Source organism: Tauraco erythrolophus, chromosome 5 (assembly GCF_009769465.1).
Source record: "Tauraco erythrolophus isolate bTauEry1 chromosome 5, bTauEry1.pri, whole genome shotgun sequence".
Lineage (NCBI taxonomy): Eukaryota > Metazoa > Chordata > Aves > Musophagiformes > Musophagidae > Tauraco > Tauraco erythrolophus.
Genome location: NC_141469.1, coordinates 13368376 through 13930531, shown reverse-complemented (window position 1 = coordinate 13930531; position 562156 = coordinate 13368376). Strand labels below are relative to the sequence as shown.

The window sequence follows — 562156 nt, the reverse complement described above, 5'->3', positions numbered from 1 at the left end:
CTTCCAGTAAAAAGAAGGGCTGAGTGAAACTGAGACCAGTGGATCGTTAAAAAGCAGTGGCTAAGTCTGCCATTAGGGGAAGGAGGGAAATAAGGTGGCTCTGCATCGAGCTGCTTGGCAGGAGAATGGCAGGGCTGCCTCCCTCTGACCCTGCTCAGAATATCCTTTCCGATCATCTTTTTCTCTGCTGATACAGGAGTCTGAGACGTTTCGTCACGAAGACTTATGCTAGGGAATAAAGCATATTAAGGGAAGACAAAATTGAGTTCTCTGAAGTCATTCCCTCTTATAACCTGGAGTGCTTTAGCATCTTTGCAGTACCATGGTACTGTGGTTACCATTTCTCAAAAGTACATTAAATAAGGATTTGAATTAAGGCATAACAGATCTTTCTGATCGGTGTTGGAATCATAGAATCATATGATTGAGAAATGGTACCATAGTCCTACAGAAACATCAGTCTTTAGACATCTCTAGCTAAGCCTTAACAACAGAAGAAATTGTGCTGCTTTTCTACGACATAAATACACACTGTGTTTAAGTTGTGAAGTTTACATTGGTCTTTGAAGCTTGTAATCTATGGCAATCTTAGATTTTGATGACACTATCAAAAGAGAAATATAATCAAGTTTTTGCATTAGTTTACAATGACCTTATACTGCCTGAAAGGCAGAATATCACAAAAGTAAAGGTGAGCATTTGGATTTACAATTCATATTACACATTCTAACGGTAACTCTTTTAGAGTCAACAAACTAGCGTGTGGTAGATATAAACCACATGGAGAAATCTGTAAAAATTGTCTGAAGCTGTAAGTTATTTTAGGAGGGGGGGAGCTTAGTTTGATGGTGTCTAGGCCATAACTGTTAGGTCCAAAAGACAGTTTCCTCAATATGGTAAGAATCAAGTAACATAAAACAGATTCTTGTGGCCTGAGCGCTGGCTTAAAGAGGCTTAGAGTTATGAGAAAAAGGTCCCAGTTTTTCTTACGGCTGTCAACATTTCTGGTGTTTCCTTCCTTCTTTTCTTTCACAGACTCACAGTTTCATAGGCAGTAGAAAGAAAAGCTCTGTGTACGTGCCTTAATAAGAATTTCTTGGGCAGTTACATCTGCCTGCCTTTGAGGGGGTGGCGGACGCTGCAGTGGCACGTGCCCTTGGCTGCATACGGGAGTAGTTTTCCAAAGCAGTCTTCAGCGAAGACCTGCAGGTGCACCCTTCAGAGAGATTCAACAGGAAGAACAAAAAGCAGTGGCTGTAGGTATATGGTTCATCTCACAAACACGGGCAGGGATGGTTGGTGCCCAGAACAAACGTTGAGCTTGAAATGAGGCCCGCAGTCCTTGCGGCCTTTGGCTGGGCGGACGGCTTTGATGATGTGAGTCGTCAAGTGACGCAGTGTCACATGTGAACATGCCAAACCCTGACCCTGTTTGTCAGCAGCTGGGCAGCCAGAACAATCCCAGTGTTGCTTGTGATCCCTCAGGGAGTGGCTTTTGTCTTGGCCCTCTCCTGCACGTTTCACATAATGGTGCTGTGGATAATGTTTTAAACACTCATAAATTATACGCTGCCCAGAGCCTAAAGATACACCTTGAGCCAAGCCAGAGGGCTCCTCAGGGCGACGGCCCTGCACCTGCTGCATTCCGCAGGCCTGGGGGAGGCTTTCGGAACATCAGTCAGGAATTATGGCAGCAGCTCCACTGAGTGACCCCTCAAACATTGACTGGATCGCGAGGTGAGTCTCCAACTGTAATGAAGGGCTTTGTTACTCTGAGCCACATTGCTCCGGTTTGCGATGGAGAAGCTGCTGCGCCTTTATCCGTCCTCATCCCTGGCCACAGGCGCGTGGAGCAAGATGGTCCCACTGTGTGCAAACCCACGGTCCCACTGACTGCGGCCATGGCGGCCACGCCGATCTAAAAACTCCACGCTGGAGCGCACACGGAGGCACATCAAACCCAACTGGATTTGCCGTCCCTCCGGGCAGCTTTTCCTCGCGGTGGGGGCAGAGCCCGCGGCGCCGCGGCCGAAGGAAAGGCAGCGCCTCAGGGCGGGAAGGCGGCGGCGAAGCCGAGGGGCAGCCTGGGTAGGGGCTGCCGGGCGATTGGCTGGGGCACCACGTGCGGGGAGGCAGCCGTGCGCGGGCCGCGCCGCGATTGGCGCACGCCGCGCGGAGGGCGCCCGCGATTGGCGCGGCTGCCTGCCCGCCGGCCACGCCCACGCACGCTGCGCGGCGGTTGGCTGAGGTGGCGGTTCGCGCGCGGATTGGGCAGGGCCGCGGCCGCTGCGCCGTGATTGGCTCGGGCGGAGCGGCGGCACCTGCATCCCCGGGAGCAGCGGCGGCGGCGGAGGCGGTGCGCATGCGCGGCCGGGGATGCGCTGGGAAAAGCGGACGGTTCGGCTAGCGGGGTGCGGAGGGGATCTCGTTGTCGGTAAATCCGCCCAGTCGCGGGGAGGGAGGTGTGTACCGGGCCCGCCGCCGCCACTGCCTCCCGCCCCGCGCGGGGGCTGGCCGTAGGCGCCGGCCGAACGCTCTCTGCGTTGCGGTGTTCGATAACCGGGGCGGGGGCGAGCAGCGGCCGCCCGGGCCCACGCGAGGGTGCGAGTCGGTCCCCTGCGGCGCTCGTCCTGCGGGTGCGAGGGTGGGTCTCCGCCGGCGCTCTGTGTGTGGCGGGGGCGAGGAGGTCAGCGGCTTTCTTGCGGAGCAGCCGCGGGCGGGGGATTCGGGGATGAGGAATCCCACCTCGCCGGAGGAGCGCGGCCCCCGGTGGTGCGGCGGGCGCTGCTCCTGCGGCCGCCGCCCCCCCGCCCCCTTCGTGCTCTTCCGAAAAGCGGTTTTCGTGTAAAATGCGGGAAGGCGGTTCGTTCTGGGAGCTGCCTGAACCACCGGGTGGCCGCTTAGCTTAAGCTCTTTTTTTTTTTTTTTTTTTTTCCCATTGGAAAATAGTCTCTTTCTGGAGGCTTTACTCAAGCGACCTGCAGCAACAAAAGAGCTCGAAAAGGCACCTGCACGAGTGCAGCGTTGCGGCTTGAATAATTGATAAATTGCGCCTTTATTAGTCATTTCAGTGCGGTGTTTTTAACGCTTCAGTAACGATGAGAAAGTATGATTTTTTTGCACAAAATAAAGGGAAAAGAAAAAGTTCTGTAAGAACTCCTGAGTGCTTTTCATGGGGTGGTTTCAGCTGGATGCTGTCTTTGGTCCGGTTGATGCTGATGCACAAATATGGGGGAAGGAATAGGGCAGCACATGGTTATGGATGGAGGAAGGAGTAGGGGGAAAAATGCCACTTTCCGTTGCCCTGGATGGAATTGGTATTTGGCTCGAGGAAAAGCCCATATGTTGGTACTGGATGCAGGAGCTGAAGACCTCAGAGTGAGAAAGGCTGTTAATGGCAGTCTTATTCCCTTTCTGCTTCAGAATGCAGAACTCTTGAGAGTTTCATGAAAAAGACATAACCCTCTTCAAAGTCCAAGGAAAAGTTAGTAATAATCTAAAAGATCCTGACCTCTGCTTAGTTCTGCATCAAATGGAATAACAATGCCATTAATTTAATGGCGTGTGTAGAATATGCCAGAGACCATGGTGCTGAGGTTTGAAGTTTGGCAAACTTGTACTGTGCAACCGTCTGTAGAAGTCAAATCGTGCAGGTGGGAAGGGACCCCAGGAAGTCTCTACTCCAACCTGCCACTCACGGCCAGATCAGCTCTGAGGCTGGTTCAGATTACTCAGAGCTTTATTCCACTGGTCTGGGAAAACCCCCTGGACTGAGTGAGACTAGGCAGCCTGTACCACTGCTCGCCTACCCTCATGGAAGGGGAAAAAAATTCTAATATCCAGTCAGAATATTCTTTTAGTTTATGTCTGTTGTCTTTCCTAAATACTAGACACACGTGTCTCAAAACCAGCAGCTCGTTACTTCAGGTGCAATGTTCTGCTGATGTTGCAGCACTGTTGCTGGTCCCAAGAGCGTGCTTTACAATAGTGCTGCTGGCTCGGAGGTCTCTTCTGATGTGTAGATATGCTGTAATTACCCATATTCCCATGGTAAAGAGCGACCAAGCTATGCAAAAACTTAACGTTTAAAATTACAGGTCTGAAGTTATATACATTGACAGAATTGTCAATATGTTTATCTAGAGAAGGATGAATATAGGCTGCCCATCTCAAAGGGAACAATTGGGAGTCCTGTTTTGGAGGTGTAATTGTTATTGGATAAACTTCTGTGGCTCATTTTCTATGGTTACAGCCTTTCAAACTGAAGAACGGCTATCCAGTTCTCTCCTGGGTTATGCTATAGCTATATCACATTCTTAATTGAAACTACTGTCCAGATGTATGGTTTTGCAATTACCTCTTTGCTGTAGCTCCCTGAAAGATGGTTTGGAAGTCACTGGTCCTTGGCATTTAGGCCAAGACTGGTAGTGTTCAGTGTTAGTGCGAGTGCCATAGACACGGATTTTTTGTTCTGCTGAGGAACTCGTAACAGTGGGGGATCCTTTTGGCTTGTTTTTATGGCCACCTCGAGGAATGAATAAGAAACGGTTTTCATAGGTCTTCATGTGTTAATTAGGAAAGCTCAGTAGGTTTTAAAGACAATTTAATGCGTAGTGTGAAGTTTTATGTTGAGACCAGAAACTTTTTGAGTTAGTTGAAAGATTTATTTTACATTCTAAGACTGTAGTGCTGGCAGAGTCCACAAAAGTAAATGATATAGTTGTCTTGTTTGAAACCATCTTTGCCTGGCAATTGAGTGATAACTGCTGGTTCTTGATAACGTATTTCAGTGTTTCTGGGATTATTTTATAAGTGTGTCAAAAGGTCAAAAAAGTGTGCCCTCTCTTCTTGAAGGGAAAATTAAGAAATAAAGTTGAAGACTGAATGAAATTAGGAATGTCCGAAGGTAGGATCGGAGAGTAGCAATAATACTTGGCATGAATGAAGTGAAAGCATCAGGAGTTTTGAAAGGGAACTGTGTGGAAAGATGAGTACTAGTCTGATTTCTTGGATGCCCTTGCTAGTTTGTATATGGAACAAAAGTGGATGGGGCTAATTACAGTAAATTACAGCTGTGTGAGTGGAAGGTATTTTGGATCCTGCACAAAGTACACTTCAAATGTATTGACACAGAAAGATGTGTCTTTTCATCTGCTTTAGGAGAGGAGGAGGAGGACACCATCTGCATGACAAACTAGCTAAAGTAAGGTAGGCAAGTTTTATGCTAAAACAGCAAGTCTAATACCTGATTAATATATGCCAAAAGCAAGTCTAATACCCGATTAATATATGCCACTTTAGCTAAGGAGTCCCAGAAGGTATTGATATGAAATTCTTCAACTGTTTGTCTTAATATGATAATTAAGAACAAGAAGATGAGGTGGTAAAGCTAAGTGTGATAGCCTCCAGACAAAGGTGTTCAAAAGTACACAATAAGATTGAATGTTCATGTGTGATAAACTGAATGCCTTTAAATCTTCAGGGCAAGATTGTTTTAAGTTCTAGAATTGGCCACGGAGGTCTGTGAATTAACGATATCTGTAGGTTTTAACTGAAATTTAAAAAAAAATAAAATGCAAAAATCTGAGCAAAATTTGCAGATAACTTTTGAGATAGAGTAGACTTGCCATTCTCAAGCAAAATACACAGCAGGGTGAAAAGTCCCTCAAAGAATGGCACGGATTGTGGATAATAGTGGAGGAGAAAAAAAGAATGGTAACATAATTAATGTGGTCTTGTGGATAATAGATTTTTGTCCCAAGAAGGGAGGCTTTTGATGATTTCTTAATATTAACATAGTACTAGTATTTGAAACACTTCACTGCTTTATGATGCTTCTAGGTTTTGGCTCTAAATATAATCAGTGCAGTTAATATTAAATTAATAGGTCTTAAAAGGAATAAGGAGAAAATCGTTTTCTTTTTGGACATTTGTAGCACAGTCGTATTGACGTGGGGTTTTTTTAGCCGTGATACTGTTTGATCTCCGTATGTGTTGCTTGATAGAACTTGCAGATGTTATAAATTGAGTGATAAGTAATTATCAGCACAATTGTAGTGTTTGAATTGCTTAGCAAATCTGATAAAGCCAGGAAGAGAGACTCACACTTCTACTATAGGGTGGTATTTTGAATTGCTGGGAAGTTTGGGGTTGTAGTGGTAAACAATTAAAGAAGCAGTGACATAACTAAGAGCGTGACTGCTTTCTCAGGTGCAGAAAGCACCTCAGTAGCAGAATATTTAGTATGACTCGTAGTAGCTGAAAACAATGCAAGATTTGAAAATGTCTTAAAGTAGCAAACTAAATATCAGTATTTGTCTTTCTCTTCAAACTTTCCGTGGATAGAAATTAATAAGAACCAAAGGATAAATACCTGTGCAGTGGTATCTAGAATCTGTCTTCCTTCTATTTCCAAATTCAGACAAGAACAAATTCATAAAGACGCATATTTAGCAAGACCATTGAGGAAACTTGCGTAGGCGTGTGCTTGATACTACACTGCTCCAAACCCCTGGATACTTTACTATAAAACTGGATTTGTATGTGTTCAGATGTGAAGCAAAAACTTCTGGGCAACAATCTTTTGCAGCAGATTAGATTGAGAGGCTGGGGTAGTTACCTGCTATTGACATTCATAGTTATGCAGATTAAAGATTTTCAGGTTTCCCGGCAATTAGAAAGATATTTGCATTTAAGCTTAAACTTTTGCGCTTGTTGGATAGTTTTGAAATAGATGATGTTTCTGAAACAATCTTGTACTTTCTTGTGACACTTAGAGCTGGAGCTGATACAAACTCTGCACTCATCTAAATGTAGACAGTGGAAGAAGAGCCAAATAAAAATGGGTAATTCTGGCAGTGGATAATAATACATCCTAAATCTATCAATTTTGTTCTCCCTAATGAAAGGGATGTTACTTTTTGCTACACTGTAGAGACTGATTCAATTTGATCACTTGTTCAGATTGTTAAGGAATAAGAAAAATAAAAGCAGTATTAGTTCTTAAATATGCATGTATACTTCAGTCAAATTCTCGCTGGATTTGTGGACTGGCAAGATAAGGGAACAGGCTACAAGCACTTCCACAGGGACAAAAGGAAGGGAAAGAGTGTGAGTTAGGGCTGTGTAGAAAGAAATTTTTCAAGTTAAGATACAGCGCTTTACTAAAATACTATAATGACAATAATTTATGATCTTTATTTCTTATTTTGATGTGTTTTTTCTCTTGTAGATTAAAGTCTGGGGTAAAATTGAAATAGTATTGATAATATCATTGTAACGATACTTAAAATTTAAAACTTTCCGTTCTTCAGATAGCCAGGATGCACTTCCAGTGGGACTGGCTGTGCTTGAGTGTCCTGATAATTAGCTCAGTGACTGCAGAAATTGAAAACGAAGAAACTCTGGATGCAGATGTTGAAGTGGAGGATTTTGACAAGCAGTCTCAAGATGCTGATGTTGACAGAGAGAAATCTTCCTTAGAGGTAAGATTACAGAAGTCTTTAGCTAAAGCTTGTTTAACTATAAGATAGGTAGTAACAACTAGTAGAGAAATTGGTAGACAAATGCATTTTAAAAAGAGCAAGTTAACACACAGTTGACAACTGAGTGAGTGTCAAACCCACCAGTCTGAGTGAGTTTTTCCGGTACTGTATGTGACATGTAGGACAAGCTTACCGAATGATTCTAGTATGCCAAAGGGTAAAATCATCTCTCCTGCCTGTGGTGGGTTGTCATGAGGATGATTTTGCTAGTCTGTGCTTCAGTCTAGATACAGAAACTTTTGTTTTAAGTCCTAACATGCCATTTTTGGAGAAGAAAGCAGAAAGCATCTTGGTCTTACTGAGATTTTGACTTTAGACCAGTTTCTTGATTTCATCAGTCACAGCTGCTTTTTGATGCTGTCTTTATTCCCAGAAAAGTTTTCTGCATTTGTTATGCTATACTTCATAATAGACATGGGCAATGTTCATAAATTACTTTTTCAACTTTTTATTGTGTAGCCTCACTGTAATGTGCCAAGTAAATAGGAAAACAGAAGAATGGAAAACACATATAGATAGAAATAGGGAGGAAGCAGAGAACTGGAGCAAGTTCAGTAAATTTTCTGGGTTTTTGTTACACATAAGATGTGTAACAGTACTCTAGTTATGAGCTTTGAACACAGGAAGCAGTTTTTTAAATTCACAGATGGGAAACTGCTCACTGTTAGAGGGATGTGCTCAAATTGTAGAAATGCGGGGGTGTGGGGAAAGGTGTTTTATGGTGCTAGATGTTTCTAATGAACAAAATCTGGTGGTCTGTCTGAGTGGACTACTTCTGGAGGTATGATAGTGTGTTTCAAATCAAAAATTGTAATTTATGTTAGAGTGTGTATCTGTACATGTCTTTCAGGTAGTGTACCAGACTCCAAAGCCAACTGGGGAAGTGTATTTTACAGAAACCTTTGATAGAGTGTTGGCTGGGTAAGTTTATGCCTTAAAATTGTAATCTTTCACTTCCAGCAGCTAAATTTGTAGTGGGAGGACTGATTTTATATTCATTTTTCTGCTACTATCTTTATAAAAATTAATTTTTACAGAAGTTAGAATTGGGAAGGCTGGTAATGCTTGCTCCAAATACTCCATCATGTTAAGTCAGTTAACATTTCGGGTACATTGCTATTTTTTGTGTTTTAAGGAAGCTTCTAATAAACTCTGGCTTCATGAACATTAAGAAAAATAAAATAATGTAAAGATTTAACCAGTTGAGTTTAACTAGCTGCAAGGTGAAGTGCATAGCCATTACGCTACAGTAGCAAACTTTCTTCCTTTTTACATGCACTTAGGTGTGTGTAAGAAGGAAATGCCTTCAGCATCAGAGATAAAGCCTCTCTTGGGCAAGACTTTTTTTAGCTGATTTTTTTTTAATTAATTTAGTGTATTGTTTCCAGTACTCAATAAGAATTCAATATTTATGAGACTACTGAAGTGTTCCTAGGTAGTTTGACCTTACTGCATTGAAATTTTAGAATAATCTTCAGGTTTATCTCAATTTTTAAGACAGAAATTTTTGTCTTGTCTGTATCCTGTAAGTTTTCTTCCAACAGTATGGCAATGTAAGGTGTGACTGTGACTGGGTGACTTGTTTTGCTCAATGAAAAGCTGTGTATTGTGAGCTATAGTCAGTTGCCACCAATGCAGTGTCAATAAGACTCAATATAATGTATTACTTTTTATTTCTGCAATAGATTTACTATTTTTAGTTGGAAAACAACTTGGCTTCCAGTCTTCTTTCTAGCTCACACATAAAGGGTGTAGAATATCAAGGAAAAACAAATGAGTGCCTTGTAAATGTGGTCTGTGAAAGTAAGTCTGGTTTTCAATGACGAATCAGGTCTTGTTATTGGTTTTTTTTTTTCCTATACACTTTGATGCTGTTGAACAAAAGAACTGTCTCTTGATTTGTGAAGAACCATGAAAAAAGGTGTTTTCATATGTTACTAAAATTGATGGAACAAAAACTAACTTTCCTGTGAAGAGCCAGACAGAGGTGAAGGGAGATGCAATATGATACATACATTATGGTTGAACTTAAAGCTGCCAATTTTTTACTTACTATGAGAAGACTGGGGTCTAACTACTGTAAGAATGAGGTTATACCATAATAAAACGTATGTTGAGGATGCATGATTTAAACTGTAAACAAAATAACGTGGTAGCAGGCACCAGTAACTTTTGTACGATTGGATCTTACTCCCTTGTGGTTTTACCCAGCCGGCAACTAAACGCTGTGCAGCCGCTTGCTCACCCTCTCCCACCCCTGGGGGAATGGGAAGAGAATCAAAGGTGGAAAGGGAAGTAGACTCATGGGCTGAGATAAGAACAACTTAATTTTTACTTTTGATTTTGATAAATACATATATAATGATCATAATATACATAAGCAAGTGATGCACAGTGTAGTTGCTCACCATCCAGTGACAAACGCCTGTCACAGCCCAGCAAGCGATCCTGAAGCAGGTAAGTCCCAACGCTGCAATCCTGGCCCTAAAAGAGTGTGAGAGAGAGAACTCCCAAGAGTCTGAGAGAGTCCTGCCACAAGAGAGAATTCCCAACTTCTCAGTCAGCCCTCATACTGGACATGGTGTTACATGATATGGAACGCTCCATTGGCCACTTTGGCCCTCAATCCTAAATCTAAGTTCAAATCATAAGAGCAGTTGTGGGCCCTTTGTCCTGGCCTTGCTGCCTCCCAGCCCGTTGTGCTTCCGCACTGACGAAACATGAGAAGGTGAAAAGTCCTTGATGTCTCAGCATCAACTATAAACCTCAGTGTGCTATCAGCTTTGTTCTCATAACAAATCCTATACTAAATCCAAAACACAGAGCTCTTCTAAATTCTGAAAAGAAAAACTCACTCTGTCCCAGTCAAAAGCAGGACATCCCTCTTTCCAGTTGTTTCTAAACTGTTGTCTTCTGTCGAGTTACAGAGAACTTCGGGCCACTGAACATTATTCTGTTATTACTCATATTATGTTCTTTCATATTTTCTTATTTTTGTTACATGTTTAGACCAAACGTAGAAGGAAAATAAGTTAGCATGCTCCCATCTTCAGTGTATTAATGATGTGTCACTTCTAAATGTTAAGAACTGCAATACAAAAGCAGTACCAATGATAACTAGAAAAATTATTAAGTATAAGAGGTGATAATGGTTGTTAAAAAAACAGAACAAACAACTGAAAACCTTGATTAACAAATGCAAAAACATAACTGGGATACTTGAATGGTATCATTCATCCCAATTTCTAGCTTCATGAGATCTGTTCAAAGATTAGTTTGTCTTTCTACTAAATCTAGTATTTGAAGCTTTAGCTACAATGCTTGGGATTTTTTGGTCTAGCTGTACTAATTTACATAAGAATAACAAGTATGGAACTAAGATGTATGAGAAAGTAAGCAGCACGTTGCCTTTTTTCCCTAAAATGGGGTGAAAGAGTACATATAAATTGACAATGTAAAACACTAAAATAGAGTGGCTTTTTCGAGAACAAGCCTTGAAAATCTTCTGCATGATTTGTAGAGATGTTTTATGTCCTCATCGGTCATTCTTCTGGTAGACCAAGGATCCAGTTTGCCAGTTATACTGTGAAGCTTTTCCAGCATCTCTGTTAACAGAGTACAGATGTGACTGAAGTTCAAGCAGAAAAGATATTCATCCCTGAAATAATACATGCAGAGGATAGTTCAGAATGAATGAAAATAGTTCTTTACAGCATTAATCATGAGAATGTAGTATTGTAGTTGATACAATGAAGAGTTCAGCGACACTGCTGACTTAAAATGTTCCTGTGCATGGCTCAGGATAGAACCACCATATGACCAGATGAGGATGGACTGCCCTTTTTTTTTCTCTCCCTCCTCCAAATGAACAATTTGTGTCTAGGGTATGTGCGCATCTTTTTTGCCAAACTCAATTTGTTAAGCTGAGTTTGCCTTGTTCCTAGGAGATGGGGAGTTTGTTTGCCCTGTTGGAATCCCCTGTGTGCCATACGATTGGAATCTGCTCAGTGCATAATTGCATTTGTCATTTGGACACTTCTACCTTTTCCTTTCGTCCTCTCTTGTGCATGTGTACTGTTACTGTCAGAGAGTATTAAGGTTTCTGTGGGTGGGTTTTTTTTTTTCTTTCCTTATCATATTGAAGATTTTACACTTGAACCTTGCTATTTTCCATGTATTTTTGACATTATATGTTTACATAATATTCTTACATTCTGCCAAACTCAGCTTGTATGTAAAACTGAAGTTTATTCGGAATAATTGAATTACTTTGGCGTTATAATTGTATATTCATTTACCTTCTTAGAAAGTATTTTGAAATGCCATATTAGACTGATCTATTTTAATTTTTCATTTCATGCTCTTTGAACTACACAAAGTTCCGTGATGTTCACTGTCAAAATCGTTATCACAGGTTTGCAGACCAGAAGCAAAAGCTCATTTTCCTGTGCTTGTTAAATAATACAGCTTTGCATAGCTAGTTCAATGACTAGTACACCTTTTGTTTCAGGTGGGTGTTGTCTAAAACCAAGAAAGAAGACACAGATGATAACATTTCTAAATATGATGGTAAGTGATTTTAATGTTTGCTTCCACTACATAGTTTCTGCTGTTCTGTTACTCTTTGAGAAACAAGTTCAGTGTAAGGGGTAGTTATCTTTGAAAACCTAGATGGCGTAGGTCAAAAATGTTAGTTTGTGTAATGACTGTTATCCTGAAACTGAGGTGAAATGTTGCTCGTTGGGGTTACTTAGCGTGAAGATGATTTTTTTTTTTTTTTTTTTTTGTCATCCCGACAATTTCTTGCAATGGCTGATACTAGAATACCCTCTGGCATCTGAATATTCAGTATTGATTGTTTATGAATAGTGCTTCTTGAGAACTACCTTCTCTGGAATTATGTCAGAGATTTACCACTTCAATTTCAGTTGTTAAACACGTTTCTACAGCAGCATGTTTTGTGCTGCTGTGTCACTCCTACTGATTCCTGGATTGTTCTCCCAGTCTAGCCTCTGAAACAAAAAAGTTAAACTGAATGATGTTTTTCTTTAAACTACTTTTTCAGATTCTCTGTGCTTGAATGTAGGGTGCTCCAGTGGTTCTTGTACAGTTTATTCTTACAGTAGTCAAAAAAAAAATTTGGAAAGTAATAATGAAAAAGTTGTTTTGATGTTTATCATTGGGTTTTGCACTTGACTTACAAATTCCTAGGCTATAATTGCCTGCTTGAATGTAACTTTAAACTGTTTGACAGATGTGTGATCTGTGGCAATAATTTTGCAACCTGAATTTATTTCATTCCAGCAAAAGTGGGGAGAACAGAAGTTGTTTCTGCTGCAAAAGAAAAGCATTTGCTACTGCTCTTATGTCAAATGAAATCAATTAATAGAAAGTGATAAGCGCAGACTTCAGTGTGCAAAACAGTACAGAACAGATGGGTTTAGGTTTAGCAGTTACCAGAAATAACTGGTAACAATAAAGACATTGCAGAGGAGATACCCATACAGATGAGATGCTTACAAGAACTAATGTCTCTCTGATTACTTGACCTCGTATTAGATAAAAATTGTCTCTAATATTAAACCAATCATATTTGCTTAAAGTCACCCAGACAGTTCAACATTAACAAACTCTGTCATGAAAAGACTTTTTTGAACTATTCTCCAATTTAAATTTTAATCTTTTTTTTTTTCTTCTGATCTTTTTTTTTGTCTGGCATAATTGCTGGGTCTTAGTTTCCAGGAAGGAACTCTGTTAAAGAAGAGGGAATTTTCCTCCCTTCTGTTTAGCAAACTAGAAGAAACTAGGGATTTGTTGTTGACATACATATCTGCTCTTCCTTAATAACCTTTCACAAATCCCACTTCAGTTGAATAAAAGTAAATAGCTGTTTCGTTTGGATTTTGCAGTTTGTGAATCTTGTCTAAAACACATGCTGAAGAACTCATTACGTTTTCTTCTTTTTGTTCACTTTGACACCGGCTTTTTTCAAGATTACAGTGAATTGTAAAAGTAGTCTTTCTTTTGTGCTGTGTTCATTCCTGAAAAAAAAAAATAATCAGTGAATCTCGTGCTCCTAATATCTGATAAAATGTAACAGCCGTCTTAGAATTGTCGTCTTGTTCTTTGGATATTGCCCACATGTGTAATCAACTGTATTTTTCCCAACTTGGAGACTTTATAATTTGTAATTATATAATCTTTTATTTTTAAAGCTGTAGGCTTGTTTGTCTGTCTTTAAGATCAAATCTGATAATGCTTGGAAAGACTTCGGGAGGGGGGAAGCTTCATCTTCCATGTGATTAGATTTGACCTGAAAGATTCTAATTCTATATAAGCAGGAGGGGAAGAACCATGCAGGTGTCTCGCTTACCCAGTGCCTTATGACTAATGGTTTTTATGTGATGATGGTAGGAATAAATCTGAAATCTGGAGAAACATTTTATGTTCCTCTAGGAATTGTGGGAACAATTTAAAGATACCACAGCAGAAACCACAATTTAAAGATACAGATCTACAATATTGAAATTTTCTTGTAGATTTCAGTATATTTGAGAAGAGTAAGGTATAATGTAAACTTTACACATGTGCCATCTTTAGCATATTGAAAGCTAGTATTGTCTTAATTAGCTAGCACTAATACCTTTTTGGTGAAGTGGAAGAGTGGGCTTTCTGTGTAGAGTCATGCATACCTAAAGTGTAGGCACCTCTTTAATTATCTGCCAATTTCTTAAGGCTGAAATAGTTTTTTTACAATAAAACTCATTAAATATGAACCAGAGCTCTGAAACAGTTATTTTCTCTATTATTAGCAATGCGAGCATAGGGCTTGAATAAAATGACATATCTAAAATATATTGATTCTTTCATACAATACTGCAATTGACCAGAAATCCAGTGTATATTCACACAGTCTACACATTTGTGCAATAAACTTAATTAAACTTTGTGATGTAAAAACATTTATGTTCAATATGTATGTTTTTTATTTGGTTTCATTGGTTTATGATGGATTGTGGTGAGGATGTGGTTCTTTCCTACTTTGGAGTCCATGGCTGGCTTCTTTTTAGGTGAAAAATTCTAGTTTACACATAGAACTAAGATTTTGGTAATTTTCTTTCTTTTGGCTGTAACAGTTACGAAACGGAGATCTTTACTGCTGTAGAAAGAGCTACTTGGGGAAAGAAAAAAGAAAAAGCTTGTCACTTCTTGTTACAACTACTTGCATTCTTTTTCCCTAAGCTTTCTTTCCTCCTTCCTGTCTGAGCCAGAACATTGGATTACATGGATGTTTAGCATGACACAGTTTTAATTTTATTTAATTGTGCAGCTGGAATTCTAGTGCCTTCTAATTCTTGAAAAGTGCTGGTTGAAACATTGTCACTGATTTGGTAGAAAGATGTGAGCAGCCAACTTGCATATCATGGATGTTTTATCTGCTTGAGTACTGTAGAGCAGTTATTTTGGGGAGGTGTAAGCTGGACTCGAATTATGTTTTGTATCCATGGTAGAATTATCAGTAATGAATTGGATGATTATTGTTTTAACTGCGTTGACATCAGATGTCAAGATTTCTTCCCTACTTTGGCATCTGCTCTTTATTTGCTGTTAACTCTTTGCTTTCAACAAGCCTATGATTTCTTTACTCCAACCTAATGTTTTTTTTTTCAAAGAGACTGTGTTTGTCTGTCTGTTTTAGGAAGATGGGAAGTAGAAGAGCTGAAAGAAAACACAGTGCCTGGAGATAGAGGATTAGTGTTAAAATCAGTGGCAAAGCACCATGCAATATCCACTATGCTAACAAAGGCATTTGTTTTCGATAATAAACCTTTGATTGTTCAGTAAGTAATCTCTCAGATTTTTTACTTAATATTTATTATTATTAAAATCTTTAAGTCAAGAAAGTAATGTGAATCCCTGTAGAAAAATACTGACTTCCATATAGCATTGACCTGTCGTATCCAGAGCTATCCAAACCGTAAGTATGAATGATGTAATAATCAAGTAAGATTGTAGTACAAGTCTGAAAGATCTAAGTCATATGTAGTTTGAGTACAGTGGTTTTCCACTTACAAAATACTTCTGTGTAGCGCGGTAAAAGCAACTTGAATCTCGACAGTGTTATAGTGCTACTAGTGACGACGAGCACCATGGCAATGTGACTTTTTTCTGATGCTCAGGCTTGCTTTGCTGTGCTTACAGACATATCCAGCTAACTCCTCTGGCGAAATTCAGTGTGTCAGACAGGTGGTTTCAAAGATGACACAAATTTCTAGAGTTCTTACCCGTTTCTACTTCACTTTGATGTTTGCATGTTGGTTGATACCACCCTGGAACTTTTCTTACTGATGATGCCAACTGTAGCACTTGCTACCATGGCTTTCTTTGACTGACGTTGCTGCTGTATTAGCTTGTGTGGCAGTTAAAACCTTTTGGTCATGTAGAAGTGTTTTGACACTGATGACTCATGCACAGTCTTAATGTATTCATAATTAGAACTGCAGATTAGAAATTAATTTTTTTTGGTCTGATACTTGGAATTTTTTTTTTTAACTTTGTCCAGATACGAAGTGAATTTTCAAGAAGGCATTGACTGTGGTGGTGCATATATTAAACTTATCTCCAGTAGTGATGACTTGAATCTGGTATGTCATCTTACTTCACATTTGCTATCAGTTGTTCATTTGAGGAATGCATAATTGTTCTTGCAAAATGTCAATAAGAAATTAATTCCTAATGCATTCTAAATTCTTGAAAGTGTCCCAAATGTTTAAGCAGAATAATGGGCAAGATGATAATATACATATAGTTTATTATATATACACAAAACCTTAGGAGCTGTGCATTTTTCTGAATATTTGATAATTTTATTCTTGTTATAATTTCCGCTTATTTTAATGAAACTTGTAGGTAGTCTAAAATTCAAAGTAAGCTATGAAGATCTATATTCACACAAGAAATCTCAAAATGTGGATTTTAGAAGGTTAGAATGATGAGTTTCCTGTGATTAACATACTCCGCTTAGTTCTTCATGAGTGGTGTCTTATATCCAGGACAAAGGACTTGTGTATCTGTGTAGTCTGACTTTCCGCAATAATAGAAGCGATAGAATCGCAAGTCGTGAACTTGTGAAATAATTTTTTTTTACTGCGTGGCACACAACATGGCATCTTAGAGGGGGGCATGACTTGGATTTAGAAACTGGAAGTGATGGAGAATCTCTATTCCCAGGAAAAGGTCTGAATGACCAGGTGTGAAAAATTAAGTGCCTTAGTATGCTGGACTGTTTTGTAGGTTGTTTTTCAATATATTGATGTGAACTTGTCCACCCTCACCAAACTTGTCTGCAAAACTCTTTATTGCTATGCCAATGCAATCATGTGTTTGTTGCTTAAAATGCTGCCTGTGCTAGCCAAGTCTCAGTTCCAGCATGTGCAAACTGGTTGTTTCCGCACTTAATATTTCTGCCACTATACTGGGGTGTAGATATAAGCTGCCTAGCCTCTGATGGAGGATATTTTAGCAACTTTTTTTTTTTACATTCAGAACTGGCAGTGAATTGTATCCTAGGAGCTCGTGCGACGCAAATGTTGAGTTGGCAGAGTAGCAATGGCTGATATATACAACAGTTGCTGCAGCTGTTTTGACGGGGGCTGATGCTTTTGGTACATAGCAGCAGTTACAGAATAGGATTATGCATTTGGACAGTCTTGGAACGGCCAGTGTGGATTCAAAATGTTACATCATGAGCTAGGAGAAACTTGTGTTGATTCAGCAGTACAAACAGGAACTGGTAAGAGTACTTCCAATCCTGAAGCAGGAAGCTGTGGCCACTTAAAAGCTGACTACCCTAACTGCTGCAGGTTTGTGGCTAACTGATGATGTTGAGCCAACATTCAGTAGTGTAGTGACAGAAGTTTGCAAGGCAATCACAGTTACCACCTGTATGGGCTGTAGAAGTTGTTGGATTTTGGGTGCATCAGGCCATACCATTTGCTCACCAAGATTTGGTAAAATAAAAAAGCGAACTCATGGAAAAAAACCAAAAGGGAATAGTCTGGAAAAACACTTGTAACAGAAGTGCCAGCAGAATTCATCATTTCCTCTCTGGGTAAGTTTTTCATCTGTGCTTTTATCCCTGGGACATCTGTGCCTGCTCCTGCCGCCTTGACCCACGAGACCATAACCTTGACTTTGAAGTACTGAGGGAACAGCAGTGAAGTGTGATGCACTGCGTATGTGCAAAATGACGAGGAGATTGCTCAGGACAGGCTCAAGACATTGCTTGACCTGACCTGCAAACCAGGAGTCAGGAAGAGCCACTTAACGGTGGGACCCTTCTTGAGATGTAAGGGATAATATGTACCCCTGCAAGAGTCTAGGAGATGGTGACATGCAGAAGAAGTTGCTTGTAAGCATTTTTAAGATGTATTAATAAAAGCTTTAATGCAAATTAAGGCCCTTCCTTTTTTCTAAAATTTACATGCCAGTGTGTGTTTTATGCTCAAGTAACTTGAGTACTAATAGATAAGTATTAAAAATACAGACTGTAGGAAAGCAAGTAGAGGCATGACATCTTTCACAGCGGAAAGATGTGTAAGTGGTAGTAAAACTAAAAAGTTTTACATTTTAAAAGAAGATATGAGCCTGAGACACTTGGCTCAATTACACATGAAACTGTAATTCACAAGTATCTGTCATCTTACTAGAAGGTAGACCAGAAGATAGCAAATGCAAAATTTGCCTGTTTATGGCCTGGCTCACAATTTATCCTGTACTGGTTTTGAGGTTTCACTGGCTGTGCAATGAGGTAACTTAAGAGTCAGTGTTCTCTCTGTCTTGTGTTTTTGGGGTTTTTTTAACTTCAAAATGGGACATGTCTCAATGCTGCATATATGCTTATAGCTACTAGAATGGTCAGTTATTGATTGTAAATTCTTAGCAGTGACATTTTCCTAAGACTGCTGAATGTTGTAAAAGGGACCAGACTTAAAATACGTGCATTTCTGAAGTGCATAAAGTGAAAATTATTTACTTTGCATTCAAAAAATTCAAAAATAGAGACTCCTTTCAAACAATACATTTATGTCAGAATGTATCTTTCAAGAAGAAAACTTCCAGGAATCTAGTGGTGGTCTTTCTTCAAGCAATTGCTTAAGAATATAAGGCAGCATGTTACTGCATATTCCAAATAGAAAAATCATTTAAATAGTTGGAAAGTACTGACATACCTAACTAGCATACTGCAACATATTCTGAAGGAGAATAGCTATATCTGAGATTTTCAGGGTTGTTTGTGGTGCTTATTTAATGTGGAGCAAGAGGACTGATAAAACATTGGATAATAATATCCTGGGGTTTATCTTTATTGAAAAATACAATTGATACGAGGAACAGTAACTAGTTCCCTTCCATCTTTTAGGGTAATGTTTGTAGAAGGTTACAGATATTTGAGTGTTTTGATTTGTGACAGGCATTTCCACTTAACATGAGGGTAAGGTCTAAATAAATATATTTGTCTTTCTTGAAGAGGCTTAAGTGATCTCTGCAGTTAGCATGTTCCCTGAGAACAGAGAGCACCCAGCAACTCAAGAGGACTGTTTAATTCCTTTCATGATTTACCCTACCAGTTTTCAGTTACCTTTTCTAAAAACGTAACTGTGCTGTATGCCACAGCATCAAGGAAAAGTACTACTCAAAATGACTTCTTGAAACGTACAGTATAACACATGCTCAGCTTTCTTGCTTCTACAGGAATACTTTTTTGACAAAACACCTTATACTATTATGTTTGGACCAGATAAATGTGGAGAAGATTACAAACTACACTTTATCTTCAGACATAGGAATCCTAAAACTGGAGAATATGATGAAAAACATGCGAAACGTCCTGACGTAGACCTAAAAAAATTCTATTTGGACAAGAAGACGCATCTATATACTCTTGGTATTGTTTAATTCTTTTAAGCTTAAATTGGAAAGGAGAGATTAAAAATGTGCTTCTGTCTACTGCAGCTTTGTATCTGAGTCTGCTTTTTGTGTTTGTAATAGTCTGTTAATTCTGAGGGGTGGTTCCTTAATGATTTGGGCTTAAACGATTTAATGACTGAGCTTAAATGATTTAATAACTGAGCTTAACTGCAGGACATAAAAGTGGCATTGAAATGCTGCTGTTTAATATTCAATTATAGGAAAAAACATATCAGCCCTGGCCAGCCTTTAGCGTGAAGAATTGATTAATACTTTCAGTACTCATTATGATAAAAATAGTTTTGTTAGGAAAGATATTAAAAGCCCACAGCCACCCAGTAGTCTAGAAAGGCTTCAGAGTTCACAGGAATTCAGTTAAATCTGCAGCACGCTGCACGCAGCTGTCCTGCACACGTTACGAGTTCTCACTAACCCCTGCATCTGCAGCAGACACGTTACTGCAGCCTCTGAAGAGGAATGAATATGGGCTGGTTTTAATTCATGTGACTTCTCTTTCTGTACCAATGAAAGATATATCAGAGATGAAAGTTTACTTTCTTAGATTTTTTTTTCCCCCCTCTTTTTGTAATTTCTGAGGAAGAATAATCGGAGAAGAATGGGCCAATTGGTGGCATAATGCAAATCCAGCAAAATTGACTGCACTTTTGAACTTCCATTGAATAATTATGGAAGACATAGAATCATAGAATGGTTAGGGTTGGAAGGGACCTCAAAGATCATCTAGTTCCAACCCCCCTGCCATGGGCAGGGAAACTCTCAACTACACCAGGTTGCCCAAAGCCTCATCCAACCTGGCCTTGAACACTTCCAGGGATGGGGCATCTACAACTTCTCTGGGCAACTGCTATGCCATGGGCAAGCTTACTGTTCTTTAACATAAATTACCATAGTGTGCCATAGCAAACTTTCACTTTTGGGCAATAGGAACAAGTGAAACAAAATACTGTTCTTGTGGTAAAGAACTGCATGCGTTTCTGTATTTGGGCTGTTCGTTAGAACAGGCCTGATACTGGTTCCACATTTCAGTTGCTACTGTGGGGATGTTTGGTGTCCAGATCCAGTACCTGAGCGGGGACTCTGTCTCCTGCTCTGTTAGTGAGGATCCTGTTTGCCATTATTTGTCTAAGTCTGTGCTTATCATATAGGTTTTGGTTGAAGATATTTGTAAAATGAATGCTTCTCTTACTTCTTTAATACAAATTTCTTCAATTTAGTGCTAAAACCAGATGATACATTTGAAATGCTGATTGACCAATCGGTTGTCAGTAAAGGAAGTCTCCTTGAGGATATGGTTCCTCCAGTAAACCCTCCCAAAGAAATAGAGGATCCTAGTGATAAGAAGCCTGATGATTGGGATGAGAGACCAAAAATACCTGATCCAAATGCTGTCAAACCAGATGACTGGTAAGGAGAACATTTTTAGTTGTACAGTACCTTCTACATGCAGGTTATTCATTTGAAAGATTTGACTGGCTTTATTTTGTTTTCTGCTAATGACAATTGGGATATGTTTTGCTGCAAAAAAACCACTAAAATTTGAAAAAAATAATCAAGGTGGGTACGAGGACCATCTTCTAAGGAAAAAAATAATTGTGCTTTTTGCTGATTTGTACCTTCCATGGCTGCAACTAGTAACTAAGATTACTATACCTGAAAGATTAGGAAGAGATATTTTTTCTCATATAGCCTTAATTTACATTTAATGATTTCTCCTTCCTTCTGTGTAAGCTATTGTTCATATGGCAACTGAGGAAGCAGAGGGAAAAATTTAATTGGAAGACCTGACTGACACCTGCCAGTTTATGGCAGCAATTTCTGGGCTAAGTAGTTCTTTCAAACAATGTAAATATAATTCAAAGATTTATAAACAGATAATTGGATGCCTAATTTTCATGATCAGTGTGTCTAATTCTGTTGTGCCTTTGAAAATCATCCCTTTTGTGCCAGTTACATGCCTCTGTGTTTTCTAACATAAGTCTGTAATTGAAGGGATGAAGATGAGCCTTCCAAAATAGAAGATCCTGATGCTGTTAAGCCTGAGGGGTGGCTTGATGATGAACCACAGTATGTTCCAGACCCTAATGCAAAAAAAACCAAAGGACTGGTAAGAACTCAATCAACAGGTGCAGGTTGTTAATGTGTCTTGTAGATAAGCCTGCCTATTACATGTGGCAAATTCTGAGTTGTGGATCAGAAGTCAATTCAAATCTCATTGTCTTTTGAGGTAGTAAGTGGGAATGTGTAAGGTATGGCCAAATATTTGTTGGTTTGGGGGGACTATTGTTAGAAAAACACAAACCTGTAAATTGCTTTTTGTTTTCTGAAGATACATAAAGAAAAACAGAATACGAAGGACCCTTTACAAAGAATTTGCTACAGTGTTAAACCATGAAACAGTTTAAGTTGATAACTTGAAATCATCATATAATAGTCTCAAAGGCATCTCTCAGCATCTCATGGAGAGGTGTTTCAAGCTGCCTGCAGATGCAGGAATATAATTGCATTCGATCATGTTGTGGTAATTATGAACATATGACCTTTAAAAAAAAAAAAGTGTTTAGCTCTGTGAGCTGGTCAAAACTCTGAAGCTGTTAGAGGAAAATGTGTATGGACCTTAACTTCAGACTGACTGCTAGTGTTCAGACCCGTCTGATCTCAAATCATAGAACAGTTCAGGTTGGAAGGGACCTCAAAGATCATCTAATTCCAATCTCCCTGCCATAGGCAGGGACACCTTCCACCAGACCAGACTGCTCAAAGCCTCATCTAGCCTGGCCTTGAACACCTCCAGGGATGGGGCATCTACATCAGTTGTTTGTAAATTTTTTTTTTTCTGTAGGGATGAAGAAATGGATGGGGAGTGGGAAGCCCCTCAGATCCCTAATCCAAAGTGTGAGACTGCACCTGGTTGTGGACGCTGGGTGCGTCCCATGAAGAATAACCCAAATTATAAAGGAAAATGGAAAGCACCTATGATAGACAATCCTAACTATCAGGTAATAGCAATATTGTACGTCGTTGTTAAAAGGGACAGAGTTCAACAAAGCAGGCAAGTCAAAGTGGTGCATTTATCTAGGCTCTTTTACAGTATATGTATATTTTAGGATGAGTCTGAATACCCACAATAAACATTTTGAGCTTTTTTGTATTTAATTTGCCTTTCTTTTTCTTTTATGTATACTGGAAAATAGAAATGTTTCTTATATTAAAACAATTGCTCTGTTAAAAGTTGCTTTTGCACCAATTTGCACTGGTGCCACTTACTTAATATGCTCTGTAGAATTGTATTCTGAATTACATTATCGTTTAATGAAATATTTCTCTTTTTTGTTGAGGTTCTAAGTGTGTTTTTTTTTAAATGAACATTTTTTTTTTTATTTAAAAAATTAAACCTTTCAGTAAGCAGATTGACTTACTAGTTCCATTTTAGTGGAAGCATCAATTTTGGATAATTAAATTCCACTCCTCCCCTCCAGATATAAGAGGTAATCAGATGGATATTAAAGAGAGTTACTTTGTATTGATTATAGCTAGGGAGTACATGAATCTGGTTTCTTTGAGCTTGAGATCCTAAGCACATTTGTAAACAAAATTTGGCTCTAATTTGCGCAGGTATCATAAGGCTGAATTTTCCTTCCCTAAATTTTTCCCGAACACTTCTGGTTACAGTAGCTGTCAGTTATATATATAAACTGGAAGGGACTGTGTGGACCACGGGATGTAGTTGCCCTGCAGTCTTTAGGCCACCAGACAAGAGATGCTTACCTCCGAAGATTCCATCACTGGCCACAAAATATTGACCAGTGCCCTTTACAACAATGCATCTGCTGTACTGATGAACAAAAGCCAAAACCTTATATTAGATAAGGAGAGACTAGAGGAAGAAGTAATAACAATGTCTTATTTTCCTGCAGTAGTAGGAAACTTGTTTCCTAGACTTACTCTAGGAAGTTTACAAAGACTGTGCTTGGAATTACCAGTACCAGGAAGAACAGAGATACTTTGTAAAATACAGTTATTACTGTAACCCTGAATGGACAGAAAAAAAAAATAATTTTTAAGAGGTCCACCCTAAGACAGAAAACTGAGACCCATCTGCCAAAAATCCTGTAGGCTATTTCCAATTCTGTTTTTATGTAGGTTCACCGCTACTGCTTGTCCTTTTAAACAATGCATTTAAAATAGTCGGGAAGTTCTAATTATTTTAAAATTTGTTTCACAGTTTGTTTTCTAGTGAGGTTATAGGTAATGTGATTGCATTTCTTTTTTTCCTTAAAAGGGCATCTGGAGCCCTCGGAAAATTCCTAACCCGGACTATTTTGAAGATCTTCACCCGTTCAAGATGACCACTGTCAGTGCTGTTGGTTTAGAACTCTGGTCTATGACATCTGATATCTACTTCGATAACTTCATTATATGTTCAGAAAAAGAAGTAGCAGACCGTTGGGCAGCAGATGGCTGGGGCTTGAAGAAATTAGTAGCAAGTGCTAATGAGGTATAAAATTTGCTGTGTTCTTGGTAGCCAAAAGCAGTGAGGAAGATGTGCTGTTGGAAGAATTTTCTGTCGATTAATGCTGACAGATTATTAATTTGTCTGCAGTTAATAATCTTGCTGAGTAACTATGATAGGGTTTTTTTCCCCCTTGTAGTTTGGGTTTTTACCCTTCCCAGATCAAGATCCTCTTGAAATTAAAAGGGTACAACGTTTTACTTAAAGACCTAGCGACAAATTTGCTGCCTTACAGTTAACCTGTCTTCTGCTGTTCAGTGATACTAGAAATTCAGAACCTGTCAGCAAATGGAAGTTGAGTTAGTTACACTCAAGGACGTGTTGTGTTGGTTTTTTCTTTTGTTTTTTCGCTTGTGGCTACTCTATTGCAGATGTTCTTCAGATGTTTCCGTCTCATGAGGAATGGATAAATAGTCATGTGTTTTTTCTGTTTAATAACTTTAGGCCTTTGGCTGCTTAGATGTATGTTATGCAGCTCTGAAAATAGTGCAAGAATGTTCATGGAGCTGCATCTTTTCTGTTTCTATGTGCTCATCCACATTTTGTTTGCATACTGCACTTGGCCAGCCACCGCAGTTTCTTCTAGATCCTTTCCTCTGCTGTAGGATGAACGTATCCTGACACACGGGATGGTGAGCCCCTCTAGTGGCTGCCTTTACTGACTGCAATTTCTTTCTAGCAGTCCCGTATTTTCTTTGATTGAGTGGCAAGAGCAGGCCTGCAGCTGTGGGAAAGGCACCAGGGCTTGGTGGCAAATGTGGCCAATTCCGGACGGCTGCTGTTTGTCACAGGATAAGCAAGTAGCATCAGCCTGTCTGCCCATGCAATTAGGAAAGGCACCTCCTTCCCGTAACCTTGCCCTTTTCTGAAATGTTTGGGTTTATGTCTGGACATGCATCTATACCTTTACACACAGTAGCAAAAAATACTTCCTTGAGTCTCCTCGCTCCATTGTGCCTCTCGAGCTTCCTACCTTACTTGCTGATGTTCCCTTTCCAGATGTCTAATTGAACCAGGTGCTTGCCTACCTACCTGTACTGTATAGGTCAGAACTGGGCTGGGAGGGCAATTTACTCCCTGAATAATTGGCTATCAGAGGAGAGAACATGGCAGTACAGATGGAACAAGACATTGCTCTCCAGGAGGCTGGCTGCAGCTCTGTGGTTCTGGATGCTTTGGGAGCTTTCAACTGAGTTAGCACAGCACCGGGAGGGGGGGGAAACAGAGTAGCTGGGAAGGGTGTGAAGTGTGAGGTTGCCAAGACTCCACATATAGCTTTACAGAATTAAGTAGTGACCAGTCAAGTATGTTTGGAGTACCAGCTTTGTTCCTTCTTAGCACCTGCTATTTATTTGCAGTCTGTCAAGTTGTTACTTTACTAGTATTGAAATACAATATTGTTTTAGTCATTAGAAAGCAAAGGTAAAGAAAGGTTTTCTTTGGGCAGCATAAAGCTTAAAATATATACAGTACCCTTTATAAACTTGAAGTCTTGAGAAGGGTGTAAATGCAAAATCTTTTTTTTTTTTACTTGTTTTCAATATAGCCTGGTATGTTTAGTCAACTGGTGACTGCTGCAGAAGACCACCCATGGCTCTGGGTTCTTTACATCTTGACTTTGGCTCTCCCTGTTGGTCTAGGTGTGTTGTTCTGCTGGCCAGCAAAGGTTAGAGAAATTTACTGTATTTTTATTTGGTTTTATTCTTAACACTTTATTTGAAAACTCTTAGCATCAGTGCAACAATATGCACTTTTAGTGTGTCATTGATATTACTTAGCTTACAGTGGCTGTTGTGTTTAATTCTTACTTTGATTTAAATGTAAATTGATTTTTAATTTGTTGTAGAAAACAGATGAAGATACTAAGCCAATTGCAAAGAGAGAACTAAAACAAGAGAGACAGGAGTTAGAAGATGATGAAATAGAATTAGAAGAAGAAAAAGAAAACGAAGATATTGCAGAAGACGGTAAGATGAGCGAGCCAGCTTGCAGTTTGATTGAATATAAAGACATGAATAGGACTAGTTCATGGATTGCTTTGCCAATAATTACAACCAGTTATCTTAGAATATGCAAGCCTGCCTTGCTCTGAGTCGTCTTTTTCTCTTCAACAACCTCCAGCAAGTGGCATTCTATGGCTAAGAGCTCTTTGATAAATACAAGCAGAAAGTAAGACTCTTCTCAGTAGTTCTTCACTTTCAAGAAATTAATGTGCTCGTGACGGTCTTTTTGTTTGTAGACAGTGATGCATATTTTCTCCCTTCCAAATATTTCATATATTGAACACATTTGAACAGTTCGGATACACGTACCTGAAGTGGTTAAAGTCACACTTATCTTTAAAATGTGTCCGCAGTAACTTTAAGTCCCTTAACATAAGTCTTTCTGCCTGATCCTCTGTGGGAGCGTTGTACCTTGAACTGTTCTGTTGGTCACTGATTTTAGTAACTCCAGGACTTGAAAGTGGTCTCTATTTTCTGGGTTTTTTTCCCCCTCTGTTTCCTTGTTGATGGTTAAACTTCAAGCTGGTGGATGCCAGCTTCAATCAGATACGGATGCCAGTTTTCTCTAAGATTTCTCAGTATGGTATCTGTAGTCATAAATCATAGAATCATAGAATGGTTTGGGTTGGAAGGGACCTCAAAGATCATCTAGTTCCAACCCCCCTGCCATGGGCAGGGAAATCCTCAACTACACCAGGTTGCCCAAAGCCTCGTCCAACCTGGCCTTGAACACTGCCAGGGATGGGGCATCCACAACTTCTCTGGGCAACCTGTTCCAGTACCTCACCACCCTCAATGTAAAGAATTTCTTTCTTATATCTAACCTAAATCTCCCCTCTTTGAGTTTAAATCCGTTGTCCCTTGTCCTATCACTACACACCCTTGTAAAAAGTCCCTCTCCAGCTTTCCTGTAGGCTGGAGAGGGACTTTAAATATTTTTTACTAGTCTCTTTGAATCCTAATAATTTTTATAATTCCTTTATAAACATTATCTGTTTCTTTATTTTCTGGAGTTGAAGGTAATGGCGTGTGAGCTGTGGAATACTGACCAGCGTGAGATCCCCATTTACATTTTATTATAGGGGCATTAAAAAAAAAAAGAAAAAGCGTAGCACAATTGCACATTTCAGAAACATTTGTGGATTTCTTTGGCTTCTTGAAGGGCACTGTCCTTGGGATTTACTGTTTTATTTTGTTCTACGTTAATTTTTGTGGCATTGCTAAAGGATGATGTAGATAGAGACATGCAGATATGTATCACGAATACTTAAAGATAGGAAAACTAATTTCTTAGAGCATCACTAATCGTTGTGAACTGTTTGGTTCAATTTATAACTATAAAGTAGGCAAAGTTTTTTGGTATTCCTACAGAAGTCTCAAATATTTTAATAAATTAGGGCTTTCTAGATTTTCGCTGCCAAGAATCAGCGGAGTCACATCTTAGGTGACTACCATCTGAATTTATATGGTTACTTTTGTTTGAGCTGAAACAGTAAGAATTGGGGGGTGGTGGTGAGTGGGGTTTTTTGGGTGGTGGGGTTTTTTTTGGTTGGTTCATTTATTTTTTTTAACACTGAAGTAATGCTTATGAGATGTAGACATGACCTGACAAGGATGGAATGGAGCAGTGCTTCATTACTGTTTTTAATTGAGCCACGGCAGACTGTGAAGCTGTAAAATGCCATCTTACATCCTTTCTATCAGATTTAGGTATGGTTTCTTGTTTACTTCTGATAGAAAGTATTGCAAAGGATACTGAATTTCTAGAAATTCTCACTTCAAGACCTCAGTTTGAAGTAAAGGAAGAGACTTGCCAAACCCCAATATCTTTTATTTGAATCATGCTGTGGTTACTGAAGTTTAGTTCTTACAATGAGCATAGATACCTAAAATGCAGGCATGGGAGTGCCAGCTTTATAAATACTGAAGCCCAGAGTGGAAATCAAAATAGTTGGGTGCCTGGCCTCCTTCAAAAAATATGCAGAATATAGAGAGTTGGCTACCCTAGAAGGGCAACCTATGTGCTGATCAGAGAGCAGCCCAGAATTTGCAGTATTTGTTGCATGCACTGCTTTTCAGTGCAGTGACATGGCCTCAGTAAGAAAGTAGAAGCTACCTCTGTGTTGCTTAGCCTTGTTCAGGGAGTTCTGAAGACTGAGGTGGTACTTTTACTTTCTTTTTTCTTTTTCCTCTCCAGTCCCTGTCAGTTCAAAGGTCTAACTGACACCAGATCTCACAGAAAGCTTACTGCTTTTTGTGAATAGTTTTATCCTAGTAGTGCAAGCTGGACATGCTTCGAGTGAGCTGAGGGGAGTACAGTGCTTTTCTGACTAGTTTCTGCATTGCAATAATGCATAAGAAGCAGGTAAGCACAGAGCTGGTTATCCCTCAACCAAAACAGTATGCTAAAAGAATCCCCTGCTAAAAACGGGAGTTTCCTTAGGATGTAGGCATCTCCCATGGTGAATGACTGATAACTGCAATATTGTACTTTGCTATCTAAGTCAGAGTTTGGTCAGATTTGGGATGCCTGAGTTGTCTGATTTTGGACTCCCGTCTCAAAACTGTTTAATACAATAGTTGGATTTAAGGACTTCCCTAAAGAAAGCCAACTTAAGGTCGTAATTTTAGTCAGTCACAAATCTGAAGAGGGTATGTGCTATGGTGAAAAGAGGCTAGGCTGAAGTTGTTAAAATTGGTTATTAAATCTGCCAGTGATCAATTTTTACTAATTCATGAGAATTCTACTGTCTGTATCACAGAGATGTTTTTATGGGCAGTAAACAAGCAGTTCGTTCTAAGACTGAAATTAGTCTTTTCCTTACTAGTGTGTCTGGATGTTGTGCAATTTTAATATCGTTCTATTTACAAAGTAAAATTAATTTATTCTGCAGAGGATGAGGGTGAAGGTGGTGAAGATATTGATGATGATGAAGAAGAAGAAGAAAATGAAGTTGCAGATGGAAGTCAAGAAGAAGGTGATAAGTCAAATAAATCTGGTTCAGAAGATGAGGTAAGTTTGGGGTTTTTCCCCCCCTGTTTTCTCCTTGCCCTTGTCCAGCATTGATCTTCTAACTAAGCCCAGTTACTTACAAGGAGAGTTTTTCTTCCATTGAGCCATAAAACAATCATGAGGTAGGAGTGTGTCTATTTGAGTTTGACATCTCAAATGCTCTATATAGGTTTGTGAAACATGTCTCTTTCTGTGTAATTTTGGCTAGGAGGTGATATTTATTGTAAAATATAGGTATAGTATAGAAGTGATCATACAGGTCTCCAAACATGAAGCGTTTTTACTGGAGTATAGTTTTTAACGGGTGATTAAATGAGTTGCAAGTCTTGAAAATTTGGATGCTGTGTTAGATGTCAATCTGGTTTTGTCATGCTGCTTAATGAACACGTGCTTCTAACTGAATAGCCTTTCAGTGAGACCTAGAAAAACCTTCAGTTTTCAGTTGGTTTTTTTTTATTCCAAAATAAAGTTTTAAGCAAAATGACCATATTGGTTTTGATTCAGCACCTGCAGTTTCATTTTTCTTGAGCAGATGAATCCAGTCACCAGATAATCTAGACAATGTTTTTCAGAAAACATTGTAGAATGGAATTTGTGTGTGCTTTTTTTGCTTGTCAACTACTCACTATCCTTTCATTTAGAAACTCTGGTTTGTCTGAAATGCTTTAGATCCACCCACAGTATTTCTGTTGGTCATCTTGTGCTTGTCACTCCCTAAATGTGTCCCTTCTCAGAGGAAGAGGAGTAGGTTAATGTGACGTGAACTCTTTTTCATATAAAACTCCTCTAGGAAACCATGACTTGCATGAGGTTGCATTATTTCAGCTCTGAAATTCATCATTAATTACCCCTAATTCAGTACTTCCTCTTGTTCCTGTAAGAAGTTGTGGGGATTTTTTCCCTTGTACGTTTACCTAGGAATACAGTATCTGGTGAACTCCATTAATTTCAGGATGTACAAGTTTGTCCTGAGTTAGCTGGTGACCTACTTGAGAGATGTCATGCACACCATGTCCTCACTCAGGTTCTGCCACATTCTGTGAGCTGTTCCTTCGGAATGAGGTGCTTGCCATTAGGTGATGCAGGAAAGTGAGGAAGCAATACAATGTCTGAGAATGGAGTTCATGTTGGAAAGGCTTTTCATGCACCTCTGTAAGCTAATTGCTTTTCAACTGAGAACACCACATCTGATTTAAGAACAGTTTGTTCTCTTTGTAGCTCTCCAAAGGCAGCAGTTGAATGTTTTAAGTGTTTCTTGCTTAAGATGTAGAAATCAAAATTACCATAAGATGCACTTTAAGGACGTTGCTAAATTCATTGAAAAGTCACTGCTTTTAAACCAGTGAGTAAATGGGCAAAACCAAATTTCTGACATCAGTTTAGATTTAGATGTACTATTCTTTTCCTTCTGAATATAGAAAGGAAAAGTCTTCTACCTTCTTTATTTATTGTTAGATTAGTGTTGTGGAAAAAACATGTCCTATCACGTAAGTGTTGCATTTAGTGGTAATATGATTGGAGGGGTCAGGAGGAGGAATAAAATAACATGCAAGTTTCAATAATTAAATGGAAATTTTAATGCCGAATTTTATTTTTTTTTTCAGATGAAAGAAGCTGACGAAAGCACAAGTTCTGGAGATGCTGCATTGAAATCAGTGCGCAAAAGAAAAGTACGGAAGGACTGAGTTACCTCCAGCTAGTATTTGTAGGTCTAGATAACAGAAACTTTTCATATGCTGTTTCAGTGGGCCTGAGAGCATGCAAATTCTTGAGATTTGAAGGAAAAGGGAGACTCGTTGCTACTTAACCTCCTATTTTAATTCTCTAACCTCTAACCTTTTTTAACTTTCCCAGACTTGCTTGATTCCCTTTTTTTAAGGAGAAATACTACCTGTGAGGAGTCAGCTGATGTTTCGAATTCAGAACAGAAGGGGAATTACAAGTTGGCCAACTGATTTTTAAGGTGAAGATTCTTAAGATTTGAAGATGCCTAGAAATTACTATTAGCTGGAGAGAAATTTACTCTAAATATTTTTAAAAAACATGAATAAATGATAATATTTTTGAAGCTCTAGCACAAAATCAGCTGTTTACACTTTTCAGCTAGAAAAGGATGGATAGTATAGATGCAGCATCTATAGCAGTTCACGTTGCTATGAGAAAAGGTACTTTTTTCTGTGCAGAGCTAAATGCAATAATTGTTTTTGTATGATGATTTAGTGCTAGCAAAAATTTTTATTGTAAATTATTTATTTTAGTTGATCTTGTTACATGGGTGGTCACCTGTTCACTTTAGACATTGGTTACAGTAATTTATTTTTGAGAGATATTTTAAAATAGAATACTCATAGAACAAGTGGTAATTGATGTGACTTGTTTTACTTTTGAATACGGATATCAAATCTGCGGCAGTGATATACAGATGACTTTTTCAAACTTTTATAGTTCTCCTGTTCCAAGCCAGAGTGATATAACCTCTGTTTATAGAATACTTGCTAAGTGTACATTGCCTCCTAAAAATATTTAATAATTCTTGCTTAACATGAAATTTTATTAATATAAGAATTTTTGATGGATTAAGTTTTTTACAGATGTGAGTAACTGGGCATTCTCATAATATAGTTTAAATAAACTGCATATTGTAAAAGAAACTTTGTTTTGTTGAAGTTCAGCTGTATGTTAAAAGAAACAATAAAACTGCAGTCACCATAAACCTCTTGCTGCTTGGCAGCTGCCTATAATATTAGAAGGATGCAAAACGCTAGCAAAAGCAGCCATACATTAAAAACAAGTAGAAATACATTAATTCATAAGGAACCTAACAGGTTTCCTTGTGCGTGGCAAGAAGTTAGTTCACTTGAAAAGAGAAATATTTTCACAGCAAATTGAGTCAGCAAAGATTCCATGGAAGTCTCTAACAAATGAATGCTTAATTAACCCTAATGAAGAAGCCAGTGTCTTCAAGTGCTTGTGTCAAAATGTTCAAAAGTTGGTTATCTTGAACTCTGGTTTGTGTGAACTACATGGAAAAGCCTCTGGTTTTTTGTTTGGTTTTTGAAGTTTCAGGTTTTGTTTAGGGTTTTTTTGAAGTTAAATGCAAGTTCCCTCCTCTTTATTTAGGGTCTACATGCAAAAGGTAGGAAGTGAAGATTCCAGATTCCTCCTCCTGCCTGTGACTTTTCAGTGATAGAATTTGTTACTAATGTGGTATCCTGCTAGTAACAGCTACTGTGAGCTGTCAGGGAGCATTTCAGCACTCTTAATCCATCTTGTCTGAGCCTGGTAAAAGTCCTTTGGACAGGGTTTGGCTGTGGTTTTGGGGTTGGTTGGTTGTTTTGAGTTTGTGGGTGGGGTGTTATGTTGGTTTTTGGTGGGTTTTTTTGTTTGTTTTGGCATGATGCATTTCCTCTAAGGACTGGTCACCCCACAGAGGATGCTAGTCTTCCCTTAGGGTTTTGAACTTAAGGTTCCTATAAAGTCTTGATAAATGCCCTGTCAAGATCACTTCAGTAAATGAGGAGCAATTTATTATGGGTATAATGGTCTTCTGAGGCCATGACTCAAGGGTGCTGTTTGCAATAAGACTGACTCTGTAAGGCTCATCTCACTCTATTACTGGCTTAATGACTTCGATTACCTGGAACCTGGAGGTAGAAGACATCCTTCTACACATCAGCTTACTTGGCTCTAGTCTTATGCTAGCAACTAGGGGAGAAGTATCAGACCTTTGGGGATTTGAAGCTCTAGATCTAGGAACCCAGGCAAAAGGAGAACGCCCTTCCATTGACACTTGCGACACTGAGATTTCCCGCAGGTCCTGCGTGTATTCCATTTATATCTGAACAGGTATTTCAGGAAAAACACTTGATCTTTTCATGATGGCTGCTCGGAAGTGCTTTGAAATTAACAAACTAATGATAATCCAGTTCCAGGATGCCTTGCTGTCAAGGCAAAACTGTCAGAGTCATCTTTGGAACTCTGAATATTGGACCTCCGCAGCTTGCACTCTTACCAGCTTACATCGTAAGTCTTAGAGAGCACATCAAATCCCAGACTGAGCATCAGGGAAGGCTAAGTAGGACTTCAGGCCTTTTTGTTTATTGCTGAAGCTACTCCTCAGTTAGCTTCTCCCTTCATGAAGGTAATGATGAAGTAGTAATTCTGGTTTGTGTCTAACGTAGAGCTCATTATATATGTAGCGAAAGGTAAAATCTCTTCTCTTCTAACTTGGCTTAAAGCTCTCCCACATGGAGAGGTACAAGTTTCAGCTTTGACAACACGGGATGCAGGCTACCAATCCTTTTCCTTTAGCCAGAACAGAAAAGTATACAGAAATTGAAGATTCAGGGGTGAAAATACCAAGGGAGTTAGCAACTGGAAGCTTGCTGAAAATAGATTAATTAACCCAGGTTTAATCTTAATACTTGCTAATTACATCTAGTCTTTAAGACACCTCAGCTATGTAGAAACAATTAAGATGATGGGAAACCCTACTACTTTTCCACCTTTTGACTACATATAGTTATGAGAAGTTTTAGGGTTTACAGATGTTAGACCAAACTAATCGAGACAAATACAAAGTTTTTATTTAGTGTAAAGTCAGAAATACAACATCTTTAAAATGTTCATAAGTTAAATGAAGGCCACAGTAGTGGGATGTAAAATGGTATATAGATGAAATGACTACTATATACACACCGATGGATAAAATATCACTATCCAGTCTTACAATACAAAACCATGATTTCAAGGTTACTTGATCTTGGGAAATTGCTGGAGTCTAACAAGCGCATGCTCTGTTACCACGTGATCTCCTACAGTGCAGATGGAGATGTGCAGTGACATGCCTTTAAAGCTAGGATGGCTGGAATGCGATGCAATCTTCAGAAGTCAAGTGCTTAGTGTAGTTGTTCTCTTTGTTTAATGCTCAAACCTTGGATTAACCATGTGATCTATTCTACCTGCCAGCAGTTCCTGAATTTAGAGTTCTAGATAGGCAGTAAAGTGAGAGAGTAGTCCGTAGAAGATGAAAAATAATTTGGGATGTTTATAGGACCCTATGACACAAATAGTATCAGCCATTTGTGACTTGGTGGGTAAAACTTTTTTCATCATCAGGTTTCTTGACTCAGATTTGTAAACAGCTCTCAGACTGAACCGTTAGTGCTTTGTTTGCAATCATTTGACTTGGCTGACACTCCAGTGAGTGCCATACAGTCATCTCATATGGAGAGAAATGGGAGACCTCCCCTTTGGGACAGGGGAGCTTCACAGTGTGAGCTTACACTTGAGACACAGCAGTGCCCAGCTGCCAAGAAAGCTGGGGTTTGAGAGGGATTTGTTTTACTGTTCCATCCACTCATTCAGTCTCTGCAGCTTTATTTTATAGAATTCATCACAGCAAGGTTGAAGGAGATCTGTGAACTAGTGGTTTCCTTTCATTAAAAGGTCAAGTACAGTGGCTTCATTGCTGAAGAGACAGACCTCAGTGTTAGGTAACATCCATAAGTAAGTCTGCAGTGCTGCTGTATGGCAAGATGAAACAGATGCAACTGAGTACTGCTAAAACTTACATCCTCGTTTGTATTTCAGCTTCTGCTCCCCCTTAGTACTGATTATGCTAGACATGCTGCCTCTATGCGAATTGCTCAGACCCTTAATTTGGGCCCAGCTCCTTTACAGAACCTGCTAACAAACAGCCAAGCCAGTAAAAAAAAGACTGGGCATCTTGACACTAGGTGTTGCTCAGAGCAGCACAGATTTGAGAGGCAAAAGCCACTTTGTTTCCACTGCAGTTGTCCACCTTAGATGTTTTTGTGCAGTACCTCAGGAGGTACTTCACAAGCTCAGGCTCTGGGGCAGGAAAACAGTTGCTCTAAGGCCTGAAGCAAAGACAAGTTTGGCACTTCAGAAGGAAAGAAAACAGTGGCAAGGAAAGACTTAGTCTCAGTTCCTCACTGCTGATTGTTCACAAGGAGCATGAGGAACGTTGTTGACCTTCTATTTCTGTAAAGCTTATTACTCAGGTTTTTATTTAACTCTTCATCACACAACTGAAAAACTTGAGGAAGATCATACATTGTGATGCTGTGTCTGATCATTCTTTGAGGAAACAGGAAAGTGGGAACAGTTTCAAGTGTACATCTTAAACTACACTCTGATGCTGCATCAGTTTGGCATTTCCCTGATGTAAGTTGCTTATCCTTGTTTCTCTTCCCTTACTCTCCCCCTTCCCAAAAAATCTTCTAAGTGTTTTTCTGTATGCAAGCCCTGCAAATAATGTCATACTGTTATTACTTCATAGACATTCTTAACTGGTTTACAGGTTTTTGTTTGAAGTTGCTTTGCAGAGCTATGGACAGTACTATATTATCATCTAAACATATTTGAAGTGAAAAAGGCGATGCAATTAGATTCTGGATATTTTTAACAAATGACGCTTCAACACAATATTATAACGGTATTATTTTGCTAGTCAAGAACGCTACCCTAAGACTTCAAAGAGTGCCAACAGACTTCCATTTAACCTGACAAACTGAATCCAATTTTTAACAAGATATGCTCATTTTAAAACAAATATGAAAGTTTAGTAAGTTTCTACACTACATTTGCACATTGCTTAATCTTAACAATACACAAACTTATGTCTCCTGTTCACGATCATGTTCTTAATTCTGTTCATCACCAAAAGTTTATCATCTTCAGGTATCCAGTAAAGCCACAAACTAAGGTATTTTAGCTCATGTAGCCTATGCCAATTAAAACAAAAAAAAGACAGCAGCAATACAATGACATCTGTGAGTCAACCCTTACTTCCTTTTGCTTTTTGTGTCAGTTGTTTGAAAAACACTAGAGGCTGACATCAGATTTTCTATATACTGTCCAAGAACTTGGTTTTCTGATTTCAGTTTCAAGTTTTCTTCCTTAACAGCATCTACTCGTGCTGAGAGATCTGCGAAGGTGATATTATAAGAAAAATATTAGACACTATTGCATACAATAATGAATATGTTCTATGTGCCTACATCAAACTTTTCACACTTTTAATGCTGGAAACATTTCCAGAAGGTATTATCTTATAAAACACTGTGCTACTCACAAGTTTTATCTACAGCACGTTCTTCCTACATTATTCTGTAGTACAGTATTTTTGACAAACTTGGTACATCAACTTACTGTTAGTCTCTTTCTTTATTCTTTGTTTTGCTGGTTTTTTAATTAAGCTATTGCAAACTAAACTATCTGGTAACAAAAGTTCAGTGATGAGCAGACTCAAAGATGTATGTCAACTAAAGAGCCTGAGAAAGTTAGCCCTATGGCTCCTTCTGCTTGACATGTATTATGAGAATCGAGCAAACATGTTGCATAAAGAGGGGGAGGGGGGAAAAAACCTGCATAACTGACATTTCTGGATGCTTTGACTAAGGTAGGGAAGAACATTACAGTTCTCTTGGTTATTACTGTGTGCTTGTAAAAAAAAGAAAATCTGATGTGTCAAACTGCTAACCTTCAAGTGTGTGCTGCAGTTCCAAAACTTGATTAATAAGCCGTGTTTTCTCTTCTAATTCCACCTGATTCTCAGCCTCAACAGCTGCAATAAATCATAAGAGTTTTAATGTGACCTCTGCAACAGCTGGAAGTTAAAGTAAGAACAAAAACATTAAGAACTTATACCATCCATGTCGGCATTCATCATTGTAGAACGGGCTCTTTCCACTTTTGAAGGGGGTATTCCTGAGATATGGTCTGCTTAAAAAAAGAGAATAATAAGGCAACTGTTAATGTAACTGGCCTTGATATTTGGATTTTAGATGCGCTTTTTTAATTGGTGGTGAAAACCCAGCACTTAGGCTTAAGGCAGAACAACATTTTTTTAACATTCTTATTTTTCCTAGAGCCTTATGTGGTATGGAAATATGATTCTTCAAGCAACTACGCTTCCGTTTGCAAAAACAACTGATCTAGATTACTCCCTAACGCATGACATAGCCCTGCGTTTCAATGATGCAACTGCCGCCTTCCCTGCCCCGATCTTTCTGGAATTGGCTATTAAAGAAACACTCAAGCAGACGAGGCCCCCTTCCTTATGCCCCCCCCCCTCCTCGGTTCGCTGTTCTCACGGGCATCCGTGTCCCGGCCGCCGGGCCTGCCAGGCGCAGGGACGTGTGCGCCTGCCGGCGCATCCCCCGCCACCCCACCGCCGCATCTCTGCCCTTCGCTGTAGGACAGAACGGGAACGGTTAACGGCAGCGCTCGGGCGCCGGACCCGCTGCCGGGAAGCGGCGGCGCCGCAGAGGGCTTCCGCGCAGGACCCTCTGGGATGCGCCGGCAGCTCCGTGGCCCTGCCGGCGCAACACCTTCCCCCCCTCGCCGGGCCGGGCTCGCTCCGCGGCCCAGAGCATCCTCCCTACGGCCGCCGAGGCCGCGCCGCCCCCTCACCTGGCCCCGCCGCCGCCTCCCCGCGGGCCGCCCCGCGCCCCGGCCCGGCCGCCGCTCTGCGCCTCCCGGCCCCGCCGCGCCTGCGCCTGCGCCACCGCCCCGCCAGCCGGCCTGCGCGCGCGCAGCGCCGCGCCCGCGCTGGCCAATGGGCGCGGCGGGGCGTGGCGGGGGGGCGTGGCCTCGGTGCCCGGCGAGGGCTGCTGCCGGGCCGGGGGTGCCCAGCTGCCTCCCTGCTGCCCTCGGCCCCGCTGGCACGGCCGGCACCGGAGGGGGCCCCACACACACACGCGACGCCCCCGCCCTAAGGCCGGTGCGCGCGGCGAGCGGGTGCGGAGCGCTTGTCGCGCCGCCGCCTTCCGCACAGGGCTTTAATCGTGCGCCGTCCCTTCCCTTTAAGTCCCACTGAGCTGCGGATAAAGTAATGGAAGTAACTAGTAAGTGCGCGATTTAAAGTGTCACCAGCGTTTTTCCGACAGATTCGTTTCGTGCTCGTGTACTAGCCCGGGTGTTTGGAGCGGTGGTGGTCCTCAACCAGCCGCTCTGAGTTGGCTTCAGAAGACATTAAGAACAGGCAGGTGTTCTCCAGTGTGTAGCTCCTTCAGGCTTAGGTAGGTTGGCAAAGCCTGAGGAACGTTAGAGAAAACCGAGCGTGTGTGTGTGTGGTCACAGGTAACTCTCAGGTGCTCATACATGGAGCTCTTGGAGAGGAGACTCCAAGCCCGAGTCCATCAGGGTTTACCTGCTGTGGGTCAGCACCTTATGCGCTTGCCCAAACTGCTCCAGTCCGGCAGATCGATAACCCACCAGCACAGCAGCGTCCAGACTAAGAAACCTGTGATTGAGCTCCTTACTTCTGGAACTTACAGCATTAGGGATCACGTCACGCAGAAACCTAAGGGACTTCGCACAGTTGCCCTCGTGTAGTAGCTCCAAACCAACGCTCCCGTGATCATTCCCTGATTCCCTGGAGGGAATAACCCTTGCAGAAAGAACTTACTGCACAGGGTGCACCCTTTGGACCTCGTAGGACAGTCCATGAGGCACAGTAAGGACAACGTGCAGGACCTGAGCTAATTTTAGTGGCTTCACTGAAGGCACTGCATAACCTGTAGTGTCTTGATAGGTACTCTGTAGCTTGAACTATATGTTGCAGGACTATATCCTGTTATAAATAAATAATCTGATGCTGTGTGGATACTCAGGAAAATAAAAGCATTTGGGAAGTGTGCTTTCTACTGTATTTTTAAATATGCTTCAGAAAGTATGTCTTTCTAATATCCTACATCTTCTGGGTGCCTCCACCTATTATTAACATTGTGTTAATTAAATAACTTTTTTTAACCTCACAATCAGATAAATTCAGATTAGACTGAATGATGTTCAAGTTACGAAAACATATTTTAATTAGATTCCTGCAGTCTGTTTGTACTGGACAATGGGTCTGTTGTTTTCAGTTCCGTTAGCTGGTATAACTATACTGGTAAAAGTATATCACCTTCTCTGCAAAAGGCATTCTTAACCAGTAATCTCCCTTAATCCCTGCAAATAGTCCTCTCAGATGGTGGCTGGGCTTTAGGAGCTTGTTAGTCACTCTCCTTGGTGGCTGTTTTTAAAATGACAGGTGCTTCTCACCCTGTTACGGTCTTGCTCGCTGCACTGGCTATGTGCCAAGCCTGGCAATCAACAGGTTCTCGTAATTCTAGCAAGACAGTCTCCAACACTTTGAATAATGGGGGAAAAATATATGGCCAGAGTCTGCAGGTAGATACAGATGGATGGCGAGCTTGCTTACCTGGTGAAGAACTTGCTGTGTTTTATACTACCAGAGGAAAAAAAAAAAAAAGATTGCAGGCTAATCTGGAGGAAATGCATCTTTCTGCTGCAGAAATTCCACTTTGCTTGCGGCATTACATTTGCAGTTTATCGTCTAAACTGTCTCAAAATGAGCAAAGTTGGAAAATCCTTGACATTAAATTATGGGACAGAATGGAAACCAAACATGTTGGTTCCTGTGCCATTGTAGCCAAAACAGTAGTAATTCCAAGAGTTGCTGGTGTACCTACTGTTTCCATTTCGGGTACATATACTGTTAAGGGTTCATTCTACTTTGCATGGCTGTGGTTTCTGACTGTAGTATTTTCTTTTGATTCTTAACTCTGATTTTGACCTCGAGCACCAGGCTGAAACTCCTTTTCAGAAGTTAACCTGTGTGAGAGGTTTTTTGGTTTTCCTTTAGAGAAAATTGTTTTTATCTGAGCCTCCACTGTTAGCATTGGAGAGGGGCTGTCAGCAGAGAAGAGATGGTGTCTTTTGCCTGTGCAGTGCTGTGTGTCACCAGGCTAGTGTTAAACAGTTGCAAAGATACGTCCTTAGGTTTGTACCGCTGGATGCTCAGGCATATTGGATCTCACACAAAGCATCTTCCTACAGTAAATGCTTAATATGAATCCCTTTACCTTAGTATTTGAGACTGTGCCCATGGGCCCCAGCATTTATAAACTTTCTGTGTGACCTGGCTGCAACCCAACTCCTTATCATGGCAGAAATCCATGCATGTTACTTTTTTTCTTTCCCTGTCCTTCATCCCCTGATCTCCAAGGAAGTATACCTAAGCGCTGAGGGAGCAGGGAGCAACCCTGCTGTGCACAGCCCTGCTCTGCACAGGCCACGGGCCAAGACTGCTGGATTGATGCTGCTGGGTGTGAAGTCCACAGAGAGAACACCAAGCTCATCTTGCTTTCTCTTCAAAAGTTTTGCCTTCCTAACCCTCCCTCTATTTTCCAGAGCAAAGTCAGCCCCACGATCTAAATATCTGATGCATTACCAGATTTCAACAAACAAACAAAAAAATCAAACCCAACACATCACAAAAAAGCCTACAGCCCAAAGTATTTTTTATGAGAAATCAACCAAAACAACAGAAGCTTAGCATACCACCTGCCTTACCTATGGGTTTTTCAAATTGCTTCCCTCACCTGTCCTGCATCAGGTAATATATCATCAATGAAATTTGTTGTGCACTTTAAATTTGAAGCTTTAGGGATTTAGAGTATATCCCAAACAGTATGATTCCTTGTATAACGCCAGGTGTGTCCCAGGGAAGGCATACCTATGGATGTGTGCAGAGTAACCAAATAGTACTTTGCATTTTAGGGGTGTGCTTGGTGTCCCCTTTGACTGGAGGAGGCTAATTCAAGCCCTTCTAGAACAATTCTTGCTTTTATCAGCCTGTATTATTTTGTTAACCCCTGTGTTAGAAAGTGTCATTTCTTTGTTCTTTTAAGTTGTTAGCAGGGTGATCCTTGTCTGGGGACTGTTCCCAGGAGAACCCAAAACAATCCTTCTAAAGACTGGCTTCTGTTTAACAGGGTTCTGGTACCATTTACTTCTCTGTGGTTTCCCCACTCACTGGGAGGGGCAACATTAATGAGTTAAATACTAATTACATGTAAGTGTGAGCAAATGGGTTGACTTTGCTTTGTGGCTGTTTACTTTGAGTCTTCGGAATAGGCAGCACAAGGCTGAGAGACGGGGCACAACCTCTGTTCACAGAGTTTGTTTTTTTTTAGTTTTGTTTACAAACTTACTGCTTCTTACTTTCGAGAATGTATACCTTATCAAGAAAATGAAATAATATTTACAAATGCTGGAAATTAATTGTTTTCTTCTGTGGAGCAGCGTAACAGCTGTGCAGTTTAAAAGAAGAAATGTAAGAGGATTTTCTTTATTACTGGAAATACTTGAGCACTGCCCCAAGTAATGTTCCGCCGTTTGGTTTATTAAACTGTTTTTACACTACACACTAGATCACCGGCTTCAGGTAAGTGGATTTTCTGACTGAAGAGTTATAAAGAGAGCTTGTCATTTTTAGCAATGTGTGATGTAATTTTTAGCTGCTGAAATCAAAACTGATTTGGATGTAACTAAGAACAGGTGCTAATCCTTTTCTTCCTTAGTAATTGATTTTGTATTTTCTAAGGCATTTGGTTAAAGCAGGGGAAGCATTCATAATATTGTCATCTATATTGAATTTATAGGAACAAGAAGTTTCACTTTACAAATGCAATTATCTATACTTACTTGTATCCTAAGTTGCAATTAAGCTTTCCTAAAACTAGCTGACATTACTGGCAAAAGCAATTAATTCATTCGGTTTCACGAAAAGAGCATTTTTTGCTTGAAATAGCAACAATCTCCCTAGGATATAAAACATCATTAATAGTTTACCTGAATGCATGTCTGTGTACAGTTACAAAACTACAGGAGATCATTTTATTGCTCTGGACTCAGGTTTTAAGTCGTTGCTGCTAATGACAAACGTTTTCAGATGTTTTATTTCTAAAACCCTGGTGTACATCCTGTTTTTTCCATGGTACACAGTGCAAACCAACAAGCCTTTCACTTCCTTTTTGGCAATGTTACAGAGGCCAGAGGCTGTAAAACAACCGATGACAGAGGCTTCACTGTTCACCACTAGAATAGAAATGTATTCTCCTTTTCCTTAACAGAAGAAGGTATTGTACGTATTTCTGAGATGAGTTTGGTATTTGAACTGTACTGTTTTCTCCTTCAACTAATTATTGCCACAAAGAAAAAGATTAAAAGGACTACAGATAGCTTCTCTTTTCCTTGCATTACTAACTTGCAAGACCCTTTACATCCAATCTTCATCATTTTGTTTCTCTGCAGAAATGACAGACTACAAGAAGTTTTTTTTTTCAAGTAATGTTGCTTTACACCAGAATTCTTTGCAATTCTTCTTACTCTTCCCAAGTAACCTCAAAAGGCTTCTGTAACCTTGTGCAAATTTACAGTTACAGACTTCTGTCAAGTGCAGAATTTCAGTAGTTCTTAGTTTGCACTTTTTCCAACCAAATCAAATTATACAACATGAGCAGCTCTTCTGGCTTCCATTGGTCTAACTATTGTCTGTCCCCTTACTTGTCGTGCTTGTTTTGGTACCACCTTAGGTCCTGAATGAGAATGAGACCTTGTCAGATGACGTAACCTGTGAGCATACAGTTGGGGAAAAAAAATCCAGTCTCTTTAGAAAAAAGTCTACAAAAAGAAAACCTTAGGAAGTGGTATTTTCTCTTTAACCCTGAAGAGGCCTGTCTTCTAACCTAACTGTGTCCTATCTTTTGCAAGATCGTGCACGAGTGCAAGTGTTCTCATTTCTACTCTGACTCCACAAAAATGCATTTTTAAATAGACTGAGCAACTGAACTCTTTGCAGCTTTAGGCTGTGACCACCAACATATATAACAATGTTGGCCTGTTAATGGTTTGATCCTCCCCGTAATCATCAGCTGTAGGTTTGCCACTAAATTTTGTGGAAGGACATTTAGTGAAGTTCCGTAAAGCTTTACTGGTAACTTAGTGAGATGAAAAACTGTTTTGCCTTTCTGTAAGTTAGGCCTAAATATTTAGGAGTTTCTATCTGCTTTTTAAAAGGAGGGTTTTACATGAGAAATGTAATCCTTAATGTTTGCTTTCTGTAAAGTGCATTTGAATAAAAAGTTGAGAGTTTCTAGGTTCTTTACAAGGAAGAAAGAGAGCCTTGATTTACTTACATAGCATTGATCAGAAGAACAACAAAGAAATTTTGCAGCTGTTGGGCATCATCTCACTGTTTTGTTTTAGTTTCATTTCCTCTGTGCTTTTGGTTGAGTAGGTCACTTTTTGAGGAAACTTTGTCCAGTGCTATGAGTTTCGAAATGAAAAGGTATTTCTTTCATTAAAGGTGAAAATATTTTCACAAATGCTGTTAATGAATGCTTTCCTTGATTTCATGTGCTTTTGATATTGCTATTAAAATACTTATTGAGAAGTTTATATCTTGCTACCATTTTGTGTTCATCTTGATTTACATGGAAGTGATTTATTTTTAATACCTGTGTATTTAACAAATAGAGAAACGCTGCTGTTTTGAAAGAGCGATACCTATTAAATATTCATTGCACTTCGTTAATCAGGCTCAGTAACCCCTGTTGCTTTGCCACAATGGCTTTTCACTGTACTAAAGAAACTTCGATTTGGAGACTGTGTTCTGATTATGCTTTAGATTGTACATATATAGCACGTTGTTCTATTTGTCTGTTTAGTATCTTTTCCAGTACATTTTAAGAAATGGGGGGAAAGGCTTATGCAATTACAAACGTGCTAGAGTACGAGCGCGTCTTAGTGATCTTACTTAATATTTAATTATGGAATACCTGCTTCTGAAACATCACGTCATTCTCAGGCAAAGTCCACTTATGAGCTACATAGTGCGAGTCTAGTTTCCTTATTCCTTGCTTGAACTTGCTGTTGTCAATCCTAAGGAATCTTTTTCTCTCTCACCGTGTAAAACTTACAGCTGTAGGGCCCATTCTGTTTGTTGGCTCCTGTGCTCCAGAGTTACTGTAATTAGGCTTAACTTCAACTGGGAGAGATAAGGAAGACTATTTCCAACAACGTATATGATAGTCTCTGCCTATTATAGGTTAGGAATTTTCTCATACCTTTTTCTCTAGCCTCCGAGTGTTGCCTTCTGGCAGAAGAAATGGACTGAGGTTATCCCTTTCACCATGAATATTACTGTATTCTCCCTCTATGCCTTCAAGCTGAAAGCTTGCCTAAAAATGTCACTTATTTTCAGTTACTCTGAATTTCTCTCTCTTCTTTCGAGTGACTGTCCCCACCTCTTCACTACTAGGGGAGAAGCTCGGACATTGGTAGCAGATCTTGCATAAAGAAGCCTTATTTATGGTCCTCTTTGCATTGTGAACACGAGCTTTCTCTGATCCTTGGGTGTGTTACTACAGTCAAGAATCTAGTCAATTTGAAGTGCTCAGTTTCTGAGGTGCAGTAGAGTCTTACTTGCACTGTTGCTGAGCAGCTGTTTTTATGTCAGTGACATCTGTCAGGGCTTGATGTTGGTGAGCATACTTCAGTATCTAGTGTCAGCTGGTGCTTGAATGAGAGTGTTTTTACCTTTGAGCCTCTGTTTTCTCATGTGTGTTAACGTTTTCCAGGCTGCAAGGGTGCTGAGGTTAGAGTAGAGGAGGAGGTGGCTAGTGAGCGTTTGCCTTCTAAAGAAAGCAACTTGACATCTTCCAGAAGACTAAGCAAGCAATATGGCAAAAACACCCATCCAGTGTTGTGGAGTCATCCCTAACTCGGCTGCTTCTGGGTGCCTCGCAAAGACTAGGCAATCTTGCCACTGAATGCTGCCCCTCATCTGTTCTTGCCATGTTATACCAGCTGTGCAGCGAGTGATGAAACGGTGTCATAGGATATCTACACCTTGCTACAGGGAAAAAGTGAGATTCACCGTCAGGAGAACCCTTCATTACTGCAGAACTTGGACCAAGATCTGCCAGTTTATCTGATTGTGAGTGGTTCCGGTCAACCACATCTTGATGTCGTTAGGCTACGTGCTGTGTAAATGAAGTGCATTCAAACATCCAGTTCAGCACCATCACACTAATATGAAATTGCAAGAAAATTTTGTTCTAAAAATAAGGTCAACTCCTTGGATTTTTTTCGTATAGGAGATAAAGATAGCAGGTACAATAACATTCTTTACACTTAAAAAAAAACATAGAGGTAAATAGGACTTGTATTATTCATTAATAAACAATCCAGATTCCTAGCTAGTGTAAATTAGCACAGCTCTATGGCAGCCATGCTGACATGATCAAGTTGATACTCTGGCCACACTTTTCTAAATAATTTATTACTAATTCATATTAACTCACTTTATTTTTCCAGTATATAGAAGTATCCTACTTCCCGTTCCAAGTATTTTTGTTCCATAACCTAGAGGGGCGGGGAGCAGTCTTTGCTTTTGTAGTTTCTTTTAAAACAAAAAATGCTTAATCTGGGGATTTAAATGGATCAGCTTATTTCCATTACCAATTAATTTCCATCCCTTCTTGTGAGCTCTCACTAGAGTATGTCAAAGAGATTGTCATTCCATATTCAGGAGGAAAGGCCAGCATTATCTGCATTTTCTGTGATAGTAGTAACTACTGAGTTAACATTTCTATAACTCTTTCTTTCTGAAGAGCGAAAGGCTGTTATGTGCTCAGATTACAAACTTATTTTGCCATATGCTATGATGTGAAAACTGTGGTTGCCTCCATACCCCCAAAATCTCAATTTCTACCTAATCACAAGACTTATTCAACTACACAACTATAAAAGCTTACTTGAGGGCATTTGCTAAAAATATATCATACCTGGTAATCAGGATCTACAGATTGGTGTGATCACCCTGTACTATTACTCAGCCCATGGAATTTGTATTGTATCAGTAGATTACTGTAGTTTCTTACCTGAATCATCTGCCAAAGAAATGTTGGTGAAAGTGCCGTCCTCCTCATCCAAAGGTAACTCCATTTTGCTTCCTTTTTTCAAAGTTTTTGAGACGTGCGCATTAAGCGTGGCAGTTGTCAGCCATTTTTCAGGATGCACGTGACTTCTCTGGTTAAATCTTTAATGAGTCCAACACACAGGTGTTATCGGATACTGTTGGCAACTACACACGTCTTACTCTGCGTGGTATCTCATCTGAACCTTGAGCTCTTTTCCGGAAGTTGTTAAGCGAGAAGGTTTCTGTGTTGTAACTGCTGTGTCAGATACGTGCTGAGCAGACACTGTTATTGCTGGCTCCTTCTGTGAAAGAACTGTTTATTCACCCTAGTTGTGTTGTTTGTTGTTGATTTTCTCTAGGACTGGGTACAATTTTGTATGTTGGAGGTTTTTTTGGCAGAGAAAAGAGGGAAAGGAACTTAGTGTTCAAAAAATGTTACTTGCAGTCCAAGCAAGTACAATGGAAAGGTTTGGGAGCAGCAAATTTAAAGTGTAATCTTTAAATAGTTAGGAGTGTGAGTAATTTTACTTACATGAGCAGTTGCATCTAAACCAATCAAGTAATGTGAAGAGTGAAGTTGTGTAAGTGAGCGTGTGATGTTCTGTGATAGTAGACAGAAGGAAGGAAGAGAAATCAAGTTCAAAGAAAACCCCATTTTAGGCGTCTTGTTTTGCTTCTTAAAGAATATTAGACATAGTTGGAACATATAAACTAGAAGTTCACCTCAAACTACTTACCTCTTTAGAAATAGCTTTCTTTTGTACTCCTGGAATAGAATGTTTTCTTGCAATTAATTTAAAAGTATAAATGGTCCTGGTCTTGATTAAAGACAGTATAGTGAATAGACTTCATTTTCAGGGGGTTGCATGTTCAGAATCTACTGTCTTTTAATTTTTTAATTTGTATTCAGAAAAAGGCTGTAAGTTGAGGATATTGACAAATAATTTTTTTCTTAAGTGTAATTAGGAACCTCTCTGAAGTTTCACTAAAAATTGAATCTTAGTTTTGTGAAGCACTGTCTGATTATGGAATGAGATAGTTCTTAGAATTTACAGTTTGCCTTTCACACTTTGAGACATAATCTTGATTTGGATTCCTGAGACAGCTTCTGTGTACAAAGGTAAACACATGTAACTTTGCAGGACAAAGAGCCTAAGACGTTAAGCGTTGAAATTGGTGCAGCTTACAGGAATGATAAATGTAATGCTGCTATTTAGTTTTTTCTTCTGATTTTTTAACTGCTTAGCTTGATTTTAACTTTTCTGTTGGTGTCAGTGAAGTGACTGGCAGCTGCCTTCAGAGAAAGCCAAGCACATCTTGCATTTTCAGAATTATGTTGAGAGTTACTCACTTTTGCTTCACATTGATCAGAACCAGTTCAAAATTTACTTTATTTTGAGTAGTCTGTGTAAAGAAACCTACTGGTTACATTCCAAATCCTTGAGTATCACAAGGCGGGTCTGGATCAGGTGTTTTGGGTTTTTTAGTTCTTTCAGTGAGGGAACAACATGCTTCAAAGCTCTCACAATGATAACAATAAAGCTAGAAAACATTTTTATCTTTTGTCTTTACTATGTCATTTGTTGTTCTCAGATACATTATGTACAGTAGAAGCATTTCAACAACTCAGTTTGGAAGGGCAGATCCTAAAACCACATGCGATTATATAATCTGTTACCTCTGAATTTTATAAAATCATATGCGTGTGGGACTAAGGAATTTATCTTGTCTGAACTGCGTAGCCCTCATCTAAAAGGTTTAATTAACTTTTCTTGCCTGTGTCATTCTTGTTCTATTATATTGGCCATACACTTTGGTAGATACAATTTCCATGTAAATTATTATCTGGTTTTAGACAGACTCTCACAGTAGCCCAGTGAATATAGATGTTGTGCAGTTGTTACTTATGTCTAGATCAAAGCCGTCAGTGAAAGTGCTGCAGAGTAAAAGCAGTATTTTAATAAGAGCTGGTAAGAAAGATTCCTCCGGGTGAAGGAGAATATGATTGAGGGAGGAGTTTGGCTGCCTTCTGCGAGATGTACTGATCCCTGCAACTTCTGGAGTCAGGCTCTTGCCTTTGTGCCAAGTGCATTCCACTCCAGTGTTTCAGAGCTCGTTAAACCTCCCTGTGAAAGAAAGGCCTTTGGACAGATGGCTTGCTGTGTTTCCTCTATCAGTGCCTTCGAAGAACGAGAGAGCAGAAAGTATAGATTCGTGTGTTTGGGTGCATGTATCTGGTTGTATGCATGTGTATAGAAACAGGGACCAATACGGGACTCTGGAGCTGCACTGTTTTACAGAGGGTTTTGCTTTTCATGAGGGCGTGGGAATCAGTTAGGTTTGTGGGAGACCTACACAGCTTTTTTGTGGAAACGGAGCCTCATCTACCAACAGAGAAAGGGATGGGGTTTAACTAAGAGGGCTCCACAGATGTCATCTTGTTTCTTTCTTGCCTGAAAGATTTTTTCATATTTAATCATACACCTGAGTTCTATAATTTTAAAGGCACTGTAGAATTATATCTGTAGCATGTTTGGTTTTGTGAGTGCTGTAGTGAGAAACGTTTTCTTTGGTGGTGGCCTGATGTTTTCTTAGTGAAATAAGGTCTTTGGATAAGAGATGCCATGTAAATGTAAAGTAGAAGTACTCATTTCTTGCTGTCATCATGTTTGTTTTATAAGGAAGAACACAAAGGAGCAGCAGCAGGCAGAGGAGCTCTGACCAGCTTAAAAGAAAGCTGTGTAATAGAATTAACTGTCAGAGCACAATGAGTTTAGCTATTTCCATGTGTGAGTTATTTTCACTGGAGTAATGGACGTTAATGAAAAAGTTAATTTGGTTATAAAATAACAGTTCATCTTTCTGAGAGTTTCATTACTGAGTTGAACAAAGGTTGTGGAGTACCTAGCAGCTGTCTGGCTGCCTTTTAAAATAGATGGTATAAACTGTCAGAGGAGGTTGCGGGCAGGGAAAGTGTGGGGACAGCCTCTCTCCTACAGCCGCTCCTGTGAGCCTTTTGTTTGACTTGATAGCAACAGCATCAGTTGATGTAGCCATGTGCTAGCCCGGTTTTGAAGAGTGTCGATAACAAGCACTTTTGCAGATCACTGCCTGGACAGGATGTTCGTGAAAGCAGTAGACAAATACCCAAGAAAGTCTTCAGTTTTGGTACCAAAACGATTCTCCAAGCTCAGGATTTTGTAGTTGGTCAGGCAACTTTGTGTCAAGATCACAATTACAGGAGGGTTTAGGCCCTTAGCTTTAAAAGGGGGAAGCTAAACCTGCCTGGTAGTGGGTTCACATTTTTATTACTGTAAGTACCACGTAACTATTTCCTAACTAAAATGATTTAATAGTGACCTGGAAAGGAAGTTGTCTCAGAGTTAAGTACAGATGCATGGAACGTTTCAGCTAAACCACAGCATGTGCTGCGACTCCTATTTATACGGACGGTGTCACTGCGCTTACAGCGCGGCCGAGGCAGACTTCAATACCGCTTATTTTTTGTAGGGTTCAACCTCACACTTATGAACTGCGCTGCAACATCAACACATTCAACAGCCCTTGTCACCTGTGTCCCTTGTTTCCTGTCACAGTGCTAATTTGTTATCTCTGGGGGTCTGCGGCCGCTGTGCCTCTTGGAAACGCTTTTCAGTGGCTCTATTGCAATTATTTTTCTGACTCGGATAGGCAAGAGGGAAGAGCGGGGTCGGAGACAGGAGGTTAGTCAGTTGGGAGATGTTTTTGCTGCCTGCACTGGCTGGCAAAACCTCACTGACCCCTCGTTCCAAAGGTGTAATTGTTTAGAGGTGCCTGCAGTTGCTCTGATACTTTCTGAGTATCAATAACAGAAAAGATTATTTTTTTTTAAGTCAGAAAAGCACTCTAGTAAAAGAAGGTTTCTGCTGATTTCAGGGAATACTGGGGCAAAGTCAGAGTACTCTGAGTAGGTTAGATATTTGTTGCAACACAAGTTAATGGCTGATCTTCCATCAGGTTGCACTGTACAATCATAATGCATTCATCTGCTTTTGTTATGCAGTGGTTTGATCAAGAGTCCAGTTTGAAGACAAGTTTTGCAAATGTGGATGTATGTGATGTAAGAAACACAGAGGCTTTGGGCAACCTGGTGTAGTGGAGGGTTTCCCTGCCCATGGCAGGGGGGTTGGAACTAGATGATCTTTAAGGTCCTTTCCAACCCAAACCATTCTATGATTCTATGTTAGGTGAGCTGCTAAAGGACTCTGGAATAGGAAAACTGTGTTTTGCATTCTTAGGAGATACTGTATCTTTCTGCTTTTAGTCAGCACGTTTAAAAACAACACCAAAAATATTCCTTTTGATTTGTATTTTTTTCAAGTAAGACAGTAAGCTCTAAGCAAAGAATAGAATCCAGCTCTGACTGTACAATTGGGTAATGTACATTAGTAGAAATTTGCCAGTACTTTCTAACATATGAGAAAAGGTTTGGAATTTCTTACACAAAACGTTATAAAAATGAATCCAATGCATCAGTTTCACCCTGTATTTAAAACACAGCATTTTAAAATTATATGCCTTGTTAGGAAATGACAGCTGTCGGTACCTTTCTGTTTTAATGAACTTTGACAGAAAGGAACTGTGGCACATGTTTAGTGTGTGCTAACAAACCAGTAATTGTACAAGTGAATTCACAGGACATTCAAAGCTAATCTGACTGGCACTGTATCACAGTAACTTACTTGCAGAACAACAGTTTACTCAGGTGGTGACAGAAGTGTCATTCGCAGATTTAACCTGCAAATTGAGATATATTTATACTTGTCAGGAAGTCTCCTAGGTGTATTTCTCTTCCCCCTGCTTCCCTCCTCACTCACCAGTTACCAGTTTAAGATACTTACAAGCCATGTTGTGGCTGAGATAGTCTTGCAAATTTTGAGATACGCTTCAAGGCCATGTTATGCAAATGAGCATCATTATTTGCAAATGCTGCTTCTGAAGCTGCATCCAAAATCGGCCACATGGAAACCATCCACAACAACTGCCCACTTACGTTTGTATCCACTCACTTATTACATTTCATTTTGATAAATGCATGCATATTGTTCTTTTCTGCACGAGTAATTTTTTTAAAATTTGGATCTAAACCTCTGCTGTCTGAAAATGAATGACTTGTTCATAACATCTGGTATGTATGTCTTAAATTAGACCCACTTTCCTTCACACTTGTCCATTCTACTCTCAGATTTCCTGTCATGCATCTGTCTAGACGTGGAGAACATTTACCTGCTAAATTAAGAAAAAAAAAAAAAACAAAAAAAAACCCCAACAACCAAACTACTGCTTCAGACTGCTTCAAATACTCCTTAAAGTTTAATTCTATTATGATTCCTGTAAAGCCAGACAGTGACTGGGGAATGAGTGAGCCTCTCCGTATTTTAGTGTGTCCTCTTCCGTTTCCCGCTCCTTTCTCTTTCATCTGATACATCTTCTCACAATTCTTAACTAGGGGACTCGATGTGTGCAGCAGGACTCTTCACTGGACTTTGCAATGATCAATCTGCTTTTCCCTTTGAATGAAAGCCCATTCTGCTTCACTCCATTGATCTATATATAATTCTAGAGATGGCAGTAATTCAGGAACAGGGTTGGCTCAAGTAATTTCTACATTGCTAATGATTTTTCATTGTGTTCATTAAAGATACTAGGGAATTATTGGTTAGCTCACTGGAGAGTACCAGTGTAGAAACTGATGAGACACTGTTTTTCCTTTCATCACTCTATAGTCATACTAATGTTTCCTCCACCTCTGTAAACAGAGATGGAGAGAGTTTGGCAGTGCCTACCCTGTCCCAGGGTACGTGTTCATTATGCTTTTGACAGCGTGTCTGACCCCTAGCATCCTTCTAAAGTGAGTGTGACCAGTGAGAACATAGGAACTTTTCTTTCTTCTTGGTCCTTCCTAGAGCCCTCCAGGTCCATAACCAGCTAACCTGTGTGTTTCTTCTGCTCCACAGTTGGGTTAAATGCAAAACACTTCAGATTTTAAATGTGTAGTCATTAAAATTGTCATCGTTAAATGGATGGGGGAGATTTAATCTCATCAAAGTTTGCTGATTAACTAACAATTAAATTCATACAATACTAATAGATTTTACTTTGCAAGAGGATTGCAAAACCAGGTGGATCTCAACGCAGCCATGGAAGCTTCCTGCATGACAGTTCAGGTGCTGAGAGAGCTAGTCTGAGTACTTATGCAGTCTAGCTCTAGCAACACAGATTTCAGTGCCGGCTTCGGAACTACTGCTAGCTTCAGGAGCAAAGTTGGCTTTCATGAGCCCTGTGCTGCAGTGGCAAGGCAGGTACTGGAACACAGCCCAACGGTGCGTCAGCCCACCAACTCTTCTGTATCTTCTCTCTTAATCTTAACACCGAACAGGGGAAAAAACCAGGGGAGATATTTTGCAGTATTTTGTCATTTCAAACCTTTTTTGAAAAATCAAATGTGATCTCTTCGCGATCTGAGTTCTGCCTGCCTTGGGCTTGATCAGCTTCATTGCAAGTTCTCTGGCTGGGATGCCCGCTGTTGCTGCAGGCTTTGAAAGAGAGGGCTAAGCAGAACTGCGTATGCTGGTCTTGCATCCTTTGTGAACCAAGGGAGTTTTTCTTTACCAGGGTATTTTGGCTTGTTCGCAGCTCTGTAACGCGCAACTGGTGAAGAGGACTGGGTCCAGAGCACCAGGCAGAATTCCAAAACCCCAACGATTTATTAGCTAAAACGAATTTGGCCTTTGTCACTTTCTCTGCTGCTGCTGCCTCGTGGTCTCTCACGTATGTGAAACACTCGCCAAAGCACGTAAACAGGCTGCTGAGCTGCCAGTGGAGCGCTCTGCAGAATAAGATGCCAGTCCATCAGCAGTCAGATACTAAAAGGCTGACCATGAGAAGGACAAAATCTATGCAAGTGTATGTGTTGTTGTTTTTTTTTCAAAGTCCCATATTATTGACATTTGGAAACGGCCGCCCCATTCGAAGATTGTGTGTTTCCTGTTGTCACATACCTGGTTTCTTTCTAGAACTCTGAGATTATTATATGCCACTCTCAGAAATCTCTAGTGGAATGTAATCGTCTGACATGTTTGCTCAAGCGTTTGTGTCTTCCTTATTCTTGGACATTGTCTGCTTAAGCTGCAGCCACGCTGGCTTTTCTGTAGTACAAGTCTCCTGGAAGGTTATTGCTGATGGCATCTGTGGCCGAACCTAGTCTGGAGAGATGAATTATTTAAGATGACTAATGCTTTTAATGGACTTGATGATCAATAATGCTTATAATAATACAATAGCAGAGAAATCTTGAGAGACAACTCAGGTATGAAAAAAACAATTTCTGGAGGAGGAAGGGATCTTTGGGCACATTTTTGCCCCTATAAAATGAGCTATTTCCCAATGACTTTAATAGAACTGTGCTCAGATCTTAGTTTTATCATGAGTCTTAGAATAGTTGGTGTTTTCTTAAGAAAATAATCAGAAATTATGTGAGAATCTTTTTTTTTAATTTTTAAAATGCAAGACTTGTGATAAGGAGTGAAAGTTTAAAAGAATGATACCTGTGAACACTGGCAGAAGCTGAACACTAATGAGAAGTAGCTGAACGTATTAAGGAAAAATTCTATTACTTTAAATCTAATTCCTTGAGTCATAACACTTAAATGGTGGATGACTGACTTTGTTCCTGGATCTCACTTTATAAAATTTTTTTATCAAGGATGGCTTTTTTTTTTTAATTTAGGAGTTTCAAAAGTTTTTTGAGACTGTGGAAACGCTTGTTAGAAAGTATTATCTCTTACATTTGTGTTTAAGGAGCTTCCCTTGCCAACTTTCCTGGGTGGGAATCGCATCACACTGGAGTGAAGGTTTCCAGTTTTGATTTGGGAAAATCGAAAGTAGAAGGGGAAAAGGGAAAACAGTATATGTGTAGCAAACAAACTCAATTTCCAAGCCAAGTAAACTATTTAAGGAGGAAAGAATGAAGCTGTGACAGTAATGCCAAACCCAAAGATTAAAAAATGCTACTCTGTGAATAGTTCAGCCTCAAAAAATAATAAATATTGGGATCGTTTTATTAGCCTTTGCGTTCTTTAGCCATGAGCACTAATGCTTCTAACATCTCTTCAGACCCAACCAAATCTAAGCTAAGATGTTATGAAAGTATATCAGTTCAAGAGCTGAAACTGGAGGAAATACACCATTATGTTAACACAGTCCAGGATAAAATTGCAAGAGTTGTAACGATATCTCGTTTAGTGAGAATCAGCTGCAAGGCCCATGCAACAGTAACTGCACGTATTGTATGTGAATGTCTGTTATCAAAATTCACCAAAAGCCAAGAAACAGAAAAGTTGCCCTCAGAGCATTGCAAGTCTAGGGGTGGAATTATCTGGCATGGGCCAAAACATGGATCGGGTGAAGCAGCAGGAAGAAGTCTTCCTCTGTCAGTGCCCCAGTTGAGGTTTCTGTATAACAAGGGGCTGGACCTGAAAGCTGTTCTCTCGTAGTGGGACCTCTCTGTTTCACTTGAGGAGATGCAATTTTAGCCACTGAGGGGAACCTGACCTGTAATGCAGTTTCACAGGAGTAATCACAGAAGAGCTTTGTATCTACCCAATTACAAGGCAGCTCGGATCGCTCCTGCTTTTATGTGTCTTGGGGAAGAATAATTTCTGTGGACTAAAGCAAAGCTCTGACATCTGTTTCTCCCCTCCTTGCCTCATTTTACTGCATGCTTTTCTCCTCAGTATGCCAGCTTCACCTTTCCTCCCCCACGCCTTCTCCTGCTCCATCCCTGTCTCTGTGTACCTTTACCTTTTCTTGCCCTCTCAGCCCTCCTTACTTCACCCTGTTTCTGTCATAAGTCACTTAGTGCAAGTCCTGACTCCTGCCGAGTTCTGGCAGGCCCAGGATATTCAGCTGCTTCCTGCAAGGGTAAATTATTGTTTCATGATGGGCAGTAGCTTGCCTCTGTGCTGTGGTTCACAGCTCCCTGCTCTCTGGTCATAAACATAAGGCAAGAGCCTCGTACCTCCTCCAGGAGGTGAAGAATAGATGGGAAATCTGGCCTTATTTTTAGGAAAATTACACATATATACATAGTTAGAGGAATATATAAACACACACATATATACACATGCATATATATAGGAAAATCAACTTAACATGAAATGATGCCTTCATAGTGAAAAATGAAAAATTGGTTTATAATTATTAGCATGAGTTTTGTCCTTTGGAAATGAAATGCAGTAACTTCAGAGGTGGAATCCATCGGAACGACTTCAGACACATAGTGAAGATTGAGTCTGCATGTGCAAGATTAATGGATAAAAAGCTTTCCTAAGCTCCACAGATTCTTCGTAAAAAAGGCTTATTAGTTCTCTACATCCAGCTAGTGTATGAGGAGTCAGATCCTAAGACGCCTACCCAGTTTTTCCTTTTAAAAACTCTGAGGAAAAATTGTGGTCAGAAAAAAAAGCAAACAAAAGACCCCCCCCAAACATAAAACCACCTAAGCAATCTCTCAGAATGTGACTCTAAACAGTACTTTTCTCATTAGTCGGATCAAACTGTCAGAGGGTGTATTTGTCTTACAAAGGGAAAAAGAAACATGTTTTTTCTTAATATTCTTTTCACAGAGAGTCCCCTTCATCTTTGACTTTCCCAATAGACTTCAGTCCCTTTCCTTGTATTAGTTCCCAGCGGAGTGGTAGTTCCACACTCCAGCAGTGTTCTGAATCAACAGCCAGTATTCAGTGATGAGTTTGACATTCATTAATGCTAATTATTCATGCTCTGTGTGTTGTATACTTTGCATGTGTAGGGAAACCAGTCTCTACAGCTATTTTGTTTGATTAGCTGAGCGCTACCTACATGTTTCCTAAAATCCATGGCTTTGTGTGCAAATTATCCTCTCTACTGAAAGCAGGGAAGACATTGCCAAGCCGTTTTGTAATGTCTCTAAATAAATGTCTAGAAGTGTGCCCGTTGTCATTCAGATCGGGGCTGCATAAAATGTTAAATTTAATAAATATTCCCATCTCAAGGTCCCCAGCAAACATGGCACAAGATGTGTGGGTTTTGAGGGTCGTTATCTTTTAGATAAGTTATTAAACCATGATTTTTTTTTTTGCTAAATTTTGATCGCTGATACTTGCTCTGATTTCTAATTTGATTAATTATGGTTTATCTAGCATCCATCTTTCACCTGATTTTTATTTACTTCACAGAAGCTGTATTTATTTACATCTAGAAATAGAAGGCAAAAATTCTGTTTTGCTATGCCACTTACTTTTCTCTCCAGGTATGTCTACGACTTTGTAAAAATTAATAAAAGTGTTCTCAGCCTCTTACAAAAGCAAAGCAGCAAGCTCTCACCTTTTGCTTTAAACTACAGTGCGATCGTACTCTGGTGTTTTAGAACAAAACGTGGCCCCTGGTTCGCAAGGTCTCTTCCAAGACGGACCTTACATAGGAATCAGCTAAAACATGCGATACCAGAATTCACTCCTCCAGAGAAGATTTTCTTACTATATTCTAAACTGAAGAGCGTTGATGTCTGATCCAAAGGAGGGCACTGTTTTCTGTTTTTTAAAGGGAAGTGTTTCTTTCCGTTTGTTTGAACAATAAGTCTGATTGAGAGACTTGTCGACTCTTTTTTTTAAATGAAATTGCTCTGACAGTTGTTGCTCAGGTCAGCAGAGAGCATGGTCAGCTTCCAATCACCAGCAGCTAATAGAGAAATACATTTTACCAAATCATCGCCCTGATACAGTGTTATCGATTTTAAATTATGGATGAGGCAGTCAGTATTTTCATGTGCTCACAGAGCAGCTCGCAAAGGTGAGTTAAGCTAACACATTGTGCAACGTAGTTGTGGTAATACTAGGAATGCATCTATCATCTACATGGTCGCTACAGACTAGTTTGGAAGGTCCAAGGGTAGTTCAGTTGCATTTAGTTCTGCTAAAAACACCTCGTATTTATGTAAAGTTTTTCTAAGTATTGTTAAATTATTTATTTTTTATTACAGAACGTATTTCTGAGTAGAATAGAAAGTGGAACTAAATAAATCTATAAAAGTTCCTGGTTTCGGAGTGAATGTTTGCTTGATTCTAGAAGTGCCAGAGTAATAAAACTCATCAACGAATTCTTACACGTGCAGACCAAGGAAGTCAAACCTCAGCATTTCTAGTTCTGATTTTGTTGTTGTTCACCCCTAATTTTAGCACTTTTATGCTGTGAATCTAATATCCACAGCACACATATCCCTAATTTAAATGAGATTTGTGTGAGGAGGCTCAAGTCAGCAATGCAGTCGTCGTCTGTGCACACAGATTTGAAATAAGCGTAGCAACCAAGAAGGTGTTACTCTAGTGATGACAGGACACAAAAAGCTGAGTTTCTGTGTAAAGCCGTGATCGTTTCCTTGCTGAAGTGCGGTAGTGTCACCGAGTCACATCCCGGGCATGGATTACTCGCAAGAAGTAATTTAGTGGATTCGCACATGTTTGCTTTCTCCCTCTTTCCATCTCAGTGTGTATATTGAGGGAAAACATTTGACATCCAACAACTCGTTGTCTTATATCCATACTCACTGTAAGATTGTTACAGTTGCACACAGGTCATCACTGTTTGGTCCTGTCAGATCACTATGTACAGGACTGCACTGTGGTGCAAGCTTGAAGCAATCTTGCAGCTATTTTCCTCAAGTGTGTGGCCACTTGTTAAATGGGGATAAATAATTTATGAATCTCTTAAATGCCATGGTTTTAACATAGTTTTCCTGTGACCTCTTTTAGGGGGGCATGCAGTTTCTTCTCTATAGGCTGACAGTTGTACCATATGGAGTTTCACTAAATAGGTGTTACATGTAATGTGGCGATAGGACTTGTCTTTCAGAAATAATTTTAGTGATGTTTGGAGTCTCATGTCAAGTTATTTCGGACAGTATAATTAAAAGGGAGGGTGCTTTCAATTTTCTTCCTTTTCTGAAAAAGCAGTAGTATGATAAATTTAATATTATAGATGATAATTGCATATAGCCATTGCATATAGTGATAGAACAAGGGGCAATGGATTTAAACTGAAAGAGGGGAGATTTAGATTAGATCTAAGGAAGAAATTTTTCACTCAGAGGGTGGTGAGGCACTGGAACAGGTTGCCCAGAGAAGTTGCAGATGCCCCATCCCTGGAAGTGTTCAAGGCCAGGTTGGATGAGGCTTTGGGCAACCTGGTGTAGTGGAGGGTGTCCCTGCCCACGGCAGGGGGATTGGAACTAGATGATCTTTGAGGTCCCTTCCAACCCAAACCATTCTATGATTCTATGATAAGAGTGTGTTTAGAACATGTTGCGGTTTAACGCAGCTGGCAGCCAAACACCACACAGCCACTCCCTCACACTCCTCTGCCCCCGGTGGGATGGGGGAGAGAATCGGAGGGGTAAAGAGAAGGAGACTCGTGGGTTGAGATAAGATTAATTTAATAATTGAAATAAAGTCAGATAAAAAAAATAGTGATAATAATAATAATAGAATATACTAACAAGTGATGCACAGTACCGTTGTTCACCACTCGCTGACCGATGCCCAGCCTGTCCTTGGCAAGCGATCCCAGAAGGGAGAAATCCTGAAACCACAATCCCAGAATAGAGTGAGCTAACTTCTCAACCATCCCTCATCTGTATACTGAGCATGGTGTTGCATGATATGGAATATCCCGTTGCCCAATTCAGGTCTGTCACTCTGGCTGTGCTCCATCCCAGCTTCTTGTGCACCTGCACACTAGCAAAGTATGGGAAGTGGAAAAGTCCTTGACGTCTTCGCAACAACTAAAACCATCAGTATATTACCAACGTTCTTCTCATACCATATCCCATACAAAATCAAAAACACAGCATTATTCTAGCTACTAAGAAGAAAATTAACTCTATCCCAGCCGATGCCGGGACAGAATAGAGCTCAGTAACCTGACTGGTTATGTTAGAGAGCCACCACTTCTAACTCAGCACAGTAGCTGGGTAAGAGAAAGGCATGTTGAAGAATACTGGATACTTCTGCTTGTTCTCTGTCGCATGAGAATAGACAATGGCAAGGGAAGACTACTGAGAGGTAGGGAGAACAGTCACGATATGTCTTGGAAAGCCACACAGCATTTCATATAAGAAAAGAAAGAATGGTGACGTTAGCCAAGGATTTGAAAAGAACTCGTGTAGAAATTTGGAACAATTTCTGTGATGGGAGACATTTGATTTGTAGGTCTTTCAAAGCTTGTTGGGAAATGTTTCAGTTGACTTGGAATTGATTCCTGAACTAATACACCTTAGTAGATAAGATGTGAAGTCATGGACAAAGGGATATGCTTAGTAGCTGGCTAGTTTCTTCCTGTAGCAAAAGATAAAACTGATGAAGAAAGAACACTGGCAATATTTAAAAGCTGCATAAACTTTGAAGAGCATTGTAAACATGCAAGAAGATGTAGTCGTTCAGCATGCTTTCTTTTGAGCATAAATAGTCAAGAGACAGTTATTAATTCTCTCTGTATAATAGAGCTCTTCCAGACTGCGCTTTTGAGTGGAATTGTGGAAATAATATTGAGAAGCAAATTCAATGTGAGTGTTTAAAAACTAGTTTGGACATTTTGTCTATATCTTTTATTTTTATATTTTTCTGAATGTACCCAAACTAGATAGTTAAAAATCACTAAAAGAAGAAGCTGTATTGGTATCACTGATGATTTCCCATACCTCAAATTCTACTGGTTTTATCACATTTCATCGTTTTTGTACAAGATGCTTTACAAAACAACCTGATACCGTGATCTCTGTTTAACAGAAAGGGATATAGAGAATGCCTCCCTAAGTTGAGACGGCAGCAGAACTGGGAACTTATCGTGAGTTTCTCATGTCCTAGATCCATTATGAAACACATCCTCAGAAGAAATGCTATTTATGAGGAGAGATTAGAGGAATTTTATGGCTTTACCTTAGCAAAGCCACATGCTTCTGGATATTTGGACTCAGTAAGCAGCAAGGATGGAGGAGAGTTCTATGGAGTGGTATGCTAGAAGTAAAGGGATGAAATTTAAAGGGGTAAACTTTAATCTAGATCAGGCTGATTTGACTACAGAACAACTGTAGTCAGGTTATAACAAGTGCCCAAACCCGCTCAATCACGAGAAACTCTGAGAACCAGGCTGGATAAAATGATAGGAAACGTGCTTTTGGGGAGAGCTGGACTGGGTTGCGTAACTGGGTGTATTAAATTCATTCATGTGGAACAAAGAATAAAGAAAATCTCTGCAGATGGACAGGTGAGATGCTTACCTCAAATAGTTGAACTCATGAGACACAGAAGATAGAAAAAAAGGGTTTGTAATGCTGAGTTTCCCTGTACCATAGTTGCCTTCATAGTAAAACTTACCTCTGGATTTAATCTAGAGGTAATCTAGCAGTAATTTGTGGGGTTCTTGCTTACAACTGTGCCAACAACCCTGATAGAATGTTTTTTTCCTAATTTTTTAACTCTAAAATATTTTTTTGTTTCTGCCAAAATACATTTTTAAATAACATTTCGCCAGAAATGCTGCCTAGAAATATTATTATGTACTTTAGAAATGAGAGAGTGTGCCAGCATAATTTACATAAATGTAATCCTCCTTACAAATACGACTCAGGCTCTGCCCTGCAGTATTTTCTCAAAGAAACTGTGAGCCTCTTTAGTTTCATCATTGTGTACGTTTATGTTGTGTGCCTGATTCTTAGCTGCAAATGGAGATTTCACTGTGTTTGATGCTGTACGAATACAGAAGAAAAAGATCACTGCTCCGAAGAGGTTGCAATCACGCTGAACTAAAGAGAGGAAGAAACACGAGGAAATAGATGATAAGAGAGCTGGAGCACCTTTCCTATGAGGACAGGCTGAAAGAGTTGGGGCTGGTCAGCCTGGAGAAGAGGAGGCTCTGGGGTGACCTTATAGCGGTCTTCCAGTACCTCAAGGGGGCCTACAAGAAAGATGGGGAGAGGCTGTTCAGGAGCGCCAGTTGTGATAGGACAAGGGGTAATGGTTTTAAAATAGAGGGAGGTAGATTCAGTTTGGATATTAGGAAAAAATTTTTTACCATAAGAGTTGTAGAACACTGGAACAGGTTGCCCAGAGAGGTGGTGGATGCTCCATCCCTGGAGACGTTCAAGGCCAGGTTGGATGAGGCCCTGAGCAACCTGATCTAGTTGGAGATATCCCTGTTCCTTGCAGGGGGTTTGGACTAGATGACCTTTGAAGGTCCCTTCCAGCCCTAACCATTCTGTGATTCTGTGATTCTATGAAATGGTGGGATAACATTGGCAATATGCTAGGGGGTGTTTTCCACACACAGTCTGACTATTGTCAAAGCTTTTTGTTAGGGCATCAAGGGAAAGAGGGTTCTGAAGGGAATCTCAGAGAAAGATAATAGGGCAATATTGCCAATTATGTTGCAACTATCTTTAGGGATCTCCTAATCACCGGGGGGAGCATGGCAGAAAGCTTGGGAATCTAACGATTAGGCATGCAAGCTTGCAGCGCCATGTGATTGGAATGGAGCATCTTGGTAAGGCACGAGAAGTAGGGGAGGAAGAGAACTGGGAAGCCTTAGGGATCAACATGAGTGAGTTGAGTTTGTAGTAAAGAAGCAGCTGCTATTTGAAAACTACAAGATGAGAGATGGCCTGGTCAAAAGGATGAGCTAAGAGAAATCATCTTTGGAGGAGTGTTTTGAATGAAATAAGACAGACAAGATTGCATCTGTCAAGGCCAAAGAGAAGGATGTTGTGGTAATCAAGATTGGAATCAGAGTTTCAACTGTGTGGATGGATAAGAAAAGTCATGGCTTAGATATGTTGTACAGCAAGGATGTACAAGATACACAAGCAGTCTGCTTGTGCTGAACAAATTAACTTCTGATGGAAAGTGCAGGTCATCTGTCTCAAGCAGGTGTTTAGTGAAACAGTTATCAAACTGTTCATTTGAGAGGAAGTGGGAGGAAGGGTGGAAAGACAGATGAAAGAGGTAACAGTAAACTGTAACAAGGTTTTTCAAAGCACTGCTTTCATACGGCAGCATACTGCAGCTCGAGCCTGTCTGCATAAATCTGATGATAAGGTCAAAGTTGGGTCTTTTTCTTCACCGTTTCAGCGTTTCTCAAATCGGCAGCCTCGGCGCTGTAACCTTGCGCAAGTGTTGTGTGTCCACCCTGAGCGGTGATGACTCTCATAAGCTAAACTGAAAGACAAGGGCCTGCAGGACTCAATAAATACGCCACTGTCTCAAACACCAGCAGAGCAACTGACTGGGCTTAAATTATTAACCAAGCCCTGTTCAGTGATTTATGGGCTTTCACTGGCCCTGTGTTGCACTGACAGTAACCACTTACTAGTCAATTCTCTTGATTGTCTTTCCTTCCTTGATAACAACGTTTGGGTCTTTAAGTGTTATTTACTGAAAGATGCCATTGGCTTGGCTGGGGTAACAAATTCATAGTTTTCTTCCAGTTCATGTACAAGTAAACCAGTTTGTTTGTTAGAGATGAGACGACAGACAGAATCTGGCACACAAATGACCACAGAATTTACTACTCTGGAAATTCTAAGGATGATAATTGGACCTTTTCCTCTTCTGATGTTCAGCCCCTGGAATAAAGCTTTATTGTAAATTGATTTATATGGTTAAAAAGATACATAATTCTGTCTCAGTACTGTACTTCACAGATAAAAAAATTAAATCCTAGCTGTGTCATTACCATGTTCTGTTACCGGAGATCTTTCTCGTCTGTTCCCCAAACAATCTTTTCTATGTAATAAAATGTTAGATCGTGTGAAAGCTAGCTTGTAGCCCAGAGAACTTCCTGAATACTTCCCTATGAAATCTTGTTTGGAGTTAATGTGAGGGAAGGATGCTGGCTGCTCCAAACAAGACAATGTTTTGATAGCTACTCCTTTTACTTGGCTGGGTGCTGAAAATATGTCCATAATTCACAAAAATTGCAGTTGTGTGTAGCAAGGTTTTAGAAATACAAGAGAATGATGCGGAGACCTGGGAACCTTTTGGGTAGAGTGACTTAGCTACTTAAAAAATAAGGCGGCTGCCTTGTTGCACAGGGAAGTAAGACTCGTGGTTCTGAAGAAATGCGTGGTTCCTTCTGTTCCTGAAGAGCACTAGGTGATGTTGGGAGAAGGAGGAGTACACAGAGAGCTGCATGGTGAGACCTGGGGAGTTAGGGGTGGAAAATAGTGATGTCAGTCGTGTTCTGCTGTGAGTTATTTCTGTCTGGGTCAGTCACTTCAGCCCAGTCTTTCAGCTGCAATGTTTTCCTAACAGTGAGATCCCTGCTGTTGCTTCTAACTTCTGTGGCATGCTGGCTTCGGACCTGGCATCTTACCATCCTTTTTTTCATGAAACAGTTTGACAACTGGGCCTATCACTAAGACTATTAGTCCTGTGTCCTCTTATAGGAAGTTTATAATTTTCCCAGGACATGTTCAATTTTTCTGGCTGTTAGCATTTCTAGCATCTGCTGCTAAAACGAATTAGCTTAGGGAAATAAAGAGTAGAGGTCTTGAAAACTAATTCTAATAAATGCCCACGACTGCCTCATGAAACTTAAAGACGTTTTCTCACCCTTGTGCTGCCTTTATGAGGAGTCCTGTAAATACACACTGCTCCCCAAATGTAGATGGATAATTTTCAAAGGAGATAGATGAGAGTCATTCAGGCTGACTTAACGGAGTAAAATAATGGCGTTTGATTCTCTTATTCTCACAGCTGTAGGGACAAACAGCCTTTTGCCTCATGTTATTTCTTCTGTTGTTCATGGCAGTCAGGGAAAGCCATAATCCATGTGATTTCATGGGAGGAAAGACTTTGCCCTAGAAGGCCTACTCAGTCACTGTCTTCTTTCGCTGGCTTTCAAAATTTATATGTGCTGCAATAACGTGGTGTCCTGCTTAAAGGTTTATAACTTTTTTTCTCTTCAGGATGCTCAGAAATCACCTAACCTGCCATGCAAGGCTATAAATAACATGATGCCTCTTTTCTGTTAACACTATCTGGTTAAGAATTCACAATCCAAGGAGGCAGACAAGGTCTTCTGCAATCATTAGAGAAATTAAAATTCCTTTCCTGTCAGTTGTGTTACAGCAGAAGAATGTGCTGTTCTGAGCTATCTTCAAGAATCTCAGGATCTTATATTTTGCCTAAGTATCTTATGGAAGAAAAAAAAAGGTAAGCATCCATCAGGTGAAATAATGTTTGGTTAATACAATCTATTGGTTCTTGAGTGGCACATTAAGTTCACCCATAGTTCCAACACTAGTTGAGAGACTTGAATAACATTTAACTCTTATGTTATCTTGGGGTCATTTTATACCTGGGTCTCATATTTCAATAAAAAAAATCAATAAGAATATCAATTACAAATGTACTTGAATTATAGCTTCCCCTTTGTGAAGTTACTGCAACAGGCATCTACATCAGGAGCAAGGATTTGCCATTTGTTATTCATTACTAGAGAGCTGTTCCTCTTTTACTTAAAGAAATTCAAAACTTTCCCACACATATATTGTAAATATGTGTTGGTTTATTTCCAGTTAAAATACTTGGTGTATATTGTTACAGCACAAATATTTGCCTACAGAAATATAGTACAAAAATGTGATTGTCGTTATTGACTATATAGCAAAGTCTGTGTGTCAAAACATAGGCTGGAACAATGTTGAGCACTTTTGAAAATCCAGTTTGAACTTGATTATTCTTTCTTATGTCTATAGTACTTGTTCTTTTGCCAGGAAGAGTCAAAACAGGTCCAGGAGTCTCCTTTCCACTGCCTGATCTATGCTCTAAAAATATGGTTTGATTACAAAATAACTCCTTTCTCTTCTCTGAGATGACAGGCCAGCTGAAAGTCTCTTTCCTGAGATGAACAATCTCTTGCACTGAATGACATTTAACCCATTGAAAAATGACTTTTTTTTATGGTCAATATTGACCTGTGATTAAAAAATAAATAATAAAAAAAAATAAGTAGTGCATCAGTTGTTGTTCTGTTTGTTTTTTTCCCGTACTGATCATAGGATAGAGTAACACTGATACTCACAAAATGGTGATTTGGGTGCAGCTTTTCAATAGATGCCACAATATGGATCTCTGGATTTGTTATATACATCTTCTTTTGGTGTCATGGCTGGAAAGATGGAATATTCTACATGCATGGAATATTCTTGAGAGCTAGTACAAATAAGAAACAAAAACATCAGTGTGCTGCTTTGTTGAAATATTCCCGAAGTTTTTTTAAGTGTTCCTGTGTTTGAGGAGACATTGTCACAGCTGATAACTGTCTGCAAACATGAGTATGCCAGATGAATTATTATTATTTTTTTATGTATTGCTCTGTTTGGCATAACAGTGATAAAACTAATCATGTAATAATATAAGGATTTGCTTTAAGACCTGTTTAAGGCAGGGGGGAACACTTAGGACATTCTATGCTTCCCTTCAAAGCCTGTGTATATAAGCCTGTCTTTAAGTAGCTTAGTTCCAATTAGTTCTATTAATTTCAGAAGGACCTGGTGAGGTGACCCAGTCTCTTCAATCTTCTGTGGCAAAGAAGTTTTGGGAGAGGAGCAGCACCCCTTCTCTTCCAAGGTGGTGAATGTTCATTTGTGAACGATAGTTCTGGTTCACATGGCAGTGTGTGGAGTTATTTCTTCCTCTTCAGTTTTCATGCTTAAATTTATGTTGGCAACAGAATGAGAGGAGCTTGATGACCATGCTGTTGAGTGGAGATGAATGAAGAGAGCAGAAAGACCTGGATCCTGGGCAAGTAGCAAACTTCCCAAGGGTTCAGTTCTTCTCTCCTTTCCTTTGAATTGTATCCCACTTGACTTAGGGGCAGTAATTGTGCCGGAAAATACAGAGTACACCCTGAAGCCTCAGCATTATTTCCTTTACTGTCAAGCTGTTCAAAGCAAGAGCAGTTGTTCTTCAGTCTGATTGTGGTTCAGCATAAAATGAGAAAAGTAGTTTCTGCTTTTCTCTTCCCACTTCCATCCTGGCAGATAAGAAATAGCCCAAGATTATTTTTTTTTTTTTTCCCCTCAGTCTGCAGTTTGCCAGCCCCTGGCGTGCTCTTTAAACCCACCTTAGAGTCATGATCTTGTTAGATCGAAGCTCATGAGATCAGAAAATAGGCAGGTAGAATGAGACCTGCTACTCCGCGCAAAGATGTTTGGTGTCTATTTTAGCAGCAGTACCTCTGCGGGTGTAAACGGTGGTGTTAGCCTACTGCTGATGGCGTGACAGGTCTTTGTTGTCTTGTTATGTTAGAGTCGTGGTGGAAGATGTTTTCGTTTCTTTTCTTTTATCTGTGCTGCTGTGGAGGCAGGAAAAGACGAACGCTTCCTAGAGATTGAGAGACTAGGGAATCAGACGACAAAAATTCAAACTGTAGAACTGATAAAAAGTTTGGGCAAGGTCATTAATAAGTCTCGTTTGCTTTCCCTTTTCTCTAATCTGGCAATATCCTTTTCTCCTGTCATGTCTCTGGCTCTTCTGTTTAAACTGTTAGTCCTTCTCTGGAGAACTGTTTGTTATTCTGTATTTGTACAATACCAGTTTTACTTGGGGTTAATCTATCCCTTACTCATCTCTGTTCTCATATAATATTTGGTTGCTTTTCCTGTTTCAATACTTACTAAATAATCACTTGCATTTGCTTTTTTTTTTTAACTCTTTAAATTTTCAAGAGAACATCTAAGTTTTTATTATCATATATTTACAAAGTTTGAGTATATTTTTCTTCAGCATCTCATTTTCTTGATAATAGATAACAGACTTCGTTTTAAAAGACAGATGTCTATTATAATTTTCCGGGCTATAGAACAATACTGTAAATAAGACTTCTCCTGAAAAGGCTCTGTCCATTATTGTGTGACTGTCAGGATTTTCAGATCTCCAGATTTTCAAATCTCCAGATTTTCAAGAAATGTAGAAAAAGCCACCTACTTGCCCATATTTTCCATTTGCTTATCTTTAGTTATAACATTTTCTGGTGCTTTAAAATTAATTTGAACTGTGTGGTTATTATTTTTGAGAATAGACTGTAAATTTGCAGGCTCCTGATCTTTTGATTTAATATTTCAAAGTACAAAATATAAACCTATCTAGCTGCTCTTCCAAAGACATGGGTCAGCTGCCTGCATCTTGAATCTAATGCTGGCGATGACTTTCCTAATTATCTTCTGCGTTCCCTCCCGAGTAAGACACAATGCTCATCAGCATGTTTTCACCATCCATAATTTGTGTTCTTCCTCATTCTGTGTCATAGTCTTTTTTTCTTTCTCAGTATGATCTCTTTTAGAACGGACGTTTCTCTGTTTTCTAAAATCCCAATCTTGCAATCATGCAACCCAGCTAGCTGCATTGTTCTCAACACGGTGATTCTAACTTGTTTTCAACCTACCTCTGGAGACTAGTTTGGAAAACAAGTAGTGGTATCTTGATTTCTTTTCGATAGTCGTATTCTAAGCAGAAGAGTTTAGGAATTTTACCTCAAGGTGATGTTTCACAAAACTGGAAAGGTTACAGATCGACATAAGTGGATGATTGTGTGTACCAATCTAACAGAATATTTAAAGTAATTATATTGAAGGTGATCTTATTATAGCTTGGTATTACAAAGAACAGGAGGGGAATGTGTCTCTTGTCAGCTGTGGGCTGCAGTAGGTTATGGTGACTTCTGTTTTTTGTTGAACTATATAAATCAGGTCTTCATCCCCTGGTAGCATCAAGAAAGTTCTTAAGTGTAATTGTTTACCTTGGAAAAAAACAAAACAAAAGTAATTAAAATCTACATTCTATAGAGGCAGACAAGCAAGAAGAGCAGTGCACAAGTTTCTGTTGAAGTGTCTGAGAGCCTGCTGAGGAGAAAAGCTATTTAAACCGTAAGATTTTATTGATGCAGAAGAAAGGGGTGAGAATTGGGAATGCAGTTATCATTAGTTTGAGCAGAGAATTTTGGTTTGACGGCATTTTTGTGCTCACTTGCCCAAAGAGAAACCTGCTGTAGAGAGTATAATGCAAAGCATCTGAGTGAAGAACATTTGCTTTACAGAAAATTTATCTTAGGTCCTGTGGCTCTTTTCCTGCCTCTTCTTCTTCCAGAGACAAATGTGTATGACTTTTGCTCTAGATTTGTTTGTTTACCAATTATTAATGCTTCAGTAGTCCATAGCCCTGGTACTAGCCGTTGATCACTTCACCTTTGGCCGCTGGAAAGCATAACCACTCAAATCAAAGCAGAGAGTTCATTCACTGCTATGACAGTGAAATACTTTGGCTTATTTTCTCTGTATTACATTCCTCTTCTTTCCTTGGAAATAATGACAGGTGGGGTACATAATCTGCTACCCTCTATTAAACAAACAATTTTCTTTTCAAAGAAATTATGAGAATTGTTTAAACGTGTGTGGAACATGCATTACTTTTATTTCATTTATTTTTATTCCTAACGTTTACTCAAATATATTTTGATCAGACTTAAGTTATTTATACTCATGCCCATGGCAGGGGGGTTGGAACTAGATGATCTTTGAGGTCCCTTCCAACCCTAACCATTCTATGATTCTGTGTTGGTAATAAAAGAAAACTTGCATGTTTACAAAGGAAATGTGATGGCTTGGTACCTTTACAATTTGCTTTTGTTATTTTATTTGCCTGCCTGTGACTTTCACATGAGCAGCGTGCTTCTAAAACGCTTATTTGCAGATGTCACTTTAAATATTATTTTCCAAGAGTTTATTTTTCTTAGAAAACAGATGTCTGTAATTATCTTTTGACCTTCGGGACTTATCAAAGTCAAATAGGTAATCATCCAATCAGACGGGCTATCATTATCAGAAGAAAAGTAATTATAATCTGAATATGTTTGAACATGATTATTACAAGCCTTAAACAGTTACACTTCTGATTGGGGCAGAACTAAAGACATTATCACTTCATAATTCACATGATGTAACTTCACTTATCCTTGTAATTTTGCGATACGAAGAGCTAAATTTACTGAACAGTGTAGTTCTTTAAACTTGAAAAAAAAATATGTAATATCCTCTAAAGCCAGAAGGAGGATTCTCAAAATCTTTATGCTGAAATTAAGGAAAACTGTATTTAAGAACATGAGAACTAAACAACAATATTAGAGAAATCTCTAAAAATGCTAAGGAGTACAGCACGTATTTGTGTATGAAAATGCACTTGGAATGAAATGTTTTCCTACTCTGGATTCAATTTAACAAAGCCTTGAGAGTCTCCTTGGCTCTAAGCATTTCTGTGATCAGCTCTGTGTCTCCTGGGATTAGGCTCAAAGCTCGTATGTCTCCCTCAGTGCATATCTTCTCATACTTGGGGGAGTGGGAGGTAAAGTATCCTTTGCTGAGCACGTCTTGAATGGCAGAGTACTTGAGCTGTCCTTGGCTCAGGTCTCTGATGGGGTGGCCACATCACTCCAGAGGGGCTGGAAAGTTCACCATGGGCTGGGACCAGCTGAGGAGGGAGCTGCTGCCATGGGAGAGGGAATTACGCTGCTGTGACCCCTGTAAGTACAGTTGTAGGGAAAGATGGAAACAGGTTTTAGTCTCGTTCAGGGCAGCTTTGCAAATCGTGCAGATAGGGAAATTTGTTCTCTGAAATGGGAAATTGTGGTAATATGCAAAAAATGCAGCAAAGCAGAAAAAATGTTGGCAATTGGAGGACGGAGGAAAGAAGGAGAGAAAGAAAATTCTTAAATATATAGGTTGCCCATGGTAGATGTTTTGATTGTTAGGGTGGGATGCTTTAACCTGATCCGACAGGTGAAAGCTCAAACCTCAGCAGTTACGCTTACTTCATAGTGAGAGAAAGATTTATTTTAAAAGAAAAAATCCTGAAGGGATTGTACCTGCTGAACTTTGTGTGGATCTGAACAACAACATGATCATGTTGAGTTGCTGAATATTCCTGCCCTGCAAGAAATAACTGCGATGGCTGACTTCACAAAGCGTGAGCTCTCAGGGCTTGTACCAGCTGACAGAAAAATGCTCATCAGGGGACAGTCAAGATTCTGTTCAGTGTATTTCAGCACGAAGCTGTATGTTCAGATGAAGTGGAACAGAACGGTCTGAGACCTTCTGCCTAGGAATCGGAATGCTTTTCCCCAACGTAACAAAGGCACGGCTATTATACTGATCCTGCACGAAATGAGGGTGTGGAGTAGGGGCTGGCTAACAGAGCGGTTTCAAAGAGGGCAGAAGCTTTTCAGATCACTGGGGAAATCTGTCAGAATAATCTAATTGCACTGCTGGCCATTTCTTGGGTCTTGCGTATACTTGCGAAAAACTGTTGACATTAGATTCTCTGTGGCCCATTTGAAAATTCAATAATTTCCAAAGATGAGGAAGTAGATTTTTTTTCACAGCAGGATATGGCCTGTGGCAGTGTGAATAGGTTGCGGTTTTTCGCTTGGTACGTGCTTCATGGCTTCACGGAGACTCAGGAGGAGTCTTTTTGCACGTAGAAGACACCTTGGTGCTTACCACACCTCTGAAGAGGAATCAATACTCTCACAGATGATTAAGGATAACCTGAAAGCTACCAATCAGTAATTAAAGCAAAAGAAATGGAATGGCAATTATTCTGTAAAGAGAGAAACTACCTTATATGTAGCCAGCAAGACAAGAATTTGCTTGGAGGAAGGGGGAGGTCAGGAGGGTGGAAATTCTGCAGAACTGTCTAACTCCCCCAAAACTCACAGGTCTGCAGATTTTTAAAGGGCTCCATTCCCATTACAGAAGGTTTATCTGTAAGCTTACCCATATTTCAAAACCACTGCATAGGCTGGGTGAAAAAGGGAAACCATTCCAAGAGTCAGCAGCATGATTTACCATTTTTCAGAACTGAAAAAGGGAGTTTGTGGCTCTTTCAGCTCACCCATGTTTCAGAGTCCTTTTGATGTTGGACTCCACTTTTAGAACTTACTGGCTGACAGAGGACACAAATGATGTTGCTGGCTTGTTACAGGAGAGATCTAAACTCCCCATGGAGAAATTACTTGCACTATCTGAAATTTACAGCAGTGATTAAACCTACAGAACTTTTCTACCAGTAGCTGTGTTAAAGAAAGTTTGTAGGGAGGAGATGAAGTGTGTCACTGTGATGACAGTGGGGACTTTGGATTCAGGAATTCTCAGGATGTGCCGTTGCATGACTGGAAGATTAGTGTTGGGATGTTGCTGCTGCGTTTAAGTTCAGGCATAAGCAAAATAATGCTGCTGATGTCTGTAGACAGTGTCGCGAGTGGTTTCTTGCCTTTCCATGCAGGAGAGCAGACAATTGGCTGTTTGGTGAAAATGTGGCTGCTGATAAAAGCACAGTTGGAATTTTTTCCCTCCTTGCTTGTCAGAAGTGGAAATATCATAGTCCTCTGGAAGGAGAAACACAGAGACCAGAATTAGTCTCTAGTGCAGTTAAAAGCTTCCATGATACTAGAATAATGTAAGATTTGCAATTTCGGTTTCTAGTAATGAATTAGAATAAAATGTTCATATTCTAGTCCAGCCACTCCATGTCCAGGATGAACTAGAAACACTCTCTCCTGATTTGCTAAAAGAATATTGGGAGAAAAGAAGAAAAAAGCTCTAGAGTGACTTGGACAAGATGAAAATCAATTTGAGTTTTTGTCCTGAAAATGTTCTGATAAAAATTAGGTATATCATTCCTTAAGTCAGTTGCTGAATTCCTCAATTTTTCTAATTGCTGGGCTAAGTCACTCTCAGAACTGCCATTTGGGACTCAGCTGGGGAGTGTGATATCCCATCCAGACACAGATTAAATTTTTGGGCATGGAAAATCATGTTTTGCTTGGGCCTCACAGAGTTAGTTCCTCCTAGCAGTAAGAGAAGTGGAATACTAGAAGCTGTTACCTGTGGCAGCATGGTCTTCATGGTGAAAAACTGGAAAAGCCAACACAGGAGAGGAGAGGTTTCCCTCTTGCTGATTGCTAACATAGAGTCTAAGGCACAGAACTAGAGACATGAGTCTCTGCTTTTATGTCAGAAGCAGAAAGTGAGGAAACCAATGAAGTGTAGGTTATTTGAGAGACAGCTCGTTAGAGCACAGGATTGATTAAAAGGTAGCCTAGGAGTTCTGAACGACTGCTTTTTGTTCCGAGGACGTTCAGAGAATCACAGTTTGCTGTATATATTTGTAGCAGAGAAATCTGTCTTGCCAAAGAAATATTCAACTTGTGTCATCATGTTGCTCTTGCAGTGGCCTCACAGAGAAATATATATTGCAGTTTGGCCCAGGGTAAAGGAGCAAAATGTGTTTAATCAACCAGCTTTCCTCTGGTTTATTGTTCTGAATTTGCAGTAATCTTGAGTTTGTTTTACTAATGCTGTCACTTCACAAGTGCGACCTGGTATAAGCTTGGAGAATGAGGTATTTTCAGGATTTATCCCAGGATTGCTGAAAGATTCAATCAATAAAGTTTGGCAGTTCCTTCTAACTTCTTTCTTATCTATACATCAGGTTTTTTTTAAAGACAGTCTGTAAAATTCTTGGGTGATAAGGAGGTATCCCCAGACATTCCACTCTTCACAAATAACTAAAATCCATGTTAACAATTTATTATATAATGAAAAAATCCCTTCTGCACTGTCCATTTTCCAGTCACTTAACTCCTTGATCAAGACAGAAAGTCAAAACCAGATGAGCCATCTCCTTTCAAAAACATATTAATAAATTCTTCTTACATCATCTTTACAGAGTTTCTTGAGCTAAAAAAAAAAAAAAATCTATTTTACAGCTTTATTGCCCTTCAACAATTAAAACAGTGCTGTGTACATGAAGGCAACTTTCTAATTGTTGGTTATTTAACTTTTGTCTTATTTAGAGCTTTTTCATGTTTCCTTCAAGGCATAAATATTTAGACTAAGGAAGAAAACATTTGGGTTATGATTGAGTGGATGGAAATTATTTTAATGACAGTTCTTTAAATCTTTTTTTTTTTTCTCTTTTGTTAACAAGCTCAATACCTGTTCCTATCTTTCAGGCATTTTAAATTTCCTTCATGTACAATTTCTTCCCTTCCCTCTCACTTTTTCTTTATCGAATTAAATCATTGGAGTCTTTTTACAAAGACTCACCTTGACAACTCAGTGCAGCCTGTGGCTTTTGTTACTCTTCTGCCTCACTACATGCCCATAAATTCATTTACCTGAACTGAGCTTCATCTTGTTGGAGGACTCAGTCTTTTCTTTCCTTTCCTTCTTTTTCGTTGTCTCACATGATGGGTTACAGCAGCTTACCAAGGATTTTTTTCCACAAAAAGATACTTTTATCTGGTCTGAAAGATTCCACTTTTTTTTTATTGTCTTCCCTGCTCCTTCTTGCCCCCAGAGCCACCTGTGGCCACGCGCTTCCTTTCTGAACAGGGAGTCCTTAGGAAAGTAACTTTAGAGATTTACTAGAAACAGTGCTGTAATTCGAAGTGACTCCTGGTTTGAATATATTATACTACAGACGCCTGTTGAGCTTCTCTGTATGGTCCATTCTCTAAACTACTTACATTACAAGTTATGCAAATTAAATAACTGATATCCACCTTTTTTTTTAAATGTTAACAGATTGGAGCCCTGAGCTGTGACAGTGCATTGCTGTTTGTAGACAGCCAAGTGTCTTCATGGAGCTCAGTTAATTGAATAATAAAACTAATGTGTGTCTTCCAGTTCAAAAGCATTCATCCTTTGGAGCCAGTGGCATCTGCCTCAGAGAGCCAAACCTTAGGTAGGACTTGAAATGTCTGGAGTAGTGCACATGCTGTCCCTTAACTTAAAATAATGTAATGTCTTTAACTTAAAATAATCTGAAATTCGAACTGAATTTTAGATCAGCAACAATGGGACTCCTACAGCATTATTTAATCACTAAGAGAACTGTATGCCATGCTCAAAATTTTCAGCAGCTAAAAGCAGCAGAAATTTTGTGAGCTAACTTCTCTGGAGAAAATTACCTGGAGAACATTGGGAAGACAGGTTTCCAGGGAAGCTGCATGTATGTATGATTATATGTTGGTGTAAGTTTAAAACAGAGTTTATCCTACAGTTTTTTTAATACAACTCTTACACAAAACAATTGGTGTTCTCTGAGAAAGTTACTTTCTAGTCCTTCTTTATCATGTTTATTTCCTTTCAGTGTTTTCTTATGAACTACATAACCTAATCTTGAAACATGACTTTCAAAAAATGAAGACCCTTTTCCCTTTCATTCCTCTATTCTCTCTCCTATTTTCCCTTTCTTCCTCAGAACTCAGTCTATGATACTTGTGCATAAAACAGATAGTCTACTTGATAATCCTAAATTAGGGGTGCATTTACATTTGTGTTGGTCAGATCATGAATGCAGTGATCACCCCCATGCTACTAGGTAATGCAGGCAATAGCCTCGATGTATTAAAAAAGAAACTATAGTTCTCATTTCTGGTTTTGTACAGACATCGTAGAATCATGCATCCTAAAAACTTCCTTGTCTTGTCTAACACCAGTAATTTCTCTTGGGGTGGGTGGTGGGAGTTACAGTAGTTTTGTTTACATTGGTTGCCTCTAGCTTCCTCAGAAGTAAGAGAGCTGATTTCACTTTTTTTTTTAATCTATTTTCTATCCAAAGTTATTGACCTTTCCATCATTTGTTGAAATTAATCATACTTTCCTAATTCTGGATGGATTTTTCTGTTATCGTAAGAGAGAGAATCTTTTTCACCTTTCCTTCTCAGTCCAGCATTGACTTGACAATGTGCATGTCTACTCCTACTATTGCAGAATTCTTTCCTCAGTTTCAAACAACCTCAGTAGCTTTCCTAAGCAATCTGAACTCAGTTAATTAAGCATCTTATCTAATCCTGCTTCGAAAGTTCATCTGTTCTGCCTCACAGCTAATCTTGAAACTTGGCATGAAACTATGCACAATTTATTTTGCATTATCATGCTGCATGCTTCAGAAAGTATTTCGGGAAGGTTAGTGTTCACGTAAAAGTGACTGGACGCGTTTTCAAAGCACAAAAGACTGAGACCTAGTGAGCCTCTAATCTTGGCTCAGGAAAGTCCCTGAGCTACAAAGAGTTTACGAACATGGCAAATATATAGTAATACTCTTCCTATATGTGCTTTATTGCACAAATACAGACTGGGCGGAGAATGGATTGAGACCAGCCCTGAGGAGAAGGACTTGGGAGTACTGGTGGACGAGAAGCTCAATATGAGCCGGCAATGTGCTCTTGCGGCCCAGAAGGCCAACCGCGTCCTGGGCTGCATCAAGAGGAGTGTGGCCAGCAGGTCGAGGGAGGTGATTCTCCCCCTCTACTCTGCCCTCGTGAGACCTCACTTGGAGTACTGCGTCCAGTTCTGGAGTCCCCAGCATAAGAAGGACATGGACCAGTTGGAGAGGGTCCAGAGGAGGGCCACGAAGATGATAAGAGGGCTGGAGCACCTTTCCTATGAGGACAGGCTGAAAGCGTTGGGGCTGTTCAGCCTGGAGAAGAGGAGGCTCCGGGGTGACCTTATAGCGGTCTTCCAGTACCTCAAGGGGGCCTACAAGAAAGATGGGGAGAGGCTGTTCAGGAGGACCTGTTGTGATAGGACAAGGGGTAATGGTTTTAAAATAGAGGGAGGTAGATTCAGGTTGGATATTAGGAAAAAATTTTTTACCATGAGAGTTGTAGAACACTGGAACAGGTTGCCCAGAGAGGTGGTGGATGCTCCATCCCTGGAGACGTTCAAGGCCCGGTTGGATGAGGCCCTGAGCAACCTGATCTAGTTGAAGATATCCCTGTTCCTTACAGGGGGGTTGGACTAGATGACCTTTGAAGGTCCCTTCCAGCCCTAATGATTCTATGATTCTATGATTCTATGATACAGCACACTGGGCTGGATGGGCTTTTTGTTAACTTCTCTGTAGTCTTTCTAATGTATTTTATCCAAAAAAAAAATTATCCAAATTTGAAAAGAAGTTATTCATAGCATGCTATTAATAGCATCACTTATGCTACCGCTGAAGTTATAGCAAGCAGATGAAAAGACTGTTAATTTTCTTAAATGATGATATCTGGGTGTGTTGGAACAACGGCTTCTGTTAGTTCATTAGATATCCTGTAGCTTCCATCGGTTCTCTTTAACTTCATTGGATCTGAGTGTTTGTAGCATCGTAAGCACAGACAGCATCTCTAAAAGAGGAATTCAGCTGAACCAGGATTGATACACGTGTATCTTGGCTGAAGTCCCACAGTCTCACTTCAAACATGGATCCTGTTATGAAGCATGCTTATATCATTGCATCCTCATGCTTCCAGATGTCTTCGTCTTTCACTAATCAGACAGAATACTTTCTCTCCTGACCAAGTTTGGGACAAAAGGATTTGAACCTCTGTTACATATTCCAATATCAATAAGCCTTGTCTTTCACATGATATTTACTGACAGCTCTTTAACTTAATGAGGATTAAGAACCTGTTTCAAGGAGGCTCCTGTTGCCCTAATACGTGTAGCTGACAAATAAAACAGTTGCTTTGGAATAATTTTCAGCTTTGATGAATATTTAGTAAATAGTTAGCATTAATAAATCCAACATTTAACTGTGCAAAATAAAAGTATTTTTTCATAATAATATTTGATGATGTAAGGACACTGACTAATTAATTTATTGTTTAAAAATATTCTTTAAAATCGTTACATTGAGCATGCTGTCTCTACTGACACTCATTTATGAGAAAAATTTTATGTACATATCTCTCCATACTCTAGCCACACACAACTATTTTGGAGTAGCACTATTATGACTGCAAAGTCAAGTATTCAAAATTAAGGAGTGTCGTAGTTAACACCTGCTATTTGACCTATTTAATTTTCTCCTTTTTGCGTTTTCCACTGTGGCATACAATTGGAATCTCATTCTATTCTGTTGGTTTGGGATTTTGTCCCTGTTTGTCTGTCTTGGTGTCTAGCATGAACAGTGTTAAAATGGAAATAAGTCTGTGTATGAAATCACAGGTCTGTAAGCTGGAAGGTGCAGGTAACACTGACAATGGTGTAGGTGTTCCAGTTTGAGTATAGCATGACGTAAAGGTGTGCCCAGCCTCGCTGGAGGATTCGTACAATCTAGAGCTGAACCCCCTGCCACGTTTCCACAGCTGTTCAACCTATTCAACCAGGTCATGGAAGTGCTTATTTGTGATACAGCCACATGCTCCTCTTGCTATAAAGACTTACTGAGGTTGTTATTTGTGTGGGTTTTTCTAATGTTTTGCCTATTTATTTGTTCAGCCTGTGACCTGAGACCTTCCTTACAGATGTGCATCCATAATATCCCTAAGTGTTTTATAAGCATAGGAGTTTATTTTAGAGAACATTAGGGAGGCTGCTTGTCAGGGACAGTTACTGTACAAGGTTCCCATGTGTGAAGGAAAGGAGGCCTTAATACTGGTTTATGGAGGACAAAATCAGATGCGAAGATATTAGAAGTATCCGTTAATTACAAGCATCTGATTTAATGCACGTAAGATCTGAGTTTTTAGAGTATATAGCACTTTAGTAAGCTGAATGCAGAAGTCCCACTGGCTACACCAAAATGGTGAATACATGGCGTGTCTGCAGAATTGATCACAGGCAACTGGAACTAGAATTACATGGAAAACTGGGAGCAGGAATAAAAGTAGCATGCATTTTACCAGGGTATTCTTCAGATATCCTAACTGTGACATATTCCTTTCTCTTCCTGAAGGTGTCTACTTCACTTACTATTTTCCATTTCCAGCAACAAATGAAGCAGAAACGAAATGGAGAATAGCTGCTCTATTTCAGCAAAGGGATTGTGAAAAAATTAGCACATGATCGTACAATCAGTGTGATAACACACAAGAAAGGCTGCATGGTTTTGGCATTTGCTAATATTTGAGTACACAGTTTGGCAAAACTTCTTGTTGTCTTTGGGAGATGCTATTCTGGCGTCTATGGGTTCCACAGCTGGGATTCAGGCATGGTGGGGGCTGCTTCAGGCATTGCAATGATAGCTTCTGTCAAAAGGACAACTGTCACCCTTTATACCCTGTTTTCTCTGTCTGTCCTGGTTTTGGCTGGGATAGAGTTAGTTTTCTTCTTAGTAGCCAGAATAGTGCTGTGTTTTGGAATTAGTATGGGATTTGTTATGAGAACAATGTTGATAATGTACTGATGTTTATAGTTGTTGCTAAGACATCAAGGACTTTGCAGCTTCCCATGTTTTTCCAGTGTGCAGGTGCACAATGAGCTGGGAGGGAGCATGGCCAGAGCAAAGGACCCACAACTCCTAGTTTAGGATATGATCTTAGGTTTAGGATTGAGGCCCAAATCGGTCAACGGAATATTTGGTATCATGCAATGTCATGCTCAATGTATAGACGAGGGTTGGCCAGGAAGCTCTCTCTTCTTTGGATCTTTCTTTGGGACTTTCACTCTTCCGGGATTGCATTTTCGGGACTTCTTTGTTTGAGCATCGCTAGCTGGGATGGGTCAGGTGTTGGTCAGTGGGTGGTGAGCAATCACACTGTGCATCACTTGTTTGTATATATTATCATCATTTTTATATATTATCATATATTATTATCATTTATTACTATTTTTATCACTATTGCTTTTACTTTTATTTTATTTCAATTATTAAATTTTTCTTATCTCAACCCATGAGTCTCCTTCCCTTTCCTCCTTCGATTCTCTTCCTCATCCCCCAGGGTGGAGGAGGCTGGGCGAGCAGCTGCGTGGTGTTTAGTGGCTGGCTGGGTTAAACTATGACATTGTCCTTCTCCTAGTCCTCCTTTTCTTCTCTGCCCGCATTCAGAGCTGCTTCTCTTCACCTACTCAGTTTTTCTTCCTAGTGATTCCTTATTTAATCCCTCAAGGCTCCCTACTCCAATCCTTGACCAATCCCTGGTTCCCATCTTCCTGACTCCTCACTTCTCTGGCCTTTTTCGCGGTGACTGATTCTACGCTTGCCCATTGCCCACTTCCTAATACTTACTGCTCTTGGATGCCGTCTCCTTTCTTTAGACATTTTGTGCAATTTTGGTCTGTCCCTCCCCTTCTATCGGTTCTTGGTCCTAGTACATCAGACAAGCTCTCATAGCTATTTTACCATCTCATCGTGCCTAAACTCATCTCTGCTCTCTGGTTTGCAGGTCCACTGTTTCTTCATCTACTGCAGTTACCTTAATGAATCAGTTCCTTGCTCATCTTCAGTTTCCCTCCTTGATTCATACTCCTACACTATTTGTCAGGATAGTTCGTGTCTGTTTCCTTCCCTACTCCAGTTTTTAGACTGACTCTATCCCCAAACAAGGTCCTTTTTCATAGAATCATAGAATGGCATAGGCTGGAAGGGACCTTAGAGATCATCTAATCCAACCTCCCTGTCATGGGCAGAGACACCTCTCAACTAGACCAGGCTACTCAAGGCACCGTCCAACTTAGCCTTGAACACCTCCAGGGAGGAGGCATCCACAACGTCTCTGGGCAATTTATTCCAAAGTTTTACCACCCTCGTACTGAAGAATTTCTTCCTGAGATCTAATCTAAATCTGTTCTCCTTCAACTTAAACCCATTTCCCCTTGTCCTGTCAGTGGACACTCTTGTAAAAAGTCCCTCCCCAGCCTTCCTGTAGGTTCCCTTCAGGTATTGGAAGGCAGCTATTAGGTCCCCTGAAGTCTTCTCTTTTCAAGGCTGAACAATCCCAGCTCCCGCAACCTGTCCTCGTAGCAGAGGTGGTCCAGCCCCTGGATCATCTTTGTGGCCCTCCTCTGAACACGCTCCAACAGGTCTATGTCTCTCTTATGGCGGGGACACGAGAACTGGACGCAGTACTTGAGGTGAGGTCTCACAAGAGCAGAGTAGAGGGGGAGAATCACTTCTCTTGACCTACTGACCACGCTTCTCTTGATACATCCCAGGATGCGGTTGGCCTTCTGGGCCACATGAGCGCACTGCCGGCTCATGTTGAGCTTCTCATCTATAAACACCCCCAAATCCTTCTCTTCAGGGCTACTCTCAACCCAGTCTGTGCCCAGTTTGTATTTTTCAAAAACTGCACTCATTCTTGCGTTACTCTTGACCTCTCTTGCTGATTCAAGAATCTGTATTGGCTAACTCCAGTTTGTGTGTTTGTAATTTGAAGACTTTGATTCAGTACAACTTATAAGTTTTGGTAGAACTTATAAATTTGCTTTATTGCTGAATTGTACTGTTATGTGGTGTCAGCTAGCCAGAGAGTATCACAATCTCTGACTGTGACCAGAGACAAACTGTCGATGCAAATGGTTTTGCACATCAAAAGAATATTACTGAACAGTAAGTTGACAGAAGTCAAGGAGAACTGACACTCACAAATTTTCCCGCTGAAAGGTTTTGAAGAAGGTTGAAGCATTTCCCTAGGTATGGAAGAGAGATGGCAGTGATAGTGCTACCACTTGAAATCTTAGAGGGTTGCAGAAAATAAAGGTTGAAAATAATGTATAGTAGTAAATATCGAGCAACCCCATTATTAATACAATATTAATATCTTTGATCACCTCTCTCTTCTCAACTTCTGCCCATCGTTGTGATTTTATTTATTTCTTTAATAGCAAAGGCCCTATATGATACATCTTGCAGAGGAGGCTCTGCTGATAAGCACAAGTGAAGGTTAAGTGTTTGACTTTCCTTGACATCCTATGTGGTAGAAGCGTTTGATTGCTGATACCATCTGTGCAAAACTTTTCCCTGCATCTTCAAATATACTGGTACAGAACAAAGTAATCCAACTCCTGTGCAGAACTCGAGTTATTAAAATAACACAAATATGCTTTTAAATGTAGTTTGTAAAACTTATCTTCTGTTTTAATAAATGAGAAGCAATCAGTTTAAAAGCAGTGCTGAAAAAAAAAGCAATGGAATGTAGCAGCAGTTCTGATGCGATGTCTTTGTAATAATAATTTTTTTAAGAGAGGGAGTTGATTGCAATGCGTTTTGGCTTAAGCTAGACAGAAATTAGGGATTTTGCACTTCTACAAGTAATACCAAATGCAAGAGGTCTCTTGAGAGCTGGAGAACTTACAAAGTATTAGTGACTTAATCATCTCAGCAGCTGCTATGCTAAAAGGAAATTATTTTTCAAATTACTTTTCCAGGATTGCGTTCTTAAACATTTAAACATAGATGCAGACATGAGGAACAAGGTATGTGTAAATAATCCCAGTCACTTTAGTAAGTGATACGTGTATGCACGTGCTCGGAAAAAAAATATATGTCAGAACTGGACTTGAAAATGCTGTCTTGTGCAAACAGGAGGAGTGAGCATTAAGTTCCTGCTGAGGGCCAAGGAGGGCTTTCCAACGTTGTTGGATACGCCTCACATTGCTGTGTGTCATGGCCGTGTTTCTATCTCCAGCACTGGCCCTCCTGCTTTCCTCATGCACGGTTTCTGTCCTAGGCTCTGCCACACCACCATCACAGCCACCATCCTGGTACCACAGAGAAAATTTGGGCTCTGGGAGCCCGTTATCGGTTACGGAGAGGAACGGCTGCCAGGCTGATCAGAGAGCAGGACACAGGCATGGCAAAAAGGGGCAGGGTTTGTTCTGGATCTTGTTGCAGAAATCTGCAGAAAGGAAGTGTTTGTAATAAGGTGATTAGAAAGAAGTGTCTGAATAAGGCTTTTAAAAATTGTTTTAATTTGGGATCAATGTTTTTAGCAGCTCTGAACTGCAGTTCTCTCTTTGGACTATACAGTATGCCGTGTTTACCTGAGTTGTTTTTCTTTAAATATAAACCTTATTAACAACAAAGAATGTTTTATAGTTTTAGTGAATATAAGCCATTGTTGCCTTTTGGAAGGGAAGTAATAATGAGGCACTGCAGCTCTGCTTTAGTTGGACAGGTCTTCTAAACATTCACTGCTAGTGTTGGCTGCGCGTGTTCACTAATTGTTTCGAAGAGGTAGATTTTTTTTTTTTTAGCAGCCCTTTCAACGTGCCTAAGTGAGCCGAAAAGATCACTGTTTCCGAATTAGAAATTTCTTCTGGTGAAATTTACATGATAAAAGAAACTTGCAGTAATATGAAATGCAACGGTTAGAGTTTGGGGGTTTTTTTTTTGAACCTAGAGGCATTTCTCAACTTCATTGTTCCATTAAGCTACATGAACTGTGTTTTGTTCCTCTTTGGGAAGAGCTATACTTCTGTCACTAGTAGAGATCACAGTGTACTTGCCCTATAAACTCTTTGAGAAGAAAAGAAAACAAATTACAGTATTTAAAGCAGTGCAAGTATGAAAAAGAAACCAAGGGTCTGAAAATATTTTACATTTGTATACAGCCTCCTTTCCCAGCATCCACAAGGTTACAATAATGCATTATGGACTCGTGGTGTCCTCATAAATTGTGTATTACTACCTGTTTCGTTACTGGGGAGCTGAGATACGGAAATACTTGCGGTTTCTTAATTCATGCAGGAAGCCAGAAAAAAAAAAAAAAGAAATAGTATCCCTTTTTTTGAATCCTAATTGTGTTTGAAGCAAAAAAGCATTTTTTTTCCCCTCATCAAATAATAGCGAAGAATGGAAGGGATCTCTGGCTGTCCTAAAGTTCATCCCCATCAAGAGTTCCGCTCTGTTTACGTCAGTCTTGTAATATGTTTAACTTGTTCTCTAGTGACAAATATACTGCTGTTCAAGGAGAAGCCGCTGCCTGAGTGTTCTCACACCTTTCAAGGAGTCGCACACACACCACCTGGGACTGTAACTGCTGGGACCAGAGTCTCTTCGCAGCGGGCCACTCCAGTGAGCCAACCGGTGCCCCTTTCGACTCCTCACTTGCACACACAGTCATCCTCAGATGCTTCCTCTTCCTTTGGACTCAACCCTAGGTTTTCCATAGCAGAGTCTAAGGATTAAAATCTTGGGAAAAAAAAAAAAAATTTGTTCAGATGGTGCAGCCGGGGCCAAAAAAAACCAGCTCAAGCTGGGTGCCTTCAGAAAGGGACTCCAGCTGAAGAAATCCCTGGACAATTATACCCTTACCGCCTGTGCACCCGCCCCGATGCGCTCTTCATGCACCCTTCTGTCCAATGGTGATTTCTAGTTTGGGGTCTTCTGACTTCTTATTGGATTCTTTCTCTGTCTTCAGGCAGGTCGGCCATCAACTGTTCTTATCTTGCCAAGTTGCAGCTTCTACTTGACAGCCTCCTTATCTTCTGGTATGCACTTCTTGCACACCTGCTCGCTGGCGGAACACGGGAATCTGAGAAAGTCCTAGACTTAGGATAAACACTATTTAGCAACAGCCAAAACATCAGTGTGTTATCAACATTATTCTCATACTAAATCCAAAACACAGCACTCTACCAGCTACTAAAGAGGAAAATTAAATCAGTTAATGCCGAAGACATATCTAGGAGAAAGTTCACAGCTTGCTGCCTGAGGCTTTGGCAAATCTAGCTACTCATGCCAAGTTAGTAATGCTAAACACACAGTATATGCTGTAACCCTTGCGTCCTAATGCTAAACGATTGACTCCAAGCGATTCATTCTATTTAAAACTTACAGATTTAAGCTAAACAACTAGTATTTCTTAACAACCACAACCTCTCCAGGCAGTATGTTTCAGCATCTCACTGTGTTTATCATTAAAAAACTTTGCTGCAATTTAAATCTATTACTTCTTGTTCATGACAGCCATGGAGAACAAATTACTCCTTTCCTTTGAAAACTGTGACCATACTCCTCCTCAGTCTTCCCATCTGGAGATTAAGCAATTGCAGTTCTTTTGATCTTTCGTTGTAGGTCGTGTTTTCTAACCTTCTGATCATTCTCATTGCACTCTGCTGCTCTCTCCAGTTATCGACATCGTTCTTGAAATGTGGTGCCAAAAGCAAGGCACTGCGCTCATGGCTGATGCCCCAAAAGTACGGAATAAAGCAGGAGGATTACTCCACTACTCTGTCAGAGTAATTTCCTGCTACACACCAAATATGATGTTTGCCTTTTCCCCCACAGAACGACACTGTTGATTCATTTTGCTTGTCCTGCGTTGGAGGTCTGTTTTACTGCAGAAAGGGTACCTGACCGCTTGGGCCCCAGCCTGCTCTCTGTGTGCCCACCTCGCATCTGTCATACGTGTGAGTAGGGGCTCTCCCCGTCTTATTTCTGAATTGTGGCTCTTCGTCAGTGGAGAGCGCTCAAAAGGCATTTGATTTGCTGATTTAGAATTGGACTATCTCATCCTTTCTAGATCTGATATGTAGAGATGTCATGGTTTAACCCCAGCCGAAACTAAGCACCACGCAGCCGTTTGATCGCTCCCCTCCCTGCAATGGGATGGGGAGGAGAATCAGAAAAAAAACTCGTAGGTTGAGATAAAGACAGTTTAATAGGACGGGAGGGGAGGCGGGAATAATAACAGTGATAATAAAAGAATATACAAAACAAGTAATGCACAATGCAATTGCTCATCACTGGCTGACTGATTCCCAGCCCATTCCTGAGCAGCGATCCTGCTGACCCTGGCCAATGCTCCCAATTTATACAGTGAGCATGGCGTTATATGGTATGGAATATCCCACTGATCAGTTTGGGCCAGCTGCCCTGGCTATGCTCTCTCCCATCCTCTTGTGCACCTGGTAGAGCATGGGAAGCCGAAAATCCTTGACTGCTTAGCAACAACTAAAAGTATCTGTGTAGTATCAGAATTGTTCTCATACTAAATCAAAAAAAACATAGCACTATACCAGTTACTAAGAAAATTAGCTCTGTCCCAGCCGAAACCAGGATAACAGGAACGTAAAACTGAGAGGCCATCCAAGCCCTTACTACTGCAGACACCACCATAAAATAATTCCTTTAATAAATTCTTCAGATGTAATTTCTCCTTCTTGCTTACACTGTGTTGACTGGAAGATCATTCCAGGACCTCAGTCACCACTAGAGGGTGGTTCAAATATTTGCTCTAATGTCCAGTTTAACTGTATTCACTTGTTTTCATAGCAGAAGGTTCTCTGTGGTGTTGATACCTGTGCAAAGAGCAACCTTGTCTCTTTCTTTTGCTAGGACCTGTAAGCCAAGACGTTTCAATCTCCTTTAACTTGACAAGTGCCGTGATTGTCAGGGTCATCTTTGGCAGCGCTGCGTGTTTGACTTCCATTTTCCTGGGCTGCGGAGACTGCAAGAAAGAGAAAAAGCACAATCTGCAGCAGCTGGTGGGTGATAAAAACAGGTGTTGCGTTTTACCTGATTTTTCTACTTATCATCCTCGTTTTCATTTGTTCTCTTCAAAACATTTTAAATGAAACTTCACTCAAAGGAGAGCTAATCCTCATCTAATCCTGCGCTTCCCCCCCGCGCCCCCCGCCGCCGGGCGGCTGATGGGGCCCGGGGAGGCGGGAGAGCGGCCCGGGAGGAGGCGGCGGCCGCCGGGCCAGCCCTCCGCAGGCGGCTCTCCGCACCGCCTGCCCTGCCGGTGACAGCTCCCGCCTGGCAGGAGGAGCCTGCCCCGCTCCTCCTCCTGCTGCGGGCGGCGGTGGTGCCGGGGGCGGGCGCAGGGCGCAGGCCCCGCGGTAGCCGGAGCCATGTGCAGGCGGGAGGCGAGCGGCGCTGAAAGGGGGGCGAGCGTAGCTTGTTTGGGGCCCGCGGGTGTCGTTGGAGCCCGGGAAGCGGGGCTGGGGTCTGGCGGGAGCGGAGGGTTGGCGGGGATGGGGAGCGAGGAGCGTTTCGCAGCTCTTAGCCAGGCCGCTGTTTCAGGTACCGTGAGCCTCTCGCAGGCTGAAGCTGCAGGAAATTTTAGGCGGTGACTGTCCGCGTCTGGTACTTGGGTTCCCATGCCTGGTCCTGCCCTGCAAAGAAAATACGGGCTGTGACAGAGAGTTTTCCTGGCGTTACCGGCGCGCTGCTTCCTGTAGTGGGCATCATGGCTTTAATGCCCCAGCAGTGTACCTCAAAAGCTTGCTGTAGAAAGATGAGAGTTTCCACCATGCGTTGTAGCAGGCCGGTGATAGCTGTAGCTGCCAACGCTCTGCAGTTCACTGATCCCAGTATAAGCTTAGGCGTTTCCAAAGCTGGGCTGTGACATACGGACACCTTTACAGGCACCTTTCTCTCAAACCCCCCTACAGCTGTAGGCCGGTGGCACTGTGTGTTAGGTTAAACGGTAAAACGACTCGTTCTCCGTCCCAGCCGGGCACACGCTCCCTGGTGCTGCCGTGCCGCCGGGCACGGGGGGCGCACCCCGATCCCGGGCGCTCCGCTCCTCAGATTAGCTGCGGCTCTTGCCGTGCGTGCGCGCTCTCAAGTTTTATTCCTTCTTGCGTTTGGCGGGGTGGTGGTTAAATCCGTCTGGCAGCGGCACGCGGTGTGTTTAAAGGGTGCTCGGATTTTAGGCAACGGCGTAGGCGTTTTCCTCGGCGGGGAGCGGGGCGAGGCGCGCAGCTCCGGGCGGCTGCCCCCGCTGCCGGCGCCCCGGGCTGGGGTCGGGGGGAGCGGCGCTCGGCTGGCTGGCGGAAGCCTTGGAGCTGTCTGGCAGCAGCTCCCGTCCCGCGGAGGCGGGCAGCCTGCCCCTGGCGAGCGCTCGGTCCCGCCCTGCGCTTCCCTCCCGCCGCCCGGCCGCGGTTCGTCGATCTGCCGGTCCTCTCACGGTCGGCGGCAACAAGGAGCGCGGAGCTGGCTGGAGGGGCCGGTGCGAGGCCGGGTGTCCCGGTGGAGGCGGCGCGTTGGGCCGGCATGGGCCTGCTGGTGATGGAGGGGTGGGAAGGCTGGAAGCGTGTGTTTCTTTCCCCTGGTGCCCTGACGGGGTGTGCGGGCATCCTACAGGATTTTGGCTTGAGTTAATGCAAATTTCGGCTTGAGTTAATGCAAGTGCTGACAAAATCAAAAGAACCCGGTTTAGGAAGGAGATAGAAGAAGTCACTGCTGAGCCAGACTTGTCGTGCGCATGGTATTGCTCCAGGTTCTCCGTTAATTTCCTAACCGTCTTGTTAGACCATCAGTTTTGGGAAGGGGCTGTTAGAGAGGTTGTGGCTACATCTGCATTAGCAAGTAGTGTCACGCAGTGGCAGTGGATCTGGATTTCAGGATGCTTTGCTTTGTACTAGCCCGAGTCTGGAGCGGTGGGCAGCGTGTCCGGTAATGATAGGGACATATCTGCCAGTTTAGCTTCACTTAAAAGTAATCCAGCTTCAAACTGCTCCATGGCACGAACCAGCCAGGATGAAACAATCAGGAGAAATCTCTTCAAAAGCATATAAACTGAGATGGTAATGCAGATGCACTCTCTGCAAGTTTTTTGTTAATGCATCTTCACTCCTACAACCCTTAGTCGCTTTTCGTACCATTTATGTAATTCACCTGTTCCATGAAGTTTAGAGGGACTGCTGGCCCAGTCCTCGCTACTCGCCTGTGATCAACTGTGATAGAACAAGAGCTTTTGAAGAACAGTGTGTGTCTTTGTGGATTTCAGAAGGGCAGATAACTGCAGCTCTTTCCAAACCTGAGATCAAGACCAGGTAGTGGTTATTTTAAGTGAGAAGAGTTAAGATTTTGAGAGGATTACATGTAAAATATACCACATCTTTTTTTTTTTTTTTTTCTTTATTCCCTCAGTGTCAGCTTGGAAAAAAAAAAAAGCAGAATGTAAGAAAAGTGTAAGCCTGCCTTTGAAAGTTCACAGCATCTCATTCTATGACTCTTCCTCGTGCTGAGCAGCATTGTAACAGTACCTACAGAATCTACCTCAATTAGACAGTATCTGTACAATTTCCATTCAAAATTTGGAAATTTTAATGTGAGCACCCAGGTTGAGCACATCTGATCCCTGCTGTAAGCACAAACACAATGACTATTCACCTTTTTAATGTGTTTTCTTCTCATCATAATGTAGACATATTCAAATAAAAGTAACTTAAAACATGGGATCCGTTTCCATTTCTTAAGAGCATTTGCATTCTGTGCTGGGGTGAAGAGGTAAGTTATTCTACTTACCTCTTCAACAGGGGATGCTTAAAGTTGATGTCGGATTTTTGTACTTGAAACTAGAACTGGCCAGTGGAATTACCACTGAATCACAGAAAGCAGAGATGGAAAAGCCAAGTTAGATCATCTAGCCTTTCTCCTTCCTGGTGTAGGATTATTGTGTACCAGATGCTTCAGTGCTTTTTCCAGTGTGGTTTTAAAAGCCTCCGGGGATATGCCTTGTGTCTCTTCCTTCAGGCAAATATTCCATAACCTTCTCTGCTTCACCGTTAGAAATCTTTTCCTGAGATTTGACCTAAATTTCTCCTTTCTTAAGTACATTCCATTTGCTGCAGATTTATTACCTTGCACCATTCTAATTCCAGTCACTCTTTGATATTGACATCTCTAACAAGCTGTGTTCTTTCTTAATGCTTTGTCCCTTAATCAGGACAGCTGTCCATGCCTAGCCTGTGTCTTTATGGTCTTACACCACCTCTACTTTGGCCTGTAGGCTAATAAGGATTTTTGCTGTATTCATTGCACTTCCATCTTATGTTCATTTTCTTGAGAGTGACTTTTATGAGAGTGACTTTTTCATGATTAACGTGCTTGAAATTGCAGTTTTTCTCTGAAGGAAAATTCTAAAAATGCTGTCATTGGGCACTACGGTTATTATCTTTCAAAGATGTACAGCTAGAAATAAAATATTATCTCTAATTACCAGGCCTGCAAATTTAGCCAGAAACTGTCTCCCACACCACACTAATACATTCTTATTTCAGGGCAAGTTAATAACTGCTCATGGTGCAAATGGAGTGTTAAAAAAAAAAATTAAAAAAAATCTTTCCTACTCTGCTGTGCCAAAACTGTAATAGTTGTTTTACTCTGTTAAGAGTAAGATCTAACAGAGGAAAACAGTTAGCCAAGACCAAATTTTCAGTCAATGTGCAGTGAACAGTTCTGTAGAATTTGAAGGTAACAGAGAAAAATCATGCTTTCAAGCAGAATTCCTTGTCCTGATCACCACTGGGATATTTTCTCCAGAAATGACTTGGGGGAAGGGAACATGGGGATATTGGAGATAAGAGGTGTTTTGAAATTTGTAAACTTTGGGTTTTAAAACTCCATCAGCTTTTACAAGCTTTTAACTGTCAGCTTTTGGAGGGAATGGGTAAGAGTCTCCAAACCTGCAACTGCATTTCTCTTGGATGAAGGTTGGATTTAGTGATCAAATCACATCTGTTGAAATAAGATCCTTATTTTTCTGAAGTCTGACAACACTGTTGACAATTTTTCCTAGACTGTCTGGAAAGACTTGCTGGTACATGTATAAATCTTGATAGAAATTTACCTTCTGTTCCTTTGCTAAGAATGAGAAACTACCTGGTTTGTATCACACTTTAAAAAGTAAGATTAAAGGATTTTGTTGCTCTCACCACGTGCTGAAAAAAAATTAGTTTGCTGGCTGATAGGTTGCTGGCTGGTCAGAGTTTTGCAGCTTGTCTTTAGTCAGGGTTGGACTCTGGTTTCACACACACAAATAAAATGGGGGAAGTTTTTAACTGGAACCAAGTTGGTATATTTGTAAACATAAAGTAACTTAGTTGCTGTCAAATTATCCCAGTGATTACTGAACAGGCAGAGGAACATAGAGGATATACAAGTAAAGCAGATAAACAGAATTCTCACTGAAACAGCTGGATGATGAATTTGCAACTTCAGTTATATTGATAGCAAAATGAGAGTGGGGCGTATTTTTATGAGTCAAGACCGGAATGAAGACTTTTTGTGTTTTAGGCTTGTGTTTGTAGACCTTTTCCTACAGCATGATTTCTCCTACATATATTATCTAAACATCTGATGGAAGGATATAAAGAAGATGAAGCCAGACTCTTGTCAGTAGCATCCAGTGACAGGACAAGAGGCAGTGGGCTCAAATTGAAATACAAGAAGTTTCATTTAAACATAAAAAAAGGCTTTTTCACTGTGAGGGTGACAAAACACTGACACAGGTTGCCCAGAAAGGTTGTAGAGTCTCTGTCCGTGGAGATATTCAAAACCCAGCTGAGCACACTTCTGAGCCACTGGCTTTGGAGCAGGGGTCTTGGAGTGAGTAATCTCCAGAGGTACCTCCTGACCTCAAATATTCTCTGATTTGATTGGAAAAGTACTGATCTGGCACCAACCGAGAGGTAATTACATGACAACATCATCTGAGTTTGCATGCTGAATTGATAGTGCTTTATAACATTACGTGTATGAGAGCCTAAACATTTTTGTTCATATATTAAGCTTGTCCATCGTTAGGAGCCTAAGAATTTTCCTTCAGCAAATCCTATAGCTAAGTCACTGGGAGCTGCAAATGGCCCAAAACAAGAAGGCCAGCTGAGCTCACTCTTGCTCAAGAAAACATTCAGAATGAGCAGTCAAGATAAGTATTTTATTTTATATGTGTGAGCCTATCCTTGAAGGTGGAAAAATGCAAATCTGGATTAATCTTAAAGATAACTAATAAGGAATTAATTTCAGAGGGCTAACAGAAATTGAAAAGGCAGAACAAAGAAGTAGGCGCTCCAGCTGTGTATGTTTATGCCTATATGGCCTCTCCTGCTACTTCACCACTTTGCTGACTCATCGCTCACACCAGGTGACAGTGAGTGTGAAATGCCGCCAAAGGGGCACTGTTCATGCGTGCGCTTCTCCCTGCGCTGCCTGTGCGACTTTCATAAATGACGACCACCTTTGCAGCAGTCAGAATTGGGCTCTTGGGTTGGGCAGAGCACGTCTTCCTCCAGTTCTCCTCCAAGTATGTTTCTTTGTGTACACCTTTGTGTACCTCGGGCACTTGGGTTTGTATTCTTTTCTTTTTTCTCCGTTGCTATAAAATGTGTATGCACCCTTCTTATCCTTGTGCTCTACTGTGGTGTGCATTCCTCATGCCTCCCTTCTGCTTTCCTCTCCCGGTTGCCTTAGCTTAAAGTGAAACTTAAGCAGTCTATGTAAGGCTCTGAGATCCCACTCCAAGTGTTCTGGTTGTCACTTTGAAATCGTGCAAAGTGGGATATGTGTAGCAGAGAGCAGCATTCGAAGGAGGAAAGTTGATTTACCAATAACCAACCTCATTGAGAACATTTTTTTCCTTGTACGTTCTCCAACAGCAAAGAGGGTTTAATGTTTACCGCTTTCCTCTCCATCCATCTGCTCATTGCTCATTCATCCCTCTTTTTACCACAATTTGCCACCCCTTGCTTCTCTCTTTTGCCAGTGTCAATGGGATCAGCTGGAATGAGATCAATGAAATGAATCAGGATAAACAGAGTGGGCAAGGCAAACAGCGGAGGGCAATTTCTTAAGCCTACTTTAGTGCCAAGCCAATATAATGCAAAACTGTAGCCGGAGGAGCGAGGAGGATGCAATGCCTCCCTTGGGGTGCAATAAGAGGCAGAGAAAGGCCAATGTGTTTGGTGGACAGGCAATGCTAGTGCAAAAGAAAAGTGCAGTGTGAAAGCTGGAGTGTTTGAGGCACGTTTACGCCCATAGGGAAAGTGCAAACAGTGAACCTGACAAGATTCCCATACGGCTACATATTATGACACAAAAAAACATCATGACTTTGGAATGACGATTTCATTTGCTGTTCTGACTGTGCTTCTCCACCCAGGAAGGAAGGAAGAAAAAAAAAAAAAAAAGAGATAAACACCAAACTGTATTATCAAGTTTTTGTATTCCCAGAATGTAAAATCCATCCTCATAATACATGCTGTGCTCTTAAATCACTTGGGCACTTCTGATACTTTCATTTACTATTATTGCTAACCATTTCACATGGATGCAGCCTATACTGATGCTCTACTCAAGAGCCTTTATTGTATATGCCGTGGGTTTATGGGGCACTTTGTATTCTCCTCCTCTCACAGATATTTCTGTTTGTGAAGCCTCGTGAGAGGTCCCTCCCATACCCCTGTGAAGCTCAGCATCCTGTAAGAGAAAACCCAGAGTGATTTCATTTGGCATAGGATTCTTTCACTTCAGCTGTATCTACCTGTCCATACACATTGAGCCTACAGTTCCATATATAATACAGTTTTACTATCTGAATGCTAGAATTCTGTAATCCCAACATCATGTAAGAGTAAGAACGCAAGTTTTGTTATCCCCAACTCCCATCACAGGTTTTTCTGTTGTTTCGAGCAAAACGTTCAATGTGTCTAGCGTGGCTTTCTATAGGTGTAAATTTGATTTGAAGAGATAAGAGTTCATCAGCACGTAAGTGTTCTGTGATCTTAGTGCTATGTAACTGCAAAACATTGTTTGGCAATCTGCACCATCTCTATACATCTGATGTCGCTGAGTCTCAAACACCTCAGGATACCGTTTAGGTTTAACCGTGAACTTTGATGAGTGGCAGCAAGGATTCCGCCTTTTCAAAGATAAAATCCTGCGCTGCGGGTGAAGCTCACAGGAGCCAGCAAGCAGAATTCGAAAAAGAGTCTTCACCGCCCGGTTGCCGTCGCTATCGGTTGCACAGCTTCATCGCGCAGCTTGAGGCGGCTTGTGCCGTGCCTCCTGCCAGGCAGGGGGAAAGGAGCTGTGTGCCTGGCAGATGGCCGCGGAGCAGCGGGGGCCGTGGAAGGAGGCTGCCTACCCTTTCAACAAATAGGCTTAGGGGAAGGAAGGCGGCTGAAATACCCTGTCCTTTTAGTATCGGTACAGGGAAAAGCGAGGGGATTGTTGCTCTCTCTTAGCTCTTACTACGAGCGTGCGGGAGCCCGATTGGGGGTGTCCGCCTCGCAAAACCTGGAAGTTACTGCCTGGGCAGGAAGGTGCTGCTTGTCCTGCTCTCAGCAGCACTTAGCAGCTGGTTGTGATTATGCACTGCAGCTTCAGAGGAAGTTGCTGGCTGCGGGGAGTGTGCGATGCTTGGCTGCGGATCCGCTGCTTTTAAGGGTGCGATGGGGATGGAGAGAGTAAAAACAGTGGCATGGAGGGGAGGGTGAAAGCCTAATTATCCCCCACTTGAACTAACTGCCTTGTTGAATCATTACATATTTCTGAAAGTCCCTTGATAGATGTGTATCTAAATGAAGTCAGATGAGGGAAAGGCTGTATTCAGATGCCAGGAGCTCCTGCCACAAAGGACTAAAACTTCAGTAACAAAAAACTCTCTCTGGAAAACTATTTATTATTTATTTTACTACTCTCTACCAAAAAAAAAAAAAAAAGGGATTGGACTGATTTCTGTCTCTTGGAAAGAAAAATTACATTGAGCTGACATATATTGCAATGACTATTTTTGGTCTTGCAATTTAAAATTATAGAGTTATAAATAGAGCAGTGTAAAATGCAGCTATTTTGATTCACACTGGGGTTCACACAAACATTTTCTTTGGTTTCAATTGTTGGATTCAGCCCTCCGCTCAATGCTGATTCTGCTTTGAATGCAGAGGATTCCTTATTTTTGATTTTTAAACAGCCAAATCAATTCAGAATTGAAGCGTTTTTACTGACTCTTGACCTTAAGCTATGTATTGTTCTAGTATCACTGAGTAATTGCCTCAAGCTTGCCAAAAGAATTGCAAAAATTTCTGTGAAGGTGGCTATAGTCCTGGTTTTGCAGTGAAACTCAAAATGAGGCAAGTTTTGTTTGGCATTGGACATTGTAACAAAAGCTCTGGTTATAAATCTCAGGAAAAGACCATTTGTAATGGAAGCGGCCAGTGAATCCTAAATAGCAACAGAATGTGTTGCTATGAAATGTGTATACCTAGAGGGAAAAAAAATGATCCCACTCTTGATAGAAAAGCAGCAGCTTACTCAGAGCTGTTCTCAGATGTCAGAGTCAGTCATCAGCACCCTAGTCTGTGGTTGCATCCTTCTAAATTTTGGCCCCTCCAGGCAACCGTGATTTATGTCTTTAGCAGATGAAGCAGCCAAGGTGCATAGTAGAGAAAAGATGTAAAGGTGGGCAGGCTTATCTGCTGTGCCAGATTAAATTTGGGAGTACGGCAGAACTGTGACTTGGCTGTGGTTGGTTTGGTGTGGTTTTTTTTTCTTTTACTCTGTTTCTCAGACGTAGACAGTTCTTGGGGCCATCCAGACAAGTTACGTTATGTCATGAAATGTCTGATTAATTCAGGTGTTGCCTAATCACATCAGCAGTTCTTTCTAACAATTTCTGTGTTTCATACCTAATGCTTTAGTGCTGTATGGGGGTACTACGTGTAGCTAGGCAGCTACAGCTGACTTGAGTCTCAGGGACAACGTTATGGCTGCTTTACTACCAGAGGATAGTAGAGTATATTAAAACTAGGATGCTTTGGACAAGCTTCTCAGATGCACTTTCCTGTTTAAAAGATGAGGTTTCTTCATTCAACAGCATCTAACACCATGATTCATAATATGAATTAGAGTATGCCTCAGTGACAATCATAGCTTTTGGGTAGTTTTTCTTTTTTATTGCCTAATTTACTTACAATTTCTCACTGATATTTTCCCCAAGCAGAATTAGGAGGATAAAGAAAATAGCTTTTATTTTCTTTAAAGCTTTTTCCTAGTTTTCAAAGAGCTTGAAATTTTAACGTAAATAATGATTACCGTTGAATGAAGACTGTTTTACTGAAGCCTGAAAATCTGGTGACTTGGCTAAAACCAATGACTTGCGGTGTAGTTATGACCCTGAGCTGGTGACCCTTCAGCCACAAAGCTAAGGTGCTGCTTGTGTGGAACCACCTGTATCTATACAGGCTTCCTGGAGAGGTGGTGGTGCCCTGTGCCAGTCAGTGATTAAGAGGCATTTGGGCAACGCCCTTAATACCATGCTTTAACTTTTGATCAGCCCTCAAGTGATCAGGCAGTTGGACTAGACGATCATTGTAGGTCCCTTCCAACTGAAATATCCTGTTTTATAAAACAAACTCAATCGCTTCCGTTTCATCCTACAACCCTTAACGATTGCCTTAGACTGTTCTTTTCAATGGCTGTAAGAGAGCCCACTGCTGGAAAAAGTTATGATGCTAAAGGTATGGTGAACTGCTCTGTAAAGATTTGCACAGCAAACAGTGACCAACCTTTTAAAGCACCTGTATTACATGAGCAATTCATGCAGCGCTTGATCAGATTTAGAGCCATGATGCTCTCCAAAGCCAGTAAAAGTGTCTTCAGACCTTTAAGGCAAAGTACTAAGAATTTCTGGACATGCTTTCAGGCATCTTTTTGTATTCCAACATCAAGGAAATACACAAAACTATGCATCAGTGGGATTTCTAGTTCAAAGTCATTTCATGCCTCAGTGTTTAATGTATTTAGCCTTATAAGACCCTCCTTGAGTTCAAGTATAGAGTTATGAGATGAGCATTTAGAAGTCTGTGATGAGGGGGTGGATTTAATGAAAGTAGTACCTAACTGTTATGCCATTGTTTCTCTCTTTCTCTCACTAATACAATAAATATGTGTTATGTACTGCTGATGGACTAAAGTAGACTAGGGTCTACTTTAATTTACTTAGTTTAAAAATACATATTTTTATACATGTAAAAAAATATGTAAGATTAACTTCACTGCTTTCAGTAGAATTACTCCAGAGAATCCTAACTCCAAAGCCCATTGTGTCTTCAGATGTTTCTTAAGGTTGTCCTACATCCTGTCTCCTATTTATCCAGACTGAGAACTTGCTGCTGTTCCTGTCTGATCATGCATTAGGTTTCTATGGAAATCAGGCTGTAGAGGGAGAAGGCTGATACCAATATGAAGACAAGATTTGGTGGAGACCTGGGAACTCAGAAGTACTCAGACATCTCCCACTTTATATATAGTCAGGTTACCTGTGCAGAGGGGAGGGAAAGAGAGGAGAACTGTAGCTCATAACTCTGTACTTACGTAGGTGAATAAATAGCCTAATTGTTGGAGATGGAGAACTGTATGTTTACATCAGAGAAACAAGGCTTGTTTTATGGCAGGAGCATAAGTGTGGCTTCATGTATTTATCCCAGGCACGTAGTATTATTGACAGTTTGACCCAGAGACATCACCTGTGGTCAGTTTTTGCCATGAAAAAATTATTACATTTAATAACATTTCCCAAACAGTAAAAATGCAAAGGTAGGTATTTATTAGCTGAAACGTTGCAAGAAATTAACTCAAAAGTGATATTATTTTTGAGTTATGAAAGCTCAGAAAATTACCTGACGCTACAAAACCTCTTTGGCACCCAAAAGCTTAAAAAGAAGATGGATGTTTTTCCCAACTTAAAAAAAATAGATACTTACAGGCTGAAAGTTTTCTACTAGAACACATTCTTAAGGCCAGCTTTTAAACCTGTAAAAATAGTGGGTTACTGTAAATGGAAGCAGTGACAGTTTTTTTAAATATAGGAAAAGTACTGATGCTGACAGAGGTTTATAGTATCTGGAGATGATTTTTTGTTTGTTTGCATTAGGCATAAATGTAATAATTTGAAGATACAGGAGAAATTCTGCTCTTAATGGTGGGAGTAAGTAATACTGAAGAAATGGTCTGAATTTATTTTATGTAATACTTTTTCTAATAACAATGTCTATTAAAGACATCTGCTGAAAGTCTGTAGTGCTGATTTAATAGGGAGAAAAAATAACAAAGTTCTTTAGCAATCCTGTCTTCAGTTTAATGTTATGGACTGTTAAAAGAGGGTTTATGTGTGCAACATTATTAACTGATATTCTGCTCAAATTGAAATCAGGCCACAAAACTTGCTTTTCTTCAGTACGTGCTAGGTTTTTAAAACAAGTATTTAAAAGTATGCAAGAAAATGAATACATTTTTACTTGCTTTAGGATTTTTAAAGGCAATCAGGCCAGGCAAATGAATATTTCTAAACACCTATACTCTCGCTTACAGTATGTGACCTCTCTGAAGCACAACAAAAAATTATCAACTTCCTACACTAAGTCGTTACTATAACTAGAGGAAGAAAATCCACTTCCAAAGTGACTGAATTACAATTTGTAATAAACCACCCAATATTTTATACTGGCTTTGTCAGGGCTGAAAGATACGTGCTTAGTTATGAGAGAGATTGCAGGCAAAGGGAGGTGAGAACAGAATCCCGAAGATGATGGTCTGGAAGAAAGCTTCCTTACAGGAATTAAATTCTGAGTTTAAATTAATCACTTTGTTACCTAACTATGGTTGACATTGTTGTAATTTTTTTCAAAGCTTAAATTATAAAGATTAAAGCAATAAAACACATTGTGTTTTTATCGCTCGAATTTGGAGAGGCCTCGTGTTTTCCATGCCTGTAGCCTTGATGATTCTTTTGGCAGCTCTGCCAGTGATAAAAGGAATAACTCACCACTGTCAGGGAATTTGGCTGTTTCATCACTGACATGAGAGGCCAACATAACTCCATGGTGACTGCTGTCTAAATGACTTATGTAGTTTCTTCATATACTTTTTGATTGAAGAGTGATAACTCAGGCAATGAGTTATTTGGCATCAGCCACTGAGACAATCTGTTTTCTTTTTATAAATCCTAAGGCACCTTTCAGCCACTCAGTTTTAAACAAGACTCTGGTGGATTAGGTTCCAATGTGCCTGGTGGATTTAGCCAAAGGATGGTTAAATTAGATTTTGCTGATATTCTTCTGGTTTGTTTATTTTTTGTTGTTAAATGATAGTTCTTGAAGTAGTATTGAGAAAATGAGAGGTGGGCTAAAAGACTGGCACTGTCTGTTCCCAAAAGCAGACTCCATTGTCAAAGAACCCATAAAGGGAAAATACACTAGCACCAGCCTAACTCTATAGTCTCGGATGCAGAAGACACATCCAAGAGGAGGGAAAAGAATAATCAAAAGATTTCTACAATTGAAAAATTTTCTACCACAAATCACAGTTCAGAATGTCTTTATTAGAGATTTAAATACAGACTACCATTGTGCAAGGTAGAAAGTTGTTGTACATTAAAGTTGGCATTCAACAGGTTGAATTACGCTGTGAATCTGACAGGATTTCATGCAAGCCTTTGGATGGAAACAGAAGCAGTTTCCTTGCTGAGTAACAAAGATGGTTTTAGTTGCAGGGTTCCCCACATAACATGATGACTGACTAGATATAATCTGAAGAGCTGCAGAGGTGATGGGTGCTTTAGACATCCACTTTGTTAATGTCTGCTGTACGCACGCTGTTACTGCTTTTGGTAAAGTAAACCAGTTAAATCTTTCAGAAAGAGTTGCAGCTAATATTTATGTTAAGCCAGTCAACCTCTTGTGTTTCTCTATCTTTTTCTTCACCTTGACTCTTTTTTTTTTTTTAGACAGAGCAGTGAGTGAAAGGTATAGGTGAGTTTTACAGTATTTATACTGTACTTTCTACTCTGCTCTTGTGAGACCCCACCTGCAATACTGCGTTCAGCTCTGGAGTCCCCAACACAAGAAGGACATGGAGCTACTGGAGCAAGTCCAGAGGAGGGCCACGAAGATGATCTGAGGGCTGGAACACCTCTGCTATGAGGACAGGCTGAGAGAGTTGGGTCTGTTCAGCCTGGAGAAGAGAAGGCTCCGGGGTGATCTTATTGCAGCCTTCCAGTACCTAAAGGGGGCCTACAGGAAAGCTGGAGAGGGACTTTTTACAAGGGCATGTAGTGATAGGACAAGGGGCAATGGATTTAAATTGAAAGAGGGGAGATTTAGATTAGATCTAAGGAAGAAATTTTTCACTCAGAGGGTGGTGAGGCACTGGAACAGGTTGCCCAGAGAAGTTGCAGATGCCCCATCCCTGAAAGTGTTCAAGGTCAGGTTGGATGAGGCTTTGGGCAACCTGGTGTAGTGGAGGGTTTCCCTGCCCATGGCAGGGGGGCTGGAACTAGATGATCTTCAAGGTCCCTTCCAACCCTAACCATTCTATGATTCTGTACCACAGTAATGCGCAGGACTCCAGTCAGAATCCATATCCTTCAGAGGCAGATGTTGTGTAAACAAATATAAGGACATCGTTCCTTCTTGAAAGTGTATATAGTGTAAGAACCATCTGCATCAGGCATGTGTCTTGATTTGGGTCGCCAGAGAAAAGATACTATCTTTTTTCAGTTCCAGTTAAACTTTGAAATGACAGTGCATCATTGTGTGGTTACTTTCAAAGAATTGTAACTCTGCAAAGTTTAATATTTGTCAAAGGGAAAAAAAACCCTGTACATAAGGAGAAAAAGTTAATTGCAGAGCAGTTGTATGTACAGCCTCAGTCAAAAGACTGTCCACCATCGTTACTGAGGTAGTTCAGTGATTGTCACCTGGGTTCATTTCATTAGGGAGGCTCAAGTTTGGATCAAACAGTCAGTCATCCAAAGCAAGTGAGAAGAGGATTATAACAGATGAAGAGTTGCCATTCTACAGTTCTCTCTCACTATTTTTTTACCCTTTTCTGATTTTTTTTTCTCTTTTTTTAATGTATTTATAGGTTTTAATTTGTATTTCTTTGTTGTTCGAGAAGTGCTCCTTCACGTAAAAGAGGGACTCACAGTCTTCTGCACTGGCTAGAAACAGACTGTTAACTTTTTAACTCTAAGCAGCATCCTGGAATTCACAGTGACAGGTGAAGCAGGGCTGCTGGCCTTCCCAAAATATAGAGCATGTCTGAGACCCAATGCTGCCTGCTACAGTGGAGTGGGCAGTCCTGAGAGCACCTCCTATGGATAAGAAGACACCAGGCATTCAGGAGTGGTCTGTTGGTGTGCAACCATCCTACTTATGGTACTGTTTCAGTGGCTGCTCCATTGATGCGGGAATGGCTGCGACATTGTGCTTACAGTAGCTCCTGCCTTCTGTTCCATTTATTATTCTGTCCGTGTGAGAGTTGCACGAAGGTCCAGTCTTTCAGATCTGAATTTTCTGTCTGTGATTCTGACATTCGGATTTATTGATGTTTGATTTTTCAACCTGACAAAACCTCGCTTTTATTTTCTAATTCATATTCACTCTTTCTCCTCAGTAAAATCTGCCAATCATGGCAAATTACATGAATGATTCCATGGAGGCTAAACCAAGATTACTGAACTCATTTTCATGCATGGCTAAACACAGAATTGAACCTCCTGCTCCAGAAGTGAAAGGTTAGTGATTTTTAGATCATTTTTAAACGATTGTATAGGAGTTGATACAGCTACTGTCAGTCTACCCTAATCCTGTTCTTTGTTGACTCTGCCCTTGCAGGGGCACTCCTTTCTGCCAGTGATTAAGGGGAGACGTTGCTTTCAGTGATGCTGAGTCAGCAGAGCTAAGAATTGGTAAATTAGCAATGACCGTAAGGGAATTTTGAATATTGGTGGAGTACCAAGCTTCTATTGTTACTGTGTCTTGGAGATGAAATTCCAGTCAAGCTACTGTACCAGGCAGTGTGGGAGAGATGACAGTCCTCTTTCTGAATCACAAGGCAGAAAAATGGGGAAACCCTGTATCCAGTTTGTGGCTTCTGTGTCACTGCTATAAAATTACATCAAAGAACCATCTACAAATAAATAAGTCTGTAGATGTAGAATACATTCTAATGGACTGTTCATTTAGTAACAAAGTGACCTGGACAGCTGAAGAATAATTAACTCTGCCAGTTCGGTATCTTTGCTATTTATGGAATGATACTCTACACTCTTCAGGTCTCTTCTTGTTTTTTTTTGTCCTATCTACACAAAGTTAGATGCTTTCATAAGTACAATATTCAAATGGATTAATTTTCCTGGATCGTGAGATGCCTTTATGCACATAAAGGTACCTAATCCATACAGCAACTGAATGCTGTGACACTGACATAGAAATTGAAGATGAAACATGCTATCAAACACCAAAGAAAGCCTTATTTTTATTTTTTTTTTTTTACAGCTGACAACATGCATAACTATACGTGGGACAAAACTGGTAAGATGAGGTTAAAGGGAGTAACTTTTGAGTATTCCAGCTTGAGACGATATGTGACACAAAGCTTGACTTAGCATCAAAGCATTACTAAATAAAACTACATCTAGTGTGTGAGAGTACTAGAAAGGCTAATAAATATTACCCACTAGGTAGCGTACAACTCAGCTTTTTCTTCTCCATGGAAGTAAAGTCTGTGACCGTGTTTCAACTGGAAAGTAACAAGGCTAACAGCAGTCAATTCAGAGAAAAAAGCACCAAGCTTCTGGTGCCATACTAGCTGAGACAGCATATGTTTCCTTTTCCAGAAAGGAAATGTAGATTCAAAGAAAACCCCACCAAACCTGTAATGAAAAGGTACCACCTTCCTATATTCTATCATTTGCAGGTCTTGACATGACAAATTGCTTGGCTAGTAAAGCAAGTAACTCTACCCCCAAAATTAAACTGTGGTCAGCGTACTGACCTACAACTCAAAATACCAATATGCAAGTTACTGTGAAAAGATGGTGGAGACCCTAGATCAGTACAGACCAATATGCAAAATTATTGTGCTAATAGGTTGTCTCCTTGTGAATGAGACGTGCAAAACTAAGACACTTTTTTGCTGAGTTCTGGTTGAGTGACATAGATTAATAGAAGAAATGGGAGTCAGAAAGGTGAAGTGGGAAGGGAATGACAGTACATCTCATAGGACAAGAATTAGGCAAAAAAAAATCTATACACATAGATTTTGATGCTAAACCATGGGAAAGTTAGAAATGCTGTTATTTATTTCCTGGTTTATGGGGTATTGTTTATAGACTGGGTACTTATGCAAAGATGGTGCTTTGGTATTTTTGGTCTATAGGGCTAGATCTCTCTAGAATATGTACCACATGAATAGTGGGAACATCGATGAGCTCGAAGCCCCAACAACATGGGCTTTGTGTCTGTGTCAGAATGCCTCATTGAGCTATGAAATGCAAAACAAGCTTAAGAAACTAACAAGTTACCTTAATATACCTATTGCATGAAGATCATGCTATGGTACATTATTACAACACAAATATTTGTTACATGCAGACAAAAGAGGGACTGAAATAAGGATGTAAACACCTCATCTGGGTACTTCTACTACATAAAATCGACTATAATTATAATAGCATGAAAGCAATGCCCCCAGTAGTTTGCAAAGTTAGTGCTTCCTAATAAATAAAGGAGATGCCAATATAGGTAGCAGAGTGAAATGAAGAATCATAGGTACTGTCTTTTGTCACTTCACTGTTCTGTGGCTCATAATTGCTCTGCAAAGAGGAATAATGATGCTTAGAAGACTGGCAACTACATGCAATAAATGCTAATTATTATTGGTGTATATTTCAGGCAAACTCAGAAATGAGATCAGCTCCAAGTGAACTCTCACTCATGCCTGGTTATATCCGGGAGGAACCAGAAGTCTTTTCACAGTTGCTTCCCAGTTTACCGGCCACATCTGCCCTATATTGCAATTTGCACAATTATATATAATAAATACATATATACACACATACATATATGCTTATATATATCTATATATGCTTATATATATCTATATATGCTTATATATCTTGCTGAACATTAAGACTGATCTTTAAGAATGACATAACACTCTTGGATTCAATATCTTTGGGGAGCAAGAGAGGCCAAAACGCCCACCACTGTTGTGTACCTTTCAACATGGGGAACGATGGAAAAATGAGAAAGTTTATCAAGAATAAACTGAGTGGCACCCAAGCCAATTAAATCCACAAAGGAGCATGAAGACTGCAGAAGGACACCAAACTGGGAGCACGATGCCAACGCATATGATTTACTGGACATGCCTGAGAAAGTGAAAAGAAGTGGTCATGGCCAAACAGCAAAGAGAGGCTATTAGAAAGAAGACAATGTCCTTCCAAAAGCTAAAGACATATCCAAATGAAAAAACCCAAAAGTATCGTAAACACTGACAGATATACTATTAAAATTAAAATCAGGCAGACTAAAGATGAGTCTGAGACCTAACCAGCTACGAGACTCAAAAATAATTCAATAGCCTTCTTCCAACACATCAGAAGGGAAAAAACACATTGTCAGCGAGTCTGAATATGACAAGGGTATAAAGTGAACTCTCAGGGAGGACAAAGTCACTGGACAGAAGCTGAAGCATTTGCATCCTTGTTCATTATGGAAGAAATTGGGGAATTTGCTCTTCTGGAGCCCTTTTGAGGCTTTCAAGGAACTCGGCAGATAATGTCTCTGAAACTGAAGTATCTGGAAGAGATAACTGTACAAAAGGCAGATGAATCTCCAGGATCTGAAGGATTCACCCAAGAATTCGAAGAGAACTCAGGAATTAAATATCCACTAATAGCAGCATGTGACCTGTCTCTTCAATATTCCTGAGTACATGAAAATCGGAAGGGGTCAAATGTGTTGTCAGTCATTAAGAAAAGTTCCAAGGATATCCAGCAAACTAAAATTTGACATCTGTTCCAGGTCAATGAGTAGATATTGTAATAAGAGAGAGAATTAGTATCTACCTGAATAAATATATCTTGCACTGAGAGTTAACAAAGTTCTCAGACTTCTTTAAAGGGATCAGTGATATGTGGATGAGGATCATCTGACTGATACAGTCAACTTGGGTTTCCAAATGACTTTTGACAGAACTTTTTATCAAAGTGTTTTAGGAAGACCGAGCAACACAAGAATGTCGTTGGCATCAGAAGGAAGGTGCTGGAATGGAAGAGAATACAATTTAAAAGATTTGAACCGAGGGTAGACCGTCATTGGATGGAAGTAAATGGTCAGTTCTTGCACAGGAAGGAGATCACTAGTGAAGTTCCATGCAGTGTCTATCTTGGGACCTGTACTGTTCAATATATTCTTAAAAGACCTGGAGAAGGGAAATGATCAGTGAGGTGACAAAGCTTTGCCGGTGACAGAAAGTTGTGCAAAGTGGTAAAGACAAGAGAGACGGCGTAGCTTGCAGAAAGATTGACTGTACGGTAAAACAACGGGTGCAATTCAGTGCAGATAATTGTATAGTGTCATGTTTAGGGAAGAATAATCCTGTCTTCGTGTCTTGGATCATTTCTAAGCTGGCCCAAAGGTCTTCAGGAACAAGACCTGTGGGTTATGGTAGACAGTTACAGGAAAATATCAATTAATAGTAGTCGAAGAAAAAATAATAATTGGTTAGGAATTATTAAGAAGCAAATAGAGAACAAAACAGAAAGGATCATTCTGCTTACGGTCCAAGTCCATATGCTACTGTAAAAATCAAAGGTTTACACCCTTGAATACTGCTTGCAGTTCTGGTCCATTCATCTCAGGACATACTAGGACTGAAAGGTATTGAGAGGTGATAGGGTGATCAGAGGTATACTGTGACTTTCATTACAACATGCAAGGAACTCAATCCATTGAATAGCCAAGAATCTTCATTTGGAAAAGAAACGTGACATAGGGGGAATGTAAGAAGAGATCTGCAGAACCAAGAGGTCTGGAGAGAATTGGAGTCAGATTGGCTTTTCACTGTCTCTTCTAGTACAGGCGTGAGGGATATCAGAAGAAGTTATAGAATCATAGAATAGTTTGGATTGGAAGGGATCTCTACAGGTCATCTAGTCCAACCCCTCTGCAGTGAGCAGGGACATCTTCCACTATATGAGGTTGCTCAGAGCCCTGTCCAACCTGACCCTGAATGTTTCCAGGGATGGGGTATCTACCACCTCTCTGGGCAACCTGTTCCAGTGCTTCACCACCGTCATTGTAAAAAAAAATTCTCCCTTTTATCTAGGCTGAATCTACCCTCTTTTAGTTTAAAACGTTACCCCTTGTCCTATCGCAACAGGCCCTACTAAAATGTTTGTCCCCAGCTTTCTCATAGGCCCCCTTTAAGTACTGGAAGGCTGCTAGAAGAGGTCGCCAGAGCCTTCTCTTCTCCAGGCTGATCAACCCCAGCTGTCAGCCTGTCTTAATAAGAGAGGTGCTCCAGCCCTCAGATCACTTTTGTGGCCTTAAGTTAGTAAGAACTTCATTCAGAACAAACCAGAGGAGCTAGTTCTTCAGACAACCTATGTGGACCTGTGGTCTGGATCAAGTTTATAGAGATAGGATAGACTGGAAGGAGAGACTGGAAAAAAACTTGGAAGAGATACTGTAGAATCTACTAACTAGATAAATCACATAGCCTAACTTGAAAATGTTTGAAGGCTGGGAGGCAGTATGTGCTTACCTTGTTTTTATTTTTCCTGAGTGTCCACTCCCGTGGCCACTGTGGGAGACAGAGCTCTGTGCTAGATGGACCTGTGGTCTGAACCAACGTGTATGTTCACATGTAACCTTCTCATTATACACCCAAGTCAGAATTAAATAAGTGAAGTTATTAACAGCTTAAATTTATGTATAACTTTCGAGCTCCCTAAATGACTGTAATGTTATGAAAAGTTAGGAGCAGAAGGAACCTTAAGAAGTTACCTAATCCACTGCCCTGTTCCGCGGAAAAATCAATTACATTTGGTCCTTACTGAGAAATTTGGCTAAATTCCTGTTCCTAAAGCTTTCAATGATGGAGACTTAACAGCCTGCATGAGGAATCTATTTAAAGTCTCACTATCCATACTATGAGAAGGATTTTTTTTCCTGTCTAACTGGAATCTAATCAGCTGTTGTTTGCTGTAAACCATTAGTTAACTGCAAGCCTGAGCTAAGATGGGAGGTGTCCCAGGCTTCTGATGAATGTTGTCTAGTAACTTTAGTGACTCTGGAAATAGCCTGAACACAGGCTTGGTTTTTAGTGTAGCAAGTAGTTACTGGTTTTTGTATTTTGGTTAATACGACCAGGCATGAGCAGGGATCTTTTCTGTGTCCTTTTAGGGATTTTCATGTTATTTTAATGTCTTATCTCTTTAGCATTTTCTGGCTTCAGGTAAACTTTCCCTAAGCAGTACATTCTAAACCCAGCATATTTTGAGCTTGTTTCAGCATAAGGCAATTATTTGAAAAGGTGTGTCTACAGAAAAAGTGGGACAAAAAGATTTCTTTTAAAATATTACTGAAAAACAGTGTGTAGTATTTTCTTCCTTTCCTATAAGGTCTAATTTCTGGTTTTGCTTGTAATATACTGAACTCTATGTGTTTGAGATTAAACATTTGAATTCTCTTAAATGAACCGAGTAGTATCACTTAAACTCTGCTTCTTGCAGTTGATCACTAATTGCATTCCTTTTTTCCAGGTACCTGACTTGGAAAGGGGGTTCTGTCAAGCGGGAATGCTAAGCACGTAGAGGTTCAGCTGAAGTTGATGTGGGCTGCTCTCATAAAGCACAGTGTACTTTAAGTTGTAAGTACAACAACTTTAAGTTGTTTATCTTTTTAAAAATCAGCTCAAATGAGGCATTTTAGCAAAACCTTTTAAGCTTAATTTCTTTGTTTCAGTTGCCAGTCTCTAACATGAGTAAGAGCACTGTCCTCTCACTTGCAATGTATTGTGAAAATCGGTTTATTGGTACATGTGAATCACTCAGGAGCAGTAGTGGTGGCCATTCTGAGGGAATGAATGTCTGTGAACAGGGTTTGAATTAGTAAATAGACACGAAGTGATATGTGGAACAAAAAAAGGCAAAAATGTACTAAATAGCTGTTCGCTGGTGAGCACTGACAATTCTGTGTACAGAATGAAGCAAACATCCTGTGGAAAAATAGTGTGTTAGGGTGCATTTGAAGACTTCATCACACTGTGGATTGCGCAAGGAAACCAAATAAAGATTGCGCAAGTGCTTTGATTTTGGTGGTTTTAAACTCATTGACTGCAAGACTGCAACATCAGTGATGTACTTTTCATACAGGTTCTTAAATGTATGCTATATACATATATATGCATTTGCAGATTGTAAACTATAGCAGTTTCAGTGAAACAATGGTGGTGTCAGTCAGCACGTTGGCACGGGGAGGAAAATACAGTCTGTCTTGGAGAGTGAATTTATGTGTATAAAAAATTACTTACAAAAAATTACTACTGTGGAAAATGACCTTTCATTTCTGTTTCCCTGTAATCTAAGAACTCACAAAAACATTCTTGTTTGAATAATAAGCTTGATTGGTTATGCCAAGGATTGCAGAACAATCATCAGTCTCCCATATGAAGGAGGACGAACAGTAGTTTTCAATAAGTTCAGGCTCTCTTCTGGCTCAGGAAGTTCAAAGTGATCATGTTCACTCTGAAGTTCTTATAAACAGCCGACATCTAAACAGCAATTGTCTTAGAGAGAAAAAGAATAATTCCCCCAGCTGCTTCCTCATCACCAAAGTTGGCATTTGCTTTTATTGATGAGGGATTTTTTGTTTGTTGCCCTGTTAATTCAAGCTAAATGGAAATGGAGCAGTCTTCACTGAGCAGCAGTGGGCTACTCAGTATAAGAATGGCTAAAGGAATTGAAGTTCCTTCATTTATCTTTCTAACGTAAGCTGCAAGGAGCCCCCAGAAGTATGTCTCTGGGATTTTTCCTCATGTCCTTTCTTCTCTCGCTCTCTCCCCGCCTTCCACCCCCCTGGCTCCTCCATTCCAGCCCCGTTATTCTCTTGAGATCAGTATGACAGATCAAAGGCTTAGATGGGGCCTGTGCCCGAGCAACGATTTTCCTTTCCCCCCCTTCAAGCTCTCTGCTCTCTCTCTCCATGGGTATCTCCTACAGCTGTTAGCTCCAGAACCAGGTTTTCAAAATAACAGAAAGACATACTGTGGTATATCAGGACTAATTATCTTAATTCTGCTTCCTAAACTAGGGTGTATTTCAATAACATTAGTCTGACAGGATAGCACATGGGTAACACTGCCAATTCATGGCATTCACTTTTTTTTTTTAGTGGTCTTATTGTGTCCAATCTGTAATCAGGACAAGAGAGACCGAGTACACATTTTGCGTCCCTTCTCCATGTTTTTCCAGCCCTGATTCAGCAGAGTACTTAGATATGTGCACGTCCCAATCCATGTGCCTGTCCTGCCATGATACCTTGCTGAATTGGAGCCTGCAGTGTTGTTGACAACTGGGAAGATTTTGTAAAAATTCCAACGTGAATTCCAGATGTTCTACAACTTGAAACGTATAGGCTGGAAAGCGTGTAGTTTTGAGCGTGTTCTGGTTTTCTTTGTATTTACACACAGTTATCGCTCCACTTCCTGCAATGACTTAAAGCTCTGACTTTTGCAATGTTAACTCACTTTCTGATTTTCTTTGCTGCTTCCCCTTCCTACCTTCATTGTTTTGTTCTTCTGTTCCTTTGCAGCCTTGATGACTTTTTCCTTAACTATTTAGAGCAACTTTGTTTGCTCCAGACTCGATTCGTCCCTTGAAGAATTCCTGCAGCTCTGGATGTTCTGACAGCCGTAGCTCGTGGCCACCCCAGCTGTCAGGAGAATTTTTGCCATGCTGTAGTTGGATTTCACAGATACATTCATGGAAGTTGTGGGGTTTTTTGTTTTCAGTCAACCCTCAGCTATATGGCTGTGCTTTAACTACTCTCCAAATGACATTGTTATTCTTTTTTGGCTGTAGATGTATTGGGCAACTTGCACTTAAATAGCTTCTGGTGTTGATTGAAGTACATCTGATTTGCTCAGTTAGATAGCACTGTATCTGAGAGAACCTTCCACAGAAATCTTCCGAAACTTTTTTCTCTGTGTCAGAAAGCTGCTTCTTGCAGACCCAAAAAGCTGATTTTCAAAGTTACATTCAGTGAACACCCTGCGTGGTTGACTCTAGGTTCGCCTTCCAGCAGATGCCTGTGTCACCATGTCATCTATCGATTTAGACGTAAACCATTTAATTATAGTAGGAGCTTTCAGAAACGTTTCTACCCTGACGGCCACTCGGAAGGTTAATCTGTTGCCCGAGATGGTTTGAAACTTGGTGCCACGACAATTGCCCTTTCTAACCCAACCGGCAGCGCCGGCAACTAAAGTGTGGTTTCTAGTAGAGTGGGATTCACGTTTATCCTCTTGGTGGTACTTTTAATGTTGCCCATCTACTGGATAACCCCTAGCTCTGCTGACAAAAGGAAAGTGGTTCCAGTGTGCTGCTCTGCAAAGGCATCTTTTATTTATGGAGCTCCTCCCACTAATATGACTAGCTAGATTATCTGTGAGGCTGTACTTGTTCTGAAATCACTATTGATTAAATGCTGAGATGAAATTTTTTTTTAGAAGCTGTCATTGGAACATGCTTAGGCTGCACTTGCTGTCAGCTTCACAGTCATGTTTCTGTGTCTTCCTCTAAATTCCTCTCCCAGCTGGGCTCTTTCATATCTCAGCATTAAAATAGATTCTTCCTAATTAGACAGATCTCTGTCATGATAATCATCTTGAGAACGTATGCTGTATTTTCATCCTGCGTATCTTTTCACACATCAGGCCTGTGCTTTATAATTTTTCAAAATCGTAATTCACTGAATAGATCCTTTACCAAGCGGTCGTCTCCTGTAACTAGTAATTAGTGTCCTGTCAGCTGATATCGGTAGGCATTAGTGTTCAACTGCTGGCATCAGCAAGTTCATCTTACATCACTTAGAATTCAGATCTATTTGATTCTTTTGAAATTCCAGTCGTGAAGATGATTTTCTAAAGCTGATGTGCAAGGGGAGGAAAAAAAAAAGGTATAGGGCAAATACACACATCTGTGCATGAAAAGTAAATTACTACGTAAGAGGTGAGTGTGTGTAAGTCCACGGTTATAAACATAAGTGCACACATAAATCAGGAGTGACTCTGTGCTTGTGTCTGATTACAGAACAGAGTTGTTTGGTCGAGGTTGTGAAGAACATCTGTTTTAATGACAATAATCAGTAAAGAAACAACGCTGAGATCTCTCTATTTCTCACATTGCCCAGGTTATAATCTGAGGGGTTTCCGCCTGTTTTTATTTATTCAGACTCAGTGGCTTAGCAGAAGTGGTGTCCTTCACAAAAATTGCATTTAAATAGTTCCCTAAATAGCGTATTTTGGCCTTAGTTTTTCAGAAGCTGGTAATTGTGTAAGTATCCTTAAACTAAAAGTGATGTAAAAATGAACTGTGAAATCTTACCTCTATTGTGCTGTTTTACAACAGCTATTCAATACTTAGCTTCAAAAGAAAACTCTCCTGTCGGATGAAAATTTTTAGTTATCTCTTAGGTACTGGATGACAACTGTAAAATAATACAGCATGACTGAATTTTTTTTTGAAATGCTGATTCTGTTGATTATTTTTAGATAGAAGGATAGTGCTTCATCTCACAAAAGAATAATGCAAGTATCACCACTGTTGCTGTTAAAATGAGTGGGGAAATAGACAGATACATACCTGCTCAGATTTGTTTTAACCTCAGCCAATGAAAAAATATCTTTTGATGAGAATCGACCACTTTTAGAATGTATTCCGAGGATGTTTTGTTTTGTTTTGTTTTCACAAAAGCCGTGATTGATCTGTTTGCAAAACTTGTTAACACTAAGCACAGGATACTACAAAACTTTGTTAGTCAAATCCTCACCTCTGGGCCGTGCAGCCTGGCAGAACCAAGGTACGTAGCTGAGAGATGAAAAATTCCTAAATATTTAATAGGCTGGGATTTAATTCTAGGACAATCCAGCATGCACTTAAAAAATACCATGTTTGCTGCCGAAGTGATGTACTGAAAGTTAAGGCACGTTCCTGTGACTCCATACAGATTGAAAAACGGTATTTTTCCCAGTCGTAGGAGAAGACGACAACTTCTGTGAAATGCACCAAAAAAAGCAGTAGTCCTGTAAACAAAACAAAACAAAGCAAAACACTGCTTTTACATGCATTTCTGACTCTGCGGGTGTAAGCACCGTTTCGATCTCTTCGCGGACTTGCGCGCTGTCTGGGTGCGCGGCCGGTTGTGCGCGGGGCTGCGGGCGGGCTGCAGGGGGCACTGCCGAGGAACCCAAAAAGGACTTTCTTCAAAGTTAAAACCTTGATTCACAACTGTCTCCGTTTCTGGCCTGCTGACACTTTCCATTTCAATTAAAGCCCAAATAATCAATAAAAAACAAAACAAAACAAGCAAACTCACTGAAAGCCTTCTCCTCCCTTTTTCCCCCTCTCAGTTCTTACATTCAATCTTTTCGTATACATTCCTGTACAACCAAATAATACTGTTGTCTTGTCGAGTCAGACGGAGAGGAATAGTTGCTGAGGGGCTTACAACACACCCCCCGGCTCCAAATTAACAGATCTGCTTTGTAAATGATGCGGGATATGAAGTTTCCCTTTGCTCTTAGGGGGCTTTTGAGAAGAGCTATAATTTTTCACTTTTTGTTTTGTGATAATGTAGTAATTGGTGATCACAAAGAACAGTAAGTAGCTTCACTTCGGTTCCCAAACTGATCTTAAAGAAAAGTTTTAAGGGGAAGGGATGGGGATGGGACATGTTCCTTAGTCCCAACACAGGGAAGCTGCTAATTTTATTTGTCCACTATTATTTTCCATCTCAACATAGTCAGGAACTGTTGCAAGAGGAATAAAATTAAAACCAAATTTCATATTGCCGAGTACTTAAAGAAGACAAAGACAGCTCTTTGCCACTGTCAGTAGCTTAGAAATAGTATCCTATGCTAATCCGCAATGGCAGAAATGAAGATGGTTTAAATCAGATCTCATGACTAATGTATGAGTTCCCAATTTTCTTTATTTCCAGCTGCACGTTAGAGAACAAGGGCGTCTCTCGGAGATAATTCTGTTTTATATAAGTATATTAAAAATAAATAAATTAGAACTGCATAGCTCACAGTGCTAGTTAGAAAATAACAATCAATTAAAATGGTGCGTGCAATAGCTTTGTCTGCAAAACGGTTTCAAACTAGGTTCCCGGGATGTTATTCTTGATGCATTAATCACCCGCGCTCTGTATGGAGGCAGCCACTGTTCGCTTGGAGGGGAAAAAAAAAAAAAAAAAAAAAAAATGTTCCTGCCCAACGTGTCATGTTTCTTCTGTTGTTTAAAATAGAAAGTTCAGCCCAGTGTCTGGGAGGCACAGGGCTCCGCGCTCTGTTTGCGTTCATTATGCAACAGTTTACACAGAAGGGAAACGGGGCACACGCCGCTCCGGCGCGGGGCGCACCTCCCGGCGGGGCCGGGACCCTTCGGGCTGCGCCCGCCGCTGCCCGCCCGCGGGCCCTCCGCCGCCGCCGGTACCGACCCGAGCGCCGGGGCTCAGGGCAGGCGCTGCCCGCCGCGCCGCGCCGCGCCCCGCCGCAGCGCCGAGCTCCGTCACGGCGCGCAGCAGCCGCCGCCGTTCGCGTGAGGCGGCCGCCTGCCCCCGCGCCGCCGGGGAGGCGGCGGAGCGCCCCGGGGGGCGGCAGGTGGCGGCCCCCCGCCCCGCCGTGCCGTGCCGTGCCGTGCCGTGCCCACCGCCCCGCCGTGCCGTGCCCACCGCCCCGCGCCCGCGGGCAGCCCGCGCCGCTGCCGGGCGGGAGCGCGGCGGCCAGCGCTGGAGGCGGGGAAGGCGCGGTGGGGGGGGCGGTGTGTGTGTGTGTGTGTGTGGGAAGCGCCATGTCCGCTCCTGCTGGGCGACGTCCGTGCCGGGTTTTGCACCTTGTCCCCGGGTCTGCCTCACGGCCTGGAGGAGCCGCCGCCGCCGCTGCTGCTGCTGCGGTGTTTACTGAGCGCTCCTGTCCTGATATCACTCCGCTGGCATGGAGGAGGAGGAGGTGGAGGAGGAGAGCATTTGATCATTGTGATGGTGGCAGGAGGAGCAGCAGCAAGCAAAGCGGAGCAAAGCGTTAGGCTGTATCAGCTCGGCGTTTTGCAAAGACTTCTGAGCTCTACTTTTTTTTTTTTTTTCCTTTTTTTTCTTTTTTTTTTTTTTTTTGCCCTCCAGCTCGGCCCGGATTGTTCATGTGTTTACTTCCCCCAGCCCGAGGATTTGCTATTTAGGTTCCTGTTGAAATGCAACTGAGCAGCCAAAGTACTTTGCGAACGCGGTGCGGCATAAACACCAAAACTTTTTTCTAGAAGGAAAATACAATAAGCAAGCGGCTGTGCCTGTCTTTTGATGCCGGGAAGTGCGAGTGAGTGTGGCGTGTGTGCCCGGCGGGTGCTTGTGCTTGGATGCGTGTGCGCGAACGTGCGTGTGAACGGGTGTGGATGCGTGTGCGTGTGTGTGTGTGTGCATGTGGAGGGGCGCGCGTGTTTCTCTTTATACATGGAGGGAGAAGGCTTTTGGGAAAATCTCCGGAAATCTCATGGAATCTATTTTGAGATAATGGATTATAAAAAAGAAAAAGGAGGAAAGGAACTGGTCTGATATCTCCTGGAGTTTGCTACCCGAATTGCTGCTGCTTAGTTTGTTGTGCTTTTTTTTGTGTGTGTGTGTGTGTGTTTGTTGGTTGTGTTGCTGGTGATAACCTTTTAGCATCTTCTCTCTTTATTTCCCTCCACCCCCCTACCCCCCCCCCCCCCCCCTCTTTTTAATGTTTTGGAGCTTCTCGAGAGGGATTGGCTGGGGGGAAAGAGAAACATTTGCTTGGGATCGCTCTTTCCCTGATACATGGTGGTGCCCCCTCCCCCCCCACCCCCCTCCCGGTTCTCTAAAAAGTATCCCATCAGGACCCCGGAGGAGACCGTGTGTGTGTGAAGGGTAGGATAAAAAGTTCTTCCAAAATAGTGTGCACGGGCAAGAGGATGGGGGATTTTGCAGCCCCCGCTGCCGCCGCGAATGGCAGCAGTATCTGCATCAACAATAACCTGAACAGCAGCCTCAGCGGGGCCGGCGGTGCCGGTATCGGGGTTAACAGCACTCCCCACGGTCCTCCTGCCGCCGCTCCCGGTAACAATAACGCTAACAGCGGCGGCGTTCCCAAGCACAGCACGGTGGTGGAGCGGCTGAGGCAGCGCATCGAGGGCTGCCGGCGGCACCATGTCAACTGCGAGAGCAGGTACCAGCAAGCCCAGGCGGAGCAGCTGGAGCTGGAGCGCAGGGACACGGTGAGCCTCTACCAGCGGACCCTGGAGCAGAGGGCCAAGAAAACGGGCACCGGCGGCGGCAAGCAGCAGCATCAGAGCAAACAGCAGCAAGATGCCGAGCCTGCCGCGGCGGAGCAGAGGAACCACACTCTGATCATGGTAAGGGGCAGGGGGGGATGCGGGCCCGGGGGGAGGGTCGCTGTCCGCTCCCGGTCTCTTCGCCGGGATGAGCTGGAGGTCGCCCCGTTGTTTTCCGGAGGGGGAACGGGGCTCGGCTCAACTTTGGCGGTGGCAGGGCCGCGGGCGGGCTGAGCAGGGGGCTACCGGGCGCCTTCCGCAACTTCTCACGGGCAGGGCCGGAGTCGGGGGGAGGGCGGACAAACTTTTTTCCCCGTCTCTTTCAGAGGGGGAGAGCTGCGCCGCGGGAAAGAGGGGAAGGAGCGGTGCCGGGTGCGCGCCGTGGGCTGCCGAAAGCCAGAGGAGGGTTTTGTGTGCGGGCGTGTTCTGCGACGGCTTTTCCGCGCTATTTTTTTTTTTTTTTTTTTTTTTTGGGGAGGGGGGCGTGCGGCTACGCGGCCGTGCGCCTTCGCTGGCTGCCGTCTTAAATCCCGCCGCGGAGGAAGGTGGAAGTTGGCTCCGCAGGCCGGGTTGACGGCAGGAGGAAAAGTTGGGCAGGTTTCTCGCCTGGGTTTCCCCGGCGTGCGGGAGCCCGGCTATCCGTGCCAGCTGAAACGCTTCCTAAACTTTCCTTGGGTTTTAAGGAGCTTAGCGAGGAGCGGAGGTGGGGGGGGAAGGGGGCGGGGGCTAAGCCGGTAGGAGCGTAGCGGCGAGTAGGAAGCGGAGTTTCCCACTCCCAGGCTGCACCGATGATGAATAATAAAAAAGGTGCGGGGGGAGCCGGGCCCCGCGCTCCGTCGGAGCCTTATTTGTAGCAGGTCGCGGCCGCCCGCCGTTGCGGTGGGGTGCGGTGGCGGCAGCTCGGCGCGTTTGTCTCGGCCGGCGGGGGCAAGGGGGCGACTGCCGCGGGAGAAAGGCGTGCGTGTGTCCCGACGTGTCCCCCCGCCCCGAGGCCGCGCCGTGCCGTGCCGGGGAGGGGCGGGGGTGCCCGGCGCTCGGGGGCGGGCACGGGGCCGCTGGGTCTTCGCCGTCTGCCGGGCGCACAATGGGCGGCGGAGAGCGGCGGGGAGGAGGGAGGGGAGGTGCGATGGCAGCGTGTGGTTTTACAAGCCTCGCACGTCCCTCCCTCCCTCTCGCCCTCCCCTGCTGCGCGGGAGGGCCCGGCCGGGCGGCAGCTGCCGCCGGCCCCCGCCTCGGTGGGGAGGGGGGGGGTGTCTCCGTGACAAAGCGGCGGGGAGGCGGCCGTCCCGGTGGCGGCGGCTCTTCCCCTCGTGTTCCCCCCCGGCATGCGAAAGGAGGGAGCGATATGTTTATCTTGGGCCGCGCCGAGCCCGTCCTCCCCTGGCCGTGATACCGGGGCGAGTCCCGCGGGCAGCACCCTGCCCCTCCGCCGTCCCACCGGGCGCTTTGTCTGCCCCCCAGCCCCGCTCCGTCCCGGAGGGCGAGGAAGTGGGGATGGCTTCGCCAGCGGCAAACAAAAGCCCAGCGCCCAGCTCGGCCCCCACTCCCGCCCCGCCGCTAAGGAGCGGAGCGCGGCTCCCGCCTCCCTCCAGCCGGAGAGCAGCCCCCGCCGCCCGGCGCATCTCCCGGCGACGCCAGCCGGGGGGAAAGGGTTGGTTGCCGGGGGCCGGGACGCCTCCCTCGGCGGCGGGGAGGCGCGCAGGCCCCGCGGCAGCGGGGAGAGGAGGGAGCGGCGGCAGGAGCCACACAAAGCGGCGGAGGAGGCGGGGGGGGGGGGGGGGGGGGGTTGCTTCGCAAACAGGAAGCAGAAAAACCTCCCTGATATCTTGTTGCTTTCCTGATGTTACCAGCGAGGCACAACCACATTCCTCTTCCTCCTCGCGCCTTCCCGCAGGACTGAGGGTTTTTAGGTAGGCGCTGAGGTGCTCCCGGCCCCGCCGTGCTGTGCCTCGGCTCACATCTGCTCCCAGGGCAGGAACCGAGCGGCTAATCCAGCTCCCCGAGCAAGGGGCTGGCTTTCGGCAGCCAAACCGTCATCAAATCCCTTTTTCGCATCCCGTGTCGTTTGTACGAGATCCAGGAAAGGGGATGGAGAGGATCAGGAGAGCTGAGAATTCACTTCGCTCCAGGGAAGCGCTGCGGACACATCCAGCTCCAGAACAGCTCCTCTGCTCCTAGGGCCTTGCTCCTGGGGGTCTATCCTCTTCCCCTTCTTCCCAAACCCCACGCTAAAGCATTGAAGACCAGGGTTTTTATTTAAGTAGCTCGGTTGTCGGCCTTCCCTTGAAGATCTAGGACAGATACACAAAGCCCAGCTATAATGTGAAAGTTGTGGAAACAAAGTAACAAAAGGAGGAAACGCAGTTACAGCTCTCACTGTTATTAATTTGTTTCGGGTTGGGATACTTCAAGATCTAGGAGCAGCCTAATTAAAGGGTAGTTTGCTACAAAATCCATTGTAACCGAATTTTTGTGCCACAGTCTTCATGCTGTTTAAATAGACTCGGTGTGCGTTATGCTTTTCATCTTAAAAAGAGAAATTATAATACTTTATAAAAAAAGACCCATAAAAAGACCCATTTCCATCAACCATTTTTTTTAAAGACTATGTAGACAAATGTTGCCAAAAAATTTAGAAACATTATCTGCTTTATTTCACTTGTAAAGTGTTAATTATGATTTTTGTCTAATGTCTGTTAGGGAACATTCATGGTTACATGAAGGTAATACTTAAAACTTGAGAAATTGCTCCTTTTAAAGCAATTGAAAAGTATTTTATTTGAGACATTTAGGCTTTTTATAGTAAAAAAGAAAAGAAAAGAAACTTCTTCATTTCTAGCAATCATAGCAGTTTGGCAAGTTTCACTGTTTATGTTTATCATGATTTTTATTTACCAAAACAGTTCAACTTTATTTAATGTTTTCTTTTGGCAAGAGAAAGCAGTAAATTACATTTTGGGGTTTTCTCCCTTTCTTTATTCTCTGGTAAACTCCAGCTGAGACCTTTACAGTGGAACAATCGTATGGATCTGCTACTGCTTTACTCTTCACACACATTCATTCTTAAATTCTTCCCTCAGTTTATTAAACAGCACAATTTGGGAATGAAGCAGTCAGGATTAAATGACGAGTAGTGCAATGAGGGTAGCAAGAAATACTGTTTCTGATTCTTTTTTATCAAGGCAAATCAAAGGAAAGTATTGTCAGAGTGTGTGTGCGTCCCCCCGAATTGAGAGATGCTGAGAAGGGAGGGGAGACGTGCGCTGGGTCAGGGCAGCAGCCCCCCAACAAACCCTCCCAGAAGCTAGTGCTGACCCTCATGCTGAGGTGCCCTTCAGCAAGGTGGGTAAAACCCCAGGTCTTTAGAAGATGTTGGGCATTTGAAGACGTGTGCCCTGATTTTCTTCGTTTGATGGAGTACAAACTCTCCAGTCGGTACAGTGCTCCTTGTCGCCACCCCCACAGTTTACACCCTCACTCCTGGAGTTCATGAAAGGGATTATGCAGTTTCCACTGTTTCGGACTCTGTGTCAACTCACAAGCAGTTATCAATGGGAGCCTTTTTTCCACAAAGGGATGTAGGAGCATAGGCTTGGCTGTATTTCGTGAATTGCTGATCTGCTCTGAATTTGTGTCTTGTTACAGACCAAGTTTTCACTTGCTGAATTTTGAAATATTCAAATTTATAACTGTTTCAACCTCTTCTACTTGAGGAGAACAGTGGGTTTCAGGACTTGTTTGCTCGCACACAGGCATTGATTGGGATAAGCACAAAAATTGAAATTGTTTCTAAATGTCTGGGAGGATCTTTTTTTTTTTTTCTCCTCCAGTTCAACCTGGCAAAAGCCAAAGTTGTTTTCCGTGCCTTGGAGTTGGATTATTAGAATGCTGTACCAGCTTGGTTTTCAAAGGAAGTACTGGGAAAATTTGCAGTTCATCCAAAACACTGCTGCTCATCTTCGGACTGGTTCCAGGAAATATCAACACATTATTTCAGTTCTTTGGTCCTTTGTGAGCTAATCTGCCTTGTTTCCTCCTTTAAGTGCAGGAGTCTTCTGGCTCTGCATCCATGTTATCGTGTGTGGGTCAGAGATATTGTGTATGTATGTATATGTATACACATACACACATCATATATAAAATAAACAATAAATAATATATATTTAGTAGATAATAAATAGCCAACGATATAATAAATAGGCAAACATATAATAAATATGGCACATTATGTCACCTCTGTTTCTTATCTGCTGTTCTTATTGTGCTTTTTTGGTCGTTTTTTTCCCTAATGAAACACTGCATCTGTAATTACCAAGTTGACCTTCTAGTGCACGTTTAATTGCATCTGAGCTCTACTGTGAAGTATAAAGGGGCTGGAGCTACTTTTTCCTATTTTAAAAGCTCTTCAAGACTTTTCTTACTTAGCAGCATTATGGGTTTGATAGCTACTGTCATTCTGACCATTTCTAACTCTAAAACTGGTCCTTAGGAGATTGAGTTTGGAACACCATAAAAACAAAATGTTATTTAGATCACAGAAATTAGAGATGGAAGTCAAATGACCTATTAGATCATCTTTTCTCTTCCCCTGCCAAAGCATACTATGCCAATGCAGAATTACTTTAAAGTCAGAGAAAACACGGCTGGCAAATACAGTGTTTTCCAATACTGCTTTTTACCCATTCTGGGCTAATGCGCTGCCTCATGGAAGTTCATGATCATATTGTCCTACCTGAGGGAAGGGAGACGGGCCGGCCAATCCTTTCGGCTTGCTTTGTGTAGGGACAGAATGACATGTTCAGATTTACAGAAATCTGGTTCTCTCTCTCCCTTGTTGGCAGGTAGTCCACCTCAGAAAAGTAGTTTCCCCCCTACCCCCATCTCTCTTTTCTGTTGAGAAAGGTATCTGGAGCGAAAAGTGTAACTTCTTCATTTGTTTTAGTGATTCATGGATCATGTCATTAATGAAATCGAGTGCCGAAGAATGCTGTCAGTCTTGTGAGTAGTTTTTTAAAGCTTACACCTGCTGTATTTAATATAGTACCTGTGTGTATGTTCATAAACCTGTGCATGTTTCCCAGGTTCTTTCTCGTGTAATATTGCTGTTTAACCTACTGTAGAGGTGCTCAGGAGTTCATCAGTTACACCACCGTAGGAAACGTCTCTTTCTCTAGTGTTGCGAAGATGAAAAAGCAAGATGATTTTTCAGATGTTTCTTTTTATTTCCCACAAGAGGTCAAATACTGTAGCCCTTATTCACACCTGATGACTAAGTAGGATTTAGCATCTCTTCAGTTAATAAGCCATGTCTGGTCTTGCTCACACTGGGGTAAAGTCCGTAGTAAATGCAATAGTGGGATGATACCAGAATTAAATCCCAGGCCAGCAATGCTGCTTCTCTTTCATATGCATCATAGAAGGAGTCATCGTGTAACCTTTTTTATTTCGCTCTTATTCTAAGGGTGTATCTCTGTGTCTGCCTTATGCCACAGCCTCTCCCATTTTTCTTCTCCTTTTTGTCCCAACTCACGCTTGGTGCTCCCATGCGATTACTGTCCTTAGGACACGGAGTTTTTGCGTTGACCTCCTTTTGCAGCTAGTCAGCACAATAGGTTTCAGCGTAGCAAACTGAAAGGAACGGAGTCTCCTCACTTCAAGCACTGCTAGCCTCTAATGACCTTTGTATGCCCTGATAGAAAGTGTGTCCCTTTAAAAGACAGTGGGTTGGGTTATTATGGGCCATAGGTGGAGCAGGGCGAGTTGTATTTTGACATACGGTAGCCAGTCATAGTGAAATCCAAGCTTCAGATTGACCACATAGCAGGTGTTGAAAGTCCTGCAGCGAAGTTCTAGGCATCGTCAAGTTCAGGAGGAACAACTTTAGCTGGGACACGTCCAAAACTCATTCTACTAACGCAAAGCCAAAAACATTAATGTGTAATTGTGTTAGGACAATTGGTTGCATTTAGGTTAACCTAAATTTACAGTAACTTGACCTGATGCTTGAGGCTTCACAAGTGGCTTAGGCTGGTGTAAACCTGAGCTGCTGCCACTGAAGAAGTCCTGTCTTTCCTGCTCTTGTCAGTGGCCATATTTTCTTGCTGCCTCCCTTTGCTAATGCTCGCCCTTGCCCGTGTACCTCCACCGTCAGCTGGTTCCCCGAGCAGGTGAGGAAGAACTGACACGTTTCTTCCTTTTCTTCTGGGTTAGTTTTCAGCTGGATCAGCTCCGTGATTTTTTGACTGTCCCTCCCATGGGCAGCACAGTCTTACGACACCCTAATCCTCTTGTGAAACTTCACCCTTATCCCAGGGCAAACATCTGGGACCTCTTAGTTAAAACACGCTCAGCTGGTAACATACGTTTTACCTGAGCTAAGTAACACCTGGTGTCAGTGCTCATGGTTCTGTTCCCGAATACAGACACTGAAACAGGGAAGGAAGGCTGTGAGGAGCAAAGGAGTTTGAGTCATTTTGACTTAAACACTCGTGTGTATATGACGTTTGGTTGCATATTCCCGCAACATGTATAATTCATGTGAGAGATGTGCTTGGATTAGCAGAGGTTTAAGGACAGGTCTGACAGCTGGGAATGCTGACTGGAAGCCTTCGTGCGCGTGGTTTTGTGAATTGAAATGTGAGGAACCATTTCGGACTGAAGTTACAAACCTGTAATCAGTTTTCCAGTCTGGGATCTCACAGGCTGTTCCGATAAGTGACGTACTTGTACGTTCAGTGGGAATTTGGGAGTCTATGCAATTTGAAGTATTTATTTTTCTAGTTTGTCTAAGATGGTGAACCACAAAATTATATAACCTTGATTACTCTTTTGTTCCCCTCTCACACACTTCAGTTTCACAATGTTTGTAGCTCAAAAGTCATCACAGGCTGCTCCTGTTTGCTTTCTGAATGCTTGAAACCCAGTTTCATAGGGGTTAGGAGAAAATGTCTTTTTTAAACTTGCCGTAGTTAATAAGATAGCAGTGGCTGAGATTTTGTGCTTAGAGGAAGGGGCTGAGCTGCCCTCTTTCAAAACTTCCCTCTTTCGTATTGATTTTGTTTGCTGCTGCATACAGTTAAAATTAGCGAGGAGGTAAGAATACTTCAGTCTTTGGTTGGCCTGAGAGAAGGAGGTCCGCCTGTAGGAACTTTGCATTTTCCGTACATTTGTGTGACCGCCAAGGCTGATGCTGCAGCGCTGTCGGTAGCACGGATGATCTATTGCTGTCAGTTCTGCACAACCACAGCAAGCAGCGAGTAGAAAAGAAGTTTGAATTTATGACTTTCAGAACAACTAAGCTGATAAACAGAAAGACTGACAGCTCAAGGATTTTCTTTCCACTATTTATGGGGTTTTTTTTTTTGTTTCATCAGGGTTGCTTTCTGTAAGGTTTTCATATAGGGCTCTATAGTGTTCCATAAGGTTCTCAGCTCTCCACAATTGCAGCTTGGTGGAGTTGCATTTTAACTGATGGAAGGTGGGGCTGTTGGGCTGTGCCTCTTCCCTTCCTCCCTTCTTCGCACTTCAGTCCCTTCCCTGCGTTGCTTTAACTACGTGCCATACAGGAGCGTTTCAGGTTTAATAAAAGAAAATTCAACTTCATTTTCTTCTGCTCTTTAGATTCAGAAAAACAGCTGTTAAGTGCTGTAGTGAAGATGTAGCATCTTTGTGCTGCTTGTGGAAATCTCAGGCCTCTTCAGAAAGTCCTTGGATATTGTGTACATAGGTAAAGAGCAGAGAATCGGTCCTTAACTTTACCCTAACCGTGGGCGTTATCGCAACAAGAAGCTGATATGCCTATGTATGTGTGTTTATATAAACCAGTACACCTACATACACACTGGCTTTTAAACAGCACTGCAAGACAAAGTGAAAGGATTTATGATCAGTGATCAGCTTTAACAGTGAAAGGGGATGTCCTAGACCGATAAGTTTAAGAACTCTTGATAGGCACCCATTTTCTATATTTTCAGCCTCTTTCTCTTTCCTTTAGCTCATATCTAATCTGCTGTGATGTTTTGGCAGTTCTTCATTGTCTTTAATCTAAAGGAGGAAGGGAGGTGGTTACGGCAGATGAGACGCTGGAGGAGTTCTGGAAAGTATGGGAGTTTTTTGATCCTTTAAGATATTTCCTTACATTAAGGAGGATAGACCAGCACTTAGCCAAAAGAGAAGTTGTGGCATTCCCTACGACTTCTGTTTATGCAGAATATTCCAGTTTCTCTAGTATTTGAGAAAATGACTTTAAAAATGACTGCCTTAGCTGGCAGTGGTTGTCTTTAGACTGCTGAAAAGATTGTTACATTTCAGATGCGATTTTTGCTGTTGTTCTGATTTCTCTGGATTGCATTCCAGTGCATAACTGAGGCAGCATAGGGAAAACTGCTACTGACGTTAAAGAGCCGATTTTTAATGACGTTTTTGGCAAGCAGTGTCTCTATTCATTACACATATTTTTAGTTGTCATTGGAGCAGGTAATGTGTCTTTGAAGACTTTAGCGGACTCATACAGAAGACTGCAGGCTTCTGTAGCTGAACGGCCGCCACGTTGTTTGAGCTCCAAATTGGCTGAAGCGTTCTGGCGTGTAATCCATGGCTGGATATGAAGTAATGGTTCAAAATAATCTGTAGGTCCTTCTATTACAGCACATTTCTGGGCTGAGCTTGCAGTCTTTGCATTCCAGAAAAAGCAGAGATACTGTGCTGAGGTTGCAGTGCTATCTTTTTTTTTTCTAATTTTTGCTAACTAGTTTGTAGGCTGGAAGATTATGTAAAGGCTGGATGGCTGCAGTTTTGAAAATTCACCTGGGAGAATTTGGCTTTACGTTTTTTTCACCCCAGGGGAGTCGACTGGTGCTTCTTTTTCTAACCCATTTTAATACATGTTCTACAGCATGCAAAACAAAACCAAAAAAAAAAAAATCTGTTTTATTTTCTCTCCTCCCTTTCATTTACAACAAAACAAACAAAAAACCTTTATGTTGGCACTAGAGTTTACTGTCCTTCTCAGTAACGTTTTCGTTGTGGGAAACACCAGCAGTGGGTAGGGATAATAGAGATTTGTGAACGTAGAATAGCAAAACCAAGACTGATTTGGACTAGTGGTGTTAAAAGCTTCACCCTTCCTTCACCTATTGCTGTGATAAAGCATATGGCAGTCTAGTTACAGCCATGTAGCTCTGGGAAGTTGGCATAGACCATCTTTTTTTACAGTTGCTATTGATATTTGAATACAAGAAACACAGTATTTTGTGATTTTCACGTTGTGTCAAAATACTAAGTATCTTGAAAAAGTGATTCCTCAGGGATGGCAAATTTGTCTCCTACTCTCTTTTTACTGTAAAATTTCACACAGCTTAAAGCCAGTAGTAAGAACACAATATGTTTACATGTCTTTTAAGTAGTTTATCCAAATGAAATACCTGTGTTCTCATGGCACACTGCATACAATGTAGGCACTTTATGATGCAGGTACTGAAGGTGTTACGGTCTCTGGAAACCCTCCCTCATTATTATAAGACCTCTTTATGGTCTCTTCACATGTTACTACTTTAGAGTTAGTTAGATGAGGCAGCTGAAGCAAGTTAGCAGTTTGCTGCCTTTAAATGAGGTGGTCTCCTCTTCTCTCTGTCTTGTAGTTCTGTACTTAACGCTGGCCTGGTGAGCCCATCTGTGGTTCTAAGCTATTGGGAAAATTAATAATCTAGGAGAAAAATGGTGGTTTTTGTTTGCTGGAAGGTGAAACTGCACAGTGTGGTATAGGGGAAGAGGGACCAGAAGAAAGGAGAGGCAGCAAAGCTATGAAATAAGCTTTACCCGTCCCTTGTGTCCATGGCCTTAGCCTCAACAGCTTCTCTGGTTGTCTCCCAGTTAAAAGCCTGGGAGTCATGGTGTGTTGTTGTAGTGAATTTGGGAGCGAAATATGTAAGCGATTTATGGAATGCTAGGCAGAGCATTACTGGAAGTGTCTTGGGGAATACCAGTGTGGTTACTCGCAAGGACAAGGTGATGATCCAAAGTGGAAGAAAGGCTGAGGAGAGTATCTTCTCACTTCAGTCTAATCCAAAGAAGACATGGTGCTGGCTGCAGTGTGGGCTTGCATCAGGTAGGTGACCACTGTTCTCTCTGTGAGGGGTGGGGGGGAAAGTGCTTGTTTTCATATTTGTTTTGTTTCCTAGTTGCCTTCTGAAAATTGATGAACTTTCTTTATGTCTCTTTGATAAAGCAAGGGAAAACCATTATTTTTCTTGATCTTTACAGTAGGGTAATTGCATATTTTTTTTTTTTTCAGGCTACTCAGTTTATTATTCTATATGGAATTAAAATTAGTATGAACATATCTAAGTAAAATAATTATGAAAGGCTCACGTAAAAGGTATTGCCATTCATAGAATGTGATACCTTGACTTACATACAGGACTTGAGGAAATAACTGAAGTGAGCTGCTGCGTCCGAGGTAAAGACACTTGCATGTAGTTTTACTTTCCTTCGATCTGAATCCAACTCTGGGCAATATGATAATAATTTTTATTTAAGTAGTCCAGGAAAAAAAATCACATGTGGAGAGACTTCTGCCAACTTTGCTTTGTAATATGAGAATTAGTGGAGATAATATAAATGATAATTCTCTGAATGGATTTTTCATGAAACTAATTTGAATGCTGATTAGCACAGGTGATTTAAGTAATTTTCAAATAAGTTACTGATGAGAGAGTCAGTGTGGGGTTTTTTTTTGTTTGTTTGGAGTTTGTTTGTTTTTCCTCCTTTCTCAGATGTTATATTTCAGAATTAGCTCACTTACTAGAATCCAACCTGTTAGCACAACAGGTAAACAGCAGCATTAGCAATTTTGGTATTTCTAATGCAGTGTGTTCCGGATGTCAAATTTCGCTAGTGGTTACCTGAGGAGACATTGTTTCTGGTTTCAAAATTATTAACTTCCTAAATCTGTGGCTTATCTGTTGTGGATACTGAACACATGGTGAACATATGTTGTAAAGTCACATAAAGAGTTTATCAGAAGAGATTTGGACTGGCTAGCTTGCCCATAAAGGTAACGGCAGGAGAAAATTGTGCATCTCAAAGAACAGTAGAATACGTAACCAATTTTAACCCAAGTACTTCACCTCATTTTTTTTCCCCATTTTTATACATGCTGCCTTTCTGCCTTTTTTTTTTTTTGAATGAGAGCAGCTTTTCTGAGCTTTTCATCTACAAATGTAGATGTTTGTAAATGTAGGTAGATAACTGAGGCCAGTAAGTGAAAAGCAATAATTAAGTCATGTACACAGGTCTCTGAAGAGGAACAAACAGCATAAACATACAAATATAAAATATTTCATGTTACTCAGAGATGCTTTTTTTTTTACAAATATACAGTTCTTACCTGTTTTAAGATTCAATATTTAAACTGAGCATCATATGTCTTTCCTGTTATGAAAGGAGACTAAATGCCTACAGTTGTATAAAACTTCTGTCACTGTAATATCAAATATAATTTTTTTTACTAGACAAGATCCATATACTATTAATTTTATAATGCACATTGACAGAATTTTTGCAAGAATTCACTTTAGGTAGGATATTTTTCTTGCTTTTGCCCTTGGTTTAATTGGTTGAGGGTTTTGTGGGGTGGGAGGTTTTCTTGCTGTTCTTGTTAGGGTTTTTTTTGGTTGGTTGGTTTTGCCTGTTTCTGCTTAAAAATGTAGAATGTCAAGTATAGTTGTCTCTACAGTTGAGTGCAGATGAGAAAGTGAAATGTATATATTATTGCAGTTTATTACAAAGTTTTGTAACTATCTATCTGAATACTACCTTCTGAGATTGTGTGTTGTGCTCACATGTAGATCATAATGCTGCCTTCCTAAGGCCCTGTAGTACTTAATTAAAAAAAAAAAATACTGTGTTCAGTTGCTTATGTTTTCAAAGCTGGTTTTCCTTAGTTGGAAACTTGGGGAGAAATTTGCCTAAAGTATTTTTTTTTGTTTAATCTGAGAATCAGATTAGGAGAAAATACACTGTGTTCCCTGCTCTTTTAGGAAGTTCTTGAAGCCATTACAATGAGAAACTGTAGTACAGCTGAGTTTCATATTGTGGTCCCTCTAGCAGTGGTGGGAATAGAGGGAAGAGGGAGATTATCTGCTTTATTACCTGGGTGTGGTAGAAATACTTTCAATGTGCTTAGTATTTGTTTGCTAACATGTGCTGAAGATTTAGTCTCCTACCTTGTAGCCCTGACAGACCAGCTGGAAGATGCCCATGTGAGCCCAGAGCATGTTCCCACCTATACCAGTAGGACCTTGGTAGGTCTTTCCCCCAGTGTCTCCTCCCAGCTTTTGAGGACCGCTATCCCATTCATCCTAGGAGTGGAAGATAAAAAAGCTTGCTTTCTCTGCACTGCCAGCTCTTTCCAGTTTGGAAGGAGAAATGAGGAGGTGCTGCATCAGAAATGGAGACACCTGAGGAAATGGATGGGAGGACGGGAAGAAAGTGTGGGTCAGGAGATGGACAGAACCCAGACTGAGGTAGGCAGAGTGGAGCAAAGCAGACATCAATGGTAACAGAGGGACAGAAATACGTATGACAATGTTGGACTTGTTGAATCAGGATGAAGTGTAGAAATTTGCCTCCACTCATGCACTTGGGTTTCACCAAGTGCTGGCCACAGCTGGTCAATGAGCCTACAGGTGCTTGTAATGAACTCAGCTTTTGCTAGCTTGAGTAGCCACAGCTTGGTGCTGGGGCTTTTAACAGGTTGGCTGCAAATATCAGGCAAATCAGTTGGTTTTGAGTTGGATTTTCTTGCTTTTTGAGAACTTAAGTCCATCAAAGCATTACAGTGTATTACGCTATTTCATTTTTCTGTACTGTTGTTAAATTAGGTGGTGACTTTTTTTGGTTTTGTTCAAATTTGAGGAATTCTAAACACTTTCCAGTGGCATAGATGATGAATTTGTGATGATGGTTCAGCAAATGTAAGCCTGCAGGCAGCAGGCTTGCCTTTCTGAGTTACCTGTTGCATGTTCCTTGGAAGTCACCAACAGACCACAGCAGTTCCCATGAAAGCTGTTGTTCAAGTGACCTGTTACATGTTAATAACAGGCAGATGTGTATGTTTATGTTCAAATCCTATTTACGCATTTCTGAAGTTGGTTGAATAAGTGGTGTGGGTTTTTCTCCCAGTGGATTAGCTATGTTTTGGTAAAATAAGCTACATTTTGATACTTTTTTCCCCCTCTCTCTGTGCATATGCTCACTGGTGATACAAACCAGTTTAGAAACTCTATTGCAGGTGAAAGGCAGTATCTATTTCTCAAACCAGTGGAACAAGTGGAAGTATTTTTGGGTTTTTAGGTACACTGGTTTAGTGGCTGGCTGTATTCCTGTTTTCTGATGGATATAGAGAGAAATGCTGAGGAGTGCACTGGAGGCCTTGTGTTACTAAACAGCTATGAGATTTCCTTTCCTTTGGTAGTCCGTCATGTTTTTGGAAGGGAGGGAATGAGCTTCAGTCCCTGAGGCCAAACTATGCCACCAAATAGCCGGAATTTTCAGGAAGACTTACAGACTTGTTAATGCAATAAACCATAGTTGTAATCATGCCCTCTTGTTGGCTGAGTAGCCCCCTCTGTGCCCTGGTGTGTGAAGCAGGTCGTTAGCGCTTCATATCCTTGAGGTGGTTAATTGAGTTGCCTACTGTTAAACAGGAGAGCTTGGAAATTAATGCTGTTTCATCAGAGCTACTTGGACCTGCACATCTTGGGCAGTTACTGTCTCAGGCCAAAGAACTTTTTTCTCTGTTCCCAGATGTTCCAGAAACATTTCCATAAGAATGTCTTAAAAATATCTTCAGAGTGCGTTATAATAGGATTTGTGTGATCCAAAAGCATGCCTTTTGCAGACTTAGATTGTTTGGGTAGTTGATAGAACTAAGTGTTATCTTCAGTATTTGGTGTTTCAGTCATAACACAGAGATGGCAACATTCCTCCATTAGTAAACATTCATAATCCTTGTGTCACAGAGCTGTCCCGTTTCATCTGAGGGAGGTGACAGAAGGACATGAGTAGCTGACTATGTATTTTCAGTACAACATTTTATCTGTCCAAGAAGTATCTGTACTCATTTTAGGTGACTAGGCTTGCTGTCATCACAAGAAGCTTTGAGTTTGGCCTTGAGGTAAAGACAAGGAATGATGTATGGCAAGAGCACGGGGAAATCCATTGAGTTTCACGTGTAGGATGTAAGATGCACCAGACTGTGAGAGATCCCCTCTTCTTCCTCCCAGAACTGTAGAACTGAAAGGAAGGTCTCATGTATTTTGGTAATATTAAGTAATGGTGTGTTTATTTTCCTCTTGTTATTGACAGCTGTGTTTTTATGTATTGCTTCTGTCCTTTTGTTGTTCTGTAAATATCAATATAAATCAATCTCCTATTCTTCGTTATGTTGTGAAGAGATTGTTTGTATAATGAAGTATTAGAGGAGTTATTTAACTTCATTTAGTTCATCTTTGAGACACAGAACAGAAACAAAGTAAAACATACCTGTGGAGACAGAAGGGGAAGCATTATCTGTGTTTCTGCTGGGAAACCCCCCCTTCTTCCCTGAAAGCTGAGGGCCCATGAGTTGTAATTTATTAAAAACTAATACAGGCATTAAAAGTCACATGTCAAATGCAAGCTATTATTGCAAGTTTAGGAGAGATTCGATTCAAATGATTGTTGAGGTGTGTGGGCTGGGCTCTTGACTGAAGGAAAGAGGATAAAGGATTTAGGAGTGCAAACCAGACCACTTCTCTTGCTTGCAGTGTCTGCCCGTCAAGGGTAAGGGACCCACATCTTCAGAATTCTCAGTGTTTTGTGTGGATGTTATTTGTCTGGGTGGTATAAGTGACATAAAAGCACATAAATACTGTATTTCTAATTCCTCACAGTAAATCTGTACATACATTTTGTGTGTGTGTGCATATTTATGAGGAGTCATTATATGATTGGTTTAATTCAGCACAGATGATGTCGGCTGATGGTTCAGTTTTTGTTAAGAAAACATACTTTCACAAGTGCTTTATAATAATAAGTGTCACCACTGCTCAAAGGCTATCATTCTTTGTAGCAGAGGATGTTGCATTAGGTTTTTAAGTATCGGGGAAGAGACCTACAGCTAATCTTTACAGTTCAGTAGCCTCACGCCTAAATTGCTCATAAGACAGTATAATTCATATAGAGGGAACCTTGCAGTGATGAATGGATTTATTTATGGTGAATGTGTGTTTTGACAACTGGGACCATACTTTTAATTTCCGTTTGTAAGGTGGAAGTTTGAAGAATTGGAGGGCTCTGACACTTCAAGAAAATTATGTGATTAGAAAAAGCCTTCATTTCCTCCAAAATCATTTTTCTACTAAGGCCTTTCATCCTGACTGCTAAGTTAGTTTAATTCCTCCAAAGAAAGTGTGTGTGGGGGGGAACCCCACAACACAACTCTCTGTTTCCGCAGAAGGTTTTTACTGGCTGCTTCAATTCAGTACCCCCTGTTACTGGCGTATGGATTTATCTCAATAATGGCTCAGTCACATATGGGAGATGAAGTTTCAGAACTAGGCTATATAAAAAAATTTGCTTTGTGTGTTGGCTTTATTCTTTCTGGCTGAAACTTCTGTGAGGTAGACCATTGCTTTTTTTGAAAACTGGATTGTAATCCAGTGCACTAGTTTCAGCTGTGATATTTATTTTTCTTCGTAGTAGCTAGTATGGGGCTGTATTTTGGATTTGTGCTGGAAAGAGTGTTGATAACACAGGGAGGTTTTCACTACTGCTGAGCAGTGCTTGCACAGGATCAAGGCCTTTTTGGTTCCTCACTCCACCAGCGAGGAGGCTAGGGGTGCACAAGAAGCTGGGAGGGGACACAGCTGGTACAGGGACTGACCAAAGGGATATTCCAGACCATACGGCCTCATGCTCAGCATATAGAGCTGTGGGACGAAGAAGGAAGGGGAGGATGTTTGTAGTGATGTGTTTGTCTTCCCAAGTGACCATTACACATGATGGAGCCCTGCTTTCCTGGAGATGGCTGAACACCTGCCTGCCCATGGGAAGTAGGGAATGAATTCCTTGTTTTGCTTTGCTTGTGTGTGCAGTTTTTGCTTTACCTTTTATACTGTCTTTATCTCAGCCCATGAGTTTTTTCATTTTACTCTTCTGATTCTCTTCCCATCCCACCAGGGGGGAGTGAGCGAGTGGCTGGTGGGACTGAGTTGCTTGCTGGATGGGGTTAAACTGTGACATCTACTCATCTCATTGAGCAGAACGTGTGGGAATGGAGAAGTAGCAATGTCTTTCACAGTGGTGGTATGTGAAGCTATTTTCATTTGGTGTGATATTAGGAGAAATATATTCTGACTCGCACAGTAATGAAGGCTGCAGGTTTTCTTCAGGACAACCTGAAAAACACACATCTTGAATTTTTGTAGCAAATAGCTAGTGACTTGAAAGGGCTAATTCCACACAGCCTGTCATGGGCTGGAGACCCTGATGGGCAAAAATAGCAGACTTGTTCATTTGACTGCCTTTTCTCAAGGTGATGCCAGCTCTGTGTGTGTGTTTTTTTTTTTTAAGCAGTAACACCTGTCTGTGTTAGTCTAGTGAGTGAGGAAGCACTGGGCAAAGGGCAGTGATCTGCCCCTTCATGCCACCGGCAGCACGAGGTAACAAGGAACAAGAAGGCTGTACTGTTGGCTCATTGTTCCCTGTTGTCCTGTCAGATCCATCCGAGCACCTCAGTTTGCTTGTCAACCTGGAGAAGGATAACAGAGAGGCAGAATCCCGCTGGTCCTCAATCAGCATGTGCTGAGCTCTAGGTTGATCCACTCACTTGTATGATGCCAGGGTTTTGTGTTTTTTTTTTTCTAGAGGACAAATAAAAACATCAAAAAGCTGTTTTCTTTCATGTTTAATATTAAAAGCACTTACTAGTTCAATACATCTGTATGAGCAAGTACATTAGGTACTTTAAAGAATTAACCGGAAGAGTTATAAATGCTGAAATGAAGTCTATTCTTCAAATACAAGCTAAGGGAAGTAAATAAGTTACTTAAATCTCTCACAAAACATGTGATATTATAGTTGGATAATATCTGGACCCCATTCCCACAATTTAAAAAAAAAAAAATTATCCTTGAGATTACTACTGTGTGCAGGGGAAAACCTTGGTAATAAGCCCTGATCTCACATGCCATCCTGGACATCAAACTAAGCAGCTGTCCAGGCTATGGTGGGACTGTGAGGAGGTTTGGAAGGCAGGAGGAGAGCTGCGCTCTTTGTTTATTGCTGGATGTGCTGGTCAGGCCTGCAAGCAAGAGATAGGTTTTATGTAAAAGTAAGTGTTCAAGGCCAGGTTGGATGAGGCTTTGAGCAACCTGGTGTAGTGGAGGATGTCCCTGCCTGCAGTAGGGGGGTTGGAACTAGATGATCTTTGAGATCCCTTCCAACCCTAACCATTCTATGACTCTATGATTCTAAATAATTTTAATTTGAAGGAAGGTTTTAGGTTATCTCTTTGTTCTTTAGCTTGGCTATTTATTTAATCTTTACCCCTTGCTGGAAATTGAGTCAGACAAGAGAGAGGGTATGAACTTCTCTGAAAGGTGAACTTGAGTCTGGACTTCTTCTCTCAGTGCTGATGCAGTTGTCTGAGGGGAGCCTGAGCGCAGCTCCGGTGTGGTGCGTGGGTGAGCTGCCGCTCTGACCGACAGGAGACGTGCTGGAGGTTTCCTGCCAGAACCTGCTGGCCCTCGGCCATGAAGTGACTTCTGATGTTACCTTCAAGCAAAGAGCGTGGTGGTTTTAATTCAAATTGCCTTGCTTTGGTGTGTTTCAAGAGAGCTTAAGGTGGCTGGTAATGCATAACTTTTTCAACTGAGGGTTGAAGTTTGAAATACCATCTTTTTAAAAATCATTTTGTAAAATAGTATGTACTGTTGGTGACCATCCAACTGAGATCTGCTCCAGGTGTTAAAATGTAATTTATTAAATCAAAGTAATGGCTAAAGTACTAGAATTTCCTACTGGGGCTAAAATTCAGCTGTTCAGTGAACAGTTTTTTGGTAGGGGAGCAAATGCTTTAACAAATATACTGTACGAAACGTGCATCCCTTTCATATTCCACCTGGCATATTCTGATTTCACTTTATTTTTTTCATTTAGTAATTTTCTGTAGTGTTTTCTTTCAACGCACTTTGCGCAGTCTCTACCACTTGCTTTGTGTGATGGGAGGAAGACTTCACAACAGCTTTAAAACAAACATAATATAGTATTTCTGCATTTGTTTTTCTTGTTTTGGCATGGACTGATACGTGAGAAAGGCTTGTATATTCACTATATGCTGTAGCCTTGGATCACTTTTGTATGTATGTGTTACTGACCACCCTGTACTGTGCCCTGTTTTCTCAGCTTGTACCCCGGAAAGTAGACAGAGGCAGCGAGTGAAGAAGTCACTAAGACAGAAGAAGAAACACGAGGTAGATTATGCTGGTAATAGTAGCAATTACTCTGTGTCTTTTTCTGAAGAACTGCTACCATACTTAGTAAATTAGACTAGAAAGAAAAATCTGCCGCCTCTTTTTCTGCAGACATGAGTGATCTTGCTCCTTGCAAGCTGAAGAAGGACACAGGAGACTAAAATTAAGCCATATCTGTTGATCGCTAGAGTTGTCTGAAGGGTTCCTTTCACGTTTCCAGTAGCATAGTCTCTGTCTGTCATGGTGAAGAAACACTAATAGTAGCATCACAACCCCTCATGTGCACTTTGTCTGGATTCTCATACAACCCACCTACTTAGAAGGAATTATGACAGTAAAACAAGAAATTTTGAAATGATCTTCAGATTCACAATATCTTATCCTAATGCTCCTTTTCCTCAGGTCTGTAAAACAGTCTTCCTCCCTGAATTTTTGAGGTTATGCTCTTGTCCCTCTGGTTGCTTGCAGCCTACATTCCAAAAGGATAAATCAAAACTGACCAGAATAAACTGATAGTTGAGGGGGTTTTGTTTCATATGTCAGCTGCAGTTATTCTTTCATGAGTTGTTTGTCATAGGGATTCATTTCCGTGTCTCTACTCAGGCCCTTGTTTGGTGTGTGATTATTTTTTTAAACACTCCTCCAAATGAGGGTAGATAAACATCACTAATCTGAAACACTTAGTTTTAGCCAGTTTTTAATAATTCAGATTTGTGAACTCAATTTGTAAATTTTAAATTAATTTTTTTAAGCACAATGTAGATGTGAAACTAGGATAGTTTATGCCTCAACTTATTGTCACCTGTTAAAATAATCCAACTATAAAAAAGCAACTGAGTGCCATATTTATACTGAAGTTTTAAAGGAAATCAAACCAGCAAAGGTTAACATATAGAAAATAAACTGGAACAAGAGGATCCTAAAAGTCTAACCAAGACAATCAGAGCCTTCTGTGCTGGTACTGACATGGTGTCTTCATCAGTTTATTGCGTTCACTTAGAACCATAGAATGGTTTGGGTTCGAAGGGACCTTAAAGAGCATCTAGTTCCAAACCCCCCTGCCATGGGCAGGGAAACCTTCCCCTAGATCAGGTTGCTCAAAGCCTCATCTAACCTGGCCTTGAACACCTCCAGGGATTGGGGCATCCACAACTTCTCTGGGCAACCTGTTTCAGTGCTTCACCACCCTCATTGTAAAAAAAATTCTTCCTTAGATCTAATCTAAATCTGTCCTCTTTCAGTTTAAAGCCATTGCCCCTTGTCCTATCACTACGTTTCCTTGTCAAAAGCCACTCTCCAGCTTTCTTGTAGGTCCCTTTAGGTACTGGAAGGCTGCTAGAAGGTCTTCGCAGAGCCTTCTCTTCTCCAGGCTGAACAACCCCAGCTGTCAGCCTGTCCTCATAGGAGAGGTGCTCCAGACCTCAGATCATCTTTGTGGCCCTCCTCTGGGTCCACTCCAACAGCTCCATGTCCTTCTTATGTTGGGGGCCCCAGAGCTGAAGGCAGTGTTGCAGGTGTGGTCTTATGAGAGCAGAGTAGAGGGGCAGAATCACCTCCCTTGACCTGCTGGCCATGCTTCTTTTGATGCAGCCCAGGATATGGGTTCATCATTTAGTTCATTTAAGGCTGAAAGTTGGTTGTTGAGAGAGCAGAAGTCTTCTTCTGCTTCTCATAAGGCAAATGACAAGGTATCTACTAGTTTTAAAATCTTTTTAAATACAGAGAAAACCTGGTTTGATAAAGTTTTATTCTTATGTAACAGATCCACTGAAAATATTTTTAAAATTAGTTTTATAAAATAGTGGTTTCTTGTGCTTTATTAGAATTTCACTTTGCATCTAAATGTGGCTTTGTAGCAATAACAAACAGAAAATTTGAAAGAGAAAAAAACTGCGTTGCGAGAAATGCAGCCTTTGTACAACGGCATAGTCCTTCCATATAAAAAGTACCAGATTTCATGCAAAGGACATGTGGGGTTGCCAAGTAATATGTCTTAATAGTTACCAAGCAGTCGGAACTGACCCTTCCCTTGAAAAAGAATTACAAAACAAAAAATGCCCCTAAACTGATGTATTCAGAGTTTCCTGCCTGATAATTTAAATCCTGATTAAAATCAGCAATTTAAATCACTTAGATTTATATCAGCCATTCTGCCTTCCAACTCGGTGGGAAGAGGCTGGGGCTCTAGACCTTCTGCCATTTAGCGCTATGCTTATGCCATCCTATTTTAAGTCGTTTACACAGTTTGTCTGATATCTATCTCTACTTCCTTTGCTGTACTCATCAGTTCAAACATCTTCCTTTGTAGTTTTTTTTAACATGAATCTTGTATCAGAGTAAGGAAGGGGTTGAGTAGTTTACCAGTATAATTTAGATGATAATGCAGCGCAAATATGTCATTTCCACAGATGTTCATGACCAGTAAATATTTTGTATCATAATGAAACTTGGTTATATACAGTTAATTTCTTTAATTTTTAATTTTAAAATTTAAAGTTTACCATTTTCAGGTCTGCCCTTTTCATTTTTATTGGGCTAAAATTCAGTGAGACCTTGATGAGATTTTTTTTTTTCCTTACCTAAGGATATCAAGCCTCTAGCCCTCCCTGTCTCTCTTCCTTTAGCTTGAAATTGTAGGAAACAGCAATGCTTTTTCCACTCCAGCCCCCAGATCAGATGGGCTTTGTCCATGCTCAGCTGCCAGGTGGTGAAGGTGTGTTGTGGTCTTCAGAGCAAACAGACCTAATGAATGTGCTGTTCTGCCAAGTAGGGTAAATTGATTTTCTTTTATTTACCCAAGTTAACCTTGTTTTATGAAATATCATACTGGGAAGTTTTCTTACTTGCCAACTGCAATTTCAGCATCATTGTCATTTTAAGTGTCAAAAACAATGAAGAAAGAAAAAACGTTTAAGTAAAACACAGTAGTTGTTTTTGTACAAATTGAATTGTAAACTAGTGGTCTACTATTCTAGTAGTAGGTGTTAGAAATGCGAAGTTGCTTTGGTGGAGGATTCTGAAAAGCACTTTTTTCTCCTGTTGAATAACTAGTCTGCAGATGTTATGACAAAAGAAATATTTGTGTTTAAATTCAAGAGTAATGCCTCAGACTTCATTCCACAATGTTAGTTTACAGTTAATTAGCACATGGGCTTGAGGGTTGTGAAACGCCGATATCATTTCCAGAGTCTTAGCTTCAGTGCCTAGCATGTTAGATGGCTAATTTTCATGTCTTTAAAGGGAAAAAAAAATCAAAAGTAATCAAAGCTTAAAGTAGTGGTAGAGGTAAGTTCAAGTTTCCAAGTTGCATTGTTCAGCTGCTGTTCAGTACTTGTTAGCCTGTCTTGCTGGAATGCATCTTTTTTAGTCTCCTCTTCCTCATTATTTAGTTGTATGGATCACAATAAAATCAATACAGAATAAGACATGTTCCCATCACCAGTGAGTTGTAAGTCTGTGTTGCGTTTGCTGGAGACCTGATTGTGATAGCTCTTCATCCTTAGAAGGACATGGGCGGGAAATATGAGTATGCTTGATAGTAAAATTCCTTGAGGAAATGAGTAAACGTGGGGCTTAAAGGAAATAAATTGTTTGGCAGATGGTTTACTTTTCTGCTCGTGCAGATTTTGCTGCAGTAGAAAGCAAAGGGGATGTTAGGAAGTTTCAACCTTTCCCAGTAATTCCTGGAACAAGGAGCCTGTGACTATATTTGGGAAGTACCTTACACACCTGGGATGGAACGTTGATCCGAGTGAATAAGAAGCGTGGTTCACCGTGGTTTTGAGTAATAAGTTTGCTTCATTGCAGTGCAGGGAGATGCACAGAGAGAAAGGCAAGGAACAAAATTTGAGGCTGTGTTTATTAGGAGTGACTGAAACGGTTAATTTAAAGATTACGTGATAAAAAGTCGCATGACTTGTAGTTTTGCCAAAAATGCTAATAGAAGTCTATGTTTACCTAATGAAAATATAATTGACACTTGCCAATTTGGCAGTCCATAGAGATCTTCCAGCAAATGCAAAATGCCACTTTCTGTAGAAAAAGACAACCTTTGTGTCTTGGGAATAATCTAAGTGTAGTTTGCTAACTGTAACCTGGTGGACTGTATTGGAAAGTGCTTAGCTGGAGATTGCTCAAATATCATAGTCATTTTTAATTTGTAGATATGTATGTGAGAGAGAACGCTTTTCTCTTTTGCTCTTTGGAGTTGGATGTTGAGTGCAGAGTAATAAAATACATTTACATACATTTTTTTTCTCCTCTCAGATTCTGTGATTAGGAAAACATTAGCAAATCTCAGCTGTGACCAACCTTTCCTTTCTGACCATGGAAAAAGATCAAATTCTGATAGACTAAATATAGAATTTCTAAAATTGGACTGTGGGAAAAATGGGAAAACGATCACAGGCAACAGATTAACGTAGAAACATTTATGTGCCTTTGTCTCCTTTCCCCAGTTACGTTTGTGTTAGAACACGGATAGATACACCTGGACTGTTTCTTTGCAGACCCACATGGCATGAAACTTCTGTCTATAATGAAGTCTTGAAAGATGAGTCAGCCTTGGTTATTTTGTAGGAACAAAAATGAATAGCTAATGGAGTAGTACAAGAGTAGAAATTGGTCTTCCATGCATCACAGTCGTTAATAAATAAATACTCATAGAGTTTATTTCTGTATTTAATGATATCTGGAATGCTCGGCCTGAATCCAGCTGGTGTTCACAATTGTTTCAAAGATCTTACCTGTCTATGAAATTCAGACCAGATTCCTGCTCTCCCCTGCCCCTTAGTTATGCTGGAGTAAATAAACTATAATCTTAATTACTTTTCCTTAGTTGCTGGGAAACAGCCCTGGAAAAAACCTAAACCATTCCCCTCTTCTCTATGAACCCCCCCACCTTCAGTGGGAAATGATTGCAATATTTGCTTTAGAAAACACTTCTCCTGTAGTATGAGACTTCAGTTAAACATGACTTTTTCTCTAGGTAGTGGATACAATAACTCACAGATAATCTGGTCTGAGGACCTGATCCAGCATGAGCCTGGAACAGACTACAGATAGCTACAATCCATTCCAGACAGAGATTAGATTCAGTTCTCTCACACCTGTAGGCAGGTTTAGGGTTTAATATAGTAAATGTTAATGAGAAATATGAAAATTCATTAAAAGGGCAATCTATTACGAGAAGGAAAGGAGAAGGAGGTGATAACGGCTCTGATGTCAATAGTGTCTAACTGTTCATTAAACCAGGGAGGAAAGAGAAATTAAACAGATTTATTTATGAAAAACTGTCGCCGTAGCTTTACAAATTGTGGCTCACTAAGTAAGAATAAAAACGCAGCATATATTTCTAGATGAGTTTGGAGTATTACTGAGTGATAGAGAGGGTTTTGTTGGTTTCTCCATAGCTAGTAGCTTGTTGCATAAGTCTTCACCTTCCCGAAAAGCTGGGCTTCTTCAGGGGACGTGCCTGTGGCAGCCTGTAATTTAATACCTCTCATTACTCATTAGCAAAGGCATCCAGGTTTGCATTGTAGGTGTTTCCCTTTAGTCAGGCTTCGCTTTAGAAGTCGCAGTTGATTGTGATTTGTGACTTTCTTTACAACTAATACTAGCTTATTTGTTGACGCGCAGGGTCGGTCGCTGCTGAGAATTTTTTATTGTGACATAGGTCTTGTTTTCATCTGGCAAATCTGTTAATTGTTGCATTTCAGAAAAGTAAATATTTTTATTAATCCTTCTCTGCTGCATCTATTCTTTAGGATTAGTCTGATGTCTGCTGTCAGGAGCTAGGGAAACAATGCTGGGGAAGAAATGCTGTGGCTTGCCTTTGAGGAAGGGGATTTCTCTTGTTTATTCCTGAGGAAAGACTGAACATAACTTTAAAACTATGCGGGTTGGGTGCTCACCAGACTGCGTGCAAGTAGTAGAGCTCCAAAACAGCAGTTTAATGGATACACTTTTTTCTCTTACTATTGGCAAAGCCATCCTTCTTACACACTTGAGAGAAGTAGTGAAAGGGGATTTCACTCCTGTAAGTCTGTATCTACCTAGTCAGCTACAAATGAAGCCGTATTACAACAGTTCTTGTTGAGGTAGCTAAGTTTCTTAGCTTCAGCTGGTCAGCACTGTGAAAAGCATATGCTTGTTGTGAAATCAAGTAGGAAAGTCTTGGTGGGACAGTCCCTGCTGCTGTAAAGCTTCCGTTCTATGTACTGCATCCAACCAGCAAGCCCACACCACCCTTGGACTTCAGGTGAAATGTTGAAACAGGAACCTGCAGGGTAAGAGTTTAAACTTAGGACGTTTTGGGTTTGTGGTGGTTTGTTTGGTTTGGGTTTTTTTGTTTTGTTTTGTGGGATTTTGTTGTTTTGTGTGTTTTTTTTTTTTACAATAGTTCTTGGGCAACACAACTTAGGCATGTCTTTGGGTTAATGTAAAGCCTAGCAGACAAGTGTTGTTGTGAGCACAGGATCATGCATCTGTATGAAAGTAACTCTGAATAAATTAAGCCTGAGAGGATAAATAAATAATACCAGAACAAAAATGCAGTTAGGTACTTATTAACACGTGCGCTGCAATGAAGCTGGAGATGTCTAACTGACATGTCCAGTTGAACACGAATGTCCAGTTGAACATATGACTTGTTGTTTGTGAACATGGTGGCTCATTAGCATACAAGCAGACACTGTATGCAAGTGCTAAATGTGCAGATACATCCATGTCTGGCGTGTCTGTCTGAAAACACCTCGTTTGGCAAGGCAGGTATCAGGTATTCTATCTCTCCTCTTCAGCGTGCTACCAGCTACAGCAGTGGCCTGCAGCTTCAGCTGCTTTGAACTGCCCGCTGGAGACACCTGTACTTGGGGAGAAGATGCATGATAGATGCAGAAGCACGTGATGCATAGGTACGCAGTCTCTGGTCACTGTTTTTGGTGTTTCTCGAATGCTTCCCCTTACTTCTGAGTGTGATACATATTTCTGTCTTTTTTTTTTTTGACTCCTGCCTGCTGTGCTCATCATGTTTTGGCTTCCAGTAGCCTTCATTTAGATATAAATAGCTATAAATATATAAATCAATATAAATATATAAATTTTATATAAATCCAGATAGATGAGACCTTATCTAAGAGTTTTTGACCCATGTCACTTTGAGAAAGAGTAAAATCCTACTACTGAAGGCTGAAGACTACTTTCATCATAGCGGTTTCCATGTAGGCTTAAAGTCTTTGATGGCCCTTAGCCACAGGAGTAAGACTATTAACAGACCGAACATCTCAGAACAGCGCGAGAGGAGCAGAACAGCAAAGTCCTGATATCAGGTGTGCATTTGTTTTTTTCTGCCCTCATGCTTCTGCACTGGCTTGATATTGTCAGGCCACTGGACTTGCTTCTCCATCTGGTCCTTTCCAGCTGGCCTGTTGCCAGCAAGCCGCAGTGTAAAGTCTTCAATGATCCTCTGTGTGCATGAGATCACATCAAAAGCAATGTGTCCTGCTGTTGTCCTCCTCCTCCCACCCTGTGCCACACTTGGTAAGGAGCTACAGAAGATCCCTGCAGCAATTATAGATGTGAGTCAGACTCAGGGAGCAAAGCCCCACCACTGTACAGAAGCCTGGTGTTTGGGCAGTGGGTATGTAGAAGGCAGGGAAGCTGGTGAAGGACCTTCCCAGCTGCTGTTCCTCTCAGTAGCTGAACTGTGTCGGAGACACAGAGCACCAAAATAGCTGGATTAGTGCAAAGGTAGGCTTGTGACTTTTCCCTAGCCTGTTTCCAGTGTGCATGGTGGTGGTCTGTGGCTGTCCTCCTGCGGCTCCTTCCTAGCCTGTCCCCAAACACAGGTCTCTGGACATGGAGGTGCGCTGCCTGGTGCATCAGCAGCGGATTTCGCCTCACAGTATTCAGAATTTGCCAGACGAGCTGCTTTCTGATCACATCAAGCTTCAGTGAAGCATTCTGTTGTGGCCTTTGGCTCACTGGGGTCATTCTGAAAGTCCCTCCAAGCAGGGAGACCACTCAGGTAGTTATGAATGAAACAGTCTATCCTTTAGAGCTATTAAACAGTGATTAATTCTGATTTTTTTCCAGTTTTCTGACTTCGTAGTCTCAACACTGTGACCAGAGCTTGCTTTTCATTGCAAATTTGTAATAACTGGAAAAACTCTTGCATAATAAAAACCGGAGTGTGAAGAAAAGAGGAGAACCAAATCTTCATGTTCAGCTAAACTGTTGTTCTGGTTTACTGGATTATGGTTTTAGTTTTTGCAGTGACTATGGATGCGTATTCATTCACTGATTGTTTCATCAACAATGGCAGGTGGGTTCTGTCAGACTAATTCAACTTCTTTGTCTTCCTTCTGGACAGTGTGTGTGTGTCATGTATTCAGCACAGGGATATTTATCTCAGATTAGCATTGACGGATGGAGCTGGCACGCTTCCGTAAGAGTGAGAACTGGTTTTCAGACTCTACGTATTGGTTATGCATCTCCTGTATGAATTAATAGTGGTTTAGTAAGATTAAATACAGGAAGTGGCACCTCACTTCTAATACCTTTACAGAGGTCAGGCTTTGCATGCACAGGGGCTCTAGAAGATGCGGCTCATACAAGACTGAAAATGTTATTTGAATTGATCTTTCCCACGGAAAGGAGAGAAAAAGGAATTAAGGGCATAAGCGTGAGAGGCAGGGACCAAACCTTCTTTGAAGAATTTCTAAAGTAAAGCATGTTCGACGCTCTCTAAGATAACTTCTACATTTTTTTTAAGCTAGTGCAGTGGTTTAGATAGTACTGACATGCAAGTATAGTAGAAGAGAAAAAACTCGCTGCAACAGTAAGATGCTAAGGAAATAAAGGCAAGGAATCTATCTGAGAGACCGTACTTCTGCCCTCGTAGAGCAAAAATACCCCAGTTTGAGGATGTCGTCTACCTCTGTCATGGAAGAATCGCCAAGCTTCCATTTAAGGTAGCTGGACCTGATTAATTCTTCACTGGGAGACGTCCAAGAAAAGCCATGGTGCTGGAGGAAGAGTTGTTCGCAGTGCTGTAGGTGGCACCCTTCCCTTTGAGATGGTGCTGAACCGGTGCCAGAAGGAAGGGGCAGGGGCTCTCCGCAGAGAGGAGACCCGTACCAGGTGCTGGGCTGGTGTAAAACCTCCCAGGTTTGCTGAGGTGCCTGATTTACCCCAGCTGGGGGGGGGGGAAATGATCTGTCCTTCAGCCTTAAAAATGCCAGGTGAAAGTGAAGCTTTGCCTCCTTGTCATCGGTAGAGATTCTGCGACTCATCCTCCATGGGATGCGCTGTGTAGGCTGAGCCCTGTGCTGGGTCACTTGCGCTGCCTCTTCAGAAAGTGTCCCTATAGCTTCCATAGGCAGCGTTGGCTGTCTCTGATGCTCAGCCACGGAGATGGCCGCATTTCTGAGGTGGGCAGCGACATGTGTGCAAGCACAGGGTTTCTATCATGTGTTGGGAGGGAGGCGCAGCTCTTCAGAGGCTTAAAGACACTGTTACCTTGGTTGGTTACAACATTTTATTTGGCTAATATGTTATAAAGATAGTCGTTAAATCACAGCGTTGCTTCTCTTCAATTTTGCCATGGATGCTGGAGGTAACGCGAGTGTTCAGATGCATGCTTGAGCTACGCCAGGGCAGAGGGTCCTCAGACCTGTTTGTGTTCCTGTAAGTACAGACCAAAAATTATTTACCTTGTGGTTTGGGAGTTGAGAGTCAGGATTCTGGGGCCCAAGCGTACAGTCGAGTTACTGTGTGTCAGCTGATCCATGGTAACAGCGTATGGCAAATGCAAGCCATGTGCTGTGAATGAAGCATTCAGTTCCCGGTGCTGACGCCGTGGCCTAAAGCATCCAACTAAAAATATGTCTCTAAAATGGGCAGTCATATGACATTTTTATTTACTAGTGTGGTTTGGACACGGGTGGATGAAACATTCTAATCAATTACTGTATCTTTTTGTCTGTCTGTTTCTGATTTATGATATTTTACTAATTCGAGAGGTATTAACGTGCCTAATGAATTGGAGCTTTGACATTCTGACTGATTTGCGTTAAGGTGCATGGAGGAGAAGGAATGGTTGGGACAGGGTGTATCAAGCAGAAAGCGAACCTCCTCATGGATTGTGGCTGAGACCTGATCCTTTGGCACTAAAATTCTGTGCCAGAACTTATTGCATTTGTATCTCCTGCAGGATGAGGGTCCAGGGCACTTGCTGTCCAACAGTTGCCATGGTTTAAAATAGGAGCTGCTGGTCTTTGTTGTTGTATGCCTCTGTAGTGTGGCTGTCCTCTCAGTTAACAATAAGGCAGGGAAGTCATGTCCCTGTTCTACAGGTGCAAACGGAGTCTAGTTTTCCCCTGACCTCCCTGTGCTGGGGCAAAGCGCTTAGTCAATCCATCCTCATTATGGCTGTGGCCATGGACAAAGGAACAGTGTTTCGGCATTTTCTGCTGGAAACAGAGAAGACAACTGTCATTTAGGGACGGTGATCAGAAAGGATACGGTTCTGAAGCTCTTCCCTGCATCTCTGCTTTGCAAATGAAAACTCAAGGAGTAGCCTGGGACTTTGTTAAAGGGGGCGAAACGGAGAGGAGGAGCTGCTGCTGGGCTGTCTTGGGTACGAGGGGATTCCCTCTGTGTTTATAGCGACATGATCATCTGAAGAGCCATGCTGCTCTGTGAAGCTGTTGCTGCTGCTCAGTGCAGTATGGTGCTTGTTCATTTCGATAGGAAGAAGTTTTCCAGGAAGGGGAGGGGAAACGAGGGCAGCTGATATCCTCTCTTCACCTTTAGTGCGAAGCTGAAAGAATCTCAAGTGATGCTCTACGAATTGAAGAGAAATTTTCATTTATCCCTCTTAGTGGTTGGTACATTCCCCTGCTTCTGATTAGTCCTTCAATGCTGCAAAGAGACAGTTTGCTCACACTGCTACATTTTTGTATCAGTTACAGCCTTGCTTTTCTCTTTCTCTTCCCCTCCCAAACCTACTTAACGTTTCTTTTGGGTTTTTTTTGTTGTTTGTTGTTTTTTCTTTTTTTTTTTTTGCAAAGCAGCCATGTGAGAGGAATAAAATAATTTTGAAGAGCATTATATGGTGAGAATTTTGACAATGAGGGGAAGATTGTAATTACTCTCTTCCATTAGACTCAGTAGCTTTGGACAGATAAGCTGTATTGAAACGTGTGACCAGGGCATGGGATCATGGATTGTCTTTCACTGTTGTCATGGCGACAGTGATGCAGGTGGCCTATAACTGCCTGGCTGTCAGATCTTATACATCAAACTGGTGCTAAGTGAAAATATGTTAGAGGCATGGGGGAAGAATTGCCAGCAGTGTTTATAGGATCAGGGGGAAGAGAGCTAGGCAGGTTTAAAAGCAGCTTTTTGTGAAAGCCGTAGATGGCTTGGGGATGGTTCTTGAGAGTGTTTATAGCTTCATATGAACAAAAACGCTTTTAAAGGGGACAAGATATACAAATATACGTCTTTATTATGTCGTTGCTGCGATCTCAAAGTCAAGAAGATGATGGCATTAGGCTGAGATGGAAAAGAAATAGGAAGAAAGGCAAATACTTGTAGCTGACAGCTGGAGCAGACCCCGGAACCTCAGTACTGACTGAGGAAAACACTATGTATTTGCTACTGTATCTCGGGATTTAATTGCTAATAGACAGTTGACCAGATGTGGAGATGTTAAAGGGATATCAAAACTTAAACTGTGAAATAGCATCTGAAAGTCAAGATACCTTACAGAAAAATGTCCGTTAGGCTTGCTACAAAGTAATTTCTTTTTCAGAGCAGTTATCTATCTTAATAGTTTTGTAGTCTCTATTCAATGATGTTCCAGATAGATTCTGACTCTCATCCCCTTCCCTTTCCAGCTGACAGCACCTTTCAAACTACTGAGATTTGCAGTAATTCCTGACACTAAAATTAGTTAATCTGTGTAATTTTGCTAAGTATCACTGCCTCGTACTAGCTGTTGACCTACCTTCATTTTCTAATGGAGACGAACTTGTTGCAAAGAGAATAATGAAAATGATGGTAAAAAATTCAACTTTTATTCTAGCCAAATGTTAAGTATTTGTTTCCTGCAACGTTTCGTCCATGGGAATTTAGTCAGGTAGCTTTGGGGTGATTTTGGTCTTGGTAGTTTACTCTGATCTGAAGTGGAAATGCTACTTTGCTTAGTTATGGGAGATCCTATGGAAGATTTGCCTTCCTCTTTCTGCTCTTTGTTGAAATATGCAATTAGTTCAGCTATGCCGTTGGTTGTCTGTCCAAAGTATAAATTCATGTCCTCCATGCCCTTTTGACTAAACTGTACTTAGAGAAGTCAACATTGCTTCTGAGTGCACACAGAATAGTTTGGTTTTCAACTTCCTATCCCATATTTCATTTGCTCTGTTGGACTGTTAGTTGGCAACTGTGAGGGGGGGGAAGTGACTTCATCTCACAGGGGTAGCCAACATTTGACAAGTCCCGCTCTTCTCCTCCTGCCTCTGAAAAGTAGGTCTTGCTATTTCAAATGCAGAGGCAGGCACGGGAAGCACTTATGAGGGGGGAAAAAAACAAACCTCTCTGATATGGTGAGTGTCAAAGACTAAAACTGCTAGAAAAAGAGATGAAAGTATGGCAGACAGTTGAAAGAATGCTTCTAATCTTGGACTTGGCTGGGCATTGTGTGTTTTTGTATCATCACCTTTGGAATCACGGCACCTTTTGCAAGACCATAAACAGAAAAGCAGTAAAAATGAAGTGTTATCAAGAAAAACAGTTCTTAGCATAAGTCTAGCAGTCAACAGTGTGGCTGGAATTGCTTGGAATTGTGAATTGGAAAACATCAGCCAAGCAATGTAAATGTTTTGTTTTATCAATTGAAAGGTATGGTCAATCTGAAGTGGGTACAATTTTCAAATATTTAAATAAATAAATAAATAAAATTATTATGCTTAGTGCTTTCTGATCTAGTATTTGGCTTCTCCATGCTCCAGAACCCAGGATTATATGTTTTGGTTTGATGTATCTCTAGGTCTTTAGATGATACAAATGTTTTTATTTAACCAAAGGTCCCTATAGAGGGTTTAACTAGAATCAAATACTGACTTATGAATCTATCAAGGATACTGTTGATGTGGGGAGTTATTTACAATGAATTAGCAAGAGTAAAAACAAGATCTGGTGAAGACACACTGTATAAAGAGAAGTTCTGATCTAGGTGAGAGTGAAGGACCTTCTGGGTTCTTTCCTTTTTTTGGTAACTGATTTTTTTTTTTTTTTGCCATGCACTTGACGGAGGTTAAGTCTTTGCCCCTGTTCTAAACGTTTCAGTGTTGTAGATGAAGGCGAAGGACAGGGTGGGAAAGGAAGGTCCTGCAGTTTAACAGCTGGCTCTGGGCAAGCAATCTGTTCTTCCTTCTCTCTAATGGCCAGTATGTTTGCAAGAATTTTGGGGGTTTTGCTTACTTTTTCGCTCTATTGATGGAAGGCATTAGGTAGGTTAAACATTGTGCACAAACACAAGATAGGAATAAAAAGGTTTGATAAGGTATTGAGGGCGTAGAGTCTGATGGCTTGAACGCATGAAGAGAAATCGAGCACTGAGGTTTCTATTGCGAGCTTTGCAGTTGGTGAACAGCGTGCCATGGCAAATGAAATCAGCCCTTCAAGCTTTGGTTTTCTATACTTCAAAACAGATTGAACAACTGTAAAGATGAATTAGTGTTACTAAAACTTTGCGATCCTTGCCTCAGAAGTGTTGTGACAATACATCCTCACCACTTTGGACTGAAAACATATGTAAAGTAGTGATGTTCTTTGCCAAGTGCTGAATGTTAGATAATGGTACGTGAGTAACTCAATAGGCATCCCAATAATCCATGAGGTTGCCCTCAGTGTGTGTTTACCAATAGAAAAAAAAAAAAACTTAACTGAGATTTGGGCTTTATCTGTAGTTCTCTTCAAAAGTCCTATGGTGTCTTCAGCTTTTGTTCAGACCCAAAATGCATTAGATTATCTTATATAAAGGCTTGCATCTTTAACATAGCTTTGAGATCATTGAGAGGGGAAAAAAAGAGACCCAGATGTGTATATATAAGGGGTTTCTAGCTTAAGATGAAAAGAGTGTGTTTTAAGATGATGCCTTAATTCATGTGCTTGAGGTGCTTCATTGTTTTTTTAATCATAGGTTGTTGGTACCAAATTAGCATTTGTAATAGTTTTAGCATTAGTATTCAGGAAAAGTCCGGGTAGGAGGGGGTTGTTTTTGTTTTTTTTCCCCAGTGTTTTTTGTTGTTGTTCGTTTTTCTCTTGAAGCTGGAACATAGAGATGGTTTGATGTGTATGTTTACAGTAGCTGTACACAACTCTAAAGAGCAAAAATAGGTGCAGAAATGGAGCTGCTATAACTGTTTCCTGACTACGGAGATGGGTCTGGCTGGTGAACTAGACTCTTGTTTCTGGTGGTGTGAACCTGCTAATGCAATTTGGATGTTGATTTGGAAGTAACCACAGAGGCTGTAGGCTGGGCAGCGTTATTACCTCGTTATCCATCACTCAGGGTTAGCTGTAAGGTTTTGACCGTCTGTGTGCATGCAGAGAGGAGGAGGGAAGTGGCCAATACACATTACATATTTCAAACCGATATGGATCCTGATTAAAATTTGCTGTTTGTTGCGGCAGGACAGATCTCTCTGGTTTTGTCTCATTTTTTTCATCTCGCCAGTGACCGCCAGCCATCACTTGGTGTAAACTCGTGTCTTTTGAGAGGTGTTTTCTTCAGTTGCCGATGTAGCGCTTTCTGGTTTGAAAGTAAGCAGTGTTTTCACATCCCAGTTCTTCTGAAAAATTGGCTCTTGAAAACAATTTACTCATACTCTAGGTCAAAAATAACCAAATAAAAATACTGTTGTTCCATCTTCAGATTTTTGGATACACTGCTAGACTTAAGTAACGAATAAGAAACCGCTTGAACATTAATCCCAGCACAAACAAGCGGTACCAAGTGTGGTGGTCATTGCAGTTACAACAGTACGTATTGTTTTGCGTTAGTGAAAATGCAGAAGCCGTATCGTAAGCTTTGTACCATCTTGTTTGGTGGTTGAACCCACAGGAACTATTTTTTTTTTTTTTGGTAAGACTTTGTTTGCTGTCAGATCTTTTGAATTAAAGGTGGTATTTGTGGAATGGGTCGAAAGATACGTTTCTTGTTGCAGCTGATCTGTAGCGGGTTCCAGCGGCTCCCAGCTGATCGCAGCCCCAGCTAGGGGAGCGGGACAGGAAAGTGGTGGGGCCAGGCTCCCCCCAGATCATCCCAGGCTGGGAGGGGGGTTTCCTGCCACAACAAAGCTGACCGCGATGGTCAGTATGCCCGTCTGCTGTGGTGGAGTGTCCTTGCTTGGGTGTGAGCTGTGTTTCCTGCCTCTCTGAATCGCGATTCATTTATTTTGGATCTCTGAAGGTTTCTTTCCCGCCCCCACCCACCCTGTTTAAAGCCTCTCTCCCCTTTCCTCCCTCCCCCTCCTTCCTGTCGTGTCTCCCCCCTCTCCAACATATTTCTCAGTGGGCAGGCTTTATGTAGCGAAATCCTATGTCAAAGAACAATGGTATTTGCGAAAGTCACTGGCAGCTGATGGAAGATGTCTTTTGCCATACTACCACTCAAATAAACACAGCAATATATCTCTTTTTAAGTGGGTGGATAGAAGTAAGTTTTAGCTGTGATGCCGTGCAAAGGGAGAGACCCAAGTGGCACATCAGTCCTCTCTGTGTATCCTTGGTTTGGGAGCTGCTTGGGATGGAGATATAGCCTCTTGTCTCCCTGGAAATGCCTCATGCAGGTTGGTTAGATAGCACTGGAAATAAGTGCAGATCAGGGTATGTTTGAAGATAAGGCTATAAAAAGGCTGTTCTGGGCACTCTTGAGTTGGAGATGAGGGGGGAAGAACATCAGAAGGTTAGTTCCCCATATGCATTTTTAGCCTCTGAGATCGAGTACGTTGCCGTATTGGAGCATACGCAATTTCCTGCCTTAAACTCGGTGCCGCGTGTAGCGTGCCTGCCACATCCATTTGTAACTGCTTAGCATGAGCCTTAATACTAAGACACGTGCCACTTAAACCAAGTGACTGCATCTCGTGCCAAGAGCCTTAAATCCACTTGTGGTTAGTGTACTTTCCTGCGCACTCGGCCCAGCCTAGTTTAGCTTGTTTACAAAGAGATAAGGCAACGCATGCGTTCCCGGGGCGGTAGTGGCGTAGGAAATGAGCCTCTGGATCTGCCTCCATTCACCAAATCCATGCTTTCTTGCACAAAACTGTAAGGAAAGGGTGGGTTTTGTGAATGGTGGAAGTTCAATTCCCCAGAAGCCAGGTATACAGAGCTTCCTTTAAAAATTGCTTCTAGTCCAGGTGCATCCTTCGTAAAGTTTGATTTATTTTTGAAAAAATTACTTTTTTAATTTTTTTTATTTTTTAACATTGCTGCTTCCAGAGCCCAGCAAAGTCTCCCTCTTCTATGTCAGCCTTTGTCTCCTTTGTTCTGCCAGTGATGCCAACGCTGACACGCTGTCAGTTTGAGTGCAGCTGTGCCACAAAACAAAGGGGGATCACAGCATGTGCTTTTGCATGCACATGATCCCACTGATCCACATGTACCCTGGACCAGCCAGAGGAAAGCCAAAACTATTCACAGCTTAACAAGAAGCTGTAGTTGTGGTATAGGCTAGTGTGACTTATCTTGGCTTTAATATAGCTAGTACAGGTAAAAATTGCAACGAAGATGGAGTAGTTACATAGTCCATTCCCAGGACTGACAGACACTTTATATCTCAGAGTTTCTGTTCTCTTTGAAAACATGTACCAAAGCTTGGGCTTTAGTAGCCATCACTGTTACGCTAACTTGATGGGTCCTCTGTATACCTTTAGATTATCATCTCCTAGGGAGAGCAACTCTTCCTTTCTATCTCTTTGGAAATACCCTTGTACAGTAGAAGAAATAATAAATAAGCTGAAGAAGAAAACACACCTGTCCTTAGGGACCTGGGTAAAGATTTCCAGCAGCAGAGTTTTTTCTATTCCTTCTAGCAGTAATGGAAATAAGGTAAAAAGGCCACTGCCCAAGTGGTAGAGGAGGTGGTGATGGTAGTGATGATTTCTGAAGCTTTTGTGCAACTATTTTTGATGAAGGCTGGCACAGGTGATGGGGACTGGTATGTGCTCCCATGGGTTAGTGTTGTAAGTGATCAAATCAATTAAACCTTCCTACAGTCTCCCTGTTACTGCTGCTCTTAACTTTCTTGTGCTACCAGAGTATCAAGAGCTTAGCCAAAGACCAAGGCTCCCTCCTTTTAGGTGCTGTACAAAAAGACAGTTGTGTTCCAGGTACAAAAAGAGACAACAGACGGGGAGCAGGCAGAAAGCAAAGTGGCAGTGACAGGATGTTGAACAAAGTGATAGCAATGGTCTCGGTATGTTCTCCTTCCCAACACTGAAGGAATTTGAGGAATTCTGAGAGTTTATGGAGAGACTCTGACAGGCGTGAAGGAGAGCACATGAAAGAGCTTGAAGAGATTTGTTTGACAGTTTAACAAGTGGAGGGGGGTCAATGTCTGCCACGGGCTGATCAGAAGTAAGTCTGAATGTGACTTGGGAGGAAGAGATAAGCTGTGAAGAGAAATAGCTTCCTAGAGAAGTAAACGTGATCTGCGATGCAGTAAAAAAAACGATCCAGAACCTAATGCCACCCCTTTGCAATGCATTTGGGATGGGTGTAGTGAGACCAGACTGTTTGTCAAGGTAGGAGAAAAGAACGCTGCGCTTACCTCTCATTGCTCCAAAAGTGGAGGATACTTTTTCCAGGCAAATAGCTTCATTTGAGTGCCTGAGTACACTTCTGGGATCTTCTGGACGCCTAACTTCAGGCACCCAGACTTGAAAATTACTGAATGAAGTATTTTAGAGTAGAATATCAGTGCTGGGATTGTTATTCAGAATGGAAGCAAGTTGTTGTACCATATATGGTTGATTTGGAAATTCTTATGGACTTCTGCTTGCTATGAAAAAGTAATTTTCCTGAGTTCCCTTGAGACTGGGAACTAAATAGGAGGGAGGAGAAGCAGGAGCATTCTCTGCTGAACTATATGTTTGGGGGGAAACAAAAAAAAAAAAGCAGCTTTAAAAAGGTGTACTTAGCGCCCTGGCTACTTCACAAATTTGGTAGCCAAGTATTGTATGTGCAGGTGAAAAATTTTTTTCCAGCCTTTCCCAGGGAAAATTTCTTTTAATAGAGTTTACATTGTACGGTGTAGTGCTTCTTTGCTTATGGGATTTGGAGTTATTAAGGCATCTCTTCTTCATTTATGAGTATGCATTAAGTATTGGGATTGAAGAAATGTTTCGTCTACTATGTGTAATAAGTATTGCTTGAACTGAACACACTGGCAGTGAGGGAGTTGAAGCGTGTAGTAGAGACTTGTGTTTAGTGCCTCTTTTGCCTCCACACCCTCTGTATACTCCATAAGCATCAACATCTTCCACCTCCATCTAATCCTATTTCTGCAGAACTGGAATAACGTGTAAAAGAAGGGTTTAATTACCGAGGTCAATATTCAAACTGTGTCTTCGCTGCAGCAGAGGTCACGATACCTATATTCAAAGTTGCTAATTCCTCCAAGGGTGGCCTAATTCTTGCCAGAATAAAATATTATTGCTCAGTTGAAGTGTTTAGAGTAATAGCACTAAATGACTAGATCTTCGTATGGCATGTTCAGTCACGTTTCAAACAGGCACACTTCACGCTGCAGCTTTGGTCCAGATAGTTTGGCTAAAGACAACATGCAGCTCAAGCCAGGGTCCTACATCCATCGTATACCATAAAGCTATATTAGTTACAGCATGAGCTACACCACAGTGAAGATTAGCTGTTAAGGGTCTCAACAGTAGATGCAGGAAGGGGGAAATGAACTGTAGAAGTAGAAGAGCAGAAAATGGCAGGGGAAGGAACTTAAAGCAAAAGAAGGAGCTGACGACCCACAAAATAAAGTGACTGATGGGTGGGAAGGGATAGGAAATTCTGGAAAACAGGCCAAGTCTGAAATTGGAATATAAGCCAGTAGGTGCCAAGCACCTAAACTTCAATTAGGTTCTGAGATGGGTGAGTGCTGTCTGCCTCTGGAAATCTGGCCAATTACTTACTGTCAAGATGTAAATTATAGTCAGGTTACTTCTGCCTGCTGTAACAATTAATGATTGCTGTTAATTAAATTGGCTGGCCAGTGGGAGGGAAACTGAAATGTGTATGTTCTCAGCTGTTACAGATGATGTGTGCACATGCATGTGTGAAAAGAGCTCTGCCTCTGTGATGGAAGGCTAAATCACAGTCCCAAAAGAACCATGTTTTGGTTTGTGTGGGTTAAAAAAAAAAGTGGCTATTTGTTGTGATTCTGCCTGTACTTTTCTTATCACAGACTTCTAGAAGACAATATGCAATATTAATTTTTCATACTGTCTGACTCATTTTATTTGTTTGGGGGTGTGGGGCAGGCAGAAAGGAAACCGGCTGTATTGTGCGTCCTACTTCAAAGTGGTCCAGGATTTCAGTGGAGCTTGTCTTGCTTTTTATAGTTTAACATTCAAATAATTACTGCCACTCAGCCAAGGCCATAGCCCATGTCAGTTGGGAGGAACCAAAACCCAGCTCTCATAACCTAACCAGTCAAGCTGTTTTGTTTGTTGTTCATGCTGTCAGGTGTTCAGATAGCATAATTCTCTGAGAATTCAGTATGAAGGGGTATTGTGCGTGTGAAGATGGTAGTGATGGATACTAAAACAATCAGACTGATCTAGAGAAGACCTAACATCTTTTTTTCTAGAAAACTACATGTGGAGTGTGTTTCATACCTGCTGATACATGGAGGATAGATACTGTGTGTTCTTAAGGGAGCACTCATCTCTGGGTAGGATGGGAGCATGTACATCCTGCAGTTTGTATGGTAAGGACATCGAAATGGGGAGCAGCAGCAGGTTTTAGCCAAAGCTCCATCAGAGGTTGACAAAAGCTGCCACAAATGTGCAGCTGCTCTGCTGATGAGAAGCTGAGCCCCCCATGGCTCAGATCTTTTAGCTATTGGAGAACTGACTGGACTGGTCACTGAAGGCAAGGTTGACAGGGTAAGCCTGCAGTGGAGCATTTGGGCAGTGTCATCTGCAGCCAGCCTTGGTCTTTAGCTGTTCTCCAGGCTGTCTTGCTGGGTTGCTGTGAGAAGCAGTGGCAGTCAGTGAATTCATCCCAGATGATTCCAGCAAACTCTTCTTCCCGAGCTGTCATTCAACTTGTCTTAAGAAATTCCCTCTGTGGAACAACTTCCCCACCTAACAGATTTGAAGCCTGGATCAGGCCACTCTTCTGTTTTTAAGAGTGCAGGGGAAATGCCTGCTTTGCAAATGCAGATTTCGAGTTGGGCAGAACCAGACTGGTAAATCAAGAGACAAAAGGCTGCGTTATGTTTTGTAGCAGAATAAACCATACTTTAATAACACAGAATTGCAGGAGAACACAAGGTCAGCCAAGCCAGTATGAGCCAAAACCCAAGGACAGCACTATCTGTGCAGTCGCGGTGTTCGGAGACAGAGCGCCTGAGTCAGGAGTTGTGCGGGCTGCGGTGGTGGGAGGTTTTGTTCCAGAGACCCTGTTTCTAACCCTTATCTGCTGTCTGGCTTCACGGTTTTTGTTCTTGGTGATAAATGGAAGGTTTCCAAATCACCATTGTGTTGTGACTCAGTGCAGGGGGAGGGAGAGAACTTATTCCTCATAAAAGTTTCTTTTGGCTCGGAAACAAAAGAGAAAAGAGCAGTTTGTTGGCTCAGTTTAGCAGATAGAGAGCCAGTGACTGATCAGCTTATTAATACAGAGGGTTTCAAATATACAGTCAGCCAAAAAAAAAGCGTTTAAAACACTTAGAAACAAAAGAAAGGCAAATTACTTTTGTGTTGGCCTTCAATTAACCATAGTTCACACTCTGGCTACTTACTTTTTAGAAGCTGCTTTGGCTTATTTATTTAAATATCCTTTCCTTTTTTTCCAAGGAGAGAGATCTTAATGGCAGGGGAAAATAAGCTCTGTGTGTGCGAGCTTTACACACACGTGCTTTTCTTAATTAGGAGCAGCAATCTAGGTGTCACAGCAAATCTTAGTCTTCCGTTGCTTTTCTTGTGGCTAGCTAAGAAGAAAAGACATGCAGCGTACTTTTATTTTGGTTTGTTTTTTTTATTTCTGACTTTCTTTAGCATGGAGCAAAATGCTTCTCAGATACGCTATGGATAGTTTATAGCCCCATGATTGCAGCTCATCAGTGACAAACAACCTTTCCTTAACACACTCTCAAGTAGGAGGTAGCATTTGTTCTGCACTCGCTGGCTATTTGTATCCCACTCCATTTGTGCAGTGGGTGGACAGTCTGAGTTTGCCCACAGAATTTTTTTTTAATTCTCTCGCCCATGGGAAAACCCATGGAAATGCATCTTGTCAGCAAATAAAGCCGATGGTTCTGTACGTCTGATTCTTTTTGGCTGCAGAAATCAGAAGAAATCCTATTTCAGTTACAGGGGCCATGTTGAATGAGATCTAGGTTAGAGTGGTTCTTCCCTCTCCTGAGGGGTATCTGCTGCACCTTGTGCGGTGATGAGATGTCATGGAGCGGGCTGACAAATGGAGACAGCGCTGACTTTTCTGTCAGCTAGGAAGACTGATCCCTGAGCTCCAAATACTATTAAGTACATGGATTGTTTAAAGAGCTGAAACACCTCTAAAACTGGGTGATAAATTGCAGTTGTGATACTCTGCAAACAGGCAGGCTTCAACTTTTAGGGAAGGGAATCCATGAAGCGTTGATGAACTTAGGTGATATTGTCTTAAGCTGCACTGTCTAGGAAGCAAAGCAACAGGTGTGAACAGCTGCGAGTGCTGTGTTTTCATCTCTCCACTAAGTATGCAGTCAGCAGCTGCCCTCTGGGTTTCCAGCCTCCTCAGACTCATCCTAGACCCTCTCACATCCACTCCCAGCTCTGTGCAGTCAAGTTAACAGCACACCACCAAAGTGTACAGTGACTGTTCCCTAGCTGAGAAGCTGAGAACCCTTGTTCCAGCCTCTTTCGTCCTTGGCCAGTCCAGTACCTTCAACCTGCTCAAGTATGCTTTCCGTTCCCTGGTAGAGATTCTGTTATCCTCTGTCCACTCATGGTTCTTCCTCTTCCTCATTCTGTGACTGATTGTTTGAATTTGTGCTTTAGAGAAACCTCTTCGTTCCACTCAAGCTTTCTGTGCAGCCATCCTTTATCTCCTTCTGTACCTCATCTCAGGGCAGTTGCACGGGCGGGGGAAAAAAAGTCTGAGCCACTGTCCATAGCACGTGACCTTCATGTCTGCTCCTTTGTGATACACCGCCTCCTTTTCTTCCAAGTTAAGACTTTAGCATTTAATTCTGGCATCTTTCATAGAAGTGGCTTAGCCACAGTCTGTAGTTACCCTCACCCCCCCGACCCTAACAGCTGAGCTGATATACTTTTCTCTTGCTGAAGATACTAGTTTCATTTCTGAACATCTCAACAAGCTCTTGTTGAGGCTCTCCTAATGTCACTTCTAAATTACTGTGACATACTTTCCCTGCCTTTGCCTCTTCTCATGCAGAATGCAGCAGCAGAGATCTCTCTCTCTCGATTCTCCCTTTCTGTCCTGTTTCTTTGAACCTGACCCATGTTTGAATACCCTCCCTGGGTGCTCCCTTTGCTATTTGATCAGGCACATAATTGCTTTTATGGTTAAAGCCCTTCTCAGCCTTGTTCTCCTGTCATTTTCCTTAGTCTCCTACATCTACTGGACCCGTATTGTGGGCTCCATTTCTCACTTGTTGATGTTTTCAAGGAAGGACCTTTCATTGCCATCCTCCAAGGTGGATCTCCTTCACTGTGACAAAGCCAACCTGTCGCTCTCCTTTATGGAGAGCATTTTCTGACCCTTACCTGTGTTCCTCCCTTGTTGTTCCTATATGGAGGACATGCAACACAGGCTACTTCTGTTACAGCACTGAGCATCGTGGGTCTTAATGCGTAGCCAGTCCTTGTAGGTGCTCCAAGAGTACTAAAGTACTGAAGAACAACAGCAGTGAAGCACACACGTCTTGCCTGCCATGCAGCTGTGTGGCACCAATGCATTTTCAGTTGAAAACGCCAAAAACCATCATCAGGAGCTGGATCAGAAAGCAGGTTTGTGTGGTTTGTACCCAGCCAAGTCTTTCCTTTTGTCTTTCCTCTTCCTGAAAACCTCCTGTGCAGCTTCTTGCAGGCTCTTGGTTTTCCTTGGGGTGGCTTTTACCGTCGGGCCGGGGTTGTCGGGGCAGGACACCAGCCGCCTGCCCGGGCACCTGGAGCGAAGGATGCTGTCAGGAGCAAAGGATGCTACCTGGAGCTCCTGTAGCCCTGTTTCACAGGGTCGAGGCATCATCCTGCTCTCCAGAAACTGCCGGCTTCTGCCGTGTTCGCTGCGGCTGGTGCCTCTGCCCCGGCTGCCGCTGGCCCCTATTGAAATGCAAATGCCAGCGGTAACTGGCGAGAGCTGGAGCGGGGAGCCCGGGTGACGGTCCCTGCTCCGCATCCTCCGGCATCCCGAGCCGCAGCCCCCTCTGCTCTCTCGGCTTTAAAGGAGCTGTAAGGCGTTAATTGGAGTGCTCCGCTGTTAACTGGTCTCACTTAGTTTCTTGTCTGATTGTGCTTTAGTGGGGAGGTGGGGGAAGGCTTCTCTTTGTCGAGGTGGCTGTTTATTGTTAAACCCTATTGAAACGTGTGTCGTTTGTCATGTCGGCTCCTAAGATTGACTACCAGCCTTTTTTCTTTTTTTTTTTTTTTTTCTTTAGAGGTAGGAGCTGTTAGGAAAGAAATAATACAAGGTAGATGTAGTGTTAGCTCCAAGTCAGAAATAGGTTTTAATATTCCTGGTAAGGTGTAGATCTTGATGCTGACAAATTTTAAAATGTGCATTTCACAGTGACCAGTTTAGGGGATGACTTATTTCCTTTGCATCTGAAGAAAAGCTCCGGCAGCAGTAACTTAAATGAATAGAAGATCTACACGTTTATTTTACTGAGTAGTTTGGTTTTCAGTACATATTCTTATACTACATATATAATATAATATATAGCATCTATTATAATATACTAATATAATATATTGTATAATATATAATATGTAGCATATATTATAATGTAATATATCATATTGTATATTATATGTATAATATGTAAGATCCAGTGTATTATCCTTCATTTGGAAATTATTTTTTACAGCTTGAGATTCAGCACTAGTCATAGTGTGGAAGACTGACTGGGTATCCTCAGTGTCTTTCTATTCTGCCTTGCAGTATAAACAAGTGAAAACGGTTCATTCACTAATGTTCATAAGCGACAACCAAAACTTCCTTCACTAGATTTTTAGAGACTGAGTAGAAGAGAGTCTGGGAGCAAGAGACTCTGATGCTCTCTGATGTCTGAGACACAGTGTGGGCAGTGAACATTAAAATACTGGCACATGACAAACTCTGTAGAAAATGCAGGTTGGTTTTACCCATGGAAGGATGTAACACCTTGCATAAAGTAAGACATTGCATAAAATACATTGTAATACATTGCATAAGATTCCAGGGGTGCTTCAGCACGGAGGACTACAAAGCGGGGAAGCGGCAGGGATAAAAATTCCAGGACAGACAGTAAAGCTGCAGCAGTAAGTAATGTGCTGTCAGTCTCCGGATCAAAGCGGTGACAGCAAGTGCAGCATCTCAAGAAGAGTTTAAAGAGCCAGCAAAATCAGCCAGAAGGGCAATAACGGCTCCATCTGCCTACTCATGTAAACAGGTTGTAAATGATACAGGACAGAGCTTGTAGGAGTGGGTAAGGAATCTGTGAGGACCCTAAACAATAACATTTTGGAATGGGGTTGGCTTTAGTTTTCTGAAGTATTCAAGAAAGGCTGTCTTGAGTTTTAACACCAGATTTCATTGTAGAAGTAGATGTGGCTGGCCTGTTTCGATGGCTTGTTTTAAGTCTTCCAGTAGCTGTCTTCAGAAAGGGATGTGGTTACACTGTACTGTGAAGTGCTGTCTCGTCTCATTTTTAAATTGTTAGCCTGGGCAGGTCACTGCTTGGTGGAGTGACCACTTGCAATATGACTAATTGCAGGGAGAGAGGGAAAAGTGGTAATTTTAATGAAAAAAAACATGACATTCTTACGAAGCATAACGCTCAGGTTCCTACAGCTTAAATGCCTTGAGTCCATGTCCAGGTGTTGTAGTGTTAACTTCATGATGAAGAGAAAAGGAATAGGATAGCTTACATAGAATGTCTTTTTAAGCAATGTACAGGACGGGGCAGAATAAAACTGCTCTTGCATGCTCCTGATCTTGTGCTGACCTGCAGCTTGAAGCAACTTCAACATTATTTACACAGCCTGCTGGTCTGACACACAAGTAGAGGTGACTTACATTAGAATAACTAGCCAAGGTATCACCCTGAGCTATTCCCTGCATTTCTGCTGTATGGGTGGCAGAGCTGCTATGGGGAGTTTCTGAATCTCAATGGTTTACTGAATCTAGTGTCTGCCTACCTAAAAATGGGGTGGTTATTACAAGTCAGAATTGGCTGCAAGATACACAGCTGTCCATGTAGGAAGTAACTTGATAAGCTGTCCCAGGTAAGCCACCATATGCTCATGAGTGCCCGTATTCCCTGGGATCCTTTGTGTTGGCAACAGGACCACCGCACTAACAGAAGGTCTTCAATCCTGTATGGTAGGGGCCTGCTGAAATGCATTTCTTTGGATGCTTGCTTTATATCACAGCTTGAAAGCTCCTCTAAGGAGGACCACGAAATGAGCTGTAAATCTGGCTTTTACTGTTGCCATGTCATAGGGACTTTCATGCAGGAGACCCTCCCTTCTCTTTTCCCCTCGTACATGAGCACTGGAGCAAGAGCTGAAATTCACCTTGAGTATTTCGTATGAAACGCTTATTCAAGAATTTGAAAAACATTGTAAGTAGTAGCTATCCTGTCGCAGACCGCTGGTCTCACGTTCTTCAGGAATCACAACCCAGAAGGTTGTTGTGATTCCCCTCGTATATCAGAAGGTCTTATTTCGCTCCAAAGGTCTATACCGCAATCAAAGGCTTCTAACAGAGAGCTTCAAGACACTGCTCTCCAGGGGCTCCTACCACTCCAGTCTCCAGGAGGGAACTGCCCCACTCCCTCTTGGGAGTGCCCTGCCTGTAACCATCCATGAGTCACGTGGTCTCCGGCTGACCAATGTGACTCACAGCACCTGTCCTGATGAGGCACAGGTGCTTTCTATTGTAGTAGCCCATGTAGCAGCCAGAAAACTTCTGCAACACTATCCTATGACCTTTTTCTTAGAAAAAGTGTGTTAACAATGTCCAACCCAGTTCCAGGTACAATAATTATATTTTGTTCACCTAGCTTTTGACTTTGTTATCAATTTGCAACTCCCATCCTATTGTGCATTATGTTTCCCTGTGCTGATAAAGAACTGCTGTATATTCTACTGTTCATGGATGAGTCACTTTCATGAATTAAACTATTACATGGTTTCCAGAGCTCTTTGGGATCCTTCTAGAGAAAAGGTGCTATGTGCACTGAGGTTATTGATGTTAATGTGATGCCTAGCATCAAGAAGGGTTTCTTCAGGAAAGAGAAATGAAAGAATATCAGGTTGCCATTACCTGAATAGAAGACTGAGGAAACTAATAGAAAAGAGCCTGAAATAAGACGTTAAGATGGAGTAATACATTGACTTTAATACAAGGAAGACCAGCTTCTCTTACAGTCTTTGGCTGGGCTGAACAGCTCTGTTTTATCCCATTTTGAGGATCTGGCCCAAGGGGGGAAAAAAACCCCAAACTTAATTGCTTACTCTGTGAAACTAGTGGCTGGAGGGTATCTCTGTATCCATCAGCATGATACTAGTAAATGTGATTAGATGTTTATATGAATAAAAACGTCACACGGAAGGATGACACTTACCTTTATAGTGAAATGGGAGAGAAAGGAGCAGAAGGAGAGAAAACTAAAAATGTTGAAATGATAAGGCACAAACACTTATGCAGGCTGGAGGAATAGTTTAGCAAAGTGGAGACAACCTCAGCACGAGTCATGCAAGTGAGTGAAGCATATGCATTTGTAGGAAAGCTAGAGACCAAGATGGATGAAAGGCAGTTAAAAGGACGAATGTATTAAAAAAGAATAGGAAGAAAAAAAAAGGTAGTTTCTTCCAGAATTATATTAGGAAATCCACTGGAGATGATGAGCCTGAATAGCTCAGGAGGCTCAAGGGACAATTAAGAAGAGAAAATTAGAATGTAAAATACTTTTTATATTGGTCTTCTATACAGATGGATGCCTCTTGAGCTTAGCATTACTTTTGGTAAAGAGTTGGTGGGATTAGAGATACTTTTATTTTTAATAAGACCTCATTGACTCATATGGCTTAGCAGACAATGATACAAGTCTGAGACTTGGACTCGGCATGTAGCTTTGCCCGTAGTGCCCTGGTCTATGCTTCATTCTCTTTGTCTTCAAAGTGAAGACAAAATACCAGCTTTGTTTTTAAAGCTGTTTGACTGATATGTGCATGTAGATATATTAATATTTTTAATATTTGGACTACATTAATCTATGAAGTCAGTAGTTAATTTCTTTAGTATTAGTTGCATTACCTCCCAGGGGAAAAAAAAAAAAAAACAACAAATAAATGTGATTTAATTTATCATTACAGCTACAATCGGAAGAATCTGGAACATTGCCAATCTTCTTCATATAGAGGTGGGAAAAATAAGGGTGATCCAGGGAATTATAAACTTGTGACCCTCATTTAAGTACCTAAGAAAATTGTTGAGAAAGTCATTACAGATGTCATTATAAAGTACCTGAGGCACAAACCAGCATAGTTTTCTGTAAGTGTAAGCTTTGTTCAATACATTAGCATTCTTTGAAGTAATTAAAATAGTGAATAATGGGAGAAATGTTACATATACTGTAACTTATTTACGCTTCTAAAAGATTTTTGTTAAACTTTCTCAGAAGAGGCTATTAGGGAAAGCTGGTAATCACTGGCGTGAGTCTCATAGTCATACTACAGGTTTAAAAACTATTTTAGATAGGAAGTAAAGAAATTTGAATTCTTACTAGGGGAAAAGGCTGGTTTGTCATCCTGGGAAAATGTTAACAGCAGAGCACGTTGGGAGTCATACTACGGTACTAAACGGTAACAGCACTAATGATTTGGAAGAGGGGTTAAGCAGCCTGATTACCAACCCTTAAAAGAGATACAATATTGGTGTTGTCAATCAATCCTCTATAGAAGAACTGGGAAACCTTCCAAGAGGAGTTTCTGAAGCACTTAGACCGGCTGAACCGTCAGTGCAGGGAAGCATCCACTGAAGTGTAAGGACTTCGGTGGTGGTGCCCAAAGAGAAAGCAAAACCAGGCATATAATAAATATTTGACAATGTGTTCGAGTATTTGTGGCATAGTCATGTGAAAGCCTTTTCAAGAGGCTCAACGGTGAAACAGTCACCTCTGCATGAACAAGTCAGCAGTGGTTATGTCTAGCTCTGATCCGTGCTTGGAAAATAGTCTTGCTCCAGAAACAGCTTCAGCTGGCTAATGCAGGTTTGCTGGCCTTTCAGGGTGAGACACAAGTAGTTGAAATCAGGGTCTTCCAGGGTGCTTTTGTGCCAAGTTGTATTTAGCCCAGCCCTCTGATTTTGGTTGGTAGCTGTTAGCAGATCCTAAGTGGGCAGAGTGTGATCCTCCTTATATCCTGCCTTATATCCTTCCAGTTGCTGATAATTGGTGGTCAAGAGATTCCCTCAACCAAAGACCTTCTTGTTTACCAAGAGCTGATGGATCTATGATCTAGTAACTTGTTTTAATCCTTGGTTGAACCCATTCCTAGTTTTGGTCTGCACCTACAATTGCCCAGTTTTCCAGTTGCACAGCAAGCAGCTTTTTTTCTGTTGATTTCAAACCTTCTCTGAAAGGCTCAAAATTTCAGACTTGCTGAAAAACCTGGCAAGAAAATAAATGTTTTCTGTGTATGAGTTTCTCTTTCCACTGTTCCCAACTTCTGCTGGTCTTGTCAATTGTTAGGCCACCTCAGGAGTTTGGTTTTTTTTGTTATTGTTATTAACTCCGTAAACCACTGGAAATCTATGTATCTTTACCCTCTCAACTTTCTACCCTTTTAACAAGTTAAAAAGGCTCATTGACAGATATGACGACAATCAGTGCTATGCAGGGCCAGCTTTACAAGCTGTGGCTGGGAGGAGTGAGAGACAGGAGATGGTAAGATAAGGTGGGAGCTCCTCTTTTCAGTAGCTGTGAGCTGGTAAGGGGATTTGCACCCTAAATGTGACTTAAAATCTCCTAAATATTCTTCCATACTTCTCTATGGTTGTACATTCTCACGCTCTTTAAAAGAATTTTTCCGAAAACTAGAAGTTTTTTACAGCTTGTGTGCATTTTGCAAGAAAACAGGAGAGATGCTGAAAACCTGTTGCAAGATTCCAAACAGATAGAAGTAAAAGTGCGTTATTGTCCCTGGCTGTTACTGCAGGGTTTCTCTGGATACCTGCTCATCTATGGATACGCTTTTTTCTTTAGGGAAGAAATGGAGACGTATAGGCTAACGCACGATTGAACCTGCGTCTCCAGATGTGAAAAGCTAATGCATTCAGAAACTGTTTTAGTGAACACCCTTGAATATAAAGGAGACACATTGGGGGAAACACAGCAGGAATTCTTTATGTTCTGCAGCTTCCCAGCCTGTTCCTTATGCTCACACAGCAAACCTCATTGGACAGCTACTCTCAGGCTACTTTTTTTTGCCTATGGGAGCAGTCACTTCAGTTTATCCCTTTGTTGCTATGGCTTCTGCTTTCACTTTACTGCCCCTCTAGATTTCTTCGAGCGGGCCTTCAAAGCCAAACATCCCATTCCGCAGAAAGGCACCTGGCAATCAGCTAGGTGAAGGGAGAGTGTGGGAAATGTAAATCTGATAGAAGGAGCAATAGTTTAAACAACTTCAGCCCCATTCCAGAAGGGCCTTTGATGATGATCTGCCTTGTTTCTGAAGGTGGGAAGGGTGCACACTGCCTGCCTCTGGAACTACAGAATAGACATTCTGTACACTAGGTTTCTGTCTAGGTGAAATGGTAACTACAGGCCCTGTTCACTAGAGCAGCGATGAAATCTGCTCTGCCAGAATTCGGTGTGTACTTCTACCAAGCAGACGCGTTACGAACGTAATCCCCTTCCTGCTCTCTGGCTTCAGTGGCTTTCCCCTCCCGGGGAACGCGCGCTGGTGTGGAGCTGTTTCCTCCCTGCCCAGTACTGCCGTGGATAACAGCACCAGCAGAAGTTGGTGTATGTGCGTGTCTTTATCTGCTTCAGCCCAAATAGCCAAATGTGTCTTCAGAGTGAGGAGCCACCTGTTTGGATTATAGTGGAGGGTGATGGTTAGCCCAGGGCATTTGGCTGCTGTGCTTTTTCTGTTACTGCCTCACCTCCTGTGGTCTCAGTTTTCATCTTGATTCCTACAGAGATCGCTTTTTCATGTGAGTTTGTACATGCGTATGTTTTCTCATAGTGGAAGGGAATAATATTACATAGCCCTGAAAAGAAACTTAAATGACGTGGAAAAAAGTTTTCAGAAGTGATTTTTATTTCACCATCGTTTCCTAAAATCTTAATAGCTATTATCTTGTGTATTTCAAGTGTGTTCATTATCTCGCTGTGCGTCAGCCAGAATTAAAAAAAAAAAGTTGAAAGTGGTGGTGGGGCACCTTTTGACTCTCAGTTGAGCAGTTCTTTTGAAGTCTGTAAATATTTTTGAGTGGTCTTGGGTGTTTTTGTTTTGTTTTGCTTTTGTTTGGTTGTTTTGGATTTGTTTGTCTTGGGTTTTTTTTTTAAACATATGCCTCAATATGATATCCTCTCACAACTGGGAAGAAAAATCAGTTCTAATGCTTAAAGCTTATTTAAATTTTTGCTGTTCTGGTAACATAGTAAACTCCAGCTACGTAAGGGGTCACTATGGAAAACACGAAGGCAGAGCATCTAAAATAAGACAAAAGGAGAAGACAAACAAGCTGGCAAGCATGGTCTTTAAGAGGACACAGTTGACACAATCTTATGAACTGTGTTTTGAGAAAGAAAGAGTAATAATAAGTAGTAAAAGTTGTTTTGGAAACAGCACTTGCCCAAACTTGCCTGCCAGTTAGTGTTTTGTAACCACGGTGTCACTATGTTATAGTTGGCTGTTTCTGCGCAATGAATCTGCAGTTACAGTAGAAGTTGACTGTAGTACCCCACTGAAGCTGCAATGCCCAAACAGTCAAAAAAGGGTTCTGAAAAAGATCTTTTTTTCATCTTTAATGTATTTCCATTACAGTGCTTATAAATGTTAATTGTAAGAACAGTAAGCATGAAACAGAAAAGAAACAGGTAACGGGGGTCTTAGGAAAGGGCAGAAAAACCCTACATCTAATTGGGTACAACTCATGTTGGAGTTTTGCCTGATTAAAGCCAGATAGATGAGATGCATTGTTTTTCAAGTTACTTAGCTCTATTCTAGCTCATTCTTCAGTTTCATAATTTATATCCAGATTTACCTGAGAAAGAAATGAAGCATGATTTTTGAAGCACTAGGCTAAATTCATCCTGATTTAATCAATCCAGGTGGAATTACGCCAAGGAAGAATTTGGCCCAGCCTTTCTAAACTTACTGAGAGACAAATCACAAGCTAACCTGGAAGGGAAGCATAGTAAAAAATCTTTATCTGAAATAGGCTGTTGGTAGTGGTGTACTTTGTAAAGCACTTTAATTTGTCTTCCCTTCCCATCATTTTATGCTGATTATACAAGTTCCCCCCTTCTTTCCTGCAGATTAACCATTGCAAGGGAAGTGTATTTGAACTCAAATATACTTAAAATATAAAAACTTCTATTATAGTCCTGTTTAATGAAGAAGCTAACCATTGCTTACAACTACAGATATACACTATTTAACCAGATCTTTAACATTTGTAAATTGAAAGAAAAAAACATTTGAATGACTAGATTTTCTTTCCAGATTGAGAAGAACTAAAATAATATGAATAATTTGGTGGGTTTGTTTGGCTTTTTTATATGGAATATGCATAGAATTGACAGTATAGAGTTCAGCGAACTTCTCCATAAAACAGTATTCCTTACCTTCTCTCTACTGACTTTTATAGGTTTGGGCATGTTGTTTAGATTCTTGGCATATCAAGTTGTATCATCAATGGGATCTATAGAATGAGTATAAATTTATCTTCCTAGAGGGTGTTTTAAACATCTGGACCAAGTTGAAAGTCGTTAGTACCAGTGTAAGTCCATATCTGCAGGGGCCTGTTGCACAGGGATGTTCCAGAGTTTCTCTGGTATGACTGAGAAGAAAAACCATTCCACTGGGCTCTAAGAACTGCTGGATTTGGTTTGCCTTGCACTTTCTCTATTACAGAACAATATTACATCTGTGGGAGTTAGTCAAGTAATAGCAATATAAAACCAGGAGCTCCATGCCGTAAGAGACTGATCATTGGCAATACGGACATTCGCTTTGGCCTGGCCAACAAGTGCTGAGGTTAGATGTCCCAGAACACAACTGTGGATGTCAGCTGCTGTCCTTGAACAATGGTCCCAACCCTGACCAAACTCACTAACAACTGTACCCTCTTAGCAGGTCAAACTGCACTAACAAGTGTAAGCAGCTCTTCAGCCAAAAAAATCCTCACCATGCACAAAAAAAAAACCTCCAACAAAGTAAATCTGGACTTCTACAGTAAAGTGTTAAAGGAGTAAAACCTCCTTTTTCTTCACCACTTCCATAAAAAAAAATAATCCTACTTACATACTAACTGTATGTAATAGAAATTACTTCTGTTAATAAGAATTTAGCCATGCAAGGAATTGATGGTTTCGGGGACTTCTCAGAAGTGGCTTACACTGTCATCCAGTTTAGCTAAGCCAAACCAAACCGGATCAAGATATTCTTGTTCTGCAGGGAGATACCGCAGTTGCAGTTCTTCAGGACCAACAGTTGGGCTTTAGTTTCACATCCTACTTAAATCTGAATAATGTTCAAGTTCAGGCAAGTACTTTCTTTGGAGGAAACAGTATCTCTTAAAGTAGACAGAAAACCAAGTATTTGCTGTATGTGATGAAGCTCAAGTTAATTTCAACATAAATACACCCACACACTCATCTTCCTGTTATACAAAGTTCATAAGACCAATCATTAGAAAGTGGAAACGTTGCTCTCCTGGCCCTGCTGATTGAGGGACACAGCTTCATGTCTCAGCCTGATCCCAGCCCTACCCAAGCTCCTCCATGACCACAGCCTTGGCAACGATTTGAGATGCAGCAGTGACAGAAACAAAACGCCTGCCCTTCTGCTTTCCATAGCTGGTCCCTCCCTTTTTCTGCTGCAGACTCCCCCAGAACTCGCCCTGCTCCTCGTGGTCACCGAGGGTGCGAGTGGTGGCCCTGCAGCAGCTGCTTGCCTCTCCAGCTGAAACTCTCCCCCCCTCTCCCCCTCCGATGCGGCGTCAGAGCAAGCTGCGACGCTGATCTGAACTTGTTCTATCCAGTTTATGCAGCCAGCCTGTTCCTAGAGATACATTCCTGTGGCTGCCCGAAGCTTCACGGGAGGAAAAACCTTCTTGAGCTTCCCCCCCACCCCTCCCAAGCTGTTTACAGGCAAAGGTCAGATCGTCTTTGCTGCTGCTGCCTGTTCCCCAGTCTCTCACTCTCTCTCGTGGCATGGCTCAGGAAAAAGAAAAAACAACCACCTTTTATTTAAGTGTGTGTTTATAGGGGAAGCTGTGGAATGAGAAAGGGCAGAATTCATCTAATTTTTAAAAATATTTTCTTTCCTCTCTCTCCTCCCCCCCCCAAAAATATGTATTGTTTTTACATAACAAAAACAAATGGTCCCAGGAAGGAGCTGAAGATTTTACAACTGTCTGTAACTTCATTTAAGAATGCAGAATTTCTTTGGAGTTCCATGCTGTGGGGAACTTTTGTGAACTGAGGTTGCTGATGAAATCCAAAGTGTATTTATAGCAGCTGATCCAGGATAAGCAGATGACAGCACCATTAACTAGCAGCACAAAAATGGCCCAGGACACCGGTAACCAACAAGGGGTGATCTTCCCCATTAGCTTCCCTGAAGGAGAACTGGTGGAAGGAGTAAGGCTGACCAGGTTAGCCAGTGTGCAGGGCTGGGGCAAGATGGTCTCATCCTCAACTCCTCATTGTTTTTTAGGCATTCAGACCATGATGATAAAGCAACCCTTCTTCCTTCATGTTCAGGTTATTCTTTTGGTCTGTGCTGCTGTGGAACTGCTTACACTGTGCTCAAAAATTGATGCCTACAGAAAAATTAAGATGGTGACTCAGCAGGCCATGCTCGGTGCAGATTATCGGCAAGATCATGTCTCGTATTCGCAGCTCCATGTGAATTAAACGGTTCAAGAGGGATCTGCATCCCAGAATTAGGCTGCTGGGTGTTGGAAGTCAACCACAGACAGGTAGCAGGAAATACTTGCTCAGGGAGATTGCGAATGAAGGTCGGTCAGGGTTGATGAAGGAGTATTGTTAAAGCAGCGACAGCTGTGTTCTCCAGTAAGAAAGCTGCTGTGAATCGTGATTGTGGAAATGATATACAGATGTGCAACGCTGGGGCACAATCAGGCTCAGAAGCCTGCAGAATTCAGGTTCTGCTCCCAGGCATGCTCCTGCTGCTGGCTAATTTTCTCTGTAACAAGTACCTCATTGAGCGACCAAATCCTATCCCCTCTTGCTAGCAGAGCTGGCAGAATCCTTGCAATGAGGGGAGGTGGAGGGAGAGCTCTGGGAGTCACTGCCCTGCAGGGAGCAGAGTTGGAAGTACAGGGGCCAGATGTGATGTAGTTCAGCTGGCAGTTTCATCTTCCAGGTGTGGAAGAATTTGGGCTCCAGACCAGCATTACAGGACTGGAACAGGCTCTGGTCTGTGGCAAGGGGAGAGGAGCTGTGTGAGCACCCCGGCACCCCCTTGCCCAGCTGTCTGGGACGTGCTTTGGTCTCTGGTGCAATGCTCTAGAGGGAGGTGTCAAGATGTGATCTTGCCTGAGGCTACTCCAGTAGAGTGGATGTTCCCAGGTACCTGATTCCTTTCCAAATCACCCACAGGAATTCCAGTCCCACAAGAGGGGTTATTTGGTGATTAACTGTGAACACTTGCCCATCCAGGCATAAGCTTGGCAGCATCTGGCTCAGAAACCTTCATCGTAAAGTGTCTTTAGTGTTTTGGCTGAAAGAGTGTGAATCTGGGAATGTAAGAGGCATTCTCTTTCTGGGTGATCACCACCTTGCTGCCTGGGTGTGGATGCCCCCTCTACAACAGAGCCTTGGCCACTAGCTCCTATCTCAGGGAGACTTCAGCCCGCGTTTTGCTTAACAGCTCTTCTGAAACGACTGCACCCCAAGTAACAGCAAGCAGGGTACCAAAAAGCAAACCCGTGCCCTGCGATTCAGAAGCAGAGACTGCCTAGCAACCGGGCTCCTCGCAGCAAGGCAAGACGTGTCGTGCAAGCCCGCGGCCCCTGCTCTTTCAAGGAACGAAACCCAGATGTCAAAGGGAGTTACCCTCTCAGTATCAATCACACACCCAGGGTCTCGCCTTGACGGAGGGTCTGTAGTCAGCGGAGCAGCGTAACGTACCGCTCAGTTGTACCTTTGCCCTTTTGCAGCGTGCGTGCCGTCCTCCTGCGTGCAGTTGCAGTGTAAAAAACGGGTCAAGTAGTTTTATCCTGAGGCTGAGGCATACCAGTCCTGCTGGAAACAACTCAACCACAATGACTAAAAGTTTCCCTGGGAAATAGTTTGGCTCCTTAACAAGCAGGTGTTTTATGGGCTGATAAAAATGATCTCAAAGGCCAAGAACCAACCTCACAAGTGGAGAGAGCAGAAATGATCAGTGGCTGTTTCTCCTGCTGTTACAAGTCAAAAATCAAACTGAGGGTTTAGTGCAAAGAGGGTTAAAACACTAGTAATTCAGTGCCTACCAGCTGGGAAGAATAATAAAGCCTGCATTTCTGTGTTGGTACAGGGAGAATGCTGCAGAAACAGGAATTTTATTACATAATTATGCCTCCTACATAAAGCTTCAGAGGGGGGGACGCTGGCAGGGCTGTGCATCATTAAAATGACACAACACATGCCACCACCATCGGAGTCCTGTGTGTGCTTAAGACTGCGTGATATGCACGTATTCTTCACGGCCCTGCCGCATCCATGAATTTCAGTTCACTGGGCTCACGACTGGGAGGGAGGCTGCCTAATCAAATGTCTGCTGTACTTTGTGCCATGGATGTGGAAGATAGGAGGGCAGGGGTGCTTTGCTGTTTGTTATTGTTTTACCAAAAATTTAATGAAATGATTGAAAGGAAGAGGAGGGGACAACAATTCCTAGCTCAAAAATAGCTGACTTGAGCACACTTGTTTTTAAGGGCAGAGAGGCTTGGGAGTATTGCAGGGTCCACAAAGCTTTTCTGGATCATCTGTGGTTGCTTGGTGGTGGCCCCTTTGCCTTCTGTAGAAGTGCTGCTCAAGGGCCTTGATAGAAATTGCACTCAGGTGTTGTCAGGAGGAGGTAGTCCATGGGGTAGTAGGAGGCCGCGAACAACACTTGGGGAAAAAAGAGGGTTCTGGTAATTATAGTACTGGCATAAAGAGGACTCTCTATCTCAAAGCGCTGGGCAAGCAACAAATCATATTAATGTCTGTCTTGATGGATTGAGCAGCGCTTTTCCTGTTGTACAAGTGAAGACTCTGACGTTGAATGATTGTAATTCTGTTCTAGAAATGGCAGCTCCATGGATTTTCTCTGAGCATATGCTTAGTGGTCTGTCTGATGAGATTTGTAAGTGTTTTTCTGTTGTCTGCTCCTTCTTTTAACATCCAAAGCACAAAGTCGAGAGGAAGCAAGAAGATATTTCCTTTTTTGTGTCTGCTGTCAGCAAGCCACCCATGCAGCATGCAGAGCATTCTTCTATCTGATTTTCCAATTCTGTATAAGCCAAAACGAAGACATTCTTTCTGTCCTGAAGAGCTACTAGTTCAAGAGTTTCATTCAGAAAAGTATTTAAACCATCTGTATTAATGACAGCATTTAAGTAGGCATTTAAGTACTTGCTTGGATTGTGTCCGAATAAGGATGCTTTGTTCAATGGGGCTGAAAGAGGGAAAAAATGAAGGCAAGGTGTGGAGTATATTAGTGACATGCCTGGTGATGCCTGGCCAGCATCTTGCCACTTCCATTTCACTTCATCTTCTGCTTTGTTTTAATTGATTCCGTTTTTATTTAGTGGGTTGGACAGGGTTAGAGGGAGGCACGCAGGGAAGAGACAGGAAGCAAAAGGGTGACATACTCAGGACCATTCTCCAGGAGAATGGCAGAGATGTAAGTGAAAAGCAGTGTTTCCTGGCTTCTTTTTTTACGTATGAAGTAAAGATGACAACTATGTTACCTCCCATATAGATGGCAGGCATGAAAATCTGGCTCACCTTTAATATTGGGTTCCTTTGGGTGTTCGCTTGGCTGTTGGTACCCTGTGGGATAATCACGTGTGACTTTTGGCAGTGCTGGAAAAAGAAAGCCAACTTGGAAATAGTGGGTTAAATTCTGACCCTTACCTGTCCAAGCAAAGTTAATGAGCTTGCATTACTCTAATGAGGAATGCAGAGGTTTAGAGGTTGCTTAGTTACTGGGCCTGCAGAGATTCCAGACAGTAGGACATAACTCATACGTCCCCCAGATATATTTTTATCACCACAGTCATGATAACACGATATGTCATGTTGCCAGTCTGCCACTGCAGATGGAACATTTCAACTGGTGGTGTGCCTGTGGCACTAGACCCCATAACATGCTTCTGTGTGGCCTCCTACTTTTAGAGGATGTGGAACAACTCCTCCCATATTTGCTGTGTTGAAAGCTGACCTGTGTTGTGCTATCTCTTTGTTTAAGGATCTTCTTCTTCTCCTGTGTGTGTGCAAGGCCCCACAGATGAGTACATCAGAGCATCAGTACAACATGCAAGGTTTCCAGACTGGAATACAGTTGTTCCCGAGGTGAAACCACCTAGTTGATTCCCTCTGTTTCAGCAGATCTTTCCCCAGCACATCCAACAAGTTGTAACTATTCATTTCTATGACACAACCAAGATTTTACTCCTGTTAGCATCGCTATGTTGGAGGAGCAGCAATGTTGGGTCTCTTTTTGCCTGAACGAAATTGGCAGATGGTTCCAGGCACTGCAAAGTCCTTGGTAACAGCTGTAACATAAGAGGCAGAGAAAGGCAAACTTCAGGGTGGATCGGTGCTGAGCTGACAATAGCAGAGGTTGGAATCGATTAGAAGTCATTGAGAGGGAACAGAAAGGCTGACTTAGTTTTAACCCCATTCTTCAAGCGCACGCTCTGCCTGACTCAACACGCGAAATCCCAACAGCCCAACTAAGGTCAGGGAACGGGAGTGAATACAACTGTTTCGTCTGCCTTGTCCACAGAAAACATTTTGTGCTTGACCAATTTGGGTGAGCCATGAGCCAGCTATTCGATTATAAACTGAACATGTTAGAAGCAGTGATGTTTTACAAATCTCCCTGTAAGTCTGCAGTTAACTTAAACCAGAGGTCAGCAAAGTTTCTTAACAGCTGAACAGTTTGCCCGAGTGTAAGCTGCTTTTACAAAGTCTCTGCCGACATGAGGTGGGCACAGGAGGCCTGTTCTCTGTTCATAACTTTCACTGAGCCTTTCTAATATGATGTTAAATATTGAAACTAGCTTGCAGCGTTGTAAAGCTGTAGTTAAAACTGGCAGGACTGGGATGATGTAAACGCCTGGATAAAGCCAACTCAAAACGCACATGGGTGACATTCTAGTGCCACTGAAGAAAGCGGCGGGTCTTGTGGCGACTGCAGGGAAAGGCAATTTCACCTGTCATGTTCAGCAAGTTGAGGGTCAGGCCTGGCTCTTTCATTGTTTCCCATCACCTTCATTGTAAGGAGACAGATGCAGCTTTATTTTTGTTGCAATTACTGCAAGCTGAGAGGAACAGCAAAGGGCTGAGGATACATGAAAAGAGCCTCTGAACAGTCTGTGCAGTTACATGTGGAAATAGGATGTAACACACAAAATACCCATGACAGACACATGATTTACACATTAAACCATGACTTATGATGGGCTACTGGCTATTTGAAACTAAACACGCACCTTTAATTACTCTTTGCTAAAGCTTGTAATGCAGAACACAGATTTTCCCTGAAGACCCTTACAGATGAAAGGCTAGAGGAAAAAATAATAGAGATGAAGATGAAGCTGAAGCAGTCCCAAACCCCAATGCATTTGCCATCAAGCTTTACACGATTCCAGTCAAGTGTACCTTTATCACAGACAGACTGTGTCCTGCGCTCTATCGGATAGAGATGGTACACACGACGCAGTGCTCTTGGGTACAGCCCAGCAGCATATGACCTGTTCTCAAGCCTTTACTTCCCTTTCAGTGAGTAATAAACTTGGAGGCTCTAGTCTTTCAAGTGACTGACTTTCCTAATAGCGAACTTGTTCCCTTCCCCTGAATTATGAAATGAGAGCAAAATCGATGCTGCAGATACTAACCAGTGGGGGAGGCTGGGCAGTTCTGTGTTTTGTAAGGCACCCTCAGCTCTGAGGCAGTGTCCCAGGATTTCTAGGAGTCATAGCAGAGTTCAGAGACCTTGAATAACTTTGAACACCTTGCCCAGCACTGCCTGTTTTCTGTTGCGCTTACTGGTATGAGAACACAAAGTGTGAAGGAGTCCATTCCCATTCCTCCTCCTCCAATTTTCTGAGGACCAGAACACAGCAGCCAAACTCCTGAAGTGCAATTGAGGGGACAAGTCAGATAATAAATCCCTAAGATAGGGTTATGTTAGATGATTTGAATAATTCTACTGGCAGAAAAAGGAGATTCAAGTTCACAGTTTTCATAGACCAGAGATGCCGGTAAAGTTGAAAAGTGGATTCTGTTTGCATTATCACCACCTACTTTTTCCAAAGATGTTCTACTTTTCTCAGCGGCCTCCCTATTGCTGTAGCTATAAATAAGCATATATCTTTATGCCTGTGAGAGACTTAGATTTAAACTTACATTTAAGCTGCAAGGTAATATATAACAGGGCTGTGTTAAAGATGACAAAATCCTCATTTTTTTTGTTCATTTTTAGCTTGGTGTAATGTGGATGTTGCTGGGTATGTGTGCATACAGATATATGTTAACATATGTAGACAGGCATAGGACAAAAAAACCAATCCAGATTCTCTACTCCATTTCTGTAGTTGGGTGTTGGGGTAATTAACTTTCACAATGTAAAGGGAATAATTCCGTTACAAAGCTGGAGCAACAGCATGGCAAAGCCTTATCTGTTTGCACAAAGACTAAGATTGAGGTATGTACATTCTGTGGTAAAATACGTAATCACTAAATTTGGTCATTCTAGATTCACTGTGAGAATATCACTTTCTAGTTTCTAGACCTTGCCAAAACATTTCTGAAGCTGATTTCCTCTTAGTGTTTAGAAAGTAACCATATTTTATTCTTCTAGCAAGCTTCATAATGCTTTTTTTATTGATTAGAATTTTTTACTTTGATGATTGTATAGAGTGGCTATGCTTTTCTGGGCATGGAAACATCAAGTTTGTATAGAACAAGGAACAGCTAGCTTTGAGGAACAAGAGGGGGGTTACTGACACGATCGCTGGCAAATATTTAGGTAGTATGGATCACTTGACCAAAAGAGCATGAATCTGGGATGCCCATCCTTTGCTCAGAGGAGGCTCTTTGGCAACTTACCAGGGATGCTCGTAATTTGCCAACTGCGGAGCAGGTTAATGATATAAGTCTGTAGGAGACAGTAGTACCTGTAGTTCATTTTGCTGTTTATAAAGAGCTCAGCACGCAGGTTTTGGACTGTAGTTTCTTCATTGCTCTTGTTCTCTGCAGGCTGGTGAGGGAGCAAACTAAACCAGCTAGAAACTGGACCTTCACCTCTGCGGAATTGTTGGAGGACATCCTCCTACCCCCAGTGTGAACTCAGTCTGTGTTCAAGACTGCTCCAACCAACTTGGCTGTCAAAGGCTCAGAGCGCTTCTGGTAGGCGAAACGGGGAGGGGGTTCAAACTACGGAAACAAAGTTGGCTGGCGTGGAGCTGCGCAGGAGCCGTCGCTCCTGTGCCACGCTGCACGGCCGTGACTACTGATATGGGATTTCCATGTGGAGGATGCTTTTGCCTGTGAACGTGGGGTTAGTTCTTAGCACTCAGCTTGGGGGGTCCTGCACCTGAGGGAAATTCGTGGCTTCGTAAGATACCCAGCCTGAGCCAGACAGTTACGTGACTACGTCCAAGCTCTTAGAAAACACCAGGTACAATGTGTTAGTTTATACCTCAGTGGGAAAGTTGCAAGTTAATGAGCCTTTACCTCATGTTTGCTCTGATCTAGGAGCGCACAAACAATTATTTACTGTGGCTCATCTGAGTCCTGGTAATTTGTTACGCTTGTAAACTTGGCTACTTCTGTGAACTCAGAGGCACTAGTGAAATCCACAGCCTGCCTTATTTGGTGTTGTGGTTTGGGTTTTTGGTTTGTTATTTGGTTTCTGTTTTTTAATTTTAGCCTATTTGACATCTGCCTGTTAGTCAAATGTATATGTTTTTTAGTTTAATAAGAAGGCTTTACAGTTGGGTCAGCCTTTTTCAAAGAAAATTATTTTTCTTAGATGCTCACTGAATGTAGGGAAGGAGTCTTATTTCACTTTTCTCTAAAGTTATAGGTAGCTAAATGCTTTTTCTGCTGGGCATAAATAGCTGGTTTCACTACTGCTTACACGATGGAGTGGCGTTTTGTGGGGAGTATTGGTGTTTCTGGAGCCCAAACAGCAAAGAGAGAGGTCTTGGTCCCTGTGTATTTGCACAACGCTGGATTTCCAAGGGCGTTTCTTTTTGTTAGCACCGTTTGCTTGTTCTTTTCAACTGAACAAGAATGGAAGTATTAGCAGCTGAAATCCAGCATAGAATTCATCAGCAGCCACTTGATAGCGGGAAGCAGAGGAGCAATAAGGAAGTTTTCCTCCCAAGCATGCCGGGGGGATCAGCTGAAGGATGACAGGCTTTCAATATTCCGCCTGAGTGTCAAGTCTGCAAATGGGATTACAAACCAGTGACAACTGTGATGGCTGGTATTATGTGGACACCTGTTTACCCACTGCCGGTCGCAGGCTAGTGTCCACGTAGGATGTTGAACAGTCACCAGATGGTAATGGCTTTCAGTTACTCTGCGTTTTTTTTGGATTTGATCCAGCGATTTAGACGAGATGCTCTTTGCTAGCAAAACAGCACTAAAAGGGGCATGTATCTCTCAAAGAGACTCAAATAAAAAGGTTTGTTAATGAACCACAAAACTCCATGTGGAATGAGTTTAGATTATTATTGCTGAAGTTTAACCAAGAGCCAGGGTCTAAAGTAGCCGCTTAATAACAAATGGTTCCCATCATCCAGTCATTAATGAGAGCTGCTGAATAACACAGAAACTCACATCAGTGAAAGAAGGACCAGAACGTTGCGAACGCCTGAACAACTTATGATGGGTCAGTGTGCCTGGTTGAAGGTCTCAGCTTGGCTATGCAGGCGTGCTGTGGGGGACACCTTGTGTGTTGTGGAGCATGTCTCATCCATTCTTTTCGTTAAATTGGGTAAGAGCATACGTCATTGTTTTAACTGCTACTTTTGTTGGTGTGTTTTACGAGTTTTCTTTCAAGTCTAACGGGAATTATTTTTCTTGCCGGAAGCCTGTGTTTATTTCACTGGACAAAATTTGAACCCTGATGGGGACTTGCCCAGGCAGGGAGGGAGGAGATCATTTTGAGTATGAAAAGAAGAGTCTGACTTTCTTCTTCCACTAAGTAATCTGTCTGTACGGCCTCTCACTGGACAGTGTTCAGAAGTCCCAGGGTCCAAACCTGCCAATTAAGTCAGGAGGGTGGAGAGGGGAGGGAGCCCCTCGAGCCGCCTAGACTTAACAGACCTCCTCCAAAGTCACTGGAGCATGCCCTTTGCTGGCATAAACTGCTCTCGCTTCATCAGCATCATATGCCATTATCTTCAGAGGTGTAAATCAGCATAGGTCCCTCTGGCCCTAAGAGTGTTTCAGATCACTGTGAAATCTGGAATGGTTGTTAAATGGTGAAGGGGCAGTGATTGATAATAGCCAAAACATACTTCCACTGATGTCTGTGCTGCCCATAAATCTCTGCTGCTTAGGTATAGTGGTAACACTTTTGTTATGTCTCTCTGTTTGTTAAATTGTTCCATTTGGTGCTTGGTTCACAATAATTTGCTTGAAGATGTTACTGTTTCTTGTGACACCATAAATCCTCTTAATTTTGGCTGTTTTTTTCCCCTCTCAGTCCCATTTCAGGTTTTCTTTCAGATTTCTCATGGTTGTGTCATAGATTTGCTGCTGTGATGTCTCTTTCTTGGCATCGCGTGATTAGCACTTTAAGGTGGTGTCTGTTGTGATTCACTTCCACACTGTACTAAGGATTCGTTATACAGGGAAACTTTTTATATTCCCTCTTTCAAACGTTTTACAAGCTTTCTTCTGTTTACTTTGTGGGCTTTTTTCCTTAATTGCTGCATTCTTTTCTTCACTTGGACTTCCTTGCATGTAGAGGACATCTTAAACTCTTACATTGCATCATCTGCTTGATGCAGAAGGATCAGTCAAACTTGATAAGAAAACGTTGGATTGTTGGAATGTCACACACAAGATCCTACTGCAGTTATAGTTATCCTTTATTCTTAGCATTTTATCCCTGTTTTAGAGAAAGGGTTAGCAGCTGTACTTGGATGGCTAAAGAGAATTACTAGCCTGGCTGCTAATTGTCTTTTCTGGAGGGTCAGCCTTTCCAAGAATCAGGTTATTAAAATGAGAACTGACTGTCTCTCTCATCTTTCTCTTCCCTCTCTCTCCCTTGTTTTTTTCCCCTTAGAAAAAAAAAAATGCACAGGGCATGAAAAACCTGATATATTGCTTGAAGTAGAGGGATAGTTTTTGAATTATAGGTAAAAAAATATTATATGAATTTCTCTTTGGGGTTTATTAACAGAAGTTTTTATCCGTGTAGCTAAAATGGATATATGACTGTTGCCTGGATGGTTGTTCCTCTTGCTTCATTGTATTTCTTCTGGAAAGTGAAATCCTTCCCCCTTCATACCTGGGATAGTTTTCAGCTAAGGATATATACGTGAGGTCTTTGAGCCCATCACTAGTTCCTGTGTCCCTAGTCTGTGTGGATTTCTTGTTCATGCTTCTGTTATCTCTATCTGAATAGTAAATGGTGGAGAGGGAGTCATCGTCTTCAGTGACTGTGATGCTGTTAGGTAGTGACGGGTGGGATGTTTCAAGTTCAGTTCTTTTTTTTTTGTAATGTAGAATATGGCTGTTCGTGCACACGTTGCCATCTATCAGTTGTTTTAGATTTTCCAGTGTCAATTACTGCTCAGTCATGTTAGACTAGTGAAACGTCTAATTGTAAATGCTACTTGGGTGCCTTTGTCCATTCTTGCCTTCCCAAACTTAAAAAGGTTGACTATTGAATTGTTGCAGTCATCACTAGAATCACATTTTGGGCTTGCGGGAAGATAGCATATTTGTCTCCTTGTAAGACTGAAATTTTTTAGTAGCTTTTTGCAGGTGTCGTTTTGCTCCATTTGAGGTTGGGGTGTTCCTTTTGTCCGCACACTGCTGCTGTGGATGACAGAATCCCAAGCAGGGCTGCCTGGGATACCTGCATCTGTGGCCAGATGTTCCTCCTCAGTTTGTCACCAAAGGGTGGGACCCTGGCAGTGAGGTCCAACCTCAGGTGGGCAAAACTGACTTTCAGGCAGTAGAGGACGTCACGCTTGTCTAGTGCCCTGATTTATTGTTTTGGTTGCTCTGCAGTACTTAGGCTGTTTCACATCCTGACTTTTATTATCTGAGGAATATTATCAGCAGCAGATAATTTTCCTCAGTCATGGAGACAGATTTTAATTCATGCTTTCTTGAGTTTGAGACTGGGTTATTTGATTCTATCTGCTTCCACTCTTTAACTCTTGTAAGCAAAAATCCAAAAGCTGCAGGAAGGCAGATGCCAAAAATCAGCTTTTCGGAACGGGGGAGGTCTTTAGTGTTCTCTGTTCAGTGGTGTGTCAGTTGTAAACTCTTCATTCTGATTTATAAAGCTTTGCTTGGCCTTCAACTGCCTGATGAAACTGTCTTGATAACCACCTACTGTTGCTGCCTTCCTGGCTGTCTATGGGACTGGATTTTACTCTGCCAGTCACAGAGCATTTCTCCATTATTCTTCTGCCTTGTGAATTTCTCTTTTCATGATAAGAGCCATCATTCTACTGAGGCTTTGAAAAAGAAGTCTGGTTTTTGGTGGAACCACTTGACACCAGCAGCGAGATTCTCAGCTGGCATTCTGTTGCCAGTGATGCGAGTGACATAAAGCAGCAGTTTTACCAAATGGTTCACGATTGCTTGTAAATGTATTTTTATGATAATTTTGTAAGACTTTTTTCTTTAAAGAGGTAACTAATGATGAAAAATACTTTTTTTTTTTTTAAATAAAAGAGGTAATTAATGATGTAACCAGAATAAGTTTAAGGCCAGGAGTCAACTAGTTGAGCTTTTCATTGTCATACTGCCATTTACACATAATCTGATTTAGCAGAGTCATGTCAGCTGCCTTGGTTCTCATTTGTAGCAGAAATCTAGACCCTCTGCCCTAGATGTGCCATAAATGTGCTGTGGGAGTTGGTCAAACAGTAAAATGCGTTGGACTGTATAGGGTCTGGTGAGCCACCCTGTGAAAGAAGGATGTGAGCTCTCTGAAATGTCTAGAGTCACTCTGATAAAATAAGGCAGAGGAAAGGCCGCCTGTGAAGAAGTAAAAGTCCATTACAAAAGCAAAAAGCCAGAGTGTGGTGGATTAGTGCCAGGTCATGTTTACTGAGAAAGCCTCAGTGATACATACAGGGTGTGCCAGTTAGATCACATTGTGGTGACAGACAGCAAAACACCATCATTCTGTGTTACTGGCTTAATTTCTGTTATAGAATCATAGATGGTTTGGGTTGGAAGCAACCTTAAAGTTCTAGTTCCAACCCCCCTGCTATGGGCAGGGACACCTTCCACCAGACCAGGTTGCTCACAGCCGCCTCATCCAACATGGCCTTGAACATTTCCAGGGATGGGGCATCCACAAATTCTCAGGGCAACCCTCACTGTAAAAAATTTCTTTCTTGTATCTAATCTTATCAAAACCAGTATGGACATTTTAAAAGCAGACTGTTGCTTAAAGAGAATGGCTTTAAACTGAAAGAGAGCAGATTTAGATTAGATACAAGGAAGAAATTTTTCACTCAGAGGGTGGTGAGGCACTGGAACAGGTTGCACTGAGAAGTTGTAGATGCCCCATCCCTGGAAGTGTTGAAGGCCAGGTTGGATGAGGCTTTGGGCAACCCGGTGTAGTGGAGGGTTTCCCTGCCCATGGCAGGGGGGTTGGAACTAGATGATCTTTGAGGTCCCTTCCAACCCAAACCATTCTATGATTCCATATAAAATATAGGTAAACCTCAGTTTTAGAAGTCATGGGGAATTCCTTTGGCTGCTAGGAATTCTAGATTGTTTATGCCTAAGAAAACCTTTCCGTAAACCTTTGTTTAGTTTACAAACACACTTATGCTAAAATGAGTGGTGTGAAAAGGTGGGAGCTTAGAGCTAGTTGTCTTGTTCATCACAGACAGAAAGATCGCATTGGCAACCTGGTACCGGCATGAACAGGACTAGGGACTGAGTGAAGACTGATACTCCCACTCCTCAAAAAAACCCACCTCCCAAACCACAACTGAAGCTGAATCACATGTGGAGAAAGCAAGGACGTGTACTTGGGTTGTTGCTTTATTGTGGTGTTCTTGTTGCCCTGAGTTCATGGCCGCTCGGGAAGGACAGAGGTATCTGGGTTTTGAGAGAGAAATGCAGGCTGTTTCTAAAATGTTTTTGTCCTGTAGGCTTTTTCTTGTTTTCAGCATACATTTCTGCTTTTCCTTTGGTGTGTTGAAAGCAGCAAGTTTGTTTATGAAAACCTTGTCTGTAAAGAAAAACGCTTCCCTCTAGTGTGCTCTAGTTTTTATCAACAAAACAGAAACTAGACAAAAGAAAGGTGTTTTTTTTCCTTCTAAAGAAGTGCATATTGTTTTCGTTAAGGCAAATCCCTTATTCTCCCTTACCAAATGAGAATCTTTAATTCCAAAGAGAAGAGTATTGATTTGTCTCCTACAGTGAAATTGCTGGAGCATATAGGAAATGCGATGTTTGTGTTGTGTGTGTGTGTTTGTTTTTTTTTAAATGGCTGAAGGACTCCCTTCCCCCCCAGTTATTCCGGTAACTTAAAGTACAAATTAAAAGATGGGCTGTTAGAAGACACAGTTCTTCCTCGGGTCATGCCAATTCAGAGCTAGGCATACAACTCAATCCTTAAAGTGTGAGCTTTTAAACTGTATGTGTAACGTGGGAATCGTGGGACAGCCCTGAGCCTGCGCAGACACCGTGGGATGCGGTCGGCATCTCTGCAGCTTCCTTTGCGGGTGGGAGAGCGAGTGCCTGCTGCACCCTTGCTCGGATTCGTTCTGGCTGTCTTAATGCTGTCTCGAGGTCCAGCAAATGGGCTCTGCCTCTTCTCGGGGCTTGGTGCCTCTGTGAGCACAGCTGTGTGACTTCGGTCAGGTCAGAGAGGGGACAAAATCTGCAGGTTGTTCAGCCGGACTGTCTCAGTGCATTCGAGGGTGTTGGAGTAGAGGAAGGGTTGGGGTGATGCTGCTCGTCATAGGTGCCAAACAAATGAAACTGCTCCTCACGGTATGAGCAAAATGGAGGAACGTTGTAGTCTGGTCCTTCTGGCATTGCTTCACCTGTGGGCACAAGACTCTGTGCTGGGAAAAGCAACCTGAGGAGTGAAACGGAAGATACCTTAGTATGCAGTGATTCATAGAATCATAGAATGGTTTGGGTTGGAAGGGACCTTCAAGATCATCTAGTTCCAAACCCCCTGCCATGGGCAGGGACACCTTTCACCAGACCAGGTTGCTCAAAGCCTCATCCAACCTGGCTTTGAACACTTCCAGGGATGGGGCATCCACAACTTCTCTGGCAACCTGTTCCAGTGTTTCATGACCTGCAGAGTAAAAAATTTTTTCCTTATATCTAATCTAAATCTGCCCTCTTTCAGTTTAAATCCATTACCCCTTGTCACCACATGCCCTTAGAAAAGTCCTCCTCCATCTTTCTGGTAGGCCCCTTTAGGTGCTGGAAGGCTGCTAGAAGGTCTCCTCAGAGCCTTCTCTTCTCCAGGCTGAACACAACTCCTACTCTCTCATTCCCTCTGATACACTAGGCCTCACACTTTTTATTTTGAAAATTGGAGCACTGCCACTGCCAGGGGATGAGGAGGGGCTAGAGGCCAGCGAGAAAGTGACCCACTACATTTGAAATACGTTCAGTACCGTTATTCCTGCACACGTGGTGCAGCAGGCTGCATCGAGAGATGCTGTGTCTTGCAAGGCAGGGTACTACTCTTGGCTCCCGGTTCTTCCTGAGTTCAGAGCTCAGCAACACACAGGAGCTGATGCCTTCAGCAGAACAGAGTCCTTGCCTTCCTTCTGCAGGGCTGTTGCTGTTGGCTCCCAGGGCCTCAGCGTTCCACGTGGGGTGGGCACTGGGTCTCTGACAGAAGTGGTTTCTTCCAAGTCCTTGCTGCTGCAAAGAGATGAGGAAAAGGCCTCAGATGTACGGAGAGGCAGAGGGTCCCAGTGCTGCTGAGCTTGGAGCCCCAGTATCACAGCTCTTTGTTTTTTTTTCTCCACTTAAAGTACTATCTGAAGGCAGATGAGAATGGGATTTTGGAAGCCTAAATGTGTTATTGAGTCTGTCCTTTTATCTTGGCTAACTGCATTGATATCACAAACAGATTTAACGTTGATGAGTTTAAAACAATGACCATGACTTAATTTACAGTTATGAATGTATCCCATTAGGAATCCTTGAAGCCATCTAATAACTAAGTTTACATTTTCATTTGGTTCTTTAGGTACTAGAAGAAGATGACTTTGAATTCAAATGCCTTGAGTAATCTCCCTGCCAAAAAGTGTCAAAAGGCACCTTCTTAAAAAGTCCATCTAACTCCCAAATAGACTTTTTGCAGTCCTAAAATCCCTGCTCCTTTCCCTGGAGCTTGGTGGCTTTGTCCTTGGTGCCACACATTTGTGCATTTCCAGAGCAGTTCTGCAGAGGGCAAGCCAGGCAGACCCCTGGGGAAATCACTGGCTGCCAAGGTGGTTGGTGAGATGATGGCAGGCTGCAGCCCTAGTTGTAGGTGATGTTGAATAACTGAGGCCCCGGGGGAGTTTAAGGAAACAGGATACGCCTCTTGGTACCCCTTGAATGCAGGTGATCAGATCCATGTGATGGCAGTCCAACAGGATGTGAATTTTAGATGCACAGAGCCAACTTCTGGTTGGTATCTAAACTACTTGCAACGTGTTTGTGTATTTTCCTCTATTTCATCCATATCTAGGCTTAGCATTTATGAGACTGACTTCTACATTGTGCCTTTTATATTACTGGTGAAGATGATCAGTATTTCTTTTGTTCAAATTACAAAACATGAACAACAAAGCAGTTTTCAGAAAGGGAGCATTCCCATTCCTGCTGGCTTTTGGTAACCAGAGTTTGAGGCACAGGAAAGGTGACTATGCCAGGGTCTCACTTCTGTTAGTCTCCTTCAGTCATAAAGAGCTGTGAAAAGGAGGATTAATCTAATGTAAGCAAATGCATAATTTTTAGGAACAGCAGGAAGCAAAACGAGAGGATCACTGATGTTCGCATCTTCAAGATGAATGTTCATACCTCTTCCTATAGTGCCTTTAATTTATTAGTGTGTATTAGCAATGATTCAAAAACTAATAAAGGTTAAAACCCATTGTTAAAGAGTTAAGGAAAAGATGTGAGGAAAGCTGTGGGTGAGAGCCCAGGAGACCTACTTCCTATTTGTTGTTTGGATTCTTTTTCATCTTTGAGTTGTTGGATTTTTACAGTGCTCTTTGGTCCTGCTCAGGCAGGTAAACCTCTCAGTGCTTTGGTATTTTTTTTTTCTTTTCTTTTATTTACATCAGACTTCTTCTCATAGTACCAACAGGCTCCTCTTGATAGCCAACTTGTTCCACTCCTGCCCAGTTCACAGAAGCTGCAAGTTTTGCTGGCAAGGTGAAGTCCTTCCACAGAGGAAGTAAAAGGAGAACTAAGCCTGCAACCTATGCTATAGTATATAGGTTCCTCTTTAACAATTACATATACATTTTGGATGTATTGAATCTAAGGAAGTACCGTTTCCTTTCCTTTATTACATATCCATTGTATTGTTGAATATAAGGAAAACGTAATAGAATTGTCACACAAAAGAGGTGAAAAGGATAAAACAACACACTTGGTTGCTTTTAAGTCCTCCATTCTAAATAGCGAGAGGGTCTTGGTTGGGTGTGGGGTTTTTTTACCTCGTCTGTTTAGAGCTGTGAAGAACTGAGGTAGCTGTTCAGCTACTGTATTTCAGTAGGCTTTGGCAGTTTGCAAAGTGGATTTGATTTGAGCGGCTAGATATTCAAAGTTGGAAAGGCTAGCAGTGAAACACTCCACACGAAGTCACATTCCGTTTAAAATTAAAGTTGAACAGAAATGCAGAGCAGTTGGGGAAAAGAATGAGTCGGTTACATTGGCTCCACAATTAATTTATTTGGGGATGAGCTGGGGAGGAGGGAGACATGCCTTACATATAAGAAAATGATGCTTTCCCTGGTGTGTGCTCAGAGCTCTTCCATAGTGGTGGCAGAAAGGAAAAATATCTGATGCCAGTCACATGGGAGGGTTGCCGACTGTATGTTCCCTGTGGAATGATCTGCATGAAATCTCTCATGTCACTCTGAATAGCAGCATGAAATAATCTCTCTGCTCAGTAATCTCTGAACACAAGTCTCTTGTGCTTCATGAAGGAACTAAGATCTGCGAAATATGTATTTCTCCTGTCTATACCTTTCTCTGCTATTTCTTTCTCTTCTCAGTAAGAAACTTGTTTAGAAGCAGCTGGGATACAAGCTCATCCTTCTGGGGGCTGAATAACACTACAGACAGCATCTTACTAAAGTTCGTTAAATTTTGATTTTTTTTTTTAGCTTAACAGACAGTGGGAGAAAAGGTAGATGAAAGTAAACAACTCATTTGTCCTTTAAGTGTACCCTTACCTCTGGCTTTGTTCCTTTCTCATCTTTTTGTCTTGTAACACATCTCATTTGATACCCTTTTTGTTTCAGGCGCAGAAGACGCTCTTTACGACTCGCGTTAAATACAGGCTTTATAGAGATTGTCTGTTGTCGTTGTTAGTAGGCTCTAATTAAGCTCCTATATTAAAAAACGCCAAATGCTGAGCACTCAAGCTGCGTTCTGTGGGTGGGAGCCAGTGGGATGCAGAGCACCGGCACCTGTTGCTGCCATCCCCGGAGGTGCACAGCCCTTCTGTAGAGGGGACCCTCCACACGCAGCAGTGGAGTACATCGCCTTCACCATCCTTTTTCTCTTTCTCTCTTCCTGCTCTCTCTCCCAGGCGCACACACACGTAGCTAGAGAGTTTTGCTGTCTGCCGCTTCTGCTTTCTGTTGCTAAGTGAACAGCTCTAGCTCGCACACAGAGCGGAGCCAATAGCATCCTGACCTCTGAAGGCTGGTAAAAGCTGAAGAAAGGGAATCCAGCGGTGCTGTCTTTTCTTTGCTCTCCTCCCACCCCTCTTTTCAACAGGGAAGTGGGGAGGGGAGAGGGAGAACACAGGATGGTGGAGATAATTCATAATAGCCATTCATGTTCTGGAGATAAACGCAGTAATACCTGGGGAAAGAGAGAGAATGTGATGCTCCTTTGTATTTATACGCATACATGGGCAGAAATGTTTTTCCTTGTGCTGTGAGCTCCAAGCTGTGATTAGGAAATGAGTTAACACTGAAGTTATTTTGCTGTGGTCTTCATAGCTGTTAATCTTCTACTAATCGCTGATATGGGAATGAATATATTGTGAGGCTCATCTTTCCCTCAACAAGAGAAACACTGAGTGGGGCTTCAGCCTTCTGCTCGCTAATTATGACACATTTATTACCTTATAACTATTGTTTCCCGGGTCTACTTTGTGAGTATTTGGGGAGGGAGAGGTTTCTCAGCATGCTGCAGGCACCTATGTAATTGTTGCAGTCCCAAGGAGGAAACAGCCACATTGATCAGTAGCTATAGGAATTGGCCATCTTGTAGACGTATTTTGTAAAAAGAAATAGGTTATGGCTCACTTCTCACAAATAGAGCACAGGATTTTTGTGATTCAAGTGACAAGCTAAAGCATGTGCTTGGTAGCTTAATGTTCAGTGTTAACCTACTGTGAAGTCTTCTTGTAGGTTATTTTTCTTGTGTTTGAAGTTATCCCTGTTTAAATATGTTTGCATCTGGATCAAAGCTTTCTAGGCGAGGCAAAGAAGTGAGTGGATTTTATCTGCAAACCATCAGTGCCAGTGACAGAGTGCCAGTGTAAAGTACTTGTGTTTGCCCTATGGCTGGCTTGAGTCTGCTCCTGTATGTCAGGAATACAACACTCGCTTCTAAGAAGCAATATGGATGATTGCAATTCTGGATCTGAAAGGAAAAAACATAACCACCTTGTTAAGTGTAAACGAGAGAATATTCAGCAATTATTGTTGGGTGCCATAGCCACCAAGTTTCCCCCACTGCAAATCTGAAGACAATTGTTGAGTAGATAAATGGTATCTCTGAAGGGACAGTGGTTGAGTGGGGTGAATTGCCCCTCAGAACTGGTGGTTGGACCTCATAAGCAGAGTAGGCCTGTGAAACTCAAATATACCGTTAAAGAAATGAGGTTTTTTTTACGAAGATTGTACCCATAAATGACAATTGATCCACTTAAGCCACATTATGATCGTTAACAGACAGTTTATTGATGGCTCTAAGCAGTAGCAGGGAAGGGTTTCCTGATAACCTAAGAGGATCAGCATAGACCTCTCTTTTCTTCAGCTTTCACCAGAGATGATGAGCAAACAGTGAAGCCCACGGTATAGCACAGTGCATAATGTAACCTACAGGTTGTAGGTAATGTAATAAAACATGTAGATTGGACTGAAGGAGAGTTGAGCTTTCCCCATGGTGTCAGCATCTCTGCCTGTGGTGGGAAACTGAAGGCAGGGTGGTGTTTGGTGAGGATGTCCATGCCCCCAAATCCTTGCCATGACAAAGTCTGTTCTCCTGTCTGCTAAGGAAGAGAAGCCTGAAATTTGAATGACTCCTTGTGATGCAATAGTTTAAGATAGGGTCAGTAGTGCTTCGCTGGATGTTCCTTTAAACCAAAGGTTGCTCTGCTTACAGTCAGGTACCATGTGAATCACTCATGTCTTTTGCCTTGACATGTCACAGCTGCTGCTGTGCCACCGAGCATCGTCATGACACTGGCCCTTTCAAGCCAACAGAAACCATCTGTTAGTAAGTATCTGGCAAATTTGTTTAGTGCTTTGCAGAGCTAATACCACGCTTGCCTCTTTAACCCTGCTGACTACTGAAAAAGAGCGATAAAACTTCGAAGAGCTTGCCACAGTCAATAATTTTGCACTGTGCAATGAAATACAATGTTACAGCTGTCACCTTTAATTAACAGATGACACGTTGTCAATCCACAATTGTCAATCCAATTTTAATTTCAAGTTTTGAACAACTCCCTTTGCAATATTACCAGATTAACTGCCTTTACATAGAAAAATAATTTACATAAAAGCACAGAAGTGTACTTGATAAAAAAGTAGTTCTGATCCATAGGTTTCAAGAAAACAAACACCACAACTCGGGAGTGAAGTCTCATTTGTGACTCTGCTCTCAGAAGCGTCTGTCTTCCCTCGTGCAAAGCCTCAGAAATTACAAAGGTCTAACAGGTACCTGAGCCTGTGGCCAACGCTGGGTGAGCCTTGTGCCATGGAGGAGGTCTCTCCCTCAAGTGGCTTGGCAGCAAGGCCACTGGCGCTGAGCTCGTCTGGACCTGGGCAACTTGCAGCTGTCTCTCTCCTCTGGCTGCTCCTGCCTGTTGCTTGCTGCTCTGCAAGTGCTGGGGCAGCCGGTGCAGAGCAGCCACCTGGCACCTATCACCTTCTGGCTAAGACTTGGTCCCTGTCCTGCCCCAAGCACCTTCACTATTCCCCTGCCCCAGAACGAGCACCACTGTAGCACGTAGGGCTTGCATGGGAAAGTCCACAGGCTTCTGAAAGGTTATTTTTGCTTGCTTTAAGGTGTTGAGATGTCTACAGAATGCTGCATGAGAGTATTTCTTACTACCTTTGGCTTGTGCACTCACCTAAGGTGTGAGTTTGCATGATAGACCTGTTATGTTTTACTGCCTCTGTAAAATTCCCATGAAGACTGGTGTGTTTTTTCCCCACTTTTGCAGATGGATTTTAATTCTCTTGTACAAAATTCCCTGTGTGCTTACCCATGTGTCTATCTCAGCTGTTGTGTTGTGTGGCTTTTCCAATGTGCCTATCGCCATGGTATCTAAGCGCTTTTTAATACATTCCATCTGAAATTTGCCACGTGTTTCAGGCTTAACAAATCTTCAATAAGAGGAAGGACTAAGGAAGAAATAACAGTTTGGAAGAGTAGTTAGAGAAGGAAAAATAGGTTCAGATCATTCTAGTGGTTATATTAGTCCTTCCTTATCCACAGAGGATTTATACAAGTGAAATTTTGGTGTGCAAACTAAGGCCAACTTTGGTCAGTTCAGTTTGCCCTCTGAACCTGGAGTTTATTGATTGCCCTGTCACTTCCCATAACCGCACCGCTTGCTAATGTCTTCTGCCTTTCCCCTCTTTTTCTGCCCAACGCAGCTCGCTCAGGCTTTGTTTGCGTTAAGCAAGTCTGCAGTGTAAATAAATGGGTGTATCAATAGCTGCCCCATTGTAGACTTCTCTTACCAGCACCCTTCTGGCACAACAGGAAACTCACATCATTTAAGTTGGTTTGGCGATTAACTCCAATTAGGCTAATCTGGAATATAGCCTTGCAGTGTGCCAATTTAAAGATTTTTTTTTTTTTTTTTCCACTGATGTGACTAAATCAAATCAGGTGCTGTTATAGTTTTTTTCTTTTTGTAACGCAGATGAGCTGTTGCACAATTGAGCGATAGAGATGTGGGGTTTGAAACTTAGCATCGGATCGCTTGGTCCGTCAGCTCAGGGTGCTGGCGTTTGGCAGTGGCCTCCCGGTCTTTTAAAGACAACTCACAGGGCAGGGGTGCCCGTGGCTGGTGGTACAGTTGTGGGTGCGATGGTCCTCAAATTCCCTCCTCACAGGTGCTACAGTCCGGCTGAGGGTACACAGTTCCCCTTGCTTTACGGTCGATAGGAAGGACTTTGGGGTGTGATCCCATTGAGATCAAAGCACATTTGAATGTACCTTTGCATCAGTGCACGTGCGTTCACACAGAAAGTACTCTCTGTCCCAAAAATCTTTCTGGGAAAAACAAATATTGACTTCTCCTTGCCTTGCACGTTACACAGGTGGTTGTTTCTGACCTGCCAGATTGGAAATTAAGCCACTTTCTATAGAGTCAAAAGAATATACTTAAGGTGAAAGTGGAGGAACAGGCTTAGTTTTGCCCTCCTGGTGTTCAAACCCACCCTGTATAAAGAGGAATCTATCATTCTGTAACTGCTGCTCCCAATTACTTGAATTTATATAACTCCTCTTGTCCAGAGAACTCCAAATGCTTTAAAAACTGTTCTTGGTGCAGGAGAGTTAATTTCAAGACACAAAATAAGTGTATGTATTAGAATGTAATGTAAAATAATCTGTGCCTCTTAAAATATTTAACAGCATAAAGTGGATCATTCCTCCCTGATTTTACACAACTGTGTAGAATTCCTATAGTGTCATACGCTCGCTATTAATCATACAGATAGAACTGTCATCTTTGTGGGCTCTGCTGGAATTGCTAAGGTGCCCTCTGCAGAAGATACTGTGGCTAATGTTCTCATTACCAACTAATTGGCTAAAGAGACTTCTCTCACATTGCATTTAGTCTGATTGATAGTTTTCTATCACCTGATGGGTGGAATGGACAGCCAAACCAATTATCACAGCAAAGAGTGCTATATACCCAAAGAGTTCAGGCAGAGACAAAAGACCCTTATAAGATTACGTCTAGTCAGTGCCAGCTGAGATTTTGTTCAACTATTAAATGCGTTTGGGTTTGGTTGTTGCAGGTGGTTTTTTTGTTCATTTTTTTTTTTTGGTGTTGTTTTGGTTTTTTGTTTTGTTTTGTGTGGGTGGTTTTTTTGTAGAAGCGCAATTCTGTAAGTCAGGCAACGCCTCTACTGATTTTTTGGGTTGTAGTGTTAGTGCTTTGACATTAAATGACCTTAAGCGGGTATGAAGGGTTAAAAACAAATGGAGGCATCATGAGGTGTTAAGAGACAACAGTATTCTGGAGAGATTTATACCTGAATGAGCCTTGTGATTTATAAGTGCTGGGGTATGTGCTATTTAGATAGTAACCCTTAGACTCAGGCATTATTCAAATTCTTGTTGTGCTTATTTTCCTTTCATGTAGCTCTAACAGTTTTGAAGGAATGTTTGTGCAGTAATTGAGACGGAAAGGTTTGTGTTTTGTGGGTGTTTTTTTTCTTTTGTAGTTAGCACTTTAATTTTTCAAAATCTTTGCTTGAAACGAAAGGGCAGTGTTCTGGAGAAAGGAAGAGCGTGTTGTACAATTTTCTCCCAGGCCTAGTTTCCAGCGCTTTGGGAATGTTCACTATTTTTCCAGCATCAATGGCAGAGCTAAAATTCCCTCTCTCTCTGCCCAAGAAACCAGGGTGGGCTCTGGAACGTGAATGGCCCACAAAGCATGGCTCCTGCCTCCAGCCCACTCTGGATGGAGCCACACCGGGAGCTGCACAACTCTTTCTCTGGGAATCCTTGCGTTAATGGCAACATCCCGAACGGACAAGAGAAAGGAGAGGTGCATCACACACTTGAATTTTGGCCACCTCAGTAGGAATTCTGATGAAGGCTGAAGAGAACATGAGGACTAGTAAGGCTCAATGACTAGGACAAGAGATGCCAAGAAGGCCAGTGGCCCTGTGTGGGCTTCTTCCTGCAATTTTGCGAGGAGCAGCCGTGCAGGGCTACTCTTCTCCTGCTGTCTTTTCCTGCCCCAGCACTGCAGCCCTTGGGCTGGCACCATGCAGAGCTGTGCTCCTCTTCCTCCAGCACAGCCAAAGTGAGGGAATCCTGGAAGGCCCTCTGTGCTGTTCAGGTGTCTTCTGGAAGCAGAGATCTGCCTCCCCAGTACTGTGCTCTCCATGGATTCCGTAAAAATTTGCTCTTAGAGAGTTGGTTAGGAAGCTCACCTCTAGTAATGCATTCTGGTTTTTTAATTATTTTTTTTTAAATCAGCTCATTTGTAGCAGAATGGTTTTAAATAAGCTTTCCTTGCTTCATTAAAACTATAATGAGAACCAGAAAAAAAGAAATTTCTCAAATAAGGGCAGGTGACACAGGAGGATGTGAATTCCTTTTCATATACAGAATGGAAAGCATGTGCATGCTGTATTGCTTTTTTTCTCTTAGCTTTACTGCATTTTCTTGCTCCTTCACAGGGAGAACCACAGAGGATGTCAGGTAGACAGTTTGGCTCTGTCCCATGGAGTCTGTAGTCTGAATGTGTGGGGAGAAAAGGGAAATGGGAGAAAAGGCAGAGGAAAAGAAAGGAGAGGGTTATGGTGAGAAAAATCACGTGGCTGCGTGCATGCAAGTGCATGGATTGCAGTTCCTTTAAGTGTTTGGTTATTGAGAGCATGTAACCCAATGCTCTTAAAGAGCACTGTGAGAGGGCTGAGTGGAGCTAAGGGAAAATGCGTTGGAGCGTTGAATCTTCTTTAAATCTCGTCATGTACTTTGGCTCTGCATGGCCGGCCCACTAATTATATCTTTGGGCCGTTGCAGTAGTGAAGTAGAAGCAGCACTGGGCACTGCTGATCTACAGCTATTTTGAGAAAGACAAGTTTTAAGCTAAGCATTTCTTTCATCCTTGGTCGTTACTGACTGACAAGGACGGTGGAAGCTGGAAGCATTCTCGCCCTGTTTTTTGGGTAGCGGTAGCTTTGTAGAGAGTCTGCACCCTCCCACGCGCTGGGAAAAGCCAGAGAACATGTAACTCAACGTGACACAGGGCTTGTTTGTATTGCAGAATGTGTCCTCTTGCATTAGTATGTAGATTAATCGAGAGCCAGTCTAGGAAACATCACAAATGGTTCATGCTAAGTGTTGATGCTTTGTTATTTAATGAATACACCAAATAAAGCGGACCAAAGGGGTAAGTGCAGTTAGTAGCCCCAAGAACAACAAAATACAGCTGTATTACAGTGACAAACCACTGAGAAATGTGGTAAAGCCTCATCTCTTAATTCCTTATGCCGTTTGCTCCCTTGCATAGACAGCCTTTGTTTCTTGTTTCAAAGTTCATTTCAGTTCATTCTTGAATATAATGCAGCTCCTTATAGGCTCCTTGATAATAAATACATCGGAATAAAACTTCAATGAAAAAATAGACAGTGTTCTGATTGGAATTAGACCAAAGCATTTGCTTGCAAACTCAAATGGGGGAAATTCGGTGTTAAACTTTATTGTTCTATTAGCATTTTAATGAAAAGACTTCCCAGGCATTCCCTAAAGGTAAAGAAATGAGCTGTCTCTTAAAAGCTGTATTTTATTAAGAGATGCAACCCAAGATGTAATAATTGCACTCCTGGGTAAGGAAAAGGACGTTTTGGGCCAAGGCTGAAATTATGGTCAGCAAAGAAGTGCATGTTTGCTTCTTTCACGTATTAATAATGTGCGACTTTCCACATGCTAGCCATAGCCAGCCAAAGTGGGGCTTTATCTGATGTGAACTTCTCCTTGTTCTGTGTGAGCCGTCCCAACTCTTTTCTGTATTTTGAATTTTATTTTCCTAATTTTCTTGTAAGTTTCTGTCCAGCCTGCCTTGATTCTGGCATATGTAGCCCTTCACTGCAGATAGGATTATGCTGCATGTGAAGAATTATTCAAGGTTTCACAACAAAACCTTTGGGGAGGTCTCAAAAGCACCAACTGCCCAAACGTCAGGGCGATGATGCTCCCTTCAGACAAAATGGCATGTCTCTTCAGCCCCAGTGCAGCGCTGGAGCCCTGGCCTGTGGAGCAGCCCCAGACTGCTGCTGCAGCGTGCTGGCAAATGTCTCACCTGCCTGGCACGGAGAGAGCTGCTGCCTGACACCTCCCAAGGCAGAATTAAGAGAGGTAATGCTGAGGCTGAGTTACCTTTTGCTACATACTCTCTGCTTGCCCTAATGCGAATATAATAGTTTTTACTTCGAGTGTGTCTCTTGTAATTGCTAATTATGTGTATTTTCTGTCACAATTAATTAAAAATTGTAGTTAGTGGAACAGATAATGATGACCTCTTTGAGACGTTTGGGCTCTGAATCAGACCTGTGAACTCTGCCATTTATTTCATTGTGCCCAGCTTGTACTGGATCAAGCTTTGGTTTTAAAAGTTTGTTGATGGCTTGATTTTTGATATAGTTACATAAATTCAACATCTAAAGGGCATGCTAGTGCCATAGGATGGGGTTCTGTGCTCTCGGCACCTGTGTCATATATTGCATGTTCCTGGAATAATGTGAAAACGCCTGTCTTTGGGATGCGCAACTCACGTCTTCAGTAATCTGAGAGTGAGCAAATACTATCCTTGATTATTTAGTCAAATCAGGTGATTTAGGTGAAAAAAAAGACCCAGCAGAAGTAGGCGTGCAGAGAGCTAGAACATACTAGCACTGAAAATGACTTGAAAATAATTCTGTCTTTCAAAATGTTTATGTAAGAATCAGATTATCCTCCCTTCACGTTTGCAGTCAGACTTTGCTGTCCTCTCTCTCCTTCAGTACAAATTTACAACAGCATCCTTAACTACAAGGCAAGTTCCTTGGGCTTTTGGCCCACAGCTGCAGTTGCTGTTTTGCTATCACCTAGTATGAATCTGCACTGCTGCCAATAGTGGAGGTCCCACTTTTGGACACTTGTTCCTGCTGCTTTCTCATGCCAGCACCAAATATCCTACAGCCGCGTAGTAAACTGGCTGGAAGGACTGATCCAGCAGAAAATAAACTGATAAAAACAAAGTCCGGACTCTTGCAGTACTTGTAATGACATGGTCTTATGATGAGTTAAAGTGGTTGTATAAAGGCACCTGTCCACTGTGGAAATGTAGATCTATATCTGGGTCCTGGTCTCTGCTTGTGAAAACTTAATAGTACTTCAAGGATTGACATTGCATTCTCAAAGTAAACCACAGATGGCAAGTTCCCTTCCCCACAAAGTTGGCGATCTGAATTACAAAGTCAGTTAAAAAGTGTGGGTGGTTGGATATCATCAAAGACCATGCAAATATGTAGATAATGCTTGTGTAAACACAGGACATCGTTATTGTGCTTTCTCTTTAATTTTAGTAATACCTTGTTTTGAGCTGCAGTCTGTGTTTCCTTGTAGGCAAGAGGTGAGAAGAGAATGGATAGCTGTGGAAGACTAATCAAGAAAACAGAGTATTAGTGTGCAGGGCAGGGGTGACCAGGTGTCTTAATTTGCAAAGACTTTTCCAGTCGTAAGACTCCAAGTGAAATGTTGTGCTGTCATGACTTGAAGGATGTTTTATTGAACAGGCAGAAACGGCAGTAGGTAAATACAGAATGAGGACAGAGTTGTAGGACAGGCATCCCTCCAGCAATAGAGCCTGGTAGCTCAGCGGAGTTAAAGCAATACTTACAGCACAAAGCCGATGCAAGAGGCCTGTTAAAAATGTTTGTGGTTGCAATGGAACAAACTTTAGAATTCAGAAAAGATCCTGAAGGTCAGATTAGGGTGAGGAGGATTTGAGTGTGACCTCGGCAATAGCACAAAAAGCACAGGTAGATCTTCAGAAATGTTTTGAAGTAGAAGACAAGGGATGGAGGTGGAAAGGAAGGCAGGACTTGGGCTGTAACCAAATACACAACTTTGGGGTGGAAGATAGAGCATTTATCCATGGATGGATTAAATTATAATTTTTCAGTAGAAGACAACTCCTGTTCTTGGCATATGTAGAAGGTTTCTCATTTTTGTGTTCAGATGCTTAGTTTTCAATACCTAACTACACTACCTCAGATGTCACCCATGTTTGCTCACCAGGGTGCATCCCTTCTAGAGGAATCCCAGAATCAAGAACTGGTTAATTCTCTGTTTCAGAGTGGCGTTGAGAATGAAATATTGTTTGGTGATTGCTAAACACGAGGTCAAATCCCTCATCCTCCTCCAGAGGGGGATCTGAGCAGGAGGCTCCTGCCAGAAGTCTGGCTAGCTGAGCTGGAGGAGCTTGGGACTCCTCTCTCCTCGCCTCTGTGCTTTGCCGTGCCTAATCCCCTGCAGCAGAACAAAAAGCACGGATGGTGGCTGGGACGCAGCTTGCTGGTGCTTTGTAGGGTTCAGCATGCCGTAAAGGGGTACAGAGGAGCCGAGGCTCCTGGCTGATCTTGTGGGATGGCAAGAGAAGCAGTTGCGAGGGGCACAGTGTGTCTCCTCTGAGCTTATTACAAAGTGTCTGGGGCTCGCTGCTTTGAGCTGCTTGGTTCTCCTGACTCTTCCGAGAGGGTTGCAGTGAGCTGCGAGGCAGGAGCCAACTTGAAGGTGGATCTTTGTTTTCTTGTCTCCGGATGGTGCACCTCCAACACGAGGGCTGGGTAAGCCAAGAGGTTGGCAATGGGCCGTAGGCTGTGGGCAGCGGTGAAAGCTTGCAGTAGCCTTACCACGGGGTAGTTACTCGTTTTTCTGTACTTCTCTGTGACTTAAGCCAGTGCCGTGTGTTAAAAGACAAGTGAATTACAGTGGCATTGCAGCTCAAATACAGATTTTTAGTCTTCGTTTTGGCTGATTAAAATTTTTGTCAACTTCTATGCTTAGTTTTAATACAGTTTTTGGTAAAAAAAGTTGTCTTCTGATAGAGGGATTTGTTGCTGCTCTTTGTGTGGAGGGTGATGGGAAAGAGAAGTGTTTGAGAGCGAGAAGTGTCTGCGGGGGCTTCTGCACAACCATTTTAAACAACTTCTGTTGCTGTAACAGTTTAATTTGGAAAAAACAGTTTGTCCTAGAATAGATTATACTTTGCATGTGGCTTAAACCTTCAAAAGCGCAGGCAGGAAGACTATATGCGGTGAGAGAGAATATTTAGACCACAGTTACGTCTCTAGCAAATTAAAATGTGCGGTAGCAAATCAGCACCTCTAAGGATCTGTGTTCAGGCCTGCTCAGCATGGAATGTTTGACTTCGGAAAAGGTATCTCACCCCTTCGTGCCTCCATTTGCTTCTCCACAAAGTCTGAAGACAAACTCTCTGGTTTGTAAAGCCCTCCAGTGCTTTTGTGGGAATGGAAAAGTGTTTCTAGCAGTGATGAGAACAGAAAAGGAGGCCTGGAAAGAAAGTTGGTCTTACCAGCAAGGGAGGGAAAGAGTAAGCAGGATAGCAAATACCTGGGCATAAGGGATGTGTAGATGGCGGAGAATAGGTGGGACACGAGAACAATACGGGTGGTCCCCAGACCACGGTACGCACTGACTTAGGGTGAACCTGCAAACATGTGGCATGGCCAGGTTCAGCTGCTGGGCTGGCGGGGTACAGGGGCTGGCCAACCTCTGATCCTGTTCTCTCCAAACAAAGGAAGCGCATCCCTGAGCTGCAAACATCACCTCCAGTGTTTCTCACAGCTAAGGGAGCAAGAAGCAAAGGGTCATGTGACAGAAAAGAGGAGAATAGTATTAAGGGGCTGTGAGAAGACGCTTCACAAGAGGACAAACGGAAGAAAAGAGGGGAAGAGGAGTAAAGACCAACAGTGTCTTATCAAGCAAGTTAAACAAGCCTTTTTAATGTCGCTTCTCCCTCTGAGCATCCTTGGACTGAACAGAATGGGAGAGGAAAAGCTCTCTAAAAGAGGAGATAGAAGGGAAATGTATGCTTTCTGCAGCTTGTGCTGTTCGAAGGAAATGGGAATTCTGGGTTAAAAAGCAAATCTACTGCAAAGAGGTATTTAGATTGATTTATCTGTAATTTACGGAAAATAATAAATTGGCGGTTTGCTTATTGCATTTTGTGAAGGCGCACAACTGTTGGGCTAATGTAAAAATGGCATTTCAATAATAATTATGGATATCTTGCTTCAGCCTCATTTAGAAACATGTAATTGAAGTGATAGATAGATAGATGTAGTGCTTATAAATAGTTTAGGTTTGCTAATGTAATAATGAGCAGTTCTCTCATTCTCTCTTTCTCTTAGTTTTTCCCTTTCCTACATGTTTTCACTTCTGAAGCGTGTTTTGTTGGGGTTTTTTTTCCTCGTTTACTCTTCCCTGCTGCTGACCAAGAGCACTCCCAGGGCATGCTCTACTACACTTCTACGATTTTATGCCCTGGGAGTACGGTCCCTTGCTGCTGGGTGGGCGTAACGAGCGCGTAGAGGCTAAATGGAGCAGATGTACCGAAACAATACAGAGTTGTAAGGGGCTGGGGAAGACGTGCGCGGAGGCGCGCTGCCTGCCGGGTGGGTGGGTGGGTGGAAGCGCAGCTGGTTGAGGGGCTGCTTGCCCATGGTGAACCGGTGGGAGGGGATGAAGGCCATGGAGGAGGAGGGGTAGAGGAGGTGATGCAGTGTGTCATGGATAAGTAAAATCAATGTGGCAAATCTCAATCGTGAAGAGTAGCGACAAACGGTGCAAGAGATGAGGAATAAAAGGATAATCTGCGTCATGTACGCTTAAGTACTAACAAAGTCCTGGGAAGGAGGAGGGACTAGGGATGGGAAACTATGGGTACAGCAGTGCTGTACTCCTCTGGAACAAACCTCTTCAGACATATGACCTTCCATGTGTAAGTTTTGCCCCTCAGATCTCCCTAGATATTAGAAAACTCCAAGCTCAGTAGTTTTTGCACTTGCAAAGTAACGGTAGATGAATAGAGGCCTGCCAGCTCTAGGTACCGAAAGAATGTGTTGAGACCAGCTGAAGAAAGAAGTCGTGATACAGGCTGGGGAGCTGCTGGAAAGGGCTGTTTTACAGACTGTCTGCAGCATCGCCTTAAGGGCTGTCTGGGCCTGTAACATCAGAAGGCTTAGTGTTTTCCTGGTGGTTTTGGGGTAGCTGATGTCTTTTTTTTATATGCTTTAAGGTCTATGAAGGAAGGTCTTAGCTTCTAACTTCTTGCTGCTTTTAACATCTGTCAGGCAATGACCAGTAGTAAGGTAGCCATAACCTGTAGTATCGATACTGCATAAACATTCCTGAAAAATTTCTAGGGCCTTCTGTCCAAAAAAGCATTCCTTTGCTCTCATCAAATTCTGATGGAGGAGTGCATTACCACTTGGTGATCTTTTATCTTACAAAAACTTTCTCCTTCCAGCATCTTTCATTCTATTTTCTTGTGCATAGACAGGTTAAGGTCTGAGTGGTGGTTATGTGATTTTGTTTTAACTGAACAAATGTAAACAGCATCCAAATATTAAACCGAAGGACAGAATGGGGCTGAGTAAGCTTATAATGGCTGGAAACTTAACACTTGTCTTCATGTATTAGTAGTGAAAGGGTTGCAGGTGGAATCTACACGTGACGATGCGCTCTTTGTAGCAATGGCTTCCCCCGTTATGTCTGCGAGGAGGATGAAAAATCTTCTTCAGAAGTAGGGACAAAAGACAAGGAACAGAGCAGCACAGTGCTTTCATTTTTGATGTTCAAAGTGTTTGTCATTGTGACTTTTGCTCTTTCCCTGTCATTGGTGGGGAATGTTTTCAAACATTGGCAGTGTCTTAGATGCTTTGTTTTAAAATGCAAAACTAGTAACCTCTTGGACCTGCTTGTGTCAAGCACTGGCTTAGAGGTCTGTTAGTGAAATCTTGAACATGGACTAACACAGAAAACAAGGCAGTCTCAGGGAACTTAGTAAAAGTAGTGTTTCAAGTGTAGTAAATCTTATGAGGAAAAAAAAAAGGAAGTTCTAAAGTATTTCTTCTTAATTACAAAATTGTTAAGGAAAAAACTAGAGTCAATAGGATTTGTGGTGTTTTCTGTGATGTCTTTTTTTTTGTTTGGATTGGTTTCACCTACAGGCTTATTGCTTAATAACTCTGTCTGTAGACAAGCCAGGATCAGGCCTCTGGTGTAACCTCTTTTTACTCTCTCTGAAGTAAACAGCAAGGAGATTTCCACTGACGTCCCTGAGAGTGTGATTGAACCTGAATTGCCTTTTGAAAGCAGTGGCAAAAAAAGGTGGTGGAAAGAGAGGTCACTGTAGATTTTCTTAATGGGTAGATAAGAAATGTATGTGGGGTGGAACAAATAAAGCTGGGAGACAGGTCAGCGTTTGAGATCCAAGTAATCAAGTACAGTAAGTGTTGAAAGTATGACCGAGTTTCCTCAAGCTGTGGAGAATATCCCCTTCTCTTTTTGCTTCAGAGCAAGCTGAATAGTTTTCCTAATGCATCAGTTTCCCAGACCAAAATTATCAATGAGAGGTTTTAGGTAGGAAAGGAGGGTAAAATAGAGCATTTAAAAGGGGCGGAGACCAAAAATGTAAATTCCAAGGGTAGATGTCTGTCCGTAAGGATATTGTAGTGTTGTGGGAGGGAAGGTACCTTAGTGCTGCTGTGTGACTTGCCCGCTTGCGACTGTGGCTTTGTATACCCCGATGAAGTACGTGTGCATGAAAATGATGGCTCTGTGATGTGTGTGTTTTGGGGTTTTTGGCTTGTTTGATTTTGGGGTGTGTGTTGGTTTTTTGGTTGTTGTTGTGGGTTTTTTAAACACTCAAGAAGGTGAATAGCTGTCCGTCGCATCCCTCTTGCCTGGGTTATGTCCAAGGCCCTCTGTAACATAATGACAGACCTTTTATGTATAGTGTTATAGTTTCTTTCATTCTGTGAGCAGAGCTGGTTATTCAATTTCAGTGTCCACTAAAGCAATCTCCAACAGCAGTTAAAATAAAACTCATTATAGAGTGTATGTGATACGGTATGTTTAGAATCCTGAGAATGCGCTGCAATAAACTTTCACTGGCTTTGCCTCTCCGCAGCAGCAGATAACAAAATTTACATTTCCACTGTGTATGAGAAACTAAAAAGATGAATCTCTACAGACTAGAGTCTGAGGACCATTGTTTCTTTGTCTACGAAGAAGTAGTTTATTTGTTTGTGAGAGAAATCCAGAAGTCACCTCCAAAGGTGAAATCTTCTATATTTCTTGAAGATGGAAATAAGCATTCTGTGACTGACAAACAGCTGAATTCTCTACAAACACAGATTTCTCCCTGCCTCCCTCGGCTTTATTTTACCACTTAGTTCTTCTAAGCAGCATGAAAATACCTTTGGCCTCTTTTCCCTGTTCCTGGATGCATTATCCTTCCCAGAGGCTGGGCTGGTGTTTGTACAAAGCCACTTATGCAGGTGGATCTTGCCTAGTGAAATATGGCCATGGCTGAGATAGCACAGGTCTTGTTAATAGTTAACGTTGAGTAAACATGGCAGGTTATAGCCATTGTTATTACTTACATTCAAATGTAGTGCAGCATCTTCAGCTGACAAAGGTCAGGTGAAAAACAGGTCTGCTCTCTGCAAGAGGGATTTTTTTTTTTTTTCCTCCTGTAAAAGACACAGAGATGCTAGATTCCTGAACTCCTGAGGGCTGGCTTTGCCTAAGCAAGGCATAGTGCCTAATAGAGAGGCTATACGTACTAATTACCGGTTAACGTGAGAACCCTGGGTGCCACAGTTCATTCTGAAGGCTGGCAACCAGAGGAACCAGGTATTTGGAAGGGCAGAAGAGGAAAGGGGATGGCCTGGTTTGAACTGGTTGAGATCTTGCTTGGTTTATTTTTACAGTGCAGTTGCTTCTTTATGGGCCATCTATTTTCCCAGTGCACGATAATCTTCTCCTTTGTTTTGTTACCTCATGGATAAGGTTGCTGCACTTTGACATCACTTGCCTCCTAGAAATGTCAGCTTTCGTTGTCGAACTTGCAGAGTTTGTGACAGCTGTTTGAGAGAGAACTTTGCAGAATAAATTAAGCCACAGGAACTTAAAGTATCTGTAGTGAAGCACCTTGGATTGGTTTTAGTTTTTTATTACTTGTTTCAGCACATTGAAAAATGTGCGTCTCTGATGCTGCTGTGCGTATCTTGGCATTCTATTAGAAATCCAGTCTGGCTCAGTAGAATCCATTAAAAAATACAAAGCAGCTGAACTTTATTCTGGCCATGGGGCAGACCAGCAAGTGTCGTACCAACAGAGACCCATCCCCAAGGCCCCTTACAGAAATTACTCCTCTGTTGTAGACCTCTGCCTTCGTAGAGTCGAAGTTTGATGCATGCAAAAGTATGATGCTTGTGTTAGGGTGGTTGGGGTTTATAAATTAAAGTGTAGTAACCTGAGATCTGCTCTCAGGACCATAGATCAGAAATAGCAATGACTCCGCTTGCACATCCTTTCTGAGCTGCAACACCTCACAGCATTTGCAGTCTCGACAGTAGTGTAGGACACGTCTTGCCAAGTGTGTTTCATTAATCTCAAAATGGCCTGAAGATGGATTGTGTTGATGGTGTTGTATCTGAATGAAAGCTGTATAGCCACCAGACGTGAGTAGGAAAGTGCCCTTGTTGCTTATGTGTCGAAATACACCTCCAAAACAACTCGCATCCTCACTAGATTTCTCAAGTTGTAGACTTTTCTAACAAATGAAGTGATGAGCAGGCTCCAGTCGGTCAGCTAACACAGCCTGCACGTAACTCTGTATAACTCCAATCCTCCTGTATAACTCCTGTAACTACATACAACTCCAGTCCCCTCTATCTAGTGCAGAGTGGGTATCACTCACCTCACTTTCACCAGGACTTCAGTTTTGCCCAGTGCTGAAATGTTGCCATGTGTTGTCAGATGCTGACTATGTATCAGAGGTGGGGAAAAAAAAATCATCCTCATGTAAGTGTTTCGGACCTACATTTGCAGGTACCTGGCTTCTTCAAACTTGTAGATCTATCAAGGGGAGAAGTTAGGGGTAATAAATGTGCGCAGGATCCAGCCTCAGCCTAGCAGCACTCCAGGATCCTTTGAGATAAAGGATGCTACGTGTGATTGTCATAAATGATTTGTTTGAGTTCTGCATAAATACAGCTAAATCAACAGCGTAATCAGGAGGTGATCTAGGCTGGTTTGCAGGTTTTTCGGAGAGCTGCTTTCTGTGCTTCCCGGCATCGTTTAAAAAGTGTTCTGTAGCTCGCAGTTATGAACATAATCTTCCAAATGTGAACGGAATCTAAATTGTTGCAGAGCAACTTGTCAGAATCGGCACCCAGTCTGCAGCAGGAGCTCAGGGAGGGATGTGAACTGCCTTTGTTCTTTGCAGTGGGGGTGTTAATGCTAAAGTTTATGATAATGTACTTGCCAGCATTGTTAATTATTCCACTGGAAGGAAGGAGCTGGAGAGCCTGCACAATTTGCTATCAGTAAGGGGATTGTTTTGGCATTCCAGTTCGGCATCTCAAATAGGTGGTATTTTGGAGAGTCCTGCTTTCTTGGGGGGTATGTGGGGTGCAGGAGGGGCTCTCTTCAGTCCCTAATTTGTGTCCTTCTCATTCCCCTTTGATACAAATAGGATTCTTCTGGAAACCTGGCTGAGCAAGCTCTCAATGCTTATGATGTTAAAGAAATGATTTTTTTTTTTTTTCCAGTGGATCCTCACAATTGTGGAGCTCATTAACCTGAATGGCTCAATTAGCTAAATGCTAACCTGCTGCCAATGCTGCTGCTGCTGTCACTGTTGCCACTTCAAAAACATTGTGTTTCACGCATATGCTTTAAAAGGCGCCACTTCTTCTGTTTATCTCTGGGGAAAGAGATCAGGCATATACATAGGAGATATAAATATATATCCTTACAGTGATCCTGAGTAGTACCTGCCATAATACGAGCTGTCGATAGCTTGAACAGTTGTATGTTCCCGAGGTATTTGAAGTAAGAAACTTTGTAGGGTGAGAGTTACTGCAATTAGCAGAACAAAACTCATGTACTTCTCTTTGTCATGGTGTTAATGAACATTTTAATTTTATTTGACTATTTTGAAGCGCCTTTTGAAATAGCCATGTAGAGGTCTGGATTAAAACTTGCTGGTTTCATCATTTTATCAGTGTCATGTGTTCCCATTCAGATCCTCAGCTGAGATGCTACATCTTGTTTGTGTTTCGGTGCCCATGCTCAGGACAGCCTAGTTGTGTCTTGGTTCAGAGGAACGGGCAGTGATAAGGAGCAGCCCTGAGCTTGGGCATAGTGCGTGACTCTGCAGGCTGACCAGGAGCGTCACGTTTATGTGGGGTCTGGTCGAAGTAGGGCTTTCTTTTTATCTGGTTTCACAACATGATTTTAATTATGGGGGTCTTGACAATTATCAATGTTGGGTAACTGCCTGAAGCATTAATTTCTTTAGTTTATCCAGTGTAGCTGTAAAATGAACACATTCAGACAAACTAGACTGTGTTTCAGGTTTCGTAAGGCAAACTGTATAATTCGGATGTTTGACATGTGATTTCCCCATAACTGACCAACGAGGCAGAATGCATATGGCTTGTTTGGATTAGCTTTTCCTCTCTTTTTCTTAGAAAAATAAATAAAGCTACCCCCTTTTTGTACCTCAGGACTGTTCTGTCACCAGCCTCTCTCCCAAACATTCCAGGATCTCTTTCAGTTCAAGCTTTTGGTTTAGAAAGTAAAATAAAGACAGGAAAAAAGTTTATATTCCTTTGGTTATGAAAATAAGAATCCAAGTGTCAGTGGGTACGCTAACTGATTTTCCTAAATATTGAGATGTGCCTTCACAATCAGAAGTCATATTGTCTACAGCACCATACTGTATAAAATTAAGCTTTTGAGGACAGAAGTTGTGGTCTGTTTACGTTCATCCACTTCTAGACATCAGGTGGTGGATGAGTCTCTGATTTTGCTTGCCTCTACTGTGTTGAAGCTTCACCAACTCTACTGAAGCCTGAGTCTGAGCGTGTTGTTTCCCATGGGGAAAGTTGAAGCATGAAGGTGTTTGATGTGGCCAGCAAACACTCATTTTTTCAGATAGGCAAAACTGAGTATCTGAGAGACTTACCCAGGAAACGTACTGCCACTTAGTTTGAGAAGTAATCAGAATTGAGACAATTTTGCTCTGGGAAGTTGTACTGACACAGAAAAATAAATTAAAAAATCAAGGAAGGAAGCGATGCTCTGTGCACATGATGGACTGAGCTTTTAGCCAGGTGGAAGCCCAAGAGAAGAAAGCCTTCGCTTCCCATTGCCCTGTGTTCTGGGGAGGCTGGAGGTATCTTAGTGGGCCTAGTTCCATCTCCTGTCCTCTGCATAAGCCAGCAAGCCACCTCAGGTAATCCAGGAACTTTGAAACGGAAAGAGAAACGTCTCGCTCCTTGCCTGCAAAGCCTGGACCCCACTTGTGGCAGTGGAGCCAGCAGCTGCCTGTGCCACGCAGCTGGGGACATCAGCCCGGAGTGAGAATCCGAAGGATGTTTGTCTTGATACCAGCTGAGCATGTAGGCAAACCCCGTGGGCTGGAAAGGTCTGTGTGCGTTAAACCTACTGCAGTACATGCCATAGCAACCACTGGGTGCAGCCAGCCAAGCGTCTGACGTGGTACCAGCCACCAGTGGAAGGGCCTGACCCTGCAAGCTGAGGCGAAGTAGCAAGGGAAAGGCAAAGCTACCTTTGTCCTTTGGATTTCCATCTCTGCTGTATCTGGTCTCAGTTGCAAAAAATATTTTTACTTTTGAGTTGCGTCCCTTTCTCTTGACCTTAATTTAGTTGGCAAGCGGATTGCGGAAACGACAGCGCGTTAGGGGTTAAAGCTTTCTGTTTGTTTCTCACTCCAACCATGCCACTATGCAGAACAGCCTGTTGGCTGCTAATCTCCGTTTGTTCTTTTTTACAAGGCATGTCATTTAATTTTACCTCCATCCCACACAAACCAGGTCCTAGTATTATCGCACTGCGTTATTATTGAAAATTATTTGCGTTAGCAGCGCTTTATCTTAAACAAAAGGTAAAAAAGACTTCTATGATGTGTCAAAGCGTGGCACTTCATGTCAGCCTTCCTTGTCTACTTCTTTTATGAGGGATCTCTTGCTTGGGTTCTTTATCGCATGTATAAAGGGCAGCAGCAGCAGGATGGACTCCTGTGTGCTCAGCAGTGACTCAGACCTTTGTGCAAGCTGCTGCAGTCGCAGTGGCGAGTAAGGATGGAGTGAAACCTTGTTTCTGACTCGACTTGGTCCTGCGTTTTGTTTTCCAGTCTCAATCTGTTTCGTGGGGCAGGATGGAGTATAACAGTTTAATTACAGTGAAACTATTACTGTCGCACTGTCTTACTTTCCCTTCAGCTGTGCTCATAGTTGATATAGGATACAGATCTCATTTATTTTCTCCACATTTATAAGTTGAAAGAAATGAGATGGGGGTTTCTTGCTATGTACTTATCTTGAGTTTGCTGGCTTCAAGTCCAGAGGATACGCTGACCCCTGAAACACTCTGTGTATCGCGTGCCCCTGGAGAATGGAAGGACAAAGCTGGCAGTGCTTGGATGCAGCACTGCTCTCTGTGCAGGGCGTAGCTCCCGTTACCTGCTGGAACTGCTGCGGAAGGCCACCGGCTGCCAGCTCGGACACAAGAAGCTGCTCAGGGCAGGTAGTCCTCTCTCTGAAACTAGCTGAAATCCTGAAGAAGGTTGTCTGTGACGTTTTGCTTGGGTTCTTGCCCTGCACCCATCCCTTTTGTGATCGTGTTGCTTCTGAAATGATCCTGTTTGGTGCCAGAGCTCTGCCACATGCCTTGGGGGTGCCCTCAGCACTGGGCACAGCTGGGGTCTTGCGGAGGGTTTCAGTGAAGAGAGCTGGGATGCTGGTCACCTGCAGGATCCCAGACCCGGTCAGTCAAACACAGTTTGTTTCTATATATTTTTCAGTGCACCTCTGCTCGTTCACACCCCACCTTTCCTTGCGCTTTATCTCACCTCGCCCTGGTAGAGTTATTCATCTAACCAGTTTAGAAATGAGTAGAGACGATGCAGTGCTTTGTGTTTTCCGAACAAAGATGGAGAGAGATGCCTATAGCAGAGCTCAGAATATTGTATACAGCAAAGTAAAATAAAGGCAGGCAAATGTCCACCTCTCCCCTCAAACTTTGTATTATGAATTGAGCTAAAGAAAATGAGTTAATTCTCTGTCTGGTGGGCAGCTCTGATTTGTTGTACGGCTGTGCACAGAAACACTGTAGCTAAGAGCGTGCCAGGCTTTATTTGCTGGTTGGTTGGATATTTATGTCAGGTTGCCAGGCAAATTCATACACTGCTATGCTGCAGGCAAGGTCTTGGGGGTGGGGAGATGGGTAAACATCTTGGGTCTAGAGGTGTAGGAAGAGGTTTGGAGGAAAACAATGAGCAGGTGGCTTTGCAAGTTGTAAAACTTGAATCTATTTTTGCCCCTGTGTGGTTGAAGCAGCAGTGTCTAGGGCTCTGCAGCACTGCCGGGTTAGCAGCTGTGCAGTTCCGTACCCTTGTGCCGTGAGCAGGTAACATCTAAGGGAAAACTTCACAAACTAGTCGGTCCCTGCGATGCGTTTGTGTCACTGCTTGGACGTTTGCATGTTTATGGAGTCCTGCATACTCAAAACCTATAATAATTTCAGCTACAGTCTCTTCTGCCAGTGCAAGCCACAAAAAGTAATTAAATAGACAGTAAATCTATCTGCGCTCTGTGCAACAGTTCCCTTTCTCACCCTCAGCTGCCTCCTTTCTACAGCCTGTGTGTCACTCATCAGGTTCAGACCTGCAGTTTATGATACAGGACGATTGTCTAATCACCATTTGAGTGCCTGGGAAGAGCTGGAGACTCCCTCTGTTCGTGAGTGCATGCTGTGATTTACTGGAAGACAAAGCGTGTAAGCCAGAGCAGTAATGTTCTGAAACAAAAGTTAAATCAGGAAACAGAAATAAAGGCCCATATCAATCTTTTATGTATTTAGTTACCAAACAGCATCTCCTTTGTCAGCAGCACATGTAACAACCACAAAATAGAGCTGTCCCTTGCTTTCAGTTACTGTATATGCCAGGGCATTCCGTTCTTGTGTACGCTTTCAGAAATAGCTGAAATGATTATAAATGTGTTTCAGCAAACAGCGGCTTTTTTTGTAGCAAATGTAATTGCTAGATAAACTTGAGGGTTGCAAAATGCTGAGGTTTAGCACTTCACTGGACAAGCCATGCGCGTTTTTGAGACAACCAGCATATGGGAGGCTGTCAGCAAACCACTATCAAAGACATTTGTGACTCACAGGAATGGAGAGTTTTGAAAGGGAAATCATCTTAGGTAATCACAGCCTTAGCACATCAGCGAAAGCATGTTTTTCAGTTATTGCTGTTTCGTCTTTTCTCAGACTTGGTTGGAAATCGGTTTGGTTTCATTCTCTTTTGATTAAGAAATGAGGTATTTGTATTTTCAATCTATCATTGCTTTTATTTCTCTTTTGGAGAAAGACAATAGGAGTTCATTTGAAGGGTGAGTTATGGCAGATTCACGTTTCTCTAAGTATGTGAGAAACAATCTTTCTCTAAGTATGTGAGAAACAAATACATTTGTTTAAAGTTGTGAAATGCAAGAAAGCTGTATCTCTATAGCTACTGAACAGATCCTCCCAGGCAGGTAGGGCAGGTGTATAGAGGTAGTTTACTTTCAGCAGAAATAAAGCAGTTGTTTCTTGTGTGGAAAGTTTAGAAGGGCAGGAATTTTTACTGAAACAAATTCTGTAAATAGCCAGCCCAGGAGAGAGGTAGCTCCCAGTTTATTTATGGAAGCTCATAATGAAATGGTAGATGACAAGCTAGCATGATGTACAATCTGGAGGGATGAACCTGTACTTGAGATTTGACAACACTACTCTTAAAAATATTTACTGCTGCAATTTAAGTAGAGAGTACCAAGAGAAGCAATGTTTTATTTCTGTCAGTTGGCCTTCACTATAACATAAAAACAAGTAATTTAAATAGTAAAGGTTCCAGTAACTATCATGCACATTAATATTCAACTTAGTGTGCAGCCAGACAGTGCCGAAGTGTTCTTCCTTTGCCTTGAGTTGAGAGGCTGGGTACATGTAGCCCCTGTACTGCCATCGTATTTTCCTTTCCTGCAATTCCAAGCAGTAAACCACCTCTCGGATATCTGGGGACGATATCACTGCTTATGTTCATTAACAAACCAGACAGGTTAGAGGCAGGATTGTTCTGTACCTGGACAAGATGCTTTCTGTTATCTTCATTCTGAAATATATGCAAATACCCAGATGTATTTCTGAGAAGGAGCAGGTCTGTCCTGGGGCAGTAATTGGATTGCAATTAATCAAATAACTGTTACGTGCCTTTCTTCATATGAAAGGCAAAGTTTATATGCACCAAAGACAGTATGAACTACATCTTGTACTCAGACTCTGGTAATTGGAGCATCCACTGAGGCCTGAATGTCCTGATGCAATTTGTACCCAAGTATTGTTCAGCAGCTCTAAATACCATCAATGCAGTAAATGATCTGCATGTTAAAGGGAAAAAAAATGTCTTGGAAGACCTTTTTTCTTGTCTCTTTTTTCTTCCTGTTGAAGATAGTGGTAAGTTCTTCATTGGAAATAGTGTCTGCTTCATTTTAAGCTGCTAATAAAATAAAATGGTATTTTTCTTGTGACCTGGAAGTTGGCGTTGGCAAAATTGTGTGTATTGGTGGCTTTTAATGAGTCTTGATACTTTCTGACATTCTTTCTTTCCTTTTCCTCATGCTTTCTCATTACTAATTGCTAAACAAAATATCTGCTTTACTTATAGAGTTTCTGATCCTGAAGTTTTCTTTTTGCAAGGAGACTTGCTTTGTAGCTGCTTCATGTAAGATTGCATTAGTAAATCACAAATAAGTTTGCTTCACTTGGATCCATTTGAGCCCAGAACAAAAAGCAAGCAGTCAGTGTGCGCCAAGTTCAAGAACTGGAGAAATCCAAAGGTGTGCTGTTCCCCAAATCCAGGTGAGAGCATGGTCAGAGACTAAGGAAAAGTACAGGGCAAGGTATTATTTGATGATATATCAAAGCACCAGGAAGCCAGGGAGTCCACATGGGGAGGAGATAGTCAGGGACAGGCGACAGGGAGTACTGGAGTGCTGCTGCAGCATGAACAAGGCAGTCCCTTCCCTTGGACACAGCATCTGCCAAGATGGTTTGTTATCAGATAGCTGCCAGCAACACTGTGATCTGAGTGCAGCCTGGCAGAGGCTAAAAGACTGACAGTAAGTTTCTGGTGTAAAACCTCTGTTTTGAAACAACTGTGTGCGTGGCAAAACTCAAGAGTATTCTATAGTCTTAGTCCTATAGATGTAAATACAGAGTTTAGGGTTGCTTCCTAAAATTATGTGAGATTTTAAATAATTTTTTTTCTTTTTTACTATTATTTTTTGAAATGCTTTTCAGGAAGAGCCATTAGAAACCAAGAGCTGACTACTTAAATTTTAGAATACAAAGCTATGTCTTTCCACGTGGTTTCCCAGAAGTAGCCCAGTAACATACCAGGGTCTAATTTCTAAGCAACTGCCTCAGTTTTACGTGCTGAGATCAGTGCTCTCTCACCCTCCCACTTCCCAGATCAGGATTTATTAAAACTATAGCTTCCTCCTTGGCTTCTTCGAGTTTGTTCTTGTCACAGTTCTGCTTAGTATGTTGGCATTATTAAAAATCTAATCAAGCTTGCTACTCAGTGTGACTGCAGTTACCTCAGTCTGGTTTACAGCTTTTGCTATCTGTCCTCTCTCACAAGCGTGAGCTTAGCAATCATAAACAACAAAATTCTCACAGAAGAGTGTACTGGAAAAAATGCATTGAAATGAGCTCTTTTTGATGTACCATCAGGTGAAAATGCCTTGGAGTTTCAGCAAGGGTGTGACACTGTAACAACAGAAACAAGGATGAGGTGAACTGATCTTAATTTATTTGGGGGTGGGGGGAAAGACCAATTCTTTTCTGGGTTCTCTTTTTTTCAAATCAGTAAGACGTTTTGTCAGGCTGCATCCCTTTGTTTCTACCTGCACAAGCAAAGAAATTGCTAAGAATCTCCCTGAACGAAATGCTGCATCCTCTTCTGAAAGCACTGGTATTGGAGAGGGATGCCTGGTATTTATTTAATTAAAATGGGAGTTGGAGCAAATTCCATCGTAGTTTAGGTGAAGGACAGATCCATCATGTGCGGAGGAGGAAACCTAGCAAAACATTCCAAAACAAATAACCCTGCAGGCACGCTTAGTTATGGGCCTCGTTTTGGATCCCACCTCCTAGTCCCTTCTAGCACAGCTTTCCAAGGGACAGAAATGGAAGGAGCTTCCCACCACAGGAGGAAGAGGAGGAGGAGACTGCCAGGCAGCTGTGCCAGGCAGCTGTATGAAGTTACTAAAAATCCATTGCAGAAACAACTTGCTAAATAAAAAACACAGTAAAGGCATGCAGCTCGTGTCGCTTTACAGCTCAAGTATCAGGAGGTGCAGGTTTACGTTCAGAGGTCGGCGCAGGACAAACGGAAACTATCTCGAGGGCAAAGCCACCTTTTAGGCAGATGTATCTGGGGAGTTATGTAAAAGACCTCAGTTAAGCCTGGAGTTCAAATTGTTCTTTGCAGATATTTTAAGCAATGGCTGAAGGTTAGGTGTGAATTCAGCCTTTCTTAGCATTAAGGCAGGCAGATTTACTGCATTTTGAATCTGTCTCCATCCCAGGACTCTGGTGATGCCTATTCCCTCATCCTCGTCCTTTCCAGTGTCAGAGAGGTCAAGGAAATACTTGTTGCTTTGTCATTTATCCTGCCATAGAGAAAAGCTCAAAGGGAGCTTCTTGTTTGGAGTCACTGGCTGTCAACAAATGCTGTACTGTTCCTTGGGGTACCTGGCTCACGGTGGGAAAAGTTCTTGCGGGATGGAAAAGCAATTTTAAGATGAACTGTTAGGAGTTAATTCCTCAAGTAAAGCTCTGTTACAGAAAAACGGATAGGAAAATCGACCACTCCTGGGTTGCAGGTTTTGTCACCTCTGTAGCTCTCAGAGACGAACGTAGTCGTCATTCTTTTTGGTTTGACCGGTTTGGACTTTTCAGACGACAGGTGAGCTGGACAATGTTTGGAAGTGAGTGCTGAGGAAAGAGGGCAGCAGGGAAGAATCCTTTGGGCTTTCCCTAGCGATCGGCAGGTAGCGGCTGCGCGTGCGACAGGAACGCTGCCTGTGCTGGGCACTGCTGTTTGAAGTTTGAAGGCATGTCTTACGGCGGCCTTTTGCCAGCCAGAGAAAGCGATGCGATAGATCTGTCTGATTTGCCTTGGTTGTTGTTGATAATTGAATTTTAGTTAGAGCAACGCTGCATCTCTGCTGCAAAGTTAAGAAATAGCTTCTGTTTTAATCCCATGGCACCGGCATCCATCTCTCAGCCATCATTGTTCCCTTGTGAGTACCGGGTGTTCTTTGTCTGCGGTTGCTTTCTTGTCTTGCAGGCCTACTATTTTCATTCACTTTCTAATTTCTTTCTCTTCCTTTCTTCTGTCTCCCTTCCTCCCTCCCTCCCTCCAAATCTGTGTTAGGTGATGCATATGTGCAGAAGGGGCTGTTTCTAATGAGCTCCTAGGCAGGGAGAAGGCAAGATAGATCGCTTTTAAAATTGAAAGAGAAGGGTGGGGGTGGGAGTTTACGCTGAGGGGCACTGTATTTTTTAATAGATTCTTATTTAATTAAGAACACTTCTGGAGGGATGAGGGATGATGGTGTCTTTAGTAACAGATTAGAGAACAGCAGAATAGTTGTTTAGATATTTTTCCCAAAGCATTCTGGGATTTTTCTCTTTGAGAACTGCCTTTGTGCTTTTACTTTACGTGCTATGGTTAATAAAGAAAAGAACACAACCATAAACCCATTGTGAAGTACCTGTGTTGTCTGAAATGCATTGAAATGAGCTCTTTTTGATGCATGTGTGAATTCTGATGCCTGTCTGAATAGTCTAAAAACAGGGAGGAGGTTCCAGGCTTCTACTGACCTTGATTGGATCAGATTGACTCCTTTTAATAAAGAAAAAGTATTTTGAATTAAAAATTCAGAAATTGAAAAGAAACATCACCTGAAATGAAGAATTGTCACTGTAATAGATGCAACCAAAATGCCAGTTTGACATAGTAAGTCTTTTAGTACAGATGACAATTTAAGAAAGAAGGAAAGAAACTGATCAAACTCAGGGGAGGACTCTGATCCCACCTAAGTTAGTTGTGGGACTGGTATGACTTCGTTAGTGCCAGGAGTTCATCCTCAGTGTCTAGCATGATTTTGCAGGGAGGGTAGTTAGAAGAGGTCCTTTTATCTGTGTGCCACCCAAAAGTCAGTAAGATGAAATGAGACTTTATTTCATGTAGAAAATGATTTAAATAGTGCTTGCAACTTCAGATGCGTTGCGTAGCCTTAGTGATGGAGGCAAAGTGCTTGTCAGAGTAAAGGATCAGCAAAGGCCTGGAAAGGAACTGCTTAAATTTCCAGAAGAATGAGCTAAACACTCTTGTTTTATGCCATGGGTGTGCGATATACTGAGATAGAACAAGCAGGCTGCTTGTATGCTATCTTGTGCTTCATAAACACAATTCTGGATATCTATAGCATAAATTTGGGTATGGTAAAGAGAAAGAGGGTTGGCTTATGTTTCACGTCATCTTTATCCAAAATACCCCATTCCCAAACATTTTCCAATCCATATGACAGCAGAGGGACTTCTCTTTCCAGCCTTTGCAAACACAAGAAATTCTGAGCCATATTCAGAGCCAGCAAATGCAAGCTCGTGGTTGGGGTAGGATCTTCAGAGAGTTTTAATGAGTTATAAAGAGTTTAACCCTTGCAGGAGATGACTGCCCCTGCCAATCTGTGTTGGCACTGCTTGTGTGAGTGCTCCAGTATCTGCTTCAGTCAAAAATCAGCTGGCTTCAGTTAACTGAGTTAAGTGTCCGGTATTTACAAAGCACGTGTGGTTTTAACTCAAAAAGGTTAGGAAGCTCTCAAACAAGAGGTAGTTTGCAGATCTGGTGGTGCCAGAGGAGACGTCAGACAGCTGGTACCTTGCTGAGCCCATCCATGCTTGGATGCTGTGTTATCCAGAACTCAGCAATGAAGTTTGAGGTTAAGAGTTTCTGTGGCATCACATCAGTTTGGAAGGTAGACACAGTGGTTAAACCTACTGCCCCGTGTCCTTGCTATCAATTGTGATTTTGCTATCTATGCTGCCTTGTTTTCTCTTATTCATAGATTTTCTAAGTTGGAAAAGACCTTAGAGATCATCCAGTCCAACTGTCCCTAATCTCCCATTAAACCATATCCCTAAGTAGTTCATCCACCCTTTTCTTAAGCACATCCAGGGATGGGGACTCAACCACCTCCCTGGGCAGCCTATTCCAGTGGCTGACAACCCTTTCAGAGAAGAAATTCTTTTGTTCAAAACAAGAACAAAATCTTTCAACTCTCTCTGCTGTGTTAAATGTCAATGTACACCGAGAGAGAGCATTTGAAAGCGAGAATGTCTGTTGCAAAATACTGTCTGATCCTTTCCCACCATCATGACGCAAAACGGGCCAGTTACTTGTGATGTCGCCTCAAACAGGATGGTTAAACAGATGCAGTTCATCGAAAATATATGGGAGTTCCTCATAATCACTTTAGAAAAACAGGAGTTTGTTTATTTTTGAAGCAATGTTATTAGCTACAGGTCCCATTGTATCCTAGCAATTTAGCTGTGTCAAAGATATGATTAAGCTGCAGCTATGGGATTCAAGTAAAACTGCCAGATCACATTAGTAATATAATTTGTGTTTGTACAGCAGCCATTTCCAGTTTTTGCTACATAAGGGTCTGCTGCAGATTTGGTTTTCATTCCTCAGTTCTTTTCGTTGTAGGGACGCAAGGGATTGTAAACTGGTAGTTAAAATTCATATTAGTTGGAATTTAGGAATTAAGAAGCAATTTTGACTCATTGCATTAATGTTTGGACTATGGTTGATGGCAAACCTGAGTTGGGGCCAGATGTGTTCTGACTTCCTATGAGCCTCAGTTTTCAGGGCCTTGGCTGCGCATGCAACTGAGTTGGCATATATAGTATCTGCACTTCATATAAACCTTTTGCATGAAAAGCTGTCTTTTAAGACTTGGTCTCCACTGAATGTATTTATATGTAGTTCAAGGGAAGATTTTTCAGGACATAAGGTAGGAGAGGCCTTTTTCCCCCCTTTTTTTTTTTTCTTTTCCCAGTGAAAGCGAGGTCCTAACCTGTGTGTATTCCATATATCTCAAAAGGATCCTAGTCCTGTCTGGGACCCAAATGTTCTCTCTGTCTAATATTTAACCGACTTTTAAATTTTTACTACTTTTGTTATTTTTTTTTCTTGTGGATTCTAGCTCATTTAAATACACCAGTCCAGATCGACTAAGCACAGCAGAGACTAGATTCAAGGACAAGAGCAGTCCATTCAGACCATTTTTCTAGAACAAGTAATATTTTTTAGCTTATATCCCTTTAAGCCTCGAAGCTTTACACTTGCTGCCTTATCAAGAAGTTGGTTTTATGATTTGCATTCTTGACCGTGAAGAATTGTGTGATTTTTATTTAGCAGATTGAGAGATGTCATAAAGAAAAAAGTGTGAGCAGGCATGTTTCATTTCCTTCAGTCCTGCAAGTGCTAAATTCTGGTTTTAATTTCATTATTGAAATTACAGGACCTTGTAAAGATCTGGCTGGGTCCCAAAACGGCCTCTTGAAAAATACCTCTTAAGTTGCAGCCATGCAAAGTAACCTGCTGCAGACAAAAGTCTCGAGGTGTCATCAGTAGCAAACAGTAATTGCTCATTTGCAAGGACAGCTTAGTATCTCTCTGACAGATTCCCTGGGAAATGCAGACAGGCACATATATGTGTGCTGTCTACGTTCTCTTAGCTAGACCTACTGAAGTGAGGCGGACAAAGCATCTGGTCAGACTTGTGACTTGGGCAACACCTCAGAGGAACCGAGCCTGGAACTGGCCTGGATCTTGGCTGATCTCATCTTAATAACGACCAATGCAGATGTTGCATGATGAACTGGCCATTTTGGCCACCTGCACAGATTGAGGGTGTACAGGACCACCCTGGTGTGTGCCTTAGCTACTGTGGGGATCCTGAGTCTTGGAGCAGCTAGAGACCAGCCTGAGCAGGGCAATGTGTGGTTCAGGAACGCTAGGCCTTATCTAAAACACACTTCAAAGTGCTCCTGGCCGTATAAGAAGAGAAATGACATCTTAATTTAGGTTTTTGATTGCTTTGGTGTTTCTGCTTATTGGGTATGAGAGAAGGCTGTGTATTCTGGCAGGGTGTACCTCACCGCGGGTAGCGTACTACTCCGTTTGAGATGAACCTCAGCAAAGGTTATAAATTTTAGATGTTGGAAGTTTTCATCTTGAGTTCAGAAGTGCCACCCAGTTATTCCAAAACTTGCAGGTGCATTGCAAGCAAGAGCTTGCAAGTGTTCACATGAATGCTTTTACTCTTTGTACAGATATATCGTAAAATCACAGCTGAAATGTAAGATGGGGGACTTGGAGACGCAAATACTGATGCCAAAAGATTTCCATTGATGGAATACTGTGAAGAGCTGAGCCCTGTTTAACTTGGGTAAGAGTAAGCTGAAGAGGTGTGAGAGCTGTGCTGAAATCCCAAATGGGTGCAAAAGGCCAATGTAGAACCTGCAGGAATCCTGGGCGGTCTGCCCAAACAAGGGAAGCAGGGCAGGTGGGGAAGCTGTGAAACTTCACCACAGGCTGCAATAACAGCTGAAAGTCTAAATGAGATCTAAAGAGAAGTTGGGCAAATTCTTCGAAGGGAGGGCCATGGCAAGCTATGATGGTCTGGATGCCCTTTTCAGGCTCAAGGGTGCCCAAGCCACGGACTGATTGTGGGAGGGTGGGTAGGGTGTACAAGGGGAATGCATCCTCTGTATTTGCCTTGCTTCTTGCTGTCTTTATGCACCAATTGCTGGGAACTGTCAACGAAAGGATACCAGGCTAAGTGGATCTCTGATCTAGTATAATAGAGCAGTTCTTGTAAAAAGCCTAAAAAAGAGATATTTTGAATCATTTTGTTTTAATTCCTTTAAAAATAAAAGGTTGGTGTGAGAGTGTCTTGGGAGAACGCACAAGCGAAATGTACTGCTGTCAGTCAGTACGCCGTTCACAATGGCTCAGGTTTGACATGAGCATTGTATTTATCTTCACTGGAAAGAAGGCACTGGATAATTCTCAAGTGCCGTAGCCACTTGATCTTCTCACTTGTGAAGATAAAATGTTGTAGCAAGGCTTAGCTACTCCGCATTGTGTGCGTGCGTGCAGACACGCGGGGTTTGGCGGCTGGTAAGAGCTAAACAGCTCGTACTGATCTGTACAAACTCTGACCCAAAGTGCTGCCTTCCTTTTATGGATGTAAGAATTTAAAATAAATTGGCTTATTACACTTTTACCAGATGGTGCTCACATGGGCAGCACACCCAAGCACAGGACACTGCCTACCATCGCATCCCTTGACCACCATCAGCTCCTGCCACCCAGCTGAGAGCCTGACACTAAACCACGAAGGTCAATATGCTTCAGGTCTGGAGCATCAGTGAAGGAACTGCTTTCTAGAGAGCTCACTATCAAGCTATGCTATTTCTCTCAGATACTTGTAGTAGCCTGCGTTGAGAAGAACGGTCTTTTTTTCTGTAAAAGCCCTTTTGAAGTTAAAACATGATTCTGTCATCGTTGTCTGGAAACAGTTAGCTCCTCTGCTCCCTTGGGTCCTGTTGGAAGCCCAGAGAGGGGAGTCTGAAGCCAAGGAGCTGCTTTGAAAGCTTCTTGACACCACTTCTCTGGCAGCAGGAATGTGTGCGTTAACCGGCGCAGCGGCTAACAGGGAGGAGAGGTTGGTCTGGATTTAGGGCCTCCTGAAGGCAATCACCATCTCTTCCCAGTATAGGTGGAGGGAAGGGGAGGAGAGACAGCCGCCTGCTGCTGCATATGCTCTTACTGGCTCAGGGGTTGCACCCTGTGCCTGCTGGCACTTGTGGGGTCTATCTAGTTTCTTCTGCTAATCCTTCTCAGCTAGTACGTCCTCCATTTAGCTTTGAAAAATGAACATTAGCTTCCGGAGTCACATTTGGATGCCAGCAAAAACAGTCACTACGGAAGCCCCAAACCATTACAGGATTCTAGCTTAAGTTTAAATTAAGCTCATTTAGTTTATTTCCTTTATGCTTCAAAAAGTTTCTAGACACAAATACCTGCAGAATCGTAAGAGGAAAAAGCAATCTCACTTTCAGAAATACTGAAGTCATATCACTGCTTCTTTCTGACTTGTTTTTCAAATGAGTAATTCCCATGGCGACCAGGAGAAATGGAAAAGCAAGAAGGGATTGGGTGCTAGTGGACCTACCCAAAGCTACCCTGTATCAATTGTATTTTCAAAACTATCAATTGTAATTTTCAGATCCCTTAGACCATGTGAGTTATTTTTGACGGATTCCGCCGACTGCATCCTTTGACATCTGAGAACGAGGGCAGTCTGGCAGTAGCTTTTGAAAGAACATTTATCCTCATCAGTAAGATAAAGCTGTCAAAGGAAGCTAGAGATGTCTATGGAAATAAATAATGATTCAATATGCAAAACTAGTTTTCTAGTCCCAGAGAAAGGTAAGAGAGGCACGTGTCTGAGAGCAGCATTTGAGCATTCAGATGAATGAGGGAAGGGAGAATTGGAATGACACGGTGAATTAAATATTCTAGAGGGCTTAAATGATAGAAATTATTTTATTTCTGAAACGCTTGCTCAAAATACCAGTTTGTAATCTCTTTGTGGCATTTCAAGCACTTATGTATGCATCTTAGGTTTCTAATGCCTGATACAGTGGAGAAAACGCTGATGTTTCTGATACCGTATTTTAGCTGGGTATGTGCAGTAGCCAGGAGGATGAGTAAACTGTGTGTGTTACAGGAAATAACTAGTTTACTGCGGTTTTTTGAGACTAGAATTGTATAATGGAATGCAGGAACAAGTTACTATTAATTGCCTCCAAGAAGGCCTTAGATGGAACAGACGGTAAGAACAAGGATAATCTAATGCATGGCATTAGCAAGTTGCATTAAAGTAGCGACCTCTCTGGTGTGTTCTCGCACATTTGTGGCCAACAGGCTCGCTGGGAAATCATTCCAGCTTGCAGAATACAAACCTCATTGGTTTAATATCTGCTCTCAAGGAGGATGGGATTTGCTTTCCTGTTGTCTGCCTTTTAATGTACTTTAATTGAGCAGAGGGTGTTGGTTTGTTTTGTTGGTGTTTTTTTTTTCTTGAATGTGTGTTTTTGACAGCATATGTTAGAGCATGTTCCATGCTAGTAAAGAGCACCTGACTAACATCCTTCAAGCTGGTGACAAGCTCACACTTGTTGTGGAAGTGCTTGTAAGCCCCAGCCACCTATCAGAATCCATTGTAATGGCTGAAGGTATCCACAAATGGGCAGCACAGATATAGCAGAAAAAAGATACCGTGTGCCTTCAGTATTCACAACTGAAAGAATTAATTGAATATCAATAATGAGTGTCTGTTCCTCCGTTCTCACCTTCCAGTGCTCTTCTATTCCATTGTATTCCAGGGCTAAATAACAGGAGGGGAGAAGAAACCCCCAGAGCTATATAGGTCCTTCTCCTAAAACTGGCATTGTGGAATAAGGATAATGTAGTCGAAGCTCTGGAGGTCATCCAGCCCCTGCTCAAAGCAGGGTCAGCTGCATCAGGACCGTGCTGAGGACTGTGTTCAGTTGAGCTTTGAATACCTTCAAGGATGGAGAACCAACAGTTTCTCTGGGCAACCTGCTCCAGTGTTTGGCTCCACTCAGATTGAAAATTTTTTTTCTTAGTATGTAGTTGCAGTGTCCTGTGTTGAAGTTTGTGTTTTGCCCCTCTATCTACCTCTATGCAGTCCACTAAGAGACTGGCTACTCCTCCCATCCGTTGAACACAGCAAGAAAACCTCCCCTTTGCCATTTTTAGGGATTAACAAACCCAGTTTGCTGTCATTCTTGTAGGCAGTAACGGGGGAGGAGGATGTAACAGGTTTGATTGTAGGCACCTGTGTCAGACCTGATGCTGCACGAGGTCATTTTGTGCAGACCCGGTTGTGTTTGGCCCCAGCAGCCTTGCTTTGTGTGATGGACTTGTCAGCCTCAGTCAGTGCTTACCAGAAGGCTGGTACATCTGGAGATACAAGAAGCTGTTGTCCTTCTGGGGTGGGGTATCTTGAGCCCTAGAACTGAAATTTTGAAAACCAGCAGTTGTGAAGGATTCCTGTGGCACTATCTGCAGGAATAAATGAGGGAAAGAAGGGATTAACCGTCATTGCTGGCGTACTTAGAGCTAGCTCGCTCAGTAATGAATAATTACTAACTACGCAGGGCTCTTAGTACCAGCTTCTTTCTTAACAGTTTAATGAATCGCCACTGTGCATTGTGGTGAGGGTTCATCTTTTCATTCTACACAATGAGCAAATTTTAGCTAAAAATCCAAATAGTTATTGCATTCTGCCTGTTGAAACTCCTCCCTGTTGTTCAAGCAGGTATAGCACACATTGCCTCGTGTCCTAGGCTGATGCTTGCTGATGAGGTAACCCCAGAACAGATGAGACATGATCTTGGCACATGGTTTGCAAAAACATCTTGGTGGTACAGATCTGCAATATGTTCATTTGCCAGTTTATTATTATTTGAAAAGTAAAACATTTTCTGCTGTTAATTTCCTGCGTTCAGAGAAAGGGCTGCCAGGGAACATAGTTATCTGCAGGACTAACTGTTACAAACTCTCCTCAGACAGTTCTGTTTGGTAATTTCTTCAGAATTTATTTTTCTTGTGGTGATTAAACGCAGTGTGCTTGTAAAGACATTTTTGAGTATGTTCCATCTTGCTGACTGATCCCTGTGGTCAGTCTAAGTGTTGCAATGGGACTGTCTGCCGTACAGCAGAAGGAAGGGTGGTTCCCAAGGGATGAAAAGTTGGTTTCGGATGCCCAGAATCTCAGTTCTGGGAGCTGAAGAGCAAAGAACTGGTCAGGACGTTAGGTCTAGTCTAACTTACTGCTTTTCTTACAAATTAGAGAAGTGATTTCCTCTGTCAGTTGGAGAAATACTTTTTTTAACCCCTTAAAGGAAGGGCATAATCCCCTAAAATGAAGTGTATCTTCTCAGTTATGTATAACACTGCCTTATATCACTGTGGAATGAATCTCTTTTCTGTATAGGAATTAGGGAATAAATAACCTGTACAGTTAAAGCAGTGGAATTTTTTGTTCATGAACAAGGCCTTAGTTATTTAAAAAAAAAAACCACACAACAACAAAACAAACAAAAACCAAACCACCAACCCCCTGTCCCAACCCTTAAAAGAGGCAGTTGTGGTTTAGGATGCCTGAGACTAATAAATCTTTGCCCTGAATTTGCGCTCTCTGAAACCAGTGGCAAATTTTTTTACTTTCCCTGGTTGTAAAATCTGGAAAGAGATCAGCATCTTGAGCTGACAGTAATGACGACGAGTCCAAATCACCCTGGATCATAGGTCAAGCTTGAGAAGTAATGTCAGGAGTCAGGCAGCTTATTACACAGACCTCTGGAAGCCAGTACGTGTGGTGGCAATAGACTTTTTGTTTCCTGTAACAAGTCATTCTTCAGGCGGCGGTGGGCTCCCTCCATGGGAACTACTGGCCCCAACCTTTCACAGATGGCCATAGCATCTCTAAATTGTATGGTCTTATGGGAAAGATTGTCCTTACTCCTAAGCAAATATTTTTTTATCATTTCAGGCAGGGGGGTAAAGAAGGAATAAGCTGTTTTTCTTGTTGACTTTGAGGATTTTGCTGGTACCAGCTTCTTACTTCATCTTGCCCGTGGGTAGCTTGTGTATTTTCCAAGTGTCAGGATGGTAGCCCTCAAGCTGCTGAGTGCTAAGTGCGTTTGATCAGTATCGTTAGCAGCCCCAAGTAATTGATTATTGTCCATAGCTGAGTCTTCAGAGCAAGCAACCAGCCAATGGCAGTCACTTAATCTGTCATGCCTGCATGTTCTTGTCCTCCCGAGATCTATCAGCTGTGTAGCATCTGACCCCATCAGGAAAATCATTGATGGCTGCTTCGTATTTCCCGTGTACCCATTATGTTGCCTGTATTAACCACCCGAACTGGTTGCAGTATACATGGGGAAAGGATGTATTGTGGGGATGACAGAGTTTGTAGATCTTATTTTAGTCTTCCTTTTCATGCAAATCTAACCCTGGATTTTTTGTGGGAAGAGAGGGTGGTCTTTAAATGTAAACTGTTCAATCATTTTTCTGGTGTTAGTATTAATTGCAAGACTCAAAATAGGTTGATTAGAATAAGACCTCACAGAGGTGTTTATAATTCAGATTTTAGAGATGTGACTAATGAATAACAACCACAGCTAATCAGTTCTTAAAACTGATGGTAATGAGCAGAAAAGGGGGAGGAAGCCAACCTATATCTCTGCTAATGCATTTTTTCAACACTGCAATGGAGGGCAGCAAGATCTCTTGCCAAGTGTTTGACTTGTATGGAGTTCTTGATTTTTCACAGGAAAAGCCATTTTTTGTTAAAGCAGTGCTTAAAGATTAATTTTAAATAACCAGTTGCCAATTGCACCCTTCAAAGTTAGGGTGGTATTTAATTGTTGCAACTGTTTGGAGGCTGCAAGCTTGTTTTACGGCATCTTTGGGCTTTTATTTATACGTTGGGTTTTTCTGCATTCATAACAGCTACAAAAATGACAGCAGTGAACACTGGAGTCTTTATTCACAGAACTGGCACCACAGGGGCATTGGCAGTGTGGGTTATTTCTCTGCGTTTGCAATATTTTTGACCTTGATCAAGGTCATTTCTTAAAGATGAGAGGATGTAGTAACTCTTCTGCTATGAGCCGGTCAGTCTTTTGCCTCTGTGCAGGCATTTGTTTAACTGTGTGTGGAATTTGCTGTCCTGAATAGGAAAGCACCTGAAGCATACCAGGTGCTCCTGAACTGAAACCTCAGTCAGGAATGATCCTGATCCACGTGGGAATCAGAGTAGTGTCAGCTTTGGAAAAAATGCCTCTCAAATCAGGGGCAGACATCTTCATGTCAACTCTCTCGTGTTTCTGCTGTATGCCAGAGCCTTGTAAGGAGAGAGAGTATTTCCTACCAGCCCTTCACGTTATGGGTTTTAGTTTGGGTTGTTTTTGACACTGAAGGACACATTTGTTATCAAAGTGTGTTCCCTGCGGTTGAACAAATAATTCCACTGACACCAGTGAGACTGCTTGTGGAAGGAAGGCAAGAAAAGAAACTGGCCCTGGCTGCTGAGGCCCTTGTACACATTTCAATACACTCGGGTCGGCTCTGTGGATGCCTATTGCCTATTTAAAATAAAAATAATAATTCAGGAACCCAGTTTTGTCATTTGACATACAGCTGAGCTGCCAGTTTGTACTTTTTGTCTTTAAATAATACCACAGAACACAAGTCAGTTTGGGCATGATGATGAGGTTCCTCTTTCAGCAGCGAACAGTGTGGTTTCTAAATAAAGCTGATGGTGAAAATGAGTTGTGTTTAGTACTTCAAGTACTGGGGCAAAGAGTACCCTAAGGCCAAGGTTATTCCAGTCACTTATGTCCAGCATGAGTCTTTGGTGGAGCAAGCGGCAGCTCTACATGTCTCTTGCCCTTCGCTTCGTGTTCCCAGTGCTTATGGTGTGCCAGCAGTCGTGTTGGTGAGAGCTGGCTGAGGTTCAGCTGAAAACTTTTTTTGGGTGACAGCGGGTTCAAATGGAACTCTTTCGGGGGAGCACTCTGGTGCAGTCCGTTGAGCAGCTACGTGAACGTTACTGCTGATACAGGGAAAAGTGGAGAGCACACATAAAGCAGCCATGGTAACCCTCACCACAGAAACAGGTCTAGTATATTGATGTGTGGACATATGGGTGCTGATGCTCGGGAGAGAGCAGTCAGCTTAGAAAATTTTCTATCAGCAATGAAGTTTTCCACTTCAGAAGTGTTTTAATGGAAAATTTGTTTTCTGCAGAAAGTTGAGCCTTTTCTTGAACAACTTTCTGTAAAGTAACTCTGAAACATTTCACACGCATAAACATACATATATTATCAGTGAGTATATAATAGAGGTGCTGAGTATTCTTAAGTTGTGAGCAGTTTTGTAGAAGCCTATGTTTTTTCTGTAGTTTCCTGAACTTAATAACAATTACAGCTACTTTGGATGACACTAGCCATTGCAAGATCTCAGTTTTTACCCAGTGTCAATGATTTCATGTGGCCATTGAGTCCTGCAGGGACAGTTCATGACACCTGATGGAAATTGCATCAGTCTTACAGGTCTTTTGAGTAACTTTCTTAGAGTTCTTTCAGTCTTCTGCGTTATTACACTTTACTAGGGTTCAGAGGCCCTGATGCCTCTTACCGCATTGGTGTCTATTGCAGCTGAACTTCCTTTGGGTGGGACTGCCTTCCATGGCCTCAGCTTTAGAGTTTGCAGAGGCAGCAGCATGACTACGTGAGCAGAGATCCAGCAGCACTGGTTTCTTCACTAGCTGAAATTTTTCATGAGAAACAAAATCATTGCTTGAAGGACTCTTGTTAGTGCATGTCACTTAAGTCCATATCAGTTCCTGGGCCAGTGCCTGCCATGAAGACATGTCCATGACCTTTGTTAATAGAATGTGAGCATCACTTCTTGTGAATCGTAGGGAAAGGGAGGTATGTGTTGGGAGAGAGGAGGAAGCAGGGAGCCTTAAGCAGTTTTTCTTCCTTTGCTTTAGCTGCAGGGCTCTGAAAAGGCCTTTCTACATTCTTTCAACCTCTCTTTTAATTTATTTGCTGCCAGCCCTGGCAGAATAATCCCGCTGAACAGTTAAAAATCATATATTTTTATATCGCAGCTGTGATATTCATGAGAACAGAGATCAGTGGGGCAGAGCAAACGCATGCAGGGAGCACCTTTATAATGCACAGGGTTTTAATTTCTTAGTGGTGTAAATATCTGAATATTGTCTCAAAAGGGAGCAGTGCAGCCAGCATTGCCCTGTATGCAGGAGGAAGGAGGAGAGACAGGTGCAGACCATTAGTCATTTATCTGCTCAGCAAGCTGCTGCTTCTGCCCAGACAGGCCGCTAGTACGGACTGGGGAAAGCTACTGAGCCTCCGTAGCTTTGAAAGCATTTTTACATTTCTATTTTACTTGAGTTTTCCTTCCCAGAAGTAATGCCTGTTCAGTTTGCATTTAAAACTGCTGATTTTTTTTTTTTTTTTTTTCCTAAAATTATCTGTTGTCAGATGTCCGGGTCCATCATATAAACCCAGGGGTCTTCCAAGAAAAAACAGTTTAATAAAGGTAGAGAAGATATCGGTTGACTTTGTCCAAAGTAGTTACAGTTAAAACTGGGGGAAATCAGAGAGATGCAGAGTTTTGCGTAGAACATTTTGGCATGTAACTCCAATCAGTACGGTCTATCAGCATATGTTTGAGTCCTTGCAATCACCACCTTCTTTTAAACCAGGAGAAGATGGAAAGAGAAGGATGTTTTTCACATGTTTTTAACGTGCCTGCAGTTTAGCATTGAAATTTGTACCTTAGCACCCATGTAAGAGGCTGGATGTTTGTACGATACATGTAAATGAGCAATAAATGGTGACATTAAAGACAGTTTATGTGCCTACAAATAGTCTTCGGCTTGAGTCTAGTAACAAAATAGAGCTCCTCTTATCTCAGGCTCATTCAAGGCCCATGTAGTAAAGCCGTGTTGGCAGCGGTGTGTCAGTTTGTAACACTTACTTGGCCTGCTAGTATTGTGTGAGAGGGGCTAAAATGCGTCTATATTGGCACTAAAGTGGGATAATCAATCGAGTTAAGGCAGTTCACTGGAAACAACATTTTTTTCCTAGTCTGAACAGTCCCGGGGGAGTTCTTCTGAAGTTCAGCGTCTGACACTATGCTCTCGAAATGGAGGCAGCACAATCCTGTCTTATTTTTGCTCCTTTTCCGAGCACGCAATGGAAGTAGGTTAAATTTGGCCATGCAGGCTGGCCAAGTGAACAGGCTGCAAATAAAGCCGGGGTGCAGAGGGCTTCCTGATGGCCGGGGCCATCTTCGCTGAGCAGCGCTGGGATGGAAGGTGGTGGCAGAGCGCCCGGCGTGGACGTTCGCAAGACCCTGGCCAGCTGAACTGGCAGCCTCGGAGAGACGTGGGCCACTCTCCTGCTGGCGTGTCGCTTCCGTCTGGGGCGTCGCTCTGGGCGATGCTGTGAAACCGGCAGAAAGCTGCCGTGTACTTGTAGCTGTGCCAGCCAGGAAGTCCTTTTCCGGGGTTTGCGTCTTGGTTTGAGGAAATGCTCCGTAAGCTGCGCTTTTAAAATAGTCCTGGGCTGGTGCCTGCGCTAGCTCTGCTGGCAGATGCTTTTGTGTGAGCGTGTGGATCTGCTTATAGGGAATCTATTACAGACTGTGTTTAGGCGGTAGCTTTGCTGTCTGCATTCTCTTTTCCATGCCACTAGCAACAGAGAGTCCACGCTTGTTTTGTGCTTAAATCCTCTTTATTTTCTTTATTCTCTGAAGAAGTTGGATAAAACAATCTTTTGATGGTAGTTAACCACTGAAGCAGATTTTTATTTTGTCCGATTCTGTTTAGGTAGCAGGATAGGTAATCAGATGGCAGGAGTGTAGAAATCCCCAAATGGAACAGAGGGGTTTTCTTTTTTAAATTAAAAACTGCATTTCAGATTCTAAAAGCATTTTAGGCCTTTGGAATTTGACTACACCTGGCTTACAGTTGATACTCGTGCATAACTGGAGGCAAAGGAAAGTCACAGGTCTCTGAAGTAGTAATTTACTGCGTTTCAGCTCTGAAAGAGTTTTATCTGTCTATAAACAGGAAGGCACAGAAAGCTGAGGAACCTCTCAGAAATATTTTTGTTTTACAGCATGACAGGGAAAGAAATGCCAGTGTTAGGACGGATTTTACTGGGAATGATGAATTCGTTGATGTAAATCGTGAGCTCACCTTTTAAAGTTCCTACTGAACTACAATGATCTCCATGAATTCCGAATGCACCCAGAAAATAGAGAAGCGAGAACATAGCCTTTTGTTTTTCTTTGATAGTGGTTCCATTTTTTTCTTTTTGTTTTATTTCTAGCAGAACAGCAGATAAAATCAAGGTATGCTAAGAAACCTTAGTGGGCTGACCAATGCTATCCCATTACATGTCCTTGGTATAAGCTTGCTTTTCCTAAATAGGAAACATCAGCAGACTTTAGTTGGGATTTACACCAGTATGGCTGAGACAAAAACTGGGGACTTTCACTGTTATGCAAAAAGACAATTCTATATGAATATGAACAAATGCATTTAAATACTTGTTATATATTCCTGGCATTCAGAGCACCAAAACTACTGTGGAAGGCAATACCGCTGCGGGAAGATTTATTTGTCAGCCTTTTAGTAGGACACTTATAATGAAAAATCTATTTATTTCGCTTGTCCGTCAAAATGTGACTTGCCTTGAGTGGATGAGTAAAATTTTGCAACTCTGCATTAAAGTAATGCAATTCCCGACGCAGCCCCAGCGTGAGTCAGTTTCCTGCCTTAATGTAACTTGTGCTGGGGGAGGCGTCTTGTTTGTGCTTCGGTTTATTGCTTTTAGCTGGTGCGAGTAGCAAAAAGACGCCTGCGATCTCGTGATTTACAGAGTATTGCTCGTGTTAATCCCCATTACTTTGCCAGGTATTTTTCACACGTCTCTTCACCTCCCACCCCTCAAACTGCAACTTTCTTTGCTGTGAGTCACGCTGGAGCGGAGCGTAATGAGCAGGTGTGGCTGGCAGTGCAGATGTGCTCCCCTGGCTTGGTGCAACCGCCCGGGATAAACGTAAAGGAGGAGAGGACGGCTGCTCCGTGCGTGCACATGCGAGTGGGAGGGAGGGGGGGAGGGAGGGAGGGAAAGAGGAGGGCGCACATGATTTTCTGGCATGTAAATCCCTGAGAACAATGAGCGCTGTGGTCTGCTCTCACTCCCAGCACAAAGGCGAGGAAAAATACAGTGACCGCAGTCACACGGGGCAGAATACTGTCAGGCTCTAGAGGAGCGGAGCTGCTGCTTCGTGCCACCGCCTGTGTCCAGAGTAACAGAAGCTTCTGTCCTCACAGCACGGTCTTGGGTTTCAAAGAGAATTTGGGAAGCGCTGGCTGGCAGCATCACCCGTCCTCCTCCCCAAAGAACCTGCACAAATCCTTTCACGCTTCCCTTTGGACTATAGTTAGAGAGTTGCTCCTGTATGCTTCTGAAACACCCTCAGCGTGCGTGGCGAGGGTCACGCTCTGGGCAGCTTGGGTGCTCGTGATGAGGCAAATGTCACACAAAGGGACGTGAGATGAGTTTCCTTTCTTATACATGCTTGGGCACTGAAAGCAGAAAGCCCAAGCCTGTTATCCTTTTTACAGGGCCAGTTGCCTTTCTGTCTACAGGGGGAGGGTAAGTTGACTGCTTTCCCTAGAGATTTGCATTTTGACTGCTGTCTTTCTGGAATCCTTTATGAAATGAGTGTTGGTTGACTAGAGGAGGGCCACAAAGATGATCCGAGGGCTGGAGCACCTCTCCTACAAAGACAGGCTGAGAGGGGTTGTTCAGCCTGGAGAAGAGAAGACTCTGGGGAGACCTTATTGCAGCCTTCTAGTACTTAAAGGGGGCCTACAGGAAAGCTGGAGAGGGGCTTTTTAGAAAGGCATGTAGTGATAGGACAAGGGGCAATGGCTCTAAACTGAAAGAGGGGAGATTTCGATCAGGTATAAAGAAGAAATTCTTTACAATGAGGGCAGTGAAACACTGGCACAGGTTGCCCAGAGAAGTTGTGGCCACCCCATCCCTGGAGGTGTTCAAGGCCAGGTTGGACGAGACTTTGAGCAGCCTGATCTAGGGGAAGGTATCCCTGCCCATGGCAGGGGAGTTGGAACTAGATGATCTTGAAGGTCCCTTCCAACCCAACCTATTCTATGACTGTAAAAGGCAAGCTGGGAGGGCAGGCCTGCAATGTGCTGGGCTTGGCCGTAGCAGCCTGGACTGCTGCAGAAACAGTTGCTGCGGACTCCAGATTCTGGCTGTGCTGGGCACTTTGCAGGATGAGACCCTCCTGCGTCACTGTTCAAGGCCAGATTGGATGAGGCTTTGAGCAACCTGATCTAGGGGAAAATGTCCCTGCCCATGGCAGGGGAGTTGGAACTAGATGATCTTTGAGGTCCCTTCCAACCCAAACCATTCTATGATTCTATGAAAGTGATGAAGTCAGACAGAGGGGAACTGGTGAACTATGACAAGGAATAATTGGGCAAAGGAGAAAGGATTTGTGGTGAGAAGCGATCAGTAACATTAAAAGCAAACAAACAAGCAAGTATCATAGTGTTTTGGATTGTGTTATGAGAAATTCCTTAGTCCTGTTTCTACATTTAAAAAGCAGCTCCGTTTATACATTCTTGCTGTAATTGCACAAACCACAAGACTGTAATTTAAAAACTAAAAACAAAACAAAAAGCGAGCGGGGGGGTTCCTTTACTTCTCTGGAAAGAGGAGTCAGTTCTAAACTTTTGTTCCTTTGCAACAATGCATAGAGGCTTTGCAGTGCTGAGCCGCCTCGCCTGAATATTAAATTATGGCACTTGTTTTACTCTTTATTTCTGTGTCTTGCATGATGCAGTTTGTACCAGCAACATCTGAATGCTTTGGCTTACTTTGAAAGAGTAGGAGAGTTAAGGGTCTTTCATGAAATGAAAGAAAATCCTCAAAATAGCCTCTGTAATTTCTGAATTGTATTCTTAGCTGCATTAGCATATAGCTGGAGTTAATTCATTTGCATTAGTGAAAAAGTCAAAGTGAGAGCAGAATTAGGCCTGTTTGAAAATCAAGCCAGAATCATATCTGATGCAACTCAATCTCAGCTTTGAACAAGAAGCCTGTCACATTGCTTGTGAACCTGGGGACGTGGATGTCTCGGACTCATCCTGAACAGCAGCTGTGTGATATACTGAAGGAGGAGGTTGTCCTCAGGGTTGGACTGGGGCCCTTGGTTTTCCAGACACTCCAGCAGTGGCCGGAACAAGGGCACAGCATTTGCAGAGGCAATCCAGGCAAGTGTGCACTGTACAGTGGCTCGGGGCAGAGACTTGTCCCCCCTGCCCTGCCACAGCACTGCACAGAGGCACCGGCCCTGCAGGTCCTGCCAGCCGCCAACGCCGTCCACAGAGCCCACGCTGAGCTGAGATCTACTTCCAGAGCTAGTCTGGTCCCGCCAGGCTCGGGTGTTGCTTGCACCATGTGGGCATAGCTTAAGATGTTTGAAGATGTATGTTTGTGTCTTTGGGAGGATGAAGGAGCGGTCAATGGCACTCTGGGATCCGAGCACCCAACTGCTATGGATTTCAGAAGGAGCCGGGTGCTCAGCTTGAGTAGGTGCTTTGGAAGTCCTGAGAGATGATATAGTGGGGTCTGCAAGGAGGAATTTTTTCCCCTACCTGGTTACAACAGTTATGTTTTGGCTGAAGCAAGAGGGGTCATTAACCATACAAACTTGTAGCAAAACTATAAATCTCTTTAGTGATGAACACGTATTATTTTTTTAATTGGAGACCTTTGTTTCAACAAGGTATTGAGTGTTATTTTTAAACATGCTTCCCCTTAAATATATTTTCCATTAAATGATTGAGTCCTCATTTTTCCTATGTATAAGGAAAAAATAAGAAAAAGGGAGCTAGACACACTTCTGGGAACTTTCTTTAAAGCATATATTAACATACTTTTTGTCATGTCAGCCCTGACCTGAGTTCTCTCTAAACTTAATAGTTCTAATCTTTTAAATCCTTTCTTAGATGGGAACTTCTCTGTAGCTGTAGTAAGTTTTGTTCTCCTGTATCCTTTTTGAAATGAGGCAGCGAGTACTTGAGCTTGAGTATGCATGAAGGCTTTACATATGGCTTTACATTTTTTTCTTTCCCTGTATTAACACATTCTTCCACCCTGTTGTCTTGTTTCTTTGCCACTTCTTTGTCCTTCTGTACAGAGCAGGTGTTTTCACTCCACTGCCTACAGCGATGCTGAAGAATTTTCCAGAGCAGTTGGAGTTAAGATAACATCCATCAGCGTGTGTGAGGAAACTGCCGCTTTTTATGTGCATTACCTTGCATTTGTCTACGCTAAATTTCAGCTGATCAGGGAATATTTCCTCAACATCTTTGGAAATTATATAGTCATTGACTGAGAAGGAGAGAGAAGATAGAAATTAAATGGTCACAACACTTGCTGAATATTTACTAGTGGAGAGGGAGGGCTCCTTTGAAATGAGACCAGTTTCTCACAGTCTCATTTCTCTGTGCTGTTCTCTCTCTCCCCCCTCCCCACATATCAAGCAACAGGATTAGGGAAGGCATGAAAGAAATTTCCTTTCGTTCTCTTCGTTTTGGGAAGACAGGGCAGCGTGAAGTTGGTGCTGCAGGAGTTGTGTGTGAGGACTGTTTCAGGGCTTCCGTTAGCTCGGGAAAGGGAAGGTGGGTCTGGGCGCCTGGTCAGGGTTGGGGAAGGCAAAGGGAGCTGGTGGCACATGCTTACCCCAAAATTTGTAAGACCTGTAAGGGTAGAGTGCACAGCAGGCTTTTCAGCGTGCAAGAAAGCTTCCACGGTTAGGAGGCTGCTTCGTGTTCCTCATGCATATGGACTGATTTTTCACCAGACAGGATTTTGGGAAAACCTTTTCTTCCTTGAAAGAAAAGCAGATAAAAATAATACGCAAGTTCTCAGTTCTAATGCAGAAAAAAAATATATTGTTCCCTTCTGCAGACATGTGCTTGCCTTATGTTAGGAGAGGCACTGCTCTACCACTCCATATAAAAACAGTTGGTGCAGGGGCACCCATCCGGGGCAAAAGCTGCATTTGCTGCCACTGTGGACTTCTTGAATCACGTTAAATAAAGAGGAGGGGAACTGTAACCCCCATTGGGTGTGGTCATCTCTAGTTGTGAACACCCAAGTTTCTAAGTCTTAACCTGATTTTTACAAACAGAAAAGCACTTCCCAGAAAGTTCAATTCCATTTTCAATTGTTCTAGCCAAAATTCAGGTCTGTTTTCCTTCCCAAGTATCAGGAGCTTCACAGTTGTCACTGCTGTTTCCTCTCTGTACCGTGGTACATTTTGTTAAAATATTGACCGGGAAACTCTAGGGCATGTGAAAGTTCCTTTCCTAAGAAGATTTACACATAACCATGTTGAAACTCGGTTGATGTTGTGGATTGATATAAGTAAGTACATATGTATTTAGGATATGTGTTTGTAAACTTTCTAGACAGTCTGTGGCAAATGAAAACAGAATGTTTCAAATGTGTTTCTGTCTTTAAAGACGAAATACACCAGCTTGAGCCATCCTATAGCTCCTGTCACTATCCAAGCCCTGAACTCTGCATGCCAAAGTAATTGGGGTGAACCGGTTTTGAGCACCACCTTTAGCTGAAGGTTTGGCATATGAAGTATAATTTATGTTGCGTGGGCTACTTTTAAGCAAAACTCTAAGCGTTCTTCAAAGAAAGTTTCTCTCGTTTCATACCGGCTGTTCTTGTGTTTGATATGACACCAGAAGGTAGTAAAGCACATTTTTAAAAGCATCTTTCTTGAATCTGTGGTTTTGTTCATGCTTGTGCTTCTCCCTGTTCACCCATCTGCTTTTGGGCTTGTAAATGGCACACATCACTTTGCAGGCAAGTAGCAACCATGGAAAAGTGCCCGTGGCTGCTGGCAAGATCAGGGCTATGCGTGCAGAGAGGAAGGTTGAACTTGGCCTCTCTCCATGGAGAAGACCAGTTTGTCAGAGACCCACGGATTTCGACTGTGGCCTTGACTCTGACACTGAGCTTCTGAGGCTTTGGTGGAAATGTAAACACCTTTAATATCTTTGTGTGTGTTTGTCAGAGCACCTGCTACCTCACCATTTCACTGCGGCATATACTGGGCTGAGCGAGCTTTGGAAGGCAGAGCAGTGATGAAAATGGTGCAGTGTAAGGTATTCATTAAGTACGTGGTCCACTTTTCCTTTCTTCCCTTCTGATTTAATATTTCTCCCCTTTCCTCCCTTTTCTTCTCCATAAAGCACACACCCCACCTCCTCTCTTACACTACTTTGTTGTCTTGTTTACCTTTCTAAACTGTTCTCTGAGCATATACAGCCAAGGACCTCTCTGCACGGTATTAAAATAGTTGGCTGCTTATAAAGTTCTACCGTCCAAGTTCCTGCCTTTGGCCTGTTGCAAAATGGGTGTTCAGAATGCAATGGAAAGATGAAACATGTTCATTGCTAGATTGCTGTTTAAAGAGAAACCACTCAGGTGCTATAATTGGAATACTCAAATCGAGGGCTGAGTTCCTCGTCCTGTGGTCCTGATGGAACTTTGATACACAGACTTTGCCAAAAGGTTCTGAAGACAGAAAGCCTGCTGGGAAGAGCAGTAGCAGAAAGGGAGGAGGGGGAAGATCAAGATATCAAAGGGGATGGTACAAATGGAGGAGAAGTCTGCAGTGATGAGGCTCCTATGGATCTTTTCCTTTCTCCTTCCCAGGATTCAAGAGCTCTCTCCCCCCAGTAGCAATCCAAAGGGGAAGCAGTGGGCATTAAGACTTCCTGCTCGTCAAGGAAGTATTAATGTGAGGAGCCCACCAGAGCCCAGGGAGGAGGGAAGAGAGAGGGAGGTGTAAGGTACTTCTTTTCTTGCTGGCTTCAGTGAACTTGGCTTACCATGGGTCCCTCTCTTGCTCTTGTAAAATATATCTGAATTCAGCAGCAGTATAAACGTGATGAATTTCTGGTCTGTGAAGGGCACAGAGTGGTGCTGTCTTGCTCTTGGGCTTGCTCAGATATACATTTCATGTATCACTTACCTACCACGCAGGGTGATTATGAGGATTAATTAGTTAATGTTTGTACAGTACTTTGAAGATGTAATGCACTATTAGGCTCTAGTCTCTGCTTGATGCATGAGTAGAACACCCATTAATGCTAATGGAGGTTGCATGCATTTCTCAAGCAGGGAATACATAAATGCTAAATATAATTGTAGTTGTTATTGTATTTCACAATACTACTTGATCAGGCTTTTGTAATTTAGCTTAATTCTTTTAATATATAACTTGCAGAAATAAAAAATGTTCTTAATTTTGAATCTGGCTTTCAAGAACAAACTCCTTCAGCCTGAAATAAGCAATCATCCGTCGTTCCTCGTGTTTCATTGTTTTCTTCTCCTCTTTGTATCTTGTGTATCGTCTGACCAGAGGTAGATTTGTGTTCTGCAATCGGTAGAGGTATCTTGCTAGCTAAAGAAGCAAGCTCACGACACCTAGCACAAATAGTATTTGATTACTGCTAATTACAGTGCTGTCACATAGACAGGGGGAAAGAAAGACGGCTGGCTTTGTCAAATAGCAATGAAATAACCTGCTGTCTGTCTACTGACTTAATGGCTTTAATTGCCAGCGCATAATCAAGATCTGGTGAATTTGTTTGAACATATCAGCAGGCACCAAATATTTCAATTAAGATCAAGTTGTATAACTAGTGTTGCTCTAGCTAGAGCAGAATTCTGGTAAATTCAGATTTTTGAGGCTCAAGAAAGGGTATCCGTTGGCAAGAGCCAGCAAGCAAACTGACAGCTCTTTGGTTGGTTGGTTTGGGGTTTTTTCCAGACTTTCAGTAACCTTCTTCTCTGATGCAACTGTACCCTTGTAGGCGATTCCCTTTTATTTTCTTTCAGTTTGATTTCTTTGTCAGGATGGTGTCCTCCAGCAGAGTCGGTGCACTGTAGACTTTCTGCTGTGAACCCTTCTCCCCAGTCCAACCCAGCACAAGGTGTGAGTGAGGCCTGGGCTGTGGTGTGCCACCGAGACAATGGCTTTGTCCCAGAGGAACGTCCTCCCAAGCTTCAGGAGGAGTCTTGCTGCACAGCACTAAGTGCAAGGCAGTCTCCAGCCTTGTGCTCACAGAAACCAAACCTCGCAAAGACCAAAGGTGGCCTTTTTTCTTCCATAGAAACGATAGAGCTTTTTTCTTCCTTTTGTCCCTCATCCTCTTGCCAGAACAGTCTTTTTCAAGAAATTGGTCCCTTTCTGTAGCCAGTGAATGTTACAAGAGTAATGTTACAAGAGTTTGGGATGAATGCTTGAATTATGTTCAGCTTTGAGGGCTGAATTTGTCCCAAGCCACTTTATTTAATTCAAAGCCTCAATCAAAGATTTTTGCTCTATCTTTGAAGGATCCTTCCTTCAGGGATTCACGCCCATTCAACCAGATCATTAGCAGCTTCTTAGGCACAGAACAGGTGCTTGTGATAAAATCTGCAAGGCCATGACCCGAACTTGCCTTTGCTCTTTCATTAACTGCTGAAAGAGAATCTTGCACTTCTCTGAGGCTGCTGTGAGCACTGGATCCTGTAGACTACCCTTCCCTGTCCTGTTATTATTTAATCACGACGTTTGAAAAGACCCATCTGTAGAGTTATGCCTGTTTACCTCATCAGTTTTCTTTTAGCTACTATCTGAATTTTTTGAGTTGTTCCTATGGCTAGATGCATGGCAGGCATTAGTCTGGATTGGCGGGTGGATGTTCTTGGCACTAAGGACTCTATGTCACTTAAATTGATCTTCTTAGCTTTGGTGGTTATAATTCTTGCCTTGACAGCAGGAGAAGTGACCTACGCTTGTCTGGATGTTATCTTATCTGTGATCCTCTCTTAGCTTCATCCACATACTGTTCAGTGCAGCTTTGCTTGGCCCCAAGACATAGCTAGGACATATCTTCTCCCTGCCCTCAGGAGTCCTGTGATTTTAGGGATCGTGCTCAGCAGGCATGAGCTCAAAAGCTGGCATGCAGAAAATCGCGAGTTCTTTCTGTTTGTTCTGAAGGACCTTTAGAAAGTTGTACCCGACCCCTGCTTAGTTCTGGCAAAGCTGGAGTCATTCGTGCGTGTGTTTAGTGGGAGCTGTCAGTGCTCTATAACTCTCTAGATCAGACCTGGAGTCTCGGAGCTAAAAACAACCCCAAAATGCAGAAATGATGTATGATAGACAGACTTACGTTTGCAGAAATGCAGAAAATGAAGCCAGGGCTTTCTTCCTCCATTTTTTTTTTTTTAACTTGAAGAGGAGAAGCCTAGACCACTAAACATTCTGGTAAATTTAAATGGGTAAATTAAAACTCTAAATTTAGCTGAATTCAGGAAACTTGAATCACAAAAGAACCTGCACTTTTTTTAAAATCATATTTTCCTTAAATTTCTTTCTTTCTGTTTTATTTCCCAGCTACTCTATTTTATTGTTCAACTGAAATAACTTGGGTATCAGTCACAAAGGTGTATTGCTCTCCGTGATATCACGCAGAACTAAATTACATACTGTGGTTATGGACTGTCTCTACCCATGCAGAAGATGCTGGGACAGCAGCTGCCAAACCATTGCACGTAAAAGCCACCACTTTGATGTACAGGGAACAGTCAGTGTTCCCTATTTCTTAAGAAAGGAAAAAATAACAGAAGAAAATGGAGGTTTTACAGTTTGTTCTTTTGCTAGTGTGCTTTCCATTTTCTTTCTCTTACTAGTTCTGCCACATATAGGTAGCCCAATAAGAACTTCCATGTTACGAAGTTCACCTCCATTCTCTACTAGATAAATACTCACCCTTTGGAGGATGCTGTTTTCTGTTTCACTGGTTGACTGTAGGCATTGGTGTTCTTGAAAGTACAGGCCAGATGCTTGGAAAGGGCAAATCAGCATAGCAAAGCAGCTGCTTCCACTTATGCCACCTGAGAACCTCCTTTTTATCTTTATCTACCCTTTGTGCGTTTTGTAGCTCCAAGCAAACTTTGCTAATATCGTTACTGGCAATTATATCTTCATTAGTTTCTGTCTTGCCTATCATTTTTCCCACATTCCTGTCTTGTTTACTTCTGCTCAAGAGCTGTGAGCTTTGGTAATTTTCCAAGTTGTCTCCTCACACTTACAAAATCACCAGATTTCTTTCATTTGCAAAAGTACAGTCTTTGAAGTGTCTTGTGCTTCCTGGCAGAAAGGTTACATCCAGCTTTTTTAAAAACTTAGAACTCCTATTTCCTTCTAATTATTTACCCCAGTAAGAATCAGTCTGTGCTGGTGCAAGATGTGTGTCTTGAGGAGCTCTGCTGGGTAGAGATGTAGTTAAAAGTTCTGCTCTCAGTCGTCTTTAATATTAATGAGGTGTAGGGGTTGCTTGCATAGCAGATGTGTGAAATCCGGAAGGTTTTTCCATTGCCTTTTAAATTCAGTCAAAGATAGTGCTCCTGAAATGCCCCTACCGTAAAGAATTGTTGGGAATGTGCCTGCATCGGTGTGGAGAGAGATGGTGAGAGAGGTAGCAGAGTTTGCAACGAGTGATGTGGAACAGAGCAGTGATAGGCGCTACTGAGGTCAGGTTCTTTACTGTTCACTCTCGTATTATTTTTGTAATTCTTGTTTTATTTTTGCTGACAAAATTTCTCGTTGGATGCCCTTCCACAGAAAACTTAGTAATTTTCCTATGTAGTTAATATTCAGATATAAAAAAAACTATTACAGTTTAAATGATGAATAGATGCTAATTTATACGTATATACTTATACTCAGAATGCCTAATTAATCATCTTCTGTGTCAGTCACAGATATGCAAATGACTATATTTTGTGACTCTTCTCATAATCGTGTTGCCCCGTCTGGCTTCAGTTTGGGGGAATGTTTTTACCGCAGTTTAGGAAGGGATATGGAAGAGATCAAGCAACAAGCCAGCCCACAGTTAGTGAATGTCTCACCATTGCAGCTGATGTGGCGTTTTGATCGCGCTTTTAGTTTTGGAAGTTGAAATGGGAATGGCAGCAGTAGAGAACATAACTGCTATGCTGATCAATCAAAACCAGGATGTTTTTATGTGTGCCACTAGCAGATGTGCAAAAGAAAACACCTTATCTCCTCGAGATCTCTAGTGAAAAGGACCTCAGGTTTACCATTATGAGCCATTTTTGACAGACTAGATAAAAACGTCCACCTGATTGCAGGGTGCGTGCCATGCTTTGCTGCTGCCATGTTGGCCTGCGCTCACGGGTCCTGGGAGCTCTGTCAAGCAAGTGCTGGGCTGTCCCTGTGCTAGAACTTTACAAGCTCGTTATTTCCATGGCGAGTGAACTCAGTTCCCATGAAGACCACTAGCATAAGCCTCTTCTGTTGGGCAGAGGCAAATTTTGGATTCTGTAAAGAAAGGCGGATATTTGCACTGCGTCTGAGGTGACAAAGGTAAAAGGAGCTGTTCTTCCAGAGGCATGTTTGGAGGAGAAACCAAGTTTTCCTTCTGGAGAGCTTACCTGTCGTTGTCCACTGTACGGGGAGCTATATTCACTATACCTTGCAGTACCAGTGACTAAATTTAAGTGGTGTTGAGAGCAAAGCCACAATTTCTCATCTTTCTTTCTCTTTAAAAAAATGTCTGCACCCATGGCAAAGTAAAAGATTCCCAAGGTATTTTATTAGGGCTTGTGGGTACATTTTGCTATATAAATAATTCTGTCTTCCGTAATTGCAGAGAACATTAATAAAAATTATGATTTTCAGCTGTGATATGTACTTGCATTGAAGCTGGTCCAAATTTGCAGTTCTTGGGATTTGGACAAAGGAAAAATGGCAGGGTCAGTTATTTTTGTGGCTGTCTTTCTGGTATCTTGGACTGAAAACAGCTGGGGGGGAGGGGTGGTGGAATCTAAACCTGACAAATTTCATGGAATTACTGGCATTGAAAAACATGTTAATAAATTAATTAAGGGAATGAGGGTGCTGTATGGGCCGAGGGTTTCCTGAGGCCGGGCTGGGACATGGGCCCACGGGTGGCCAGATAAGGCTGTGGGGAGCTGGAGACCAGCCCTGCTGCAGTGTCCCTGGGGCAGGGCTGGTGGCCCCGGGGGGGACATGGGGTCCTGGGGCCCAGGTAGGGCTGGTCAGGGCCATTGAAGGCCATTAGTGTCCTGACAGTTACTTCTGCATTAAACTAAAAAGAGGCTTTTGACAATATTTTCAACAGGACATGTAAGGAAGTTCTTAAGGAATCAGAAATTCATATTGTGGGGGACAGTGGGGATCTTATTTGGGTTACAGAGAAAGAAGTGCCTATAGAACAACCTTGGCTTTTCTCCCTCCAAACGCTGCGGGGGGGACAGAGCTGGCCCAGCCCGGCGGTTGGGTCTGCTCGATGTGGGGTGGCCACGCTTGCCTTTTTTCGCCCTGAGTCTGGTGTTTGTAAGCAGATGATGATGGTTGTGCAGAGCCCAGGAAAAGATCTGGACTGAATGTCGCTCCGGGAAACTCAGATCTTGCCTCTCAGTCAGAGGAGAGTTCATGGCTCTGCTCTTAGCACGGCTCTTAAATCACCGCCGGGATTTGCAAGGAGTTCACAGCAGCGTAACTATCAAATCATGCTTCCGAATTGATCCTGTAGGCTGGGACGGCGGACCCTGGCCGGGGAAGCTATTGATTCTCGACGAACAGCCTCGCAGGACAGGGAGGTGGTGTGATCTATGCTGTTGTGCTCTTTCCTCACTCGTGCAAGTTATGACCATCGCGACACCGGCATCCAGCAGCTCCATGACATCAAGTGCTTCATCGTAGCTGGATGTGTTATTCTGCCAGTGAGCTTTGGATGAGAACCCAGTCAGTAAACACAGAAGAGATTGAGTGCTCTCGGTGAAAGCACCAGCATACAGAGGAATGCACTTCCCGTGCCGTCCTCTTCCTTACTCTCTTTTCTTCTTGCAAAGGGCAGGATCTCTCTTGCAAAAATGCTGACACTGAAGCATTCGTCGCCATTATTTATAGATTAAATCTGTAATTGGTTGCAGCTCTTGAGAGACACGTCCAGGTGCCAGTGCTTTTCAGTGCTTATTATTTGATGCCATGTGGTATGTGCATTAATCTTAGATATGGCGAGCCCAGGACTTTCACTTGTAATGTGTATATGCCTATTAGCATTGGAAATACTATCTAAACATGGAAAATGAGGGAAGTTTATTTAATTCCAAGCAAGGTTTCGAAGTATCATCAATGACTTGTTTCGTAGGTTTTCTTTGACTTTGTGGTACTTAGCATTTGTTACCTGTATTATAACTGAAATGTAAAACTGGAGAAATACTAAACTTAAGGAGAAATGGAAACTTCTACATGAGCAGCTTTTCATGTGTATTGTTACAAGTTACTAGAGTAAAGCTTTTCCACAGAGATGGGCTTTTTTCCAGTGGAGCGGTAAGAAAATCTTCGTTTGGTTCTTCCTGTTTTCTAGAAAATAGCTCTGCATCAGCTTGGGAGTTACAGGAAACGACGACCTGTGTGGCTTCGTTCTGCTTGTTTCAGCTGCTTATTGTAGACAGAAGAGCAATCCAGAGAGGAGAGCTTGACAAGCTTTCCTTGTAAAACCAAGAGCGAGTTGTTATTTCGCGATCTCAGGTTAAGAGGTGCTCTTTATGCCTGTCCTGGTTCATTAATATTTTTGGTTTTTTTGCACAGAGCATTATGAAACTCAGGTATAGATATTTAAAATCTGCATGTATTAGTTTACATTCCTGTACCTTAAAGGTATGGCAGGCTGAGGACCTCAACTTTGTGGTGATGTTTCTAAAGTCTCTATTAATCATTCCCGGGATGTTTTCAGGCCCTGCATTGTTCCTCTAGCTTTCAAAAGCTGCTCAGAAATAAGCAAATACAAACAAAAAATTGCTCTTGGAGTTAAACTGCGGAGGAGAAGTCCATGAAGCTGCTGGAAAAACAACCCAGCCACCCTGAATGAGCCAATATCAGGGGAAGAAATATAACACGCATAGTGTGAAAGGCGCTCTCCTTCGCTCTTTGCATGCGTCAGCCACAAAAATAGCAACATCGGGAACAAAGCTCTACTGGTTAATGAAAGAGGAGGAAAAGGTGAGGCTGCTCCAAGTTGTGCTAATCACGTTCTTTCCCGTGATAGCCAGGTTACCTCGGTAGTTATTGCTGCAGAAGTGCAAAGTTTGTACCTCCTGCCGTTTCTACTTCTGTTTCTTTGCCTGCTTGCATTGGCTTTGCGGTCACTTTTAGCCATGTCAGCACGTTGGAAATTGCTGACAGTAAACACCGAAGGCATGCATGCACGCTGCTGAAAAAAACCACAAGGAAAACAGCCTTGGGTAAATGGTGGATTTGCTCACTTACATGTTCACAGCTTCCAGGCACAGTCTGGAGCCTCTTACAAAATACAGGGTTTGGAATTTTGTTTTTAGAGGGAATTGATACAGGCTATGACATTGCTCACTTCTCCATGTGAGTTTTGGTATGTGCAGTAGGAGAGAGGTTTATTGTGCATCATACTGTACAGAACAGGAGAAATACTACGACTTCCAAGCAGAGCAGCAGCCACAGGCAAGAAGGATCCTGGGGGTTTTGAGTCAGGTAATTCGGCCATCCCTAAGAAAGCCCGGGGATTGAAGAGGAACTCACAGGTCTGATGTTCTGTGTCATTATTGCCATGCCCACCTTTAGGAAGGCAAATGATGTAGAAACTGCACAGTGTGCTGATCAGTATTACATACGGAGTGCTGCAGCAGGTTTGTGTTTTACGCAGATAAAACGCTGGGCAGGAGAGGGCAGAAAAAGGTACAGTGTTGGGCTCATCTGGGCCAGCGTAGACTGGAGAACAAGCCTTCTCTTTTAAGTACCCGAGTGTACCGGCACTTGTTAGTATCACCAGCGTATCCTCGTGTTCCTGTCGCTTTCCAGTAGGTCAGCCTGCAGGCATGGAGCTGAGGAGCCGGATTCTGCTGCTACCAAGCTTGCATAGGTGCTGCCCCAGTCAATGAAATTGGATACAATCCCCAGAGCCTGGTTTTGAGGTGCATGTTGCCAGCAGCTGGGCTCAGTTTACAGAGTGCAAGGAGAGGGGAGTAGGCTGGGCTCAATCAAAAATGGATTTTGCTGGGAGCCTGGTGCTATTTTTATAGGAGTTTGCCCAGCTGCTTTGGAGCCATTGCAGCTGTCTGAAGCAGTTGTAGTGCACACCTTGTTGGAAACGCTTGTCCTACCTGGTGTCGTGCTACCTCAGAGCCAAGTCCACCTCTCTAGAGGCTCTCACCAGGCCACTTACCCACCCAAAAGAAGCCCCTTCACCATGGGCACTGCAATGGAGGGTGACCCAGGGGCTTCCTTGCTCTTCCCTTTCCACTGCGAAGGTGGTGCAGGATGCAGATGAGGTCTGCAACCTGAACCAGAAACGCAAAGACAAAGCACAGGCCAGAGTCTCATTTCTCTGGAGTTACAGGACAGTTTCTTTGTGGAAATTATTAATTATTCTGCCTTCAACTGATGCAGTTAGGATCAGGATTTGGACCTGATCTATTTTAAGAATATCTATTTAAGAACATGGTTTCCAAACTCAGTTTAAACTTGGTGTGCTCTCACTGATGCCAGACTGCCATGCTGCGTTTTAGTATGAACTGCCCTGAGCTGGCTTAAATCTCTGCTTTAGACTGAATTAAACAAAGACAACCCAAAGCTGATGGAGTCTTTACTGCCTTGCCAGCCGAAGGTAAAATGCCATGAGGAAACAGGTGCTGAAAGCTGGGAAGAGAGATCGATGCCAGGGGAAAACGCAAGGGATTTGTCTGCTGTTTGTGCTCTGTCTGTGCTGCTGCCTGCTCGAGCCTGACGGAGGCTGCACCTCCCTGCTCGTGTGCAGTGCCCACCCTGTGCCCAGCGCTGGGCAGGCAATAAGTAAACAAACCAAAATTATTTGTTTCTTGACACTAGAGATTACAATGAATCCCTGCTGCAAAGCTCCCTGCACTAGAACCCAAAATATTTTTTTAAAGAATTCCTAGGAGGATGCTGGCATATAATGACTAATTTTGTAAATCTTGCATTAAAAAAGGGGTTGTATATTGGAAAGACTTCAGCTATATTTAGAATAAAACTTCATGCTCCTGCTGTCAGGATGTGAGCTTAATTACAGCATGCTGCAAAGTTTGCTTTTGTGAAGGATATTTTTCTGCACTGCTTGCTTCAGAAAGCACAGTTTTGCTGCTATTTTTATGATGCTTTTGTAACAGCAGCGGGAGTTGAAATGGGTTCTGTGAAACTTGAGAAGGATTCTCTGACAAAACCAGTGATAGTAGTTGTGTGGTTCCCAGCTCGTAACTACGCACCAGCTGAAATGAATCAATGTCAGGAGGACGGTGTAACTGGTTCCTGTTCCTTTTTCTTTTTTTTTTGTGTGGGTTTTTTTTCGCCTCCTGTAACTTGCAATTCACTTTTCCATTACACTCCAAAATATCTGTTAAGATTTTAATATGGATCTGCTTTTGCTGCTGTGTTTGTGATTGGGTACCTGCTAAAAGCTTGCAATAGAAAAATAAAACTGGTAAGTCAACAAGTTTTACATCCAAAACCTGTGACAAAAGTACACACGATTTGGCCTCCGTGCTTCAAAAGATAACTGCAAGCTCCTCACAATAGTTGCCAAGCTGTAAGGGAGACTTTTCTCCTTATCGTGGAATCAGGATGTGGTTTGCAGAGGCTGGCACACTCCGCTCCAGAGAATAGCAGAGCTGTTGCACATGAGATGTGGTGGTAGAGAGCTTGTGATGTGTGTGTGTGTTGTACCTGAACACCAAAGGATCTTAAGACTGCAGAGGAAAATGTTTAGATATTGGGGAAACGTGGAAGATCTGGGGGGAGTAGGGGCTGGGTGGCGTGTGTTTGTTTTTTTCTTTTTTGACGTTGTAAAACGTCACCTCTCCCCAAGCTGTGCTGCATGGAAGGTTGCATGTTTCTTACTCAGGTGGTGCAACTTGCATATCCTGAATGTTGCTGAGGGTGAGGATTACAGTCTAAATTCCATCCATAGCTGCGAAGGCCAGCTGGCACCTTTCAGGAAGTTCTCAAATGCAATGCAGGACTGAGTCCCTGTTAAAGTTGCTCTGAGAAAACTGCGTTGCTGTAAACATTCTGCTGCAGGAGAAGGCTTCAGTGTTTTGCACCAGCCATATGTAGGATGCTTCTCTCGGTCACTAAGTCCTGAAGAACTGAGCCAATTTGTACCTCCTTGTAGCTAGCTGTCTGTGAAGTCCTTAAGCTTAGAGCACCTAGAAAGATGCGTGAGATGGAAGCATTGCCTTCTGAAAGCATCTCACTTGGATTTCAAGGGTCGTTCCATGCTGGAGCAGCAAGACCTGCAGAAGCCAAGCACATGAACCTCATAGAAGCTCTGGTGTGGGGAGGCATGTGGCTGGGCGTGGAAGGTCAGATTTCAGAGAGGTTTCTTTGAAACTAGAGAAGTGTGCACGTTTCTCCTGCTTAGCACACTGGGGAGACATTTGAAGCAATAAGAGGAAAGTTCCCAGGCAGTACTGCGGAGTGTGCTGTGACCGAGGGTGCTGGGCAGACAGGCAGCAAGGAGCATTTTGCTGCGCAAAGTTGCAGTGGCACAGAGAACCAGGAGAGGTTTGGGCTAGGAGAAGTAAAGCAGAGCCAAGATACGCTTTGCTGTCTGGTCAAACAAGGGAATTTGAAAGTCCAGATTCAGTCTGCACCTAGGAAAAGATTCCTTTAAAGAAACAAAAAGTAATACAAAGTGAGCAGCATCTGCCCTTTTTTTTAATATTGATTGGAGCTGTCATAAACTGGGGGAAAAAACCTACATTTTTTTTAATGGTAGCAGAGAATTTTTCTGCAAAATATTTGTCAACATGTTACACTAAAAAGTAAATATGACATAACTTGCTGGAAGAAATATTATTTTCACTCTCTCAAGTAGTAATGTAAATGTTAAATTTGCTTTTATTTCCCCCTCCTTGGTTTTTAAAAGGAAAATAAAATAATTGGCCAGATGTCTTTGAGATTTGATGACAGATTACGCAGCACAGAAGCTTGACACCTGGTAGAAATTCTCCTTTCTGCAAAGCTTTTATAATGTAACAATATAAATTCATGTATCTAAGGTAAACTCTTTTCCTACCCCCATGGGACTCGCACGAATTTCTCCTGTTAGGATGGTGCAAGGATTCTGTTGAGACTGCTCACCTGATGAGCAGAAGTCTACACAGGTGGCATCTGCAAAAATCCCAAAAGAGAGAGACTCTAGTTGGAAACAGTAATAATTGAAAACGTTTTTAATTTAGATGGGAGCATGCTCAAAGACGTTCCAGCATCTTACTAGAAAATTAGTGTTACAATAATAAATGACCCCGATGGCTGAGGGTGGGTAAAATAACTCAAGATCATGAGGTGGTATTTTGCTTATGTGCTGTGTTTCTTGGCTTTGTTTTAACAGCATCATGGCAGCCCTCCCCTGAGAAGGGTGCTCATTTCCTAGATACAGGATGAAAAACTCCCTCAGTTTCTGAAACACTGCAGGTCCCCCTGTTTCCAGAAACTTGCTTGAGTAGAACTGCTATCTGAGAGTCAAATAAATAAACCTCTCTTGGCCCTCCTTTCCCTGGTATTTTGGACTGTTGGCTCAAACAATACTTCTCACAATGAAGGAAAGAATTTTTTTAGCTGAATTTATCAATTATGGGCCAAAATTGACGTTCCGATTTTGCACTTACCTATTCTAAGAAAATGTAAAAACAGAGCTGAGACCTTTATAACTCTGGTTTTGCTTTATTGACAGTGTGTCAGAACAAAAGCAGCAGCATCTGGGAAAGTATAATGAATATTTTGCCTACTAGAAGTACTTTGGCGTGTTTGTGTTTCTTTAAACATAATCTAAGACATTAAAAAAACAATTCCTTTCTGTCAGTGAAATCTAAGCATTAGTCTCTAGACAATTCTTGCTGCAACTAAGAATTACATAACAATCTGATTGTTAGGAGTCAAAATGATAAACTAGTAAGGATTAATAGATTATTTGGCTAGCAAAAAAGGAGACTGTGCGTCGTGTCTTTCTGTGGGCTGCTTAGAGAAAAGCTCTTCCGCAGAGGACAAAAAACTTATGGAAGAGAAGTGACTGAAATGGATGATTTAATATACCTTCATAGAACAAATCTTTTGACTAATACCTTGCCCAGGACATTAAGTCAAAGGCAAAGCAGAGAATTTCTTTGCTAAACGCTGTTATATTTGCATGACGGTACTTCCTCTATGAATTGGGCTGGTCGATGCTGAGGAATGTCGACTGAGACAGACTGGGCAGAGGGTTTCATAAACAGAAAATTTTTACCTACTGGTGGTCTCTCTCCATCCCTTCTCTGCTCTTTAAAGGCTTCTGTAGCATCTCTGCATAAGAGAGAATGCTGCTTTTCATGAAATAACTCCCTACTCCTAGTCCCAGTGTCAGTATACTGCTTTACTGCTTCAAGGAGAGCTATGTTAATGCTATTAATTGTCTCTTTAATGTATTGCTACTCCGTAGCAAGGTTACTGCTGGCACCTGAGAGCCTGATCTGACAGGAATGGTCAAATGGAAAATAAGCACCTTGAGACCTTCTGTCCTCAGGATCTCTAGAGAAGTGTAAGTGGGTGGAAACGGAGGAGCAGGAAAGCACTGGAGAGAGTGATGGTCCATCTGCCTCCTTCCTCCTGTAAGTGGTAGTGCTGGAAACTTCAGTCTGTTTAGGGTGTAAATCTATCAGAGACCAAAGTCATGACAGGTCTGAGTTGAAAGTCACTTCTGTCATCTTCTCTCCCCTGACCCTAATGCAGTAACAGCAAAGCTCTGGTTTCACAACACACCCAGGATGGACCTTGGGAAGCAGAGAGGCACGAAGGGTCAAGAGCCACCTGTTACTATAACCCATTTTATCAGACCCCAAGTTTGATTGGGCAAATTAGATCAGGTAATTACTTAGCTGGCACTGGCTGCCTGGCCTGCAAACATCAAGGAGCATATGATATATGGCAGGGTGACCCACCAATAGCTGGCCAAAGGCCCAGCAAATGCAAGCCCACCAGTGCAGGGCATTCCCTCCTCTGATCTGGGGCACGGCCTCCTTGGCAGAGCCCCAGCTGCAGAAGAGCCAGCGTGCAAAGGGCAGCCAGGCTGGGCAGGGGGCTGGCCTTGCAAACTAAACAGGGGAAAGAAGAGAAGAAAAGAACATTCTCCTTGCTTTCCCTTCTTAAAATCAAGGCAGGGTGATGTTTCTGTTATTTCTGACACGTTTCAGAAGTAAATGTCAATAGAAGCTAGAGAAGCAGAGCTAGCACTGTCACAGTCTTTGTGTACTTTTGCTCCATGGGGTTTCTTCTTCCCTCCTGTCACTTATTCTTCCAAGGAGGCTTTTCTGACTAAGACAATAGTGGGCTCCTTTTCTACTGGCTCTCTTTGTGTCAGCCCACTGGCAGGAGATGCTTTGTAAGCCAGAACGATGATAAAGTCCCGGAAGACCAAGTAATCAAAATGAGGTGGGGGGGGCTACCCACAAAGTTACAACTCAAGTTTTCTCTGATTTTGTGGCATTCACAGCTGGGTTGTGGTCACAGCTGACACAAGACCACTGGTTCCTGGTGAATCTGAGTCTTCACCGCTGCATGTTACTTGCAAAATCTGCCAACTTCCTGAGGTTGTTCTGGCCAGCCAAGGAGTGGGTAGGCAGGAGCTGCTGTACGAATTAGTTGCCCAAATTAGGCAGCCCAAAAGGCTGCCTGCTTGGCCTGCCCATGGTGTCTGTCTTGGTTTTGATTTGCAGCTGTTACCTAGGCAGGGGATTTATGTGAAGTGTAGATCAGAATCTGGAATTATATTCAGCACAGGAATATTTCAATTCTGGGAGTTCTGGTTCAGAGTGATCACTTGTTCAAATTGAAAAAAAAAAAAAAATCCCTCAACTTTTATTGGAAGGGCTTCCAGGGAAGGCCTTGAACAGATTTATACTGTTTCTTTCAATCTGTACAACACTGCTGCTGCTAGAGTCTGTGTGCTTGCTTCCAAAGGAGAATGGCAGACAACACAACACATACGTACAATGCAAAACTTGTCACTTCCATACGCAGAGCTATCAACCTGGCTACTAATATAGAAGTGCTAAGGGAAGCATTATATTTGGATTATTTTTTTCATTCCTGAAGCTTTCTACAATATCTCCTCGTGCAGAACAGGTGCAAGGAGAAAGTACAGTTGAGCAGATGCAGATCGGATAACTAGCAGAGATGTGAAACGTGACTGAACTTTCTCACGCATCCATATGCTTCACTGTGCACTGAGAGAGAGGGAGGAGGCTGTTACGAGCAAAGAGGTACATCGTGGTGCTTCCTATATAAAAAGAACACCCCAGCAGCGTGTCCGAGGAAGCATAAGCTGGAGTTCTCTGGGATACCATGGGCCTGAGGGGGTTGGGTACCTGTATCAAAGCTGGGCGAGGTTTCCTGTGAGCATCCGAGTTGATTGTCTGTGAATAGCACGGCCTCTGAAAAACGGTTTCGAGATCTGAGTTCCAGGATGGCATCTGAGTTTTGATCCCTAAGAAGTTACTGTTGCCAGCTACTGAAATTGCATTGCTCTGAGCAGTTCAGCACTGTTGATACCAGATTCAACATTAATAACCATTTCTCTGATGGTCTCAACATGCAATACAGAAAAGAGAAAGTACTTGCTACTAAACGACCTTAAATCTGTGTTGTAGGATTGATAAGTCCTGGTGTCTCAGGCTGAAGAGGACAGTCATTCCATTTAGTTGGATTTAGTTGAAACCGAACTGGCCTCCCTTACGTGTCAGCATCCTGAAGCCCCTCAATCCCTTATGTGCGAAAACAAATGTAGGCAGCACCTTCTGATGTGAGTTTATTAATGTGTGGGCATATAACAACATTCCTGTTAGATACCTTCTTTGAAATCAAGCGCAACTGATGATCATACTGCCATTTTTGTCCACTGTTATGTGGTAGACTTGTGTGGTTAGTGATGGTAAATGTCATTCTAACGTTGCTGATTTCAAGGCAGTGACTATTGATGTGAACTGGAAGGAACAGCAAACATTTCCAGAAATGTCTTTCAATTTTGAGGTACCTGTATGTGCAAAGGTCTGATGTTTAGATATCTGATACTCAGCATTTTTCAAAACCTGACTCCTTTGTATGTGTAATTGAGGCACCCTTTAGTATTTGAACTGTTCTGGAAATGAAAAGGTAGGTGCTTGGGTTTTGTTGGGTATGTTTTTTTTTTTCCTCTACTGTTCCTGTAACTGACAACCTGAAATTCACTGCCCCAAGCCAGTAACCTTGTCTTCTGTAGCGGAGCCCGTGCTTGCCCTACTCAGGGCCTGGAAACCAAGATTGGAGGTGACAACCACCACACCTTACTCTTCGCATGACCAGTTTCTCTTGCCCCTCTTCCGCTTTTTGCCACTCCTTCCCAGAGGCAGAGCTAACCCACTGCTGCTTGTAGCAGGGTACTTCCCTTGGAGGCCTGGGACTGCAAACCAAACATTTCAACTACATGTAGTTGTTTGGATTTCTAATCTGATGAAACCTTGCTCCAGGTCCTCCCTGGAGGAAATGAAGTAGGAAATGGCATTTTCTCCATTTCCTTTACCTCAGCGTCACCCTGTGCATAATCTGATAAGATGATACTAAGTTTGAGAAACACTTAGGGTTTTTTTTTTTCCCTCCCCACCCTGGGTTTTTCTCCTGACAAATGTAGGCTTCCATTTATTTCCCTTGAAAGTGTGAATTATAAGAATGTTGAGGTTTTTTTATCTAAGCAGATTATAGACATTGGATGTACAGACATCAATTTATTACACTTTTCTTCCATGATATTGATTAATAGGAAACCGTCTCCAATTGTGTAGGTCGAGGTTCTGGAAAAGGCTATTTTATTCTCAGGAACAATCCACTCAAACTGTAAATGTATAGCTATGCTGTCACAGTGCATTTTATTCAAAGGGGATGGGGAAGGAGGAAATTCTTGCTGCTTTAAACCTTACTGTGCTTTTTGTGTGTCTCCTTGAGACAGATCTCAAAGATGGAAACCAATCAGTTCCTTCAGAGGTGCCATTTTAAATCAAACAGTGAAATATGTTTTAAACAAGCAACAAGTGTGCAATGTATGCCTTCAAGTAACTGAATCTTAAAAAATAGTAATAATTTCATCTTGAAATGTAAATCTCCATGGGATTTCGTCTTCAGTGACTCTGTCTACACATCTGTTTTGTCACTCATGCTGGTTCATGTCAGAGAGCATGAGTGGTGGGGTCCAGGGCTGGCTTGGTGCCCAAGGAGGTTCTAGTCTGAAGGGTATAAGTGAAAACTGAAAGTCTCTGAAGTGGGCAGAGAGCTGGGAGGAGGCAGACCGTGAAGAAGCTGAAGGGACCATTGCGTCCCTTCCTTGAGTCCCAAAATATCTCCTTACTGGTCCACCACTGACAGATGGGAAGACAATGGGTGGCCAATCCTCTAGTCACAGTGCCAGAGTTAAGAGAGCAAAAATAACATCTAGCACACCTTGTGTTATTTGAAAGCCTAGTCTGTCTTTCCTGGTATAGCTCTCCGTGCATCTCAAAGCTGAGGGTATGGCTTGTGTCAGGACTTGAAGCTTACCGGCTCACCGGGATCAGGAGGCAGGGAAAGCCTGTTGTGGTGTTCAGGGATGAGCAGTATATCAGGATGCAAAAGAAGAAAAGAGCCACATCCCATATATAGGTGATTGGGAGAGTGCAGAGCCCTTCTCTGGCTGGAGCAGATGCTGATGCTCCTTGTGGGATGCTGCGGCTGGACCTTCCCGCAGGACTCTGTCTACAACTTCCTCTCACTACTGAGTGTGAGCAAGTGGGAAATCTACCTTTCCTGTCAATCAGAGCTTCCCCAAGTAACAGCAGAAGGACAAAATTGGTAGGGTTCTTGTCAGTTTTGCTGCTGCCCATAGGGTACTGATTATCATTAATGAGTCTTATTGATTTCACTATGCGGCTTCTTGGGAACAACAGGAGAAGCCTGTCTGCAGACTCGGAAGCACAGCACGGCAGTGGGTCATATTTGGAAAGTTATCTATGCCATCACAGGGGCTGGATTTTTTTTTTTGCTGTTTTGTTCAAATTAAAGGCTAGATTCTGCAGAAGCTGATGATTTCGAGAGCCACATCCTTCCCCAGTCTCATCAGGAAATCATTCCACTTACCGCTGGTGAGTAGGTGAGTGGGTTTCTCGAGCCCTCACAGAAGCTGTATTCTCAGCTTCAAGAGAGGAAAGGAGTTGTAATGTGACAAGAGTCTCTCGGGGTTCTCTGGGTGTGATGCTTTCCAGACAGGCTGGTTTTTGTTTGGTTTTGGTATTGGTTGGCTCTGGCTGCTGCATCGCTCCACCCCTGAGGACGGTGCTCTTTGCTCTGTCTCCTTAGTAGCGATCCTCGTTGTAAGGTGTGGAAATTAAATCTCCAAATTCAAAGCCCTAACTGAAGGGCAGCATGTGGAAAGATTCTCCCTTTACCTAGACATTATGTCTCCAGCTCATCCTCCCCCCACCCTCCAGCCCTGGCAAGGAATGCCAGCAAAAAACAAGTGCTGTTTGTTTGTTTGCTTGTGTTTTGCTATAGAACTGAAAATAGGAAAGTTACTGTGCTTTTTATTTATTTTTCTTTCTTTTTATTTTTTTTTTAACAAAACAGATGTTTCCCAACAATTTTTCCCTCTTGGTTGAAAGCCCCTAATTTCTGTCAAAACACCCATCAGGCAGTCACTCTTTAACTAGCTGTACTCAGGCCACCACTGGCATCCTGTTGCCTGCACTGAGTTTTGAGTCCACAGGGGGTTTGCAGCTTGCAGAGTAACTCCAGAGCACGGAAGGTGAGATCTTGGGATTAACTCCATCCTCTCCCCACAAGTTGTTCTCTTAAATTGGAAAAAACAAATAAGGAAACAATCTCCCTCTGCAGATATCCCTTTTTAAAACCAGCCAGTCCTTTCTCTCCCTGTCCTGCTCGTTTCAAGTGTTGGGAACGGCAGTGTCTCCAGACAGGAGCGATGGCAGCACGGTGACGTTTATCCTTCAGTAATCAGTTAATTGGCACAGCCCTCTACCTTTCAGCCTGCACTTCTTAGGATCACACTGGATTTCTGACCTGTGAGAACTTTACTTTGAAGGGATAGCTCGATCCTTAAGCCCATTAGCCAGATGCCAGTCCTGGGCAATGACAGGTAGGTCTGGGCACAGGCAGGTACCAGTTGTGCACTGCTGGCCACGTCCTTCCATGGGATGAACCCAGCCTGCAGGATTGGGGACTGGGCTCTGAGGAGGGCAGGTTCCTCCTCAAAGATACCTCCCCTGATTCCCAGCCATACGCACAATTCCTTCCCTGCACTGTGGAAGGGGACAGTAAGGTTTCAGCCCCCTCGGCAGCCCGAGGTGTGGGACACAGCCAGGGCCACACTGCTGGCTGGATCTGAGGTGGCAAATCCCCTTTTCCTAGGTTCCTGAGGGTAGCTGTGGCCATGGCAAGTGCTTGGAAGACTTTCCATGTCATTTGCAAAGCTGTGCTTGGAGCGAGGCCATCTTATAGAGTCTGTTTAAATTTAAAAAAAAAAAAAAAGTATAAAATGGAAATATTCCATTTCTCCCCCATCTCCTTATCTCACACTTAAAAGTAAAGGAAGTAGAACATTTTGAAGCAGCTTTGTTTCTATAGATTAAATGAATTGAAATACAGCTTCTTCCTCCCTTGATTTTCTGCCCTCGGCCAGGTAAAGAGCTGGTCCATTGAAATATTGACTGTCATTAGCCTGAGATTTGGATTTTTTTCATCTTTCGATGAAGCACAGATCTTTTTTTGGTTACCATCAACCCTCTATCATAGCTGCTCCTGTGTAATGCTTCCCTTTTGATATGACAATGACTTTGCAGAGGGGAAGGACCCTTACCAGACGAAGAATTGTTTCAAGAATTGATGAAGGGCGAAAAGAAATCGGTAGTGTATCATTAAAAATAAAAAAAAAAGGGAAGGCAGCCCACCTTGGCATACAGAGGAAGGGGCAGGAGGCAGCTCTGTGAAGGCAGGAGAGAAGATTGCTAACAGGCCAGCTCCTAGCCCTGCTAACGGCGGGCAGTTGCTCTCCCCAGCTCTTCCATTGATTTCCTCCTGCCCTCCGTAGGCCTGGCTGCAGTTAAACCTCGTGTCCTCTACGTGATGCCGAACCGAATCAGCTTTTGCTTTTAGTTGTTCGATCAAATTTTCCTTCCTTGAGCTTAGAAGGCACACTTGGGACTTTATAGTAATTGCCTCCCCACGCTGAACTGCTGATACCTTTATTGGATTGGCGTAGGGTTTCAGAGGACTGTGTTTAACATGCAGTGAGCCGCAGCAATGCAAACAGCTCCAGTGTTTAAACAAGCATCCATTAGGCCAGGAAACAAGACAGTGCCAGCCCATTTGGTGCTCTTTAGAGCTGGCAGCTTAAGGGGAACAGTGCAGCAGGGCTTGCTTGGAGGGGGGGCAGGATGGGAGAGACACAAATGCAGTGTCAGGAAAACAAGCAAAGTATCTCTGTGGGTTTGTGAGAAATGAGCCGAGGGGTGTGTTGGGGGGGAACTGTTGCGACTGGGGACATGTGCAAAGCTCATTAATATCTCATTATGTTCGAATTGCAGTCTCCCAGCAGATTGGCATTAACATGTGATGTGCTGGAGGAAGGAGCTACAGGAGAGCGGCAGGGATATTTTAAGCAAGTTTTTTTTTTTTTTCTTTTTTCCTTTACATTGAAGAAGCGGAAAAAATAGGGTGTGCAGGGCAAGGTGCCAGCAAACCATGATGTTTTGTGCATCGGCCCGATACGGTACACTTCAAACAAGAACAGTGCTCGGCTGGGCTTATCCTAGTACCCACTAGCATCTTTCAGTATTTTTAATAAACCTCCTTTATTTTCAGGAGTGCTTAACTCAGCTGTAAAATTTGGCTCAGTGTGAAACTTCCAGCATTCAGGATCTCAGCCCAGGATTAATTCCTCCCCAGCCTCAACTGGACAGATTGGGGAGTGTGGGGGGTACTTCGACATTTTGCTCCCTTCTGTAAGTTTGTAGATAGAATGATGTCTGAAACACTTTTTCTCATGCTCCTATATTGAAATAGCTTTTGTTCTATCCTTAACTGGAGCATTGCAGTCATTAACTTATCAGCTGATAAGCTGCAGTCATTAGCTTATCAGCTGACATCAGTGCCCCTACTGGCTTCTGCAGGACCACATACATTTTTCTGATAAAATCTTGGCTGCCATGTTACTGGGGAAATACCCATTAGTTTTAGGGCTAGTTATTCCTTGACTTTCTATGCCTGAACATATAAATCCTCTTAGAAAAGAAAAGGCAACTCCCAACAACGGCTTATCCAAAAAAGAACAGACAATCAAGGACTTTCTGTAGCAGGCTCTGCTCCCAGTTGCCGAGTTGCATGATTTATCTTGGCAAACTTTGATTGAGAAGACTGGAGTCACGAGAGGGACAGAGAATGTGCTTCTGTTGCACTCTGCAGCACTGGGCTTTTGTGCAGAAGTGTTTACTGACATGTACCAATGAAACCTACGGGTTTTGCTTTTCTGCAGACACCTCATCGTTCCACTATTGCATACAAAAATCATTTTAATAGGTGCTGTGTTTGAGAAGATGTTTATAGCCAAACTGTAGGTAAATCATTCTTCTTCAACTCCTTTTGTGCTACAGGAGCAAAACAACGGTTAAATTAGCTCCGACTCTTATGAAATGCTTGCAAGACCATAGATCTTGGTTCAGACTGCATATTATGTTTGAACTTTATTGCCCAGGCTATTTGTTACGTGTTTATCCTTCCTAGTAAACTTTCTTTTGCTTTTATGGAACAATATTGGAGCCCTCCAGTGGCCAAACTAATCATTCTGAGGAATGGAGTTCAAGTTCTGTCAAGGAGGTTGATTTTTCTTCCTATTAAAAAATTAATTTTGCTATCTTTTTATATCCAGAATTTATGTAGAGTTTATTTGAGCCACAGCATCATATATGAATAGTAAGGAAAGCTAGGAAAAAGAATAAGTAGTCCCTTTGCATATCTAGAATCTCCATATACTTATTCTTCTACATTTTCAAGAATTTAATGAGTTGATTGTTTAAATAAATGCAGTTAGATTACATTTTCTGAGAAGATCCCATTATGTATATGAAACAGAGAAGATACATTTGGAGTATCATGACAACTCAGATTTCCTTAAGTGACTCTATTAGTGCTTTGGCATGACTGGTCTGTTCTCTAGCAAAGCCCATTTTTTTGGTACATGATGTTGTCATTCATATTAGGGGCCCCAAGGCTCCCTTGTCTGTTTCTCCCGCTGGTGTCTTTCACTTTCCATGGCCTTTCACTGAGATACCCACTCTGTGTATGAAATAATAGCTTTTATTTATATTGCACACTCTGGATATTAGTAAGAAGAGTCCTACTGACAAAGAATGTTGAGTTCCTCTAGAAATTGCTCGTTTATGCCTCCTTATATTTGGTATGATGGTTATCACATATCCTTTTAGATACTGAACTGCAATAAATTAGTCTTTAGGAACCCAAAATCAGATACGTAAGTCACAGTTTTGTTGGAACTTGGAGTTTTGGGAGGAGGTGGAAGATAACCAGGGGAAAAAGAGAAAGTGTGGTCATTTGTTTCTCTTTAAATAGTAAGTCGACCACAGTCTGGCATTCAGTCCATGTTCAAAAAGCAGTTAAACAAGTGCTTAAGGTTGTTATTCCTGCACCGACTCGACTCCTTTTTATTTAGGGGTCACTGGAGATGAGTTTGTATCGCTTTGCATTGAACAGCTGCAGCTTTATAAAATCATGTATTATCATCAAAGTGCTTCAGAACTAGAACATTCAAAAACTGGTAGAGAGAGGGTTCTGTTTGTTTTATTTTAGTAAAAAGCTTCTAAGTAGCTTTTCTTCTTCAGGCACTGTGGGTATAAGAACAATGGCACTGGGTCATCTCAAAGGTGCTTTTAGCTCAAGTGTCCTCGCTGCAACAGAAATCAGTAAAGGACAGTGTAAGAAAGAGCAAGCATGGAGTCAGCCTTCCCTGGCATATCTTCCCATCTTCCAGCCATTGCCGGTGTAAGAACCACTTGCCGAGCCCATCTGTAAGCAGTTTGCTTTTGCAGCCCCCTGCGTATGTGAAGAAGGTTTCTTCTTGTTCTTGCAGGGTGGGGTGAAAATGAGGAAAGCCAAGAAACAGTTTCAGCAGAAACTCGTTGCTTACACTGCAGATGGGGGCAAGTTATGCAAATTCCTCTCAGCATCCTGGAGCAACTCTCGGCATCATTTCCATTTGTTTTGTATGCGAGTTTTGAGAAGAGCTGGAGGAGATGGATGCCCAGCTCCAACTGACTTTTGAGAAAACTGCTAAAGAGGTCAGTTTTTCTTGTGGCTTTTCCCAAGACCTGTAAGCACCAGCAGAGCTGGGAAGAAAGCAGTCAGATGGGGAGAGGCTGATCGCAGAATATGAACATACACTGAGGCTGGGAGCAAGAAGAGGCCTTGTAACTGTCAGAAGGAGGACTAATGCTCTAGAGCCACTTCGCCTTCTGCAACCACGTAACTTATGTGTGAGGCTGAGATCTGAACTGTGAAAACATGGGAAACAGTGATAGGAGAGGGAAAAAAGATGGGACTATGTAAGGAGGGGAGCAAATGTTCCCCACCTGCCTGATGCATGTTTCATACCCAGCTCCCTGAAGCCTCCCATCACTGTGTAGAGATGCTGACACCATTGCTGGCTTGCCACTTGTTTGTCATAGCTTTCTCTGATGGCTACTTCCACCCACATGAGAGCTTCAGGGGTCCAGCAGAGCTATGGGAAGGCAGAGGAAGCACGGACCAGTTGTAGCTCTTAGCCCCTCATAGGGCAGCAGCACGAGAGCAGCTTTATCCCCAGGGTCTGGGGACCCCCCGAAGCCTGCATGCCTTTACTAGGAGATGTTGGAGCATGAGCCGGGAATGCCAGAGCACGCAGGCTGTCTGCAGCCCTGCTGCGCTGGGACCGAGAGGAGAATCTATATGGTTGTGTGGTTTAGTCTGAATCCTTGTGGTCTGAACCCCTGCTAGACAGTGGTTGCGTGGAGAGACGGCGTTCCCAAGAAGGGCGCTCTGCCCTTCGGTGTTCCCCCTGCAGCTCCTTAGGGAGCCTTTCACCCAGTAGCCATTTAGTAGCTCGCTGTCTGCTAACATTTCCAGGCCCTGTACAGAGAGAACATCCTTGGGTAGTTCATGCTGCTGTACAGAGGCAGGGGAACACTTGAGGGGAAAAACAACTGCTCTACCTTCAGGCATTGCAGTCCTTTCTCATCAGCACGGAGAGGAGAAGGCTGGCACTACTTTACTGATGAGTCAGGAAAATCCTCTGTGTTTGCAGTGTCAAATGCTTCTAATACGATTATTGCAGGTCTGAATTTGGAGTTTGGCAATACCAGACAGCTTTGGTTTTGGCAAATACAAAAAAAAAAAAAAAAAAATAATAGTAATGACTTATGTCTCCAGACATACTGAGACCGTGGTCTTCTGCAGATCCTACAGCCACCAGCACCCACCATGTTCAAGGTTGGTTCTTGGCCTCGTGTCTTCCACCTGGCATTGAAAAAAAAGTCAGTCTCGGGCAGCTGTGCATTTTAAAGCTGGGCCCTTAATGTAATGCTGAAATATGCTAATTGCCAGTCTTTTGTTTTCATTTGACAGTTTTGAAAAGCTTAGAAGAAAGGAGAAAAAATAAGAGAGTATTGTAAACAGCCCTAGGAAAAACCTCAACCTGCTGCCCATGTAATTTCCTCTAAAAACAAGCTTCCTTACTGTGGGAAGCTTTATCACACAGCAGATTTGCACACAATCCTATATGCCTGATATCTACATGATTTTCCATCATTGCTTAAGCATGCTTGCTCATAGTTAAAGTTGTTGCTAAGGTTACTACAACAGTTATTTAAGAAGGAAGAAGTGCTTGCTTATCCCAAAGCTTGTCTATATTTCCCTGCTATCTGTGCATCTAATTAAAAATACTTTTTTTTTTTTTGCCTCTCTACAGCCTTTGCTTACACTGTCGTGGTTATAGCACTACTTTTTATCTGGAACTTAAACTCACAGCCCCTTCTGCTACCTCTCCCCTTATCCTTGTCTCTTTAAAATAATGCAGAAGTGATTAAGCCTGTAAGTAACTGAGTAAGAACTTGGAACTGCACAACCTTCTTTACCTTGGCGCTACAAGAAAGTAAGACTCTTTCCAAGAGCAAATGTAGTATCATAATTATAGGCCAAACTATGAAGATTTCAAGCTTTTTTTCTTAGAGTTTAGTGGGACAATACTGAAGCCTCTGAAAATGAAAACTGGGGGAAGGACCTGATCCAGGCAAACAGAAATCTTTATTAAACACAGATGTCAATAGCAGTAGCATGTAATTAGTGCCCTAATTGAGACTGGCAAATAATGTTGGTGGCTTGGGGAGGGTCCAGATGCAGGCATCTGACTGTGGATGCCTCTCACTGAGCTAGTTACCAAGGCTCCTTTTAAGGTCAGTGAAAAGAAAAAGACGCTTCTAGAGCATGATTTATCTCATTCCTATCTCAGCCTGCCATAGGGGATATGAATCGCATCCTTAAGACTGGAATGAATCGACTTGTTTTTGCCTGCAACTTTCTTATGGTGCCTACAGGAGTTCTCAGGCTCTTTCTGTCCTGTTCATAACTTCCCACTACCTCCCCTTTCTTCTTCCTGAACAAGAAAAGAAAGAGAAGCAAAAGCACCTATTGATCTGAGAAGATACAAGGTATTTTATATTCCCATTGGTTGGGCACAGGATTTGGGAGATTTGAGTCCAATTCTAACCCTGCCACTGACTTCATATACAGCTTTAGGCAAGCTTCTTGCTCTGTTTTCTTAAGAGAAATGCAGAGGTTTAATATATTTTTGCATCTGAATGGCAGACACCATTTAAGTGCTAAGTGATGGCTTGTGGTGGGACTTTCTGACACACAAATTGGGTTTTTTTTCTTTTTAGGTTCAGCCCACCTCTGTTATTCTCTGAGACCCAAATCCACATAATTCTGGTAGTAGCCCAAAAGTACTTTATCTCCAGACTGACAAATTAAAAGTGCCTTAGTACTAGGTGGCTCATCACTCCTAGAACAGAAGAAAAAGGTGGGAATGAGATGTCTTTTAAGAAGGAAAATAAGATTAGTGGAAGCCCATTGTATGAATGCACAGCTGGCTTATGGTGCATTTCTGTGGCTTATCTAACAGCAAACTGTAGTGTCTTGTGCTTCATACCTTCAAGGGGTTTAGGAAAGAACTGTAGTGTTCTCAGGGACTTGGTCTTACCTACAGCATCTAACGATACCAAATGCTCTTTTATCTTCATGTGATTATTTGACACTGTTAAAGGCACAAACTCTCAGTGGTGAGTAGGACTTGCAGTCTAAATTTAATTAGGATTAGCTGCTAATATATGCTTAATATGTGTAGATAGCTGAGATGAAAATCTATGTAAGTATCATGGGCAGCGATGACATGTGCATGTGTGCACATGTGTGAAAAATGCAGGGAATTTTTTTTTCACCAGCAAAAGGAAAAAGTAAAAAAAAACCCCGTGTTGTGCACAATGGGCGTGCACAGGCACATGTAGCATTGTGAGTTGCAGTTCTTTCCTTTGGACGGCTGTCTTCAAAACACAAATAGATGAAAGTGCCTGATAGTATTTTGATGCATGGCTGCAGCTAACTGGGAATTTGACCTGTTTAGCAGAGCACTGACCACCTTCCTCCTGGTCATCTTTTCGGTTTGTATAGAGACATGTTGAAGCCTTACACGCTTATGGGATTTTTAGCAAACTTTTCCTGTCATTGCTACGATGAGTTCAACCCCTCAACAGCTTAGCAACTGGAGGAAAACCTCAATGGCAGGGGGGTTGGAACTAGATGATCTTCAAGGTCCCTTACAACCCAAACCATTCTATGATTGTATGATGATTCTGTGAATTTGCCTGCAGACAGGCTGCTGCTGCTGTACTCTGGGACACTATGTTTCTTTAGGCAAGCTCCAAGGAGAACTGAACACCTTTATAAATGGATGGCTTAGGAAGGTAGAGATGTGGTTTCCCCTTAACACCAGCTAACGCTTTTCCAAAAGCATTCAACGGTAAGATACTCTGGTGATAAGGTATCTGCAAATTTCATGTAACAGCTTTAGAAGAAGGGCAGAGCAGGCGAGTCTATTCCCAAGACTCTGGTTACTGCTGATGTGGGCCCTTCCCCACCTATGAGTGTAGTTTGTTCAGGCTGAGTACAGGCACCTTTTTTTCTCGATGTCACTCAGACATCAGCAGAAGAAAGGCTCTAGGCCAGATGATTTTACAGTTACTGCTGGTGTTTGCTCCTGGCAACTGTCTTTTCTAGGTGCCTCGCACCCCATTCCCCAACACTGGACGCATACTGCACCTATGCCCACGTTGGGCATCATTATCACACGACAAGCAAATGTGTGTTCACGCTGTTGAGGAAGGTACTGGGGACACTGGGAGAAACAGTCCACGCTGCTCACTGGAAGGGCATGTAAACCAGAAGCAAACAGTATGAATTGCTTGGGCAGGTTTCCCATGGCTGCTCTCTTCCCTGCGTGCTCCAGGTATCTGCAGGGAGTGAAGAGATTCACCAGATTGCAACAAAGCACATCCTTTTTAGGATCTGTCCTTTGGGGAAGCATGTACGTATATTCAGACTAGCGATGGGAGAGAGAAAGAGGTTTATCCCGGGTTGGAGGCAGCAGCTGTAGATGCAATAAGGAAGGTAAGACCCGAGCAAAGGACTCGGTCTGATGTTGTTCGTCTCATAAACCATTCCTTTGTATTTTAGGTTGCTCAGGGTACTTAAGGTGTGAAGCGTGTGCTTAAATATTGTGCTGAATCAGGACCTTGATTTTCTTAAAATCTCTTTTCTTCTTTATATTTCATCAGTAGACTTCAGAACATTTGCAGTTCACCCCACACAGCAGGTCCAGCCTTGGGACTCTGGCTGATAATTGCTGGGATCTGGAAGATCAGACACGTGCTTTTCCATTAGTTGTTGTTGCGTGCCTTTGTGGGACCCAAGGTCAGCTTGAGGTGAAGGTACTGAGGCAACAAAGAAGTAAAGTTTGTATGGTTTGCTTGGCCATATTTAAGGCAAAACTGCTATTCAGTGCTGTCTGGCCTTTAGCCTGTGGCAAATAACTCTCAAACTGTGCTCAGAATAATGCACAACATGTCTGGGGCATCCTGTACAGTCCTTTGACTCCTTGAGTCTTCTTAGACTTTCAACAATCCTGCATTGTTTTGTTTTTAACAGTGCTGGCTATAACTGGTATCAAAAGCAAAAAAGGGATGTAAAGAAGAGTTGTTCCATCAGACCTAGTGTCCATCTCTGAAGAGATTTTGGTGCAGTAGAAGTGATCGTATCAATGGACCTCTAACGCCTAGTGAACTTAACAGGAGCTGAGGGCTTCAGCACCTCCCACGACTGTGCTATGGTTTTGTACAGCAGTCTTGCAAAACTGCTGCTGCATGCATTCCTTCAAATAGATATGTGAAGGCAAGGCAAACGAGCAGTTCTAGCATTGCTGCTCTTTCCTAGATGTGGATCAAGCTGATTGTGCTGATCAGGCAACTGTTTGGATGAAGGAAAAAGCCAGATCCATTTTGGATGTTTCTGACATCTTTCCCCTTTCAGAATTTTTAGTTAGTTGTTTGGCTTTTTTTATGGCTTGTAGTCTAGCACAATACTACTTCCAAACTCATCTGGCCCGTGTTTATTTTTTTTTCTCCTTTCCTCAAAAGACATGGCTCAGGAGCATAGTGAGAATTAGGACTTTGGAAAAAATATGAATATTGCTTCATTAGCATGCGAAAGATTAATTTCCCTCCCCCTTTCCCCCATGCTTGGGTCTCCTTTGCAATGCCTACTGCACTCTGAATTGTTTAACCTGTATTTAGACTCCTTAACTACACTCCTTTAAAACTAGTTGTCCTTGCAAAGAAATCTTCAGGTTACCTACATCCTCTGATAAGCTGCACAGTCAGGCACAGGGGACAGCTGAGAAGAGGAGGCAGGCTGATGGAGACAAGCTCTGGGATAAATTCACTGTTTTGTTTGCAGTGCAGTATAACTTGTCCTGTAGTTGATTCACAAGATGTTTCTTCTTTTTTTGTGTTAGTTGTGGAAATGTGTTAATTCTGACCTGTAAATTATTTTCAAATGGAAACTTCATTTATTATGGTGTTACCCCAAGAGGATGACTAAAATGTGTGGGCTTGAACAGATACTGTGTGGCTCTGCTTTCCTTCCTTTTCTGATTTTATCAAACACTTTGCTTTGAAAAGCATGAACTTGGACTTATTTGTGTGGAAGAATCCCTGAAATTGCTTACCCCACATTGATTTCAGGAACTGGAAGGTGCTGCTTCGTGCAACTGTGGAATATGACATGAGGTTGTGTTTACTGGGAGTTAACACCAGTGGGATGAATGGGAGACAACCATACCGTTTCTGAGGTCAGCCTTCTGACAGCTTGCTATCGGTCTGTTAGAGATCATACACTAGACAGGCTTGGTAATAAAAGAGGTTGAAGAAATCTCATAGTCCATGGAAACCAACAGTGTCACTGAGGGAGCACCATCACGCCTCCGCCATCCCTTGTCTCTTCCAGTTTCTCCTTCGGATATTCTCCAAGAATATTCTGGAGTATTTTATTATGCATGTAGATAGCACTATGCCAGTACTTTGTGTGCAACTGGAAGGTATTTGCTTGCTCTAAGCATAGGAAGGGCTTTTCCCTTACAGCAATTAGGCAAGATTTTAGTCTGTTGGTTCTGAAGTAACGAACAGCTCATGTCCTACCAGTGCCTTCATGATGAAGGAAAGCAGAGGCTGTGTTGGAGAGCTGCTGCTCCTCTGCAGAGCAGGAGAACGCTTTCCTGTCCCAAATGCCCCTTCGCTCCGCAGGCAGGATGCCACCAGCGCACTTCACTAGCTTGCTACGACTTGTGCCCACCCAAGGATGAGTCGGGGCAAGGTTTTCCCCGGGAGACGGCTTCTAGTGTCGCATACGCGGTTTAAAGAGCTAGTGAGTAGTGAATGAGTAGCTATGGTGCATGTGCAACAACACTGGATATGTTGCTTTGCCGCTTCTTAGTTTAAAACACAAGAGGTTCCTGCGTTTCTTTTTTGCCCTGATTTGCAGGCGTTCTTCAGGAGGTACAGCTTTAATAATCCGCAGCGTCTGCTTTTTATCATGAGCCTTCTCTCCTGCCCAGATACAAAGCAGATTGGGAATGTTTTCAAAGGGTGAAGATTTATCAGCACAACTCCCAGACAAGTCAATTAGAGGCTGCCTGACTAAATCCTCATAACGCGCTTTGAAAATGTAGCTCCTGCTGTCTGCGAGGACAGTTGCAGGGAGAGCATAGCTCGGCTCTTGGGTGTGAGAGACAGGAGTAGGCACTGCCAGCTAAGTAGTTTTCACTCTCAGGCTCTTAGCACCTTCATTAAGACTTTTACACAAACAGAGGAATGCTGGCACTCCCTAAGTCATGAGGTTACTGCTTTGCCAGTGTTTACTCTATTGGGCTAAAACGGGATTAAATTGGATGGACCTGGAGAGGAGGAAGCCGTGTAGATGATACACTCGGGCAGGAAGGCTGTTTGACAATGATGACAGCGTTTCATCCATGAAATAATTTGTGCTCTAAAGTCCAGTTAAATTTGCCAGTAATTTTGTGTTGAGAAAATTAATTGCATCCATTGCCTGTGTTTTACTCAACAACTTCCCCAGGGACCCTGCGTGCCCAATCTGCTCAGAAGTGTGTCATTTAGTGTCTTTGTATTCAAATTTAAGTTGGAGTTGTGTAGAGGGAGAGACAGAAATTATTATGGAAGAAAAATATTTTAAAGGCAAGCTGGAACTGATATATGATACATATATATCATATATATGGTATTTCTACTTCAGAAGGATCACACTTTTTTTTTTCCCCAGGTTGTTCTAGAAACGTAAAATTTGAGCCGCGTAGGTGGCGTATTTCGTATTTATTTTTCCATTAATTTTTATACGGATTTTTTCACTCCTGCATCCCTCACTAGCTAGGCGTTCTCCACAGCGTTCATTCCTACAGCAGAGAATGTCTTTCTGGCAGCAATGCAATCGGGTGGTTTAAAAGACTGCAATAAACATCAGTAAAGATATACATGCCTATCTTTTTTATTTTGATGACATTAATACGCACAGAGCTGGAAGTCATCTTACCACACTAGCTGAGCAATGGAAGTAGAAAACTCCTTCAGTCTGCAGTGAAAATACATGTGATCAGGCAGAGTCAAGCCGTGGGAGAAGCTACCTCTCTCTCTATCTCTGCCCCCCGCCCCCGGCCTCTACAGAAACATGTCTCCTTCCTTTCTCTTGCTCATCCCTCTCAAAGCTCTGATGAATGCTCGCTGGTTCTTGCTTTCACTCGAGCTGTTTTATGCACACATCATCAGCATCCTTACCTGGCTGACTGAGGGCGAGCAGAGTCACGGCATTCACCCGGTTTGACTTCGCCAGTGCTGTCACTGACTCTCACCCAGTGCCTTTTTTGTTACCCTTCTTCCCTGTCCTCCACTTGACCTCCCAGTGTGATCCAGTTCCCACTGGTGGCTGGGATCCTGACAGCTGGCTGGGGCAGGTGGCTCTGGCGAGGACTCTGCTTTGCATCCAGACAGCCAGTACTCACCGTACTCTACTCTTGTTGCTTGAGAGAGCAACTCTTCCTGTCTGACCAGCCCGGTTGAAACACGAGGAGGAAGCGGATCGTTTTCTTCACCGTTAGCTCTTTCAGGTGTAACCAGTGCCCTGTGCGTCTTTTTCTTCTTATCGGTAACGGGAGTCGGTTTGTTCTGATGTTCTTCTGGTTATTTTTTAAGCAGTGGTATGTGACCCACCTCCGCTTTGCTTGGCCACTTGTCTCAATTTGACTCTGACTGGGCTTTTGAAAGGCTGTCCTGTGCTCCCCACCATCTCTGTGTGACACCTGCAGCAAGCGTCATTAAGAGGCCACTGTGGAGCTGATGGACTTCAGACACTGGTCACAAGATGTGGTTGTACCTCAGGCAGTGGTGCCTTTTGGCGCTGTTGACTTTTTAATGGCAGTCTCAGAGAGGCGGTATAGTGAGGAAGGATGTGCAAGAAATGAATCCTTTGAAATGTTGAAGCTGAATCGTGGTCACACAGACGGCAATACTGATTATTCCTTAATGATCTCTGATGAGGTGGTTATGGTCATTACATCTTTGCTTAGAAGAGCTGTCAAATCCAGTTCCTTAGTGTCATTTCACAACCACCTCTGGATCACTTGCTAAGTTGTTGATAGGAGTTGAGTGCAGCACAAGAAGTTAAGGAGCAAACTTGACTCAGCCTTCAGGATGCAGGCTGGAGATGGCTGAATTGGGGTGGTGTTTGGCAGAGCTCATGATGAACAATCCCTGTCAGAGGCAAAGGGGTCAAGGTCTGTCTGGAGAAGTTCTGGCAGAAGAAGGGAGAAGAAAGGTGAGGCAAGCTCAGGAACACCTGGAAGACGAGGTGCTAAGTCAGGCAGACGGATGGGAGGGAGAGTAGAAGTCCCGCAGGAAGGGCCAAGACTGAGTCATTGCTATGGAAGGGAACCGAAGCCCATTTGAGCATGGCTGGCTGGTGGGCCAGACCGTGATTCAACATGAGGAGTGGAAAAGATCAGTTGTTATTTTTAACAGAGGGAGTCACAGAAGAGCAGTGTGGAGAACGTGATAACTGTTATTTTTTATAAACATGTATTCTTTGAGGAAGATGGACTTTGGGCTTTGGCTGGTTTCTCTGCTTTCCCACAGGGAGCAAAGATAGCTGTGGAGCAAGGTGCTTCACAGCACAGCTGGGGAACGAGTGTGCCAGACCTCTTGCAGTTGTTGCCCTTGCCCCGTATCGAAGTGGCTGGAGATGCCTTAACAAGAGGAAAGTCAGCAGCAACGTGTCCCTATGTAGCTTGGAGCATGAAAGCGTCAAGTGACCCCAACCTCCTTGTCTGTGGGCTCACAGATCAGATTATCTGGCCACCGAGTGGAAGTGGACCTGCGTTAGACCCTGTGAATTGTGCTTAGCCTCTACAGGGAAAAAGATGATTTATCCTCTCAGCTTCAAACCACCCTCCCCATTTTTGTTTTGTTTTGGGTTATTTTAAAGAGCAAGGAAAGGACTCAGCCGTTGCCACAGCCCTGGTCACACTCCCCGTGGATGTCTGGAACAGCTGCCCAGTGAAGGCATGGTGATGGTGGAGGATGGGCCAGCGAGTGGCTCGGCTGTTGCTATAACAACAGCACCTCGGTCTCATTTCTTTTGAAAAATGAATTGCTGTTGGTGGGATGAAGCAGAGCAGCTTCTCCCCGTGGATGAAAGCCATGCTGACAGCCTCGACACTCTCTTGTTTATATGTTGGGTCTGTCACGGCATGTCCAAGCAGCTCTGCTGAAAATTTTGGGATGGTTTGGATTTAGACCATTTGGGTCCACATGTGTCTGTGTGTTTGCCTGCACAGCCTCTTTCCCCCTCGCCTCTCCCTCAATCAAGAGTCATTGAAAAAGTCAACCCGCCAAAGTTTGACCTTTTCTTGCTCTGCAACTGGAGTTTCTCCAAAGGCATAGAAAGTATAGCAAGTCCTGCTTCACTCTTCTTCGGGGTAGGAACTTGCTGTGAAATGCAGATCCAGCAGCCAAATATTTTGTGTAAATAAAGCAAAGGTCTATGAAGCTGGCAAGGTTTTTATTTTATTTCAATATTTTTGTTTTGATTTAATATTTTCCTTTTATTTTTATTTTCTGTACCAAGTCTTCTGCTTCTAGACATAAATCTCTAAGCTGCTGCTAATGCCTTCATGATGCATACTGTAAATCACATGCACACAAGCTGTATACTACTACTTAGAAGGAGAAGGAAGATACTTTACAGGAGAATATGTTACTTCAGGCATTGTTTTTACAGAGGGAAGGGGAAGTGCTGGGATTTTAGTCTAAGACACTGTGGTGTCCTGGTGGTGGTAAACTTTGCCAGTATGTGGTCAGTGTATGATATTCAAGCCATCCAATAGTTGACATGGTAATTGGGAATGAACTCAAGATATAAAAATGAACGTTTGCATTGAAATAGTTTGATAAGACTATTTCTGCATTGTACCCCAAAAAGAAGAGATGCAGCTATTGTTGTGGCTCCCAATCCCTCTAAAATGCTAGAGCCAAGGTACTTCCCCACCTGCAAAGGTTGTATCCAGCATGTTGCCTTCAAATAAACCTTTCATGTTATGTTTCTGTCTACCTATAGTTTTTCAATGAGCAAACAAAGAAAATAAAAAGATCAGGTTTTTTTCTCGTGCCTGGTAACCCCTCAAATCCTAAAACCTCAGAAGGAGAATAATTTGGAGCTACAAACTTCCAATAGGTTTCATTTTGGGTTTTTTTTTTGCAACAAGGCATAATTGCTGCACATTTGATATTTGATGGAAAATAGTTTCCATATTAAAACTGCTTTTTGTTGTAATGCATGATAAACAGGATTCTTAATATTTACATACTGGGCCTGCTTTTACTTTCACTAAAGCCACCGTGTATTTGTACAGGGGAACATCCAAGTTTCAGCACATAGTGAAATTTTAGGAGCTGATATTTTTAGGGCTGGTTATTTACCACTAGATAGTTTTGATTCTTTTGGTAAACATTCATGTACAAATAAGGTGATGGATTTAAAATAAATTAGTAAATTATGTGAAACCTGAAAGTGTGGAACAATGTGGAAGTGTATCCCTCTTACCAATACTCTGTAAGGGATACCTTCGAACTGTTGTGAAACGTATGGAGGCAGTTCCCTTGTATTTATCAGGAGATAATCACTCTCACTGATCTCTGACTTGTCATTAAGACAAATAATGAAGTTTTTTCCCATCTCTTCCTTATATGAACTTTTCTTCATGACTAGAAGTCTGTCACGAGGTCCTTTGGTATGACTGTTCTGACTTTAGCCCAGCATTTGGCCAACACCAACTCAGGGCAAAAAACCATTGCTAGTTTTGGACATATCTTTGAAGCCCGTTTTTGTGTGTGTGTGCCCATTGAACTCGGTCTTGAGTCATTTGCCATTAGGTGACTGGTTTTTTTTTTTTTGATGTGGAAGGCAAACAGGGATGGTGATTTTGTAGTGAGTGGGCTTAGGAGCTGAAACGGGTGATTTCAGCTGTAAATTGTGTGAGTGGCTCATTAGGGGCAACACTCAAACATGCTGGTTTAAGCCGTTATATCACCTGTGTGACTGACCACCCACACTTGAGGCTGGATTGTGCTCGTTCTTTCACTGCCTGCTCTGAAAAAGGCGCCTTGGAAGCGACTGCGCGGCCGTCCTTGTGAAGCAGTGCCACTGCCACATCTGTACCGTCCTTTCCTCGTCTCCAGGGTCTGAACCGGGGCTATACAAAGATCAGTGAAACAAGCTCAGTGGCTCAGCTGTAGTCTTCTGCCACTTGCCAGTTACACCGGTCAAAAAGCAGCAGGGAGCTGTAACGCCGTACGGTGGTGTTCAGCCTAACATAGGTTTTTAGGGGAGGGAAGCAGCAGAGGTGAGCGCCATATCGTAAGCCTCCTTGTGGGATCTCATTTTTCTCATTTGCACTGGTCCTGGGTGTTGACTTACCTTTCACTTCGCTGTTAACTGGCACAGATGAGGCAATTACCACCCCTGGGCAAGCACCTTTTGCTAGAGCTTGCTGCTGCTGTGACACGGAGCGATGGAAAGGTGATGCCTCTGCTGCAGACTGCAGCTGATGAACATGACTCTGCAGGGCTTTAATCCAAAGAGTGCCAGTGCAGCGTGCGCTCCCACCTGCATCCGCTGCCATGTGCGGGACCCCGTCCCCCGGGCACCTGCGGAGCTCATGGGGGCAAGAGCTGCTGCAGTCAGGTAAGGGCAGAGAAGCGGGAGCTCGGTGATGGGGACTCCACACACGCAGTCCTGCGGCACAAGGAGAGGAATTTCTCAGCGCAAACCACTGGCCTTGGTGTCCCCTGACCCCCAGAAACCAGGTGTGGGGAAAGACTCAGGGTATGGAGAGCTCCTGCGGAGCTGCACAGGCACCTTGCACTGGAGGAAGAACCTGGCTGATCAACAGTCTACATGGAGAACTTGGCTGATCAGCAGGCTGTGGTCGCAGAGCAGCTGGTCTCTGCGCAGCACCACAGAAGCCAAGAGGAGAAGGAATTTCAGCCTGTGGGAGGCTTGGCACACGCTGGCTTTGTGCAGGGGGAACAGGCAGCAAAGTCTTAGGCACACAGGCCAACAAGGACCTGCTGATGACTCTTAGCCATGTGTTACCCATTTCCCCCCATAAAAAAGTTGTTCTGTTCCAATAAAAATCAAGGAGTTGATGGTCTGCTTAAGGACTCATAGACTTGCTTTTCTGCTTTGTTATAAAGGTCACATGTCTCTGCACATAGCTTAGTGTCCCACGCGTGTTCAGCTGGGACTGCAGCAACGAGCGCGTTGGCCATGGCCTTCTGCCTCCCATGTTCAAGAGGCCATGCCGGCCTGAAGGGCACAGCCTTCTCGGAACCGCTACCTTGAAAACGGGAATAAGATATGGATTTGCTGGCCTGTCTTACACACAGGATGAAAGGGGAACCGGCCTTCTGAGATGGGAGAAATAAATGAGATCTGGGTTGTGGGAAGAAAAGAAGGTTGAGGACCTCTAGGTTAGGGAAGGGGTGGGAGCTGCACGTCTGGGTTTTTCATACCAGTAAAAATACTTTGAAAATTGATAAAATCTTTCAGTATTTTGTCTTCTATTGTTCTAGTATCAAGGATGCAAGTGTGTCCTGAAGGCGTTCGCTAGAGCTGTGACCTCTTTGCTTCCTCCCCTCCCCACTATTGTTTTTTTGCCTTAGCCGAAGAGGGATGCTTTTTTTAGCCTGGTACATAAGCAGAGGACTTAAGGTTTGGTGTGACAGGAGAGGACTGTAGGTTGTTCAAGTGCTTTGCTATGCTTCTTTTAACCTGAATTAAAGCTTATATTCATACACTATTTTTTTAATAACATTCTTATGTTCTAATTTAATTGCTTTCACAGAGACTCGTCTTGCTATTATTTCTGTTAGTTATTTATCTTTTACATTAGCTCCTAGCACACAGGTTATTTCTTTTTTTTTCATTACTTGATTGAGTTAACATCATGCAAAGTGCCTTCTATATTTTAGGGTGGATATATTTTTTTCCTCACTTAAAACTGATTCTCAATGTGTTTTGTAGCCAAGAACAGAAGGCTAATCAAATGAAACTATGTTAATGAATTTTCTCAAAAAATCTTAGTGTCAACAGCACGTTTCAATACAAGTAGTCAATCAATTGTATTGCAGGTATATTTCAAGAAGCTTCTAGAAACTTCCAACAAAAAGATTTTCAGAATAAATAGTAAATTTTAGTGATTCCATTTTTTTTGGTCCAATTTAAGTCTCCTCATTGTGTTAGGCACTATTTAAGTCTCATGACTGTGTTAGGCACCAAAAAGTTGAATTAGTCAACTTGCTTGATCATATTCTGGTAGTTTGGAGAGCACAGACATATTTTACAGTTCTGCTCTCCTATTCAGGGGCAGGTTTGGTTGTGGTTTTTTTGCTTTGAGTGTAGGGGGTTTTTTGTTTGTTTGTTTTTCTCAAATTGATCAAGGCATAAGAATGAAATCAAAGAAACTTCCTAATCAGAGCTTTTTAAACTTATTGTCACTAGTGGGCTTGATGAGAAGTATCTGTCACAAGGCTCATCAGTACTGTTTTTGTCTCTGCAATTGGCTAATGTGTTGTGGTTTTTTCTCTTGTTGTTTTTTTAAGCTTCAAGAGACAGTCAAAAGGAAGTTGGAAGGCGCACGTTCACCTCTCAATGGAGAACAGCAGAATGGAGTTTGTGACGGGAGCTTTTCTCCAACCAGCAAACGGATACGGAAGGACGTACCAGGCATTGAGGCAATCAACAGCTTGCCCAATAATTTGCCTTTGCCCGCTGTTTCTCCCCTTCACCAGCTTGACATGAAAGCTCCCCTGCCCCTGCAAAACAGTGGAACTCATGGTGGTGGTCTAGAAGACTTGGGTAAAAATGGTGGGCTTTCTGAGATAAAGCTCCCCATTAATGGTTGCAACGAGCTCGACGATAGTTTTAACATCCTGCAGAGCAAGGAGCTAAAGCAAGAGCCTTTGGACGACCCCAGCTGCATAGACACTTCTGAAACATCTCTTTCAAATCAAAACAAGCTTTTCTCAGACATTAACCTGAATGATCAAGAGTGGCAGGAACTAATAGATGAACTAGCAAACACCGTTCCAGAAGATGATATACAAGACTTGTTCAACGAAGACTTTGAAGAGAAGAAGGAGCCGGAATTCCCCAGGCCTGCCACAGAGACGCAGGAGAGTGCAAGCGTGAAAAGCGATCCATCTCATTCTCCATTTGCTCATGTCCCATTAGGATCTCCTCAGGTGAGACCTTCTTCTTCTGGTCCTCCGTTTTCAAATGTCTCTACAGCCTCTAGCATAGCTTCCGTGTCCAGCGCCCCGCCAGCCCCAGTCGGCTCACCAGCAAACTGTGCTGTTCAGTCACCTCCAACTCCCAGCCAGGTCCACGCTCCAGGCCAGGCGCAGACGCGGTCTGGAAATGGCTATCTTATGAATCCAGCAGCAGTGGCAACTGTGGCGGGATCAGGGCCAGGGCCAGTGAACATGCCAAGCGCCGACTTGTCTCCAGCTGAGCAGCTCAAGCAAATGGCAGCCCAGCAGCAGCAAAGAGCTAAGCTCATGCAGCAGAAGCAGCAGCATCCAAATCAAGCCTCAAGCTGGTCACCTGTGGGCCCTCCATCTAGTCCATATGGAGGACCCTTCAGTGCAGACAAACCAAATAGTCCAATGATGTATCCCCAAGCCTTTAACAACCAAAACCCAATAGTGCCTCCTATGGCAAGCAATCCGCAGAAGACCACGATTAATAACTACCTCCCTCAAAATCACATGAATATGATCAGTCAGCAGCCAAATAACCTGGGCACAAACTCTTTAACCAAACAGCCCAATATGCTTTCTTACGGCAACACCAAACCTCTGACCCACTTCAACGCTGAGCTGAGTCAGAGGCTGACCCCACCGATGGCAAATTCTAGCAAGAACCCCATGATGCCGTACATCCAGCAGCAGCAGTCCCAGCAGCCGCAGATGCAAGCTCAGATGACGCACCTGAGCGAGGAACAGAAACGCATGCTCATCATGAAGCAGAAAGGAATGATGAACCAGCCCATGGCATATGCAACACTTCCTTCCCTTGGTCAGGTAAGCGCGAGCGCACGATATGCGGGCAACCAAAAGGAGGCTGTTGCAAAGGCTTAGTAACTCTTTGTAAGGTCTTCTCCTCCCTCTTCCTCTTTGTCTTGGAAACTATGGAATGTCATTGCTGACTCTTCTTGGACTTTTCAAGTGGTATTGGAGCTTGATTATTCTAAGAAAGGACTGAAATGATGTTGTGTTGTACTTTAGAAATGTTGTTAAATGGCTGCTTTTCTGGACTAGTGCTCTTTACCTGTGGTTCTGCTGATGAGTGCTTGGGGCCGCTCTGGGAAGTTTTGGGGCAGAAGTCACTCCTCCTTGAAGGATTCGTTTCTTTTTTTCATAATGTAAGACTCGATGCTTTTGGATCCCAAACCACTGCATGGCTTAGTTTTCACAGTGTAGTTTTAGCATTGTAACAAAAGACAGAGTGGTCGACCCCTTCTTCTTGGGGCAGGGATCCAAATGGCTCGAAGCACCATATTTGGCATTTTGGCGCAGGGAACAAAAGAAGGATGTTTTGGGTGCTGAGTGCCTTTGGTTTCCACTGGAGCAAGTAAGCATAACTGAATGCTTTTAGTGGTGCTTGAACCATGCCTGAAATGAGATGGTTTATTCCAGGACTTTCAGCAATCTTTAGCAACCTCAAGTATTTTATTGTTACAAATCTGCAGAGACTTTTGGCAAGATGCTAAAGCCATGTTGGCTTGAGTGACCTGGCATCGCTGTCTCACAGGTATTCCATGCTGGCCTCTGGAGCGGCAGCTGCCAGGCTTGGGGAATGTTTTGGAATGAATTCATGACTGATTTGAATAGTGGCTATAGTAATGCCCTATGGCCTCCTAGGTCAGCTGGGTATTCTTGGTTGCGCAGCCCCTGTAAAGATCTGCACACTGGTGTATGGAAAGACTTGAAAGTAAGTTTTCTGAATGTTGTTTTAAGGGTTTTGAAAAGAGTTAATACTCAGTTCACAAAGTAGGTGATGCCTTCACAGAAGTTATGTGCCACCAAAACATGTCAGAATTCTGATACAATAGTACACTAATAGAATTGTTGGTCGATAGATTTAGCGTAATAGCTTTTTACCAAATTAGCTATTTCCACACCACCTACAAGGAGTACTTCCTTCTGAGCATGGTTTAACTGTGACTCACGCGGTAATGCATGTAGAAATACAGCAAAATTTGTCATTTCTTCAGCCTGTGGAGTCTGGAGATCTACCAATAGGAGGAGTAGGAGCTTTACCAGGTCAGATCCCATCACATTACTTAAAATTAATTGCGAAACAAAAAGAAATGTTCATCTGCCTCCTGCTTTTGGTTCAGGATGTATGGTGACAGCTCAAAGGTTCGTATCTCTATTTTAATTCTCCTTGCCTATTGCATTAGAAATAGCTGGTCTAAAACCTCTTCTTTTTGTGAAGACTTATCTAGAGAAATACTGCGATAATAGCTCAGACTGTAATTTGAGGTACAGAATTTGTCAGGTTGTAACTGAGAGGCAGAGGATGTTTGGTCAGGCTGCCTAATGCTTATCATCTCTTTTCTTTGTTTTTGTTAAATCTGTTGAACTCGAAGACTCATCAAACAGTTGAAAGGACAAACTGCATGTGTGAAAAGAGTTAATGTCATCTCCATTTCATAAATGAGAAATTCACATTAATATCTCACTGCAGTTCTCCAGTGTGAACAGGAAGTCAAAGATTTCATATATCTTATCTCATTCAGTTCCTTTTTTTTTTAACGTAGGAAAAAGTAGATATTTGGATACAACTAGACATTCTTCCAAAACAAGTCCAGATATAGTCATTTCTATGTCTCATACAGAAGAAACTTAAGGCAAAGCCATGCTTTGTTACATAATATGTGCAGTTCACATTTATCAACCCAGTCAGGATGAGGGACTTGTTACTTATGTGTAGATGTAGAAAGGTCCCTTCACTACTTGTGAAGCCCACTTGCCTACACTGAAGGGATTTTGTTTGGTGAGGAAGATTGAAATCATAGATTTCTAACTGTAATATATTTCTTCATTCTTTCCCTTCCTGCTTCCCTGAAAAGCATTTTTCTGTGGAAAATTGGAAAGCTTATTATTGCGAGATGTGCTTGGTGGAAACAGATTGTTTTTGCAAAGGTGGTAAAAACGATATGTTGATATTGTTGAGTTAAATCCAGGCTGATGCAGATTATCTAATTCTGCTACTCACTGCAGGATGCAGACGGTCAGATTTGCCAGATCATCTATGGAAAATAGGGAGATTGCACTCTTCAGTTTGAAATGTGTTTCTGAATGTAAAGTGAATGTGTCTTTCTGTCAGGTTATAGTTTCTACTTTCATTGTAGTGTGTGTGTGTTAAATAATCATGAGGATTTAACAAATGGCATTTAAGAAGGGGGAAAAAAAAATCTAGCTATTGCATCTCATGATTAGCACTAACCATATATTTCTGTCGGATGACTATTACAAGGGCATATTCAAGAACCAAAAGATGATTTGGGGAACTTGAGGCATGTACAAAACCACCTGGTCTTATTTTCTGTGTACTACTGTAAAATTCAAGTATGACTGGTTGTGTGCATGTGTCCATATGTGCACTATGTGTGCTAATTAAACCTATGTCCATGTGGGCCTAAGGTAGTTCTGTTGTTGACAAGCAGAATTTCGACATGCGCTCGTCGCTTCAGCCGTTGAGCGTATTTTAGAGAGACACACCAGTTTTTCCGTCCAGCTGAGACCTTGCAAACCCTCTGCGGAGGTCAGTTGCCCGTGACTGCCCTATTAATGTGTCAGCGCTGGTGCTCCGGGCTCGTGTCCTGGGCTTGCTGAGCATCACTGCGCGCTCTTGTAAGGAGAGGTGAGCAGCAAGAGAGGAGGCCGTGCAGTTCAATATCCACGTGAGTGGTGGGACAGGCAGAGTGCTAAATTAGCTGCTTAGCTAGCGAAGCTAGCATCCGACAAAAGTAGGATTTCTCTAAAGGCTTTCTGCACTGTCGGTGTTGAAACTCTTCCTGTCAGATGTGTTAGTGCTTTGCTTTGCTGTGCAGATCTGGGACTGGGACTGGCATCGCGGCTGTAACCTCCGTCATGCTAATGCGGAATGACCCGTATGCCCCGAACCACCATGTCCTCTGTTTTATACTATAGCTTGGTTTTTCCAAAGGAGCACTGGATGGGATATTTGTTTTTCCATAAGGCAGATACTGGTTTGGATTTTTGAGTCAGGGGTTAGCCTGAAGGTAATTCAGACCACATGTTGTGGAGTTGACTGTTAAAACCATGGTCAGATCCTGACCCATCTATATTGAGCAAGGCTCTGACCTGCTACTAGCGTTCCCTCGTGCCCAACTGTTCTCCACTTGGTCAGGCTTGTACTTAGAAATCCCTGCTCTTTGCCTTGCCCCACGTACCCTGATCTGCCCTAAACCCACTTGTTTGTACGTGGCAGGTATTGCCCTTTAGCTTCTTGCTTTTCATGGGTGGTTCTTTCATTCCTGCTTATCTGCAGCTATAGGCTAAACCAGCAAGCGCAGATTTTCACTGAGGCTGGTGACTCGTTAGGTGTTTGAGGGCTAGAGGTCCTCTGCTATTCTGGTTCCTGTGTGATAATAAAAGAAATTGGTTTCACACCAAGATGCAACAGGGATGTAGTTTAGGCTTTTATGTGATTTAGGAAATAAAAGCAAGCAAGCCTAAAGCAACCTCCTCTCAAAAATTAGAGCTTTGTTCAACCTAAAATGTTCCATTTAGTTTTTGAGGTGTATACAAGATTTTATGGGAGGCACTTTTATCCTTTTTTTTTTTCTTTAAACTAAAAAGTAATTTCAAATTGGGGATAAGTGAAAACATTTTCTTTGGAAAATTTCAGAATCATTAATTGTGCCTTTTCTTAGTTCCAACTGTTCAATATGTATGTGTAATGGTAAGAGGAAAAAAGGAGCCCAACGGAATAGATGTTGAATGGCTGAAATGGAATTTGATGTTTGGAGCTGAGTGAGGGAGAGTAATGAGAGGTCGAAACAAAACAGAATTCTCGGTGGGTGTAAGAAAAATAAAACTAGACTGCAGCTCTTTGCCTGCATGGGACTGTGAGGATGCTGCAATTATAGTTTCTATTGAAACCACTAGTTACGGTTGAAATTGGAGGCATGTGAAGGAAGAGGAGAAATGAGACCATACGGGAAGAATATCTTCAAATTCTCTTTTCTGTCTTTTGTTTTAATCTTATAAATTCAGGATGCGTCATCTGCTCAGTCTGGTTTTGCATGTGAAGGATAAAGGGAGATCTGTGTCCAGAGAACGTTTCCAAAACGTAATTGTCTTTGTCATTTCTAAGTGAAAAGGTGTGTTTCTCACTGGAATTGTAAAAGAGATTTTATACTTTTTTGAAGGTTATCTTTGGGATAGCAAGAAAAAGAAATTGTTGATGTTCTGGGATTTGGCCTTTTTTTAAAGCCTGAATGTAAAGAAGAAAGCCTACAGATTTGCATTCACTGCATAAAAGTGTGGCAGAAACACAACTGTCTTACCAGATTTTAGGGTAGACAAGCTGGAATGGAAATAATGACTGAGACTGTGAGGATCACTTGCTGAACAGCCTCCAGAGATGTAGTGAATGCCCCTCTATGCTGCGTTTGATTCGTAACCACTGTTTCCCAAAAAAGTTTTGCCCTGGAGTTCATGTGCAGTGCCTGCCTTTACAAATGCTGAAATTTGCTCCCCAGAAATCAGCCTCCCATAGACTCTTAGGGACATACGGGTAATCAAAATTTACCCAGATGGGTTCTGATCATCTCACCAGGCAATTTGTAAACAGTAGCCCGGCTGCCTTACTGTTCCTGCTGTCATCTGCCCGTTGGGCTGGGAAGGAGGTCATGTTAGCATAAATCACTAGAAACAAATGTTGCTCAGCACTTGGCTAAGGTCAGATCTCCTTGACATAACTCTAAACCCCAAATTTTGGCTTGTTGGTATTTCCTCATTTTATGGGGGTGTACTTTTTAACCTAATAGATACTTTGTTCATCCCATATGGTGTTTTTCTGTAATACTAAGTTTTTTCTCTAGTCTAAGCCTTGCAAAACTGAATTATAACAGCACTGCTCCCATGCCTCAACTGAACCAATCATCTTATCGTAAGAAAACCACAGATGTCTTGGTGAAACCTGCCTTCCTGAAACCATGCTGACTGATACTCCTGTGTTATCCTCTGAGTCATCGCTGGTAGACAACTGAAACCAATTGTTCCATTGTTTTGCTGGCGAGTGTGTCAGAAGAACCTGTCTTTTCCTCTTTTTAAATATCACAGCAGTAGTGGTAAATCTTTGGTTCTTAGAAGCTTCTCCACTTGTCCAAGGTTTGTTGAAATACATTGTTGTGTGATTTGCTTCTTGTCTAGTTTCTTTGAAGACTCAGAGTGTGAGTTATCCTCATCTGTAAAGAAATTGTCCTGCATTACTTTCAGAAGCAGAAAATCTGTATTACTGACTGGACAAAGTGTATATTAAACATTTTGCAGTCATCATAATAGCATACTTTTTCTTCCTATATGATCTAGTTGCTATGTAAAGAGCAGTTTGTCCTGTTATTTAGCAAGGCCTGTTAGTCTGATGATATAACATGCCAACAAACTGTCCTTTAGTTTTATTAGTTACAACTGAAATCGCGAAGCACTGTGATTTTGAAAAGTCTATAGCCAGTAGCAGCATATTTTTGCATAAAGTGCTACCCTTTCCTGGGGTGTTTTTTTTTGCCATTTTCTCCTTAAAGTGCAAGTTATCATCATCAATTTTAGTTTTCCAATCTCATGACCCGCTCTGCCTGCTTTCAGCAATGCCAGCTATAATCCATTTCTTATTGTTCATGAGCCTCTTTAACTCTTCTTGTTTATTGTATACACTCTTAATGTTAATATACAGATGGTGTAAAACTGTTCTTTCCACCTGCTTTTATGGTTGGATCTATCATAAGCTGGTGGCACAGCACTGCAGAGCATACTGGGGTGTTGATAGCATACTCTCCCCAATACCGTGCTCTTCCACAGGCTAGTTTGCTGCCCTCCGTGCATCAGCGTAACTAATTTAGCACAGAAAGGCCAATACTTTTAATGCTAGATGGTGACTGAAAGATCCACGTGGCCTTTTCTTTGCATAACAGTGTTCTGATGTTCTCTGGAAAATCAAAAGCCCTCCTTCCTGTTCTGCTTCCACCACCCGGGCGGTCGCCTCCAAGGGCCAGCGTGTTCACTGCGGCAGAACCACAGGCGTAAACCTGGTCATCCACTGACACCTTTACTCTTTGTCAATCAGGAAAAATGTTTATTGCAAAATGGTACCATCATGTTTTGGTGTAGACAGTAGATTCAGCTCATGAGCTGGATTCTGTTATTCTCCGTTTTTATTTGAGAGAAGACTTAATCCAAAGGCTAAGAGTAAGGTTGCCATCCTTGGCAGCGTGCTTTGCCTCTTTACCTTTTAGTGCCTCGCAGCTGGGTGTCCGAGCTTGCAGAGAGCTTGTCTGAGCATTTCGGCGTGACTTGGTCTGATCTCTTTCTGTCCAGTCTGTCATCTTGCATGGCCCAAGCAAGGATGCAGATTTGATCACAGCTTGCACTTAGATAATATTTTGGAGTTTTAAATTTGTCCTTGTGCGGTTTCTTTAAGACCATGACTGTCCTCAATGTTACCTTTTTGGGAGTTTAGACATTTAGTGTACTTCTTGACCCTATATTTTCATTTTCCTTCCATAATTCCCAAGTTTGTCAGTTTGCCTCTCAACATCTCAGAAGTATTAATTAGACCTTAATTTTAGAAGAATCTGTATTCCTATGTCTAAATTCATGCATACATAAGTCTGAATGTCAGCCCATGCCCCATAACACTGCAGGACATAAATATTCAGAAATTCTAAAACTGCTTTAAAATTATGAGCTCGTAAAAATAATATATCATAAAATCATAGAACGGTTTGTGTTGGAAAGGACCTTAAAGATCTCTATTTCCATCCCCTCTAGATCCAGGGATACCTTCCCCCTAGATCAGGCTGCTCAAAGCCTCATCCAATGTGGCTTCTAGGGACGGGGCATCCACAACTCCTCTGGGCAACCTGTTATGTATTGTTTCCTAGTTGTTCTTTATCCATACTGGACAGAAGTTTACTTTTTTTAAAGTGAAGCTTTGATTCTCCCCTTCCTCTTTGACTCTAGAATATGAAAGTGAAAGGAAAGCATGTCAAATTATAAATCTTACAATAGAATTGCAAGGTAATGCAATACTGGGGATTTCCTTACCTCCATTTCAGTGTCATGTGCTACCCAGCTGGACAACTAAGGTTACGGCGCAAGTCCAGACCTCTTTCTTGGAAGCTTCTGTTTGGTCGCGTTTGTATTTCTAAGGTGTCACATAGTCCTTTTAGAAAAGACACTTCACAGAAACAAATGACATTGTTTCCAAGTTACTGCCCGTACTGAGGACACAGCTGAAGTAATTGCTCAGTGTGTATCGAAATTGCTTCATTTGTCATCAACAAGGAGGCTGCATGTGCATTTTCTGTGTGGAGTGGCTTTACTAGACCTTGCAGCTAACAACAGGAATAAAATCAGCAGCAGCTTCTGGCTAGATTTAACAGAAAAGATCCAGGTCTAGGGAGACCTCTATTTCATCTCTATTTTGGAAGCACAAGGAAGATCTCTTCTTCCTTCTCCACACGACTTTCCAGGTCTCACGCTAACCCACGCTGAGGTCGGTGGTTGGCTTTCCCTTGCTATTAAAGGGAGTCAAGCAAGCCTTGTAACTAATTTTGGAAGAGAAGAGGCTTTGCTGGAAAGGCCAGGGAAGGCTTTGCAGCTGTCCACCCGTTTCCTGCGCTGCGGGCAGTTCTGCAGGAGACACCTTCCAAGTCAGCCGACCGTAAGAAACAGCAGACGTGCGCTGTACAGAGCGTGTCTCTGCTGTGAGCAAGGGGGAGGGGGGCATTTCACAGTGGCCTTCTGATAGCACTTACCCTTGTGTTGGGATCTGAAGATACTCAGACCTACCATGTTTCCCCAGAAGATCCATTTAAAGTGTCTTTTTTTCCCATCGTTTCTAAGTTCCGTTAATAAATAAATCAGGGATTAGTCTTCGTCAGGCATAGAACAATGTGCTTTAGATTAATGAGAGCTGGACCTTTACAACTTGCAGTACTGATTGTAAAAGATGAACCAGGCTGCCTCCTTTCAGGCTGCGTTTCCACCCTTGGCAGTGCTTCTAAACCTGAGCGTCCTTTTGTGTATCTCCGCTGACATCAGATTAAAATTGCCTTTTGACTCTTCTGTTCTGCGAGGAACAAACTGTTAGCAAATCCCTTTGCTAGCAAAGCCTCTTCCAGGTAGTCTGGGAGTTTATTCTCCAATTTAAGTGTATTCTCATTGTCTTTCCCAAGCTTTGTAAAGAAAACTGGAGACTGGATTAAAAATTAACTCTCTCTCTGCCTCTTTTTTCCTTCTCCCTTAGGAGATGGAAAAAGATGTAGGGGCTTATACAAACTCAGATTTAATTCCAAACAAACCTGTCCATTTTTTTATTAGTATTTGAAGAAAGGATTCATTTGATAGATAGAAATATTCTTGCAACCAGAATTATTCTTGAATAAGCAGTACCCTTCCCCACGCTCCCTTCGCCGCAGGAGGGATGCAATGACTCTGCTGCTTAACTGGGTTAAGTACGTTTCGTGCAGATTCTGCTCCCACCACAGGCTGTGGTGATCACCCAGCCTGCTCTGTCAAGGACCGCCTTTCCTCTCCTGCATTCCCACTACTCTGATTCTGTCTATTTATATTTGTGTGTATATATGTGTGTGTATATATATATATATAAAATGTGTATATATATAAGCAAGCAAAACTGCTTATCAAGTAGTCAATAAGGGTAAAGGTTATAGGGTATCCTGTAATTAAAAAGCCTATTTTGAGCTATCAATAGATTGTGGTTACTTTAAAAGCAAGCTCCATCCTGGTTTTTTTTTTCCTCCTCAGTCATCTTTTTTTTTTTCCCCGTGACATGTAGGTGATCCTTCCCTTCCCTGCCCATAGCTCTACGCTCAGGTAAACAGAAGAAGAGACACTACTGGGGGGTGTGTGTAAATTATGGGAAGTCAGCGTGGGGTCTGCCTTCCCCCTGGAAGAGCTGTTTGCCAGGGGCGGGAGCGTGGGCAGCACCCCACGCTGTATACATCCTCCTTTGCTGTCTCCTGCACCAGCTCCTCTTCCCTGTTTGCAGGCTAACTGGGAAAGGCACTGGCTTTTTGGGGGGCCAAGCCAGAAGGGCTGCCACGTTTCTGAGGCTGAGCTTTGGTGGGAGCCGGGCAAATTGCTGGGTTCTTCTCCCACTGTACCCATTGCCAGAGTTACCAGTGTAACAGGGAAACTGGTTCCTTTGCCAGAGAGAGGGAGGTGAGGTAGGGAAATAAGTGTTAGTCCTTTCCAACTGCTCCTGAAGGCAGTCACATCTGTCTGATCAAGCTTACAAAAAAAAAAAAAAAGCCTTGCAAGGGAAGTAAATCTTAGTACTTCTGCCACAGTGGTGCTCAGCCTGGACCTTTGTGCGAAGTGTGGTAGCCGCATGTCAGAAGAGAGGTAGTGCCCATCTCAGAGATCTTGCAGCTAATTAAAGATCGCACATGGTGACAGCTTCATTTCAGGTGGCACCATGAAGAGCTCAAAAAATCAGAAATGCTGCAACTGAAGTTGTCCACAACTGTCTGTGCTACTCGGCAAAGCGCAAGAAAAGGAAGAAGGACACAGGGAAAGACGCTAAAGCGTACAAATATATTACAGGAGGCTGAGGACTGCCAGAAAGAAAATCCCCAGCTCTGTGGTAATCCCTGTATTTCTTAAATTTGTCTTCCCCCACTCAGTAGCATTTCAGTGACACTGAAAGAGGCTGCTTGTTCATCCCAAGAGCATGAACGCAGCTCAGCTCTTTTGCTTGAGGAGACATCAGTAAGTACCGATTAATGTTCCAACTAGGAACTTAGGGCCAAATAAGACTCTCATCTTTTCAAAGGAAACGTGATAGTCCCATCTGCAGTGGTTCATTCTCACTCACCTTTGCTTGCTGTTAGTTCATGGCTTGTAGCTCAGGAGTATTCTGAACTTGTGAGCAGACATCGCTGTATTTTGTGGAGTTACATGTGGAGCTCAGCAGCTCTTTGAAAACTTGTGTGGCTAACATACCTTTTTGGACATATATCACCAGGAGCTTTTCCATCCTCCTCTAAAGCAATGTAACTTCTAGCCTGCTTCTGAGCCATCAGCAGAGGGCTTGGCCACTCGGTCCTGGATAAGTGCAACACTGCTGTGCCAGGACCGGTGCCGGCGTGTGTTCAAAGCCTCGAGCTGAACTGCTGCTCTCCGTGTCTCTGCCTAGTACGTGTCTGTGTGAAGGAGTGCTCTGATGAGCAGCTTGGTGTACCTTGCACGTCTGAATTCCTATTTTGGTCTTTTATTATCTGTGTGAATCCTTGTTCTGGTGCTTTCCACAGCATTTTGGGATATTCAAGCAGTGTGCTACTTAGAAACATTACACTATGCCTCCAGAAAGACTTCCTAACGTCTGCGATGTGCATGTATCCATAGTAGGAATGCTTAATACTTCTTGAAAGACTGTCCCAGTAAGTGGTTAAGTGCAGATTTGGAGTCCTGCATTCAGGAGGTTCTGCCAAATCCCAGCTGATGCATCTAATTTGCTAAAGAATGTGGCTTCTGCTCTCTCAGCAAAGATTTCATTCCTCATGGGCAGTGGGAAACTTGTCCTTTTTATGTTTTTGTTCAGCAGCTTAGTATTAAGTCTGAGACAGCCAACTTTGTTACTAAGGAGAGAAACCAGTCTGTTGATCCCCACATTCTTCGTTTTCATGTAGTGAGTGCATATGTGTATTCTTGAGTCCTCCCACCCTTATTTAGCCCCTTTCGTGTGTGTGAAGAACATTTGCATGCGTTAGCCTGCAAGCATATCTTAGGCATTGGGAGGAAACCACCCATTCTGTGTCAACACATCTTCCAAACAGGTGGCTTCCTCATTTACACCCGGTGGGAGCTTGTTAGCAGTTCTTGCTCTACTTTAAGAGTGGGAGCTGTCTAGACAAGGTCAAGTATCTCATAAGAAAGCAAGCCCAAGTCCAGCAGCACTGTCACAAAATCATGTTTTAATGTTTTCCCTGTCTCTTTTTCACTTCTGTTTCACACTTGTGCAATATTAAAGTCTATTCATCACTCCAGAAGCTCAGTCTTTGGCTGCTCATTCTAGCATCCTTCTGTAAAATCTGTTCTGCTGGGTTCCTTGCTGCTAGCCAAAATCTCCTTTTTTGAAAAGCAGAGATATACCTGTATGCTATCTTTGTTTCTTTACGCTATTTGGAGAAACTGAGGAGAAGATGATGTCTTTACAAAACAAGAAGAAAAATAGTCTGAAAGGGTCAGCCTAGAAGGAGTTTAAGGTCTGCCCTGAAAAGACAGCTCTTTCTTTTCTGACATGATGTTCCTTACAAGCTTGAGAGTTACATCCTCAAAAGAATCTGCATTTTAGATTATTTTTTGTACATGCTATTGCCTAGAGAAGGCAAAGTTCCTGAGATTGCCCAACATGCACTTTCCAGGGAGTCATTTTTCCGGTGTGTACTTCTTTCCTTCTGAGTCCAGCAGGTTAGGGGTTTTATTTTTAAAAAACTCTGCCCCATATTATTTCTCTGTTCCTTTTTCTCCTCCGCTACTCCACAAGCATTTTTCTTTTTTTCCCTCTAAGCTCCCTGCTCAAGTTTACCCTCTGTTTTCCCCTCATCCAGCTTTTATTTCTCTGCCTCCCCTTCTTAGCCAATTAATAGTGCAGGACTGTTTTTTGGTATTGTCACTGCGTGCAGGAAATCACTGTAGACACCACGGCTTTCTGCGGTCTGTATATCTCCGGCAGATGGAAATAGTATGAAATATTTGTTGTCAGATTAAATGTTTTTTTAACCAGTCATGAGACAGATGAAGGGCTGGGGGAATCTTAGCTATAATCTCACTAATGTGGTGGCACCATCCATGTGATAAATTTGGCCGCTCCACTTCCAGTCTGCCACTAATCCATCCCAACCAGGACTTTACTGTTCCGAACTATGGAGCAGCTTCACTGGATCAAGATTGTTTGTAGATACCCTTATACACAGATGGCTTAAAACAACAACAAACAAAAATTATTTAGGAGTTTTCTTATTGTGTCAATGGCCAGTGGCATGTAGTTTCCCACACCTTGAGGATTTGTCTCTGGCAGTAGAAGGCAGTCAATTAGTCTTACAAGCCCTTGCATTCTTACAGACGGAAAAGAAATTGTAAGTGATTTTTTGGGGGGTGACTTTTAAGCTGTATTAATGATACCTACTCTTGCCCTCACGTTGTGTGAAACTGGTCTCGGCATTTGAAGACAGCTTCACTGTTCCCACAGAGACGTGCATAGAACAAAAATACTTAAAGGCTTTTAAGATATTTCTGGAAAGTCACTACATACATCTGTGCACATTGTGTAGCTTGTGATGTATAGTAAAATTTAATGTATGTGGTTGCTCTGAGGCAGTATTTACCTCGTTCATCTTGCGACATGGGGGTTGCAGGTCCAGGATCGAGAAGAAACATTTCCGTGTTTCTGGGAGGTACCAGTAGCTTCACCAAGCGCCTGCTCACATCCACCAGCTTACCCTGTGCAGTAAAAGAGCGCGCCATGGGGCAAATGTATGGGACAGTACCAAAAAGCTCGTGTGTCAGAAGCGAACAGGGCTCGGAGTTTCAGTTGGAGACGTCGGAGATTTTGCACCGTGACACAAGAAAAGTCACCGGCTGTGCTGCGGCGGAAGTTTCCGTTTGCACTTGCCCGGTTCCTGCACCTGTTTGCAGACAGCACAGGGATTACATCCTCTGTCCTTCCCAGGCCGCAGATAAGAGCGAAAACCGCTACCAAAAAAATAATCCTTGACTCCGGTTACATAAAGGCTGGGCTGTTTTCCAAGGGCCCTGCTGAAAGGGACCCAGGTGTCACCTGCAGGCGCACTCACAGCTTGAGGGAGGCTGTTTTGGCTGGGGATGGCCGGCACGCCAGGTGCACTGCCAGCAAAGGATTTTAATGCTAATGAGCATGGAAAAGGGTCCAGATAGTCACCGTACATGTGGTGGTGATGACTGGGGGTTGGGGAGGGTTAAAAACTGCCGTCCAGCATAAGGGTATGAGTACAGCCCTTGGGGAGAAAGGAGCTGGTGGAAAGAGCCAGACCCTGGAGCTCTACTTACTTGGAGTAAAAGCTGCATCACTCGCACCCCTGCCCCTCTCTCCTGCGTCTGTCACCGTGGGCATGTGGCTGCGCACACGTGTGTACGCATTGCTCTGAGCAGGATGCTTCCTGCTGCAGCTGGGCAAGGGAATCCAAATGAAGACCGGCTGAACTCAAACCTCTTATGGCTTGTTGTCCACTCACCTGTCCTGGGCATCCCAGCCACTCCACAAAGCCTCATGTCACAGAGGGTTCACGCATGCTTTGGCCCCATGCAGCGTAGGTGGACACAGAGTGGAAATGTCCGGCTGTAACCTCAGCAGAGCTCCTGGCATCACAACTGCTGTGGCCCAGTAGCTGGGGGGTGGCCAGCAGCAGCTGTGGGGTGGTCCAGCGCAGACTGGGCGCTCCCTGGGTGCATCCCAGTGTTGCTGCTTTCAGCAAAGGTGGCTTAGGTGGCTGCTTTCCTCAGCTCTAGGGTCCGCGTACTGTGCCAAAAAAAAAAATCCAAACGTTAATGTAGGTAAATAAGCTGTTTTACTCATGCTCCTGAGGCACATTCCTCTGGAAAAAGCATGGACTTCTGGAAAATCCTCATGAGTTAAGTCTGAAATCTGTGTACTGCTGAGGACACTGAAGAGCAAAGCAGTGTTTTGGTTTTGAGGTGGTCTTTTGTCACTTCTCAGATTTTTCAAAGAGAAAAAAAAGTGGGCTATTGTGATTGATTTTCAATTAATTGAGAATCATGTGGTCTCTCTCTCCTCCATTTTCCTTACCTATTCCACTACTTTTATTTTCCCATTAACAGACTGTGCTTTGCCTTTTCAGCTTAGCGAGTGCTTTCTCACCTCCACAGCCCTAGTCAATGGGAGCACTTATGTGAGGATTGCAGAGTCTGGCCCCTCTGGGTCTTAATGAAACTGGAGAAATGAGGGTGGTTTTCTAGTTCTTTAGGATTAGGTTCTTCTTTCTCAAAGGCTTTCTTTGGCCTCACAAGATTAGATCACCACTATGCAAAAAACAACCTACTGTGATCACAGCTTAATCACACAATGCCTGTGCTTTCTTGAATGTTGTTCCCATCTCTTCGAGATTAAGTAAGATCCAGTGGGTTGGACCTTTGATCTGCATAATAAAGGCCAAGGAGGCAGTTTGTAAATCCTTCCTTTCCATCTTTATTCTTTGCAGTCTGGGACCTGAAGGCTTGAAATAATTTTTGCTTGCTAAGAGGAAACTATGTAATAGATGTGGAGATGCCATTATGCTAATTAGTGTTGTTAGGAAAAATCAATGTATGTATGTCATCCAACAGCAAGCAATGATCTTCTCACAATCAGCAATTTATCATGCATTGCCAATGCAGTAGGGCTAGGACTATTTTATTCAGATAAATTTCTCATTCATTTAGTCAGTAAATCATGGTGCACTTCATGATAGTCATTTTTAATGTGATTGCGTTTTGTTAAGTTTTAATCATGCATAATGGATTTGATCTGGCAGTGAGGTCAACCTGAAGTCTCTTTCTCTGTCACTTATACCTTACCTTCCCAGCATGGACAAGCTCATAGCCATAGCCAGATGCCCCAGACTGGGAGGGGATAGGGAGATATAGGAGGCACAGGAAGATGAGCTGTTAAGATTAGTTTCAAGCACCTGATGCTTAGTTGAAGATTTACTCTAGGTGGGATTATACTTGCTGTATCTTTGCTTCCATGTGTAACAATTTTGTTGAAAACTGTGTTTGCACAAGCTCTCCAATGACACTTTTGAGCTGACCGGTTTGAGGCACCTTTACTCCACTGGATACCCTGGTAGGGATGCATCCCATGCTGCTCTTTTATCCACAGGACGTGCTGAACTTTTTCATTGGGAAAGCAGTGGAAGATGAAGTGTGGAAGAGACATAAGGAATCATGGTGGTTTCCATTGAGAGATGGATTCTTTTCTTTGATGTCTTTATCTTGAGTCCAAACTCTGCTGTGACTTGCTCGTTCTTAAGCTGGTAGAAAAAGTCCTGTTGTCTTCATCTATGACAGGAATGTGCCCTGCATCTCTCTTGCAACTTCAATACAATTCTGCTGTTCTTGCTTACATTTCTGGAAGGCTGTGGAGTGTTTCCGTTTCCTTCTTATATACATGGTTTGACTTGATGTTTTCCCCTGCTGAAGCAAGCCCTAACTGTCTTGTCTCTTTGCTTTTCTGGTGGCTTCCCTATGTTTTGGTCGTCTCCTTCCTCCCCGCACCCCCTTGCAATCTTTATCCATTTTCCTTTCATTCTTGTCCTCGTGTTTTTTTTTCTTTCTTCCTTTTTGTCAACCAAAAGACTCTTTCTCTGCATTCACCTCTCCCTATAAAACATAGTAAGTTCTCTCAGCGTTATGGCCACTGAAAGGGGAAACAAGAATACAGGGAGGAGCGTGATAGAGCACTGGAGATGCTGTTCTGCTTCAGATTCTAGCGCTGTGCCATAGATGTCGGGGTTGAGCAGCCTCTGATGACCTGCTTGGGCTGGATGGCTTGTCCAGGTATGGAGGGAAACACAATCAGTCCTCACTGACTGCTTCAACAGTCCTCCATGACAGAGAAGTCATCACATCTCTCTTCTCCTGGGATTCACAAGCCTGTGGCTTGTTAAACCCTGAGACAGAGACCCGAATCTCCCATAGGTGCTCTTCTGCGCTCCTTGCAGCACTGTGCTGCCCCTCGCCATCACGTTGTCACCTGCATGGACATGGTTTTCTCTGCTTCCTTTCAATGGATGTTTGGCTGGCTGTTGATCTTGAAACAGCCATTTCACTTCTCCCTCCAGATTCCCTGATTTCTTTCTTTTGTTGTTCTACTGAGAGAGTGACAATCTGGAGACTGATGACTCTTTCTCTTACCACAGTACTGAAGGGGGAGAGGGAGAATTAATCGTCCATGAATTTTGTGGGAGGTTTCTCCTGCTGTATCAAATGATTAGGATACCTTGTGTGTACTGATGCTGTGACTCCCCACCCTGCTATGGCTTCCACACAGGGACCTGACCTGCTCTTTCTAGGTTGGATTCTCTTTAGTTACACTGGTGCAAGTCAGGAATATTCATTGAAGTTAACTAAGTTATGCAGAAGCCATTTTAGAAAAGACTAGGTCTTTTGTTTGGTAATTGAGTAAACCTTCCCTGTTTTTTTGTTAATATTTAAGCAAAGAGTACCCTGAAGACATTTTGTATCTTAACAGGGTTTTAGTATCTTTCTCTGTCTTTCTCTGTAATGCAACTTTGCCCACAGCCCCGTGCATTAGCAATGCAAAGCAGATTTTGAAAGCCAAGGGAATCCAGGCTCTTCCAGATGAACACTGTGATTTAAAAAAAAAAAAAAAATCTAGAAAGAATAAAGGTTGTCCAAGTGGCATATGGCATGACAGTGACCCTGCTGTAAGGACAGACGTACAGAGCTAATGGTAATCCTATACTGGAGCCAAATAACATCCTGAGGTTAGGAAATCAAAGCCCCATGCTTTGGCTTAGCAGAGAATTAGCATGCGGAGCTTGCGTTAGCTCTGGAAACAGCAGCTCGGTCCTAAGTCTGTTGCATTTGGGGCTCCAGCCTTGGTGGCAGCAAGATCCTACCTCATCCTGTGCAGGAAAATCAGACCCGCGTAGTTTGACCAGGGAAAAGAGTATGTTTAGTAAAGCTTCAGTGTTTAGGTGGATTTGTGGAGGTGGTGTATACTGTTTCTGAGAATTGGTTCAGAGAAGTTAATGTCTGCTGCTGCAGGAACAGGTCACATGCTGCTTAAAAGCTGTGTGAAGTTGAGGAATAAGTGCCAATACTCAGAGCAGAGTGCAATAAATGGCTGGGGCAGAGGTTGCAGTATTGGTACCCAAGGGATGTTGTCAGGGCTGTTTCACATGGAGCCCCCAAGAAGTAACCTGCAGCAAACTAAGCCTCAGGCTTGTATGAGAGCCACCTCTGCACGTGGGAGTTGAATATCCTTTAATGACGCACCCAAGCCCCAGCGCTTGTTAGTGGAGCCGTAGTTCCCGCACGTCCCGGCACAGGGATCCTCTGGCCAGTGGAGCCGGTGCCCTGAGCCATGCCCCTGGCACCTGCGCCACCGCGGCTCCATTGGGGGGTTTTGTGGGGCGATTTCAGGTGGTCAAGCGCTGCGCAAAGACGCGTTTTTCTTCCAGAGAGCAAGGGGAGTGCGTGTGATGTAATTATTTCACTTCCCAGGGGTACACAGGCACGGCTTGGCATCGAATGAGCGAGTCCCTTGTTACATATATGCTGTGCCCTTGTTAAAGAGAAGTTGCAGTCAGACAGTAATGAAAACCAAGAAATTTTTCATTCTCTACCGTGTGATTTCCCTCTCTTTCTTCTGGTTTTTAAATATATTTAGCAATGAGATCTTCCTTATGGATATTTTTCTGAAAGAACAAAGGTCATGTCTTCCAACACACGATATCAATAGCAATTTTTGGAAAACAGAAACAGAAATGAATAGGGTAGGACCATCATTTCTGGGGGCAGTTTTGGATGTCTTAGCGGCGTTCAATTAGGCTTGATTTTTAAAATGGCAAAATGATCCCTATTGACAGGGATACCTGTCAAGCCCAAAATTCCTTCAAAAAGTGCCAACAGAAAAGATGGTCAGCACTAAGACTTTTTGACCATACTCATTACTTTTCTTTTGTATTTACTTTTATTTTCCCTCAAAGGAAGAATTTGGGTAGAGGAGAAAAGCACAAATCTTAGTCTAAAAGCAGCATATGATTGAGGGTTGGGGGTGGGAAGAAAGAAGTGCTGTCTTCAGACTTATTTTGGAAGGAAATCTCCTGACTTAGTTGCAGAAGGTAGACAAGGATTTGAAGAATTCGTCATTGTTGTTCTTAAAAGAATATACATATGTTTTGTATTGGATCATTATTGGTCAGGAATGGGGATCTGTCCTATTTTTTCCTATTTCCTATCAAATTATTTCTAATGAGCTTGTCACCGCAGTATCTGGATCCAAGTACAAAATTAAGGTTATGACAAAGTCGAAGTATCTCAGTCACTCCAAAGTTGAACTGCTTTATCTATTTAAAAGGCACACATCAGATTTTTAAAAAAAGCTTTTTGTGAAGGAATTTTGGGCTTATTCCCTCCTTTAGAAACAAGCTTGGCTAGCTATTGTTATTTCTCTTTGCACTTGGCATTCAAATGGTTGTGTTATTAAAAATACCTTTTTTTAATTTACCTCTGAGCATATCTATCTTTGCTTTCCTGTTGCATCATCTGCTGCTTTTTTCTCCCCCTGCAAATAGTTACATTCTCTTGCTTAGAATAATGCATGATGGGGGAAAAGATGAAACTCATTAAAATACTTAACCAAGAAATAGTCCACTTATCCAATCCTCTCTTGGTTGTGACGTGTCCCTGGAAGTGGGGGCACAGAGTGTTAGTAATTTCTGCACACACAAGCAAACAGCCATGTGAATATTTGAAGTCCGATCTGTTAACAGAGTAGCTACGTTGGTTTTGTTGCAAGTGATGGATCACTAATAGTTTAAAACTCAGGGACTGGGAACTTCTTTTGTAAATTGAAGAGGATTATTTCATGCTGTTGAGCATCCCTGTCAGAATACAGAAGTCTGTTGGCAGAGTGGGATTGCACGCCCAGGGGTTGCTTGCAGTGTAATCTACTAAACACACACGTAGCAAAAATCGACCCAACAGCCAAGATTTTAGCTACTTTTGGATCAAGCACATGAGCAGAAAACACTACAAAACACTCACCTTGCAACTGTGGTCTCTGATCAGCTTTTGCCTTGTGAAATATGGTTCAGCTCTGTGCCTGATAAAGTTGTTTGTAATACAAATGGCTTGCTCTGCAACAGCACTGTGAAAACTCTTCTAATTGTTATACATAATTGTTTATCCATGTTCATGTCAAAGAAGGTATTTCTGCATGGAGTGCTAAAAAATGAATTTAGTAGTAGTAAGAACTGAGCCAGTACATCTGTCCTTGTTCTATGCTTTTGACTGCAGTAGGTGAAGTATCTTGGTTCACACAACTGTGTTCTTCAAATGAAAGGGAAGTTTTCAAAAGGGTAGTCATGCCCCCAGATCGCACAGAAAGTGTGACTGGATTGGAAAGTGCAGGTTAGATCTCTGATTTTCAGTTCTTTTTTTAAAAATGTCTATCTGCACCTTTATTATTTTGCTCTGACAAGATTGCCCATACATCTTCCCAGAGTTGGTCAATCTCATCAGAAACGGACTCATAAATATAATCCCTGCTACCCTTCCCATGTTCCTGTTCCCATAGACATCAGCTGTTTAGCCCCTAAGATTATCAGACCTAAATTCAGGATATGAAAAGAAAACATAATCTTTCATTTCACCTGTTTGTCACCTTGTTTCTATCAGAGTTGTGCTAAAGGGGCTTTTATTCGCCACGTTGACTCTCCATAGCCTGTGTCAGGACTTGATGTAGCACTGGCATATTGGGAAAGCCCTGTAGTTCTGTGGACTTAAAGACTGGGCCTAGGAATTGTAGCACTTTTGCTTAATCAGTGGTCTTACTAGAGAAACCTAGGTACTCTTGGAAATGAGGGTGTAACTTTTTAGGGAAAGAGGGGCAGCCGGCTGCAGAACAGAAGTTTTTTCCCTAGAACAGATGAGCACTTACAGGTCACCAGAGTAGGGCACGAAGGCTCCTGGGTGACAATGCTGGCTTGGCAAACGCATTGTCCGTCACAGAGCAGAACAGCTCAGGATCTTCCCGAAATAAGTCAAGTGTTTCAGCAACTCAATCTTTGACATACTCAAATCTTATTCTACTTTTGTGCATATGCATTCCTCTTTCTTTAAACATCTCACTGTTTCTCTGAAACCTTGAAAGGGTGAATCTGCTGCTAAATGTTACTTTTTGCTGAATGATGCCCTTGAACGTCTTGTGAGAGGGACCAAGTGTTTTCAGGCACATCTCCTTTGCACTTTGGGAGGCTCTTTTGTTCCCCTCTAGTTAGTCAGAGATATCAATGTCCTTGGGCTTCTTGCCTCAGCCCCAGATAAGCCTGTGCTTTTCCACTGTCTGATAAAAGCCCAGTGAAGGGAGGAGACTGAGGCGTGCACAGCTGACAGAGAAACCTTATGAAATATTGAAGCTTCCTTGAATATGGAGCTGCTGGGCTCTCCACAGTTCTCACGCAGATGAAGAGTGGGAGTCAGTTCCCCTCTTGTTGAGCAGACAGATGATTACTGAGAAGCGTGCCTTGCTACAGTCCCTTTTCAGCCCTCATTCCTCACAGCTGCTTTGGACCGTTCTTAAACCACAGAAAGATTTCTTCCCCTGCACATGCTAGGTAACTTTTGCAAAACAGAGATGAGAGAGATAAATGAGCTGAGGACCATACATCGTCGTCTTCTGAGGTGACCAATATTGCAGTACTCATCAAACCCCAGCTGAGGAAGAAGATGCCATTTCCAGCCTCATCTGTGGATGTCCAAGGCCTCATGCCTCCAGCCTCCTTGACCTTACCTGTGATGACTGCACATCTTTTTCATTTCCAGAATCTTCTCGCTTTAGGAAGGAGGAACTTTGGTCCTGACTAGCTGGGAGACTGGTAAATAGAAGAGAGCATATAAGGGGTATAGACACAGAGAACTTCTGAGCTTTCTTGTTTGTGAGCTAGGATAACGCGTAGCATTAATGACAACTTCCTATCAAAATGTATCGAAATACAGAGCATCCTGTTGGGCTTCCATTGATCCCCACACACTCCCAAAAACAGCCACCCACAAACAAGGCATCAACAGCTTCAGCAGGACACTTTTAAACTTAGCAAAAGCTTTTGAGAAGACTTCCGGGAGAGTGTACATTTTCCTGGGCACAGGGATTCCATTTTTCTGTGTAAGGAGGAGAGGCTGCTCTGTTCAGCCCAAACAGGAGAGTGGACAGCAACAGGAATTAGCGTGAATTTTCCTCCATCGGTTGAGAGATCACTTTAGAGTTCCACCTTGTTAAATGGCTGGCTGAAATTGTGCATGATTAATGGACAAAATGAAAATTAGATTATGTCTTTACTCTTCCTGTGACCTCTACTTTCTCCTTTATCAATTGCAAGCAGTCTGGGGAGAAAGAAAAAAATCCTGTATAAATACCCAGAAGAGAAGGAGGAGAGGAAAAGTGCAAAGCCCTGCTATGAATCGTATGCCGTTCCCTGAACTCACGGCTTCTGAGGTCTGAATCCTACAGTACTGAAGTTTGAGGAATTAAAATGTGGAACAAATACCAAAGTTTTAAGCTGCCTGTCAGTAGCTACCACGTATGTCAATCACCCATGTGGAACTACATCCTACAGGGAATTTGGTTTCCCTGCTGCAACTGCACACGGAAGATGACCTGTGGTTCAGACACAGGCTGTTGGAACAAATACTTTCCTCCTCCCGTGTGTTGCCCATCTTTGGACTCCTGTTTGGGAGATAAATTTGAAGATACGAGTCTTAAAGGCAGAGGAGAATCACTGCTTGCCTGCAGATATGGGGTTCTGTGGCAGTTTTGGCATCCTTCAGTGCTGCCTTGCGATCAGAGCGTGGATCTCTGCACCCTCTCAGGGACACCTGCATATGTGGAGGCCCCACGAGCCGGTCCTCCTTTCAGTCCACAGCATGCTTCAGCCTGTCATACCACAAAGCAAAATTTTCTGTTCCTGCTAGAGACCTCTTTGACAGAAAAAAATGTGTCTTTCTGTGCCCTCTAAATCTGCATTCTTGGCAGGGAAAATGGACATATATATCCTATATTCACTTATGATAACTAAAAATCAACGTGTTACCTGAATTGCTACCCCAATAACCTGAACAGGAAAGACTAGGAGGGGTGTGTATCTTCTTGCTTCCAACACAGTTAAAATTAAGAGCAGGAGTATAATACCAGAGTGCATGGAATTAACTCCCTTCTGTTTTTCCCATGTGTGGCCATTGGCCTTGGGAACTCAGGCAACGCGGTTTTGTTTCAAGAGACCTAGGTGCAAAATTCTCACATGGCTTCTGCCTATTCCCAAGGCTCAGAAAGGTTGATGATGAGCACCGTGCTTTGAGCTACAAGGGACTGTCCATGTTTCATGTTTTAGCATTGTCATGGTTTTTGGACTGAGGGTCGAGACAAGAACTGAGAGGGAGCACCCACCAACCATGGTCCCGGGCAAAACATGACTCAGGCTTTCTTCTTAAAACAAAACATTTATTAACAGTTACTAAACAGAGACACAAGGGAACGAACCGGTTACTTGAGAGAGAAAAGAGAAAACAAGGCCAGATCTTAAAACAACACCTCCCCACCCCGTTTCCTTTCCTTCCTGGCTCAACCTTCCCCTGGCGGCGCAGGGGGACAGGGAATGGGGAGTGCAGGTCAGTTCATCCATGTTGTTAACTACCGCTCCTTTCTTAAAGGAGGAGGAGTCTTTACACCATTTTTCCCTTGCTTCGGTGGATCCCCTACTCATGAAGAAAAAAAGTCCCCAAACTTTTCCACCTGAGTCCTGCCCGCATTATTGCAGTCCTTCCCCATGGATCGCACCAGTTCGGGCTTTACCAGTCTCGGCCTCTTAGGGAGCTGCTGCCACTCGCGTTGGCGTGGGTCGTCCCACGGATTCCAGATGCCTCCACGACCTCGTCGTGCATTCCATGCCCCATGTTAACAGTACCTGGTCGTGCATCCCCTGCTCCACGACCTCTCCCGGGCTCAGGCATCTCTTCCCCGACGTGGGTTTCTCCACGGACCACGATGGGTCTCTGCTCCGCCGAGTACACCCTGGCTGCAGGGGGCCACCTGCCATCTCACACCGATTGCAAGGGAAAACCTCAGCTCCAGTACACCTCCTCCTGCTCCATCTTGACTGACCTGGTCGTTGTGGTTGTTTTCTCTTAGATCTTAATCCTCTCTGGAGGAGCTCGGCCCGGCGGGCACCCCGGGAGCGAGGTGCTTCCCGAGCCCCCCATGCGGCTCCCCCGGCGCCATCTTGAGCACATGGCGCCGGCCCGGGCCCGGGCAGTTGCCCAGCCGGGAGCGAGGGCAGCGCCCTCCTGCTCTCTCCTCGCTCCTGAGCAAAAAGCCCTTTCCCCCCCTTTGTCCCAACTTAAATAGGGCAATTCACAGAGGTGCCGATTTGGCTCAACCTCCCCGGGGGGGGGATGGGACTCAGATCTGGTGGCACAGGGAGCAAATCCCCTCCCTGCCACCAGAACATTCCCCCTATCAAACTATCACAAGCATGAGTTGATATCTGGTGACGTTTTTGGAAGGCCTCAAATCCTGGAGCCCCAACTTACATGAGTTCTTGTGTTTTGAAAAAAGCATCATCTACCGAAGGAAAGCTTGAACCTGGTATCTGCAACAATAGGCAAACGGAGAAAACCATGAAACTTAATGATACTAAGAAGAAATATGAAGGCCAGGGCCATGATTTTAGGGATTTGCTTCCTGATTTTTTTAACATTTAGGTTTGGCTGCTCTATAATCATCATTTAGTCTCCCTAGCAATAAGGGTAAGAAAATGCTATAGGAGACCTCGGGGTTTCCCATGGGAAATGATACTAGGACACGGTGTGCTTGCTGTGGATGTACATATAGTTTCTTTTAAATTCTTCTGAAAATCAGAGGCATAAGGGAAGAGGAGGTGATTTTGAGCAGTTGTTCTTTTCAGGATTGGTATGTTTTGCCTTGCTCTAGTCAAGTTGTTTGTCCAGTCTTAAGAGAAATTAACTGTTTGCACTGATTCTGTTCCTTTTTTTGTCGCTTGGCACTGACCCAAAGTTGGGCAGTATGAAATCAAGAAGGGTAACGATACCCTTGATGAGGACCTTACATGACCTCCTTATGCCTAACATTACACGATTCTCAACAGTTTTTTTGGCCACCTTCTGCCTAGTTAATAAATACAAGACCTGCTCCACTACTGCGCAGCCGTCGCTCCAAAGGCTCCCACTTCCCTCACGTAAGGCCATGATGAGGGGTCCACTCTCCATGGCACTGCACTGATGGACCAAGGACATGATGTACCCTTGTTCTTTGTCCATTTGTGCCATTTTTTTCCCCCCTGACTTCTATGTCAGAGTTTTCTGCACGTGTCTCATCCTCTTCTAATGGTTCCTTTTGTAAAGGGGGGGGTAGTCTCAGAGTGTGTTGTCTCTGTTAGGGCTGTCTGTTTCTACAGGGAGGGACGTAACTGAAGTGACCCGCCTCTGCAAAATCATAGTGGGGAGACTTCCCTGGTCCCTGAGAAAACTACCCGTCTTCTGTTTCTGCTGCTGTCTTACAGTGAGCTTGCGATCTGTAATTCAGTTTACTTTCTGTACAAAACATCCTCTTGTTTAGAGGGGGAAGGTAGAGCCTTAGAGAATTGCAGAAAACGGTGGCCCACATCTTAAATGAGATTTTTGAAGCCCCTTTGTAAAGGCTACCATTTTCTTATGAAACTCATGAAATGCTTTAAACAGCAAGTGAGGCACCACATTCTTTGTAGAGGTGTAGGTGGTCTTGATACATGAATGATAGTTGAATACACATGTAATTGGGCATACATTTCTACACAGATATTTGACCAGACAGTCAGCTAATAGCTCCAAATAAGATACTCTGCCCTCTTATATCAGTTCATCTGCCACTCAGACATGCTTAGCAAGATATATGCCACTTTTTATGCATATAACTCTTGTTAATGCTATGGATCGTTATGTGTGTGTGGGGGAGGTGTCCTTGCTACATCCTTTCAGGATATTGTCTCTGAGGAGAAGGAGCTAGTGTTCGTACAACATGGCTGTTCAGAAATGCTTGCAAATCAAATGCTTTCGTTTACCTTTTTATGCAGGGAGGGAGGAGGAGAGGGGCTGCACACCTTAAAAAAAAAAAAAGTCTCTCATCCAGCATCTCACTTTAAAGAACAAAGTCCTTTTAGATTTGCAGGAGCTCAAAAAGGCATTCAATCGCATCTACTTTGAATAATTTGTTGTGAACCTGTCTTGTCAGTTACATATCTGTCTGTAAAGTCTGTTTTTTTAAAAAAAGTTTTGATTTGACGATATATGCTGTCTAAAAAAGGAGGGGTGTCAGGAAACCCTAAGTTTGATTCCAGCCTCTAACAGAGCCAGCCACATGACATACAGTGAGTTACTTAACTTCTTTCTTCTTCTCTTACTGGTAGAACAGTTTCTCAGTGTATCTTGTCTTTTACGTTGCCCATCTGTTCAGTTCTGCGCTTTTTTAGACAAGGATTTCCATTATTCCTCCAGCAAGGCGTGTAGTGGGGCATAAGGCATAGCAAGTGGCGATTGCCTCTTCAACGTATAGCAAACACGAGCAAAGAAAGCAGAGCTTTATTTACACAAGTTTCAGTCTGTGCCACGGCACTGCATTAGACACGCAGGAGGCTAGTGGTGACGGGGCTACACATGTTCTGTAATATGCCTGCTCCATGTGGTGTTTTCCAGCCTCCTGGGAGAGCTTGCCTGCTGAAGTTCTGCAGTGTGGATCTGCTGTGTATTCAGTGTTATTTTGGTACCAGCTGATGGCATAAAGGCTGAATAAATTTGCTTCATGTTAGACGTGGCCCTCTGCAAATAAGCGGGCACGTTAAGAAACCCCTCCATGACATAATTAGTTGTCTGTAAGCCACGGTGTCACTGTGCGGAGTAATTAGTCCTGTTTATTTGAAGGAGCCCCAGAAAGCTATTAGCAGTTGCCAGTGGACCAACAATGAGAAAAAGAAAAGATAAAAACCCTGTGCGGTGGTTATTTAGTCTCGCCATCATACTATGGACAGCTCGTAAGAAATTGGACCGCTATCAGTGTCACCGAGTAGCAGCAGTCGCACAGGGGCATTGTTTCTTCTCGCTGTCAATAAGGGCGACTTGTGGCCGCCTTTGATAGGATGCTCGTTTTTTATCTGCTAAGCGCACGGTGCTTGTAAAAACAGCAGTGGCCTTGTTACCACTTGACATGACACTAGTTTTAGCTGTTTACGTTGACACGCCACTAGACTCTCTTAAAGCTTCAGCCTGGGGTCAGATTCATTAGAGTACTTCGGAAACGATACTGATACAGCATCTGGCCTCATTTCTTTCTGCTCCCTGCTCCAAGGAAGACGGAAAGAGTCAGTGTAACCCGTGGCCGGTCTTCACTTGCTTGTCAGATTTGCTTTCTGTGGTCGAAGTAGGTCTTCGAAGTAGTTGAAGGTTTTTGGAAAAGCAAATGAGGTACTTCATTTGTCTGTAGGTGGGCTTACATTATGAGAGGGAAGGGAACCCTGTCTGTAACCTCTGAGGGAGGAGAAGGAAGGAGGCTTCAGCATGGGTTATGTAGAGCTGGCCAGTGACCCCAGCTCCCAACAGCAACGTTTCCCAAGAAAATTGCTCCAGCAGTGGCCAGGCTCAAATAGATCTTGCATAGCTCTAGGACCTGCTGAACTCCATAGGGTTAAAAAGAGTGGCAGCTGCAGCTGTTCTTGTGAAACTTGTGGCATTTAATATATTGGAGTTCTTTCCTACAAGATTCTAAACCACGTTATATAGGCTATTAGTGAATTATTTCCCTATTCTGTAATTCTCTAACTTGGCTTATAAATTTTACAGAGAGGTATTAGCTATAAAGGGTTGTGACAAATGACCTGGGAGAAGGAGGGAAACTTAGTTAAACTTTTTTTCCCTGCTCCTACCTCTAGATTTAGCAGTTGTGCTAAGTCTAGGTGTGCTCTTGATCTTTGTGAAGATGGGTGCCTGGGAGGACATCAGTGAGTGGTCCCAGGCCCCAAGGAAAGGGTCTCTCCACGAGGTGGAGATAATCTTTTGGAGTTCCCCACTGAGACTGCAGTAACCCTTACGTGATGAACTGCCCAGTCAGCTGAAACAGAGACTCCAGGTGATAGTGGGAGCCTTGGCCTGAGCCTCTGTGCTGCGAACGTGTCCATTTGCTACCGTAAGTCCACATGCAAGTTTGAACGGTTTTGATAGAAGCAAAGCTGCATCTGCTGAATCTTGTCAGCTTTTGCAGGAGGACCTTGCTGACTGCAAAAAGGGACAGTCTTCAGAAAGTGTTAGGAAACCTCTGGCAGTGGTGCATGACTATAATCCATCTAATATCTGTCAGGGCTCCTTTGTCTGAGCTTCTGCAGAAGCTCGTTTTCAGATCTCTGCTTTTCAAGGTGTCCTGGGTAATTTCTGTGTATAAACAAAACCATTAAATAAATGAGTAAAATCCCATTTTCTCAATACTCTCAGATTTGGAGCCGTCCTTAGATTTTCTTGTACTTCTGGATGCTGTCACTTCTACATATCACGTGATATAAATAATACTGCTAGGAATCTGAAAGCTGCAGCTTTTTATGGCCAAGTTGCTATATTATACTCTGAATTCTTGCTGCCGATTTCGCTGCTTGTGGCTCGCGTCCTGCCCACCTTTACTTGTGGCCATCTTGTCCTTTCCACAGTCAGCCCTGCTTCAGGATTGCTGCATGTGTGATGCATCTATAATCATTCAACCTGACGGTGTGGGGGAAGGTAGCCAGCAAAACATATGAGTAAGATTTTTGCGAGCGTATTTGAGTCATTTGTCGTGAGTTGCTTGTTTCCATGGGAATTAGCAAGTGAGAGAAGACATAAGTGAATCTTATTCCTCTCTTTAGCCTCCTCTTGCCTCGAGTCTGGCTGCATCAACCTGCAGGCACTATAATTTAGACCCAGGGGCGATCAAGAGAGCTCGTTTTCCTTTTTAATTAGTATTGCAGTGAATAGATGGTGACCTATCAAGGAGGAGGAGGAATCGCGTGCCTAGTTGCTAGAATAGCCCAACGCTGCAGCCCGAACTTCCTCACGTGGCTGTAAATATGCCAGCCTTGCCTTTGTGGTGAACCACAAATGCTCTCAGACTTTTGAGGAGCCTGGGGAGACGATTCCAGATCCTAAGGAAGAACAATTCATCTCTTTTCCCATCCCCCTATACACACATACACCATCCCCTTGTCTCTTTTAGGTCATTTATAATCAGCAGTCATGGAGCACTGGCCTCATTAGTGATATAGCCATTCCTTCAGTGCTTCAGAAATAATCATTTAGAAAAAATGCGCGGTTTTCTTCCCTTGAGAGCCCGTGAGTGATGAATTTATTTCAGTCTGGCTGTCTTGACTGTCTTGCTCAGCCTGATTTCCATATTTATTTCAACAAATAATGTACTATGGGAACAACAGAACACACTCGGCGAGGCAGACAGGATAGCCTAGGCAGGGAGGGGTTAACCAGAGAGATGGCATTGGAAAGCTGAGGCTCAGGGGGAGTCGTTTTTATTCCGAATCATTTTTTAATGTATGTACTTTTCTGAGTGTTTGTGTTCATAGAGGTTTAGAAGCCCTGGGATTTGGACATTGATTTATTCATAGGGCACCATTTAGAGAACAGACATTGTCCCCTGAGCGGTCCCAGCCACCGACCTTTCTCCTGAAGGGACCATCCCTTTTGTAATGGCGGACAGGTGATTAACTTTCTATGCCAGCTAATGACTCGGGTCTCTCACAAGCCAGTGTCACTAATTGTGACCAGCCGGGAGGGCCAGTACACTGGGACCGATGTACTCACCGAACGAGGCAGTGAGCAGCCCCAGCACACTCAGGGTCCAGCTGCATATTTGCTCCATCTCAGGAACCGGCACTTTTGCAGCTGCTATAAACCAGCCTCATGGAGAGGCTCAAACTCACGATTTTTATTCTGCCAGCAACGGTTTCAGTAATTGAGTGTTACGCTCTGGAAGCCTAAGCGCCAAGGTCAGTGGCCAAGGACTGGGAGGCAGAGCTCCCGTCTCTTCCTCCCAGCACTTCTCCAGACACCCTGGGCAGCCCAACTGTGCCATCATGTCCCACTGTGCACATCAGGAATAAACACAGTCCCTTCCTCCAAGCTACCGCAGTCACACAAGGTGTATTTGAATAACACTAAACCCCCTGAATTCCTTGAAATATGCTTTCTAAGGATTGACCTTCCCAATGGGTAAGCTCTTCCCATTAGACCACTTAGCACCCCTGCTCTGCCCTGCCGCTGGCCAAATAATTCCAAGTACACGGCATCGCTTGTGCCATGTGGTTGCAGACGCAAGTCAGATATGCATGCCATGTGTTATATTTGCAGTTTGGGTTTATGGGTACTCATGAAAAGGAACACTGAGCACTGTCCTCTGTCAAAATATAGCCCCTCTACTTCCCTCCTCCCCTCTCCCCCACTAGGGACACGCAGGCTCACATGTGAAGGGGTGTTTCTGCTATGGCTTGTGTCTGCGTTTCGTTTGTTTCCTGGGATGGCTTTTCTGAAGCATCTGGAACTTGTCACTTTTGCAAGCATCTGCTAAAGTACACGTAATTTGCCTTGCTCTATATTTCCAAAAGCGGTTGCTGTTCAGATTTACTTACAGATAGCATTTGTGCACAGAAGACCTAGCATTTGATTGCAGAGATCCAAGCAGTCATGCATGTAGCAGCGCTGTATATTTGTGTACGTGCACACATATTCTTAGTGCGTCTTCTAGCTTTTGTTTTCCTCAGTTAGCATGGGAATTCATTTACTTAAACCTCTTCCTCTGTTGACTTGTTAATTAATAGATATTCCTGAAGTTGTTTTTTTTTTCTCCTCTATGCCTTTTATACTGAACTTTCAAAGGCCCAAGCTCTAACCGGTTCTCTACCAGCATGATTCTTAAAGGTAAGGGACTAATATTTTAAAGCTAGTTCAAACGCTGCTTGTGTCAGCCTTCAAATTAGAGACAAATAGCCCCCTCCAGTCTTTCCGTTAAGGCAAAATGATTGTTTCCTTCTTTTCGTCTGGTTTCTTAGTGCACTGCTGCCTAATCACCTTGGTAGCAAGACCATAACAAGGTGATGGGAGAATAAATAGCAGTTGGCTTGCTGTCTTCTTCCCTAAGAAAACCAGTGCATGTATCTGCCCTACTTTAGGGATAAGCATCATCAGCTCAGGAAATCTGGGTGGGGGGGTATAACCAGGAAGGCTCGGAACGGTGGTATCTCTCTGTGAACAGGGAAGGTTCCCAGGGGAGGAATTGAGCACTTCACTCTTTCCGGCTGCTGGCTGGGAATGCATTCAGCTTTTGCAAAGTCATACCTCCCCTTGCTTTGAAGAATTTACCTAAGAGGAAGCATAGAGCCGTATCTTTGAAGCCCTGTGCTGGTCACCTTTATTTTACAGTTGGGGAAAATGGCTTAAAAAGGCTTTCACATCAGGCAAGAGTAGAGAGAGAAGGGACGGGTTCTGAAAGAGAGCAGGTAGATTTTGCTTTGCCGTATAGGCCTCAAGGATATCTCTGGTTTCTGACAGAGAAAACTCCTGAAAGTCTCAAAGACACTTTTTTCATCTTTTCTGAAGAGCTGGAAGCTTTGCATTTACAGAACAGATGTCCTTTGTTACAAATTTTTCATTCCTTATTGAAATAGATATGAGCAAGAATTCGCACCACACAAACTCAGGGGGAAGCAGCATTTTAAATGGAATGATTAAAAACCCTGCCTTCTCCTATTGCTTCGTTTTTCACTTTGACTCCTGTGATGTCACCCATTTGCTCTTCTCCAGTTGTCATAGCTTTTGCTGGAGAAGAGAGGAGAAACTCCCCTTGGGTGTCCATATACAATATGAAAGGCAATAAAATAGAGGAGGGCGAATCTATCGTTTAATCTTTTCAGATCAGAATGAACTCAGGATCAGTCCTGGGCTTACACCTGATACGCTTTCTTGCTTCTCATTAAGTTGAACTTGTGATAACCTCCTGTAAAACATTTAGACTTCAGACACAAGAGCAGGCTAAGACGCTGTGCAGACCATCACGCCCAGATGAATGATCAGAAGTGACGGGTCAATACGTACACAAAAACATGGCTGAAAGTGAGTTCGTCATTAAGGCAATGTGGGGAGGAGGTCCCTCTGCACAGGCAGGGAACGAAGGGCGTAATTGAGGTTGCTGGATCTTACACCTAACGTGTTAACCAACTAAATCACAGTTTACACCAAAAGGTTGTGAGATTCTGTGAACTATATGGTTGCTGGTGATATTAATTTACTATAAATCCTTCCTGTAAGCTCTTTGTAGAGTTACACACTGTGAGCTTCTTTTTCTGTTAATCTTTCCTTTTGTGAGGCTGAGTTTAGTGCTGGTGAGGAAAGGCAGCCTGATGTCCATGGAAAATGAAATCCTGTCCTTTATCCATAGACTAAGCGTCAGCTGTTCCAGCAGAGGAACCCACTGCAAGATTGAATTCAGCTCACTCAGCCCTCTCCTTCCCCTTGGTTTGCCTTCTCCAATTGCCTGTTGTGCAGTGAAATTGGTAAAATGGATGTATCATCCATTCTGAGTTAGACTGACACCACTCAGTTGCCCAGATGCCTTTTAATAGCTTTTCAGGTTTTGTCAAGTACTGTGATACTGAGCCCCTTGCTTTAAATCTGTCAGTCAAAGCAGGTGCTTTGGAAGAGCCGTGCTTTGCCTCTGAGCTTCGCAAACTATAGTGCATGCCAAATGCTAGCAGAGCTCAAAGGTGTAGAATTTTCTGCGCCTACCTATGGAGAAACCCATCAAAACCCTGGCCAGTCTCCCTGTCTGTTACAAAGACACCTCTCTGCTCCACGCAGAGCTAAGGTGCTGCTGGTGCTGCCTTCATGCAGAAGAGGTAGGTTGGTCTGGAGACACCGCTCTTCCATCATTCTCATGTCCCAGAAGGCCCATAGCTGGAACTGCCCCAAGCAGAGCACAGGGCTCTCTGCAAGCCCACGCTGGAGGATCCTTGCTTGACCACAACCAGACGTTACAGGCTTCGTGCACAGGTTACTGCCAGAGAGTCTGTGACCTGCATTTCACAAGTGAGATGACTGTAAATATTAGTTCCTGGCCTTAAGAAGTGTTGAAGCCTTTGTCAGGAAGGAGGAGGATTAAAACAGCAACCACGGAATGCAGACCCAAAGTTGGATGAAGCGGCGAACATTTTAATGAAAAATCCATTAGATTTTCCAGTTACTTTTACTCCCAACCTGGCAGGAACACTAGGTGCCGACCCTTTTTTCCCCTGTTATATTTGTTTGCCAACAGCTACAGAGGCCAGTTTTAAAGTTGGAGGAAAAACATCACACTTGCACTGCTTTTCCTGATGCTTCAGCCTCAGGTGGTTTTGCTTTAAGCTGTGGACACAAACCAGCTGCCTGCAGTGTTTCCCTTTTTCTGCATCTGTTCGTGTATCGTGTAAGTGAACGTAGATTAATTGTATTTTTCTTCCCCTCTAAATCTGGCCATTGTGAATGGCCATAACACCTGCAACATATGTACAGTCAGGGATTCAGATGAGTTAATATGTCCCTTTAGCCCGTAGCCAAATGCAAGAAGAAACCCCGTCCCAAAGCATCCTAGCTTTCTTTAGTTTGGCTGCTGCAATACTGTTTTTGGACCTCATCAGATTTCTACAGCTTCAGCTTGTGGATGATATGAGCAGTCCTCTTTACCATCCTTCTTTGTACACTTAGTTTCGCTTAGATTTTGGGAGTGAGCAGCTCATCACACTGAGCAAATTCTGCCCAAATCCACGAGCTGTGATTGCATTAATGTAAAAGTGGTGCTTTCAACCAGAAATCCTGGAACAAAAGCAGTTGCTCCCGGTCACAGAGCTGGTCCGTTGGCATTGAGCAGGCAGTCTTTGTTTCTAGTCTGTGCCCTCACTTTGAACCACGTAGCTGTTTTGTTATATTGCCACCCTGAGAGTTTGCCCGGCCGCTTGCACCACTCCAGTGCCCTGTTGACCAGAGCTGCTAAAACATGAAATTTTGTAAAATTCTGAGCTGTGGGATTGTGGCTGGATGTGGGATCAGATGTGACCGACCCATAGCTGCTGGTGGAGCCGCTGCCATGAGAGCTCTGCACTGGCACCAAGCAAAGCCGCTATTCCCCTAACAATAGTTACTTTCAAACCTTTGCAGCCTTTGGGCTCATTTGATGTTTAACCCAACTTTACTGAGAGGTTTGCAGTTTTCTTGACAGACCTACTAGGATCAGGATTTAACCCCTGTTAGCCGACACGGTGCTGAATGCCGTGCCTTGGCTTACCTACTCTAGGTCTGGAAATACGATTTGCCTCCTGTTACCTGACTCAGTGGCTTGCAGTCACGCTTGAACGCGAGGCCCGTTTCGTTATGTAGAAAAGTTGAGGCAAGATTCGTTTTTTTGGCCGCTTCCTTCAGATTTCTAAAAATCTATAGGAGGTGGTGGGAGATGAGAAGTCCTTGGTTTTAATTCATCTATGTCTAAAATTAAATTGGCATGTAGGAGAATAGCCTCTAACAAAGCTGTAAGACCAGCAGGTAAGGCATGCTGAAGAAATCTGCAGGTAAAGCACACGGATGCAGGTCTGGTGTGATTCCTGCTGCTGGCACCCTCTCGCTCCCCCTGCAAAGGCGAAGATGAGGAGTGAGGAGCTCCGGGTTAGAGCAGGCATTGCAGCCCTGCATCAAAATGGCAGTGCTTTGTTAGGGCCTTTCTTCCAGAGCGGCTCGCTTTCTCCTGCCCTTTCCCAACTTGACACCAAGCCGGTAGGAGAGATGTGATACGTTCTCCCGGTGCTTCGCCTGCGCCATTCTCCCATTCCCCCCCTCTCTATCCTCCCCCCCACCCCCACTCCCCTGCACTCCTCTTACTCCCCACTGCCCGCATCGAACATGTACAGATTTTACGGTTCACTGGAGAATAAGTGGCTGTCATTTCACAGACGGGCCAGGATGTAATTAGCCACAATGCATCGAAGTAATGGAACAGATGTCTCTTTGTAAACTGAGTTTGCTGTTGCACACTCTGTGTGTGTGACCTGCTGACTGCTCCAGGCGATTCCTCCCGGCCCCCTCCCCTCTCCCCGTTGCCGAGCCAAGGGCTTAGCTCACATCAAGTGTTTGTGTGTTTGCAGGTTTGTTTTTCTCTCTTTCTCGTGCGCTCGTCTCTCCCGCTGTAAGGCCGCTGATTATGTGATGGAGTGTTAGCAAGCAGAACCTGCATTTATCGATGGAGTCATTCAAAATAGAAAAGGTGATACCCCTCTTATGAGATAATTGGCAGTTTCAAGTCGCTCTTATTACCCGATGATAATCCACCAGTAAAATAATAAATTACTGTTATGATGCCAGGCCTCCTCCCCTCTCTTTTTTTTATTTTTTGGTCCTTTTAACTGAAAATAAAATAGCTGTTCTCCCTGAGTCCTCAAATTAGTATTTACATTTTAGATAAGAGATGGGCTATTGGACTGATTACAATGTGATAATGCACGCAAGCTAACAACAAACACGGCACCCAGAAAGATGTCAGTCTCACTCAGATGAGATCTGCAATTCAACCACCAACCCAAACTTAAAAGGGGCAGAAACAGAACCTGACTTCCGGATTCTCATTTTATAGAGGAGGCTTGTCTCTCTCTCTATCCAGAAACTGGATAACACTCTAATTAATGGAATTTTCCTCCCTTAGTATTCTCGAGACATGTTTTCAGGCTATATCTGTGCAGGTTTTTCATTCCTTTAGTTCGTCATGTCCATGCAGACCCTCTACATCTTATCACTTGCAGGTCTCCAGCTGTGCTGCTTTAGCTGCTCCAGCTGAGTGTTTTCTGCCAGTGCCCCACACCACGGGTGGGAGCAAAGGGAGCCAGCCCCTGGGGCAGGTTGGCTCTTGGCCTCCAATGCTGAATTTGGCTCAGCTTACAGCTCAGCCAGGCCATGAAGGAGCTAAACACCACGACCAGGCACCAGCTACTACTGGCAGAAACCTAATGGTGGCACAAACAGGGAGAACATTTAAAGAAAAGTCACGCTTGTGTTCTTGGTGCCTCTGGGTGTTTTCCTTGTACAAATAACTTTGTGTGCCAGGGCACTCATAGTCAAATGGTGTATGCAGTCTCTGTGTGTGTGTGTTTGTATGCTTTTGTGCATTTGCTGTTTATTTTCACACGAATTTCCTGAAGAGCTGCGTTGTTTCCCCAGGGCAGTTTTGATGACAAGGTTCCCATTAGTTCCCCTGGTTTTAACCCAGCAAGCTTAACTTCAGATTGCACATCCTCTGAGTGTTAACAGTGGGTGAGGTATGTTCGATAATGACGGTAAAAAGCAGGTCTTCTGTAGAAAAGAGTAAGTTTTTACCTCGAGCTAGAACAATAAAGGGGCTAAGCAGCATGATAAAGGAGAGCAGAGTGTAAATACGCTGGATATGTTAAACCTCAGAGAACAGTATCATAACTCAGAATAATCCTCTGCAGTGTTTAACACTGTGGATAAGGCATTGGCCTGGTGCTGTCTTCAGCATTTCTGTTCAACCCATGGAGTGGTTGATTAAAGATTTCAAAGGACACAGGCATTTGGGGTTGGTCTGCAGCTTCACATATACTACTTAGAAAGAAGAGCCATAGTGAAACATGAGAGAGAAGTAACTATCTGGTTGGTGCCAGCCCTCAGAAGCAAATCCCTCATGCAGTGGATTTCTCCACTCCACCACATGCGCACACAGCTCTTCTCACTTGTGTGGACATGTGCGCTGAGCAGCTCCCATGCTGGCTTGAAAGTCAGGAAGCACAGAACCTACCAGCCCTGCAAGCACCCATTGTGGAGGGCACCAGAGCTTTCTTTGGAGTCTTTACATTCAGGTCCACCTGGGTGTGTGCACAGGATTGACAGTGTTGGAGGAGTCTTCTGAGGCGTATCAGACTGGCAGCACATTTTACAAACACGGTACTGCATGGATTCCTCTGTGTCAAAGACCATGTTATGAAGCATGAGAAAGTAGCCTGTAGTGCAAGAATATCTGTGCGTTTCCAAGGGGGGGGAAAAAAAAAAACACAAAAGCAAATTTCGTTATGGAGTTGAGAGTATGGCTTTTCTTTTCCTCTGACAGTTTAAGCAATAGGTATTCTGTGAGACAGGGAATATGGGGTTTTGACACTGTTTGTAGCCTTCATATCTCCATTGAAATGGTGGTTGAAAGTAGGGTCAGAAAGAGAAACGATAGTTGAGAGACTTCACTGAATATGGTTCTCCATGGAAGAGGCCCAGTGATTCCCAGGACTTCCCAGTACATACAGTAGGGTGTAGTTCATAGTTCATAGTGATACTGTAAAGTTCCACAAAACCATTCGATACGTTTTCATTCTTATATACAGTGCTTAGGAACATGGGGCCAAGTATGGCTCTGGGCAGCTAAACTGCAAGCCACTGCAAACCTGGGGGGCTCAGCAGAAGACACCTACATCTGCTTTTGGCCAGAGGTCCTCGGAAAGGATGCCAGGCCCAGCCCGGACTAGTTCTAGGGTCTTTTGGAGGCAACAAGACCAGAATTAGGCATTGGCTTCAATTCCACTTGTGGCACAACCCATGTTTGAAACCGGTGTCCCAAGGAGGAAGATTTGAGCAGTTACCACGGGTGGCTTGCTGTCTGATGCCACGTTGGTTTTGTTGTGCTGCTATTTTTGGTCACTGCTTATTTCTGTGTAGCAAATAGTTAAGAGAGGAAGGCACGAGAGCACAGCCCAGGCCTGCGACCTCGCTGAACCAGCTGACCTCAAGATCTGCCAACAGGATTGAGCGTGTGGGTGTCGCTCTCCAGCGGAGCCGTTGGTGTCTGCAGGCAGGTTTCCATTAAATGGTGTCGGGGCTGGTTCCCTGCAAACCTCACATCTGCTAGGGAGGACTTCCCTGAGCCATTTGCTTCCAGCTCCTTGTTTTGGGGTTCTTTTCCTTTTAGCACTCAAATCCACATGTTGATCTCACCTGCGTTGATGGAAATGACTCTTAACGTACGTTACTGGGAGAGAAAAATTTCTCATTGTTATGATTTTTCCAACATATTTAAAAAAGGGTCCTGTGGGTTCCTTGGGTTTCAGTCAACATTGTAGTCTGTGATAAGGTTGATATGTGCATAGTGTCTTCAGCTGGCTTCACCTGGTCTCTGCCTTTCAAGAGACAAAACTTAGGGTTTAAGTCTTTCCAATACAGTAAGATTTCGAAGCAGGTGCAGTAGATCAATTGAGCTTTTCTTTTGCCTAGTCTCAGAAGAGCCAAGCATGTAACATTGCAAATGCAGCATGGTCTAGTGTTAGGGAGCAAGAGGGAGTTTCTCTTTGGGTCTAAATGAAGGTAGTCTCTGGCAGCCTAAACTCAGTGGCTTGTCAGTCCCTCAGCAGCAGGCGATTGCACAACGCTTGGGAAGATACTGAACAGCAGCAAGTGCTTATGACAATGAGGTGTTCCTTTTAAACTCTTTTTGAAAGAATATCCAGTTTACTTGACAAGAATAACTTTGTACTACGTAAACAACAGCTTTTTGCTCCCAAAGTCCTTTCTCAGGCAAAGCTCCCGCTGACCCAGCAGATTGAAGACTGAGTTGAAACTGTGACAGCAGCTCTGACTCATAGCACGTAGTGTTTCGGTGTATGTTACTTGGTTTAAAACAAACAGGAGGTTATCACCAATATGCACAGATGTCTTGGCAATCCTGTGACTTAGTTCACACACAGTCCCAAGATGGTAGTTTTCAGTATGTAATGATGATGTACAGGGGTAAACTGAGGCAGGGAGCAATTAAGTAGCTAATTTGGTCCCCAGCATGTACCAGTGAGGGTCATGAAGTTTGAGTCTCTGGTTCTGAATGGTAGAACGTGCATTCAACTTGGGGGATCATGACTTGTCACCGATATTCAATATTTGGGTTGTGTTAGTGGGAAGAGCTTGTGCTGTCCCAGGTTGGCAGCGTGTGTGTTTATGTACAGGGACCCTCTAACTTTTAGTTAGTGGTGGGGTCCCCAGTGCCGCGGTGTTGGGGACCGCTGCTGCGAACCAACACAGGTACTGTGAGCAAAACCACTTACCCTTGACAAGAGGAGAGCAACCTTACTTTGGGATGAGGGTGACCCAGGAGAAAACACGCTCAAGTGCTTTTAGTTAGGCTGGTTCTCGAGTGCTGCCGAAGGCTGGCATGACTCGGGCTCCCGCCTAGCTTTGACATGTTTAAAAGTGTGTCCGTAGGTCCGAGGGCAGCTTTATGTCCCTTTGAAAAACGTGACCTGACCTTTCAGGGCAGTAGAGTGGCCTGGCTAAGGTGGGGTTAATGTGAATCTGAACTCTGGAGGCTTTATGCCAAAGCAAAGGTCTGTGCTGTGCTGCCCTGGCAGCAGGGAGAAGGGTGCTGGTGCCAGGAGGAGGCAGGCCAGGAGCCAGCCCGGCGCGGGCGTGCACAGAGACTGCCGGTGTCGGCCGGGCAGACGAATGCTGGGCATAGGATAATGGTCGGTCAGGAGAATCATTCGAGAACACGCATTTCTCTCTCTCTCTTCACATCTGACTGGTTATCTATTGCTCCTCTGTACTGCAGTCTGCTCGTAGGGCTTCATAGCTTCAGAAGGTATAAGAATAGGGCTCTTTTTTCCTCCTTTTTTTTTTTTTTTTTTTACTTGCCTTGAAGTAATCATCTATATTTAGGTCAGTGACATGATGAAAGATGTTTATGTGTTTTTACCTAAAGCTGGAAATTGCCTTTCCGGATATCACTGAATGGGAAAAGGCTAATGGAGCCTTGTTGTGCTTTCATTGCTTTTGCAGCGGTGTTCTTGTTTTAGGACTATGGCACGCGAAGCATCCTTCCCCACCGCACGCCTCTCGGCTTTCAGCTCTCTCCACATCCTCTGCTGGCTCTCTTGTGCAGAGTGGACTCAGAGAAGGGCGAGGGCAAGGTCACAAGAAGTTGTTTTATTCTCTCGCTACCTGGAGCAGGCATCACTAGCTCTGCCCTATCAAGTAGAAAACGTGGCACTGATAAATCCTGTCCGCTAAGGAGCCGAGCCTTTTTAATATGCAAGCGCTCAGTCAAAGAAAGTAAACAGACATCTCCTTCTGCAGGGAATTACTAGACACACGTCTCCCTCCCCTTACCCTCCTTCCTTCCTCCTCCCTTCCATTTAAGTGTAGGAAATTCTGCTTGCTTTATTTGATAAAGAGGAGGAGGGGAAAGGACATGTACTGAATCATGGTTAAGCTGCTGTCTTCTACCCCAAGACCTTTCAGTCTAGATGTGCTTCATTAGTTTGATAAGCAGACACCAAAAAAGGGGGAGGAGTGTGGGGTTTGCATGAGGGGGATCTGCCTAGAGGCTGCCCGGAGGTTTAAGAAGATGAACTGCTAATGATGTTGAAGCTGTACCTTTTTGGGACCTTGGCTCCTGGAGGAAAAATGGGCCCTTTTCACTAATTGTGCTGTGCTCAGTAGTGTGATGGAAAGGGACTCACAGGGGAGTGAAAGAGAATGAATATCGCCTGGACTCTTCTGAGCAGCCCCCTCTCTGCTCCTCCCCCAACCAAACTCTCATCTCTTTAGCAGGATATCTCACATGAAGTCATCCTAAATATCGGGAGATAACGTTAGGAAGAGAGATTAATTCGGTAGGTCATTTATTTGGACAGTCTGGCATGAGCCTTGCAAACTAAACATAGATCTAAACGAAGGTTGTCCAAATTGGTAATGCAAATGTTTTGATGAATAGCTACCAGAAAGACTGTGAGCCTTGGATCTGGCCCCGTACGTGTGCAAACACAGGATCTAAGGCCTTTGAACGTTACTCGCTGTAATCCTGTGCCAGCCCTTTTCCTCTCTGGCAGATTCGTGTCTCAGAAGCGGATAACTATATCCCCACCGTGCAGCAGGGTATGCAGTTTTTCACCTGAGGTGCTATCACGTGATTCCAGGTGTACTAATTTTCCTCTGCCGCAGTCAAGAAGGTAAAGTGCGATTCCCAGGCACGCTTGTGGAGCAACCAGGCCTGCAGTAGGTTGGCATTTCCTTTCTCCTGCACCAGCATCTAGCCCAGCTCAGCTAAGTCTGGTGTTAAACTGTCAGCGTTTCAGCTCATAAAGCCTGATGTGCTCAGTGTGTGTTTTGGGGTGGTTGGTGGTGGACAGGTTGTGCCATGCTAGGGCTGGAAGCCCCTTTCCAATCTTCTGCCAAATGCCACCCCAAACAACCCCACCTTGGCTGGGCACCTCCTCCCCAGGGTGAAGGAACCAAAGGCAGCTGGAGGTGCTGTTTGGAACTTTGCTTTCTCAAACACCGGTGGGCACAGCAAGCCCGAACCGAGCAAATTAATGAGCTTCTAGGCTCAAAAGGGACCTTTCTAACCTAAGCACAGCATCGTCTTAAAATTGCACATCCCTGCCACAGTCGATGGCTAGCTAGTGAGCTACAGACAGGTGGGAATCACTTGAAAAGCCATTCAGCAAAGCAGATACAGATGGAACTTCAGGAGGCAGCCGAATATCCAGGGAATTGCCCCAAACGTGAAGGTCTCCCCACTGTGAAGGAAAAAGAGCGTGAGATTTGTAGTGTCTCTGGAGCACTCCAGCAGCACAGGAGTGGGCAGCTGGTTTAAAGCAAAAGGATGTTTTGGTTTGGGTTTGGTTTGTTTTGCTTTCTGTGCAACATCTACTTAATGTGCAGAATTCCCTGCTGCACGCCGTTGCAAAGACTGCATGAGAAAGGAATTGGATAACTGCATGAAGGAGAGGTTTGCAGTTGAGAACGAGAGTGTGCTAGATCGACGCGTTTTCCAGCACAGGATGCTCTTAATCCTCTGATCGCTGGAAGCTGGGAGGGATCCCAGGGGAAGACACGCTGTATACTTGTCCTTGTTCTTTTTATGCTTTCCCTAAGCATTCATGGCTGGCTACTGTCAGAGACAGGATACTGAGCTAAGAAAACCTTTACGTGTAAGACCATTACGTTACGCTGGCAGGACGAGGGTGGAGTGAATGCCTGCGTCAGGCCATGGTGGGATAACCTGAGCAGCCCAGGCTGTGGAGCAGAGCTTTATGGAACTGCTGCTGTGGTGGTAAGCAGTCCCATACGTGACTTCCTCAGCATCCCTTTGATGGGGATTGTCAAAGGAGGAGCACGGGCAGATGGTGCAATAAATGCCGATGTTGTGTGTGTTGTAAACCACTTCACAGAGAGAGGTGAACGTTTCCCAGGGTGTGGTGTGGCAAGGCCAAGAGACGGACTGTTTGAAGTTGTGACCAACTGCTTCTCCTCCTTTTGTTTTCGGAGATGACTTTACATCGTGGGCGATACAGGCAACCACAACAGTAATTTCTTAGTCCAAAGGTTATTCGAGAGTTTTTGCCTGCGTTCCACTTTGCTGTCTTCTGCTGCAATACCGTGCCTGTCCTCTGCCACTCAAGACCCACAGAGAGGGGCCGATGGGGGCAGCTGGTGGCTGCTCCCACCCAACCATAGTGCCCTCCCATGGAAACCTCTCATCTGGTAGCACTGCTGGTCCTCCCCCTCATTCAGCACACGTTGCATTTGCGCCTCTGTCTTGACCAAAATCCCTGCTCCGTCAGCGTCCAGCAGCAGCGATGGTGCCAGGGAGAGGGTAGGATCAGCCCCACTCATGGGCAGTGCAGGGCAGCCTATTCCTGGAGAGAAAACGTGCGTTGCACGGGGTGATGGAGAGGGGACTGTGCCTTGGTCCTTGTAACTACACCCGTCTGTTACTTCCCTGTCGCATCCACCACTGAAGAAACACACAAAGCATTGCAAGTGTGATTTAAGCCCCTGGAGAATACAGCAGCTTCGTTTGGAGAAGCTGAGCCGGCCCCTAACGCCCTGCTGCCGCGTGCTGGGCTGCTGCCGGCCACTCTCTCACAGAGCCAACGGCTCGCGCCGCTCCGTCGTTATTAACTCTGTGCCTTTTCGTTGTTTCTGCTGCTCTTGGTGGAGGGGACAATGTCAGAGCTGTTCCTCCTTTCCCTGTCAAAGTGGCTGGTTTGGGAGTTCGGTGCCTTCCACGTTAGTGGGATGGGTAAACTGGTTTTGCATCGCAGTCGCTCTTGTTTTCTGTGCCCTCTTGTCATTGCTGTTGACTCATCAGGCTGAAGTGTCTGAGCTTAATTGAAGCAGTAACAATGCAATCAGCATTTCTCTCTATTTTTATCTGCATCTCCCCCTCCCCTCTGGTTTTTCTGCTGCCTGACATGCTATTTCTGGGGCTGAGAGCTTGGCAGCTTTGCAAAGGGTTGCACTGGGAGGGGACTGAGCCACGAACGGAGCAAATCCCCCTGAAGGTAATGGGGGTTTGTTCTTTCTCTCATTGATGCTGGATTACCTGCATTATACTCACCAACCTCGCCGTGCTCCCCTTGTCACCTCCCTCTGTCATCCTTCCTGCGCATGGAGAAGGCCTGGCAGAAGGATGTAATTCTACAGCAGGGCTGTATGGATGCACCTAATTAGCATAAAATTAACATAACCCTCTTTGTTTCACTGTGTATCCAGCTCTCCTTCTTTATCCAAGGGATGTGACCAGAGGCAGGGAGGAGAAACTGGTCTGGGTGAGATCTTTGAAATGGGTGGTGAAGATGCTACCTTGGTCTTTGAACCCCAAAGCATTCCCCCCTGACTTTCAGAGGAGAACAGAGTGCCCCTGCCAGCTGCATGCTCAGGTGGCAACCCTTCTGCAGCAGAGGACCGATACTCACATTTTCAAACACAGGTCTCCAACGTTAGGTAGCTGTCTATATTCAAGCAGCCTGATTTGTCAGGGATGCGAGTTCTGGGAGCACCAATATCTTTATCAGTCAGAGATACTGAGAGTGTGGAAAAATCCACTGCTTTTCCTCAGGTGCTTAATTACAGGCTCTGAGATGTGACTGCTCTTGCGTTAGCTTTGAGAGCAGGGGTAGGATTCGGGTGTCGCTGCTGAGTGTGCTGCTCTGACCAGGATAACGGTGCTCCCAGCATCTCACACGGCCGACCAAAGGGCCTGGAGCAGTGAACGCATTTACTGAGAGTGCGATAAGGGATGGATCCAGAGCAGTCAACTTCCACTGGGTTCTTACATTGATTTTATTTTCCTTTTCCCTCTGCAAGTGCAAAGAACGTCCTGCCTGTGTCAGCCTTTATTTACCCCCAGCAACAGCCAAAGAAGATGCATCTGCACGTCACCCAGCGTACGGTACAGCTGTAGCTGCGCCATTCGTTGCCGGCGCACTGGGGAGCTAGAGAAGCCAGTGTGGCTGAGTCAGGGACTTGGCACAGGCATGTTGTCACTTTGCAGAGAGGCTGTATCCTCTTTTGATTTCTCGGTCCTTTTCCCATATTGCTTCTCCAATGCCTGGTTTGCCAGGAGGATGGACAGAAAGCCTATAGCTGGGAGAGTGAAGCCAGGGCACAGGAGCTGGAAGCTCTTAAGCTCCTGTAAACATGCCCACTTAGGGGAAAAGCAGTGATGAGAGGCAGGAAGGAGTAAGTTAGAAAATGTGGCCGTTTTTGTAGTACTTGAAGTAGCAACACAAAGTGCAGCTTTTTTGAATTCAGCGTTAAGTGCTGTGATTTATCCTGGGCCCACTATGGAGAACTTCTGATCCATGGCCGCTTTCTTTGCACGTGAGAGCACTTGTGGGGATTTTAACGTCCTTTGCTCTTTAAGCACTGAAATACAAAATGAGTTTTCCCTGGGTGTCCCTGAGTGTCCCTAAATAGGCAGGCACCCAGGCAAGTAGACCCAGCAAGACAGTTTGCATAGCAGTGTGTGGCTATAGTGGTCTGGTGATCTCTGGTAGAAGCTGATGAGCAAAAAAGATCTCTGAAAGGAAAGATGGTCTTGGATCAGTCTGGCCCTATCTAGCTGGGCCAGGCTTCTAATGCTAATGCCTGTGCTGGGAGGATGTGCAGCAGTTTGGGTGGGCAGAGTAGGAAGAAAAAAATGGATCTTAAAGGTTTCGCATCTCAAAGGGATGCCAACTGACTTTAAAATGTCTTTTCTTCTGAAATCAATTAGGGTTGCTATTGTTGATGGCAATATCTAAGGTGTGAAGAGGAGAAAGTAGGAGGGAAAACAGTGTTTATTCTTTTTGTCCTGACTAATGTCTTGGTGCACTTAGCAGCACACATGTGTAGTTGGTGTCTCTGTTTTTTCTATGTAGTTGGTTTGTTCCCTCAAACGCATGTTTAGCCCTTCTGTGAAGTGATGGCAGGCAGAGAATCATCTGAAGATATGAAAACATCAGCAGGAAAAACCAGAAGCTAGAGCAGGCATCTGAGCAGGTGAATTTGTTGAAAATAGTTTAAATTTGTGTCTGGGAAATGCCAGGATTTCAGGTTGACAGAGTCCTTTGCAGCGAGACACGCCTCTCCTTTGTGTGAACTGTACCGCCCTGCATCCTCTTTCTATCACCTTTTTAGTGTTGTTATTGGACTGCTCATCTCTATTTTGTAATTCTTTCTCAGTTTTTTTTTATACAAAATTAACATACTCTTCTCCTCCCCCCTCCCACCCTGCGGCACAGAGAAAGATGCTGCTTTGACTGCCTATCGAAACCAGAATTCTTTTCAAGGCAATACGCGCAGATCCAGACCTCTCAGCGTCGATGCTGGAATCTCTGCTGGCATCTGCAATAATTTTATGTCCTCATGTTAGACTTTGCCTCACAAATATATACACAAAGCCCAAACTGCGTTACCTAGAGAACAAATGCTTTGGAATACGTTCCAAGGTGTGCCTCTAAGCAAAGGAAGGCGAGAGGCAGCTGATTTTGTTAAGACACGTTAATACCTCTCGCTGTTGGCAGAGCCTGAAGTTTTAATCAGCTCTGCCTGTGTATCTGTCTCTGCCTTCTGCGTCCGCCCTTGTTGGCACGTTTGTGTTTGCCTGCGTGCTCCAGAGGGGCTCAGCTCCCGTGTGTCCCTGCGTGTCTGCCTGTGCCTCGCTGGCTGCGCAGGTCTCTCCGAGTCGGCCGACGAGCCGGCATCTCCCTCCCTGCGCAGCCCTGACTTTGGGTACGTGCGTCTCCCAGCGCGCCTGCCTGCACGCATCTCTCCCCGAGCCTCGGTGCGTTGGCACGCCTGGCCGCGGGACAGGCCGCCGGAGGCTCCGTGTGTGGTGGGGCTGGCAGCGTTTCCACTGAATTCGGAGTCTGTGCTCTCGTTGAGATGGAGACTCCATCCATCGCTTCCCTCTGTCAGCCTAGCAGGCGCTTGTACCGTGGAGGAAAAGCTGTCGCCTCGGTGGCTTCAGTGAAGTGAAATAAAAGCTGTTTCGAGTCGGTGGGGGCGAGGATCGTTCTCAGGTGTCAGCTGCTTGAAAACAGCCTCGCTTAAAATGTACGTGGAGAGGAGAAAATGGATTTTGCTCTCACAGAAGTGTCTGGTACCCTTTGTGCAGTGTTGGATTTCCCCCCCCACCAGATTCCAGCAGAATGCCGTGCTCCGAAGGGAAGGTCTTTAAAAACAAAACAAAAGGCAGCTGTCAATTTAATCCAAGCTCCCTGATAAAATTCCAGCAGAGTTCCTTTTTGCAGAGATGAAATAAGAACCCTGGCAGGCCCTCTTGACTGGCCACATAAATCATTTGTGGTAATTGCTCTGAGAAAGACGAGTGCCTCTTAGGTGCAGGGAGGGGGAAAGGCACCCGCTGCAACTGCGCAGCACCCCGGGTACCCCCGCCACTGCAGACCATCAGCCCCCAGGCCTGGGGGGCAGGATGCAGCAGGGATGGGTGCTGCAAGCCCAAGGGGAGGTTATGCTGCAGAGGATAAATAATAGGGTTTCCTGTCGCCTTCCCTTTGTTGTTGGTCCTGCTTTCATCACCCTGGAGGGATTAGGAGTCAGATGGGGGATTTTGGAAAAGGGAGGGCTGAGAAGGAGGAAGGGGGGGGGGGGTGGAGGGGAAGGATGGAGGCGCGGGGAAAGTGGAGAGAATGAGATGGAGGTGAGAGGAAGAAGCAAGAGATTGATTTAAGTGACTAGCGTTTAGAGCACTGGCGGCACAATTTCAATTAGCTAATATCTCCTTGGGTCGGTGCATGACTCTGCATGCTCCTCCTCGCTCCGATTAGAAGTGGAATGGCCATAAAAAGCATAGCGCCGGGGTCTGGTGTCAGCCTGCCGGCTGTAGCAGTGCAGGAGGACAGCTGCTCCGGGAAGCCACAGAGCTGCGATTGCTCTTTCCCTGGACAGTCATAAAGATGGTGATAATAAAATAACAGGGCTCCAAAGCAGCGCTACAGAGGCAGCCACCAGCCGCAAACCAAACGAAGAGGGTGCTGCTTAATTCACCCCTTCGCTTTCAGAGGAGCAGTGGGGTGTAGTTGTTATTGGATTTAGTATATATCTGTAACTGCTGCTATCAAAATGAGCTTTTCTTAACCGTTCGTTGAACCTCAGTGGTCTGAGTAGTTTTGGGGGCATAGCTGCAAACAAGAATAAATCTGTAAATTATGTATAAAGCAAAATCAGTACATATGAACCAGGGGGCTAAAGGCGAGGGGCATGAAGGACCAGAGAGGGAGTCTGGAGGTCTGGCTTGTGTTCCTGCTCTGCTACTGGACCACAGTGGGCCAGGATCATCCCTTTTGAGCCCACCATCCCTCAGAGCCCGGTCGGAGCAGTCTCTACTACGTGGGTTACGTCGGGGGGGATACGTACATGAGCTGGGCAGCAGAGCTGTGTGGTGGCATGAGAACCGCTGCTGTGGGACCCAGCAATGTGCCTGTGCCTGCTGCCTCGCCGGTGAGTCAGGTAGTGCTCTTAAGGGCTGTTCAGTAGTGATACCTGTTAGTTTTGAAATACAACCTGCACCACTTGATTTTGTGGTACCCACTTGTTAGACTGGTCTGCACAGGGGAAGCCTACTTCCATTTCCAGTGCAGCGCCAGAGCTGACATTGCCGCTTTTCCTTGCTGCAAACGAGCTGCTCTGCCAGTATTTCAGACATCTCCTTTCCTCCTTTCTTTGTGGGCATGGAGCCCAGCTGCTGAGCACACGCTTCTGCCTCCCTCTGTGCAGGGCCCTAAGAGAAAGACTGAGAAACAAAGGAGTGCAGCCAGCATGGCTGACTGGCAGCTGGAGTCTCCCGGACAAGTTGCCCGCACCGTTTCCAGCAGAGTCTCTGGGCTGAGAAGGGGGGATAAATACGTGCCCACTGCACGCTCTCCTGCTGCTGGCTCCCAGGTGCCAAAGTGCTGGGACCTGGGCATGGCGCTTGGAGCCAGCAGCATCCTTCCCTCTTGGGATTGCCCTTTCCGTGCTTTACAGGCACTCCTTCCTCTCCCTAAGAAGTTATGGTGAACACACAAGAGTTTGCAACAGTGAGGAAATAATAGTTTATGGGCTATGAGCCCTATATGTGGGGGAAAATGGGATGAGAGGTATGGCAGCAAAAGCACAAAGATGGCACACGGCCGTACATACGTACGTGCCCGACAGGGTCTGTATTAAAACAGACTGTGACCTGCAGAGTCCCTCAGAGACCCTCCTTCCTTCTCTCGGCCCGCAGATGTTTGGGAGTTAACATGCAGCGGTGGAGGACGTGGCTGTGCCCCTCTGTCATCCGCCGCTGGTCCCAAAGTAGCTCCCTTTGCCGCGAGAGCAGCTTAATCATTTTTGAATCAGCTGCTGAGCTGCCAGAGCTCACAGCCCAGCACGCTAAGGTGAACTGGCACAGACTGCAGGCTGCCTTAATGGACTGCAGCCGTGCAAGAGAGGCTTTTCCAGCAGCGAACCTCTCCCTGCCACACAGGTAGCTCGCTGCGGAAGCGTGGTGGGATGGACACAGCCCCAGCTTCATCCGTCAGCACTTGAGAGCTGGCTGTCAAACTGAAGATGTGTGAGTTGGCATGCTGCAGGGGAGTGCGAGGATTCCAGCGAGCTTCTGGGCCAAGCTCAGGGAGCCCTCCTGGCCCAGACTCCCCGCTGCCATCAGCGGTAGGTGTGCCCACAGTGCCAGTTAGTGACAGGGTTGTCGTCCTAATTATTAGGAAGGAAGCATTTGTGATTTCCTTTTTAGGAAAACTGGGACACAAAGACGTAAAGGGCTGAGAGTCAGGAAGAAGGGACGTGAAATGCTAGGGATAAAGACCTCTGTGTTAGCAATGGCATCCTGCTCTCTCTAGTACTGTGCTTCTTGCTTTCTTAAACCCTTTGGTTCATGCTAATCAGCTCTGCGTGAAAAGTACATACTGTTTTGCAGATACAACATTCAGTTTCCTGTTCCATTTATTCTCCCAATTGCCTCTCTTTTTCCCTTTCTGTTCTTGCCACTTTTGAGAAACATACTAAACTACATTTCCTGCTGTTTAAAAATGAACCGGAGTTCAAAAGCGCCTTGCCTTTGAGGTGATGATGTTAAGAATCATAAAATGGAATTAAAATATCTGCATCCGCACCCTATTTCACGGCGGGTCTCAGTTCTAAGGAAGCTGCTGACTTGGTGGAAAAAATGGCAGTTCCCGTGTGGAGTGACAGGGGAGGGATTATTTCCTGTGCTGAAGCCTTTGCAGGGGAGAGGGGATGGAGTCCTTGCGTCGTTTGGTGAGGACTGTCATCTCCAGAGCTGTGCTCCCATACTGCAAAGTGGTTCATTGATCTCGTGGGCTGGCATGGGTGAGCAGGGGAAGGTGAGCTGTCCCCGCTCAAACAGCCTCGCTCAGTGCCATGTTGTGCCATTTCGTAACTGGCGTCCCTCACCGGCTCTGACTGATGGCGTGGAAGTGGTTCTGATTTCACTGGAGGAAAAGTTGGAGGGTGAGGGACTAAGGGAGTCAGAGGGGAAAAGGACGATGACCTGGAGAAAGGGTCCAGCTCTTCGTCCTGGCAGTTCCAAACAGCAACCCCAGGGCTAGCTGCCAGGTGTTTCTTTTTTCAGTTGTTACGTCTGTGGAATACAGGGATGCTGCTTCATAGGATGGCTGTCCAGAAAATCGGACCAGATTCCCCCATGACACCTTGTGTGCTCAAGTCAGTGTTCCTGGTACCTCCCAGAGAGCTAAACCTCCTTTATGTCCTTTGTGAACGCAGCCCTGGGAAACTTGGTTGAAAGTATAGAGGAATTGGCATCTTTTTTGCAGTCAAATGTGTGGTTTTCTTTTTGTTCACTTTCTAGCCCCTTGAAGTGCTTCTGAATCGTGGTAAAGCTGTTTCATTAGTTGCTTGATTTTAAAATAATCTTCTTTGTACCTTCCTGTAGATTTTACTAGAGGTCTCATTTACTCAACATTTCTGTGAGGGATGCGCTAGGAAATGTACGGGTAGAGAGATTTCAACGAAATATTAATAGATAACAGCAGCGTTGAAGGTGTGATAGATGGGTGGCACTGAAGAGGTTAATGCAACGTGGTACACACGTCACTTATGATGGATAGTCTTGTGTGAGAAGTGCTGTTTCTGAGGTACCAGAAATAATTCCCCTTCTGCTTTTGTTTCTTTCGGGAAGGAGAGGCAGGGATCGATCGCTTCCGGGGAGCACGTGGAGTCAAGGGGTAGCTTCACAGGTTTTCCAGTACTGCTCATGCCTGAGAAATAACTCAGAAAAGAAGGTGGTGGTAGTTTCTCTTCTCTCTTCTCTCTTCTCTCTTCTCTCTTCTCTCTTCTCTCTTCTCTCTTCTCTCTTCTCTCTTCTCTCTTCTCTCTTCTCTCTTCTCTCTTCTCTCTTCTCTCTTCTCTCTTCTCTCTTCTCTCTTCTCTCGTCTCTCTTCTCTCTTCTCTCTTCTCTCTTCTCTCGTCTCTCTTCTCTCTTCTCTCTTCTCTCTTCTCTTCTCTGTCAAAGATGCTTCAGACTATTAGAAATAGGCAAATTTTTCTCATTTCCACTCCTCTTATTCTACCCAAGATTGAAAATTAAGCTAAGCACTTACACAAGTTTCTGCACTGGATGATTTGAGTTGTCACTCTGTGTTAGAAGGCAATGGAAAACAGCGTAGGGGCCATGTGGGGGAGAGGGAACTTTTCAGCCAGAGCAGCTGGATTTGGAGTAAGGTGCCAGCTTGTTGGCAGAGAGGGCAGGACGCGTGCCCCACGCTCAGAAGTGAGCAAAACCTGCACCGCTGCCAGTTGCGTTTGAGTAGCTCCTTGCCCATTTCCAGGGCCAGATCAGAAACTGGCACATCTGTCTAAGCTCCCCAGGAAGTTGGGTCTTCAGTATGTTGAGAATAGCCTTCCTTATCCATCACTCACTAAGAGGTCTGCTACTAGTCAGCTGTTGATGTTGCAGGCCTTTTGGGGTGGCCCAGCTGGAGCTTGTTTGAGAAACACATTTGTTTCTACTTAGCTAGCTGAATTGTCTACCTTACTGCCATCTTTTCAGGTGAAACAGAGATGTTTCTGTTCCTAAACCCTGGAGATAAAGATTTGCAAGGGCTGGTAGGATCCCATAGGGTGCTTAGATACCTGTGTAGACGTTAATAGCAGTTGTCAACATGCAAGCTACTGTGATGATACAAAGGTGAGCAAGCGCGTGCTCCCGGGCAGAAGCTGGAAGCTGCCCACAGAGAGTAGGACAGGATTTTTGATGTAAAAGCTGCCTCCTTTTGGATCTAGGAGCTGTGGAGGTGAGTCCCAGTTGCAGCGGGGGCCCTCCCTTATTTTTCCTGGACAGCACAGAAGGTGGAACTGAGAGGAAACATTTACTAAAGGCAACATTATGCATGCTCAGGGTCAGGCAGAAACGTTGTACTGGCATTAACCCAAGTCCCAGTCTCAGGTTTAACCTCTGCTGTGTGAAATGCATAATCCAGGGTTATCTTTTACTCAAATGTAAGCAATTGCTAAGCTAAGTTTCCAGCTGTGAATACAGCTTACCCTGTGACTGCAGCACTTGGATGCTGACAGATGTGTGCGTTACCAGCTGACACTTGGAGAGCGGGATTGATTGGCTCAAACAGGAATTCAGACATTTATCTGAAGGATTGTGTAGGTTCTTCGGAGCATCTCCTCCGTTCAGGCTGTCAGTTCTGCCGTATGAGCACGTCTGAAAGGTGGCTGTACAGGTGCTGTTTAGATACAACATGGCAGAATTAGGGTTTGTCTCTAATTATTTTACAGATATATTAAAGTTTAAGGTTTGTTTCAGTTCATTATATGAGGTTATCTGTAAGCTAGAGATCTGAGAACAGCTTGGTTAGTTCAGGCTGATATACTAGCACTTCTAGCCCCTCCTCTGAGGCTGTGCGAGGTATTAAAGCAGAAAGCCTCAGGATCTAAATGGTATTTTAGCACAATATATCTCATTCTGTTTTCACTGGAATGTCTTTTTAATGACAGTACAGAAATCTCTGTAAGGTATACTTCCACCCGTATCTCCATTCTCAGGTCTCATACATTTGTACTCATGAGCTACATCCACTTTGTTCTTCCTAGCTTAGATCAAGCAGATTTTATTTCAGCACATGTCTGGCTGTGGTATGCCTTATACCTGAATAATCATGAATTGAATTCCCAATTAGCTTGCCTTTTGCAACTAAAATCCTGTTGATTTCAACAGTACAGTCTGGTTTAAAATACACAGTGGAAGTGTTCTCCCAGTACATCCCAGGGGGTACCTTGTAATCTTATTAGATGCACCTGCTGCCATTTTATTTTAACCTCGCAGTTTTTCCCTGCAGTATAATGAATCCAATATTCCTCTGCCACAGAAAGCCTTCCCGAATGTGCTTTACCGGCACTGTTAAGAGGAACAGCCCTGCCTCCGAGGAACTGCCGGCAGCACCTCCATCCTCTGCTGCTCAGCTGGGAGCAGCTGGGGATCGCCTCCAGCTCCCGCAGCTGCCAGCAGACCCTTGCCGGACCCCGCGTGCGTGGGCGCCCGCACGAGCATCCCCAGCGTCCACCCCAGCCCAGGATGCTGGTGACCAGGCTGCCCTTGGCCGGGGCCGGGCAGCTGGCACCGTGGGTGGTTGCACAGAGCAGGCTGCTGAAACTCGGCTCTAAATCTTTTCCTGTGGCTGTTAAATCAGTAATGAAGCAGGATGTAAAGTGCTTTTGCAGCTTCTGGGATATCGGGCCTCTACATTGCTGGCTTCGCAGCTGTTACTTCTAATCAGCTGGGCAGGCACCATAGAAATGTCAATTTTAATAAACAGGCTTTCATTTCAAGTTCGAGTTAGGTTCTACCAGTGGAGAGGGGCACTGCTGACCTTGCCATCTCCCGTGGCAGGGCTGCTCACTGAGCACATGTACCTTCCTCCCTTGCTGCCCTCCCGTGCACGCTGCTGGAAATATGGGGGACACACGACATTAAGGACTTGATGGTGACCAGCCTGAGTCCACGGACGCAGTGTCCCATCCTGGACAGGTGTGAGCCGATGCCTCGGGAGAAGTGTGAGGGCAGGAGAGGGCTGTGGAGCTTTTTCCAAGGAGACTCTCCAAGCTTTAAGCAATCTGCAGCTCAGGGGCTTCCAGAACTACCGGTCATGTCTCTGTGTTTAATTAGAGGTGTTTAATTAGCAGTGACTCCGTTTGGATCACGCTCTGCTCTGAGCCCGGACTGTGCCAAACTTGATAAGGCTCAGTGCTGTAGCACAACTGTTTAAAGTCTGGGAATAAATAAATGGCAGAGTTGGTGCCTTGGCTTGAATCCCTGCTAGGAGGTTGACATGGTGGGACTGAGGTGTGCTGAGACCTCGGGTCTTGCCTTCGGGGCTTGGGTACCTCTGCAGTTCCAGGTCTGTGCTGGGCCATGGGCTCTCAGAGACCTGGCCCCAGCACCGTTCTCCGGCCACACGGCCTCACTGCCCACCTCCCCTCCTCCTTCTTGCCACCTCTGGCACCGATGTCCCCCACCCTCACCATCTCTAGCCAGAAAAAGTAATTTTTATTGCTCTTTGTTGGTCTTGCTAGGCCCAGGAAAAGTCCCAGGTGTTACCTGAGGCTTGGGAAGAGTAGCTTCTTGCAGGTGCTATATTTTTGTCAAAGCTATGTGGGTTAAGGGAGGAAAAAGAAGAGGGAGAATACTGATTTTTACATTCTTCAGTCACTGCTGTGAAGTTACGGGCATGGGCATGAATCCATTCCCAGGAAGCCACCAGTAGAATTTGTTAAAGGGCATGAGATGAAGTATTTGCAGCAAGTGGAAGTAAATCATGCCGGGAAGGAGACGGAGAGAGAGGGAAGGCCCCCCTGAGCCTCATTGCAGATGCTGCCTGCTCAGCCCAGGAGCAGCCGGCAGCATCCCGGGGCAGACACTGCTGCGGTTCGCCTTGCCAGGGCAGCTTGCAAAGCCGTAGGGGATCCGTGCAGGATGCCTCCGAACACCGTTCTAGACACAGGAAAAGCATGTCAGAAGTGATGGCGTGAGAGACCGCGCGTGTCTGTGTGTGCGCACCTCCGCGAGGAGCATTTCATGCTGATCCTGGGGAATTTGGCTTCTTTTTAACTGAGGATCTCCGCTCGAACGCGTTTTTTCCCCTAGCAATCCCTCATTGTCAGGACTTCAATATTTTCTGGAAACATGTAATATGTCTGGCCATTTCTGTCTGTTGAGGAGAATCGACGTGTGGGTTGTAATATATATTAATTCCCCGGAGGGACATTGAACTGTTTCCTCTGCCCAGGTGGAAAGGGATAAACACAGCCACTGACATGCTGTTTAGTCTGAAAATAGCCCACTGAATGCATAATGAAGAGCCTCCCGAGGAGTTACTCTGCATGTTAAAACGGTGTTCGGCAGCCTGTGCTGTCACACAACATAATTTGAAGATGAATGTGCACCCAATCAGCCTACCAATAGCTGGCTGTCACCGTCTGGCCATTAGTATTACCTGTCTGTTCAATGGCAGCCGCGTCTCGGGCAAGCAAGATGTTCGTCGGTCTTATACGACGTCTTATCTGTGAACGAGACTAACGAGGAACTCTGTGTCTTGGCTTTGTGCTCAGCGCCCGTTTCACGCTGAACAGCCACTTGGCTTTAGCTGGCGAGGACAAAGGAAAAATGAACATTTTTCTTCAGTGGGAGGATTTCTGAATGATCAGGGGAAAGAGCACCCTGCATCCTTTGTAAGCCTAATGGAGGCAGAGCGACTGAGGGTCCTTCAGGGAAAGATGCTGCATCTTTCTGGTGCACGCGGTCCCTGCCTGCGCCGAAATAAAAATTGTCAACCTTGATCCTTTAAAATGCGAGCCAGCGTTGGAGCAAAACGGCTCGCGTTGGAGTCAATTGACAAGTGGCTTCTGCTGTTTAATTCACACCCTGGTAACAACACTTGCATGAATGATATGTAGACACCACTTTTGTCTCTGAACGTTTGACAGCAATTAGGGCTTCACTCCAGGGGCAGAACATCGTACTAACACTGGAGTGCTGGAGGAGGAGGTTAGGGTAAAGAAATTAGCCATCTGTCTGGTGGAGACTGTATCCTCCAGGAGGCAGTTAGATGTCAACAACAGGCAAAATGTTTCCATTCTCATTGTCCCGCACTTCAGTCGCACACAATGGCATGAAAGGCGCACAGAAGCCCCATTCACTCCCAGTTATATAGAGCTCTGCCACCAGTCACCCTGACGAACGCTCCCTGGCTATTGTAGTCAGTGGCAGCTGAGAGCTGTTCCCCTCCGTGCCGCTCATGGAGACGCCTGCCAATTGTGGATGTCCCGTTGCGGAAAGCCGGGAGGCAGGGATGTACGTAGGTGTTCAGCAGCAAAACGCAGAGCCTGACTGCAAATAAGGAGGCAAAGTGATTTTTACAGCCCTTCGCTTCAGGCAGGAGGAAGCCGGCGCCGGTACAGGCTCGGGCTCCGCAGCGCGTTCCTGGGCTGTGAACCTTGAACGCGACGAGAGGGAGCAGAGCGGGGAGATCTAATCAGCGCCGCGCGGCTGTTTATCAGCTCGCCCAGCGTGGCCGAGCTCCACGCCGCTTAAAGCAGCACATCCATCAAGTTGCTGCTTGGAACTTTGATTTAAGAAACTCCCCATCACCAGGGACAGTTACTGCTAGATTAGTCCGGGCAAGGGTTTAGGGAGCATGTGTTGACATTTGGTCGTGTTAGTCACACTGGGCTACACAGCCAGAGAGAGCTGCCAGGTCTCTCACTGTCTGCTCTCAAGGACTGTCTTTATAATTTCCACTGCACAAGCATGTTACTTTTTTCATTTTGGGTGTTGTTTCTTTTTTACAAAAAAAAAAAAAAAAAAACAAACTACTACAGCATCATCCTGACAGGAATCTAGATCTGATAAACAGAGTGCCCTTGGACAAGTCACCTAGCTCGATGGTTTAAAAATCCAAGTTTAGGAGCATTTTTGTTGCTTTCTTTTTACACACGTGTGTTGTGGGAGAGCAAGGGGCAGCATAACATGTTTTCATTGTCTGCATTGGCTGGCTTCAAAAGGTAAATTATCAATACCATAACTTGATTCCAGGTTACTGTCATTGTAAAGAATACAGTTCACAAATAATGCTGTTCTGTATCTAGAAAAGGAACCACCTCTATGAGCCTTCCTAACATGCAAAGAAAGCCACATGCAATGGCAAAGGTAGGACTCTGATCCCTTGATGTGCCCCAGAAGGTGGCTGGTGTTTCCCATCCTCCAGGTCCTTCCAACTAATTCTGTGTGTCTATTAAGTGGAAGACTGTCATGAAATTCAACTCTTTGAAGCTTCCAAATCTCAAGTGAGACTTGGTGCAGCGACAGAGCTAGTAACTCCTCTGTTCTCTTCCTGGACTCTCAAGTCTGTCTTGCAAGGCTGGAACATCAAGCTTTTATCTTTCCCAAGACTCAGTTCTGACACCCTCCTACTCTTCCACTGAGCTGTAGACTCTGTGGTCAACTGGACTGGACTGAGTTTGGACAAATCTGGTTCTTCCTCATAGGAAGACATGGCCAGTGGCAAAAAAAGTTTTCTTTATTTTAGCAGTAGCGAGAGACCCTATGGATAAAACACGTTTTAAGTCACTGGTGCACATGCACATCTACCTGCCCAGCAGATGGTACCTTAGGTAGACTTTTCAGGACATCCTAGCAGATGTCCTTCCCAGTCGTCTTACCCCAGCAAGTCCTTTCCTCTTTCACAGAATCCCTTTCTGACCTTTCTTAGTTTTTGTTCTTGTTCTCATCTGATTTGTGTGAGTCCTTTCCAAACCATCTGTTAGCTACCTAGAGGCAGGTGGGAGGATTTTCAGTGCTAATAGTGCAAGTTTTGTCTCTCAGCAGACCCACAATTACTAATGCATGGCTTGTCAGGACTCCTTGTCTCCTTCCTGGTTTCTTTTTTTTGGTAGCCTTTGATGAAATGAGTACATTTATATAGGTCAACTTACAGTATTCACAAATTGTTACAGAACAGATCCACTCCTGTCGCAAAATGAATCAACTTTTGCAAAGGAGCCGTACCTTCTAGAAGTGGTCAGCATGTGCTGTTTAGTTTGCACAGGGGTATTTTGTTTGCTTGTTTTCCTATACAGTGATCTATCAAGTTAAATGCTGAGCCATCAATAAAGCCATCTGTCTGACTCTGATCAGAAGGTTGCCTTTAAGGGAGTGTCACCGGACAAAAATTGGTGTTGAGTACTGCTGGACAGAGTGAGGTTTTTTTTCTTCTGCAGCAACTAGTGACTATTCTTGAAAAATCTGAAAGTGTTTTGCTGGAAATTGGAAGATTTGTCTGAAGTGTTCTGTTTTCTAAGGACTTTTTTCCCCAGTATTTGGCAAAACTTACTAATTTTTCCCCTGAAAACAGGAACCTGTTGTGATGAACGTTATGCAGTCGAAATGGTAATTTTCCAGGGAAAAGAAGTCTCAAAAGAAACTTTTTACCCAGTCCCAGTATTTAAGTAAAACTCTGTGTTCGAGTTCTGCCCATCTGTGAAAGCACTTTGTGAGGCCACAGTTTAGAAGTAATGTCACTGTTTTCCCAGCCAACAAGATTGCACGTTGCCTTTTCAGTGCCACAAGCAGTGTCCCTTTAGTGGTCAGAGGTGGCCAGAGTGAATCATTTCCCATTTTCCTCCAAGATGTGAGCTTTGTAGCACTCCTTGCTGTGGCTGTTTCAGGGAACAAAGATCCGGTAATCAGCCTGGCGTACGGATCACGCAGGACTGTTTTACATCTTGTATGAAAGTCACCGATTTAGTATTTCAGTCACCAAAAGTCCCCGCTGAGCCATTCTCTTGAAACTCACTTTTTAAGTTAAATTTGGAGAGGGAGGCAGGCAGATAGATGGCTGTTTTTCAGGGCTGGAGCAGCCTCTGATCACAGACAGATACATTTTCTTATGCTTTGCCTTACTTTACCCTTCCACCAGCTTTTCAGACCTAAGTATTGTGTCTTGCCTCCGCAGGCTGTAATTCTCTCTCGGAGCTCTACGGTGCACGTACACGGGGGTTTTTATTAGCTCGGTAGGAGCTGTTCAGTCCTATCGTGGTGCAAGGGATGAGTTAGCCAGAAGAGACCACAACGCAACCTTGGTGGTTTCCTGTGTGACTAGCTAAGGAAAAGCAACTTGTCAGCGGACCAGGCACTTTGGAGAACAGACCCAGCGCTCATGGGAGGAGGAATCTGATGGCGTCGTGCATGTTCATCCTTCAGGCGCTGTTTTACTTGGGCTTTGCAGTTCAGTGGTGTCCAAGGTGGTAGAGGGAAGAATAATAAAAAAAATTGGTGTCCAGTGGAGTAGGTATGCTGACTCACATTTATCTGAATAGACATTTTTCATCCCTGTCCAGGATGGGCCCAAAATGCATAAGATCTACGGAAAAAAATAGAAGAAAAGGTTGGTAGGGGCATCTTCTTCTTACCCAGTTGTTAGGATTTAATTATGTATTCCAGTAACAGTCAGTACCTAAAATAAGCAGAGGGCTGATGTTGTGAAATCCTCTGACCTCTTGGAGACCTCCACATACTTTGGTAGAAGGCAGCAGGGAAAGCAAAAGATACAGTGGACAACAACGACAGCAGAATCCATGGTAAAAAATGGGAAAAGAAATTAAAAGAGAAAGAGAGAAATAGATATGGCTTGTTTCCTTTTGTAGTACGGATTGGGTTTGGATGTCTCTCTGCAGCTGCTGCATTGCTGCTGCCACCACCACGGTTTATTATTCATTATTTTAGCCCAGTGAAGGGGCAGTAGTTGAAATAAACTCAAGAGCATGACATTCGGTAACAAATGATTTGGAAGACTGCCCCCCAAAACAAAGTTACGGATTCATATTTCAAAGGCTGTATAGATGGAAGATCCCACTGGGGATGAAAATAAAATCAAACTGGCGGGTACGTGGATCTGTAAATAAACTGGCGCTTGTTTTTCATAACCACTCTTGCTGCTGAAGCTTTCTGTAACCTCGGCCCGACCACAGTGCTGCACAGGTCCGTCTTCTGACACGTGTACTTATTTTAAGGCTTTAACACTGTACCCAGTGATTAAGGATGTGCCCAAGCATGAATAATGAGTGAGACTTCTATTGCAAAACGGACAGGTCAGGGATGACTCCAGCACTGCAACAGGACTTGGAGCTGTCCTGTTCCCTCCTGGCACGCCAAATTGTGAAATGGCCTCTTCTGGGAAACCGCGTTTTCTACAGTAAAATATGTTAGCTGTTGGTACAGAAGATTTAAAAAAGCTGAGCATCAGAAACCCACTGAAGTAATTTTCACAGTGGATCAAAATGACATGAGTAGAGATTTTCTGAGAGGCAAAAGTCAAGATTTTTTTGGTGACAGAATAGTTGTGTCTTGTTGGGTCGTTTGCCGTCTTCATTCTGATTGAGATCTCTGGTGTCTAAAATCCTTGGGTTTTGTCCGGATTGATTCGTGCAGGACAGACTTCGTTTGGGTCAGTGGATAAGATGCCAGTTAAGAGCTGGCGTGGAGGAGAGGGCCGCATGCATGCCTACATGTTAAGTCCCTGAAAACAGATGTTTCTGTTGAAAAAAGGAACGTGTTGCAGCTGAGAATCCTGGAGCACTTTATGCGGAAAGTAGGAGAGGGCAAGGATAGGCTGTGCCTTAAAACAGGAAGCTGTTGAGAGGGTTGGAAAGAAGTCAGCGTAAAGCAGCATCTTGTAGAAGATTTGAACAGAAGGTTACTGTGGCTTTGCTGCCCCAGAAGGTATAAATTTGTTCTTCCCTCCTCCCTCAGCCAGCTTCCCATTCTCTTTCTTTGCACTGGAAGCAGACACAGCAGTAAAATTCCTCACAAGTGCCATTTCTTCGTGGAGGGTTACTGCTTACTGCCGTGTCCCTTAGGGTCTCACGCTAGCCTGAGAAGTCTGGGGTTTGCTTTGTGAAATGGGGTACCCATTTCAAGTGAACCTCACAAGCAGAGATGGCACGTGGACAGTAGTTAAAGGTATGCTCTGTGTACCGTTGCCTAGAGGAGAGGCACCTCTTTTAACAGTGAGAAGCATGAGGAAAAGGAAACCTTCCTCCCAGAGCTTGGTGCAGTCCCTCCCTGCTTTCCCAAATGAATCCTCTTAAGTTTGCACAAGAGCATGTGTGTGGTTGAGGGAAACACTCGTAATTTGTTGTTTTGCAGAAGGGTGGTTCCCTGTGCCGTTGGAAAAGAGGCCTTTGCTGCAAACCAAACAACAACAGAAACTTTCCCTTCAGGAAGCCAAAGCCTGTTTTTTCAAAGTGTACGTGCACATCCCTTGCTCTTGGCATGGTGTTTGTGCAAGCGTCCAAGAACAAATTTTGCTCTGAAAGTGATGAAATGTATGTGGAAGAAGTAATAGTACTTTGTGCGTGTGTCTCATCACACTGGGAATGTTATCCCCATTGTATAGATGTGGTCAGCTGCGAGAGTGGGTTCTGGGCAAGCGAAGGGCTGCATCTTGGATTTCTTGACTTCTACTGCTCCAGATAACTACTTCAACATTGGGGGGAAAAAAATCTTAAGGAATAGTATGAAACAAACAGCAGAACCTATCTTCCCTTTCTAAACATAGATAAATGCCATCATAACATTTAGTTATGTTGGCAAGGCTAGAAATATTTTTCATAGCTTTCTGCATCATTTTGCCTTAAGTTTCTGCCTTCCTAGGCTTCTTTGTGGAAAACTGTGTCTCTTCTGTTTATCCCTTGCTGAAACTGGCCATGTATAAACAGAGCGGTCACACCTTGGGATTTTATCTGTTGATTTTTGTCCCAAGACTTTGATTCCTGGAGTTGGGTGATTGAATGTCTCACCTCAGCTCTTGCATTTTTAAAGCAATTTTCTGTAGTCCACGCACGTAAAGTTTTAAGTCTGGAGCAGGACCAACTGTGGGTGTATTATCTTGTCTCTTTAACTGTCTGGTGGAGGAAAGAGGGACCAGCTCCCAATTTTGAAACACAAGAGAGCTGTAGCACTGAGATTTGCAGCACTCCAGAAACCAGGAGCATCCTGTCCTTTCAAGAGTTTCTTGCAGAAGCGGTGACCACCACGATGCTGTATCTTCCAGTGGTACCTAGAGCTTGGTGTTGGTTGGTGTGTTACAGGTTATTAGAAGGCTGACTACTTTCTTAGCTTCTTCATTACTGTGAGAAGGGCATTTCACTGTCAGGCTGCAGAAGTTTTCAGACCACTTTCTTACATATCTTTCGCCTTCCCATTGAGAGATGTTTGTTGTTCCTCAACAGCTCTTTAGGGCTGAATGAAACTCAGAGGTATGTCGTACCTGTGAGTAGGCACCTCTGGTTAAAGGCAAGCTCCTAGTTCCTCTCTCGGTGCCAAGTGGCAGCTTCAGGGAATACATCAAGGGAGGATGGTAAAGCAGCACCTCGCTGCACACACAGGGATGGGATTTCGAGGGCGGCGATGCTGCTGCTTCAGTCTATACCCATGGGCATGCGTTGTCCTTAGGCATGGAGCCGGCAAGCTTGCGGGTGGCATGGTGACAGCTCTGCTGGAAACTCACTTGGGAAACTTCTGATGGAGCTCATCAGGAGGAGGCTTGTGGAGAAGGCAATGTTCCTCCTTGGTCAAATGGCAAAACAGTTTTACCCCAAATAGCCTCTGAGTAGGCTCCTCTCACAGCAGCTGTGTGAATGAAAGACCGCAGGTAAAGGCTCCTGTGAAAAACACCCACCACGTTTTTTCCTTTTTAACTACTTTGACTGACTTCTTTCAAATGTGAAAGACAGACCTTCCCTTCTCATAAATGAGATTTCAATACCCAGAGAAGTTGACAGTGTCCCTCTCTATCTTACATTCCGACACTGTGGAAGGCTTCAACTTAACCCTGGTAGTTAAGCTGTAATTGTCTGAGCTGAGCCAGGGGGAAGCTGGTGAAAAGTGACACATGTATTTTTTTTTTTTTTTTTTTTAAATGTCACTCATCCTATCGGCTTTTAACAAGAAGACTCTTCAGGCCATCTCTAGAAGGACCTGTCTGCTAACGGGCATATATCACAGAGTTCTTGATCACCTCCTCTTCCCAGGCTTTTCATTGTTTGTTAAGGAGCATTGATGCGCTGTGAGAATCTCTCATTACAGTAATTCCTGCGTGTAGGACTAAAAAGTCCTCATGGGAGCAACCTCATACGGGCTGAGAGACAGGCTAGGTGATCTTCTCCATCTCTGCCTTCTGTGATTCTGTCGTTCGTACATGACACTTCTCTAAACAGCGCCCTTAGAGAGCACTCCTGCTGGCAAAGCTCTAAAACACCAGGATTATCCAAGCAGAGCCTTTTTAGCTCAAAGTACATCACGTAATAAAAAGCATAGACAGCTTAACCAAAGCAGCGGTTTTGCAGTCTAAGCATCTGGTGCGTACCCAGGGGACTGTGGCTTGACTCCCATCATCTGCCAATCAGGTCATGACTTGGCACAGCAAGTTTTTGGGATCGCAGTGCGTTGCTCCACGGAGCTGTCACCATCCTGAAGAGCCGCCCCAGGAGAGCAGGCTGCCGAGCAGCCTTTTACCCTGGCGCACTCTCTGGCAGCTGGACCAGTGCCTCGGCGCAGAAGGGCTCCGCACCTTCTCGAGTTCTTCTGCTCGTCGGAAATCTGCAGGGTTTCTCCCTGCTGAGAGGGTCTCCTGTTTAGTGCTGACCTTTGCTTCCTTTAGTGGATTCAGCAATGAGCTACTGCTGGTAGCGTAACACACCGGCGCAGCCTGAGAGGCACCGCGTCTCCTCTGGCAAAGCAGCGCCATGGCCATCCTCAGCCCCTGTCTCGGCATCGTCCCTTAAATCTTCCGATGGCGACCGAGCCTTGCTCTGGCGCCTGTAAGGAGGGGTATGGAACGTGTGCCTGGTGGCGGGTAGCAGCTCAAAATACACCTGATAAAGAGGGAGCAGCTTGCTGAAGGGGGAGCGTGCGGCTGTCGGCTCCCGACAGCTGGGAGAGATTCATGGGGCTCTGCTGCTCCATCTCACTCAGCTCTGGAAATAAGGAAAGGCTTGTCTCAGGATCCAGAAAAGCTGACACTGCCTGGGCCACAGCAAGTCCCTTGGTTCTAGCCAAGAAGCCTGCTCTGCATCTCTTCCCTGCTCTTTAACCTGTGTTTTTAGTAACATTGCTCAAAGGAAGTGAGACTTGAATAAAATAGAGAAATTTCTTTCTTTTCTTCCTTGTTCTGCTCCAAGTGAGATTTTTGCCTGTTGGTTTGTTCAGGTGTGTGCAGACAAAGAATACAGCTCTGGGCTTTTTTTTGGAGAAAATGGATTCTCTGAAGATGCAACAAGAGCAGGCTGGCACTGTAGCTCCCTGGACCTTGGCTGCCTTGCTGGGGTCAGGGCAGGCTGGCGAAATCAGAGGAACTATCGTTGTCCTGTCTGTACGGATGAGCGTTCTGAGGCATCAGTCAGGGGAGGAATTTGTCCAAAATCCAGTTTGTGAATGCATCAGGCTGCCAAACCTCAGTCTTACAACTAGCCTTCTCCTGTGTAGGGTTAAATGCGTTCTGCACGCTTCCTAAGACTACATCCACCCACCCTACCCCCCCTCTACCGGTTTAATGACCTATCTGGAGGCAAAGAAATTAGTCTGTTCTTATGAGACCAGTCAGCTGTAGGCAGAGTGGCACTGGCGGTGTTTTGCTTGAAGGAAAACAGGTTAATCTTACTTAGACTAACAAAGTTGGGTTTTTTTGATATCAACAGTATGCAAGACTTTAAGGCTGGGGTACTTCCTTACACAACTGTTGACAGAACACTTTGTATCCTGAGGAACTCTTCAAAGAGGGACAGCTTGTTTACGTTTAGTCCTTTTTGATTTTGCTTCATAAACATACATAGCTGTCCTGTCACTGAGCAGAGAGAGGTGTTCTCCGGCTTACTCGCATTCCCACAGCTCAGATGAAATGCAGTCAGCTAGCCATCTCCCAACAGAAAGTTATAAGATAGAGAAAGAAAGCACTTATTAAGAGAAAACAAGAGCTGGTTTTTACATCCTGCCTTTTCATTATCTCAGTACAGAATGGTCCTGGGTCATAGTCCTGCCTTAACTGTGGTGACGCAGAAGGGCCTGATCCTTCAGCGCACCACAGAGCTTCACTGAGTTAATTCAGTGCAGTGCTTTACAAACTGCCATATGAGGCTTGTACGATCAGGCCACACAAACAAGGCGCTGCAGAACAGCTCCCCACGAGTCACGGTTTGCTCCAAGGCCTTGTCTTCCCTGGGCTCCTGTGGTGGTGGTTGCTTTTTTCCACCTGCCAGGTGACTGAACCGAGCAGTGCCATGACTTTGTTGGGGCACACGGCTGGCATCATCTCACGGGACCCTTCAGGTGCTCGCCCGGTGTGCTGACCTGGTGGGCCATCCACCCGGACATCACTGCTGCCTTCGTGAGAGACACCTGAGAGGTGTGAGTTTCCATGTGCAGGTTAATTTTTAACCATTTCAACTTTCAGCTCAACTCTTCCCCCAAGTAACATATTTCTCTGAGACTGAAGCATTAGGTGAGGCTGCGGCCAAGGTGCCCGGTGCTCGCCCAGCACTGGCAAGGCGGGCTTGGGAGCCTCGAGAGCACCAGGCAAAATGGCCCTTGGGAACATCGAGGATAGGCAAGGCTGAAAGAAAAGGATTTTCTGTCTGTTCACTTGCCCCGCAATTGGTGCCACAACCCATGTCTAGATTTTTTCAATGGAAAAGAAAACCTGCGTTGCACGCGTGTCATCTTTGGTGATTTATCTCTTTTGAAATGCATCCAACAATTATTAAAATTTCTGAAAGCTTCAGAGGAGGAGGAGGAGATCTCTGTGCTCCTTCAGCAACCCTTCACATGTATATGGTCCCTAGCAGTTCCTCCTTGGATTTCTCCCCCTTCCACCTACTCGTGAGCACAAGCTTGGGAATGGGAATGAGATGTATCCATTCAGTACTATCCCGGCAAGAGAAGAGCCTTCTCTTATTGCTATTTTTAGCTCTGCGGGTGCACCCTGCCTGCCATGGACTCGGAACAGTGAAGTGTTTAATTCAGCCTCCTCGCTCATTTAAAAGAAGGCTGTTGAGCACTCCGACCGCCGCAGCTCCACTTTTACAGCTGGCCGTAAATTTCTGAGCGTGCAGTGATATCTTTAGCTTTGACTCCAGAGATTTCCTGTTGAGCTGCAAGATGCGATCCTGCAAGCGCACCGAAGCTAAATATACCCTCTCAGGCTGACATGCAGCCAAACAAACAAGGGCAGTGTTGACGTGAGTTTTTTCCAGTGCTGAACGGGCGGAGTTATTCTGGAGGAGGTGGGGCCTACTTCAATTAATTAGGCAATTAAGTTTGTTTGGGCATTTAAATAGTCTTTGGACCTCTTTCTGCGCTAATCGTGTTTGTATTCCTGTAGAAAAGACCGTACGACCTATGTTGCAGCACTGCACTCAGCTTTGACTACCGAGTCCGTTGTGGATGAAGGTTTTCATCCTGCAGGCAATGACTTTGGCTCCAGGAAAACGTTGTAGCTTTTCACTTGTACTGGGCAGCGTGGCCACGGCTTTTAAGAAAGAAAAGAAAGTTAATTTTGAAGCAGTCTAAGATTAGTGAGCGAAAATAACAGTAAAAGCATATAAATGAGACACGCAACAGTGGCGTGTTTCTCTTCCTAGAACCAATGCCAAACTGGTGCCACACACTCGGAGTGATTCTTCCGAGTACAAGCTTGGGAATGGGAATATCTTTGCTTCCTGAATTTGTAGAGGTGATTTTATTATGATGTGGCTGACAACAGTCAACGAACTCCTCTTCATTTCATGTCAGATATAAGAAGTATTTTTAGGCCATAAGAAAACATTTTGAGGGGAGGGAAAAAGCTAATCAGTCTTTCAGATTGTATACTTTGCCATTGTAAATCATAGAATGGTTTGGATTGGAAGGGACCTCAAAGATCATCTAGTTCCAGCCCCCCTGCCATGGGCAGGGATACCTTCCACTAGAACAGGCTGTTCAAAGCCTCACCAACCTGGCCTTGAATTCTTCAGTCATTTCCTCTTGTAAGCAGACGTGTCCGTGCCCAGCATGCGCTAAAGATGCAGCAGGCCTTCCTCTTCTGCAGCTGCGTTTGGCTGTCGATCCGTGTGAGCTTGCCCTTTGGTTTTCAGAAGGAAGGTTGCCACCAGGTGATCTGCACTTACAGTCACTGCGCAGAGCTACAGGACAGAGGTTCCCGCTCTGCTGCGAGGAGGAATGACAGGAAGGTGGGGGCGCTCCAGGAGCTCCTTATACCACCTTCCTCAGCAGCTTTTGAAGGCGTGGGGCTCTGCCTTGGCTCGTGTCTTTACTGATTTTGGTGGCTAGCCAAAGGAGCTGGAGTTTGCTGCAGGATTGTTTCTGAAAAGTCAGGGAGAGGAAGAACGGCTTTTATTTACGGTTATCTCTTTCCCGGGCATCGTCACTGTACCGTTCTTCAGGTGGTGGCTCTTATGTCTTTTAAGAGAGAAATGTCTCCTCATAAGCAGTAAGAACACACGCTACTAGCTCAGCTCAGAGTTGCAGATGACTTTGGAAGGAAGCCAGCAAAGTAAACATGCCACTTACAGTTAAATAAAGATAATAATGCTAATTGATGAGTGTAGGGCAACAATACACATTGCTAATGTTTTGTGCTTGTGAAGGAGCTGGTTTTTCTGAAGTGACGAACTGAAAGCTGAAACCTGCCGATTCTGTTACAGTTTGGAGTTGTCTGACAAAGTTAGGCGCGTGTCACCGTGCTGGCTAAGAATCACAAACCTTTTTATAAAGCTGAACTGTCTTACTGAAGTGCGCGGTTATTCAGATAATAACCCCTATTCGGATAATCCCTGGAAGTGTGAGCACCGCAGTTGAGTTGCCGGAGATGTCTGGGAGGTGTAAGCAGCACAGCACTTGGGAATCCTGATGCTTCTGCCGGTGGGGTGGCCTGCCTGCCCTGCTGCTGGGTTTCTCACAGAGGAAATTGCCCAGATCACACCCTGCCTGTTGGGCATCTCTAGCAGTCCCTAAGCTGTCTTGGAGAAGAGGTCGAACAACTTGGGAAAGAGCTGGACTCAGCCCATTGAAGGCACAGTAACAGTGAATATTAGCTTGGCATTTTTCTAAAGGCAAAACTCCCACTGCGTTTTGTTCACAGACAAATGTCTGGCGTGACATGAGTAAAGTTTTTCTGTCTTTGTGCCTATCTGTGATAACATTTCCTTATCGGTATCTTCTGCTACCTGTTTCCCAGAACTTGGTAGCTGGTCCCTTTTGGTGAAGCCCCGGAAGATGCCAGCACTGGGAGGGACAGCAAATCTGGTGGAGACGAAGTTGCCAGCCTGTGTTGCAGGTCATGTCTCAGTGTCACGTGTGTTTTCATGCACAATATCTAGAAAATCAGGTTTGGGTTCACTAGGTTGAAGTCCAGTGAAAATTCAGCAAAACATTTCCACACAAAGGATGCAGCTCAGCCTTTTCAGTGGGCTGCCGTGGAGGTGCCTGAATGCTTTGATTTTTGGACACTGAGAAGCAGACGTCGGTCTGCAGACACAAAAATTGTGATGCTTCTAGTAGTCATGAACACATCTTTTATTTGAAACAGCATGAACCTAGCTTACCAGCTGGAATATGGCACAGGAATCTCACCTCACCTGGTTTTTAGGGGAATATTTGCTTACTGAGTTTGCTAGCTAAGCAACAGTGCTGCTGAAAACAGTGACCCAGACCTGTTAAACCTGTCTTAAGCAAGAATCATGATTCATTTAGGTGCTTCCTAGTATGTAGCTTATTGCAGTGCTGTAGGTAGTTTTGGAGGAAAGGATTTTTAAGATGCTAATGACAGAGTTACAGCTACAACCTAAGGGGAGGGGGAGCTAAACAAAAGGAAGGATTCATTAGAGAACAAAAGAAACACTGGAGGCTTTGAACCTAGGAGTCTCCCACACATTAACTAGGTGTAGTGCCAATGTGCTACAGATGTGTGGTACATGAACACATAAGGTAATGATATGTCTACAAAGGGCTGAATGCATCTGTTTGATGTTTTGTAGTGAATTATATTTAAGCAGGTGGGAAGCTGCAAACCCCCCAGTCCCTCCATATGTCAGAAATAAGATATTAAGAGGTCCGGAGACATCTTCTGTGGCTTTTGTAGAATCACAGCTGACGGCCACACTATGTGTTGGTAAATTGGAGCCCTGCTGTACCCTTGGGAAGTACGGCCTGCAGTTTCACAGAGGCACCGTTTGCTTTTCTTTGTGAAGGGTTTGAGGTATCTGCTCTCTGGACAAAGTCTTTTGAATACAGGCAGAGGGTGAAGTAGCTGGAAGGCAAGAGGCAATCCCTGTCACTAGGGATTTCAGGGGCTCTCTGTTTTCATGTCTCATCAGGTGAATAGTACTGGAGGGATGCTCAGAGCAGGGCTGAAGTGCCCTCTGGAGCAGCCCTGCAGTGACAGTGCTGGGCACCCTGCCTTGGGGACAGGGCACACATGGAGCTCCCAGTCAGACCCCGCTTCCCTGAATACCATCGAAGCAGCCTGGGGAGTGGGGGCTGTACATAGCATCAATTTCCAAACAGGGAGAAGACTTTGCAGTCATACTCAAGTAATTTGGCCTGGAAACCAAGATTTGGCCATTGAAATGTGAGTGCTGTGCCTGTAACCCGGGATGTGGCAGAAGGAAGCCAAAACCAAAACCGAGTTATTTACACCGCACAGATGTGTTACAGGAGTTTGCCCAACAGCCTGGTTTGGGCTTCACTGCAGAAAATTAAATTACATCCATATCCAGGGTTCAGACCCACTCGTGATCAGGATTGGGAGTTACACTAGCTTAGCTGTAGTTTCTCTTGCTCCTTCCAAGGAGAGCACAGCTGGGAGCTGTGGATAAGATGTGGCTTTTGCTGGTGACTTCTACAACAGCAAGGGTGGACCGTGAGTAGGATGGGGCCAAGGAAATCTCGAAGCAAGAAAGGGGATGGGATTCTTGCAGCTGCAGAAAGATCACAGTCAGAATGAAAGTACATTACAGATACCCATTTGTCTGTAGAGATGCAACCAAAATACTCCATTAAGTTCTTCAGATTTAGATTTATTTAGACCCAAGTGAGTCTGTATAGTTTTTCTCGTGCTGTTCCATCTTTAGCTATTGTGCTTTGGTCCCTCATTGAGCATTTGAATATAAAAGGTATCCAGGCTGGCTAGGAAGATCTTTAATTGTAGGTTGTTCCCTTTTTCACTGTACATTATGAAAAAGATGCAGTAAGGAAATGTGAACGCTGGGCTAGAGGAGGTCACCAGTAATCTATGCACCTGCCAATCCCATTAGCTCCTTTGGATTTTGCGCTGTAGGGGCCTAAAGGAAATATGGCCTAAAAATAGCCGTCCAACTCTATGAAAAGGAGTCAGCCAAACCTTCCTTCAGCTGAGCCACAGCTGCCTGAGCATTTTGAGCAGCAGTAATGGAAAGCTGCAGTATGGAAGTTCTTTCCTTTTCTCAGGAGACTCGATTTTACAAAGGATAAAGAATGATGGATGAGAGATCTGCCCTGTTTTCAGTTAAATAACTTCTAATACCACCTAAGAGGAAGCAGAGAGGTTCTGTCATCCCATCAGCATTATAGATACGTGCAGAGCACGGACCTCGTTTGGTGGCTGGGATTTTCAGTCTCACCAGTACTCTGCCACTCAACTGTTATTTTTTCAGATCAACGTGCAGCTTTGCATTGGCACATTCACGGTGTCAAATCCACGGTGATGGTAGGGCTAACGGTTATATTAATGAAGGGCATCATTCTTTTTTTTTCATAATAACTTCAACAGCACTTTTCTGAGGTTTGCATTTTTCTACTCCAGGCCCTTTTAAAGTTACTGAAATAATGAAATTACAAGGATGAAGGTGGGGGCAGGGGGAACCCAGCTCGAAGCCTGCAAAATAATTGCTGCATTTTTTTCAAAAAAAAAAAAAATCTGTAGTCTTCATTCACGTTGGTGATAGCTCAAACAAGGCACCGCAGTTGAGTGGCAACTGCACCAATTAGCAGTGCTGCTGTTGGTTTGTGAATTGCATGTGAAATGTAGAATTTGTCCAGAAGTGCTAATGCAAATTGCTCAACAAAAATGTGCCCTCTGTGTCAAGTCTTTTCACTTGTTCTGACACACTGATGTCTTCCCAGATTTCTCTGATCGGCAGATCCCTCTCTCAGTTGACAGCTACCAGAGCTCATAAAGCAATGGAAATATTTCTTGTTGCCATTAGCTGTGTTTCTGCAAAGAGGGCTACAAGGTACTGCCGGGACGGGTTGCTTGCCATGCAGCATCATTTTGAGTTTTATTTATAGGGTGTTGGACTTCACATTTCTAGAATTAAATGCTAAAAAGCCCAGTAAATGTCTTAAGATTTTACCTGCACAGAAGTTCAAAGACCTGGTTATCTGCCACGACAGTAATTTGGTCACTTTGCATATGTTCTGCATCCCCTGTTATTGTACATGGTGATAACCTTTGTGCTTTACCGTAGGAGGCTGAGTTACAATTGCCGTGGGAACTGTAACTTAGCATTTCCTGACTTTTTCAGCATATTATATCTCATCCCAATATTGCGTCCTTTAAAAGAAGAAGAAGTGGAGCAAGGGCACATTGAAATGTTGGTGTTCTCACATCCACAGAATATAAAATAGCATCTTTAGCTCTACGCAGATTGAAGTTGTGTTTGTAACCCCTTGCGCTGTGGTGGGTAGAACCTCTGAGAAGTCACAGTTTAGGAGTCCCATTGTGTTAGGCTCCCTGCAGATCCAGGATGTAAATATATTTCCCTCCCTCTCCAAAGCACTTCCAACCTAAGTTTAAGATAAGAGATAACACAGGGAGACAAACACACCAGGGAGTACAAGGAAACAGAAGAGACTCCTGGACATCGTGGAGACAGGAATTTCTACAAACTTCTACAAATGTAGCTATACTGGGGGCAGAGTTCAGCGTCAGATTCTGTATGATTTTGAGAATCTCCTCCCAAAACTGATCTCCAGCAGGGAGGAAAATGTGAAGGCGCTTCTAGCTAAAACATAATTTGTGGAAAAGTGTGGGTCGTGACGGGAGTGACGGAAATTCTCAGCGGTGGATGAGAGGTGATGTGTGAGGTGGCATATGCTGCAAGCGGATTTGAGAGCAAAGGAGGGGGCTGAAATCCAAAAGAAGGGGAAGCCAAGAGAGGGCTGCAAAGAGAGAGATGGCATAGTCAAGATGACAGGCGAAGAAAATGACCTGGGCAGCAGTGCTCTGGCTGTCTGCAAGCAGGGTAAGATTGCAACCGTCAGAGTGCGAGGCGATGGGAGCCTGGCTGGGGGACTCTGTGCGGAAGTTTGAGGCGAAGATGACAACCAGGCTACGGGCTGAGTGACAGGCAAGCGGTGGTGGTGTCTGCAGGGACTGAAGGAACAGGAAGGAGAGGAGACCTAGGGAGTAGGATGAGAGCCTACTTTGAGCTTGAACTGACAGAAAATCCACAAGATGATCCCAGAGGCAGGGGGTGAATTTAGTTGGAACAGGCGGGAGCTGGCCAGGGACAGAGAGGTAGGTCTGTGAGTTGCTGGCATAGAGAAGGTCCTTGAATGTGTGTACAGAGAGTGAGCTCGCTCAGAGATAGGAGAGATAAGGACACAGACCCGCAGAACGGCAGCGGGTGGGACGGTGAGTAGTGATGAACTACTGCAAGTAACACCGAGCAAGCAAGTGAAGGTGCTGGAGTTGAGTAATACCAGCACTGGAAAAGGAGGAGCAGGTTTCCAGTGGAGTGTGGTCAGCGGCACCGGAAGGAGGTGATGGGTGATGGCAGCGAGCCTGGCATAATAGTGCAGAGCTGCAGCCAGAGAAAGGGTATTAGAGTCTCTGTGATACTGGTTTCTGTGACAGGCAAGAAGTGAGAGCCTGTATGGAAAAGAATCTGTGTTGGAGATGGAGACGAAATTCAGTGTAAATCATATAAATCGTAGGCAGCACACTCGATAAGCTTAGGGAAGGCAGTGAGAAGAGAGAGAGTGAAAGCTGGAGAGTCACTTGGAGTCAAGGGTTGTTTGGATTTTTTATTGTTATTTTTTTTTAAGTGTTCAGATAAAGCATGCTCATGCTGCAAGGGGAAGGAGAGAGAGGAGAGCGAGATACAAAGAAGGAGGCAGATGGGGCAAGAGAGATGAGAAGACAGGATGCAGTGAGGTCACCAAGACAAGCAGAAGGGCTGGGGACCAGTGATGAGGCCACCACCTCTGTGGCCAGGGGGGGAGAGCTGGGCAGGAGTCAGAGGAAAGCAAGCAGGGGAAGAGGGAGATGATGTCTTGCTTTGTTAAATCTCTCATGGGAGAGATCAACACAATCCTGTGCAAAGACCTGTCTCCAGTGAAGGCAGAGTTTGAGGAGTGAATCAAAAGCTGCAAAAAGGCAGCTGGGATTGCAGCTGTGAGGGCTAGTTAAGCTGGCAAACAGGAATGTGCACATTAGGAAGAAGGCAGGATTGAAGGAGGTAAAAAAGCATTCATGGTGTGGAGGAAGTAAAAAAAAAAAAAAAAAAAAAAAGGAAGTTTAAAGCTTGAGAGGAGTAATTGTCTCAGAAGAGATATCAAGGATATCCAGAAAGCCTCAGAAGGCATGAGGGCTCGATCAGCAAAGGAAGCTATGCCTTAGAGACCTGGAAGTCTAGGCATAAAGTCAGTACTGACTGCCAAAAGCTGAGTTGAGTCAGGCCTTGCAAAAGGAATTAATTCAATAGAGGAGTTTTCCTTAGCCTTATAAATAAAGGAGACCTCAGAGAGAAGAGAGGAACCATGCAGTGAAGAGTCTGTCGAGGTTCAAGACAACCTCGGCACAGCTGACTCAGTTTTCACTTGGGCTAGTAAGATTGAACGTCAAAACGAAGGCTGCGTGGCTAACGGAAACACAAAGACCACGTCCGAGGTAGCAGAAAAATCAAAGGTTTTGAGTAGTCTTGGAGTCAAGGATGTTAAAAGAAGCAGCTTGTGAAATCATAGACTTGGTGTGCCATCCCAGCGAGCCCAGCTTATGAGCAGCTCGGTATTTGAAACCACAGCAAAGATAATGTGGCTTTGCTGGGCAGCTGCAGTGCAAGACCACTTCCCTTGGTCTTGCCGGCCACCTTTTGGAAACATTTGGCTCTGAATTTTAGACTGCAATACCACCTGCAGAGAGGCTGCACAGACAAGTGCCTGCAACCAAAGATGAGGGAGTTATTCCAACTCTTTGAAGTCGGTGTCAGGCAGGGGAAGGTGATGGAATTTATGCAGGAATTGGTACAGATGACCATTCCTCGCACCCATGCGCCTGCTTCGGTGCTTTTGTCAGTCATGCTTATCACCTGCCAGAGCCCATCAGAAAATGGAGGTGTTGCATGGACGTGGTCTCCCTCTGTGTTTCTGATGGGCACGGACCAGAAAGAAGTCCTCGCTTCCTCCTTCTGGTGTGTGATCTTCCTCCTGTGAGGGCCCCATGTGAACAAGCCAGGAAAAAGGAGTATTAAAGGAGCAGTTGTGCTCTGCGGATCGTTCACTTGCAAAGCAAGTCGTGCCAGGAAATACCAATAGAGATAATGCAGCATTACCGTGAGCACCGGGGACATGGCACATGGGCTCCCTGACCCCTCGCCATGCTTCTGCCAGGCCAGATGCCAGCAACTGAGTCAGTGACAGTGGAGGGGAGGTCCCTGGAGGGCTACTTTGTAAAAGCCCCAAACCTTTGCTCTAAATATTTCTGTGGATTTTTTTTTTTTTTCGCCTTGGCAGAAGGAACAACATGGGGCGATTGCAGCCTCTTCCCAATTTTTGAGGTAAGGTGCCTTCTGCAGATGGGAAGGAGAGCATATGGCCCACTGTGTTTATTTCTCAGCCAGGATTCTTTCAGGCTTGGCAAATTACATGCTGCTTGCTGAGGAGCAACACAAGTGCCAAGTTTGAATTTCTAAAAATGAAAGGGATTTCATTTATCACAGCACAGAGAAAAGGATCTGAAAAATGCCCTTAAGTGTGAAAAATAACTTTTGTTTATGCTCAAACAAAACAACCAAGGGGAAATATAACAAAATTTCACCTAAAGTAAGAAAAATTTAAAAAAAAAATATCTCTGCTATCGTCCGCAGGAGACCGCAGGCAGCTTCTGCCAGGCGTGAGCTAGAGCCAGGCTCCGTGACATACCTCAACAACCGGCAAACTCCATGGGGTACAAGGTGATAATGTGGTACAGGCTCGGGCCATTAGAAAGAAAAGGGCTGCCTGGTAATGGGTTAGTGTTTGCTGCTAGAGAGCTCCATTAGAGCATCTTTTCCTCCTACTTTTGCTTTTTCCAGGCCCCGCGTTTTTCCCTGCGTGTGCTGGAAGCTTTTCCTTCTCTTCTAGCATTTATTTTTATTGCGTCATTTTCCCTCTGTTCCGCCTTCTCATTGGCCCTGTGTGACTGTTTGTTTAAACCATTTGCCTGCTTTCATCTTCCATTTTTCTTCTCTCCCTCTTCCCGGGAGCTCTCTAGCCGTGATTATCCTTACGCTTCACGTTAGCTTTCCTCCCTCCTGCTCCAGGATGGACTCGAAGGGGGCATTGATTAAAGCTAAAACCTTTAGCAGGAGAATTTTGATCAACCACTGGCTTCAGGGTCCGGTCGCCTCCACTCTCACTCCGGAGTGAGTCCGCTCACCAGCTTCCAAAGCCCCAGGACATTTGATGAGACAGGGCCAAGCTGGCATGGAGAGGGAAGTCGCAGCTCCTCTGGAGCGGCCTGATTTGTACTTTTGAAAGTCCTCAGCAATGCCTGTGGTAGAAGGGCAGCGAGGACAGGGTGTGGAAAAGCCGTTGTGTGGGCTGGCTTTTCAACTGTCTCCTGCTTTTTGCTCCCCGAAGGTTGCTGCTTGCTGTCGGAGTGGTAGGGCACGCTGTGAAATGCCGTGATGGCACGGCTTCACACAGCAGTCTTTGAGGGGAGTAATTACAGCCTTCATAATATGCCTAAAATACAAGGTCGGGCACTTCGGTGGCTGTTCAAATCCTGAACTCTCCCCCTGCTCCAGGGCTGGAGCTCAGGAACGGGTGCTGTGGCTGTGGGCAGGCGTCGGAGGGGAGGGCTGCAGGGACGGTGCCAAAGGGCTAGTTAGGGGCTGGCTGTGCAGCACAGCGGCAGCCCCCTCGGACCTCTTGCCTCCAAACACAAATGCCAGGGCTCTGGAAGCTGCTCTTCAGGGAAAGGAGGGCTGCTCCGTACTCCCGCGGGGCAGGAGCCGTATGTGGGAGTAACCTCTGAGTAACAGATGCCCTGTAAAACCACACCCGGGCTTGCCTCACAGAAACTTGTCTGTGCAGCCGTTCCCTCTCTGCAGGTCAAATTGTGGCTTGAATTAACCCCATTAGTTCACTTCTGGGAAAAAAAAAAAAAAAAAGTAAAATGCTGTTTCATGGGAGCATCAACACTGGTGCAAACGGCTCAAGAGCAGGTGAGGCTGCAGAGCGGGAGGATTCATTCCCGTTGCAGGAGCTGGGTAGGAGCATCAGAAGCGGCCACGGCTGCCTCACAGACCTGCCAGAGTCACAAGGGCTCTGCGCCTGCCCACGTCCTAGCGCCTCTGGGCCGGCTGGTAGCACAGTCACTAGCCCCTGCCATACACAGCATGTATGGGCGTATCATAGAATGGTTTGATTTGGAAGGGACCTTAAAGATCATGTAGTTCCAACTCCCTTGCCAGGGACAGGGACACCTTCCCCTAGATCAGGTTGGCCAAAGCCTCATCCAGCCTGGCCTCGAACGCTTCCAGGGATTGGGGCATCCACAACTTCTCTGGGCAACCTGTTCCCATGCCTCACCACCCTCGTTGTAAAAAATTTTTTCCTTAGATCTAATCTAAATCTCCCCTCTTTCAGTTTAAATCCATCACCCCTTGTCCTATCACTACATGCCCTTGTCAGAAGCCCCTCTCCAGCTTCCCTGTAGGCCTCTTTAAGCACTGGAAAGCTGCTAGAAGGTCTCCCTGGAGCCTTCTCTTCTCCAGCCTGAACAACCCCATGAAGTCGTTCATATCCATGAGGACTTGCCCAGGACTGCGAAGTTCACGTCCCAGAGGTGACTGAGCAGGTACTGGGTGATAACCACAGCCTTGCCAAGAGGCTCTACTTGAGCCAGGATCTGTAACTCATTAAAGCAAATAAGATGATCTCTTCTTAATTTTACACTTCACAAATACTTTTATATTTTTATACTTATTTCTTCCTTTTTTTAAGAGATGTATGTAAAGAGGCTATTTTGGGTTTCATTTGGGCTGATCCTTTTTTTCCTCCCCAAAATAGTAAGACCAGTAAAAGATCACAATTACAAGGAAACTAGTTATTTGAGATAAACGAACACTTCTGCCTCAGCACACAAACCCAACCATTATATCATTACACTCCATACCTTGGAACTAGCTGGTGAAACTGAGGATAAACAAAACTGAAAAGCAGGAGTGATTTCCTCTGCAATGGTTTCTTTCTTGGGGGGAGAGGAGAAAACACCGGAGTTGTTATTTGCGAAAGAGGAAATGAGCCTGGTTTAATTACGCCGGTTGAAGTTCAGTTCTGAATCCCACCAACTGTGCTCAGGATCTGGGGAGTCAAACCACTGTGCTGAAGCAGAAGTGGGGGCATGGGGAGGCAGGGCTCCTGGTGCCACTGGTAAAATGGTGATCCCGTCTGCCTCCCAGTCCTTTGAGATGAACTTCTGACAGTCTTTAGCTCTTAAATGGCATTAGAAAAACAGTTGCTCGTTTTAGCTTTTGTTACATGTTTTGTCACCAGAAATGAAGAAATTAGCCTCGCTGATGAACAAGCAAAAATACACAGAAGTAATAGTCTGACAGATCCTGCTTATTCTGTGGAAAGAATAAACTGCGTCGAAAACAGGGGGAGGAGAAATGCAGGCAAAGGGAGGTGAAAGGAAAACAAATTGGCTGCACGCAGAGGTCTGGTGTCAAACGTCAGAGGGATCTTGTTCGCTCAGATACTGTATGAAAGACCATGGCAACCGGGGGCCCAGGGAGAGAGGAGAGGTTTGTAGCCCCTCCCTGAGCCTGGATGACAGAGGAAATAGGTGAAGCAATCGGCTCTGCAGGGCCTGCTGCCGGAGTCGGAGTTGTAAACCGGAATATTCCGTCCCTTCGTCCTGTAGGTTGGCTCTTTCAAGGCAAAAAAAAAATTAAAAAAACCCACCAGTCTGAAATGAATGGGTTTGTAATTCCCTTAGTCTGTCAAACAGTACCATTCTGCGAAAGGTGGCTTTGCTTTGGGCTGATTGAGAGGGATTAAGATCCCTGCCAGGCACAGTAACAACATTACAAGGAATTTAACAGAAATATTTCTAGGGGAATATAGGAACGTGCTTTCAGGCTGCTCTGAAAACACTGGGTGGAGATGATCTTTTACTGTGACAAAGTGTATGGAAATGGAGTAATATTTTTTTGTCCCACTAATAGGTTCAAGACCCTCTTTTTAACATATATATATGTATATACACATGCACACACATATGCAGTACCTAAGAGCCCCAAGATAAAGGAGCAGTGCCTGCCAGCCTAGCACCAGCGCAGTGCAGGAGGGCCAGGTGCCGCCGCGGGTGCCAGGAAGCAGGAGCTCACAGCTGTGCAGAGGTAAGGGCAGACAACACTGTTGTATCTTGTACATCACAGGCTGTTCAATTGCACCACTAAGTTGTGTTTATCCAGAAAGGCTGTCATCCTTGAAGACATCAAAATGTGGAGATCTGCCATTTCTGATGGGTAATGAAATCATAGTGTAAAAATTTGATTCTTCTTTCTGATATGAATCTGTCTTCAGCTTCCAGCCCTTGTATCTGGTTTTGCCTTCTTCACTGGATAAAAGAACTCTTTAAAGGATTTCTTCCCTCGTGAAGGTATTTTTATACGCCATGGTCAAAGCATCTCTCGGTTTTCTTTGTGGTGAGCTAAATGGATTGAGCTCTTTAAGTCGCTGACGGGCAGACACTTTCTGCCTCAAATAATTTTTGTGTCGTCTTTTTCTGCTCCGACTCGAAAAGGTAGACATCTGATTGTATACATTTTTCTAGTATCGTTTTTCTAATGCAGTATGCAGGATAAGCCACCTCCTGGCTTCTATTTGCTCTTCCGCTCTTTGTATATTCAAGGATTGCATTAGTTCACGTACCGCAGAATGGCACAGCGAGCTCATGGCTGATTGTCCATTTTGCACATTAAGACCCTGCTTTCAAGTCTCTCCTTCCCTCAGCTTTTTGGGAAACGCTTTGTTCCCAGGTGTGGAATACCCATCCTCCCTCGATTTCTGCCTGTTGCCTAGCACAGCCCCCTCTTCCCTGGGGTCCCTCTCTGCCCCTCAGCCTTCAGCAGGAGCAGAGCTGTCTCACCACGTCCAAGAGCTCTGATCATGGGGCTGTGCACGGAGGGCCGATGCGTGGCCTTGGCCGGTCCCTGCCTGTGCTTACTCCCACTCAGCTGCCCAGTTCTTGGGGCATCAGCTGGTGGTCGTTCTGGTTGTTCTGAAAGAAAATTGTGTGATCACTTTTAGCTGTAGCTGAGAGATTGAACGACATACGGCAGGAATAAATCACTGTATGATTAGGAAGAGGCATATAAGATTTGAGACAAAGAGGAAAATACCTTTTCCACTCCCCTTTGTTCTCTTTTCAAAGTCACTTGTGTTCAATGTGCATAACTGTACATGTATGCTTACACATCACTTCTGAACTCCTGCAAATGATCCTCTCACTCCAGTAGATCCCTGGAAATACACTGGGAGAGCACAAAATTTATGCTATCACTTAACTCAGGATCAGATTATTAACAGAGGGCAACTCCCATGTAGGCATTAACTAAGCAGCCAGATCCCTACAAAAGGTCATCTTACTGGGTGCTCTGCAGCTGTAAAAACCTGTCCGGACATGTTATGCTGACCATTTGGAAACTGTGGTTCTTTTTCGGCTCCGTGAACGGCTCCTTGGTTCTTTCAATACCTGGTTTTGCTCCCAGGGACTGAGCGCTGGATTCTGTCCCTGGGCTGCTTTAAAAGCAGGTGGCTGAGGCTGCAGAGGCAGGAGGGATCCCTGCAGAGTCCCCAGGAGGCTTCACCAGGGCCAGCGCGTGCGTTTGAACTTGCTCTGCGGTGTGTCCGAGTCAGGGGACAAGGCCTTGGCACCATCCCTGCTCCCACAACGGGCCACTCGGCTTCAGCTGCCCCTCGGTGAGGGCGGAGCTGTGGCTTCCCCGTTCCCGGCTGGAGCACGTGTAAGTCTGCACGAGCTGCTGTTACCAGGAGAGAGCTGTTTGCAGCCTGCGAGTAGCACACAGTGGCTTTGGGTGTCGTTGAAAATAGCCAGAGTGATAATTCAGAAGTCACACCGTACCATCTTCCCAGATGTGACAAACTGAGGATACAGCACGTGTTTCCTGTTCCAGGACATCTTGTCACTCTTTTCAGGGACTACACGCCTACACCCGTCCAGGGCACTCCTGTATGCACCTGCCTACGTGCACAGGAGGAGCACAGGGCCCTGGGGGAAGGAGCTGGGTTGTCCCCTTTCTGCTGCGGATCCCTGGGGGATCCCTGTGGAGAGGTGTCAGCCTGAGTCAGGTGGTGGGCACGGGCTGCTAGGCAGTCTGGAGAGTAAAGTGGCAGCAGTGCTGGTTGGCGGAGAAGGGCAGAGGGTGTAAGAAAGAGGAAGGGATGACAGGGAATGAGAAGTAGGAGCAGGATGTCCAGAGCCAGGAAGGCTCAGGATGCAGTAGGAGGAAAAAGCATCGTCAGTAAAGCTTGGATGAGTTTGGTTTTGAAGGTCTGTAACTGTGTAAATGCTGCACTGAGCCCGAGTTGTTTGACTCGGTGCTCAGCTCCTGCGGTGAGGCTGCCCGTGGGCCTGGAGCAGGCACGGTTTGTAAGAGGCAGCTGTGTAGAGCCCAGTGTTGCTTCTTCCATCACCACTTCCCAGCCACGTGCAGGTACCCCCTGGCACGCTTCCACGTCTCCCCTCCGTGTGGGACCTCCGGAGGGGACAGTGGGAGGAGGGTAGGTGCACATACCCATGGAGAGCTGAAGCATGGAGCCCGAGTGGCCCCATGCCGCTGTCGGGACTGGGCAGGGCCATACAACACCCCTCAGAGGTTAACAGTGCCGGGCTGCAGAGCTGCTCCTGGTAGAGAGCTCTGCTTCCAGGTGCCTAGGGAGCATTTTCCTGCCTGCAGAGACCTTTTGCCTGGGCTGTGCTCCTGGTTTTGGGACACACAACCCAGGGCTGTTCCCAGTGATGTCAGTGGGGCCTTTTGTCATTGGTTGAGAAGAGCTGTTGCCAAAAAAAAATGGAAAGGAGAAGGAATATTCCGGGCGAGAGGGTGGTGTTCTGGCTTGATGAAGAAGGCCTGGCTCTAAACTTGTTATTAAAACTGGAAGCAGGAAGTTTTTGCTCTGAGTGGGTAAACTCTTGTACCTCGAAATGACTAAATGCATAACACTGGAAGTAACACCTTTGTGCTAATCTTCGTGTTTCCTCCAGCTGGTGCACAGCGCACGGGGCTCGTGTCAGCTGGCGGGGCTCCTTTCAAAGCTTTCTTCCTTTTTGAACTCCGGAGTTAACTTCTGACGTAATGTGATACGGAACAGAGGCCCTTCTGCGGCGTTACCCGTGGGGCGAACGTGTCCAAGGTAGAGCGAACGTGTCCCTCGGCCGTACCCATGTGCATGCCGAAGAGCCAGGACAGTAGTTCTGTAACAAGATTGTTTTGAGGGCAACTCAGCGAGGACTTGGGCTGCAGCCTCAGAGGCAGCTGTGCAACGAGGCTCGGCAGAGGAAGCTCTGAGTGATGTCACTTCACAGCATGCCCTTTGGCTCCCGAGTCTTTTTCCTCCCCTCCCTTTTCTTTTTCCTTGTAGTGGCTGCAGCAAAGGCTCCATTATTTGGCAGCGTGGCATTGCTTTTGTCTATAAATGGAAGCACTTGGCCCGTCTCCCAGTATAACACAAGATAGCCCTGTGCATCAGTTATGCAATCTGTAGCTTGATGACTTCATCAGAAGTCGGGGGAGGGCCAGGGGGTGGTCGGAAAAAGCCTTTACCATCAGCTCTGCTGGAGACAGCTGATGTCTGGGTGTCCCCCCCTCAAAGCAAAGAAAGCTGGAGCTCAGCAGCAGGGGTGGGTGGAAGGGCTGGATGCAAGAGCAGCTGAGGGATCCTCGGTGGATGCGTTTCCCTGACCCCGGCTCGGGGAAGCCCCAGCAGCTGCTGCAGCCCTCACTCGCCCTTACGATGCTGCAGGGACCACACTTGACCGGGTTGTAAAGAGCAGAGTGAGACGGGACCAGGGGAGAAGTGGGAAGAGGAGCGAGGAGGGAACTTTGAAACCAGGGCAGATGTTAAAAAGCGGAAGCAGCTGAATATCAGAGAGCTGCCTGTCAGCAGAGCGCCCTGCTGGGAATATCTCTGCAAAGTGGAGATGGGGACAAATTGTGTTTTCTTGTTACTTCCTCAGAAGGGTCCTTGAAAACCTGACCTTTCATGCAGAAAGGCTGATCCTAATTTCCTAACCTACACTTAAGCATTCATCTTAACCCTTTCATTGACTGGGTTAGGTGCTGTAAGATTACTTTCCTGTATGTTCCCAATCACGCAGTAATTGACATAACTCAAACCGTCAATGAAGCGGATGAATCTAAACCTTACCCCGGCATGCTTTGCACAAAGGATCCTGAAGTGATACAGGTCCTTTCCATCAAGTTAGTGTTTTCGAATGGGCACCCATCTCTATAAAACAATTACAGAGGTTCTAACCAGCAAACGCCAAGGTCCTGCCAAGCCAGCAGCACTCTGCGGTGCTCGCTCTGGCTCACTGGCCCAGCAGAGGTGAGGAGCACTGGTACCGCCACACGCCGGTATGTGCTAGTGGCTTTCCCGATACTTGATAAAAGGTGGTCCTGCCCTGCGGAGCAACTCGTGCACAGTTGTTTTGCCTTATGGGAAGTCAGCCTGAGCTAACCACAGTGTTCCTCGCCTCTCCTTTACCAGGCAGCAGCCCCTGTGCATCCCAGGCCGCGATGCAGAGCTGGGCGCAGATGGAGAGCTGGGTGCGGGATGGCGAGGGCGGGCTGCCCGGCAGCGGGTGTAAGCGGTGCCCAGGCAGGGGCTGCGAGGCGCTCAGGTACTGTCATGTGGACAGGTAGATGGGAGAGAAGAGAAAATCCTCAAGCTCTTTTACACCCAGAATAAGGACCGGGCAAACAGCGCTGCACCCGCCGCTTTGTGATCAACCCCCCAGATCCTTGTTTTTTTAAATCCAGCCCTAGCTGGCCGGCTGGTTTCGAGCCAGGCGCCCTCCGCAGCGCTGAATGGAGGCACTGGGCTATTGCAAGCGTCGTTCTTCCCTGGCAGCGGGCGAGCCCGGGGGACGCCAGAGGGACCCACCCGCCTGACGGCAGCTTGGGGGGCAGCTTTGAAGGCCCGAGCTCTGGGTACCGCTGCAGACTCCCCGCCGTCCCGCTCCGCTCCTGCCCGCGGCGGGGGACACGGTCCCGCCAGGCCCGCACCGGGGAGAGGCCGGTGCCCGGGCCGCGCCGCGGGCGGGCAGCGACACCTGCCGGCGGCGCCGGGGGCCGCAGCCTCCCCGGGCAGGGTCGGTACGGGGCTGGGGTGGAACCCCGGCTCTCCGCCGGGAGGAGAGCGGGCTGGGGGCGCTCCCCGGCCCCCCGCAGTCCCCGGCTGGCGCCAGGCGGAGAGAGGAGGGTTTGGGGTTTACCCCCGGCCTTCTGTCGCTTCGTTTTCCCAGCCCTAAAAAGCAGCAAATTGGGTTAGAAACGTAAAGAGAAGGCAGGGTGGGTTTAGGAGGTGTCCGTGGCGTCACATGCCCGCCCTGTATCCTTTCAGCTACGTGCTTTTGGTCCGTTGCTGCGGGATGGAAATCTTAAATAAACACATTATGAGGTTAAATCCTGACATTCTGGTGCTTATTATAAGAGGAATTAGTGGTGCCAGCTCCTGCTATTCATTGTTTGCACCTAAAATCTTGGTTTCTCAATCCAGGGGACTGTGTGAAACTGCCGTTACGGAGAAAGGGAAGTGGAGAGAAAATCTATTTCTTGTCTCCATGGTGAGAGAGGGAAAGTTTGGAAAAATATGACTCTGAAGCGACATATCCTGAATGAAAATAAACCTAGTATGCAACTTTATTAGGTTATTATTGTTAATGAATTGTAAAGTGCTCTTGCTTTTTCTGTGGGGGCTTTGAAGTCTAGGAGAGAAGAGGAACCTGCCACCTGTTCCTTATGGGGAACAGCCTGTGGCTTGGTCACAAGCCACAATCATCTTTCCAAGGCCTCCTATTTTCTTCAAGCTCGAGTTTTCACTCAGAGACTCAATGCTTCTGGTTAACGAGCCATAATTTCCCTTGGCTATGGAGCACCCAGAGTAACGAGGTCTCCTCTCTCTCTTTGCCACAGGAGCAGCATCAAGTGGGATTGTCTCGGACCACAGGGCCTATGCAGCCTTCTGTCCCACCAGGCTCCAGCAGCGTGGTCACAGGCACGAGCTCTGGCGGTCCCTTCCTAGGAAACCAACCTCAAGCGGCCATCATGAAGCAGATGCTGATCGAGCAGAGAGCCCAGCTCCATGTGATAGAGCAGCAGAAACAGCAGTTTCTAAGAGAGCAAAGGCAGCAGCAGCAGATCCTGGCAGAGCAGGTAGAGTATCCGTTTATCTCGGGCACTGCAGTGCACGCTGGTATGAGAGCATGAGCGCTAGAGACAGCACGACACCAACCCTTCCTTCTATATGTGGTAATTCTTTGTGGCTCCTATTGTGGTATTTCTGCAATTGTTATCAAAGAGGAGTCACTTGCCTCCTCCATTAGCTTGGCAAATATTACCCATGTTCCCAGTGGAACGGTCACACGAGATTTTAGACGCTGGACAAGTTAGGTCTTAACCCAGTACCTCATGGTGCGTTTATGCTGGCAGAGGCAGACTCTGCTACAGTTACAGTGGCTGGTCCTCTCCCCTGCCTCTGACTACGGCCTTGCACTGGCAAAAGCTGTGTACAGCCGTGCAACGATCTGGGACGAAGAACTAACGTGGGTTAACTGCAACCTGGCAAAGAAAAAAAGTTACTATTTACCCAGATTAATTCCTTAATCTGGCTTATCACACACCAGTATGAGCGATTATGTGAGCACAAGGGAAAGGCAGCATCAAGAGGGGAACCAGAGGCTGAAGTGGGAGAACAGTAAAACCACTCCTCACAGTGACAGGGTGGAACTGTTGCACTGGAGCCTGCCACTCAGCTTCTGGAGCTCCCAGGCTTTGCAATACGGACGTTAAATTATCCAGACTGAATGGTGATGTTTTACATGTGTTTAACTCAGCTGTAGTTTAAAAACCAGTGGAAAGTCACTCTGTTCAGTTCCTGTAAGCTCATACCCAAGTTTAAACTTGCAGTCCCCTGACGCTGCCTAGAAAATGTTCTGATGGGTCAGCAGCTGCTCTAAGCTTGGCTTCACCTCTCTTCCTAGGGAAATCCAGGTTAACACCTGGGGTCTGCTTTGATTTGTGTTAGGACTTGTGCACGTTGTACAACCACAGAAGTACTGATAGCCTTCCCCTCTTCTCGTGGTCCCCCTGAGAAACAGAAAAATTCACCCCCAGTGAACAGGAAGGATGCTCCTAGAAATATTTGGGATAAAGATGCAGGAATTGATTCAGAGGTGAACGAGTGCAGAAGAGTGAGGATGCGGTAATGTTATCCCATGATGGATTAGGCCAATTCAAGCGCACAAACCCAAGAGCCAGTCACTGACCTGGCTGCTGAAGGCAAATCTGAAGGTGTCCAAAACCTACAAGCCTGTGGCTGTCAAGTGTGCTGGCATAAATGAAAAGTGATGAAGTCACAGTCCTCAGGCTCCTGGCTTTGGGTGTTTTGTGGCTAAGAACATTCTCTTTATCTTCTTGAGAGTTTTCAACGTGTATTTATGAACACAGGGATTAGTACGTTCTTCTTTCCCATCTTTGCAATTTTCTTACCTTTGTTACACATCCTTGGTTTTGGACACAGAATTTGTACAGCTGCAGATGAAGCACCAAGATATGTCCTTTTAGGAATTGCTTCATCAAGTATACCCGAGGCTTTGAGAGCTCTGGTGAACACACTCTCTGGTTTCATAATCAGCCCTTGATTCCGTTTTAGATGCATGAGAGTTCATAGAAAACAACCACAGAGGAGCGGGCTGGATCAAGGGAGGGAGGCATTTTGCAATCAGCTGCTCCCCAAACATCGTTCACTGAAGCACAAGAAGAAACGTGCCTTAGTAGCCACTTCTGTTGTGGCTAGAGAGCGGTCCTAGGCTGCAGTGCTCAGGTCAGGATGCTGATAAGGTCAGGTCAGACCTCCTCGCAGCTGGGTGCTTCGAGTGCCGAGGTGGAGGAACACAAACCTCGAGACCTTGGCAGGGCTGGGGGAAGGAAAGGGTGTGTGGCTACAGTTGCCCTTAGACCTAGGTGAGCTAAGTTATCCCATATCCCTCCCTCGCCTTTCAGCCTGGAGGCAGGGAAGTTTGTGCTGTAGAGGCCGAGGTGAAGTGGTTGTAAGTAAGGAGAGATGATGTTCGCCTCGGTGCTTATTCCTTTTTGAACCAAAAGGAGCTCGTGTCCCGAGTAGCTTGAGTGCTCTCAGGAGGGCTCTTCAAATGACTCTGCTTGTCTCTGCAGAACAGCTTTCTAGATAAGGAACGCTGCAGTTCTGCTGCAGTGCTTTTGCTACCAGCCCCTTTCTCAGCTCAGTAATTAATTAATCATCTTTTCCTCTTTTGCTTTCTTTCCCTCGTTCGTTTTCAGCAGTTACAGCAGCAGTCACATTTGCCTCGGCAGCATCTGCAGCAACAGCGGAGCCCGTATCCGGTGCAACAGGTCAATCAGTTCCAAGGTAAAAGTCAAATTCTTTTTCCTATTTTGAGTCAACATGTGCCTCTGTAGCAGGCACGTGGAAGCTCACACGTTTTGTGAAGACCAGGGTTTGTTTAAGCAGTGTGCCAGAATAGGAAGTTGAGCTGTTGCGCGCTTACACATGCTGCATATTTTACCAAAGGGGAATGCCCAGGTTTGTGTGTTTAGTTAAGTTTCTAATTTCCTTCCTGCTCCCTTCAGTGAAAGCTTCGTGGTTTTATTTGACATTTGTCTTGCCTCTTCAACATCTGGATTCTGGGGATTTGTCTTGTCTGCCTCCACTCTCGTTGTGCCTTTTTTTGCCAGCTAGTGTCTCTCACTGTATCTTGGTTCTACTCCTCTTCATTCCCCACTTTATCTAATTTGATGAGCAGGGTATTTCAGAGAGGTCAGCTTTATCTGGAGAAGTGTCTGATAAATGTCAGGGAAACACAGTGAAATATCTGAGATGAAAATGGAGATTTTTTTTTTAACGTTCTCAAAAAAAAGCCCAAGTATTATTTCAATGTACATGCAGATAACTGAAGAATGTAAGGACAATCATTTTGGCCCAGGAAAATAAGTTAATTCTGAGCTTTTTAGGTGCAAAGCATCAGCTGAATGTCTTCACTAACCATGAATTCCAAATAGACATTAAACAAATGTGCGCGTGTGCCCTATAGTCACGATAGCGTCATGTAGCTGGAACAGAAAACAAGGGAGGGGAGTGTATTGCAGTTCTCCTACCCAGGCAGGAAACAGGCAGCCAGGTCTTCTGCTGGTATATATCAGGGCAGCTCATTCTATAATCACCTGCTTAGTCTTGTCTTTGGTGGCACAAATTCTATAGGAAATTAAATTTTTCCTAATTATTCATTTGCCAAATCAAAATATCTGTGTGTGCACCGCCATGAGACGCAAACATAAAATCTACATTAATGCTTTTTTGAAACCTTGCCTTCATATGTATTATTTAAAAGAAACGCAGAGGAGTGTTTAGGCTAATCTGAGAGAGAAAGAAATTAATTTTCATAAATGAGCTCATTTAAATGTAAATATTTTACCATTTTTCCTCTTTAGTCACATGAATGTAATCAAGTGCAGTAGGTTATGTGTAAGTGAGACCAGAAGGTGGCCCAAAATCTTCAAATCTGTTGCATCTCTCTTTTACCTACTTTTTGTCTGAACTCTTGCCTCTTACGCTGAGCACGGTAGTTCATGAAAGTAACAGGTGAACCACTTGCTGGTGGTGACTCTTTTGGAGGTTTTAAACTGCCATTTTCAATCAAAAAATAGCTAAAGGTGCCTTAAGTTTTATCATTATCTATACACTTAAGCACTTGCTGGAATCATGGCAAAAAGAGACAGCTTCTGTTCATGGAAGAAGGAAATCTAAATTAAGACAATTTGAAGAGACCCCAGTGCCAATCATTAAGAAAACAGTTTAATTGATAACACAGATAAAGTAGAAGCTGCTGCTGCGTTTGCCCTGTGCGAGTCAGATCCAGATGGTCTCTCTTCATGCTACAGAATGTTTCAATTTATCCACGTGTTGGAGAGTTGTGCTAAAAGCATCCTCCAGAAGCTCATCCTGCTGCAGCAAAAAGGAGCCGTAGCCACCCTCTGCATCATGTGTGCAAAACTACAGGGCTGACACTTCTTTTATTCATACCCATCACGGGAACCAGGCCAACATAAATAACAGGGCCCAGCATTCCTTACTCTCTATGGATGTTCAGATGTGTTGTCTGCCACTGAGGGACGACGTGTAGGGGCTGATTTAAGAACGTTCAGATTTTGCAGTACAGTTTATGACTCTTAAAGCAATGATTTTATGTTTATGTCTTGCTTTTAATAATGTTTGAGCTGGGAGTAATTGTGTGCCTCATACTCTCGGAGCTTCACCTGCAGAGTATTTTATTTAGTTTGGTATGGTAGTGACTCAAAACCATAATGAACCCCTGGCATAATCAGAGCTATGGTAATTGTTTTAAATAAAGATAGTAAATACAGAAGCATATTGGCTTCCCAGAAATCGATAACTCCCCCCATCCCCTGCCCCTGGAAGGAAGATACAAGCATGGCTCAGTTATCTGCCACGGTGTGGAGTTTAACAAGGTTAGGACTTTCTGGTTTCCCATCACTGGCCTAAGGTGGAGTAAAATGTGCTTATAATATTGATTCACTAATACACTCTCCCTGCTTTAAATGTCCACAAAAAACAATTTTTCTTCTTTCCATAGACTTAATCAGTAACAATGATATAGAAAATCCATTCATTTATGCCTCCTGAGCTATTAAAAAATTGATTGGCCTTCTGAGCCTGACATTTCCATTTTCAAGGCTTTCTTTTGAAAGACAATGGAGATATTTAAAAGAGAGCTTCAAACGGTAAACTGAAGTTCAGCAGCTTTGCTGCCATTGAAGACGACCAGCGGAAGCTTTCTCATTTGTCTGCTAGAAGCTGAATTAGGCTTACCGGAAGAAGATAAGTGCTACTGAATCACAGTGCATATGCAACTTTGAAGTCTTAGGGACTAATTTTTTTCATGGAGGAGAGTGTTCATTGTCACTGATCCTGGGGGAAAAAACAAACAAACATACCAAACCAAACAAAAAGAAAGACTCACATTTACTTTTGAAAGGGGACTTTGACTTCCAGGTCAGTTCTTAAAAAAAAATCATTTCTGGTCCCAGCAAGGTAAGAGAAAGGCAGACCTATTGCAGCCCTGCAGCTCCCGCGGCTGTGCAGCTTTTTCACCCGAGCAGGTTATTATCAGGGAGTCAATCGTGGCTGTAATCAGCACCATGCATGCAATCACGTTGCCTCTATTCTTCAAGAATCTGAAGCCACTAATCCCTTTGGGTACCCATCCCAAAATTGTCATAATTGAGAATTACTTAGCGAGTGAATCCTTGGCCTTTTAACCTTGCCAGCCTCATTTTAAGCCTTAAGGGAAATTAGGTTGCTTGTCTGCATCAATGGTGTTCTCTGCTGAACAGTGTCCCGCTTCACAAATTGGATCCGTAACATGACCAGCGACTCCTGTTTAGGGTAGTACTTGAGCTGTATTGACCCTCACCTTCAAGGAGAGGGAAACTGGCAGATCAGGACAGAGGCTGCAGCCGGAGTGAGGTGGGGAGCACATAATCTCTGAAATGCAGCTAACGTTAGGCAGCGAGCCCATCTCCCAAGGATGGATAACCTTCTAGCTCTCTGCTAACCTTCACATGAAACGATAATTTGTTCGCTCAGAAAGCACAACAATCTGAAATCCTACCGTGATGCAGAAGGCTCCTACAGATTCTCTCTTATGCCAGGACACGTTAATTAAGATTTACAGGGTCGTGTTTTTTTTCTTACCTTCCTCCCTTTTTGGTGTAGGTTCTCCCCAGGATATAGCCACTGTGAGAAACCAAGCAGCACTCCAGAGCATGAGGACATCCCGAATGATGGCCCAGAACGCGAGCATGATGGCAATGGGTCCCTCCCAGAACCCAAGCACGCTGCCCACGACCGCAGGCCAGTCAGACATGGGCATGGGTCCTTACAGCAACGCCTCTTCCAGCCAGCCGGGAATGTACAGTATGAGCACAGGGATGAGCCAAATGTTGCAGCACCCAAACCAAAGTGGCATGAACATGGCACATAACACAGGCCAGGGAACGAGGCAGCCTGCCTCCGGACAAGCGGTGGGAATGGTCGGCAGTTTTGGTCAGAACATGCTGGTAAACTCTGCTCTTCCCCAGCACCAGCAGCAGATGAAAGGACCTGTGGGCCAGGTCTTACCCAGGCCACAAGCACCGCGGCTTCAAAACCTGATGGGGACTGTCCCTCAAGGAACGCAGAACTGGCAGCAGCGAGGCTTACCAGGAATACCTGGAAGGACTAGCAGTGAAATGGGGCCCTTCAATAACGGCACAACGTACCTGCTGCCATCCGGGCAGCCGCGGCTGTCCAAGCAACATTTCCCACAGGGGCTTAATCAGACAGTTGTGGACACGAGTGGAACAGTAAGAGCCCTGAACCCAGCGATGGGAAGACAGTTGCTGCAACCGCTACCTGGGCAACAAGGAGCCAGCCAGGCCAGGCCGATGGTCATGCCTGCAATAAGCCAAGGGGTCCCCACGATGTCTGGCTTTAGTCAGCCTCCGACGCAGCAAATGCCAGGTGGCAACTTTGCTCAGAGCAGCCAAGGCCAGGCCTACGAGAGGAATCCCACTCAGGACATATCTTACAACTACAGTAATGAAGGAGCAGGGGGGTCATTCTCCAGTTTAGCAGAGGGCGCAGACCTCGTGGACTCCATCATTAAGAGCGGACCAGGGGATGAGTGGATACAGGAACTCGATGAGTTGTTCGGAAACCCCCAGTGAATGGGCTTGTATAGTCTGGAGCTTTGGTTGTTACGTTTGAAAAAAGAAAAGAGAGAGTTGGATGTTCTCCCCATCCTTGGATTGTTGGGTTTTTGTTTGAATCGGTTTGGGGTTATTTTGTTTTCTTTTGTTTTTAATCGTGCAAACTGAGCTGATCTGTAGCCAACTTTGGAAGATTCAGGGGACGATGAAAACATCGGCATCCTAAAACTTCCACCAGGCAACCTCCGTTGCGTGGCAGCACCTGCTGTGCGGGGGTGGGGGGCAGGATGGGGAGAATGGAAAAGGCAGGTGATACCTCGAGTTGGGAAAATTTGGTCTTTCCCCACTGAAACGAGGCTTCATTGCACAGTGGTATGGGGTGGTCTGGATATCTCCCACCTCGTGTAACTGCAAACACTGCAACCCTCGGGGGAGGAGATGAAAACAGCCGGGAGCAAAGCCTAAAGATGTCCGCGGGCGATTGCACAGGCCCTGGTCAGAAACAGGCTTAAACCGGGGGGTAAGCAGGTCTGGGTGAGCCACGACGGCCAGGCCCGCAGGGGGTGGCCTCTGGGCTGTCCCACGGGAACGTGCAGCACACATTGACAAACCTAAACAGCCACAGGGAGGTCACCCTTTTCACTGCAGAGCGATAAAAATCTGGTAAAAGGTAGGAGAACATAAATTTGGCAGTGCGGTGAGGACAGTTTGAATATGGGACTGCTGCTGGAGACGGCTTTGGTGGGTGGGTCAACTTAAGGAGCTATTTAATCCTCTTGGGACTTCCCTGTCAGAGCACTTTGGCGTGGATCTGCTGCCTGGGGGTGCAGAACAGCAGCTGTGAATGGTGTTGAAGGACTGAGAGGTACCGAGAGACACCAGCATTAGGTCCTAAGCAGGTCCCTCCCTCTCCTTCCTCCCCCGGTATGTTTTCAGTTCCGTTCCTTCCCCTCCTGTCTGTCAGTGTAAAGCCAGGTGAGCTGCCTGCGCTTTTTTTCGGGTGAGCAACAGCTGCCACAAAGGGGCAGGCAGAGGAGGAGGAAACAGGCACCAGAAAATGTACAGGGAGGGTTTGGCAGACAGAATTAGTTCCTCCTCTCCTCTTGGAAAGTGCAGGGTTGGCAGATAGCGTTACCCTGGAGCATCTGGGCTGTCGCTGTGACTTTGTATGCAACCTGATCTTCAGTTTCAAACAGATGTTTGGTCTAATCTCTCTTGGTTTGCTGGAATAAAATTCACTGCAGTATTTGAAGACCAGGAACCAATGAGGGACTACTGTAAACATCATTCATGAATGGGTTAAATAATTGATCTAGTTATTACACACATGGGGTCTGCCCAAAGAAGCTTTTAGGTAACAGCGACGTATCAGTCTCCGCTGTGTGGACCAGTCCAGAGCCGCACTGTAACGAAGTTGTGATATGTCTTGCACAATATTGAGACACCAGCTGTTCTGGATGTCTAAAGCAGCGGTTCCCAAGCTGCAGGCAGAGGCCGAGGTAAGCTGTCCTCCGAAACCTGTCACCTTGTTAGTGTTTTCAGCTGAGAGCTGCTTGTCAGGGTATGTAGTGGTGCATAAAAAACGTTTACGTGATCCACAGTCCAAAAAGTTTGGGAACCTTTGGCTTAATGTTTGCCTCTGTGAGCCATAAGATGTGCTCTGCAGCAGAAGTGTCTCCGGTGTGCAACTACCAGTGCCAACTATCCCGCTACTGGTTACATCCTGTGCGCTGCTCTCCTTGGGCCCGGCGATGCGAAACGCTGAGCCGCTGAAATCCACGGGAGCTGCAGGGCTTGTTGACACCTCATGTTTTCAAGTCCTGCCTTTCCCTGTGGAGCACAGATATGCATTGAATAAGGAGTGGGAGCAAAATGGGCCTGGTGCCATCTGAGCGCCCCATTAGGGTCCCCTTTTGTGCAGTAACCTGTCACAGGGCTTACCTAGACAGAGGGAATTATCTGTTTTAAATTCTATAAGGTAGGCAGGACGAGCTGGTCAAGGTGAGCCATCAATCCAGCTTGTCCTGACTGCTAAATTTTTAAAAAACGCTTTAGTTACATCTCTTTTAGCTAACCCATTTTAAAATACAGCACAAGGACCTATTCCAGTTCCTACTGGAGATGATGGGGGTTTGCCAGTCCGCTGCTTCAGCAGGAGCCGGTTTGGGCCCTTATTCAGTGAAAGAGAACACCAGCCAAAGTTCTCGGTCCGTCTTGCGGGTAAGTGGCTCTTGGTCGGACTGGCCTGAGTGGAAGGGACAGGCAAACAATGAGAAACGGTACCCCGAAGGAGGGAGGGTGCCACGCACACGTGTGTGTCTGCGTGAGCGTGTGGGTGAGGGAGCAACGAGCTGGTGTGGTGAGTACCTGTGCTGCCCCGTGCGACAGAGGCACGCCAGGATGGGGGGCAGCGCCAGGGAGGGCACAGCATCCCCTTCCCGGGGGCGAGTGGCCAGGGGCCGCTGGCCGACGCAGCGCTGGGAAACAAGGGGTTAGAAACACACGCAGCAGCCAAGTGCAAACCTGTGTGCGTGAGGCAGGCGAGGGCTTTGGTGGATACGTGGTGATGAAGACTGGGTCTCTGTCATCTTTGTAAAGCTTCCTCCAAATACTCTGTACTGGGACCAAGTACTAGAGAGGTAGATTTTAATAGATTTGGGGTTGATGGTTTTTTTTTTTTCTTTCTTTCTTACTATGGTGCTGATGTATATGTAATGTTAAAAAAAAAAAAGTTATTTGTAAATATGTTTTTACGATTCTACAGATATCACTGGGTCTACTATCTGTAAAATATATACATATAAAAATATATATATATACTGTTTGTTTAAAATAGAGTATTTTTATTTCATTCCTTAACTCATCCTTACTGCGGTGGTATTGCACTTCAGATGATGTCTATTTACTAATTTGTACTGTACCCCTGACAGCAACTTCCTCCATTTTATTCAGATTTTTCTAGTTTTCTGTTTTTACTTTGTACATTAAGCATTGCTTATTTCCTTTTAAGACCTGTACAGAGCTCTGAAAATGTAGAAAAAGACCTGATGTTAACATACCACTTTTAAAGAAAAAAGCAAAACAAAACAAAAATGAAAAAAAAATAAAAGATGGTTATCTGAGTCATATACAAGGCTGGTTTACAGGATCATCTCTCGCCCCGCTGCTGCGCCTTGATGGGTGATCTTCCAGGAGGAGGGAAGCCGGAATCTGGCTGGCCTGGTTTCAGCCTTGGGTCTCACCACACCCTGAAGAGCTGCCTGTGTTCACAGGCAGGGTACAGCTGGTACCCGGCTGCCCTCTTTCCCCCAGGCTTGTTCAGCAGCCGGTAAACCCCCTGCATCCCAGTTAGCCCCGCCAGGCACACCTGAGCAGATACCCCTGCGGCAGCGGAGCCACAGGTTGCCATGATGAGGTGCTGGACCAGGAGTGCTTCATCAGGTGTCTGCCTTGCTCATGGTTCCTTTCTCGGAGGAAGGTGAGCTATCAAAACCACATCTGCTCTGAGGTGAGATCTGCACTCAGGCAGTTGTTATGGGGGAGCTGGTCCACAATTGGGCCCATTAGAGGTGGCAGCTCCAAAGTTTTGCATTTATTCAGTGTAGGGAGCAAAAGTAGGGAGTAAGGAAGTGTTTTCAGGGGAGGACACAAGATGGAGAGCCCAGGATGTAGGAGTTCTGTGGCTGAGATCAGGGGAGGAGAGGCGGGGTTGGAAGAGGGAGATGTGGGGTTGTATGTAGAAGTTAGAAAGAAGAGATGGGGAAACTGGGGAAGCGTGAAGACGTGCGCTTAGAGTAGTTTCTTACCACCTACTACTACTACAGCATGAGAATTATATTGTCAGAAGCCTTTTGGAAAGTGCACGTAGACTTGTTGGATTTATATGACCTGTTCAAGATAAACATGCCATGTAGCCTTCAAGGCTCGACACTGATTTCTCCGTGTTTCCAGCCCACTGGGGCGTCATGGGGGATCAGCCATTGGACCCCTGTTTGCACGGCTTGCTGTTCAGGATATCAGCCTGGCTCGGCTCCACATACAACCTTTAAGGTGAGATTCCCCTTCTCTCCTTAATGTCATTCCTTTACTCTTCTAAATGTGGATAACAGGGCACAAAGGAGGAGATTGGCCCAGACCAGAGTGGTTTGCTGGAGTTACTCCTCAGCGTGTGCTGGCAGAGGTCTTGCTGAGAAAAGATGCTTTCAGTGAGAGGCCCCGAGGTACCGACTGGCTTTGAAGCCACAGCAGGGACCGTCGTCGTTTCTGATCGTGACCAACAGATGAACGTTTGCATCAGCTCACAGTGTACCCTGAATGTGCAGCCTGATGCTGACTCCTCGATCAGCAGGCAGGAGATGGTGTGCTTCTTGCTAGAGTTAAGCTAAGTACTGATACTGACAGCATCCATCCATCTCTGGTAAAGGTGTGTTGTGGTTTTAAGGACAGATGAGTCAGTCTTCAGCACTTTTTGCTTATAGACATTCTGTCCTGGCTTACTGGGGAAAAAGCAGTGACTCAGAAGACAGGTGGCATCCTCAACTCTAGGCTTACTTCTGCCTTCTCATTAGCTGGTGCAGCTCCTAAAATGTTAGGTTCGTGTTTATCCCCTAGCACTCTGGCTTTGTGCTGCTGGATGATGCTTTGCAGCCTCACACTTGCATTTTTTGGCATGTGAAATTGTCCCTGTGTGACAGCAGTTTATTCCTTTGAATGGAATGGAAGAGAGAAGAGAAGATGGGGTGTGGGAAACTATTTATAAACACACCAGACCACTACAGCAGGTAAGCTTGGGATGGAGTAGTTTCAGAGGCAAAGACCTATTCAAACAGAGTTAGTGACCTTTGGGCCTCCTCTAGTGTGTATTTCATGCTTGTTGTGTAGTTTGGACCTTTGTTTTGGTTTTGACTCTGGCAGCAGCGTGTCCTGCTGCCTGTGACTGTCTGAAGGCATCACTGGCAGGTGGGTAGGTGGATTTTCTGTCCTTCAGCCCACAGGAGGAAAGTTAGTGGAAGAATTCCCAGTGATTTCTGTGGTTGTTAAATCTGTCCCTGTTCTACTTTCTCCTTGGAGGCAAGTGCCAAAGAGTTGCCCTTTCTGCAGCTGTGTCAGCTCCAGCCTGTTCACCATCCCGATCTGTCCTTCTCCCCTCAGCAGCCATTATCAAACTAAAGTCTGGCACCTTTGTGCTTGTTTCGTTTTATTGTTCCAAATGCCAATTCAGCCTTTGCCACCTGCAGTCACCAAGTTGTGTCTTTTAATCACAAGCTAACATCTGCACGTGTGTCCACCGTTTTCATGTGAAGGGTTATTATGAACCTGATCCAACGCTCAATTATTTCGCGGTCAGATTATCAACCTCGGCACACTTTTAGAAAGACCACAAGCATGTTCGTTATATAGACCTCACTGAGCACCGCTATAAACGTGCAGTATTTTTGGCCAAATCGTGTCTTCAGAGGCATGACAAGGAAAATCTCTGCCTGCTGGCTCTAGCATGAGTATATTCAGCATTGCCTAAACCATTTGAATTTCAGGAGCTACCAAAGTAGGCATGGCCTTGCTTCCCTCTTCTTCTACATAGTTTAAATTGACTATCAGCAAGCATACGGCGAGCTCATGGTGGTAAGCCATGACTTTTCCCCTCCTTTAGCAGAAAACTCTTTTCATTGTCAGTTTGCTTTTCATTTTTGCTTTATGGTTCCCAGAGCTGTGGCCATGCTGGGACGTTTGTCTAGCCTTTCCCACACCCCGGCCATCTGTGCCTTGGTGGGAGACAACGCAACAGACCAACTGTTAGACGAGCATCTGTGCCTTCTTTCTGCCCGGGCTGGCTCTCCCTCTCCCAAGTGCCGCACTGTGGGTACAACTTGTCTTCAAAAGGTTTTGTGTGAGGACTGGGATCTGCCTACAGGAGGGCCCTGCTTCTACCAGGAGAGTGTTTGAGCATGCGTTGAACTTTAAACGTGCATATAAAATCAAAAGGCCTTCACAGAAATGTAGGGTCAAGTGCAGCTTTAAATGTTTTCCTGAAGAAAGCAGCATTTCCCTATATGCTTAAACAGCCTCCCGTGGTGGGATTGGGTATACTTGGAAAATTGGGACCTGGCAGCAGCATGTTGCATCAAAGCGTGTTTTTACGTTTGCGCAGAACGGATGGCACTGCTGGGGGAAACGAAGAGGAGTGAAGGAAGACTACGGAGGCATTGGCAAAGCTGAAGGACGTTGGGTAAGACAGGCTGATGCTTGCAGTGTCAGTTGCAACTAAATTACTTAGTGAATTAATGGTTTTAGTTCTATGCAATTTGTTTAGGGTTTACAACACTGTATGGGAAAACAGAACATTTAATTGCAAATGCAGGTGTGACATGACATTCTTCTGCCTTACCGACTCTTTTTCAAGAGCATAGGGAAAGGAGAAAGTGTAAACAGCTCAGGAAAAACATGAATTTTACATTGCAACGAGCTTTTAGTAAAGCGCTCTGATGCTTTATTCACATGCAGCTGATCACCTTTTTGGCGTTCAGGGAAAGCATCCACATTATTTACTTGTTTATTAAGAAAAAAAAACAGTCTTCAGAACAATTTATGTAGTTTCTTCGTAATGCTGAAGTCCAGGTATTCATCCAGAAAGCTGTTAACAATCCCAGCTGCACCCAGGGCTGCCAAGCACATCAGAATTGTCACACTCAAATAAAAACCTGTTAACCTAGAAGTGGAAAGCAGAAAAATTCTGTTACGAGCTGTACATGGTGTGTTTACAGTGAAACTGCTTGTCCAACGCCAGTTAAGAAGAGGTGTGTAGAATCAGAAAGGATCACTGCCCCAACACTACTTTAGGCTGTTTTGGTAATAAACCGTTCTCGCACATGACTTTTACTAGGAAGAGAGATTCTTAATACCCTCTTTACGGGAAAATCTACCCCAGTGTTTCTAAATATTCATGTGGAAGTTAGGAACTTGCCCCAGGATGAAACTACCTCATCCCGTGACATGAAGACCTGTAGGTAAAGCCACAGACAAGCTTGAGCATCTCGCTGCAACTCTGGGTGTGGGAGAGAAGCCGAAGGGAGGGAGGGAGAGGTGTGCATCTCCCTTACATCCACATCTGTTGGTCAGGTACTCTTCACTGAGCTGGGGAGGTCTGCTACTGGTTATCACCTTGACTTGGAGATGGATTTTTGGACCAGAAAGGAAGAGTATTGATCCTAAAAAATCAGCGATTAGGGTACTTGCTGGGGATGGGAGAGAATTAGATTATTTTATTTGTACAAAATGGAAAGCTCCCACAGAAGAGGCTGGGAGGGCCCTTCAGCTCCGAAACACGGAGCTCACTTTTAGGGCACACGTGAGCAGGGAGCTTCCCCTCCACGCACGCTCTCCTGGGGCTGATCTCAGCTGCCTCAGTGCAGGCTCTGGTCTGATAGGCATATTCAGGGAGTCACTGCTGGGTTGGCCTCTGCTGGCAAAGCAAACGACACAAGGTCTCTTTGGAGAATCCCATCACATTGGTGCTGGAGAGAGGTCTGAGGGGCCTGCCAGCCTTCGATTTACAGCTAGCTGTCCCCACACCCACAGAGGCTGAGGAGGTCAGGTGCTCGGGCACTGCGGAGCCTGAGAATCACCAGTGCCTCAAGGCTTGATGTAAGTAGCCTTTCTGGGCATGCCACATCTGGGCACGGATTTGAAAATGGTGAAGTATGAGATTTTCTCCGTTTCGGGAGAGCATGAAAAATTCTTTAGCTTAGCTCTTTAAGTATCTGCCAGAGCCAGCTGGAGGGAAGGGTAGAGGACATGGCTCACTTGCAAGGGCCTCTCTGGCACAGAAACCGAGTAGACAGCGCGTGTTCCTGTTGTTCCTCTGTGTGTCCAGGACCGTTTTCTAGGGCTGCCGGGCTGACTTGCAGCACGCTCTGTTCGATGCAAAGAAATTATGAGCGTGAGGCTCTGTCTAACAGTGAGGCCATGCACTGTCCTGAGGCTTCCTTGAGAGGCTGAAGCTATTGGTATAAGAGTAATGAAGTAAAGCATAGGAAAGATTTCTTGAACAAAGGACTTTTTAGTTTGCTGATTAAAGAAAAGTCCTTAATGCTCTGCTTGTTCATTTATTTAGACTGTTTTGCTCCCCAGTCTTCCTTAATAGTTGCTAGTCTTCTGGTTGGTGTTCACTGCATAGTTTGAATTATTTCATCTCTTATTGGTAAATATAAAATTATGTCCATGTATTTGCTCTGGAATACGTAGCCTCTCCAACAGCTCTTCCAAAGAGAGTAAGGATTGGTGGAGACTGTAGTGTGAAGGAGAACGGTGATATCAGTATACAAGCTACGGAAAATAGCCTTGTAGTACAGCCTTCTGCTGCTGCAGGATGATCCACTACAAAATATTCTGATTGGTTTGTACGTTCCTCTAGAAATATATATCTCGATTCTTTTAATTTTATGACAAGCATATGTCATGCTATTTTCTTTCTACGACTGATACGTGTGCTGGAAGAGGAGCCTTAGGTCAGGACATAGTAGACAGGGCAGTGGCTTTAGTGAAACGTGTGTTTGAGCGTTTACAGCAGAGAGGTGTTTTGCCAGCGTGTGTGTTTGTTGAAGCAGAATTCATGTTACGAGATGCTGTGCACTTAACATTCATTAACACAGGCTTATCTGAAGCTGTGCTCTCTTATCTGCTCGGTGAAAGTTCATCAGCCTACAAGGCCAGACTTATTTGCTTCCTTTAGTGTGTTTTGTGTGGCTTGGGGAAAGGTCTTAATGTGGCAAACTGAAGAAAACTGAAAACAGCAGACCCGCAGGCGCTGTGCGAGCCTGGCGTGAGCGGTCTCCCGTCCCGCAGCAGTCCCGAGCTGCAAAACCCTGCTGCTGTTTTCAGACCTCTCCGAGTCCGGTGGCCAATGTGCTCGTACAAAGCAGGCACCCACCAGGTGAGCATCAAACATCTTCTCTCTCGTGACCTGTGGCACGTGCACATCTCAACCGGGGCTTCTGCCGTAACCGCCAGCCCTCTTCCCGGAGGGTTTCCACCCCAGACCTCTTGCTGACACTTTACACGTGTTGCGTTCAGTTATAGTCACTTTTTGCTGCCAGTCTTTGGCTCTCAGCCCAGCTTCAGACCACAAGCTGGAGCTTCTAACCCGCCTTCAGCTGGTAACGCCTTACCTTCCTGTCACAGACCGTACATAACCGTGGAAGTACTTGTAGCGGGCAAACACGTACAACGCACCCAGAAAGGAAGCCGATTCTAAGAAAGAAAATATTAATAGGGGTTGAAAAACAGTTAGAAAACTAAAAAAATGAGGATTATAGGCAGTTAGACTCTCTAGTTATGTTTTCTAGTCGTATAGCTCTGGGGATTTTTGTAGCTACCTATACTTGGGACATTATCTTCAGAAACAATCGTTCAAAAGAAATATATGTATTCTTAAACATTCACTACAGGAGACTCTTGATATGGGTTTACAGATAGGGGTGGGCATAGGAATGTCCAAAAAAAAAAATCTTAAAAGCATTCCCTGAAAAGGAGATCTCAAGAACTGACAGGAATCTGTAGCCCCCCCACTTTGGTGGTTATCCCAGGGACAGGAAGGTGGGTTGGAGCAGTGTGGCTTCCACTGTTTTGCATTGTTATGGCACTTCATGCTGAAGGGGAGTGTTTGTTTTGGAAAGAGAATCTTATTTATGTTGTTAATAACCTGCTTTGCATTTATATAGCAGCTTTTATCCAAGGAAGTGAGAGAAAGCTGTAGTGAAGTTGGCTTTCTGACCTCCCTGTGGGAAGAGTATAAAGTCACCTCCATTTGATAGATGGAGCAGGGTGTGTAGGTCAGTCATATTATCCCAGGACTAAGCTGGATAATTTTGTGTTCTTTCGAACCGCACGAGTGAGTATTACAGAGGACAGCTTTCACTGTGTTCTGGATTAAGTCATGTAAACATACCTACAGGAGAAGTTCAGCTGAAAAAATGGCTTAGAGGAGGTTAAAATAATCCTTTTTTCCTACAGATGACAGCACATGTCTTTGTTGCAGGTCAGCAACTGTGATTGTCCTCAATTCAAGTGTGTGTCTATGAGCATATGTACTGTCTTGTATCCAATTTGTTGATTTAAGTGGTGCTACTTGGGATTTACATTGGATTTGCAGTGGAGATGAGGCTCTGACTGTAAGACAGCCCTAAAACAAAATTACTGGTTTTGGAGAAAACATAGAAAATGGAGAAGACAGCTAGTTGTTCAGGAAGGAGGTGTATAGTGAGCATGAGATAGTTATCCTTTCTCCAGCCCACAGGCTTCATAGAATCATGGAATCATAGAAGAGTTTGGGTTGGAAGGGATCTTAAAGCTCATCTAGTTCCAACCTTGCTGCCATGGGCAGGGACACCTTCCCCTAAATCAGGTTGCTCAAAGCCTTATCCAACCTGGCCTTTAACACTTCCCGGGTTGGGGCAGCCACAACTTCTCTGAGCAACCTGTTCCAGTGCCTCACCACTCAGAGAGTGAAGAATTTCTTTCTTAGATCTAAGCAAAATCTCCCCTCTTTCAGTTTGAAGCCATCACCCATCATCCTATCACTATATGCCCTTGCAAAAAGTTCAGCTGGGGAAGGGTTAATAAAGCAGAATGCAAAAATCAGGCTCTGTTACAAGTTTTAGTTCTACAAGAGTCCACTCCACCACTGTTAGGAGACATCACAGACCCACCTTGGAAAGTCCAACAGAATGAGAGGTATGAAAGCTCTGTGGCATCTGAGTTCAGAACATTTGGCCAAAAAATGCCGCCCTGCTAGGTGGCTGAGAAAACATAACAGATTTTCCCGAGCCCCCGCTGTTACGACTGTGCTTCAGTGCTCCGGTGCTATGTCCCTGAACAAACAAGTCATAGCCCAGTGGTGGTGTCACTCATCGGGGATGTAAAAACCCAAAAGTTTGCTGGCTGGAGCTCTGTCCACATCAGCCAAGGGTCCAGCCACAGGCATGGGTGCTCTGACCTGAATCCTTTCAGGCTGCCTCCTCCCCAGGGACAATCACCATGCCTGATGTCCGGTGAGAATTGTCCCCTAATGTGCAAATAATTGTCAGTGGGGAGCACCTGGGGGCTGCTTTTCTGAATGATTCACCCTGCAAATATACTGAATGTAGGATAAAGGTGCCATGTACTGGCTCCCTGGTTTGCAGAGGGAAGTGGGGCTACGTGGAATGCCATGACTAAGTGGGGATTTCAGTGTCACTGAGCGTTCTTCTAGGAAGGCTATGCTAAGGTAATGCAATTAAAAGGGGGGAAAAAGATGTCTACAGTCATTTACCTCCTGATAAAACTCAAGTGTTTTAAAAAGTTACGTGAAACTTCTCAGTCCAAGATAAAAACGAAAAGTGTTTACCTTGATTAAAAAACCATCCTGCAGTCCAGAGGACAGTCAGGAATATTGGGTAAAACTCCACACAGTTTTGTCTGCAGAATAAATTTGAAAGAACGTTAGTCTGCAAAGGAAAAGAACTATGGGTGGGATTTTCAAGGAGAATTGCCTTTGGCCTCATTTAGTTGCCACTGAAGTTAATGTTATCGAATCCAGTGGGAGCACAGCCAAGGCAGCATTAAGCGCTCTTAAAAATTCTCATCTTTGTAATCTCAGATACAAACTATTTCAAATATTTGCCTGGTATTTGAACTTAGACAAAGATCTGGATCCCAACTACATGAAAATAAATAAGACACATGATCCTAAATCAAGCGCCAGTGCAGCAGAGAGAGGCAGGAATTCCAGCACATGGATGTGATGTTAATCACTTAGCTCTATCGTCGGTATGCAAGTTTTGTGGGTCAGCATTCCCGGAACTGCAAGAGGAAGCATGAAGGCGTGCGTAGGCAGCTTGGATTGCACTGCTGAGGCCAACTCAGGCACAGGCAGCACACAATAGATCTTCTTACGGTGAGCACCATATCATCTTTATTTGTGCACATCATCAGTTTTCCTACCAATGTTTTGCTGGGATTCCTTTTCTAGGTCATTCTGAACTAATTTCTTTTTAAGGAATTAGGCAACCTTCTATATCTATCTGTTACCTAAAATGTTGTCTAATGCACTCTATGCCTTGTTATTGTTATCCACTACAACCACAGTTAGAGCAGATGGGATTGTTTGAAATAAATATAAATACTTTTGCATAGGGTCATTAGCTAGTCACAAACTGAAGCCCTTTAGAAAAACACTGTCAGTTTAGGCTATTCCACCAGTATCCGCTGTGAAGACACAGGTTTTCTGTGCTCTTATCTTCCATGTGTTTGGCATTAGCCACAGTCCAAGAACTGACAGCACAGCTTACTAGATCCAGAACATCGGAACTTTCTAAGTTACAGTCACTTAGCTCTCAGTACCTACTTGGGTCTGGGTAATCTGATTGCTTAGTTTGATCAGAATTTGAGCAGTGACTGTTTTAAATGAGCTGAACTTACTTCATTATCATTAAAATAATAGCTGAACCATTTGAAAAGTGATCTGTTCTTTTTTTTTTCATTCGAGCAAAGCGTGCAAAGAAAAGGTAATGTTTTAAGACAGTGTTTTTGCTTCTCTTCTGGACCAAATTGTTATTCATTGCCTCCATCTTAATGATCTCTAGACTTACTGTGCCCGAAATATTCTGTCAAATTCTGGAGCTCCAGTGACAGCTGGAGGAATGACCTTGTGCTTCATTCTTGATTTCCCCACCATCCGAGCAAAATAACCTATAAGCAAAAACAAGGGCTCAGGAATTACGGCTCAGTCACGTCCCTAACATGCCAGCGCTCTTCTAAAGAGAGATCATGGTTCTTCAGCTCTTTCCATTTTGTTTGATGGAAAGAGACTGATACTAGATAAACTAGTTTTTCCCTACAAAAGTTTAGATCTTGTCTTCAGGAGTGACTTACTTGGGAAGAAGGACAAAAATAGCTATTTCAGTAATATATTAATTCTATTTTGCATTTGCTACACTAGCTGTGACTTCACTGTCCTTCTGCCTCATCTGAGTCCTACAGCTGCCCAGCCTAGGAGCAATGTGGTCACACTCCGGTGCAGTGTGCTGCCTTAGCAGTATCTCAGTAACCAAATAGCCCTGGCAGAGGTCACTTCCCTACTTGGTGGAACAGCACATGGTCATTTCGTTTCAGTGGCGCTAAGAGCTGTGATGCTTTGGAGTATGGGGCAGCATTACAATCTTTGGAAACATCTGGTAGTCACCTTTTAAAAGTTATTTACCATCTCTTATAGTGCATGCTTTTCCATCTGTTGTTATTGTCTCGGACTCTCAAAATTCAATGTTGGAAAGAGCAGAGAGCTGCAACCAGAGAGGCTGTAGCGTGTTCTCTGCTCTCCACCTCATCTGCTGGAGAGCTCTGAGCGCTCTCTGTTGGAGAACGTACGCTGTTTCCACCTCCACCGATTGGAGTCGATAGTACTTGTCTTGTGAAAAGCATTTTTTGCTTTTTACAAAGCAAGAACCGATGCAGTGCCGTGAAAAAGACAGATTACTTGCTGAACAGTGACTAAATATCAGTTACTTAATAAAAAATCCCAAACCAATCAAACTCTATCTCTGCACTTCTGCCTATATTTCTAGGATCACTTCTGACATGTATGTCTACTCATTTTACTGATGTCCTCATTGCAGAAGTCTCCTCCTAAAAGTTGAACAGAGGCTCGCAAGGACAAAAGGCGATAGAGACAGCAATTTTCTGTATGCAGCAGAGCTTTTGGGTATCACCCCATTTGACTCTAAAACTCTCTGGGTACCTGGAGTTATTTTTCTGGCTGTGTCATCGCCACCCTGTATGAGAAGCTCACTATCTACCTTGTACTTAAACTTTACCTGGATCCAGAAATTAGGCACCCACCTGAGTTCATGAAAAAGACTTACCCAAGGGCAAGCCTAGAGCCTACCTTTTATCCTTCCTTCTGGGAGCAGTGGCATTAAAATATAGCTAGAGATATTAGTGGTGCTGCCCTGTGCACCTCTGAAGCCTTTTCCCAAAAAAAAAAAACATTTTCCCATGTCTTCTCCCCATATAAGTAATCACAGGCTGTGTTCAAGTGACCTCTTAACCTTTCTCTCCAGAGACTAGTCAGAGCATCTCAGATCTCTCTCTGTTAGGCAGGTTTACAGGACCTTTCCTTGTATTTGCATCCAGCAAGACCTCCTCCACTCCCACCCACACATCTCTTGTCATGCCTGGTGATTCATCCGTTATTTGCCACCTTGCAGCCCTTTCAGAAGGGAAAAATGGTAGCGGGGAGAGCTTAGGGAACACGTTTCAGGGAGACTGAAACTCACGAAAGCCCAAGAACTACCTCCAAGAAATATTTTCCCAGAAAACTTAACTGAAAAGTTGCTTTTTAACTTCTGTCGCCCTCAAAATGATCTTTTTTTTTTTAATGACAAATGCTGCATGCTGGCAAATCCTGCCTGGCTTCTCAGTCACAGTGGTGGGTGAGACGTAGTGTTCTGCGCAATGGTGTTTTTATCCAGCAATGTATTGCTAGTTTTCTGGCCACACTGAGCCCTTCAATGCTTACAAGCAGTCTGGGACCAGAGTTTTTTTCTACTGAGGCGCTAAGGCAAGCCAAGGAGGCTCATTGCATCCAAACAGATTGAAAAAAAGCCTTGAATGGGTGCTGGACAAAATAAACTTACCAGAGGAAATAAGATTAAGGTGCTGTAGGGGCCAAATTGTTGTTTGTTCAGTACAATTAAGCAGAGCAAATCGTCAAGGCCATGGTATCACCCTGGCCTCAGCTGTAATGCGATTTGCCCTTGGTATTCCGTGGTCAGCAAGGCTGGAGTCTGAGGGACAGAGATTTGCACATGGGAGACTCTGGTTAACCAAACGCAGAAACAGGTTGTGACAGTAGGACAGTACGGCCGACCGTCATAAAATCCATTTCTTCAGTGGCTTCTGCTGTGATTGATGGGGACTTTGCTTCAATGAGGGACAAGTGGGCTTTTATATGCCAATGAAAACCAAGCTGTGGCGCTGCATAACAGGAGAACTAGAGAAATGTCTCTCACCTTAGAAGAAAAGGTGAGCCCGGTGTGCAGAACAAGACAGGTGTCAACCAGGGACTTGAAAAGAGCTCAGGAGAGGAATAATTATTGTGTTTTTGTTAACTGCATAGGACTTGCCTTTTAGTTCCTTTCTGGTGAATGACAAGTAGCGATGTAACTCCAAATTTAAGTTTTTGATTATCGTTTAGCAAGGGCTAAAGTAAATAATAAAGCAATGGGAGAGCTCTTCTGCCCCACCCACTGGAGGTGCTGCCATGAGGACTCCAGAAACCACTGCAGCAGGAGTAAGTAAAGATTTTTACAGCCTTTTCTTCACCCTGAATCAAGCAGTTCAATTCTAGCAGGCTAAATTACATGACTGAGGTAGTCAGAAAGTATGCTCGCCCTTATTTGCCTTTTTTTTGCCTTCGTCTTCAGGTGGCATTTATGGTTACTGAGCTAGTATCTTTACTCTGAAAATATGGGACAAAGCAGGCTTTCAAGCAACATTACTCTCAAGCATTTTATATGTGTTAAAAAGCCTGCAGAGAAGCTGTGACTTGCATTGCAGTGTATGATAGTGCATGTTAATTTGCACGGCCTGACCTAACAACCTTTAAAAAAAAAAAATCAAATACTTTTTAATAATGTTTTGCTTGGTCCTGAAATTACTGAGAGCAATTTTAAAAGGTGCTAGTTCAGAGAGATGCTTCAACATCAAGGAGCAGCGAGACTCCTGTCCTCCTTGCTCTCTCCTGTATCAAAGACTGGGATTTGTTCTGTCCTTTCATCGGATTCCCTTGTTTTCCCATCAGTCTACAAAAACACTAATCTCTCAAGCAAATCTTAGCTACTTAAAACTGGATTCGTGTCTGGAAACCGCTTTCTGCACTGTCTCCCCTCTTTCTTTCTACCCTGGAGCATTTCTTGCACAGCTTAATCTTCGACTGACCTGATTCTTTGAATAACTTCACAGTTCTGAGACGTTAATCTCGTACCTCTGATGATTGCTAGGGGAAACCTGACTTCCAGCACCGCTTCAGGGAGGTCATATTGCCCGTCAGCACCTTCCTAACTCAGGACCAGAGGCTCAGCAGAATGAACAGAAGATCAAAGAGCTGCATGCTCTTTGTTCAAAGTGATCGGTCACGCACTGGGTCGCTCCCCTTGCACAGGTGGGTTATAACATGTGGTTATGGTGCTGGTTTCACAACGTTCTTTTGGACTCCCATAAATTAATCTGTGTTGGTTTACCCATGATAGAAAGCCTGCTGAAAGGAAGCCAAGCTGTGATGATTTCAATTGGATCAGCAGATCAGATTCTCACACAGGTTTCTCTTTGAGCTTGATGTCAGACTGCCAGTGAAAATTAAAACCCAGGTTATCTTTTCTGTGGTTTAAACTAAGATTAACTAATATGGATTAACCATCACGAGAAAGAACATAAGTATTTTCCCCCTCTCTTCACAGTTTCAGTATCTGTACAATTCCTTGAGTTTTCAAACTGCAGTACTTTTCCAGATAATGTGTGTGTTTGTTTATTTTTAATCCTTCACACTTCAAGGCAGGTAAGTTGAACTTTCACAGAAGTTGATGATAAATTTTGCCACCAGATAGAAATGTTCTGTGAAGATCACAAGGGTATGTTGTAGCTGATCTGATGACAGAAAAAGAGAATGTAAATTTCAGGTGCTTTTTATTTGCCTTCTGTTGTGTTGGACTTTTTTTTAACCCAGAAGGGCCACATTCTCAAGCTTTTTTTCTGCCAGGTACAAAAGTTATTTCGGTAGGTGAGGCTTTGAGAACAAACAAAAAAACAATCAAGCCACACAGATAGGTTGCTCGATAAGTTGGCAGTGCTATAGATATTTAAAAAACAAAAGGCAGAGTAATTCTTTTTAACTTGTTCTTAATCTCATACTAGTGTAGCACAGATGCCTTCAAAATGTATCTTGTTTTCTGGTGTAAACACAACTATATCAATCAACGTATTTCAAAGAAAATAATGGCAAGCATTAAAAACGTTACTGCAGTTTTAGACTGATACACAGCAAAAAGAGCGTCTCAGACTTGCCCACTTCTTTCCCTAGTCCTTGTTTCTCAGAGGCATATCAGCAGGAGATAAGATAAATCCATTTGGATCTTAAAGAAATTTAATGATGAGGACATAATATGGAATATCTCATAATATTGCTGCCTGGTGTAAAGGTTTGCTTTCTTCTTTCATTTCAGATAGTATATATCTCTATTTCAGGAAACAGTTTTTACAGCACTTTCAGTCCAGCATTGGTGTATTTATTTTCACAAATTTACTCTCACTTTTGAGGTTTTCGATTGTATAGGTGCCTAAATAAGAATCGAAACCAAGACACAATGTGGCTTTGGGGTAACTTCATAGCTAGTTACAAGCTCTCACAATAGTATGATTCCAAAAAGTCAGCAAACAAAATAGAATTGAAAACACATTATTCTCTCCCACAGGGAAAAGTAATGTGTCCCACCGAGCCCACTCCCTCCCAGACTACAGAGAGAGTAAACAACGCTCCGGTGAGAAAAATCTTAGGAGTTCTCAGAAATTAAAGCTACAGAACAGCCAGTTTATCATAAAATAATTTCCAGTGCTTCAGAACCTGTGGAAACCTCCCCACGCCCCAGCTATGCAACCCCACAGATCTTACATTGCTGGAGGGCGGAAAGAAGAGAGACGGCGGCGAGCAGAGAGAAGTCACCAGCCATGTTCCCAGCAGCTTCCGTGTGCGAGCAGGACGCGTGTATAGGAGAGGGAGCTGGAGTGAGCAATAAGGAGAAACAACAGGTGGGAGAATTCTAGCGCTGTTCAGCATTGTGACAAGGGTCTGCCCTGAAAATAAAACAGCTTAACTTTTTAAAGCAGGAGTGCAAAATTATGGCCGTTTTGCATTCCTGAAGAAGTTCAAATACAGCCAGCCAGCCCTGCCTGCTTCTTGCCTGCTCCTTGCCTGTGTGAGAGCGCAGAGAGAACAAGCCCAGCCTGTCCTGCCTCTGAATTCAGCTGTTCTTTTATGCCTCAGACTTCCCGTTGCAATCTTTTTGGGGGGCGAAGACTCATTGTTCTGTGTTTGTACAGGGTCTGGCGCGGCGAGGTCTCCGTCAGTCGCTGGTCGTGCTGCTCGCAGGAGGTGTGAGAGGGGAGCGGGGCTTTGCACCGTCCCTACACTTGATTTACGGGTTTTGTGGAATAGCTACAGCTTAGGATCTGACGGATGACACGACTGCCACTCTACGGGTAGTGGGCATGCAGAAGGGAATTGTTCAGGATAGTTCAAAGGGTAAAACAACTGAGAAAGAAGGAAATATCCTCCCCTCCGCCCTCATTTTACTGCCTGGAGTACACTTCCTATAGCCTACGCCTAGTGCTAAAACTGGGAGAGACTCTCTCAAGCTACGTTTTTTCATCAGCTGGCCCTTACTAACAGGAAGCTTAATGTTGTTAGCCTTTATGATCCCAGAAGATCACTGGAAGAAAACCAGTGTAATGTTTGTTGTGACTCCAGGATTATCTGCCCACTTTGTCTCCAGCCGATGTTAAAGTGGGATATTTCATTGACTTCAGTCAAATTCGTTAATTTTGAAGGCAAAAGTGAAAAGGACTTTAAGTCAGTTATTTTTACCTTGCCAAATTTTAAAAGGTTATTTCTTGGGTAGTAACTCAGTATGTTGTTCTTTCTGAAGATTGGAAGAGTAGATGTACTGTAATAACAGTAGTTGCATGTTTGTGCTTAGTAACTCTTTAATTGCTGATTTACGTGCTTTAGTTGCGGTTCTTGTTGCGGTATGGGTTGGCTTTCTGACCACATACTTTCTCTATGTGTTTAGGGGCTGGCTCAGAAGTCTACAAAACATTGTCACCCTGCTGGTACAGGGAAGTGAAGGAAAGCTCTGACAGAGCTGGTCATTTGAAAAGCTGAAACCACAAGGGCTAAGCATTTTAAGGCCAGCTGACATTGAAATAATCGGGTTTTTTCTCTGACTTTATTCAAAGGATGTGAATTTCAAAATGGCGATGGACATGCAAAATCCAACAGAGATTGACTTAAAAGTAGGCAGGAATACAATCTAGGGCAGGGGGTTAAATCCACAGAAATAGTAGAAGTTACATGACCGCTACAGCTGAGCTGCAGTCTGCTTAAAACTCTGTTCACTTTCCACCGGTAGCAGAGAATTTTGTAGTTGCCTGTAGATTTATGATGCTTTTGATCATACCCAGTCCACAGGCAACTTGATCTAGCGTTATGCTTCCCTGCTGTGTAACCCAGAATAGGAAGTCAGATCATACACAAAACAAGATTGGGTTTATTTATGATTGCAGAAATACAGTAGTACCTCAGATGCCCAGAGTTTTATGATATGTATGAGCCCCAATATATAAATAGATGCCAGGATCAACCAAGAGATTTCTCCAGTTAAGTCAGGACATTTTGACAGCTTGTCTGCGGCTGATTTCTCAGCTTGCTCCTGATGAATGTAATTTGATTTTGGATTTCTTTCACTCGCATGTATTTCGTTTGTGCTTTGCTTATCTCTGCTGCTGTAAATGCACGTGTTTTCTGCAGCTGTCCAAAGCTGTCTCCGAAGCAAGAACAGAGGCTCTGAGCAGTGACATGTAACGTGAAGTCAGAGGTACTGGTGGTATCTCACCAGACATAGGCCTTTCCTATTTGGAAACAGCAGTGGTTTATTCCTGCGCCATACTCTACAGGGAAAACAAGTTTCTCTAACCATCACTTACAGCAGCGGAAACTGAGGCATGGGGCAGGGACGGGACTCGCTATTTTCACACAGCAACTGTGTGTCAGAGCTGGGTGTCTGCGTAGCCCCAGGATTTAAGGCGAATTTGGGGTCCTGCATCTGGCTGACCTGCGCGTCCCTGGCAGACCTTCCCAAGGAGGCTGGCTCTTCTCTCTGTAGAGAGGCTCTCATTGTCCAGCAGTGAAGGCAAATCCCAGAGGGGTGGCAGAACTGCTGTCATGAGGGAGCAGATGGTTGGGGTAGTGAGACCAAAAGTGTTTTGAGCGTGAAACCAGACTGATCAAATAAGCTCTTTTAATGGAGTTACGCTGTCAAAGCTGCTCCGTTTTTGTCTCTGGAAGAGCTGAAAAGAGCTTTGCAAAGGGCAGCGTTCAGTCTATGCAGGGGTGTATCTTAAAGGCCAGTCACAAGTAGCTGTGCAGCATCCTTTATTTTTAAACACCTTCTAGGAGACAGGCTCTGAAGAACAGAGGCTCCTCTGGCTGGAAGGGAAAACATCCGAGCTCTCATATATTTCACTGGAAACGTTTATAGGGTAAATCATGACTATTACAGTGTACGAGGCTAGCTCATGTATCAAAAGCAGTTTAGCTACAGCAGTAACAGCAGTGAGCTCTGCGGTTTATTAATTTACTCTGCTTTTCAACAATATATTGCAAAGAACATGGGCCTGTGTGGCACTGGTCTTTAAATTTATCAGAACTGTGAAACAAGTGAAAGAAAATACATTTATGCTTTCAAATGTTCCTATTTCTACCGTCTAAATAGCAGTTGTAACCCACGTCTGCTGCTGTTTCATATATACTTTGAATGAGGCCTTAGAGGATGGATGAACAGTCCATTTTATTTAGTTTATTTTAGGGTCTGGTTGGTTAGAGTCCCCTGCTTTGTGGTGAATGGCTCTGGACACTGGTGGCATGAGATCAGACTGGTTTTGATGGTGGTGGCAGAGCAGATTTAAAAGGATTAAATAGAGTAGTAGCCAGAGGTTCAGATTCTTCCCTGATCTACACCTTCTGCAGCCTTATGTCACCTCCATCAATATTGGATACCAGTCAGGAAAGAATTGGTTCATGGTGTTCTCATCTGGGTGTACAAAAGATTGATGTGCTTTAATGTGTTAATGCGAGTTGCTATATGCACATAAATTCCCACATGCCTGCATGCCCACAGGCCTTTTGGATTTCCTTATGGCTTTTGGGTATCACTACATTTTTGTACTTTGGACATTGCAGGAATGTATCTGGGATGCAATTCTGGATTGCGATAGAGAATAGTATGTTTTGACATAGGTTTATAAAACATAAGCTGTGCCAATCTCACATAATATCCCATTGTAATCATAGCAGGCTTTCAAAGTAGCAGCAAAAAGAGGAGTCTAGGTTATTATAAGAAGTATCTTCATGTAATTAGAGCGTGAGGTTTTTTTTTGTTAAAACGGTGCTTTTCTGTTAAAAAATGTGGGTTTTTTATTCTTAAAATATCTTCACCTGGTCTCAGCTCTGAGGAGCTCAGAAGTACAGTGGCTCGGGAGAGGTTACCAGAACCCATCAGGAAAATGGTGCACACACAAGCACATCTGCACTGTCATGTGAAAAAGCTGTGTATATACGGTGAGCAGGGAATACCCAGGGCATACGACCGGGTAGAGGCCGAATATTCCTCACCTTCCATGTCTCTGACCTCCTCCACCTCCTAACCTGAATGTTTCAGGGACAAGAGATAAATCTCCAGAGAAGAGGCACAGCCTAACACAGGAAAGAAATTCTGGAAACCTTGCTTCTCCTGTTCAGAGGAGGAGGAGGAAACGTATACAAAGCTATTTCCCATTCTTTCCTTTGGCTTTTCTTGCGAGAGATTTAACGTGTGCTGCAAAAGCTGCCAGCCTGGAGATGGGATGTGGTGGGCCTTCCAGTCACCTAATGTCTGAGGAGGGAGTTAGGCAAAGCCACATCTCTTTTGTCAGTGCATGTCATTAGGCCTGAAGATTAGAAGCAGCTCTCCCAGATTCTTCACCCTATGGAAATCAGTGCGGCTTACGCTCCGCGCTGCGCTCGTGGGCTAACGCTGCTGTGGACCAATACAATCATCTTGCCTGACTGCCTGTATAATACAAATTGGCAGCATTTCAGCAATGAGTAACAACTCCGTCAATAAGTGATGGGAGCTGGGAGGCAGCGGTGCTTCTGGATGTTACAATAGTTCTCACATCACGCCGTCCCGCTGGCTCTGCGTACGGTATCTCCGCTTTGCAGCAGGTAGTCTTGGGAGAACCGAGGGCTGGTCTGCGAGATGCAGATCCTGCACGACTTATGTCTGGATCAAAAGGAGGTTTAAAGATTTTCCTGTTGCTATTGACCAACTGAAAGCAGATCCCCAGGCCAGCATGACGGCTCTGATATCTGGAATGCAGGAGATTAATGGAGATTCAGCAAGAGATTTGAAGGCGTGTGGGTTGTACATCACTTGCCTCCCTTCACAACACCGAGTGGATTTGTGACAATGTAGCACTTGCTGGTTTTAACCTGCTAACCTTGGACAAAGAGCTATTTTAATTAGTGAACCACTTCACCTGGAAGGAGTCTTTTCATCCATATAGAAGGAAGTTTAATTTCATCTTCGCGGAAATGAGCTATGCTTAGGAAGTGGGAGGTAAATTGTGCTCGTGTTCAGGCATCTGGCTGCTGCCCTTGAGCTTTGAATTCCAGGCTCTGCACCCTCCTCACATCTGGCAGGTCACAGAGCGTGCAGGGACCTGGATGCCAGCTCCCTCAAGAAAAATAATGTAAGCAGCTGATATTGTGAGTGCCATATTTACACGGGCATGTTTTGAAAAGAAGAAAAAAAACCTGGAGAGTATCTTCCTTCTACCATGCTCCTCCATCTCTCTCTCCAACCTGGGCAGTCCCAGTTAGGTCCAGCCCTTCCACGTTGGATGGGGGGGGGTTGGTCCAAGTGCTGTCAGATCCGCCAGGCTCGCAGGTCGGCCACTCCATCCTGGCTCAGCTTCTGTCTATTCCCTCAGTTCCTTTCTGTATCCCTATCAGCACGATTACCATTTCTTCTCTTGGTTTCTGCAGCCCCTCCTTGCCAATTAGAAGCTCTGCTCTCATCCTTTCTCCTGCTCGCTCACTCCGCCCATGTCCACTTTTCCCTGATGGATGTCGGCTTAGCTTTCGGAGTGGCTGTACGTTAAAGCTGGGAGGCTCGGGAAGCTTTGTCTGCTCCCAGGCAGAGGAGGGGGTCCCCGGGCTGGGGTCTCATGTTGCTTGGCAACATATTTCTCTCTCCTCCGACAGTCATTTCCCCTCTCAGCGCCTGCTGATGCACGCACAACAAATGACAGCAATATTACAGCAGCAGTTGCTCCTGTCGCTGTTTACTTGTTATTTACGGCTATTGCCGTGAAAGGATTTGTAAACATTTCTTCGCATCCTTCCTTGGCCAGAATCGATATTGTGACACACTTTCATGGCGCGCCTGCGTAATTAGTGAATGGTCACTGCATTTCAGTGCACGTGACGTACAGTCTTATCGGTGGTTTTTTGAAATGGTTCCCAGTTCTGGATGTTTCTATTTTTCAGCCCCAAATTGAGACGTCCAAGGATTCACGCTCAGAATTGCAAAAATCCAATGTAAGAGAGTCCAGCTTAACTGCCTCAAACTGTGGCTCTCGTTTTAGGTATGCATGCATTTAACAAATTCTGCTCTGAATCGCTTTCTGTCCCTCTCAAAAGGACATTAAGGCTAACACTAAGATTTCAAAACTAAAACGTTTCCATGAACCGAAATAAAGCAGCCAGGGTTTTCCCTGATGTCTGAGTCCCCACTTTATCTGTTTGCCCTTTCCTCCTCCACACTAACTGCTTCCAGCTTAGTCCTTCCAGTTTGCATTTGTGCCAAAGAAGAAATATAGCTTCACTTATCTCTCTTCTCTAAAAGAGCACGGCAGGAAAGCCAGACCACATGTGTTTTCTGATCTTACAATGAAAATCCTGCTGAAGCTTGTCCTTACTCGATAGACTTTTGTCACTTGGGACAGACCTGGAAAGCTTTGTTTCGTGCTGCCAGCTAGTTATGCGCTGCCAGATCTTCTGCTGGGCCTTGATTCGGCTCTAGATAGGTTTTCTTCCATTTGTGAGCATGGACTGACTGCCTAGCTGGTGACGAGATGTGACAGGCAGGGGACAACTTCACTCACTGCTGCCGGGGTGCTCCGCAGCGACAGCTGCATGGCCACATCTGCCGTTGGCCTCTGCTGGGGTACGGCAGAGCTACAGCTCTCTGCCCTCCTCTTCCTCAGCTGGACCATCCCCTTCGATGTCCTGGGTAAAAGCCTTTCCTTTAAGGAATTCAGTCTTCGGGAACTGAGGCTGTCTGCACGTAGCCGGCTGGCAAAGCAGGTAGGTGGTTTTGTTCAGCAGGTGATTGTGGTGCAACATCAGCACGACAAGCGGTGCGGGAGCTAAGCCACAACGGGAACGTCCACCTAACCAGGACCCAAGATGCAGAGGAACGTAAAAGCCACCTCCAATGTACGGCAGAGTTAAAAAAGATGGAGTTGTAAACATTTTTCTTGTTCAGCTCTTCTTCTGACTGACTGAGCTGACTTTACCGTGGATGCGTACATACAGGGCTGGTTTGCGAGTTCGCCGCTATCCTGTTTAGATGGTGTAGCCAGTTATTGTTTGTACGTTTCTGATCCGTTGGAATTGAATACAGAGATGGTTTCTGACCACAGCACTAAGGCATACTGCCTGCTCCACATCCGCTGGCTTATCTTCATGCTGAGCAGAGACAAATGAAAAGTCTCAAGCTAAAAGCTCTTAGGTGGAGGCCCTGAATCCGCTTTAAAATCCGGTTTTCCCACAGCAGGGGTTATTAAGGACAGCCTTTTAGAAAGGGATTTTTAGAATGAAGACCTTTGAAAGGCCTTGAAAAGAAGATCTTTGTAGAAATGAAGGCCCAGTACTAAGGCACTACAACAGAGAGCAAGTATACCTGCAAGGAGGGGGCAGCTTGCATTTCTATGGGATTGCAGCAGTAGAGAAGGAAGAGGACACTATGGCCCAGCTGTTCCTCAGAGAAAGAAAACAAGCTCCAAGTCAGGCTCATGTAGCCTATGGGGGCTGGTTGCTTAGGAGGGAGCTGTCTGAAATCAAACCAGGACAGAAGTGATCTGCAGTAATGACCCACTGTCAGCCATTTCTTTCCTGAATTTACAGTGACTAGGAGAAAAGGCACATTGTATACGGGGTTTGGAGTTTTTCGGGGGGGGGGTTTTTTTTGGTTGCCATTGTTTGGTTGGGGTTTTTTTAAGTTTTCACCACTTCTAAGCACAGACTGCACCATGGTCAAACTGAGAGCCATGAGAGAGTTTCCCAGCTCCACCTACTCAGCAGCGGCTTTCCACCCCAGGTGGACGCAATAGCTCACAAAACAAGGGATTTTGTGAAACTCTGCAAAGTCATTTGGAGAGTGCTTTGAAATTCTTGAATGAGCATAGCCCAGCCACGGGTAGTTTTCGGTGGTCTTCGGTTTGCAAAGCCATCTGGGTTTTCTGGTGGAAATAGAAGCAGGGAAGGAGTGTCAGCTGAAAGCATAACCTGGTAATGCTCATACAGAGGCTTGCAGGAGTTAAACCAAGTAACATGGGAGTGCAATTAATGTGTACTTTCACTGGTCACCTTAGCCTGGTCACTGTCTGGATCAGCTAACATCCTTGTGCTGACTGAATTGCTGTTCTCAACTCAGTGAGAGATGACATTGCAGAATACAGAAAACTGCTGATAAATTAGCAGAGTAAAAGCCATTCCAATTCCAGAATGGCCTTATTACTCTTTGAACAACCCAAATGTTTCTCGATATAGTTCATTTAACCAGCTTTGAAACAGGGAATGTAGAAATAGGTGGCATTGACTTGGGACGTTTATTTTTAGGTGGCGCTTTTTGTTCCCTTTCTCAGCATAAGAACTACTTTCATCTTCTTCAGAGGCAGAGTTATAAATATCTTCCATTGAGATCCGAGGCCTCTGACATGAGCGTGCAGCACTTCTCCCTGCTGCGCACGGCAATCGTATTTCCATCCATTCCACAGCACTCTCGCACCCCTCCGACACAAAAAGCCCCCTCAGCTCCTAAAATCCATTAGTTATTTTCCTGAGGAGGAAGGGGATGCTTGTGGGAAACTGCACATTACATGTTGTATCGATATGAAATATAACACGTCTCATTTCTGCCTATTCCTAATGAGTGTTACGCACTGGGCTTCCTTGGTTTTCAGCAGCCTGGTTCTTCTTTGTGTAATCAATAGCGTGTGCAAACTGTTCCTGCCCTTGGTCTCCTTTGCTTGCTGGTGCCTTACGCAACGCAGTCCTTGCCCGTGACACAGGCACGGTGACAACTTCAGTGTGACGCCGCTTTACTTGTCAACGTGTGTTATAGAAAGGACAAAGCAAGAAAGAATTTAAAATGTGGCAACAGCAAACTTACTTTCTGCTCTCAGAATTTGTCGTGAACCCCAGACAGACTTGTAGCCCCTAGCCTGTTGATAACATTCTCCTCTACAATCCTGGCTGCCTCCCTTGCCAGAAAAATGATGTCTCCTCTGGGAACTCATGGGAGCTACACACAAGTGCTTCATGCAATAGCTGCTCTTTCTGACCAGGGACAGCTCAAGTGGTCAAGCCATGTAGTGTGACCCGTCTCACAGGACCGGTTTACTGCTTCCACAAGTTATTGAACTGCCCTCGGAGACAATGGAAGCTCACAGAAATTTTTCTCGTCACTTGCAAGGAAAATGTTGGAATTTCCCTCACCTGCATCTCCAAATGAGAAGGAAGCAAAGAGGACACGAGAGGCTGTGGGTCCTTTGCTGAAGCTATGGAAAAGCATCAGCACACAGGAGTTGGTGTGAGGTATTTCGTAAGCACTGAGTTGAGGGAAGCAGGCAGCATTGCCTTAGAGGAGGACCAAGAAGCAAGTTTTGGTCCATTTTCTCTGACTGGTACTGTTCCTTTAGGAAGCCTTGCTCCAGTAATCTAAAAGAAAAATGACTGGGGAAAATAAATAGAGCAATAAATCAAACTGGTAGGGGAATGCCTACCTGCCACAATCTGGCGTTGCAGGTAGGGAAGTGGCATTTCCGCTATCTTGACTTTCAAGTGCATCAACACATAAATTCTGCTCAGTTTCCCCAGTGGTTAGAACTACGTGCGCGTTACCGTACGTGGGCATGGTTGTATGAGCTGTGTTCTCTTAAAAAACACTCAAAGGCTGAAATAATGCATATAGGTATAGCGTGACCACGGGCAGAGAATACTGGAATATACTTCAGGTGGTATTTTTTCAGTATCATTCATGATTTACGCTAATTCAAAAGCAAACAAATGCAATTCAGGTCATTTTGGAAATGTATCCCATTTTAATTTCCTATAGGCATTATTGCAGCTTTATTTCTTAATCAAAAGTTCATTTTTGGCATTTGCTAGCTTAGTATTATTTTAAGATTTTGGTTCTGCTTTTTACGTATCACTTCAAATCCCGCATTTCCCCAAAGGGGAGCAGAAGGAGGTCAACTCTTTAACTGGTAAAAAGGATTAATATTCCAAGCGTTTTTCTATTTTTGAAATTAAAACACTACGTCTACTTGGAGAAGAAATATATTTTAACTTGGTTTAAAACGCAAAAATTAAGTTTCAAAATAAATTAAACTGTGGCCTTGCTTGAAATAATTTTCCTGCTAAGCACATTAATGAAAATGTTCAGATCAGTGCAAAAAAAACCCAGGTATTCCAACAAATACATTGCTTTGTTTAATCCCTGCTTTCTGTAATTTTGAATCTGTTCTGTTAATTATATAAAAAATTTAAGGATGTAGTACTCATGAGAAATTGTCTCTTTCCAGATTATAAGCTTTGAGAAGCATAAGGCAATTTATACAGGACAGACAGTGAGATGCATTTTGTTTTGAGGCACGCCCCAGTATCAACACGAGTCATGAACTCATGGCAGATCCCCTGTATTTTAAACTTCACGGACAACTTGGAAGCCTTCTCTGTAAGGGCTTTAAGGTGGGTCCTTTTTTTTCCTGTGATCCGCAACAACGTCAATGTGACAACTTTTGAGTACTCATTTTTTTGGAGACCACCTGGCTTTTAAAGATAAATGAATGAGTTAGCATTTTTGGATACATATACATGCTACCTTTGGAATATGTGATGTGCTGGAAAGGTCCATACATTGATTATTGTATTTCGTATAGTTGACAAGGCTTTACATCTGAAACAGCAAACAAAGTAACACACCCCATTGCTTTCCCTCTTTCACTTGATCATTGCACTTGCCTAGCGTATTGCAAGGATCAAGTGAAGCGAGAACTGGAATAAAAAAAAAAAAATGTCTAAATTAAAAACAAGGTAGTAGAATATGATCCAAATTAAACCATTGCCTGATATAATCTGGAACGTTATCGTTAAGGTGTTGGGCTGACCCTGCTTGGATAGCACAAGAACCCCTGCCTTAGACTTAAAGGCCTTTGACTGCTACGCAGCAGTATTCACTCTCTAGTTGAAGTCAATGATCTCATAGCCTTGGGGATCTGACATGGGGCATAAATTTGCCACAGTCGTAGTTTATAAATGAGCATCGTTATTTTACAGTGATAAGAGATGAGGGCCACTTGGCCTGCTCCCTCCCATTTAAAAGCAGAGCGTTAATAACGTGTAGAAAGCCTCGTTGTTTGATTCTAATGGACGGTATCTCTTTCTGCTAACGGAAATAGATTTGCCATTTTGGCACCAGACAGAGTGAGTACTTTTCACGCTCTTTCCAGGCTTAGATTGGTTTTATTCCCTTGCTAATCTAAAGAGGTACTCTTCAGTCAAGTGAGACAGTCGAAGAAAATCCTCTCCTGTTCTACCTCCAAGCCTGTATTTAACATAGAAATGAGTTTCATGAATCAGACTAGGAATTGGAAGGAAATTGCTGGAGCCTACAAGAGCCTCATAGCCTCCATGTACGCTGTAGGTGCATTACAAGACAGCTGGCCCAGGCTGGGGAGCCGTGACTGCTGGTTTGAATTCACCCCCCAGCCCCTTGCTCAGCTCCTTCCAGGAGGAAGGTCACCAGGTGCTTTGTTTGCTTCTCTTACGCTCTCTCCTCCAAAATACCCCACTGCACCACACTCGGGGACCCAAGAGGCTGATTGCCAAGGACTGGCATGTTTTCACTGGTGAGCGGCTGATACCTCAGGAGCCATCCCAACACACTCGTGGCTTGGCTGCGTGGCAACCTCCAAAGCGCCATTTGATCACATTCCTGATTTGTGCTCAATGCACACAGAGCTGCAGGGGGGCAGGCGAGGAGGTGCCCCTGAGCTTGCAGCTCTGCATGGGGCAAACCCAGGGCCCTGCTCCCCATTTGCTCGTGCCAGAGTTGCTCGTTTTGCATCAACAGGAGGGAAGTCTCAGGCCCGCTGGCTTCATTAATATTCACCGGTTTAACTGAAGGGATAGGGACCCCGTGCTTTCTAAAAATCAGCTTGTCCTCCAATGCCCTCTGGTGACGGGAACTAATTAGATGCCACTGCTATTATTGAATCCAGTGGCAAAACACTAATGTTGTTTTATTCCTATTAAATATTTCAGGCAAATACTGAGATTTAGCACAAACTGAAGTCTATGTTCACTAGTCTGAATACAAACCTCCCTCTGTAATTGCTCCAGCACTTCCTAGGAGTGGAAAAATAAGCATGTTCTAGAGACACCATAACTTAGGGAATCTCCAAAGCTCATTAGGTTGATCCTTTAAATACTTTAGTCCTGATCCTTACTGCAGAGCAGTACACTTGTGCGTGCGTGTGTGTGTCTGCATGGAGGCAGAAAGGCCTCGTGTGTGGGTCACCTTCCACGCTTAATCTCTCAGGATGGAAAAGCCACGGCCCCAAACAACTGTTAGGAAAACAGGTTGCTGAAATAATCGGAACCACTTGCATGTGCTGGTGCGTGACTTCTGTTCTCTGCCTGCCAGGGTTCATGTGAGCGAAGGCACAAACCAGCCAGGCAGCAAGAGGGGGGCTGGGGGGGCAAGATGGGTCACCTTACACTGTACTTGAAAGTCAGTTTGCCTAATAAACGCATAGACTCTTTTCGAAACTAGACTCGATAGAAACAGCAACATGTGATAGCTTATCCATTAACTCTTTTGTTCTTAGTCTGACTTTACTGTCAGACCATTGTGATAGTCGGGAAGCAGGTAATAACACCGAGATACGCAGCAAGCAGTCGGTGAATGATAGCGTTTTAAAACTAAAAATGCAAAAATCCTGAAATAACTTTCATAAAGCAGGTCAGATTTCCATTTTATGAGCCTAGCTGGTTTTTTAAAGTGTTTCTCTTGCTATTTGCAATTTCTGTTCTTAAAAAAAAAAAAAAAAACAAAAAACATAGAAACAACACATGCTTTAAGAACAAAATGCTCCCAGACTTTGCTGCCACAGCGTGCTGCCGTAGACTGACCGCTTACAGCTTAGTTATTAACCTGTGGTAGAGAGAGTTTGTAATTGGAACTGCCAGCAGAGCCTTGATTACGGAGGGGGATGTAGGCCCAAGCATAATTTGATAAGCTGCTTGGGCACGCGGATCTGCAACCATTAGTAACTGCCTCCAGCGGCACCAAACATCCGCGCGTGGCGTCTGCAGCCGGCACTGGTTGCTGCTTACGCCTGCGCTTACCCTGGCTGATCGGATAATTTCGCGGTATTCCTCCCAGGCTCCCTGTCCTGGCTTCCACCCTCTGAAGGCTTCCTTTTTGTGTTTTTGTCCAGGAGCTCCTTGTTCATCCATGCAGGCCTGCTGGTGTTCCTGCCCAACTTCTTCTTTGTTGGGATGCACTGCTCCTACAGGAAGTTTTCTACAGGAAAGCTGGAGAGGGACTTTTTACAAGGGTGCGTATGATAGGACAAGGGGAAATGGATTTAAACTGAAAGAGAGGAGATTTAGATTGGATATAAGGAAGAACTTTTTCACTCAGAGTGGTGAGGCACTGGTACAGGTTGCCCAGAGAAGTTGTAGATGCCCCATCCCTGGAAGTGTTCAAGGCCAGGTTGGATGAGGCTTTGGGCAACCTGGTGTAGTGGAGGGTTTCCCTGCCCATGGCAGGGGGGCTGGAACTAGATGATCTTTGAGGTCCCTTCCAACTCTAACCATTCTATGATTCTAAGAGGTGATCCTTGAATATTAACCAGCTTTCTTGGGCCCCTTTTCCCTCCTCTGTAGCAAAACAGCTGTGAATGCCATGTAGGATTGCAAAAGCGTGCTAAGAGTTGTGCTCCAGCTTCTGCTTTGTGGGACACTGGAGAAGAGACGGCAGTGAGCATGTGAATGTGTGGTAGCTGCTGGCTTTCGGCATCCTAAAAGAAGGAGATCAGGAGCTCCAGAAGTTATACCAACTTTCCTGTTTCAAGTTAGCAGAAGGTCCCACCCATGACAAGCGCCTCAAAGAACATTTGTCTTTATGTGTATCAGCGCAGTGCTCAGGAGGAAGGATGGCCAGAACAAGCTATGGTGTGTGTTAATCTATCCCTCCTGCACGGTCAAGGTTTGCAGCTCTCCCATATTTGTGCAGTGGCCTTTCTGATGGTACGCAGGACTCTTACCTCCGCCTCCCCAGAACAGCTTCCTTCCTGGCCAACAGAGCCCTCTCCCTACTCCAAGGGCTATCAAGCCTGTTATTTTGCATTTTATACATGAAATAACCTTTTGCTGTAGCCATGCGTCTGTCTGACAAAACCACTGGGGCTTTAGAAAAAAAGACAAGAGCTAGGCATTTTATGAGCTTTTTTTGAGGAAGGAGATCCCTCTTAAAATTGAGCTGGGCATAAGCAAGGAGTATGATATAAACCTGTGCAGATTACCTCACCCCCGTGCAATGGAAGTTAATCTTTTGGAAAAGATGGGTGCCTGTTCATTACAAGCAATTACCATCGGTCATAATCCTTCTAGGAAGTGCATGGAGAATGACTCAGTTCATTTGATGAGTTACACTGCCAGTTCTCCCTGAAGCGCTGGCCAGCGGAATTACCAAGGCTGGCCCTAAGCTTCCTGAACAGTGAGGTATGTATCAGTGCAGCACTTGGCGTGGCTCACGGTAGCGGGCAACTAATGGAACGGGACTGACCAAGATAAAAGAGGTGGCAGGTGAAAGCTCAGCAGAGGTATGCATCTCCCTGAGTGTGTATCTGCCCTCCCCATCCCTTGGCACTCTTTGGATAGGCCTGCAGCCAAAGAAGCTCCAAGCTACGAGCAGGGCTTCAGGTTTATATAACTGAGGATGTTAATGCTTTACAAACATTAATTTAGCTTCGAAACAGGTACGTGGATGGGATCCTACACCTTTGCACCTATGGCATGTGAGAGGTGTGGAGAGGGAGAGTAGCTTTACAGCCAGTGAGAAGCACGTCAAGTTCAAGGCTTGTCAGGCTTGCAGGAGGGTTAAGCGTAGGGATTTCAGGACTACTTAGAAGTGGTTTACTCCTACACAAGCAGAAGTCAATGACAGGAAGTAGACCTGAGCCGGGGTAAAATGTTGTGGAAAGCGTTGCCTGAAATGACTTGTAGCAGGCTCCCTGGGGGAGTCTGTCACACAGCCAAGAATAGATCCCTCATCAAAGGAGCGTTTTATCTGCCTCCAGGTCCGGTGATATTGCCAACCCGGCGTTTCAGAGGAAGAAAGAGATTCAGCATCTGCTTTAGACTGAGAGTTAACCCAAATTTTGAGTTATTTGGAGCACTGTCTCTGTGCAGGCGGATGCGTGGATGTCCTTGCTAACAAGATACGGGCACTCTGAGCAGAGGGCTTATTTTGATGGCTTCACTGACAGAATCGCATGCCTCCCAGTGCAAACTGATCTGCATGCAGCCCTTCTGTCAGCACTAGATGGGTGCATAAAACATTCACCACTACATTGGCAGCATCACTCTTAAGAAAAAAAGTAGCAAGTGCTCTCAGCAGTGTTTGAAAGCAGGTAGTGCGCGCGCAGCTGATTTTCTGCCATTGCAGGGCATAGCTGATCTAACAGCGGGTTTGCACAGTATCAGAACAGCCCTGAGAATTTCCAGAGAAGGCTTGTGTATATAGAAGAAAAAAACTTGCCAGGGAAAACTCTGTCCAAGGCTGGTTGATGTGAAGTAGTTGGCTCAAAGACCCTGCCTGCCTCGGAGTGTGAGCAATAGGAGGGCAACACCGGTCCCCACTAACATGCGATGCCAAATAAGTTGTGTGTTGTCAAGGGGTGTTTTCAACAACAGCATGGAGAGTTTAAGTTACGGCAAAGCAGTGTCCCACAGGATTGTCCTGCTGGTGGCTAGAACGAATCCGACTCCACATGGACTCTGCGCACGCAGCTGCAGCTGAGGGCTGCGCAGATTCACAGCTGCATTTTGCTAACTCACCTATCGCAGTACTTACGTATGCATTAGACTTTCTTGGGCATTTTAAAATAGATTTTTAGACCAAAGATTAAATAAAAACATAAAGGTTCTTTGTTTCTTCTGGCAACACCATTCTAAACACTAGCCATGCCCCTAGAAATATCTGGAAGAAGTTATTTTTGCTTTGTTGAGGTCTGCACAGCATCTGTTTCAATGAATTGAAAGGATGTGATTAGAGAGTGAGTGTCACATTTACCCTCGCCTGCCTTTCTCTTTTGTTAGCAAGTCAGACTAGTTTCTGGAAAGAGTGATCCTGCTGAAAATCACTGAAAAAAAGGGACATATGTAGAGAAAGCAAGCTTAAGACGGCACACCTCCATTCTGTGACACTTTGACAGAATTAGCTCGTGATGTAACTGAGTACGCAACTTTTATTGTCAGCTGTCTTTAAAAAGATGCGGTTATAAAAACCTGATTTGCTGTAGGAATAGATGTTTGGGATGTTTCTTGCACACACTTATGGCATGTTACTTCTATCAATTGAAAACGCAAGTGCTAAGCATCCCCATCCGTTTCTCAACGGAGGCAGAATGGATTATCAAAAATCACTGTGGTAGAGACAAGAGTTTAGAATAGTATCCAGCTGCATGTGCACATGTACACATTAACCACGTCAGTTAGTCATCCTGTGTGACATCAGGCTGCCATTCTGTTGCTTGCTGCGTGATCTGTTGACAGCCACGATTCCTTACCTCTCAGAGCCCGAGGTCCGGCTCCACGGCCATGCGCGTACACAGCCGTCGTTTGTACACTGGGGTCTTGCTGCACGAACTGAACTGTCAACTGGGTCTCAAGAGGGCAAGTGCTATTTGGTGAATGTGTTAACATGATGTAGTTAGACAAAATTTTGTCCCACCCCATCAGATCTTTACTGAGTTTGCCTTAATACGTTACAGATACATCCTCAGGAAGGAGGAGTCTTTTTTTCTCTCTCCTGACCCCTACTGCTCTCTGAAACACCTGTGCATCGCCTTGTTTATTTTTACAACTGGTCCATGCAGAGACAAGCCAAGAACGAGCCTACTCACTGCACCTACAGACTTGCAGTTGCTGCACTGTGAGACAGAGCTTACCGGAAACAGCAGGACATTCTGTGCAAGAAGAGAGTTTGCGTTGTGAGCTGAGCACTCAGCAGCTGGAGCTGCGTGTGCAGGCACCTTTAAAGGAGCACCAGAGTCCCCGTTCTCGCTGACTGGTCCCAGAAGGACATACAGTTCCCAGAAATGATGATCGGTACCAGTTACTGAATCACGTTTTAATGGAAAGCTACACATTAACCCTGCACATCCCGCAGAAAGGACAGATTGCAAAACTGGAAGCAGACGGGAACCCCTCTCGTTGTTGACAAGTGTCAGAAAGTTTCTGAATAGAGTTTAGTCGTGCTTTTTACAGTACACAAGTCCAGCATTATTTGTGTGGATCAGCTCGGCTTCCTCTCAGGCTGACACAGACGCTTACACGACTAAAACCAAAGCCTCTGAGTAACACAGGGGGGTGAGAGCTTAATCAAGTGACACAAAATCACACAGCTGTGCACAGCACACACGCACACTAACAAGGCCTTTACAGTAAAACATCTCGTTCACCACGACTTCTTTTGAAATGAGATCACTTTCAGCAGACTTGTCATAGCCTTAAAAGTCCTCACTCAGTGCTGAAAATTAATCCTCGTTTTCAGATGGGTAAATAAACACTGGCAAGGGCTTTGTAGAAACAAACAAACAAGCAGCATGATCTGCGAGTCCCTTTGACCTTTTCCTTTTGCCAGAGGATTCTTCGGAAGCTCTGGGATTCAACTCTAGCAAACTGCCCATGGAGCTGTGCTGCAGCACTGTCAGTCGCTCAGGCTTTGGCCGAGCAACAGGATGGTGCTGGGCAGAAACAGGGATCACCTGCAAAGTTGGAAGCTGGGGATAAAAATGAGCATGTGCAATTTCCTTCTTCTTTTAGTCCTCTGCTTTAAAAATGGCTCATTCTTTATAGATGAGCTGGATGAGGGTGTAGGTAGGTTGGCCTCTGAAAGATGTTTCACAGGAGTATCTTTGACGTTACAGCACCCAAAAAGGGCAGGTAAACGGCTTCATCTCGTGAACGTCTCTTTGACACACACTGAAACACGTGATATAATCAGTCACGCTTGTAGGACTGAAGGAGTGTGAGGGAGGAGTTTGTACATCTCAGATCACTGCTAGATAGCTGAGAGTTGAGGAAAATAAGACAGCTTCAGCAGAAAATGGATTTTTAAACTTTTATGAGATTTTTCCTACCAGGAAGAAGGCTCCAGAGGGGGAAATAAAGTAAGAGTTCTGGCTGGCAGAGTACTTTTCCATAACCATGTGTCAAAAACTTGTCTGCTATAAGACCTATAAGCCAAGGCTCTGGGATGTGCATGGTTATTTCTTAAGTGCCAGACACAGACTTGGGTTGGTATAATATTTCCATACATTTAGCTCTTTGCTTTTTTTTTTATTAAAGAAATCTCAGTGCACCCTTAAAAGTATTAGAGGGCAAACTCACCCACTGATACGCTATCCCTATTTCTGCAGACACCTGATATCACACTCAATGATGTGCACGAGAACACAGCCATCTTTCCAACCCCTAATCTCTCCAGCCACCAATGGAACTGGCAGTGGCCAAGAAGGGCTCCAGACAGTTTTCCCTGTCCCACTGTTCAGAGGCTTGCAAAGACAAAGGCTGCAAGACTGATCACGCTTGCAAATGCCACTTCACTGGAAGACTAATGCGGTGCTATTTTGGGAGAGAAAACACCAAATACCAAACCCCTACTCAGTGGAATTACATGAGAAACCACTATGTGGAGCCAGCCGCTAATTATTTGGCTGATGAGGAAACGGGATTCAAACAAGCTTGTTCTCAAAATTTCAGGTGCGTGTGCTCCCGTTTCCTTTTGCTTTGTCTCTCTCAAAAGTCTAGACATGGGACAACTTGCTGCAACGTAAATCAGGTGCATAAACCCATCTGTGAACTTAGTAAAGTGATGCTGTGGAAACAGAAAGACACACCCCTTCCCTGTCTTTGAGAGAGAACTCTCCACCAGGTTTCCCCAGTCTGTGTAGCCTCTTCCTGCGCTTCCATCCACCTTATTCCTTGTTTTGCTCCCACCTAGTCGAAATTCTTGTGGCCTGTGAGAGAGTACTAAAAGCTTCCCAGGCTAAACAAGGGAACAGAGTATAGCTCAAATGTCGTTACTGACAACACGCTGTGGTTTGTGTACGTCATCCGGCAGATGCAGAGCCTCTTCAGCTACTTGATTAGGATGGAATTTGATTTAGGAAACAGAACGGCTTCTAGATAATGCGTGTATTCGAAAGGCTGGGAAAGACAAGAAACCTCTCCAATGAGAGGTAATTTCAAATGCCAGGGAAGGGAATAGTAAGAAATGCACGCATCAAGGAAACCTTATCTGTTACACAAGGCTTCCTGTACTGATGAGCCATAATGAGAATTTACGGCCTACAAGTTCAAACTCAGCTTTGCACTGGAAACTTTCCTCACCGTTTATTCCATTACTTAATGTGAATGCCTCTCGGAGTTTAGAGGGTTTGTTACAGGCAGTCAAGTGACTGGGATATAGCAACATGTAGACACTTTTTGTTGGAAAGAGACTCAAGGAAAGAAGAATCTCAAGAGTAACTCAGTTTTTTGTAGTACTGTGAGATTTACCTGCCTTATTCCGCCACTGTCTCCAAGAAAAGAGAGAACTGAAATACAGAAGAGAAAAATTCTGATACCCTCAGTAGCCATCTCAGATGAATTTAGTATTTGATGCCTGCAGCAAGAAACCAGAGAGAAAAGATGCATAATGTTGGTACTAGGAACCACAGGCCATCTGCTCAGGAGCGTCACTTAAGCACAGTGATCTTTTGTAGAGCGCTCAGCTGCAGAGGGAAGCCTTCTGTCCATACTGAGGAGCTGCTAGGAAGAATGGCATTTGACTCTAGGAGCAGTATGAGGCACAGAGCCTCTACCCTGCAGTATATTCACCTATATAGTCCAAGCCCTAAGCATAGCTTGTGCGTGCTACGATACTACGATGAAAGAATTTGAGAACGTATATGTATTTCTTCTTGTGGCATCCATTCTCTGGATTCCTCCATCAATGGGAAGCAATACAACTTATTGACAGGCAATCACTCACAAATTCTTCAAGTTGGTGAGCTCAGGCTGCTCATACAATTCACACCTGCAAATGACACTTACTGAACCAGGTAAACTACCTAAAGCAGCTAGTAAGGCACGGGGGAGGCAAGAGCTGTAAATTATCCCCAGAGAGTGTGAGGTGAAACCTATGAATAAACAGCCCAACCTCCATTAACCTGGCTGTAAAGAAGTGTCCTGAAAATTGGACATTCAGGATGATGCTTTGTCAGTCTCTCCTATCAAGGGAAATATTTCCAAGGAAATAAATCAATATTCATTCAGAATAAACAACTTGGACACAAACTTGTCTCTTCCGCATCTGTGTCTCAACATTGCTCAGCTGCAGAGATAATCTTCTACTTTTCCTTAGGCTGAGTGACTTTCCTCCCCCCTTGAATACAAAAAAGAAGTCTTGGGAGTATAAGTTGAGAGAAATCCACCTGGAAGTCCCCGGGGACTTGATGGTGAGACTGGACACAGCACCGAGCTGTACACATGCTTTTTGCTGCCCAGCTCCTCAGTCAGTGTCCTGTGTAGGGGGATAAGCAGAGATTTTAAATCAACAAAAAAACACTTCCTTCCAAAATCTCCTTAGAAAGACCAAATCTCTGGACTCCTCTTGTTGCTCTCAGCAAGCAGCTCCAAGGCCCCTTTGCAAAAGTTACTCCTCCTTGCCCCACCATCTCCTGCCTGTGAGTGACAATGTCCTGATGCTACCAGCTCCTGCATTAATTCTGTGACCTTGTTTTAATTAGGAGTTTTACAAACTTACATTAAAATAGAACGTTACTGCTCTTCCAAATTGAAACGCAAAGGAAGTAAAGGAACAGAGGTTGTATGTCCTGCCTCGCTACGTTATTCTGTGTGTTTTGCTGCTCCCTTTCATTACATGGTCACGTGCTTGATTCCAAAGGATCCTTACCACAGTCAGAGTAGTGCAGGGAGATTTAGGCTTTTTTTTCCTCCCAGAGGTTGGCATTAAATAACAGGTAAGGCAAGGGATTGCATAAACAATAATAAGATTAGACTGTTGGATGCAGAGTTAATATCTAAGGAGGGCAAGGCAGCATCAGGCCCCTGCTTAGGAGAAAATAAAACAGGCAACCAGTTTGTGGCAGCTGGAACAAACTCAAACAATACTTAATGATGTGAAGACATACCGTGAGTCTCAACATGGCTGCTCGTCTGTTTAGACAGTTCAGAAAGCTGAACACCAGCCTAGAGGTGCCTCTGCAATGTGCCAAAGCAAGTGAAGAAGCCTGAACTGATGAGATCCCCTGCAGCCCACTAAGTGCTCACTTGGGATTTCTTCAGCGGTGGGCACATTGGCTGGCCCACACGGTTCGCAGCTGATCGCCACTTGTTTTCTGCTCCACAAGTGACGCTTGGGAATAGCTCAGCAGATGGATGAGCTCTTCTGCAGCAGCCTGGCTCTGGGTAATGGGTGCAAGCTGAGTTTTCTAGTTAATTTTTTCCCCACTTCTTAATATCCACCGTGACATGCTAGAACAGTGTGTTTAGCATCATTTTCATTCAGTGTCACCATGCTGTTCTTACAGCTGCATTTGAAGTTAATGGAAATGATGCTTTGAACATATGAAATGCTGTCTAATGCCAAGAACTCTTGACAACAATCCGGTACTTGATATTTACCAGACACTTTAATAGTTTTAGCCCGAGTCTCTTAGTTCTCCTACTGCAGAAATGATAACATGTCTAGTGCCATCTCTGTGCTGCAAAAATAAGATAATTAATGTATGAGGAAGCTGGGTACCATGGAGGGAGAGGAGCGGAAGCTCTCATAAGTGTTACCCTTGTACGCAGTGAGGAATAGTAAATAGAATAAGCAAAGCCCGAGGCTGTATGTGGAACGAACAGGGCAAAAGGCAGCCCTGTAGTCATACAGAAAGGTACGGAGGTACGGGCCCTCTGGAAAAAAGAGTATGTGGCTTTGCAGTTAAAGGCAGGAGAAGAGCTTGTACACAGAGCTGGGCACCTTGTAGTTGGAGAGGTATTTCTTGTAGCTGGAGAACTTGTAACCTTAGCATTTTTACTGGGCAATTTGGGGCAAAAGGTAGGGGAAGAGGGTGTGCTTTTAGTATGAATGTTGCTGTCCCACCTCCTGATGAGCTTCTGCAGGTGAGCACCCACCATACGACCATGTTTAAAGGTCCTGTTGATCTGCACTTTCTTCATGTGTAGGTCAAAGCAGTGCCCGCTTCCTTGCGTTCTGTTGTACTTTCTGAACTCTTGTTATCTCTTAGTGAAAAGGGTACCTACCGCGTGTTCCAGCTCCAGCCCCATAACTTTGTCTCCTTTCTGCTCACCCGATGTGTTAACAGCTTAAGCACATCACCTTTGGTAACTCTAACACCATGTATGCTCTGAGTGTCAATTAATCGCTTCAGAGACTCACAGTTAGTGAAACAAAACATTGTATAGGCGTTCCTGTCGTGCTCAAGCACAGTAATATTGTGCTTGAGCACGACAGGAACCTGCAGAGTAAACCTGCAGATCAAAGGAAAGCAATGACTATGCCTTGTTGTTATGCCTCAGTTTCCTTTTTGATGGGTTGAGATCAGAATTGTTTAAAGTATTGTGGCTTCAAACCACAAATCCTCTCTCCTAAACAGCAAACCGACTGTCCTTAGTTAAATTAACTACCTATGATACAGAAGCAAGCCCTTCTGTTCTGCTCAAGCTTTCTTTAAGTCTCAAATCCTCTCCAAAGCTATAGAGATTAATATTTTATAAGTTTTCATGTCAATTAGGTCAAATCCTAACCTCATTATTCTCCAGTTTAAAGATTTCCAAACTCTCCTTCTGCAGACACTTTTTTTTTTTTCTACAGATATTTGGTTTCGCTAAGCTGTAGCCATCCCGTTTTCCTTGTATGATGTTGTCCCCGACTTCAGCAGCACTGCCTGGCAGCACATGGCTGACTCAGCATAGACTCAGAGTCCTTCAGGTGGGAAGGGACCCCCAGGAGGTCTCTACTCCAAACTGCCGCTCACTGCAGGACCAGATCTGAGGTCAGATCAGGCTGCTCAGGGCTTTATCTGGTCCGTCTTTAAACTCTCCCAAGGATGGAGACTGCGCAACCTCTCTGGGCAGACTGCCATGCTGCTTGGCTGTCCTTACGGGGAGTAAGTTTCTCCTTATGTCATGCCTGAACCTCTCTCGTTTTCAGTAATGCCCATTGCCTCTTGCCCTCCCACCACTGTGAAGAGCCTGTCTTCTCGGTAGTGATGCTGTAAGTGCTGGTGGGATGCTGCTGGATGTCCCCGAAGCTGTCTCCTCTCCTGGCTGAACAAGCTCTATTCCCTCAGCCTCACCTCGCAGAGCACGTGCTCCAGCCCCCGACTGTCTGGGTCACCTCCGGTAGGATGAAGGAGATGCCTCCCGCGCTCCCAAGACAGCCGGCTGGAAGACCTAGAAACACTCTGACTTTCCTTTAAGGTGATTCCTGTGTCTTGTCGAGCTGTGGTGGGGAGTGAGGTCCCTGCCGGTATACTGAGGCACATGGTGATGGAGCACCATCCCCACGTCCCCTGGGGTCAAAAGCTCACAAATTGCACCTGCTGCCTGGGTTTGTCACCCTTCCTGCCAAACTAGCATCCAAGAGCCTGTGTGTTTTGGCAGTTAAATCCAAGAGCAGCGGAGCGGTTTTTGGGGTGACGAGGGAGAAACGGTGTTATGGTGCTTGTTGGGGCTCCATGAGGAGGTCTACTTTGTGAGGTGAACTGTGCGAGCGCGGAGCAGCAGTCCCGGGGGTGCCGGGATAGCCCCGCACAAGACGGAGGGTGCCGGGCGGGCCGGGATTTTCCTGCCGCCAGCGCTGCTTTGCGCCCCGTCTGGAACACCCTTCAGCAGAAACCGAACGGGTTCCTCGGGCGCTCGCTTCCGCGCCGCGCGCATCCCGCACGCGTCAGGCGCGGATCTGCGCTCCCTGTGATGCTTCCACTGGAAAAGACTTGGGGCAGCGGACGCCTGGCCGAGATCGCCCTTCCCGCCGCCGCCCCGCACGCCAGCCGCCATTTTGGTGCGGGGCGAGGCGGGGGGGGGGGGGGCGGGGTGTCCGCCTCGAACCCCCCTTCCCGCCGCCGCCGGGAGGGCGCCGCGCGCCTCCGCCACACCCAAGCCCCGCCCCTCCCTGCCCGGGGGCGGGGCTATGAGGAGGCTCCTCCCTCCGGGGCGGAGGGGAAGGCGGAGCGGCGCGGGCGCGCCCGGCCGGGTTACCGCGGCTGCGCCCCGCCCGCCGCTGCCGCCGCCGCCATGGACAGCGACGAGGAGACGCTGGAGGAGACTGTGGAAGGTACCTGTCCCGTGTGCGGCGGGGGAGCCGCCGGCACCGGCGGGCATGGGAGGAGGAGGTGATGCCGGAGGCGGGCGGGGGGGGGCGCGGGCCGGCGGCGGCGGCCCGAGAAGGGGGCGCCCGGGGCCGGCGGCAGCGCATGACATCAGCGGGCTTATGCAACGGCCGCGCCGCCGGGCCCTGCCGCCGCCGCGCACGTGGCGTTGTGTGACCGGCGGCGGCTGGGGGGTGGGAGGGGGGGGAAGGGCTGCCGGAGCTGGGGGCAGCGCCGTGATGTGGGGCCGGGCCCGGCGCCGGTACGGGGCTGCGGCTCCGGCGGCGCTGCACGGGCGGGTCTGGCTTGGGGCAGCCCGCAGCCGGTGCCAGCCCCGTGCTGTTGGCGTACCGCCCGCAGCGGAGCGCTCGGACCGCTGCAGTACGAGCCCGAGTAGAAGGCTCCAGCCCCCGAACCTGGTGGTGACGTTTACTCTGCTCTTAACGCGAAAAAAAAAAGAAAGCAACCCAAAACCACAAATGAATCGTGTTTTTGTGTCCGCCGTGCAGGCGGCAGCACTCAGCCCGCACTTTCTGCCCCGTGCAGCCGGTGCCCTTTGCGGTTCGCCCGGCGGGCCCTCGCCCGGCTCGGTGCTGGGGGCAGCCGCCGCCTCCCCCGCGGCACGGTCCCGGGGCTGCGCTGCCCCGGCTCTTCGTGCCGGGCACCGGCGGCCGAGCCGCCGAGCAGGCTGCAGACCGCGTACCCTGGGAAGCCGTGTCCTTCAGCGTGGTGGCAGGGCTTGGGAAAGACGAGTCCGTCCTCCCGCGGCTTAGCTGGCTCCTTCAGAGATGGTTGGTGTGTCGAGGTTTAACCTGTTTACTTGGTAAATACTCCGGCAGCTCGGGAGCAGTCGCTCTCAGAGGCTCCGGTTACGTTAGTGCCAATGGAAAAGGGAAAAGAAAACGGCAGCTGGAGGCAATAAGTGTGGTCATGCAGTCGAGGAAGGCCCATCTCATGGGCAATATACACCCCTGTTTGTGCAAGAGTTCCATCAGTGGAGAACTAACCCGTGCAGAGTTTTAAAACCAGAGGCACGCACTTCTGGAAGGCGTTGCTGACGGAAACCTCGACACGCAGCGATGCAACTCGATGGCACGCCGTTGGCATGGTACGGGTTTGCCGTGTGCAGCTCTCAGGTGGAGCGCGCCAGCTGTACGCCAAAGTGCCCGCTGCCCCAGGGTTCCTCATGCAGTGTGGTCCTGCTGGAAGGAGCTGTCCTGGGTTTCCAGTCGTTGGGATGAAACAGACGCAGTAAGGAGCTGCCTGTGACGAGGTGTCAGTAGTTCTCATGGTTGGGTGGTGGGCTGTTGGTGTCTTGTGGCAGGAGGATTAGGCCTGGAAGCACGTTTCTCTGAAGAAGACATCGAGCGCGGCAGCTCAGCTTGACAACAGATGCGAGCTCAGCAGCCACTGCTGGGGTCTGGATTTGTTGTCTAGGTATGTGGTAGCAGAGCCAAAGAGAAGCTTTGTTGCGTGAAACGTGATTGTGAGGAGAGTGAGATCCTACAAATACAGGGTGCTATGGATGAAGTGTGCCCTCACAGATGTGTCTTTTCCCGTCCCGTTCTTTCCGCTCCTCAAATCTATGGGTTGCAGTTGTGTTTTGGGCAGCGAGTCATGGTTTTGACCCTCATACCACGGGTAGAGCGTTCTGCCGTATTGTGGATTTACATAGTGTTTCTGTGGGCTAAGGAAATGATTTTTTTTTTTTAAGCATTTGTTATTCAGCAGTGTATATGAAAGTATGAGGTTTTGAGGGACACCGGAGCAGGATGTTGTTGTAGGCTGGCTGGGTGTTTTTGCACTTACCTAAAGGAAATCAGAAATATGACAGAAATCAGCACTTTTAGATTGTTTGTTTATTTATTGTTATTATTCCTAATTATTCCTATTTTTATAAATGAATACTATTATAAATATTATTCCTATTATTATTTGGGGTTGGTTTATTGTTATTATTCCTATATTCCTAAAACATCTATCTGGCATCTTTGTGGCCAGATTCTTTTATAGATGATGCACACTGTGATCATCTATCATAAGTGATAGTAATACTGACAATAAAGGGCTTTTCTCTTTGGTTTGCCTGTGTCGGTGTTTTCGGTAAGTGGCCCCATCACACTGCATTGTGAACTAGCCCCTAGTAGTGTAATTCCTTTTCCCGAAAAGTTCATGGCCTGACCTTAAGAGGAGATCTTGAGACCCTTAAAGAAGCAACAAACGTGAGGCTTTACAATAACTTAAAAATACGTTTAGACATTTGGGGTTTATTTTCACAAATGGAGGAGAAAGGCGAGCAAGGGAAGCCGTACGGTCTGCTTTGCTCCCACTGAAATATTAAGGATTTTTTTTTATTGACTTCATCTGAAACAGAATTAGAGCCTAAGGCTTCAGCCGTGCAGGAAAAGTTGCATCTATATAATTAATCTTGAAATTGCTTTTTTCCCCCTATTGACTAAGAGAGACTGAATGTCTCTTGTTTTGTTGGAGTGGTGGATATGTGGTGGGTTTTGTTGGGTTTTTTTTTTTCAACAGGGGGAAACTCTCTAGCCTATTAGAAGAATTGAATTCTTTGTACTATGGCTGAGATTAAGACCCTGTATAGAGGCCATCGGATCAAAGCTGACCATTTAAATCTCTGGGATCGTCTGTATCCTACTGTGCAAAAGTCCTGACATGCGTGCTGTGTATACACATGGCAGCTTTTGTGATGGGCTTTGCATTCCAGCAAAATCTTGACAAAACCGAATAGTCATAGAGAACAAAGTTGCAAGTTGTTTGTTTTGTTTTGTTTCTTTTTAAAAATAGTATAATGTACTAATACTGTCAGTATGGTTTTTTTTTAATCCAAGTGTTTTATAAAAATTTTGCTTCTATAGCGAGGGGAAAACTGGTACTGTTTAGTGTTTGTTATCTTACACTAGTATACCCTTCCCATATTGATAAAACTGAAGCCTTTAATTAAAACCATAAATGTTGACATAATTGCTTTTGTTCGAAGAGAGGTTTTCACGTCACAAATGTCACTGACCTTTTAGTTAAATTGAGATAACTGCTAAAACTTTTCCCTTCTACAAAAAAGAGTGTCCTGACTGAATGGGAGGAAAAAAAAAAAAAAATCCCTTTCTTCTGTCTGGAGAGAGCAGCATGCTGCCCTTTCTGCTTTAAAGGCTTCATCTTAAAAATTATTAAAAGCCTTTAGTGATGTAGCTTTTTCTCCCTCTGCTTTTGCTCTTTCATTTTATTCTGTTACTCCTGTTAGCTCGGACAGTCAGCAGTGTCTAATTGGTTTGATTAACTTTTTAAACTTTTAACTGTTTTCAGTCTAGCTTGGACTGGGAACTTAGTTTAAGAGTGTGGTGATGTTTTGTGAGGTGGCTGAGCTGGAAGCAGGGTGGGTTGCTACCCCTGAGAGGGGCATGTTGGCTCCTGGCCCCCCAGCTCTGCTGTGGTGGTGAGGTGCCAGGTCAGCCTCCCCAGCAAGGACTCCTGGCCCCCCAGCTGTGCCATGGCAGTGGAATGCCAGGTCAGCCTCCCCAACAAGCAAGCAAACAACAAAGGGAAGAATTTTCTGCCAACTTAGTGACTTGCACTGCTTGCAGAGGGTGCTGGGCAAGTGCCAAAGCAGGTGTGAGAGGGAATTCGGGGAGCACTCGTTGGAAGAGTGAAGGAGGAAATCCTGGACCTTGGATGAGTTCAGCTATCTTACCATTATTTTCTTCTGTAAACCTTTCTAGCTGCGTTTCCATACTTATTGTAACAAGTACAGGAGATGGGTAATAAACCTGCACAACCTTACTTGGTTATTTTGAGGAACGTTTCCTTAGCTCTTTTTTTTTTTTTTCCCCTTCCTCTATCTTTGTGTGTCTCCTTTCTTTTTTAAATGAAATTTTACTTTGAGATAGACAAAAGTTTGGAAATATATTCTGATAAAGTACCCTGTGCCATAGGGTGTTCTTCTGTCAACCATTCTGGTACGAAAAGGCTAGGGCAGGTCACACACCTCATAGGAGAGGACTTCTTCACCAGGTGCTGGCCCACATCCTTACCGTGCCCTGTCTGCCATGTTGCTGGGGGGCTGTGAAGCGTCCCAAGAAAACATTAGCGTACAGTGATGCGACAAGAACTCATGGGTGTGCATATGCCTTCTGGGTACCTTTGTCCCCACAAGAACCCTCTGGACCTGTTGCAATCAGGGCCATGAATAGATGGCCTGCTGAAGCCACACGGGTGGCTGGCTTGTCCCATGGCTGTCTGCACAGCTCAGTTTCTCTCTGGGCATAGTGCTCAAGGTTTGGTGATACTGAAGTCCTTGTTGCCTGCATCAGCCTGGGCTGTCATCGCTCTGCCTCACACTAGAATTTGTTTCTGCCTTTCCATGCTTGTGTTGAACCTTTTCAGTTTAGGGCAAATATGGTCAGGGAAGAGCTTGACCTAGAGTCTGTAGAAGTGGATGTAAGAGCTGCCTCTCATCTCTGATGGACTTTGTATGCCTTGCCAACAGATTCAGGGGATCAGAGGTCAGTTTTTTCTTTAGAAACATGGAAGAACATAAATGTACACTAGCTTTTATTTATTCATGGGGTTTTATGCAAAATTTATACCTGCCACAATGCCATGACGAGAGCTTGTTACACCTGCACCTGGTGTATTGCTGTGCTGAAAGCAGCCCCGCTGAGCTTGAGCATCTTCATTCCGCAGTCGGAACAGTGTTCCACCAGTGCCGTGCTAAGGACTCCAAGCTCACACAGGTAAACTAGACAGTGACAGTTGATTAAAACGCTCTTCCTCTGTTTTCTTTTGGCTTCGAAGAGGCAGATAGGGATGCAACAGGAGCCTTACGATGCTTTAACTTAATCAGGGTTGGCCAGTTGTGTTCTGTAAAATACTGACCCATGCAGATGAGGATCCAAGCATGTTGCCCCTCGACTTTCCTTATGTGCAAAGCTGTAATGGGGAAAACTGATACAGCTAGGAAAGGGAACGGCATGGGGGAATGTAATGTGAACACGACAGAAAGGCACTGGAGAGCAGCATTTAAAATGTTAAATAGCAAGCTGACTGATGTATTGCAAGGGCATAGAATTACGGGTATTACATGCTTTTACTTCTTTAAATTCCTGTGGCTGTAGCTACGAGGTGGCACACCCACATTGTTGTAAGACACATATTTATCAAAAGGGAAAACCAAACCTTTTCTTACTCAGTGGTTTGAAGTCTAAATCTATTCTGTTCTAACCAGGAAATATATATTTTAGGTAAAGAATTATTATATTTTTGAGGACGTATATTAACACAAGTTAGAATAGTATGAACCTTGTTTCTTTTAGAAACATGCCTTTTTGCTTATTCTTCTCTCTCCTGTCTCTCGTCTCTTGTCTTTTATCCTGACTCTTTTTATTTTTAAGTGAACTGTGTTACATGGGTACAGACTTCAGTTGTACTAAATCTCTGATCACTCTTCTTAACAGAAGTATTATGATGCGGATTACTGTTTTGTACTAGGGAGCTATTGCATTTCATTACTTCAACATAATCATAATAGGTTTGCAATTTTATATAATGTTTAATGTGTTCTTTTGCTCTTCATCTGGACTTTTTCAGGACACCTAGATGATGATGGATTGCCACATGGATTCTGTACAGTCACCTATTCATCGACAGACAGATTTGAGGGAAACTTTGTGCATGGAGAAAAGAATGGCCGTGGCAAGTTCTTCTTTTTTGATGGAAGGTAGATGCTGACTCTTCAATTTTTCTTCTATATTCTGCCTCGTGCTTGCAGTGACACATAACTAATCTGCATTGATAGTATGCTGCTGAGTTTCTGGATAAGCTTTCTCTTTAAAAACTGTGGCTGGAAAGTTTTCCCTTGTGCTGTTGTAGCCATGCCTTTGTGGGCTTGGAGGCTTTGTATGTAACGTGATGCCCGGAGTTGATCCCTGGCAGGAGAACACAGCGGTGCAAGCTCTTTTAGCCCAGTGAAGTTATGAACTAATTAGAGACCGTAAGAAGTGGGAGGTGGTCAGAGCTATTGGTAACCATGCTGACAACGACTTGGACTATGAAGTTCAAGTCCATAACTGCAGGTGGAATTCTTTCTTTGTCTTGTAGCCCTGTACGGAGGCTGCAGCTGGACTGGGAGCTCCCTGTGCCAGACCTCGCGTGCAGACACAGGACCTTGACAAAGAGGCTTACCCTCTGCTCGGTCGTGGAAGTTGTCTGGTGGTTAAAGGACTGAGTTAAATATGGGTTTGTTCCAAACTCTACCTAATCCTCTGCAAGTTGCTTGCAGCCTAATTTATTTTCAGAAGAGTGCCTGTAACTTCCCCTCTCTTCACTGGGAATTGTGGCAGTGAAATTGGGCTGGTCTGTGCCGAGGCACGTGTTTTCTTCTCAGATCTTCGTTACAAACACCTTGTACATCTTCCCCCAACTGCAGCGTTTCTCTCTGCAGTTGCTCAGAACTTCCTCTGAAGGAGCAGCAGATGTATAAAATGACACGATTCTTCATGGGTTTGCAGCTGTTGGTGGCACTATGAATAGCAGCTGTTAAGCTGACAGTTGTGCCGAGTCTACTCTCCTCCTGCTCAGCGAACTTCTGAGCAGGAGCGGAGGTATTGTGCTGTCTCCGTGAGTCAGCTCCTTGTCTCTACTTGCCTTTGCAACTGCTTCATACTGGGGATTGTGTGGTTTTTTTCTTAAGAAAGATAATATATTTATTCAGTTATGCAGAAACTGATCAGGCCTCCAAGCTTGAATGAAGAAAAATCCCCACTGTTGTTGGTAATGGGCTTATTAAGTCTTGTGTGAGTAACTGAAAATCAGTACTACGCAGCAGCTGACCTCTCTAAAATGGCCTTTTTTTTTTTTTTAAGTTGGCAGACAACGTCTCTATGGACACATGTACATAATGCTTCTGTGCTTGTTGATGATCTCAGCAGAGCAGTTACTGATTGTACAGTCGGAGAAACTGACCCACTATTTTGTTTTTAGGGCCACTCCTCCAAGTAATCCAGGGTACAGGCAGTTCTCTGTGGGAAAACTCAGATTGCTGCTGAGCCTTTTCTGTACCGTTTCGGTGTTGCCAACTCTTCCTTTTGTGGTTTTGGTGGGTTTTTTTGCCCTTTTTAAAAAAAAAAAAAAAAAATAATCATAACCTGTAAAAAAAAATGGAACAGTTGCCTACTGTATGACTTCAAGAACTAGCAGAATGAAAATATACAAAAACAGGCTGTAATGTGGTTTTGGAAAATGAGATTTTTTTATAAACTACCCTAAGCTTATTTTAATTTAGCTGAAGCAGTCTTAACTGAGCAGTGACGCTAGTTACTAAAGATGTTGCGGTTTACCTAGCTACACACAGCTAGTAAGAGTAAGTTGCTCTCTGGAGTGGATGGTTCAGGTGTCACAACGTGTTGCAGGAAGAATGACCTGGCTTAAAACAGGATGTGCTGTTTCCATGACCTGTGCCATGGGCAAGGCTGAGTACGGACAAAGAAGGGAAAGGAATCCCCAAAATTTCTCAAAACCCCTCTCCCCATACAGTATTGCGTGCTTTGGTGCAGTAAGTTAGCTGGTTTCAGCGTTCCTGGATCTGTGTTCCTCGCAGGCTGCTGTCAGTCTGTTGTTTGGGAATTGTTGAGTCCAGTCAGACACTGGACTGGCAGCAGTGTAAGCGTTCTCATTTTTTGAGTGTTGGGAAATAGGATTGGCTGCCTGGCTGCCTCGTTCGCCTTAGCGAAAACTTTTCCTTTTACTGGAATAGTTGCCGCCTTCCTGTTGATTATTTGAGAGAGTGGAAACCCGTAATGGAATCTCAGCTGGTTTCTTCCTCCTCCCTCAAGAATGCAAGAAAACCCAACGTTTTCTTTCAGAGAGAGAAGTTTCCCCTCTGGCATACTCCCTGTTTTGGATGGTGGACCTGAGCTGTCAGCGGTGCGAACGCGTGCTGGAGCCCGCTTTGCAATAACTGCGAGCGTGAGAGCCGTTTGGCACGGAGCTGCCACTGCTGTTCTTCCTGAATGAGCAACTCTTGTAAACTGACATCTCCCAGAACACGGTAGAGAATGATGCTATTTTTAAGGAAAAGTTTCAATGTTCCCATATGGAGGGAAAAGTGAGAGATAAGGGAGCGAGTGATGAATGGATTGGGGTCTGTTGATGTGACTTAATACCTGGAAGCACGTTGCAGTAAGTATTCCCTCCCTCCCCAACTCTTACCATTGGTTTATTCTCTAGGTAGTAGATGCTCTAAATCCCCTCGAGACCTAGTATATAATGGGAAGACAGTACATCTCGTAAATCTTGACTTCAGTAAAATTTTGCATTATCCTCAATATGATAATCTGAGGAGTAAACAGGAAAAATATGGTGTAGGGCAATGTTTGTACTAAAAGATTTTGTTTATGCAAGACTCAGGAGCTGTTTATTCCTCTTTGTGCTGATCAGATCTTGGTTGCAAGTATTGTGTTGGGCTGCAGACACCATACTTTGAGAACTTTAAAAAAAAAAAAAGAGAGAAGGGGGGAAAAAAAAACAGAACTCAAAAAACTGAGAATTATGAAAGTTTTAGAGAACCTGACTTTTTAGGCAAGATTGAAAGACATGGAATTCTTTCTTTAGGTATCTTTCTGTTCATTTCCTTAGAGAATATGGGAGTAGAAAGAGATGGACCGTTTGGAGATTAATACGAAGAAAGAAAACCTAGAAATTTGAGTTACAGTAAAAAAATATTTTTTTTCCAGTGCTGAAGCACTGTTGTGATTTAGCAATTTGTTAACTTCAACTAATACCATTAAAAGTAACAAGCAGGTTTTTTGGTTTGTTTCATTATATAAACTGAGTGACTGCTTCTTTTAAAGAGCAATCCTACATGTGGACTCTGTGGTGCCAGCTACAATGAAATTCAAATCTGGTGATCTCTGATAAACTAGAGGAGAAAGTGATGTCATCTATAGTCGAGTAAGCACACAGATTTCTGGTGGTTCCCTCACCTGCTCTGCTCCTTCCCTGTGCTGTGGTGTCGTAGCTGTCTGTGCAGCTCTGGAGCAACGTGGATCAAGAAATTCATCTGACTAAAAAGTGAAACAGTTTTTCTGCCCCTTCGTGCTCTGCATCTGGTTTGCATCGAGACTTTTACTGTAGTGTATTTTCCCACGGAAACCTCAGCCAGCTTGCCAAAGTTATGTAAAAACAGAGTGAAGCTTTAGAAACTAGAAAGTTAAATCTGAGAAAACGTTCCTACCACAGCTCTTGAAAATGCTTTTTCTAAAGTTTTGTAAAACGTGTAGAGTCATGCGCTCCCAGGTGCTGTTTGGGCTTATACCTTAGATGTCTGCATCAGAAAAAGAATTATGCAGTAGAAGCATGTGTGCTGCAGCTGGCTGTTAGCTAAATATGCCAGGGTAAAAGCTAAAGTTTGTATGTCCTTATGCTAGTTCTAACCTGAGAAAGAAATAACTGAGTAGATGCTCTTTGACAGTTATGCTTTCATTCTGTGTAGTTTCTCTCAGCAGCCTTTTTTTTTTTTTTAAGAAAGGAAGCAAAGCAGATTGCAAGGTATTGTTGCTTTCCTTCTAAAGGGTTTGCAAGACAAAACTGAAGTGAAACGTTCCTTTGTTCAAATCCAAGTGCAGCCCTCATTCTGTTTGACAGGCTGTGTTCCATTTTAATAGAAACACATGAGAAATGACAGTGCTTTGAGCAAATCCGGTACAGATTGCTGCTAAGCGTGTCGCTGGGGAGCTATCGCTGAGCTGGTAGCGGGTTGTGGTCCACCTGTGTGGCAGTTCCATCTCCTCTCACCAGAGAGATGTCAGGAAAGATCCAAACGTGGGAAGTAGGAAATCCTAGCGTGAGAGTAGCCTGCTCGAGCAGGGATTTCTTCTTGGACCATGAGCATCCATTCGCTGCTGTAATTTGCTACCCCAACCAATAAAAAAAGCTCAGCAATGTAATCTAGATGAATAGTGCCGTGCCTGTGGAGCGCACCCTGGTGAAAGGACAGCGTGAGTTGTTCTCTGCCTTTCAGTTTAAATCCATTGCCCCTTGTCCTATCACTACATGCCCTTGTAAAAAGTCCCTCCACAGTTTTCTTATAGGCCCCTTTAGGTACTGGAAGGCCGCTAGAAGGTCTGCCTGGAGCCTTCTCTTGTCCAGGCTGAACAACTCCAACTCTCTCAGCCTGTCTTTATTGGAGAGGTGCTCTAGCCCTCGGATCATCTTCATGGCCCTCCTTTGGACCCGCTCCAGCAGCTCTATGTCCTTCTTCTGTCGGGCACCCCAGAGCTGAATGCAGTACTGCAGATGGGGTCTCACAAGAGCAGAGTAGAGGGGCAGAATCACCTCCCTCAACCTGCTGGCCACGCTTCTCTTGATGCAGCCCAGGATACGGTTGGTTTTCTGGGCTGCCAGCGCACATTGCCGACTCATGTTGAGCTTATGATCAACCAACGCCCCCAAGTCCTTCTCAGGGCATCTCTCAATCCATTCTCCGCCCAGCCTGTATTTGTTCTTGAGATTGCCCCAACCCATGTGCTGGACGTTGCATTTGGCCTTTTTGAATTTCCTGAGGTTCACATAGGCCCACCTCTCAAGCCTGCCTGCACCAATAATATGTAGAATGACGAGCAGAGGAGCAAGTTTTCCACTGCTGTTTTCTTTCTCTCTTTACCAGCACTTTGGAAGGGTACTATGTTGATGATGCCCTGCAAGGCCAGGGAATCTACACTTACGAGGATGGAGTGGTCCTTCATGGCACATACGTGGATGGAGAGCTGAACGGACCAGCCCAGGAGTACGACAGTGACGGGCGGCTGATATTCAAAGGGCAGTACAAAGACAACATTCGACATGGAGTTTGTTGGATTTATTACCCGGTAAGCCTGACCACCTGCTCTCTGTATTGCAGAATAGCACCATTATGCGTATCTCTTTTCTCCCTAGCTGAAACAAATGCCCACCGTGACCCAGCTATCCAAAAGTCAACACACAAAAATCAGGGTGAAAGTTCTGTGCTTTATGATTTTGGATAGTCCAACATACAGTTAAACCTTTTCAGTGTTGAATGTTTGCCCAGTAGACAGGATTCAGCAACGCTGCAAGATGCCTCCACTATTTTTTTTTTCATTTTAATTCCTATGCAGCTTTACACAACACTCTAGACTTGAGCCTTTCAATCTTTACCTTGTACTGAGGAGGTACAAAACATCTGCATGTGATTAAACCGCTGGTCAAAACCCAATCTATTTCTGCGCTACGTATTATACGATATCTTAGTTGCAGATTTATTTCAAATGCTCACCATCGGCTGTTCGTTTCATTTACTGGTTTTCACTATTGCCATTAAGCATGTGTGTTAGAATCAACAAATGCTTGGTGTACACTGCCAAACAAGTGGCAGTTTTTCAGTACTAGTGTATAAAATACACACAGCTGACCCTTCAGGTCCTACATCTCCTGTTTCATCTTCCAGCTGACAAAGTGTTGCCGTACCTTCTGGAAATGTGCGTATTTAGAGGTTGTATCATTGTCATCTTGTCAGACTAAAGGATGCAATGTGTTTAAAAAAAACCTTTGCCATGGAAGCAGTTGTTTATGCATGGTTCTATGCATGATGCTATGTGCACAAATTTTTACCCAAATTGAAGAATCACTGTTTCTTACTACAGTATGTTTGAAGCTCACTCATCCTGGGAGCTGAACACAGTGGTGCCACTCTGAAATAGAGTCTGTGCCCAGCGATCTAGATCAAAACCAGTCTGTTTCCGCATCACACATGCTGGTTTTGCTCCAGGGCATCATTTGAAGATGTTTCCTTGTCCTTTTTGAAATAAACACCTGAAGTTTAGACCTGTGCTGACCTACGCATCTCATTCTGCACTTTGGTAAATAGAGCTAACCGGAGTTGCAGGCAAATCACAGATGGCAAAGCCCAGGGCTAAAATATATAGTGCTTATAGAGGAAAGGCATTGCTGATGATGGCTTTCAGCAAACAGTTGTTCTCATTGAGTGCCATCTGACATCTTGGAGGGTGCTGGTGACAAATAAACTCTCTCCAGTTTTTCAGCAAATCTTTTTTTTATTAGACTCAAGTCTTTTGATACACTATGAATTAGCAGTGAGCAAGGCAGTGTTTTAATTTTTTCTTTCCTCCAGCACAGTATCATACTAAGAAAACTCAGACAAAGTTTGTGTGTGGCTTTGGGCCTTGGTTCACAGACTGTTTGCATAAAAATTTTGTCAATTGAAGCTCAGTATTTGTGTCATATGGAAGGAAAGACCTTGGGTTTTGTCTTTTTCAAACAACACAGAAAACCTCATTCGTTTCTTTTATTGGTTTTATCCTGACTGGAATGACTTCACCCAGCTTCTTCACGTGTCTATTTCTCACTCATTTTCATAATCTCACATCTGAACTTACTGTAGCTTAGATTGCTTCTTGAAAAAGTTGGGGAAAAATCTTTCTCATTTACTGAAGATGGTAAAGTATAACTAAATGCTCTGCCTCTTCTTTCTTGCCCGTTCTTTCAGGATGGAGGCAGCCTTGTGGGAGAAGTGAATGAAGAAGGGGAGATGACTGGGGAGAAAATAGCCTATGTGTATCCTGATGGAAAGACTGCGTATTCCGGAAGGTTCATAGATGGAGAAATGATAGAAGCAAAACTGGCAACTCTGACATCTGTAGAGGATGGGAAACCTCAGTTTGAAGTAGTACCAGGCAGTAAGTTCAGCTAACACAGAAACTTGTGTTCTGGCTGCCAGCTCTTTGCTGCAAACAGCTTGGTTTCTATACTGTTCCTTGTTAGAGACTCTCAAGGCTGGCTGCCATGAGATAAGAAGTCTATTAGTGAGAAGCCCTTTTTCCAAATTATAGAATTGGGCAGAGAGGCACGTGGAGTGATCCTCATGCTCTGGGAACAGACATGAAGTGACCCATGCGGTGGTGCTGCTGATCTGCATTCTGTAACCCATCCCTCGTGTGCCGGTGGGTGCAGTTCTGCTCTTGGCCATCCATGCCAGCAGGAAAACCTGCTCGACATGTGAATGTTAGTAACATGTTTAGTCACATGTTTTGTTAGTAAAATAACTACAAGTGGAGAGGGAGGTTTGGTTGTAGCTCTTGTCAGTTGGGTTTGCGCATGTCAGTGTTGGCGCTGGGAATATTCTGGCATCTGCCTTACAGGACTGAAAGGACCCACAGGTTGGAATTAGTGAACTGGATTCAGTTATTGTGTGACAGTCTGTTTCACTGGCACCCTTCGGTCTGTCTGGTCCTGCTGATAGAAAGTGGCTATGAAATGGTTGAGATCAGGGTGGTGCCTTTGACCCGTGTACCCAGTGCTCCTTCTCCAGGGTGGTGGTGCCTTCAGCCTGTAGTTCTGGAGTAGTTTTGTTGCTCTGAGGTGTACGTGATGTTTTGGAGGTGAGTGGGTTAAGCTACTGGCAGGGCCATGAGTAATAAACAGGGTCTGCGGTAACACATTTACTGTTTTGCCAGCGGAGATTGTCTCACTTGATATGAAATAAGAACATAAACCTCAGTGAAAGGTGTTGAGAAGCAAATGCGTGTGACTCTGTTTTTTAAATGTCTCAGTTGTGATAGCAAATCAAAACGTAGCTTAAAAGAGAGTTTCTGAGAGGGTACAGTTGTGCTTTGTACGTGGGATCAAATTGCACTCTGGAGGAAGCTGCCTTCAGCCAGAACAGATCTTGGACACTGGGGACTAGGGCCTTTTATCAAACTTTATAATATTGCGTTTTGGTTTTTTTTCCCTGTCTTATTTCTACCTGCATCTTAATCTTACTCCCAGATAGTCCTCTGGCAGTTGATTGGAGAGTGATGTAAGGATGTAATTAGAGCTGTACCACTGAGTTGCTTATTAATGACAGGAAATAAGTGCCTGTAGCAAGTGTACTTTGTGATTACTGAACATTATCTCCTGCCTGAAGTATCTTCAGGTTTTGGACTAGAAAGCATTTCATATTAGTAATAGTCCAAGTTTTTTTTTTTATAATTAATGTGTTATTGAATATATCCTTTTAAGTTGTGCTTTACTTTTTAATTAGAAACTCGGGAAGGGTCAGTTTTGAAAGACTGTCCAGTCCTCCTTTAAAAGTTAGTAGTTTGAAGAACATATATGTATCACCTTTTTGTGGTAATACTGCTACTCTAGTATGTTGAGGGGAAAAAATAATCAAGAAACGATACCTCACGGAAAAACTTTTACAGGTGCAGTTCTACTTAATACCTTTTTTGGAAGCATAACATTTATTTCTTGCAGTCATTAAAATTTAATTTTTGAATGTCTTGATTAAGTTAAGAGTTGCATGCTTTCAGTATTGCCAATTAGTTTATTTCCTTTGTTGATTTCTGGCTTTTTTTTTAGGCCCAGTATACAGTTTTGACAAATCTACTTCATCCTGCATTTCTACAAATGCACTTCTTCCTGACCCTTACGAGTCAGAGAGGTGGGCTTTTTTTTCTTCTCCCTTCTGTCGATATTGTCCATGTTTCTTTGCTGTTAGATATTTAGGGCCTAATTTTGCAAAGGGTTTGTGAAATGGAACCCTTCACTGCCCATCAGTCAGCCTTTGACTCAATTAAATTTCTTTCTGATTCGCACCATAACATTGCACTCTAATTGATGGAACACAGCAATACTTTTTAACAGATTAAACCAGGATAATTTCTTAGCATTTCAAAGACATGTTCAGTCAAGTCCTGGACTCCATTAATAGCCCACATCTACAACGTTTTGAGCAAAAAGTACACCATTCCCTGTTTTCTAGATGTGTAACTAGCTTCAGGTTGCAGTGCGCTGCATTCAGTGTGTCTTGCTGGATGGTGTGTGTTGCACAAAGTTTTCTGCCCTCTCTACAGATCTAGTGAAGTGACAAGAGTAAATCATCAAGCTGGAGGAAAGTGAGATACTGTTTGTGACAACCCTGTAATGTCAAAACACGTTCCTCGGCAATTGTCTCATCCTAGTCAGTCAGTGATATTTCTTCCATGACTATTCCACAATTACATGCCTTACCTAGACTTTTAAGAGGCCTTACTCTGTAGATACCTTGATTGTTGTCCTTTTCTGATACTCTGAAATACTTAGATAATAAAATTTGCATCAAGTTCTTGAAGATCTAGGCCTTCACCTTGAAAACTCTTACTCATCTGTGCATGTACACAGCAGCAACCTCAGCTTAGTGGAGATTCTGGTGTGTTGTTGAGAGTGTTCCTGAGTTGAAGACATCACCAAGTAATAGCAGATGGGCACTTTGGAAAAAAAAAAAAAAAATCAAACTAATAGATAAAATCAGCTCCCTTTTCCCACCAAATCTCCATTTTGCCAAAATAGATAGAACGTATGGAAGGAGAAGTAGTTGTGTTTGGAGCCTTTGAATTATTAGTTTTATTGAAGTATGAGTAGTTATGCCAGTGGTGTTGTGATAATACTACTTGCAAATGAAAACTGTAGGCAATCACTAATTCCATGCCCCTTTTTCCTTGTAGGGTGTATGTTGATGTCTCTCTCATTTCCAGTGCTGGAGAAGGATTATTTTCGAAAATAGCCGCAGAAGCCCGTACAGTTATGTCCTTTTACAACGGAGTGCGAATTACACACCAGGAGGTAAAGGAGAGAAAAAAGTCAGTCTGAATTTTCGTTGCTCCTCTGAAATCATCTTCTTATAGTAGGATTTTACACCCACCCCTTTCCCACCCTTGAGATTTAATATGATGGAGTTTAGTTGAAAAAAAGTGCATGTTCACCTATGAAAATATATTAAAAAAATGGTGGTGTGGGGATTTTTTTAATGACTTACACTCAGGAAAGAAATGCTTTAGTTGCATATATTTGAATGTTTGCTTTCCAACTGCTGGCAAAGTTGACTCCTCCGTGCGTGCACACACACACTGGATTTTTGCCTTGCAAACTAGGTAGACAGCAGAGACTGGGCCCTCAATGGAAATACAATATCCCTGGATGACGAAACAGTCATAGACGTGCCAGAGCCCTACAACCACGCCGCCAAGTACTGTGCCTCGCTGGGGCATAAGGCCAACCATTCTTTCACTCCTAACTGCATCTATGATCCGTAAGTAGACTCCTGTGTTTCGGAGTGGAAGCCACAGCCCCGGCAGTCTGGGCTCGGGGCGTTTGGGGGCAGCCGAATGAGGAGCAGCCAGTGGGGCTGGGAGGGAGGCGATGGATCCAGGCACTGGAGGAGTTTCTGCTGCCCTGGACCCTGACATTGCGGGTGCTTAGTATTTCTTGGGACTTACACCATGGAGTATCTTGAAGTTTACAACTGTGTTAATTTTATGAACTTTAGGAGCTGCCTCTTGATTCTAAAACGCGTAAGCACAGCTCTCTCAATCCTAGCTTGGCTAGGACTGCACTGTATTTGCTGAAGTGCTTGACCAGTGCTATCAAATGTACTGTCATTTCTGAAACTCGTGAACTAAGCATCTTGCTGCTCTGTGGTTGGTGCAGAGCACTAGGAAGCTTTTGATGTGTACGTGTGTTCAAGGGTGTAAATGTTTTCATACCGATGTGTAAACGCACAGACCTGTGGAGATGCATGTGTAGAAAATAGTTTTCCTTGATTAAATAAGACAGTTCCCTTTTCTGTGGGACCCTGGGGGAAGATGTTATAACATACACAAGTATGTTACAATTGTTTGGTAGGTAACCTGTACTGAGGAAATTAAGATAAGCAATTTTCCATGCTCTCCATTCCCTTATAATCTGTACTGTTTTCCTGCCATGTAGATGTTTACCACTGCAAGCCCAAGGCACGTGGCAGTGATTAACTCTGTTTTATTTATTTATTGCAAACAAGCACTGTTGCAGGACTGTTGGAAAGCTTTAAATAGAGCTACACAAAGCTGGTTTAATATATTGATATTTTTGCCCTTATTACTTGAGTCTTCATAAGATTGACTCAAAACAATCTGCTCATCTGATACCAGGTTATGTGATATTACTCTGAACTGTGAGTGACTTCTGAAACTGTGAGAGGGGCTAACAGAATCTCTGAATTGACAGCTAAGCCTAGCAAAGGTGTTTATTCTTCGTCTAGGTTTGTTCATCCTCGTTTTGGGCCGATCAAGTGTATCCGTACCATCAGGGCTGTGGAGAAGGATGAAGAGTTAACAGTGGCTTACGGATATGATCACAACCCCGTTGGGCAAAACGGGCCAGAAGCACCGGAGTGGTACCAGCTGGAACTGAAAGCTTTCCAGGCTGCCCAGCAAAAGTGAAATGGAAGCTGCTCCTCCGTTCAGCAAACTGAAACAGAAACTTGGATCTATGCACTACCTTTATACTGAAAACTGGACAACCAGGGATTGTTCATGCCGTTGCATCATAACTTTGCATTCTGTGTTAAGAGATAAGTTTCTTGCATACTAACTAGGTTTGACTGTGTTAACTCATAGCAGATTTAAAATTAGCTAGCGTTGCACCAGTCTTATCTGGAGAAATTATTTAATATTCTATACGAGACGTGATATTCTTTGGTAGCTTCTGCTTTTGCACCATATGCAAAGATGCCAAAAGACTAGACAGAAAACTAAAATGGGTATATCGTTCACTTTTAGTCGGCAGACTTAGTGTTGCTCTCTATCTGCCTAGGCATTATTGTGCAACTGCATTTTGCATATATGCCACTTGTGATGATAACAGTAATATTTTGATATTCTCTAATAGTAGCATAATTTTGCCTTTTTAAACCTTTGATCTGAATCTTGCAATAGAGCAGTTTATTTATTAGCATATAGGAGGCTGGGTTTTAACTCCCCTTTCTCTTGTCTGAACGTTGTTCTTTCTACAAATCCTCTTTTGCAGGAGAAAATCCTTTCTAACTAGTGGAAAGGCTTGTGTGTGTACGTGAGAGTGCTGTGTGTTGGTCTCTGTGGCTCTCTAAATAGTATAGCAACATGTCCAAACCTAATATTTATCTAGCCTTTACGGCTGGCTTATTTTATTTAATTTATGATTGACACGCAAACGAAGCTGTTCTTTGCATGAAGATTTCCTGAAAAGAGAAAACGGATTCACTTTTCGAAGGACTTTCAGAAGTACGTGTTCTGGAAGGCAAGCACGTTACTTGCATTAGTGTCCATGAGCTGGTTTGTGTGTTTCACCTGTTAAAGCGGCCAGTTCTCAAGGCGAAAATTCTAGCAATGAGATGCTTGCATCTCGCCTGAATTCTCCTAAATTCAGGAGGTGTGCGTGTTTGAGGGCAGGCTGTAGTACTCGGTTAAGGAGAGCTGTATCTTTTGTACGTGTTCGTTTGACAAAGAATATAGCCTTGTAGCCGTCTTTTAGTAGTACTGGTTGAAGACGCAGTCAATTAATATAGTATGAGATATCAAAATAGGATTTTTTAAAAAAAAAAGTGTGAAAAGATTGTTTTCGAAAGACAAACAATGAATGTAAAAACATCACTCACTGCTCATATTTAGAAACAGCAGTCAATCCATAGCTTTGTTGCAGCCAGCAGCGGGGGCTTGTGAATATTCATCTGCAGGGCTGTGATCCGGGGTTTTTCAGGGGTAGGGAAATTGTTGTGCATTTTTTCAGATACTGTACCGGTCTTGCCTAATGCTGTATAAGAGAGAAATAATGTATCGTCTCGGTCTGGATACCAGAGCCCTTCTGGGACTCTGATGCTCTCTTTTGGATTTAGCAGCTTAGGAAAAACTCAAATGCATTTGCAACACTTTCTTTACATGTTTGTAGTTTAAAAAAGTTTGTATATATGTAACATAAGCGATTTGGAAATCAGACCTACCTTTCTATTGCAACACGTTTTGGTTGGTTGCTTGAACAGTCGGAGGTGTCTGGCTGTCTGGGGAGCTGGACGTGGAGAATGTTCTAGGTTGGTACCTGCAAGTGGAAGGATGAGGTTGCTGTTTTGTGCAGTCTAAGAATCCTTTCTTTGGTACCTGTACAAAGTTGGGAATTATTAATAGAAACCTCTCTAACTTGGGGCTCTGTTTATTCCCTGTGACTGATCACAAACCTTTTCCAGCACCTCACCATTTAAGCTTGCACAAAAGCTACTCTGTGCGTGTGCTGGGAGCAGGGGGACAAGTACGCTCAGGGCTTTTTGACGCTATTCCAGCAGTGATCTGAACATGAGCTTTGGCATCACTCATCTCCTCACACCGGCGGCTCGGGCCACAGCTCCCCTTCTCATCCAGGGCGGGCGGCTGGCAGAGGTGGCAGCTCCGGGACTCAGCTGAGTGCGCAGAGACAGAGCCGAGCCTTGCAGGCGAGGAAGGGTCGTCAAAGGCCAACTGGCAGCACAGCTTCAGTTAATGAACCTCAAAAAAAAATACGTCTTGAGCTTTCCCTGCCTGCCTGCAGGCCATTCTTGTAGATCGTTGCCTTTTCAGCCGTTTGCGGAAAAAGCGTGCCCCTCTGGTGGGCAGCTGTTGTGTGCATTTTGTGGGTTATTCTGCCAGGACCGGGAAGTTTGCAAAGCTGAAGCGTGTCTTTAAGTGCAGGGAAGAGGAGAGGGACGATACGCAACTGAACCCTTCCATGAATGGGCGGTAGCTCCTTCCGCAGGCTTGATCAGCTGCTTGGGACTGCTCGTCTCTCTGTGCCCTCTAGAGAATCGTGCTTTAAACGTTCCGATCGCTAGGGCTCCTTTGGCTTTGTTCCTGATCAGTCTCTGCTTCCTCTGCTGTCTCCTCTTCGTGCAGAGCTGCTTGTTTTAATAGATTAGTCAGTCTTCACATTGCCTGATTTTTGAGACAATAACAAGATAGGTGCTCTTTGTGCATCATATTCGAAGGCTGCATCCTAAAATAGGGAAATTCTAGGGGGAGGGAAAAGGCACCGAGGTATCTTCTGTGTGTTCTCAAAAGCCATTAATTTGGTGACAGTCAAGTAGATTCTCTCTTGCATGTGCTTGTAGCCTGGTAGCATGCCACAGCTGTGGCTACTGTCTCTGTTAGCTCTACTGTCCTTTTTCTCTCTGCTCTGTTAAAATCTATTGGTCCTCCTGTCGATCCCTTCTTTGGTGACCAACCTTCTATAAAAGTTGTGATTACAAAGCTGCTTTGGCTTGATTCAGGACCAAGCCTTTTAACTCTGTTTTCTTTCTCTTTGTGATTCTTTGTGTTAGAGTGGAGATGGTTGGGATGGTTTTTACCACTGGGTAGCGGAAGGTCTCGGGGCTCAGTGTGTGCTTCAGAGGTTTTCGAGAGGTGCACGTTGGCAACCATAGGTTCAAACACAGGTTAGTGACAGAACTCCAAACAATGCCTTAACTTGGTCAACGTATTGCAGCTCAGCTTCTGGGGCTCACAAGATAGCGAGACCAGCTTAGCCAAACTATTCGTCCGTAGTAGCGCGAGGCCCGCACCAAAACATGGTTTTAAGTTGGAGCAGAGGAAGCAGTCATTTTGCAAAGCAATCCTTTTGAGCGTTGAACGCAGCTGACTATTGATGAACATGCAATAAGTAAAGAAGCTCCACTTCTCGGTCTGGCCAAAGACCTGTCCTTTCAGCACAGAAACTGTAAGAAAGGCCTGGGTGAGCAGCTGGCTCTCAGAGTACCATTGTGACTAAAGAGTGGCATAAGAGAACCCAGAATTGCTGCTTTTTTTTTTTCTCCTGTTTCCAATGTCCATCTTTGGTCTGCAGCGCTGCACGTGGCTGGCTTCTCTGTGATGGGAGGGTTGTTACCTGAGCTCCTTTATGAGAAGGAGCCTGTATTAGAGGCTGCTGATTGTCTTTTTTTTTTTAAAAAAAAAAAAGAAAACACAAAACAAACACCAAAAAAAACAGACTTCAATGGATCTTCCTGCTATGGCAGCACTGTGTTTTGTCACCAAGAATGCAGAAGCTTAGTTTTCTGGAGAAGCGGTTGATCTTGGAGACGAGAGAGCATAAGAGGTTACAGCCGAGAGCAACCTGCTGCTGGGTCACTCCTGGATAAGAGGGAAAAGGGCTCAGGGGGGTGTCTGAAGTTGAGTCTTGTGCTATAACGTGACTTTTTGGGATCTACTAAAATACCTGGTTTTCCTTCATGAGTCTGAAAAGGCTTTTTTTTTAAAGTATTAATTAAAAAAAACTTAACCTATGTAAGTCTTAACTGTTGAAAAAGTCAAAGGAAATGGGTGGATATGGCTCTGATAGCTTTTTGACTTTTTCCACAGCTGCAACAATACTCACTAGGGTGGCCCGTGCTTTTTCCCAGATGCAGCTCCTGGGCGACTTGTGCAGGTTTCAAGACCTTTGGAAAGCCAGTTGCTCTGCTGGAGTGAGTTTGGGAGTGACTAGGTAGCCTTCTCCGTAGCTCAGCCGTTTCGGATGCAGAGCTTTCAGCGTTGCACGTAGTGGGCAGTGGCTGTGGCTTCATTCCGAGGGCTGTTGTCGTACTTTGCTGCCGTGGAAGCGAGAGCACTGTTGGGGAATTCTGACCCTCTGCCAGGCACTGGAGGAGCGGAGTAGCCAACATATCCTGTTTGGTACCAGAAACTGAGAAATTATGGAAATGGCCAGTTTTCTGTTTCCTTCCCAGTTGGCTGCCCTTGTCCTTCAGTCGAAACCAGTGCTCGCCTCTTTGGTGGTGCCAGGAACTATACGGCATCGCTTCCATCCCAGAGACCTCTGGGATTTCTATTTTTTTCACTCAATTTGATGGTCTTTGGAAAACGCTGCCGTTGCGATGAGGTAACGAGTTGTGCAGAGCCGGTTATCTGCTGCTTTGTTTTCCTCTGGCACAGCAGAATTGCTGGAGCTGTGGGTGCCCGAGGAATTCACCTCCAAGCACTTAAAAAAACCATAATTGCTTGGAAAACAATATTGCTGAAGTGTCTCCTTACATGCTGGGGTGCTGCGTTAGACGCCTCTTCCTCAGCTCCACCGCACTGTCATCCGCTGAGGGTGTCTGGGCGAGGAACGCAGCGTGGGAGCAGCTGTACCTGTGGGTGTCAGTGGGCTTCACGCTCACCTGCGCCCCAGGCAGAGCTTGGTCCTTGCGCTTTATGTACTGGAAACGTGAAAACTATATTTTTGAACAAAGCATTTCTAAGCAGTCTTATAAGGGATTTATTTTTCTCTTTTTTCTTTTTTTAAAAAAAGGTGCAAGATTGAGTGCATGTTTACTTGCCCCAGATCAAAGGTTTTTGAACACTAAGGTCACTATCTGTTGAATGGACCCTCCTCCTGACGCTCTTCTGTCTTCAGGCGATTGAAACTCCTGCCCTCTTTCTCTACCAGTTTTACTGTAACTACTTTTTTTTTTTCCAGGAGAAATATATATACAAAAATTCTAAGCAATTAAATGTTCAAGCCATAAAATCATGAGTGTGGGAAGACCCTCTTCACAAGTTTTAACATATTTGTATGTAAAATGATGTTTGTATGAAATATTTTCATGGTAGAATGAATATTTGAGGAAAAAAAAGTTCCAGTAAGATCTAAACCAAATTTAAAAGGATGTCTTTTTGTAAGATGCAAGTATAAGTGATTACTGATAAGCAGATCATTTTTTTCTTTTTTTTTTTTTTAAAGGGGAGATGCAAGAAATAATCTGTACAGTTACAAATGGTCATTTCTGCTATTTGGGAAAGTGTTTATGCAGCATCACACACGGCTGTCATAAATAATTGCAATAGCAAGGCCAGTCACATCTTCAGGACATACCTCTCAGCTTGTCCCTCCGTGATACTGTACAAACGGACCCATCCCTCCTTTCTGCAGATTTCCTCCTAGAAAACCTTTCCTACTGTAACTGTACTGAACTTAACTCTTGAGCTAAGATCCAGACTAAAATTGTGTATTACTTAACAGTTTCTGCTGGGCCTTCTGCTATTTTAATACTCTCTAGCCCATAATTACTGGGTGTCTCCGTTCTGAAGAACTAAGTGCTAAAGAATAATCCTTGGGGTACGCTTACACGTGTGTTAACAGTTAACCCCGGAGTATTTAACTTGTATACAGTACTTGATAGGTGTTTTATGACATTTGTACTCGAACTATGAGCCTTACTGAACATCTGTAGGTTTATTCATGACTTTTAAAAAATGGATAACTCTAAGAAAGATGTTTACATGAGTGGCGATTGCCCTTCCTTTGACGTTATGAATGAGGTTTTTATAGTGTGTTTGGGTGTATGTGCAAGGAAGTAAGAGAGATTGTTTCTGGGGAAAAATAGACTTGACAAACATTTGTAATAAGTGAATTTTAAAGATTGCTTTAATTGCGCTATGAAGGCAATGCAGATATTAAAATATTCAACAGAGCTGCCGTCTCTCCTTGTTATTTGTGTGTCGTGGTTTTGGGTATCCCCTGACCTCTCTGCCTTGCTTGTGTGCTGCATGGTTGCTCTGCAGCCACGGTGGTTGCTGATGCACAGGAGTGGGATTTGGTGCACAGTTAACACACTTTAGGCCACATTATATTGATAGCGAACGAACAGCCGAACACTCCTGACACCACAGCCTTGGGTTTTTCGGGATTTTGGGTTTTTTTTCTGGCACCTCTGCTGCTTTTTTAATTCATTTTTCTCTTCTCAACACGCATAGCGTGGGCTTTAGTTGCGTTGAGGTGTGGAAGAACATCCTGCCTTTCTTTGTATGCCAAAGTGTCTCTAACAGTTGTATTTTAAGACCTGTGAAGGTGGACTGTGTGTTTTTCTCTTGCCGTTGCTGACTGAGGCGGTAGGAAGGCACGGCAGCAAGCAGCAGCGGTGCCTTCTGGGCAGGTCACCCACTGCCCTGCCTCCTGATTAGCTGTACACATCCTGCTGGGTGAGTGGTGAGGAAAGGGGCAGCACTTTGGTCTCTGCCATCGCTGCGGTGACTCACGGCCTCTTGTGCCCGTGTGCCGGGTGTAGGTGTGCGAAGGCTCTGCTCTCCGCTCTCTGCAAGGGTGGAGAAGGGACTCGTTTGGCCTTGGCGTCACCCGTTGAACCGTCACAGTCCTAAAGCTGAAAGAATGAGTGCTTGCTGTGTAGTTACTTGGATTATCACCAAATAAAGTCGGGTGGAAGATGGCACTCGGGTTGTGGATGCTGCGGTGGGCTGGCTTCACCCAGCCTGGCTCTGTTCCAGCCCTAGGCTGGTGTCGGACTCCTTCCCTCGCACGGCGGAGCTGCTGGGAACTTTATTTAAAGATCGCTAACCTCGGAGCCCATCCCTTCAAAGGGTTTCCAGGGTGGGCGTGCTTGAACGCAGCGCTCGTCTGTACCGCCTGTGGCTGGAGGCGCTCGGGTGGGCTCCGGCGCTGGTTTTCCAAGGCGGAGAGGGCTCCTGCCAGCCGGGGGGTGCCGGGGCGGGGCAGGCGGGCGGAGCAGCCGCGTATCCGGCGCTGCTCCCGGCCCGGCACAGCCTTTCCCATCGCCTTCGGTTTACTTTTCGCACCGACTCGGAACTTTCTGCCCTCGGAGGCGGAGCCGGAGCTTTGCCCGTACCTGCCCCGCTGCCGGGCTCGGCTCCGCCGGACGGGGCGCTCGGAGCCGCCGCCGCCGAGCAGAGCCGGTGAGGTGCCGGCCGGGCCGGGTGCCGCCGAGCCGCCCCGCCGCAGGTGAGGAGCTGCCGCCGGCGGCGGGGGGTCAGCCGCGGGGCGGCGGGGGCGGCGCGGCCATTCCCGGGTCCCGCGTCCCGCCGGCGGCCGGGGCGGGGGGGGGGTGACGGGAGACGGGGCGGGCGGCGGCCCCGGGGCGGCGCCTCCCGGGCCGGTTTCCCCGAGGGGCGGGGGCCGCTCGTAGCAGCCCCCCGGGCCGCTCGGCGATCGGTGAACGGCAGCAGCGACGGGGAGAGTCGGGTCTCGGGTGCCGGCGGTACCAGCACCCCCGGGCAGCCGCCCCCGCCGCGCTGCCGTCCGCATCCTGCCCGGGGAGCTGGGAGCGGCTTGGCCGCCTTACTGCGGGGGGGATCCGCTGCTGCCCAGCGAGGTGCGGAGTTTATCTTCTCTTAGCAGCAAAACCCAATTAAACCTCCTTTTCTGGGCAGCACAAACCCTGGAGGAAGAAAGGCAGCAGGGAGGTCTGAAGTGAGGCTCACTACCTTCGCCTCTAGCCGGAAACATCGGAAGCGGTGTCCCGGGCACCTGCCTAGCAGCAGTGTGAGAGATTTCTCAAAAGTCCGCTCACCTTTGCTCGCTTTCACTGCTGCTGATGAGAAAGAGATGAACTCTGTACTCCTGGTGTGGTCCTGCCGTACCGCAGGTTCCTGCGCGACAGCCGGTGCTCGCTGAGCGCTGATGCTCCTGTCCCTTCTTTCTCCCGCCTAGGAAAAACTCTTCTCCCCTTCGCTGGAGGGACCACGGTGCTGCTTCCCCGTCTCCGCCCGTGGGGACTGATGTGTGAATCAAAGCAGAATGGATCGCTACCGGTATTTCATCTTTAACCAGAGGAACATGGTGGTGCTGGGGCTGTTCCAGATCGCCTTCAGCATGGTGTGCGTCGTCAGCGGGTTCATCGACGGCATTTTCAGAATGGAGTCTCAGCTGGGCAAAACCAGAGCTCCAATTTGGGCTGGGATGGTAAAGTGGCACTATATTTTCTATGCTTTGTTTGGCAGTTTTTTTTTTTTATCCACTGCTACCTCCTAGTACTCAGCTTGAGGGTGGGAGGGAGGCCAGGACTCTTTGCCAGCGCTTCCCTGGTTTCCTGCTTTGAACCCAGATAATAAAAGTTTCCTCATCGTGGTGTAGGCAGGAGAGTGCAAGCTTCTCCCTGAAGGAGCTAAATAAAATACATTTCTTCTGGATAATGTAGAAAATAAGACATGGTGGCAATTGACAAGGTTTTTTGCAGGAGTGTAATGATCACAGAGATGCCACCAACGTCAGGTAGACGAGCATCTGGGTGATGATCTCTGTCCCATAGCACAGTGCCACTAATTGTAAGGCAAGGAGGAGCGGGCAGCGGGCACCCTCACTCCCTGGCCTTCAGTACTCCCTGCTGTTATTTGTTCATACTCCGCTGAGCTGAGCCACAAGGGAGTTGGGCTGGAGTGCTCTTCCATCCAGAGGCTGCTGGTCTCCTTTCAGTCATGCCTTTCTTCCATCTATAAGATGCACAAGGACTTGGGAAAGCAGTACGCATTTTTAGCGCTTGAATCGGACTTATTTAATCAGTTTTATTGTTTGGCCGGAGCCGTAAAGCCAGTCAGAGGATTGCTGCCGTGGGGGTAGCGAGTGGGCAAATGGTGTTTCACACAGTGTCCTTCCCTCAGGAGATGCTGCGGAGGAAAACAGAAGAAATCAGCAATTTTCTTTCCGTTTCTGACCTGAGTTACTCCGATCCAAGCCTTGAAAGCGAGGACCTTTCATCTGCTCTGTAGTAGTTTATCTTCCGAATCTGATACTTGTCTCCCAGTTACCAGCTCCTTTTGTGCTCTGCAGGTGATGGGAGTCCCAGGCGTCCTGGCTTTGTTTTCCTCTCAGAGGAAGAATCCAGTTCTCGTAAGCCTGGCAAGGGGGAGGGATTGCGCGTGTACAGGGTGGGGGCAAAAGGTTTTTGGGGCAATTTGGTAGGGAATGAGCTGACCGATCCTTTTGCAGCATTGAGAGCTTATTTCCTTCAGTTAGCTTCATAAAAGCTGCTGCATTCTCAAGCAAAAGAAGGATGCAGCATTCCCTCGCTTTCTGTTGTAGCAGACAAGCGCTGGCTCTAGTAACAAACAAAAAATCTGTAAAAACATTTGCTTTTGAATGCGTTTCTTTTGATGTTCCTTCCTGTTACTGAGAATCGTGTACACTAAAATAGGAAAGAAGTTAATTGACTTGCATTTCCTTGGCGGGTCTCTCCAGCCATGTAAACTCTAAGGGGGGGTTTACTGTTCCTAAGTAAGAGATGTCAAAGAACAAAGTCTTTGCATCCAACTAGCACCCGTGGTTAAGGTTTGGGAGTCAGTTGGAGCTCAGAAATTCGGTGTCGTGGAGACCTTTACTGCACTGTGTTTGGCTTCCAAGTGACTGTTGCTACTGGGTACTTTTTAGTGTTGTTGGAGGTCAGAGGCTAGTACCTACAATGCTTCTTAGTACATTTTGTCTGTGTTAGTGGCATTGATGTGTCAGAGGAGGGTCTTAATTCCTGCTTCCCTCCTCCTTCTCCTTTAATTTTGTTGTCTAGGTGAATGTGCTGATAGTTGCTTCCATAACCTCTTGTGTTGCCATCCTCATCGTAATAGTTTATAGCTCCCTCACGCTGAACTATGGTGAAGAGGAGGAGCTGAGCTCTGCCCCAGTCCATGTTATCCATACAGTAAGTATCAATATCGTGCTTATTGCTGGGGAATATCACTATCTTAATCTGCAAATGTTACTAGGCATGACTTGAAAGTAAAACCAGACTCCCAGGGTGCCTAAATTAGAGTTTGAACTGGTGCCTGCAGCAGGGCACTTGTTCAAAAAAAATCTGTAGGAGTCTGCAGTTAAGTACCAAGTTAGGTACTGAAAACCACAAAACCCATGCAGGGCTAGATAGATGTTTTATAGCTCGTTCCTGCCTTCGGCTGCTGCCGCAGCGTGGCCAGTGTCAGTGGCTATGGGAACTAACCCCCAGCTCGCCTGGACGCCCGTCTGAGAAGCAGCTGCTCAAGAGCAACAGCTCATCCCCGGAGATGTTCACACGAGGGGTGCGCCTGAACACACTACAGCCGGGTTAACTGCTGCTGAGTGTAAAAGGGTTTGGGTTGTTCCAGGAAAAAATCATGGTGCTTCTCGGGAAAAGGGGTAGGTACTGGCCATATCCCTGGTCTGGTTTGAGACAGCAAATTGCTAGGCTCAGATCCTTTCCAGCCTGCACCTCAGGTGATAAAGTTACAGCAGTTACAGGTCAGCTGGTTACAACTGGGTATTATTTCAAGTGTGTGCCCCACAGTAAAGCTGAAAAGAAGGAATGAGTTAGCCCTTCTGTACCTCAAGCCTGCCACAAGCGATGGCTCCCTGTGGGAAGGAAGACGTTCCAGGTAGATGAAGCTGTTTGTTAGTTTATCGCAGGACAAATGGAAACGTCAGACTGCTGAGGTGCAGTATAGCAAGGTGACATTTCTCACGTTCAATGTGAAGAGGAGTAGCCGTTCCTTGGGTTTCTACTCATTGTTAAAGCTATCTGCAAACCTGATGCCGTTCCACAGCATATTACATATAATCAGAAGCCTTATTTTACTGCTTGCTCTTTTCTTATTTGAGGTTCACGCTCAGCTTGCTCTTCAGAGCACAGGAAGAAAAAGCCTTAGATAACAGTGACCCTGAATCAATCACCTAGGGTGCAATGACAGTTTTCTTCCCAGTCATTGGAGTATTTTTTGATGGAGAACTTAATTTTTTCAACGTGGCTTTGTTTCCTTTTCTGCTCACAGAAGTTCGTGCTTAATAAAGTAGTGAAAGGTGCTAACGTGGCCATGTTAGCTGCATCTATCTGCAGTGCTTTTGTTGTGCTGGTGATGGCTTACTTGGGATGCCGGAGTCTTCCACGCTGCTCATGCTACGATAGCGTAACTGGGATGGTGAGTGAGGAGCCCAGGCCACCCATTTATTTGTACTGAGTGTGGGTGGTAGGGGAAGAAATTGAGGAGAAGATGTGTTTTTCTTCTATAAACCTAACCTCAGCTCTACCCTAGTCACCCCAGGGATAATTCTAAGAAATTAAGTGGATCTTAGAAAGGTTTTATCCTTTTCGTATTTTTCCCTTTACTATCCCACTCTTATTTACATTCTTGTGTTAGACCCAGCATAAATTATCTCCGTTTTCCAAACCGTTAGTGCTGAAGCTACTGTGGTCCCATTTCCTATGGATTCCTGCTCTCCTCAAAAACTGCTCCTTCTTGCCACACCCTTAAACCAGTGATTTCTCTTGGTACAGCATTTCAAAGACCAAGATGCTTTATCCCTAGAACCACAAATTTAATAATAAAAATATTCCCTGTACCGTGTGTGAAGTGTGGAGGAACGACACACCACGTTTTACTGCTAGTTTTATGATGACTCCACCTCAAGTGATGGGGCATATGTTGTGTGTCACGGCTAACGAGCTCAATAAATAACAGGTACTTGTCTACTAGAGCAATTCTGATGCTGTATTAGAGCACATACATCCCACCATCTCATTTGGTAAGGAATTAATGGGTACGAGTTACAAGGCCGGCGTTCTTAACTAAAGATACTAAGCGTGTAATGTGAGGCTGCTTTAAACTTTCCAACTAAAACCTGTTAGGAGGAGTGGACTATACAGGCTTTTCAAATGAGTTCAAGTATATCTTCGTGACCAAACTCACAGATGAGTATTTTGATGGTGTTGTTTCATTCATAGGAATGGTTGCAACCTAGCGAGGACCAAAATCAGGCTGTGGAAATGGTTTGCGCTGTACAAAGTGAGTAACTCTTTTCCTCCGTGTATTTGGATATTCACCGGGAAAGTGGAAGGAACATACTGAATAAGCTTTACATCCCAGGCCAAAATCCTGATAACCAAAATATTCCGAGCCAAAAGGAACTCAGGATTTTGTGTAAGTGTCAACACTGGATTTAATGATTTCCTCTTTCCTTCCCCATGCAGGTCCTGAGGACAGAATTTTTAACTTCCCCGATCGGTTTCCAGCCCAGGACCTAGATGCAGAGGAAGACGCATCCAAACCTCCACCGTATATCAGAATGACTTGAAAAAGCGGTCGAACGTTTTAAAGCTACAAGTCTAAAAATGTGGCAAGGCAGATGTAAGTTCTTCATCTTTAAGGACGGTTATGCACTTTTCCTTGGCCTTGTGAAAAACACACACAGAAAGAGAGAACTATTGAATGCCCAACATTCAGCAAAGATGACAGCGCAGAGGGGAAGATCTGCAGATGGTTTTGGACCTTCAGACTTTGCATAGTTAAAATACCTCATTGCCTCTGGAAAGTGTGAGCATTTTTCCCTTCGGCTTTTGTACTTAAGTCATGTTTTTATTCCACTAGAATTCATCATGCAATTTGTCTAGCAGTGCTAGTCTTAGGTATTCAAATATTAAATACAATTAATTTTTAAAAGAAACTGGTTGTGGAGTATTTCCCTCCCACCAACTGCTATCTTGATTTCTTCCCCTCACCCAGTGAATTATCTGGATGATATGATAGTGGGTGAAGGATAATGAAGGACCCCCTTCATTATTGAGTTTCAGAGTGCTTTTCCTTTTCTTGGCGGGGATGGGAGTGGGTGAAGTTTGTGATAGAAAGCCTTACCAGTGCCATTCAGGTACCTCTGTCAAAATGTGGGTTCTGTGAGGTGTACTTGTGTTGGTACAATTAGTTTTAGTGCTGAAGCGTCATGCTAGAGTGTGGTAGGAACTGCAGTTGCAGTAGCTCCTCTTACAGAGTAACTTATCATAGAATCATAGACTGGTTTGGGTTGGAAGGGATCATCTAGTTCCAACCCCCCTGCTACGGGCAGGGACATCTTCCCCTAGATCAGTTTACTCAAAGCCTTATTCAACCTGGCCTTGAACACCTCCAGGGATGGGGCATCCACAACTTCTCTGGGCAACCTGTTCCAGTGCCTCACCACCCTGAGAGGGAAGAATTTCTTCCTTATATCTAATCTAAATCTCCCCTCTTTGAGTTTAAAGCCATTTCCCCTTGTCCTATCACTACATGCCCTGGTAAAAAGTCCTTCTCCAGCTTTCTTGTAGGCCTCCTTTAAGTACGGGAAGGCTGCTAGAAGGTCTCCCCGGAGCCTTCTCTTCTCTGATTTGAGTTCAGGCTTTTATGTTTTGACTTTGGAGATGGAAAGTTTAAAAAAATGCTTATTTTGGGGCCCATTCTGCTAAAATTCATTACAGATCTAGAGCAAGGTTCTCCGTCGGAGGTTCTCTAGAGGACCAAGGAACTACAGCTTCCATCATCTCCTGAGATGCATAAAATTCTCTTATGTACTTTATGATTGGCTTTCAGGGAGGCTTAGAGGAGTGTGTTGAGTGAAGGTCTTGCCTGCAGGCCTTGAGCATGAAGCGATAGATTACTTATCCCACTGTGTAAATTAACGCAGCACGTTCATTTGCGCAGGGCTTGGAAAGTAAGTTCCCATCTTGAGAAAGTGCTGTGAGTAGGAAGATAAGTCATGCCCACCATGAGGCATGTAACTCTAGGAATGATCTTGGAAAAGATTTATCTTATTGCGGCACATAAGGTGCGTTTCCCATTCCCAAGGGAAGCGGGAATTTAATTGTTCTTGATTATTTTTTTTTCCCTAGAGACTGAAGTCTTTTTTATAACACTAGTAAAGGGACTCCAACACCTAAATGAAAACACTGTGCAGACAAAATGCCAGGCAGTCCTCTGAGTTCATGCATTTAAAATGCCCTTGGTTCCAAAACAGCTCTCACCACCACTACATCATCAAAAATAAGCGTTACAGAATGGAATTAATCCTGGTGTGTGCAAGTTAGCAAATCTTGTGCAAATTTGTAGTCTCTTGGGGATTGGTGAGGTGCAGAGATGGACAGTTAGTTTCCCTTAGATTATTTTTTAAATTCCTAGGACTGAACATCTTCAGATTTTAACGAGTTTATACTTGAAGGTGTTTTCCACCTTTTGTTGTAACCTCAAACAGAAAAATACCCTAAACTGCGTATTGAGGAAGTTCTAGTGGACTCTGGCACCCCTCTTGATATAAGGTGTTTACCAAGTGTCTCCACTACTGACTTTAACCATTGAGATTATTAATGGCTGGGATTATAAAGGTACTTGGATGAAGAGCAGCTCTAACCACCGGCCTCCCTCTGCAGCCGGGAGAGGTCACACATCACTGTGCTGGTCACACATCACATCCCTTTGCTGCCCACCTTCTGCCAAGGGATCTGCTCCCATCCCTCGGTGCTCAGGCCAGCAGCTTAACTCGAGGCTGCAGGTCCTACTCTGGTGACTGGAAGTTTGACTACGCACCGCGGTAGCCAAATTCTTTCTGGCTTTGGCTCTAAATACCTTCACGTGTTTGCCTACACCAGCCAAAACACAGCTGGTGCCATTGCGGATGTCCATTTGGCGGTGTCGGTGTTTGAATGACTATGTTAAAGCAATTCAAACGTCGTAATTCGAAAAGCGATGCTGTGCCGTTTTCTCTGGTATAGTGCCTGTCAGCAAGCATCAAAGCATCGAGCGTGACTGCTTTCCCCATCCTCAGATGCTTCCTGAATAACTCCAAACAGTCTGCGATGAAATGTTGGGGTTTTTCTCCTTGGTTAACAAATGCTGTTCTTGTACATTGAAAGAAACTCAAGACTCCCTGAGAGGTGATTGTGATTGCCAACAGCTAAAAGCAGCGTGGCTTTGATTCTCCTTTAGTCTAAAAGATTTTACCTTTGAAAGGAGAAACTTGCTAGAAGTAGAAGTAGAAGCTGAACTGCTCTGCTCAGCTACTGCATCACTTCTGGGTGGAAGCTACGGTCCCATCCAGCAGTACTGTTCTGTAACTGGTCATTACAGCATGAGCTGCTCCGTACCGAGTATAATTCGGCAGTGCTCAACTGCGGGTCGGACAGAGCAATTAGCTGTTATTGCAAGCGTGCAGAGAATACACGTCACTAGTCCTCATCCGAACGCAGCCGTTTCCACCACCTCGGAAGGACGGCTCCCGAGAAGAGGGTCTGACACCCGCCGCCGTCCTGCAGTGCCAACGCAACCGCAGCAGATGCAGGCCGGGTCCCCCCGGCACAGCTCCCCCAGCCCGGTCCTCCCAGCCAGCTTTGAGAGCGGTCGATCAGCGGTGTTTTGTGACAGGCAGACCTCTGCCAGCGCGGCAGGCCCTTCTTCAGCTGTGAAATAGCCTTAACAGCAGATACTGAGGTACAAGGGCGTAAAAGAGAAGTATGCTCTGTGCTATTCCTAAATAAAAATGGATGTCACTGATTCAGCAGCAGCTATAAAGCCCTTGATGACTGTATTTCTTTTTTTCACAGTCCTTCCAGTGGTGCAAGCCCAGCGTCGCTGTTGCAGTCCCAGCACCTAAGGTCTCTTAAGCACAATTTCAACAGGTCTTTCTACAAAAGGGGAGTTTCTAGGGAAGAGGCAGCTGCACTATGGAAATTGGTGGAACCTGTATGCCAGTTGAATGTCTGCTCCCTCTAATTGGTTAGCACTGCAGAAAATACATTCCTGATGGCAGCTTCCAGTGCTGTATTTAGCCCGTTCCACATGCTGGTTACGGTGCCTTCCCAGAGTCTGCCCGCATCTCCAGGGATGTTTCACGGTTTGCATCTTCCCCAGCCTTTGCTGATGGAAGGCAGATGGATTTTTATTTATTATGCAAACACACATCCAAAAGCACCTCCAGTAGATATGGCCTCGTCATTTGTTCACCACACGCTTTTCCTGGTTGGCAAGATCCCAGGCACTGAGCTGACTTCCCTGTTTCTTCCCAGCACTGCAAGATTTCCCCTTTGGAGTGCCCATGGCTGCTGGAGGGAGGTACGACACATGACAGGGTGGCAGCTTGTGTCACGGGGAGTGGGTGTAGCAGTGGGTACGTGTCAGCACAGTGCCGGCAGAATAAGGCAAGGAAAGTCCAAGGGGAAAAAACAGAAATTCCATGTTCCACCTGAGCCCAGAGCTTATTCTGCACCGGAACACCCTGCACACGTGGGTGCTGTGCCTTGGCCATAAGCATCTTATGCCTCACTGCTAAGAAATACAAATGACTTGGCCTTTGGAAGAGGAATGATAGATGCAAATGTGCCTCAGATCTCCTTGAGGCTGAACATCCAGCTCTTTTCTTGGGCATATTATAAATTGCCACTCTGAGCTGAGCCGCCAGCGGGCAGGACACCGGCACCTCGCTTCTGCTGGAGCTCACGCACCCCTGCTTAATTAATGGCAAACGTACACGGACGCCGAGCATTTTGTGCTCCCCTTGCCTTCACATTATTTGTGTTGAGTCAAAGACAAGGCATTTACATCCAAAATACATTTTTTTTCTGTCCTAAGTAAGCTCAGCCAAATGTTACCCTGTTCCCTGACGCACAGAGCCAGGCGCGGAAAACGCCGGGGCTGTGCCCGCGAAGGCTGCCGGGCGCTCCATTAGCAGGGCAGCGTCAGTAGCAGGGCAGAGTGAATCACAGCGCCTAATCGGAAGGTTCATCAGTGAAGCTGGTTCTGTGAGTTAATGTTCAACTGAGGGCAAAGTACTTGCTGAAGCCGTTCCCTCCGCAGAAAGGGCTGGAAGTGTCGGATGAGGAGAGGAAGAAGAGGGGTCTTCCTCCCGGGAAGGATCAGAGAACCATTTCAGGTAGGTTTTTTTGACAACTGGCTTGTTTGGGATTTTACTATTTTATATTTTTTTTTAACATCACTTCCAGCCTTGTAATCCAACGCTTACGTCACGCTCTCTGGCGGGAACATTTTGCTGTTTTCCTCGGCCTCGTTGAGTAGTAGGAACGGTTTCGGGCTGATGTGGCGTGCGCCAAAGAGGGAAGCGATACTTCCAGCAACGGAGTTCAGCAGCTGTTGCTGGAAAGTCAGCTGGAGTGGGTTTAGGCGTGCATTGACTCCTGCCTTAATTTCTCGCTGGGAAAGATGTTTACTGACTTACTGTGGCTTGGAAGGGAATGACCACATGCAAAGCTGAAGCTCGCTGCAATTGCAAACCTGTCTTTCGGGATCATTTCTGTGCTTCACCTCCCTTGTTGCAGACTGACACTAACCTGTGGATTGTTTCTTTTATCGGCTTTCTCTTTTTTGCAGGACAGACACATCCCTCTCTGAGGAACACATCTCTTGTTCTCCTGCAGCCAGCACAAACCTGACTTCTTTGTATTTCTTTCTGCTGCTACGCCGTAGCTTGAGGGCGAGGATTACTCGGTTTTCATCAAAACCAGCAGCAACTGGGTTTCCAGGCCCTCCGGGCAGTGTGGAAATGATTTTCTCACAGTACCTCGCTCCTGGTAGAGCACGTGTTTTCTCTGCAAACTCTCGCTGGCTCCCCCATTGCTCTACAATAGCCGCGGGCAGGGCAGTGTAGTCGGCTGCCCGGGATATTATTGATGCTCTGTGGGGTCGGACTAGCATGTCCTTTGCCCCGTGACCCACTGAAGGCTGCTGTGTCCTGGCACCTTGCTGTGTTTGGAGAGAAGTGGAAGCTCAGGTCCCCTCTGCTCTCCACTCCCAAGTGTTTTAAAGTGCCACATTTTGTCATCTTTCTCCCGCTCGCTGCTGTATGTTACTCCTTCTGCAAGTAACAGGCGTTGAAAACTGGTACCCAGAAGCGATGGATCTATTAGATCTCCTCCAGCAGGTCGTGGCCAACCAAGGCTGTCAGGTTTGAAACACCAACCCTTATTCTGTTTTTGTCTTTGCTAATGAGAAGTTAGACTCTATTACAAAAAGGATTTGCACATGCCAGGTTAGTTCTAGGGGATGCTTTGAGGTCATCGGAGGCCCTGAAGTCTTTCCCGGGACAGAGGGGTGTGAGGGTGCTCCGAGGGGTCCTTGCTCCCATGTGCTGTTGCACCTTCAGAGAGTTAGAGAGCTCTTGGGAGAGGGTCTGCTGGGGGTGTGCAGCCATTGGCAGGAGGGATCACCCCGAGGAAGGCGCAGGGAGGGTGACAGGACCACCGAGCTGGGCAGATGCCCGCCCGTGGCCACGCTGCGGGTGCCTGCTGGGAGCACCTGCTCTCTGCTGCTCCGTGACAGGTGGCCACGTATGTAGGGGTGAGCGGAGTCACAGGCCCCACTCCGCACAGTTAGGAAACGGAATGACGCATCTCAGTCAACGCTAACGGCAAAGCCATGGAGTATGGAAATCTTTCTCGTGTAGTTCTATAAGTACATGTCAATGTAAGAAGGAGAATTTCAGTGGAAAATAATTCATATCGTGGAACACAAGCAGGCGTGGGAAAGCAGAGAATGTGGTTATGAAAGAAGTTGGGACTCGATTTCACTTGATTATTCTGAAAATTACATCAAAGGCAAAATAATTGTCTTTATATGGAAGCATTAAAGTAATTAAGGTCTTCAGAGGATGATAATTTATTAAATTATGTGAAAAGTAGAAAGCCATGTGGTGTGAGTGTAAGTTATAATTGTCGTGCCCACGTGAAATAATTATAAACTTAGTGAGAAAGTGGTGTTGGCTGTAGATGTAGTGCATTTGGTGTCTTTGGAAATTAATTGCAGGAGCTTTCAGTGGGATTTGCGTTAACTACGTTCAGAAAACTATTTTTGCCGGCAGCAAAAAAGGAAAGCTGCTTGGAATCTTTGGAGCAGGGAAGCTCCTCTTCACTCTGCAAAAACTACTCTTAATGCAGATGTCGGCTGTTTGCTCGCTGACATCGGCGAGAAGGACTGTACAGGGTGTGTTGGCACGGAATTGTCGTGTCGTTATGGGCACGGTGACCACGGAACACGGCTGAGACGGAGCCTGACAGCTACTTTATTCTGCAGGGGGAGAGACAGGTCACTTCCAGCCTGCGGGTGCGGGTGGTTTGGATGAGGGTGGAGGGAGAAGAATTCTTATGTGCCAGAAAATCCAAAGAAATATGCCGTTGTTGGAGCGGGTGTTTCGTTGTGTTTTAAACAGATGCTTTTTGCCTGGAAGCAGGGCAGGTGGATCTTGTAGGTGTTCTGCTGCGGGACGCGAGCGATTGTTTTTATATCACCTGTGACATTTTTGGTACTGGCCGTGACGTCAAGAACGATGCCATATAGGAATGTTTCAAGAGCGATTCGAAGGGCCGGTGATAGTTTTGGAATTTGTGACGGAAGCAAGGGCGAAGCCCGGTTTTCCACGGCAGGCTCGAGGCTACAAGGAATTAAGCCCTTGGAAGCAGCTTAGTAAGGCGCTCGGCCCGGTGTATGACCGCACCGTTGCTCCACCTGTGTGCGTCACCGGGAGACAGTGACGCAGCCGCAGACGAAGCCGTCGGATTGGTCCGCGCAGGCGCGCGCCGGCCGGCCGAAGCTTTAAGGCGGCCCGGGGCGCAGTTCCGCGCGTCGCCGCTAGGGGGCGCCCCAGCGCGGGAGCGGCGCGCGGGACCGACGGCAGCGCGGGGAGCGGCAGGGGTCTCAGCCCGGGGGGGTCCCCGCCGTGCCCGGTCCCTCGGGGCCGTCGCCGGGCGGCCCGGGGGCTCCGCCGTGCCCTGGGCGAGCGCTGGGCCCGGCCGCGGGAAGGGGGGGGGGGGGCTGGTCCCGGGCAGGGCCGGGGGCTCTGCCGCGCCGTGAGGGCTCTCGGGGGCGGCAGGCGCGGGTGGGCGCAGGGTCTGCAGCGATGCTGGGAGCCGTGCCCGGGGTGTCCCTGGGCGGAGGTGACTCGGGTTTGGTGCAGGTTTTGTGCTCCCCGTGTCACGCAGGTACTGCTGCGTTTAACAGGACACCGAAAGGAGACGTTTTCTCTGGATTGCGCTGGGCTCCCCTGATTTCCAGCCTCGGACATGCCAGGACCGTGTGGGTGCACTCCCTGGACACCAGGGCATGGCTTGGCATCCAAACCCCCACATCGGATGACTGTCAGCATTTCCTGGGGTTCTGCAAAGAAGGGAAGTAGAGATGCTGGTTCCTAAGCCCAGTGAGTATCAGGGGCAGGTGGAGACCACCGAGAGCCAGAGGCACCTGAATTGGCTGCACCTGAATTCTGGTGCCTGGGTGGGTCCACCATTTCTCCTGGTTCTCAGCTTCAGATGTCAGGAGTTACTTTGAAGAATGTTTTTTGTTTCTTCCTTCAGAAACCCCAGAGCTGCAGCTGGTTCCCAGCAGGGCCTGGGCTGGAGGGGATCATGTTCCCTGCGCTGCCGGGGGCTGCAGGGCTGGGACCAGCACTGCTGCAGCAGTTCTCCAGGTCACCCAGACAAGACCAGCGTTTCTGCAGGAGTTTCTGGTAAGACCGAGGGTGTAATTAAATGCATTTTTGTTTCTTTTGGGTTAATGCATTTTATTGGCTGATGGGTTTAAGCAGCTGTTTGCCAGTCCCCTGTGTGTGCGTGCCAGCCATGGGTTACGGAAAGGTGTAAAGTTACAACTTCAGATTCAAGGTTAAAGTTTCGACTTTGCATAGCAGTTGTTGTGTTTGTGCTTTGTTTTTACCACCCTTTTCTTTCCCTTCCGGAAAACAGAGTAGGTTTGCCCGTGGTGACGGGTTTTGCTGACCCTGGGGAGTCAGCGCAGGAGGTGGCACCATGGCCACACAAAGGAGGTCGGGGACGGCCGGGCTCCTCCGATGGCACGGTCACGGGGAGGCGCGTTTGCACCGGGGTCCCTGAGCATGGGGAGCTCCCCAGGCATCTCAGAGCAACGTTTGGGGTGGCTCTGAGCCCCACAGGAAGCCGTTGTTTCTCTTAAATCTTATTTTTCAGCTCAGAACGTGCTGCGGTGGGAGCAGAAGCTGCTTCAGGGACCCGCACCAGCTCCCACAGCCCCATCGGTGACACGGTGAAGCCGGCCTGGCCAGGCCCAGGACCAATGGCCGTCCTGGTGCTGCCAGTCCCTCGGGAGGTGTCGGTGGCCCAGGTGATGCTGCGTGGCAGTGCCAACGCGTGGGGAAGGCTCATCCCGGCACCCGGTGAGGAGCAGGGCCCCAAGGCAGCGAGCGCCAGGGGACACCGGTGGGGAGGACGTGGCCGGTGAGGTGAGTGCCCAGATGCGTTGGTGGAGCGGAGCTGTGCGGTGGGAGTGGGGCTCGTGGCTCCAGGGCCGGCTGTGCTGGTGGGGATCTCCGGGTGCCACAGGAGGCACCGGGGCCCCCAGGGTCAGAGGGGCTGTTGGGGAGAGGGGTGCTGGGGGCTGCTATGCTCCAGAAGGTCGGGCAGTTGGGAGCTCCAGGGATCAGTTTTGTGCTTGGGGCACTTCGGCTTTGCCCTTTGTCCCGCTGGTGGGGCAGTGAGGGGCAGGACTGTACCCCGTCAAGGCTCCCTGCAGGGCCTTTTGGGGTCAGAAGGGGTCCCGGCGGGGCAGTGCTGGTGTGAGTGCTGGTCTGCGTCCCTCGGGGCTCAGCACCGCAGGGCCAGGGCCTGCACCTGCCCGGGCAGGGTCCCTCCGTGGCCAGAGGCTGTTTGTGGGTGCAGGTGGGGCCCTGGGGCTCCCGTGGTTCCCATTCCCGCAGCCCACCCTGAGCTAGGGCTGGGCGGATCTGGGCTGTCTGTTTTGGGGGCCCGTGGCTGTGAGGGGTGTTTGGGGAGATGGGAGCGGGAGCTGTCAGGGTCTGGCGCAGGCCCTGCTGGCACTGGTGCGGTGCCGGCCCCGTCCCAACTCTGGGGTGCTGGCTGGCTGTGCGGCTGTTGCTGCGCAGGGTGAGATTTCAGCCAAAATTTAGCTCTTGTCCACCCTTCTGGGGGAAAATGGGATGTTTCTGCTGTCCTGTCCCCATTTCTCCCTTCCTCCCCTCATCACAGGGGTACGGTACTGAGCTACTGCTCCAAGGGGGCCGAGCAGAGCTGCCCGTGCCTGGAAGCTCCGGGTGCTCTTTGGGCCATGCCGCACTGCCAGGAGCTGATTGTCCCATGTCTCTCCTTGTGCAGGGATGGATGGACAGAGAAGACACAGCCACACCAGGAGCCACCTGCGCTGGATGGACTGACGTGGGATGTGGAGCCTCAGGAAGAAGCCGGGCTGCCCACACCGAGGCTGATGCTGCTGCCTGTCCTGTCCGTGGCCCCACTCCTGGCTGGGGACATGCCTGCCTGCACCTGCCCAGAGACGCTGCGGGGACTGTGTGGCTCCAGGTCAGTTGTTTGGGCCCCTGTTTATTTCAGGTCCACCTCTTGGATGGTTCCTGTTCAGTTTTGGTTCCAGTGCATTTGCAGCTCCCGTTTCTTTCTGCTCTGGATTCAGGTCCAGCTCATGGACAGCTTAGGCCAGTCACAGCTGCTGTTGGTTGTGGCTTCAGCTGATTTGCACCTCCACATTCTGTGGTTCTGCCCCCTTTTGGTTTCTGCTCCAGCTCGTTTGCAGCTTCAGGTCATTGTTTCTGTCTCTGTTTTTTTCAGGTCTTGCTGGTGGACAGCTCCAGTTCCATTTTGGCTGCAGCTTGTTTTCATCTCCAGTGCAGATTGGTCTCCAGCTGCAGTTGGTCTGTGGCTCCAGTTCCTCCTCCAGCAGTTTGCAGCTTGTGCTTGTTAGAAGGATCTTGGCTTTTGGCCAGGTCGTAAATCAATCACTGTCATAACTTGTATATGAATATGAACTGTCATACTTGTACAGTGTCTAAAGATGGTAATGCCTATTCCGGTGGTTGTACACACCTTGAATAAAGAGTTGGACGCGCAAAAAGTGTGTGGAAAGTGCTTTTTCGCCCAGAGACTATCTCGTACGTTTAATTCGGCCTGGTGCATGCCAGCGTCCGAAGCTTCAGGGACCAACGCGACCGGACCCCCACCTCCGGCAGGGGTCCACGCAGCCTGCCCACCCCCCTCCCAGCCACCCAGACCCCACAGCCCTCCCACCTCCCCCCAGCCCAGACCCCCACAGCCCTCCCACCTCCCCCGGCCCAGACCCCAACACCCTCCCACCTCCCCGCTGCCATGGCCAACACGGCCCCTGGGTTTGGCCCCAGAAACAGCCGACCGGGGTCTCTGTTTCCGAGCCCAAACTCCCAGCACTCAGCCTCTGCTCCAGCCCCGGGAACGCAGCACCAGGCTCCGTTCTCAGGCCCGGGAAACACCCGGCTCCCCCGGTGCTGCTGAGCCCCGAACCCCCCAGCCCCGCGTGTGGTGTCAGGACGGGCCCGGGAGCCCCGGCGGTGTCGGGCGGTGCTTGGGAACTGACTGGGGGGACCCGCGGGGCGGGCCCGGCCCCGTGTGGCCGCGGGCGGCTCGGGCGAGGACGGGGGGCGCCGGGCTCCGGCCCTCCGGGCTTTATTGCGTTATTCCCCGGCGCCCCGAGCCCCGCGGCTCTGCCCGCTGCTCCGCGGAGCCACCGGCAGCGCGGCCGCCCGGGCACCGGCAATCGCCCACCCGCCTTCGCCCCGACAACATCCCAGGGTCGCGGCCCCTTCGCCGCCGCCGCCCCCGGCCGCTTCTCGGCCTCGGCCTCAGCCCCGGCCCCGCCGCCCCGTTCGCGGATGCCGCTGCCGCTCCCGGCCCCAGCCCCCCGTGCCCCAGCCGGGCCCTGAGGCTGCCGCGGGCCGACCCCCCGCTCCTCACCTGGCCCTGCCGGGATAGCCCAGCCCGGCCGCTGCCGTCCGGGGCCGCGCGCGGCGCCACCGGAGCGGAACGAGAGAAGGGTGCGCGCGCGGCCGCCGCGGCTCAAATCTGATCGGCCCCGCCCCGCGCACGCGCCCTGGGGCCCCGCCCCGCCCCTCACAGCTGTCAGCGATTCCGCCTGCGCACGCGCCCTGGGGCCCCGCCCCTCCGCGCCCCGCCCATCTCAGCTGTCATCGATTCCGCCCCGCCTCTCGCCCCGCTCCGCTCCGCGCGCGCCCATTTCTTCCGGTCGAGTGAGCAACGCTGCAGCCGACGGGCGTGCCCTTCGGAGCCTTTGTGCGGGCGGAGCTTTGTCCCGGCTCAGCCCGGCGGCTCCCGCGGAGGCAGTGCGGAGCCCCGGGGCGGGGGGGGGGCTGTGGACGGGGCTACCGCTGCGTCTTGAGGGGTCGCGGAGCGGTGCCGGGCGGGCGGGGCCGGTGCCGTCGCACCGCGGCGAGGAAAGGCGGGTCTGGGATCGTCGCTCCTCGCTTCCCTGCCCGCGGCAGTTCCTGGCTCGGGCCCGTCCCCGGAGCGCGGCCGCTCTCGTCTGCAGCCCCGGCGCGGCGGAGCCGCGCTTGGTGCTCCGGGCGCTCAAGAGAGGCCGGGCCAGTCCCGGCGCCGCGGGCGGGAGGAACTGCGCTGCGAAAACGGACTTGGGCCGGGAGCGGAGACCGGTCGTCGCGATCCCGCGTTGCTCGCTGCTACCTGGGGCTCCGCGCACGGTCCTGGTCGGGGCTCCGGTACGGTCGGTGTTGCGGGACAGGGACCAGCGGCTCCGCTCTCGCAGGAAATAAAGGTTGGAAACCGGCAGCGCTGCCCGGGCACGGTCTGACTGGGTCCTGCAGTGCCCGTACCGGCGTCCCGAGCCCCTCAGCACCCACCGCGGAACGGCCCAGAGTGGAGAAAGGGGCGTCTCTGTGATCCCGAGAAGCCTCGTTCAGCCGGGCCCTCCCCGGGGCCGGGGGAGCTCCAGGGCTGAGCCCCAGCCCATGGGGACCGGTTCCAAGCCCCCAAACACGCGCCGGGGGCTCTTTCCCAAGCCCTAGCAGTGGCCAGATGAGCCTCATTTCAAGCCCTGAAACCACAAGGCCGAGTCTGAGCCCCACCAGGCAGCACTTAGTCCCTGATTTCCAGCCCTACAACTGCCATGGGGAGCCCCGGGGCCAAGCCCCACCAGCACAGGGCTCAGCCTCTGCTTCCTAGCCCTGAACCTGCCCAAAGGAGCCTGGTGTCATGCCCCAAAAAACACATGACTGTTCCTGATCCCCAAAACACAGCACTAGGTCTCTCTGCTCAAGACCTTAAGCTGCCCAGGGGAGCCTGGTTTCACACTCACTAAGCACAGGACATGTAGACTCTCTCACAGCCCTCAGCCTGGGCACATCACCCAGGTTTCATGCCCCAAAAAGCCTGTGACTGTCTGTTCCTGAGCCCCAAAACACAGCACTCAGTCTCTTTCTCTCACAGCCCCATAACTGCCCAGGTGAGGGTGGTTTCACACTCCCAGAACACAGGACTTTCTCATTAACAGCCCTAAAGCTGGCCAGGTGGGACTGGTTCCAAGCCCCAACAACGCAAGACTTAGTCTCTCTGAGACCTCCCCCAAAAAACACAGGACTTGGGCTCCACTTCTGAGCCTGGAAAACCATGTGACTGAGTGAGTTCCTAAGCCCCAAAACACAGGACTTTTGGTCTCTCTTTCCAAGACCTGCAGCTGCCCAGGTGAGCCTGGTTTCACAATGACAAATGCAGGACTTAGTCTCCACTTCAGAAACCCAAAATTGGCCACATGAGCCTTGTTTTGAGCCCCGAAACGCAGGACTTAGTCTCTGTGGGAAGGGACACAGCTCAGCCTCACCCCGCTGTGCCTATTTCTGAACTCCAAACCCCAGGATTTGCCCTCACTTCTCCTGAACTCAAGTGAGCCAGTGTCCAAGTCTGGAAAATACAGGACTTAGTCTCCTAAGTTTCAAGCCCCACGAGCCTGGTTTCATGTCCTGAAGACACTCAACTCAGTCCCTGTTTCTGAGTCCCCAAAATACATGATTTAGTCACCATTCTCAAGCCCCAAACCCACCCGTTCAGGTGTTCTTTCAAGGCAAAGAAGTGCAGGACTTGGGCTCGATTTTCCAGCCCTGAGAACGCAGGACTTGGGCTCTGCTTTTGAGCCACCGAATGAGTGTGCAAGTCCCCGAAGTGCAGGACTTGGTCTCCCTTTCTAAGCCCTGAAAACACAGACTTTGGGGATTTTCTCCCACGTGCCCGCGTCTGACCACCCTACTGAGCCCCTGAGCCCCTCTCCCAGCCCGTGAGCCAGGCTTGGAGCTGCGAAACCCTGCAGCTCTATCTCTGGAGCCTACCGAGCTGCTTCTCCATCTCCCCGGCCCGCTCCTGCTGCGTGAAGCCCACAACCGGGCCGGGGGCAGAGCCCCGAACCACCCCCTGTGCCCGGTCCCCAGAACAGCCCCCGGGCCGGGGGGACCGTCTGCCCCCGCTGAGTCTGTGCTGCGGAGCCCCGGAACGGGCCCGGGGCTGAGTCCCCGAACCCCCCAGCCCCGCGTGTGGTGTCAGGACGGGCCCGGGAGCCCCGGCGGTGTCGGGCGGTGCTTGGGAACTGACTGGGGGGACCCGCGGGGCGGGCCCGGCCCCGTGTGGCCGCGGGCGGCTCGGGCGAGGACAGGGGGGCGCCGGGCTCCGGCCCTCCGGGCTTTATTGCGTTATTCCCCGGCGCCCGACCCCGACCCGCCTCCGCCCCGACACCGCGCCGGGGCCGCGGCCCCTTCGCCGCCGCCGCCCCCGGCCGCTTCTCGGCCTCAGCCCCGGCCCCGCCACCCCGTCCGCGGCTGCGGCTGCCGCTCCCGGCCCCGGCCCCTCCTGCCCCGGCTGGGCCCTGCGGCTCCCCCAGGCCGACCCCTCGCTTCTCACCGGGCCCCGCCGGGACCGGCAGCACCACCTCACCGCCGCCGACCGCCCCAACGCCGGAAAGAAGGACGGAGCCGGACGGCGGCCGGAAAGGGTCAAACCTCGGAGGGTCACGCCCCGCGCAAGCGCACTGCGGCCTCGCCCCCTCCGGGGCGCGCCCGCCTGCAGGTGCTCCCGGTGCCGCTGTTCGCTCTCCCGCCCGGGGCAGGGAATGGGGCGTGCTCGGGGCGGGAACCGGAGAGAAGGAAACGGGGCAAAGCGTGAGCGAAACGGGTGAAAACCGTGCACGGGTCCCGGGCCCCAGTGCCGAGACTTGTGCTCAGTGATCCCCCTCCAAAGGGTGCGGGAGGGTCTCGTACATTCCAGTACCGATCCCGAATCACTTCCGCCGTCTCTACGAAACGGCAGGCGAGTCTTGCACAGCCCTTCCTGCGCTCAGCTCGTCCCGGGGCATTGCCCCATCCCTGGAAGTGTTCAAGGCCAGGTTGGATGAGTCTTTGGGCAACCTGGTGTAGTGGAGGGTGTCCCTGCCCATGGCAGGGGGGTTGGAACTAGATGATCTTTGAGGTCCCTTCCAACCCAAACCATTCCGTGATTCCGTGATTCCACGACTTGCCGCCTCTGCCCTGCGATGTCCCCGTCCTCGACTGTGAGGTGTCAGTGTTTGGTGAACGTTCAACGAAGGACGCAGATGCTTTCAGCCTTTGGACACGGGGGCTCTGGGGTTCACCTGGGGAAAAAAATAAAAAATTTCCAGGTTATATATTCCTCGTCCCCCCTCGCCGGGCCAAGCAGGGCAACCTGGGGAGGGCTGCGTCCCGGCAGCGGGGTGCTGGGCACCAACCCCTCGCCCCATGTTTCACCCTGTGTTCACAGCCCCTGCCCTGCTGTCGCTGGATTTCCTGGGGTTGGGGTTTTTTGTTTGTTTTCATTTGGTTTGGAGTTTTGTTTTAATAGAAATGGGAAGGGTGATGAAGGAAATTCACATTTTTGAGGGATTTTGGGGGGGCCCTGCACAGATCGTGCCCCTCGCCTGTGCTCCCCTGGATGAAGGAACCAGTCTGGATAAACACAGCCGGTTGTTTAAGCCGGGACCCCCAGCGACAGGGTATCTGAAAAATGAGACACCCCCCGGCACATGGGGAAGCGGCACCTTGGAAAGGTGCCTCCATGGCACATGGAGCATCGCCTCCAGGAAAAGGGCTAGAGAGAGCAGCCTGCTGCAGGAACCAGGAGTTTATTTTATTTTCTTACATTTTTCTTACATTTTATTTAATTTCCTTGTATTTACTGGCACCCCCCCAGCCTGTCTTCCCTGACCAGCCCCATGCGCTGAACCCACGGCTCTGCCCAAGACGGTCTCGAGCGGAGCTGCTGGGCAGGGGGTACCCGAACTGGGTGCAGTGCCAGTGCAGCACAATGTGACGCCAGAACGTACAGAGAGAGATAGAGATAAATCCATGTGTCTGTGCCTGAAACGCCGCCGGCTTCATCTGCATCGATTCCCCAGCAGCACTTGGCCTTTCTCTTGCCATGGCCACCGCAGCCAGACCTTCCCCGGGAACGTGCAGCCCTGGAACCCGCACGGGCTGGGGAACCAGCAGCAATGGCCCCAGCCCAGCAATGCCCCCTCAGTGCAGTGATACCCCCCAGTGCAGTGATATCCTCCATGCAGTGATACCACCGCAGTGCAGTGATATTCTCCATGCAGTGATACCCCCCCCTCCCAGCGCAGTGATACCCCCCCCCCGCCCAGTGCAGTGATACACCTTCTCAATACAGCGATGCCCCCCCTCTCTTGCTCTGGCGGTGGGGGTTCCCCAGGGCCCTGCCCAGGGCTGCCCGAGATGGGTTGAGGGGGACCGAGTTAGGTCAGGCTATTCTTGCTGCTGCTTTTAACTTTATTTTTTGGCATGTTTTTTGGGGAGTGTGGTTTTTTTCTGTGGTTTTTTTTTTTTTTTTTTTTTAATAGGGATGGGCTTTACCAGCTTCCCCACCCTCCCAGCTGACCATGGACCATGGAGTGGGAAGGGTGGATCAGCTCTTCAATGAATTTATTTTGCACTTCTTATTGTCATGCTTTTTAGTTTTGTTTTTCCTTTTTCTCTTTTTATTTGTTTTCTGTTTTTTCCTCTTTTGTCTTCTTTATTCTTGGTTTGTTTTTTCTCCTTTTTTCTTTTTAATTTTTTTTCTGTGTGTTTCAGTTTTTTGTCTTTTTTCTCTTTTTCCTTTTTTAATCATGTTTTTCCTGGGTATTTTCTTTTTTTCTTTTTACTTTTTTTCTTTTTTTCCCCTATTTTTTTTTCCTCTCTTCCCCTACCCCCCTTTTTCAATCTGTTTTTCCTGGACTTTTTTTTTTCCGTTTTTTCTCTTTTTCCCTTTTTAACCTGTTTATCCAGAGTTTTTTTTTCCTCTTTACCCCGTTTTTTTAATCTTTTTTCTCTTTTTTCTTTTTTTCTTTTAAAATCTGGTTTTCTTGATCTATTTTTCCCTTTTCAATCTCTTTTTCCTATTTTTTTTCACTTTTTATTTTTTTCCCATTTTTTTCCCCTTTTTTAATCTCGTTTTTTTCTGTTTGTTTTTTTTTTTTTTTCTTTTCCCATCTGTTTCAGCAGCGGGTGGGGCAGCCCCCAGCTGTGGGCACTCCTCGGCCGATGAGGACGGACCCGCCCCTGGGGTGGGCTCGGCCGGGGGCTGGGATGGGGCTTTTGGGCAGGAAGGTGCCAGGAGGGGACCGGGTGCTGCTGAGCCCCCCGGGCTGCGGGTCCGGTGCTGCCGTCCCTCGGCCCGGGGTGCCCGGAGCCCCGGCAGCTCCGCTCGGTCGGTGGCGGGGGCGGCCGGAGGCTGCGGCCATCCCCGGGGCAGCGGGTCCGCAGCGAGGGCCCTGGCGAGGGGCTGCGCGGAGCCCGGCCGTGGCGGGGAGCCCAGCCCCGCTCCTCGGCTGTGGGGCTGCCGGGGGGCGGAGGGGCCGGGGGGGCTGCGGCTGCCCGAGCCCCGGGGGCGCTGGCTCGGCCGGGACCGCAGCGCCTCGGGAACGGGTTGTCCTGGTCCGCGAGTGGAGAGAAATGGATGGATGTACCTATATCTATAGGTGTGTGTATATGGAACCCCCCCGAGATGTGTAGATGTGGGTGCTTTGGTGGGCAGCTGGCTGGACAGGGGGCTCCCCCCTCCTCAGCAGCTGGAGCACAGCTGGGTCTCTCTCCTGGGAGAAGAGGAAGAGGATTTTCCGGCTTTCCAGCCCCAGCCTGGGTTCTTGGGGGCGTTTCTGCTGGGAAAGAATCGCTTTCGGGAGCCGGGATCCCGGCGCTGTCCCGGCTTTCCGATGGATTTCGAGAAGGATTGGATGGAGATGAAGAAGAGGGAAGAGGCAGCCGTGTACCCCTCGGAAGGGGGTGCTTCCGTCGTGCCCCTCGGGGTCTGTCCCTGCCGGGAGCAGCGAGTGAGGCTGCCCAGTGAGACCACCCCCCAGCAGAGACCCCCCCCTTTGCCCCAGGCCCCTCCATGAGCAGCCTGGAGTGAGTGGATTCTCCTGAGGCGCTTAAAGACTTCCTTGTGTTTGCTGCGTCGCGTTTCGGTTAATGAGTAAAGGGAAACGTCACATTCGCTCTGTTTTCTGCTTTATTTCTATGCCAGACCTGAGTTAATGATGTCATACATGAGGCCATAAATGCGAGTTTAAAAAAAGCGCTAAAGGAGCCTAAACCACACAGAACAGCACAAAAGGTGTTGGAGAGAAAAGCAGCGCCCCAAGCCCAACCCCGGGCCGCGGTGGGGTCAGCAATAAACTGGTGCTGCTGTCGGTGATGGGTTAATTTCGGCGGATTTTCGGTTCGTAGCGCTGCGGAGCGGGCGGGCGGCGGGACCCGGGGCGGGGCGATGTCTATAAAAGGAGCGGGCGCGCCGCGGGGCGGGGCCGGCGGGCGGGGGCGCGGCCTCGGAGCGGTGAGTGCGAGCGGCGCGGGGGGCGCGGGGCGGGGGCGATCCCGGCCGGGGGCACGGAGCTCGGCGCCCTCGTCCGCGCCGCTGCTCCGCCGGTTCCTCCGGCCCGTTCCCACGCCCCGCCGGGGCTCCCGGGCGCAGCCCCACCCGCGGGGCTCGGGAAACGGGTTCGGGGCCGTTCGGGCACGCGGAGCCGTTACACACCGTGACCGAGTCCCTCGTGGTCGGGGCTGCAAACCGGGACCGAGTGCGGCGTTTGTGGCTCAGAACCACAAACCAAGTGCTGCGTTTTGGGGGCTCGAAACAGGCTCATACGGGCAGATTTAGGGCTCAGAAAGAGCGACCCAGTGCTGGGTGTTGGGGCCAGAAACCCGGCTGAGAAAGAGAAGCCAAGTCCTGCGTTTTTCCATCTTGAAGCCAGGGTCACTTGGCCCTCAGCAAAGGCCCCCAGGGCTGTATGCTGGGCTGGTTTAGGGCTCAGAAACCAAGTGCTGTGTTCCTGGGGCCGGCAAGTGGGCTCCCTGTTGGGGCTCAGAGAGAGAGAGACTAAGTCCTGCGTTTTGGGATCCTGCAACCAGGCTCAGAAACGGGGACTAAGTCCTGCGTTTTGGGATCCTGCAACCAGGCTCATGGGCCCAGAAACAGGGACTAAGTCCTGCGTTTTAGGATCCTGCAACCAGGCTCATGGAGAGGGACTAAGTGCTGCATTTTGGGATCCTGCAACCAGGCACATGGAGAGGGACTAAGTCCTGCGTTTTAGGATCCTGCAACCAGGCTCATGGGCCCAGAAACAGGGACTAAGTCCTGCGTTTTGGGATCCTAAAACCAGGCTCTTGGGCTCAGAAACAGGGACTAAGTCCTGTGTTTTTGGATCCTGAAACCAGGCTCAGAAACGGGGACTAAGTCCTGCATTTTGAGATCCTAAAACCAGGCTCCTGGGCTCAGAAACAAGGACTAAGTCCTGCATTTTGGGATCCTGCAACCAGGCACATTGAGAGGGTCTAAGTCCTGTGTTTTGGGATCCTAAAACCAGGCTCATGGGCTCAGAAACAGGGACTAAGTCCTGCGTTTTGGGATCCTGAAACCAGGCTCAGAAATGGGGACTAAGTCCTGCGTTTTGGGATCCTACAACCAGGCTCAGAAACAGGGACTAAGTGCTGCGCTTTGGGATCCTGAAACCAGGCACATGGAGAGGGACTAAGTCCTGTGTTTTGGGATCCTGCAACCAGGCTCATGGGCCCAGAAACAGGGACTAAGTCCTGTGTTTTTGGATCCTGAAACCAGGCTCTGAAACGGGGACTAAGTCCTGCATTTTGAGATCCTAAAACCAGGCTCCTGGGCTCAGAAACAAGGACTAAGTCCTGCATTTTGGGATCCTGCAACCAGGCACATTGAGAGGGTCTAAGTCCTGTGTTTTGGGATCCTAAAACCAGGCTCATGGGCTCAGAAACAGGGACTAAGTCCTGCGTTTTGGGATCCTGAAACCAGGCTCAGAAATGGGGACTAAGTCCTGCGTTTTGGGATCCTACAACCAGGCTCAGAAACAGGGACTAAGTGCTGCGCTTTGGGATCCTGAAACCAGGCACATGGAGAGGGACTAAGTCCTGTGTTTTGGGATCCTGCAACCAGGCTCATGGGCCCAGAAACAGGGACTAAGTCCTGTGTTTTTGGATCCTGAAACCAGGCTCTGAAACGGGGACTAAGTCCTGCATTTTGAGATCCTAAAACCAGGCTCCTGGGCTCAGAAACAAGGACTAAGTCCTGTATTTTGGGATTCTGCAACCAGGCACATGGAGAGGGACTAAGTCCTGCGTTTTGGGATCCTGCAACCAGGCTCAGAAACAGGGACTAAGTCCTGCGTTTTGGGATCCTGTAACCAGGCTCTGAAACGTGGACTAAGTGCTGCGTTTTGGGATCCTGCAACCAGGCACATGGAGAGGGACTAAGTCCTGCGTTTTTGGATCCTGAAACCAGGCTCATGGGCTCAGAAACAGGGACTAAGTGCTGTGTTTTGGGATCCTGCAACCAGGCTCAGAAACAGGGACTAAGTCCTGTGTTTTTGGATCCTGAAACCAGGCTCAGAAACGGGGACTAAGTCCTGTGTTTTGGGATCCTACAACCAGGCTCAGAAATGGGGACTAAGTCCTGCATTTTGGGATCCTGCAACCAGGCTCATGGGCCCAGAAACAGGGACTAAGTCCTGTGTTTTTGGATCCTGAAACCAGGCTCTGAAACGGGGACTAAGTCCTGTGTTTTGGGATCCTGCAACCAGGCTCATAAACAGGGACTAAGTCCTGTGTTTTTGGATCCTGAAACCAGGCTCAGAAATGGGGACTAAGTCCTGCGTTTTGGGATCCTGCAACCAGGCTCATGGGCCCAGAAACGGGGACTAAGTCCTGCGTTTTGGGATCCTGCAACCAGGCTCATGGGCCCAGAAACAGGGACTAAGTCCTGCGTTTTAGGATCCTGCAACCAGGCACATGGAGAGGGACTAAGTCCTGTGTTTTGGGATCCTAAAACCAGGCTCATGGGCTCAGAAACAGGGACTAAGTCCTGTGTTTTTGGATCCTGAAACCAGGCTCTGAAACGGGGACTAAGTGCTGCGTTTTGGGATCCTGCAACCAGGCACATGGGCCCAGAAACGGGGACTAAGTCCTGCGTTTTGGGATCCTGCAACCAGGCACATGGAGAGAGACCAAGTGCTGCATTAGACGGGCTTGAAGCTGGGCTCATGGGCTCTGACACAGCCTCTGTCCTGCATTTTGCAGACTCAGAACTGGGCACAGGCTGGATCCAAGAGTGTTGGCTGTTAAACATGTTTAGGTCTTGGCCACAGAGACTAAGTCCCATGTTTCTGGGGCTTGAAACAGGGCTCATTTGGCCAGCTGGGTACTCAAAACCAGAGCTCAGTGGTGTGTGTTGGGGGCCAGAAACCAGGCTGAGAAGCTAAGTCCTGCATTTTTCCATCTTGAAGCCAGGGTCACTTGGCCTTCAGCAGAAGCCCAGAGGGCTGTATTTTGGGTGTTGTACCCCAGCTGTTTTAGGGCTCAGCCATAGAGACCAGGTGCTGTGTTCCAGGGCTGTGAAGCAGAGCCCCAGCCCTTTGTTCTGGGCTGCAAGCCGGGCTCGTTTGGCCCATTCCAGGGCTCAGAGCCCGAGTCCCGCGTTCGGCCCTGCAAGCAGAGCTGCCCCCGCGTGTTGGGGCTCCCAAAGCTGCTGCTGAAGTTGCCCCCGGGGCCGGCAGCGGCTTCAGCCCCTGCCCGGTCCCCGCGGAACAGAGCCCGGGACAGGTGGGAGAGTGTTATGCCCGGTCCCGAGGAGCCACCCCCACCGTTCCCAGCTTTTATTGAACGCCTGCGCGGAGCCGCCGCCTTCGTTCCACGACCGCGGCACCGGCAGAGCCCCGGCTCCTCCGCACTCACCGCGGCAGAAGCGGGACCGCCCCGGCGGAGCAGCTCCAGCCCCGCGCCGGCAGCAGGAGCTGACAGCGCAGGAATTCGGCCCGGAGACCCGGCCGCCAGTCCCCGCTTCTCGGCCAAGGCCCGGCTCCGGAGCGCGGCTCCCGCTGCCCGCAAGGCCGGGACGGAGACGGCGAAGACCGGGCCCAGCCAGGGGACCCTGCGCTGGTTCGCCGGCTCCGGAACCCGCAGTCCGGCTGCTCGGGAACAAGCAGACACCGGCCGGGACCCTCTCGCCAGCACCGGCAGACGCAGCACCACGCACCCGCGAGACCCAGCACCGACCGGAACCCGAGCACCGACCCCGCACCGACCTCGCCGCCCCTGGGCTCGGCACAGCCCCCGGAGAAGCCCCGGGGCCGAGCCGGTGATGCAGCCCCGCGTCCCGAGCGAAGGGTCCCGCCCGCGCCTCAGTACCGACATCCGCCGCGATCACTGCGGGCCGCTTCTGGCGGCGAAGAAATGGGCGCGTGCGCGGGGCGTGGCGCGGAGGGGCGTGGCCCCAGGGCGCGTGCGCGGCGGGAATCGATGACAGCTGTGAGGGGCGGGGGCGCGGGGGCGGAGCGCGAGGGCGCGTGCGCGGGGCGGGGCCCCAGGGCGCGTGCGCGGGGCGGGGCCGATCAGATTTGAGCCGCGGCGGGCGCGGGCGCACGCTTCTCTAGTTCCGCTCCGGTGGCGCCGCGCGCTGCCCCGGACGGCAGCGGCCGGGCCGGGTTGTCCCGGTGGGGCCAGGTGAGGAGTGGGGGGTCGGACCGCGGCAGCCGCAGGGCCCGGCCGGGGCAGGGGGGGCTGGAGCCGGGAGCGCCGGGGCCGGGAGCGGCATCCGCAGCCGCGAACGGGGCGGCGGGGCTGGGGCTGAGGCCGAGCAGCGGCCGGGGGCGGCTGCGGCGAAGGGGCCGCGGCCGCGGCGTGTTGTCGGGGCGGAGGCGGGTGGGCGATTGCCGGTGCCCGGGCGGCCGCGCTGCCAGTGGCTCCGCGGAGCAGCGGGCAGAGCCGCGGGGCTCGGGGCGCCGGGGAATAACGCAATAAAGCCCGGAGGGCCGGAGCCCGGCGCCCCCCGTCCACGCGCGAGCCGCCCGCGGCCACACGGGGCCGGGCCCGCCCCGCGGGTCCCCCCAGTCAGTTCCCAAGCACCGCCCGACACCGCCGGGGCTCCCGGGCCCGTCCTGACACCACACGCGGGGCTGGGGGGTTCGGGGCTCAGCAGCACCGGGGCAGCCGGGTGTTTCCCGGGCCTGAGAACGGAGCCTGGTGCTGCGTTCCCGGGGCTGGGAAAGGGGCTCCGGGGGCTGGAGCAGAGGCTGAGTGCTGGGAGTTTGGGCTCGGAAACAGAGACCCCGGTCGGCTGTTTCTGGGGCCAAACCCAGGGGCCGTGTTGGCCATGGCAGCGGGGAGGTGGGAGGGTGTTGGGGTCTGGGCCAGGGGGAGGTGGGAGGGTGTTGGGGTCTGGGCCGGGGGGAGGTGGGAGGGTGTTGGGGCCTGGGTGGCTGGGAGGGGGGTGGGCAGGCTGCGTGGACCCCTGCCGGAGGTGGGGGTCCGGTCGCGTTGGTCCCCAAAGCTTCGGACGCTGGCATGCACCAGGCCGAATTAAACGTACGAGATAGTCTCTGGGCGAAAAAGCACTTTCCACACACTTTTTGCGCGTCCAACTCTTTATTCAAGGTGTGTACAACCACCGGAATAGGCATTACCATCTTTAGACACTGTACAAGTATGACAGTTCATATTCATATACAAGTTATGACAGTGATTGATTTACGACCTGGCCAAAAGCCAAGATCCTTCTAACAAGCACAAGCTGCAATCTGCTGGAGATGAAACCATGGAGGAACTGGAGCCACAGACCAACTGCAGCTGAAGAGGAGCTGAAGCAGCAAACAGAGCTGGAGACCAATCTGCACTGGAGATGTAAACGAGTTGCAGCCAAAATGGAACTAGAGCTGTCCACCAGCAGGACCTGAAAAAAACAGAGACAGAAACAATGACCTGAAGCTGCAAACGAGCTGGGGCAGAAACCAAATGGGGGCAGAACCACAGAATGTGGAGGTGCAAATCAGCTGAAGCCACAACCAACAGCAGCTGTGACTGGCCTAAGCTGTCCATGAGCTGGACCTGAATCCAGAGTAGAAACAAACTGGAGCTGCAAACGTGCTGGAACCAAAACTGAACAGGAACCATCCAAGAGGTGGACCTGAAACAAACAGAAGCCCAAAACGAGCTGGACCTGAAATAAACAGGGGCCCAAACAACTGACCTGGAGCCACACAATCCCCGCAGTGTCTCCGGGCAGGCAGGCAGGCAGCCATGTCCCCAGCCAGGAGTGGGGCCACAGGCAGGACAGGCAGCAGCATCAGCCTCGGTGTGGGCTGCCCAGCTTCTTCCTGAGGCTCCACGTCCCTCCGGTGCATGCAGCTCCTGGTGTGGCTGTGTCTTCTCTGTCCATCCATCCCTGCACAAGGAGAGACATGGGACAATCAGCTCCTGGCACTGCGGCATGGCCCAAAGAGCACCCGGAGCTTCCAGGCACGGGCAGCTCTGCTCGGCCCCCTCGGAGCAGCAGCTCAGTACCGTACCCCTGTGATGAGGGGAGGAAGGGAGAAAAGGGGACAGGACAACAGAAACATCCCATTGTCCCCCTGAAGGGTGGATGAGAGCCAAATTCTGGCTGAAATCCCACCCTGCGCAGCAACGGCCGCACATCCAGCCAGCACCCCAGAATTGGGACGGGGCTGGCACCGCACCAGTGCCAGCAGGGCCTGGGCCAGACCCCAACAGCTCCTGCTCTCACCTCTCCAAATGCCCCTCGCAGCCACGGGCCCCCGAATCACACAGCCCAGACCCACCCAGCCCTGGCTCAGGGTGGGCTGCGGGGATGGGAACCACAGCAACCCTAGGGCCCCACCTGTACCCACAAACAGCCTCTGGCCACGGAGGGACCCTGCCTGGGCAGGTGCAGGCCCTGACCCTGCGGTGCTGAGCCCTGAGGGACACAGACTGGCACCCACACCAGCACTGTCCCGCCGGGACCCCTTCTGACCCCAAAAGGCCCTGCAGGGAGCCTTGACGGGGTACAGTCCTGCACCTTGCTGCCCCACCAGCAGGACAAAGCGCAAAGCCGAAGTGCCCCAAGCACAAAACCGACCCCCGGAGTTCCCAACTGCCCGAGCCTCTGGAGCACGGCAGCCCCAGCACCTACCCGCAAGCCAGCAACCCTCTCCCACAGCCAGTGGAGAGCTTGTCCCCAACAGCCTCTCTGACCCTGGGGGCCCCGGTGCCTCCTGTGGCACCCAGAGATCCCCACCAGCACAGCCGGCCCTGGAGCCAGAAGCCCCACTCCCACTGCACAGCTCCGCTCCGCCAATGCGTCCGGGCACTCACCCCACCAGCGTCCCCCGGCGCTCGCTGCCTCGGGGCCCTGCTCCTCACCGGGTGCCGGGATAAGCCTTCCCCACGCGTTGGCACTGCCATGCAGCATCACCTGGGCCACCAACACCTCCCGAGGGACTGGCAGCACCAGGACGGCCACTGGTCCTGGGCCTGGCCAGGCCGGCTTCACCGTGTCACCGATGGGGCTGCAGGAGCTGGTGTGGGTCCTTGAAGCAGCCTCTGCTCCCACCGCAGCATGTTCTGAGCTGAAAGTTAAGTTTTTAAGTGAAACAACGGCTTCCTGTGGGGCTCAGAGCCACCCCGCAAACACTGCTCTGGGACCCCTGGGGAGCTCCCCAGCTCCCCACTCGGTCGTGCCTGGGGATCATCCGTCTGTCTGTCCGTTCCTGCACAGGGAGAGATGTGGTACAGTCGATGCTCCCGGCGGCACCGCATGGCTTGAAAAGCCCCGGAGCTGCTGCCCTTAACTCATGACTCCATATTTAGACACGGTACAATTATGACAGTTCATATTCATACACCAGTCATGACAGTGATTGATTTACGACCTGGCCAAAAGCCAAGATTGTTTGAAGAAGTACAACCTGGAATGGGCTGGAGATGGATCGAGCAGGAGCTGGAGCAGCCCAGGAACTGGAGGTGAAAACATGCCACAGACCGACTGGAGCTGAAGCAGCAAATGAGGCCGGAGACAAAACTGCACTGGAGCTGAAGTCGAGCTGCAGCCAAACTGAACTGGAGCCGTCCACGAGCAGGACCTGAAGCCACAGAGGAGATGGAGCTGAAACTCGCCAAAGCCATCCCTCAGCTGGACCTGAAACCACAACAGAAAGAAACAGGAGATGTAAAGGAACCGGAGCCATCCATGATCTGGCCCTGAAAGAAATGAGAGCCCAAACCACCAAAAAAAAACCCAAACAGGCGCTCCCGAACAACTGACCTGGAGCTGCAGCGTCTCTGGGTGGGTGCAGGCAGCCTGTTCTGCGTGGGGCTGTGCACAGCCAGCCCGGCTTCTGGGGCTCCACACCCCACGGGGGTCGCTCAAGGTGTGGCCGGGGCTCCTCCATCCATCTGTCCATACCTGCACAGGGAAACGTGGGACAATCACGTCCTGGCAACGTGGCATGGCCCAAAGAGCACAGACCGATGACCGGCAGCCCCAGAGTGGGGATGGGGATGGCACCGCACCAGTGCCAGCGGAGCCTGGGCTGGATCCCAACATCGCCCGCTCCCACCTCCCCAAATGCCCCTCGCAGTCACAGCCCCCTGAAACACACAGCCCAGACCCACCCAGCCCTGTCTCAGGGTGGGCTGCGGGGATGGGAACCACGGGGCCCCCAGGGCCCCACCTGCATCCACAAACAGCCTCTGGCTATGGAGGGACCCTGCCCGGGCAGGTGCAGGCCCTGGCCCTGCAGTGCTGAGCCCTGAAGGACACAGACCGGCACCCACAGCAGCACTGCCCTGCCAGGACCCCTCCTTCCCCCCAAAGGGTACACGGGGAGCCCTGATGGGGTGCAGCTCCTGCCCTGCTTGCCCCACCAGCAGGACGAAGGGCAAAGCCGAAGTGCCCCGAGCGCAAAACTGCTCCCCGGAGCCTCGGGGCACTCACCTCACCGGCCACGTCCTCTCCATCGGTGGTCAGTGTCCCCCGTCGCTCGCTGCGTCGGGGCTGTGCTTCTTGCCGGGGTGCTGGGATGAGCCTTTCCCATGCACTGGCACAATCGTGTGGCATCGCCCGGGCCACTGACACCTCCCGAGGGACCAGCAGCACCGGGACGGCTGTCACTCGTGCCTGGTCAGGTCAGCTTCACCATCTCACTGATGGGGCTGCAGGAGTTGCTGCAGGTCCTTGGAGCGGCCTCTGCTCCCACCACAGCACCTTTTGAGCTGAAAAATAACTTTTTATGTACTTTTTACCCTGGTCCCACCACAGAGCTCCGCTCGGCCAATTTGTCACGGCACTCACCTCACCAGGCACATCTTCCCCACCAGTGTCACCTCAGGGCCGTGCTCCTCGCCTGAGCACCGGGATGAGCTTTCCCCATGTGTCGGCACAGCCACGTGGCATCACCCAGACCACCACACCTCCCGAGAGACTGGTGGCACCAGGATGGTCCTCGATGTCATGCTTGGCCAGGCCGGCTTCACCGTGTCACCGAAAAGGCTGCAGGAGCTGGTGTGGGTCCCTGAAGAGGCCTCTGCTCCTGCTCCCACTCCCTCCTCCTGCAGCACATTTTGAGCTGAAAAAGAAGATTTTACATAAAACAATGGCTTCCCATGGGGTCCAGAGCCACCCAAAACCACCCTGCTGTGGGATGCCCGGGGACCTCCCCATGCCCAGGGACCCCCGGTGCAGCTGCGGTGCCACCTCCTGTGCCAGCTCCACAGAGGCCACAAAACCATCACCGCGGGCAAGCCCCACTTGTACAGGGACAGCTCGTATGCACCCTGGGCTGCCGGCTGGTGTGCCAGGGCTGCTGACAGGTGTGCCAGGGCCCCTCCGCAGCTTCTCCACAGCCACAGCTGCGGCTGGCAGTAAGAGGCAGGAGCCCGGGCTCCTCCTGCAGCCCCTCTGCAGCGGGTTCAGAGGTGGGACAAGAGTCCCTTTTGTTGGGGATGGGACTGGGTGGGAGACACAGCGTGTAGAGCCTGTACGGCCGTGGCTGGTTCGTGGGTTGAAAAGGGGTTGTTGATCCCATGGATGAACTAGAGGGGCTGGGATGTTGGCGGTACCTCGGCTGTCAGGGGTGTCCTTTATCCTTCAGGAACAGTTCGCAGCTTCCACAAAGCAAAGTCCTCAGGTCCAGGGCGGGGACGTCCTTCACTTTGTTTTACTTCATCGTGAACATCAGCCACCTTTCCAGTGAAACTCCACCACCTCATCGCATTGCGGTGTAGAACAGGAACAGGCGCACAAGAGCAAAGTTAATGCACTGTCATATGATAGACATAAAATACTGTGTTAACCAAAAGGAAACAAAAATGCATTTAATTACACCCTCGGTCTTACCAGAAACTCCTGCACAAAGGCTGTTCTTGTCGGGGTGACTTGGAGAACCGCTGCAGCAGTTCTGGTCCCAGCCCTGCAGCCCCCAGCAGCACAGGGGACATGATCCCCCCCAGCCCAGGCCCTGCTGGGAACCAGCTGCAGCTCTGGGGTTTCTGAAAGAAGAAACAAGAAACATTTTTCAAAGAAACTCCTGACACCTGAAGCTGAGAACCAGGAGAAATGGCGGACCCACCCAGGCAACAGGAGACAGGTAGAGCCAATTCAGGTGCCTCTGGCTCTCGGTGGTCGTCTTTTGCCCCTGACACTCACTGGGATTAGGGCAGGAACCAGCATCTCTGCTCCCCCTCCCTGGAGCAGCCCAGGAAATGCTGACAGTCCCTCACAAAACATCTTTGGGCATCCCGGCACATCCCCCAGTACCGACGTTACACAGGGACCACGGAACCCGCCCCCGCGCCGCATTCCCCCCACCCAGGGACACTCGGACACGGCTCCAGCGCGGCTGCAGCTCCCGCGCCCACCCCCACCCCCGCCCCGCTCCCGGCGCGGCAGCACCCACCCCCCCGCCCCCCCGGGCTGCTCCGAGACAGAGCTGCGCCCCCCGCCCCACGTCCCCGCCGGGCCCCGACACCCCACACGTCCCAACCCCAGTGCGGGGGCACACACTCCGCTCACCGGGCAGCGCCTTGGGCACCGCCTCGGGCACCGCCGGGCCCGGACAGCCCCTGCCCGGGCCGCGGCCGGGCACGACCCCGCCTCGGCCCTGCCCGGGCCCGGGGCTCGCAGGGGCACGGCGGCGTCCCCCGGCCTCCGGCAGACGAGTCCCGCGGGCCTGGGCACGGCACGGGCCGCCCCTGCCCGCCGAAACCCCCGGGCACGGCACGGACACCTCCCCCCAGCCCGCCGGGACCCCCAGGCACGACACGGACCCCCCCCTGCCCACCAGTACCCCCGGGCCTGGGCACGGACCCCCCCCCCCGCCCGCCGGGACCCCCCCCGGCCCCGCCGCTACCTGCGCCCGCCGCCGCCGCCGCTGCTGCCCGCGCCGAGGCGCCCCCTGCCGGCGGAGAGCGGCACTGCGCCGCGGGGCCTGTTAAAGCCTCGGCCCGCCCACCCCGCCCGAGCAGGGAGTTGGTACTTCCGGGCGTGTAGTGGAGAGGGAGCGTCACCTGCAGGAACTGGAAAACCCGCTCTGACGAGCAAACGTGATTTTTATCTGCAGCTGAAACTTTAGCTGCTGAAGCCAGGAGCCCTTCATTGCCTCTGATTTGTCAGTGGGTTAAAAATATCGTGACATAAGTGCGAAAGGTGTTGCGCGTGTTTTGGGTTCAGTGCAATCTTTTTCTCATTGTGTCCCCTTCCTGGAACAAGGAGGACCTGCAAAGGACAAGCAGAACAGCAGCACCTCAACCCCCCTGAGCAGTTTGTGTTTTCCTGCACAGGGTGGGGGTGAGGGGTTGGGGAACGACCAGGCTTTTCTGTAGAAGCAGCTGAGAACATCAGCCCACACCTCCACCTTTCTGCAACGGCCCCAAAGCCGAGCCTGCCCGTCCCAGCCTTGGGGAGGACATCGGCCTTGCTGGGAGAGATACGGGCAGGTGAGGCAGGGCTGAGGGGTGTCCCCTGGGTGGGCAGGGGCTGGAGAGCATGGCTGGCCAGGCTTTGCTGGCCTAAAAGAACCCAAATCAAACAGGAATGAGCATAAGGGCAGGGTCAGCATGTACCACATGTTCCCCTACTCCACCACCAGCTACTTGGAGCTTAGAGCCCCACTCCCGCCCATTCAGTCACAGGCAAAAAGAAATTCTCTTCCATTAATGTGTATATTTTTTTCTTAAACCTTCAGAAAATCCTAGCAGTCCCACCATCCTATGGCCAGGGCTTCCACTTTAACTGTGGTGCGTAAAAGACAACATTATTTTGCTTGACCTTGTCTTCTGCCAGCTTCACTTGGCAGCACTAAGCAGCTTCATAGAATCATGGAATCATGGAATAGTTAGGGTTGGAAGGGACCTCAAAGATCATCTAGTTCCAACCCCCCTGCCATGGGCAGGGAAACCCTCCACTACACCAGGTTGCCCAAAGCCTCATCCAACCTGGCCTTGAACACTTCCAGGGATGGGGCATCCACAACTTCTCTAGGCAACATGTTTCAGTCAATTTTTTTTCCCCCCCATTAATGAAGGCTGAAGGTGGGGTTTTGTAGCGCACTCAACAGCCTGCACATCACCAACATCCCGATGTCAGCCTGCTGCCATGCAGGGAGGGGGAAAATAAGAGAGCTGAAGGAAAGCCTCTCCAGCTCCAGGGCTCTGCACACAAAGTGGCAACCGTGACTCAACTTGGTCACTTGGCCATGGGAGAGGAAAAACGATCTTCAAATATGGCTTCTGCTTTACAATGTGTGATTTAGATGCACAGTGTGATGTTTTTAAGAGTAAACAACTAAAAATAGTCATAAAGAGGGAGTTTACTGTATTGCCTCACAACAGAGCCTTTTTCCTGCCTGCGACCTTGTCAAAGAGGCAATGCGAACAGTAAAAAAATAATAAAAAAGGGAAGTACTGAGCTAAGATCACAGTCTTATGACTCTTACTTTTCATATGCTTACAATCACACTATTTGCCTCTTCCCTTTTATTTAATACCTCTGTGTGTGTGCGTGCACATGTATGTCTGTAAAATACAGGCTGTACTTACACGGGCTCCACGTTCTTGTGATTTCACCATTGTGACTTTGCACGCTTATGGCTGTATCGATGCAACCCTTCTCTGTTTTTCAGCGATTTGATGGCATCTGAAACAGAATGTCTATTTAAAAAGGAGCTTATAGCTGTTAGAAAGCAATGCTTACCCTTTTTAAAAACAAAAATAAATTGACACTCAGTATACCTCCTCCTGGAAAATATTAGTATTAGTAGAAAGAAACAAACTCCACCATTATCTTCCAAAATGAAGATCTGACTATCTAATGTACTACTTTTACTCTCAAACACAGAGGCAGGGTGCTGCTTTCAGCTTGCCCTGCAAGTTCTCTGCAGTGCTGTGGAGAGAGTTGCTTGTTTGACGTGAATTGACTGTACAGAAAGCTGGACTGTGATGGGCAGATAAAAGCAGAGAGAGGGCCCTTGAGCTCTTCGGTGTTGTCAAACATAGTTGCTTTTCTTTGATTCTCTGGGAGCAAGTAACTACCTGAAGGTTCTGGTGGGGTTTTTTGTTGTTTTTAAATATGTAAGCAAAGTCTGTTTTCAAACTCCATCTCTTAACGGAAACACAGACCATGAGAGCAGATAAGAACCAAAAACATATGCCCCTCCTGCACCCTTTTTTTTTTTTCCCCCCAAATAGCCCATTTATTTCAAAGCCAATCTTATTATAATTAATTTCAAGGAAGCTAGAAGCAGCTACTTTTGAATGTTCCATCTGGCAATACCAGCTCTCATACACCTGATAATAAAGTGAGTTTCAAATTCGGCTACCCAAAAAAACCCCAACCAACCCACCAAAAAAAAAAAGTAGGGGAGGAGAGAGGGAGCACAGCAAATTCGTGAAATGCTGTGTGCCTGCCTGCCATAGCTAGAGGTACTGAAGAGCCTTTTCCACTGAGGTGAGCACAGCCCAAGCCTGGACCGCTTCTGCTGCAACTGATACAGTCCAACAGCGTGTGTGCTGCTTATCCTGCTCACCCTGAGAATCTAGCTGATGTTCTCGCTCTTAGTTGCAACTACAAGCCAGGTCTCTGGTCAATGATCGCCTCTATATCTCAGCCCTCAGGCCTCGGGCACGTTAGTTCAACCCAGGATGTTTTTCAGGAGAGAGAAGAGCAGGACGGGGAGAGGATTATGAGTTTCTTGAAATGATCAGAGATATTGCTGGGCAATTTGCTTTTCATTCATTTTGAATTATTAGCTAAGTATTCTGCCATTCAATATTTGCATTAACCAGAGGTGATTCAGCAAAAGCAAAAAACAATACATGCAGATAGTACCTGTATGGAGCAGGATTATGCACCTCAGCGAGTGTCCGTGGATGGCTACCAGCTTTCACATGCCTTTGGGCTCTGGAAATATCCTCCTGAACAACAAGGAGCTGCCTTCAGCAAGTGCTTCAATAGATGTCAGCCTCTGCGACGCTGCTTTTGCAGCTGGGAGGCTGTACAGCGCCCAGCGAGTCCCAGGAGGTCACTGGAAACCAGCAGCAATTCTTCCCCTCTCAATGCCTCTTCACAGCCCTTGCTGACGCCACCGTTCAGCCGGATGAATGAGAGGCCTCCTTCAGGCTTCCAGTGTCAACAGTGGGGAAAAAAAACAACCCTCAAACTCAAAATAGTGTTTTTTTTCATGAGTCCTAGTATAATGCCAATATCTAATGTCATCTACAATGTCAGATTTAAGATTTTTTTTCCCCAGGGTCCAAAAACATGTTAGTTTTGCGTTGATTCGCGTTGAAAACCAGGCTGCCATTTTAAAAGTAACATTACTATTTCTTTAAAATGACATGTGGCTCTACCTTTTATCTGGCAATCGAGATGTTAAGAAACATTGGTCAATGGCCTTGAAAGAAGGACTCTGGGGAAAAAAAAAAAAAGACAGACAGTTAGAACTTTATATTCAGGAACTGAAAATATTCACCGAGAGGGGAGAAGGAATGTGACGGCCAACGAATTTATACAAGCAGCAAGTTAGTGGATGACCAGCCAGGGAAAACGTCAGTGCAGGGTTACCATTTAAAGATGACAATTACGCTGTGTCATACAGGATGAGCCAGGTACCAAGAGGTTACGACCAGCTGCAGAAGAGAGGAGCTGCCCTCCCAGCGCATGGTCAAATGTTATGGGAGATGAAGACAAAAACCAGCCATTTTTGGTCCAAGGGAGATCAAAGCCACAGGCAAGCGTTACACTGATGAGTTTTGTCTTTAGGTAAAGCTGTGGTGTTTGTGGAAAAACAGTTCCTGATGGTTTTTCAGCTGTCCAGTTTTGCTGATTGCGGGTGGCAAAGTCCCCGTGAGTCACAGATGAAGGTGGTAAAAGTGGTCAAAGAGGCAGGGCTGCCTCTACCTTAATCCCTGTGGGGCTTCCCACACTACTCCCCTCCATCAAAGTCAGAGCTTAACTAATTTTTAGATCATTAAGGCATATTTTAGCGATGAAATAAGATTAAAGTGAAAGATTTTACTTTCATTAGAGGTCCTCATCTGTGCTCACCAGATATGGAAAGCTGTCTTTTAAAACTATTGGTTTATAAAGCTGGAAAAAATGACAAGGGTGGAGCTATTTCATCTTCAAAATTCCTTAATGACTATGTACTTTAGACCCTTTACCGGATCAGCAATTTTTTGATTTGGGAAGTGTACAGTACACTTAAAACCCCCGTGTATTTTGATGCCATAGCGTCATGATGAAGACGTGAGATGAGACATAAAAAAAAAACACCCCAAGAAAACCCTAATAGGCAGCAAGTACACGCATGAATACAGGACACTAGTCTAGAATTTCTGTCAGCCTCTTGCCTTCCTAAGTTGAAAGTTGCTTCCTTCCTAAGCAGTTTGAGGAAATAGCTGGTGTCAACCTAGGACAACGGCTCCCAACTGCACTGTACTGTTGGTCATCTACCAAAGTCCCTTCTGGTCATTCCCAGGGTCCAAAAGCAAAAGCACATTCAATAAGACACATTCCTGTAGTCATCCAGTAGAATTAACAGCCTGTGCGAGCAGAGATGACTGCAATCATATTTAAAGACACAAATCATCTCTAAAAGGTGTTTCACCTTTTTGTTTTTAATTTACTACTAAGTGTTGAACTAGAAGAGGAACATAAACAGGACAGCAGAGAAACAACATGTAACACAAATGATTTGAGAGTTGCTTTCTGGGGAAAAGGCTACACCACTTCCCAAGGAGTCCGCTTCACCGGAATTGAAGCCTTGCTCTGGGCACCTGTGTGTGCACGCACACATATGGAAACCAGCAAGACTGAATTTTGAGACAGCAAAGAAGTCCCACCTGTATGTGAAGTTAAGAGCTTTAATTTCTGAACACGAGGCAAGATTAAAGAGAAAAATAACGGAGAAGACTCCTTTAAGGTCTTGACATACATTCAGGGGTCAGTAATTCCTAGTTTTGTAATTGTTGTATCACTTCCCATTCTTCTGGAACCTGAAACAAATCCTAAACATGCCCCTGAAGCATCAGGTGGATGCTTCAGATGCTCCAAAACAACTCAGAGCGATGGCAAGAAAGCACTGACAGCAGTCCAAGTATTGTGGCAGTCCTTCACAAAATTATCACCCACACACACAGAAACTAGAAACTCTTTTTCTTCCCTTATAGTTTTGGGGTTTTTTTTATGCATTTTACCATAAGAAATTATATCATCATTCCTAGTGTAAGTACCGAAAACAAGCGACAACAGTTTGTGGCAAAGCCAGTTTATTAGGTTTCTGGGATTGTGTCTTCCCCTCCCCCCAACACATACAAAATAACCCAACTTTACAATTTGGTGAAGTGAAAATACATATACAAAGTATTCAGTACTTCTGACATCAATTTTGTGGGCAGCACATCACCACTGAAAGCCAGGAAGCATATGGAATCCTGCATTAACGACCACATTACCTTTATGGTAGAACCAGTAAAACATGCTTTGTGCTGAAGACGAAATTACATACTGAAACATTGTTTGCACACAGTTTTCATGACACGAGGGCCCTTATTTACAGCTTGTGAATAACGCAAATAAAGCTCAAGAGATCTGCAGATGTTCGATATCAAATTTAACAGTAACACTGCAGCTACCTGATTTCGTTACCTCAACCCCCAACCTGACTGACTGACTTTGGAATTCTTCATTCTTGTTTTTTATATTGGAAAAAAAAAAAAATAGAACCTTTGCTGACATACTTATTACACAAATAGTTAAGATGAATCCTTTTGAGAAAAAGGATTAAGGACATGAGTGAAAAACAAATTGTCCAAGAGGACTGTAAACCATATTTATTTACAATAGTATACACATAAATTTAAGATCCATCCTTTTCTTAAAAAATCATTAAGGACACTAGTGTTAAAAAGCTGATTGTTTCCGAAAGGACTGTAAACCAAATTCTAATCATGTAAGGTTCGTAGTGAAGACAAAAGTTCCCTTTTACAAATGTTTCCTAAACGTAATTACTGTCACAGTCATAGCAGCTTTATACAGGAAAAAAGCATTATCTTCTGTTTAGATTCTTTTTAAACTTCTTCATCACATGGAATGCTCTTTCTAAATCTAGAAAAAAGTCAATGCGTTTTTCTTTTGTCAGCCTAATTTGCAATAGAATTACATCTTATTAATTGTAACAGTGTCAATAGTATTAGTTACCTTGCTTCAATAATTTGTTTCTAATGTGATCACTAGGGGTGGCAGCTTCTGAACTGGCCCTTCCATTTACTTTGCAGTCAGCACCACGCATTACACATTGCAAACCAAAAATCTGCATTTCTAATTCAATTCCTTTGAAAACGAAAACGCGACACATTGTTTGACGTGGCATACGAATGACGTCATAGACGGCATTCTACGGCTTACGTTTCACTTCATGTAATTATGTGCAACCTAGCACCATTTTTATTCTGAAACTTGGCCTTCAGACAGAACTGAAATAACACGGTTGCAATATGAGAACACCGAAGAAGACGGTTCTAGAGGAGTAAGTTCCCTCATCCCACTGGCCACTAACTCACCTTAGTATTGCCAAGGATGCCCAACATACAGCCATGACACAACACAAGCAGGTTTTGGCTCAAAAATCTGTAACAATTGATGTATTTGGCAAAGTTTCTCTGTATTTCAAGATCTAATTTACTTAGCATTCAGAAGTATTTTAAGGAAGTCCCATATTCCTAACATTTTGTCTTAAGTATTTGCATCCCTAAAATATGTTACCAAGTTGGTTGTAAAAAGCTTTTCCAAGACATTTGAAAAGCATTTATCATCACCAAAACCATCTGAAATCCCAGTCGTTGAAAACCAGTATGCTTTCGCCAACTTCACTCAATCTTTTTATTTACTTAAGTGTTTTTACTCACCCTGGGACACCCAACTCAAATACAGCATCTTTAGAAACAAACCCTCATGGAAGTTTTAGTAAGGTCAGAGAAGTTACAGTCTTAGTCCCAAATGTACCCCAAATCCTACGCTACAGTACTTTCCAGAAGAAGGAATGCACAGTTTAGTTTTACACGCCGATTATGAAAAACTAATAAAGTTTTAAGCATCAAATAATTGTCTAGAGGTAGGGACAAGTGCGTCAATTCTCTTACTGTTGCCATGAATAAACAGACAAAAGCCTACAGTGGAATGACAGGCCAAAAGCTAGCGGTTTGCACCTACTCTGACAGCCCAAACGTTATCTGACAGTCCTGGGTTTTGTTTTTAATATAAAAAGGTACTTGCTTAGCAATTTGCTGCTAGCAGTCACCACACATTCCTTCATATGCCAAAAATCTCCCCACTCGCTGACCCCCAAAAAATCAAGCTATCTGGCTGTCACAACACATTTTTTCTCCTACATTATTCCAATGCAAGTAGCAACCAGAAATGTTAGTAAGCTGGCTTACTATTTATAACCTTACCACAAGTGATGAAAACCTTCTCAGGCAGCAAGAGCTCAAGTAGAATTGCTTTGTCAAAACTTCACTTGAAAGTTCACCTTCCCATGTTTTCACAGCGGAACTTCAGTAACTCAGAAAGTACAATTACAAAGTGCAAGAACATGAGATGGGCACATCTACACCAGGAAAAAAAAACCAAAACAAAATATATTAAAGTGCCAAAGAGATTTGCTAAAATGGCCACCAAAACCTGGAACTTTGCCAAGATCATGATTTCAAAGCATTTGCAAACGAGACAAGGTGACAGCTGATAATAGCAGGATTTAACACCAGCAGGTCATGGCAGGTTTTGGTTCAGGTTTTATATGTATTTCATCGCGCTCTGGGGGTTGACTGAGCATTAACGGCTTGTGACTTTTAAGCTTGTGAGCCAGTGTCATAAATATGGCCTCCACATGGTCATTGTCATTGGGGTTTTTGGCAGAGGTTTCAAACAACGGCATACTGTGAGTATCGGCAAACTTCTGGGCCAAGTCCGTTGGTACCTGAATGGCACTTCTCAGGTCACACTTATTTCCAACAAGAATCCGTGGTATATCGTTGGTGAGAAGGTGCTGTTTGCATTCCTCTATCCATGAGGGCAGACTGTGGAAACTGGCAATGTTTGTCATGTCGTACACAAACACGACAGCGTGTACGTTCCTGTAGTAGTGCTGCACCATGCTCTTCCTGAAGCGCTCCTGGCCTGCAGTATCCCATAGCTGGATCTGAAAAGGGAAAGATAACCAGAGAAAGACATGTTTTATTACTCACGTTGGAAAATAACACAAATCACCCGTAGCCAGGGGAGTCACGCCACCACAGAAATCCACTCTTCTGTGTAAACCACCCTGAAAAGTTTGTGCTGAAGAAAACTGTTGCTTTTACACAATTTCATAAACTTCTGCTTTCAAAGCTGCTCACAACCAAAGCCAGGAAGAAACGATGACACAACTTGATCACAAATAACGAATTTCTGAGCGTTTATTGAAGCATGTATTTTGTAAGAGTTTTACCAAAACAAATCCTGAAGTCTTGGCAATTGCACTTTTATTTGAAAAAACAACATGTACTTCACAGCACAACTCTCAGCTGACATGATTTTTTTATCACCAAAACCAACGTGATCTTCCCCAAAGTTTCGTTCTTAGCATAAAATTAACTGCCTATTGCGGTACTGTATAAAAGTAGGAAGAAATCAAACCACGCATGAATAACACCACCAACAAAAGCAGGACAAAGACATCTTTCTCTGCAGTGTATCTGTTGGAATCAAACCCTCTTGTGTTGAACCTCTAACTTAAGCTTATTTAATGCTGAAACTAGGATCATATTGTGGTTTGTAGTGTCAAAGCATGCAAAAAAGAGAAAAAAAAAAAAAAAAAAAGGTGCATAAACCTCCTGTTAGCTTAACATGCTAACATTGTTTCCAGGTACGCATCATTCTATCCCAAATACACTGAACACATTTGTTTGAAGCCTAGTCAGTGTAATGGACAAAAAAAAAAAAACCCTAAACAAAACCAAAAAACACCAAACGTTTAGAAGAACTGAAATGCTTTCCAACTTCTTGGATCCAGATTAGAACAAAACAAAACAAAACACGCCTTGAAGCACAAGCAGATGTAAGCAACAACTAATAAAAAAAAAATATAAATGCATCAATCATCCTGTTACAATGGAAGCTTGGAGTCCTGGGATGCGCAGAGCACGCTACAGAATTCTGCACTTGTTGGACACAGTGATATTTTAACAAACTTGCTCTCCAGGAGACGTGGGACTGCAACATGCAGCCGAGGGAGTCAGCTCACCTACAACGCCAGATGAACTGTGCACTGTGAGGAACAACCGTGTGTGTGGCTCTATCACACACACCTCCGTGACGGCGTTGCCACTGAAAGACAACATTGGATTTCTGGAGCCAAAGCCAAGTCCTGTCTTCCTGCCTGTCCTGCACAGCTGATCCCTGACGGCTGAGGCAGTCTGATTAGTACTTCAGCTTTTAACTTAAGAGCAGGAAATGTCACAAAGAAACATTTCCTCCCTGGGAATGAAACGAGAGTTTTTCTTCAGACTCGGAATTCGAGGAATATTAAATACTCTGTAAACTATGAATGTAAATTTAAAATTCAAACTGTTCCTATGAAAGGTACAGCTGCTCTCCTCCCTGGATGAAACTGTTCTCCCATTACCATAGTTTTGCATTCCTTTGATCCAAATGTTTCAGTAAAACTTATTTAGAAATTGGAAGTGTCTTGAAAGTTGTTGTTTACCGTTTTTACCAGTGACTTTGATATTAAAAAAAAAAAAAAGGAAACTCAAGTGCCAGGGAAATTTGCTGATGGCAAGAAGCTAAGATGCACCACTGACAGAGAGGAGGATTACAGTATCACATAAATTCTATGGTCATACAGTAGAAATAGGGTGAAATTGAATAGAAGCAGATGAAAAGTCTTGGCAACAGTGACTAATAATAGACACTTTTCCTACAAGTGCAGGATTCATCAGTTTGGAAATTATTAAAACAGATGATCCAGATACACGAGTCCATCACAGGACATTGTGAATCATTAATGTGACAGAGTGAAAGAAAAAGAGTAAGTGATCTTTCAGGATGGTGTTACTTTTTCTGCAATATTATATTCACCTCCGGTCACCTATCCTCAAGAAGAACTCGGATTGGAGCAGGTGGAAATGGTTTCACCAGGGGAACTGAGAACTTACATGAGAACACCAGAACAGCTTGCCTTCTGTAATCTAGTCCAGTTATCTGCAGCTTCTGATCCACAGACTTGTAAAGATCCATGTGCTGCTTCTAAAACTGTCATTAAGATTATTAAGAAAAGCAAGGCGAGTTGCCCTCGCCTCTGATCGCAGAAAACAGTAGTTGGCTGCCATCCATCTCATTTTGGAGCAAATTCCTGCTTTTTGCCAATGGTATTAACACTCTAAACACAATTGACCGCATCTCCATGATCTGTTAAGGTAGTCGAGACAGTCAGATTAAATACAGGCACCTAAGTTCAGGTAAGAATCGTTCACCGACCCAGATGAGAGACGCTTCTAGTTCTATGCACTTAGAAAACACGTTCTATGCATGTAGAAAACAAGTCAGGAGGCTCATGGAAAATTTTCATTAGTTTGGAACTCGACAAATTAAAGAGAGAAGAAAGAAGCACAGACTGCAGCAATCCTTATGTTCAGACAACATAATGTTAAGGAATCACTGCAGATAACCTTGGAAAATGCTGGACCAAATAAATTTAAAGAGGGAGCTCCTTTTCACAGACAGCTGTTGAGCTTACACTTCTCTCCCCACCTCACTCACAGTGCAGAAATCGGTCATGCTTCAGTCAAGCACAGATCTGCAAGTGTATTGCCAGCCTTGGGTAGAGAAGGGGAAATGAAATTAAAAGTTTAAATATCTTCCAAGTTAAGCTCAAACTACAGTTCCTCCTACATTTTATTTACATGCAGCTTTCAAGCCTGAAGGGTATTATCTCAAATTAAAAATGTTAATATTCTCAGCATTGAATCATTTGCACTGAGTGGCAAATCCTTCCCCAAGACTGAAAATTTTGCACTTTAAAAGTTTCTTTTTCCCTCTTATCAGGTGAACTTGAGGAGACTATTCCATTTCTGGCCCCCCAAAAATATTTGCTCTACTGAAAAACAACACTGAGAATGTTCATGTTAACAGATGTGCACTGATGAATTAAGATTACTGTTTCATTACTAGTTCGATACCATCCATCTTCAAGGGTGCACATTTTTTATAACAGCCCTTTAAAATGTGTGACTTGAAAATCTGGTTTAACAGTGTAATTCGGCTAATAAACCAGAATCACTTTGTCACACTGCCTAGGAAAGGCAAACAGTACTTCATATATTGACTCAGCTATCACCTCCCACCTCGGACTCCTTTTTGTGGATCCAGAAAGGCTCTTTTCTAAACAAGGACTCCCTTAGCATGCACGGTTTATAACACACTGGTAAAAACATAACTGGCCTTTAATAAAGATAAATAGGTAAACAGTGTCTCCTTTACAAGATGTGGAAAAAAAAACTTGAAGAGCTCAAAGGTACGGAACACGACGTTTGAACTTTGTTCTTTGAATTTCATTTGCATCCTTTGCTCTTTTAATGTAGGTCAGTAAAGAGCGACATCACTGTTTTCTGTGATTTTCAACGCTTAGATCAATTTAGGAAGAGAAAAATTTAGCACGTAAAAACCTCATTTGTTGAACATTTTAACTTATTCCTCACATCTAGGCATCAGTGTTTCATACAAAGATGTTAGCCTACTGTACAAGCTACAAAGGAATACACTTGTCCCTATGTCTTGGAATTCTACACAATTCCTGTGTAGGAGAACCCCGGCAAGAAGAACTGTGTTTGTGTTCCTGCCAATGACACAGCATTTTTCCAGCTGCGAGGGAAATGCTCAGTACTGTAGCAGCACAAGAATGACCATCCAGCTGGCTGGGGGAAGGGAGAAGAAAGAGAAGACTCTACTTCATCATCTCCTTCAACGCAAGGGGAAAAATTCCTCTGCTCAGCAGAGCCCTTCAGGGCACAGGGAGAACAGCAGTAATTCGGTTCATCTGAGCCTCTGTCTTTCCTGGTTCAACAGGCACTGCTGGAGCTCACTGCTACAAGCAAGAAAGGTGAAGATGAGTGAGAAGTGGCAAATACCCCAAAATTGGTGCATACTTGATGACACACAGCATCCCCCTAAGAGCTGGAGTCCTGATTTTAATGATAAAGTTTAAAGCTGAAACAGAACTTCCTGGAAAACAATGTGTCTCAGAAGAGACTCCTTCAGTTCTCTACCTCCCTCAACCAGAACTGGTATATTCAACAGGTAATATTCTCAAGAACACCGTGAAACAACCTACCACAGCACTTATAACAAAACGGCACAATAACCTCTGTGAAGCATCTCAGAACTGTGGATTAGGCTATGTTGTTCTCTCCAGCAAAGGCTGCGCATAATCCAGAGGTGGTGAAAATGCCAGTCACTAAGATGATGCTGACAAGAAGATATCCCTCAGGAGGTTCTCTCCTCCATCACGACAGCAACAGACCAGGGAGTGCAGAATCTCAGCTGTCAGCCAAAGAAGCGCTATTCAGTGGTTTTATAAAGAAAAAGACTATCATAGAATCCTAGAATATTGGGTTGGAAGAGATCTCAAGGATCATCTGGTCCAAGCTTTCTTGGCAAAAGCATGGCCTAGACAAGATGGCCCAGCACCCTGTCCAGCTGAATCTTGCATCAAGTGTCCAATGTTGGGAAATCCACCACTTCCCTTGGAAGATTATTTCAATGGCTGATTGTTCTCATTGTGAAAAATTTTCCTCTTGTGTCCAATCAAAATCTCCCCAAAAATTGTACCCATTACCCCTCGTCTTTTCCATGTGACTCCTTGTAAAAAGGGAGTCTCCGTCTTCTGTGTAGCCACAAACACACTCTTACTCATTTTTCTTTTTTTAGTTAAAAAGAAGGATATGAAGTGAAAAAAAAACACGAGAGAAGGAAAGTATATGGACTTGTACAGCCTCTGCAATTTCTTTAATTGGTAAGTAAGCCAGGAAAAACTATGGCTTTCAGCTATGTAGCTGTAATTACAAAGCCTGGTGATAATAAATGCAAAAATAAAATTCCAAGACTACTGTGACTCTCTTTTTCTACACGTTATTAAACTTGGCTCATAGAAACACCCTGTTTAAAACCATGTTACTCCTAGTGAACGACCTGCGTTTGTAAGCAGGTAGTAGTCTAATCTGCAAATTACTGTTACGATCACCACTAGCATTTAGGTACCTACCCAGCAGACTCGATATATTCCATATACTTTTAAAATTTGCTTTACAGTGCAAAGAAGGCAAAGCAGCATTTTTTCCTCCCATTCAATTTTTCGCTAAATTTAGTTTTGTAAGACTAAGCAAAAGCCAACTGTCAAAAGCGAACTAGGTATCCAACCTGTCACTGTCCAGTGCTGCACCACATTTGCCTAAACGGGGAGCAACCTTAACAGAATCCTAAAAAAAAAATAAAAATAGAATTTGTAACACATTGCTACCATTGAAGCAGCAGTTTGCTCCCGAACATCATTCAGTTTCTTAATGGGACATTTTTAAAGCAAAATGCTCGTGACAGTGGCGTCTGCACGGCTCTGTGGACTTGAAGGTTAAGCCACTTAAGCGTGATCCTTGATAACCACAGAAGCAGAATTTCTGGGAGGCAACAAGTGGCTGACATCAGGCACGGCCAACACAAAAACAGTGGTAAAGCAAGAGATCTACCCAGAAGTCCGCTTTAAAGAGAAATCATTGATTAACACCTGTGCCAAGGCTTGGCCTACGGCAGGAATTTTTCATCATCACAAAAACCTGCGCAGTAATTGCATTTCCAATAGGAACACGGCAAAACAGTTTTAAAGTCGCAGCGCAGACACAGGCTCAGCTGCTATCACCGGCCCCGGCCTGGCAGCGCCAGCATCTTCCTCTCCTCCCCGCCTCTCCCGGTCTCCCCGCTGCTGCCCACGGCGATGCGGCTCGGGCCGCTCTCTCCTGCCAGCAGCGGCCCGGACGGAGCCCGGACGGAGCCCAGCACCCGGTGGCGGCGGGCAGCGCTCCCGCCGCCGGCGGCCTTGCCCGCGGCTCGCAGGGCCGAGCGCGGAGGCGGGGAGGGCAGCGCGGCCCCGCCTGGCCCCGCTCCGCTCCGCTCCGTCCCGTCCCGGCGCAGCGCGGCGCGGCGGTACCTTGATGCGCTCGCCGTCGATGGTGACGGCGCGCTCGCGGAAGTCCACGCCGATGGTGGCCTCGGTGCGCTGCGGGAAGCGGCCGGCGCAGAAGCGGTAGGTGAGGCACGTCTTGCCCACGTTGGAGTCGCCGATGACGATGATCTTGAAGATGCGGGAGCGCGCGGGGGGCAGCCCGCCGGGGAGCGCGCCGCTGCCCGTCAGGCTCAGCTCCAGCGAGGACTCCAGGTCGGCCGCCGCGGCCATCATCGCTCCGGGGGACCCGGGCGGACCGCCACGGGGACGAGGACGGGGACGGGGACACGACCGCCCCGCTCTCCTCCTCCTCCTCCTCCTCCTCCCTCCCGCGCGGCGGACGGGCGCGCGCCCCGCGGTCCGCTCACCACCGCCGCGGGGAAGACACGACCGCCCGCAGCGCGCGCCGCCGCCCGGTACCGCACCCCACGTCACATTACGTCACGTTACGTTACGTCACGTCGCGTCGCGTCGCGTCCCCGCTGCTCCCGTCCACCGACTGGGCGCGGCGCCGCGGGGGAGATCTCGCGAGAGCGCGGGGCGGGGCGGGAGGTGGGGGAGGGAAGGGGGGGGCTCCGCGTGCGCGAGCTCCCGCGAGGGGGCGCCGTTGGCCCGGGCACCGGCGGGTGGTGGGATGGTGGCACGTCCGTCCCGGGCAGACGCTGGGACCGAGAGTGACTGACGTTCTCCCAGTAAGAAGGGAAGTACGGTATTGCCGTGGGAATCCGTTAATGAGCTCGCCACGGGCGTCAGCCTAGGAGAGCGGCAGGATGCGGGCGTGACGCGTAAGCGACGTCCGCCAGCAAAAATTTTGTAAAAGAGTTTAACCACGGCACTGGAAAGAGACTAGATTGCAGTAGTGGAGTGAAGTTGCCCTCAGGGTGGCTCTCCGGCGTGCAAACCGATAGGGGAGCCAGGATTCCTAAGGTTTGGATCAGATGCCTACTAATAGCCGTTGGGAATCCTGCTCTTTACCCTGTACACGTGCTTCTGACCACTCGGGGCTCCAGCTTGCACGAGTAAGGAATGATCCTTGGATCATTGCTCCCTATGGAGTAACTGTCACGTGGTTGAAGGATAGTGCTTGGAGTAGCCTGTCATTGCTCATATATAATGACCCCACCTGGAATATTGCGTTCAGCTCTGGAGTCCCCAGCACAACAAGGACATGGAGCTGCTGGAGCGAGTCCAGAGGAGGGCCACAAAGATGATCCGAGGGCTGGAGCACCTCTGCTATGAAGACAGGCTGAGAGAGTTGGGGCTGTTCAGCTTGGAGAAGAGAAGGCTCCGGGGTGATCTTATAGCAGCCTTCCAGTACCTAAAGGGGGCCTACAGGAAAGCTGGAGAGGGATGTTTTACAAGGGCATGTAGTGATAGGACAAGTGACAATGGATTTAAACTGAAAGAGGGGAGATTTAGATTAGATCTAAGGAAGAAATTTTTCACTCAGAGGGTGGTGAGGCACTGGAAGAGGTTGCCCAGAGAAGTTGTAGATGCCCCATCCCTGGAAGTGTTCAAGGCCGGGTTGGATGGGGCTTTGGGCAACCTGGTGTAGTGGAGGGTTTCCCTGCCCATGGCAAGGGGGTTGGAACTAGATGATCTTTGAGGTCCCTTCAAACCCAAACCATTCTATGATTCTATAAAAACAATAGGCTAGATTAAATAAATAAAAAAAAAATGCCCTGAGTTCAGAGCAGCTTTAGCTACAGTGCCCATCTTGGTTCTTGTTACTCCCTTTCCCCCGGACCAGTGTAACGGAAGATTGTAGAGAAGTGCCTCCCACCTGTAGTCCTCTTCTGAGACAGAATGTGTTCATTTATGCTGACAAATACTTTTATTCTGTCAAAGAAGAGAAGTAATTTGGTTCGATGCGAAAGTAAGAGTAAGGGAAGGCGGGGAGGTTGTGCCACCCTTGAGTTCTTACTGTCCCTTTTACAGAATTCCTTCTTTTTGCAGCCAGGATATAGAATGCATTTGGCTGAGGAGAAGTAGCGCGAGCAAGTGTATCTCTGCAGCCTAATGGTTAAAGGCGCAGAGAAATCCTGATCCGTGTGGGGGATGCCCTGGTTTAGTGTGCCAAAAGGAGAGTTTCAGCAGCTGTTTGACAGAGCCTGCCAACAGCTCATTTAACTCAGTTTGATCCGGGTTATGCCAGGAGGGCCAAGGTGAGTTATAATTAGATCTGAGCTCTTCAGCAGCTCTGAACATCTTTCATTTCAACAAATAAGACTCTTGAAACAGCAGAATGTGCACACCATCTAGTGGCTGAAGGCATTCTTATTCATTAGATTTTTATACTCTGCTAATTTTACACTGACATTCCCAACACCTTGCCTGTGAATTTGCCTCTAAATGCTGTCAACATCCACCCTAGTTTCTGTTTTGCTAGCTCTAAGACAGGCAGAACCACCTTCACGAGGATGTTCTCGAACACAGCTGGCCCCTGAAAGAATGGAGTCCAAGTAAATACCTTCTGCGAGTTTGAATATTGCCCCAGATGTGGACGGTAGGTAAAGATTTTGCTCAGGGTTTCTGGGTACAGAAAGTAAAGTACTCTTTACTGATAGAGGAAAGTACTCTCTACTTAGAAGAAGGTGCAGTTCTTCTAGGGATCCAAATAAAACCCTCAGTGCAGTTAGTGAAGCTTCTCATTCACTTGAGGTTTCTTGGTGGCACTCGGTATTTGCCTCTCCTCACAGCAGCTTGCCTTAGCTTGAGCCAGTGAAAGTACACGTGGGAGTTTTAACTGTCCTTTTTGAACTTCCCCATTACTCTAGTCATGAGACTTCCTCATCAGCCTTAACGAATCAGTAAGAAACCAGTGATTTGACACAAGATGACTTCAGCCATCCCAGCCATTCCTCCTTTCTCCAGTAAAGCTGTCCCTCTGGAGCAGGAGTTTCGGGGGAAGGTGGCTTCTTATCAAGGAGACAGCAGTCACTGCCTCTGTTCTGTCCTTGGCAGCCAGATGCCACTGCCCTTCCAAATTGTGGTAAGACGGAGATGATTTACATGGGCAACATGTGCAACCTTCATATTTTCAGCCAGAATTTCTAAGCTGTATAGAGATTGCTTAAATCTCTAAATTGTGCACATGACAACATTCTAGTTTGTCAAAGTTGATTTTTTTTTTTTTTCATGGGAATGTATTTCAGTGAGTACAATTTTCTGAGGAGAGTAGTCTGTGATTCAAAATGGCATGCCTGGTCAGACCCAGAGCAGGAAAGTAGGAACAGGTGATGGCTAAAATGCATCAGATCTGGAAAATCTAATTTTGTTTTTCAGTCCCATCACTGGGACTTGAGCCAGGGTCTCACATACTGGGTAAATGCCCCAAGCAGGAGGGCTGGCGGTTAGCATGGACCTCCCTCGATCTCCTCAGGGAACTGCTCTGTTCTGCACACTCTGCCAGCTGGACCGGAAATGCCAAGATCCCATTCTGCAGAACGGCAAGTGGAACACGCACCGTTCTCAAATCCAGTTGAGGCTGAGAGATGCCTGTCTCACAGTAATCAACGATTAATTACTAGCCACACATTTCAGCTGAAGGATAACAGACACTTCATGTGTGCTGGATATGCCACACATCCATTAATGGAAAAGGTCAAAACCTTCTGTTCTCCAGCCCAACGGCCTTCAGTACAGGTCCTTTAGTCCTTCTGGCAGTGGCTTAACAGGAGGACGAGCTACGTCTCTATCAGGTACACCCTGAGCTGTGTTAAACTAGATTACATATGAAGAGATTAATGTAAACAATTCCTTTAAGTTTGTGGCCTGCTGACTTTTGGGTACATAAACCCGTGCAAAACTGATGCAGTGTTGTTTTGGTGTGACAATTATAACTGTTCCAGCTTGGCTGGAACAGCAAAACAGCAAAAATCCAGCTTAGTTTGCTCTCCTGCCTGCTGTGGGAAGAGAAAGCTGAAAGGAAGACTACAGGAACAAGGGGAAGACGCAGTCTGTTTTTACTCCCTCACAATTTCTGCTGATCCGTGGTGAGGGACTTCACAAACAAAAATTGCCTCAATGCTATTCTGTTAAAGTCTATCTTTGTGTAAGAACAAGTATTCCCGGTACACTTCACCTGTAAATTAAAAATAACCTTAAAACTTATTTTAAAGTTGGTCCTCTGACTGATTTAAAGTGCTCTACCAACATCTGTAAAGTAGAAAATCTCTTTGTTTTTAAAACACCTTTTGAACTTAAAGTATATCACATTATAGAGTTCTCTTTTTGAGTGATTATTCTTTTGCAGTGCCTGTGTAAGAGCAGCTTACAAGTACATTTAATAGCATGAGGGATTTTTGGATCAATCCATACAGCTCTTATGCAGAAATTCTTAGTATGGTGAAGTCAGAAGTACACCAAACTAGGTCACTCTTGCTTTTTAAGCTTAAAAAAAAATAAAAACATAACTCGTATGACATTGAACTCCAAACAGGATTGAAAAGTCAATAAACAGTGAAAGTTACCAGTACTTGCTAAAATTTCTCTCCAGCTTTCTTTGTCGGGAACATTCACACTAGGATTTGAATGGAGTTCATACATCTTCTGTAATGGCTTCTTCTCACTGTGAAAGGTGCTTATCGTAGAGCAACAAGTGCACAGGAGTTATTCTGAAATTAAAAAAAAAAATCATCAGTAAAGCCCTGTCTTTTAATTCTACAGCAAGGTAAAGCATCCAAAATGCTGTCCCGTAACTGATGCCTCAGCAACTCTGAGGTATTCTGTTTTCGCCGTGTTTTTCTGCCTCAGGATATTTTATGCCAGTTGGTCGCCCTAAGGTGAAGAACACGGCCCTTTTTCAGCAGAGAAGGCCAACCCTGAATAGAACATGTGAGGCTAAAATATTTTCTAAAACACGATCCAGAACAGCACTTTCCGAAATTTGAGACGTGTTTTCAACGCTACAGGAAAAACATCAGTTAACATCTTCCCGACGGCTCTCCCATTTCCCCCTCGCTAGGGGCATGGCCAGGCGGATGCAGCCGCCTGGTGAGCACTGCAGTGGGTGGAACTGCACCCCTGGAAATCCCCACGGACTAAAGCGCTCCCCACTCTGGCAAATACAGGGATATGGCCAAAGAAACTCAGAGGTACAGCATTTCTTTGCGAATTCTCTGTAAAGAGAAGGAGGATCATACAATTCCTTGGAGGTCCTCAGCAGTGAAACAGTAGGCTGCAAGGAGGCTTGATTAGTGACAGGTTGAAAAACGATGGCTGACGCAGTAACTCCCACGCAGGGCGACGTCAGGAGAATCTTGTGGACTTAAATCGCTTTTACATGAACTTCTTCAGTGTAAAACTGGAAATTTAATCACTTCTGCTATATATGTAGGGATAAAAGTGTTGATTAGATCATTGCATTTCATCCAGCATGGACTATTTCTGGATCTTCCTTTCTGATAGATTTGGAGACTACTATTTATTTATAGTAACAGAATAAATTAAAAATACTTCTTGCTGTATAAGCATTTGAAAAAGCTTTCATTTTTCTTCCTTTGCAAGGAAAAGTACTTTTAATACACCATTCAGATGTGTTCAGTGAATGAATGTAGAAGAGCCTGAGTTCACAGTTATTTTTATTTAGCAGATGTAGAAGTTTCTAAGGAAGGGGATTCTGAAAATAGTTGCAAGTCTCTACACTTGCTCAGCATTTCAAGAGTAGTTATTTCTGCCTTCCCTCGAAGACATATTTTAACTTGTCAGTCCCATGAAAATGCAGACTGTTCAGTATCTAAATATGTCTACTGGGTTTTGGGTTAAAAAACAAATTAGGAAAAAGTGTAAGTCTAAGACTGTCTCATGTTGCTTGTTATTCTCTGAAGGGATCAAAAAGTTTCCAGGTGTGTCCTTTTGATCCTGGTACTTTAATGACAGGCAGTTTAAAAATGCATTTAATGTTTCTGCAGAGATGCTGTACCCCTGACTTCTGAATTCCTCTGGGGGCTTTGTTCTTTTGTGCGAGGCCTCGTGTCCTCCATTTTTGCGGGGAAAAGTTCTGTCGTTTTGCAAGGAAAAGTTCTGCTGTTGCAAGACCTGACTCTGCAAGTCTAGGAAGAGTTTGACCTCCCATTAACATGTTCCTTTATGATAAAATACAGATGGCAGAAACGTTGCAGCAACAAGGGGCAGCTTTTTGGGAGATAGGATTTAAGGACCCTGTATGTCAGGTTCTTAAAGCAGGCTGAAAAAGCAAGTATTAACATACCTGTTGAAATCACAAAGCCAAATGTCTCATCTATCTTTAAATTGAAATAAAGTTTTGACATGCTGCTTTTACTGCCTTGTACTGGAATGGGACTTCCTCATTCACTTCTGTGCCCTTTCTCGTCAAAACTATAAAACTAAAAGCTTTAAGGAAATTAAAAGAAAGAAAAGTTTTTCCATTTCTGGCTTGCACTTGGATTTTATTTGCATTGCGTGCCTGACGAGAGATTGGGGCTTTAATGTTCAGATCCATGTATGTTTTAGGTTATCTGGATAATAATCATAGGCCTCATCCACTGAGCATACCGTCACAGTCTTTGCCTTACATCCCCTGCCATGAGAATCCTCTGCCAAACACAGGCAGAGAAAAATGAGACCTTCAGTACTAAAGGCAGCACCTGCAGCTTTATGAGTGATGGTTTAGTAGGAGCACCCACTTGACATCCCTGCTCGTAGGAACTGGAATGGCTGCGAGATTGCGTTATCGGTGCTCGAAACGCTGCTTGGCCGTTTGGGTCTGTACAGAAATGGAACATCGTGCAGCTCTTGGATGACAGTGACGGAAATAACGAGCCATTTGACCTATCTAAGTAGGTGAGGTGATACCTGAATCACTTCCACGTCGAGAGCTTATCACTGAAACACGGGCTCTCTGCACCTCCCAAACCTGTACAAGCGCTGCCTACACATCCCCGCTCTGGTCCCGGGCATGGCCTCTGCCTCGTTGGGCTGACTCACCCGAGGGGGATCAGAAAACCTAACGGGGACCATCTTGACAGCAGGGGTGCGGACAGCACCAGCGGACAGCAAAGCTATTCGGAAGCGTTTTGATCCACCAAGTCTGTGTTAAACCAAAAGCCGTGTCCCTGCTTTCCCTGCCCCTGCAGTGTACATGCTGTGCTCAAGGGCTTCCTGCGCGTCTCAAAGCGGCACTGCAGAGAGGTTTGTCAAATGTCACGAAGCTTCTATATTTACCTGTCTGCACCGTGGCCTCCGATAAATCATTCCCGGGCAGCAAACAAATCCAGTTGTACTGTGCTCTGCTAATGATTTGCCTGCCTGTGTAAGCTCCAGGTTGAAGACCTTGATCCCTGGGACTTTGTTTGATGTGGGGGATATATTGTGCATTTGATTTTCTGGCAACAGGTTTTTCTTCAAATAGTATGATATCAGAGCGTGGGTTTGTTACTTATTTCTGCAGGAATAAGCTTTCCTCCTCCTTTTCCCAGGCTCTCACTTGTTATCAAGGGCATAGTCCTAGTCCCATCTTAATTAAAACATTGAATAAAAAAATCCCACCTATGAACAAAACTGGGAACTGCCCCCACTTCAGTCCCTTTTGGTAAAATCCCGCTTACATCAGCAACATCAGTTTTGTTTACAGCAAGAATAAGATTGAGGGCTCCAATAAAATCAACATTACCTTTATAAATAGCAGAACCTTCCTCCACTCTCCTCTTCCCCCCGAAAAAAACCAAAACGTTGAAACTAACATCAGTCGTTGGTTTCCGTACGGAGACTGGAAAGACCCAACAGGCTGTGATGACTCACCTGGTTCTTTACCAGTACCGGGGTTCCACAGCTGCGCTGAAATACTGCTCCAAGGCCATCTCCTCTGAAAGACCATCGGTCTTCAAGGCGTCAGCCCCACAAATCCGCTTTTTAAGAGTGCTACATGTGAAAGGATATTAGAAAGCAAATACTATAATATATTAGTGCTATTGAAAATACCATGATCTCACCAGGAAAAATAATTTATATATAAAAAGAAAAAAACACCCACAAACCAGACGGAGCTTATGCATCTGATAATATTGTTAACATAGGTATGAGGCAAAAGCTGTATTTTCCCAGTGGTTTGCTAAGACGTCCCTTCTGCCATCGGATTTTTAAGTTTCTTGCTGTATTTGGAGTTCCTACTTGTATTTATTCCGGTGGCATCAGTCTTTCTTTTGCCCTTTCTTAACGTTCAGCAACATCCCACCCCTCCAGACGCAGGGCTCGCAGCCCTGCACGCCGATCGCTTCGCCTCCTGGGTTTTAGCCTAGCTGCGGCGCGAGGCTTTTCCTCCATTCCCTTCTCTTTCAGGGTTTTATGTAAGGATAGATTCAGGTCACCATACATTATTCATCTAGTATGCATGCAATCTGTGTACCTGTCAATAATTTACAAAAGGCAGGACAGCTTCACTCTCAGTTGTCCTTTTCAGTGCAACCAAGCTGGAAGATTTGGCATGCTCTTGAGTTGTTCCCGGTCTGCACGGCGTTCCCAGCTCCCTCTCCCTCCGTGGCTTTGATTGCAGTGGAAAACACAGAATAAAACTATGAGAAAAGACAGTGGTAATCAGAGGGCTGAACAAGACTTGCTCTCCCCCAGTTTCTCCGTGATTCCCGCTAACCTCACCAGCTGGCATGGGCTTTGGAAACACGGTCATGCCTCAGGGCTGGCAAAAAAGCCAGAAGGATACACCATGGGTTTACCCAGTTTGAAAGTATTTTGGGGTCACCTAGTTGGGGGAGAAAGGGAATTAGTTTGCTTGAGAGCAACAGGAGCTAAAAATCATGTTTTCTTTATCTCCATCTGCTTTCTGTGATGTAATTTGAAGTGTCAGAGAATTCAGGAAAGAGGCCATAGGGAAAGGGTCAGGCTCACTGCATTTGAACTGTTACATGGAGAGGATTTCAGGTAGGTGATGGGGCTCACAGGACAGTCCACAATGCTGCTGTACACAACATACACCAGTATAAATAAGTCTCAGCCCAGTTTTGCCAAACATGAAAATCTAATTGAAGGGAGTACCTATCCTCTGCCATCAGGGCCCTGTCATATTAAACAGAAGGTAAAGGACACGTGGTGGAAAGATGCTCATCCGGGGACAAAATAGGAATTCAAAAGCACAAATGAGTTTACTCCGCAATAAAGCAAAGCTTGTTTTCCCAACTCAAACGCACAGAAAGTATTTCCCAGTTACATTAAGACATTTATTGATATTGCAAGTGAAGCGAGATGCAGAATTAGGAACATTTGGTGATTCCTATGAGAAAAAAAAATAATGCTTGAAATGAATGATGTAAACAGTCAGAAGCTAAGATTTTCCTAAAACTTTATGAAAACACTTCTAGGTGAAACAGACAGCTGCAAGAAAAAACAGCAGGTGATTAATAAAAGCAGTTTAATATGCTATGAGGAGTGTCTGGTTTTAAGTTTTATATTTTTTTATAATAAAATTGTACAAAGTATATCTAGTGAAACAGAGCTGTTTCTCCTCCCTGGGGCTGACAGGACATCTCCGTGGGGCTCTTAGAAGAATGGAATGACAGCTCTCGGTTTTGAGAGGTTCAGGAAAAAATGCCAAACACTGCAAGGTCCTGAAAAAGCCCTCACAAACCCAGGGCTTGCACACGCTTACCATGGAAGCGCCTGTCGTTCTGCATGAACCACTGAACAGCCCCATCTTTACTCACCCTTTACTTTCCCCTAAGTAAAGGACATTGACACATCCCTCGGGTTAGCTACATGAAGGCAAGATGGGGATCAAGTAGCAGCTCCGAAGGGACCACGGCCTTTCCCTACTGATCTTTCTCCCTTTTGTGAAACCCCGCACCCCACTTTACAACCCGTCAGCGTGGAAGGAGACAAGAGGGAATTAAGGGAACTAGCCAAGGGATCGTTGATTACAAAGCTGGTAGGTATCTAAGGAGGACGCTGAACCCTACAAGGAAACACTGGCACTCATTTACAAACAGAACTCAGCATTTTTATTCATTGATTGACTTCCTGCCAGTTTCGATATTTGCTACCACCAGAGAAGAGCGTAAAAACACAGTACAACATTGTGAACCAGTTAGGAAGGCTGGAAGGGAAAGCAAATCCCAGTACAATTGCAAGTAACTTGGTGGAGTTTATAATTAAGATTTTTTTTTTTTTTTAAACGGATCAGCAATGAAGCAATAAATATGCTGCTGCACTGAACCAACAGGACTTTCGCTAAGGTTTGTGATTTATTGCATTACAGTTTAAAACTAAACGTTATCCGTCATCATACATTTGTTCACCAACCAGGTAAATGACACTTTTCATGTTATATGCTAAATGGCTAAAATTATGCAGTAGCTGAGCTAGACTAGGACTAGTAGAGGTAGATATTGAATGGGCAGTGCCAGGCAGAAATATTTCGTAAAAGTACTTTTTGTCTCCTGTTACGAACAGTTAGCGGATGTAACACTTTCAATTAAAACAACAAACATCTTAGGAAAGCTATTCTAAGATGCTTTGGATTTTCTAGTAATATTTCTCTTGCAATATTCTTACAAACCCTTTGATGTGGTCCCTTGTAAACTGGACAATCTTCATCCTCCGAGTTCTCTGCCACGATTTACTTGAAGACCAACATACAAAGCTAGAATCTTTGAGAACATACCACTATTTGCTGTAGCACTCAAAGTAACACACGTTTACAGCTTCCTTGGCATGGAAGGACTGTGTTTATAGTATTTACAGCTTCAGTATATCTTTCTAGTAATAAAAAAGCTATTTTATACTTAATCTAAAATGGAATTTTTATTCTGCCACCTCCTTATAATTCACTTCGGTCTCCTTTTGCCAAGCTCCTTGCCATTCTCACTGCTGGCTCTACGCTCTTGGGAAGAAGAGTCTCTGCCCGCAATAGGCATTAAACCTGGTGTTTGTAGACTGCAGCTTGAATTTCCAGGAACTATAATCACGACACGACCCCAAGTTTTGTAAAAGTGTACGCCCCTTGCTCCTTACCACATCCAAGAACAGTTCACAACTGGAACGCTCCTGGAAGCAAGAGTCTTTCCGTAAGCTCAGCAACCATTTTCCTCCATCTGGAACTTTTAACTTTCATTAATGAGCTTATAGACTGCTCGATTCCTTACTAATATGACTAATTATACTACATTTGCATTGTTTTCTTCCGCAGAATCCCAAAGCAGTATGTTATCAGACTAGCGTTAACTCTTACTTCCACATAGTTGGAGCTATTTTACATTACCACTTAGGTACAAACTGCGTTTTTAGAGCAAACCTTATTAGGGGGAAAGACAGGGCAAAAGATGTCAAAGCTAACTAGCTACCCAGTACAGAACACCGACAAAAACATTTAAAGTCATCATGAAAAGGGAAAAATAAAATCATTTTAATTCAGGTACATTGAGCTGGATTATGGTATCAAGTGGTTTTGTTGGCATTAGTGGCAGGCGTGGTGTATGGGATACCAGCACTGCAGGAACGATGGCACCATTGCACAAACCCTCAAAGGCATCGTGTTAGACAAAGATCTTAAGTTTTCTTATTTGAACTTGCTCACGTGATACTGAAATCGTATTTGCACCTCTGGTTTCTCAGGCCTGATCCCATCCTACTCTCATCAGTGTTTTCTTTCTATGAAGACAATCAACAATTCAATCTGGCTGAAGAGTAAGGTGCTACACCAACTTCCAGGGTCTCCTGTACAGCTGGAGCACCTCCAGACCTGGAAAAACAAACCGAAGCAAACACTAAAGGAAGATTTAATAAGCTAACTACACATACCTCATCTAGCCCTAGAGAGCTCCCTGGGAAACCTGCAATTTTCTCCCTACACCAGGAGAAAAACTGCACAACAAACTTCATTCTGTATTCTGGCTGACACACCACACATCAGGACAGGATTCCTCTGACATGAACATGGAAGCATTAAGACCTCTACTGAAAAAATACCATAACCGTAGAAGAATGTAGAGGCTTTTAAGGCATTTAAGATGCAAAGAAAGGAGTTACTGAGTAGATCATTTTGAGACTATTTTACTTGTTTGTTCACACATACCATGTGTTTGAATGCTCTGGTCTCCAAATGGAAAAAGTGAGTACCTATCATTTTGGGGCAACCAATCACTTTCAGTTACTTACAAAGTCCGCTTCTGACTCTGGCATTGCTTCATGTCAGGTGCGTTTGCACCATCTAGAGTCTCTATCTAGAGAAAATTTGCTGCTTGAACTCTTTCCTCCCCCCCACGGAAAGAAATCCATGGCATGTGTCATCACCAGTGGCTCAAATGATGGTGCAAACATCTTTCTCGAGTGAAAAACCATGAAGAATTGTATCAAATAATGTTATTAGTAAACCAACATTCTAGGTCACTCTGAGGACGACTGCAATCCCTGCTCACCTGCTTTGGCAGCCAAGCACCAGTGACTACAATTTTGGATGTTTTCACATTAGCACGCCACTCTGTGCTACTATTTCGCAACTCATTGCATTGGATTGTAGCTTCATTTCCAGCTCTTAAAAACTCTTCCCCAGAAGTTAGCATTGCATCCAACAGGAGGGATCCGAAGATAAAGGAATAACAATTCCTTTGCCAACTAAAGAATCTTCTTCTTCAGGTAAACGCTTGACTTAGTTTCATCTCCTGGGACTGCAGTCTTCTGGAAGGGGATGAGGAACCTATTTAATCCGCAAGCATCATCTCTGAAGCACTATGGATGCCTTTCAGCAAGGTTATGAAGAACTGTCTTTTGGGAAATCACAATAGATGTGTAGATGGAGGCTTCTGGAGGGCCCACAGAAATATCCTTCTCCACTTGCATAATGAAAGATAACAAGTAACTTCTTGCTTTTAGTTCATCTATTTCAGCACAAAAACAGGCAGTGGAAAAAGTAAAAGCAAATAATCCTGTTTATAGGCAGCACCCAAAAACAATTTGGAAAAAAAAATTGCTTGATGCAATTCGCGATCTGTTAAAAAGAGTGAGCACTCATCTGCCTCCGGCTAAGCATCAGAAGCCAAGAAAACGGCAGCAATACTCAGAGGCAAGGCCAAAAGCTCATAGCTTGTGTAGGCAAGATTGAACCATCTTCGGTAGTTGCAGAAGACATGCAGTCTAAGTATCTCAGGCTGCAGAAAAGACTGAGATCTAAACATAAATACCAGAGTCGATTAAAGGCTCTATTAGGTATTCTAGTCCCTAAAAGCCCAGCAGATTAAATATACAAATAGAGCAATACAACTTAACATTTCTGACATGAACTACACTGCAAACATACACAACAACAGTCTAACCATGAAAAGAAAGTGGTGCTGAATATACAAGGAAAAAAACTGTTCTTCTGACAGTTAGAAAACTAGAAACCCCTATTAGTCTTCCTGGATTTCTTAAATGTACATGTCAATCACTGAATTCCATGATGTGGAAGAGGAAGGCTGCGTATCCACACGACAGATACTCTGTAACTGAACCCTGCAGCAAAGAAGGCACTCACTTTATAAGCTGTAGTTTATTTTCTGCTCTGTTTTATACGATGAGCCTATTAAAAAAACTCAAACATTTGAGCACTTATCTATATTATTAACACGGTAGACTCGTAGACTGCAGCTTGACTTGGAAAATAAAATTCAACGTAACATTGGTGGAACTTAAAAGCCAAGAAGTAAAGCATCCTGCGTTATAGGACTTCCCAGACATTCAGCATTTACATATAATGGATGTGCACTTTATACTCAACAACCACCCATCAGCAGTGACATCATCAGCATAACTGGACAGCACAGTAAGCCAACCCTGAGCTGCACTCTAGTGAACCCATTCATTTTTTTGAAGTACAACAGAGATTGGTTTAAATATTCACACAATTGTTTTTCAAAACGTTTTATTGCATTATATTTGGTACCTTATGTTTGACAAAGGAAATTACATCTGTAACTGCAGGAATAAGAAGCTGGTCTGTTATTGAAAAAAAATCTTGGGCCCCTTAAAAGTTACAAAGTCTTGGGCTTGCCTGAAACAACTGAGCAAGAAATATATTCTTAGAAATGTAGGGCTTCAAGTATTACAAACCTGTGACACTGTGGAAAAGTTCCAGAGGTATCTAAACTGCAGCACTTTTTATTTTTCTGCATAACGTGAACAAGGCCTGCTGAGGTTTTAAACTATTAGTCTCTTGATCAGTCACAATGGTAGTCAGGAGTTCTCCTCTTTGCAACTTCAAGCCATAGTATGTTCTCATTTTGCCTTCACTCTATGTGAAAAATGCATGCTATCTTTCTAATTAGTTGGTGCCACATCACAGTGCATAATTTTATTTGGTTCTTGCATTACAGTTTTAAAAGTTTGGCCAACTTACGCTGATGGGTTCATCTCAGGAACAGCAATGTCGATTCTCCCCAGCCCCCAAGTTTAATTCAAAGAGAGGGAGAGTTTTAACTGGGTCTTTCAGTTAAAAACTGTGGTGCAAGAACAGCAAACTGATCGTGTACAGTGAACTTCAGAGACACAACAAGCTTATTGAACACACTATGTTTCTTAATTCTGCTTGATATCTGTATGTCCCAGCATCCACAACATAACACGTTATGTTGCAGGTTTCTCTGTATATTCTGATTCACATTGCGTACTTCCTATGGACAAGAATCATCCCCGTATCAAAATCAGTCAGATGCTAAAGCCCCAACAACTCTTTGTGCTCAGTGAAAGAATCCAGTGCTAAAACAGCGTTTTTGCTGTCTGAGATAACAGTAATCTCACAAGACAAATTTAAAGTAATATTTCTGCCACACACCTGCTCTGAGGGCTATACACCTCCAGATTTCATATAAATTAGTTTAAAAACATGGGTAGGTAGGTAGGTAAGGAGAAGGTTTTTTTTCTTCAATTTTAGCAGCTTTTAATTTTTAAGAAACCGAACAACCTATATCCAGTAATATGTTAGATATTTTATATATATACTTTGTCAGCAGGATAAAAAAAAGTAAAACTATTTGAAGGCAACGTGTTTTTTTTTTTTCCTTCTGTTCTCTGTGTAAGTTAGAACGATTCAGCAGGTGCGTGACAAAAATATTATACACCAGATATGGTCCAATGTCATTTTTTTCCAATAGAGTTGTTCATATTTCATTGGCCAGTTCTTCAGGTTCTGCAGAACTATCTCCATTAACTGTGATCTTCATATCCTCTTCATATCCAGGGGGCATGAAAGCCAAAGCATAAGGGAAAAGCTTATGACAATTTGCTCTGTAAGTTTCAGATGCTTCTTTACAGTCTCCAAGGCTACCGTCACATAAAGCTTCTAATACCTCCATACAAGTCTAATTAAAGAGAAAAATAAAGAAGTGTTACAGTTTCTTAAACATTCATCTGAACACTCACAAAGCAGATGCACAACACCACAAAGAAAACAAACTCCAAGTATTGTTTTTAGGTTTCTGTCAATATCAAATGACATTTCTTTAACTAGACACAGCATGAAACACCAGTGCAGTCTGACTTGATATAACGCAGTTTAAAAAGGCATTTAAAAACCAGCTAGAAATCTTGGCTGAAAATGAAAATACTTGTTTGTCATCTGTTCCTTATTTCCCTAAAAAAAATTTGATTCTTACTAGTTGGCAACTAAGAACCAGGTTTACTTCCAACTTTACTTGCAACTAAACGTGTTTTTTGGGTTTGTGGTATCCCCCCGCCTCCTCAAATCTTGGGATACATTGACTATTTCGGCAATACATAACATGCATTTGAATTTTAGTGTTCACAAATAAAAACAATGCATCTAGAATATACACTAAAATCTCCTAATAATGGCTTTTCTGAATATGCTTTCAGATAGAGTTGGAAGAATTGTGGAATATAATTTAAATGTAAAAATCGCATCAGCTGAATAACCGTAATTAGATGTGTGAAATATTCCAGGTAGGGAAACAGAAAAATAGTTTTACATTTAAGGATATGTGACTTACTGATGTGTGTCTAACTAGTGAATCAAACCAAATTACTCACATATTATCACACCCTTAGATCTATCTGCAGCTTCATATCCATTTTTGTTCACAATTTAGAAGAGAAAAAGGAGATTGTCTGGTTTTGGTGTGTGTGGTTTTGTTTTTTTCCCAGCTTGCATTCCGAACAATGAGAAAGCTAAAGCTTCACTAAAGCCTGGCAGCATTTAACATCTGTCCACGCCGTATATGCTACTGTAAGCGCAGTAAACTGGTCTTTTTCCACTCCTCTGACATTTACTGTAGCTTTTATTTGTTCTGTGTATTGAGATTAACTGCTCTGTCCTCCTGCCATGGGTTTATGAAGTTCTCTTCAACAACCTCTTTTCCTCACATTAGCTCTCTGTGACATCGGCATCCACAGAAGGTCACACGTGTCTAGATTTATGCCTGTTATGTGCCCTGAGACAGCTGGTCTTCACTAAAATAAAATGTAATAAATTCAATCTCTTTGCACATGAGAATGCCTTTTAACAAATACCTAGACTCCCTCAGATTCTCTTTTTTTAGGGCACTTTCAATTCCCATCTAAGAGTTCAGTAGAACTCCAACTCCTACTCTATCTTGGCATCAAGAATGCTTAAATTGAATTGTTTTCAATTTTATCACCGTGCTGCGTATATCATCTTTACACACTGCTGTGTAAGTAAATGCTTCCTGTAGTCCTACCAAGATAACACCTCTAAAACAACACAGCATTTTGGGTTACATTTTCATCTTTCCCCAGTCCAACTCCCAGAATCCCACTCTCAGGCAAAAACCACAGCTATAAGGCAAAAAGAATGCTGCTGAAGGCAATTTAATTTTTGTTTTCTAACTCTATTGATAACCTATCTTAAGGTATTTGAGACTGCTCAAACACAAAAAAAACCCTCAAACAACAAAACAGTTTATGAAGACTGTTTAAATATGTACTTAAGGTATAAAAGACATCAGTTTGTGTCCCAAAACCACATCAGCTAGAGAAAAGGATCTGAATCTTTAGCATCCTAAGCAAGTTCAGAAATCGTGGCAAGTTGTCTTTTCTTGTCTTTCCCCTCTGTTTTGTCCAAAAATTCTATTGTGAACTTAAAATCCTTCCCAACTAAAGTTCTATTTAACCCAGTATATTTCCAAATGGATTTTTTTTTGAAAATGCTGATTTTTGCTCACAAAAGAATAATTTTACTAGAAAGTTCACCAATATTACTTGCAATAGATCTAAAAAAATTGAGTTCCCAGACATAAAGAGCACAATAAAGAAAAAGTACCAGGGGAACTCAGAGAAATGAAATGTCCTAAAGTTTGCACAGCCTGCCAAGGAATCTCTCTAATAGCTAATTAAATGTGCTGGACACTCTCATAGTGATGCCAAAGGAAACTGTTTAGGATACAAAAGTAAATCAGAGAAGACTAGAACAAAGAAAGGATATTTTATTCCTTCTCTGCTCTGTCGGGTAAGGTTCTGCCAGTGTGCAGTTGTAGAGAGAAAAAAAGTTTATTAATTCTTTATAAGAAACATATGAAGATACTAAAAGAAATCCCCACCTTTTCTTGAATACTGTGAATTGCAAGTCAGAACTGATAGTCTTCCCAGGTGAAGGTGGAGATGCTGAGAAAGGGGCATGGTGGCAGTGGGACAAGGAAATTATTCCATGACCACCAGAATGGAGCCAAGTTTCAAAATGCGATAAGCTTTTTACTTAACTACATACTAAGGCCAAAACGTGCATATGCACCGTTTATTAAAACTAAGCTAATGCACACGGCTTGCAGGCGGATGAGTATGGAAAGCCTTCACAGAGCCTGGGCCACTCCTCAGTCATCATAGAATGGTTAGAGTTGGAAGGGACCTCAAAGATCATCTAAGTTCCAATTCCCCTGCCATGGGCAGGGAAACCCTCCACTACACCAGGTTGCCCAAAGCCTCATCCAACCTGGCCTTGAACACTTCCAGGGATGGGGCTTCTACAACTTCTCTGGGCAACCTGTTCCAGTGCCTCACCACCCTCTGAGTGAAAAATTTCTTCCTTAGATCTAATCTAAATCTGCTCTCTTTCAGTTTAAATCCATTGTCACTTGTCCTATCACTACATGCCCTTGTAAAAAGTCCCTATTCAGCTTTCCTGTAGGCCCCCTTTAAGTACTGGAACGCTGCTATAAGATCACCCCGGAGCCTTCACTTCTCCAGGCTGAACAGCCTCAATTCTCTCAGCCTGTCTTCATAGCAGAGGTGTTCCAGCCTTCGGATCATCTTCGTGGCCCTCCTCTGGATCCACTCCAGCAGCTCCATGTCCCTCTTGTGCTGGGGACTCCAGAGCTGAACACAGTATTCCAGGTGGGGTCTCACGAGAGCAGAGTAAAGGGGCAGAATCACTTCCCTCGACCTGCTGGCCACGCTTCTTTTGATGCAGCCCAGGATACAGTCAATCCTTTTCTTGTTAGCAGTCACCTGTGTAGCAACTAAAGCTCAGACTACGATCTTTTCTCTTTGGGGAGCTTTAGTGTCTTTTGCCATATGAATTCTCTTGTATTTAATAAGCTTTCCCATCACCTGCGGCAATAACATAGTTTCTGCTGCTAGCTAGCTATTTTCATATTACGACAAAGCTCAATTAATTTAAACGTGAGAAAGGACATTAAACACTTCAGTTCAGACAAACCTGACTTCTTTCTCTCACATGACAATCCAACCTCCTTACCATAAGGCCCAGTAATTTTCAGCTTCCTCTTACCTCTAATTTGCATAAAGCTTCCATAGATATACCAGAAGTTGTTTATGACTTATAAACATCTGTTACCTGAAGATTTCTGTTAATGAGGGATTCATCCAGGGTCATTGCCAGCTCCACTGCCCTTTTCTGACTGGAAGGATCTAAATAGTACATCATTTTGGCAGCTACAGGAGGAAAAATAAGCTTCATCACTCAGAGGACGACCAAAACCATCTTATATACAAACATAAAAGAGAGGTAACAAGGCTAAGAGAGGACACTGAAATCTACAGTTGTAGTTCAAAATGGAACCACTTGGAGCATTAAAGCTTGACATCTGAGTAAGCAGAAGGGTAGCTTTATGTCTACTATTCGACACTAGAGAAAGCATTAAACCAAGCAGGCGTTGTCTATACTGCGGAGTAGGAGCATTTTGCAGCATAACGTGGAATCCCAGGCAGTGGAGATTAACAAATCAGACCTGCCACAACATACCACAGTTCCCTCCAGCACCACTGCTCACATGTCCTTCACACAGAAACCAGGGCACAGAAGAGATGCGCACACAGAGCTCTTGTTAGAACATGGTGTCAAGACACAACCAGCACACAGTTCTAAGTCCCACAGCACAGATGTAGTTGAAGGGACTTCACATCAGAAAAGATGCAAGAATAAACTCACAGCTTTTTGTGCCCAGGTCCGAGCCCAGACTGACCACAACAGTAATGTCACCCCCTTGGGTGGTTTACATCCCATTTCCCGTGTGTTGCCCACTGCAATATGTGGTCACTATTGACAGACAGCCTTTCATGAAAGGTAACCAGCACCATCTAAGCTCCTCTTGTTAGGCATACCAATAGCTCTGGGTGTTGCCTGGCTTGCTGAGCACTCGGCACATCTCTCTGGGTAGTCAGCCTCTTCAAATGTACGTATCAAAAAAAACTTTGTAACTCAGAAATACTACTTCACATACCACAGCTCATACAAAATATTTCACAGATGCACTGAAAAGTTACAGTCTTATGCTACGTTCAGCATACATGAGAAATGAAAACAGAGGAGAGAAGGCCAAAAATTTGTATTTTAGCAGCATATAGAAAAAATTAAAGAAAACCACAGACAACCTGGTGGTCACGCTGTCACAAAAACACAGAGAGAAGAAAAGCATTCCTGATGCTTTTGAAAGAGTGATTTTTACATCACTGGTGCTGATACTGGGATGCCACTGCTAGATAAGCACAGAAAGTACAGAAGCAGGGAAAAAAATGATAAAGGCAAAATACCTGATAACCTATGTGGTAGTGAGTCATAGTTCTTTTTAAGGAAAGCTTCATTGAAGTTCTTTGGATTAGTTGCTCCAAAAAGCCGATTCATTTCTTGGTTTAACACTGTTCTAACCGCATCAGGCAGATCTTTGCTTTCAGATACTATTGAATCGGAAAAAAGAAATTAATTGAGGTGAGCACAGGTACACTAAAATCTACTTTATGCATTTATTTTAGTATTTGTCATGTTTACATTATTAATATAATTGAAAAAAATCTCTAAGGAAGATGCATGAAATTCAAAAAGGTAGATAAGCTTTTTCCAACCAGATCCAGTTAACTGCGAATGCTTTCTGATGCTTAGAAAAACACAAAGCCTTTTTACTCCAATATACTCTCCCCCTTACTGATTAAAATCTACTAGGCTCAAAGACTGAGGTCATAAAAATCTGTTCTTAATTGTTCTAGCTGTAGCCATCAACAGGAAGGGTGACCTTTGTGGGAAGTAAGGAAGAGAATCCTTCCAACCTTCTAAACAGAAAGGACGGAATGTGAAGTCTTCTCTTCGCATGCTGACACAAGCTGCCAGCAGAAAAGCCAGGTTACTCACCCTGCAGCTTCCAGTTCTTTACTCCCTCACTCTTTCAGGGGTTCACCATTCTACTCACAGTCTTAAAAAGACTTGCTAATACTTGCTGGAGTAACTACTAAATCCAGCTGCAGTCATAATAAACATAATTAATCTTAGCACGAATCGGTTGTTTAGAAAGCTTTCTAATACATGTATTAAATATTTTGAATTAATTGTGCTAACAGTCTATAAACTAAAAATCAATGACTGTATGCAGGTTAGGCATCATCTGGAAGCATGTACAGATGAAGTCACACCAGAGGGATACACACCACTGCTGAAGAGATGAATCATACACTCGTGAAGCCAAGGATGACTAGAATCAATAGCAAAGGCTCTTTTCACAGACTGAAGCATCAGAAGGAATTTCTCTGGAAAAGAAAGTGTTGGCAAATGTTCAAAAACCCGTGGTTGGAACTCACTGCATTATGTTGCAGGAGTATTTAGCGTTTGAAATTAGAATGATCAGAAGAAATTAAAGCTGAGTGTACTGCAACAGTCATTTTTTCTAACACGCATGTATTTAACCAGTGAACTAAAAGCCTGTTAAACTAGTAAGTAAATTTGAACATAATAAGTTCTTAAAGCATAACACCTGACACAAGAATTCAAAAGCCAAGTGTTTCAAAAGCCCAGTTCTCATTAGCAACTGTACACCACTTCTTTACAGTGTGTAGTTCTGCAAACTATAGATACAAACAAATAACTAGGGCAAACACAAGCTGGCAGAACTAACTACAGTCTCACTGCTTACAGATTTGAACACAGCAAAGAAAGTGGATAATCACCAAATGTTCAAACTTTGGTTCTTCACAGACTGCTCATGGCTGGGGTGTCGGTCCAATGAAAAGCTGTGTGTCTCAACAGGGACTGACTCCTTATAGTTCACCAATAACTTTTTGCTTAAATTCTAATATATATCTTTATGAACTGAAAATTGCTTTCTTTCATTCGTTTTCTCTCCTACCTTTTCGAAAATAAATCTCGAAGGCAAAAAGATGCGTCTCTATTTTGTTCTTCACTAAATTCTTCAGGGGTGTTAAAAATTTAATGGCTTCTTCCAAAGGTGCTTCAACCTACAGATTCAAGGAAGTGACACACAACTAAGTCACAAAGTTTAAACCTAGTAACTCTACAACAACAAAACTAGCTATTTCTGACTCACATCAGAAAGTTACTCTCATAAGACAATGCATAAGAAGCTTCAAATAACTTACGTTACAAATTTTGCATCTTTCACTCAATATCAGTGTCTAAACACAGACTGTCAAAGTCAAAAAAATTGCTTTGTGATGGTTACAAATCACATTTTCTTAGAGAGAGATACAAGTCTTTGCCTTGTATCATACATCGGTAGCAAACACATCTGCAGCTGAACCTGCATTGTAATAGGCAGTATTGGCTGCCCACAACTATCTACACACATGGGCCTGAGATATTGGTAAACAACTACTTTTTGCCCATGATAGAGCCTGTCCATGTGAGCTCCAGACAGGTTCCTGAAAGCTGCCGGGTCATGGTGACATTCCCAGTCAAGATACTAACAGCAAACCTGAAGTGACTAGATATTGATCGTGGTTTCCTGGTCTTAGCTAGCACAATCCAGTAAACAGACAGCTTTAACGCCAGTTAATTCTGTGCAAGGATTCCTTACAGACAGATCTCTTGTATCTAGACGTTAGGGATAACTCGAACAGGAACTTGTCTGTTGTCCTTCATATTTGTTTTTATGAACACAAGCTAGTCTCCAAGAATCAGATACAAAATTTAACTGTTGTTTGTAAATAACAATTTAGCAATGTTGAAGCAATACACTTCATCACAAATACATCAGTTGAAGTCAATGATGGACACCTTATGGAGGTCCTGCCAACCACATACTACAGCAGTTTTCATAAAGAAATCACATCTTTTGTATGTGCTGTTATGAGTTTGCAAACATTATTCACAACTGTGCACTTAAACTATTTGGAACCTGTAATAAAATAGATTTCAAAGCTATGCCTTTAATGCCAAAGCTACATAACCAAAGAAGTCCAGGGGCAACTGCTTCACGAAAACTGTTTGCAAGTAACCAACTATGTCAGAAATGGTGTTCTGGCACGAGGAACCAACCGAACCTGATATTAAATTTAGAATATAATTAGAGAAGATTTGCCAGAGGAATGCATTATACAGCTGCAACTATTTCCTATAATCTCGGGGACTGCCTAGATTTTCTTGGGAAATCTCATGACATCCCTCTACTCCAAAACTCAATACGTGTCATTGCGACCATTTCAGTCTTAACTAGCACTGCAGTTAGAGTGCTGCTTCTTGAAACCAATGAGCTAAACAACAGGAACACCAACAAGATTCTCAGATGACTTGTTCAGTTTTAGAAGTCACTTGCTTCCTGCCTACGGAGAGAGTGAAGTTCGCCGTCTCAGCCTTCAAATATCATCTCCCCAAGAGGAAATAACACTCATCATACGTGTAACGTGAAAAACATGGAATACCAAATACAATATCAGTACTTGGATACTATACTACTATTAATAGAAATTAGTTTTTCCAGTCTGTATTTTTTCATTATCTTACCCCACATTTTTCATATGTTTTCCTGCTCCTTACAGGTACAACTTTTAGCACAAGAATAGTCTTCTGGGTCACCTCCCCTTTATATCTCTCTACAGTCCTCAATCAGGATCTCAGAATTAACCTCAGTCTAGTCTACTGCTATTTCCAAACAGCTTCTTTATCCTTCTGCCCCTCGCCCCCCATTCAAAGCAAATGCAAACAAATGCTGTGAAAGCATTCAGTGTTTCAACATCTCCTCTTGCATAGGTTCTCTATGCTTAATGAATAAAAAATTGGTATGGGACATAAAGAGGGAATGATAATCACCTTACATACAGAACAGAAAGACTTCCATCCGATCAACTAGAAACAGGGTATAATCAACAAGTTAGTGCAATACACACATGAAGATAATTCCACCTGTAGCAAATGTCTGTGACTTCAACCGCTGCTTTGGAGAACTAGGCACAAAGCTGTGATTTCATCACATTACTGACAGTATATCCAACAAACTATCCCTAGAAAATAATTTTCTAAAATGCCGCCTGAGAAGGGAAGCCATACAAAAAATAAACAAGTTATTTGAATGGCTTTGAAATAGTACATGTGCTCACTGTAACTTTTCTAGAAACTTCTATGACTTTATTACTACATTAGTAAGCACCTTTGCCAATTTCTCAGGGATAAGTTCTTCTTTCGGTCCTCCAATTTCTTCATCATCATCATCTTTCTTCTTTTTCTGATTCCTCTGTTGCTTCTCTTTCTCAGCATTCTTCTTCTCCTCCTCCAGCTGTGCTTTCTTCTGCGCTCTTCTCTGTTTATTTCGTAGCTTCTTTAGCTCCTTGTCAGACATATTCGCTGCACATACACAAAGGGCAAAAATCAGACAATGTTGATGGCAAATATTAACAGCCTCAATCAGTTGTCAGATATCATCTTAACATAATAATTAACTAGTAATGCTGCCATTACATTTGTAAAAGCTTATTTACTATGGATAGACTATTTTACAGTCCACACTGCTGCTCCATAATTCACAAATTCCTTTATGAAATCAGGGCAACAGGAATTAGAACAATAGTATAATATGCTGAAGGTGGGACAAAGTAATTCCTGCATGACTCCACAAATCCAGTGTCAGGAGTAAAAATGCACATGAACACACACTGATCTATTCTTCAGGCATTACACAACACAAGTTATGTTTAACGTAGTAATTAAACGGTCTAACAAAAGTAAGGTGAATAGTTGCACTTCGGCACAGATAGTTCCAGCTTTGCTTTTAATGCCCTGCAGACATAGAATCATGGAATCATTTGGGTTGGAAGGGACCTCAAAGACCATCTAGTTCCAACCCCCCTGCCATGGGCAGGGACACCTTCCACTACACCAGGTTGCTCAAAGCCCCATCCAACCTGGCCTTGAACACTTCCAGGGATGGGGCAGCTGCACCTTCTCTGGGCAACCTGTTCCAGTGCCTCACCACCCTCTGAGTGAAAGACTTCTTCCTTATACCTAATCTAAATCTACCCTCTTTCATTTTAAAGCCACATCTTACATTTGATTTCTATTCAGATCCTCTACGCATCAGAAAGTGGCTACAAGAAATTCTATTACACTTCTACTTGTCTTAATCTGAACCTGAAGTCACACAAATGAACTGAGATGAGAAATAAGAAAACTCGACAAATTCCTCTTGCAGGACTCAATAGCCTCCATTCATACCATCTGAGGTACCCCAAGCCATAACCACTTAAGTTGCTCTCTCATCAGAGGAAAAAAAAGAAAAAAAAAAGAAACTGATGGATTGAAACATTTTTTTTTTTACATCAGAAGCAAGAGATGATAAAATTTAAGTTGCTACCTAATAAAATTTCTGCATACTGTAAAATGCTTAGCTACCACCACGCACACCTGCTTCAAACTGTTATTTCATGGACCAATAACTATGAGAATTCCATGCTTTCTCAGTCATCTCATAGCACAAACATGTTTTGGGTTTTTTTTTACTTAAGAATGACAATTGTCACTACAAAAACCATCATTGTTTTATAATAACCAAAATAAAAACATTTATTAGTTTAAATTTTAGTAGAACATCTACTTTTACACGCAGGTCAAGTTACAATTTACCTACTTTGAGTTGTGACAAACTCTTATTTTTGGCTACTACAGTTGACAACTGTAAGAATGCTGCATCTTCATAAAATATCCACTATTAATGAAACTGCATATTTAAGAAAGCCTGAGGGTCGAATACCTGTATCAGCCTCGTGTTCTTTATTTTCATCTGTTAAGGGATTATCATGAAGTTTCAAATATATCTCTATGGCAATTCGTGCTGCTTTGAAGTAGAATGGGTGTTGTCGAAGTACATCTTCTAGTTTTAACAAGTCCACATAAGACCTAAGGGTAATCTTCCTCATACAGTAAGTGTGGAAGTCAAACTGATCATCCGTGATTTCTACAAAATGCTAACACAACATCAACATAACGTTATTTAGCAAGTATTAAAAATCAGAAACTAACCTTGACTTATTTTAATACACTCTCCCCAAAGGAATAATTTTGTAAAAGCCTGCTGGTCGACAAATACACTGTAGCTTTCAGAAATGTGAGTTAACAAAACCCTCCGAAACCAAAGTGATGGTGAAAAGAACAGAAGGTGCTTTAGGTCAGAACCAAAATTCACTCATTTCACAATCTCGTAACTCTAACCACCCTCTGACAATTTGCAGTTTAAGGGACAAAGGTTCTACATTCGCTGTATTTAAACAGCACCTGGATTTTTCCTCTGTGAGCTCCTCTAATTTTTCAGTCCAAAGTATAATTTTGACTTCCATTAAAAACTGTGGCAATGAATTCCACACTTAAATCACACGTGGTGTGAGAAAGTACTTCCTTTTGTTCAAGATCTGCTTTCCTCATTATCACCTGATGTCCCCTTGTTTTTGTTTGAGAAACAGTGAACAGTCCTTACCCTTTTCGACTTCTCCATGTACTTATGATCTCATACAACTCCAACCTAAACTCAGCTGTTGCTTGTCAGAGCTGAGGATAAAATACTAAGCATGACAAGCTAATTGCAATCTCTTCATGCCAAAGTTACTCCACGGCAGGTATTCTACTAGCACATTTTTAAGGAGCTGTGATATTCAGATGTAAACAGTACGACAGGTTTATATAATGGAAGAAAAGTACTACTTCTCCAGTCACTTAATTCCCAACACTGTCCTTCCCATGCTGCTCCACACCAACACAGAAGTTTTTGCAGCACTGTCTGTTAACAGTTCCAGGATTTCTTTCCTGAGCAGCAATAATTCACATAAGGTCTTTTACTACCTATGCATAGGCAAAGAATTCTTCTTGTCCTTCCTTCACCAACTACACTGTTGAACATTACATTTCATGCACCATTTTGTCGTTTAGTATTGAGAGAGCACAAGTGTTGTCCTCGCACTATTCATCCCTTTCTGAAAGTGATCATTTATTGATGACCTTCAAACGACTTTAGAGAACCTCTTCATAACACACAGTTTACAACAGTGTTTTTAGGAGGTAATATAGTAATTTCAACAACTTGCCAGTAGCCAATGTGAAATAAAATCTCTCCTGAAGCTACACGAAGTATATTCTTATTGCTCAGAAAAGAAACTTATTAGCACAGTAAACTTCAGCTTGTTTTTTCCAACGTGGGCAGTTTAACTAGATACGTACTCTCTCAATTTCGTGGCATTTCTTAAGTGCTTCTCCGAATTTGTTCATCGCTTTGTAAGCTTGCGCACATTCTGTCTGAAACCACATGCACTGCATTTCGTTCAAGTTCTCTACTGCCGAGGTTCCTTCCTAAAAGCAAAAACAGCATGAGAAAAAGGATAAGTCTCATTCTATTTGTTAACTGCCATTTCTTTTATCTTGTTCTAATTAAAAGCACTAACAAAGAGGCTATCAAAAGAACGCTGAATTTCGAAACTGGAGTCCTGACAGTCAGAAATGCCACAGTTAAGACGGATCTGCTTTGTTCATTAACCAAAATAAAAATTCCTCTATGTTCCACTTATCGGAAGAGTTGTAAGACACAATGAATAGCCAGGTAGTGACCATTTAACTTGACAGTTCCTCATCTTTAGGATAGGAAAGACGTTCATTCAATGTCTTTAATATTGTGTGCACAAATAACACATTGCAGCATGAAGAAAAAAGGCAGAAAAGTTGGAGCACGTGGCATGGCACTGACACCTGCAGGCTAGGTTTTTGGTTTTTTTTTTTTAACTAAAACTGCCATCTGTGTTTCCAGAGACCTGCTGATTGAGCTAAGCATAGTAACCGACAGTAGCAATAGATTATGCCTGATGTGATCAGTACTAGAAAGCAGTTGCAAAGCAAAAGGAATACTGGTATCTTTGACACCTTCTGATTCAAAAAAGCAGATTACAGTTGTCTTTCAAATCTGATATTTATATATCCTTGCATAGATCTGTAGAACTCATCACATGCCTTTCAAGCTTAATGTCAAAGTCAGCTACTTGGGGTGGATACAGCCATTCTGACTTTATTCTGATCTTGGAAAAAACAGGCTATTCAATAATCAGGCAAGAGTCAAAGCTGGGAAAAGAACAGATAATATTCAAATGGAAGGGTAAGGAGAACACCTCAAAGATGAGAGAGAAAGGCAGTCTTTGAGACAGTCTGATTTAGGTAGCTAAAAATAAGAAAAACTGTTAGTTCCATTTTCATTATGTTTAATTTAGGTCTTCTTTAATTATTTTTTTTTAATTAAGAAGCTTATATTTGAGCATTAGGCATAAAACCAAAAGGAGATGAAAGATTACACAGAGGAACGTCATCAAATTATATTTTTGAAATTCAGTTTTGGGCAACTGGTATGCTTGCTTTCTTGATATCATCTTAAAGCTGCTCAAGGCACTGAAAGAGGTCAATTAACCTAGATTCATAGCAGTCTTGCATCAAAAAACTCCACATAAAGCTACTGAGCGTATATAAAACAAAACTTCCTCTCCCTCTGTTTTTGCCTGCACACAGCCTTCACCTCATCAACACCCTTCAGCTTTCCCCCTATAAATACCCCACTGTCCAACCTATCCTACTCCAGGTTTTTCCTGCTCTTCAAGAGAAGAGAAAAATGGGACAACAAACAAAACTGATTACTTCCACAGGTAGGTCCCAATAGCTTATTGCCTGCCTCCCACTGACAACACTTTAATGATATTGCAAGTATTCTAAAACTATAATGTGTCAAATACTCTGGAAGGACTACATTGAGCTGTTTTGACTTTCAGTTATGAAAGAACAGCAAGAGAAGTTAATTTAAAAAGTAACTAACCCATGAGATCAAACTTACTAGAATAGGTTACTGCAGGGACAAAAGCTGATGCATAAAATTAAGAAATCTGCATAATGCAAACTTTTTATGCCAGCTAATTGGTCTTGGGAAGCAGTCACAGCAAAAAAAAAAAAGATACATTACATGGCTTTCCTTCATTACTGTTAAACACGGCCTTAGGGATGAAAGCTTGTTCACAACAGGAAGACATCTCAGACTCTCACCTAGTAGCCACACAAACACTTTATGACAGGAGAAGTCTTAATTCCCTAACTTACTACCACTGGAAGGGGGCGGAGTGGTGGAAGAGAGAGAGATATGGGCAACTTTAACAGATCTTTCAATGATCCTAAAGAATCAACATTAAACCCAAAGACTTCTCTGAAAATTATTTTTTTCAACATAGTTATCTCTAGAACAGGCACGTTGTATTTTTCCTACCTGATAACAATGATCAAATCCAAGCTTTAGACTTTTCACTTAATGCTATGGAATCATGTGTATCCAAGATTAATTCAAACCCTGGCACTGACTCCCATTAGTGAAGCAAGCAATCATAGTTGCTCTGAAAGGGAACTTAAAGATCATAGTAAAGGTGAGTGGAAAGTTAACACGAAAAGTTACTCCACAAGGATTAGGCCCACATTATTCAAAAGAGCTGTAGTTAAACGCAACAAACCCTTGTAAACTTAGAACACATTTCTTCTGCTTCCTTAATGGAGTTTGCTTTCAACATATATTTTGCACATTTGGAGTTGATAAATCTGTCTGCTGTGTCCAAAGCCTGAGCCTCATCCATCCACCTTGCAGCTTCTTTAATATTTCCAGCATGCTTAAAGAGATAGAAATTCATGTTAGATTCAGTAATTATAAACCATGCATATTTTAGCCACTTGCTGTCCAATATAATTAGAGTTTGGGTGGGTTTTTTTTAGACATTTTTTAATAAATAGCACTCTTCAGGAAAGCAACAGACCTTTAAAGAAAAAAAAAGCAGAAAAAATACTTTCCCTTATTGTGGAATTACAGGTCATTGACACTAGACATTTTTCCTGAAAATGCTTAAAGGACACTTTGGATAATCCTATTCTGATACAATGCCATAGTGTAGTTGAGAAATTGTTTCCAAGCAGCTAAAAAAAATGAAGGGCAGAGTAAGAAAAGGTGGAAGACATTTATAACATCAGCTAAATTTATTAGTGGGATTTTTAATACAAAAAATATAATTGTAAACTGAGAATTCACATTTTGCATTATACTCGTCCTTTATTGACTTAAAAATCTTCATAGAGGCTTATTCATACGCAATAAAAAACCCAAGCAGCCAAACAATATCCTTATCTAGAAACTCACTAAAATTGACTAAGTAATTTTCCATGGATTATCCACGTCTTGCTTAATACAAGCTTAACACTTCCATGTTCACATCAAAAACACTACAGCAAAGTCTATGTGTATGTAAAAGTCTTCCATCACAACAAAGGAAGAGCCTCTGGCCGCTAAGAACAAGCCATACTTACCTTATAGATCTTTGCCTTCACAAGGAAGAGTTCTATCAAAGTGGGAGTACTTTCTATAGCAGCATTTATATATTCTAGAGCCAGGGATGGCTGTCCAATTTTATCATAATGCTGAGCCAAATAATATTGGACCCAGAGTAAAGTGGTTGGAGGTTCTTCTTTACCGTCATCTGGAGGGAGAAAAACAGAGGGAGTTGTTTTGTTCAGTTTACTGAAACAACATGCCTGAAGCAGAATGCTGTAAATATAGCCACTGAAGTTAATTCTGACTCTGTATCAGGCTGTCACAACAGACCTGGGAGCGTTTTCAAATGCCTTGGGTGCAGGTAAGTCTTTGTTCTTTATAACTTTTAAGTCTATGTTCTAACAAGACCTGAGATGAAGGATGCAGCAAAGAGTCCTGCTAAACGCAAACGTTGCACAGTAACAATGTAAAGGATTTCACTACACTCAGCATTTATATGTTTTCACCCCATACATAGATTGGAATATTTTTAAACAAAACAGGCTGTCTGTTCCAAAAACCTAGCTTTAAAGAGATTTTCTGTTTCTACCTGTGGCAAATTCATCGTCACTGTTCACCTAAATCCATCCTAGAAAACACTTCCATACGCACGTCGGTTTTGAAAGTTAGAGAGCTCTCTCTGAAATCCAAATTACTACCAGAGTCTTAAAAGCTCATTTCACTACTCAATTTTGACTATGAAGCACAGCACCTTGCAGGGGGTAAAAAAAATAAAGGGTGTGGGTGCTCTAGTTTTGCCAGGAAGTTCTGATTCTTCAGTTTATGGTATAACTTAACCATGCAATTATATGCATTTGTTCATTTTAAGGGAGCAGAAAATTGTTTATTTGAATGAGATTTAAAGCAAACATTGAATTGAACTGGAGTAACAGGAAGCAACTTCCTTAAAGCAGAAAAGCACAAATGTGTTTGAAAGGCTTGGACAAATCCAGACAGATACTGAGTGGCTATACTGTAGCCTATAGCATTAAATTCAAGGGGAAAGTATAACAGGCAACTCTAGACGAGAATTTTATAATGAGCTATTGCATTAATATTCCTGCAAAGCAGGGAAATAACTACTTACAACTTCAACAAAAATGCCTTAATTATTAAAGATTATTCTGTAAAGTTGTAACATATATTGTCATTCATGCTATCCCAATTATTACACCATTATAATCCATCTACCAAAATTTCAAGACTATCCTCGCTTGATATTCTACGTAGAAATGTTTTTTCTTGGAGATTTTCTGTTACAAAGTGGTTGGGCAAACGACTGAAAACACATCATAAAGCTACTAGAGAGAAAACTATAAAGGCTGGATTCAATACACGTAGAACCATACCTGACAACAAAGCAGTTGTCAGTCAAATCTGGAAAATGTTTTTTAACTCTCAAACATAACCCCCAAGAATACAAACCCGTCTCCACCAAAAGCTCCAAAACACGTTCCCCCCAGAAGATTATGCTATCAGTATCTATTCCTTTTTCTTTGACATTTCTGCAGTTAAAGATTTAACATAGCTTTCAAATTTCAGTTTCCAGGACAACGATAAATTCAAGACTTGAAAATAGAATAGTTGACCTCAAAACTGCAAAGAGATGATCAAATTTGTGGATCCAGCAAAACTTTTAAAACACGTGACTAGATTTTTGAGTACAGACTTTATATTTGATAGCTTAAATCCATTCTAAGGATGGCTATGGTTCAGTTCTGTGTTAGAGGGTAAAAAAAAACCCAAAAAACCCATCATCTCAATTTCTTCACTCCCTGATGATTCCCTGGCCTTTGAACGGTCACATAATGCTTACACCAGGCACTACTTCCATCAAGTATGCCAGTCTTAGCACTTACCATTCGGGTTAAATAACCTGCAGCTTCTTAGAGAGGTTTCATAACCTATCACGAGCTCTTCTATGATTGCCACCTACACATGCAAGACAAGGCAAAAACAAAATTAAAATCTGTGGGCAAGATGGTATTTTATTTCAACTTGAACTACTTAGTGTTACCCAAACTAGTTATTTTTCGTAAAAGAATTCTGCAATATCCTGAATTACAACAATATGGGAATGCACTTAATCTCACCTCTCTTTTTAACAAATTAAGACCAAGCCTCCCTTGGTTAACACTTATAAAACTTATAATTAAGTAAATCTTAGTTTTCTACATTTACCAACTTGACACAAGGTTATGTATGCTACTACTTGACTTCTCCTACATATACTGGGCCACAATATACAACAGTGCTGATGCAGTTCGCACTGAAGAAAAAAGTTTCTTCATCTCTTCAATGCATCACAGCTACGAGGCAGATCATGTAAAAAGTGGAGGGAAAACCTACCTTCTCCTTGTCTTTGTACAATGACCTCAAAGTATTGAAGACTGGTGGGCAACCTTTGCTGAAATTCATCCTTAGAAACTTGTCCAGACACTCCTTAAACTTTTCACCTTGAGAGGAAAAAGACCTGTTGATTTCGGTTTACCATACATTACTTGTCAATTGCAGACTGTTTATGCTGTTAAAACATGAGTATCTAAGAAACACGAGTGTTGATCACTACCTGCTCAGCAAAAATGCACTTACCCGACAAAAAGTTTAATGGTAATCTTCTCGGAACTAGTCCCCTCGGGTATTTAGTCCAGGCCTCTTCATAGATCTTTAGCCTCTCCATCATATTAGCTAGAATAGAATTTTACAGTTTACTTTTTCGTTTCTTTTTGGTAAGAAGGGAAGAGGGGGCAAAGAGTGATTTATATCTGGTTAAAAAAAAGAATCAGAATATATAGCAACTAACGGCTATATACTACCTGAAGAACACTAATTTCCATTTTATTCTTTTTAAAACTGCCGTACTAAATGATTTCAGGTATTCAGTATCTAAATTCCTCTAAGCAATCGAAGACTAGCTGTTTATCTTTCATCTTAAAAAGAGTTCCTGCTTTATCACTGTGCTAAAATCTTGAACACAAGAAAACCCCCACATTCAGGAGAATCATGCCTGTTTTTTCCAGAACCTCTACTACCTACAACATAAGATTAAGATAACAGAGACAGTAAAATTCTAAATCAAAACTGTCTTCTAAGAAATAATTATCTTCTTTCAACCACACACAAAGATTACTGCATTTTTTTTTTAGTGTTTTAGTTTTAAATAAGACAGGATTAACACCACAAGAAATACTTTCAGCCTTTCTTAAAAAAATTTATAACAGTATGTACTCACTATGACAAAAAAGCAAAACTTAAACGGGGACTTTTTAAATAATAGCCTTATTATTTAAAACAATACAAGTTTTCGCTCAATATCTAAATTCCAAATGTGCAGGAACAACTTATTTACTAAAACGTATCAAGTCATTACCTGGTTTAAGTGCCTTTTCCAGGCCTTTGTAGTAGGCCCAGTTTTCAGGATTTCTTTCTTGTAGTCCTTTGTAGACTTCAACCGCTTCTTCAAGTCTGCCGAGCTGAAGCAGGAGTTCTCCTGTGTGAAATCCAAGAAGTTTAAAGTTAAGGAAACAAGATACTGAAGCAGCGAAATATCAATCACTCTCCAGTAAAGGACTGGATAATCCTTAACTCCATGTAGATTCTAATTTCTTTGAAAAAAACATCACACTGGCTCACAAAGTAGCTGGCAGATAGGCTTTTACTTCGACAACAGGTGCAATTACAGTAAGATTCTACAACTTGGCCAGTAATTCTTGAAACTTATTTGAAAATTTAATGCTAAAAGCAAGATGCGTGTGTTTTTTTTCTCATTTACTGAAGTGACTGGTTACTTTAAGCGCAGTTTTTACTACAGAAGGTAATTAAATCAGTACACGGTATTTCATGCATACAGCATCTTGAATATCGAAATTGCAGAGCTGCAAATGCAAGAGTGGTTCTTCAGTCTGGTATTTCGTAAAACTAATTTCCATTTTTTAAAATCAAGCCATTGATCTGATTAATGAATTCTCAAGCGAGTTTCCTTTTAATGATACTTCATTACAGATACAACTGTTAAAAGTAAAGTCTAGATCTAACAACTGCATAGAGCATCTTTGCTGGTGCTAGAAAAGTCAATTTCCCATTTCACAATGGGAAATCACAAAGTTTTGCTATTGGCAAATGTTAGGCACTAAAAGTTTACGCACCAGATATACTGTCATTCTAGATTGAGGTAAGATTTTCTCATTTGTTGTCAAGACAAAAATGCAAATCAGCATTACCTCTCTTCTTACCTACATCACACAACTGACACGTAATTTTGTCAAGAGATGCTGCTTCCCACAGACAGCATAACTTGGGACTACATGCAATACCTAATGCCAGTCAAAATATCAATAGTGCACTCACTGGGGATGACAGAATCTGGAAAATAAACCTAAATGCCTTCTCTGAGGCGAAAGTTGTAATTTTTATCTAATGGTGGCAAACGACAACACTATTTTAAGTTTCTGAAATACAACGGTTTCTCAGTTTTACTTCAGCCACAATGGCTTTTACACAGGCATTTAAAATTCTGGACAACACTCATTTATTAGCAAGCTTTTCTGTAGTATGTATAGCAGCTAAGCTAGATCTCCTAACACAACAGGAGCTGTGCCAAAATAAATTTATCAGTTGTACCCTGTTGAAAGCACACAGACTGCCAAGAGTATTTCCAGCCTTTTTTCTGGTAACTTGCTAGAAGTTTTCTGTTTTGGTGGGGTTTTTTTGGGTGTGGGTTTAGTTTTTTTTTTGTGTGAAGTGCTATTTGAAAATCCTGTTCCAGTACCAGCCTCAGACCTTCATCAAAAACTTAAGAACACACAGTATGTCAAAAGATCTTCCAGATAAAAGATAAGTTGTAAAAGAAAACACATCCCATCTCCAAACCCAAAACACCCACTACTATGTCTGTAAAACGGTCTGTGACAGTGTAATCCCTACATCCATTTCCATTTATACTCAAACCAAGTAATGTATTCAGCAACAACGGAGAGTTGCCTGCAATCATTTTCCTTGAGGAAGCACCACACACCTTCCACAACACTGTCACTAATCAATTCCTACATTATTTTTGCAAGACAGTGAGATTACCATTACCAGGAATAAGGAGCTAGCTACAATATCTACATGAAAAATACTGTAGAAGACACAGATTTCTTCTCTTTGCTTCAAGCCATCATCCAGCACGGGCCATGAAAAAACAGTACCTTCAACAGATTGGAAATTTCACAGAAGGACTGTACAAGCATCAAGCAGAAGAGGAACAAACCATGCTTTGAAAAAGTGCACCTGCTAATACAGCTGGAAGAATGAACTTCTATCACTCTGCAAGTCCAGCTATGGAATACAAGATGCAGTATTATATTAGTCTGTTAAAATAGCATACACTAGAATTATCGTCATACAATAACAGAGGCCTGTGTTGGGTTGCCCAGCTAAAGAGTCTACTTCCACACACTGCAAGAGTGACAGAGTAGAATTAAAATCCTTCCACTTTGCCAAAGAGGATTCTGCCCTTTCAGCAAGTGCTCTCCCTGTCAGGACCACTATCAAGGCTATAATAGCACGGGTCGGGGTACGCTACCCAAACAGTACTTCAGGACATCAATTCAGGATCGTTTTTCTGAAACACATCAGCTCAAAAGTTTCAGAGCAGTATGTCTGAACTCTGCTGATGTCTTATCAGCCTGGGAGAAAAGCATGATAGGCACTGAACAGCTGTAAGACAAGCAGTCTTTTACCCCAGCAGAATTCAATAAATTAATCTAAAACCAAATCAAAGTTCCAAAAGACAGGACGCATTAACAGTACAGGCATTCCATTGTATACTACGTGTTTAAATGCACCTTCAAGAAGTAATTACCTTTCGTTTCCTCAACAGCCAGTTTATCACAGATCTGCTTTTCGTAGGTACAGAGATGCTCCAAGGCTTCTTTATACAGCCCTGCCTCCCGGAGGACTTGATTTTGATAGAGCAGCAGTTCGCTGTACTCATAATCCACTTTATCAGGTGATGTCTACAAAGGAAAGCAAGACACGTGAGGAAGTTCAGCCTTCTAGAACGCATGTGGGATTTAATTCGTTTAACTAAAGAAATCGCATAAAGTTTTCACATGAAAGGAAGTGTTTTATTTTTGGCTAAAGCAGCAATCCGTACAGGAATTTCACTTTTTCCTTTTACCTGCTGTGTCTTCCTAAATTCCTCTAAAATTTTTGCTGCCATTTCATAGTCTTCCAGCAGATGGTAAGCAATAGCATAACCAATCCATGATGCTCGCTGTGCAGGTCGGAGCTGAAGCAACTGGTATCTTGTTTCCTGCAAAAAAGTAGCTACTGATTTTCCTGACTTTATTCTGAAGCTCTGTAGAATCCATGACACAATACTCCATCTTTGGTATTCTAATATTTAAGGGATGTCACTAAAAATTAGTTTTCTATACGCATATGTATTTTTTTTAACCAAAAGAAAGAACAAACTTTAAAACATTATCATGGTCTTGACTGAATGAAAAAAATAATCCTGCACACCAATTAACACATCACATCCAATGGAATACTGATGAATCAACACTAACTTTGTTAAGGTATGACACACGTGCTTTTCCTGTCTTACCACTTATGAACAGAATGCAGTTAAAGACACTTCAGTTTGAGTTGCAGGGACGTTTACTATATACTGGTGTTTCATCTTGGAAGTACATGCGTATTAAACCATTACAAGTGCTGTCAGGCAAAATAGGTCACACAAGTACATCCCTATTCTTTGGCAAGAAGGTAATTACAGCTGGAAGAGGCAACAGGCATGCTTGGTATCGTGCCATGTTAAGCTGACAAGTTTATTACTTGTTTTGTTACAGACTTCTGAAAGGCATCTTCAAGCAATTTAAAATAAAGGAAAAAAGCTACTACCTACTAAAAAAGTCCAAAGAGTCAGACTAGGGGTTAACTAGCATTGATCAGTCAGGAATTAACGGCTTCTAAGCACGTTAACATTTAATCCTTAATGCATTCTATAACCATGTGTTGCTTGTATATTTAGCAATTACACATTTGTATTTACATTTATCCAGAGGCCAAGAGAACGTACATCTGCAAATGAATTTTGGCACCTATGCTAAGTTTTGGCTATCATGTCTCAGCAAAAAGGGAGTCAAATTTCTAAATTACTAAAATGAAGAAAACAGTCATTAAGAAACATCCTAACTCAGTAATAAGTTCACTGAGGACCTATATTAGCTGATGGTTCCACATGGCTCTGAGAATAAAACTTGTTCTTGGCGTACTAACATTGCCCTAATTTGGAAAGGAAATAATCTATGAAGAGACCAACTAATGTGTTTTAACAACCTCAACTTTAAAGGCACAAGGAAAATCTGAAAAAATGAAAACCTGACATAAAATATTATCCAAAGTCTCTCAGGTAAAAATATCTTTTTTTTTTTCCTTCAGAGAAAAGGAATACCTTATTACACTAGTCTACATCAGCTGAAAAACAGACAAGTTCCCAGGCACAAAAATGTAATTTAGGAGGAATTAAGGTGGGTTTTTTTTCCCCAATTAATTAATGTTTGAATTGTAAACACTTAGAGTGACCACTGTCGTCTTTGCCTGGATGGCACAGTAAGAAACAAACGAATCTTCTGTAGTCATAATTCTGTCTAATCCTAAGTGAGCCGCACGTTGATCATGAGCAGCAACTACGACTGAGCCTGAACCACAGAAACATCTCTGCAATATGCATACTGAACAGAGGCTACTACTTTTTAAGAAATTAAGGTACTGGAAAGCTAGACATCAAGAAGCTAGGGAAAAAAAAAAATCTCACTACATTAGGAGTAGCATTTGTAGAGAAGATAATAGCAAGTTTGTATTCTTCTTTACAGAAGTATCAGAGCCACGACACTACCAACTCGTAATGGCTGGTTGGCATGAAACACCATCTCACGTGGCAAATACAGACAAACGACACACGGCAGCAAATAACTGGGTGCTGCACTAATAGGCAGAAAGAGGGTTCCAGTCCAAGTTACCAAACTGCATTCGGCTTTACTACGAAATAAACAGAAGAAAACAAGATAGTAATCTAAACATTTTGAGTATTAAATCAAGAAGGAAGAGGAATAGTCAAAAGTTCTGATCCACAATCTTACACCTCACAAGAAACATAGGAAATATTTGGACCCAAAGGAGCTGTCCCAGCCTGTCAACCTGTCACAGGCTGGCTGGGAAGCAAAACATGATGTTTCATGTGGCATACTGTTTGCTTTGTGTTGTCACCCACTTCTGAGAGAAAACTAGTGACCGCTGATCTAACGGAGCAGGGATATAGGGTAAAAAGTTATTATAAAGTAGAACCTCCTTTGCCTGAATAATAGTTATCTTCTGAACACACTGCCTTCTACCTGCAGGAATGCTTCCAAGAAAATAATAAAAAGACAGGGCATTGTCTACAGCTAGATTATGCAGTATTAAAAAAAAAGCAAACAATTCTGCACTGAGCTGAAAAAGAATCATCTAATACACCATCAAATCTGTACACTTTAAAGGAACTGCTGAGTAGCATGCCTGCTTTTCCCTTCATAAAGTAGTGAGTAGCGCATACTTTAGTCCTCTGGATCTATATTTTTTTAAAAATGTCATTAAACAATTTGCCATCTATGCTGCAGCTCCCTAGAAGTTGATAATAAATGCAGTATGTATACTTACCCTGTAACCTTCAAGATCCCTCATTTGAATCTGTAGCAGAGAAAGATCTCTCAAAATTTGAAGATTGTCTTTGTCCCATTTCAGTGCATTTCTATAGCATTTGATAGCTTCATCATACTTCTTGTCTGACCTCTGAAGAAGGCCATAGACATGCCAACCTAGAAAACTGTTAAGGGTTCTACTGAATTTGAGCAGGGAGAAAACAGATCCAAGGTGGCAGTGACAGAACAGTTACTAAAAAGGCTCTTAAGCCGTTTTGCAAACACGCAGTGACATTATTACAATCATTAGCCAGACAAAGAAACTGCTTGCAAACTGAAGACAGAGAACTGTTTGCCAGTTATATGTAAAGGCTCTATACCATATGCTGTAAACTGTATTTTTTGCATACTGGAGGAGGAAATCAAGTAATAGCTGCTCTGAGAAGGCTATCAGGCTTACTTAAACACATTTTTGACTAAGGGCTTACATTAGACAACTGAAGTGCTTGCACTTCCTGCATTCTAAGTATATGACAAGTCCTTACCAATGGAATGGCAACTACTAATGTTTTTAAAGCAAACCACACGCTTAAATGCCTAATTCAGCCCACTCTAAGTTTAGAGTTGCAGGTCAATGATAAAAAAAATAATACATACAATGCACACCAGAATAATATTTAAGCTAACTGTGACTACAAGGATAGCTGCAAAGCATCTGCCCTTTGAATAGCTTAGACAAAATATTCTTACGTATTGGAAACAAAATTTAAAACTCTGAACTTCCAGTTTGAAGCCTAATGGTACTGGCTTTTGTTGCAATTCTACAAATCAAGTAGTTTAGGTAGAAATGAACGTTTTCCATTTGTGAGCAAAAGCCCTATTTCAAAAAGGATACAGACATGACTCTTCAAGTCATTCCTTAGGCCTCTACGTACAAGTTCGTAAGCTTCCTCTTTCTTCCCTAGACAGTTTAATGTTAGTCCTTTCATTGCCAAAGTTTCTGAAAAAAAAAAAAAAGATTAATTAAGTCTCAGTTATTCATTTTCATAGGTTTTTAAGCTTAATGCAAATTTAAGACTCAGCAAGGTTTTGCATTTTTTTTCACATGGAAAACTATACTGGCAGATGATTGCATATCATACACGACAATAAACTTTACGCATTACTTCCATCAGAAAGTGAAGCAGCACTTTATTTTAAAGACTTTAAAAATTGTCTGTTCTACAAACATTTTGCAGACTTTTTTTTTACTGTAAAAAAGCATTATAACTACTCAAGTATTGATTCACAACATAGACTTCCACACATCCACTCACGCCGAAGTACTTGGCAAAAAAAAAACCCCAAAACATTTCTGGAGAGTGGAAAGAAACTCTCAACTCAGTAGTAAGAGCTGATTGAAAACACAGCAAAGGACACAAACACCTTTTTCGTATTTTACAGTAAGACTACTCCTTCAGAAAAAGTAGCAGAACACAGAGGTGACAGACATACAGTGCTGAACAACATTCAATCTCTTCCTTTTGCCTTTCCCCTCTAAGTGACTGAACAACCATTTCCCCTGAAAACTGAAATAAGCAATGCATATTTGTATTAAGAAACTTGCACCATGCTATAATGAATATTAAACTTGCAGCATAAAGGTAACAAATGGCAAGCTACGACTTTTAATTATTGGTAAGACCAGTCTTTAAAATTACAAACCTTATCAACAATAAGTGTTTAACTCTGTGCAGGTTTCTGGACGCTCTTATTGCTTTATGGGCAAAGGATAAACAATAAAGTGCTATAAATATTTATAAGACTTACAAATTATTAATCTATCCTATAGGATAGGGAAAAAGAGAGCACATGCCATTTGAAAACTTACCTCCATGTTCTGCAAACTTTGGGTTAGAAAGGATCTGTTTACAGAACTTCAGCCCATTTCTATACTGCTTATGTTCATAACACCTCTGTTGAAGAAGAAGAGAGTACATTTATTGAAAAATTTTAGAGTGAAAGTATTTCTGCACTCCCGAAATTAAACATCAGTGCAGCTAAAGCTTTTAAAAAATGTACTAATATTTTATGAACCATGTTTAATGAGCTTCCTGTGATTAAAAATTCTTTCCATCGCCAGAAAAAATAGTATATATGTTAATAAGAACACTAATTTAAACGTGTAAGCGAAGACACATTATCATACAGCATTTTCTCAGATTAGATACCACAGGAAGCGTGAAGTGCCTGCAGAGACTGAACTTTCCTTTAACATAAAAGCAAACCTTGTCACAACGCAGCTTGGTAAGCATTCAACTCACTTCGGCTACATTATCTTCCACAGAAACACCACGAGACAATCTCCAACCACCATACAGGCAGGAAAGAACATGAAATCATTGGAACTTGGCTTAAACTATCTCTGAAAGCAACCTCTTACCATCAATTTGTATACCACATTTATCTAATACACATACAAACTTTCAAAACCAGTATGGCACTCTACCATTATTTTGCCATATTGGAAATTAAAACTTTCCTCTACAGTTTTATTAAACCCAACTCTAAAGATTTGCGTGTGCATGAGTTTCATTTCATTACGCAAGGCAACTGCAATGCAAAACTGCACACGGCATGAACTTTTAAAACCAGTTTTAGTGTTTTACTCCTGTCAATCCACTCCCTGTGCTAATCTTGAAATAGAAGCCAAAGGAGGAAGAAATAATGTTGTAAACACTAATTCATACACTTTGAGTTACTTAAGCAAATGCTAAGAATTCATTACGTTTCATTTTACTGTAATATCAATGCCTTGACTTGACTGTAAGAGTAAAGAAACACACATTACTTGAGCACAGACACAAATCCTGTAGTAACTAGGAGGTCATTCATAACAGGATTTCACTGACTCTAGTTGACCAGTTCTAGTGGCAGGATGGCTGACAGGAGTGTAAAATTGGGTAACAGCTGACAGTTTTCACGTCATCCTAAATAAGTTGTTGTTCCAGATTCTACCTTTCCTCCATCTGCTCCAAATTAACTATGCAAGAGCATTCATAAGCATCTGTGGACATCATTTGTCCTCTAAGCACTTTCATGAAAAAAAGTCAGGAGAGCCTGACCCAACAGGTCTTCCCATCAAGCAGAAAGTCCTAAAAATAAAACTTTAAAAAGTTATGTGAATGTTATGGAAATGCTTAAAAAAGAAAACGGTGTTATCTACCTCAACTTCTCTGCTTTGCGTTGCTTTAGCATCATGAAAGGTGCTGTTTAGTGTCCAGTTTTCTCTTCCAAAGCACAAATGGAAACACCAACAGCAGAGATGTTGAAGGTATAAAAACCCCTGGTATACCACTGAGCGCGTATATTATTTTATAGGTACTAAAGTCATACAGTTGAAATGTCAAGGCTGAAGACCAAGAGGCATCACAAACCAAGGCTCTTGCTCCCCCTATCCTGTTGCCACTCTTTGCAGAAAGGGAACCATGGGAAAGGAAAGAGGAAGAACAGGAGGAGGAATATGGTCAGAGAAAGCATTCAAAGCAAGATAGACTCAACAAAGAGGAATGTATAAACAGAAGAATGATAGAATGGTTTGGATTGGAAGGGGCCTTCAGAGACCATCTAGTACAATGCCTCTGCCATAGGCAAGGACATCTTTCACTACCTCAGGTTGCTCAAAGCCCTGTTCAGCTTTGATCTTGAACACTTCCAAAAGACAACTCCCTCTATCACCAAGGACAGGAAGAGTTAGTAGGGGAACCACCTAGCAAAGGAAGATTAAGGGTTAGGTAAGAGGAAATCCGTATAGGCATTTTTTTTTTTTTAATTAAATTTGACTGGTTATTATTTACACCTTTTAGTCATTATCTCATTTCAAGCAGCTGGCTGAGTCACTTTAATCAGTCACTGGTCAGAGCTGACAGAGAGCTCACTGGTGACAAAACACAACAGGATGAAGCTTTTTTTTTTTTTTTTTTTTTTTTTACATTGAAATCATCAGTCATACAAGTTACCGCCCAGGACTCCTCCCTGAAAGCAGAACCACCATTTGCTCCTACCTAGGTAGGTGTGAAAGCAGCAAAACCTGTCACAAAAGCGGTGCAGCCACAGGAACTTCAGAACATACCTCCGGTGTAACTAAGGCACTGTACTTGCCTTTAAGTACAGCTGCTCACATGCTGGCTGCGAACATCAAACCTTATCTCCAAACGTTTCCATTTTACATACTCCAACAACCTGTCTTTCACCTTGGAGTTTAAGGAAAGTCAGCCAAGATGGTATATGCTAGAGACAGGAAATATTTGCACATAGATTTCTCTCAGAGTAACAGAGAACTTAGGATGCAAGGTATAACGAGTAAACTCACTGAGAATTTTAACAAATTCTCCCTTTAGACTGCAGGGAGGAAAAAAATTACGAGTTTATATCCACTTAAGTCAATGGAAAGGTTCCCATCAACCCAGAGAACATTGGCTAGGACCAATAAATTATCAGGAACTGATCATGTACTGTCTATGACCTGAAGTACCAGACAAAGAACTGGCCATAGCTGTGTATGTCCCCCAGCGAAGTACCGTAGGTCTCCATTTTCTGGTGTTTCTAGATCAAGACAAGTTGGACTAATTTCCTATATATAATTTCTCCAACCTTTCAGGTCAATATTTCAAGCCTATTTTGTTCTGTTAATAGAAACATTTCAAATTGTGTTATTTTATGAGTTTCCTTATTCTATGCATGTATTCTATGTACATATCGTATGTTTTGACAGTGGAAGGAAAGGAATAAGTGAAATCAAGGTCGTGTTTTGTCCTTCTTCAGAAAAGGACAGGAAATTGTTTCACCAAAGTGGGCTCAACAGCATCACTCCAAGATTCCACTGTTTGAAGCCATGCATATACTTATCTTCTTCTCCAAAGTGGTTAAGCACTAACAAGCTTAAATAAAGGTGTGAAAGAGAGAGAAGGAAGTCAGGAACACAGCATATGTCACCATGGCTGGTATAAACCTTGGTGAATCTGTGGCTTCAAGGAACAGAAACATGGAAGAAAAATCTTTCTCTTAAAAGGAGACAGTAAATATTGAAAAGAGGAAAGGAAGAACAAAAAGAATAACATAAGGAAAGATGAGGGTGAGTAATACACAGCCTGGGAGAGAAAATCCTTAAGGGAGTCAGTAGTTTCTGATAAGAAGAGAAAAAAGAACCAGTAATAATAATTAAAGAAACCCAGACCACCAAAACAAACAAACCAGAATCAGAAGTGGTGACATTTCAAGTATTCTTGGGACAAAGATACGGGCTTGCTGGAAGCAGAAATGGTCTTCATCTGGGTAGTTTGTTTCCTCCCAGATGAACAGCTTGTAGTAGTCATTCCCAGTCCTCGATCCTTACTTTGGGACAGCTGTTCTGCAGATTAGAATATTTCTCTGTTCAGAGACTGCTAAAAGAGCATAGCTGCCTCTTCTAAGCTAAACTCCTGCACATATACACGTCCCAAGCCAGCAGTCAGAGCCTGCTTGTGACGCTTGACATGCAAATGCTCCAGCTATGGCTTGAGAAAACATAAAAGCTAAACTTCTAAAAAGTAACATTAAGGCTAATGCTTTAAAAGAAAAGAACCTGACTATCCATCAGCACTGGATCTCTATTACACATTTGCTGCTCTTCAAAGCTTTTCCTTTAATAAGTTACCAGATGCGTCAAGATATCTAACAAGCTTTTCCATACATGCTGTGGTCAGAATTACTGCCTACTCCAAACATACCAAGATTCTTTTCGTACCCTTCAAGTAATTTTCTATACTTATAGCAAGGAAATAGCACCTGCTTTAATACAATTCTACAAAGAATAAGTAAGATGAGACAGACAGAGTATGACTCCTTCAAAATCATGCAAGACGGTACCAGGTAGGAGAGAATTTGCATTTGCACCACTCCCCCACCACCGAGTATTTATTCAGTGGATTTGAATGCATGGCGATTACTAGACAGAGACTGACAGTGAAATTATAAGGAACAGAGCTGGCCTACATTCTCTAAAATCCCCAGTCTGAGGTGGAAGGAGGGCTCATGTTCTGGTCCCTAAACCATATCAGGGCACGTGTGCAGAATCAGTCCTTGGCCAGCAGGCATCTTACACGTACACATGTATATTGGCTCAGCATGCCAAGCCTGTATGAATTCCTCCGTGCTTCTTCCTTGATGGCTGCCACACAGAAAGGTGAAAGGACTTTGCTATCACAGCTTACCTACATCTAGACAGCTAACTGCTAGATGGAGCTTGTTCCCTCCTCGTCTCAGTTTTCCAGTTTTGAATCTTCCCTCTCTAGCACATCTACTTTCTAAACCTTGCTGTCAAAACCATTGCTAGCAAGTAAGACTGACTGGGACTATTAAGCAACTACCCCAGATACCCACAAAACCATACACAAGGGCCATGCTACTGACTACGGTTGCACTCCTAAGGGCTGCTGACAACAGCGGAGATGACTTTTATCCAAACTTAATTCAGCATTGTTTTCTTTATATATTGTATAAAAAAAACACATTTTCACATGTGCATTTTAGAAATTCTACAGCTCTAAGTTTGAAACGTACAGAAGTAGCCTTTCTAACTGTCGCTACCTGTAAGCAGGCAGCACATTTTACCTCTGGCATATTCCTTTCCTCTCAAAATAGAGATTTTAATGGTCAAGTACATGTGTTTCCAACTAAAAAGCAAGGACAATAGTGAAGTGCAGCATTTTGACATGCAGGTATGTATCTCAGCATCCAACAAACAGCACACGGCAGACCAGATTTCTGCCGTTACACATGAAATACTTTCCACATATTCACTTCCAGAAGTGCAAATCCTCTTTATCACAAAGCAGTCTTCTTGCCCTGCAAGCATTTAATAACTAAAGTAAATAATTTAATAGCCATTCCAACTTAAATTTGCTATTTGTAAGACATTTTATGATTGCTACACCACAGATTAAAGTGTCCTGTACATGCAGTAACACCAATAGCTAATAACAGCTCTAACTCAGCATAACACCAGCAGTTACCATGGGTCTTAGTAGAAGCTTCATAGCACGGTGAATCTACACCACCACCAGGTATGACTCAATCTAAGCAAAGAATCACCTAGATCAAAACACAGCAGAAAACCATGTTTCTAGCAGCGGCTCTTGAGAAGATGTGTATGCCCTCTCTAGTTGATTCAAGAGCATTTTAAAACCACTTTGCAGTAGTTAACAAAAGTCTCTCAGGAGTCCATCCAGCCTGGCTTTTGCAGTTGATTAAACAGGTGAGACCCAAAAGTGTCTCATGAGCAAGCTGAAGAGAGTCATAGGAGAATAATATAAAGAGAAGCTGCCTTTTGTCTTCTTACCTGGAAGCATACAAAACTAGAGGGTTTTCCTCAAGAATAAGCACCAAAGCAAAGTGGGTGCTGTTTGCTCTCCAAGCTCACAAATGGGATCAACTGGGGTGTTACTGCCTGCTTTCTTTTTTTTCTTATTTGGACCAGCACAGCTGCTTATAAGAAAGAGTGGAGTGAGAGTAAAAAGGATATAGCAGACCCAGGTGTGTGGGGTGGGACCACATTCCAAATCATTATGACCTTTGAACTGGAACAGTAACCAAACAATAGCATGCAATTTCTATTAAAAAGACAGAATTTTGAAAAAAAAAAAAAAAGAGGCAAAAAAAAGTAAAAAACCCCCCCCACAAAACAGGACAAAGAATTTTTTAACTGTTTTCTCTTCTAAGAGTATGTATTTTCCCAAGTCACACTTTTAACTCCAACTTAAGACCAATTTTCTAAACTCCAATATCTGCAAATTAATTGAATTAAAACTAACACAAACTTGAGCACTTTAAAAACAAACCAAAGAACCACACCACCAAAAACTCCACAGGAAATCACTTCTCACTGATGGTAACTCCATTAAAGCAAGCATCCTAATTCAGTTGATGCTATGATGGACTAGCCAAAGAACATGATTTTCTTCACTGATGGAGAAGCAAAACCGGTTTCAGCCCCAAGAGACAGCAGAGATGCAAGCTTAACTTCTCATTGCTAGTCCACTGTCATCAGCCTCTCTTCCTCAGCAGGTGACATAGCCCGTGTCATCAAAAGAGGTGATATATTGCAGACTATTCCCCATCATATACCAAAGGTACCAGATAAGACAACTGATCTATACATGGGCAGAATTTTTCACTTGCCATCTGAAAGTCCCCAGGAGAAAGTACGATGGAGAAACAGCTGCTCTGCCAGATAAAAATGAGGGATTTGACACTCCGCCATCCTCTTCCCCAAGGGTTTGTGAGGCTTGAGCAGAACCAAGGTGGACAAATCCCTTCAGCTACAGCAATGTGCTCCTTAGAAGACTCCACAGTTTCTCCCAGTAACAATCATGAACACGTACACTTGTGGCATCACATAGCAATGTTGGCAACTACGACGCCATAAGAGCTTTTGCAGCAGCAAGTGTCAGCGTTCTTGGCCTCAGCATTAGCTGAGGTGTGCACTTACAACGCATGATATGCATGTCTGCCACTCAGATGCTATCTATCTCTTCCAGCAACTTAAAAGATGGTAAGTCCAGGTTGCTGTGCAGCTCAAGGCTGTTTTCCAGCACAGTTACTCTCTCTACAGCTAGACTACATCAGGTCAAGTCACTAAGGTGCACTAATTCAAGCTAAATGTAGTAAAGAAGATTCTGAAAGCTGGAAGCATTAGGAGCAACTGCTCACCATGAATTAGTGGGTCTTTTGAGCACTAACCATATCAAACAGCTCAACAGCTCTAGGCAAAAGCTTCCAGCACAGTGATTCAGTTTCACAACAAATACAAGAGGTATAAACCTGAAGACAAGTGAAAAAGAAAAAGACCAACCTTACAGATATGTTGATGTTGAAAAACTCTGGGGCAAAGGTGCACAATTTTTTGATGTCAAATCGAAATCAACCATCCTCTTCCATTGCTCTGAGGTGTTAATGAATATAAAGTACACATGAAATGTGTACAACATGAAATGTTTTGTGTAAGAAACAGCTTCAGCAATTGCCTAATTTAGGGAACTAAGAAATCCTCCTCCTGCAAAGCTTCCCTTAGTTTTTGGAAGGGATTAGTATCTTCATAACTAGCACTGCTTGGCAGAATACAACCAGAGGAATAGAACAGGTTTGATCTGAAATTAGTTAGGAAGAACAGAAACAACATGCTCCTTTCCATTTAATATTGAGGCAGGAAAAAAAAAAAAAATCTGTACATGCTTTTGAATTGGCCTCCTTCCTATATTTGGCAAAATCCAGCTGGAAACAGCTGTTGTCAACTAGTTACAGCTCTTCTAGAAGCAAAACTAGAAATCCTGATTCACTGAAACAAGACTCTCGCTGAAAAATCCATTATTCAACACCAGTTCTGTTGGCCACTACTTGCTTACTTCAATCTCTCCTTCTTTGGGAGAATTACCATGAATTGACCATATGACAGCTAAGATCAGCTGACTTGTGTCCATCACCCTGGAGTCCCTGGATGTTCAGACTACATCTCTGAATTTCACATGAAACTGACTGTACCTTCCAAAAGATCAGGTACGCATAGTATATATTTGGGTTTTGATGATCATCTGAAACAACTAAGTAAATCAATACAAATTCCAGGATAGAGCATGAAAAAGGCTAAAGGAGACCACACAATAGGTTGTTCTGGACTTACATGGACATTTCAATTCAGCTGTATCTCACAACATAGCAAGACACGTGGTGACATTTTCTGCTCATCAATTATGTCCAGAGCACTCTTCACCCTTGGCTCTGACATACGTGAGATGTTGTCTTCTACCATTGAGCCATTGCAAAATAGTTAAATGTGAGCAGTGAGATAAGAAAGGTTGTTCTTCAACATTACAAGGTTTGCTAACTTGATTGTGTGGTATCACAGAGGCAAACAGAAATCCCTGTAACAAGTCAGCAAGTCACTGGCCTCAGTTTTAAGGATGGCAATGAATAATTGTTCGTTTTCTCTAAATCCCCTATGAGCAAAATCAGAAAAGACCTAACTCCTTATTATCACTCTTGTTGCATCAACATAGTGCTGCTGTGGACAAGAGATTTAAACTTCAGATGCCCAGAAAGTGCAATCAACAAAAATTCATTACGAAAACCTTTGCAAAACAGGAATAAACACAACTCAATTAAGTTCTAACCAAAGTAAAGGGCAGCACCATAGAAGATGGATTAAGTCCATTGCCCCAAATAAGATTTGTTTCCGATCATTACAAAAACTACTTTGGGTTCAGCTGAAAGCATCTATAGCCATAACATAAGACTGACCATGATCTCACAACCCTGAAGAAATTAGGATGTGTTTCTATTAATAAGTCTTTTATTTTCATATCCGAAATAGGTAAGGAACAAAATTATGCTGCTCCTCAAATTGACAGCAGGGAATCCTGTTTCTACAATTCCTGACAGCCCCAAAGACAACAAATGGCCTAATTCAGTGAACAGGTTTTAGTAACAGCAGTATTGCTCTAGTGATTCCTTCATGGTATCCTAGAGTCTCAAACAGTAATAAATTTCTTAGAGTTTGAGAAATACTTCTGAAAAACAAGAACAGTGACTCTGCTTAAAGCAGCAGGTCTGTTCTTTATTTCCATTCCAACATTTTTATAAAGACATCATTTTTCCTACAACTTTTGGCAAAGCCAAGCAGGGTATTCCTTTTGGCAAAGGAAAAACAAGTGATTGAAGTCTCAACAGCCAAGATATTGGCAAAGCCTTGTTAACAATTCCATGTTTCAGATGAGATAGTATGTGGTGAAACTCCAGTGGTGAACATTACTTGGTTACTGTACAGTCATGCAAATGTAACCATGATTGCATACAAAATGTGCTAATTTATTTGGTTACTGATAAAAGTGAAATTCTGGAAATCAGTCTTTAATCTTGAATCTCAAGATCACTTAAGAGAAGATTTCCAAGTCTGCCACCTCGGCAACCTTAAAGTCAGCACGTGAACTTCTATGAGACAGAACATCATTTTTAAAGGACTGGTGCTGGTTGAAGTACTAGTGAAGGAGAAGCACAGGACTGTCTGGTTTGAAAGTGGAGGGACAGGGAGCAGATTCTGGAATGAAGAAACAGGAAGACGGCCCAGCAGTAGGGACTTGGGATATTTACAGCAGAGCCACTGAAGAAACGCTGTTCAACAGGCCTTTTCATCATTAGGAAGTTCCTAATCTTTTAGCAGAATACTTGTCAAAGTCAGCATGGAAAGGAAGACGACCAGCTCAAAGATAAATATACTCAAGCACAGCAGCGTTACCACAGCAATGATCAATCAAAGGTGAAATTCAGATCCCCATCTCTTGCAGCGGACACCTTGGTTGTTGTAACGCCCCACTGGAGGACACGGGTTCCGGCCAGGCCTAACCAAGGCTGCCTAGCACATGAGATAACTGACAGAGATGAAAGACGTATGGCTCTCCAGACATCATGAAGACCACAGGTGGTCACCCATTCCGAACAAACTGAGAAACTGACCTGCATACAATGTAATACACACAAGACCAGACAAGCATGGCATCTTGCCTCTTCAGTGTGCTACTTCTACAGCAAGTACTAGAGTTAAAAAAAAAAATCAATAAAACTATTTAAACAAAGCCTGAACACATTTAGTTCCTCCCTTGAATTGTTTGTTTGCATCATAAAATACAACAATGTTTTACTTCTTAAATACCTGGGCTTTTGAGGCTAAACCCACTAGTTATGCTGAGAAGTATCTGCACCATCTTACTCTACCAGAACATCATGACTCCAAGAACTTGTATCCTCTGCCGCTTAAAGGAACCGAAAAACTCTTCCACGTAATATACGGCACCTCTAATAGCTTTGTATTTAACATTTCTTCAATACATTTTCAATATATTTAACTTCTAAAAGTTAACTGACTTTTGTCTTTGGGATTTGAGAAATAAAACTGAACATATTTGATAAATTGTACCTGACCAGATACAGGGGCTGAATAATTTGGCAAAGTGCCAGGAATATTCATCAGTTATATTTAATTAAAAGAAAATATAAACCAGTCAATCCTACTTCCTACAACTACTAGTTTTATACTTGCTAGTAAGAGGGGGGAAAAAAAAAAAAGAGTAAACTGCTTTTTCCATTACTTCATAGTGCATCCAGCCTTCTGGGTAACAAAAAGTCAATTTCTCCATTCCTTTGACTTCTGTTTGCTATTCTACCCTTTCCTCTGCCTCCACCTGAAGTCTTCTCAAGTAATTTCTGGACTGCCTAGAGATTACATGTGTCCAAAGAACAATATGGACTCAATTAAATTATTTTAAATGTTAAAATGGATCAAAAACAAAAAGGGAAAATGTAGAGATCCATTTTTCTTCTAAATTCCACAGAACCTTTGAGCAGAAGAATAGGAATATCCACCTGCAGGCTTAACAGCAAATAGTTAAAACTATAAGAACAATATAAGCCAGAAACTTTCTTTTTAATGGAACTGCGAGTTTAAGCAGAACAGTGATCGATAATCCTGTGGGGGTTTTTTTTATTCTAACTAATCATGCAGATCGCTTTCCCTTTGTACTACAGGAACACTAAACTGTAAAATGCCTTTCAAGTGGCAAAACGTTTCTATTAGAACCTCCACATACCTCTGAAGTGACTAGAAGAGGTTAGTCTAGTTAGTGTGTTGCAACACACAAAGGCAAAGTGCACACGCTTCTGAACTCAGAATTTGTCGGGTAAGTGGAAATGCTGGCTTGCAAGCAAATCCATGCACAAAAGAAACTTACTGATCCTGTAAGATGTTTATTACAAAAAAAAAAAAAAAACAAAAACCCCAGACTCTGAAACGAGGCCTCAGGAGCTTAAAACACACACCAAACCAGTCTGCTTTTTTTCATTTTATGCTTTGCTTACAAAAATACAGGGCTGTTACCTACTTAAATCCTTTGTTTACTACCCCCATGAATATCAGAATGTGAATGATTTTATATTTCTGCCAACAGCCTGTGTACAGTAATTATCTATTTGAAGGGTAATGCATCCTTTCGATACCACTTGGGCTGGTTCCAAAAGCATCTGCCGAAAAAAATCTCACCCAGGCATGCTCAACAGAACAACTCCGTAGTCTGCCTGGGGCCAGGAGACAGCACGTGCTGACCCAAGGCCAGACAATCAGGCCACCTTGTTAGCCGGCCAAGGGCTCGGAGGTGCCATCAGAGAGGCAGCTGTCCAAGCAGACTCAAGCTCCTCTTGCTGCTGCTCAGCCACACGTGGGCCAAAGGAAGAGGCGGCAGAGAATATGGCATAATGAAGGGTTAGAGTCTCCCAAAAAGGTGTAGACCGAGGAGAGGCTTCAGGAGGAGAAAGGCGGAGTGAACACAGGAGTAGGACACAGGACAAGGGAAGCAATGTTTCTTTGGACTTGAATCAATAAATGGCACTTCCTAAAGACACCTCGCTCATTCAAGTCAAACACGTAATCAAAACTTCCAAGTAGTGTCGTTATCCATAACAAGGCCAACAAGTAGCTCATTAGCCAAATTTTCGGTGTGATGAAACCCAGCTTCAAGCCTTTTCTATTCACCATGTGTTACAAAGACAACTAATCACAGGGCAGCCTTAATACTAGACTACACGTCACAGGCTCATCCCTGCAAGACACAGCAAAACATCAACGCGCCAGAATAATTTTTAGCTTACCCAGTACTTGAAACTCTTGTATTTTTATTGAAGACTTTCAGTTTAAAAAAAGAACAAAATTAAAATTGCTTCAGTCTACAGAAACCTGCTTGGACTAGAGCACACCTTTCTCTTTTCTGACCTGAACCAAATTACGAAGCTTTATCTAAATCACATGTGCTGAGCCAGCATCTTCTCCAAAGAAACTCTTATTCTTCCCTTGTTCCTGCCCTCCACACAAATACTCAGCCAGCCATGCACCAAGCCCAAGAAAAAAACAAAACCAAAACCAGTTTTAAACAGACAGGCTCCTTGATCAGTTTGTCTTGTAACCACACAAGCCATCCTCAATGCTAAGAAAGAGGGTGAGCAAGCAACAAGGCTACTAGTTTCTCAGCTCATAACACATCAAAAGTTACACACTTAGTAGAGGGTCATACTGACTCCCAAGCAGGACTGAATCTTTCAAAGCAGAAATCAGCTTTACAGTTCATTGTACCTACTTTTTAACACTAACTGAAGCTGCATGTCTCATGATGAGATGACTGTGCATAGGGATTTCTAGTTGTACATATTTATTTCATTTTCACAAAACACTTTAAAAAAGAAGTGACAGAAGATTACACACATCCCCCCGCTTAAGTGGCAGAAGTTTACAAAGAGCCATAAGAGTGCTGTTACTTAAGAGGACTAAAGTATTCATCTTGCTTCTGATCTCTGGACAGATCCAAAACAGTAGCCCAAGCCTCTCTGAAACAAGATTTTTAGACAAAACGGACTTTTTTTGAGAGAAAAATAAGACAGTGCTTGACCCAGATACCAGAATTGTCTAAATAAATCTACTGAAGTCGTTCACTAACATAATTCTGTCGCTTTCAGTTCACTCCAAGTCCTCAGAAAAAAGGTTCCTACAACACCGCATCAAAGCTGAAACAAGTTCCTTAAAATGTAAATGAATTGTGCACACTTTGGTGGTATCTGGACTGCACGCTATCTTCATATCATTCAAAAAACCCTAGGTTTATTGCCTAAATTCCACTGCAGTTTCTTTCATCCGTATGCTGGTTGCTGCTCAAGAAAAAAAATCGACTGTCAAACTTTAACAAGTTAGCCGTAAGTTAAAACTTCGGGAAGACTTCAAAACCTTCATCCTCCTCCACTTCCTCCTTTGAAAGCCATCTTCCCCACCGACCAACAAATCTGGTTACTGTCTACGGCAAAAACCTGAGTTAGGAAACGGTAAAGCCAGGGAGTGCGGCTCAGCCGAGCGGCTGCAGGCAACGAGCCGATGAATGGAGCGGCCGCGGGGCTGTTCGCACGGCGCCGCCGGTGCCTCGCCGCGGCCGGCGGTGGGGCACGGCGCAGCCCCTCAGGCCAGGCCGCGGCCCCACCGCCCCCGCGGCTCCGCCGGGCAGCGGGCCGTGGGGCCGAGCCGGGAGACGCGGCTGCCCCCAGCGCTGCTCCGGCCCCGCGGGAGCCGCGCCCGGGCGGGACAGGACGCGGGTGACAGGCGCCCCTCGGCCCGGCCTGCCCCGGCGCCGCAAGGGCCGGAGTAGCGGCACCGGGCCCGCCGGGGCTCCGCTTCCCGCCAGCCCGTGAAATCAGCCGGGGCAGGGGCTGCCGCACCAGCCCCCCCCCACCCCCCCCCGCCCCGCCGCGGCCGAGCCCGGGCCTCCCGCCCCACCACTCACCAGGATGCGCTTGAAGAGCGCGTTCTCCTTGGGCGGCAGGCTCACCGACGGCATCCTCCCCGCCGCTCCCGCTCCCGCCGCTGGCTCCGGCGCCGCCGAGGGGCTCCGGGGAGGGGGGTGGGCGGGCGGGCTGCGTCCCGTCCCCACTGCTCGGTCGCCGCTGCCGGGAGCCTCCCCACTAGAGTCTGACTGCTACCGCCGCCGCCTCCCCACCACCACCACCCCCCCCGCCTGCCCGTCCGTCCTCCCTCCCTTCCTCGATCCACCGCGCTCTCGCCGGCCGCCAGCCCGGCCTCTCCCGGCCGCCGTCTGCGCGCCGGGCTGCCCCGCGCCGAGCCCCGGGCGGCGGCTCACGTGGTAACTGAGCAGGCCGGAGAGAGGCGCCGCCAAAATGGCCACCGCGGAGGGCTTCCCCCGCCGGGTCACGGCGGCCCGCGCGCATGCGCCACGACCCCGCGCCGGCACCGCCCTGCCCGCGCCCCCCGCCAGGTGTGCCGGGCCGGGGAGGGGCCCAGCCCCGGGGCGGCGCGGCGGTGCCCCCGGGGCAGGCCCTGCGCGCCCCTGCCCGTAGCCAGGTGCTTGTACTTCGGGCTGCCGCCCTGAGGGGCGCAGGGGGCTGAAGGAAGAAGGGGCGGGGGGGAGGAGGGGAAGGGCGGGCGCCGCTCTGCCCACGCCCGCAGCGCCAGCGCGGCCTCGCAGAGCCGGTTCCACCCGCGGAGCGGACGGGCGACGCGCGCTCGCTGCCGGCGGGGCGGATCGCGCCGCTCCGTGCCGTCAGCAAACGCAGCGAAAGGGCGGGGGATTGCGCAGCAGGCGCCCGGCCTGCCAGGCGTCGTGCGGGGGAGCGCGTCCGCCCGCGGCGCCCGGGGGAGAGGCGGGGCGGGACGCGGCCGTACCGGGGAGCGGCGGACGGGCGGGGCGGCCCCTCCCGCCCCCTTAGTGGGCGGAGCTGAGGCGACAAGATGGCGGCGGCCTTGAGGGCGACCAAGGGCTTGCGGCTGGTGGCGGGAGTGCCGAGCATCGGTGAGCGGCGGCGGAGCGGGACCTGGCCCGGCTCGCCGTGACTCGGGGCAGCGGCGAGCCCGTTTCGGTTTAGGCGAGGTGGGGTCTGTTGGTGCCTGCCCGTGCCCCGAGGGGCGACCCGAGCGCCGTGGCTGTTTGCGAGGGGGCAGTGCCGTCCCCGTTAGCCGGAGCGCGCCTCGCCTCATGGCCGGAATTAAAGCGAGCTGCCGTGGCGGTTTTCCTCCGTTTTGTTTAATCCAAACCAATCGGTCCTAAATTACTATTTATTTTTTCGATATTAAGTTAGTGCCGCTTCTGAGGGCGGGAGGGCCTGCCGTTCCTCGCCGCTGCCGTGGTGCCGGGCCGCCTTAGGGAGGCTGCGCCGCCGGGGGGGCGGTGGGGAGGGCATGGGGATTGGGGCTTTCTGCTGGGGAAAGCAGAAAGCGAAAAATGCGATGGAATCTGGTTTTGTGGCCGGAGAAAAGGGAAAAAGGCACTGCCGTGAAGTGTTGGGAGCGCCCCATGGCGCCTCTCTCGGATCAGGGAGTGCATGCTGCAGAATATCTGTAAAAGGGTGAGCTGTAACAATATTATGGGGACCATTATACATGATAATTGGATTTGTTTGGGGTTTTTTCTCCTGATTATGTGAGCGTCAGGAATTGACTTGATAGTCTAAACCCAAGAAACATTAACGTGTTTGCAATCTTCTGCCTTTTCAGCTTTTACTCGTTCTGCGTTTGTTGCAAAAAGACGTAATTACGACCAACCCAACTGGTTAGGGGTTGGCTTGGCTTTTGGCACCAGTGCTGCCTTGTGGGCTTTCGTAAGTGTTTTCATTTGGTTTTGTTGAACTTAACTATTCCCAGACCGTAGTGATCTGAAGGCATCGACTACCACCTACTTAGTTGATTGGGGTGATGGATGTTCATAGCAGATGTCAAGATTGAAGGGTGATATGTTGGTTAGTTATGTTTCCCCAAATCTATGTTGTGCTTTTCTTTACAAAAATGAACATCTTATTAAGCTGCTCTCTGTTGCAAACTGAAACCAGCCACAACAGAAGAATTAATTTTTCAAGCCTGTTGGTTTAAGACTTTGATGTTATTTCCCCCAATCGCTCTTTAAAAAAACCAAAAACAAACAACAAAACCACAAAAACAACAAACAACCAACCTAGGGATGTGTGTTTATCAGACTAATAATGCATTCTCTTCTAATTTTTTGGATGTAGTCAATTGATTAAGACCCCCTTTTCCTGAGCAAAATGTGGATGTAAGATGTTCCCTGTTTTGGAGAACTCAGGCTCGATGTTGATAAAGCAAGCAGGTTGTAGTAGTTCTCATAAAGAAATGTGCAGGATAAGCAGCACTCCCAGGATGACAACATTTTTCAGGGTGGGGTGGATTCCCTTTGGGATTTTCCTCATTTTTAGGGTGGTGGTGCATTGATTGACAGTAGGAACCTCTCACCCTCAGTTGGCCAGCAGAAAATGTTTGAGACGTGAAAAAAATGCCTCACTGGACAACTGATAATGTACAGATAACTTACTCTGTCTTGTCCCAGTTATGTATTGGTTTGCATTCCGATAATAAGAATTTTATGTTCTGTAGAAACCTCTTTGTTCTCTGGTTCCAGCTGTGTGTTGTATAGCCGTTTATCATAAACTGCTGTTTTGTAGCTTTTCAAGCAGCATAATGAAGATGTAATGGAATATGAACGAAGGCAAAAAGAGAGACAACATAAGTGTACAGAATGTTCATAGTAAGTACGTACATACAGATGCTTTTGACTTAGTTGAGCACAAAATCTGCGGATGTTTGGCTTCTGTTAGCAATCCAGATATTGGACTGACTGACCTTCTTCCCCTGTTATTTTCCTTAACACTTTACATCTTGACTTTTGCTATTCTTCTAACTCCCGCCCAGTTTTAAAGTGATAAGGTGGCTGATTTATATTTTCATACATTCGTTTGTTTACATATTCACTGCCAGCTTTCTGTCTTGGACTTTGCAAGACAAACTTTTGGAAAATAACGCATCTCTTGCAGTGTCTATAATAAATATAGGTCGCAAAGAGAATACCTTGCAAGTGCTTTAGTGGCAAGGAGATCAAAGTCACTAAAAATAGCTTATCTTTGCGTTTTTTTTTTTTTAATTTTGAAAGTTCTACAGTGGGAAGCATTTTTCTCAGTTTCACTTGTACATAAGAAAAATATAAAGTCAGTGCCTGTAGACTTGCATTATAGTGCAAATCGTCTGTGGTCGTTGTCCTTTTCGATGTAAAAAACATAATTATGCTTCTCCAGATAAAAATTCTATCGGGGACGATGACCTCAGAGCAATTAATATGCCACATGAAAGGATTGCTTCACTAGGTACAGAAAAACTTGTAGTGCTGTGGTTGTTTTCCCATAAATATTCCTCTCCAGCTAAAAATATAGTCTGTCATGAGAAGTTTCCGACCATATTCATTATATCTATTTTTCATGTTGCTAGGATTATTTTTTTTTTCTTCTTTTTAGGTTGACGGTGTGCTCAGTAAGAAGTAGCGTGATGATCACCAGTTGACCTACAAACAAATGAGCACAGGAGAAGTACAAAGTATCTAAATACTCATATGTTCATACATTTCACCTGCAGAATTATAAAATAAATGGTGAAGTCTGGAAGAAACTTACGAAGGCTTTTCTTGCTGTTTGTATTTCATTCTGCTGGTCTTGAAATTTTATGTGGCATTTCTGTTTCATAGTTTATCAATGTTAATTTCAGAACTCTCTGTTACTTTGGAAGGTGTGTTAAGAAGTTAGACAGCGGTTCAGAGGAAGTTCACAAATACTCCAGAAGTTCAGTGTATCCTCGCCATCGTTTTCATTGCTAAATTTAAATAAGCAAATAGAAGAATGGGATTTATGGGAAACCTAATAAAACTAATCTGTACGAATGCCCAAGTGTGCATTTGCTGCTTCACGCATCAAAGCAGCAGCTTTCCACTTAGTCTTGATCTGGTAGACTTTCAAAGCTTGGCCTGGTGACTCAGAGATGCCATCATTAAAGTTACACATCTGTTGGCAAGCTTGGTCTTGTTCCTTGAGTGCTGTTCTTCAGTCCTTTGTGGTGTGGGTGTTTTGTTCTTGTTGTTTGGGTTTTTCTTCCTCTCTTCCCCTGGAACAGAAACGGAGCTTTGTCAGAGACAACAAAAATCAGAAGTGGCTGACCTTTGAATTTTGTGTGGGTCTCCGTTATTTTTCCTTGCCAGGAAGTTTGCTTTGCTTTTGCTACTGCGCGCAAAGTTGAAACGTGTTCTGTGTTTTCAGAAAGTGAGGACCAAAGCTCAGTCTCGAATCTCGGCCACTGTTTAACTGACCTGCAGCTCCCTCGGTAGCTGTTACGTAGGTTATCCTGGGCACAGCTGCTTTTCTGTCTTACAGCTCCCTCAGACTGCTCATATATGGAGCCATAGGCTGCTATTCCCCAAGGATCTACTTCTCGGAAGTGCAGTAATTGGCTGCTGAGGGGATAGTGCCAGTTCTGTGTGATTTGTTATTCAGGGCAGTAGAGGGGGAGTGCGTGTGGTGCCTTACCCAGGGCTCGTGTGTGTGTGGTGGGGGAGAGGCTGGCCTTTCCCTGTCTGTGTTTTGGGATTACTGGCTGCCCGAAAGGTGCCCACAACCTCGGCGGTGAGACTGCGCAGCTGATGGCGGGCTCTAGTGCGAGTGCTGCCTTCCGAACGCTTAAAGCCTTGGCTTCACGCACCAAGGTCAGTCAAGGACAAAGGATGGAAAAATGGGATGGTGACAACTGGCAGAATATAGCATTAAACAATCATTGAGAACACGTCAAAACTATGTATAGAGAAGGGACAAGGAACGGGGCAACTGTCTAACGGTGTGGGGAGGAGGAGGACGGCTGCACTGCTCACCCTGAGACGCCCGGGACTTTAACAGCAAACATGATCCCACAGCAGTGATTTACTTCCTCAGGCATTTTACTGCCACCACTGAGCTCCTGTGTCCGAGCGTTTAACCGGAGTTTGACCTATTTTCAGTAATTCCTGCTCCCGAGGCCTGTTTGAGCGCCGAGTTTAATTCCCCGGCGCGCGTTTCAGCGGCCGTACGCGGCACGGCTGCCTTCAGCGCGCGGCGCTGCGACCGCGGCGTTCCGGGAAGGAGCTTCCCACCGGTGCGGCGGAGGCTCCGCTCCCCGGCGGAGCCGCGCTGCCCCCGCCGCTCCCGCGCCCCCGCGCCGGGACCCCCCCCGCCCCGCCGGGAGCGGCGCCCTGGCGGGCCGGCACGTGGTGGTGCCGGCCCCGCCCCTCCGCCGTGGCCCCGCCCCCCCGCCGTGGCCCCGCCCCCCGCCGTGCGGGGGAGGGGGGCGGGGGCATCGGTGTCTTCTGCCGCGGCCGCAGCCCCGCGCTGTCTGGCAGCCCGAGGTGACCGCTGCGCTCCGCGGCTCTTGCTGCTGCTGCCGCCATGTACCTGTGCAGGGCCGCCTCGCAGGCGCTGGCCTCTCGCCTGAGCAGGGCTCCCTCTGCTGCGAGCCGCCTCAAGCAGCGTGGTACGCGGGGGCCGCCTCGGAGCTCGACCCCGGGCCGGGTAGAGGTCAACGGGACAGCGGGGTGGGACGGGACGGGGAGACTGACGCGCCGCTTGCTCTTCGCGGCCGCGGGGGGGGGACGGGTGGAGGTCGCGGGCCGGGGGCTGTGGCGGCGGGGACCGGGACGGGCGGAGGGTGGCGGGCTGGGGGCTGCGGCGGCGCTAGACGGGTGGAGGTGATGGGCTGTGGGCTGCGGCGGGGGCGATGGGCGGAGGTGGCGGGGCGGGGGGAACGGGCGAGAAGGGGCAGGTGCGGGGGTGTGCGCGGCGCGGCTGGGTACGGCTGCTCGGTCATCCCCGCCGCCGCTGGGAACCGGCTGCACTGAAACCTCCGTCCGCCGCGTTGCGGTGGGGAGCCCCTGCCCCGGCGGGGCGGGATCGCGCTCCGCTGGGCGGTTTGCCCTTGGGAGAAGCGGCGGAGTCGTGTTCTCCCCTGTCTCCGCTCATGGAAGCAGACTCGGTGGCGGGCGGGTGCGACACCCCCTTCCCGCAGTGAAGGGGCTGCCGTTTTCTTCACGTCCGCTCCCCAGCAACAAAAAATTAATAATAAAGGGTTAAAAAAAAATCCCCTTAGGTGGATAGTCAAAGCAGTGGTTTGCAGTGCTAGCACCGGGAGGGAGCGGGAGTCAGCCCCGTGTTGCAGCCATGGCTTTTAGCGCATCAGGAATTGTGTAACCAGTAGCAAAAAAATCTGGCTGTGTTGGATGACTGCAGGCTCACTGAGCACTCTCCAGCCTACAGAACAGCCTTTGAGAAGACGGTATTCCTGAGAAACTACTACAGAACGTATATGTAAATGTAAGAAGATCCATTAGGATGCCTTACTGTTGCAGAGGAGATTGAAAACTGTGTCATGAGACAGATGATGCTAAGCATAATCTGGCACACGATGGCAATGTTTTGAGATTGAGACTATTTTTGCAATGCTCAGAGCTATTTTTATGTTTAATGAGCACCCTTTCAATGAGGTGTTGCACATCTGTGCTGTGCATCTCGGATGAAGTCACAAAATTCAGCCGAAAGCCTTGTTGACGAACAGAATTATGTGTGTTTTTCACGGACCTATTTTTGAGATGTACAGAAGAATCCAGGGCTATAGCAAGAATCAAAACTGTGGAAACGGTGAACAAAAATAAATGGCCAACTGCTATTATAGTAAATATGCACTCGATCAGGGATGAAATTGTGTAATCCTGCCTGTCTGCCCTGTTGGCCAATACTTGAGGTTATAGGTTATGGGCATGTATCTAAACGTCAGCAGGCTATTTGAGAATGAAAGAATATGAATTCAGAGGAAAAGGCTTTTTCTTAAAGCGCTCCGTTATTAAACTGAAGAGGATTTGTTACCTCTCCTGATCATGACTGCAGCAAGGCTGAATAAGGACAGATTAATTCTTTTACATCCCTTAGGCTGGAATTTTTTTATGTTGTGTGGGTTTTTTTTGGTTTTTTTTCCCTTCATGTTCCTAGTTTCTTAGTCTATATAGACTGCATCCAGGACTTGGAAGCTGATGGGCTGACAGCATAGTTCACAGAAAATCTTACGCTCTTAGGAAGATCCCAGCTGCGTACCTCGTTCAGTTAGGCACCACGCCCTGTGTCACGCAGTTGTACTAAACACTGCTAAGCTGCACCTCTCTGTTTTGCTACATCTTTTAAAATCATCCTTTCCCATACCAAGTTCAGATTCTGCCGTTCTATTTTGTGATTGTGTTTTAGCAGCACTTTACATCCCTTTCAATAATGGTTTTTATAGCACCTCTTCGCCAGACGTCATCTGGGAGTGTTCCTGGCTCTTCTGGAGAGAGCATGATTTACTATCTCCTCGCTGGTGTTGCTGCTTTTGGTGGTTTATTTTATGTAAGTGTTTGGGAATGGAGCTGTTTGTCCTTTCTGAGTTGGCATGGTATAAGGTGTGTTCTGGCTTAAATAATATGGTCAAGATGCAAATTATCAATAGAATGTGGATGTCATAGCGTATAATTAAATACAGTCTAACTTAAAATTCAGCTCAAGAGAAGGAGTGAAAATGAGTGCCTATTGCTTGCCTGTTTTACTGTTACTTTGATATCTAGTGCTGCTGTTGTTCTTAGTGGAAAACATTTAAAACTATGCAAAATTAATGAGTCCAAAGATGGAGTAAGGTACCTGCCTCAAAGCCCTTGCCTCCCCTTGTCAAGCACAAACATTAAGAATGTCTCAAAGCGAGCGAGATGGATGTGAAGGAAGCTGTCTGAAGCTGCAAGGGGAAGGTTATGAACCCTGTTAACTGGGGCACAAAGAAATATAAGAATATTATAAGCATGTTAAAGTTTTGTAAGCATCTACTTTTGTCAAGCTTTTCAGTAATCACTCTCTTCCCTGCATCTATATATATATCGAACTCTGGGCTTCATGTCCCTAAAGCCTCCATTTCATAGCTTCCTTCCACCTCTGCCAAGCTTTGAGATAGTGACTAGCACATCCCAGGGAGGTACATGTTTCCCTCTCCTACAAAGTAATTCTCTTGAATGGTAACTAGCTTCTACTTGTTCAAAATATCAAACTTGGGTGATTGCATATCTGGAGGAATAACAAATTCTCTTGCTGTCACCCTTTTTACCATAGTTTTGTGGGGTTTTTTTTTGTTTTTAATAATCTGAGTGTAATTGTCTCTTAAAATACTGTGTTCAGTTCCTGAAATGCTGCAGTACTTTGACAGCTGCATGGTATATTGTATTCGCTTTCTAACAATGGAGAAATATATAAATTTGTTAGTATAGCAAAATAGATATTATTTTTTTAACCTTGCTTAGCATAATTTGATATGCCATTTAAGATGAACAGTAGCACCTGCTTCAAAACCTTTCTCTCCCTCTCCCCTCTCTTTGTTTGGTGACTTTGTAGGCATGTAGCAGTAAATTTAGGTATAATTTCCTTTCAGGCCTACAGAGTAGTCAGTTCGTCCCGCAACAAGTATATTGAACACATGAATATTCTTCATGAGAGAGCTGAGGGGCGGAAAAACAAGGGTGAGTCGAGCTCTTCTCTCTTGTTCCCCGGATACAGGAGGACCTGGAGCAGATTTCCAGATTGTCTATTCAGGCCTTAACCCTGTCCAAGTCCTTGTCTGAGTTCTGTGAGTGGGAGTAAAGACGAGGGTGGTTGTGCAGTGTTCTGTTGCAAAGCTACTTCTGCACAAATTTTGAGAGTGGACTTCATGTTTTGGCGGTGAATCTGGCCTGTGATCAACCTGCAGGAGTCTCTCTGGATGGGAGGAGTCGATGTGTGAACCATTAATTGTATATTGGGTATTTGCATTTGATTTACTGGAAGCTTAATGAAACTCGACTAAATGCATAGTGCTGTCAAAACCAGTTCTGTTCTTTTGTTTGTTGGGGGGGAAGGAGAGAATATCTTACTTTCAGTCAGCAGTCTGGTGCCAGGCCACGTGCCATCAGGGAACACAGCTCAATAGGAAAAAAGCTATGGGTTCTTTTTTGAAATATTGTAAATTGGACCCATTTCTTGTCCCAGAACTTTGATTTTGTCCTTTTTAATTTAGGATTAAATCAAAAGCAGACACCGCCTAAAATGTATGGCAAATCCTTACTTAACTCTTCATCCTTAAATAATTAGACCATGTTAGTTCAAATACTTGTAATGGAATGTTGTCTCTGTCTGCATCAATTAGTGTTACGGTGGCATTAATATAAAAGATAGAACTTTGGCAAGCATGGCCTTGCTTGGAAAAGCAATTAGGAAAAACGACTTCTTGAGGATCTTTATATTTTTATTTAGTTGCTATTTGAAAAGTAAATAGATTAATGAAGCCGTAGCTCTTCCTTATTTTTTTCTGATGCTGACATCTAGAGGATTGATTCAATATATTTGCATGCACACAAAGAATAGATTTTAATAAAGTATGCTGAGTTTAAATTTAGTTTTCAATGTGAGAACATGCTTTGAATTGTCTGGCTCTAAAATTATTTCTTTTGAAGGTGTTAGTCTTCAAGTTCCACAACGCATCCTCTAGTTTTAGAACCTTAAAGTTACAGATTTTAAGATTTAAAATAGCAAACCACCTTAACTTCCTTTCTCTTAAGCAGCTGGAAGTAATACAGTTTTTAAACTTAATTCTTTAAATGCTGATAATTCTGACACAATTTTAATGAGATCCTTCCTTGTCCCTAAAATAGAACAATCTAGCTAGGACCAGAATAGATATTTTCTCCTGGTGACCTAGTCGTCTGCTGTTCAGGGAAGAAATTAGGGTTACACTTGTTATTTTCTAACTAACATAGTCAGAAGAACACAGTAGATGTGAAAGCATCGAGCAGACCTTCCAGGGCACTCAAAATGATTTCAGTATGTTCCCTCTTTCCTCTTAAAGTTCACTTCTGCAAGGTACTGAGTTTTAACCCTAGTCTGCCAAAATGTTGGAGCGGGATGCCTGCAGAGTCAGTGGTGCTGTTGACCCACTGAGGGCTATACCTGTGTTGCCCAAGGGTGGGGTAAGAGTACTCTGGTGCTCTGTAACTTAATTCTGACCTTGGGTACTCCACAGACATCTCACCTGATGCCTTGTGCTGCTTAGTAACTTAATGTGTCACAGCTGATGGCAGATGGTTACTGCCTCCCTTATTGTTGATAGTAAGAAGTCCTAAATGTTTCTAAGTTGAAACTTGTTTTCTATATTATTTTTAATATTGGACTTCTGAAAAAAAACCCGTGACCCAGAGTTTTTTTAATTGGAGTTCTGAGTAGCTAATCCCCATTCACAATTCGAAACTACTGTTGAATCAGCTTTTTTAAAAATCCTCCTTCATTCCCAACTGTATCCTTCCAAAAGAGGTTTCTGTTCTTACTTCTCTTTTGGAATCCTCTGTGTGCTTTCTCAAAAGAATTAATGTCTCTCTTCCTCTCCTTTTTTTTCCTGTTCCCTGCATAGTCATATTTTTGTGTGTATCTTGTCACAGAGTGTTATCATAGTATAGCTTTTCCCAGAAGTGCTGCTGCAGCTTCTTTCCCAATGTGTTCTTTAGATTCAGTTAGTCCTTCCGCTTTCTCACAGTAAGCATTGCTGATAAGAGCAATTAAAAATTCTGCTCTCAAAGTAAACTAATATTTTTTTATTAGTCACATAAAATCAAGCTTAAAATAAGCTATGAAACAGTGCTGGTAACATCACGAAGTGATGGATAGAAAAGCAGCATGCCAAACAGCACGTTCATGGCACGTTTGCTAGGTGTCCTATGATAGGAGAAGAACTTTCTAGCTCGAAGAACTTAGTAGTGGAGAGCAGCTGATCAGAGACTCTCCTGATCTGAATAATTTTCATGGTTTCTCGTCCCGAGGAAAATTCTCCCCTTCTGCATAAACCCAAAATGTCTATTATAAAGAACTACATGTAGCAAACCAGGCTGTCAAAACGAGAGAAACAATCAAATGCTATTCTAGGCTTGTTTGCTTATTAGAGGATTGAAGTGATGTTTAATGGGTTTTTAATTATATCAGACATTTAAAAAAAATCTAATTGCAAATTTTCTGTAGCTCTTCTTAAGTGACAGCTACTCTCAAATTTAGGGAATGATTTTAAAAAGCCCCTGGCAGAAGCCTGACCCCAAGTAGCCGTAGGGAATCTGGGACATCATTTGGACTGTAAAATGATGTTTGCCTTGCAGGACATTCTACTTGCTTATTTAGCAAATACTGAGTTTTGTCTTCCGTTTGCACTTGTCTCCTTTAAACTTGTTCCTGATTTCCTACTTTTTTTAGCAATGACTTTTCTTTTTAACTTGATGCAAGCTGATTCAATCTTTCTAATCTATACTCTGCTTTTGCACTTTCCAGACTAAAATACAAAGGAAATGTCTTTCCAAACCTGAGGAAGTTAAATACAAACAAAGGACAGTCGTTCACCTTGCAGCCTACCTTGGGATGACTTTATACCTTCTATTGTAAAACTCCATACTTGTGAGGATTGAAAAGAACTACTTATGTTTGCAAGGCCAAACCATATTGAGCTTATTACTGAATCTGCTTTGTAGAAGGCAGTCCTGAGATCGAGAAGCTGGCTGTTCTGAATGAATGCACTCTATATTTGACTGTCCAATAAAGTGTACTGAATGCTGAGCTTGGCTGTTAGTCTGTTCTTTGTGTAATCAATTTAGTTTTTTTGAAATATAGCATTCTCTTAAAGGGACATGATCAGGTTGCATAATACAAAGCTTTGATTTTTGCTGAGCAATGAATAGACTTGTGTTTAAACCTGATGGCAAAAAGAAAGGCTTGCACTAGCATAAGGAAGCCCAGAATTGAAATTGATCTGTTTAGTTTTTAAACAGATATAAAAGAACAAAATATATTCTGACTATGTCTCTTTAAGTTCTTTCCTTTCCTGTCTCTTCTCACTCAGTTTACACTGTGTCACAAACTTTATTTCCAGTTCTATTTTTTCACATGGTGAGTTGGTTCTAGTGGGAAACTTGCAGTGAACACTTGGTATTTAACTTTTTCTTAACTTGGTCTTAGTGCATGTTTGCATGGTGATGGTGCATCTGTGTTGCTTTGTGCTGTTAGCTTTTAATGACTTGTCTCAGCTGAGTTTGGAGTAATGCATGATTGGGAAACACTGTTGTTTTTTTTTTTCAGATTCTAAAGATTCTAACCCACAGCAGCTTAGAAAAGACTTTAAAAGACAGCTGGGACTAGTAAAAAGAAAATGGTCAGTCCTAAGTGGTCATATCTCCAGTAAAGTGAATGCTGACCACTTAAAATTAGCAAGTTATTTTCTTACTTACATACACCTGACTTCAGTAAGGGTCCCCTGTTTTATTCTGCCTCACAGGTACTGCCTTCTACTTGAGTGCTATGGCTCTCGCAGTGGTCTCAGTGCATCCCATATAGCTTTAAAGACAGCAGGGAGAATAGGGATAGTGGAGTACCTGTGGCAGTGTGGAGCTAAGAGATGGCACAGAACCCGCCGGAAAACTAATCACTCGTTGGGCTTGCCTGTGTAGCTGTTGCCAACCAAGTCAGCCACCTTGAAAACAGCCCTGCACAAACTGGAGGAACGTCTTGGCTTGCAGTGCTTTTAAGCTGTGAGCCCTGGAGGGATAATGAACTCTATCGGAGCTTCTAAGTATGGTAGCAAATGTCTCATTCCCAGTGTGGTAACTCCACTGCTGGGTGCGAACTGGACAAGAATCCCGCTCCCTGTGACGCCCATGAGTGCCTTGTCATGGTCCTTTCAGCAGAATGGGTTTGGAGCAACACTTGGTGAGGTCCTTTTTGATCCTCCCCTGCACTCCCACATCTTGCACTCACTTGCTTGAAGCCACAATTTCTTTTCTTCTGACACTGAAGTAGTTATGAAACTCAGTAATTAAGAATATGGTTTCCTCATCTTGTAAACATCTTTTGTGGTGCCACATTAGACAATATGGGGGGAATAATTATTTCTTGACTTTGTTTGTAAATTCTGATGCCAAAGCTTAGCTTCCCATTTTAAATTTAAATGAGGATGATGGTAAAAAGTGGTTGGTGAATTTGTGTTGCATGCATGCACTTTACTCTCTTTATTGTATTAAATAAATCCTTAAAAGGTGATGAAGAAGAGACGGCTGAAGTCACCGAAGCAGAGACGGCCACAGGAGAGGTTGATGCAGTAGCTGCTGCTGGACCTGCAGCACAGGATGAGAGTACCGGGGTATCCCCGGAAACTGGAGGAGAGAATGACTTACCGGCTCCAGATGCACCCCCTGCTGTGGAGGAAGCACAGCAGGAAGCTGTGGCTCGTTTGGAAGTTACTGCTAATTCAGAAGCTGCTGCAGAGCAAGGTTAACTTACGAGTGTGGTTTTTGCGTGTGTGTGTTGTGGGTTCTGAAACTCTGCCTCTCACTGCAGAACGTTAGGAGCAAATGTCAGTATTCCTAATGGAGTTTGTCCTGCAGTGAAAGCTAATTCAGGTGTTACCTTGACGTATCATGAGCATAAGGTAATGAAGTTTGTTAAATCAGTGTCTCTAAAAGCAGACTGCCTGTGGCACCGGAGTTACTGCCTAAAACCAGCAGAATGAAGTTTATGTTACTGCTCCATTCTATTTCTCTTCTTTAAGATCTTATATTAAAGTGAGCATGTAATACGATCGGTTAAAGAGTTGTTCCAGTGACCTGATTCTTAAAGGTTTGTTGAGGAATCTAAACACTTTATATCATTGGCTGTTCCAAAGGTATTCACACTAAATAATTACAGCTGTTCTGTCAATGTAACTTCAACAGAATCTTGCATAGCAACTGAAATGTTGTCATGATCTCAGTGTTGAGGATATACTAGGCTAAAAATTTCAGAATTCAGTAAAACATCAACTTGGTAGTAAACACTTAAATCAGTTAGTGGCTACATGTTCAGTATTTTGAACTGCTGGGGTGTTTGAAATATTTTGGTTTACTGTGCATTTAAAAAAATAACAATAATACAAATGCAATCCTATCCATGAAGTCGACAAAATATAGGATTATAATTTAAATGGATTTTTTTTAGCTTTTTTTTAATATACTGCTAATGTGTAAGGATAGAGCAATGGCTTATCCTCATACCTCTTCATTTGCTCAGCTAATGTTGAAAGGGACACGCGTAAAGCAATTGCAATTTCTCGGTTGCAGGAAAGCAGCAAACATTTGCATCTGGTGTCTTCAGTTAAAAAAACCAAACAAACTTTAAAACATCAAAAAGCTTGCCAGCCTATCATGAAAAAGAAACTTCATTCTAATTCTTAACCTTGGAAGGGAACACTTCAGTGTGGCTGTGGCAAGTATAGAAACTACTGAAGCAGTTTTCAGCTTGACTTAAACACAGAATCTTTACTGCACACCTGTGTTTGCTTTCTCAGAGGAAGTCAAACATCTACTTCAGAGGATACGTCTAAAACACAGGTCAAACTGAGATTAAAAGTGTTTTGACTACTAGTCCGTGGGAGGCTATCCTAGTACCTTGAAAGGTATTAGCAGATTGCGGAATTATTTTCGTCTTCTTCCTTGGTGTGGAATTCCAGTGAGGAATGGATGCATCTTAATTGCCTTTTTAACAAATGAACTTGAGAAATGGTGCAGCATGTCAAATGGCTGACTTTTGTGAAAGGTCTAGGTTTTCAAAATGGGATTGATTAATTCATCTGTGAATAGCTCCTGTGCTTGTCTGCAAAACAATCCATTGCAAATAACATTTTAAAACAATACTTGGTCCAGCCTGCTAAAGGTGATACAGCTAGTCAAAGGTACAAGTAAGTATATTTGTAGTGGCTGTTACTGTTTATATATCAAAAATGTTTATAAGGTAGTAGTTAAAATACATAGATCCTTAAAAATGTCCATTTCTGTGGAACATTTAGACCAGTTCATTTAGAAAGGAAATAGCCTGGTATACTTTCAAGTTAGTGAATTAGAGCTGTTAAGAGATGTAAGATGTTTTAAAATGACTTGCAGCGTTTACCTCTGCTGCTTTACGGAGCAACTGCAAAATTTCACTGTAGGGAATGCGCACTTGCTTGTGCCTAGAAGTGGCTGAATATTCCTTTCATGATGCTTATCTAGGAATATTTGTTAATTGTTGGATAGGGTGAGATCTTCTGTATGGAAAATATTGGAAATTCCAATTAGGTAGGATATTCCCTGAGAAACATTGTGCCTAAGTAGGTTAAGTCTGAGAACCTAATTCTAGGCATGGTGACTTCATGTAGTTAGTGATCACTATTTTATAAGAAAAAAATACATCTTGTAACTTAGTTATGCTGGTATTGACTGGAAGTGGATGTTTTATTTAGAAGTCACAGATTTCTTAGGTCTGTTTTCTCTGGCAACATACTTACTGAAGAAGAGAGCACTAGAATAACAGTTCCGTTGCACTGATATTTGTGAGGGATTCTGAGGGCTGTTTCAGGTGTCCTCTGTCAAATTTTGCTGCTATGGTTATTCTCTGCTGTGTGGTAGAGCTGGTGGAAACAAATCTGTGGAATATAAAATTGCTGAGAAACTTCTACATGTTGTTTCAGCCCTCTTCCTTCCAGCCTCTAATCAGGATATCACGTATTAGCTAAAGCATTTTATATTAAGCACTAGAAGTTGTACTTCCCCTCAGTAATTACTAGTTTCTAAAGCAAGGGAGTGTTCTCCCTGGTGTAGCGTTGCCTGATCTGTTTGGTGTTTCTGGGATGTAAAACTTGCCTCTGAGATCAGTTCTCCTATGCCACTGGTCACCAGTGGAGACGATTGTAAATAACTGTTCGTAACAGGTGTGCCTAAGTCCAGGGTGAACCCTACGGACCTCATAAGCAGTTCACATGAGGTTCTCCTGCTGGGCCTAAGTCCCAGTGTGACTGCTGTGTCACCGGAGTCCTGCCCTGGCAGGCTGCAGAGGCTCCTGCTGCCACGTCACCTTAGCGTTGGTCTGCTCCTCTGCTCCAGGCCCTGTCTGCGGCAGAACAGCGTGACCGCTGAAGCGGTTCTGCCCTCGGGTCTCCAAGGAATTGACAGGGGGCTCTGGCTCTTGACTGCCTGAAGGGTTTAACAAGCAGCACATGGTCTTGCACACACAAGCTTAGACTGGTATCCCTTTCCTTTAGGCTATGTAAAAGCTGGTTTCCGTTGGCATTATACTTAAAATATAAGCAGATGGCGTTTTGATTCAAAAGTTCTCTGCTCTGTGTACCATTTTGTTCAGTGTTTACCTGAAGTTGACAGCTATTTGTGTGTCAAAAAGAAATAATAGACTCATAGAATTGTTTAGATTGGAAGAGACCTTGAAGATCATTGAGTCCAACCATTAACCTCACGGTTGTAACTAAAATCCTTCTGGAAATGCCTTTCAGTTTTGTATTTAGCCATCTTTATCATTTGTTTTCTTTCCATTTAGAGGAAAAAGTGTACTTACATTTTTACTGAGGTAGAGAATTTTTCTTTCAGAACTGCCCAGGGAAATGCAGGCTTACTTTGAAAGAGAATACTTATTTAAATAACTTTAGTTTTGTTGGTAGCTTGATGTTGCTTCTGCAGATGAAGCTGCAAGTATTTTTATTGTTACCAGTAAACATCTGCTTTTTCAAATGCAGTGGTTTCTTTTAATCTATAAGGCTTTCTGTAATATGTTTGGAAGTGCAAGGTGCCAATGGACGTTTGTCTCCGGCTCCAGTATACATAGATGTGTATATATACAGATAACAGGAATATGTGATTATACATGAATGTACAAAAAAACCCAAACTAAACAAAACAAACAAAAACCCAAAACAGCCTTGGAGGTAGGTATTTACTCAGGGTAATTTCAGTCGTAGAAAGTTAATTACAATTGTACCTGGCTGGGATTTTTCCTTGCTGTTAAGTTACAACCTGCTACGGGTATCCGGAATTCTGTGAAACGCCGTTGCCAAAAAAAAGTACTGTACCATGTAACTCTGTTCCCAAGGTTTTAGCTTCCTCTAAATTCTAATTTTATGTATGTTTTTATTTCTTGAGTTGTTGTGCTGTCTCACTTGGTTACTGCCTGGTACTGCTGTGTTTCCTGCTGTTCTCCTTCTAGTGTTCTCTTTATCTGAGGACTGTAAATTAAGATCAATTAGTCTTCAGATAGAAGAAAGCCATAAAATGCACAGATTGGTGAGCTGCTCTTTGGATTAGGCAGCATGGTTGCATCTGTGAGTTAGTTTTTGAATTGCCACTATAAACTGTTCTCCAACTTGAGAAACTCTCCAACTTGAGGATTGAGGTTTTGGCATTATCAACTGGAATAGCAAAAGCAATTAGCCCAAACCATGCTTTCTTGGACTCCCGGCTTCCACAGCATAGGTTCCCTTCTGATTTTGTAAGTATTGAAGGACGTGGTCTCTTCTCTGTCTGTTATTTCAAGCACCATTTGAGCGAGTAACTAGGTTTGGGGAGGATTAATGTGTGAATGTGCCAGTGTTTTCCACGTTAAGCTTCAAATGGCATCACAATGCCAGTTGTCTGCAGCCTAGAGAAACAAATCCAGGCTGCGCTGGACAGGAGTCACTACTCTCTGGATGGGACTTTTGCTGACCCCGTTGCACAATGATGCCAAGCAGACAAAAACACCCGATGTGATCAGCGTACGTTGTTCTTGCTTGGTAAGTTACCAAACCCTGGGTGCGTATCCAAATGCTCTGACGCTGGGAGCATTTTCGAGATTGCTGAAAAGTCCTCGAAGTAGTTTGCAATTGCTCATACTTGTTCAGCGGCTTTCGGAATGACGTTGCTCAGTGGAACAAACGCATCCTTCTAGGCGTTTGCTTGTGTGAGATGGAGGGAGGAGCAAAAGCTGTGCAACCTGCAGCTCTTTACAACCTTAGGCTGAGAGACTTACAACCAGAGGCTGAGAGAGTTGGGGCTGTTCAGCCTGGAGAAGAGAAGGCTCCAGCGTGATCTTATAGCAGCCTTCCAGTACTTACTGGGGGCCTACAGGAGAGCTGGAGAGGGACTTTTTACAAGAGTGTGTAGCGATAGGACAAGGGGCAATGGATTTAAACTGAAAGAGGGGAGATTTAGATTAGATCTAAGGAAGAAATTATTCACTCAGAGGGTGGTGAGGCACTGGAACAGGTTGCCCGGAGAAGCTGTGGATGCTCCATCTGTGGAAGTGTTCAAGGCCAGGTTGGATGAGTCTTTGGGCAACCTGGTGTAGTGGAGGGTTTCCCTGCCCATGGCAGGGAGGTTGGAACTAGATGGTCTTTGAGGTCCCTTCCAACCCAAACCATTCTATGATTCTAGGTGCTGGGGTGAGATGCAGCATGGATAGCGCTGGACTGACCTTATCCCATATGATTATACTGCTTGTTCACAATTGCACTTTGTGAAAATAACTACACTTTTTTTCCCTCTTCTCTGCCTTGCTTGTATAGATCAGCAGCATGTCGTAACAGGCCTCTTATCTGCCGTTTTCATACACATAGCGTCATTGCATGAAATCACTCTCTAGGTGTAGATTGGTGTAATAGAGACAGATAGAATCAGGGAAAGTATTCCTATCATCTGATATAACCCATGCTTAATTACCAATTGTAATAAAGGTTTTCTATCCTGAATCTCCCTTTAGAGGATTTTTTTCTCTTCATTCAATATGATGGACTAAGCCAGCTAAATCAGGTTCGATAAAGCTGAATGAGGTGAATATTATCCTACTGAGGATAATATTCTGTAGAACTTCTGTTGAGTATTTCTGCTTCACATTTAACGGTTTCTTTATCTGTCCCCTGGGCTACTGAGTTTATCTTGCGTCTCTCTGATTGCCATTCACTGGCCACTAGTCTCTCTTCCTCCTGTTTTTCCTGAGCTTTGTAGATGAGTCGTCATAGCATAACTGAAAAATCTCTGCAGGAAGAATGCAAACAATAGTTAGAAAATACTTCTGTAAAAGTTGTGAGCATCTGAAGACACAAGTTGGTAAATGGAAAGACTGTTCAGTTTTGAACACGTGGGCTGAAAAGAGAATTTTACAGGATGCACTGTGCTGGGCAGGAGGAGTCCATTAAAATGGAAAAAAAAACCAAACAACCCTAGAACTTCCCAGCTAAGAGTGCAAACAAGGAAGGGGAGGAGAACTACATAACTGTCTTCTCATTTATCTCTTGTAGAACAAGGGGACAAGTAGCTTCTTAAAAAAAGGTTAAAGCTAGTAAAAGGACAGAAAGTGAATAATGCCTAAATGATTGTCACTATTCAGGAGAAAATGGACTTACTGCTTTTTACTGATAAAATATTTATAGCTCATTGTCAAGATTTAAAAAAAATAATCCTAAAAAACTTTATTTCTTTAAATTGGAAAGCAAGAATGCACTTTGATCAGCAAAAACTGTTAGCATTTACTTTACCTTAAGTAGTATTACCTGTGAAATTTTTCTGTAAATACAGCGTGCAGAGGAATACTGTTAGTGATCTGCTTTAGAGCAAATGGCAACAGGGACTCCTTTCTGCTCTCCTGTGGTGGCAGCTCAAAACAGAATGGTAATAATGGGGATTTTTATATTAATTTTTGTGCAGCATTTCTCATTGCAGAGAGAAACATCGATTTCCAAAAAACACGATGAACTTTTGTTGCTCCTTTGAAAACAATTTAATGGGTAAAACTTGGTGCATTACCTTGTATGAAGAGTGTTAAAGAAAATGCCTAATTTTACTTAGAAGCTTTTTTAGAACTTCTGAAGGATTTTGTACATCAAGTTGTGAGTCTTCGGGTTGTTAGTATGAACTAATGAGGCTTTTCTTAGGAACTAGTGACCTGCATTAGGCACAAACAACCTGTGAAATGTTTGGTTGAGTTAAGGTGTTTCTTTTCTTGCTGTATGCAGTGAAGAATTTTTTTTTTTTTTCTTAAAAATGTGCTTCATAATGTCATGGTTTAGGCTCTTAGCTGGACCTCATGGATTTTTTCCTGGAATGCTTCTGGATGGCTTGCAAAAAGAAAGAGCTGTCCTATTTTTACAGTGGCAAGATTATTAGAAATCCAGGCCTTCCTTTGTTTATCAGTTTCTCGGAGACCTTCAGCTCTGAGCCTCTGGTTCAGGTTTAACCTATGGAATAGCTGAAATGCCAAAGGGAGAAAACTCCAGACGTCTGTGGGCTCTAGCAAGGTATTGCTGGATAGGGAAGGCTGAGGCTGCCTTCGTGTCATGTCCAAACAACAGGGTGGTGGGGCCAGGGCAGTTCCACAAACGATTTCTTGAGAGCAACGTGGGCTTTGGCATTTGCCAGCCACTACTTCCTGTTCTGTGCACTCAAGGAACTGATCAGACTGAAAAATAACCAGCGCTTTTCTAAATAATTGTTAGTTCCCCGATTCATTTTAGCACGCAGAGCTGAGAGCTTTATTTTTTCCTGTCTGAAGCTCCAGTGCTGCTGAATTCACCATGTCGGAGGGAGGCAGTGGTCTGTGGTTTAACCATCCAGTAGATTTTTTCCTTTTTAAGCCCAATGTTAAAGTGTCAAGTGTTTTTTCTTTACGAGGAGATGGATAATTTACTCTAGCTGGTTATAATCTTAAATAGTCACTGAATAAAACACCAGTGAGCAGAGAGAGAGCATTCCAGTAGTCCTGAGTGGCATTCCTGGTGCTTGGGATGTTCCCGGAGGCTATCTGCAAGCCCTCCGTGCTGAGCTCCCTGCATCTTCCTGGCCAATGAAACCTGAAGCACTTGCTCACTTTACAGGATCATCTGCACAGTTTTGCCTGTTCTGTCCCAAGCTGACTCGGTGATTATTATTTCCCCCTCTTCCTATTGCTGATGTGGCTGATGGCAGATTGAGCCCCTGTAAGCAGGGGGAGGAGGTGCTGAACCCCAGTCAGCGTACCTGGGATGGCAGATGGCTTCTGATGAAGGAAGGGCACCTTAGATGCCACCATCACCTCCAGATTTAGAACAAAAGCCATTGTCGAACAAACTTCTTCATTTTCTTTAAAGCAGATGATGGAAGCAAAATATGTTAAGTTGGTCTTAAAGGGAATTGCAATTTCTTACTGCCACTGCTGTGTTCTCCCCTGGATTAGATCTGAGGGAGCCAGGTACCCCCACCTCTTGTGCTCTATTTTGCACTGTCTCTCAAATACATTCTCAAATTACTTTTCAAACATGACAGAATTTGACTTTTAAACAGTGATTTCTACTTCACTGTCAGTTTTCCATTGGTGGGTCTTTAAACTATGAAAAGGAATGGGGAATTTTTTGCCCTGCCTATCCTAATGTTTCAGGGGATGTCCCGAGACCCTCAGTGGACCTTACTGAGGAGAAGCTTTATGTAGACAAAAGCATCACATTCTAGTATGAGTTCTTCTCTAGAAGACTGTAAATGAAATGGTGTTTCTGTTTTCACTATTAAATTTGACTTTTTTTTTCCTTTTGGAATTAGTATGTGGCATTGGTTATGTTATAGGCAGCTTGAAATATCAAAGCCTTGTTTTGTCCTCCAGCTTTGGTTCATGCGCTCCAGGCAGATTCCATTTGTATTATGCTGGCTAACTTGTATTATTTTAGCTTTATAAAGCCAAATTCTTCTGCAAAGAGTACTTTTTTTAAAGTAATTGAACCTGACGTTCTGCATTACAGATACCAGCCTCATCTTGACTGCTTAAAAAAAAAAAATCATATATGAAACATACTGCTTTAAGTGAAATGCTTCACTCAGAAAAGTGTATTTTTAAATATCTTTTAAAATTGCAGGAAACCAGCGCCTATTCAGACTTTGGTGGTGGTGGTGTTGTTTCTAACTGGAAATAGCACATTTAAAATGAATCAAAGGATTAGGATTAGAATCAGAATATGATCATTTAGACTACATTAGTATTAGGGAAATGCAGAACTGGGGGGAAAAATATAGGCTGTAATCCTGAGAAGGCTGTGGTTATCTTGTATGATCTTGTTATCAAACTTCTGTCTAGGGGGTGGAGGGGGGCAATCCTCTCCTCTCGCAGAACGAGGTAAAAATTGAATATAGCTGTCATTTTAAAATCTGGAACAGCTATCTTCTTCCTATGTGTTGTGAAAGAAAGGAAAAGATATAAGGAAAAGATACTTACAAAGCCACTTAAAATCCAATGTAAAAGCTTAAAGTCCAGTAAGACTTAAAAATATAATATACAAATTAGTTTAATTATGCCTACAGACTGTTTGCATCGGTCATCTATAAATTGATATCAATAGATACTAAAAGCAATTAAAAAGCTTCAACGCAAAAGCACTCTGAACAAGGAGAGCGTTTGCAGCAGTGCTGAGTTGACTGGCCAAAGGTTGTAAAACTTTTGCTATAGGAGTGAAATTCTGAATTCCAAGAATGCCCCCACGCTGCTTTAGGAATTTGGACTTTTCCTTCTTTTAATGCTGCTCTATGAGAGACAGCTTCCTCTATTTTTACATGTTAAGAGAAAGATTTATTTCTTTCACAAGGTAAAGTGCTTCACCTGCATGAGGAAAGAGGAAAGCAGTTCTTTCCTTTTTAGAATAATTTCTTTCTGTATGTAGAATAAGTTTTGTTTGTTTTCTTAACCATTAGTTGCTAACCAGCTGCTACTTCAGCAGAGGTGTGAAGACTGAACCCTCATGTGAAGGTGGTTGATTTTTTTTTTGAAGGGCTGCTCTAAACTTTAAAGCAGTAGATTAAATTAGCGCTGAAGAAACTTCAGTGTTGTAACAACGGGAAGGTACCTTCTTCCCAGAGTGGTCCAAGCTTGCTCAGATGGAGGAGCAGAACTTCTCACTCTCGGCTTGTCTGCTTACTCCTCCTGGCAATGCTGACATGACTGGATGTGTAGAGTAAGTAGTCATCAACTGTTTTTCTTCTCCTTGACCTTGTCCTATTGCTTTCTTCAGGAACTGTGGTTGATGAAAGCTGACATATGAAATAACACACACGTATTGGGCAATTGGTAGCTTGCTTTGCTAGCCTTCACATGTGGTGTGTGGTGTGAAACACAGCTGGGAAAGTCCAGCTTTATGAACTTTGAATGCTAAAGCCTGATGATATATGCCCTGTAGAAATGCTATCAGAAACAGTAACTTCTAGGAAAATTCTTGCAAGAACCAAGTTCTTGGCAGATTTCAGATTCTACTTAACCATCATCAGTGCCAACTCAATTTGCTCTGTGCCTCCCTTTCACCTGCCTGCTTCAAGAGCATCCTATAGCATATTGCTTCCCAGGCAGTAGGACATGACTGCTAGTGTCAGCTGATTTAATTTCAGACTATACCTTTGCATCCCAGACAAAAATCCAGGCTGATCCTGCATAAAAACTCCCACAGGAAAGTCGGAAAGTTTGTTTGAAACACTTGAAAGCTTTGGGGAAAGAGGCTACGCAAGCAGTAGGATCTAGGTTCTGAAAGTCAATCCACACGTGTGGGGTTTTGTGTTGTGTGGTTTTTTATTACTGGCAGGAGGAAGTCAATCCGTGTCGGGGGGGGATTATTTTTGATTATTAGCTGGAGCAAAGATGAGTCAGTCACACAGGGCTTGCAAGTCCCTGCTTACTGTGCTTCTCTTCTGCTGGGGGAATGCTGAGCTCACTGATATTCAGACAGTTCAGTTGAGCATCATGAGGATGCAGAAGCGCCCTGGATTTGGGCTGTTTTCTGTTCTGCTGTCAGAGCACACAAGTCTAAGATCCTGCGCTCTCAGTGCTGCAACTGTGGCACGTATAAGAGTGAAAATTCAGTCTTTAAAGACTGCAGGAATAACTGCTTTATACAGGAAGCAGCAGCTTTTTTTCTTTCCCCCCTCACTGAAATGATAGGGATGGTTTCCAAAAAAACTGTATTTCTGGGTGGAATTAGATGTTGGATATTGTGCTCATAAGCTACTGGAGCTTCCTAATGCTTCTACCTTTTTTTAAAAAAAAAGTTTAAAAAACCCCATTAATTTCCTTTTGTTTGTAAAATCAATTTCCTTTCTCTGTGTTTATTTATTCAACTCAAAACAGATGTGTTTTTGTAACATAAATGGTTTGGTATTGTGTTTGGTGCGTATGTAATGTGCTGCTGGGGCTTGCCCAGTCTTGCTCTGTTCCTGCATGTGCAATTTGGAAGGATGTGTTTCTTCTCAAAATGGTTATCTCGTCAAGCGGGGGAGCTGAAGACCACTTGAGAGTGTCCTGGGCAGCAGCGGGTGATGTTTTTGTTAGGGTTCAGTGTTATGCATAAGCAATGGATATTACAAAGATGTTATGTACTGATGGTTGCGTAGTGGAAATATGTCTGGGGTCTAACGAGCCTGAGGTCGTTTGTCCTCAAAACCCTTGGTATGTTAAAATCCCTTTGAATGCTTCCAGAACAGCTGTGGATGCAATATGCAAAGCTGAGCCACTTTCCTACAGTTAGTAAACGTGATTGGTTTGGTTTCTCTGCGGCTTGAGGTTCTTTAATATTAATCTTTTGTTGAAATCACAAGAAAGTTAAGCTCCTAATTTGGATCTGTAAGTGCAATAGTATTTGCCTAGCAAAACTGAAGAAAACTGTAGCCACTGATGCTGGGACTTAGCTACTTATCCCAGGGGGAAACTTAAAGTTGACAAATGCCTGGTGAAGAAACAGAAGAGAAATAAGTATCTTTTTTTTTTTTTTTAGAAAAAAATAGCTAATATTTTACACAAAGGCTGGGACTTTGCTACCAGTATTAATATCTTGTATGAAACTGTGAAGTGTTTAGCTCCTGTAGGGTGATACAGCCTACTAAGATGAGGGGGATGCGACACAGCAAACACTCAATGAAAGAGTAAAATTATGAAACCATGAAACTATGAAACCATTTAACTTCAGTGCTATTGATGAATAGGCTTCCTCCCCACCCCACTACAGAATTAAGAAAAAAGTAACCAACCCCACTTTTGCGACTATAAGAAGAAACTAAAAAAAAAAAAGAGCGTTCCTATTTTTGGCAGATTTTACATTGTGTGGGTCAGAGTGAATGATCGTTTGACTGAGACCAGTTTGACTGGAACGCTGCAAGCGGGTGTTTTGTTAAAGATGTTCAGGAGCTGAAGCTCTATTGTGTAATATCGATAATTAAGCAGCTGGGCATTCAGCGGAGAGCATAATACGAGCAGCACTTAAATACCACGTGTTTTCATCGCGGAGAAGCAGTTGCACAATGCAGATTGTTTTGCTCAGTTGAAGCCTGTAGAAATTGTAGGAAAGCTGGAATAAATAGACAAACTGGATCGTAGTCATCGCTGCACAAAGAAATATGGGGACTCCAGAATTTCAAACTGGTCATGATTCAGAAAACGACACAGAACCAGTTGAGATGCTGTAACTCCTCTACAAGTCTATTTTGAAAAAGCAGCTTAAATTTTTCAGTATTTGAACTAACAAATGTTAGAAGTTATTTCAATTACATCTGTTAATTACTGTAGAGTTTCACAACAGGCTTATGAACATCTTTGCAATACTTGAACAGATAGAAACGTAAAATCCTTCTTCCAAGGATTATGGAAACTGAGTCATCATTGTACCAGGCATAGATTAAAATCTCTTGTATGAAATAGGGTGTTACTACAGGATGTTACACGGAACAACCGCAAGAGATTAAGCTGGACTGAAAAAATATGAAATGTATGCAGATTTAAAAAAAAAAAAACAAGAGGTGGGGAGAAATAGCACTGAGATTAAATTTAACATCCAGAGAAACAAAAAGAAGTTCATAAACTGTGTAATGCTTTGTGCTATCAGCTGATCAGTAGGAGAGGACGTGAAGGACTCGGCAGGATGCCTGATGTTCCCTGCAGGGAAGGGGCCATGTGGCAGTCCTGATTCCAAAAGAGGTGGAGGACTCATTCTCAGCTTGCCAGGTCGTCATGCATCTGGTGTTGCCCTGGGATCACAGCATTTCCCTAGGACAGAGAAAAGTGAGTTGACCTTGTGAGTGAGATACAGAGGCTTTGTTCCAAGGCTGAGCTGTGTACAAACAACCAAAAACTACGCCGAGATTTGTTTCGGTGTGTCAGATTAATGCTCAAACCAGCCTTCGTCGTTATGGACTGGCTCTTATTTTCGTGGTGCTTAAAGCACCAGAAGACACTTGGATAGCTTGCTGCAGTTGCAATAGGCCAAGGAAATTGAACAGGTTGCCCAGAGAAGTTGTGGATGCCCCATCCCTGTCAGTGTTCAAGGCCAGGTTGGATGAGGCTTTGGGCAACCTGGTGTAGTGGAGCGTTTCCCTGCCCATGGCAGGGGGATTGGAACTAGATGATCTTTAAGGTCCCTTCCAACCCTAACCATTCTATGAAATTACACCAAAACGATCTTCACAGGCCAGACTGAATCTTTGTTGGAGATAATGCCTTAAGGCATGGATGATGACCTGCTGCAAGCTGCTGTGTCTGGTCCTGCTGTGAGCGAGCCCCTTGGACAGCCAGCTACTGCCAGCTTTCTCGTCTCGAGGAGAGGACTTCAGCTGTGGCACCTGGGAGGTGGCTCCAGCAAAACTCTAGCCGCATGTGCTCAAGGAACAGATGTAAAGCCACTGGAATAAAAGTACCAGCTGGAGTTTTCTGCAGTGACCAAGGACGATTACTCACATGTACAGACACAGGTTTTCAAAAATGCGATGCCTGTTGTAACAAGGCCCTTTGTGTTTTAGGGAGTGACAGCTGCTCTGCAGAGACCTGGATGGACACATTGGGAGGAATCCATACTTTGTTGCAGGAGATTGCCTTTCTGGTAGCTGTAAAGAATACTTCAGACCAGAGACAAATCGTTTGGTGCGAGTGGTATAAGTGTTAACGTTTGTTTTCAAGGCAGGTATTCCTGTAGGTGACAGACACACACAATTCTCTTTCAAAGGAAATGGGGTTATGTTAAAAAGCAGGAAAGTCTATGTTGCTTCCTCTACTTGCCTACTGATCTGCTCTTCTTAGTGCAGGAGAAATTAAAACACTGAAACATCACAAGAGATAAACAAAAATTAGCAAGATTAAATACTACAAGCCAGAGCACAAGTTTTTGGTAATATACACTGAATGTCTGATGTTACAAATGCAAAACCAGCAGCTTGTTTCCATAGCAGATCTATTGCCCTACGTCAAGTGGTGCTAGCTATAAAATATCTAATGTTCTGAATTTCACATGTACTATCTTTATTGTATAGCTGTTCCCTATAAACACAAAGGTAGCAATTCCTAATTGTTTTTTTCTATTGTTTCTTCAAAATTCAGTCAGTATTCTGTGAAATGTGTTCAGAATATGCTGTATCTAAATAGCTGCAAGCTGATATTAGGAAAAAAAGGCATGGGATGCTAGTTCTGCCAAACTTCTATTTACTGCATTTATTGAACTTACTGAATTTATTGAATGAAGCCATTTAGCTGGACTTAATATACCTGTAGCTTAGATTGGACACAATTTGTAACAACAAAGTCTCTGTGAGCCTTATCCTGACGAGCAGTTAAGGTGTGTGATGATGTAGAACACCAACAGGAAGGTTAGAAGAACATGGTAAGGGAGAATTTACTTGCGTAAAGTTTAACGTGTAACTGCTGGATGATGTGTTCAGTCTCCCTGCAGAGCATATCAATATATGGAAATATTACCTAATACAGACTTTTTAGACAGATAGATTGCTTTATCCTTAAGGAGTATTGAAAAATGACACTGGAATTGTTGCCTGAACCTTCAGGCCGATATTGGGATATTTCTACGTTAAAACTACCCGTGACATCTTTGCAAGGTTATGTGGAACGTGTGTGTAATGTCCCATGGTGTGGATCAGACTGGGATTATTTCCATGGAAACTTTGCTATTAGCATCTTGCGCATCATTATTAGTTTGACAGAAATCAGTAAATAAAATGAGAGTATCTGCAAGATAACATACATGTTAGAGAATGCTCACTTTGTCTAATGGCATGAAAGTAGCTCATGTTTATAGTTTTCTGCTCCAAGAAAGAGTCAGACTTTCCCTGGAATTCCACTTGCAAATTTTTATTTGCATTATAGAATTTAATGGTCTGACAGATCCTGTTGTCTTCAGCTACTTGGAACATGTGTGTTAAGCAGGTACCTTGTGCTTTGTGAGCCTCGACTGCTCGCCCTCGTTTATGGCGGTGAACGGGAAGGCGACAATTAACTCTCTAATTTAATTCATAGAAACTGTGAGTGAAGTCTTGGATGTTGCAGCTTCTCCTGCCTGTGAGGAAAACTTAGACAGTGTCGAGGAAGGAGTAGCCTCAGCAGCTGACGAGATTTCTGACGCACCTTCAAGGAGCCAGGACGCTGATGCTGAGGAGTCGGGGCAGACTTCAGAAGGTGCAAGAGTACTGCTGGGTCTGAAACGTTTTGTCTCTGAGAAGCACCGGTGGCTGTTTGCACAGAACCAGCCGCAAGAGCGTGCAGAACTCGTGTGATGCAGTGTGGCTGCTAGAGGCGACTGCGTGTGGCATCGTAGTGTCAGCAGAAAATTTAACTTTTCAATTGCATGGCATGTGGTAGAAAAAGGTATTGCTAAGTTGGATGGCAGGGGTGTGTTGAGCTCTGTGCCCTGCTAAGTAGCTAGATGTAGTAGTGGTTCATTAAGAACAGGAGATTCTCCCTTGTGCTGCATGCTGTAAGACACTTTAACATCTGACTTGATTCGAAAGATAGAATTTTCTTAAACTACGTTTCAGTAAAGAAAAATGTAGAGCATGTGATGTTTATAAACCTTACAGTGTTTCAGCGAAGCTATAAACCATCTTATAACGATGCAATTGAACGCCAAGAAAAACGTGCTAAAATCATCACTGCGATGATTTTTCAAAGGAGCTTAGAACTTTAGCCTCTAAATTCTCTTACGATTAGAATTAAAAAGCTATAAGGAAAAATGTCTGCGTATCTAAGATGACTTTGTGAATTGTATCCCTTTAGTCCAAAGGATCCTTTAGACTAAAGGAAACAACTTACTCGACCGTTTGTCGTCAAGCAAGTTGTTTCCAAAGTTTCTCATTGGTGTTTTGTTTGCACTTTCAGTTTCCGTGGAGGAGAAGACACCTGAAGAAGCTGCTAAGGAACCCTAAAGGTACACAGTGCAATTGCAGCACGTGGTTTCCCACTCTCCACCTTTCTGTTTTTTCTCAGTTAGTGGCAATTGCAGCATATAGCAAGTCTGCACGTGCGCTCTGGTGGTGGGTTTGTATTTCTGCTCCCAACAAGTACACTGCAAAGAAGGACTTAACTGAAGTGTTATTGTTTGGGAACCATTGCTGGCATCTTTTAGAGGTTAGGGAGCAAAACTTTCCTATATCAGTTGTCACACTGGGTATTTACTTATGGCTTTCTTATTTGCATGTAAACTGGATAAAGACCCAAGAGTTGTAGCTTTCTTCTAGGCAAAAAAGTGTTCTTTGGACATTAGTTTAAATCATATAGATACTGGACTTCTGGATTATTGCCCTATCCAAGTGAACTCTTCTTCTGTTATCCTTAGTGTAAACATGGTGAAGTTGTAATCTTCTGGACTGGTTTTGTTTTGTTTTTAAGATATTTTTTTCAGCATTAGTCTCTCTGCACTTTTAGTTTGTGATAATGAAAAATATTGAACAAAATATTCTTAAAATTTTGCTAGTATCTTGCTCAGTTTGCTTTATTAACTTTGTAGAATAAAAGACTTTGTCCACAATATTCTTATTATTTTGCCGTTCCTATGACTCCCCTTCCCCAAATGGATGGTAGGACAGTGATAGAAAGCTGAGGGAATAAAAAATTTGGTTGCAATATGAACATGAATCTTGGTAGAAGAGAGATTAACTAGAACAGAAACAACTAAAAATTAAGCAAACAAACCTCCCAGGTCAGGAATTTTCATAATTATTTTCTGTTAATTAACAATTCATACACTAATTCTTGGAGCAGGAGTGTAAGAGGAGAAGGAAATGGAGCAAAGCCAGTTATTTTTCATAGTATCCTCAAAATGTATGTTCTAAATACACTTGTACGACCTTATTGTTGTGTTCCGAGTCCCTTGTAAATGCACATTTCCTTGTTCCATCACCCATTGCAATATAAAATAAGATAATGCCTCTTATCTGCTTGTCCTAAAATGTAAATATTGTTCTTAAACTGCGTGGTCCTTGTCTATGCTGATTTAGCATTTGAAACTAAGAAAATAAAAATTAAAGCAAAGCCAATCACACAGTTATAAAATAGTTTACAAAATGCTAGTGTAAGATATGTTGCTCTACCAAACAGAATTTTTGTATTTTACTGGGAATAATGGTGTGAAGGGGAACAGATATTTAATGAACGTGGGTGAGATGTGTGGAAAAGTTGCAAGAGCATGTCTCTCAAAGCTGTTATCTTTGCTCTAAGTGAAAGTTAAGGCCATATGAGGATATCACATCAGAAAAATAAGATCCCGAGAAATTCTCTCTGCTCTGAGACGCATAAATGCAGTGATGCAGAGAAAGCAACATAGTTGTGGATCTCTGTTTTTTCCTGTGAACATCCTGCAACCCTAAAAATTGTTGCATTGTTATTCTAGATTTTGATTTAGACTACAAATACCCAATGTGTCAAATTCAATTAATGAAGGCAGAAACAGTAACTGAAAAGGGTGGGAGTGAGAGGGAAGGCAAGCTGAGGGAAGCAACAAATTGAAAATAGGTGAAAAACAGATGAATCTGCTACCAGAATACGCATCCACTGAATTCTGCTGAAACTGCTTGGGCTCTTTTTGACAAAAAAAAAAGCTTTTTATGAATATAGCATCACAAGGTTACAGAAAGTGTCTCTTACTACTTTCCAATTCAATCTTATTGGGAAAAAAAAAAAAGTTTTGATAATCATTTTACTACTTAGTGCTGGAAGATTGTTGCCAGGCTGACTTTTTCCAATTTACAAGTCAAGAGTCACAGTGCGTTCCCAATTAGGAAAGAACTAATTTATTTTTTTTTACTGTATGTTTTGATTATAAGCACTTAGGGTATTGACCTTAGCTTTTTTCCTAAAAAAAAATAATCATACTTTTAGCAGAATTCAAAGCAAAAAAAAATCAAAAGAATGATTGATCTGAGAATCAAATTAGCATCCAGTTCATTTTTAAAAAAACAAAACCTAATTAGTCAGTGAAGGGATAGAAGTAGTAGTAATGGATAAAATCCTCAGATGAAGCCTTGAGTTGATGCTGAGAGCATGCCTGGGTAAGAATATACTATTATTCCCCTTTCTTTTCAGAGCACGGCAATTCTGTGTACAGCTGTTGGCCCCAAATTCATGCTGCGACGAAGCTGCTGGTATCAGTAATCCCAGCAAACACAATTGGTTTACCTTGTGCTTAAAGTTAAGCAAGTAACTATTTGTAGAAGTAAGGCTTAGTGGAACGTGTCCAGCATGCTGGGGAATTCATTTATATCTGAGCAATGCGGCGGAGGAGGGAGGGACTCCTTGACATTGGGCTTCATTGGTGGCAGCAGAGCAAGTTGTCGCGAAGCCATCAGATAAGCATGATTGATGCAGCAGTGGTGTTTGTATGCTGCAATTCACTCAACTGACAACCTGCAGTCAAATTCACAGTGTGCTTTGAATGTTTGCAAAGAAAAAGACCGGATGAATCAAGTCTGTTGCTAAACATCTTGTATTGTTGCTTCCTCTTAACCAGATTCTTTTTTCTTTTTCCCAGTAAGCAGTGCTGAAGCCTTTGAAAAAATTAATGGAAATCTTTGAGGCAATCAACCAGCTGATTCCTGTGTGAAACCTCATACTCATCTGTGGAGACATAAAAGAAATTGTGCAGTTTGCCATACCACACACCGCTCATTAGGAGCAGGATTCCTTGCTGCGACAGACAACCTAACACGATTTAAGTTGGTTAGCGAGACGCTGCTGTGATTAACACCTCTGCTTTAGAGAGTAGCATCCAGTAGTAACCACCAAAGCACCACCCAGCATGTTGTAGGCACATGTGTGAGGAGAAGCAGTAACTTAACAGAAATTGTCAGGTGAACTTCTTCTAGCGCTTCGTTGTCTCATTACGTACATTGATTTCTTACTTTTGGCCCAAACTGTTCTGTGTCATTATACGGTTGTAACATTCCATGCTGAAACGGGAAATGTTTAAACTAAGTTAAAATCTTGTAAAAATTACCTGTTAGTGTTTTCAAATGCGGTCACGGAGAAAATAATAACCGCAAGTTTGGATTTGCAATCGTAAGCAGAGCACGTTTGGCTGTACAAGATCTAATTTTCCCCCTGCATAAACATTCTAGATACTGCCCTTCCTTGCACAACAACATCCAGGAGTAAACACGTTTAAGGCTCCCGCTTCGACAACAAAACCCATTTGCAAGTAGTAGCAAAAGGTACTTTATAGCACGAAAGTCAAAATAACAGTGGTTGAAGCCACCATTGCTGATGGAAGTGGTGGTTCCTGCCCTGGGGTGCTTGGCCCTGTTTCTGCCAAACCTGATTCATGTGGCTGGAGTCTTTCTGGGGTGTTCTGTCTCAGCGGTGATGTGCAGCGGCGGCATGACCACACGGAGGTTTGTACAAACCACAAGCAATTTAGGCTGTGCTAAAATGCCTCTCCAAGCCCTCGAGGACAACCAGCAAAATCCCCGTGGAAGGCTGGGCCACAGGTGGTCAAATGGACAAGGATTCTTAGGGCCTAATAAAGAGCAGAATAGCTAAATAATCTTGACATGTTAGAACTATCTTAATAATGAAAAAATCTATAGCGAATGATGGGTTTGCATGACACTTTTCTCCTACTCTTCTGTTGTGCTATGTGGGTGTGCACGAGCTGCATCTGCTACAAAATTTTTACTGAGACCTCACCAGCTAAAAAGCACTGCAGCCATCCCAGAATGGCAGTAACTT

The 562156-nt window shown here is 44.2% G+C and overlaps 10 protein-coding genes across 16 annotated transcripts; 6 read left to right on the top strand and 4 right to left on the bottom strand.

Annotated features, from left to right (window-relative positions):
- The first annotated feature begins 7322 nt into the window (after positions 1-7322).
- Positions 7323-30746, top strand: CLGN (calmegin). The gene is given in 15 exon segments (XM_086611719.1): positions 7323-7484; positions 8395-8465; positions 12055-12113; positions 15244-15385; positions 16108-16189; positions 19299-19491; positions 20750-20939; positions 21525-21621; positions 21623-21639; positions 22375-22531; positions 23815-24030; positions 25592-25711; positions 25892-26012; positions 28943-29061; positions 30666-30746. Coding segments are annotated over 15 exon segments (1827 nt in total).
- Positions 30747-33750: 3004 nt separating this feature from the next.
- Positions 33751-45912, bottom strand: SCOC (short coiled-coil protein). 4 transcript variants are annotated; one of them, XM_086611661.1, is made up of 4 exons: positions 45822-45912; positions 36736-36807; positions 36569-36652; positions 33751-36013 (listed from the first exon to the last, which is right to left on the bottom strand). In XM_086611661.1, exons 1-4 carry the CDS (start codon positions 45883-45885, stop codon positions 35871-35873), a joined length of 363 nt encoding a protein of 120 aa, XP_086467787.1. In that variant the 5' UTR covers positions 45886-45912; the 3' UTR covers positions 33751-35870. The 4 variants fall into 4 exon arrangements, with proteins under 4 accessions (XP_086467787.1, XP_086467785.1, XP_086467788.1 ...); XM_086611659.1 differs by having other exon boundaries at positions 36736-36810; positions 45822-45885; XM_086611662.1 differs by lacking the exon at positions 45822-45912 and adding an exon at positions 37501-37531.
- Positions 45913-113494: 67582 nt separating this feature from the next.
- On the top strand, positions 113495-360166 carry MAML3 (mastermind like transcriptional coactivator 3). 2 transcript variants are annotated; one of them, XM_086612204.1, is made up of 5 exons: positions 113495-113935; positions 268946-270427; positions 353321-353557; positions 355703-355790; positions 359175-360166. In XM_086612204.1, exons 1-5 carry the CDS (start codon positions 113495-113497, stop codon positions 360164-360166), a joined length of 3240 nt encoding a protein of 1079 aa, XP_086468330.1. The 2 variants fall into 2 exon arrangements, with proteins under 2 accessions (XP_086468330.1, XP_086468329.1); XM_086612203.1 differs by having other exon boundaries at positions 353318-353557.
- Positions 360167-366721: 6555 nt separating this feature from the next.
- MGST2 (microsomal glutathione S-transferase 2) lies at positions 366722-377901 on the bottom strand. The gene is made up of 5 exons (XM_009982351.2): positions 377844-377901; positions 372772-372871; positions 371529-371599; positions 369313-369394; positions 366722-366854 (listed from the first exon to the last, which is right to left on the bottom strand). Exons 1-5 carry the CDS (start codon positions 377899-377901, stop codon positions 366722-366724), a joined length of 444 nt encoding a protein of 147 aa, XP_009980653.2.
- A 23981-nt stretch (positions 377902-401882) lies between these two features.
- On the top strand, positions 401883-419739 carry SETD7 (SET domain containing 7, histone lysine methyltransferase). Of its 3 annotated transcripts, none has more exons than XM_086611612.1 (8): positions 401883-401922; positions 407561-407690; positions 412635-412836; positions 414492-414681; positions 416348-416429; positions 417472-417589; positions 417898-418055; positions 419043-419739. In XM_086611612.1, the coding sequence occupies exons 1-8, from the start codon at positions 401883-401885 to the stop codon at positions 419221-419223; spliced, it is 1101 nt and encodes a 366-aa protein (XP_086467738.1). In that variant the 3' UTR covers positions 419224-419739. The 3 variants fall into 3 exon arrangements, with proteins under 3 accessions (XP_086467738.1, XP_086467736.1, XP_086467739.1); XM_086611610.1 differs by having other exon boundaries at positions 419019-419739; XM_086611613.1 differs by lacking the exon at positions 401883-401922 and adding an exon at positions 409834-410018 and having other exon boundaries at positions 407651-407690.
- Positions 419740-427306: 7567 nt separating this feature from the next.
- On the top strand, positions 427307-431596 carry LOC104371218 (uncharacterized). Its single transcript, XM_009979324.2, has 6 exons — positions 427307-427471; positions 428336-428395; positions 429066-429197; positions 430297-430443; positions 431247-431307; positions 431493-431596. Exons 1-6 carry the CDS (start codon positions 427307-427309, stop codon positions 431594-431596), a joined length of 669 nt encoding a protein of 222 aa, XP_009977626.2.
- A 35067-nt stretch (positions 431597-466663) lies between these two features.
- RAB33B (RAB33B, member RAS oncogene family) lies at positions 466664-475434 on the bottom strand. Its single transcript, XM_086612089.1, has 2 exons — positions 475186-475434; positions 466664-469149 (listed from the first exon to the last, which is right to left on the bottom strand). Exons 1-2 carry the CDS (start codon positions 475432-475434, stop codon positions 468706-468708), a joined length of 693 nt encoding a protein of 230 aa, XP_086468215.1. The 3' UTR covers positions 466664-468705.
- Positions 475435-489123: 13689 nt separating this feature from the next.
- On the bottom strand, positions 489124-529338 carry NAA15 (N-alpha-acetyltransferase 15, NatA auxiliary subunit). The gene is made up of 20 exons (XM_086611327.1): positions 529249-529338; positions 515742-515826; positions 514767-514871; positions 513891-514048; positions 511366-511500; positions 511048-511201; positions 508573-508692; positions 507795-507890; positions 507552-507658; positions 507062-507134; positions 505199-505368; positions 504358-504510; positions 502052-502180; positions 500595-500808; positions 498999-499192; positions 496743-496851; positions 496048-496146; positions 495163-495306; positions 493967-494064; positions 489124-490499 (listed from the first exon to the last, which is right to left on the bottom strand). Exons 1-20 carry the CDS (start codon positions 529300-529302, stop codon positions 490299-490301), a joined length of 2598 nt encoding a protein of 865 aa, XP_086467453.1. The 5' UTR covers positions 529303-529338; the 3' UTR covers positions 489124-490298.
- Positions 529339-530202: 864 nt separating this feature from the next.
- NDUFC1 (NADH:ubiquinone oxidoreductase subunit C1) lies at positions 530203-533290 on the top strand. Its single transcript, XM_086612127.1, has 4 exons — positions 530203-530271; positions 530973-531076; positions 531932-532018; positions 532775-533290. The coding sequence occupies exons 1-3, from the start codon at positions 530211-530213 to the stop codon at positions 532013-532015; spliced, it is 249 nt and encodes an 82-aa protein (XP_086468253.1). The 5' UTR covers positions 530203-530210; the 3' UTR covers positions 532016-532018; positions 532775-533290.
- A 1431-nt stretch (positions 533291-534721) lies between these two features.
- MGARP (mitochondria localized glutamic acid rich protein) lies at positions 534722-557712 on the top strand. The gene is made up of 5 exons (XM_086611987.1): positions 534722-534806; positions 536601-536704; positions 537768-537865; positions 542426-542664; positions 557456-557712. The coding sequence occupies exons 1-5, from the start codon at positions 534722-534724 to the stop codon at positions 557710-557712; spliced, it is 783 nt and encodes a 260-aa protein (XP_086468113.1).
- The last annotated feature ends 4444 nt before the right edge of the window (positions 557713-562156 follow it).

Coding starts and splice junctions, on each gene's coding strand:
- SCOC (XM_086611659.1), bottom strand. CDS start 45,885: ATGGAGTTACCTTTGGATGAGGAGGACGGCACTTTCACCAACATTTCT. Junction 36,811..45,821: donor TTCTTTGGCAGATGATTCAG/GTAAGAAACTAC, acceptor TCTTTTTTTAAG/CAGACCATATCTCAGGAATA. Junction 36,014..36,568: donor ACTGCAGCACACACTTGAAG/GTTAGCAGTTTG, acceptor TCACCTTCGCAG/ATCTCTCAGCACGAGTAGAT.
- MAML3 (XM_086612203.1), top strand. CDS start 113,495: ATGGGGGATTTTGCAGCCCCCGCTGCCGCCGCGAATGGCAGCAGTATC. Junction 270,428..353,317: donor CACTTCCTTCCCTTGGTCAG/GTAAGCGCGAGC, acceptor TCTTTGCCACAG/GAGCAGCATCAAGTGGGATT. Junction 355,791..359,174: donor ACAGGTCAATCAGTTCCAAG/GTAAAAGTCAAA, acceptor TTTTTGGTGTAG/GTTCTCCCCAGGATATAGCC.
- MGST2 (XM_009982351.2), bottom strand. CDS start 377,901: ATGGCTGGTGACTTCTCTCTGCTCGCCGCCGTCTCTCTTCTTTCCGCC. Junction 369,395..371,528: donor AGGATGGTTTTTTAATCAAG/GTAAACACTTTT, acceptor TTTCTTTCTTAG/AATCGGCTTCCTTTCTGGGT. Junction 366,855..369,312: donor GTACGGTCTGTGACAGGAAG/GTAAGGCGTTAC, acceptor TTCCACTTCTAG/GTTAACAGGTTTTTATTTGA.
- SETD7 (XM_086611610.1), top strand. CDS start 401,883: ATGGACAGCGACGAGGAGACGCTGGAGGAGACTGTGGAAG. Junction 401,923..407,560: donor GCTGGAGGAGACTGTGGAAG/GTACCTGTCCCG, acceptor GGACTTTTTCAG/GACACCTAGATGATGATGGA. Junction 407,691..412,634: donor TTCTTCTTTTTTGATGGAAG/GTAGATGCTGAC, acceptor TCTCTTTACCAG/CACTTTGGAAGGGTACTATG.
- LOC104371218 (XM_009979324.2), top strand. CDS start 427,307: ATGGATCGCTACCGGTATTTCATCTTTAACCAGAGGAACATGGTGGTG. Junction 429,198..430,296: donor CAGTCCATGTTATCCATACA/GTAAGTATCAAT, acceptor TTCTGCTCACAG/AAGTTCGTGCTTAATAAAGT. Junction 431,308..431,492: donor AATGGTTTGCGCTGTACAAA/GTGAGTAACTCT, acceptor TTCCCCATGCAG/GTCCTGAGGACAGAATTTTT.
- RAB33B (XM_086612089.1), bottom strand. CDS start 475,434: ATGATGGCCGCGGCGGCCGACCTGGAGTCCTCGCTGGAGCTGAGCCTG. Junction 469,150..475,185: donor TCGACGGCGAGCGCATCAAG/GTACCGCCGCGC, acceptor TTCCCTTTTCAG/ATCCAGCTATGGGATACTGC.
- NAA15 (XM_086611327.1), bottom strand. CDS start 529,302: ATGCCGTCGGTGAGCCTGCCGCCCAAGGAGAACGCGCTCTTCAAGCGC. Junction 511,501..513,890: donor GGGATCTTGAAGGTTACAGG/GTAAGTATACAT, acceptor ACTTTTTTGCAG/GAAACAAGATACCAGTTGCT. Junction 502,181..504,357: donor TGTGTTCTAAGTTTACAAGG/GTTTGTTGCGTT, acceptor TTTTGCTTTTAG/GAAGGAACCTCGGCAGTAGA.
- NDUFC1 (XM_086612127.1), top strand. CDS start 530,211: ATGGCGGCGGCCTTGAGGGCGACCAAGGGCTTGCGGCTGGTGGCGGGA. Junction 530,272..530,972: donor GGCGGGAGTGCCGAGCATCG/GTGAGCGGCGGC, acceptor CTGCCTTTTCAG/CTTTTACTCGTTCTGCGTTT. Junction 531,077..531,931: donor GTGCTGCCTTGTGGGCTTTC/GTAAGTGTTTTC, acceptor GCTGTTTTGTAG/CTTTTCAAGCAGCATAATGA.
- MGARP (XM_086611987.1), top strand. CDS start 534,722: ATGTACCTGTGCAGGGCCGCCTCGCAGGCGCTGGCCTCTCGCCTGAGC. Junction 536,705..537,767: donor CTTTTGGTGGTTTATTTTAT/GTAAGTGTTTGG, acceptor ATTTCCTTTCAG/GCCTACAGAGTAGTCAGTTC. Junction 537,866..542,425: donor AAAAACAAGGGTGAGTCGAG/CTCTTCTCTCTT, acceptor AAATAAATCCTT/AAAAGGTGATGAAGAAGAGA.